Genomic DNA, 419679 nt, shown 5'->3' on the forward strand with positions numbered 1-419679 from the left:
TTTTTTTTGCTTTTTTGTTTATTTGTGGAGTTGTAGGTGGTTGTGGTTTTTTTTGTTGTTGTTGGTGGTTTTTTGTTTTTTTTTCAAGTGTGGGTGGTCAGACAGTTTCTAACTTACTTAAACTTAGACCAGGTTTGAGTTTTTCAATGTGATTGTTTCAGGTACTGCATTCTCTTTTCTATCTCTCTAAAGTGTACCAACAATTGTGAACTAGCTATCAATATTTGCTTTCTTAAATCAGTGTATTTTTTACTGAATCACCATATTTGCAATAAAGGATTACAATAACAATCTGATCACTATTACATAAATGGATGGCAGAGGAAACAAACATGAATGAAAAGGTCTGGTGAAAGTCCTTTGACTTGGTCAACATGAATCACAGAGAATGGCTGGGGCTGGAAGGAAGTTCTGGATATTATCTAGTCTAAAACCCTGGATAAAGCAGGTTCACCTAGAGCAGGTTGCACAGGATCATGTCCAGGTGGGTTTTTAATATCTCTAGGAAAGGAGACTCCACAAAGTCTTCAGGTAGCATGAAGTCATAGTTCCATACAATGGCCATGTGGTTCTATTTGCTATTCTTGATTCAATCTTCTTTTATCCCATTTGCATTGCAGAGAAATAGTCCAAGACAATAAGTGAATGAGCATTTGCTATGTTCTTATAAATGCAGCTAGCAGATGATAAAATAGAAATTAAACCCCTATAGACTCTCAAGTTGCTTTTCAGCATGCCAGGTGTCATGTATTGCATCAGATGGTTCAGAAAATGTCATTCTTAAATTGCTATTAGGTAACACACATGCACATAATCAAGGTAAGGAAACAAGCCTTCAGAATTAGCATTTTTACAGCTCATTCACTTTGCTCCTCTTTCTGGCTAAGCCTGTGGAAAGGCAACAAATATTTCAAATGAGGGGGAGAAAGGACAAAACATGTTTGTTTTTAAAAATGTCTGGGGATTTTCTTTAATTAATGTGCCAATCACTTAATAAGCTGCAGGGCAGACTCAGTAGCTGGGACAATCCAAATAAAGCCCACATGCTCCCGTTGCAAGCACCTCCCTTTCCTCTGGGCAGACTTATTAACTCAGAAATGGGAGACCAAGGTTTAAAATAGTGCTGCTTGCTTAGAGGTAGAAAACTTTACAGCTCTGTGCAAATGAAAATTTGAGAATCAGCCTCTCTCTGTCCTGATGTCTGTATCTGGACCATCTATGCAGCTTCTTAGCTAACCTTATGTCCCTCTTCCCCTCCCTTCTTCACTATTATTTTGCAGGAAGACTGTTGCATGATTTCAGAAAGGAGCAAGAAATCTGGCCTTCAGTTTGCCATGCTGTCTAGGCTCCCTGCAAATGGAGCAAACAGATTTTGAGCCTTGGAAGTGTTGCACTGATTCCCCCAGATGGGTTTGGGTCTGCCCTGGTGCATGCCAGACAGCGAGCTCCTCCTAAAACACAGACGAGAGCTGCTCTCCGCTGCCCAGCTCTGGGAGTCGCGGAATGATGCTTTCGTCTGTGGTTCTCCCATTAATCAGACAGCAAAACAGACTGCTCCTGGCCCAGATCACCAGTAAATTACTTCCTGCTGGGGTGCTGGGGTAGGGGAGCAGAGTGCTGGGGCTCCACAGGCTCCCTGGCAGCCTGCTCTGCCTGTCAGGCACAGACGGTCGATGTGCAGGGCCCACCCAGGGAGATTTTCAATTCCTTATTCCCCGGCGTGGGTGCGTGGGGCAACCTTGCCCTGTATTAGCAGGAAACATTCAGCAAATGTATCAAAAGCACCAAGGCAGAAACTTGCAAACCGCAACTTCTTCATCCTCATGGGAAAGACTGATAGCATTTAATAGAAAACACATACCTTTCTGAACCCTCATATCAGGTTTCACAGGGATTCCTACCGACCAGGCTTCGCAGGCAGGCATGGAGATGAGCGTGGCTACAGGACTCTCCAGAGCAGCACGAAAGCCAGCCATCCTCCTAGCTGGCTTCAGTCAACTAATGAGCTCTCAAGGTGTTGTCTCTATCAAACATTATGAGATGCTACAAACCTGACCTTGTTCCATCAGAACATCGATTAAATTTCTCTAATGTTGACAAACAATAGGTGAGGATGTTCAGGATTTGCAGGTATGCTCAAGTCTGCATATGTTACCACCTAGTGACTACCTGGGGTACATTGCAGCCCTTTCTGCACAATGTGGAGATGTACTGGGAGACTTGAAATGCAAGCAAATATAGGATGATTTATCAGAGTGACTGATCAATGCCATTGAATTAATATAGTGTACTATGAGTATTAAGTTGAGCAATGCAAAAAAGAAAAAAGCCCTGGTTTCTTTAGAGGGATACCAAAAATATCATCTCCAAATATTTGGGTTTTTTGCATTAAGCTCATGAAGCTTATCTTGTTTCCTGGAATTTGGCTGGTAGGTTCACAGTCCCATCTTTTTTACTTTTATTGAGGTAGTAACTAATTGTTTCTGCTCTGTACCTTTGTCATACCTAATTGCCATTTTATTGTTCCCTAAGGTAAATTTTACCAAGACTTTTAAAAAGCTGAATTTAAAATTACTATTGCTGATTAAAAGTAGGAATTCTAGGTTGCAAAGCCTATGACAGCCTTATGCTATTTCCTGTAGCTGTATTTTAGGATAATTGAGAGCAGATCTCCCTGCACTGCATTTTTGTAAAGTAACTGCAAGTATATTAAGGAGCAGGCCTACCTGGTAAATACTCATACTTGTTTGAGAAGCGGGAAAGCTTTTCCCAAATGTTTTTCTAAATTCTTGTTCCATCAGGTAAAGGCCAGTGAGTGACAAGGGGCATCCAGAGGGACCCTGACAGTCAGGAGAGGTGGGCCTTTGTGAACCTCATGAAATTCAACAAGGCCAAGTGCAAGGTTCTGCACCTAGGCTGGGGCAATCCCAAGCACAAATACAGGCTGGGCAGGGAATGGATCAAGAACAGCCCTGTGGAGAAGGACTTGGGGCAGCTGATTGACAAGAAGGTCAACATGATCCAGCAATGTGCACTTGCAGTCCAGAGAGCCAGCTGTATCCTGGGCTGCATCAAGAGCAGGTCAACGCATCAAGGGAGGTGATTCTCCCTCTCTGCTCTCATGAGACCCCAGCACTGGAGTGCTGTGTCCAGCTCTGGGCCCCCAGTATAAACAAGATTTGGACCTGCTGCAGTGAGTCCAGAGGAGGGCACAAAGATGATCAGATAGCAGGGTCATCCCTCCTGTGAAGATAGACTGAAAGACCTGGGGTTTTCAGCCAGGAGAAAACAGCTCAGGTCAGGTTGGATGAAGCTTTGAGCAACCCTGTCTAGTGGAAGGTGTCCCAGGGGGATTACAACTAGATATCTATAAGGTACCTTCCAACCCAAACCATTCCCTGATTCTATGACTCTGCATGTATACCAATAAAAGTTTTTCCAGTTGGCTACCACCAGAATTACTTTAAATTCCTTCCCACCAAGAAGTCAAATCCAGGGGCGGTATCACGTCATATAGCAGGGTTTAATCCTACTGTCTCTTCTTACTTACCTGAGCAAGGCTGATGCAGCTTCTAGTGGGGCTGATGAAGGCTCAGAGTGGATTCTCCAATCCAGAACTTCCTGTCCAGCTGGGGAACATTACCTTCAAACTAAAATCTCAGCTATTTCTCTGGGCCTATCAGTGTCGGTATCTTTGAAAATCAGGGCTACTAACTTAAAAGATAGTGAGAGATTTTGCATGTTTGAGATTCTTAAACCATGAAAAAGTAGAATGTCAGTAAGTTGGATGGAGTTACTGAGTCTGGTCACTGGGCATGGAAATTTTAGCAAAGGCAAAGAGTCTTACCTTTCATCAGAGGTTGCCAGATTTAGTCTATTTCTGCTTTTAATCCAAGGGGTTTGCTTTTCAATCTGGAATCAGCAGCTGAGAAAAATAAAGGTACATGCTGAAAGTTTTTGGAAAGACACTACTCAGTCGGTGAAAGAAAACTGGCTAAAGTATCATATAAAGGAAATATTTTTATCATAATGATTATGATATTTTTTTGCTTTTCTATGATACCTCTTTTTAAAGGTACTATAAACATTATTCAAACCAGGTTCCCATTACTAGGAAAGGTCAGAAATTGCAGTAGACTCACAAAGTCAGGCTAGCCATTAGCAAATAAGGGTTTATGGAAAACTCATAAAGCACCTAAAGTACCAGCTTATGTAATGTATCTAATATAATAAACACTCTGATGGGAATCCAGGAGTGGAAAAAATGCAGTTTCTTATTATAAAATATTTGAACACAGTCAAGACTAGAAACCGATCAAACTGTGTGAGCCAGAAGTCTTTGCCATGAAGCCTGAAAATTCAGGAGACCTTCAGCTCTTTGGGAGGAAGCATTTTAGCAAACCCTGCAGGGGGAATTGTTAATGCAAACTTATATTCACAGTGATCTCAGAAGTTATGTGGGAGAGTTATTTGGCACAGCCATTGTTAGATTTTTACACTACTGTACAAACAACTGTCTGGTTTTAGATTACAACAAGTATACTGTACTGCCAGTGAGACCAAGTAATGCAGGAGGAACAGAGCATATCACTCATTTCTGTTGCCTAGATGCCTTTTAAACAGAGTTCCTGAGAAAGCCAGCCATTGATGCCTAGTTGGCACGGACTCAGAGTGTTTTCCTGAGCAAGGATATTCCCACAACAGCTATAGTCGCCTGGTATTGTACAAACTACCTGCACAGAGGCGTTTGATTTGACACTCCATCGTTGTGCTATTTTTGGCACACTCCTTCCTAATTTGCGATTAACAAGGTTAGGTTGTTTTCACTTTGTAAGGACTATTTATAGTTCAATAGGAGATTTCCCCCCATCCCTTCCCACTCCTACAGTTCATCAATAGCACAATTTTAGTCTTAACATGTGACCACAGTTATACAGTCATGTTAAGCAAATTAAAAAAAAGAGAGCTGAATATGAAATACAGAGGACTAACTAGAAGCATATGAACAATGCACTGCATTTATGCAACAAAGGGGAAGTAGACACTGACAGGACTTTGTATGATGCTGGCACAACTAATGCGCCTCCTTCAAGTGGACTATACTGTTTAGCAGTTCCAAAACCGAATAAAGCCATGTGGGATAGAAACTGTAGAATAAACCTGAACTTGAAATAATAGTAGGACTCAGTGACCCAATCATTTTGACCCTGAACACAATGGGATTTTTATGCCTGAATTCAGTGGGAGCAAGAACAAGTCTGGAAAATAGTTATCTGTGATGAATTTGAAAATTCCCAGAAGAGATCAGTGTGACATAATTCAGTGCCCATAAAAAATTAGCTGGAAGGGTATTTTAAGTGGCCTGTGTATAAACTTGATTTAGGATGAAGTTATTAAAAGGACTGAATGCTGGAACCACTGTGCTCCCACTGAATTCAGTAGCAAAAATTAAATTAAAAAAAAAATCTTTTAGGAATTATCTTAAAAGTGTAATGTTTGTAAATCTTCAGATAGGGACAGAACAAAATGGATTTAACCTGTTTTCATCTCTGTTGTGGACCCTCAAAACAACACAGCGATATGAGAGGCAGCAAATAGCTCTGACCAGAAGTTACTGCAATATACAGGGTTCATCTATGCTGGTTAATATTAGCTGTACCTTCCAACAGTCAACAGTTGTATTGGGCTGAGAAAGATACCAAGTGAACCTGCAAATAGCAAAAGGAACAGCTGTGATTTCATGAAGAGTTATTGCATTTCATGGAGCTGTATAAGCACTGTAGTTTTCCCAAGTGAAAGTGCTTTTGAAGTAAATCATCTGGGTGAAAGCAAGGTGAGACATATGTGACAGAGATCTCAGCCAGAGGTTCAGGAGAGTGGCTTGCATCAGGCTGCAGATATCAGTGATCCTGAACTCTTTGACACGTCAGCTATGTGTACTAAGGGTGGGATCCAAATCCTATCCATCTAAAAAAAAAGGAGGTTCCTAGTATAAGCCAGTCACTGATAAAATGTGAGGTTTTCATCCCTTTGTTAAACAAGCGTGAGAAGAGACGTGATGAGATCTACTCTGGAGGAGCTTGTCTTCTTCCAGGGATGACTGCAGGTGTCTTGACAGCTGAAATGCCAAGATTTTGGACTGCTCATGGTGCATGAGATGCATCTAATGTCAATGGCTGAAAAATGCCCGCTTGGAAGCTCCCTTCTTCCTTGCATGCTTGTCTACTCTGATGCAGCAGTATGTTGCTAGTGAGTAACTTGAGCCTGCACAGCTAGAGAGCTGGGTCTGTACTCGTGTCCCTAGATCTGCTGTTCGCTCTGCCAGCTGGGCTGTCTTCACACCCACTTAACATGCTGCACCAATCCCTTATGCTTGTCCTAGTGAGCCAAATCCGTGCTGTCCTGTTGCAATTCTTGTTTCCTCTGGCTGTCTATCAGCAGAAGGGTCCATCATCAAAGCTTTGTTTGTGCTGTGGTCAGATAGACTCTTTCCCCACCATTGCCCCGTAGAGGGATGTAGCCAGCCTTGCTGCAGCTGTCTGTCTTTGCTGAACCCCAAGACTGCACTTAGAATAAGCACTGGGACATCAGAGTGCAAAATCCTGGTCGACAGCCCTACATGCAACTGGCAGTTTCCAGGTCTCCATCTTCCCTGAGCACAATTCTCAGTTCAGAACTCCCTTTCTTCCTCTGGGCTTTCCTCCCACATTCTCCTGCCTTCCCAGCAGCCTTCAGTCCAGCCTGCTGTCTGCCTCAGGATCTTCTACCAGTGACAGTTTATGCTCTAGAGAGCTGTGGCCCAGTAATGTTGGTTGCAGGCTGCAGCCAACAAAAATGTGGCCATCATTTTCAGCTCTTACAACCAATTCCTCCCTATCCAATCCTCGGTCCCTCTCTGTTTTGTCCTCTTACTAGATACGCCCTTTGTTGCAGAGATGCAAATCTCAGCTAGCTTTGATCTCATGAATACAAATGCTGTTTTTATTAACCTTCCAAATGACTCCTGTACTGAGGCACATCCTGCTTTTAGTTAGTCAAATGAAAATAATGTTTCTGCTTGATTTCTTTTCTGTTTTCCAGAAATTTGTGTTGCTTTGATAAAATTTTGCATAACCTTTTTGATTAGTTGGTCACTTGCATATTATTCTCCTCCAACGATAATTCTTCACCTTTGCTGTGTAGCTGCCTGCCTTTGCTAAAGAGTGAAACATGGGTAAGAGACACAAGCATAACCAAATGTAATGCCATGTTCTTTAGGAAGTTATTGCACTTGTTCATTTGAATTCTTTATTGCTTGCTTTTCTTGTGAAGTATCAAGAAACATGCAGATTACCATTTGGTTTTATTACTTAAGAGTTCCAGCTTTTCTTACTTTAGATTAAAGTCATTGTGGTCACAATTGCTCTTCCACTTCATCGCAAAGGATTGAGACTGCAGCAAAATGCATTCAGTATAAATGGGTTCTGCTGCATCTCCAAGACCTCCTGCCTGGATTAGGATGGGTTTTTAAGCTGGGAAATGACATATCTGAGCTGTGATCAGTTGTGCTATCTAGGCAAGTCTATTTAAAAGCACTTTCCATTTTAAATATAGCAATAAAATACCACACTAGCAAACCTTCTTGATAAGGGTAAAAGCAATACATCCAAATCCAATCTAAATTTGACATTGCCTAGAACAAGAATTTGCATTGATAAGTCAGGACTCATTTACAAGGCCATAAATGGGTGGGTAGCTATAATTTGGGTATTAAACTTGTAAAATATATTGATGGCATGCAAGGGCTAAATAAATAATTTACTACAAGAAAATTGGAAATCTTTACACAGTACTTAATTGACTAGCCACTCTCCCATGTTCTTGACAGTTTCCTATTTTGCTTTTTTTTTTCACACACTAAAATATTTCCCATGTGTATTTTTTTCCAACTTCAGTGGGTGTTCATAAGTCACTATATTTCTGCATGCATAGCCTGTTTCCATCTTTGTTTCATCAGTCAGTTACATTCTTTTTGACATTTTCATTTGTTTGTTTTCAAGTATGAATTAATCAAGTGCGTTTTCTGGGCACAGCTCAGCTGGTGTTATTTTTAAGATTAAAATAAAATCACCTCAGTGATCAGGCTAACTTTGAATGTTGGTTAAATCCATTTCCAGTGCAAAGCAGACTGAGTTAATGGGTATTCCAGTGATCACAGTAAGAGTGGGATTGGCAGCTTTATATATGTTTATAAAAATTCTTATGACCACCTCACTGGCCAGTGTAACTCAGGGTAGTTGCAGTGAGGCCAATGAATTTTGGCCTTAAAGGGATTTTTCCATCCACACATGCTGAAAATCTGGTGTGAGATTACATATAAGCCCTTGATTGACCTGCCCTTCAAAGCACACCAGTCAAACATACTAAACGTGTAAGATTTTATTTTTAAAACATCACCCTCACTTTTTCTTAGATTTCTCTTCTGAAACCACACCTCCATGGTATGCTCTCACCACCTTTACCTGCGACCCAAGGAAGAGAAGGTGGGTCTTTCAGCCACCTCCCCAGCTATTGCCGTTTCCTTGGATGGCTGTGGGGCTACTGTACATGCTGATATTTCTTTGCTGCTCATGTGGACTCTCCATGTCTCTGCTGGAGGAGTGATGTGCCTCTATTTACCCCCACCAGGGGTACTATGGTCTCACTGTGCAGTGGCTTTTACTGGTTAAAATTAGTAACTTGAATCCTAGACTAATAGAATCTGGGCAACCTCATCTAGTGCCCCATGCTGGGATTCCATGATAGAATAGTTTGGGTTGTAAGGGACATTCAAAAGTCATTTAGTTCAACCCCTGAGATGAGCAGGGACATCTTCAACTAGATCAGGTTGCTCAGATCCCCCTCCAACCTGACCTTGAATGTTTCCAGGGGTGGGGACATCCACCACCTCTCTGGGAAATCTGTTCCAGTGCTTCACCACTCTCATAGTAAAAAAGTTTCTTCCTTGTATCTAGTCTGAGTATACTTCTTTATTTTCAAACTATTAGCCCTTGTCCTGTTGCTGGGAGGAACTACAAGAAGTTTGTCCCCATTTTTCCTATGAGCACCATTTAAGTACTGAAGGGTCACAATAAGGTGTTCCTGGAGCCTTCTCTTTCCTGGGCTGAGCAACCCCAATGGTCTCAGTCTGTTTTCATAGATAGGGGGAGTTCAATTCCATTTGTCCTTTAGTGATTCAGTCTCATCTTTAGTCATCCACAGCAACCAACTGTGCTGCTACTATCAAGTACAACTTGATAGCACAACATAACTAATTATGCTCTGAGGCAGTGGTGGTGCTTCCTCACACAGACAGGCTTGGAGTGCTTCCCACTGGAAGCTCCTGCAGCAGAGGTATTTTGCTAGTACAGTCTGTACAAGTTTCCCAGGAGACTCAAAGCAGAGTGCCAGAGGACTTGCAAGAATTAGTGCTTCTCTGTGAGGGTTTTTCCAAGATCAAATGCCATGATGATACACATGCCTTACCATGCCAACTCATATACCAGACCCCAGGTGAGGAACACAGAAGTAAAGAAGTAAATCCAGAGAGAGCGCAATAAATTTGGGGTAAGCAGAGGGACAGATTTGCTCCAGCTGCTCTGAGTCACTGCCATCAGCTTCCCTATTGTTACAGGCACACAGAGACTCCCTTCTAATTCTACTTTCCACCTGCCTTCTCCAATAACTTCCTTTTAAAATGGGAGTTATTTTTCCTCAAAATATTTCCAGTGTTTTCTGAGGAGCGCCACCCCCTCCTAGCTGGGACCCTGCCCCATGGGTCAGATTGACAGCACTTTGCTTAGCAGCCACATCACCATTTTGGAACCCAGACTTAGGTTCAGAGTAAAGTATTTTGGAAATGAGGGGAAAGTCCTGTGTTCTTTGAATGGTGGCAGGGTGAGATGGTTATGTTTTTTAAAAAGAGTTGTTGTACCCAAATTCAGACATAAAAAAGCCTCTTGGCTGTAGGAGAAAGGGTACACAGCAATTGAACTTTCATTCTAGGGAGCCAGAAAAAAGAAAAATTCAATGCTTTGTTTTACATGTGCGCAGGACGCTGCTGCCTGAGGGACTAAGAACCCAGTTACAGCCCCACATGGACTACCCAGGCTTTGTCCAGGTGCATGAAGCAAGCAGGGCCACACATCTGCTTACTTCCTCCCTGGGGATTGAAACTGGAGGGTGGGAAATGAATAGAGCCTGCGGTCCATTCTCCCTGGCCAGCTCAGCTGAGATGGTGAGTGCTTGGTGGGGTCCAGGGAAGAAGGGTGGAATATTAGTTTATTTCTGATTTAGGCCAGAGGTAAATGATTGCCTGAGGGAATAGGAGAGGAGAAGGTGTGTTGCTGAGTTACAGTACCTCAGGGGGTTCCTGCTGCAATGGCACAACTATGTAATATGCCCTCTGGGGGGTTGCGTCTGAAATAAAAATGTAGCCTGTTACTTATTGCCATTAATGTTCGCTTACTAATGCCCTTTATTGCTTAACTCTTCTATTTTGGCACCTGAGTAACTACTTGGGTTCTTTTAAATTCACTGGACCGAATTCAGAGATCACATATCAAGAGACCTACATAGAATTCACAACTGGCAGAGTAGTGTCGATTCAAACTACTAAATGTAAGAAAGACTATGGAGAGAGTTGAAATGAATGAAAGGATCATGGTAGATAAGATTCCTGCTCCTTGAAAATTATTTCTGAAACTGAGCAGTCTCTCAGGGAAAAAGGATACTGGCTCAGAGTCAAGAATTGCTTGTAGGCTCCTAGCACACTCAAGAAACCTCTGTGCAATCTTTATAGAACTTGACTGTACAACATCTTGACTCTCCACTAATATAAAGTTCACAGAAAAAACAACATAATGATAACCTTAGATGAGGCTTTCCATGAATAATCCCAGTAGTAAATCTGTCCTCAACATGAATAGAACAACTGATATTCAGTACGTTTCCGTGATCAAACCTCTACCCTCTATTTCCTTATTTAAGTACCGTGAAGCAAGTCACCACCCTGTCTACACTCTATTCCATAACTCAGACACTATTTTTTTTTACTGGGTGTTTATCTGAGTCCTTTCTCTGAGTTTCTGCCTACATGTGGGAAAATAACTATGAAACAGTCTTCCTCACTCAGCTCATCTTGGCGGCAGTGAGCTCAATGAGAGTGGCATTGGCTCAACCCCAAACAATGTCCTTGCACAGCATGGGCATGGATGCTGGGGGAGTGCTGTTTAGTTTTCTGGTCTTGACTAGGAGACTTGTGGCCGGGTGTTTGCTATTGAGAATGTTGCTTCTTTCCTCAGCCCATCACTTGGTGTCCATCATGCTTTTCCATGTCACTTTCCACATGTGGAACGCTTGCATTTGCTTGCTCTCTCTTACATCCCTTTCTAGTATTTCCATTTCCCACTTTTCATCAGTATCCACCCTGAAAAAATATTTTACGCTGTCTCATCTATTTTCCTTCAGATATGGAAGGTACATCCCTAAATCCTTTCTAAACAACCTCATTATCTGCAATGGAATTCTGTCTTGAAGTTCAGTTGTGGCCCCAAAAAGGCCACTGGACCCAGTGGGTGCAATGGGCTCCCCTGCTCCCTCATTAGCATCTACCCATCTGGCGTTTCCTGTCTTTTAAGAGAGAGGGAAAAAAAATGTTTTTACTGTTTGTACAGCTCCTTGCACCCTGGGACTGACGTCATTGCTCTAGGCACACAAAACACATGTAACAGTATCTTCCCCAAAAGCCACGGCCATCTTCCATAAGATTCGAAATTACATGCTAGCCCAAGGGCCCTCCCATGCTACTGAGCCATCACACAGCTGCTGTGAAGGAGCGGGGGGGAAAAGGCTATATGCAGGTCTCCTCAGTAAGGCAGCAGGAGAAGAACTAGCTCTGTGTATTTAGTTACAGTTAATTATAAGTTTACGACCTTATGATGCAACTGTTGTAACCCTTGCTCAATATAGTTTTCAGGCAGAGCATGCTGAACATACAGAGGGGGTGTTTTTTATGGCTGTAGTGTTTGCTTGAGCTGTGCAGATAAGAGATCTGTAGAGAGGTCTCTGCACAGGACGAAGTGGAGACATTTTGGCTGTGTAGTGTTGGCGGGAGCTGAGTGTCTCTGCCAAAAGAGCTTGCGAATTGTAGGTGTAAACCTCACTGATCTGCCACCCTCTGCTTTCTCTGGAACCAGGGGCTGAAATTGTTCTTGCACTTTAAGAGGGGAGGAAAGCTAAGGGAGGGAGTAGGTGTCATGAACTCATAAGGGAAACCAGAATAGGATTTTTTTCCCCCTTAATCGAGGCAGCTTTGGAATTTGACATTTGTTTCACCCAAAGATTTTCAGATGCTGTACATTTTTTTTCCACCCAGTTCATATATTATGCCCATTTTATGGGTAAGCTAACTGATTCTGAAAGAGTAAATAGTTTGTCATTTGCAGGTCCGTGAATAGATTCAAAGGCCCTTGAAATCTTAATCCACTTGATCCCACTTAATGCCTTCAAGATCCATTAAAAGGACAAAAAGAAGTTTAATCGAAGCGCATCAAACTCAGTTTAGGCACTGTAACTCTTCTATTTACAAGGGCAGCTATATTAGTAAAAATAAGGAAGCATTAGCTTGCATTTCCCTGGAAAATAAGTGAGCAGGAATGCATGCCACATCCTGGCTGGCATTTTAATCTCATCAAAGCAGAGCTCTTTCCCTACTGCGCTTTCCAAGATGCACAACGCAAATGTGGTCTGAACACAACAGAACTAATTGAACAATCACAGCAAAGGAGGTCAAAACCCAACAAACAGTGCAGCATCTAAAATGACTCTGGAGGATTTTAACAGATGGACACTTGTAAATCTAACAGGATTTCCTACTGGTGAGAATGCCTTAGGTAAAATTCAGAATGTCTCATTAAATTGTCAGCCAGCTATGAGGCATTGCTTATGCGAATATGAACAGCTCTGCAGCTTTACTGTAAATACACACAACCTTGTATTAACATAGGCCTGAAAAGCAACATTTGGATGTGAGTTCAATTAGAAAACCCTATCAAAACTGAAGAAGGATCAGATGTAATGTTTCTGGCTGGGATCCATTAGGGAGATGCAGCAGGAAAGTTAAGCCAGGGGTCAGGCTTTTTCTCTCTCTGTTCTCCAAGCTGTATGGCTTTGCCTGTGTGCACTTCCATGTAAATTTGCAAATCAGTTTGGACTGGACTTCTCTAAGTCCTTTTGCTATTGCTTTCTTGTAATGTCTTGTGTTCTCAGGTTGTTGATGAAATTCATCAACAGACCCAGCAGAGGTATAATAGCGCTCTGTCTCCCAAGTAGATGCTCCCATGCCAAGAATTTCAATGTAGGCTAACACAGCAACACGGCAGCTATATGTTTCCGTTTTTACATGTTTGTTTTACATAGTGCCAGTGATCTGGATAAGGGCAATTAGTCTGTTTCTCACCAGAGAAATTAGTCTGGTTGTGCCCCTTTACCTCCTCCAGCAACTCTACTGCTTATGAGATCTGCGAGCCTGTTGTTCAAATCCACATTCCTGTACAGCCCCACTTTCTCAGTAAGAAATAGTCTCTGCTGGGTTTATTGGCATTTCTCACAGTATCTGAGTTCAAAGAAAATGATTACAAGTTAAGACAGAGCTCTGTTCTTTAAAGCACCACAGCGTATAGATCTGTTGAGTGATATATAACATAGAACAACTTCCAACTGAGGAAAGCTTAACACAGCTCGGGCTAGCTTGCTGATAGCTGCTCAGCTCCTAGAATTACTGCTTACAAACCATAAAGACCCCAGCTTGAGTTTCATGGAGGGAGGGGGGAGATGTGTGCTGTGCACACCGCAAGTACAGCCACGGGGCGGGTAACCCGCCAACTTCCTAACCTCAGCCAAAAAATCTGGCCACTGCCTGACAGGCAGAGTATGTGTGTTTGCTGTCTATCAGTGGCAGTGAAACAGCCTGAAGTCAGAAAAGAATTGTGTGAGAACACTGAGTTCAGTCGTGCCAAATCAACAGGCTTGGTGTCTGTTAGAACTGCCCTTCATTTCTGTGATATTTTTGGCAAGGAAATGGGCTGTAAATATAAACAGATCACTTCTCTCCTCACTGAAAAGCAGGCACCTCGGAGGCAGGAAGCACACTGCATGTTTATTAGAGCCACAGATTCCATACAAGATCTTAGAACTGGCATGCAGGGGTAAATTCCTGGTCGAGCTAAGAGACTTAAGGAGGGACAAGCTAACTATGAGAGAAAATCTTGTGCAGTGTATCCCCTAAACCACAGAACATGCCCCTGTTGGGGATTGCTTGAACTACTGAAAGTGGGGTAATTGTGCCAGGGCAGGACACATGGGTCTGTGATTATTGACCAAATCCTTTAGAGCAGAACACATGCAGCACTCCTGGCCTGGAATAATTACCATGGAGTTTTATTCCCACACAGCATCTGGCTGGAGAGCCCTCATCTCCCTAACACCCTCCTCCCTCTCCAAAGGCACTTGTATTCCAGGCTGGAAAAAGAGCATCAAATGTGTATGCATAAGAGTTTGTTATGGTAAGATGCCCACACTGGTACAAAAATTGATCTTGGTGTCACTGTAATTCAAAAGTAAATAGTGCTTTTCTTCACTAAATGAAGCAAATGCAATCTTCATCACAGCTTTAACAACAACAACAACAAAAAAGTAGACCACAAATGTCAGGTAAGATCCCTCAGTTCTATGTTATATGAACACATCATTTACTGCAGATGATCAGAAGTGCAAATTACTATTAATGGACAATTGTTGTGGGGCATGAGGAACGTACTAAAAATCCGCTGTTTAAAGACTATCTTCTCTAGAGATTACTAAATTTTCTTCTTTTTTCTCATACAATTTTTTCCATCTTAACTGACCACTTTTGTCTGACTTCTTTCATCACCAATCATGCACTAGTACATTATTACTTCATCAGAAACTTAATGATCCACACCCCCTTTTATCTTTCAGCATCCATCTAATTTCTTCATACTTCTTTATAAATTGAGCCTTAAGGAAGAAGAAGGAAAATTTCTAAAGTATTAAGAAATGCAGCACCTTCCAAGCAAGAAGGCTATGGAAACAGACATGAAGTTGGAAATCCTGTATTTGTTTACCCATGCCAAGTGTATGTTAGAGGCCTTTATCAGAAAAAGTGGCAAGTGCTTGAAACTCTGTCTTTTGCATGGGAGTGATCCTGGTTGTTGTGGTTATGAAGTTGCACTGGTAAATTGGGGGAGAATTAGGTACCAAATCTGTGCAGTGGGAGAAGCTTCACCAAGAGCCATCAGAGCTGCAGTGGGATCCTGCCCTGGCAGGCTGCTTCCTGAGCATGCTTGGCAGGTGACTGAGTAAGAGCCTTTCTCTGACACTTTGTCAAATCAAAGAACTCTAAAGGATTTGTGAGATGTGACTCGTTGTCAAAAACCTTGTTAAGTCTTCCCTCTTACTACACACTTTTCTGTGAATAGCTACTAACATTCTTTGCTATAACCTCTGCCAGGGTGCATGGCAGGGAAGTCAGGTTTACTGATCTGTGACTCCCATACTTCCTCCAAGAGTCCCTTTTGATATAATCTTTGTTACTCTATATTCATCCAATGTGCTAGGGTATATTTGATCAGTAATTTACCTGTACCACAATTAAAGTGTTTTTGTACTTTAGTTTGTTTAGACCTCATGTGTAAACATTATCTGTTTTTGGAAACTTCTTATTGTTCCATTTACTGAGTTACCCTACGGCCTGCATTATTACAACTGAAATATGAAAATGATCCTTAGATTCCTAGAATCATAAAATCATAGTCACAGAGTGGTTTGGGTTGGAAAGGACTTTTAAAGGTCATCTTGTCCAGCCCTGTGCAATGACCAGGGGCATCTTCAATTAGATCAGGTTGCTCAGGGTCCCATCCAACGTGATCTTGAATGTTACCAGGGAGGGGGCAACCACAACCTCTCTGTAGATTGATTCCTCTAAAAACCAACTTTATAGTGAGATGAAGTCCTCCTGGTGAGCATAAATGCAAAAGATTGATTAAGGTTATCAGTAACAGTTTTATCTTATCTTTTAGATTTTGTTAAAATTTCCACCATGCCTGGTCTTTGGAAGGCATCCTGTTTCTGATAAATTTGTTATTATTAGTTTTTATGGCTGTAGCATAAAATCTGAGTTCAGATTTGAACTTTCTGAGATTTTAGAGGTTCAGATTTGGACTATTACAAAAATAGGAACAATATGTGGAGCCTGGGGCAAGGCTTTGAGCCTAGCATTCCTTGCAAACAAGGAAGTGGCCTTGCAAGGTGACTGGGTGAGTTAGCATGGTTCCAGGTATTCATTTTCAGCTCATTTATTCAACATTTGACTACTCAAAATAAAAACTGTATTCTTCATGCTCTGCAAATGAGACACAGGAACCTGGTTATTTTCTCTTCAAGTGTAAACATCACCAGGCCTGCACAAAACTGCCCCCAGAGTACAAGACAGTCTGGAAGTTCTTCACTTGTTGATGATCATGTAGGAGAAGAAAGGGAGCCACCTGTGAGACAAAGCCTTTATGTTTATCTCTTACAGATCTGTTGGCCAACAGTTGTTGGATCACCTACAGGGAGCACTTACACCTTTTCTGCTTTGTTATGAGCCACTGCCAGCTTGCTGCAACTGAGCAACTTCTGCAACTTCTGAGCTGACTGCCAGCCATGTAGCCATAGGGAGGGTAATGCCCCAGATAATTAAACTCTTCTGAGAGACCCAGGTAATTAAACTCTTCTGATATATTACCACTAAGCTGGGAAGACCCAGCTTTCGGCTATTTTGTGGTGTAGGCTTACATCTGTTGGGATTGCACCATTTAGGATCTTCTTCCCAACAGACAGATTTATGGACCTGCCTTGGGGAACATGGCTGACTGGCTGACTTCTGATTCTCTTCTCCAAACCTGCAACCTCACTGCCAAGAGTAAAAGATGACCCCTCTGACAAGTGTCCATGTGTTTTCTTTGCCATCTTCTCCTTCCCTGGTATATCCCATGTGTTTGCAGTACGTCAGCCCTCGCTGTAACTTCTTTTTATGTCACTGAAACAAGACACACAAGGGAATAAATACTTTAAAATAATGGTGGTGCATTTGGCATGTGCTGTGCTGGTTTTCTGTCATGCCATTTCACATAAGGCAGGTGAGTAAGGAGAAATTAGGTTTACTTCAATCAACTTAATTTGATAAAAGAAACATGGTGGGCAAGGTTAATTTTGACTGTTTTTTAATTCCTAACTACATACATCAGCCCTCTAAATATTAAATAAACTCAATGAAAAACTCCCATTTTGTGATTTTTACCTTTCTTGTGCTAAACTAAATTATTAGTTGTCAGAAAGATAAGAGTGAAGAGAGGAAGAGAGAAACCAGTCCAAGAGGCTTATTTAAAAAAAAAAAAAGTTCTAATTTGTGATTTCTGCTCAGTCATTACATTTTCCCTGAAAACTCATGGCCTAATATTAAGTACAGCAGCACCAAGGACTTGATTTACCCTGCACACCAAATGTAGCAAATGTCTTTCCCATGTAAAGAAAAGAAAGCTTTTTTTATAATTATCTCTCCACAAGAAGAAAATGGAGAAGGCAGGGGGAGGCACAACTCCAGATATTATTCACTTCTCACATGCAAATTTAAAAAGTATTCAGACAACTAAAAAAGCCCTTCATTTTTGGGTGGTTTTTTCTTTCCTTTTTTCAGGAAAAGAAGCCATTGTTCTGGTAGTAAAATTCATGTATAAAGAGGTAAACTCTGAAGCACTTGATTGGACTTTCAGTAGGAACATTTCTGATAATTCAATAAATACAGAAAGCTTTGTCTTCCAGGAGAAACAGAATGTGGAAGCAATGCAGACCCTCTGAAGTAAAAGAATGCTTGTATTGGAGGAGAAGGAGAAGTGAACAAAGAATCTTACTTATACTTGAAAAACAACTCTTAAAAAGTCATGAGACCCTGGTACATTTTTTCTGTCCTATTTTTTTTTTTTTAATCCAGTCAAAGAGCTTGCCTCTATTGTCTTTACTCATTCACTGCTTTGTCAACTCTGAAGAGAGGGAGGAATTAAATTGTATTTCCAACATGAAAGCAGTTGCAAGGAATACATACCATGCTCACAAAGCACCTCATAATCTCAAAACCATCTCATTTGGCTCTCCTGGGCTAAGGAGCATTCTACTGAGGGTGCTGATGCTTACAGAGCTAGAAAGCCAAGATCAGTGCCAGACATCTTGAACTTCCACACTACCATGTTTCTTGAATATACTGAGAAAATGTTGGTGCAGAGAGGAGTTTCAACTCCTTGCCACACTTTTCAAGGAGTAAAGTCTTCCATCTGCTCTCAAGCCACTGCTAGAGTGCATGTTAAGCAGGTCTTGCATGCTGACAGCAGACCTGTTTTCTGTGAGTGTTCCAAGAATAATCAAATCTCATTGACCTGAGCAGGTGAACAAAGTGCTTCTCTGTGGCAATAGTAAGGTATGTGGTAGAGATTTGCAAAAAAAATATTTTGGCCATCAATTTATGCTCATAATGATCCTTCCAAATGGCACTAGTGGGAGAAGACCTGACTTTATTGTGATATGTAGACCCATTTGGCTCTCTGATTGAATCCAGGACCAGCAGAAAACAAAAATGTATTGAGACCATGTTGGCTCCATCAGTTTTTGAAGCTTGAATTAGCTCAGCTAGGACCCAGGCCTGGGAACCAGTACAAAATCCTTGAGGCTACTGAGTGTCCCAAATAAATGATTACTTGAAAGTTCTTGGAGAACTTTTAATTTTCCATGTGAATTCAGTGAACTGTCTCCAGATAGGTGGGTATTTTAATGCCTAATGTTTAGGCACATACCTGCAGCACCTGAACACATCTTGTGTAGCTGGCAAAGGTTGCCAATGTTGTGCTTTTGCTTGGGAATCCAGCAATCAGGTCTTTCCTCTGAGATATGAAAGAACTGAGACCAAACCACTCTTCTACCTGCTGAGACATGCATGAACATCCTCTTTGAAAAGCCCCATTGCCCCAGGCAACATGGGAAGTTGGATCCAACCACTTCTGCTGCTGAAGCTGCTCTGCTACGCGTAGGGTAGTTAAACATTCATGCTGAGGAAGAAAGGAGAAAGAACAGCCTATGGGTGGTTGGGGCCAAGCAGAAGTACTGCTGCCTACTCCTTACAAGGTCACAATCTCTTCCTCTTCTTGGAGGTCCTTGTCTGTGCCATGACACTGACTGATAACTAGGGATCTCTAGGGAATCCCTGGATAGAGGTGCAGGATGTGCTGCAGACAGCTGGATGGAAGCTGGGAGGAAGAAGGATCTCCAGCTGCTTCAAGCCCTTTATTTCTCCATTCCAAGATTTCTACAGGGGATAAAACCATTTATTCTAAAGAATATTTAATTCCAACACACAGTGATTAAGGAGAAAGAAAGAAAGAAAAGCTTTCCCACCTCAGATCTCTGTGAGAGCAGGCATGCCCTTGTACAGTAACTGCTCAGGTACTCCCCTTGGGCTTAAGGCAGCAAAGGCAGGAAATGTGACAGTGGCACCTAAGTCCTCCAGCAGAACCAGCTGTAATTGCTTACTGGCTGAAAACCACACCCATTTACAGTATTTATACATGTATTTCCATCTTCCATCACAAATAAAGCAATTAATGTAACTTACAGAAACAATGTAACAAAAAAAGTCAAAAAATATTTTGCGAAGTGATAAATTTTTTTAACTGCACAAAAATCTTGGAAGTAAAGAAGTAATTAATAATATTTTGTTTCAAAGAAATGATTAATGATTTTTTATTTTAGAAAAAGATACAAAATTACCCAATGACATTAGGATAACAAAAATTCTTCCAATAAAAATACATGGTTTCTACTGTAAGATTTTGCCTGAAGTGATTTTAAAGTCCCTGAAATGAATACACACTATTAATATCTCCAAGTTCCACGGGCTGTGACACGTGCATCTACAACAGCTATTGCACACAATACATGTGTAGAATCCTATGCAGCAATTTTGCATCAAGGGAAGCATTCTCTTTGACTTCAGTGGGAATTGGAGAGGGCCTTAAGGAGTAGAAGAGTATATCATCACAGAAACAAAGCTTAGTTTAGATGTGAATCACAACGCTGCCATTGAGTTTATGCTCAGTTTAACCTATTAAACAATGTGAGATGAGCAAAAATTACTCATTTCCATACTGCTGATTTTGCAGACTTCAGAAACCCTGAGTATGAAATAAATAACTTGCTCTTAATAACTTTCTGTGTGGATAATATATTTAAATGCAGAAAGATGTAAATGATGTGTTTTTATTGCATTGCTGGTTACCTCTGTATCAATCCAGCTAAATGCAGAAGTTTACAAGGAACTGCCTAAAAAGATTTGTCTGTTCTTCATAAACAAAACAGTGGTTGACTATGCTGTCATGGAAGATTCCAAAGATTAAGTCAACTCTACAGATATGATTGGTACTGTATTTCCTGTATGCCTGGCCTGATTGTGTAGCTCTGTCTGTATTATAAAAATGCAGTGATAAAATTGTACAGAGGAAAAGATGGGGTGTCACTGTATGCAAATCTACATAATATTCCTCTACTCCATTCTTCCTTAGATGGGTTTCCTGTGTCAATATACTGTGGTTAATCCTAAAGACAGCACTCTGAAAAGACAAGATCACTCTGAAGGGCTCTTAGCACTTGAGAAAGGTGACAAAGCACTTAAGAGCCAAGAGCTGCTGGGTGGATTTAAAAAATAATGTAAATTAATAAAATGAACATTTTTTAGAACTAACACTTTGGGAGTTTAAAAGAGAAATTATGCATATTGCAAGGGAATGGCAAGAAAATTGGCGATTTGGAAATTTCTTTGCTTTTCTGATGGCTAATTTGTTGATAGGATAAATTTTGATGAAATTGTCCCCAGTCTTGATAGGTAAAGCTATGGTCACTTAATGCATAGCTTCTTACCTCTGTGAAGTCCTTTAACCTGACTTTTTCTACTAGACCTGGTTTATGACCATTTTGAACTTGAAATCTTAATCCCACACATAAAACCAAACTAATAGTAGAATATGCAAAACCCTCCTATCTTTTCAAATTCCTACCATGAGCCTTAGTTAGTCCATTTTTTCCCTTTTACTACCTTTTCCTTCCAGGTTTCTTTCCTGGTATCTCTTTTTTTCTTGCCATGACCACAAAGAACAAACAAAGCCGTGCTCACTTCCTGCAGACATATAATCTCTACAGAGAGCTGAGTCCCTTGTACCCATAACCATCTGCCCCAGGCTCTTTCCTTTGCAACATTCCCTGTGAATGTAGCTTCCTCAAAGAGCAAAACTGGGTAATTAGATTCTAAGGAGGCTTCCTCAAAGAGCAAAACTGGGTAATTAGATTCTAAGGAGGCACAAACTGTCCGGGGCATCAGGCGACTGGGAGTATTATTGGGGAGCATTAAAATGGATGAGATTATAAATCAGTGCTCTTGTAAACATCTCTCAAGCTTAGAAACGAAGCCACAACATTTGCACAAGTTTCCATGTAGCTCTTTGTGAACTTTCACTTTCCACTGGCTGTATATTCCTTTTTCCTGAGCTCCTGCATCATGAGATCTCTCTCTGTTTTGGGGCTGGTTTTATTTGGCTTTGCCTTACTGGGAAAATGAGTCATGTCCAAGAGCAGGAGCTGGGCAAAGGAGATACCTACAACAGTGCTGTTGGCTCTGCGAGTGAAGACAGGTTCAAGCTTGGGTGCATCATATCCATCCATCCATCCATCCATCCATCCATCCATCCATCCATCCATCCATCCATCCATCCCTCCATCCATCCCTCCGTCCATCCATCCATCCATCCATCCATCCATCCATCCATCCATCCATCCATCCATCCATCCATCTGTGAGATGCTGGACACTAACAGTTTCATGTGGGTCAAAAACCTTTTGAGCACACTGTGACTTCCAGGGCTTTGAAAGTATTTAACTTCTTCCTGAGGCTGGAGCACAGCACCCCCCTGAGCTGGACCTGTCCTTGGGCATGACCTTCTGCAGTGCCCTGCAGTTGTGCAGGAGCTGAACAAATGCACAGCAACACATCCTGCATGGCCTATTATTTCTGAAAAAGTCAGTGTGCAGAGAGTTGAGCTAAAAATCATAGTGGAAAACCAGGAAAGGAAAAAAATACTTAATGATTTTCTAGGAATTGAGATTTTAGTCTCACTGCAAATGAGGGAGAAAAAGGGAGAGAGGGAGGGAGGAGGACATCTCTCTATGTCTACAGGAATAAATATCCTCCTTTCAGAACCTCCTCTCTCAATATGAAATCTTTACCTTATTTTCAACAAAAATATTGTATTATGACACAGACTAATCTATAAACATATTATATCATACATGGGCCACTTTACACCCCAATCCAGTTATCTGGATCAGTGCTGTAATTCATTTGGGTAAGGGCCAAATTACTTGGGAAACAGATGTCGATTTCATTTTAGATAGTTTTTGGATTATTGTTCCCTGTCTGTTTAAAAATATTAAATTAAATTAGATTTTAAGATATAGCATGCTTCATTGTGATATTAATTAAAATTGTGTTGAATGCATGTTAATTTCCTGTCTTCTTCTTAAAAGAAAGCAGGAAAATAAAAATTTTCAATATAGAAAATATTTTTCTGTGTGTGATTTTAAAGCAGTGTGTGTGAATGAAACAACCTTTCAAAATAAGCTTGCAAACTTATAATTACAGATGACAACAAATTTGCAGGGGTCTCTCTGAAGATCTGATTAGTAAGACTGTAAACTTTGTATGGTTCTTTTCAGTTGTGACTTATTTTTTTGAATGGATGAGGATCAGATTTGCAGCAATGGAACTCATAACAGCTATACCTCATTGAACAAGTGTGTGTTCAGAGAACACTGTGCTTTAGTTGTTGCTTTCCTAAAGTTAAATTTGTTTTTCATTTGCTCCTTATCTGATCAGCAAGAATATAAAGAGACTGGCTGTATCAAAGCTTTCTGAAGGCAGGGTGCCAAGAGGAAGGAGTCAGGCTTATTTTGGTTGTGCCGAGCAATAGGATGAGAGGCAACGGGCAGAAACTGGAGGAAGTTCCACCTGAACATATGTGAAAACTTTACTGTGAGGGTTAACCTGCACTGGAACAAGCTGCCCAGAGAATGTGGAGTGTTCCTCACTGGAGATACTCAAAAGCCATCTGGACACACTCAGAGTAACATGCTCTAGGGGGCCCTGAAGGAGTGAGAAGTTAGGAGTAGGTGACTTCCAGAGGTTCCTCCCAACCTTACCCATTGTGTGAATCTGTGTGAAAGGCATGCAGCAAGTTTCTCTACCCCACAGAAAAGATATTGTAAATGTTAAGGGCTCACTGTAAATATTTTTATCATTCTACATTGTTACTTTCAAAATCACCACTTCTAAATTCTTCTCTTAACCATTCTTCTTTACTGAACTGGGTTTTTTTGAGTGTCACAGCTCTAAGTTTTACATTCTGATCTCATTAAGAAATTGACTTTGTCTCTAAGTTATTGCAATCTCCAACAGATCCACCAAATAATTTAGATTCTACTTTCTTAAAAATATGCTAACAAAGGTTTCCGTAGATTTTTGTCTGCTCCTTTTAAATAGAGTTGATTCTGTTAAACAAGACCAAATGGACTTTTGTTCACAATATGTGTCAAGAAACTCAAAACGTAGTCTCATATATTTCCCACTGGAGTGGGCCCATTAATATTTCACCTTAATGGTCATGTGCATATTGATGCTCTTCTGGCCAGGATTAACAGGCCTTTCTTGCCACATGCCATTTGAAGCATGTTCCTGCCATGACCTGCTTGATGCTGGGATGGGAGGGCTAGCTGCAAACTTAAGCACAGGACCACTCACCACAGCCACTGTGGTTGTGGAGTGAGCCTGTGGTCTATCTGCCAGCTAATTTCAGTCCTTGCTGACATCATAAATAGGACTCCTGTGGCCTGTTGGGTTCCAGAGGCTTCCTGGAGATGTCTCACCCTGTCATGCTTGTCAGGCAAAGAATTTCTTCTTTTGTTTCTCTCAGGCTAAGCCCCAATGCTACATAGTGATGCAATGTCCAATGTAAAAGCTTGAACACTTTCACTGAGCCACAGAGAGGATGTTGGTCAAAAGCACAGAGTGAACTCTCAAATTATCATTAGCACAGGAGCTGCTAACCCCATGTGAGGCTCACAACAACTCACAGATGCTGACTTTAGGCATCATTAAAACATTTGTCTTAAGCCACCTGAGGAATGAAATAAAAAGTCTGAAAATACCTACTAGAGCAAAAGTACCCCTCAGAGACAAAACCAGCATGTTCTGTAGTCTGAAGTAATGGCGCTTTCAACTTGTTGTTGATCTCTAATATAGAAGTGCTACACCTTTTATATTAGAGATCAACAACAGATGGGAGGGACTAGACATCAGAGGGTTGCCAGAGGGTTACTAATTCTTTACCTCATTTTAATGTAACCCAATACGTACAGTTATTGGGTTACATTAAAATGAGGTAAAGAATTAGTACACATTATATAAAAATCTGCTTTATTCACTACGTATTTGATAATCTCTCCATGCTAATGATCATTACTTTTTTCCCTCTAGGAAAAACAGATGAGATTTTGAAGAGGAAAGTTGCATCCAGCAGCAGTAGATAGAGTTCTGTGAAGTAACAAACCCCAGTGCTTCCTGATGCTGCAATTGCCATAGAAACAGAAAAGCCACTTATACTCCTCTCCCTGCTTTGTAATGAAATATTGCCACATGAGGCGGTTTAGAGGGTTGCAAAGGCCTTGTTCCTGCAGGGTGCTGAACATCCCCGGTGAGGTGCTGGAACCCTGGTTCCCAGGATATTTACATATATCACATCTATTGATTTTCAAAGCCAAAGGAAGCTTGAAGTAAAAAGGCTTCTGAGGATGTGAGCTTTGTGTGCTTTTTAATTCTTGCTGAAAGGGCTGAGGGCTTAGTACTTAATTCATTTCCCCTTGCTACTGTCTGGGACTTCTGCTGTTGAAACAGTGATAGGTCTGGTCTCCTCATAGGTCTGCTGGTGTTTATCTGGGGTTAGAACAGGTCACAAGGCAGCTACTGATGTGGCACAGACAAATGTCAGTGTAGCCCTGGACACTTTGGTTTAACTTACTATTTTCATCTGCTTCTTTTAATTCTATCCAATCAAGTAGCTGAAGCATTATATTTTCCTTTATTACTGCTGAAAGTACCAGAAATTATCCAGAGCAAGTGGCCAGATAACTGTCTACAACTTAAATAAAATTTGGATATTTTTTAGATCTACAAAGGGATCTAATTTTTTACAGAGAAAGGAAACTAGGACAATAATAATTAAAGTAATATTTAGTCCTTAATAAATGCCTATTTTTATACTGGTGTTAGAGGTTAACAGCACTGTTATTTACTCCTGTGCCAAAAAGTACTGAGGGATATGAAATGTAGCAGCCAATAAAGCTGAGCCGTCAGATAAATAACATTCATATTATTCTCTGACAAATTCTTTTGCTACACGGGGATATAAATAACACTAAGAAAGCTGTTCCTACATTACAAGTTTACTGATGTGTAAAATGTAATTTTAAAAAGAGCCCAAAGCACCAGGAGTGTGACTGGCTGTAGCATGATCTATAGGAAGGGTTATGTGGCACATCTAACACCTGTGAGGAGATGAAAGTGGGGAAGTGAGACATCTTTGTGGAGGTGGGATGCAGCCCTGAGATGGAAAAAACTGAAAGAGCAACTCTCATTCAGAGAAGCAATGATAGCTTTATGCACTGAGCAAGGCTTCAGAATAATAATGGTAACGTTTCTGTTTCTGTGGCCACAGTTCTCAGAAGAATGGATTGGCCAGGAACTGCCAGACTCTCAGAGCAAAATTGCATTGCATTTATGTTCAGAAAACAGAGGGTGTGATGAGCTCCTTGTGCAACACAGGAGATTTACCTCTGAGGGGTTTCTTTTCCATGAGCACCCAGGCTGCATCTTCTCAGCAGCAAATAGCCACAAAGAGGGACACAAGAGTGCCAAATTGCCTCACCTCAGGAAAATACTTGGTTGGTTCATCCCCTTGAAAGTGAGAAAGAGTGCTTCTTTTCACACTGGATTTTGGAATGACTCAAGAAGAGAGATACGGGATAGATAGACAGATAGATAGATAGATAGATAGATAGGCAAACTAGAATGTGTTTTCTAAACTAAACATACTGGCATTAGAATAAATTACTGGCCCTAGAAAAAATTGATGTGGAAAATGGCAGCATGCATGAAATGAGTGTTGAGGATAAGAAGGAAATGGAGAAATGTTCTTCAGTGTTGTCAGTGCTCCACGCAAACATGTTCCTTTACACCATGTGTGATGGAAAAAAAAGGAATTGCTTCTTCCCAGAGAACTGTACCATTTCTTTTAATTCCTCTGTCTCTAATTTCTCTGCTGTCCACTTTTGGAAGCCTTTCTTTGTGATGCTTTGGATATGAAACTCTGCTCCGCTTGAACTACTTACTATGGAGAACACTGAAAATCAGTGAAATCTTCCACTTCTTCTAATGCAGAGCGTTAAAACTAAATTCATACCACTATGACAGAGAGGTCCTGCGGCCTATCCTGAGCATTCCTTTTCCTTCTCTGCCTGTCTGGGGAGAGCCAGAACTGGGCAGGAGGCAGGAGTCCCCCTCAGACCTACCTCTTCCCTGCTGTGGAGAGTGGAGCTGTTTGACAGTCCTGCAGCTCCAGAGCAGCTCTGGGGGGTGGCTGTGCACCCTGCTTGAAGGGCTATACAGGATAATCCTGTGGATGACTGTTTCTAACAGGTTTTATTTTGGATTTTTACTCAATTTTACTCAATTACTGCATATTGAGTGATTATATCCCACACGCAGTCTGAGGTATGCAGTGCAATTTTCTGAAAAGTTTTGCTGCTTTGTGCCATCAGAGAAAGTTTTTATATTGCGTTGCCTATCACTAAGTACAAAATACAAAATTTTCAGTTTCCTGAAAATCTGGTTTGGGAAATGTCAGTTTTGTCTAATGTTTGCTGCAATAAGTGGTCCTCTCTGTTATCACCCATCAAAGACCCCAGCAACACCTGCTCAGGGCCTGCCTTTCATACGAAAGAGAGAGAGGTGAAAGAAGGACAGAAAGAAAAAAGAAAGGTGGACTGTCAGCTCAGCTATTGATCTTACAGCTGAGCCTGGCTACTGCTGAGGTGGATGACTGTTTGTGAATAGTCCTGGATTTTGCATTTTTTAATGAGAGATAATAAAAAAGATAATTTAGGGTTACTGTTCATTATATTAATACTTCAAAACTTCTTGGAAATATTATGTTAATATTTTAAGTTCTATGTTTCCAGAATGATTGCATATGTATCCTCTTGCTGAACTCCAAATGAACATTCTCAGAGCATTAACAAGCACACAAAGAAATAAAAATAGGAAAGGCATTTCTAAACTGCCAGAAATGTCTTTGTCCAGCTAGGAGAAATTGCAGCCCAAACCAAAACAGGCAGAGTTTTTAATCTGTAGCAGCATAATGAGAGGAATAACCAAGTGCACTGATATTTTGGACTAAATGTGTAAGTAATACATTTCAATCAGATCTCAACACAATGGGATCATTTAGATGTGAGTGCAAAAATGTCCCTTCAGACTGTTCCTTACTAATGGCAAAAGCATTTTTGTAATCCAAACAATGTTATGCTGTCTTCTTCCAATAAAATAAAGAAATTAATCAAATTAATACTAATTAAAGATATATGGGGAAGTATGTCTGCAGCAGAGTATTGAGACCTTACTAATTTCTTTCAAAATGTGTTTCAAACTTGGTATCTGCCATAATCAAAAGGATAAATTTTGCCGACATTATGAACATATCCATTTGGGAAGTCAAAACAAGTATGATTTAGATCTGGCTTTTGTCAAAGATAAATAGTTCTTTTTGTAGTGAGCCTGGAGCACTTAAAGCAACCCAGCAAAGTCCAATGAAGTGCCAACTCAAGCCAGGAACATTATTATTTATTGTCAGTTAGGACCTTCATCACTTACAGACATCACTGGAAATATTACTGGTGATTGATACTGATGGCAATGATGATTACTCTTGCAATAAGCTTAATTAAAATAATGAAGTACTGTTGCACAGAATTTGGTTGTTGCCCAGGCAGGATAATGTATAAGCAGCACAAGGAAGTCATCAGCTCAGAGTGCTTCATATTTCAAGTGTGACATTGCTAGGGAAGCAAAAAGGCATTGTGTGCCATTTCTTCACTATTTCTGCTCCATCTCCTATGTGTATGCATATACAAATAATTGCTGGAATACACACTGCAGAGACTGCCTTTCAGATATTAATCCTGACTCTCTCCCTTAATGAAGTGTAGATTGGTCATAGTGGTGGTATTGCTGTTTTTATAACATGCTGCAAGCCTCTGAGAAATTTTGATTTCCTTTATTCTTCAGGGAGCTCTTCTCTGACCATTTAGTTGTGGCAATTTAATTGATCTTCACCTGCCACAGAGTAGCCCAGGCAATCAAAGGTTATAAGGGACCTGGAGAGAGGAGAGCAATTTCTGGCCTCTCTTGTTCTAGGTAGTAAATGCCAGCAAAACCCCCCAAGCACTAAGGTGTAACATCATCTCATTATTCTGTTCTATTCTATTAGCTGTGTATTTAAGAGCCCAGAATATAGATGTAAACTCTGAACCATCCAGGCTAGCTGAGCTGATCTCAGACCCAAGTCTCCCACAGCACAGGAAACAGCAATAAAGATCATGGGCATCTCCAATTTCAGAGCAGGAAGATCTGCATTTATACATCCCCCCCTATTAAAGGCTTTTTGAATAAGGTTAATTAAGCTGGAATACTGTATAAACATTTAGGGGCGAGTTGATTGTAAGGGGTTTTATAACATCATTTCTATTTTTCTTTGGTGTGGCCCAAAAATTCAAAGTTAAGGAGGGGGTTGTATAAAAACAATTTAAAGAGTAGCACATCTGTAATATTAGTTAAGACATGGATGCTCATTTAGGAGGAAATTACACAAGAGCTTAGGAAAAAGCCTGTTCTGAGCAGGTAAATGCAACTGTGCAAATTAGGATCCAAGTCTAGTGTTACCACCACATTGTGCCATTGAGATAGTCTAATTTTGGATATTCTGTCTCTTGTCCTTTTCCATTTCCTGGTCAAAGATTGATGATACTTAATGTTATTTTGCCTGGAAGTTTGTACCTTGTCCCTTTGCCTGTCCACAGCTTATGAGACATGCCAAGTATTTGTTTTCTTTCCCTGCTACTTTCCACTTACTTTAATTCGCTGAGCACTCCCCTTTGTACTCACACCACTATTTTGAATATAACCTTTCTCTTGAATGAGAAAATATTGTAAAGCTAAGCAGTATCTTGTATAAATTACACGCTCTGCAAGTGAAAATGAAGAGACAGGTGATGTCCAGATGAAGCAGAAAGGGCACAACTTAGGCACTTGTGTTACTCACACAGACCTGCAGATCCCTCCAGCACAGCTGAGGATACATCCTCACCCTTCCAGTTGTTCCAGCCACCACTGCTCCAGAACCACCAGTGTTCTCTTGATTTATGCCAATGAATTATTTTGTCTGAATAGATAATATTTTCTCATTAGTTAAGCCTGCATCCCATCTCTGTTAAGAGGAAGGGAACCACAAAAGAGATATACAATCAGCTCGGTAGTGGTGGTTGTAAAACTGGTTTCACATAAGATGATATCAGGGTTTGAATTTTCTTGTGCATACCAAGAAGGTGTATTTGCCTTTTCAATGAGGTGTTTTGCCTGCTAAACATCCCATAAAATGCCAGTTGCAGAGTGGGAAACCACCTGAATCCTCTCTTACAGTTGTTACAGGCAATTATAGAGATTGAGGTCTAATATTTCTTAAAGAAGGAAGAAGTAGTTCAGCTAACACAGATGTATTTGGCTAAGCATCCTATTTTTGATAGAAGCTGACTTTTTCAGAGGGTGCATTTGACCCAATTTTTCAGCATAATAAAATGCCTGTGGCTTTATGTTTTCATATACCACCAAGAAACTGTGAAAAAGTTTGCCCCATTTAGGCCATTAGACAAACTTACAGGAAAATATACTCAGCAATAGTTTCTAAGGAATTAAATCACAAGTGGAGCAGCAGAGAGACACCAAAAGAGAAAGAGGATGGTGTGGGTGTGGGTGTGAGTGTGCCCTGAGAGAAGAGAATTACACAGAGGAGATAGAAAGTTTGAGATGAGCAGGAATAAGAAGTCTATTTGGTGAAAGTAAAGAAAACCAACCAAAACTTGAAAGGTTTGAGCTGGTATGAGTAAAGTATGGGGAAAAAAAAATCCTAACTAACATAAAGCAACTCAGTGCTTAAGACTAGAAATCTGTGGGGCATACAAAGCAAAACAGCACTGGGTGCTCAATTTTAAGTAAATGTGCTTAAGTGCTCTATTGAAAAAGAAGAAAATAGGCAAATTTTAAATGTATTTCTTCATAGGAAAGTGGTGCATGTTATAAAAATTAAGACTTCAAAGAGTTTCGACAAAGAAAGTAGTCCTTCCTTCAAAACATTCAAACACAGAAAAACTGTAAATTTCCCTTTCAAACCCAAAATGTGTCTATGCAGACTTGCAATTCATAACCTGAATTCCTTCCTTTCAATGTTGATCCACCAGTTTTGCCTTCAATATCGTAAAACAAGGAGTCTCAAAACGTGCCATCATACCTAAGAGGGAAATCTCTGTGTAAAGTTAAATACATGGATCAGTTAGGGAGTTAAGAAGGAAAATGAAGCATTTCAACTCAGAAAGCACCTTTGCAATGTTCTTGTTTAATTGTTTCTTGAAGTGCAAGTTTTCAGCTCTGCTGAATGCTTTTTTTAGCGTGAAAAAGAAAACTCTTCAGTAAAAAACTCTGGTGACAAAAATCCCCTTTACCTAGGTTTCTCAAATTCTTGAAAGTGTTAATTAAAATACCATATTTTCAGTCTTAATGTATTTTTTTACACACAGATGTTAGACCACTGACATTTCATGTACACACGTCAACAAGAACAATATCTTAGTGTTAAAAATTATCTATCTGTTATGCCTCAAAACATAATTATAAGTGAATGAAAGTGTGAGAACTATCTAATAATATCTGGTTCTGATCTCACTATAGCTATTCTGCAATCACCTGTTAGCACCATCTGAAATAGCAAAAAGTAAAAGAAAAAAAAAGAAGAAAACAAGGACTAATCCAGGGACTATTATAACAGCACGGTATAAATCTTGCCAGAATTCTTTTGTTTTTCTAGCACAAAGATGACATAACAGATATCAGAGAGCTTGGAAATGGCTAAGAATGATAAGGAGTATGTAAATGCTTCTTATTTTGAGAGGATTTGCATTAGGAATTTACCAGCTCATAACAAGATACAGCATCATGTCTAGTGTAAAGATGGAGCATGCACTTTTGGTTACCCTCTATCCTAATTGAAAAATTACAGGCAGTCAGTATAATTAAAGGGCAACTAAACTTTTAATTTCAATTTGTTTTTTTAACAGAGCCTAGCCAGTGTGACACAGGCCCTTGTTTTAGCCAGGTATTTAATTGACTGAAAAAGGAAAGACTGTTTAGCTAGAATGGCTGGCATTATCCTAAACTGAATTTAAAAAAAGGTTTTTTTCCTAGCTTGCAAATAAAACCCCCATGCCCCAGGACAAAACCCAGCCAGCAGACGACAGAGGGCTAACGAGCAGCTTCCCTAACAGAGCAGTTATTCCAGAAGGCCCCAGCTCAGCAGTTCTTCAGTCCCTAGGAAAGCATGTTGAGTGGAAATGTTCAAAGGGGTAGAAAACAATTAGGTGTGTAACTCCCATCCAAAGCTGGGGGAGGAGCAGAGGTGAATGCCAGACTTCCACCAGGCTGTTGAAAATCTTCCCATGCCTGAAGTTAAGCACGTGCTTAAATGCCTTGGACTTTCACGGCTGAGACAGGACCCTGGATTAGAGCACTCATGGAGTGGATCAAGCATGGGGAGCCCTATGCTGCTGTACAATAAAGCTGAAGTCTCCTTTCCTGTTGTTAATCTCTTTCCTGTCTGTTAGCCTCAAGGCACAGTGAAGAGTTAATTGATTTTCATCCAGGAAAAGAGGACTTCACTGAAAAGTGCAGTCATGGAATTTTTTATTTTATTTCAAGCACCAGGCACACCTGCCAGGCCCCCAATTATTCCTCAGGAGGAGAAAGTCTACTGTTTTTCCTGTGAGGAAACCCTCTGATCCAAGCACTTGTTGGAGGTCTTTCCCTCATCTATGCACTGTGTTAATCTGTCTTTCCTTTTAAAAACTAGCTGCTGGTGGAGGTTTTGGGGTTGCCTGTCCTTTTCTGTAGGTATTTAGTGGTTAAGGTATTTAACCAGGGAAAGATAAAGCCAGGCCAGTTTCCTCTTCAGCTGGGAGTGCTAAAAGTCCAAGGAAATGTTCCCTGCAGCCCTGCCGGCTGCCCAGCAATGAGGAAAAGTCAGATTTTGGGCCCCTTGGGCTGAGCATGCTTCCTGGAGACTAGCCCAGAAAAGGGGACATTCCTCCACATAGCTCCTCTTTAGAAAAGCATTTTGTGGGGGACCTGACCCTGCTGCTGAGTGCTGGGGCTCTGGAATTGCTCAACAGCCTTAGGGAGTGGAGTTGGTGCAAACATCACATTGGGCCAAAATAACCCTCAGAGATGCACTGCATTTCTGAGGAGATTTGGAATTTGGTGATTAGGAAGCACCACAAGGAGCCAGGAGCTGAAAGGGTGTGCCTTCACCATTTTGTGCAGCAGCATTAGATGTAAGGTTGAGCTCCTGCACAGGCTGTTGGAGCTGCACTGGGATGTTGCCTTATCGCAAAATCTGGACCATTTTGGGTAAAACTGAACTGCAAGATCTTCTCTGGGAGAGCACAGAGTGCTCCAGTAACTCAGGGAAACCTGCCTGTGCTGGTCTGAAAACTCTTCAAGTTGCCCTCAGCCCTGACACAGACGATGTCGACATTGGGTCTTTGGTAGAAAAAATGTCCCTCTACAGATCCTCTTCTTTGGTATCTCTTTACATGTAGGTGAAGCCTTAAATATTCCAAATCAGTGTAATTCTTATTGAGGTGGCTTGGTCTTTTAAAATGTTTTTTCTCAGTCATGTTGAGCTCCCACTGCAGTACTCTGACAGAATGGTTTTTAAAGTATTACGTGAGGAAATTACGCTTGTGTTGCTGAGGCTTGAAATAGCAATGAAAAAAAGCAAGAAAGCAAAAAGTGAAAAATAATTGTGCTAAATTCAAAGTTGCACAGGAGGCTATAATGGCTTTACATTTTTTAAAATACCAGAACAGTTCTGTTGTGTGTCTTGTAGCCACTAATGGATTTTAACTTTATTACTATTCAGTTTTATTGGAACTAATCAGAAGACTGTAGGAATGAAAGGACTCCCACATTACTGAAACAGTTAATTCTTTTTAAAGCCAGGCTACTGAAGAGCAAGTTAAAAGGGAGGAGCAGATCAAATCCATGTGTGGGTCATTTAAGAGCTCAGTCTATTTTTGAAATATAGATTATCAAGGATAACATGAATTCAGCATTTCTATGTAATATTTCATTCATTGATTCCTTAGGCCAGCAGCACTTGGCAGTAGAGAGATATGTAAAAATGAGTTTTCAAACTTTACCCTCTTTTAATATTTTATAACCTGTCAAAAGAATCAGTTAGAGGCTCTGTCTTTTCTCGCATTCTGATATCATGGCAGCAGGACCTTGAGCAGAAATGTGGTTTTTTCATACAACTAAATGGTGGTTGCCATGAAAGCACATGGCGAGTCATGACTCTGAAGAAATTCCTGGGTGAACAGTAGCAAAGGTGAAACGAATGGCTAACACCTGCCAAAGCCTGCATGGAGAGTGCTGATGTCATCAGCAGTGCCATCACTTCACAGGCAAAGCCTCCGCTCGGGTCTTGACAGGTAAGGGCAGGAGGCTACGACCTTCAAATAGTCTATTTTAAGATGCATTTTCTGTGTGGCCTTTATAAGTCTCACTGAAGCCTGGGCAGGACCCAGCCTTTTACTCATCAGGTCCTTATTTATGTTTATTTATAAGCTTTTCCATGGACGTCATCTTGTTACTGTGTGAGTGCATTATGTATATTAATGGCCTTGTCCTCAAGCTTTGCTAGGATTGATGAAAGAGCAATACCTCGCTCTGACAACAGGGAACAGGGATGCAGGGAGGGGTGAGGTGATGGGCCAAGGTCACACACAGTGTCTTTTGTCCCCCAGCCTCAGCTTTAACTACTGCTCTCCATTCTGGTTAAGTTTATTTAGCTGTTTACTTTGGTGGGAGCTGAAGCTGAAGTTTCCACGACTCCTTTCAGGGTTAAGTCTAAAATGTTTCTGACATATCAGCAGTGTGATAGACAGGTACACATGTCCACCAGTTTCAGGACTGAAGCTTCATGAGCTGTTTCACAGACACCCCCCAAAGCACTGCTTGGAACTTTCTGTGAGTTTTATGGAGAAAATATCATCCAATAGACAAAAAGCCAGAAGATTAATTTCTGGCTTTGCACCATAGGCTGAGCACTATAGGCTTAGCATGGGAGTATTGGCGATGCATTTAATGGTTTTTTAAGGGTACTGTGAAACAGGCATCCTCATGCTACAGGCTGCCTCATGAAGCCATTTTGGCCAAATCACTTAGACCAGAAGAGATTGTTCAGATTTTTTATCCTTCATGGAACAATTGACTTTGCAAACCTTGGTTACCCTAAGAATTTAATACCATGCCCTAAAACATCATCCTCTGAAACATTGGGAATACCCAGTCAGCAACATGATGATGCTTCATACAGTTAAGTGTAATATTTTCCTGTTTGCCAGGGCCACTGTTTTGGACAAAACTGCACATAGAAGCAGTTAAGCCACAGGACAGTAAAATACTAGTCCTCTATATTATGGTGACATTTAATTATCAGTCAAGAAAGATCAGAAAACACAAAGCAAATCACAGGTAAGTTGAAAGGAAAAGCAAATTGCTCTCATCTCTTGAAAGACTACCATGCTGTAGAACAAGAACTGAGAGTCCATACTAACTGGCAACTGATTTAAAGTTTCAGGACACACAGCAGCTGAAATTGAAAGTAATGTGAAGGAAGGTGATGTATTTAGCCTCAGGAAGCATGGAATTAAACTGTCTGCTGGTAGGAGGTGAGAAGGGAAAAAACTGGAAATGGAGCATTCCCTTGCTTTGTAACGGCAGCCCACAGGAAGGTGGCAGGGGGAAGGAAAGAGGGGGATGAAACCACAGCAAGATTTCCCTTCAGTGTACCTAGCAGGAGATTAGCAGAGAATATGCTTAATTATTGCTTCCTGCCCACCTGCCTTGTTCTTTCAAGAGCCAGAGCTCACTCAAACAACATTCACTCCCTTGGCAAATGCACTCCTAATGGAATTGGTTACAAATTAACCAAGTCAGTTGCTTCTTTTACCTAGAAGCATTTGCAACTAATTTTGTCTACCTTTTTTTTCAGACCCGCTGGTGAACTTTCAGGTTCCAAGGATCAAAATCTGGATGTCATGCTGGGATAAATCAGCGTAACTTCTGTCCAAGGCAGTGGTATTGCCTGTATTTACACCAGTCAGTCATCCATCAGTTCTGGATGATCAAATTCACTGTCCTATTTACAGCCTTCGGTAATTCTGTGTTATCCTAGCCAGTGCTAGATTTATTTTGTTAATAATTCATGGGTTGCCTTCAACTTATGACTCTCTGTGCTACACAAATGATATGGAGTAATTAAAATACCTTTAAAGCACCTTGAGTGCTGTTGGCAGGAACAACAGCAAGTATTTAAAAGAATATTTAATATCGTGCACTGCCGGCATGCATGCTGGGAAACAAGCTTGCATCCCAGACCCTACCCTGGGCCAATCACAGGAGAATGGCTTAATTGGTTAATCATATAAATTACAGTCACTTAATCATTTTAATCACCATCAGCCAATTAGCTTGGAGTTATGGGCTCTGAGGTAACAGTTATGCAAATGTTTGCTCCACGGCAAGCTATTAACAGCCATATTTTCTATATCAAGCTGACAGTGACTGATGTGAAAAGGGTAAGTGAAGAAAGGATGAAGAAAGTGAGCATTTGTTTAGTACAAACTTCTCCTTCTGATTAGAATGAAGCACATTATTGGAATGGACTGAAAATGCAGCAGTTGTCTTTTCTCATCATAGAAAACACCTTCCAGTGGTCATGCTGAAGTCTTTCTGAGGTGTTTTTGCAGAACATTCACGATTGCCCCAGTGTCCCAGCAACACTGTCACTTTCAATGAACCACTTCAGTAGCAGAATCAGCATAAATCTGACTGGAAATCTGCAATAGTGAGTGAGGGCTAGTTATTGTTTATCAACAGTGGATTACAGAGGTGTTACTGCATAACTGGGTATGCCCTGCTCTGTCTCTGCCAAAATGATCCCAGTCTTAGATCCATGAAAGTAGTGACACCATGCTGGCTTAAGCGGAGATAGTTGCTACTCGCAGTGAGGATCTGAATTTTTGCCAGCTCTTTCTCAAAGGTGAAAAAGTGCAGATAAGATTTTTCAATATTTTATGGCTCATTTGCACTGTTTGGGTAAAATGGGGCTGCATGAGGAAAACCCAGAAATGGAAAACGCAGAGCAGCAGAAGCGTCTCTGATACTGTGCATTGGGACTGGAATATACAAGACTTTTGTGTGATCAGATGTCCAATGGTGTAGGTTCTGTTCAGGAAATGTCTTGTTCTGACCCACTGCCAACTTGGTCTCCCTTGACAGTCATGCAGAAGTTCCAGACATTCACTCCTGTAGTAAAGCTGATGTGGGGGAAAAGTTGGAGAGGAATGAGATGTTTGTTAACATTACTATTTTATTTTTTATGTTTATCAGCCAAAAGGAGTCTAGCAGATAGAGGGTGCAGCTGACATGATTTTCTGCAGTATTCAGAAACTTGTCACTAAAAGAGTGACATGTACCTCAGAGAAACACTTAGGAGTTGCAAAGACTCTAACACACATAGAAAATGCACTTGTAATATTTCGGGTGAGAAGCCACAAGTCGTCTATTTTCAAAATCTCTCACTACCATCAAGAAGCTGACCTACATGATATGGTGGAAGATTGACATGAAACTCTACAACATTTTGATTTTTTGTGGTTTATTTTTGTATATGTGTGTTGTTGTTTTAAGACATTTGGGGTTGCAAAATTCCATATTTGAAGCACATAGCGGTGTAGCTACATAGACAGACATATCACTGCCACCAGGGTCATGTATTATGGCTTAAATTAAACATGTCTGCCAAGGACATTAGTAGAAAGAATAACAACAGTTTTATGCTATGTTTTTTTTTTTTTTGAAGCCAGATAGCCTGTTGTAGTCTATAATATTCAATTAACAAATTATTACAACAACTATTAAAAATTTATTAGTCCTTTATCAGTTGCTCACAAATAGGATCATCATGTAAAGCATGATCATTTTGGCTATTTAAATTAACAGTCAGTTTGGGGAAATGGTGCATGAGTTATGAGTATGTACTTCAAGACAGAGGGTCTGATCTTGTCAGCTGGGACAGAAAAAACAAAACCCTCACTATATCCAAAATCACAGAATATTCTAGCTTGGAAAGGACCCACAAAGATCTTGAAGTCCAGCTCTTAACTGAATAGTCCACACAGGGATCCAATCTGTGTGAACCCATGACCTTGGTGTTATTAGCTCCACGTTCTAGTCAACTGAGCTAATTTAATGGTCAAATATTAATCATCAGAGAAACAACTAGGGGCTTGAAAGACTGTTTTCAAAGTGTTTTCACTTTGGAGCAGAGGAGAAAGAAATATGTTCCTGAGTTTCTGCTCAGGTTCAGTGAGGCTATGAGTAAATGAGCTAGGTACTCTAAGAACCCCATGAAGCAAGTGCTACAAATAGATTGCTACCACTGAAATGCAAAAACACCTGGCAAAATTGGGTCCAAAAGTGCTGCTACAGCTGCAGATGGGCTTGTACATGAAAAATTACTCTGATGCCAACCAGTAAAGTCTATAGTAAAGGCAGCCAAGCTGAATGGCAACCACCCAGAGGGCAATCCCCATCATGACAGGTGACCTAGGAAAAGGTTTGCATTCAATTTTATGGGGGTAATTTAAATTGAGATTAAAGCCTTAATCTTATAAAAAGATGAGACCAACCAGGGTTCTACAGTGCTTACAGAGACAGGATCTCTCTGTGCCACACCACGTAACCACAGCACTGCACTGTCATGGACAGCACGGCCTCAAAGAGCTTGGTGGGAAACCCCTATCTAAGGATCAAGCCTCGGGAAAAAGACCAGGCTAGGAATGACACATGCTCTCCCTGTAAAGGAATGAAATGCCTCATTTTACAGTTCCAATGTCCCAGTACTATTTCATCTTTCAACAACCTTGCTTCAGAGTTATCCTGAAAAATACTGAATACTTTAAAATTTCTGCCTTTAAGCAATATCTTAGCTTTCTGTAGCACCAAGGAAGTTCCTGTTGAGTAGCAGTATCTTTCAGCTTTGTTGACAGGATCCCCTGGCCTTTGCCATGCCCTTAGCAGAGATACTTATGCCTGGTAAGCACTGCTTACTCTGTCAAGGTCATTCCGCAGCTTCAGAGACATGCTCTGCCTGAAATAAATTAGTAACAGAGCACACCTATCAATATTTATTACAATTACTCAGGCAGAATGTAAAACACAGGCTTTATCCCTCAGCAGAGTGCAGTCAGACCATTGCTATGACCCCAAGACCAGGCCCCCAAAACCTCCAACCCTTGTAAATGGTATAATGTCCTGTCAGAAGCAAGTGTTGGAGCTGCTCATCTGCTTCTGCCAGGAAGATGGAGCCAGGTAAAGAGTACAAACAGGAGAAGACCTTCCTGCAGAGAAGAGAGTTGCTAGGGCTCTAATTAGCCTTCCACTAAAACATTTCCAAAACCAAAGAGGAAGTTTGTCTAGGATATTCATTTACCCTATTAGGCTGGAATCTTCTAAAATATTTCTACAACCTACATGCCAGAAGATATCTTTATGATAGTGGCTGTAGAAAACCATTGACTTCTCTAGCCTAATGCCATTCAGCTTTAAAAAATAAATACAGCTGTGATTTTGTATGTGTCCATGCACTCTTTAAAAGCCTTTAGGAGAAGAAAAACATTATTTTCTTGCTAGTTTGTTGAATGATCACCAACAGTCACATTTTGCATTTGCCACTGGGAAAAAAAAAAAGTTTTATGTATGTTTAAAAAATACTTTAATGACAGGTTTTCTTCATTCCCTTACTAGTGCTATGGTTTTTCTTTTCCAACATTCACATCAACCAAGCAGTGCACAAGGAATGCCAGATCAGACTTTGTGAAAATTAGCCTCAGTTAAGCCAGGTGGCCTTTGATTGTTAACAATTGATTAGAAAGCAAAAGACAGATTTACAGCAAATTAGTTGATACCTGATTTTTTTTCTTCTTTATTGGTAAAAGAGATCTCCTTTCTGACTGTTGTTATTTTTGTTCTTCCATTGAGGTGCCTGTATTTATGACGCCATGTCTCAATAGAAAGGCTTTTTTATTCTATTGACAAATCTGTCACTTAAGGAAGAAGATAATGCTGCTGGTTTTACTGATTAATGATAAGTTTGACTATATTAAATCCGATAATGATCTTAATGTATTGTCATTTAGGTACATGATGGTGCTTGGTTTTGCTTGCAGGGAGGTCACACTGTACCACACTATTTTTTTTTTTCAATATTGTGTTGAGGGTGAAGAGGTACGTTGGTGCATAACCCCAGCGCAAAACGATCTCCATTCAGGAGCAGGGCTGTGCAAATGTCTTTCTCTCTGAGGTTTCTAACTTTACAAAGAGCGTGATGGCTCTTTGACCCCTCTTAAGCAACAGAGTGCCTAAGAAGTGGCATGCATCCCAAACTCGATCAGTATTTCAGGCATTTTAGTCCAGACAGGCAAGTTGTGAATATCAGCAAACACAGGCAGACAACTGCAGTTAAATTCAAGAAAGAGCCATGGGCAGCCCCAGTGCAAGTTTAGACACTTTAGGGAACAGTGTCTGAACAGGGGCTTTCTGAATATCAGTTTTGGCCTGAATTCCTGTTTGAATTGAAGTTTGAGTGTTGGTACATCCACTAGCTGTACTACTGGTTACAGTTCAGCAACAAGCTAGCTCTGGAAAATATCCCAGCCACTTCTGGTTTTAGAGGCCTTAAAACATTTTTTGAAATATGGGCCCATAATCAGCTGCATAAAGAGGGATCTCAGAGGCCATCACCAAAGCACAGCTGACATGAACAAGATTTTCTGTTGTTCTTCCTCCCCATCTCCTTCTCTGACATCTTCACCAGGCTGCTGAATAGTATCCAAACCCGTACAGGAAAGAAGGCTGGTCCTTGCATGGCCTGCAGTTTGAAATCAGATACCAAAATCAGGAAGAAAAACAGTCAGACCCTGTTCTTTGGTGAGAGTTAAGTATGAAAAGCTATGGCCCTCCTTCAAGCACCAGTATAACTGGGTGAGCCTTGTTTTGGGCTTGTAAAAGCATTAAGTGCACCCAATAGCTATTTCCCTTTTCTACAGGACATACTTTCCCAAACTGACGATGCAAAGTCAATGGATGACTGCAGATTTCTCAAAGGCACAAGGAACTGCAGACTCCCCTTTGGCTTTCTACCTTGGCAGTGACTGCAGGTATGGAAGAGAAAGATGTTTAAGGACCTTAGGGAAATTAAGACAAAATCACAGCTGTACTGCTTAAGAAATGTAGGAATAGAAAGGACATGGTTAAATTAATAGGGGTGTTCTGTTGTTCAGATCTGGGAACATGGAATACAAGCCAGGTCTGGGCAGTGAATGTTAAAGCAGCAGTAAAATGGGCAACATTAAAAGTATAAAAGGACTATTATAAACTCCTGATTTAGCCTTCTTAATAAAATCTGAAAGCTTGCATTGCTGCCAGTAAGGGCTACTGAAAGTGTGACTGTGTTAGCACAGGTGGGGCCAGGGAGAGGGAAAGAATGAGAAAACAGAGCATCAGGAGAAAGTGTGCTTTTATTGTCTGATTTTGGTTTTTATTAGCAGAGTTTTAAATGCACAAAAGGTAGCTAGATGGCCCTACTTTATGTAGTGAAGAAAAGCCTGAGGAGTCCTCAGAGAAAAGGAAGAGAAGGAACTTATCTTTTTGGTGTGCTCAATTTTTCATCTTTGAATTCAGAGATCTCAGGCCTCGGGCAACATCTAAGGCAGAAGAGTTTAATTTCTTCTTTTTGGTCTGGCCATAAGGTAGAGGTCATTTGATGTCTCTTAATGCTTTTTTACTGTGCACTGATGTAAGCCAAATGACCTTGGACTGGTTATAGCCCCATACCCAGTCTTCTTCTTGCAAAGTAAGCAAGATGTTCTTAGTCCGCAAGAAAAATGACTGATCCTCTGAAAGGTTCCCCATCTGTCTCTGGTGACTGCACAAGGGCTTCATCAGCTATTCTGTGTCATGGAAGTACCTTAGCTACATGCTGAACTAAGGTGCTGTGAGCCTGGGGGCACTGAGTGACAAAATGGGAGCTCTTGGGATACTGTGAGTGGCTCCTGACAGTGCCACTTCCACCAGGGACAGCAACCTGTTCTTCATGGGTGCTGGATTTCTTGCAACATGCCACCAGTCAGAAATTCAAAGTGCTGAAGGCCTGACCCTACCCTGGACAGTGGCTAGAGATTTTATTATTAGCCTATGACTAAGAGAGCTCTGTTCTATTTGCCTTTTTTCTCATACGCCATATGCTGAATCAACTGATGAATTGTCCCCTGAAGAGCTCTGTCTTCTTCCCATTGCTCTTTCTCCTTTGACTCTTAAGGATAGCTTCTAAAATAATCATGAACTAGAATTAAAATAGCTAAAAATTAAACAGATGTTGACCCTGATCTTTCAACTGTTCCTTTCAATTTTAGTTACTCTTGTTAAGACATTTAATGAGGGACACAGAGTATTTTTATTATCTTAACTAATTCCAGTAATCTTCTCATTTGTGTCATGCAACTGCTCCTATTGATTAAGTTAACACAGCTTTTTATTCTTAGAAAAAAGTAGGATAGATCTATTTGTGACTGGCCAAGGCATTTGGTTTATTCTGGTGATCAGTGACAGAAATCAGAGTAAAACAGACAAATCATTGAAAGACCATTTCCCACAGTTTTGAGTCAGCAATGGATTTAGACTGACCTAAGTCTTCCATAATGCAGGAGTGAAAGGATCATTGAGTATAATTAATTTTACCTTCCTCAGTAAACAGTACAACATATTTATCTATATGAAAGTCTGTATTTACAGGATAGGGCTTCATGAATAATTTGGCAGATCAGATTCAGAGAAATGGTGTGGCCTGGCAACGTGAAGAACAAGGTAGGTGGTACACTGAGCACCTGCCCTCTGTTTTCACAGAGTGCTCATCATCTTGCAGGATTAATCCCTTTTTGAGGAGTGTTATGATTCACATTTACAATGACCAGCTCACCCTAACAAGAAACAAGCTATGTTTCAAACTTTGATCCAAACGTGAATTGGCTGCTGGTCAATTGAACAGAAATTAGATCATCACTCACTAAGCCAAAGGCATCAACAATATGTTGATGTATTTCTCAATAGCAATTTCTCAAAATCATTCTGCAGCTGTAATCAGAGAAGGCAACAGAGGTTTGTTTCTCTGCTGTCTTTTAGCTCTGTCCCTTTTGGGTCCAAGAAGAGCCAGCTGTGGTCAGCTCTAGTGCGTGGAGAGAGCTCTGGAGAGCCTATTAAAAAAAAAATCAGGTGAAAATTTGTAAACTCTGGTTCCTGATGCTGTAGTACTTAACTTGAGCAGGGTGTCAGGCATCCTGTTCTTGGAGTAAAAGTCTTAGAGAGCTAGACAAAAAACACACTACCAGCTCTAAGATAGGTGTGGGCAAGAGCAGGAATTTCTGGACAGTTAGGTCCCCAGAGATTATAAGAGAATCCAAGATGTTAAAGGACAAAGTGCTCTGTTCAGTCCTTGAATTTCAACCAAAGAAATAACAGACAGAGGTGGGGAATTAACATCAAGTGAAATGCTAGTGCAATAAATACAGTTAATTTTATGTCAGGAACACATCGTAAAAGGCAGGAAAACCAGCTGTTTGATCCTGTGTGCGTAAATAATACACGTCTTACAGGTCTGCGATTGTCTCCTATGCATCATGTTCTCAGTATTTCCATTTTTATTTTATTCCAGACAATTATAAATGGCTAATATTCCCACAAGTACAAAGCTACAATGATGTACTTTCATCTCCTTCTGAGGACTTTGTGTCATTTGAAGAATAAGAAAACATCCTCTAACTAGATTGTTTACTCCAAATCAGAAATATACCCACAACTGTAACAGAGTACAAGAGTGTCTCCCATTCCAAAGGGTGTCTGAAGATTCCTGTCAAAGATCAAAGGACTGTGCCAAGGGTTGTGTGCATGGGGGAATCTGTGTGCAGTTTATGCACTCTGCTGGATAAGAAATGCTGCAAGCATAGCTGCAAAAAAACAAGCCCCTTTTGACTGTACTAACCTGTTTTGTACCACCATTATCATAATTTAACCTTTATTTTGAACTGAAATATCAAGGATTATAGAAAGAAAAATAATACTGGAGGGCTGCTAAAATGGACAATTTTCCACAAAGGCTTGCACTTGAGAATGGGAAGATATTTTCAGAGCCTAAATGAAGACTGGAAACCCCAACCTGAGTTTCACTGTTCCTCTGTCAGCAAATAATTATGAAAACTGGTAAATATTTCTGGTACAAATCTTTGAGAAAGACAATGGCTTAGTATTATTATTGATTAGTTGATTAATTCACCCACTAGGAATCCGAAGGTGCAACTCTGATGACTCAGAAAAGTGTCAGTGTGATGGCATATGATGCAGTTTGTTTTTCCATATGCTTTCCTGAAATCCCTAGGAAATTACTCTCACAAAAGCATATTAAAAGGTCTTTATTAATACAGCAGAGTTAATCAGAGTATAATCTAGGAAGTGCCTGAAGTGCCACAACCAGACGACTGTTACTCCTCTGAGGTGTTGCAGCCTTCTCTAATAAAATATCACAACCAAAATTATAATAAAAAAGCAAACAGATTTTTTTTGAGGGGTCAGTCATGCTGTGCTCACTTTGAAAATGACTGCATGGTAAGGTGAGATTTTAAAAGTTCCAAACAGAAGCAATTAAGTTGGTGAAAGAAAATATAGCTATTTGCAAATCTGCCTTCTCCTCCTTCACTCTCCAGCACAAGAGTACTCCTAAGGGACCAGTTAACTTCTGCATGTGTATGTACTGTTCTTTAGGTCACAGTACAGCAGACTGAGACACAGAAGTTCAAGCCAAAATTGTTTTGCAATTAAGAAAGTGTTGCAAGGTGAAGTTGTGAGGGAAATAATAAAAAGGAGGTCTTTAGTATCATAAATTTTTCAGTGGGTCTGAAACATATGTTTTAATCTAAGATACATACTTGAGATATATAATTTTGAATTAGGTTAGACTTAGAAGTTTAAGAGAATTCATGAAAGAGGGGCAAAGCTATATACATTGTACACTGTGTTATATTTTGGTTTAAGGGTCTCTAGTTATCAGTGAATAAGTCCAATGTAAATTGTTATTAGTGACATACATTAATAATAAAACCTGCAAAAACACCAATGCTTTTAAAGTAGCCCAGATTCTGAGCACTTTACAGCTAATGGAATCCCTGCCTTACAGCAAGGAATAATTTTCCAGCAGGCCAGTGAGATATCAGCAGAAATTAAGACTTTTCCACTGTCACAAAGAACACTTTGGATTAAATCAGGGTCTCCTGAGTCTTAGCCCAGCCTTCACAGCCCTAAGCAATTGTAGGTAAACCCCTTCACGCTAACTAAAAATAGGCTAAATACATTATAAATGGCAAGCTTTTGAGAATTGTATTTTCTCAACAACCAGCCATGGAATACAGAACAAAGCAGAGCCCAAGTGTTAATTGCTCCAACCCCATAATTAAATGCAGACATACTGTACTCTGACTGTGATTCTTGAAAGCATGCCCACTCGCTTTTTTTCTGTGCAATAAAAAAGAACTCCATCAATATTTTGTTTGAGTAAATGCAGTTAGCAATAGCTGACGTGACAATAGGTTATTGGCATAGTTATGATCAGAAATGCCTTCATACATTAACCATAAGCTAAAAAAAAAAAAGGCAGTAGTCAAGCCACTACAAATTACTCTGTTCATTAGCATCCAGTATACTCTAGAAAGCAGTGAGTGCGCATGTGTTGATTTTGTGGTTCTGTCAGGGAGTGGCCCTGGGATCAGATTTAGTGCATGCCCGTCTGCATGAGCCCATGCACTGAGTTGGACAGATGCAAGCCTGTCTGGCCCAGAAGTCAAACACTCACATCAGCACAGTGCCATGAGAAACCTCGTGTGTGTGTTGCTTCTTTGCTGTTATGTCCCCACAGGTCTGGACCAAAGGCCAACCTCCCCACACTGGACCAAAGAGTCTGCAGCTGGAGCCAGCGTCACTCCTCCTGCACTCGTGTCCCGTGAGCTGAGCTAGCACCAGCAGCTTCCACCGACTGACAGCCTGCAAGTCCTCTTATCCCTCTCCAAGTCTGACCTTCACTGTTGGCTTTATTTAGGAGCTAAATTAAAGTCGAATATTTATGATTTAAATGTGCCAAGATCAAGACTTTACTTTCCAATTAATTTCAAGTGGTTGGTTTAATAAACAAGAAATCCCTTCCAAAAATTGAATCAACGCATTATACGCCTTCAGGGCTTGGACCCCCTAGGCTACCTTCTGCTTATGTTTTATTTGTACCCTGCACATTTACTTTGTGAGTGAGTGTCTAGGTCTGCAAGAACAACCAGAGCTGAGATTTTGTAAGATTACTCATGGATGCTAAAGTCAAACACCAAAGCTAATAGACTGCTGTTAAATATGGGTAATAATTTCCATTTCCTTTAGAGGGTGGACAGCATTAGGGCATTGCTCTCATCACCACCTGTATGTTGGTGAGGTCCCCCCCCAGAGGGTAGGAAGGCAGGGATGTTGTTGCTTTCACTGGGGGGTGGCCCTCTGGGGAAGCCCTGGTGACATGCTTGCTCTTTGGAAGTGCACTGAACCAAGATGCAGATTACCTGAACCAAAATGCTCATGGTCCACCTCCTTCCCTCCCCCTCAGCACCACCTATCCTTTGGGCATTTACCATCTGTTTCCAGATTCCCACGCAGAGAGGGGTTAAAAGCATTGCTACACTTACATCCTATGCTCATGTGGACTTTGTACCACAATGGTTTCTTCTGTGCCCCAGCAGTACTGGCTGGTAATTTGAAAGTTGCTTTATGATCCCTGCAGAGTGAAATAAACTTGTAAGTGAGAGGTAAAGCCTTGTGCCTGAATAGTGCTATAAAGCTGTTTAACTCCAGCAAGTTATACAATCCCAAATAACATCCCCTTGGGGGCTGAGTAAATTCTTGTGGGAGAGGAGAAGGAGGATCAAGACACTGTGAGGGAAATGCTCCATAGCTGCTCTGCTGCTTGTGGTGTCAGGGCTTTTCCCTGTGATGCAGACTGTGCATCCATTCTTCCTCCTTCTGCAGGCCACTTGCTTACATATCCCACTGCAAAGCCGTTCCCTGAGATTGCAAAGAGGTCTTCTGTCTTTCATTTGAACCTCCCATGTATCTCTGACTCTGATCTGATTATTTCCTGAGCAGGTATACCTGGGGGTTTTCCCTCATTGGTACCCAAATATAATCCAGCTAGTGAATTAATCAATGAACTTTTTCCTCCTGTATCAGCTCTATACCCTGCTGCCACTTGAATTCTGTCTTAAATATTTCCTTAGAAATAAGACAACCTGAGGAACCTGTGTTTACTTTGGGGAGACTCTGACACAATCCAAACATCTTCCTGGAAAAAAACATTAATTGTTCCTTTCTGATTTTGTCCTGTGGTTTCAAACAAGAAATATAATTCTTCTGAAGCTGTGAAATATGATGAAATTATTAAAAGGCAGATGTGTGCTCAACCAAGAGGCAATAGGATCACTTTGAACAGGTAAACCATCCTTGTAAACTGCCTTAGAAATTCTTATTAATACCAGTAAATAATACTATTAGCTCTATATCCAAACTGTTTTAGGCCCATGGGAATGCAGGGAGAGGGCTGACTTCACCAGTGAGAACTGCAGCCATTATTTTGGCAGCATTGAACCTAGATTTATGGTATTCCATTAAGCAGGAATGCATTAACTCTACAACTGTCACCGCTGCATTGATGTCAAAGGAAGTGCTCTGCCTGGCTTTGCTGACTTGATTGATGGAAAATAGTATATCAGTCTGGTTGCTCTCTCTCTGATGAGAAAGGCAAGTATCCTGGACCCCTGAAGCTATAGCAGAACTCAATTTTTTTTTTCTACTCTTGGCGAATTTTCCTGCATTCTTTGGCCCAGGCCATGGAAAAGGAAAAATAATACAGTTGACTTTTTTTACATTGCCCAGAGAGGAAGCAACCCAACAGGCAGAGCGATGAAGTTGAACCCGTCTTGCCTTCCAGTCCGGTTCAATTTCAAGCTTCAGTTTTGCACAAATGCTATCAAGAGTGGGCCAGTCTTGAACAGCAAACTCAAACAACAGCATACTTGGAGATCTCCGCAGATTGAAACTCAGACAGAATCTGGATTGCAGGAAAAAGATTTCTTACCATGGATCCACTCTCCCAGCAGACTGAAAAAATATTGGCCTAATCTCTGGTGAATACTTAAAATAGCACCTATTCCTGCAGCACATTAAAAAGGCACATATTTTTTGTATAGGGGGGAAGTTATTCTCTTGCTCTTGAATAGACTGAGAATTGAGACACACAGGAAATGTCTAGTGAGTAAAATAAGCAGGGACCATGCTCTGGCCCTGAGGCCAGGCAGCACAGCACGGCTCAGCTCTACATACCACAGCCTCTTCGTTCCCTTCCCCACCCCCCAGACTCTGGGTGTTTGAGCTGGAATTGCCCGATGGGGATGGACCCTGGCACACACTCTCCCCGAAGTGTGTCTGCGTGTTGTTTGGAAGAAGGGCAATCAGCACAGCAGTCCCTGTGCTTGGGAGCGTGCAGGAATTACAGAGCATGGACAACTGCTGGCCTTTCTCTGCTGCCCTGCTCTGCTGGCCAGGGTAGGCACAACAAAAGGAGCTGTGCATCCTTTTACAGCCCCTAAAAGGACTTGGCAGAACACCAGCATTCAAGTCTGTGAATATGATCCTTGAAACCTATTGGCATCTCAACTTCCAGCAGCAAGCTGAACCAGGTGGGTAACATTCTGCATCTGGGAATGTTCCTTTGGTTGTGGCAACCCAAGATGCTCACCTTTCTGCTCTGAAAAACTTCATTCAACAAGGTCATGGAGAGCACCACTGTCAGTCAGGTCAAAAAAGTGATGTAAGGAAAAGGCAGGATCTATTTTATTACATCTGATCCATTGATTACATTTGCAAATGAGTGCACAGGCATACACGTGCACCCACAGACACACACTCACACAGGAGGTGTGCACATGTGCATGTACACTCCAAGAGGCAGTGCCCAGTAAAATGTCTCAGCACCATCTACAGCAAACAGGTTCTGCAAAAACCAGTGCCAAGTGATGTTCCCACAGTCACGCAGTGCTGGGGACTTCCCATGTCTCCCCATGTGCTCCCTTCTAGAAGAGAGCTAGAAGTTATGGTGCAGATCAAAGACTTGAAAAATCTGAATTCCTAAAACACCAAAAGAACAGGACCAGAGCTAGCAGATTATATTCCATACATAAGAGAGAGAGGAAACAGTAAAACATATTTTTCCAGAGTTATGTTTTCATTTTGGATCAAGAAGTAAATTCCTATTATGGAAGATAACATTTAATCAGCTTCTTGCCCATACTCATTGATGGTTTTGATCCTATGGATGAAAAAGAAAATGTTAGGATGCTTTCTGTTAGATTTCTTTCTGTGTTATTATTAGCAATCTTCCCTGTGGACTTTAAACTAATGTTCTCTTTACAGAAATAATCTCTATTATTAATATTTTTGGCTTGAAATTAGTCCTTCCACAAAGCCTTCCCATCTCAGCTGGGAAAGATTAGTCTCTTTACTGTCTTCCCTCACTGCCCTCTTCTGTTACTCATCTGCTCATACTTTATTTCATCCAAAAGCAAGAGGATTACACTGAATTAATGAATCAGCGTTTCTGGAGTTAAGATGTGGGGAAACCTCACCCCTGCACATCCTCTCACCATTGCTGTGCTTATCATCATCTTAAATTGGTTTGTCAGCCAGCCACTCACCTCAGCTGATGTTTCTTGCTATGCCAGTGTTATAGTCCCTAAAAGAAATCATAAATTATGGCATGTAGCGAGGTTGATATACCATTGAGCTAAAAAAAAATCATTCAGAATGTTGTTGTTGACATTTCCCTCCCAGCATCTTGTAAAAATGGATGTTTCTAATTTAAGGTTTTGCATTTTTTTTCCCAATAATTTTCATTCAAGTCTCATACTTTTATTAAAAGTGATCTATGGAGCTAAGTCAGTTATTTATTTCAGTAATTACTGACACAGATTATCCCAGAAACCATAGTATCTTGATTCTTTATCTTCTAAAATGTATTTACAAATTAGGTTTCTCTAAACAGCTCCCATGTAAGAAGTGGTACTGCAGCAACTTGGTGGTGTTGTTGGGGGCTACTTGTACTCACTGCATGGGAAGTTCAATGTGAGACACATAGAAAAGGTTATAAACACAACTGTGTACACAAAGGTTTGAAAACAGGTCTTTTCTACAACAGGTAGCAGATTTTTCTCTATATTTGCTTGGTCATCATCTTGCCCCTTCTAATACACTTAGTCATCACTGTTTTAGAGTACCAGGCAATGTGATTCAGCAATCTTCAGGCAAAACATAGCACAGATGTGTTTGGCCAGTCTGCTGGCTAATTGATAATGTATCAGCTGACAGTCTGCAGGGGCACTGCCTGCAGATGTCTCTCCTTGAGAGTTCTGATGACCATTATGAAAGTATTAAGCTTTAAATTTTGTATTTTTTGAAAGAACTCTGGTGAGCTGATGGACATTTAAATACTCTGAAATAAATGTGCTAAACATATTCCTGACTATCAGATTTTACAACCAAAATCTGCAGTTACCAAGGCCTTCTTTTTTGCATATTAAGAGAAAGTATTGATGGAAAGGAAGCAGCATAAGCTTTATTTGATAATATATGTTTTTAATAGTTTGCATAAACCCTGGTAGGAAACCAGAAAACCCTGTGCAGCAACCTAAGGCACACATGCTCATCTCACTGCTTGATTTCAGACTTTCAAATAACCATTGGCAGGACCAGCAGAACACAACGTGCATCTGTGTCTCTGCTTTGCTTCCCATTGCCATGACAATTATCTGTGTGAAACTGGTTCATTACAGTAATATGTGCTCCACCATAACAGACATAGTCAGTTTGGTACAATGGCTCTTCAGAGGATTTAGCTTTTTATTACGCTGAATCAAAGTGAAAGAAGCAATCTGACTGTATAGCTGATTCTTCAGCTGAAACATGTTTTATCCATTCATTTTTCAACAAGCTTTCAAAACTGTATTGCATAAAGTTTGTTTTAGCTATCAAAAAAAAAAAAACCTCTCAAGATGTGTTACTCATTTTAAACAAATGTTCCTATTGTAGTGTCAGATTTACATGTTTTTCTGGCTCTGACTCAGATGGATTCTTCATGGGGATCAAAGCGATAAAGTTCATTACATCAGAAAACTCACTTAGATCAACTTACAGTACTTCAATGAAAGTGAGTTTCCTTTGCTGGAACAACTTAAAGTGTATGCATGTATTTTGATGTTCTTGGTTGCAGTCTTGTGATTTTCTCAGCCCAAAAATTCTGCTCTCCAGAGACACAGAAAAAGTCATGCAAATATTCCACATTTACGCCCATTATATACAGGAGGCAATGTCGAAAGTTGTAGATTTAACAGAAATTGAAGATATTTAGCACTCTACCAAGAGCTTGAATGCATCTTTGGGGAAGTTTTTTTACTGTCTTCACAGGGTTCATGATTTTGGCAGCAGGCAGATACAGATTAGGTTGCATATTTAATGAGCTATGTAATTTTGCGTCTGACATCTTTTCCTTCAGAATATTGTCCTACTGTTTAAACAGCACCATTCCTTTGTATCTCCTCACCTACTCATAAAAATGACAGTAAGGCTGGGTAAAGAATGTTTTAAACCATTTTTAATGGAAAAATGTAGATCCATCCATTGGAATGTTTTATGAGAAGATGCAGTTTCCATAAATTTTACAAAGGTTTGAGCGATCCAGAACGGAGTGGCTGGTCAGAAGGAATAGGGTAAATTGTGAACACACAGGATGAAATTCCCAACCAACCACATTTCCTGGGTTTGTCTCAGCTGTTAAAATGCTGGATCTTCTGAGCTGGAGTTTTTTCCTTCTATTAAAACTGTTTGAACTTGAGGCCTCATTGCATTGCAAGACAAAAGCAAGTGACAAACACCGGAATTTTTTTTTCCAGAACAGAATTCTTGTTTCTCAGACACTCCCCCCTCTATGTAAGTGAGGAAAACTGATGACCCCATCATCTTTTATTTGTATAAGATTTCTGATATCATGCCACATCATTTTGTTGGACAGCATTTCTTCCTGAGCTGATCTCCATAGCTCATGATTACTAGTCAACTGTGTTTTCAAATAGTTAAGTATTTCTGCCAGCTGTTGCTTATCACAAATCTACATATCACAAACTGTGATACAGCTGTCTGAGTCTTCCCCAAATTAGCTTTTTCCACCACTTTAATCTCTGGAGGGGAATTTCCTTTGACATGCCCACCTGGCCAGAGCCCCTTTTACAATTGCCAGCTAGAAAGTACTTCCATTCTGCCCCCAGAGACATCCTACAGTAAATGGAAGAGGTGAGGCAAAGACAAGATTTGAGGAATGCAGAGTGGTTCGTGCCATGATTACAGAGAGTATTGATCAACTACTATATTGCCCAGACTACCAGCCTGTGTGACAGAAAAGTGCTGACCTTGCAAGGATAAGTAAAGTACTCAGCAAAATGGATTATCCCAGAGCTAGAAAGTGATGGGTTAAAGGCATGTGTTTCCCTGTATTCTTAAAGTGCTAACTGTGAGCAATTGTAAATGATGCATGGACAGTTTAGGTCTAAGTCTAAGAGCTGCATAAGTACTTACACAGTTTTGCTTACCAAGTGAGTCTTAAAAATGACCAGTGAAGACTTGCAGAGTTATGCTAAACATGGGACCAGTAAAGCTACAGGGTATTGTGTATGAGTGTCCTCTCTCTGTCCTTCCAAACCCATTTCTATGTCTGGCATTAATACCAAGACCCAGAGAGACTACCAGGCATGAATCCCTGCTGTCCAGGGCTTAGCACTAAATCATATTGGAAAATTGAAATCAAATCCCTCTGCTCCCTTGTCTTTCACATGCTGGGGAGAAGAAACCTACTTCAAAATGAAGAAAAATATGAGAACCTCAGGAAAACAGGTGATTTCAAGAAATTTTCACAGTGTTGAGATGACATCTCACTGGAGATTTTTATGGAATTTCATTGCTGTTAAGCCAGACTCTGAATCTTAGACAAGGTTCAGCCTTTAACTTGAAGTCCAAAGCCTGACTTAAAGGTGACCCATATCAGGTCAACAACTTCTGAATTTATGTCTTAAAGAAGCCTTGAGCTACCTTTTCTTTCATTTTATTGTTGATGTGCTCCTGATTGTAAAGTTAAGAAGAGAGTGTTTTAATTTTATTATTATTATAGTAACTTACATTTATATGGTATTTTTATCCCCCAAATTCTTAAGTGCTTAGGAAACCACACAAAAGGATCTCTTAATCCAATTCTGAAAAACAACTCTTAATGCACTGCCATACAACAGCTTAGTAAAGGATCACCAGAAGTCTTTAATGACAACAAGCAAACAAAACCTTGGTTTTAAGTTTCACCAAAACCTAGCAGCTCCACCAGTGTCCTAAACTCCAGACTGAGCTGGCAGTTCAATTCTAACTCCACAGAGAGACTGCCATGCACTAAATCACAGCTGCCACTCTCAGCAGCACCAACACATTCCTCAGAGCCCTTCTACTCAAGCCCTTGTCAGCCACAAATCCACTCCAACCTGTGAGATGCCATATGCCTGCGCTGGAAAGTGCACAAAAGGGTGATAAAGGGGAGAAGAATATCAGAGAAAAGATACTTCCTACCAAACAATCCACCTGTCACCCCTACTTTAAGTCATCATCCTGTTTATAAGACAGACATAAAGGAACTTGCTTAAAACATAATACCACTGAGGCATAGAAGTCAAGCTATTAACACATAAAGCTGAATCAATAAATTACATTAATTCATGTATTGATCACATAATCTATTTTAAAAATAAGTGTAACAGCCCCTCTGGTAATATAAAACATGAGCAAACATACTTTTCAAATGATACCTGAGTTATCCCTCTCCCCAGAAGTACCTAGGCTCATTCAATAACATTGGAAATTCGCAGAGGCTGTCTATTTTTAATGGAGCGCATCAGCAAAAATAAACTCCTGAACTGACCTGAATATTTTGATAACAAATTATCTAAAAAAGCTTTTTGCACTGTGCAAAGTCTCAGACTTAGGACTTTAACTTTTTCAGTTACCAATCTTTTAAAAATATGCAGTGATGAAAAGCATTCCTTGAAATATTTGGATGGCATATATGTATGCAAGTCAAATAATGTAGGAGCAGAAAGTGAAAAAAAATTGTTATGAGGGCAGATGATGAGACCAGTAAATAAAACCAAAATATGTTTCAAAGGACAAGACTTGCAATTCCTAAAGCTGGAGGCTTTAGCAAGGCTGACTATCAAGTTGGGAAGCTTCATTTTTATATGTCCAACTAGATACACCTCTAGTTTTCACAGGAAGTCTTGAATTTGGTACTTCCCATTGCAACAGTTATTTGAGTATTTAGTCTGAAAAGTGAAATTCTGGGAAACAAAGCATGAATTCTTTTTGTGGATTGTATCTATGATGGAAAAGCAGCAGACAAAACCAAGTATTTGTTACAAGTTTGAGACTCAGCCATTTTCCTTTTTCAAGTGGAAGGCCATAAGAACTATAGAGGAATTGGGTCCACTTGCATGAATCTGGAAAGCCATGAACATTGTATCAGGCTAAGGCAACTGCAGAGCAGGAATCCTGAGTGATAAGCAGCGGTAATGCTGGAATGCAAGAGCTAATGAATTGAGTCAATTGAGTCTCATTTGATTCCCTTCAACTTGTCATACACTTCTCCTGTAAAGTAATTTCTTAAGAGCTTAGCTTGATTGAGAAAAATTAAAAATACAGCACTAAAACAGGATAAGGAGTATCAAGTCAGCTTTTTCCTTAGTAAACTATGCAAAACCTTACTGTACTATTAAGGTACACAACCCAATTACTAAAATATGTAAAATTGAAATAATAAACATGAAGTTTGATTAGAGAGGGATATAAAAGCTGTGGTAGTAAAATCAACATTTGAATCAATCAACTTTATGAAAATTAAACTAGCAGAGCCTGCATATATTACTTAAGCATGCAAGCGTTACTAAAGCATTCAATGTTTATTAGGGAAAATAGTGGAAGTTTTGTTTTCATCTAGAATGGTATCATACACAGGCATGACCTTTGTCACCTCTTCAGTGCTAAATAAGTGAGCTTATCATGAGGAGATGTAAAAGACTTTTCGATAATTTTCATTGTTTACTATTTCTCATTCAAAACCCCCTGGCACTGCAATGCATTTCTGGCACTGCAATGTATTAAAATAATCATAATTTTACCCATGGAATGACAAGCATTTATTTTCCCTCACTTGGAAAGTGCAGAAGAAGGCCCACCCCGGTCAGACTGCCTAATTCTGGTTGAACACAGAAATGTTGTTTCTGAGCCATGAATGCCTTTTTCTATGACAGAATCTTTCTGTCAGGGAAGTTATTCAGGTTGCTGCCCAGAAGCTTTCTCAGTTTTCAGACTTCAGCCTCTATTGGTTGCAATAGAAAAAGGAAACCCAAAATTAAAATTTTGGGTCAGTCTTCATATTTAATTTGCAAAAAATGCATTCAGAAAAAATGAATGCACCAAAACAGATGGAATGTGGATAATTTTCCCCCATGTGTTGACATTTCTATCACAAGATTGTTTCATATACACAAAAGCAAAGGGTCATATATTATGCAAATGGCAGTAAGAAAAAATGCAGTATCAAGTCTGACAACCCATCATGTGTAACAACACCTTGAGGGCCACTGTCAATTGCTAAAAGAAAAAAAGGTGGATGCTGCCTAGGGATGCATATCTGCTCTGTTTATAGCCCTTCTGCTTCCTTTATTATCCCAAATTGACACATTTTCCTTGATCTCTTTCCCCTGCTCCAGAGATCCATTCAAAGGTTATTTTCCCAATGAGGAAGCAAAGCTTTAGGTTTTTTTTTAGGCTTTTAGACTTGTTATCCTGAGTTTAGCAACAGTAAGGCTAATTCATCCCTCTACTTTGAGGGGAGATATCAGCTCATCTGCTGACCACCGTAGTCTTTTTTTCAACCCTTCCCTGTGGCCCTTGGCAACAGATTTGAGTCGCTTGTCTTCATATCAGACAAGGTAGGCTATCTCCTCTCAACCCTGACAAGTGAAGCCCGATTGCTTGAGGGTTTAAAACAGTTAAAAGGGAGTTGGGATTTTTTTTTTTTTTTTTTTTTTCTTCTTAGTAGCTGCTATTAGCCTTACCCTCATGTTTCAGTGAGTTTTCTCCCAGCAGGGAAACTGCCTGCTGCAGGGTGCTTTGTTGCTTTCATAAATCTCTAATTAGGTCCCTATCTGATTTAACAAGAAGTCAATCCTGTCTCCAGTCATCTCGAAAGCTTTACAAATCTTTGCTTTTTGAAGATCCCAGTGAGAGAACAGCCTTCTACCTATCCCACAACTAATCTTTTCTACTTGCTTTGAAGGTGTTCCCTAATACCTCCTCTCTAAATAAAATTGGAGCAATTAAATTGGAAAACAATGTCACACACATTTCCACACTCAAAGGATGTCTGTCGGGTGGTTAGGAACAGTTCCTGACTGAGCACAAGGCTTTTTACTGGCAACAACAGTACTCATTACAATTCCACAATGCTTTGGCATAGCAGTGTATTACTTGAACTTCAGAACCTCTGGGTTTTTTCTTGGGATTTTTTCGTTTGTCCATCTTTAAAGGGTTAATTTACTTTAATGTTATCCGGCAATCACAATTTTAGAACTGGCAAAAGAGGGCCACCAGCGGAATTTGTTAACATTTTCTCCCCTCAGATATTGGTTACTCCTTGCTTAGCAGGTATAGGAGAAAAATGAATGAAGCAGCCTTTTAAATGTTGGAAACAGCCTGGAAATCGAGGCCAGTAGAGTACAAGCATTGATTGTGTGCCTGAGTTACACCCCTGGGCTTTCAAAAGGAAATGTAACATTTCCAGAGTCTGAAGACATTATTGCTGTACATGTGGAACACAAGTGGAATTAAGAGCAAGCAGTTTCCCTGATAGCAAACACTGAAATAGTCATACTCATGTTACACTCCTCCACAATTTACATGAGCACTTCTTTTGGGCTTTTGACCCTAGGAGAAGCCCATCTTAACCCAGTGCTGCCTGTGAGGCACACCTTCCTCGGCAACTTTCAGGTCCAATGCCAGGGACTTGACTAGATTAATATGTCTATCATGAAGCCAGGCAAAGCAGGTGGTGAGAGACGCTGAACACCCTCTACTCACTGGATCAGGCCAGCAGAAAACTGGAAAAATGTGCACAAAACAGTGAGAGAGTAGGAGAGGAGACTGGAGTAATTTCCTGGCTTGCTTTTCTTGTCATATGCCTCTGTCCACATCCACCACTTATTGCTGTGTATAACAGGAGGCAGAGCTCCCTGGTGCACCTGACCTGGTACTTTTCAGTTCTTACACTCGTGAAAGAGAACTATTTCATAGGAATTGTTTCACTTCAATTATATGAGCAGACATTAACATAGGAAATAAATTACAACATTTATTTCCACAAGGTGCAAGCTTACAACTTCTATGGATTTCTTCTCCAAGCAATTCTACAAGCACTCCTGAGTCTGACCAGGGAGGGAGCAAGAACTGGAGACACAGCTGAGAACATAATTAATGTCACTAAGAACTTCAGTTCTTGATATCATTAAGAAGATAGACCCAGAAATAATTTCTATTGCTATGACATAGCAGTAAGTGCCAAAATCCATCAGAAATGAACTTGTATCCCACGTTTAACTATCACTAGGTGTTAGTACCACAAATCATTAGTACAAAAACTGAAAAAGCCACCCCAAATCCTAAAGGACAAGAGTATTGAACAGTAATTACTGCATCTTAACAAGGCCAGAGCCTCTGTTTAATATTGAATGCAAAGAAGAAGACAAAGATCCAAAGGCAGCCTGCAGTGATCCTGACTGTGAAACCCAGAGGCTGGGTGACTGAGCTAGCATTCCCAAGGATGAATTTGTCACTTTTTCTTGTGAACTGTTTGATGATAAATTACTGTTGCTCTCAGCAAACAACACTTTTATTTCCCTCACTTGAAATTTTCAGGCTTCATTGTCAAAAGCTGGGGGGGAACTGGAGGTTGTATCTCTGTGCCACTACAGGACTGCCCGTCTTAAATGTGTTGTAACAGGTCTGTTCTTCACCTCATCTTTTGAAAGCCAGCAGGCTCACACTTCCTCAGCACTGCTCTTCAGGACCTTTTCCAAACACCAAGACCATGTTTGTGCAGCAGGATGCCACTGGCATGGTTTCCCTGTGCAGGGTCAGGGAGTGAGGTGCCCTTGGCCAATGTAGCAACACTGGCAGAAGCTCCAGAATAGGTGATGTTCCAGCAGTAAAATTACACATCTGCTGGTGGAATCTGTCTCCAGCTGCTCAAAGCACATCTTTGCCTATCACAGTGCATTCATGTGATGAGTATTTTCCAGGTTGTTGTTCTTACTGTATCACTAACACATGCCCTAGTGCATTTGGCCAAAACACTCCTGGAACTTTATCCAGGATCACATCCAACTTTCTCATGTGCGCATATCCCTAAATATCAAAGCTAGCCACCTTCTCCTTAAAGTAACATGGGGACATCACCAGCGCTAAGGAGGAGCACTGGGATATTGATGTGCAAATGAGCAGACTCTCTGAAATCTCAGGTTAACTCTAATTTAAAAGCTACTTGGTAGAGAAATTATCAAACACAGCAGGTCACTTCTTTGGAGCTTGCTTTTGCATGTCAATACACAGCATGCTCCCTCCTTAAAGGTAGATGGTAACTGAAGAGGGAACATAAGGTGGCCAGGGGCTCTTTGAGGAGGGTCTTTATGAGAATAGAGACTTTTAATTTTTCAGGGGAATAGGGTCTGGGAAATGCCTACACATTGAACATGCAAACTTACTGTGGAATAAAAATGAGATTTCTCACCTGGCACTGTTTTGGAAGTGGATCAAGTCTACTGCAAGGGGCTTGGCCATGTGCAAGTTTTTTTGATCTAAATCAGAAGAAACAAAGTATAAAAGCAGCTCATCAGCACACTAAAGGCCCAGGAACCCTTTGGAAAAAACTGTAGATACATTCACACATTACAGCAATTCTGATGTCATGTGTGACAGTGATGAGCTATAAAGCAGGGAGTGAAAGAATACACCCATTTGTGATCCCACATAAAACCCTCCTATGAACGAAAGAAAGCAAGCAATCTATTAAAGTATATTGGATCTGTCAAAAAACTTGCATTCCACATTAAGATAATAAAAGAAAACAGTGACATTCCTGCTGCTTGGCTCTTACCTCCTGTAAGGTACATAGGATTATTTCCAAGCAATGACAAACAAAATTGAACACTTCTCCAAAGGTCACATCTATCACAGTTTTTATTTTCTCATTTGATTCAGTGTATTAGGGTCTTGTTATTTTTTCTGTTTTACCTGTTTGGTGAAGTATTCATTCTTCCTCTGGAGAGAAACAAAACGTTATTTATAGAGCTGAGTGAATCTTTCACAGTAAATAGCTATCCAGTCAATTCAAATTTTCCTTCTGTTTGTTATTTGTTTATGATCAGTTTGCTATTTGTTATTTCAATTTAGGGATAGTATTTCAGCCTAGACCAATGGAAGATTTAGGCTGTCACATGCAAAATCATCTTACTTCATCAAATTACGGAAAATGAAATTATTGACAGTTAAATTCTAAGTATATTCTTCTGCCATTAGCAGAACACCTTCAGATAACATATCACCACAACATTCAGGGTGGCCTGGCAAAGTTTGCCTTTCACCCAGATTAAGACTTACACAAGTCATAGAGCCAACAAAAGGAAAAGATGAAATTACAGCACCCAGCAGAGTATCAGGCAAAAGACTTTCCCTCAGTAATAAGCATTTACTTCACAGTTAAGGCCACTGCACAGTAGGAAAAAAAATTCTTAGACCTCTGTCTCATTTTGCACAGCTAGGCTGGGAATGAGTGCTGTTCTTTCACCTGTTTTTTGCTGGTTTTGGTTATTATAGCACAAATAGAACAAGTCAGTTTTATTTTAGAAAGGATAGTCTGCTCTTTCATTGAGGCCCTGGAGATCTGTACAGTTGTGAAGTGGTCCCTTTGTGGGCAGAATGCTACAGTGAAGCCACAGGTTTCTAACCTCACTGTGGCACAGAGGAGCACAAAGCCATCTCATTGCAGACCAGCATGCTTGGATGCCTGTGGGAAACACCTTGGTAGAGGATGTGCAGAGAACCTAGAGCTTGGTCCCTCCTCCTCCCAAGAGAAGCTCTGCCCTTGGGAATTCTGATAAGGTATAGTTTTGCATATGACAAAAAATGTTCTGAAAATGATCCAGCAAAGAGCCAGGAAGATGATGAAGAGACTGAAGCATCACTTCAGTGAGGAAAGACTGAGCAAGCTGGTTCAGCCTGGAGTGGGGCTAAGTGAAGATCTTATAAATGTACACATGAACCTGAAATGAGGGTGCAAAGAGGATGGACCTTCTTGGCTTTTTTCAGTGGTGCCCAGTGACAGGACCAGAGGCAAGGTCACAAACTGAAATACAGGAGGCTCTGTTTGAAATCAGGAAACATTTTACTGATACCTGGCACAGGTTTCCCAGGAGGTGGAGTCTCTATCCATGCAGGTATTCAAAAACCATCTGACATGGTCCTGGGCAACTTGCTGTAGATGGCTTTAGCTGAGGAGGGAGGGTGGACCAGATAACCTAACCTAACCAGATAACCTAACCAGAGGTCCTTTTCAACCAGAGGTTGAACCAGATCACCTAACCAGAGGTCCCTTTCAGCCTCAGCCATCCTGGGATTCTGTGATTTTTCACACGCCTGAAGCCACAGGGATGACAGACAGTTATTGAGCTGTGGCTGCAGCTTTCTACACTGGGTAGACCTTGTTTACCACGTGATCTATGAAAATGTTAAATAGCCCATGTTCCTAATTCTGAAACCCCACTTCCAGATATCTAATATTTGGCTACTTTTCATCAACAAATTTGTTAATATTAACTTTCAAGTCCAGACAATTTTCCCCATTTTGAGAGAACCCTATATAAGTCAGGAGTCAGCTTCACTCTTCATATACACCATTTCCTGAAAAATTATTTGATTAAATGATACAATTTGATCTTTGTAAAACCTGACACTTTTTTAAGCTTGAAGAGCCACAGTTAAATTTAAATTGTGCCCCTCGAAAATTAATATGGAAGGAAAAGTCACTGAAATATATTGTAAAATTTCCATTGACTTCAGAAGCACTCAGAGTTTTTTACTTGCTTAAGGTAGAATCACATCCACATGGCACAATTCAAGAAGGAAATAAAAATGTCTGCACGCATCAAAATTATCTGTTACAGTGATGAACATGCCTAATGCTTTCATAAGTTTTCCCACAGAGGTAAGGAAGTCCAAAAGATTCAGAATTACTTTCAATATTGTATATTTTTTAGTAAATACTTTTGTAATAGTCTTTTAGTATGGTACAATTTGTTAGGCTTTATGATATGCAGTAAATTAATAAGGGCCACAAACTGATTTTTACCACTTTATGTAGAAATATCCCAGCCATCTTAATGTAATTGAGCAACTGTAAATTACTGTTAACAACTTCATGAAAGAGAAGGAAGTGGAAAAGTCACCTCCATATTGATGACTGTTTCCTATTCTTCCTTTGTGGCTTCTGGAAAGAAAAGCTTTCAAATAAAATAAATAAATGAAATAAGGTGGAGAATAATGTGTTGGAATCCCTGTGTTACTACCAGGGCTACCAAGGACTTTGTAGCTCATGATCAAAGGAATTCCTTCCAACTAGCAGGATTGCCGGCCTTTATGTTGTTAAAATACATTTTTCATGAATGCAAATGTATTTTGAAAACTTTTAAAATCCAAGGTCATAAAAACAATCCCCTACAGAGAACAGTTTTAAAATCAAGTTACTATATCTTGTTTCCACAATAATAACCTGGCTAGCTCCATAATAATACAAAGCTGAGAAAAACACTCAGAAAAACAATTGCTGAGGCCAGTATCAGAATGCTTCTCAGGCTGAGCATTTAAAAAATGCAGAATATAGTCACAGACATGACATTTCACCCAACAGAAGATACATTTCCATGTGGATCTCACTTTAGATGACATAAAGGGAATCCCTGCAGAAGCCCATAAATGTGCTTGGGTATAAAATCAATGTCAGTAAAAAAGGATCACTTGCACACTGCTAAGAGACTCAGACTTGCAATCTTACATTGATCTGGTGAGGCAAAGATACTTCTCAAATGCTAAAATAATAAACTCAGGTTTACAGCATCAGTGAAAAATCACATCTGCTGAAAGGATGTACAGGATCTGCCTACCCCAGCAGCACAGTAGGAGAAAATCTGGAAAACTACACAGTTGTTTTTGAGGAACCAATGCTTACACTGTAAGTGTTCTACATCTGGAGCTTTTCCCCAGCCCAGCTGCAGTCTGGTCTGGTACTCAGAAGGCCCATGTGTCAGTCATGAGCAGGCCTGAGACAGACCTGGAGCACCATCCTGCTCTTTTGCCTCATTAGAGAGAAAACCCGCTCATGTAATCTGGGATCCCTCTGCGATGTGCATGCAAGGATGGGAAATGGGTATGGGCAGAAAATATGCTGCAAAGCAGGTTCCTGCTCTGGACTACACCCCTGCTTTAGACACAGCCTTAGAGACTGGTGTTGATGCAGCTGCTTTTGAAGGAGAGGTGAGAGGACACTTGATGCTAATTTAGTCGAAAAGCCAATTGAGGGAGCAGGAGTAAGATACAAGATGTGAAAACAAGAGTGAATGTGGTGACATAAAATCCAACCTCCTTAATGACTTGAAGAGTGATTTGGAAATCACTCTTCAGACTGACTGTACAGCCTGCATAACACCTCTGTGAGCATTAAAGGTTGCAAAGCTACAAGAGAAATAAGGTGCAGTTCAAATGGAGCACGAGAGCCATGGGAGACAACCCACACTACTTAACAAGGAAAAAGAAAGGAAAACTAGCTAGGGTGGATTCATAAGCTGCCTTTAGGGATGAGAATGATGGATCTTTGTGGACAGTGTTTTGGGACAAAGAAACGCACATTCAGATGCAATGGTATAAATGAGAAGACCACATGACAGAGTGGATATGGGAGGAGCCAGGTGAGAGACACATTTTACAGACTATGATCTGGAGGCAACAATTAAAGAGAATTGTCAGAGGGGAGAATGGAGAACCAGCAGCAAGAGCATCAACAGAAAGGCTGGGTTTATACCCACTAAAACTGCAGGCGTTTCTTTGTCTGCCTCAAAGAAGACATGAAGCAGTAGGAGCAGATTGAGGCATCCAAGAAGTGGCTGAAGACAGGTGACAGTTTCAGAAAGTTCAGAAAAACACAAGTACTGTTGGATTTGTGGGACACCTGATGCGTGAAGCCACGTGGGTCTCTGAGCCCATTGCTGCCCCTGCTTGGACACAGGTGGTTGACAGGGGGTGAAGGGAAGGTGGCAGCAGCTGTAGACCTGTGGGGGGAGGATGTCTCACAACTTTGTCCCTTCGGGTTCCACTCTTTGCCCTTAGCCATACTCAGCACTCAGGACATCAGAAAAGCCAGGCCTGCAGTGATTTGCAATGGATATTGAATAGATACGGTCTAAAATGGCTAGAGACAAAATAATTTTCTGCCAGCTATTTATAGCCTTTAGCATAAGGTTTTACTATGCCTTTTGGATAGCTAACTATTTAACCTTTAAAATAATTCCAAGAATTTGGCACGCTGGTTCCCAAGAAGAGAGCAAAGAATTCCAAAAGGTGTTTTACATGCTGTGAAGTTGCAGGTTCTTTCCTTTGTTCTAAATTTACTAGTAATTAATTTCCTCTAGCAATCCCATATTTGAATCTTGGCACTATAAAACAGAGGGGCTGAACACAAGCCTTCAAAGGCAGACGGTTGATGGGCTAATGCAGAGTGGCCTGTAATAATTCTGATTTTATTTTTTGAGGAAGTCATTGGGTAATGTTCTTATCATATTCTACATGAAAAACTAGCATCTGGCTGATGAAATGAACAATGAAAACCAAACTACAGGGAAGAATTTGTAACTATATTTAGCTTGTGAAAATAGTTTAGCTTGTGAAAGTAGTTTCCTCAGTCCAGCCCTTTACCCTGTGTTTTCAGGCACAAAGGCACTAATCTGAGTTTACTTTCCAAGCAAAAGGGGACACAAAACAGAAATAACGTAATCAGTGAAAAAGCAGATCCATAAGATTTTTCATTTTTACTAGGGCAAGGCAGAACTACACAATTTACTTTCCTGCATCCAATGCCAGTATTCTGTTTTAAAACACACACACCTACATTATGTCCTTATTTGTAGACCTGTCACCCCAAAGTTTGTGAGATCATTAATAAAGAATCTAGTCTATAATTTTTAAGACCTTTCCAGCTGTAGCAGATTTGTACTCAAACTGCTTACAGTTGATTTCAGGAATACTGTGCATTTTCCTTCCCACTTTTGATATATTTGTCTCCCCATTAGAAAAAAAGTTGCAGTCTGGCTTCTTTCTTGATTCAAAGAAAAGCAAACTGCTGGCCAGGCAGAAATCAATTGAGAAGCAACGCATTTTAAAATGCAAAAGGCTCTGAAGTTACTCGTAGCTTTTCTATACTCTAGGGTGAATCTCACCATCTGCTGCATTTCTGGCTGAGACTGACCTCCCTTTGTATCAGACAAAAGTAATTGTGGGGATCAAATGAACTTTAAACAGGGAAAAACGTGAGTGACAAATCTGCAGGCTGCACACAATCTCTGCACACAGACCAACAAGCATCCACAAGGCATTTATTTTTATTCAAAGGTGATGAGAATTTTACAGCCCAGCGAAATCCTCTGGAGTGAACACTTCAGCTCTGGGATCCTTCTCCACAGAGACAAACTTCTACTTCCCAATCCTCTCACATGCACACTTTTTATCCAGCCACCAATGGGAGAGAGAAATAACTCTTCTCCAAATTTTCAACTACCAGCTATTTTTCTAATTCCCACAGCTGTTCACTAGAGAGGCTCAGCAAGCACACCAAACTGCCAGTCACCACTTGCCTATTAACATCCATGCAGAGGAACAGTGCTACTTCCAAATCAGGATCCTGCTCCTTCTCACAAGCAATTTTCTACTGAGATTTCCAACTAAAAGGAAACCAGTAGCCTTCCTGCAAGTAAATAGCTTATTAAGGCTGGAAGTAGGGTTTGAGTGCAAAGACTGTCCTATGCAAATCAGAGCTGATGAGCACTTAACTAATCTGTTTACAGACCAGAGCTGCTGGGCAGGCCTCAGCGATTTTCTATCAAAGCAAAGAACCATTCTTTATGGGCATCTGGTTGTCCCTGAATTGGTAGTTTAAGCATATACCCTTGCTTCAAAGAAAGATCAAAGGATTTATTACTTCTAAATGAGTGCATTATTTCCACTTACTACTTTCTTGTTTGCAATGTGTTATTAACAGCACCATGGCAGGGTTACCTTAAGACTTGAGTTTCTCACAGGTTCCCGAATGTGATTTTAGATGTTATATGCAGCCTACAATACACAGGCTGTTACACAGATGGAGAAGGAAGTAAAACACTAGCAAACAGATTAGCGCATCCATGTGCAGGAAACTGAATTAAAAAAAATCCTGCAAAGCAAACTAGCTATATTTTAATACAAAAAAAAAAAAAAAAAAAGAAAAAAAAAAAAAAGGCTTTTTCGTTTTTACTGTAAATTTAAACAATGAAATTGTTTCAAAGTGGCAGTTACAGGTCAGTGGACAGAGCCAGTTTTGGCTCCTCTTCATCTGAAAAGAAACCCACATCACTCCTGCTCTCAGAAAAAAAGCTGAGATACCACAGTCACAAAGTAGAACAACGATCAGTTCAATGAGCAAATTCCTACTATCCCATAAATGCCTGCCACGGCCATCCTTTTGGCTTACTGTTTATGGCTTCATTTACTTATTAAGTCTGGAAGAAACAAGGGAGACACATTCATTATCTGCTTTCTGGCACTATTGGGAGCGCATGGAGTGCAAGTTAAGACCTAGCATCTTATTTGTAGGCATACTGAAGGCCTACAGTCAGCTCGGACACAGAACAGGAAAAGGAATTTTTGGGAAGAAGTGCAGAAGTAGGTTTCAGGCAGCCAGGGCCAAGGCAGACAAAGCTGCCAAAACTAGAGCCACAAGTGGCCCCAGGGAGAGTTTGGAGTGGCTGGTGTGATGTTTATTGCTCAGAGAGCAGAGCTGGGTGGTGTGATGTGGGACAGGAACTACATACTGCAGGCTGTGACTTTAGTGGTAGTATCTACAGATGCCTGCAGACTCACTGTCTCCATCTTTATCATGGGGCCAGAGGAAGCAGACTGTGGTCCCCTTATCTGTTTTACAAGGAACCACCTTCCCCTGACAGACCCAGTGGGTCACACAGCACAAGATGCTGCTTACTTCTCCTCTTCTATAAAACACAGACTCTGCTTGCATCCACATAAATGAACACAGTTTATCTACCCAGGGACAAGAAGAGGAAAAAAGCAGCATGAGGTGTGGACAGGATCCAGTGGCTTTCCAGTGAGAATAACGTGTTGGCATCAGGTCCTGTAACCTACCAATCTCCATTTGCTTAGTGGTGTTTTTCTCCCTGTCTCCTGACAAGGACCAGAAATTGTTTTTTCTTGAGCATGAATAGCAAATGTGGCTTTAACATAGTCAAATACAGGAAAAGTTCCAACCAATTCACATACTGAGGGCTCTTAGTGCCTTGCAATGTATAGGTTCAAATAAAGTAGAGCTTGTATGAAAACCTTGAAAGTAGAAATGGAGAGGAACCCAAGCACATCTTATATCCCAGTGCTGAAGCTTCAGCTTTAGTCACCAGAGTGTGACTGATGTCAGTCTTTTTGAGGACTGCAGTACGACTGCTGCCTGACACAATTACACAACACCAAGGGGATCTCTACTTCTAGGCGTCCTACAGGCAGAGGAACGAGTAACAGGGCACAGACTGCCAGAAGGATGCTGTAAAACAGGCAACACCTACAACACCCAATGCATTAACCTACGAAATATTGGTCATTGAAAGCTTCCAGGCTTTCATGAAAATAACATGACTGAACAGCAAAAATGGCCCACTGTTGCTAGCCACAAACTAGACAGTTTAGGTACTAGAAACAGCACTGCTGGCCCAGTATTTACTGAGCAAAGCCTCTGGTATTAGGGAGATGCAGATCTACAAATCAGCCACCTTACAGCCAGCTCAGGTATGCCTACGTCCAGTGGTTACAGCCCAGTTAATGCTGTTAAATCAGTTGGAAGGAGACTCAGAGCAAAGCAAGCAGCTCAGAGAATTTAAGAAGTATTCTTTTAGTTACTTCCCTACCGCTGCTGGTGCCCTAAGTTGCCTGCATATTTTCTCATCATGCTCTCAAACCGGAGATGGACAGCAGCAATACTTGATTTTGGCCAAATAAAACTTATACCTGGCCACATTTAAAGCCTACAAATTTTGTTTTACTTGTCTTGTTTCTCTTTTGAATTTCAACAAGACAAAAATACAACTAATTTATTTTCTAAAAATGCTGTAAGGCCTGAAATGCATTCTAACAACATTTTCATTTCTTTCCAGAGTAGCTGCATTTTAGATACAGGCAAACATCTTTTTATGAGTTAGATTTCAGTCAGTTTTGGCCAGTATTCCAAGTCTTTTTGAAGTCAATGAACTTCATAAAACATATGTTAGCACATTTATTATCTCCATATATAGCATTTACTCTAACAAACCAAACTCTGTCATCACTAATGGAGGCTCAGTAGAACTAGATGAAGAAACAGACTGAGTTATTTCTTACTTCAAATGAAAATCCAGACCTCATCTTAGGGTCAAGGTCAAAAGGAAGAGCTAGGTGAAAATGCAGAAAGAGCCAGACGGCTTTTAATTATACAGTAGTTGTTACGAGACATTTAGTACTTTAGAAAGGTTTATCCACCTGTTCCAATTTACCCCAAGTGCTCACAATCCATGATGAATGCCAAAGCCAAAAAAAATCACTGCCATATGGATGCCTAGTTGTATGTCACACATCTATTGAACACACCAGCCATAAAATTATTAATTTTCTGTCCACCCCAGAAAACTTTGTAACCATTGCTATTATTCTCATTGGAAAAAACTTAATGTGTAACTGTGCCAGCAGGCTAGACAGGTTGTGACACAGCATACATGGAAAGCAACAGATCTTAAAAATACCAGCAGCCTTTAAAGACCACACCTCCATTATGGTGTTTCACAGAATGTAAAGCCATTCTTGCTACTGAAAGCTTGAGCTTTTCATAAGCACCATTATTCTAACTTGTAGATGTTGAACTGAAGTTCAACAAAAAACTGAAGTAGTGCAGACTACTCTAGCTCCACATTGTGTCACTGCACCAAGGAAACACAATAGAAGTTTCCAAACTGCTTCAAAGTTTCCAAAGCCTACTAGCCAGTCTTAAAAAGGCAGACAATATTCTCAAGTTGTCTTGAGGAAAGCTGAGTTTCATCACTCTTTATATGAAGGAGAAGATCATGATGATGTAAAAACAAATCAAAAGCAACAGGTATTAAGTTAGTACCCTCTAGCTGATTAAGTTAGTACCCTCAGACTTGTGCCTAGATAGATCTGATCTTACAAGTCAAGCTGGCAGACTAAAAGAAAGACATCTACAGCATAAATACAGTAACCCTTGTATGATGGCAGCCTTTCTCTGCCTGCTTCAGGGGTGGCCCCAGTCTAGCAGTTCTGTAAGCCATTTGATAAAAACTCCTTGTGGCAGAGCTCTAAGACGTCAACAGCTGAGAAGACAGGTGCTCATGCAGGCAGGGACAGCAGCTATTTTGCGCTCCTCAGTATCTCTCTCTCTCACCCAGTGTGGCACAAGGCTCAGATGGAAACTGGCAGTACAAACTTCAGTGGCTTGTGCTGGATCATTCCTCTCACAGCCACCACCCCATCTCCTCATAATCCTAATGCCAGTAATGTGGAACAACCCCAGCCCGAGAGATGTGCTTGAGCTCTACAGATGCATCTTGGACACATCTGCAGTGTAATCACGTGGGCATTCAACACACACTGTGAAATTTCGGCAGTATTGAACTAAATGGCCAAATTGCCACTGATTAAAGCAGAGCCAGACTATCATATATAATACTTTTATTTGGTCAGAACACCTCCTCCTGAGGCTTGTAAGAACCATAAATAAGGTTAAAGCAATGTAGTACTCAGAGGTTTTAATAAAAGGCCTCCTCTGTTTAACAATCACCAAAAATAGTTGCTTAAGATGGGTTATACTGAATCATAAATGAGAGAAAGCTGCTGAGGACTTTTCAAAAAAAACATCACTACTTTTATTGGTTGTCAATGTTTTCTTATTAGTCAGTAAATGCATTTGATATAGGTGAGTTTCCAAAGTAAGCATAATGGGAGGGCTAGCTTGAGATTCAAACTAAAAAGAACTCACCCCAAGTTTCCCTTTGAGACATTTACAAAATACGCCATTAATTTGTTGTACCCAATTTGTGTTTATGTACTGGATGGCAATTAGTGTAGAAATTCAACTAGTTTTACCATCTTTCTGTTCAACTCAACAAATTACAGTTTTCAAAACCAGTCTCTGACAGTGACAGAAATCATTTTAGTATTTGCCTATTTCCACAGAGAAGAAGCATACCTCAAGCAAAAGTTACATTACAAACATATACACAAGCAAAGTAGCCACAGGTAGCATGTTTTATCATCACTACACATATACAGTCATAAAATATTCTCCTGCAGAATTAGCAAAAAAAAAGTGTTCTAATACAAATCATGTTACTGGCTTCAGGTATTGGACCTCATTGAAGCTTTCAAGGCACTTTCTATAACAACATTTATTTAAGAAGTTGTTTCTGACTTTGCCAAACTAACTGCTTGTTCTAAAACTTTACGTGCTGGCTGTCTGCCCTGAAGCTAGGGTTTTGGCTTTTTTTGCTTTTGTTTGTTTGTTTTTAATTTCAGCCACAATCCTCCTCCAAGAAGGAGACCACGGAACACTTCCTTGGTTTGCCAAAATGGCATTCTGGCAGCCTTTCCTCCAACTTGCGCTTTGGAGTGAGAGTTAAAAATTTGATGAGAGGTTATGAGGGAGGAGAAAAGAACACCAGCAAGTTTAAGCTACAAGCCTTAGAGAGGAACATAAAAATAACAATGAAGGTTCCACATATTTAATAAGACATTTATACCTGTATGATTTCAGAGGCTAAAAACTTCAAAACCTCTCTTGCTGAGCATATTCTCCTCCCTCATGACTCCCAACAATTCTATGTGCATGTAATGTCTTCAGAAAAGAAATGATCATGCTTCCTGCAAGCCCAGGCTTATAAGTAAACACAGGGTTACCAGCAAACACTTTCATGTGTTTGCTGGTACAGGCTGGGGTGGACAGCAGAAGGAAGTCTCTCATAAATGCTGTGATGCCAGACAGATCTCCAAGCCAAATACAGAGGATAAAAACTGAACACTCATATAATTCCTTACCTCATCCATTGCAAAATATCCAAATAAAAAGGATCCCACTGTCAAAACCAGCCTTCACTATTGGACCCCAAATTCATAACAAGACTAGTTCTACCCTTTGTATTATGTGAAGCAGGAGTCCTGTAGGAAATAAATGTAGTATGGGATCTTGTTAGCAAAGGTCAGACCACACATCTGCTGCTATGGTGCCATATTGCACCTGAGTGGCTGCTTGTGCCACAGGTAGTTTTGTGTCAAATTTCTGAATGAAGGCAATCCTGTAGAAACAGGACTGTTAACAAAAGAGAGACAAGCCATTTTTTAAAAGTACAATTGCTCTCAGTAGTCCTATACTCATATATAACAATAATGAATCCCAAATCCCTGAATCACCTGGAATGTCAAACAGAAAAAAGAAAGCCGAAAGGAGAAGAGATCAACTACTACTGTTTAATAACTTTTGCATGATGTTACTAATTTGTTGGAAGAGAGTGTCCAAGTTGTCTGATTATTGGCAGAATTGAGCTAATTCCAGCACACAATTTTGATAACCTAATGTGCATTTATAAAAGGATCCACCACACAACCAAAATGGGAATGTAGATGAATAACTGATCACTAAACATAGAGTTTGAATGTGAGTAGTTCTAGTACAATCAGTGTGAGTATTTGTAAAGCCATATATGTACCTGTACTTTGGCAAGACCAAAGGGATATGAATGGTTAGGGTAATATGTATGCAAATATATTTGCATATATTATATATTTGTCTGCATTTCACAACAAGAGCTTTAGAAAGGCTTGGGTTTGCAAGATGATCTGATAATCTGTAGAAAACCCAGCAAATTAGAAAATAAGACCACTTAGTATAAGTTTTGGTTAATACCACGTGTACAAGACTCAAACAAAAAGCAAATAATCGTGCAGCAAGTATTTACCAGTATATATTTTATTTCTTTTCAAAATAATGGGGTTTGTTAAGATTTAAAATACTTTAGTAATTACCTAAAACAAATGTACACTTTGTTAGAACTTCTGGTAAGTGCTGATCTTGAGTTCTGAAAATGTGTGACAGAATACAAGAAAATATAAAATTAGGTTAGCAAAATACAGTAACGGAGCTTTACAAGAGAGACACACATTCTATATTATCTGACCTAAGTCTATCAGGTAAACATGGTGCAACAGCTTTTCACTTAGAACACTTAGTGCCTATAAACTTCATCTGCAACCTGAATTCTGGGAAAAATTAACTTCTGATCAACTCAAGGCTACTAGGTCCAAAACCAAAAAAAATCCATCTCAAGATGTGTTTCCTCATTGAACATATATTCCCTTTTTCCATAAGGTATTAATTTTAAATTTTAATAGATCACTATATATGATAAAATTGCAATAAAACATTCTCTTATTATTCATGATTCAACTAAGTCTGTAGCCATAACGTAAGTTATTTTATATGTGAACAGTTAAGTGTTTCATAAAAAAAATATTTATTTATTGCATCTAGTGAAAAAAACTTTGATGGTTCTTAAAAAAAAAAAAAGAAAAAAAGGACTTGCTCTTGGCTAATTGCCAAACAATCCCCCTTCCCTGTGGCTTGCCTTTTCAAGAATTATAAAGAAACTCTGGAGTTCATTGTGGTCTGGACAGCCAAAGATGATTAATCTGTATGGAAGCAGGATGCTTGATTAAATCCACAAACTTCCAAATGAGCTATAAGGATAAAAAAATGTGGTTTGTTATTGTGTCCATTTCCAAAGGACAGCTCACAAGCTTTCCTCCTCACGTAAAAACTGGAATACAGCTGAGAAGTCTTTCAGGGCATAGCCTTTGGCACACATCATCCTGTAGATCTGATGTGCCTGGGAGCCCAAAGGAACGGGTGTCTTCGTGTTGGTGGCAGAAATCTGGGCCAAGCCAAGATCCTGTGGGGGGCAAGAAGAGGGAGGAAGAGTGGAAGGAAAGAAAAAGAGAAAAAGTCAGGGGAGAAACAACAAGGACATAAACAGCCAAGTACATATCATAGATTATTTGGCTTCCACTGTAACAAGAACTCTACTGCCAACAAGTACAATACTCCAGCCTTACAATTTCAGACCTGGAAGAAGCAGGTCTTCTGTAGTTTTTATTTTTTAAAACAGTAATTCAATGTTATTCAACATAAAAACATCAAACTTTACCAGGCAGGCACCACCTTAAGAACAGGAAGAATTTTAAGATTCTAGATCACTATATAACCTGGTAGCGAGACTCAGACTCTTTTTCCCCATTGAGTATGTCATCTCTAGTAAGAAAATCTCCCTGGCTATTCACTGAAGCATTTCACATAGATTCTAAGAGTATAATTTATTTCTTTTGGCAAGAGGAATTTTTTATTACTATAAACAGGTTAAGAATCAGGCAGAAGAAATTTTAAGAACATGGAAGCCACTTAGCAAACATACATTTACTACAATTTAAACAGTTAATAGCAAAATTAGACTCATAGGTCACTTAGTGAATATAACTGGTTTGCTGCCTAATTGGAAGGATGTATTTGAGAATTGCTTAGGGGGCAGTCCTGGGTCTGCTATAACTCAAAATTCTTCTTGAATGACTTTTTCTTTAAAGACTTTCTTTAATAGAGGCACATAGAGAAGAGTTCCACTGTGTTTTTAAATACTGTATTTGAGTCAACAAAAGGGAGGGAAGGTTCAAAGAGGACAAATTTGAAATGTGTCCTCCTTGGCCAACTACAGTTATAATCTGAAATAAATAGGGCAGAACCCAAAGGTGAGTACCAGGTACTATGACTAACCATAGTTAGCCAGAAATAGTCAGCTGTCAGCTAGGCTGTAGGATGTCTTGAACTCTAAGCTGAATCAGGCATGAAACAACCAAAAGACAGAAGCACTAACAAGGGCCTGGATATATATAAAAAGATCTCTTGACTAAGTAGGAAAGTAATGCCTGCACTGAAGGCTGCCTTTAAGGTCTTGTTAATGAAATCAGTGTTTGGGGTCTATATTTCAAGAAAGTCGCAAAAGAATCTCTCAAGTATTACTAGTAAATGCCTAGATTTCCTACCCACTCAGAACTATGGTGGTTTATAGAATCTGCTGTGTGGTTGATTTTCCCCCATTTTTCAGTGGTTTGGGTTGGAAGGGACCTTAAAGATCATCTAATTCAAGCTCCCAACCTTGGGAACGGACATCTTCCACTCAACCAGGCTTCTCCAGGCTCCACTGAACCTGGCCTTGAACACTTCCAAGGATGCGGCATCCACAACTTCTCTGGGCAACCTGTGCCAGTGGCTCACCACCCTCACAGTAAAGAATTTCTTCCTAATATCTAATCTAAATCTACCCTTTTTCAGTTTGAAGCTATTAGCCCTTATCCTGTCACTACATTTCCAAAAGTCATACTCCATATCTCTTGCAGGCTTCCTATAATTCTTGGAAGGTGCTATGTGGTCTTCCCAGAGCCTTCTCTTCTCCAGGAAGAACAACCTCAACTCTCTCAGCCTTCCTTCATAGGAGAGATGACTCAGCCCTCTGACAATCTTCACCACTCTCCTCTACACTCATTCCAGCAGATCCATGGCCTTCTTATGTTGGGGGCCCCAGAGCAGGACACAGCACTCCACTCCTTCAGTGGGGTCTCACTAGAGCAGAGCAGAGGGGGAGAATCATCTTCCTCGACCCAATGGTCATACTGCTTCTGATCCATCCCAGGATGTGACTGGATTTCTGGGCTACAAGCACACATTGCCAGGTAACACTGAGCTTCTGGTCCACCCATACTCCCCCAAGTCTTCCCCCCCAGGGCTGCTCTCAATCCATTCTTTGCCCAGCCTGTATTTGTGCTTGGGATTGCCCCAACCCAAGTGCAACACCTTGTACTTGGCATTGTTGAAATTAATGGGATTTAATTTCACACCTCTCACATCTGTCAAAGTCTTTGAGTATCTCAGCCTTCTCCAAATTTTGGGCAACCAAGCCTTAACCTTATATAAGGTTCTCTATCTATAGAAGCTTTTCTTGCTGCTCTTGAAGTATCTGGTCAGGTTTAAGTTTATCAGGGCTTCAGCTTTCCTAACCTGATTCCTGGCTGCTTGGAAAATTTGTCTGTATTCTTCCCAGCCTACCTATCCTTGTTTCCAACCTCTGCAGGCTTTCTTTTTGTGACTGAATTTGTCCAGTAACTCCTTGTTCATCAGCACAGGCCTCCTGATGGTTTTGCCTGACTTCCTCCTCGTTGGGATGCATTCCTCCTGAGCCTGGAGGAGGTGATCCTGGAATATTAACCTGCTCTCTTGTGCCCCTCTTCCCTCCAGGGCCTTATCATGGTACTGTGCCAAGCAGATTCTTGCAGAGGCCGAAGGAAAGCGAGCTAGTTGTGTGCCCTCCTTGCTGTCCTAAGGACCTCAAACTACACTGCTTTATGAACACTGAAGCCAAGGCTGCTCTTGAGATTCACATTTCCCACCAGTCCCTCCTTGCTGATGTGAACAAGGTCCAACATAACAACCTCTCCTTATTGGCTCCTCTGTCTTTGGAGAAGGAGGTTCTTACCAACACATTCCAAGAACTTCCTAGATTGCTTATGCTTTGCTGTGCTGCCCCTCCAGCAGCTATCAGTGTGGTTGAAGTCCCCCCTGAGGGGGGGGACTTGTGGATGTGAGATAGATCCTATTTGTCTGTATTTATGTCATTTGCTCAGTCTTCAGATCTGATGGGCTGTAGAAGGTCCCCACTATAATGTCACCTGTCCCTACTCTCCTGTTAACCCTGACCCATAAACTCTCAGTCAGCCTCTCCAAGCAAAGCTCCATGCACTCCAGCTACTCACTGACATAGAGCCTGAATCCTTCCACTCCAACACGCCAGTCAGAGGAGTCATCCCTCCATGTCTCTGTGATGCCAGTAAGATCACAGCCCTGGAGGCATGCACACACAGCATTTGCATAGGGTCACTTAAACTGAGCCTTGATGAAGCCAACTTACTGGCTTGGAATGGCTGTAATTCTTTTGTGCTGTTCTTCATGCGCTCTCCTGCTGGACCTGCAATCCACCTCCAGGTTCTGGACATGTATTGCTGCTACTGGCATCAAAATGGTGGGAGTGGGATGAATGCAGGTTACCCCTCCCCAAATAACATTAGCTTAAAGCCTTCTTCCCCACAGCTCTGCAAGCCTGTAAGCAAAGATGCTCTTCCCCATCTCTGACAGATGGTTCCCATCCTTGATACAGAAGAACTGAAAGACGGTAGCACTGCTGAGAGCACCTTTGACTTCTCAGGGATGACTTACAAGACAGGTCTTTACTTTCTGTGTGTCTGGATTTGAATTAGCACAAGGAAATTCAAGATCTTACTCTACTCTCTAAATGTCACTTCGATCTGTAAATCGGCTCTATAAAGGTCATTCTGATACAAATCAGAATTATAGTTACTTTTCCTATTACCTTCGAATGACTTCAAGCTCTAGGAAAATGGGAAAAACATACATATCAGATGTCACAGAATCCAAAATAGTTCTCATCTACATCAGGGCAGATCATTTCTTCTCTGCTGAAAGACGGATGACCTGACAAATCTAGGAACACTTATTTTAACCTGCATACAGTAAGATATTTCACGACATAATATAAGCCCTTTTTGTGAAATCTGTACCCATTTTATTCATTTTATTCAAGAAAGCTTAACTCATGTAATGGAATATTAGAATGGCAAAGTCATCTAATTCCAAATTAGTGAAAGTACTTGGTATTGGTAGTGGTGACTGTGATCTATTTCTCTTTGAAGAGATATTCACAGAAACAATTCCTGAAAATTTTGAATGGACTGTTAGCACAAATACAATTTCATAAATGTCCTGGCAAGGGATGAGGTTAATTTTCTGCAGTAGCTGTGAGGGAGTGGAGCCTTGCACCATGTGGGCATGGCCAAGACCTCAATGTTATTTGGTACCATACTTCGTCATTGCTGGGGTGGGGAAAGGAACTTTCTCTGGCTTCACTGAAAAAAGGATGCTCCTTTCTGGTTGAGGCAAAGTGTGGTGGGTGGGTCTGTCCACCACTGCTTTTCACTGTCCTGGGCTTGGTGAGCATTTTGCATTTAAATAATCCTCTCTTTTGTTATCAGAATGTTGCCGTTACTGTTGGTGTTCTTATATCATGGCTGCTTCCCACAAAATGTTCTTACCTCAACCCATGATCTCTGCCTCTTGTGTCTCTGGCTAGAGGTGGAGGGGAGCAGCTCACAGGGTTTTTTTGTGGGAGTACTAAATTGGGGGATAGCATTCCTAAACCAAGGCAATAAAGTAGCTCTGTTCACTTCAGTACAGAAAATGTGACTCCAAGATGGCTGAAACATTCAATAACATTTCAATAATCAAAGGGACAAGGACTCCTGACTGAAATGCAGGAAGGTTGTTTTGCTTTTTTAAAACTCCATTCTATAAATTAGAGCTTTGAAGGGAAAAAAACCCAAGAAAATGTAAGTAAAGCTTATCTTTAGCTTCAGATTGTGAAGTACTTTGCACCTTTCCACTTGAGGATGGAGATTCTTCAAGTGAAATAGTACAAAACAGCTTGGAAAGAAATTTCCTTTTGCTAACTTGCTACTTATTTGGAAAAGTAAAAATAAGAGCATAGTTTATGGCTTCTCTCATACTCTTTGGAACTGACAACATCTTCCAGATGTCTCAGTGCACTGAATATTCTAACACTTTTCCTCAGCTTAGAATAGGGAAACAGATTCTCTTTCACAATTTGCTTCCACTTTAGAATTACCTGGTTCCTTACATTTATTTAGCAGTTGATGTAAATGAAACTGCCATTTGGAATAAAGCTCAAAGGCTGCCTTGACATGACTCAAGAGGAGTATGATATAAATCTAGCTCTTCTAAGGATCCAAAGTTGACATTTAATCAGCAACTGTGCTGTTAATGAAAGATGGAACTTCTGGTCTGCCAATGCTTTGGAAACAAACATGGTGTGGTAAACTAAACTAGATTTTTTTAAAATGTAAAATCTTTAGAGCAGATTTCACAGTGAGTTGACAAAATTGTATGTTTCAGTATAAAATTTCAAGGCCAAAGAGCTTCTCAAACTTTTCTGACCCAAACACCTAAAATAAAGATCCTCTGGCTCTGTTTCAGAGATTTTGATGACAAAATACTTTTAAAAAAGCCTTTGACTTCTACCATCTCTGATATGTGAGCAGGAGCTTGAAGTTTAGTAACGGTGTTTAGTGACTGTTACTGAAGCACTCCTAGATATTTTCACTGTGGAATATTTTCTCCTCAGCCCCAGGGTTTTACCTACCTCTTTCTCCTTTGAATACATTCTTTCTTATTTCTGAAGTGGCAAAATCATTCTCTGCATTTCCCTAAAAAAAAGTCCCCACCTCAAACAATTCACAAACTTCTCAGTATGTCACACATCAGGATGAAATGGATACTAGTAAAAGTCTTTCCACAAACTAAAAGGCAGTGTTTTAGAAGGGGTCACCACTGCACAAAAGAATAGCCTGAACATGATCAGCTGCCTTAGCTACTTAGTCAAGAAATCTTCCATCTGTATAGAAAAGCAGAGCATAGTTCAAGAGGCATGAGAGGAATTTAATGTCTTTCCTTCTTACTGAGGATTCTAGCCTAAAGAAGGCTTCAGGACTGTCAGGAGAGGCAAGTCAGAAGAGGTGAACAGCAATTACAAATCTCTCTGAGGAGCTCTCTCTTGGTTATCATTGATGCTTTATAACCAAAAGCTGGCAGTTTCAACAGGCATAAACTAGGCTGCTATTCCTTCAATTAAAGAAAGATCTTTCAGGGTGTTCTTGCAGGGGAGATGAAGACCAAAGGAAAAAACCAACCCTTTAGAAAGAAACTCAAAAGGGAGGGAAGAAAATGTGCGTCCCTATCGCATTTATACTATGAGGCTATTCTGGACAAGATTGAGATCTATCAATCACGAGAATAGAGATTGCAGTGTGAAACATGGCACAACAGGCAGAACAGATTCTGAAAACAACACACAACATGGCAACAAGCTTTGAGGCAGGGCCAAGATCACGTTGCTTATCTCTAATTGCCTGGCAAACTCCAAGCAACAACCTAATGCTTTTTGTAAGTTTGTAATTTAAACAACACTTTATTGTCCCCTATGCTCAATGACATGAACACAATGTAAAAACTGCTACTTTTCAATATTTTAACACATTCTTCAAAGAAATGAAAGTTCCTGGTCATTGGTCCATAAACATAAAATGTAGCAGCCATTGAGGGGTTGTGAGCCATGCAGCATTAGCAAAGCTTTTTGGTGCTACCACAGGCAAAACACTCTGGACCCACTCTGAAGAGAAGTTGGATAATTTAATTGAGTGTGCAAATGCACCAGTTGTCCTAAATCAACTGCAAAATGACATGAACAGTATCAGTAAGCAGCTATTATATACAGGAGCTTCAGCACTTTGGAGATTTGCATGGTAATATCTGAGTTCACCAGCTTTGAGAATGCTGTTTTAGTTTTAAGCACTACATTTCCACTTACATGGACGACCCAAAAATGTACAGAATGCCTAACTGGTTGGGAGCACTCAATAAAGTGGTATGCATAAAACCTATCCTGTATGAACCCAAATGCCTCCCTCAGGACAGTATCTCCATGAAATGGATATTCAGTGTGAAATTATTTCATGCACTTAGATGAGACATCTCTTCCAGAGCTGATTTTATAATTCACCTTAGGCAATCATTGTGCTTAGTGCAGAAGTAGTTCAAGAGTCAGAGTTCTGTATCTCCTTCCTCCAACTGTGTGTCCTATCAGTGGGATGCAGATCTCTGACCTCCTTGCCTACTTTCCTTGGCCTCTAAAAGCTTTGCTTTCCTGACCACAGAGTGACTCAGGACAGTGCTTTTCTTGGAAAAGCCAAGAGCATGGCAATAAGGGCATTCTCCTGGGATGGGATAACTGTAGATTTTCAACTTCCTACTGCTGAGAAGGACCTAAACCCCAGATCTCCCACTTTGTGGACAAGCAATTTAGATTACTATGTAATTACTCATGAGAAGCCCTTCCTCTGTCACCAGCTAAGACAATTCAGGAGAGCTCACAGAATGGTGCAGAAACCTACAGGAGATCAGCCTGTGGTGGTGTGGGTTGCTTTCTGCATTCCAGATGGCCTTAGGCAGAAGGACATGCACACAAGCAATTGGCTCTGCAAGGAAGGGCTTGCTAGAGAGGATGCCCAGGAGCACAGTTAAAGGTATCTGGAAGAGGGTGGGCCCAAAATCTGAGATGCTTATGCCACTATCAGCACCTAATGAAGTCACTTGGATTTCCCTGAATTCTCTCTTGAACTTAGGCTCCTAAATTCTAGAGCACTCATGCAAGAGGCACCTAAATGCCTTGCTGACTGTTCACTATACTCACAGGTCCACTGGGACTCCTTTATTAAGGCAGAACTCAAAAAGATCATACATATAATCTCACTGAGTGGCTCAGCAGTAATAGTGGCTAGAAAAAAGCTGGAGACTAAGGAAAAGCCCCGTAAATAACTCATTAATTCAGAGTTACAGGAAGAGCTCACCTCCCCTCTATTCACACCTATATATTATCCTGTAATCACAAATTTTCACTGAGAAGACTGTTTGCTAGAAGCCTAGAGAGAAGCAATTGCACATACTTGACATGCAAGGATTATGTACCTTAGCCATGAGTGTTGTTCCAAAGCCACCTTGATAATTGTTGGCTGAGGGTACTCCTTCCATCACTCCAGGAACAGGGTTGTACGTATCGCTTGACCAACAGCGACCTGAGCTCATATTTAGGATTTTGGCCAGCAGCTTTGGGTCAAGGCCTAATCTGTCAAAGGTCAAAGAAGAGAAGTGTTAATGTCAAAACGCACAAGACATGGGTGACTTGTTTTATATCTTAGGACCTTACCATCATTCCTCTCCCTTTATTATAAGTCATGAAAAATGACAGAATATTGATATTGGGGGCAGGGATGCTGTATCTTAAATTAAAGAGCATCAATCCGCCATTTAAGCAGTAGGTTTTCAAAGCTTTTTTCCTTTCTCACTAAGCAAATCCTCTTCACCTACCAATTTTGAAAGTGCAAGCAAATTAAAGGTCCTTTGAGAACAATAGTTACCTTGTATTTCAATTACTGAAAGGCGTTCCCTGTTCTGCTACCTACTAGGTCACATACTTGTTCTTCATATAAAAATATTCTCTGAACAAAGCCAAAAATTCACAAGCAAGTGTGGCAACATGCAAATGGTTGTGCAATGCATTTATATGTGAACACTAGTGCATTTCTGAAGTAAATTAGATAACACAATTGATTCTGCTCTTATAATGTGAATAAAAACGCTGCACTTATCAGAAAAACTTTACCATCATTTACAGCTGTGCATTCTTGTCTTTGCTATTATTAAATCTTCATTATATGCTCCTGCTTATGAGGCAAGTCTGCATTTCACTGTGACATATGTTATCTATTCGCAAACATATATTATAGTTCTGGGTCAGCTGCTGATAAGGTTACTGATCCTGATAAAACAAAGCTTGTCCAAGTAGAAACGTCATTTGTTCTACCATGGAGATGATGGCATAAACTGCTGCTCAGTGCAGACCCTGAAAATTCTTCAATATTTTACAAAATTAACCCTCTTATGAATTCACATTTATGCTGATAATAAGTTGCAAGTGTAATTTTACATCAATTGCATTAATACCAAGGACAAACAGCAGCAGTTTATCTGGCACTGTACAAATGTTCAGCTACACAGAGGACAAAAGAAAAAGCAAGGGAACTATCTCCAGTAACAATACAAGATGAGAAAAGGACATTTTAAAAGGGATATATCACAACCTTCCACAATGTTTATTCAAATAGATTTCAATGTTTATTATGTTAGTCTCACATCACAGACTTTTGCAGATCCCCACAGCCTAACAGTGCTTCCAGGCACCGTAGCGCTCAAAGTTTTAATTTGTAGATGAGAAAAGCTCATTACCAGTGGAACAGTTGCTAAAATGCATGTCTATCTATTCCAGTAGGCACTCTGGATTTGAAAAACTACGTTTAACATAGTCAACCCTACAGCATAGCTCCTACTCTTATAGTGGCACTGCGTCCTGCAAGTCTGTCTTCCTAATGGTAAGCAAGATAATTTTCTGTATTTTGGACAGCTTTTTATCAGTACTGCTGTGCACTCTTTTTTACTATTTGCTACAGCAGCCCCTGGAATTCAATGGAAAGTCTCCACTGGCCAAAATAGGATCTAACTTTATGTTCTTCCCCATTTTTTTTCCAACCCTCTGATTCAACTGAATGCTTATAATGATAATTTATTTAAAAATACAAACTGTGTTTTCCAGCACCAGTCTGTTTTCACAGTATTTTATTGTGCATAGTGCACCAAAGTCCTCACCATAAAAGCCTTCATCAAGAGCCACTCCAAATAATGGCTTTAATTGTTTTAATAAAAAAAACCCACACTGGGAGCATGCAAAGCCTGAGCTTTCAAATACACAGAGGGTGCTTTTTTTCCCCTCAAACAAATCTCTTGACTTGTCTGTTTCTTTATCATTGTTACATCCAGACCAGTATTTTTACCAATGTAGTGCCTGCTTGTGCTATATCCAACTGCATGGAGAGGCCTGCAATTACAGCTGTGAGTATACTGCAAGACAGAGAGCTTATTATTTCAAAACACATATATCCCTCCCAAAGAAAGCTCTTTTTACAGTGTTCCAACTCCCTCTCTGTGAAAGTATACTTTAAAAGATATGCATGTATTATACAGATATGTAAAATACTCTTGCACTAGATCTGACATATTTTTGCTCTGAGAAAAGAAAAAGGAAGATAGTGTCAGTTTGTATCCCTGCTTCTTCAAAATTCATAGCTCTTAAACACCATGCAGCTTCTCTTCAGGAGACCTGAACCTATTTTTTTTTTCTCCTTTGCAGCAAGTGTATCATTAATAAGAGCAAGTTAGAAGTGCTTTGCATTTCATCTTTCTGAAGATTCATCCACTGGTGCATATATAACTGACAGTTAAAATTAGACATATATTAAAATCAGTTACTGAAGAAGTCCTCTGTCTTCCACTGTGCCCAAAGCTTGTAATGGTCTGAAACCAGCCAGAATATACAGTAATTGTCATTCAGCAAGAGTCTATCCTAGAAAGTCATGCTTCAGTGGAGAAGACTGAGTTTCCATTTGAAATCAACAAATTAATCCAAGACAGGTATCTGAAAGGGCAAGTTTAATAGGAAGCAGCTACTGGGCTCTCAACCATGATAAAATGTTATTGCTGTTTCCCTGTAAATTGGCTGGGAACATACGATACTCTCTGCATAAGAGCTCCATTGCTGTTCAGGAGATATACTGCTCAAGCTATCAAAATGATGACAGTCTGCCAGTCCCCATAACAACTTGCCATTGGACATGGCAAGAGCTTGTGCATGTGTGTGTGAATTTACAATTACCAAAATGTTCTTCTCCCTTATAAGCAGAAAAGAAGCTCATGCATTAACTGTACTTATAATAGAACAAAAACAATTTCTACCTCAAATCAATGTTTCTTCAATAACATTCCTAATGAAGTGAACAGCAGAAACTAAGCAATAGATGCACATACTAAAAAAAAAAAAAAAAAAAAAAAAAAGATCAAAATAGGATCCCTTCACGCCACAGCTCAAAACTCAAGTTTTGCGGAGCTCTAATAAAGCTTCAGCCTGAATTTTTCATACACTCCTCCAAAAGCTCAGTCTGGAACAGATACAGAAATTAAAATAGTATCTCACAAGAAAGATACATCCTGGTCTCATTTTAAGCTGTAATAACTGAAGAAGCTGAACCCTTGAGAGTTTCCCATCTCAAGGTGCTTTGGGTAAACACTGTATAAAGGTGTGAATATTCAAGCAGAACCTTACAACCTGTCTACCACATTTAATAATTACTATGCCATTGGTGTTTTAAACAAGGTAAGTCCTATCCAGCATCATTACTAACTTTCATGAGACTTAGCTGTAGTCCCCTGCCAAAGACAGCAGAACCACACCTTGGAGTTCCTTTTCAAGGTACTCTTTCTAAACTTTGCAGTGGGGATGTGTCCAGGGCTAATTATTCCTCAGCCTGTTGGACATGCTCCTCTCTACTCTGTCAACTCTCATTTCTGCTCATGTCTTACATCCATAGCTCAGGGGTGCTCACAGAAACCAGACTGAGACTACATTTAAACTTAGCATGAGAAGAGAAATTCTTTTACCGTCTTTTCACTTTATTTATCTAAAAAAACCACATGGGCACAAATCAATGGAGTAAAATTGCTTAGGAAGGAGCTGTATTTGCAGCTTTTGGTATAAATTTGGGTGGCACTGCAGTCCCTCCTCACAGAGATGATTTTCTCTGCTATTGGAAGTACGAATTCATTCTGCAGCGAGGTTATTGCCATAGAGCCCTTACTGCTCTCCTGGTCCCTTTCATCCCAACCACATTAAGCAACCTTGTCCTCTCTTGTGTCACCACATAAGCCCTTCCTTGAGCCTTTGCAGGTAATTTCAGATGGGAGCTCAAACTGTTTGACAGGCAGTAACTTCCACCTGACCTAAACACAAACCAGGTATCAGCAATATTTAATTTCTGAGCTTTATTTTGTTAGTATTAGAAATTGTTTTACTGGAGTTCAGGGCTCAGCAGAACAAAGTTACTGGCACTGAGATGATCAGCAAAATGAAAAAGAAAAATATTTTCTGACTGTGGACAGTATCACTTCACGTTTGCACTTCTGATTTCTGCAGTTTACATGTACTCTGTGTGTCAGTTTGACACAGTAAGTCAGTATCCTGCAATATGCACACTACTTGTAAAACTGTATGGCAAAATGTGCTCCAGATTTTTCTACTGGCAAGTTGCACTAACATGCTAGAAAGAAAAGAAAATATAAATGACAATGTGGATTCATTTCCGCAATGTCTGCCACACCTCTTAACTTTTACGAGTAACATTCATAAATCATCAGGAAAGTAATGGAAAAACTGAACATAACACGCATTTCATTGGTCAGAACTATGGATGGGAATATTTTTAAAAAAGTATTTATGCAATTTAATTCAAATAACTTCCAGAAAAGATGGACATCTTCATTAGTAAATAAAGATGATGTTTGAGTAAAGCAAGTGAAATATAAATGCAAAATTCCATAGCAAAATGGTCTATTTTTCTGGGAGTTTATTGTGGAGTTTTTGTTCATTGATGTCAGTTTTCTTTCTTCCTCACCATATTCTATTTGGTATTATGTTGAAGTTTGGAAAAATTCTATAATTTCAAATATAAAATAAATAAAACAGTAATTTAAAAATATGAAATTACTAAAACAGTCACTCTAACTACTTCAGAAAATGAAAATTTAGACTGCATGGTTTATGAAAACATTAGAGAAGAAGTGGCTTATTAATAGAATTAATATCACACTGCCTTGAAGACTTAAGCTTAGAGTATATATTGGTTTATGGAAGGTGTTGTAATATCATCTTGTAGCTAAATCTAGTTCTGACAGCACTATTTTGAATAATTAATTGATATTCAAAATCCCTAGAACTCAATTTAAATGATGCAGCAGATATACACAATGCATGACATAAAGACATTTTATATTTTATATGAAAGTTAAGAAAACGTCTAAGTTCCAAAATTCCTATTCCAAATTTTTAGATTTTCAGTATCCTTTATCATTTTTAAGTCAAAGTCCAACTTTCTTCACTAGATATTAGATTGATATTAGATATCAATCTAATAAATCAGGTTCAGCTTCCTACTGTCTTCAGAGCAGGCAGCCACACTATCCTCTGAGCTATAGAGTAGAAAAAAACTTCCTAAAATTATTAATATAGCAAAACTTCTAATAATCAGAATGACAACAGTAAACTTCTGCATTAGAAATTTTTACACACTCCAAGTGGATAGCACTTATTCTAGTTATAAGCAGAAGTCATCTTCTCAAGATCTAAATCACACTAAATTAAAATCAATGCAAGGATTCTAAATTACTTCTTAAGGCTTTAAATAACAACCTCTGTCTTAAACTTCATGCAGTTTTTGACTAAATGAGATTCTGCAATTTCTATACTTTGGTTTAAAATCAGCAGGTTTCTTCTACAATAAATACAGTTCCCTCTTGATAACTTTAATTGTAGGGCAGGGAGACTTATATATTGTTAGTTTCACATTGGATTTTTGCTCGCAAATGATGAATACAGATTCAGCCAAAATTTAAACTGGAAAAGGAAAAAATTCTAAACACCTTCAAGCTACAACGTTTGCAGACATCAACTTGCTGTTCATAGGGCTTACACGCCCCAGAATACCCCTCTTCCAAACCTCTTGATTTTATTTTAGTCATTCCTACAAATGTAGATAAAACTGTAACAAAAAATTAGTTGCATGTGCCTTATTAAGTGAATCATGACTTAAAGCAGAACCCAATGCAAGCTTTCTGGATAACACTGGATTAAAAAAGTTGTAAACAATGCTACTGGTTTTATTATGGCTTGATGCAGACATGCTTCAGTATATTACAGACTCTCAATTTTAAAATGTAAATGGTACAGGATATTGATAAACCAATTAGCACTGATGCAAAGCAAATTCCTCTTTTATCTCAATTACAACATGACAACTTAATAGGTCAAGACAGTCTAACATCTGAGACAAGGGCAATTCAATAAAACAACTGCATCTTGATATGGTAATTAAGAGGAAATGTGAATCCATTACATTGTCTTGTGTATGTGCGCATATGTAGGTGTTTTTTAAAATTTATTTAAGCATTTGATGCCCTCTTGCTGTTTTTATAGTGTATCAAATCCACATGAACACAGTCGAGCCCAGTTGATAAGTACCTACAGTATCTCCAGTTTTAGCAGGCAAATTTTAAGGATGCAACTGTGCAGATAAATAATTCATGAAAAGCCCATGAAAGATACACAATTGCAAGATAATCTCTTTAAACACAGGACTTCTCTGTCTATAAATTTGCAAATTATTTTGATCTGGCGACAAGAATTAATTAAAGGTTCAAATACCTTGATCCTGAACGTGTACTTGCATTGGAAAATAAAACAAAATAACAAAGACCACAGCAAAATAAATATATCACAATTGAAAAATAAAAATAATTTTGCTCAAATATGACATCACTTGAAAGTTAGGTGTAGCACGTCCTAGAAAAGAAATGGTAGCTAGCACTGGCATGAGTGTAGTGGAGTATACTGCAGCTTTTTCACAAACTAGGAGTTTTGGCATTTAGGACAAAGTGCTCTCATAAAGTCAAAGAAAGGTAGATGTTCTGTTTTATGCTTTCATCTTAATTTGATATACACACTGTAGTAGAAGTTTCACTTTACAATAGATCCTGGAACAATTTAAGAAATAAACAAAGCCAATGAGAGCCATATGTGAGTATGATATTCTGAATAGAGTGTAGATTAGTTTAGAATACAAACAAAAACTTACCTCTATATTAGCTCTGGATGTTTATAATGAAAGACAAATATTCTTGTAGGCTGCACTACAGCAGAACAAATAAACTCTTAACTTCAGATGTAGAACGTAAAAACCTATGCAGCCAATTCAAGAGGGTATTCCCATGCTGAAAACACCTCCTTTAGTTAAATAATCCCTTTAGCCTGGCTAATGGCTTTGTAGAGGCAACTTCTGGCAAAAAGTTTACCTATTTCTTTTAATCATCATCTCAGCAAAAGTCAACATACATACATAAAAACTGTAATAGAAAAAATGTTTTTGTGGTGTTCAATCCACCACAAAAATCAAACCAACCTGATTCCAAGATTCATAGCCTCAGCAGTTCCAATCATACTGATGGCCAAGAGCATGTTGTTGCAGATCTTTGCAGCCTGAAAATATGTGAAACCATCAGTTAGTTTATGCATTTTCATAGAACTAACATACAGGAACCCACTAGGCCCAGGACAATATGATCAAGTATGTTCTGGCAGCTTTCCTCTAGAGTAAACATAGATCTGTGACAGCACAAAGTTAATGAAAGTTGCTCTATGCTTCCTTCACAGATTCAAAAATACCTTTTTTTCTTAGTACTGCTCAGTTAGCATACATGACATGTAGGAGCTCTTTGTTCTTCAGAAAAGCCAGGAAATCTAAATTCAGATGAAACAAAATCAAAATGTCTCTCCCCTAAGAAGCATAATCTCAACAAGTCAGTGTGGAGAAAACCAGTCAGATTTTTATACTAAGTTCCACAACATACTGGACAAAAGTGCCATGATGCTATTTACAAACACAAGGTTAGAGACAAACAAACAAGAATGAAGATATATTATCAAGCATTTAGTTCTTGAGTAAAAGAGTAGGCATCAAAAAATAAAAAGCCAGAAAAAGAAAAGACTGAGATAGCTATTAGCTCTTCAGAAAGCCTTACCTGTCCGGTTCCAACCTCTCCACAGTAAATCACATTAGAACCCATGCATGTCAGCAACTCTTTGGCAGCATTAAATTCTTGTTCCACTCCACCAACCATGAAAGTAAGGTTTCCAGCTAGAGCAGCTCCAACACCTGAATGAAGATAACACTGGATTTAATAATACTATTAAAAAGCCTCAAAAATTAGGCAGTTTCTCTTACCAGTAAGGGTCTGATGATGCAAAATTAATACTTCGCTTACAATGAACCTCTCAAATTCTATGTAGAAGTAACACTACATTCCCAGTACTCAAAGGATCAGCAATCTAAACTCTGAAACATCTGACGGAGATAAAACCACCTTATATTTCAGGCACAGCAGCAGAAAAGTCATAAGACTTGCATAAAACTGGCAATCACTTTTTATAGTTTATACAAAGAAACAATCAACTTCTCCTGCAACTTTGCGCTCCACAAAATTCATGGTGTCTGAATTACTAAATAAAACTTCTCTTTTGTCAAACTACTCTTCACATACAACCATTAACAAACTACTGCTCAAAGATAGCTCTGCTTTTATCAGCCTTTCTAAACCTAGGCTAATTTTTACCAGTGCTTCCTGATTTTCACATGATTGAACAGCGAAAAGACACAAGCATATAAAACCAAGTCTTCTGAATTTCTGCAGTTTATGATGTTCTTAATCTGAAGCAAAAGTCTCCTTAATCTGAGAAGCTTTAAGTTAAGTTTCCACATAAACTTCATGTATTTACAATGATGCAATTATTATGTAAAGACAGTGTACAAATTATTCATACACATATGCAAACACGCTACTCCCAGTTTTACTCCTGAAGTCTGTCCTGTCTTTAGCACAGTTCAGTAAACACATACCACAGTTCCTTGAACACACACTTCTTAAGCCCAACACTGGCAAATTTTTCATGTGATATTTATTACCTCCATGAAATATTCTATTCCTTAAAAGAAGCCTAATTCTAATATGAATTACTCTTACATCCCTAACTTCCTCATCCCCGGTATTTAATGGGTATAACTCCTAGGAAAATTCGGCCTAAACTGGTGAACAGATCATCTTCCTCACTAATTTTCACTCTGGCAAGAAGCATAGCCACAATAAATTTTCTGTGCTATGCATCAAACATTGGCTGGTTAGGGTGTACAGCTGCAGATAACAACTGACTTTCAAATTGAACATGCTCAATGAGGTACAGTGGTCTGAAGTGCTGTGCCACAGCTAAGGAAGTGGTCGGTTTTGGACTTTGTTTACAATATCAAGGATAGTTACACTGCAGCTTTTCACACTGAAGAATTCGTTGAATTTTTTTTTTTCTTTTCAATAAAAATTTCTATTGTTGCTCCAACTGTGTTGCTCCAACTGCTCTGTGTGGCTATGTCTACAAATGCCCCTTACTGTATCCTGCAAGTGTTTATTTTTCCCATCCTGCCTTTCAACATCTGCTGTCTTTTTAAGTCGCTGAAGAATTTCAGACAAATTCGACAGATCAAAGTCTCAAAAAGAGTAAATACCCACCAGTTATGCAAAACTAGGCAACACTAAAGATGCTCCCAGTGATGACCTGCTCAGTCTATATTAGAACCTAGAATCACAGGATTTCTGGGGTTGGAAGTGACTTCTCAAGATCATTCAACCTCCTGCTCAAGGAGGGCCAGCTGAGGCATGATGCCTCAGAACTGTGTCCAGTCAGCCTTTGAGTGTCTCCAAGGATGGAGACACCACAGCCTCTCTGGGTAACTTCCACTCTTTGCCTACTCTCACAGTAAAAAAAAGTGTTTTCTTGTGCTTCAGACGGAATTTCTTGAGTATTGATTTGTGCCTCCTGTCCTGTCGCAGGGCACTACTGAGCAGAGTGTAGCTCCCTAACTTAATTCTCTCCTGACAGGTCTTTATACACATTGATAAGATCCTCCTGTGCCTTCCCTTCATGCTAAACACTCCCAGCTCTCTCAGTCTCTCTTCATGTGAAAGATGCTCCAGACCCTTTGCCATCTTAAAGGCCCTTAGCTGGGCTCACTCCAGTAAAACTGTGTCTTTCTTGTGCTATTAAGTCCAGAACTGGAGCATCCAGAAGAACTCAGACCCACAGCCTTAATGAAACAATAGGTCTGTATTCAGAACACTGCTGAGGTACTGAAATATATACAGCAGTGAAGATCTTCCTGCCCAGGTTGAGAGACACCCAATTTTCAGCCAATCCTTGATCTCACTTGAACAACTCCTCTCCAGGCAACTCACAGGAACTGGGCAAAGAGCAAAGCCCAAACTAGCTAGCACAAACAGGTCATTGTTGTCTTTTTGGCTACAGTTCACTATGTACATGACCGCAAAGATTGCTACATTAATAAACACAATGATTTTCATTCCATTCCTCTAGCTATTTTTATTCAAACCACATAATGGCCTTTACCACTAATCCTGTGATCTGACCTGCAGCAAATTAAGTAGACAATTTAAGTCAAAGCTTACAAACAAAATCCAGTACTATCCATCATAGGTCAATAGCCTTGTATCTAGATTACAGACTGCTAAATAGCTTCAGAGATTCATTTATTAGAGCAAAATTAATGCTGACAATAGTTTTCAGCTGGTTAATCTTCTGACAGCTGCACTCTCTCACTTGTTCAAACACATTTCAAGAAGCAAAAATAAATTAGTTAAGTAGAAAAAAAGAGACCAATTTGTTGTGTAATGCAGAAGGCTTGGAAAATACTTGTTTTAAAAACAAATACCTATTTACTTCATGGTAGATTTTATCATCTAGGGTCCTTGCCAACTATCTGCTATTTTATCAGAATCAAACGAGCAACACAGCAAATTTTTAAGACTTGCAATTAAAAAAAAATTGGCACGGAGTCTTGGAGTACAAGAACTGTAACTTCAGCTAAAAATAGAAATTTTAAAAAATCATTATACAAGAATGCACAGCCTTCTTTCACAATCACAGCTTCCATACCAACAACACAAGCCAGTTAAGTATTATCAGTTTTTAAAACTAAAGAGAGCAATGGAGATGCACAGCAGCTAATGCAATTTACATATGCTAACTATTATTTCTCATATTTTGATTTTTTTAAAGAAGTCTTACCACCTAAGATAATGTCATGTATCACTGCTGCGAGGGTCAAAAGTTGTTTAAAAAATATCTGTTCTTTCTAAAATAGAAAAAGTCTCTTTACATCCTTGGGGAATAGTTTTCAGAGAAGCAGTATCTATGAATAGCATGTGTTAAGATTTCCTCCTCTGCTGCAAAGCAAGACTGCTGGAGCCCATGGCTGCAGTCTTATACCTGGTTTCCCTAGGATGATAACCCACACCTATATGCAGAATCCTGCAAGGTCATCACACCAGCAGATCAACTCCAAGTCTGTTCCTCACAACAGCACCAGAGTTTGTCCCAGAGATACAAACTGACAGGAACAAGATTGCAGAAAAATATAAGAGAACTAGCTAGCTGAGGGGATATGCAAGAAAATGACTCTGGGAAAAAATATGGTGAGAAGTTACAGAGTAGCACTGCAGCACGGCATATCCACTTGGAGAGTGGTTTCCCACTTGTGTACTAGCAGGTTTTGGAAGAAGATCTGCAAAACAAGTTTATTATCAAAAGAGGTACATAAAGAACTGCACTTCAAAGCATCCTGTCACATCTGGCTGTGCTACTTGTGGAGTAAGTTCAATCCAGGTGCTTCTCATTCGATTGCCAATGGATTGCTCAGTGAACCTGCTACAGAGCAGTTCTTATGTTCAACATTTTAGACAAAAATAGGAATGGAAACTTTGGAGCCCTCATATGACAACAGGAGCTGGTTGCACACACCCTGGAACAGTCTGAAGATGACCTCAAGTTTTAGCACCTAGGCCAAACAGCCTCATTTGAACAGACATGCTGACCTTCCATATTCACTTTCTTGGGCTTATTTAAACAGCATTTCGTGTTGCTGCAAAAAGCCTAGAAATTTCCCACTGATGCTTCCAGTGCCAAAAAAAGCCCAGAAAGGTCTTAGCTCTACAACTACGTCATTAAAACCGCACAGTTTCTATCAGTTTCCTTATTACTAAGAACACAACTTGCTAGAAAAGAGATGTTAATGTAAAGGTGCTATATGAAATTATCTGCTTTTGGTGTCAGCTTTATTACATTCCTGTAAGAAGAGAGGGCAGATGAGTTAAAAAGAAGTGATATTGTAAGGCTATGCATTACAGCACCATCACAATGGCAATGCTGAAAACAGGAACACTGCTGGCAAGACAATGCACCCAAGCATATCCCTGTGCCAACATATTTAAACCACTGTTGCGTGGCACCTGCAGATAAAAAAATTCATTGCTGACAAAGTTGAAGCTGAAATGATATGAACTGAGCTGTTTCAATCTCTGAAGGACAAGTAAGAGATGAAGGCTGTAATATCAAGAAGCTTCAGCAAAAAATGATCTTTTTTGTTATTTTTCTTCTCGACAATTAGTCACAATTTTAGCAACTAATTTTGTGATCTAAACTAGTTTTAAAAAAAAGCAAACAAGAAGAGCATAGCTAGAGTTTTAATCCTCTATCTTGTTTTACAGTGTTGCACCTTCAAGCACAGGAGTTGAGGCTTTGCCTGTTCCCCTTTGGGAAGCTCAAGGGAACACTGGTCTTTTATTCTGATTATTTTTTTTTAAATGCAATTTAAGTGACTGTAGTTGCCTCAAACAAGCAGCTTCTTGTCATGTTTGCTCTCTTTCACACAGGCTGAGCTTGAGAGGCTGCATCTGTGTACCTTGTGTGAGTGTGTATTTTTAAAGACTAAGCAGATTTTTTAAAGCACTTGCCAGCTCACACGAAATACTTTGTCTTTGCAACTCACGAGAAGTTAAACCAAGATACACAGGGAAAGATTAACTGAAAAGGTTACTATTGTTTGGCTACATATATAAATCTAAAACCAATTAAAAGGCATGTAAAGGCAAAATCAGCTATAAATCCCTACTGGAAATAAAAGAATATTTAAAATCATACTATAAATTTAAAATAACCATGAAGAGACTAGTTATTTTATAAAATATAAGCAGGTTATCAATGTTTTCTACTTGCTTCTTAGACAATGTCTGCCATCATCAATCTATTTCCAGGAAACAAGTAAATGGAACAGACTCAGAAAAAAACCCCCACAGCACACTGCCACTCCAAGGGCTTGTGTTTCTCCCTATTACAAAAATCAGCATCAAAGCTAGACCTATGAAGCTATTCTGCCGCCTTATAACTAAAACACAGTAAATCACTTAATTTGCTCAAAAGAACTTAAATGTTGTAACCAGTCTGCCATCAGCAGAGATAAAGAAGAGGACCAATGGGACCGGGCTGCAATGTGAGCCGTCTTTAAAATGCAATTGTTCTAATCATTTTCTACAGATGCAGCCTCACAAGGGGCTGCTGTCACAGGGACCATTTACGACTTGTTATGGTGTCTCTATTGTTTACCAGCGACATTCGCTAAAAAGGCGACAGCTGGGACAGAAAGCTGCTCCTCAACGAACAATATAATCCCGTGAAAGTAATCAACAAATTTAAGGGTGTTAATTAACTTTACACTTTATCATGTTCAATTAGTTGTCCTTTCTCGAAAAGATTGCCGTGCACAATCGGTTTAGAGCGTGCCATGTTTGATTTGTAAGTGATCACTGTTTCTGTTTCGAAGTCCATGTCAGATGTTCTCTTGGGTTTTGGTGACACAGATGAATGGCTCTGCACATGTTAGGGGGTGATCTGGTTTAACATAAACCAGCATAACATAACCCCTTGTTAACGTATCGCTGGCCTTTCCAAGCAGGCACAGAAACGCCCATGCCCGCGGACGCACACAAACGCGCACAAAACCCCTGCGGCAGCATGACAGTCAACGAGTCCAACTTTCGTTTTTGCTGAAACACAAAGACACAAATAAATGGGCAATTTTTCATCATTATATCTCAAAGCAAGACTTGTCTTTTAGGGGCACGCTTGGGATCATTTCTTCCCAGCAAGATCTCTCGTTCTGCTGCATTATGCACTAATGCACAAGTGCCTCCGTACATTTTACATAATGCATGCTGCCTTTTCTAATGGCAGCTGAGCAAATGCTGGGTAGATGCAAGTTCTTCTGTATACAAAATTCTGTGGTTTGTACTGCATTTATAATGCCAGAAGAAAGTTGAATTAATCTATTATTAAAATTTGCCATTTTTCCTTTAAGGTACCATTCCTACTTGCTAACGGGACAAGGCAAAGCTCATGATGAAGCGAGTACGTGCTTGGAAGTGCCCCTTAATGAAAGTCATTGCTGTTTCTCTCTTCTGACAAATAGAGCTTTGCATCACCATACCTCATAAGCTAGTGATTTTTGAGCAAAAATGGAAATGGAGGTTCAGGTCAGTGATTTCAAGATTTATACAACAAGCACTCAAATATTAATCCAGACAAAAGCATGCTTAAGGAAGTAGAAACATCTCTTTTACGGCATAATCGAATTATACAATTTGTGAGATTATGGCTGTACAGAGAAAAAAACCTAGTGGATTTTTATTCTGCAGCAACAGGCAAATTAAGTACACATGATCATCATTATTTAAGCAGTTACATTGTACATAAAAAAAAAACCTGCAAAAAACCCACCCACAAAATAAAGCAAAATAAAAATGCAAAGAAAGCCCAATGGAAAAGTTGTTAACACTGAAAGCTAATAATGGACTAGGTTAAATATTTAAGAGGGAATTATAGACTATATTAGAAATAGCTGGAACCACAATACAAAGCAGTATAAAACATTAGTTTTCTGCTAGGAAGAAGATCTGCAGGGAGAAGGGAAGCGGTCGATAGATCCTTAAATTGGACGCAATAGCTGTTCTTCTATCCCAAGTTGGCAGCTGCTACATTTGCAGACCTAGTTCATTATTTACCCATAATGACCATCAAGCTCCAGTCAAAGTCAGATCACAACAACTGTCAGCAGCTCTTTTAATTAGCCTTGTTTGAATTCAGATAAATATCACAATGACCCAGCTTCTGCTGAAAAAGCAACAAGAAGATTGCAAGGAATAAGCTGCCCTGACTTCCCAACAAACAGTATTGTGAAAAAGTCCAGAGAACCAAAGTTGTTTCTTGTTGTGTTTTTTTGGTTTTTTTTTTTAAATTAAGGAAGGGATGGTGATGTGCACATTATTATTTTTCCCTCATGTGATATTCATATTACTACTTACAATTCCTGTTTATAAGCAAATTTGTGCATCTCAAATGCCAACTCAAAACACTACTCCACAATCTGAAAGGTAAACTTGAAGAGACGGTTTACAGGTATTAATTAAATTTCTAACTGCTGTGAAATCATATGATTTGAAAAACTGGATCAGAATTAAGGAATGCACATATTAACAGGATTATCCTCTCTCCTAATTTATCTCCTTCTGTTTGTTTATCCTCAGGGAACATAATCTTCTGTTGCATCAAGCCACTCTCATTCTCCCTGTGTCAGCAGCAGAATAATAATTCCCTCCTCCTCCTCCTCCACCCCCTCTCCCACAAGCACTGGCAAGAATGAAGACGAGTGGATCAGACTGTGTGCATCAGCATTAATGCTCCATGCAGCTATTTTCCTAGCAGTAGCAGACACTGAAAGAAAGATGCAAGAGAGGTGAGCAATATGCTGCCTGTTCTGGGCAGCCCAGCATGAGAGAGCGTAATTAAACAGATTTTGCCTCCCAGAATAATATGAAGGTAGAAGATGCAGGCAGAGACTGCTCTAAGAGCCTTTCTTCAGCATTCCACTTGCTGTCATAGTTGAGTCCCAATTTTGCTAGGTGCTGTCCAAAGACAAAGCCAGTTCCAAACTTTCCAGTCCTACATGCCAATCTGAGAAGTGCTGCTGCATATGCAAGGATACTTGGAGGCCTCAAGGAAAACATATTTAGGGATTTACATGAATCGTAAGGATACATGCATATAAACAATAGGTACATACATCTGTTACAGTACAAGAGGATATCCCTTTTGGGAACAGAAAAAATTACGTAAACACAATCAGAAATGGAAGGTAGAAAGTAGTGGAAGAGGAAGAATAAACAACTGATTAAACAAAATAGGCAAAATGATCATGAAAAGCTTTATGTTTTTAAAAGAAGGCCTGAGTAGATTTGTATAGGGATTTGTACTTGAACTTGGTCATGGATGGTGGAATAAAGATCTTCAATTTGGTTTAAATGTATTATAGAATGATGCCAAAACACAGAAAAGAATATGCCCTCTCAATAAATCATGCAAAAACTAGAAGCTGTTGTCGAGGCAGTTTAATATGAGGGGGATGCATGAGGAAAATTTTACGAGATGGTATTAAGTAGCAACTGATGCCTCCAAGGGATCAGCCAAAGAAAATAAGTTGCAAAAGGCAAATGCACACATAAGATACTTCAACTTTTTCCACAGAAATACAAGCTGAAAGGCCTGATGAAATTGTTATGTCTCCAGCATTTTTTAAAAAGCACTACATTTAGTTATAGTCATTGTAATGTCAGAGAGAAATATCAAAGCACCTGAAAAGTTAGCAAGTAAAAACGTTAACAGCAGTGCAATAAGAAAGGAAATACAGTATGATTGATCAACTTATCTGCTTATTTTTAGCCAAAATATTGTATTAAAAACATTAAGAAACAGCAGTTCATGACAGTCATCCTTCCCATTCTCCACCTTTGATCCATACTCCACCATAAAATCATAGACAACAGAAACATCCTTTTGGTGTTGCTGGAGTACCACATTTAGCTACTCCTTTACACATCACTAATATTTAGATATAAGGTCTAAATCTCACCTCCAGACCTATACAGAAATATGAAAACTTAACAACAACAGGTGCATGTATCTACAGTTGTGGACAGCAAAACTACATGCACAGAGCTCAGCACAATTCAAAACAAGTTCCTAATTTTTAATCTGAACATTAGCAAGAAGGCTGTACAGCCAGGGATGAACAGAAGCAATACATTCCACATATACAAGATCCCAAAATTTCAAAGCAGATTTCAGACAGTCCAAATGTGAAGCACCTGACACTGAGCTGTCTGATTAACTGTTTCTGGGTTCTGAGCGAGCACAGCATCAAATACATGTGAAATATTGAATACAAAAGAAAGAAAGAAAACAGTCCTTCTTCAAAGAAAACAAATCTAACTCAGCATTACTGCTTGAAATTCTGGTCTTTTAGGAGAAGTTCAAAAATTAAACATGAACATGCATGCAGTTCCTCCACTATGTGGGCCACTGTTAGCCCTCCACACAACTAAAATTCAGTAGAGACAATCTTGACCAAAGAGACTTCAAGTCCTAGAAATAAAACTTTATCCTAATCACATCCTGCAAAATCAATAATTTTTGTCGGGTGTTAGAAAGGAAGAGCGGCATTTCCAGTATCATCATAATCTCACCTTCTTGAAAAGCTTCTACTCTATGCAGAAGATCAGCAACCAGAAAACAGACTGTTTTCTGTTGAAGAAAAAACTCAAAGGGACGGACATTTATGATGCTGTCTTTGAAAAAAAGAAGGCGAAATCCCAGAAAAGCGATTCTTATGTTCTTACAGTTAGTTGTTCTAACTCAAGTTCCCAGACAATACCAAAATGAACATCAAGCCTCCAGAAGCTTAATGTTTGCATGGAATAACCAAAAGCCACAAACAGATCCAGCAATCCACCTTGTCATCACAGCTTTTAATCTCATCCGTTTTGACTGAACAACATACATGCAAATGCAGGACCAACAAAACCATATGTGAGGTCAGTCTTGCTGAGCTCTTTAAATCATAAAAAGCAGTCAGCTGTATGTCACCAGGTTTGCAGATTTTGCTACTTGGACTTGAATGTCTCTAGAAAGGATAAAATACTTGCACATCCTACCTTAACTCCACAGCAAAATGCAACTATGTTTACATAGTTCTGTGGAATAGATACATAAAAGCTGAAGAAATCCTTTCATTATAACAGCCAAACAAAAACCTTCAAGAAAAAATAAACCAGGGACATTTAATATTATTGTCTGTTTCTCCAGTATTAGTACAATTCTAACAAGATATCAATCCTCTTTTACAAATAAGAAATACTTGAAACACTTCAGTACTTTATGATTTTATCATATTACGTTCCTATAAGGTAAACCCAACAAAACATGGCGTTTTTTTTTTCTGAATAATGAAGACATTACGCACATCACTAAAAAGAGAAAAATATTATCACACTGAACATTTAAATGCATTTTATATATGCATTTAAACTGCATTATTCAACAGGTATGGGTTCAAGTGTTCCTAATAAAAGGTGTGCTTCTTAAAAAGCCAGCTGGAGAAGAGAGTAAATTTCTATTGATGCATTCATTAGTCCTTTCATGTCATATAAGAAAATTAAGACAATAAACACAAAAAAATGAAACAAAAAGCATTTAAATGGGTGGATAACATAGCATGTATGTTCTTAAGCATTTCTGGTTTATCTTAAAAAGCTGAAGATGTAGGAATGCCATATGCCAATCCCAATCAACAAGGGCATATTTACATTCACAACATTTTAAAAAGTACTTAGTATTTAATAGCAGGAATCTAACAAAATTTTAAATAAAATAGAAATACATAGCCAGAAAGAAGTGTCAGACAATTTTAAAATAAATCAGTCTCCAGTATTTTCTCCTAGAGGGTTGCTCAAGTGAAAGTTTTAATTTTACCTGTTTTGGATACAGCCTATGAGAGGACAACTGACAGAACGAAAACTGGAAAGAAATGCATAAATAACAGGAGTGAAGATTGCATTGAACATTTTTGAATGAACTTTTGAACTCTGTCCCTTCAAGTGTCACTGGTGGTATGAGACCAAGAATTTTTCTGACAATCTGAACCATCATCAGAGTGCATTGCTTCAGATATGTCTATGCTTTCTTTAAGCACTTTGGCATTGAATCTTGCCTCTGGATACAGTCAACAGCCCACACAGTCTTATCTTTCAGCTTCTCCTTTAAAATACAGGCTTATTTTAAAGCATGCCTAACTATTACCTACAAAGTAACAAATCACTTTCTGCTGCCTAATTTCAGCATATTCAAAGTTAATTCTCAAAGCTTTAAGGCACTGAAAGGCAAAGCAGTTACAAGAGCACAAGATTACGACAACTCCTAGAAAAACAGCCTAAATTGGAAAGATTCCATTAAAAGAATCCCTTTGTTTCAAGGCCTTTCCCAGTTCTATTTCCTGTTCAGAGATCCTCTACACATAATTCTATTATTACCTCTCTTGCAAAACAGTTAGTACATCTCTTTCAAAGAACTAGATTTAGCATTGCCCTCCAGCCTAAAATGCAATGTACTTTTCAGTGTTCTTAAATGTATTTGATGCCACTTATACAATGGGTTCAAACCCTTGTAATTTAATTAAAAGTCATATTTCTTTATGTATGAAATAATTCTAAGTTTAACATGGAAATTTTTTTAAGAAGAGATACTATTTTTATTATTACTTTTATTGTTTCAGGATGAGCCAATATGCAATCATATGGTTTAAATTTACAAATGTTTACATGCTCCAAATGCTGTACTTTCACAAAACAAAACACATTTTTGTATTTAGCTGTGCTGAATGACAACTTGAGGAGAACCACTATAATACTTGTGTATCTCTTTTTTCTGTACTACCTGTAAGTATTCCAACACTGCAACTCTAGGCAATTTTGCACAAAACCAATTTAACCTTTTTTTTGCAATGTAAAGGTATTGAAAGTCAGTACTTGGCCTGGCCCTCCATTTAAAAAACAAGAAAAGAAAAAGATTGCATTTTGCCAACGAACAGAATCAAGAGGGTAACAAAGTTAATTATTTCTCATAATCAGTAATTATGATTAGATAAGAGACTCTTTGGTAATGAACTGCTCTAATGATGGAGGACCTCCATCCTAAGAAATATAATAGTACATTAACATAACTGTGTATGCAAAGTACATAGAACCGCTGCCACAGTTAACTTGTCATTGAATGATTAAATAGGAATTCATAATTAGAAAAATCCACAGCGTAATTTATTGGCCTTCTCGACAGTTCTGGTTCATTAGAAGTTGATTACCAAATAGTGACCTCTAGCGGCCTACAGCTTTTTCATGTTATCCCGGTTCTCTTGGCAGCTTTAGCAGCTATTTAAGCTTAAAAAAAAAAAAAAAAAAGGCAATAAAAAAAAAAAAAAAAAGGCAGTTTGAGGAATTTAAAATGTTTCCCTTCAAGATATCTTTTTTAAACTTCCCTTAAAATATCTAGCATGCTAATTTCTTCATAAAATGGTTTCCCATTCTGTAACCATTTATATAAATGTATAAAAATGTACATCTATATGAAAACTCAACAACTTCTCAGTTTTAAAGTTAATACTAGGGGTAACATGGTTCTCATGGTAATTAATATTTATACACTGATTAAACATAATGCCTTCTACTAAAAATAAATCATATATTAAAACAAAACACTTTTCTAGTGTCAATTACCAAGACCTTGAGAAGCTCACACTTCAGCCACTCCACCTTAAGGTGAAGTGCCTCTAAGCATTGCCTTTGAACAACAGTCAGTTTTGCACTAAAATAAATTACACCGGTTCAGTTGGAGGAGGCAGAGGACAGGGAGAGAGAAAACTCCACAGTTCTCTGCTCCACGTAGGAGAAAGCAAAAAATCCCAACATTTCTTATTATTTGCTGGACACATGCCTTGCAATACTCTTGACTCAAATTCAAATTAAGAAAAATGCAGCTTAAAATTAAGTAAGATTTGCGTTTATCTGCAAAACCTTTCAAGCATTAGGGTGGAATTTTCCCTCCTTCAAGTTAGTTAATCCACTGTTAGGCTATTTAGACAGTGTTCTATTTTAAAATTTTCCATTATGATAGATACACTTTTTTTTTGAACTAGGATAGTATCGAATTTTTTTTGTTTTAAGTATGAATGTTTCTGACAGGAAGTAGCACATCTGAAACTAATATAGAAGCCCCTGAAACACAGTATTAAATAAAAATTCATACTCAATGAATACAAGCAATTTGAATTTCCATTGTTTTAATTTTCCATCTTGCTTTTTTTCCAACACTAACACTGTAGAAATGATGCACACATATTTTTCTTTGCTTTTGTCTAACACAGAACTAGCTAAAAAAATTATCCCCCATTTTTGGACAAAAGCTAGAAAATAAATGGCACAATCCTGTTTCATACATAAACAGATTTTTCAGAGAAAACTACTCCAGTCTCCCAAATGGGGAGATGTCCATCATCCTTGCATGCTGGAAACAGCTTTACCAATTGCTATAAACAGAGAAATGGATAGCTACAGGACAGAGATCCCCACCCTGATTTGTGTGTGTGTGTGTGCAGATGTGTGCAGGCACACACACAGGACCCTAGCTGTTTGTGGCGATGATTTAATATAGTGACTGGATAATGAGCTGTGCTCCCTGCAGCAAGTGAATCACCATTTAATGCTATTATCAACAGTTCATGACCCACCGGCATGAAATGTCAACCTGATTAATCTGAACACTACTGACCTCAGAGAGGAAAAGCTACCTTATTGTCAGAATTTAATATATAATAAAACCATACACAGCATATAAATACCTTATCAAGGAAGGCCATTAACAGCAAATCTACTTTATTTTGCTCTACTGTTTCTTTTAAACTTGCTTGGGCATACATTAAAAAAAAAAAAAAAAAGAAAGAAATACTTTTGCCTAGTCAAGCAGGAAGCAATCCATTAGGACTTATTATTTTGATATACAGCGAAACATTTCAAAATGGCTGTCCAAATACAAAGCCCATGTTGATACAAATAAGAAAAAAAATTAGCATATGCTATTGTAGGACTTGCTACTGTCAATTCATACCAGGAAATGATCAGAAATTGTTCTTGCTTTTCTAAGGTCACTGAGGCAATAAAAATTGGATTTGTAAATAGGAAACAGCTTGTATGAGTGATGCTGCATAGGTCACAGAAGAAAGCTACCTAAGATTTGTAAAATGAATACACTTCAAGAAAATTAGAAACTTGTGCCAGTTATGTTCATGAATATAAGGGCAACCTCCCAATTTTTTAAGTTTATAGCAAAAATGTTTTCTTTTGTTATTCAGTACCATGATAGAGCCCTACACAACACAATTTTAATAATTTTTTTCTGTTCTATTTGGAGAATAAACCAGGAAAACAAGGAAAAAAAACCATGTTTTACCAGTCACAAAGAGGTTAGTACAATCTTGCTATATATTCTCCATATGTCTTTTAAATTTAACTTGGCTAGGAGTCTTATTAAAAGATGCAAAACTTTTCAGACAGCTTTTCAGGATTCTCTACATAACAGTATATAAATAACCCAGACTGAAGCTGGGAGGACTACATGGCATTTATCTGTCAAGTTATATTAACTGACACAAGCACAGTAACTACTATGATTTATTGTTAAAACATAGTACAGTTACTTTTAAAATGAAACCCACAGTGGTTTCACCCCTCATTTTTTATCATTGTCACCTGGTACTGAAAGGGCTAAGGGATTTTCAGGACAAGGGACTGGAAGAAAACTGAGTGAAATCCCCAAAACTGCCCACATATGAATGGAATGACTGTGGGTGGGACGAGAATGAACACTCCAAGTACTGACTTATAACCACTAGCAGCCAAGGAAAGAGGAACATGTCAAACTGACTTGACTAAAACTTGGACAAAGCCCTGATGTCTGAATTCCCACTTGAGAGCTCTGCTGGAAATGTAAAGAAGGAATAAAGGAATTCTGGACACTTAAGCAGGAAAGTAATTCATTGTGCCAGCACAGACACATGTTTAAACTTTGCTTTTCCATTCAGAAACCAAACAGCTCTTGTGTGCCAGTTGACTAGTAAGTGTTGGCCTGTTTTGCAAAGGCTGTCCTGTGTAGCTGCAAGTACTGCTGGCTGCAGTGTGCCTGAAGGGGTAACATCTGACAGCCATTAAAACCTCCTCTGCACCCCTCCTCCAAACATCCAGGCAAAGAGTGGTTTGCCATACAGTAGCACAGCCATAGTGCTCACTCTTAGCAACTCCAGACACAGAAATAAGAAGAGTTAACACAGAGGGGCTCTTCTTTAGATCTCCATCAAGCACAAACTGTAAACCTGCTAGGATGTCAAAAATATTTTCTGTTACATGCAACCGAGGACCACCTTTACAAGGTGCTCTCTTGGTCCATTGCAGATTAGCTCACCTAGAAGTCTTGCAGCTAGATTGCATCTACTGCTCTCACAAAGCCATGCAGCCCTCTCCTGCTATGCAAAGCTGCTTTGCCTCTGTGATTCCTCACTGTACACTCATTCTAGGAGCCCTCTTAGAGACTCTGTTTGCCTTACACATTTTTGTTCTGTTTGAACAAACCCCATTTCATCCCTTTTACCTTCTGCAGAAGAAGTGGAACAAGAGATTGGGAACTTGTTCTTCTCCTTTCTAAACAGCTCCTTGGCACAACCAAAGCCCAGAAACTGAGCAGTGCCTTCAGACTAAGGTGACAACCCTCCACAGTCCTGATTGTGCTAAGTAGGTGCTACAAGTCACATCAAGTTGGCAGTTCTGCACCAAACAGGGTATCAAATACACAACCCGTATTAAATAACAGTTTACCCAGAATTCCCATGGTGGACAGACAGATTGCCAAACCATCTCACAAATATTTTGAGGGTGGTGGTGCATTCTTGTAACAATGACAACATAAAGTTCACTGATGAACTTCGAGAAAAAGAGATCTGCCCCTTTTGCCTAAAGGCAGGTAGATGACAAACAAATAAACACAACTTTCCAAACTATGTAGTTCAGCCCACTCTATTTACCTGCTATGCTAGTTTGGCTTTCACTCTTCCTCACCAGAAGGAGCATATAAGAGAATAAAACAACCAAAATAAAACAGAAGGCTTTTACTTGCAATTCAACCATTGTAAAATTGCAGATATCAACTCTAGAGTGAAGGTGCATGTAGTAATTAAGGAAAGATACAACTACGTTTACAGGGTGGCATGACAAGGATGAAGGACAGAAACTGCATCCTGTCTGGGAATATTGTAGAAAGGAAAAACCAAAAATGATGTAGAGAAGCTACATCATTCATACAGTGGAAGGACAGAAGCAGGCACCCTTAAGAGCAAACAATTTTCTCATCTTGAATCACATTGATTTAATATTTTAATTTTTTATTTTTATTTTTGAATTCTTTTGATTTAGAAAAATCAGATTGCATTAGTAATGCATTGAGTCATATGCTCTGAAGAGATGCAATTATGGCTAATAATGAAGAAAGAAGACAAAGAATACTCCAAACCCTCCCATTTCCAAGCATTCTCTAGAATATTTTGGCATGCATATAATTGGTTCAATAGATTCAGACTGGTTTTTCCTCCTCACTCGCAAAAATATAATGAGAAAGCAAGGACATGGAATAAAAAAAGTAATTTGGCTTGCTTCTACTGGGTTTATAGCTATCTATAAAATGCCCAAGATCATTCTGAAATGTTAGCAAAAGATAAAACAGTGGCTAGAATAATTTTTAAAAGTATGCTTTTAAGAGCTCTTAAATGAAAAGAAAAAAATAAATGTACCTTAACAGGGAGATAACATTACAGCTTCAAATTAGCTTTTTAAGTACACAGAAATGTAGATGAAGAAAGAAGAGCACTTCCTTGACATAAACACAGAAAATAAGGTTTTTAAGAGGTTATTCTGCAATCTTTCTGGGCTAACTTCAGTCTTAAAATAGGTAATTAGGAAGCATTATTTTTCTTTGTTCCCAAATGTAACTCAGGCAGTGAGATGGGCTTTTAGTCATAAAGAATGATAGGAAAACTGGGAAGGATAAATGAACTACAGCAATTTACTTCAGAATACAGACTTAATTCTAATGAACACTCTCCAACACCAAAGTTCCCCTAATTTTTGTATTTCGCCTCTTCTCTTAGATTAAAGGGGGGATCATGTACCCAAGTATGTCTCTGGCTCCTTCTGTGTCCATTATTCATCAACATACTACAGTTCTAGGAGGACTTCAGTAAGGAAAATAGAGAAAAACAATCAGGTCAGTATTTAGTATAAATTTCTTTGGCTACATATTCAGAGTATCAGCAGGAAGTCAATCTGTGCTTTCTGTACTGAGAAACCTCAAAAAAGCAGCTTTGATGACACCTGCATCTCCCTTTTCCTGGAGAGCAGGGGAAAGAATGAAGAGAGGAGATAGTTGTTTATTTAATTCTATGTAATTTCAGATAAATAACTGCTCCAAATTAGAATTTAATATTCAGAATTACATAAGAAATTAAACTTCTGAACCAGCTACTAAGCAACTGGCATAAAAGTAAAGAAATCTACAGCAGAAATCACTAAAATTGGCACAGACTACACACCAACAGTAATCAGATCTGCTAAACACAGCCTAACATTACATTCTTATCAGGGAAGGTAATCATACCTGCTACAACATCTGAAATACCAGCTCCTTAATCACTTTTGGCTAAACACATAAGGTGCATCTTTGGCATTGCAACAATTCATTTTGCTGTGTGAAGAGTACAGTTTTTCAGACTACATTCCTTGTCTCTGTGTAGTCCCTACGTATGTGCATCTAGTACAACTGCTTGCTTTCTTTGTGTAAAATACACACCCCGAAAAAAAAAAGAAAAAAAGAAAGGAAGAAGATCAGAATCGTCTACAGAAAAAAAAGACACATAATTTCCTCTTAAAAAGGCTATTTTCCATCTTGTGTCAAGGGTTAGCTAGTAAAATGATCATGTAAGCATCTCCAAAGGTTGCCAAATCTCTCGTCCTGAGGTAGCTGCTCAGTGTTTTGATTAGAGATTTGCACTATTGTGTCAAGAGAGAATGGTCTATTAATGGTATTTCTCAGTAATATTATCTTTAAATTCATGAAAAAACCCAATTAAATCACAAGTTGATGTCCTAAAAAGGACATTTCTGGCATCAGATATAAGTGCATTTAAAAGGTTTCTGTTTATTTATATCATGGACTTACAGGAATTATATCCACATCAGACTTCAAGTACAATACTCAAAAACAAAACATGTAACAAAAACTCAGGGGTGGCAAGGGAAGACAGTTTTGTTGAATATGTTCTCCACATGTCTTTTTTTTTTTAATCTGATGGAGACAAACCAATGATTTTCTCATTCATCACTGCTGTTTGAACATAAATGCTTTGAGGTTCCCATTCTACAAGCCAAATCTTGTGAGGTTTATGTTGCAGCATCACAGGATTCAACAAAATTTATAACCTGTTATTTCAGCCCTCTTTGATGAACTGATATAAAAATTAATTAAAAGGTTTAATGGCATTATTCCACTTCTTTCAAAGTAGAACTTTCTGTAAAATACTTACTGCATGCTAAGCATTTTTTACAGTCAACAAGAAAAAAAAAAAAAAACAAGTAAAAATGTCGAAAGCCTATAAAACAATCAGAGTGGTCTTTAATTTGACAATTTCTCTTATTCATTTTCCATTCATATAGAGCTCTTTTCAAAAAAGAACCCTTTCTGGACAGTGTCTGAGCTGGTATCAAAATGGTCTCGATTAAAAAACTAAACATACCTGTCTCTTCAAACTGTCAAGCTTTTGTTCATATTTTAACAATCTCATCTACCTCTCCTTGAGACAAAAGGGAACTTATGCATCCTGTAGAAGAATAAGTTGGATGAAACAGATATATTACAATAGGACACTATACAGGTGATTCCAGACAGTGCCATAGGGGCACCAGCCTACTAAAACCAGCGTGCAGTATGTCAGGTGGGAATATGAGTCTGTTTACAGAGAAATGGATCAAGCACTGAACAGTGTGCTAGAGTAGACTCACAGAGTGGATGAATGGGATGTCTCGTGAGGCTATTTCACACTGCACTCACCAACAGTCCTCTGTGCACAAGGAAGTCCCTTCTACTACCAAGTAATCTGAAGTGAGCTGGGTCCAACATCCCCCTTCATCAAAAGAAGACTTCAGCCTGACTAAAACCAGGGTGCAGAAGTCCAGGCAGAAAATCCCAGCCCTCCTGCAGAGGCATGAACCATTAAATTGGATAAGTCTTCCAGGGGTATGAGAACTTTCAAATTATGAAGTAGGGAGGTAAGAAACTAAAGCCACGTTGCCATGACTTCAGAGTGGTAAGGGCTTTCAAGTCTTTAGACGTCAAAAATGAGAACTAGATAAAGTTTGTGATAAGGGTGATAAGTGACAGGACCAATAGAGTGAGGAAGACAGAAATCTGGTAGCAGAATTTAAACTGGAAGAGAACAGGTTTAGATTGGATATCAGGCAGATACTGTTAATGGTGAGGGTGGTGAGGCAGTGGCACAGCTTACCCTGGAAAGGTACTCCCTTTTCAGGGTAAAGGGTGGAGTCCCCATGCCTGGAAATGTTTAAGGCCAGGTTGGATGGGGCTTTGAGTATCCTGGTTTAGTGAAAGGTCTCCCTGCCCATGCCAGGCTGCTGGAACTAGGTGATCTTTAAGGTCCCCTCCAGCCTGAAACATCCTGTAATTATTCTGTAATGGACTGGTTGGGTTTACAATGCTGAATGCTACTTGTCAGGAAGAAAGAAAGCACAGTTAGAAGGATAGGTCTAATGTTCAGCTTTGACACTGAATTTTTCAGAAAAAATGTAAAAGTTAGGGCTACTGACTTAAGAGGACCAGTTGGAACTAGATGATCTTTAAGGTCCTTCCAGTCTAAATCGTTCTATGATTCTGTGACTGGACAGAAGTCAATAGATGCCTTGAGAGGCTGAACCTGGAACAGAGACTAGACAGAGCTAGGAGAATAAAGTAGATATTGAAAGACTTTAAAGGATACACCTTGGGCAGTACAAGAGCTTGGGCAGGGCTATACCCAAGATGGATCCAAAATGGTCACAAAATAGACAACCAGTCACGAGGTTTCACACTTTTTAAAGTTTTTGGTCCATTTGCATCTTGGGGTTAATTGTGCAATTACAGCTTCAGATATTTAAGTCCCATCCTGCTTGTTTTCTCTCTTCAGTCCATCATTGTTTATGCTTTTTGGGCCTGAAACTTGTAACGGTTGTCCTTGGTCTCAAGTTGGAAAAGGATTATCTTGTCTACCAACTCTGCAAAGAGAGCTTACTTAAACTTAATAGGAAGCTCAGAGCTACACACCTAGGCAGCACAGAATCTAAAAATATGAAAGCTAAAACTTAAGGCATCAACTAACCTTATGAAAAACCCAGAAACTGACACTTGAAGAACAGTACTAAACACGTCTCTCCACCAGCCTTCCCAAAATTAACAACTTGGTGAAACAGTAATATCCTTTATAAATTAGGATGGCTAGGGGTACCATATCCAATAAAAAACCCCCTCCTTCTAGTTCCTTCAGATTGGTGGGGTTCTGCATACATAAAAAAAAAAGAGAATGTTCAAATCTGTAGCCTCTATGTTAGACAGCAGGCACCTACCTGTTTAGTTACGTTGTAAACAGGGCAAAGCAACACCATGGAGGACAGAAACAATAAGCGGATGAGAATATGTAACTCTCATTAGTGGTTTTTTTACTGTCTTGGGAGTGGAATAACCTGAATTCTAAACTCCTGGCGAACAGGATCTTTCCCAAGTTTGCAAGGGCATACAGAGTTTAAGTCCAGCAACTTAGTGCTTGGAGGCTGGGGCTCAGGGATGTTGGGACCAAGCAACTTGGACTTAGGCAGCAATAGATCTAATTTTTTGCATCATTTCTTGCATGTTGACAAAGGACAAGATTTCTAGTATTATGAATACTATTTTCCTACCCCACAGAATATTTATGCACACTAACCAATTAAAACAGTTGTGGCCTTCATTGTTTCTAATGCCTTCCTTTACAGTGTATTTCCATAAACTGCTCTGTTTCACTGAACTGCTAAATCTAGAATACAGCAATATCAGTATCCTTGGAAGGGACACAGGAACAAAAGCTTTAGTATTTTCTCATGTAAAAGTAATAAGCATATAAAATGTATTTCTGTTACTGACTGGGCATGCTTGGTTAGATGCAGAAATATTAGTATTGCAACTAAACATGTAGAAACTAACACCAAGTAATAGATTTCCAAACAAAATACTGGAGAACAGGTTAGTCCTGTCCTTGTTAAAGGATGGAAAAAGCTTTCATAAGGTAAAGCAGCAGTAAAGCAGCAGCTATTTAACAGAAGCAGGTTTCTGAAGCATCTTAACAACTCTCACTGGTGACTTGTTACATCTTACCACTGGTCCCTGCAGGTCCTGTACCCTGACAGGCAGAATGAAAAGATTCTCTAACGGGGCCACTGGCTGTCAGAAGCCACCAGCTGGCCTGCCAGGGCTTTGCAATTGCAGAGGCCAGCTGACAGTCTGAGTGTTGCTGACCATGCTGAGAAACGTGCCACCCAGCTGCTGTGTGGTCACGTCCATCTGGAGATCTCCAGCCAGACAAATCTCTGGGCCTGTCAGATCTCTTCAGCAAGCCTTGTTATGCAAATTCAATTACTCAAGTGTGCCCTATTACTGCTGGCTAACTGCTCCTAGAACCAATCTCACACTGACAGTCAGCTCACATTTCTACCCACCAAAAGTACCTCATTTATTCTTGCTCAACTATTCCCTTGTATCATTAAGGCAGAACAGACAGAGTCCATAGTACTGTAACCTCTCTGCAGAGGGTTACTATTCCTTGCAAAAAGCTTAGAGAGAAATTAATTTAAAAACATACAGCATCTAATCAAACATGAGTTAAAGCCACACTACCTACATAATTTACCACTAGAAGTAGGAATTACAAAATTTTGACAGAATGCTAGATCATCTCACTAGTATTTCAAAATGCAAACAAATAAACATGACAGGGAATATTCAAGAAAGCAGTGAATTGCAATTGAGGTATTTGCTTTAACACAGGAGTACAGGTAACAAAAAGCAAGATTTCTCATTTTAACTAGCATGTTGCTGTTCCGATTTGTTCAACTAGCCCGCCTGCTGTAGCAATAACTACCTGCTTCTCTCAGGTATTTATTTACTGAAGTTAATTCAGATGTAATTCTGAGCTACTGGTAGTTTCCCCTAATGCACAGATATGAAAGATTTTACTTACAGAAGCCATCATGTAAACAGAAAAATATAAACTAGGAAAGTTTGGTGAAGATTTAGAAACAAAGAGTTAAGTATCATATTGCTGATTTCTTCAGCATATAAATCAAAATTTCTGCTCAAATTATCATTATGAAATTGCATGCCTTCATTCTGAAAAGTTATTCAAAAGCTGACATAAGAAACATTAGCAAATAAAACATGGTTGGTTAGAACAAACTGGTCTAAGTCTGATATCTAGCATTTCAGAAAATATATTTCTATTTCTCAAACAGAAATACTTTTAGCGAAGAAGAATACTGGAGAGATTTTCTAAACCAAAGAATGCAACTACAGTGAGTACAAAGCTACAGCATGGTCCCCCAGCTAGATCAATATTTAGTGTGTTTTATAACAATTCAGGTCTTAGGTCAGATGAAAACAAATCAAACCACATCTTACTAACCTATTTCTCTTCCCCCTCATAGGAATGAAGTTGCCTTTCTAAGTGTTGATTCATCTTTTCAACCTCTTTCAAGAGTGAGTTTTGGTAAAGAGAGAAGGAGTGGGGAGAGATTTACTTCAAAAATGTATCATTTACCCTAAAAGGTTTTCTCTTCCAAAATGACTGCTAAACAAATTTATAAAATATCAGTGTTGGAAGGTTGTGGGGAAAAATACTAGATGCAGTTGTAAGACAATGACTTGATAAATGTCCAGGAATCCAAGCTTTTGTGAAGGAAGGTGTGAGTCAAACTTTGGGACAAAGTGGAAAAATCGCACAGCACACTGTGCTGGCAGAACACTTGGCATGAGTGAGAGAGATGGGAAGAGATATATTTGAGAGAGGCATTGTTGTGTTAAATTCTAGAACAGGAGAAGAGGCGATACAGACTGAGATCAGAAACCAGGAAAAGGATTCCAGGAACACATTTACAGCAGACTGCAAGAAATGAAGACTTAGGTGAAAGAAAATACCAGAGAGATAAAGATCATGAGATGCCAAGGAGAAATTAAAATAGGCAATTTGCCAAAGTCTGAGGTAACTGGGTCATGGACCATGATCATGCCAATACTATGGGAAGATTCTCAAACAAATCTAAGTGAAACATCTGTAGTATTTAGAACAGACCTAATTTGTTGGAAAAGAGGAACAAAAGTCAAATATGATAGCAGGACTGGAGGATGGGAAAAAGAAAATTAATAGTGATGGGGAAAGACATGGTTGACTAAACTGTACAGCAGCAAAACTGTTGTAAATTGGTAGGAGGGAGATGGAAAGATGTTTATGTAAAACAGAGCATGTGATTAAGAAAATAAGCTACATGCAAGTACATTAGAAAAACAATATTGAAATTCATAACAAAAATGTTACACACAGAAAAAGTAATTTTAAAACAGCCTCATGTTTATTTTCCAATTTTTATAAAGGTACACAAATCCAATTAAGCAAGATAATTTCAGCAAAAACTTAACAGTCTTACTGAAGGACCCTAACAAATGGTATGAATAACCTCAAAGAAGTCAGAAAAATAACCATTCCAAAAGATTTTTTGTTGTTGTTGAGTTGGGCAGGGGTAGATAGGAAAAAGAGCAGAAGAAAACTACACTGAAAATGCACACTCTTGGCACATCTGGTTTTGATTCAGAAGCATGGATTTTGAAGGAGCTTTAAGAGTCTCACTCCTAACGAAGCCAGAGATATTCTTGTGAAAATCACTGAGGATGTGCAGTTCACATTTCTCTCCCCAACCTCTCCTTCTTAAGAAAGTGGCACAAAAAAGTATTTTCTAAAAAATGGAAAGATTAATGAAGTCTTAACAGAATACCAAATCTCAAATGAGTTTCATTCTACTTTCTATCTACAAAAAAAACACCGTATCTCTATTCAAGGCTAAATTAGCACTCTTGGAAAGCTCTGTTTCCTTGAAGCAATCCTGAGCTACACTTTCCAAACAAAATAATATGGACAGTTCTGATGACACCACCCTCAAACTATTGGTGTCTGAGAAAACACATCAAGTTTGCTACAAACTGTCTCAAACAACAGTATAATTGTCAGACTCAACAACAGCAGACTCAGGCTATTCTTCTCTATTTATGTGATATTAACATTTATTTATTTATTACAAACCAAGATACAACTATATAAATGGAAGTTAAAGAAGCAATACTGTGCCATGTTCCATTGGCAAAAAAGACATGAACAGATAATCTAAAGACAGGTATTTCAACAAAATGGAGACAATCTGATGTCAGCTAACTCGGTCACTTGAGATATACTTTCAAGGTGGTAAGATTTCACCACTTGGTATTATCCAGTACTGATCCACCCTAACCATATCAACCAGTAATTTCACTTTCTGTACTGCTTAGCTGCAGAATTGCCAAGCTCCTAATAGTACTCTTTCTTGCTAAGAAAAAGAATATAGTTACTTCCCAAGAAAATTAATACAAGTAGACATTGGAGAAATAGTTTTTTTAATTGATTCTTTTATCCAAGTATCTTGATCCCTTCCAGAAGACAAGGTGCACTGCACAGGCATTTGTGCACTAAGCTATAAAAGCGTGAACATGCAATTCTCACAGAAAGTTTTATTCCTGTTTGTGCACTGATGTTTTGTATCACCTTTAAAGCTGACATGGTTCTCATTAAAACCGATTGACCAACTTAGTCTCCCCTACATATATGTTCAAAAGTTCAGAGTTAAGAAGAGTTAAGCAGTTCTGATTTTCAACCTGAAATGCTGAAATACTACATGAGAATAACATGAAAATTATTTATTCTTAACCTCTGTCATTTCCTAGGTGCCTGGTGCAGTGATGTATGAAAATGCACATGCCTCCTAAATTTTTATTTAATTGCATCTAATGAAGCTGTGGGTATTCTTGGTACATGTATATACCGACTTAATTCTTTAATCCTAAAAAGCTTCTGAGTTAAATGATAAATCAGTGCATTTATTTAACAGATTAATACTCTACTACATTAGAAAAAACCTGGGTGTTAGTTTTTAGGTTGTTGCCTTAGAATTTGGTTGAATATTCCTTTACCATCATACTAAGAGAAAAGCCAAATATGATGCCAGTGTATTTTCCACTACTACCTAGTTTCAGAGATTAATTTTAAAAAGGAAACTCTTATTATTTTCATCCTTTTACTGTTTTTCAAATTCAATTTCAACAGTCTGAAAGCCTCCCCATTTTAGCTGCATCCTTGTGAAAGCAGTAAAACTAGAGTACATTAACCATAAAGCTGTGTGCCAAGTCACTTATTTCTATACTGGATTTACAATTTAGTATTATTTTTTCAGAGCTGCTTCTCATAAACTTTAACATTTATTTATTTTGTAAGCTGATCCATAAGCTCTCACTAATTAGCATACAAGGATATACAGGGAGTGGGTGGAAAAAAAAGGAAATGTCTGAAATGCATTCAGCTAATTTAAAATCAGGCAGCAATGAGGAATTAATCAAGTGTTTTTTCCTTAGTGAGTATCACTTTATATTTATCAACACTGAACTGTATTTGACTCCATGTTGCTTAATCCCGCATCTTGATTTGTTGCCTTACAATTAAATTGAATGTACTTTTGCCATAATATCCCAAAAAAAAGCCAATGTATTATGGTATTTTCTACTCTCAAGTGACCAAAATAATTATTAAGAACCAGTAAGAGACACAAACTCTTTTTTTTTTTTGCCCCAGATAATGTGTTCCCAATGTGGAGCTGAAATTGTTGGTGTGGGAAAGAGCTCTTACCACCCATTATATTTCTAGATTCACACAGGGGATAGTGAAAGGTGCAAAACAGAAAGGAAGAATAAGATGGCTGTAGTTTTCCTGTTCTGAAAGCAGAAGCAAATCTCAGAGAGATCAAGAGAAGTAAATCGCTCATTAGATCAGAAATGGTTCACTTAGGGCAACTGCCACTGATTAAAGGGCATTTTAAAGGGTTAAAAAGAGCAACCTTTATGTCTAGCAAAGTTGCCAGAAAACATTTGGTCCTTTCCTTTTTGTAATAATTCATTCATCAGGTCACTTAGTGATGCAAGCCAGGGTTTTTCTGGGCTCACTGGAATATTGTTGAGAGAGAAGAGATCCTTTGCACTGAAGTTGGCTTCTGGATGGGGTTGAGATGCTTTTAAACATCAGCAGTTTGGTATCTGCTGTATGCCACCCACATTCCCAGCAGCCATCATAATTCTTCTCAAAGGCTGTTCTTATAAAGGAATTAAGAGCAGACCAAATGTATACACAAATAAAAAGAGCAGAGAACAAACAGACCCAGAAGAAGAGCATATATGTAGATCTGAAAGCAATTAGTTCAGTGTTTAATTTGGTGCAAAAATGCAGCTTATCTACTTTTATAAAATTGTATTCATTTCTATCAAAACACAGCCAGAAGAAGAAATAAGAAAGAAGGAACGTGCACTTTCCTTGTCTCAGCTCATTATGAGCAGAGTGCTGAATGTTTTCAGTGAAAACCATTTATTTATGTATGTGAGATTAATAATGGAGACTGTAAGGTCATTCTTCAGCAACTTTCAAGTTCTCTGAAAACTGAAGTGGTCAAGTCAGAAATATAATCAAGGCAGAAACAGAAGGATGTCTGTGACAAGTGTTCACCTTGTAAAGACACTATGACAAGCAATTTATTCCAAAACAGATGGGAGCCGTTATTTCCATACAGCGAGCTTCCATCCAAGCCACACTAAAACCCACAAATATAGTTAATCCACAAGACTTTATCACATGTAATCCAAGCAAAAGAATAAAAAATAAGCACTTCCCAACATTTCACAGAATTTGCCAAAAGATGAACTGTAGACTTAAGACTTCAGAAAGCAAAAAAATAATTGCAGACGTAGGTGAGGATATGGCCTAATAGAAGTACCTGTAAAATGGTGGCAATGGACAAAAATTACTTGGACACTGCAATTAAGAAAACAAAACCAGATTTTACACTGGCTCCCTCCAAAAGACAGACAAATCTCTAATATGCAAAAGAATCAAAAGTTGCTCCATCCTTTATCATAAGGTGATGAGATTTTGTTTTCCCCATTTTTCTTCACGGAATTTGATATTCAGGTTTATCTTCTATTTCACCAACTTAAAAAGAACACTTAAAAAGACTAAAATGTACAAGACATTTACCACAGGTGTGTTTCTGCAAATTTTCCATGGATACAGAATTCAGTACAATGATGAATATACAATAAAAATGCACTCTCTACTGATGTGGATCTGCCTGGTAAAATTCTGAACTTATTTTTGTGCCAAACTTTGTTTTGTTTAAATCTGACACAGCAATAGTGCCCTATTACCTCTGCTTTATTACTTTGTAAAAGGATGTCTAGGCAAGAAACATAAAAGTACACATATTTTTCCTTGCTTTCAGCTCTGCCCTTTGATTTTACACTTATATATTATCAAGACTGGGTAATAAAAACTTCATCATCATACTGAACTATTTTCCAGTTTTTAACCACATGCCAGTGTCACTGGATTTCTGCTGTGAGCATGTCTACAACACAATCTGCACTTTGTGTCAGACCAACAAGCCAACTGCAAAATAAATTAACTCACAAACTCTAGCTGTACAACCAGAATAAGATAAAGTTCCTGCTCCTTTTTACAGCTAACTCATCTGTTTATGTAGCACAACATACTCTGATGTGCAAGTGCAACTTCAGACACAACTGAAAGTACAATTAACCAAAAATGCATTTAGTTTTTTTATGATAATTATCTTGAGAAAAATTGTTATCTGATCAAGATAGAAGCACAGACATACATGCACATAGAAGCACTATTGGGAGCCACAAATATGAGTACTCCCTTCAAGAAATATTACAAATGATAGGTCACCCAGTTGTGACACTGATAACAATTACAAAAATACCTTTTCAATTTCAATCATATTCTCTGGAACAAAAATTTTTGCAAACGTATTCCCCAAGATTTCACATAAAAATATTTATGTTAACTAAACCTAAGAAATTTGGATTTAGCATTTGTTTTTGTTTGAGCAAAAACTACAAGTCACACTTTCCTCTACAAGACTGCTTTGGCCAAACAAGCTGTTATCTGAGATCTGTATTTCAACCACTTAAATAGGAAGATACAGGGGAAGTCACTATCAGTACACTTCTCAGTCCTGACAAGTTCTATCTTCCCTATGGCAGAGAAAACTTAGTTTCTTCATTGAACCCAGCATCTGCTAATGATTTTTGATGAACTGTAGAAAAGCAGCTATGAGTCACAAAGCTGATGAGTAAGGAGACAAATATGGGGAAAAAAATCTGCATTCTGAGGAACAAAAGATGATGGTAAAGGCTAGAAACAAACTTGTACATAGGAGATTGAGAGGAGGAAAATGCAGTTACATGAGACTCAGGAGACCCAAGCCACAAATTCGAGATCCAAGGAGACCAAGGAGAGAGATTTATACAATAGGAAGTGTTCCCTGCATGAGAAAAACATTTCCCTTGAAACACTTCAGTTGAAGAAGGTAAGATGATGCCATTTGGCCACTTGGTCAAGACAAGAAAGAGTGGCCCAACAGAAGGCTATAATTAAAGAGGTCAAAAGACATGTACAATTAAACCATCAAAGTGACAGCCATACCACAGATAAGATAACACAGAAAGGAAAAAAAATAAAAAGGATGGTGGAATGGTGGATCAGAGAACTTAGTCTTATAGAATAAGAGACAGTAACATTTTAATCATAATTTTCAGTCATTCTAGACAAAGAATGCTTCCTTCTGGCCCCTTCCTTCGGGCTTCTTTTCAATTTGCTTTGCCACGCATTACAAGCAGTTCTCCTCCCTTGCTGCTTACACTCTGCAAGAGCAGTACAGCCTGCTGCATCAGCTTCCAAGCAAAAGGAAATCCTACCGCAGGCTTCAAAGCAGGAAGCACTGTATTGAACTTCTTGCTGCCTAATGCGCTCCCTTAAAACATTCTGCTGAACACACAGTGGGTCACAGACCTGGGATAGTACCACACAATGAACCATGTGCCATGCTCCTGCAATTCTCCCCAAGCCCCTGCTGCAGCAGGCCCATCATAATGCTGGTCTGATACGGCCCCTTTCACTAGAGCAGCCCTTTTGTTCTATCACTCTGTCATCTTGTTTATCTTGATCAAACCTCTGCTCTAGCTGTATTAGCTGAGGGATCTATTCAGCCTAACAGCTGCTCTGGCCAGCCCCCCCAAAGCTGCACTGAATACCTAGCAACTGCAGCAAGTACAAGAGGACAATAATCATTAGAATAAACACTCTCCAGCACTTCTAGCAAGGACAGAGCTGGAATTGGAAATGAACGTTTTATTAATTATCTCCCTTCATTCTTGAGAGCAACATTCCAAATCTGCTTCATATGGAATCCACGACTCATTTTTAAAGACTCAAAGTTGATAGTCCTGCTCTTGGTGATAAGGTAGAGGCACTGCCCAAAAATGGAACCCTCAGATGGTTATGTTCCATAAACATCTCCCCAGCCACCAGAGAAGGGACTAGATGAACTTTGGTAAAGTCACCTTAGCTCTTACAATTAAACTGCATGGAGTTATGTATGGAAGGATGCTTGAGTTCTAGGTGTTCTGGAAATACTGGTAAACCTCAGGCACTGGAGGCTATGTCAGGTGGAATTAAGTGAAATATTCCTCAAGATTCATCACCCTGGTGAGCAACAACATTTACCCAAGCAGTACTTCTCCAGTAACATTTTCAAACCCTTTAAAGAAAAGTTTACTGTCAACTCCAACAGTAATCTCCACACCTATGCACAGCACTTTTATTAACCTGAAGATGCACAGAGGTTCCTTCCTGCAGATCTGCTGGGGAGATTACTTCCCATGAGAACAAACTGTACTGATGTCATCAAACCAGACAGACACCAACTCTTTTCATCATGAGGTATGAAAAACCATCTCTATTATTTGTACTTTGGCTCTGGAGTTGGAGAAGACCCATGAGTTTAATCCTTACCTCCTGATACTCTTAGGTATTTTTAGTGAAGAATGCAGCACTAATCATTGAAATGAGATGTTAAATATCATTCTTTAAAACTCTCACTTGAACAGTATTTACGGTCTGTAGGAAAGCCAGTGAAATAGCACAGGCTGAAGCATCAGAATTATGCAAAGGGAAGCTCAGAATCACATTTTCTTTATATTTATTCTTGACAATCACTCACCTTTCTCAAAGTTAAAAGGAGGTAAACCAGAACCAGTGCTCAATTCAAATACAGCTGATTGAAAATAAATGCCACTAGCAACAAGTACTTATCTGGAGAATATCCATGGCATTATCCATGGCATGAGTGCTGAGGAGGACACTGTCAGAGCTACCAAATCCTTCCAAATTTCTGGAATTAGAAGATAGACACCCAGAGTGTGAGAAGTCTGCCTGTTTGCTGGGTGTTGGACACACTGTAGTAAAACAGTGCAGAGACAAATCAGGCCAGAATTCCCATGTCACAGAGCGCAGATGGTGGGAAAGAAGGTTCATCAAAGCCACAGAAAAAAAATCCCCACTACACAGCACCACGCAGAAACTCCGATCAACACCCAAATGCACTTCAAAATTATGTAGTAGTGTAAAACACTATGAGCAAACATGCCTATTCTGCTCCCACTAGTACCCCACTACATTAATCCCTCTTGACCTAAGGTGTTTGCATCTTTACAATTTTTTTCTGGAGATATTCCTAGTTGAGGATTTAGCTATCCAAGAGGCATTCTCTTCCACTGATAAATACAGCCTGTTAACAAATATCATCTACCATTGAACAAATGTAGATGTAAGCATGCAAATTATTGAAACTGTAGGGCAGTTACTGGATTTCAATCTGGTGAAAAAAAATAAAGAAAATAATAGGAAGCCACCCAACTACAATGCATTCCAAGCTACAATAGATTGTGTGGTTTTCCTCACATACAAATAAAAATAATTCCTAATAAACTAAGTAAAGTTCAAATAAAGACATTTATTGAACTTGCTGCTTGCTTTAAAAGCAAAGCAGAAACAGCTCAGTTACATATAGAGGAGTTTTATAAATGAAATTTACAATTTAGGCCCAAGGATTTACAGTTCTTATGCCTCATGTATCGCTCATAGTCAGAAAGGGCTTGACTATCTGACCTGCATCAGAATACATTGGTACTGACTGGAACGATAACACATCCACATGTACTGCAGAGAGTGCTACTGCTACACTCTTTCCAAAACAAGTTCTTAAAATCATCTTGCTTTAGTTTAGGCAGAAATTACCAGAAACTAATTTCTGGGACCCTAATGTGAGAAGGGCTCACACATAGCATTTTTCTAAATTAGTATTTTTATCCAGCTTTCATTGATCAATCATGGGCCAGTTAATGAAAAAATTTATTTCTTTGTTCATCCATTCCTAGAATACCTTAAGGTCAAATGCTCAATATCAATAACTTGCATTCCAACAGACCTCCAAGCCAAAGATTTCATTTTATCTGCCCACTTAGTACCTTCTAACACTGAAAAGCAATTTCAACAGAAGTTATTTTGCATTTCCACATGATATCGGCAGGATGTCAAGCACACTTCTTCTAAAATTCATTTATAATGAAAAGTACTGCAGAATAACACAATTTGATGTAATTACACTTGCTGCCAGAGAGCAAAAAACAAAAATGCAGTAAACTGAATTTCTAGGGAAAGATAACAGAGCATATTTCTTAATATCTTCATGTTAAGAGGGTTACTGAAGTATCCCTCAACATATGTAAAAATGTGGTCACAGTGCCATAAATTCAGAATGTGGGAAGTGTTGGTACTAATTGCTGGTATGGAACCTTGACATTAGACATTGCAAAAACCAAGCATCAATTAGACTAGCTCTTTGACAGCGAAGAGATAATTACTATACTTCCACTACTAAGGAATTCCCAGGACTTATTAATGCTAGCACACACAAAAAAAACTGATTGAAGAACAGAAGCTTTTTTCTTTGGGATGAAATGACTCATCTCTAAGAAAAGGTTTCATTATGGTCAGGCCATGAACGATCCATGTAACAAATGCTTTGTCATGGGTATGCTATGGTCGTTCTGATCATATAATTTTTCCACTTTCAGAGAAAGGTGAGGAGATGATTGACTCAATATGTCAACAGTTCACTGTAGGCTGCCAGAGCCAGAAAAATAATTATATTGCCTATTTATTTTTCTCTGTCTTTGGCACTATCTAGCCAAACAGACAAGCCACTAATCTGTGGCTGAATACATGCAGTAAGAAGCAGATGATCAAAGAAATTACATGATCAGGTATCAATTTGTCCAAATTCTGGATCCCAAACTCAACTTGACATGGAAAGCCTACTTTCAAAACTGCTTAGAAAAAAAGAATCATAGGTCTAGCTATATATATATCTTTGGAACACTGGCAATGTTACATATTTTAAGACTAATTCTGAGACTCAGAGCTGTTATGTGTAAAATTCCAATAATACATCTATACTATAGTGTTTATGAAACAAGACACAGAATTTTCATATCTGTCACACCTCAAAAATATCAGGACTGACTAAAAAAGTGTATCAACAGTGTTTTCATTCTTGTTTTCCCTAGAATTCTGAAATATAACTCTGGCATCTGTATCTGACTTCTGCATGCTGGCTACAAAACCTCTTTGCTGGGAACAGAGTTTGTCACTGAAGCTGGTTAACCAGACAAGGGTGGTGGAATCTCCACCCTTGATGAACTTCAAGACATGGCATAAGAAAACCACAGCCTAAATCACTCAATCTTGGCAACAGTCCTTCTTCAAGGGGGAGGCTGGACTAGAGGACCTCCAGATGTCCCTATAAACCAGGGAATCTCAGAAAATGAGACACCAGGACAGTATGCCGTTATTTCCTTCCCAATGAGTAACAGAAACTTCCCCCTTGAACAGACTGGATTTCAGAACAGCCTTGGCATGCAAGAAGCAGTCTGGGAAGTGCTAATGAATAGTGCTTTCTAGATCTTCTAGTTTTCTGCAATGTTTTCTCAGGTTGTTTGTGCCCATGGCTAAGCCCTGAGGTGATCATACTCTTATCCAACATGTCTGTAGTCATTAACAAAGCTATTCCTTTATGGCATCATATCTCATTCAGACAAACTCCTCCCAGAAAACCAAGACGCAAAAACTTCCCATTCTTCATTTGGTGAGAGGCATGAACCCCTGGCACTTTGAGTTCATCAGCAGAGAGCTCTCCAAGCCAGCAGCCATATGCATAGAGTTCCCTCTCTCCCCTGTGACTGCCTTCCTTGTTCCAGTTAGTAACCCTGGATCACCTTACCTACATGGAAGACACTTCAGGACTTGGGTTTTTTTGGCAGTTCACAGTTCAGCAGTGTCACACTCTTACCCCAACACTCATTATAGTATTTTCTACTTAGATATACTTCTTCAGAGCATACCTCTCTACAAGAGCTGCATATTTCAGAGACTACAGAAAGAAAACCATGGGATGCAAAGAGGCATCTTCAGCACTCTGCTCTCTCTTCTTGGAAAAATTCCCCCCATAAAAGTTGAGTACTGCTTCTCCTCAAGAAATTTGATGAGAAAGTTTTAGGCTAAGCTAAGCTTTCTAGGGCAGGTCTTATTTCTCCCCGCTTTTTGGCTTCCTGCCTTCAGAAAACATTCTTCCTCCAAAACAATCTCCAACATCTTACTTGCCTATTCTTACTGCCTGTTCAGTTTCACTGGGAAGCACATACCTTTCCATCCTCATTTTTTTATCACCATACACACCTAGACATTCAAGTTGAGCTGTCAGAAGAAAACCACACTGTTCAGTAGCTCAGTGTCATTCAGTATTTACAGCTCTATCCAAGGTGTGGGTGGGAAGGAACTAGAAGACATCAACTGAGAGAAAGTACTGGGTTACTCCTACTCTTTGGTACTCCTCCTGTAGATTACTCTTACTCTATTGGTCTTCAAAGGATACACGTTATTTTCATAATACAGAATACATGCGTGTCACTCAAAAGGAAAATAAAAGTTAACAGACAGACACATTCTACAGTGAAGTGACACAGCCTAGAAAAACATAAGGAAGATTGTTAAGTATTAAATAATAAAATCTAATTCTGTGGCAGTGTGATTTCATCTGATATGTGAGAAGCAAATGCTGGCTAATTTTTTTTTCAAAACCATCAAAATAACAAGTTTCCTACAGTCTAGCAATACAGATTTTTTTTTTTTTAAGCTAAAAAAAATGATATTTTATCTAAAATATTGTAAAAGCTGACACTACTAAAAACCACAAAGTGTTTATATGGTGACAAGTATTTTTTCCATTGTCCTATCCTATTAATCTGAGTTTCGTATAATACTATACATTATAAATATAAGCATTATTAATATATAAATAATTTCAAACTTGTCTCAGTCTTTTGAGACCTTGTACTGCTTTTAACCATTAAATTATTTTACATAGATCCAAAATTTGAGATCCCAAAGTTGTTACTCACAAACTGAAAATCTATTAATTCTCCTTTTTATAAAATTTTTATAGTAGCAACATATAGTAGCAACAAACATTATTTCAGTACAGAATCATTAATGCAATAGAAATAATTCAGCAGGAACATAAGGTGTATGCTACTACAATTACTGTCATTTTATGGCTTCAATACATATTTGTGTTGAAGGTTGAATGCAGTAAACACATGAGAGAATATCTTATTACCCAATAACACACACAGTCAGCTACCTCACTGGCATTATAAAATGGTTATTTTAAGTTCTTGTTGTTGTAAGGAAATTTTACGCATTTTGTTGTTCATTTTATGGGGCCATTTCTGATATATAAGGCAGGGTATTGTAAGATAAGAAAAAAGAACACAGATATAAATATGCACAAGCATGCTATTTAGCATGTCCTATCTACTAGCTCCTGAAAAGAATATAGTCCATAGGCAAGAACTTTCAACAGTTTATGTACATTATAACTTGCTTTAAACATTATTTCTGAAGTCATTAAAAAAGTCAAAATAGGAACAAGCAATGATGTATTTACAAATTCAAGACTGAGTGTTTTCAGCTTACTAGCTGTCACCTTATTTAACAGGTACTTTATTTTTAAGAAAACAAACAAACAACAAAAAAAAAAACCAAATTTGTATCAGCCACATTGTTTACAAACTGGTAGAGAACAGAAATACATGCTCTTCCAGGATGTGTATTATTCCTCCATTAGAGGAAATCCCTAACCTGTTGCTCTAACAAGTTGGGGGTTTTTTCAGTTTTTTTAAATAGAGTAATAATCTGAAACAGACAACAAAACACACACATTAAAGATCTTGTCTGACACCTTCCCTTTTTTCCTTCTTGCTCATTGAGGTGGGCCACAAGAAGACCATGAAAGAATTAGGATTTTATATTCCTGTTGCTCTTGAATACTCCAATAGCAGTGTTTCCCTCACTGTTCAACACTGCAACCACTTGTTTCACAGACACTTCAGCCTACACCCCACTTCCCCACAGAAGAGCTTTTCTTATCAGTTACTCAGTGTCCAGGCAGGAAGAAGTTCTGCAATCTTGTCACACTTCATCTGGTCAGGCACAGCCCTGAGCAAAGGTACAGGTGTAACAACAGGACAAAGACTTCTGAAATGAGTAACAGGACTGACCTTTGAGAAGTTCCCACACTTCTTGTTCTTCCCACACTGCTCTTACCTGTTCTCAGTCCTGCTTCATTATACCTCGTAATCTTCTTATTTAATTTACACCCAAGTTTTAAAATGGTAATTCTCTAATCCCGGAAAATGCTAAATATAGTGCTCCAAGGTGTGTACTTTAAAGCCAGAGGATGTTTCCTAAAAAAGCAGCTTAAATTTCTTCCTCTATATTTACTTCCAAGCAGGTATGAGCTGGAGTATAAACCAGAAGCTTCATGTGTTTATCATTAGTGTGGTATCTTTATTTTGCCACTAACTAGTGGGTTTTTTTCAATGAAATAAAATTGAATTTTGTTTTTATTTTAGTAGTACATCCAATACATCTGCTACAAATCTGAGACTTTTTTGGAACACACAGACATTTTTCCTCCTTATGAAAAAGTCTTTCCGTAACTTTTGAAACTTCAGTTAAAACAAAATATACTAGGAACATATGTACATCCTTTCTACACATGTAGACATACCTTAAAACTCCCAAATTTTTGACAATAAAGCAGCCAAACATTTTTCAAATTTTCTAAAGACCATGTGCTACATATTTAAGCATTTCTATTTTTACTGACTGAAGCTAAAGCTATTCACAAATAGGAGGATGAAAATAATGGAAGTGTCTATGTAGGAAATAACTCTTATGAAGTTTAAAGCAGTAAGAACACAAATACTATAACTAGACACTCTAAAATGATGGTAGCTGTAATTGATTATAGTAATTGAACACTGCCATTATATAATTGTATTGAATTTGCTAGTTTGAAAAATAAGTTTCTCAAACTGTTTTAAAAACAGGTAAAGCAATACACAACAGTGCCATGGTTTTCATAGACTAGGTATACACATACACACATTACTCAGGTCAAATGAAAAGTCTAGGGGAATTTCTGTTTTCTGAAGATATTAAAAGACATTTTATTACTGTGTTCTTATTCTTTCTTTTCCCATTCCCCAATTTTTATCTAGCTACCTCAAGAGATCCATCCAATCTTAAATGGGTACTAATTATTCTACATGTTTTTTCCTTTGTCCAGACATTCTTGTTTTTAATTTCTGTGCTGTGAATCCTATAGCAGCTCTCAGCAGAAGTGGTGTCACACTGAATGGAACCACAGACAGGGAATCAAAGTTCTGTTACGGTGAAACAGGTCTAAAAGCAAACTGCTTCAACTTACAGAGATTCTTTCCTCAGCAACCATTATTTTTAATGAGGCCAGTTTACTTCAGGAATCTTGGCAAAAACCAGTCATTTACTCTAGTCCTAGAGCAATGACTGAGAACTGGGCAAATACAAAGATTACATGCGATGTAAAATCTGCATGTGCATATCATTACAGAAAAACCCACGATGTGCTGGCAAAGGGGCCTGTCAAGCTATCGTGTTTGTTAATGAAAATAACAGTTTTATTCCAAACTAGTGTACTGTATCAGATTTGATAGAACAAGTGTTAACTAAACATCATGCTTAAAAGCTTTGATGAGAAAATCTAACACGTTAAACTAAGAAACAGTTCAAGGACAGCAGGAGGCAATTCCAGAACACAGGCGCAATCTATAAAGGCAAACTACCACAGCTTTTTGATGTTAAGTAAGTAGCAATATCAGCATACAACAAAGCTTAGAGGCAGACTGTTGTATCAAGTTTAAAAGTTTAATATACAGGGTCAAAAGCCTCAATTACCTATTCTACTACATTTCTTAGTGAAGAAATCAGAGTTAAAGTATGATTTACCAAAAGCACTACCTAAATTACCACATGGGGTTTTGCTTATTCCCTTAGCATCTGAATTTTTAGTATCACAGTTATGCTGCGTCTCAGATACTCAGACTACAGCAAAACACGTATGTTCAGATTTCAACGAGGTGGGAGGTCAGAGACACTTACTTTGAAGACATATACATTCCTTAAAATGGGTAATGCCCATTTAATGGCCTAAGAAAAAGGGCACCAGCTCAAGAGGACTGGCACTTAGTAAAACTGTGGATAAATTACTGCATGAGCACTTTACATTCATACCTTTCAGGAGAAAGCATAGAAGTATATATCCAAAAAATACTGGGGGAAAAAATCCTCCTTAGTCAAACTAGAGATTTATTATGGACTTGACAATGTTGTTTTATTAAATTTGTCAAACAGGATACATGATACATGTTAATAGCTATTTAATTTAACTGGTGAAATATGGATTTCAACTTATTTTTCATGTGTGTGTGCTTTATTTTGTCCATTTATAAGAGAATGGAGGGCATGATTAAATGGGTAATTCAAAATTGATAATGGGAAATGGAGGAAAGATATCTTTCTAAGGCAAAAGAAGGAAAAAAACCCATCTTCATAATTGTACTTTTTCATCTCTGTCTAGAATACAATAAGATATCTTTGCACTGGATACAGAAAACCACATGGATTATTCTATGTTCTTGTATGCGTGTTCCACAGGCATCTTCCATTCCACAGCTTTTCAGAAATTGTGATCTTCACTGTGGATGAACTTAAGATAATTCATTAAATAGGAACATAATTCTATTGCTATCATGTCATCAAAGCAAAACATGCTTCGTTGATACCCTGACATGACATCTTTAATACTTTAACTGTTGCGAAAAAAAAAAAATCTAGAATTAAATCAATCTGGCTTTTTGGAATATTAAACATCATGATAAGATATTATAAATTCAGCCCTAATAGTTATGGCATATTAATGGGGTGAAGGGAGGAAATGCTTGCCATACAAATCTTTATAAATTATAAACTGTCAATTTGGAGCAGGCTGGGCTGCAATGCCACCTGGTGGTTTCAAAAAAATAACAGGATGCTTTGAACAGTGCTTAACGGCTTGGAAAATATGCAATATTCTATAAAAATGCCAAACATAGCAATAATGTTTAAGTTAATAATTTGCATCTCTTGGCTAACGAGTCTTTTTTTTTTCATTCTGTTGCTCCCAGTGCACAGTATTTTAAGTTTTAAAGTTCGCATGTCGAGATCCAACTTCAACTGGAATTTTACAAGTGATTTCAGTTGTGAGTTGAACTTGCTGATGAGTATATTACACCGTAAAGGGTTGCACACATACACACAGGGTCTAATTCACACAATAAATGCCTAAAGTTGAAGTTTTCCCTACTTGGGGAAAAATCAAATACAGCAGAAGTCTAAAAGAAGGGTTACTGAAATGCTTTGTAAAATTACACTGTATAATTAATTCCATAGTAAGAACGTTTTTATGGTGTGTGTTGGTGACCTTTTATTACCATCAAGTTCACAATGCTGGTGGGCTGCCTTTTAATCCCTCCGCAGACAAAGGCCCTAAATAAACACAGATCCCTTCCTGGGAAAAAGTCCTCTCTGGTTAAATGGTAAGGAAATGAGTAAATCATTAGTAATCTTTAAAGCCAAAGCTATAAACTCAAGTTACCTTAAGTTAAAATGAAAGTGTCCTGCAAGAGTTTCAAAGTTCTGTCACAGATAGAAATCTCCAGCTCTTGACTCCAGACTAGGCGCCAGCTGATAAACAAACAATTTAAGTCAAGAGCTGGAGAATTCCCAGCTTTTTCATTTAATGGCTTTGGCCAAGAGTATTTATTGCCTCCAGTTTTATTCTCACTTAGCTCTAAGAGGAAATTTAAACTCATCATTATCTTAAAGCCCCATATGGGCCACAGTCAGCTCACCTGATAGAGCTCCTTTTACTCTGCCTAAGTTCTACTCCCCACTAGAAGTGATGTAATAGTGTAAACTAATTAAATGTAGTTTTAGGCTGACTTTTTAATAGGCTAAATAAATTTTGTTCAATATGGTTTATATTCCCACTTGGGGCAGTAATGATTCCAAAAAGTTTAACTTTACAGTTTCCAGTCTAAACTACTAGTAGTTTACTCCATAAAGGACAATTGAAACAAACAAACAAACAGTCTTCAGAACAAGGGCAACCAACTGTTAAAAGCAACTGCGATGAAAATTCTTTGCTATAAATTGATCCACTGGCACCAGAACATACACAGGATTGTGAAAAAGCAGACTGTGTGACAGTTCCGATTTTTCAAATAAAACATTTCAGGAATGCAAAGACATACAGGTAATTAAAATTTGATGTTTAGTACTTGTTCTGGTTTTGGAATGAAAATAAACAAAGCTATGGAGCTGGAAATTAAATATTAACCAAGCATCCAAGGATAAGTCAAGATGTTGAATGTGGTAAGCAAGTCCAGCATGGAAATATTTTATTCTAACTCAACCGGAAGGTATCATCATCCTGTGCCTCAGATGCCAGCTTCCTCATTCTTTTCTAAACATATATACTAGAGGAGGTTAGACTTCTTTAATACATATTCTCATGCTTATTTCACCTCAAAGATTTTTAATTCCATGAAGATTTAGACTTAGCACTTTCCACCTTGTGCCAGACAACTCCTTCTAATAAAGGATATTTGTCCTGTGTATTAGAAACTTTTCTCTTAAATAAATTCCACATTTGCCAGAAATGGAGAGTGGTTTGCTTAGCAAGAAGTCTGACTACCATTCCTAAAGAGTTAACAGAAGTCAAACTTGAAACCAGGATGTTGTATTCCCCTCCTCCTGGCCCCCTCCCCACAAAATACTTTCCTAACCTGACTTGGCTGAAAAAGCCAATTAATTGTTCCAGTGTCTGCCAAGACTTCTTATTCCTTTAAAAATGCGGATAGTGTTTGAGACAGCTGGCTATTCCAAACCCAGGTAACACCCCTAAATGTGGAAAGAATGAGGGAACACGAATTATGATTAATATTTTAAATGGATTTCTAATGAAACAGACAGTGATATCTTAAACCTACTGCATTTCCAGCGTGTATTATTTAAAAAGAGCAACACCATGTCTGAAATGCCTCTGCCACTCCACTGAGTATATGGAAGCAGATTAGTGCAAAGTCCAGTAAAACACAAGGAACTAGTTCTGTCTTTGTTAGGAACCGAGAGTACAGACACCGTGATGTCATGCAAAACACACACACATCAAGCAGCCACCAAATGACAGACAAGGACTCTCCTGAGCCTAAGCCATTGCAATCCCTGTTGAAATTTTAGGTCAGGTTAAGGTCATGGCAAAGCAGAGAAAAGAAAACTTCATGACAAACCTTATGCCAAGTATTGGGCTTAGTATTAAGCGAAGAACTGTAACTAGATCCTTATTTACATTTCTACATGAATAAGAGATCTGAAATATAATACAGTACTAGGGAAAGCAGGAAAAAAGTCCACAAAACTAATTTTGAAACATTTCTGCCCATTAAGAAGCTCAAACTAAGAAATTGCTGCTAATTGAGCTGTACATGGAGTCAATATAAAGAAGGAGGAGCAGCAGTTATTTAAATTTGTTGACAGCATTTTCATTATAATCAATTAAATACACCAGATTAATTGTATGTCTTAGTCCTGTAACTTCAAATTTACTTTTTGAAATAATCTCCCACTGAACTTAAGCAGAACACTTTTGAAAGTGAAACACTTGTACACTTTTGAAAATCCTTGTATAGTGCACAAGCGCAATTAAACACAGGAAAATTATGAGCCAATATTAACAATTCCTAAATACTGTGAAAAATTTCAGAGATTTTCACAAATATATGAAAATTAAAACACAAAAAAGAAAATCAAAAGCTGTTTTTTTGGGAGCATGTTTACAACTTTCTGGCCATTTTTTAGTTTACTTTTGTCTGTGTTTTAAAGAAAAGAAAAATGTGAAAGCCCATGTGCAACACTTACAAACAGGGCCATCATGGCTGAACTGTGACTTTTGCAGCTTATTTTTTCCCTTCCAAAGCTTAATTTTCATGCAGTTTACTTAAATCTATAAAACTTATGGAGTTCTACCATCACAGTAAGTACATATTTATCACGACAATTAAATTTCTTGGCTTCCCTAAGAAGTATCTGACTGTGGAGGCAACGAAATCATGGTCTGCACAAACTAGCTCCAGAGTTCTAAGGTATTCAAGTAGTACTGCCCTCCAAAAATACATCAGCTTTGGAAGTTCAAATCCAATTGAAGCTGCAGACAAGAGGTGACCAAACGCAGGTAGTTACCTTCTTAGAAAGAGCTGTCAGTACACGGGCATGTTCCAGCTAACTCTTGACAAAATTGCAAAGTTTTAGTGGTTTCAACAACCTACACCAGCATGAGGAACAGTTAAAACTCTTTGCTAAAGCCATACATCGATTAAAAAAAACGCTCTTTTGAAACTGCAATCCATGCCGTGTACTGACAGAAAAGTACGTTTCAGATAATAAACCTTCTCCAATTCTCCTTTCCCACAAAAATACTGTATTTTGGTGGGAAAGGAGAATCGACTTATTTTGTCATTGGAAATCCAGAGCAACACCTTGAATTTAGAAAATGTGTCTTATTTTATCGCCAGTGTGGATGTAACAGAGAATAAAGTGATAAGAGATTCAAGAATGCTCACTCCTAGCTGTGGCCTCATGAGAAACAGCAGTATTCCTACTGCTGAAGGGAGAAGAAAAATGGACATTATTTCTGCTTCAATTAGAAGGTTAGGAAGTGAGGGACACAATTTAAAGTGAGTCAGTCATTACTGTGCTGAAGATAGAGAAACACAGCAGTAATGAAATGTAACAACTTGCAAAGCCTAAATACTTAGTTCCGTTTCAAGGTCATGTTTGCAGATGCGCTTTGAAAATAACCATAAAATATTTTAGCTCAATATGATCCCATTTCCAAGACAGGAGTATAAGTCATTGTACTAAGTTATATTTCAACAGGGTTTAAAATAATATAGCAACGAGGTTAGCTGCTGGAAATAGCAAACAATAAAACCTTGAACTTAGGTGACACCAAATAAAAAAATCCTGTATGTTTAGTTGGGGATGAAGGATATTGCCAAATAAATGAAAGAATTAGCTTATAGTTGCATGAAAAGTCCAGTCAAGTCATGCCCAGGATGTCAGTTCTACAAAGTGCTTTGCAACCCTGGAGTTTGAAAGACAACAGCCTAGTAGTGTAAGACAGAGAGATTATACCACAGATACTTAACAGACACCAAGGACACACCTCTTCAACTTGCACTAAATTCACATTCACCTGGACAGACTTAAAGTTATGTGTTATGTGCTGAATTGGACTTTATAGATGTGTTCTCTTAAGGTATTTCTAATGATTTTCTTTGCCTTGACTGCATATAGCTTATAGTTCCTGATCCTTAGCAATAAAGGGATACCAGGGAAAACATTATTGAAATATGTTTGGATAGTGATCAACTAATCACGTCTTGTGATGTTTGCTGTTTATTTAAGCTTCTGTTTCCAGGTTCCAAAGCTGAAAATTGCAGGTTTTAATAAATACTAAACTTTTAGTCTTCTGTGCTTTTAAATGTTAATACCAACAAAATAAAAATAGACCAATAAAATTTAAAATGAGTTGTCCCTAAAGCATTTAAGATTCAGAATGCCTGACCTATGAATTCATTAACCTCTGGAAGCAAGATGGAGAAGACTCTCAAATATTTCAATGGGATCTAATGTTTTATGATGCAAAAAGCTGTTTGTATCTGCTGCCATAATTATACTTATGCTTCCCTTTTACCTTTGCTAATAAAACAGAAGACAAAATATAACAAAGCATTTTCATTACTTGTCTGTCCAATCAGTAATCTGCATGAATTACCTGAAATAAAAAGATCCCAAAAGGATGAGTACACAAGAAACTGCCAAACCACATATTCTCTCCCTACTTTGTCTTCCATTGACTAGCTTTTTCTTGTAATTCAATAGCAAAGGAAAAAACCAACAAACACTATTGTACTTTACTGCTTCTTGTGTAATGTGGTGAAAGAACTGACTCAGGAACTTGTTTTCTATTTTCAGCTGTATTATTTGGTCTAATAAAAGCTTCTACCTCTCTGTACACCATTTCCCTTCTTTGTACTCTTAAGTCACTGTGCAAAAGAACAGTGGTACTTCATTACTATGATTAGTACTGAAACATTATAGATACCTATTATTCATGTGGCAAGAATTTAATTAGCATAATAATAGAGTACTGTGGCAAGAACTTCTGACTAAAAAAGTGTTGAAATCCTCTGTGGTTCAGCATTCAGGGGCAAGGGAAAACTGCAACTCACGCCACTTTTAGACTCTGAGAATTACTGCACCCAAGTAGTAATTTACAGAGATCCCACAAGAAATGGCAGAGCCATAGGAAATGCCACTCTTAACCACATAGGGTTACATTTGACTGACAACTGCACTCAGCCCGTCTTTTTCCAATTAAGCTCCATCTGCTTCCCCGGTTGGACTGGTTGGCCTAAGGCCTCTCAACAGGACACCCATTGTATGTTACTTCATCCACTTCCCCAAAAGAGCTTTCTCTGCCAGAAGCCTGGGGATGCTTCCTCAAAGCATGTCATTGGGCAGGGGCAGGCGAGATGGGTGGGTGGACAAGTGGGAGTGGACGTGTTGCATGTGAGCATTGGCAGAAACCTGAAAAAGCATGGGCTCAGTAACTCCAACACATCCAAGGAAGGTTTGAGTCCCTACAAATTAAAATAAAAAGCACCATTTTTCTTTCATTATATAGTCTGACCAAAAAGCTTCTGAAACCAAAATTAAATAGTGTGTTCCCGTCCACTCCTTAACATACACACTCTAAAATAAATAATGGCCAAACTGATTTAAATGAGATTCTGTAGAAGAATTTGTGCTTGGATGAAAATGGCACATTTGAGCCTGAAGCAAAAGTAAAACCACCAAGTTATAAACCTCTCAAAGGAAGGTTTATAATGGAAATGCCAACAGACCCTTAACTATAGTGGAGCTGTTAGGTGCCAACATATAAATAATTCTAGTTTTTGCGGTCACTTACGATAAATTAGATACAGTGCAAGTAGAAACAGTAGGGTTCTGATTCAGTAAACAGTAACAGCCAAGAGTGCATGTTTGGATTTTTAGACAAGTATAGCATAGATTTGATGCTGGCTCTGAAATGGAGTCTATAAGGACATTTGGACTTTTTAAAGTAGTAAGCAAGCCATATTCTGAATTCTTGAAGGCTTGTAAAATAAAAACCTCCTTAACAAGCTTTGCTGCCTACTGTTTCAATCTCCTAAGACTCCTTTACCCCAGTAACCAAAAAAATGCTTCATTCAAGATTGGTGTAATTGTCTACTTAAGAAAACAACACACTAAGTAAGTGCACATAGTCACATTTCATGTTAAGAATTGCTAAGCATATTAATACAGAGGGGAAAAAAAGTACCAGTGACCAAACAGTAACAGATTAACCAACTTCTTCTTTAATAGGCGTGCCAGTTGTTGCACTTCGAATAGAAATGTTTTTCTATGGTTCAGCTTATTCTGCAACTGGAATGATGCATTTAGGTGATCAAGTATGTTCATTTTGGTCCTGGGAGAAATTTGTTGCATTATTTCACAGCAGTAAAGTCCCGTGCCTTAAAATGATTTGTTGAGGCAGGGAGAGATGCTATTAGAGCTCTCTGCAGGAACTTCCATCTTGGACAGGGTGGGAGCCCTCTGAGGCAGCCAATACTCAGGCTGAGGCTGTTAAGAGGATGCTCTATCTCAGGAACTCTCCTGCTTGCCAAATTCACATCAGTTTCTCATTTAAAACTTCCGCTACAAAAGTCTACCACTGCCCCAGCCTCACCCCTAACTCCCCACTAATATAAATCCTAAGATGAGCATCTGCAGAAAGAGGAAAGTTAGACACACTCCTAGTTTACTCTAACTATATAGGGCTACACCACAACAGCATTTCACTTGCTGATAACCTACTGGAGGTCCCTTTCTCCAGCTGTCCTTCAATTTTTAAAAGAGGAAGGAAATTGCTGTTCTTCCTGCACATGCAGCATAAAATGCCTTATTCAAGACAAAAAGCATCTAGCTGCTACCAAATACTGCTTTTAGACAACCAGCAATTGTAGAAATTCTGGAAGTAGTTAGATTAGAAAAATGTTGGACCTCAGAAATCAACCAAGTTGGAACAGCTAACTATGTAGAGTAATTTGTCTCTACAGATCACCTCTGTGTTAGTTTCATAACAAAATCCATAATTTTAAACAAACCCAAGAAATATAACACAAATGAAACACAAGTAGTATGCTCCTCAGCCAAAGCTAAAAGTGAATGTGACTTTCCCTGTACTCCCTAGGGCAAACACACTAAGAGCCACAAGCCACACGTTCCCACTGTACATTATCAGAAAGCAATGGAAACATGGATTGAAAACAAAATGACAGCCAAAATGCACATTTCTGACTCCTTATGGTTGAACTATATGGTTACTGAGTAACTAGGATCTTACACACTTTGCAACAACTCGTTAAATAAAGCAAATGGATAATAATTACATGTCAGGTTAGTATTCCTGTCAATTTGCTAAGCTTCACATTAAAAAAAAAACCCTAATCCTGTTAGTTTACCAGCAGACAAACAACATATCGGGATACTATCAATCATATACCACTATGTGGATTTAAAATACATAAAGAGTTTAAAGTGTTCCACAGTGTTTCACACTGTTCCCCCCATTTTACTACAAATAATTTAACATTCTTCCACAACACAGAATAATTAAAACACAACTGCTTACAGAACTAGGAATAGAAACAGAAGGTATGGCATCAGGGTAACATTTCAATGCATTACTCTGTTCACATGAAGCCATCTCTTAATTTTCTCTTACAAAGAGATACCGCTTAAAGTTGTGTAAGGTTTACGAAATCCCACACAATGGGATTTTTTCACAGCAAAACTACAGAAAAAATAAGAACCAAATTTTAAGGGTTAAAATTATAGGTCAAATACAGTGCAGTAAATAATTTTTTTCCCACTTCAGGTCCTATGTTGTGCTTGGCATGAAGAGAACTGTAGTTAAAAACTGTTTCTTCAGCTCTGGAACTGCAAGACTCTCCTCTGTCCTCCACTTTTCAGTAGTCTGAAGTGGTGAGCCAACAGGACTAAATACTTTTGGACAAACCAAAAGGTGAACATTTGTGAATAGCTTGTATGCTGAGAACTGGATTCTAAATGCTTATTAATGGTAAAAGGCAACAGTCTTTCCCTTACTATTTTATTTTATGATACAAACCATGTTTTTTTAAAATGTGGTTGAAGGAAGAAGAATTAGGAAATCTTGGTATTACTATGCTCTCCCTGTGGATTAACCAGGAGCTGTTCTGCTAAAGACAAAAGCTCTACTGAATGTCTCACAATGGGCAGTACTACACTAAACACTGCAAATATGGAATAATTTTTAGGTATTTGTTTGAAGTGCAGAGGGATTACTTCTGCTAGAATATTCTCCCCCTTTTTATCTGCACAACTTAAGACTCTTTTCAAAACATAAAATGTCCTCCACTACAAGGCAACATTCTGCAATGATCCAGTGACTTAGAATGGCTCCGGATCATAGGATAATATTGTCATAAATAAACCCAATACTTGGCCAAGTCATCACTATGACTTTAAAAATTAAACACAAGGAACCCAGAATATTAGCATCATCCAGATGAGGGTCAATAGAAGATCAGCTTTCATTCCTACTCATCCTCGATTTCGCTATTTAGGGGATCAACAAGTGATTTACTTTCAAAGGCCTGTACTTTAAGACAAGGTCAGCTGTCCCTGCCTGCAAAATTTACTTCATGTGGGTTTGTTACTTTTCTTTTTTGCTCCTTTAGTTTAAGTGTTTAAGGGGCCTTCAAAGGAGTGTTCTACAACACAGAGCAGTTTGCGCAAATGTGTCCTAAGACTCAAGATGTGTCCTAAGGTTCAGACACTTAGGATGTTAATGTTTCTTTCCACATGTCTAGTTTATGATCTGCAGAACTCCCTTGATGAATAAGAGACAAAATAAAACATGTAATTCTATATTGTGCCACGTCTTCAGTGGCCCAGTCCATTTAAATGTGTTGTGATTTACCCCAGCTGGCAAAGAAGTACCATGCAGCCACTCGCTTATTCACCCCTCACCCTTCCCCAGTGGGATGGAGAGGAGAAACATAAAAAATGGTAAAATCCACGTGTTGACATAAGAACAGTTTAATAACTGAAATAAAATATAATAATTCTAACAATAATATCAATAATAATTTTTTAAATGGTGATGAAAAGGGAGGCAACAAAAGGAGTGAAATAAAACCCAAGAACGACAAGTGATACACAACACAGTTGCTCTACTGACTAATGTCCAGCCCATTCCTGAGCAGCAATCATCCCCGCCAGGCAATTCCCCCAGTTTATACATTGAACTATATGAGTTCTATGCAATGAAATATAACCTTTTGGCCAGTTCAGGTCAGCTGTCCTGGCAGTGCTCCTTTCTGGCTTGGTGTGCAACTCCTTATTGACAGAACACGGGAAACTGAAAGTCCTCGACTTGAAGTAAGTACTACTTAGCAATAACTAAACATCAATGTGTTACCAACTTTATTCTCATTCTAAAATAAAAAAAAATTACATTGTATCAGCTCCTAGGAACAAAATTAACCCTATCCCAGCTGAAACCATTTAGTCAGGTTTCTGTGGACTTTTAGGTTTTTTTCCAAAAAACAAGAATTCCACATACAGACTGAAAAAATCTGTTTAAGGCAACACTGAATTACCATTACAACTGCTTTTTATTAAGATTTAGAGAAAACTGCATTTTCTTCAGTGGCACCTTCAAGGCTCATAGCTGGTGGGGCTGTCCCCGTGGTGATGGGCACTGCACAGGCACAGGGCACTCCCAGTCTGCTCTGCGCAGCACCTTCCAGTTCGGACTTTCTGCTCTGGTGTGCCTGGTGCTGGGCTCACTGCTGACATCTGCACCATCCACATTCAGCATAGCGCAGAATCAGGACTCATATGGAGTCAGGGGATTATTAAGGTCTGGTGCTCATCATCCCCACTGTCCCAAAAGCACAGGAATCACACTAGGTTTTTTTGGCTATGTGAAAAATACACGCTTTGAACAAGGCACTCCATTGAAAGAACAAAAAGAGAGAAAAAGAAGCCCATGAATGCTTAAAACCAAAACAAACTTAGTATAAAGCTTCAAAGTCATCACTTCATTCCAGAAACATTCCCAAACACCACCTGCAACCCCTTAACTTTAAACATTCCCTAGGAGAAGTAATCAAAAATTAAAAAATGATATTAAATTATCTTTTATTCCCTAGGACTTATGACAGGCTGGCATTTATAGATCTTTCTTACTCTGGGTATCTCAGAACATTTGACAGGAAGAGGCAGATACTAGCATTAAAGTATCCACAAACAAACAAAGCAGTTATTAGGAATGTGGTAACAGCTCACATGCAGCCGTGAATATTAGAACCATTTTTACTGAGAGAAGGAATGTTGGCTCTAACTCTGCAGTTATTCCTTATTCTTTTTCAAAGAGTGCCACAGGGATTTCTAACTTCCATCTGGACAGTTTTCCTTTAACTGTTTTTGAACACCATGTGTGAGAACACAACAGGATTGTAGACATTAGAGATGGAAAAGACCGATTAGATCATGTAGCCATCTTCCTGCCAGTCGTAGATTTTTCCCTACAGAATAATTCCTAGCACTTTGCCCAGTACAGTTTAAAGCATGTTGAGATATTTGGCTTCAACCATCTCCTTTGGAAATTATTCCACAGTGTATGAAGAATGTTGTTAGGACACTTTTCCTGGTAGACACGGTGCACATTTTTCTTTCCTTAATGATTTCCAGCCTATTTTTCCTGGTTATGTCCCATTGAGCCAGCCTGAATAACTCATCTTTACACCTTCGAATAAATGGAGACAGATATGTTTCTCTGCACATTGGTCACTATTTGGCCAGACTACACACAATTTTATTGCCAAAATATACAATATGCTTTAATAAAATAATTTATTCCACCCTTTTAGTCATTGTAGGATTGTTGTCTCCACCCCAGTGAACATTTTTAGATGAGACTCTCAACAAATCTGTTTATTCCTCCTTACCTTCTGCTACCTTTTATTTTATTTTATAGGGAATGCAAAAGGCATAATAGGCTTACAGAAAGAAAAATAGCCTTGCAAAGTCAGCACATAAGTAAATATACTACCTAACTCTTCTGAAACAGCAGCTGCCGCCAACATAGTGATATTTGCACAAGGTTTATACTTCCTCCCCTCCCTGTGTCAAAATATACATCTTACCAATGTGTAAGATTTTCAAGATCTTCAGTTCTTTACTCTCTCCAACAAAAAAGATCTATTAAACTAGCTTTATTTTGACAGACAAGTATTGTTATACAATTTAAACCACAAGTTATCAGAAATCAGAAGCTTTTTAAGCATCTCAGATTTCAAAATATTTCTTCATTCTCACTTCAGCTTCCTTAAATAATTTCAGCCAGTTCTTCCCTTCTTTGTCATCAGTTACTTTCTGCATTATTTTCTCTCATCTAAATTTCAGAATAACTCGTAATACTTTTCACTCTTTGGTATTAAGGTTATACATTGTAATTTCTACTACAATCCCTAAATCACAGACTTTGCAAAAAATTAATATGATCAAATGCACTCAGCAAAAAATGTAAACAGAGAAATTAAGAAAGACGTTGGGAAAGAAAAAAATTACACAAGGCATATAGTGACTAAGGAAGAGCAAAGCAAGTGAGGTAGAAGTGTTATGCTCAGTACCAGGAACACAGAGAACATTGTGGCCATTCTGAGCACACACATTTAGGCTTTAAAAATAAAGCATAAAAACATAAATCCAGAAACGATAATGGAGCAAATACTACAATGCCTTTAGAAGTTTTTCCGTGCCAACAAGAACACCTGCTATTGAGGGAGATAGGCCAGAATTATTAGGTCTAAAGTCATGAAACTGCTCTATCTTTATAGTGTTTCAAGGATCCTAACAGATCCAATCACTGCATTACCAGACCAGAAAGCCAAAACTACACTAAATCTCTGTACCACTGAATTCAGGACATTCCTTATTTTATTCTTTGTGTTTATTAAAAAATACATGATGTCTCAAATTAGAGACTTTGAATTAACCCACCAACTTTTCCTTTCCCATGAAGTCATAAGATTGCACTTCTCTAAAGGTGCACAAAGCTAAAGAAACAAGGCAGACACAACTTAATGAAGACAGTTCAAGTAGCTCTACCAAGGCTCCCCAGCAAAGACACGTCTTTGTAAATCAGTTTAATTCTGGCAAGGATATTGATTATGCATCTTTATTACAACAGAAATTACAAGCTAAGAGATGCAATGTTTGAACTACTCGTTCCTATATCCTATTATTTAGTCTAGTCTGAAAGATTCTTTCAAATAATCTTTGCAAATATTGATGTGCATAAAGTTTTAACTCCTCTGATTTCCTTGAAAAAGGCACAGCACTTTTCCTAAGTGCCTTCAATGTTCAAGTAAGAGAAACACATAACTCACTTCTCCTATTTTAGGAAAGTGCCCTTTCTAAGAAAAACAAAAAAAAATCTGGTATCCTGAAATAGATTGCTCTTTGAAATATAATAAATAAAATAAAATAAAATATCTCCAGAGTGTTTCAGAGTGCTTCTAATATTTTCTTTCCTTTGCTCCACATTAAGTAGAGATCTGGCCATGCAGGGAATAAGTCTGTAATGCACCCCTCAAGGAGTCACATTGTATTTTATGTTATCAGTGACCTGTTATCTTAACTTGTCAGTGTTACTACTATTAGTGTTTCCATCACTTTATAATCAGCTAAAGTTCATGGAAGCAGTACTATAAGGTGAAACAGTTTGAAATGACACCTGGAATAGAAACTACAACCCCTTCTAGCCACCTCCAATGCACAGTTTCTAAAAAGAAAAATATCTTTTATTCTACTCTTTATTACCATTTTAGCATGACTACAGTTCTCTATGCAACAGCTGTTATTAACAATTAGCAGTCTGACTTTTTAACTGACTACTCTCTTGTCAAAAGGATCCAGTGAGGAGGAAGATAGATATAAAGTTTCATTACCAGATCTTAAAGAACCAGACTTACAAAAGAGTTGAAAACATTTTTCATACCTCCAAAACCAGAAAAACAAATCAAGTTGTCACATCTTTTTGTGAAGTTCCAGTAGAATGCACTACAATGTACTTTGAGCAGATACAGAGCTGAAACAATTTTAATAGTCAGTGTAAGGGGAAAGAAGTTGAAAAGGTTGTATCTGAACACTATCAATGCTTACAACATAGAAAGAATTACATTAGAAATAAAGAAAAAAAAATCAGCCAATGTACTTTAGGAAATTAATATCTTGTATTCTGAGTTAAAGAGAAAGAACTATTACAGCAGTCAGTGAAGCCACTAGTGAAGTTAGCGCTGGATTATGAGGTGAGAATCTGTATCATACTTCTACTGAAACCAGTGGGAGGACAAATTTGACACAATTCTTGAAGGCTAAATTTAGATCCTGTACTTAGCCAGTAGAATCTTGTGCCAACAGGAGTCAGTTTTAAATATGCTTCTGAGATAATGTGCGCCTTAAAATACTTTTATACATGCCAAGATGAAGAACCCAAACTTTGCAAAGAGTTAATTTTCCTGTCTACATAAAAGCAAACAAACATGGATTTTGAAGAAGTTTCCCCATTTGTCCCACGCTCACAAAGAGGTCGCAAACCAGGGCAGCACTGGGAACCATGACACAACTTTCTCATGTGGACCTGCAAGAGATCTTAATGCCAGGCTAAAGCGATTGCTATCTCTAGACAGCATTAGCAGCATAATCTGCATGCAACCATAGGGATGAGAAGTATTTTCTGAAGTCACTTAATACAAAATAATACTATAGTGACTTGGTTCATCAACTTATACTTAATGGGTCCTGACTGTAAGCTGCAAGTAAATGCTGTAGGCCAATCATATGAAGAAGACAGCACTAAGCTGTAGGCCAATCATATGAAGAAGACAGAGCTAAGTTGGCATGAAGGCCCATCTGAAAAAGATCAAGAGAAAGAATCTTTTGGGGGCAAGACTGCAAACAAACCACTAAAATCTGGCCCTAATGCCCAACGATTATTCATTTGCAATGTCAGAACAGGATTAAAATCACTGCTCTCTCTCCCTAGAGTTTACAGACCAGGCAATTTTCAAAATATTATTCAGCTTGTGAATTTGTTCACAGTGAATTAATGTTAACATCAGGCAACACCCAAATACCTAAAAACACAAGTGGAGTTGACTGCCAATAACAGCTAGTAAACAGATAGCTCTAAAGTGGGACAGTTCAGGCATGCTGCTTTCTCTTCCTCCTCCCTATGTCACACAAACACTCTCCTTGAAATTCCTGCCAACACTATTGCATTGCACAGCAACAGCATAGTGAGTGCCTGCCAATTTCTAGAGAGCCAAGCATACTTCTCCATTTAGTGTTTTGTCTGAAGGCCAACAATGCAGTCAGGACATATAAAAATACCCCAAAGACTTGATGTGTTAGGTACTGAAGGATGGAAATAACAAAGCATAGCATTAAAGGTTTTTTTCCAATAGACCTAACTTCTCCACATTTCTAGCAAGTGCCCACTTTAAACATGATTTGTACAGAGCACTCCTTGGGCCTCACAAATATATTAAGGACTAGAAAGTCAAGTCTATTCTTTCCCCCTTCTACAGGATATCCCTCAATCTGTAACTGATGCTAGTCACCATTCAGATAAACCACTAACACCAAAAAAACCATCTGTATTCCTACTAGTCAGCTATATGTTATCATATTAACTCTGTCTTGGCCTTACCACTTTCTCAAGGAACAAACCCCCCTAAACAGCTAAAGTTCCTTTGTAATCAAACTTTTCCTTTTCTTCTTTGTAGTTATAGTCAGCCTTACACCAAAAACTTAAAGATAAAAATAAATTATAGACATTTCTAAAAGGTAAATAATTCCTTCAGGAAAATAACACGCTTGGCAGAAAGGGATTGAAGAAAACAACATAGAAGTAGGTCAGAACTGCCCAACTGATAAGCAAAAAGCCAGGCTGTGTTTAAAAAGAAGGATCAGAGAGATACATAATCTGCCCACAATACAATTTTTCTGTGGTTTTTCTTCCCAGGCTGATTAGCTATCTAGCTTTATAAAAAAGAACTAACATTCTGGCTGGGAAGCAAGAATCTTGTCTTCTCCATTATATTCTTCAATATCACCTACCTGGATCTGCCTACCTTCTGTTCACAATAGAATTTGGATGAAAATTTTGGCTTCTGGTATGTAGTCAAATCCTGCCTTAGTTCCCAGTTGAAAATTAAACAGATTGTTAGTTTTTGCTCATCACTGACATTCATCAGGAAAATAAAGAATTCTCAAAATGCCAGTTACATTAACTTTTAAACCAGACTGTAAAAACCTTAAGATTTTCCCACATAAAATGAGGTTTCCTCACCTTCTAATTCCAGGTGTTTTGGAGAAGAATTCAACAATAGAAAGGAGCAGTTATGGTTTTGTTTTCAAAACATTAATTTTATGTTTCTGCTCTCCTCTGTCCACAATTTGAGAAGATTTTCCTGCTCTGTATTATTTCTTACAAGAGACTAAATACTCAGAGATCAACAGTTAGCAACTTTTAAGAATAGAGAATTATCATTTATATTCCTCAGTTGTTATAAAACCAGACAAATCTCTGTTTTCTTTTGATAAAGAAATCTTATATTCCTCACTTCATTATCTTGTTTTTAATTAAAGAAAAAGCAACAGAACTGCTTAATGACAGTTTTTCCCTAACAGGAAGAAACAGATGGAGGCTAAAGGAATGTGAGCAACTGCATAAAAATGCAACTTTATGAAAGAAGTTAAATTAAAAGGACCACTGTACCATACCCAAGAAAGCTGTTTCTCCAAGTTTCACAAAAGCATACTCCTAAATCCTAAAAATACTCCTGTACTATCTGTAATGCGATTAAACAGCAACAACAAAACAGAATACTGTACATACAGCAAAGAAAAGCAACTTATAGCAACAAGGGTACAAACTGCTGACTGAAACTGCAAACAAAGAGACAACTTGTCCAATATAAGGTAAACTGCTAATTGAAGACTTACCTCCAGAAACTGGGGCATCCATGAAAACTGCTCCCGTGTTTTCAGCAGCTTTGGCTAATTCTTTTGAAACTACTGGATCTATAGTGCTGGAATCTATTAGCAATGAGCCTTTCTTCACTTTCCTAAAATAAAGATTCATTATTATAATTAAATTATCATTATTATTTTCAGAAGATATTTGCAACTATTACCGTGGCACTGGCTTCCATTAGCATGACAATGTGCAGACATTTTTTGGTACACCAGTAAACATAAAGTTTTAAACTTTATTGAGCAAGATCTGCTCAGTATGTATACTGCAGTTTTGAACCACTCAAAGCCCAATAAAAGCTGAACACAAAAAAGGATATTCTTCTAAACACTATTAAAAAAATTACACAAAAAGGTTGCACTAGGGAAATCTTCCACTACACAAGTTGAGCAGTATTTAGTATAGAGATCACCTAAGATGCATTCTAAGCAACTGCTGATACAGCCTAAAGTTTAATATATAACAATAAAATGTTCTTTTTATATATACAGTATCTTAAGTTCTTATGTCAGAATGGTCTGATTGCATTATTTTAATCATTCTATAATTTGTTCTACATAAAGACCATAACTAAAACCACAAAAACCCACTGAAGATTTGAAGTGAAGCGTGGAGAAAAATGTTTTCCCACTGATAGCAAATACATTTAGGCAGATCTGTATTTCAAACTGTAGATCACAGAAAGCTCTTTATTTGATTAAAAAACATGATAAAATTTTTGAAATTTAAAAAATGTTAACTTTTTTAATGCCCTCCACAACAAAAAAGTTGATTTTTAGCCCTCTTTCCATTGAATTGCACCATGATTTCAAGTCCACCTGACCAGCAATCACCATGAAAATCAAACATCAGAATTTTTCAGTCATAAAAACGTGTCCCATTTAAAGTTACTCGTGACAGATAAAGAGATCCACTGCACCTTGCATGCTGTTGGCAGTCCAGCAGATTTCATTTAATTGAATTACCCAGATTGCTGGAAATAGTCTCTCAACGTGTACATACATTGTGATCCTATTGGAACTCCAGACTGAAACAGTGCCACATACACAAAACTCATCCCTTGTGCTGCTGCAGTTAGTTTGAACATATGCAAACAAAAACCAGCGCAGCAGATAAGGTACTACATCATCTCCCCTCTATGTTCAGAAGAAGGCACATTGGCACAGGCTCCTTGGTGACACAGTGGGATGACTAACTCAACCTTTAAACACTTCACATTATTGATGTTTTCCTCTGTAAAGCTTTAAGAGCTTCAGAAAATTATGAAAATCAAACTAGTCAGCAAGGACCAGGTCACTCAGGGCCACAATTACTCAATACTGACAAATTACACTTTCTTCTCTTAACACAAAGGCGGAGAAACTGCAGCAGCATAGATCTGCTTTCCACATCCTCAGTTTCCTGCTGGATTTTCCACATCTATGTACTCAAGAGATTAACTGACTGTACTGTATCAGTACAACTGCCAATTGTTCTTGAAACCACTGCCATCATGGGTGCAGTTCTCCCACAGCTGTTTCCTGAGCTTTGTAGGGCTGATCCAATTACCCATCTTCCCTGCAGGGTGTAAGCTATAGATACTTAGATCTCCTCACTCCTACCTTATGAGAAATTAAACTACAGACAACAAGGGAAAGAATCAACTATTATTCTTATACAGCAAGAACAGCAGAAATTTCTCTTTTCTACCTCCATTTTCTTATCACTGCATCTTAATATTGTACAATCAATACCTAAAAAGGCATCATCATTTTTTGATAATCTACTGTACTTTGGTCTCCTGTATGTTTTTTTTTTCCTTTACCTTATTAACCTTGGATAGCTGTTAAGAGCCTACATGATCCTCAGAGGTATCCAGTAACCTTAGTCAGCCTGCCAGGAGCAATGCACATGTAGCCAGGAGAGATTTTTAAATTATATTTATTTTTCGATTTGGCAAGTTCAAAAACTCTGAGCATTAGAATTCTGCAGACTATGGATTTAAGGCTCAGTGGAAATCTCTCCACAAAAGTTAAAAAACACTGTTTCACATTAAAAAAAAAATCTTAAGGTAATTTTTTGTGTAATAAACAGATTGTAAGAGTAGAAATCAAGAAAGTCTTGTCAGCTATTCCATGTTAATACACTTTAACAACATAAGACACAATGGTGTCTCTTCAAAACATTTAATTTATAGGATTTCAAGTTAAAGAATATTATTTTTTATATATATATATATATATATATATATATATATATATATATATATATAAAATTATATAGTATTTGAGCAAATAATTATAATGCTCAAATAAAATTATATAGTATTTGAGCAAATAATTGTTGCCAGCAAATATTCTAGTGGTACTTGAGTGTAGTACATAACGTTATGGCAAAAGAACCATGCAACTGAAAAGGCAGATAATAGTTATGTTGCCTGAAATGCCCAAAAAATATTATTCTACTGAAAATAAAATAAAGACTTTAGCCAAAAGCCATTCAAAAGCAGCACTGTATGAGAGAACTTATATAATCAGAAATACCAATAGTGACAGAACAGAGAACATTGAATTAAGTGCCCTGAAGACACAGGAAGAGTTACAACAACAGCCATCATCAGACAAACCTTGAGTACAAGTGGAAAACTACAAAAAAGTCTTACTTTAGAATTCCATTTGCTCCTGTGTAAACTTCTTTTGCATGGGGACTAGAAGGCAGCATGGTAATAATTCTGTCTGCTCTTTCAGCTACATCTGCAGGGGATTCTGTTACCTTTTAAAGAAAAAAAAAACCCAAACAATATAAGCTTACATACTTCCTGAAAAAGAGATGACAGACATGTTTGATGAGTTTGGTTTTAGTATTCATCGGTCACAACTAAGCTATTTAAAAAAAAAAAAATTAAAACACAAGAAAAACTGCACTCCTAATGAAAATATAGATAATTTGGATCCGGCAACAGAAAAATAAAAAAAATGAAAAGGAGCTCCTATCATGGAAGTTCCTCCACAGCAGCTGCTAAAGGGAACACGCTTTCAACCCATCAGCCCATTCATAAATCTTTAATTCACTACAAACCCTCCATCTATAGAAAATATTGCTCTACAATGTTTCTAAGGAGGGACAACATGAAAGGATTACAAAAATCTCACTTTTTCCTCGTCATAAAAACAGCATTAAAAGAGACAAAGACTGAGGAAAAAAGAAAAAAATTACTCTATGCACCTCTGTGGCTCACCTTAAAAGAAATCAGATAAACTAACTGATGTTTCTTAAAATATTACAATTGGCATTTTTAAAACGGAAAATTATCAGCTCAAGCATCCTTCACAAAAAAAATCTGAACAATTTTCAAAATATATTATTAGGTATTAGTTGTTAAATAATCATACCTAACTTGAAAGGTATATTACCATTCTGAAGTCACTTCCAGAGGCAGGCAGTATAGTATTTAAGACACATATACAACAAATGAAATATTGACAGCTAAGTTGTGAGTTTCACTTGGAAGGCATTTACCAGTAAGATTTCTGTCCAGTACTGGTCTGAATTAATAAATTTCTTTCAAATTGCATTGTTAACACATTAATAGCCCAGGGAAAATAGCAACAAACATACAGCTTATTCTTTTCTTTAGCCCACAAGGATCAAATCTAATTTCAGTCATTTGTAATTAATGCTGAATTACACCTTGAAGGACTTCTGGGATTCAGCATAAGAAACTTCTTGAGTTTTATTTGATTTCTGAACAAAAGAAGGGAAGACTGTACGAAGTCAGTGAACAAGGCTCTTGGGGAAAAAACCACAAAGAAATTGCCATGGATGGGACCGAGAAACATGCAGATTTTGTTTTGAAAGAATAAGTTAATACTGCACAAAACGCCTGGCATACCACACAGTTACAAAAGGAAACATGCTCTAGTCCAAAGAACAAAGGTTAGCAGGAATAAACAGGGCAATTATGAGCAGCAAACCTTCTATATTTGATTAGCTGATTTTATGACTTGCCTCCCTAGAGATGAGAGAGCCTATCTCTTTAAAAAAAGTATGACACTGTTGTCTTTAGTTCTGTGTATCTCTGGCTTGGTTCAGTTTTAATGTGTATTATTAGAGGTGGAGAGAGGAAGTGTGAAATTGGAACCTGAATCTATATATGTCTTCTTATTTGAAACTATGATCTCCAGTATTCTTAGACATTTGAAGGGTATCAGCTGAAGATTCAGTGGCCCATTTGCATTTTTCAACCAGAAGTTGAAAAATATACTACATTGGGCACACAAATGAAACAGTACAACAGCCTCAAATTTCTACCTGGCTACATATATAGAAGATAGCTGGGTTTTGGTTACAGTTTTACATAATTCTTAAGCAAAACAGGTACAAAGAAGACATAGTACAGTAGTCATCTAAACAGGAATTAATTTATTCCATCCACATCTTTCAAAATAGTAAGATGCCTTTTACTGGAAGAAAGTTAGCTTAAAAAGGTACACAGACTGAGACAGTACTTCTACAACCATACAAAGGAAAAACTTTCTGCTACCTTGAAATACGTAGCAAAATAAAGTGGAAATTAAAAGTGGGAATAGACAACTCTTGGCCTTTTGGTACTGTTAACAAATATGAATAATATTGCCTGAAAAAATATACCTACCTGGTTCAGTAAGGAGCACATAAAACCTTTATTTTATTTGGGACTTTCTGTTCAGAAACAAAGCTGAATGATTTGAAAGCTATTATAAAACATTAGGCATTTGAAATCATTAAAAATATGTGCATAACTTTAAAAAACAGACCAAACACTAATTGTTGATTATCAACATACACTATACTAGTTCAGAGTAGCAGCCCACCAAGGCCTGTATATGTTCTGATACTTGTTTAGTTTAAGCAAACTTTTGCAGTATGTAACTGGATAGGAGAGACTTTTCTGCATACTGCTGGTTGCTGCTACTGCCATTACATGCATCTCCTTGTATTTGTTCCAAACTGCTTCCCTATTTTGTTTTACTTATATTTACAGTAAGTCAATTAATTACAGTTTGCCTGAAATGGCATTCTTACTCTACACTAAAGAAAGCTCTACTTTTATGATGCTTTATGCATCGGGTGACTCCAGTAGCATTCTCAATGTTTTAAATCTGTGATAGGATTCAGATACAAAGACCTGTAAGCTGAAGTGTGACACACAGTTACTCCACTGTGAAAGCCTTCCAACTTTCTCCAAGTTTCACCCCAAGCGGTTCCATATGCTCATGCTCAGCCAGTTTTCCTCTTACTATTCACCTCTGGCAGGTGGTTGGCCACTTTCTGACACATACCATGTCCTAGTTGTTTACTTCAGTGGCTAAAGAAAGCAGAGTTGCAAATTGTGCAGATTTATGGTCAAGGATCCTGCATCTGCCATATACCTTGGTAGCAGCACTGACCTTAAAAGAATGGACATTTGACTAAGTCTACTGTCTTTTGGGGTCATTTCACTTCTGTAACACTCCTGATGGTTTTACCCTTTCAGCCAGACCAAAGAGAAAGCAGCCCTTGGAGCCCAATGTTCCTTCTACAGCAGTTTCTACAAGGCCCCATGGACCCACAAGTTTTCAACTCCTGAAAAAAGTGCTGGAGTAGGATTTACACCTAAAGATCAAGAAGAGGAAGTTATGTTCACATATTTTCTTTAAGTGTGTTTTATTTTTATTTAAGCCCAGCCACGTATTCTCTCAGTGATTTATGATCTTAAAACATACCTTGGACTTTATTTTTAAAGGCGTTACAGTTCACCTTTATTATCACATGTCATGTCTTGCAGTGAATGCCAAGGATTCTATTACAAAGGCAAAAAGCTATCAACATGGGCAGCCACAGAAAAGAGATCCCACTGCAGAACACAAATTAAAAATACAACCAATAGTTCAAAACAGTCTCTTCCATTTGCCCGGTCTTACTCAAGACACGTCTGGTTCGTGCCGGAGGGTCTTGGCTGCTTTAACAAAATAGGAACAAGAGCTAGAAGAGAGGTGAAAAGCTTACTTTCCCACTTAAGGCCAAGATTCTGTAATTATTTAAAGGGAGCTGCAATTAATTACTAACAGGTGTGTGGTATCATTTTATCTTTTAGGAATCTTGATGTTACCTCATTATTTAAAACAGCGGCAATTAGTTTCAACAGTTTAGACTTTCAAGGCACACAGTTCCTCTGTCTAGACTTACCTACAATTTCCTTGCCACTGATGCAAAATTCCCTTCTATCCTCTACATTGTTCCATGAGAGGTTTATTTTTGCACTGCATCGCTTTCTTCTGTGTTTTAAGCACGTATCCATCTGCCCACAACTGTCTAAACTGTGACAGCTTTGAAGTATGTCAAAACCATTCAAATGTGTAACAGACACATAGAAATGTCACAATCATCTGAGAGACTGGGGTTCTGAGGGTATTAACAGATTAAGAAAAGTAATAGGACTGGCTGGAACAGGGCCAAGATTTTGCAGGGTATATTGCAGGAAGGTAAAGCTCCCTAATAGAATCAATTTCCTTCCCTCCTTTTTCCTTTTCATTCCTTCCTCTTCTCTCAGCATATCCTTCCTCACCTCCAAGAGAATAAGCACTTAAATAATTAGATTTTTCCCCTGCCCCTGAGGACTACACCTTGAAGCAGCAGGAAAGCTCATATGTCCCTGTAACCCTTACAGCTATGCCAGCAGGAATTTTTAACTAGGGTCATTTAACCTGAAAAGGTCAAAGCAGGAACCAAATGAAAAGCAGCCCACTGGCCATCTAGACCTGGGGGAGAAGGAAGCAGGAGAAAGCAGGAGGTGATAGAGCAGGCCATCAACTTACTCTCATAAAAAGTAGGGGGAAAAAAGACAGCTAGAGAAGTCTGACAAGGTAGCAATTCCAGCCAACAGCAGAAAAATAACTTGGCACAGAATCATGTCTTTGCTCTAACTGAAACCTCACAGATTCAGATTGTATTAATCATGTTGTTTCAGTTCTGATTGTGATCTTAACCAAGACAAAAAACCAGATTATTTAGTTGTATTGCATGCAGGAACCATTCAACACACACAATTATTGCTGAAATAAAGAACATTACTACTATACCTGAGCACCCAAGTCTTGAAAATCTTTGCAAGCTTCTGGGAAGACATCATACACAATAACTGGATATCCATGTTTTACCAGGTTTTTTGCCATTGGATTTCCCATGTTACCCAGCCCAACGAATCCAACTGGGGTTTTGGAAGCCATAGTCCTAGAACACACTGATTTCAAAACAATAAACATCAATACATTTGTATTTTAGACTAATGTACAACAATGACATAATAAAAGCTAACACGTAATCTGTTTTCAATTATTTTAACAGCTTTATGCTTAAAAACAGTGCAAATGTGAATCCTATTTTACATAATTTAAACTTTAAATTATAGTGCACATTGGGCCACAAATATAGTGTCCAACAATGATTTTTCTACATATCAAAGAAAATTATTGTAATTGGGAAAATGTGAGCGTTTAAAAAAAAAAATACAGTACTTAAAGCTAAGATCCAAGAAGAGCTCGAAAGTAGAATTAAAATATGCAGGATTGTCTGTATTTTATTCTTAACTGGATATGCAAAGACCAATTTTATATATATTTTACAGACTCTTTATTTGCAGCCATGGGATGCAGCACGTTTTGCCTAGAAATGGACAGAGGCTGCCACTTTACTTCATGCAGCCTCTCACAGATTCTTCTGATCCTGCAATCAGATACAAGCCACTAACCTAAAGATGAAGATCTCCATAGCAAATCATGGCAAACCCTTTAAGCCATGCAACCACAGTTTAAATACTGAAAATTAGAATAAAACATAGTATATAAAAAATTATGAAGTCTTTACGGGAATAACTTCTATATTCTATTTACCATACTACCAAGACAGAACTATAAAGCCTAACCTACAACCTGTGGAAAACTGCAGTTCCAGTCAGGTACTTTTTCCCTGAAGTTAGTGAGCACCAAATTTTGGATTGGAACAGCCTTGCAGGCATTCATCTACTGCAATCACTATCTCATCACTCTAGACACTCCAAATCCAAAGGCAACACAATTTGACAGTGACTAGATTTCTTTGCCAATTACATAAAATACTTTCTCCTTTATGAAAAAGGAAAAAGTTATGCAGAATAAACACTAAAGCATGTGTCAACTAAGCAGACAGAAACAAAGCTAACTACAGAAATACTGTAGCTCTAAAGGGCACGTACAGAAAATGTGCCTAAGCTGGATCAAGACTCTAAGAGGTCTCAATGCTTAGCAAAGAATCCTCTCTAGGCCAATAACACTTGATTAATCATTTTAAAGTCTTTCTGACTTTAAGCTCCTTCTTAGCCAGCAACAGTCATGCTCTTTCATCTGCAGCACTGTTTTGGAAGTGCCACATTTAATAAATCAGGTTTGTTGAGAGAACTTTGGTCTGAGACAGTTTCCACAGATGCCTGCAGCAATTACATAGCTAGAGAAGTAGCACATTTTAAAATAAATCTGCGCTGGGAAAATGCTTAGTGAAAACTGAGATAAGTCAGGAAAAGGGCCCACTGCTTTTTTAAGAAGTGCTACATGTCAAAACCAGGGAATAAATGAACAAAGAGCCTAAACCAGCATCATCAGCCATAACAATCATCTTAGAGTCTTCTTCTCATTGTTTCTATGAGTCAATCTTCCCCAGTCCTTCGTTTGCACTAATCTAAAATTGCTCCTTTAGTTAGCTCAAAGCTTCCCACTTCCTGAGGAGCTTCAAGCCCTGGTTTTAAGCATCTTTCTTTCTCTAGCCCTTAATACCAGTAGATCTTATTTACCTTGACTTCAGTAAAGCTTTCAGAACAGCCTCCTCTCGTATCCCAGTAGCCAAATGAAAAAAGTATGGACTGGATGGGACTGCAAAACTGCCTGAAGGAAGAAATACTGTCTGGAATGTTGGGCTTAAATAACAGTGATCCGTAGCTCAAAGACTAGCAACAATCTAGTTACACATGATGTTCCTCACGGGTCAATACTGAAGGTGTTTAAAAGTTTCATCAAAGACTGATGATTAAAAATAAGCACCCTCATGTGTGACACCAAACTGGGGGGACTGTCTGAAAAATTGCAGGGCAAGGCTACTATTCAGAAGGACTGGAGAAATAGGCCTCAAGCAGTTCAACAAAGACAAATTTATGTCCTGTACTTGGGGCAGGGGATGCCATTACAGGCTGCTGACTGGCTAGACAGCTGGCAGCTCTGCAGAACCTGTGGATTCCCATCAGCTGGAAGTTGAGCATGAGTCAGTAGTGCATCCTTGCAGGAAAAAGGTTAATGACATTCTGCACTGCATCAGCAAGAGTAGACGCAGGAGGTCAAAAAAACCAGTCATTCTTCTATATAGCAAATACACAAGAGATGTGATCAAACTGCAGGCAGCCCAGCAAACATCAAGTAATAAATACGACCAAGGAGCAGGAGAACATGGCCTATGAGCAAAGGCTGAGAGAACTCTCTTTGCTGAGCTTGGGAGAAGCAAAGGCTGCGGTCTTCTACTACCTGTGGTGTGGGAGGGAAGAAGAGTTACAGAGCAAATGAAGCTGAACTCTTCACAGATGTGCACTCCAATGGGACATGGGACAATGGCTAAAAGCTGCAGGAAGGAAGGATCTGTCTGGAAATAAGAAAAACATCCCTGATGTGGAAAAAAGATTCTGCACTGTAACAGGCAATGCAGAGAAGCTATGGAACCTCCATCCTCCTAGGAACCTTAGAACACCATGAGCAACCTAAGCTAGCTTTAAAGACTTAAGGCTTTTGGAAGCCTTTCTTCCAAACCTCTGTTTTCTTTGTTTCTGTGAATTCCAAGTAACCTTATCAAAAGAATAATTCAGACTACCATACCTAGGCTCATTCTTGCAGACTCCTCACTTTTATCCTGATCTTTTCTCACACTGTCTCATGCACATCTAACCATCACCTCAACCTCAGCATCTTCAAAAACTTTTTTGATATCTTTTTCTGCTCTCAGTGCTGACACCAGCAGTGACGCCTATCACCCACAATAGCCTAAGAGACTCATCCATGATCTGCTTAAATCTCACTGATTCATCCATCACATCTGAGATCTCAGCTGCTTCAGAACCTGGTCACCTGCCTCAACAGACATAATTTTGCCTTGATCTTCATGCTGGGAATTGAGAAGGACATTTTGCCCATGCTACTTTCACTCCTTCTCTGCAACCCGCCTGCTTTTCTCTACAATGTTATATACGACTGCTTTACTTTGATGACTTTTCAGGACTGTCATCACATCTTAATATTAAAACTTCAGCTGGTAATTAGACTGCAGTGACGTGCCTATTGCCAACATTCACTTACACTGTGCCTCTAAGGCAGCTCTTCACTAGGTAAATATCCATAAAATGAACACATTCTTCTACTATAAGGCCGCCCTTAAAAATTGTCATTTTGCAGTATCCCCAAAAAGGCATGGCAAAAGTTAGGCTGTGATACAAGACAACTTGCTGACCAGTACTACTAAGTTTTGTGTCATTGTATTCTTTTATTTCTCCTTTTGTCTGTCTCTGTTGTCTGACCATGAATCAGAGACCACTTTCTGGTATGTGCTAAAACATATTCAAATCCATGGGAATTGGGACTGTTGGAGAAGTAGTTCAAATCCTGAGTCAGTTTCTGACTTTATTTTGGTTTAACTTTTCACAGCCCAGTATTACATAAGGCACTTGAAAATCAAATAATTTGATTACCCATTTTGAAACATCTTCAGACCTCCAGGTACTCAAACAGAGGAAAACTGGTTTAGAAGACTGATTAAATTAGTTCACCGATCTAACAGAGATGATTTCAATTAAATTTGAACCAACTACATTTAGATGTATGGCGTATTTTAAATGACTACTTAAGACAGTGGGGATTTGCCAAAAAGAGGATGTTTTAAAAGAAAAGAAAATTAATGTTTTCCCATTAGATGAACCTCCACAGGTGATGTCACAGAATGTGATGTCCAGCTCACATATGCTGGCACTTTTTAGCATCTGATATGTAGCACAAACTCAGGTTTGAAATAACTGTAATTCAAACATCTAAGGACTGATATTCTGAAAACCACATCATCTATGCTAACTAATCCTATCAATTGTATAAACATTTGCTGAAACTGCCCCTGTGGTATTGATCCCATTTTACTTTGACCATAAAATCCACAGTAACCTGCTGCAATCACATGGCTGGAAAAATGCCCAGTCCACACTTATCTTCTAAGAGAGGTCAGAACATCAGGAGAGGAGCAACAGAATCTACTTTTAAAATAATCACTGATACCATGTGCAACTAATTCTCCTTCCCTGGGAACAGAACCAGCAATACAGATTAATCCGTAAATCGTGCTAATTGTGAGCAAAACCAGCTACAGCTATACCGACTCCAAAGAAATTTGGCTTTGCCCAGACAATTCTTCATTATTCTTTTCAGGGAATATGTGCTTGCAGATCTCATGCCTATGAAAACTCAATTGATGAGGAGATCCAATTATGACACTCTCACCAAATTTGGGCCTTATGGTCAATACAGATAAAATACAGATTTTTTGCTTTGAAAAGTCAGCCTACTGAAAAACTTTACCTAATGTGCAGTTGCACAAGAATTTTACCTTAAAACCAATTTAATAAAAAAAATTAGCACGAGTTATGAATCTCTTGAATGTCACTTCTTGAACAAAATGCAACTATTAGAAAAGTAACTTCAGAAACGCACAGACCGCAATCCTGTCTTTAGAATACTCAGCCTGTCAATGATGTAAAACTTGTCTTTTCAAGCTTTATATAAAAATACTGAAAGCAGTTTTCGTTTTGACCTGAATGATGACAAGTTTAGATCATTTCAGATGTTTACATTTCATTTTACACTATCTCCCAACGAGTCTTACAGTTTCAAGAATGAATTCCAGCTCCAGTGCTGCCCTGATTTCGCTGCAAATACTTGACTGCACAAACACTATAATATGCAGAACTGAGGACATCTCTTTGTAATCAAACAAAAAGGGACTAATAGCTGGGTAGAAGCACAGACAGCAGACTTGGAAAAAATCCAGTGTGCTTGTACTCTAACTAGCCAAGAACAAGACTGAGAAACAAGTAATTCCCAAAATATAATTTCAACTATATTACTTAACTCTTGGCTTTATAAAACTTATTTTAAACCATATCCACTAAAAGGCACAAGGATGAGAGTCCACACAGACCTGTCCTGTAAGAGCTTCCTAATCAGAGAGGTTGCAGTTCATATTAATATCTTGATCTCTCTGGATCAGTGAATATTAATGATCTTAATCTCTCTGGATCCTCTTTTCCAATATGTGAGATTTACCAGGATCATGGGAAGATGCTCAGAGTAAGCTCAGCTACTGAAGTTGCTAGTTTTGCTTGGTGCTTTATAAGAAAATACACATACACATGAAGTCACTGGACAAGGAGAAGGAAACACGACGACAATTCAATATGAGCCAGTAAATGAAAGATTTTCCCACTGATTTAGCATCTGAAGTCCTGGTACAAGCACAACAGAAGACATCATCCCTTTTCTCTTTCCTACTTTGAAAGAAAGGATCAGAGTGAGCTTCTGTGTTTTGTGGACTTCAGTATGTAATTTATAAAACCCCTACTGAAACTAGATCCTGGGAGGGAACCAGATGAAGAAATATAGAAGTTAGAGAGGCCAAAGATACAAAGGTAGAATCCTTCTGCTCCTAGAAGTTTTGCCAATGGAATTTAAACTGCTCCATGATCATTGACTTTTAAAGGTTATGCAATGATTTGGAGAAATGCACTCTGCTGAAATAATAATTTAAGAAGATTACAATACTCTAAATTTGGCCAGCTTTACATTGAAAACATCCCACTTGCTTTTTCTTGCCTCTGTAAAGGTCTACTGATCAAAACCAGAGATGCTATCTTGTAACACTCAAAGTCTTCTTAGACATCATTTTTCTTATCTGTACCTATACCTCATTAAATGTTTACTAATACCTTACAGAGAAAATCATATAGTAAGTACTTTTCATCTAAAAAGAATATAAAGTATACACTTGATTTCTTAACTAAGTAATGTGCTGGACTTCTGAGCAGCAGATTTTCTGTCATAATCCTTGCTTAGCAATCAAAGCTTCTCTGCATCAGAGCATAGAGTCATTCATAGAGTTCAAGCAGAGCTCCTGCATCAGAAAAAGTACTGTTAAACCAGCCAAAATACTATTCAATTATTAAGTGAACAGGTCCCCTCCACTCCAACAAAACTACTTGTAAGGACATTTTTGTTCTCTAGCATGGTACTGTCTTCTTTGATGAACAGCTCCCTCAGCTGATGAATCTCCATTCACCACAAAATCTTCTTTTCTCAGTCACTATAATTCATTAACCTCCTCTTCCTTCTCCCCCAGAAGTCCCCAGGAGGGATTTCTCCATATCCATCAAAAAAATATTTTTAAGGAAGGTCATATAAACCCTCTCTATGAAGCACCTTTGTCAGTGCCTGCCAGCTGCAGAACACGAGACTACATAGTCCCTGTCCAGCTGACTAATACACAAACATACACATCCAAGAAGCCCCTCCAAAATCTGCCCTCAGGTCTTTATTTTCCTCCTAGAAAATTTAACAATCTCTACTATAAACATAAAGAAAAAACAAACCATCATGGTCTGCACCAGCTGCAAAGAGCAACTGACCAAGTAACCAAGGAGCCCTCAGTAAGAGAAGGAAGACAGCCTGCTTGCTAGCCAAGCTGTGGTGTTGGACAGCTCTCAGAGCTGGCACGATTCCTTCACCAGGATGGCACTTCACTCAGGACAGATGATGAAATCACTACTCAAACCCCAACTGTCAGACTAAAGAAAAGAATGGCAAACTTAGTAAATGCATTAGAGATGGGGAAGCCAGGACATATAATTAAGCAACAGAGCTTAGCACTTAAGAAGGCTTAATGCTTAGACCTTCATCCCATAAACATTTCTCAGAGTTAAGAGTACTTTCAGCACAGTCACTACTAAGTCAGAGCTTAAATACTGTGGGTGAAATTCTGTTCTATGGAAGTTTCTCAGGAGAGTCACAATTTCTCTTTAGACTTAGTTACAGTTTTTTGCTCAAGTCTTCAGGTAAAGACAAACTCTATTTTTCAACTTTAAGGGCCAGTGTTGGTTTGCTTTTCATACCTATGCTCACCACCAAGAAACAAGATCCCCACCATCTGCCCTACATTAAACAAGATCATTTGGAAATTGACCATGACAGTGGATTTCAAAGCTCTTACAGAAATACCTGACAGTTACCATGCACAGAAAGTTCATAAATCCTTGAAAGCTATTGCTTTCAATTGTGGTATCACAAAAGGTACTAAACACATAAACAGGTCCCCTGTATTTAACTTTACTAGCATAAGACCAACATGCCTGCTGCATCTGAGCTATTATCACAACATCAGAACCACAGCTATCAAAAAAAAGCACTAGTGGAAAAGAGACAGTGGAGCAAAAAGAGCACTGCAAGATAACATCAAAATTGTCAGACGTTTTTCATTCATTAGTTTAAGTTAGGCTTAAAGGGGAGTTACAAAGTTTTTAAAGTTACCTACTTAAAAGAAATTTAGTAATTCCTGAAACACTTCCTTAAGTGTCAAGATTTAGAACCATATATCATTTAAAAGAATCTATTTCTTCTACTTTGCTAGTTACAAACCTTCACCTATGTGTTGGGAGCCTAACCACAGAGTGACATACACGACCAATAGACTGCAATCAAAATTACACTGAAAAGACTACTGAAGGTTTATTTTTAATCATTTACTTCAGCAATTCAATTACTTAGGAACAGCTGTGTGATTTTTCAGGACGCTGGAAAGGGAAAATGTCTAGGTCCAGTTCTACAACTACATTCTTCCTTTGCTTGCACCAACAGGACATCTGCAGTGCTTACTCCTTCCACTGCCCAAGAACCAACCACAGGTGAGATCTAGTGGCTGCAGAGCCGACACAGGAGGAAGTGCCGCTGAATCTGCCTTCGGTTTAAAGAAAATAATCGGATGCAGTGACCGAGAGAGCTGAACAGCCCAAACCTAGGTAACAGGTACCGCAGACATGTCACTGCTGCCACAGGAGGCTTTTGCGGGCTCTGATGATTTCCAGGCACACTATTTTAAGCAAATGAGTGAAAACATTTCTTAAGCCAAGCCGCTGCGAAGCTTCGATGGAGCCCCGAATAAGGCGGCAGCGGTAACGCGCCGTGCCAGCCGTGACCGCCCGGGGGTCCGTCACCGGGGATGCCGCACAGGGAGGCGGCTCCGGAGCCGTACCGGGCTCGGAGGGCCCGCGGCCGCCAAGGGCAGCGCGGCAGCTGCGCGCCCCGGGAGAGGCCCGGCCTTTTCCCGCCCGGTCGGCAGAGCGGGGCCACTGGAGCCGAGGGAAGGGGTAGGTCCTTACCCATCACCCGCCGGTGCCAGCGCCACCAGCCCGCAGGTCCCCTGCGCACCACCGCCGCGGCCATGCTGCTCCCCCGTGCCGAGTGACCTCCGGCCCGCCGCCGCCCGCCGCCACCCCCTGCGCGCCGCGAGCGGCAGCCGCCGCAGCCAACCACGGGCGGCACTTGGCGGGGCGCAGCCAATGAGAGTGCGCAGCGTCCTCCCTGCGGGCGGCCGGCCCCGCCCACCGCCCAGTGACTGATGGAGCCGGATTGCGGGGCGGGGCGGGGGCCGGGCCGGCGCTGGAGCACCTCATTGGGGCGGTGGGACATTGTGTCCCGCTGCCCGCGGCTCCCGGGAAAGCGTTTCTTTCCAGCTCTGCTTGTCTGTGCCTGCCCGCTGCCGCTTCGTCTTCTTGCTTGGCTGCCGGGGAAGGAGGCTTGGCTGAAGCGGCAGAGGAACGGAGCGCCGGCGTTTTGGCGGAGACAGCTTGTGTTGCGAGACGGGGTCCTCGGGGCGATGGAAAAAGCCGCCTTGCACTGTTTTGCCGAGTCAGGTGGCAAAGAGTTGACGCTTATTGAGGGTTGGAATTAGATGATCTTCAAGGTCCCCTTCCAACTCAAACCATTCTGTGATTCTGTGACTGGCTTCGTCGTTGTGTGGGCTTTACCCCGGCTGGGCGCTAAGCGCCCCTCAAAGCCGCTCCATCGCTGCCCCTCCTCAGCTGGACAGCGGGGAGAAAATACAGCGAGAGGCTCCTGGGTCGAGATAAGGATGAGAAGAGAGCACTCACCAGTAACTGTCTTGGGCAAAACAGGCTCACCTTGGGGAGATTATTTTAACTTGTTATCAATGGCGCTAAAGTAGGATAATGAGAAATAAAAACCAAGTTTTAAAATACTTCGTCCCCACCCCTTCCTTCTTCCTGGGCTCATCTTCACTCCCGATTTTTCTACCTCCTCCTCCCTCAGTGTTTTGGGGAACGGAGTGTGCAATCACTTCATCCCACGTTGTCTCTGCTGCTTCTCCCTCCTCCAGGGAAGAACTCCTCACACTCTTCCCTTGCTGCAGCGTGGGCTTCCTCCCATAGAAGACATTCCTCCCTGGTCTCCAGTACGAGTCCTTCCCCTGGGCTGCAGATCTTCACAAACCACTTCGGTGCAGGATCCCATCCATGGGGTGCAGCCCCTGGGGAACAGACTGTTCCAGCGTGGGTCTCCCCTTGGGGTCACAGATCCTGCCAGCAAGCCCACTTCAGCACAGGCTTCCCACGGGGTCACAGACTCCTCTGGGCACATCCACCTGCTCCACTGTGAGGTTTCTCTATGAGCTGCAGGTGGATCTTTTCTTCACTGTGGACCTCGATGGGCTACAGGGGGACAGCTTGTCCCACTAGGGTCACCGTGGGCTTCAGGGACATTATTCACAGAAGCCAGCCCTGTAGCACTCACCCACTGCCAAAATTTTGCCAAGCAAAATGGTGTACAATGGTGCCCAGAGCGCATTTCCCAAAGGCCTAACACAGGGCTTATCGACATCAATAAAATTTGCAAGAGCCCAGCATCTGAAGACCCTGCTGGCAGCTCTGAGAGAGTTTCAGGCAGGTGTGTGAGGAAGCACATCACGCTCTGAGGGAGGGCAGGCTGGAGGCAGGCGAGTGTTGCCATCTCAGAGCACAGCTTCAGCTCCAGTCCTGTAACTGCCACGTTCATCTCTTTGGAACAAAATAGTTAATTTCTTTTCCAGAAAAACTTGCCTTGCTTTGTTGTGCCAGGATGCTGGGTGCTCCCTCAGTCATTAGATTACTGTCATTAGGTCAGAGCTTTTTTTGTAGCTGTTATGTAGTATCATTTACAGACTTCTGGAAGTGTAGTCATGAGGCACAGATCTCTTCACTCAATTACATGTTAGCACAGAAAGAATAGGCTAAATATATATGAGCTCGGCTCTCCTATCAGTACCATAATATATATTTTTATATTTACCCATATAAAGCAATACAGTTAAATATAGTTAAATCCACCTAGCTCAACATAAAGGAATTTTGTGGGCAGTGAAGGCAGCTGTGGTCATATAGCAGCTTTACTGTGACATGTGAGAGTGCTACCACTCAGTAGGCTGATCTCATACCTTCCCCCAGTTGCTTCTTTCTCTCCTTGCCTCTCATTGCCCCTCAGCTGAGCACTGAGACAGAATATGACGTGAGAAAAAAATAAAAATGTCTGTAATTAAAGCAATGGAAAGAGAAACAACCACAGAAACTCTTCCACTTGATAACACATTGCAAAACACTGGAAGCTCCACAGACTCAATTATACCAATATTTTTGTAAGCTCTCTCATCTCTTTCACTGGGCCATTGAAGGCTGCCAAGTGAATAAAGCTACTGAGCAATGTATACCCTTCTCCTCAGTCGGGAAGAGGTTGATTACCATCTTGTACTTGATTTTTTTGTTTTTTTGTGATGAGAAGTGACATTTGAGCAGCTATACTGGCAGAAATTTGTACTGAGGTATGGTCCAAATAAGGTCTTTGGAAGTCTTTGAAACCTGATTTTTACATGTAGTCACACACTACTTAGAAAACATGGGGCTTTTTTGCATTCCAGCCTGCTTCTTCACTACCTTACATTTTCAGAGTCATTGCCCCTTTACCAATTTGGTCTAGACTTCTATCAAATCTGAACTGAGTTAGAAAAGTGATTTCAGTTTTGGGGATTTTTTGGGGGGTGTGGGAGGGAGGGGAGTTAATTGTAGAGGGATGTGCAAAGAGTCTAATGCTGTACTCACTGTGGTCCTTGAATTCTGATTTTTAACTCTCATTACAAGATGCAGCTTCACCTCTGTAGTTGCATCTTTCACTACACCTTTCTCATGTCTAAGGTGGTTTTGTCTGTGTAGGTATAAATAAGGCATTCTTCATTTCAAAGGTAAATAAGGAGAATAAACTTAGTACCAACATAATAAAAATACACTGTAATTGCTCCTCAAAAAAGTATGAGAAAGTGGAAAAAGGATAGTCCTATTCATAAAAACGTAGTAGACTTAGCCTTGCATTGCTTTGCCAACATACTTGTGTATAAAGGCTTGTTACAGACATGACCACTATAATACTATAGCTTTTACATTTCTTTTGTACAGAATGTACTTTGGAAGGCAGATAAAATTCCTTGAGATTAGATTAAATGAAATCTCTGCTTACATTATGAACACTGGTAGCCAGTATGAGAAGGAAGCACTTGTGGGGCTAGACGGTGCAGGACTACTATACTGCAGAACATTTTCAGAAGGGAAAAAATGAAATTAATAGAGTTTTTGTGCCTTTCATTTTCTCCAAAATGCTCTTTAGAGATGTTTGAACTTTTAGTGGGCATATTGTACAGTAAGTTCCTTCTGTTAAAAGTGACTTTGCCTTTGTAGAACTTTATCTCACTAAGTCTTGCTGGGTAATTTTGGTTTGTGTGTTTATTTCTTTGCCTACCTGATTACATTTTTCCCACAGAAAATGAAGGAAAAAAGCTTTGTTAACTCAAGAACATATTTGGTTTAAGAAAATGGCCATGAAAGCTTTTACTTACATTAAAACCCAGGACATAAATGCTGATTATTTTTCAAACACAACAGCATGGTCTCCTTACTCACACCTAGTAGTGGGTTTCATAAAGATTTGTATGTGATGACTTCTGAAATTAACTAGTTAAAATCCAAATAAACTGTTATTTGTATAGCTTGGTTCTAGAAATTGTTATTTTTTCCTTGTGTTAAGAATGGAGATAAAACCTCTACTTTTTAAACCAAAATGTTTTCAAGTAATTTAAGTCAAGTATAAAATTGTCTAACAAAAAGAAATTCACTGGATATTTATAACTTCCAGAAAAGCTTTCCAGAAATCAGTGATTACACTGCAAACATCCCACAAAGGCAAACTCTTAGCAAGTGTGCCTTTGCCAGTGGTAGAAAAACTGCCAATTGGCTTTAAAGTTTTATTTCATCAATGGTGTATTTTATCTTTAAAGCAGTAATGCCAACCTTATGGCTGAGGCATGAAAGGGGATCTCAAAATATCACACTGATTATGGTTGGAACTATTTTCTGAAGGAAAGCTTCCTAGCCTACTTGTTGCTTTAGCACAGGTAGAGTTTGGTTTGTACAAAACATAAAAAAGAACAGGACAAAAATTGTATATGACAAAGACAAATAGTAAATATGTAACAGGTGTATATCTATTTTCTTTGGCAGATCTTATGGTGCTTTATAAAAACAGTATAGATATTATTTTAAGAACTGATTTTTTAGCTGCCAAATCCCTGTAAGTCATTGTTGCTACTCAAACCTAGGTATACCTGGAGATCCTCCCACTCAGTCCAGTCAGTTCAGGCTTTTGACAGCTTCTAATACTGTGAAATGAGTAGGATTTAAAAAAAAAAAAAAAACCTTCACTGTTTATTCCCACCCTTGCATTACAGTTTATGGCCTCCTCAGGCATGCAGATAGAAGTGGTGTTCACCTACAGCCTTTCAGTCATGTGTTTTACTGTCTGCTCAACAAATGCTTGCAGTGGCACACTCAGTCCTCCCTTGGGATGGACTGAATGGGCGAGGCTTAAGTCGGTTCCTAAACTACTGGGTGTTGGTAATGTAAAACCAAATTATTACTCGTGGGAAGACTAATGAGGTTCCCAGTTCAAAATTGGGTACTATATTTACTTATACAGTACCCAAATAATGCTTAGTGACATAGTAAATCTAGATCTTTGTGTTTAAGTGACTGAGATTCATTTTCTTACCCTGTAAGAAGTATGTGTATACCTTAGGTGTACATTATGATTTGTGGTAGTGGAACATGGAAATTAAAATATGAGAACTTGCCAGAGCATTTTTAATACAGAAAGCAGCCGCTATTCTACATTGATAGGTAGGTAGCTTTCTAAGTGTTTGTACATGGTGCTCATGAAGTTACAGGACATGTAAAGAAATGTAATCAAACATGTAAATAAAGAGAAAAAATGTAAACAAGGCTACTCCTTTCACTCTTAGTGTTGAAAATATGGTCATCTTATTTTTCTTTAAAGGTCTCAATATAAAAAGACAAAACAAAGCATTAAAAAAATGCCCACAACTCTCAGAACACAGAACATTTATAGTATTTTAATTTTCTTACATTTAAGATTCTTTTTTTTTCCCTTATTATTAAGGTACAATAATAAGGAACCTCTGAAAGCAAAGGGAAATTATACACTGTGCCAAAATATGCTATGGATATCTGGATTCACTTCAGTGCCTGCCCCTGACTTTAACTTAATTGGCATGAAATAATCACATTTGCTCAGAGGTATGAGTTTTGTGTTTTGTTTTTTTTGTTTGTTTGTTTGGTGGGTTGGATGGTTTTTTGCTTTGTTTTGTTTTGTTTTGGTTTTTTTTTTTGGGGGGGTGGGATTGTTTTGGTTTGGTTTGGTTTGGCTTGGCTTTTTTTTGTTTTCCATTATTTTTGGAGATACCCTTTTCAGGACATCAGGTTTTATAGTCTGGGCTGATAACTAAATTTCCACTGAATTTAGCAAGAGTTACAAGCATAGGATGCTTGTAAAATGGGAACCTCATTGCAAGTGATATTTAAATTCAGGGTTAACTGTACTTGGTGTAGCCAAAAGAAACTATAGTGGATGCAACAGTACATTTGAAACTTGAATAAAAATTATTTGGCAGCCAAACCTACAGTGTTCCATTCCTTCTTCTAACCTTTCATTTTGTATTTGTTGCATTTATTTGGCTGCATCAGAGAGCTGTTATCATATTTTAAAATGCAATCAAAGCACAGTGTAGCTCCTCAGGAAGGTCTGAGCTTCAAATAGTTGGAGCTGGGAAAGCATTCCAGAGAAATATCCCAAAGTATTTCCTCTCTGACTGGTCATTTCTGGAGACAGACTACTAAGCTAGGGGGACTTTGGGTCCAACATAATATAACATTCTTCACATTTGTAAATATTTGAGTTGGGATTCTCAGGACAGCATTCATTTCTTAGCTGTGCACATTTTGCTAGATAATGAACTGGAATGCATAAGCAGCAATGCAAGTGGTTATTTTTGCCTACAGGAAAAAAGCTCTTGCGTAACTGGACCTCCTTTATTTCTTGCTGAATCATATGATATATCCTGCAGTACTATGCATTTTAGTAATTAACCTTGAGCTAAGTATGTGCGAAGTTTGGAATGTTGCATATACCTAAGGGAACACAAATTCCAGGCTTCTGTGGGAATGCAGTGCCCTGGAGGAACATAGAAGCTTTGTTTTGGTATGAAGATGTAATGTCTGTTCTGCCAGAAGCATTTGTACTGTAGTTTGGAAAGCAGCTGCATCTCACTGGGACATCAGGCAAGTGTTAGAATGGGCAGGCTACTACAGGGTAGGAATACATATTTATTTGTACTAATTCATACCAAGGTCAGTTAAACACAACAGTTTTTGTCCTCTTCTTAGCTCTGATAAATCCCATTAGGATGTTTAGGCTAGCCTGTACTGACTGAGTTTCCTGGAGAGCTGGCTGAAAAGATTCAAGTACCTATTTCCTAGAAGAACTCAATTGTCCCATTCAAATTCTCACACAAGGAGGATGTAATAGAGACGCTTTTTCTATCTGAATTTCATGGAACATAGTGTGGATTTTCCAAAGTCCCTGAAAAGATTTCACTCAAAGAACTAGTCTTCTTAAGCATTTTGCTAAATGGAATGTGTTGCAGTTCTGATTATGAGCAGCTTCAACCGCTACTGTCTTTTACAAATAAGTAGGATGTTTTAGATGGGTGACTGCATATATGTTGTACCATGAATAGACACAAGAAACTGACAGAAGAACTGGAGAACTGACACAAAAATATTCAAGTTGTAATTTACCAGTAGAGCATCCCATAGCAATTTTGGATTGATTTAATTTTTGTGTTTTAACTGAAAGATATGTTTAGAATTTCTGATGGATTTAGAATCTAGCAGTGTTTATTAAATACCTTATTTTACAAGCTTCTTTCACACGACAGAAGTGCAAAGATGATGATGACTTTGGTTCAGATTTAGATGGGCAGATTCTGTAAAAGCAGCTGAAGAAGGAAACAAAATCCAAAAGAAGCATTGCTATGTATGATAAATATTTGGTATCAGTCATGGTGATTTTATTTTTACTTCTACCTGCTAGAACATACTGATCTGTGTGGGAATTGCACAACTATCAGTCAATGCCCTTCTGCCAGTTATTGGTTACTGATGTAGCAAAAGAAAGTGAACATAGTAGGGCAACTGGAAAAAGCAATGTGGAAAAGCTACATGGTACACTGATCTCAAACCTAAGGAGTCTGTGTAAGGATTAGGTAATTGTTTCCCAGGAAAAGATGCATGCATATAAAACACAGAAAAAAATGGTTCTTTCCAACCAACATATCTGTATCAGGTTAAAAGCACCAACCTCACATTAGTCTGATAAAATCCTGAACTAACCTCCTTATGATACAGAAAAAGGAAACCTGGCACTAACTCAGTGCTTGGGTTTGCCTGCACCAAACGGTAGGAAACCACATTGCTTGAGAAAGATTGTCTTTATATGGCATGCTCCTGAGCCATGTCTTGACTTCACCCAGTGGGAGGTAATCCTGTTCCTATCAACTCTATTCTCAAGAGTTTGTTCCTGATTTTAGAGGAAGCAACATAAGGTCCCTGAAGGAGCAAGGTGCATTCCACACCACTGGCTTGCTAGTTGTACCCAGAGCATAACCCACTGCAGATCAAGAGAGCAATTAATTAACTTTTGATAAAGTGACACTGTTACTAAAGTAATATAAATCAACATAAAAGAACCAATTTATTTTCTACACTTCAGCCCTACTGAAAATTTAAAATTAATTTACTCTGTGTAACATTTAGGAGTTTTAAATACAAATTGCACCTTTGTTTTAAGTCTAGCCCTATAATTTCATCACAGACAATGCATATGTATGGAACAGTTTGTTTATTATTAATTTTGGTTTACATTTCTGTTATACATTAATGCATTTCCCTACTGAATTTTAAAAATAATGTGATTTTTGTTGTCTTAAGAGGAACCAACACTAGTAAGAAATTAATTTACTCTGGACACCTTGATTATAACTAAGTATAATTGAAATGTAAATTTGGTCTGTTGTGCCTGCCTTTTGATAGCTGATAAATTCTAGGAAAAGATGCATAAGAAAAAAACATCATGACAAGCTTCCAAAATCCAGAGTTGTTGATATAGGAAACACAGTTTTCTGAGTCAGATTTTTTTCATTATTATAATTTCTGTAAAATTGACATAGCATGCCTACTCATGTACACAAACCAATGCTTTGATCTACAAATAAGACGGAATAAGAAATATTTTCCGTTACTGATTTGTTTGAAAGAAAAGTACTTTTTGAATGTTTTTTTCCCCTAGTAACACATAAACTTCACTAAACATGAAATCAAACTTCGATTTGTTACTATTAAAAAATGAAAATAAATGTACCATTACCACTAGACTAATATAATCCTATTATCATCTTATTAGATAAACAGTGACAATGTTGTATTTCTAATAGTCTCTAGAGATACAATAAATCTAGTAGGGGAATGTCAGCTTGGTCCAAGACAGATTAAATGTAGAGAACTGGAGTATAGTTCCCAGTAAACAAACACTTTGAGGTCAGGAGGTCGTACTTGCTCAGCTGTTCTTCATAAGCCCTATTGGAAATAACTTTCATACCATCACTGAATATATTCCATGCTACCTAATAATACTGAAGGCCGAGTACAGTTGTGATATAAATGATTTCTAAGTGAAATATTGAGTGTGAAATGATCAAAAAGCAATATGTAAATGGAAAATCAGGGTGATGTTAGACATGCAATGGGTGCAATTCGTGAGATTTTTTCGCTCTTTTGCGGGAGAAAATCCATCCCATTTGAAAGCTTGTGCAAACTCCCACTGACAAACGAGTTGATTTGGCCCCAGCAGACCTGTGATTAATGTGACAAAAACTAAGACTAACTGCATTTTAATTTAGAAAACAACTAGGAAGAATATTTAATTAATTCACCCTTGCAGTTGACTAATTGCAGCAGAATGGGGAACACAGGTCAACAAAGGTCTGGGAAGGAGAGAGAGAAGTACAGAATGAATTTGCTTTTGGCATCTCTTCTATCAGGCAGAAAAATGCCTGGATTCCGGGAATGCTAAAATAAAGATATCAATGTGTGGATTATGATGGGTGAAGGTCTCAAGTCTGGTAAGATAACTCAGTTTTTTTCAGACTCATACATCTGTCACCCAATTTTATGGAAAAGCTGCACTACGTACAGGCTGTATAAGTAACAGATACTGTTGACAAGTTCAGTCAGGCCTCAGTGGTAGCATCTAAGCAGGCAGCTTCATAAAGCCTTAAAAAGTCTCCTTCAGCACAGACACGGTATATTCAAAATATGCAGATATGCAGACCAAATGTTGCCCACTGACATATCCTAGCAAATATAATGGAAATAAACACTGTAAAAACAGATTTTTTACCATGGTGTTTGTGTACAAAACACTTATTACAGGCCCAACAGATCTTTTGCCATGTAGTGAACTAAAGCCATATGTCATGGCTGTAACCTTACTGTGGTTTCAAAAGAGTTGTTACCCATATTAATAATGTAAATTTTATTTTGATTGAAAGTTTCCAGTTCCAAGACACAACAACATGCAACCACACTTTGGACAACAAAGTATGCTAACTTGGCTGCATCATAATGTAAAATATTTATTAGCAAAAGGGGGAGCCATTTAGTAAATATGTTTGTTTTTGTAGAAAGTTCAAGAGTCTTCTGTCCTTTAAAAATATTTTTATACAAGGAAATCAATTAGTGAAATAAGAAAAGGTATGAGAGTTGTGTGATTAGAATATATTTGCATTTCTGAATGGTGCTGATAAAGTAACACCAGAAAGGTGATGTTACTTTCTGTATGGAAATTTGCATAGCAAATCCAACATATTCTTCTCTGTACAATGATAATAAACACTACAGAATAATAAATCATTGGGGGGTGAATTAAAGACGAATTTTCATTTTAGCACAGTGTTTCTTAGCAATTGATTTGTATGTAATGTATGTAGCAATATGGTCATTTTTTTTCCCACAGAATTTAGGACCACATAATGTAAGAGTTTCAGAACTCAAGCAGTAGGAGAAGGTGAGACTTGAGATCTGTTGACAGAGAAGTTTTCTGTACTAATAGCTACACAAGAGCTTTAGACCCATCTCCAAGCTGAAGGAGGGGCTGTGAGGAAAGCAGCATGAGTCAATCTCTGTGCTGAGACCCGGGCCAGGCTCAGCCTCTCACAAGTGCACTGCATGACCCAACAGCCCTTTTCCTTGGTGCCAGGTCAAGGCTGACAAAGAATTCCTGCATTGCTCAGGTGGTACTAGTCTTGGCAGGGAACTGCAAGCTGTGAAGCTGCACCAAGCCCCCAAGTTCGAGCACATCTGCTCAGGAAACCAAGGAGCAAGAAAAACCAGTGTAATGCTGGAGACAACTGCCTGAGCCAGGCTAGAGGAGCCAGAGACAGCATTAGTATGAAGACACAGACATCTTTAGATCCTTTCAGAAAAACATAAACCATTATGAGGAAATAGGAAAGCTGCCAAGCTTCATGCAGATACAGTATACAGACACTGTGTTCTGTCCGTGGTGGCAGCCAGTGCTGGAGGGGGACCCAGAAGGGGATACAAGAAGCATGCTGTAGGCTGCTGTGGAAAGCGCCTTTCTCCTTTCAGTCCCTCAGGTTTAAGTGCTGTGCTCCGAGGTACAAGAGTTTTTAAATTCTCATTGCTTGTTTGTTTCCTGCCACATGCAGTTTTCCTGCCTCTGAAAACAAAATGTTGGTCATTTGGGAGCTTCCGATTACTTTCAGATAGAAAAGATAAAAGGCTGAGAGAAACACTAAATCTACTAAAGCAAACCAAACAAAGGTATTTACCTGTTCAATATCTGCTAAGATTTCAGTGACACCTACTCAGTGGTCATTTACATGCCGTGCTGTGTATGCCAGTAAGAGGTATGCTGGAGGGAAAAAACCCCCTTGCAAACATCATAAATAAGAAATGAAACACTCCCCCAGACCTGGGTCTCCAGTGCACACATATTAATTACACACCAGAGGGTAAAGCCTCAGTATGTGCAAGCATTTAATTCATTATTTGCATTTATTAAAAACATTCCTTTTCACTTTAACAATAAAGTAACCCAACAGTGAAGTAACAGCAATTCAAATGCAGTCATTTACAGACGTGAGGTTTCTTGTGCCCATTGTACAGTGCAGTGCTGCCAAGTCTCACACCTTAGAAGTAAGCTCCTGCTCTCTCCTCTGTCACACACATACATGCACACACATACAAAATTTACATGTCTGCTCTCACCTATACTCTTTTGGGAAAACCCACAAATTTCATCAACCTCACTCTACAGATTTAAAAATCCTGGCAGCTTTTGAATAGCTTTTCTTCATCAGCTGCAATTAAGTGTTGGAAAAGAAATCCAAAATACACAGAGAGAAACTTTCTCCTTAATAGGAAATGTTAGCAATAGTTTGTGATTTCTAATATGTTCCAAAGTTTAGCCACACCATCTTACTGGAAGGCCAAGACTGCATGCCCTGTGATTAGGTTCCCTTAAATGCTGGGCAATTCAGAGTTGTCAGCCATAATATGAAACATTATTTATAACTATTTAACTGTTTTAAGAGTATAGCTAATAGCTTTCTGTAACATGATCTTAAAGAAGTTGATTAAGTGTGCTTTACAACATGACCAGAAAAAGCTTCCGATTAGTGACATCAATATATATATTTTACGTCTCACATGGCCCATACTTTTAAAACGTGGAAGTGTTGAAATAGGAGTCAAACCAAAATGAAATCAAATCATTAGAATTGAAGTATTTCCTTACCACACTTCATCAATATCATCATGTCATGCCAATAGATTGAATATTCACAACATTACCTGTCTGGTAATAAAACCTAGAAATATAGAATTTTTCTGTCACTCGTGCAAAACAAAGATGGGCCTCAGAGGGGACGAATTCAGGGATGGTTCAAAAACTCATCATGGGTTTGGTTCAGACTATAGTAATACAGAAAGCAAACAAATGAAAGAAAAAGAAAGTTTGGCTCTGGATTGGATAAATGTTCATATATATCTAAGGTTAAGCAGATGTGACAGGGATCCATTTTTAATTTCAAGGCTCTAAATTACCGAAGGAGCTCACAGGTGGAAGAAGATAGGGTAGTTATAAAAACAGTGTTTTGCAAACACCCGAGACTGTTCCCTGGGAGTCTGCAATTGGTCCCTGTTTCCTTTGGCAATTCTGGTTAACTGCATGTTTTTATTTCTCATTCATCTCATGCCTGAGGAGGGACTAGTCTCATCCTGGTAAAGTCTCAGTATAACTACAAAGCAGGGAAATTTTTGCATCTCAAACCAAATTTCAAACTTCTTTGGAATCCAGTGATGTTCAAATCCACTTACTGAATTCACACACACTTTTTATTTACTTAATATTTCTGTCGCAACCACAATTGTAATTTGCCGTTGCATATTTGTCCTCATTTTTATGCACTTCAGAAATAAAGACCCTTTAAAAGGCTTCTGCCAGCTTTTTATTTCCAAGTCAATACCCTGGTGAAATGTATTTAACGTATATTCCTTGGAGATTGTGCACAGAGACACAAAAAGAGAGAGACCAGGGACTTATTTCAGCCTGTAGAAGAGAAGGCCTCGGGTCCTATTGCTGTCCACAACCAGCTAAACAGAGGGCGTAGAAAAGATGGAACAGAATTCTCTTCAGAGGTGCACAGTGAAAGAATAAGACAAGAGACAAAACTGGAACATGGGAAATTGATACGAAGAAACTTTTTTACAATGTTTTCAGTCACTGACAGAGGTTCTTTAGGTGACAGTGGAATATCTCCAACCGTGGAGACATGTGAAATGTGACTGGGCACGGCCCTGAGCAACATGCTCCTTTGAGCTGCTCTGGACATTCTTCCAACAAACATGGTTTTGATTATAAATATGTATGTATATATATTTATAGTATAATTAAAAAATACTTGACATTCCTAGTTTCTTTTTCTTTTAAATATGCATAAATACCGGCTAAACATTGATACTATGTGTTTAAAGGACATTCTGTGACACATGAAAACCATATACCATTTGTGGTAAAGTACTGGCTCGAACAAAACCAGTTTCCTGTTACTGAAATCAGTGGAGTTAGAAATCTGAAAATCAAGCCAGAAGGTGATGGGATTATTGCCACCATACCTGTAATAAGCTTTTCTAATTAGTGTGTTAGTGTTAAGAAAATCTCAAAAGAGTAAGGTTTTGTTAGAAATGCTGTTATCAAACATTATTTTTTGTTTTAAATATTTTTGCAGAGAATGTAAGCAAGGATAGAAAAGCAGTTTTCAAGGGTTTTTTTGTTTTGTTTGGGGTTTCTGTTTGTTTGTTTGTTTTTATTTTCTTTCTGCTCAAAAGCAAGTTTCCTGAAAGATTTATATCACATGGATGCATTTCAGGACATAGTATCTGTCTAGCAAATTCAGACTTATCAAGGCACTCAACCATTAGTTCTCAGCCAAGTGCAAGTATCACCAGTTCTAGTCACATTTTTCTTGATTCAGATCTTTGTACAAGGATATTGATTGTTGATTCTGGGATCACTGTGGACCACTTGTCCATTTTGGTCAAGTATTTAATTTCTTGACGTGGCAATAAAAAATTAGAAAAGGCTCTGCAGCAGCTTTCTGTAAAATATCTATAAATTCTAGAGGGATAGGATTGGCATCTAAATCTAGCATGCAGAAGCATACACGAGAACACATTAAACCACACACTTATTTTAATCAGAAATGGTTTTATATTATATATATAACCCCCATTATGTGGTTAAGATAGCAAGTTTAGAAGTTTAAAAATACATTTTCCTGAAAATTGTGGATATAAGTACAAGAAAAGACAAGATAATTCTTGATTTATTTGTCCTAATATTTACACTGCTCAAGGGAATGCCAGCATTTCAGTACTCTTTTTTACCTATTCCATATGCATTAAGCAATAGAAATAATAACTGAATACTGAATTATGAGTAAACCATAACTACCTTTATTGACTGAATGAACATTTATTAAGTAAACATGGAAATATCCCAAGTTTCTTAAAAAACTCAGAACTGAGAAGAATTTTCTTTTTTAAATTAGGAAACAGAGGTGGGTTGTTTGTTTTTCCAGGCATTCACTTGTGAAAATTTTGTTAGCTGCAAAAGAAAATCTTTATTTCAAATTTCCCATCATATTCCCATAAACCTGCATTATAATGGCTTTAAATGAAAGCAGAACTACTTAGTCTCACCAATGCTGATATTCCCCAGCTGGTGACTGTAAACCTCAAGTTCTTCCTAAGTTCCAGCCCACATGAGAACAGTGTCTTATGACTCTTAGACAGCCCTTTATCATATCATACAGAGCAGAGAGCAGCAAGGAGAAGAAATGGAGGGCTGAGATAAGAAGGACTAGCTCCTCCTACCTCCTTACAAATATTTACTGCTGAACAAGATACTGGTTTCATTTTCCACTACAAAAGTTTGTCTGGTCTTACAAGAGAGATTGCTCTACATACACTTCTTGTCTCTTCTAAAATGATCAGTTAGTACTATGCAGGGAATGCATTGCTTTCCAGGAAAACATGGAATGTATGGAGGATACAAGAGATTATTCATTGTGGATAAAAATCATAAAATAATTTAGTAATCTGTGACACACCTTAAGACACATGACTGTTTTCAGAAACAAAAATGCAAGTGCAATGAATAACCATACTTACGTAAAGACACTTCCGGTGCTCCAGCTTAGTTTCATTTCTGTTAGGACTGACCATGAAAAAACAGGTGAACTTTCAGAAACCTAACTCAATAATTCTAATGATTAATCATACTATTTATAATAACACTATGTCTCTCCACATAACCTGTTTGTTTAAAATACACATGAAAACACATAAGAAATGGTAGCAGCAAAGAATTCAAGATGATCTTGAAGACAGTTTGTAGTGGGAACCAACACTGGGCGCACTGGGACAAATCCTGCTTACCAGTGATGGGTACTCATCACTGGTTGCTTTTACTGAGCACCGTGACTCTAGTCAGTGCTCTAAGAGCTGCTTTTGGATAGAAATTGAGTGGAGCTTGTGAAATAGTTGCAAGCATAGTCAGAAAAGCCTTAATGCCCAAACCATTTAAATCCAGATTGTTTTAAAACTATCAGATGTGATAAAAGGTATTAATCCTGTAGAAACTTGTGGCAACTAAAGCGATTAAGGTGGTGGAGTCACCATCCCTAAAGGTCTTCAAGAAACCACGTGGCATTTAGTGCCACGGTCTAGTTGACAAAGTCGTGATTGGTCAAAGGTTGGACGCAATGACCTCAAAGGTCTTTTCCAACCTAAATGATTCTGTGCTTCCCTGGTTCTCCGAGTCGGTGTTGTGATGTAACACGCTTTCATGGAAATGCGCCAAGGTACCCAGGCAGGACCCTGTGTAAGCGTTCACAGTCGCTCTTATCTCAGCCCTCCGTTGCCCTAGGAAGACGTACAAAGCCTGGCAGATTAACGGTGACCTAAAAGGTGACGGCAGCCTGTGTCTTGACGTGGGACGGAAGAGGAGATGATTAATTCGGGGTAAGCGGGTGCGACAGAGCTGATGTTGTAATCACGGACAAGACAGGAGGCACCGTGGGAGCGCTGTACGGAGGAAAGAGCAGCCCGGTTGGGCACATGCCCTGTACAGCGCCGTGCCCGCCCCCGAGCCCCACTGAGAGCGTGTGCCCGTGAGAAGGTGAGACCATCGGGCCGCCCCCCGGTCCCCAACCGGATCCGTGTCGGGCCCGCCCCGTGCGGGCAGGGCCGGGCTGGAAGTGACGCGGGCGGACGGGCGGAGCTGCTCGGCGCTGGTGGCGGAGGCCCCATGTTGATGTCCCCGGCGCCCTCCGCGTCTGCCTAGGTAAGAGCTGTCCGGAGCCGGTTGGGGAGCCCGGGCAGGGCTGACACGCTCCTTCCCGCCGGCTTCCGACCGCTTCTGGGCCGGGCCGGGGCGGCCGGGCCGTGCGGCCGCGGTTCTGCGCCACCGGCCCCCGCCAGCTGTTCGGGCCGGCCGTGGACGGCAGGGGAGCGGCGGGGCCGGGCTGCGGGAGCCGGCGGGGCTCCCCTGTCCGCGGGTGAAGAAGAAGGCCCGGAGCCAAGGTGACCGCGTCGGGCAGGTGGCGGAGCAGCGGCGGGGAAGGGGCGGGAGGCGGCGCAGGTGGGGGCCGGGGGTGTCGGGGGCCCGGGACCACGGCTGGAGCACTCCGGGAGGAGCTGTCTGGGCTGGTGCGGCTTGTCCTGCTTTTGTTTTCCCTGCCCGACGAGCTTTTCCTCCTTTTCGCCGTCCTTTCCGCTGCGCTAAGGCAAACGCGTCGCTTAGCCTTCCCGTGGGAAGCGCTTGTCATGTCAGTAATGAAGCCTGTGCGTAGCTCTTCCTCCTCCTCTCCCGTTGCCTAGCCGGTAGCTGCGAGTTAAGCAAGCAAGTACCCAGCATCCCCATATCCTTGAACTGTAAGTAGATCTGTGCATCACCTAAGCTCCGGGGATTTTCCTGCTAGGCAACAGTAATCCCACATGATTGCGCTGGTCTGCACAAGTTAGATTTGTGAGCAGTTCTGCTTTGGGGTTGGAAACCAGTCTACCTTTACTGGTTCCACTAGGGCTAGAACTCAGCTGTGGCAGCTGACAGCCAATGTGCAGAAGTGGATAGAAGTGGATTTTTTTTTTTCTTTTGGTTGAGGTTAGTGGTGCTTTTTCGTGATTTTTATTTTTTTTTTTTTTTAATATGCGCTTAGGCTGAGCTATACAATTTTAAAGACAGACTTACTTAAAAAATTCATTTGATTTTATTATTAATGCTGTGTTTACTCTTTTTGTGCTTATTCTACCTAATGAAAATTAAATACACTATTTCATGCCTATGTTATTTGGCTAAGTTACTGAATTACTAAAAATGAATTATTTGGTTGTAATTGAAAATAACTAAGGTTATTATTTTTCTATTAGAACCATAGAAATTGCCAATGCATACCTTTTACAGTTCAGAGTGAAATTGAGAGATGCCTATGTTTTGAAATATGTGGGAGTTTTCAGGGTTTTACCGTGCTGTAACATTTACTATTCTGGACTGAAGCTACATAACTGATAAGATTTATTGTGTACCTTGTTGTCTCTAGAAAACTGTGTTTTGATCTTTACTCAGTTTCTTATGGAAGTTCATTTTTTTCTTTTATGTCTGTTAATATTCACAAGCTTTGTGTTTTATCTTGTAACCCCTGTTGGTCAGTATAGAAGACTGTTTTTTATTTAACATCTGATACATTGAAATAATGTCGTGGCTGCCCGCCCCTATGTACTTCATGTAGTACTCTAAGTTGAGCAGTAATAAGCTTAAAATATTGATGGTTTAAAACTAAAATATAACCCCTTGCATTTACCTTTTCCTTGTTTTGGATGATGGATATGTGTTTACTTCAGAGTGCAGTTTGTTTCAGAAAGCACAAGGGCTTCGCTGCTTATTTTTTAACTGGTGAAATTTTAAAAGGCTGTAGGAGGTACACAAACACCTTTTCATTTTTGAACTACTTGAGGCTTGCAGTGACCTGTCTCCTTTTGGTTTTGGTTTCCACATGTATCTTCAATGAAAGTAACATATTATGTCACACACTTGGCAGTTACCTCTTTCAAGGTGTGAATGTGCTCGGTCGGTATAAAATTACTTTCAACAGCAATTGCAAGAACAGGATAGCTCATCTTTCCAGAAATATCAGCTACATGAGGCCCTAATCCTCCTAATATCAAATGTTTTGACAAAATTTTGATTATACAATGGAGTCAGACACTTGAAACTTCTCACTTGCATTTATTCTATTTTTGGCAGATATTGCCAAATCTGAGGAAGGGATGTTCTTGTTCTGATCATGAAGCATCTTGTGTTACTGTGCTTTGTAGCACTATGTATCCTGAATGAGGTGGTGAATGGAGAGCACGATTAAAAGCTTTTGCAGTCCAGCTGATTAGTGTTAATCCCTCCATCTGTATGCTTACCTCAATGTTCCTGCTATCAATGCAGGCCATTGTTTATGGTAATGAAGCTAAACACGAAAGTATGTGTTACAGTGAGAATAGTAAAAGATGCCCACAGACTGCTAAACGGGGGCAGGAAAACTCTTGAAGTCGGGAAAAAAGCCAGCCCAAACAAAACCCTCCTGTTTACATAAACGTTCTTATTTTTAAAAAATGTCTCAAAATGGAACTTTGATACTTTTACTGAGAGGGGTGGAAAAACTTAATGTATAAAAATGCTGTGAAAAGCTCTGAGCAGTACAGATTTCAGAAAAGTTTAAAGCAGGGGAACTACGGAACTTTTGTTCTCCTTCTTCAGCATGTCTAGAACCATTGAGAATCTTTCATTAAGTTAGAACCCTGCTTTGTTTTCACACCACTGCTTTTATTTTCTGCTTTCTGACTCTGAGAATAAGACTGGGGGCATTCAGCTAAGCAATGCTTTCTCTCCATCTTGATGTCATTGCTGAAATGCCTGCTCTTTTTATTCTGAGAGGTGGTTGTTTTGGAGACGTGCTGAGGCAGTGCACTTTGTTGAATTTAGTTTATGGCTCTCTGTTTCAGAACAGGGGAACTAATTGTTAGGTTTTGCTGTCATATGTATTTCAACTAGATTAATTTTTGTAACTTCACAATTTCTTCCACTATGTTCAAGTAATAACTTCTACAATTTTGTTACAGGTAACCATGTCATCCTTTCAAGAAGTTCCATCCTCAGCTAGCACTTTGCAGACCTCCAATTTTGCACATGTGATTTTTCAAAATGTTGCAAAAAGTTACCTTCCAAACACACATCTTGAATGTCACTACACTCTGACCCAGTTTATCCATCCTCATCAGAAGGACTGGGTTGGTATTTTCAAGGTAAGTTATGCTTGTTCTATTGATATTTTTCAAACATTTGCTTGCTCTCTTGCAAGCAAAAAAAATAAATCTCAATAACAGTAAACTTTAAGCTGAACATCACTTAAGTGGTGTATTGGTTCCTGCTGTTAGTGTCAGTTTTGTAACAAAGGCTAAACTGGAGACCAAAACTAGAAGTGTGAGTCCAGCTGGAAGTCTGCTGGAATAAAGAGAAGGTTTAATGTGTGCAGAATTAAATGGAAATTATTTGAGAAGAGATGTGTGGTTACAGAGTGACGTTGTGAACAGGACTGAGTGAAGAATGTGATACTGTGTGTGAAATATGTGCGCGGAGAATAGAAACTAAGCTGGAGATAACTTGTCCCACACCCCTGACTAATTTTTATTGCTAGAACAGGATGAACAGTATAGATCACTAAAATTATTCAAAACAGATCCTTGGAAAAAAGATATTCAGAGATATTTTCAAAGGTTAATAAAGCTTCATTTACAGGATTAGAAATTGATTCATTCTTATATCTACATCTGTTTAAGACATTGATTTGTCTATTTTTGTCACTATAGTTCCTAATAGATGATGCTTAAATTCCTTATTTGCATTTTATTTAATAGAAGTTTTGATTCAGGCTTTAATGAAGTGATGCTTTGGCAGTGGGGAGGGGAGAAGGGTGACAGGCTAATTTCTTACTGGAGCACTTTTCCCTTAGAACTCAGTTCACTGTAAAAGAATGTAAGTGATCGACTTTGTTGTAATCTGCAGATTGTGAGCTAAATTACTCCTCTGCAATATAGAAATACTGTGCTGTGTGACAACGCAGAAGTGTTTCTAATGCAATGTGCAGTGACTGTATAGTTACTAAATTGTGCCAGAGAGGCATTGGCTTACCAACAGGCACATTTCTCTGCTTAGACATGTGTCTTATTTGCAAAGTTTTGACAAATGATGTAACTGAAAAAACACTTGAATATTTAGTTTGGGGCATTCATGAAATGTAAAAAAAAATCTTTATTAAAACTTTAGAGTTGGTTCTGTTTATATTGCGTGTAAGCATCTTGAAATTTTTGAAATGCAAATATAATGGACTGATTGCCTCCCTCACCTAAGTGAGGGAGGCAATCAGGCAAGACTCTAGAATTACTAATTAAGTAAAAGAAAAAAAGAAGTTGGGAAACAGTTTTTCAGTGATTACACAAAATGCTGTGTGCAATGTACAGGTGTCTGATTTTGTCTTGACTGTGATGATAGTTTTCTTATACTATTGATGTTCTACTTTATTCTACTTTAACAGAGGCAGGTAACACTTTGGCAGTCATTTGAGGAACATGTTGAGCTGGCATAAGGTAGTGCTACTGTTCAAAGAAACATCTTTAATGCAGGGTGGCTTCTTTCTTGTGCTTCCTCTTCATGTGAAACGAGATCTTGTGTGGCAAATCAGATTGAGGTTAAGACCACTGTTTTGTGACTCGATGTTTAAAATGGAATTCCCCAACTAAATTTCCAGTTTGCCTGATTCACATCAGTATAAGGGAAGGAAGCATTGCAAGATGGCAAGAATAAAAATGTCTTTCTTTTAGTGGTTATATCAGCTTACACTAAGTGTTATGAATATACTTAGTATAGTTACAGTAAACTGAGTTAAATAGAGCCAGCTAACCATATGTGTATACAAATATGTATGGGAAATGTTGGCAGTAAAATAAACTATGAAAACCTAGTCATTTTGGGATAGATAATAGAAGTTGTACTGTGATCTGAATGTAAAAATGAGTGACTTCTAGAGAACGGATTGTTCATAAGCAAATAAAAATGCACCTGGAGGTGGCTTGAAACCTAATGAAAGCAGAAAGGGGTTTTATCATTTACTTCTCTTAAACACATATGAAGGTTGCAATGCATGGTTAGTAAATTGAGCCTATGATTGAAAAAAAAAAAGGACAAAAGAAAATCTTGATAATTATGAGAACAGTAATTAATGATCTTCAGTATTGGCTGGTATGCAGTGAAAGTGGAATTTCTGTGAGAGAACTGAAAGTGTTGATTCACAGACTGTTCATGTAGAGGGAATAAAGTTCACTTTGTCCTTTTGAAGTGCATAAGTTGGTTAGAAAACAAATCTGTTCAAGCTGGTGTCATTTAACCTTTGACTGAAATTGCACAGAAGGTAGCTAGTGTTGTAATAGTGAATAGTGGGCAGAGGAAAAAGGCACCTAGTTAAAAAAAAAAAAAAAACCTCAGCCAAAAACCCCAACAAACAGTGGTAATTTCAGATGGGTGTGGAAAATAAATATGAAGTAAGATTCTTCTGCACTCTGTGAGCGTTGTTGGTTTTGGTTATAATGTTGATTTTTGTTGAATTCTAGGGGGTCAGTGGCTTCAGCAGTACTCTTTGTTTGCTCTACTGGCTGGATAAGATTTTTTTTATTGAACTGAAAAAAAGCTTAGGTAAAAAATTAGGTACCTTTTTAAGTGAATGGTTTTTATTTAGGAAATGAGTGCTTTTCTTCAGCAGCAATGATGTCTTGAGTAAATATTTTTTATATATATATATATATATATATATATATATATATATATATATGTATATCCTTATATTATTGCATTTGTTTTCTTGTCCAGCTGTTAGTGCAGCTGCACAGTGAAATGGATCAGTAGAATGATCTTCCAGGAATACACAGCCTTTCCTCCCTCAGCTTTTGCCATCTTATTTCATAACTGACTTGGTTCTTGGTTTGATCATGGTGTGGTGCAATGGGCAGCTGTGCTGGTGTCCCTGTGATGGAAACAAGGGGACTGGGAGGGTGTCTATGGGAAGGGCTATGCCTGCTTTGTTGGTATGGCTGCTTAATATGGAATGACAATTGAAGCTTCTTTTACAAACTTTTTTAGAGTTCACTTAATAGCAGCTTACTTGAGGTTGTGAAAGTTAAGACTATCAGCTTCTCTGCATATGCTGTTGGTGAAATGTGATTTTTTTTTTTTGTTCCCAGTGTAAGTTGCTAAATGTTGAACTTCAGTAATAATGAGGAGAAGGCTCTTTGAGGTGGCAGTAACAGGTTTAAAACTCTTCCCAGGCAAGTAATTTTGTATTGCTTAGAAATATGAAGACCTAGAGTTCATAAACTGAAAGAGTTATGTTGCATACAGGAGAATTGTTTCAGGTGTACCAGTTCTTTTACAAACTAGATGCATCTAAATGCATACACTAATTCTGGGATTGGACGTCTGGCAAAAACTGGGAGATGTAGGAATTGAAGTAATGAAGATAATATCCTTTAGAGCAGAAGTTCTGCATATGCATTTTTTATTTGTTTTGTGTTTATTTTTATTACTTGTCCCCTACAGGAGAGGAGTCAAATACAGGTTTTGACTCAGTCTTCAAGTCTGTTGTCTGTCATTGCTGCTATGTGTTTTTTTGCTTTTATGATATTCTGGAGAGTCATCTGTAATCAAGTGCTAAAAGGTCTTGATCAGTTATATCCTTGTGTGTTACCAAGAAAATAAAAGGCATTTTTTTTAGATGAGTACTGGTGTAGTATTTGGCATGGACATCCAGAGCCTGAGTTCCTCTTCATGCAGTTTTATGAGAACCAGAATTTGAGATCAGCTTTCCCTCTACTGAGGGTTTCTGTGTGGGATAACCTGATGGTTCCTAGTGTGGACTCAAAAGGTGAGAAGACTTACCATCCTTGATTGATTTCATAGGAGGTCTGTATTCCTAGAGTGATCCAAGACCTCTTTATTTGTTTCTGCTCATCTCTGGTTAATCAGAATCTGGAGAGGCCTTTAATGTAACCCAAATCTAAACCTTTGAAATGAGGAAAAATAACGAATATGTGCTCTGCATCTGGTTGCAAAACTGGCCTGTCTGTAGGTAGTCCTAATTTCCGGTGAGGGAAGTCTACATCTCATGACTGTAAAATAAAATAATCATATGGCTGAGTGATATTTTTTGCATTATTAATACATAATGTCCAGATTTGCAGAAGTGTTTGAAAAGCCTGCTTGGTTTCTAGGAAGCAGTGCCTACCTTTTTGTCTGGAGCACATGTCTGCAAATAGGGCTGTCAGATGTTCAGTATACAAGAGAGGCTGGTTTACTCCACATCTCAAAGGTACAAGGAAGGGCTCTTGTGGGCAGTGTAAAGATATTGCATCAAGAGAGTAATGTTAAAGGTGTAGGTGTTTAATGGGTATATCATAATACTTTGTGAATTTCTAAAGATATAATTTAGCTGAGACAAGCATGCTGGAATGACCTGCAATATCAGCACATAATCAATCTTACATATGTTACGTTAAGGACTTTGGTCTTGCTGTGTCATTAATTAACTATTTCATCAAAACTTTTCTGTTCCTCAGTTCTAGTTGATACATTTTTCTAAGTAATCTACATTACCAGTCTTCTAGGATATTTACAAGTTATAGGTTTGCTTTGATATTGACTGTCTCAGAGTACCCCTAGAGAAGAAAAGAAAATAATTTTTTTCTTAATTTTTATATCTTTAAAATCCGCAATTAAAAATTAAAAATGGAGAGCCAATGTTCTGGCAACCTAACGTATGGAACAACTGAGTAACCAAAATTGGGAAGATCATAGTAACTCAATGAACACAAAAAGTACCTCTTGCTCAGAGAGAGTACTCAGTATTTACCAGGCCACATCTGAGTTACTGCTTGTGCATCAGTGCAGTGCCTGTGTTTGTATGCAACTTAATTTCTGTCTTTTCAATGTCCTTATTTATAGAAGGTCTCAGAATTATCTGTGGTGAAAAACTTTTATAACGCAGTTTAACACTGTATTTGATAGAGTCTTCAGAAACAAATTTTTGTTTGCATTTTATCAAGGCAATATAGCTGTATCTTTGAATAGTATTCTGGGTTATTTAGTCTCTTTTGGACTTCAAATAATAGTACAGCTTGTGTGAGTCATTTCAATATCCTGATTTTGCTGTAGATTGATAACTTAAGCAACAATTATTTCCATACAGATTACATCCTGAAGTACAAAACATCTGGATGTGTTATTTGCCACATGCATATAGAAATACCATTTTTCTGGCATGGAATCATCATTACACAGCTGGCCATGATAGATGCATGAATGTGCAGTGCACAGTATGTCCTGTTGTTAAAATACTTGGGAAAAGAACTGTTGGAATTCAGAATGTTTTTGAGAACTGCTTTATCTGTGAATTTGAGTGATTCTGTTGGTTTCTGGTTTACTTTCTTTGGAAAGCAAAGTAAATTGTACTTGGCATAAAAAAGAAAGTCCCTGGCAACATCACTTGCTGTTTCTGTATGAGGTGAAGAGAATGATAATCTGGGTTTATGTGATGTTGTCTTTGATAAGAAATGTTGACTTTTTTTTTCCAAGTGCCAATAATTTTCTAAAACTATTTGGTGTGGTAGGTTGTAGAATTGGCATAAGAAAGTAGTCAGTAGCTGGTAACAATTTTGAAATAAAAGAATGTGCTAATTGATTGTTCTCATGAGATGTGGTAGCAGGGGAATAGTTCACTTAAACCCCACCTGATGCTCTTTTTAAATACATTTCCATGCTTATCTCCTAAAGTAAACAGTAGCTTTGTTACTCTTTGATCTGTCATACATTTTTTGGACAGTAGTTTACATATGTAGCAAGTTTACTTTTAGGGAATTCATATTGTTTCTATATTTATTTTGATTTATACCTAATAGAGGAAGTTGATCTTATGGTCTAGGCACTCTGTCAATGTCATTTTGACACATTCCTCCTAGCTATGAGGTAGAAATATAATCAACAAGAGGTGATCATAACTTAGGATCCTGATAGTACCTTGATACTGCAACAAATACCATATGGTTGCAGTGGTCCAAATTAATGTACGTGTTTGTAACATTCAGCAGAGATGGACCTCTTCAGATCTGGGACTGGGAGAACATTTTGAGATTACAGCCTTTCATAAAGAATCTAGAGTACTTTGCAGCCATCTTCTACCCAAGAATGTCACAACCTTGGGACTCCTGTTGTATAACTGATTTTAATCCCAGTGTGAGTAGCAAGGTCATGTCTGAAGTGAAGGCTTAATCATCTTGGCTGATTCAAAGTTGCATGTGGTATATAAGGTGATTACAGGCATACTGAAACCCCCAAGTTTTGACTTAGCTTACTTATTTTGAAATGTCTATGCCTGAATGTTACTACAATGTACTTAATACTTAAAGAATTACTTTTCCTTACGTCCATGTTCTGAAATTTTTTGTACAGCTTGATTCTTTCAGAACTGCTATCCATTATTTGCTGATGATGCCTGTGTTCAAAAGTACATTGCATCAATGGCATATCAGTGTTAAGAGTCAGCATTAACTCTCAGTAATTTTGGCTGGTATGAACTTCACTGCACCCAGATGTTTTCATGTTCCTATCTGCTAGTTGTTTAGAAGGACTTCGTGTTTGTAGCTGCGGGTTGTAGATTATGTGCTACAGTAGCACAGGCATTGCTGTCACTTTCAAATAACATTACTTTACTCAGGGTTATGGCCAAACCAAGCCTGCTTGGAGAAATCTGTTCCTATGATACTGGTCCCAATGTGTTTTGCTTAGACACCTGTGCTGGCTGTGATTTGGGACAAAGTAAGTGTCTCTTATCATGTGAAACATGACAAGGCTGCTGACTTACGGTTGTCAGTAATAATTAAACTGTATAACAACCATCCAGAACCTTATATACTGTCTGTAATTTTGCTTCTTTAAGAGGTAGCATGTTGTCTTCTTGCTTTGCCAAATTTCTTTCTCAGCTATTTAATTTACCTTTTAAATTAGAAAAAGGGCTTAATTTTTACTCTGATAAATTTTGTGGTTGGGCTTTTTGTGTGATTTTTTTTTTAAAAACTGGATCGTAATTAGGTATCTACAGTGAAGGCCTGCTGATTATGCCCTAGTTGGTTCAGCTAAACAATGTTTTCCAAAGAAATGTTTGCTTCTTTGGCTTTTTGATGTTGTGTAGATGGGTCAGGCACTGTTAATATAGCAGAATGAACACTGCTGTTCTTTCAGCTGTGTAACAGCTTTCTGAGGCCAGGGAACAAAATGCCAAGTGAGCCTCCCATGCTGATGGTCTTTCTTTAAGGCACTCTGTCTCCAGATGGAATCGATTACTTTACCAAGCAGTTATGAAAGGAAAGAAATTTAACAAAATGGAAAATCAGAAAAATTTTATTTTCCATGTTCATCTCAAACTCAAGAAATGAAAACAAAGTTGGAAATAATTTTTACACTGGAAACACTGTGGAGTTGTAAGGTAGAGCTTTTGTCTTAGAAAAGCTTACATTCTGTGTAAGATGAACCAGATGAGAGTTGAAGGAGATACAGTGAAATAAAATGGTTATTGTTTTCCCTTAGGTAGATATTGGATAACTCATTATTGCTATACAGACAGGCACTCCCTATTTATGCTCCCTCCCTCTTCCTCCCATTTATTTTTCTACTTGGCAAATTTTCTTCAAGCTATTCTGTTGAAACATACCATGGGTGAAATGTAAATATGGGAAAACTAATCTCGCTGTGGGATGTGACATGGCAGTAAGAGAGGGGCTTGTGTCTGTGGGGCAGCATAGAAAAAGAAAAACCTTTGTGATGACTACATGTCAATTTGTTAGTAGAAGGAAAACCTGTCTAGTGTGAGTATTATGGGACAGCTGAGTTGTCCCTACTTGCCCAACCAAATTGCAACGTACTTGATGCTGAACTCTTAAACTTTACCAGACTTCAGCATTTCCACCATGGCTAGTGAGTTATATGACTGAAAAGTCTTTATGATGTCCTAAATTGAAGTAAATATTTTTGCTCAAAAGTAGGAGATAGAAATATCATAAATGTATTACTCTGTAATGGCCTATTAAAGATTTTTTTTTTTAATGGAAGGAAAAATTAAATTAACTGAGGTTTCAGTTATACATTGTACATAATAACCTAATCTGGATATGACATTTTTTTTGGTAAAAGTGTTGTGTAGTCATGTTTTGGTTTAAAAACACGGCTGAGAAGGTGAAAATTGGATTTGGTTTCTGGATTGTTAATCTCGTGGTTAACTTATGGAAGGAAAGCAAGAATGTTTGCATTTTTTAACAGCTATCTAATTAAAAAATGTATTTCAGAGTGGAGTTTGAAAGAATTAAATGTAGAGAATATTGAAGAATGTGCTGAGTAGCAGATGCTTTATGTCTAATTTAGTTGTAAAATGGATGTTTTTCTTTCTGTTGCTTTAGGGAAGTTGCATCATCGAAGTCTTAACATGCTCTTTTGACTGAGAAATAAGAATGTTTCTATTTTTTGAGTTTTGAACTCTGAGCAAAGTATTTTCAGAGTTTTCAATGAATTCTTTAAAAAGTAATGGTACCAGCACAGACAGTCAATGCAGATGGCTGCTGTGCTCATCAGATAATAAACCTGAGTTGAGGCTTCACAACAAGTGAAGTGCAGTGAGTGTAGTTAGACAGGTAATTCTTCATTTTTCTCCTCTGAACTTCAGAAGGTTTTATGTTGGAGCTCTATAATTTGCAGTGTTTGTGTGCTTGAATGTGGATGTTGTAATGGTTGCCATGGCTCATGCCAGGTTTTTAAGTTGGACTAATAAACTGTGTCTGTTTTGCTCTTCTTGGCTCAGAGAAAATTTCTCAGTGTGCCCTATATAAATTTTTCATTTACTTAAGATTTCTGATAGTAAGACAGTTCTACTGTGCATCAGTACATATTTTATATTTTGACTGGAACTTAGTTTCATGTTTGTAGTTAGCTTTTGGTTGGTTATGCTTTTGTTTTGTTTTTGTTGTTGGTGGTGGGTTTTTTTTGGGGTTTTTTTGGTTGGTTTTTTTTTTTTCAACTGATATGTTAAAAGTTAGCTTTAACTTTGGTTTCACATTTTGGTATATAAGAATGTGTTCTTCGTACCAAAGTAGATCTGTTGATTTCACATGAGTCTTCAACAAGAATTAAGTGTGGGTTTCCACATCTTTCCACTTGTTAACGTCTTTTAACAGCTTTTAAGTTCTAATTATTAATATAAATAAATATGTTTGGTGCTTCATAAACATTCATAATTTTCATAAATTTGTAGAACTTGCTTAATAAGTGAAAGAAATGAAAAATGATACAGTATTATTGAAGACTTATTTAAAATATATTTTTATAATGGACATAATTTCTCTCAATGGCTTTTTTCATTGTTTTGAATTTCAAATGCAGGAATGAAATTTTCAAATCATTCTAACAAGCATTTGTTTGTTTTCTATATAATGTTTTCATGAGAAGAGGTGCTCAGTGTTGGTTATATCAGATGTTTTGGCAGTTGAAATAGTCAAACTCTTGTTCTTATCGACTGACAATTTTCCATTTTCCTCCTGTCAGTGTAGTACAGGTAAGGTGTTCACATTGAGTGGGTTCTTGTGAAGGATCTGAGCTCCTCTCCCGTTTCAGAGACTAACCTGGACGATAGTCTGTATTATTGGTAGTAGGTTTTGTTGGTATCATCAGCAGTAAGACAAATAACCTAGCTTTTCTGATTCTGAAATGAAACTGTTTTTCTAAGCTAATATGCTCGATATTGCTGAGGGTGCCGTTTGTTTTGCTTCCAAAGCTACAGGGTTTTATTTATCATATAAACTCACTGTGGAGCTGCTGACGAATATTCCCATCTTCTCTTCATATTTTTCACTTTTTGTTGATTTCCTTCATAGCTTTTGCCACTAGTTTAGTTTCTCAGTTTTTATTTACTTTCTCTTAAGTGGTGTTAAATTTTATTCATATAGTTTTAACCCTAGTTAAAGTTTAGACATCTATTGGTTTTCTTTCTGAGCTGAAAGAAATATCTATGTCAAAGATCACATTTAAATCACTGCTGAGCCATCCAGTGTGTGCTGTAGTCTTGTAGCTGTGATAGTATAATCTGGTGCCATAGAGAAGCTTATGACTATGTACATGTATGTATAGTATAGTATTTTGTAGTTTGGAAGCACTGTGTACTCCATACTAGGCTTATTAAAGAACATATTGACAAAAGATACAAAGTACTAAAGTGAAAGTTTATTAAAACCTGTTGATAAAATAACAGATTTTTTTTTTAATACCTACATCCTACACCTAAAACATGGATTACTTAAATTTGTTTTTATTTTATTCTCATCATTATGAGGCTTTGCTGCTTGTTCGTGCCATCTAAGAAATAACCCTGTGAAATGTAATGATATTTATTGTTATGTAGGAAGGATGTTGAAAAATGTTACTAAGTTAACTTTCTTTGCTGCAGAATACTTTCCTTCCCCTTTTAAAATGTATTAAGCTGTGAGGAAGATGACATTTATTCATACTTCCTTCTCTGCATTGTCACATTTGGACACGTGCAACATGTAGCAGGGAAGATCCTAATTTTCTCAAATTCTGTGCAGTCATAAGAACTGTTGGGCAATGCACACCTGCTGATATCTTGCTGGTGCCCACTGAGAAAGGATGGAATTGTCATGAGCATAAGAGTGTAAGACAGGGAGCCTCACCAGGGTAAAGAGATGATGGATGACAGGAAGTGTGGGGAATTGTTACAGAAAATACTTGTGGGGTAAACTTCCTTGGGTATTCCCTGCTAGCTCTTGATGTGTCACAATTTTCTCTTTACCAGTAGTCCACAGATTACAGTTATATATCAAAATACAGCTCCTGCTGGGAAACAGACCAGAAGAATTATTTGTTTTCTATATAATTATTCTTTTTGTTTGTATCAGTATGGCTAAAGTTTTAAATGACCTCAAAAAAAAAAAAAAACCCTTTTGTTGATTACTACTACAGGTGGAGTATTGATAAAAATAACTTTTGGTTTCAGGATCAACCACAAAATTTATGAATCAACATGTGATATCTAAGAAAAATATAAAAATATAGAATTCCAGGAATAAACCTTTTATTTTTGCTTTATGTTCACTGGATTTTGTTTATTCTCTTTGTTTTCTGGTGTTAATTATCATAAGGAACAAAGTTATTTTAGTCACAAAAATAGCATTAGAAGCAGGGTGTGCATATTCTGGTTTTTAACAGATAAAAAGATTATTTCAGTTCTATACAGTGAAAATTTAGTTTCTTTTCTGAAATGAAAAAGATGATGTTGACTTTTCACTCACCGAGAGCTAAATTTAGAAAGCAGTGTACTTTAGTTTAGGACAGCAAATAATGGTATATGCTTCTCTTTTCTGAAGTAAAAGCAAGTTCAGGGAAAAAAAAAAGGTAGTAACATCTGTGTGGGGTTTGAAGACATGACTAATGTGAAAATTTGCAAAATGTTTCCTGTGAACTTTTGTCGAGAAAAAATTGCTTTTACTACCTTCAAGTTACTGGAAGAGTTTTCCTTGTTGTTTCTGAGCTATTCAAAAGTATGGGAACAACAACCCCAGGAAGTCTCATTTCACTGACATTTTAAAAAGCTGCTGGATAGGAGATATTGTAGAACTCTTCTTTGCTAGGAATAGGCTTAAGATCTGGTAGATTATTCTATTCTAGTGGATGTGTTGAGCATCTGCTCTGCTTCTCTTCAATAAGTGTTGCCTTACAGAAGTAACGAGAATTCCATGTTTTTCATTGTTGTAAATCTGTGTTTCTTGAGAATATAAAAAAATCTCCATCATCTTCAGCATTAATTTCTTCCATACTTCTTAATAAAAGGTGAAGAAATGAATGTATATCTATGGAATAATTATTCAGAATTTTAAAAATTAATGCTGTGTTAATTTGCATACATGAAATGTATGCCTATATACATATATAATTGCTGCTTTGCTATTGAATTACTTCCACCTCTAATGTTCTCTTTGCCTATCTAAACATACCATCCTTTTTTTTTCTTTTTTAATTGAAAATTCCTTTAAAACCCCAGCTGTTAATGCTTTTAAAATACATTGCTGAAATGTATTCTTTATAAAGAAAGAGTTCTACACTTGGAGTTTGGAAGTGTTGCCTATTGAAGCAATGAAAATCATAATTGTTAATTTTATCTTTTCTTGGTTGTTGTGTGGTTTTTGTGTGTGGTTATTTGGTTTTTTCTTCTTCCTCTTGAAACAGTCTTACTTGATAAAAATTGGAAAACAGTTTATTCCCTTTCCAGATCTTAATTCTTCCATGACAGTATTCCCAGTTACTGATAAACTGTTTGACACCTAGCATTTCATAAGGTTTTGGTATTTTTTTTTTCATCAGTGGAGTAAATCAGATATATTTCTTCTTTTCCTTTACCATTATGCTATTATTAATATCCATTACTTTACAGTAATTGCTTTGGCTTTCTGGTTTAGTTGAATGTATTTCCGAACCTTTTGGGATGTATGTCTTCAGAGGGTAGAATCATAGGCTTATAAAATGGCCTGGGTTGGAAGGGATGTTAAAGAAGATGTAGTTTCAACCCTCCTGCCAAGGGCAGGGACCCCTCTCACTAGACCTGGTTGCTCAGAGCTCCATCCAGCCTGACCTTGGACACTTCCAGAGATGGGGCATCCATAGCTTCCCTGAGCGACCCTTGCCAGTGGCTCACCACTGTACAGAACTGCACTCTTAGGAAAACTCTGAAAGCAGAGGGGTTTTGAAGTTAGCAGAAGACTGTGCTGACTTAGCTGAGTTATGTTTTCATGCAGATCTGTGTTTTTTCTTTCCTGACATAATGTGTATGTATGAGAGCTAGCATTCAGTAAAGTGCTGGTCTTTAGCATTGCAGAAGTTGTCAAAAAAAATCAAGTGTCAGTTGTGATCTTTCAGTAGCATAGAAAGCTTTTTTTTTTTTTCCTCCCTCCTTTTCATTTTCTGATGAACCAGTTGGACTGTGGACACAAAAGAGTCAACACTGGCAGAACCTACACTAAGGAAATTTCTCATAAAATCAGGAATGAATGTTTTTTGTATTTTTAATACAGAAATGAGTATCTTTATAGAAAAAAATTAATGTACCAAATAGTTTAACATATAGTGAAAACTGTCTACTGTTTTTCTTTATATAGACCCTTTTATTGCCTTAGACCCATTTACTGCCTTAGGTAACAAGCTTAATAAAATTAATGCTAAATCTTTGACATGCTTGTTAAAATATTCCTGATTTGTAAATATTGTTAAGTATCTTTTCATTGCATTTTGAAGCAGAAATATGCATATTACAGTATGTTGTAAAGGCCAGACCATGATATCTTAACTGTGTATATCAAATTCTTCTGTTTAATGTTTTCTCTTTCTTTTTTTAATTTTTTAAATTCTTTTTTGTTGTGGTTTATTTAATTTTAGGTTGGTTGGAGTACGGCAAGAGATTATTACACGTTTCTTTGGTCACCTATGCCAGAAAATTATGTGGAAGGATCAACTGTTAACTGTGTGCTGACTTTTCAAGGTGAATATATAAGGCAGTGTCTCTCTATTTTCCAGCCTACTCAGCTTTTTAAGTACTTATCGGTTCATTTAGGTTCTGAGCATTGTATAACAGTTCTGGAGTTTAAAAAAGATAAATTGGAGGATAATTTTCAACATTTCACTGTGGGAAGTTTAGTCTTATTTTAGATGTCAAGGAAAATTGTAAGGAAAAGTGTGTGACTTAGTATGTTTTTTACAAAGAAATGGCAGATATTCATGACTGATAGAGAAGCTCTGCTGGAAACTATTAAAATACAATAAGTGTGTTTAATCTTGGCCTTTCTTAGTGCATTGTGTCTTTATATAGTCTTTAGTCTCTGGAGTTTAAACATTATTGATGTGAAGTGATTCTTGTCAAAGAATAAATAGTGTAGATGGTGGTTTCACCAGAGTTCAGAGTAGTCACAGAGTTGCAAGGGACTTTTTGCTGCAAGGAGTTGATGAAAATATCTGAGGCTTTTAAGAAAAGAATAGGGAACAAACCAGAAAATGTTACACCACTGTACAAGTCTATAGTATAACTGCATTTTCAACACTGCGTGCAAGTCATACCCTCTCCCTCCCTTTTTCAATCTGTAAACAGGTCTAGTAAAGTGCAACAAAGGAGATCAAAATTAAGAAATAGCTTCTCTGTAAAGGTGTGGAGTTACAAACATGAGGGCCACATTTGTTAAATAGAAAAAAAGACAATGACAGTAGAAAAAGAGACAGTGGGTTATAACATGGGAAGAATATGTCTGACATTAGGAGGAGGATTTTTACCACGAGGGAATAGTGCAGCTCTTGAGCACGTATCCTGGTTTGGAAGGATAAGAATTCCATACAGTTGTTTAGGCACAGCCACAGTAATCTCAGGTGCTGACAACAGCCTCTTGAGTGGGAAACCTGACAAAGTGACCTTCCAGACTTCCTCCTGCCAGGTTTTTCAGGCTGGGCAAGGAAATTATTGCGACGTGACTGATGTCTCTAAAATCAGCTACCCATGGCATAAGTGGATTAACCATTCTATATATCCAAAAAATAGGAACCATTGATGTAAGCTACCAAGTAACAAGTTCAAAATGGAGGTAAATATGGTACTTTTATAACACAGTCAACATGCAGAACTTGTTGCTACAGGAGATGACAAATGTCAAAAATATACACAAATTGAAAATTTCATGTGGAAAGAGCTCCTCTGCTAGATTAATGCTTTTCTGTGTACAAACAGAGTTTTGTGTACAATCTTACCTTCTGTTTTACTTGGCAAAAGTAAAAAAGTATTGGCCTTAGTCTTTGTGTGTGTGTTATTGCTTAAAACATATTAAAAAAAAAATAATTGAAGTCCTGAAATGATGACTGTATTAGCTTGTTGTCTAATTAAAGCTGCAAATAGTGATAGCTTTGAGTTCAGTTCTTTCTCTTGCCAGGTCTTTTTTTTATTCTAGTGCTTTCAGCGATGATCATATCCACATGGTCTGATAACCATTTTATAACCTTGAAGTTGATTGAATAGTGTGTGTGCTCTTGTAGAAAGTGGAAGGAAATCATTAGTTTCTTTTACAGTTACCAAAGTTCACTGAATGAATGAAATTGGGTTGGACTGAAATGAAAAGTGATCCAGAAGAGTAGAACCCTTCTGTTCAGTAGAACTGCCATTACCAGTCCTTTGTACACAGAAATTTTACCACACATGAAGAGACCAAGTGTCTCTGTCTCATCTGTTATGTTTCATCCTGACAGATCTCCACTTTTATAGAGCTGCTAGATTAAATCTCTATTCAAACAGTCTCCTGGTTGTGTTTGGCAAGATATTTTAATGTTGCTGAGATGAGATCAGTAGAGCTTACAGGAGCTTAATTATCTGAGCTAAATAGTAAATGTGGTGCAGCATGTTAAACGTGGTTGGTTTTTTTGTGATCAAGTAATTGTGCTGGAAGGAAATAATCAGAAATCTGTTTCTCCAGTACATATTAGAACAAGAAAAAAGACTTTCAGTAGTTTTAAAATCAGGTTGTCTGAACCAATAATGAAATGTGCTGAAGCAGCAATGTAGATTGTTCTGCATTTATTTCTGCATAGTTTCACCTTACTTAACCACTGAATCAGGTAAATTGAACTACAGTGCTATATAGCAAAGTGTAGCCAGGCCCAAAAGCACGAATCCTGATGTTTTGAGATTCAGATACTATTCCATGAGCGACTTTTATTAAAGTATAAGATTAATGGAAACATGAAGTTCTTGATACAAATGCTGTCTATACAGCAAATGTAATGTTTTACTATTTCTAGGAAAGGTAGCTGAGAGTACTGGTAAAGGACTTCCAGGAATCTGGAATTAAAGTTGGTGAAAATTTAATGATAAAGTTAGAAAGGGGGAAGATTGAAATGTGGTGAAGTAAGAGCTGAAATGGGTGACATCACCTGCTGGACTGAACACTAGGTGAGGGTTTATTGTGTTAGTATCATCATCAGGCTGGCTACAGTATCCAAAAATAAGTATTCTGAATAAAACTGGCTGGTTTTCTTACCGTTAAATTGGGTAAAGCATGGGTCTTGAATATACTAATAAAGGTAAAAATGTCAGTAGCTCTTGAAATGATTGTTTTACATTGATAAATCTTACTCTGTGAATCTGGGTCGTGCAAGAGGCTTGAAACTTTAGTGGGCAACAGTTCAGTTGGATAGTCACACAGAAATTCTTCTCAAATAATTTGCTTGCACCGTGTACCATTACATAGCTTCAAGAAAGGATTTATTCTTACCATGTAAAATCTAGAGGAATTTTTTTCAATTTTAAAAATAAGCTCTTTGTTAAACTCCAGGCTCTTGCCTTTCAGCTGGTGTCATCCATTCAGAACACTTCTGTGCTTTGGCATTGAAAAAGAAAAGAAAAGAAAAAAAAAGGCCAAAAAAAAAAAAAAAAAGTTTGTCCCACAAACCCCTGCCCCCCAAAACAACAACAAAACCCAATGTACAAATGGTACCCGGTGAAGTTGCAGATAGATATATTGTCATTGCATATTACTTTGTCTTTTTCTGTTGTATTTGCTTGTGTATGTATTTCAAGGCCGAAAAATCAGTTACCGAGTGTTCTGTGACTGTACAGCTGTCACACGATAATGTGGGCATGATGCAACTTCATGGCATCTGATTGCCAATGATTCTGTTTCATAAATGTATATGCAGCAACTATTACCTGATGTATGTGAGGTGATGTGTACATATAGCAGCTATTGCCTAATGCTATTTAATCTTTGTCTTAACTGCTAGTAGAAATTGCTGGGGGATGAAGGTTACTAAATAGGATGACTTTTTCTTCTTGCTGTTTTGATGGTATATTTATGCCATACTGAGGCAATGAGCATGAAATCTCTAAGTCAAACATGATGTGGTAATCTGTCTACAGAAGGAGACTTGTAAGCTTGTGGAGAATATTTCTTCAAATATGAATTTATTTTGATAGGATATTATCTACCAAATGATGATGGAGAATTTTATCAGTTCTGTTACGTGACTTACAAAGGAGAAATCCGTGGCGCAAGCACACCTTTCCAGTTTCGTACCTCTTCTCCTGTTGAAGAATTGCTCACTATGGAAGATGAAGGAAACTCTGATATGTTAGTGGTGACCACAAAAGCTGGACTTCTTGAGGTTTGATACAAAAATTCTTAAAATGCTATTTCTTTTTGTACTATATACACACAACCGCAGATACTGAAGAAGAAACTAGTCGGAAAAGACCTGCATATGTCTGTGTAATGTAAATGTTTCTGGCTTGTTCTATAGTATTTGGTTGAAGTTCAGAACATTTGCAGGTTAAACAAATCAAGATGAAAAATGTATAGCACTAAGCATGGACAGAGAAACATAAGAGTAGATATGGCCCTTCTCTCACATCCGTAGTCACCAACTAACTGGAGGGGAGCAAGATAACCTTTGTGTGAAATGGTGCTTCTTGTAAGGAAAAAGAGTTATGGAATCAGTGTACTTTTATTTTTGCCCAAGTTAAGAGCCTTGGAGACTGAGCTGAATAATTGGAGGTGCCTAAGTATATTAGAGTAGTTCTATTTTATTTAAAGCAGTTTTCTATGCATTGTATTCTTTGCTAGAGAGATGTGATTGGCCTTGTGTTTGTATATTGAGAGTCAAAGTGTTTTACATTTTTTTGTTGCTGTTTGTAGGCTGAACCCTATTTAAACCCAAACAAACAAAAAAGAAACCCAAACAAACTTTTGTTTGAGTTGCTTCTTGGAAAATTGTTCAGTGCAGTTCCCTTACTTTGACATCAGACATTTTATCCTGTTAGGTGCATCTAGGCACATACGTGCATGTATTTGATTTATGGCTTTCAGAATTTAGGGATGAGAGATTTAGTACAGAGATACCTCTGGAATATTTTTGCTTTTCAGATATGTACTCATAGTACTAACATTAAATAAGTTCTCAAGTATTTTTTATGATCTTTGTTTATAGAACTGTAGAATGGTTTGGGTTGGAAAGAACTGTATAATGTCATATACTCCAACCTCCTGAAGTGAGTAGGGACATCTCCAACTAGATCAGGTTGCTCACAGCCCCATCCAGCCTGACCTTCAACTTTTCCAAGGGTGTTGCATCTACCACCTCTCTGGGCAACCTTTTTTAGTGTTTCACCACCTTCATCATAAAAGTTTCTTCCTTATGTTTAATCTGAATTTATCCTCTTTTAGTTTAAAACCTTCACCCCTTGTTCTGTTACTGCAGGCCTTACTAAATAGTCTGCCTGTCTTTTTTATAAGCTCCCTTTAGGTGAAAGGGCACAGGGCTTACTTTTCATCTTCCAGGGCTTACTTTTCATGTGTTGGTGGGGTGTAGGGTGTATGTTCATTTTTCATATTCATTTTTCTCAAGAAATTCCTCAAATACTGCTGTAGAGAGAATGTGTGTCTCTAGAGTCAGCTGTCATTTTTTCACCAAGCTGCCATCATCAGAATTACCTCTTCCACAGTTGCTGTCACTTGGGAACAGTAAAGGCACTTCATTTAAGGAAGGAAAAATTGAGGATAAATCAGGACACTGCAAAGTATGCTATCTAATGGCAGTCTGGTACTATGCAGTAAAAGAAATTAAACTTCAGAAATTTGAGAATAAGGGGAAAACTGTAATAACCTAAACGGGGAACATGTATTTTGTGTTTCTGCTCAAACAATGGAGTAATTAGTTATCCACTTGTTTGATTAGAATGAAGGGGAGAAAAATTACCAAACCCCATTATTTTCTTTTTTTTTTTTTTTTACAGTTTAAAATTGAAAAAATAATAAAAGAAAAAGAAGAGCTGTTAAAGGTGACTTCTGTTCTAGAAAAGGAAACTACACAACTCAGAGATCAAGTTGAACAACTGGAAAAAGAACTTAACCATGAAAAGCAGAGATGTGAACAACTGCAAGCAGAGAAAAAGGTTAGTTGTTTAACTGATTAAAGCTGACTCATCATGTCTATATTACTGCTTTTTCAAGAACCAGTCAAACTGTGAAAATCAGCTATCAAAACCCCTCAGCAGTTAGATAGACATTTACACTAGAATAGGTCAGTTCCTATTAACCTCCTGCCACTATTCCTTTTATGTTGTAAAATGGCTAAAATATTTAAGGCTTTTGGTACCAGGCTTGGTAGGATAATCGATGACAACTGTTACCAGATGTTTGATATTTAACTGTGGAATTCATAGTGGAAAGTAGTTGATAATTTAAAGTTTGCTTACATTAATTTAAAATGGAGGAAAGCTTTTAAAAAAGCCTCTCCTTAGGGAATAACTGCATACAACACAGAACAAAATGGTAAAAATTTTTGGTATGAAAAGCAAAGATCAACAGAGAATGCTTCTGCCAAGGTGTGTAAAGAGTGAAAAGTAACTAGTAACTGACTTTTCTTAAAAGGTTTCACAATTCAAAAGAAAAAGAAGCATAAACCTAAAAATTTTCTAAAAGTGTTAATCAATGGTGTAAATGTAAACGTACCCTAAATCAAAGCCAGCTTAATTTGAAATTCTCATGTGGTAAGGAGGAAATCTAATACTATAAAAAGGGCACCTAAAAGTTGGACCTAATCTATTTTTAAGCTGCTGCTTTTTAAAAAACCCAACTTATAGGAGAAGATTAAAAACATGTGGGAGGGAGGTGGTGACATGGACAAATTTGAAGTAATGAAACCTACATAATTTAGCTGTGGACAGCAGTTAATAGACTATTTCTAGGAACTAGTAGGTACATGTCAACAGTCCTGTGTCATACACCTTTAACAGCAATTTTTTGAGAGAACTTGAAAATGTTAGTGCTTTGTAGTATACTTTTGAACAGTGAATGAAATTGACTGGTGTGTTGGCTAAAGAGAAAAGAAAGGGTAAGATGTTGTTTAGAAAAAGGTTTTTTGTATTAAAAAATGATACTAATTTCACATGCATGGGAGAACTAGCTCAAATCAATGAGAGAAGGATATAAAATCACATTTCATTGATTTACAGATCAGAGGTTTGGTGGATAAATCTGAGTAAGCTACATAGATAATGTTCATTGTCCCTTGAGGCTTTTATTTAAAAAAATGTTTGAAAACAACTGTCAGTTCCAATCCATGTTAGCTTTACAATTCCGTTTTAGAACAATTTCTGAAATGGGATTCTGATTGCTGTCACGCAAGGATACAGTTAGACTGCATAGGAACAAAAATGTCTCAATTCTTTCTCACATTTTGTAATGAACTTCTCTAATCCAGAATAGTTTTGCCGCTAAGATACCAGAATTTAGCCAATAGAACTTAATTTCAGGAATGTTTGGGTTTGTGTTTTTTACTGTCTCTTTTTTTATCTACTGTTGTTCTGCGTTGGCCTTGTATTCTCATTAAGAGAGAATGCAGTGTGACAAACTTCTCACTTGTACTTAGCTACAAATAGACATCTGACCTGAGGCTGATGTAGCTCTTTGCCTGGCTAAAATACTATGGAAGTTTTCTAACTTTGGCAATTTTTTTTCTCTCTAAGAATTTGATGCTGTCTTATTTTGCATTTTTTTTCCTATTGTCTGTTTTCCATGTTTTAAAAAAAGAAACATATCTGCTGAGTTGAAAAAGTGTTAATTTGTTTATGTATATAAGCAGAATATAAATTGAGTGTTATTCCTGAAAATTAAGTGAGCATCAGGTGCACTAAGTTAATGTTTTAAGCACTGGAAATTTTAATAAGCAATGCTTTATATGTGGCTCTCCAGTCTTAAAGATGACTTACTCTCCTTGCCTCCCGGCCCAGTACACGAAACACAGTAGTAGATCACAGGATTATGTAATTTATGTTTGCTGGGAACATACAGTGTGTTAATGGATTGATTTAAAGGTTCCTGAGAAGCACTGACACAGCACTCAGCTGGATTTCAGTACCTAGGTTTTATTTTTCTTGTGACTTGTTTAAAAAAATAAAGCATCAACCAAACCCAAAAATCCTAACAAAACAGTCCCACAACACACCCCCCATTCCAACTAACCACTAAGACAGGTCTTACAAAACAGCTCCTGAACACAGCCCCCAGATAATCTAGTGCTCTTTGTGTGATGTGAGTAGTTGTTGCTGGCAATAAACCTAAGCAATGTGTTAATTTGGATATTTTTGTATTAGAGTATAGGGGGTAATCTTAGAAGTGATAAGTAATCAGAATGCATTTGTATTTTCTGTAATAGCAGAATCTTCACAGGTGCCTAGTGTGGGCCACGTTGTTTGGCTTGGCTTATACGTTTTTTGCCTTTGAGTGGTTGTTTTAATTAAGTACTATGGGGGCTTTTTATTTTCTTCTTTTGTTTCTAGTTCTCTTTTTTCATATGCATGTGAATTTTTAGTTATGCTTTACAAACTTTTAATACACAAAATAGGTAGTAAGTGGAACAGATGAATTTAAAATCTGTATTTTAAAAAATCTTTAACTTAGGCAAAGGTTTAACTTTTTGGAATTCTACTTAAAAAAATTGTCCAATATACTTTAGAGTGTATTAGACTAATGAACAACAATTAATAAAACAGAATAGGCCATATAAGAAAATATAATTATTGTATATACTGGATGTCATTACCATTGTAGTTTAAGGCAGCTGAACTGGATAGCAATGTATTTCTGTTAAAAGTAAAGGTAAGTTACATTGAACCCATGTGCAATCTCTTAACAGCTTTTTGTTTGTTTGTTTGTTTGTTTGTTTTTGCAAGTGCTTCCATCAGGAAATACACAGTATATTTCTGCTTGTGCAAAAAGCTCAAAAAAAAATCTACAGTAGTACAAAGCACTGTGTTTAAAAAGCAGTAATTTCGTGTGTCAAGGAAATGGATGTGTCTGTACAGGCACGTGTATTTGATCCTAATTGAGTGCAGAGCTCTTTATGCACCCAATGTATTGGCAACTAAAATTTGCTTAATACATTTATATTGTGATAAAGGAGCCCTGGAGTTATGAACCCCTAAATGTATAATATTTGCCAATCTGCCCAATTTCTGAAAATCTTTCTTAGTTTCTTCAGAGGAAATTTTATGGGTATCTTACCTCATGTGTTTTGTCTTTTGATCAAATCCATTGTTCAGCTATGTTACATTTTTGTAATTGAATTGAGCAGAATGTGGAAATTGTGGTTAGGGGTTGTAGTACCTAAGTTACCTCAGGGGTTAGGGGCTGTAGTACCTAAGTTACTTTACTTTGGTGCAGGATGGGAAAGCTCCAAGTTCCTAATTTGAAAATGTTTCCTTAAAAAACAGTTCTATTAAAATCCAAAGTTGTATTCATTTTTATTCATATGCCTTTAGACGATTTTCTTCTTTTTGGTGTTGATTTTTATCAGTATTTGTTTTCAGAAATAGCTCAGAAGTAGTTTGGATTATTGAGAAATGCTTCTGTAGCAGCATTGCTTTCTTAAAATAGGATAGTTGTAGATATGACAATGCCACAGCTAATCCCAATTAGTGCTTCCCTCCTACTCCTGATTAAGTGTCCTCTCTTCACACCTAGTTACTCTTACAGAATTTTGGGCAGTGGAACTGGTGTCTTCTCTGTCTGCTTTTTGCTGAGTTGGGGTATTTTATAAGTGGTTGGGGAAATGTTAGGAAGAGATAAGCTTAAAGTAGGTCAGTCTTTTAAGAACATGGCTTTTAAGAGTCTATTCAAGTGTAATACAATCAGTGCTCCATGAAGCTTGACTATTGGGATCTATGTATGTTTTCAGGTATTGAAAAGATTCTCATTTTTTGAGTTTTAAAAATAGGAGAGTTCCTGTGTTTGTGGCACTTGAAATTAATTGTTACAGCAGACTACAGGACTTTTGTTTGCTAAGGTGCCCTTGCTGTTCAGGAGATACACAGTTTTGTGTTGCCTTCTTAAAAGGTATTCATGTCATTTCCTACCAAAGGTAGGAGGAATAAACATCTTCAGATATAAAGTCATAATGTGCTATTAGAGTTCCTGAAACTGATCTTCTTGTAACACATTATTGCACTCTTGTCCCTAAAGGCTTTTGCTTTTTTTAGATTTGGTTAATTTTTTTAGTGCTTTATCACATTAATAAAAAAAATTCTTACTCAACAGATGAATGATTCTGCAGAAAGGATTTTTTCTTCTTGTTGCCACTGTCACAGAAAAAAAGATATTTGCAAGGCACACAACTCTGCATTAGTCAGTGTTTGCACTCACAGGGAACATGCTGTCCAGCCCCACTTTTTTAGTGTGTACTTATGGTTTATTACCACTAAGTTGTGTTAATAACCTCACCCTGCCAAAAAGATATTGTAAGATGAAGGACAAATTCAGTCTCTATTTCTTTTAGGTTGATCTTTTCCCTCTTATCCAAGGCCTGCTTAATGCAGTATGTAGTTCTTCTGACAGAATCAGTTTTGAGAGGTTATAAGTGGCCTTTCCTTTTTCCTGCCCCCAAGCATGAAAATTTCCTGCCCCCCTTGTTTAGCCTTTTGAAAAGGGCTTGCCATAGGCTTGCTGTATTTTCAGTCAGAGGAAAGCATACTATTCCTTTGCAGCAGTTTTCATGTCAGTTAAACCATTCCTACTTTTTTTTTTCCCCAGATGACATTAAAATAGTTCTTACTGAGTGTGAAGATTAAGCTTAATCTGTTACTACTCTGTGTGGGAATTCAGAGTAAATGCGAAATTATTGGAAATGTTTCAGAAATGTCACATCTTTTTCTCACAACCTTCTGTTAGTGTTTCAGAGTTACTTTGTTTTTACTAGGGTGATGTTCTCTGGTAGCATACTTTTATTTTGGATCATGCTATATATACAGCTTGCAACTCTAGCAATATAACACTGTTAAAATAATGATGTAGTTACACACTGATTTTTTTTCTTAAAAAGATGACACATTAAACATGATTACAGAACTGCTTCAGGTTGCATTTAATATTTCAACTTTTCCTTTGGTTTACTTTCGTAAGCTGGTACATAATCAGTGTGTTGAATAACATTATGCTGCTTTTATATGTATATACTTTGCTTTTTAAAAATTGAAGGTAACAAACTTTAAAAAAAATGGAACAAAAGCTTAGTATGTTTTTATTTAGAAAATGATAATGTAAATATTTCTAATCTTCATCTTAGAAATTATGAATATAAAATGTTTATAGCTTTGTACATAATGAGAATGCTTTTTGGTCTTTGTGTTCCCATTTTTGTGTATACTTAAGCCGTGTGTAAGGTCTGTGGCAGCAGTGCACTTGCCTACTGTTTTAAGATTCAGTCTTACTGTGCTGAAGAGAAGCATGTAGTAGTCATTGTGTGCCTTTCATTGGTCATTCCTTTGATACTCTGCAACCATTCAATTTTATGAACGCTGGTTTTGTGCTTTTGTAGAGAGCAGAGCTTGCAAAAGATGCTTTTGCAGTCATTGGTCTCCCTCTAGTGGGGAGAGGGCACTTCTAAACTGATTTCTTTGATGTGGCTGGTGACAAGTCTTATTCCTCTGGCAGTAGTTTCTGTGTTTAGCTTGAGTCAGAAGCAATGGATTTGAAAACTGCCTGTTCATCCTTTGATCTTGTGAACATTTAAATAGTGTTTCTGTTATGATGCTGGCATAAATTGACGCAGAAGTGAATTTACTGACTTGATAAACTTGTTCTTTCATGCTTTTTGTAAATTTAGTTTACCATTTAACTTTTAAAAAGTGGGCTTATTCATCTGTATGATGGGGAAGTTTAATAAGGCATCCATGTAAATTCACATTCTGCTGACAAGTTCTGCCTGCACAGTAGCTTTATTTATTAGAGAATTTTATTCAAATATCAGGGATTCATTTAAGCTGGCTTTTGATGCCATTTTACAAGGGGAGTTTCTCTGCTTAGTGAAAAAGGACTGTTGTGCAGTGTGATAATGAGTAAGCCCTGCAAGTGCCCAGTTCAGCCTGAGTGCATAGAAGTAAGTGAATCATTTGTTTTTTCAGTGTCTCTTTAGAATAGGCCCTGTTCATACTGTTCAAGTGTGCTGCATGTGTGAACATCTGATGGTCAGGAAGATGCATTGTTTTAGGGGAAAAAACCTCCAAAAATTAGGTGACAACATACAGTCCAAAAGGCCCCCCAGCCCAAAAAGCAAACCTCCCCCCAGTTTCATTTAATTTTAGAAATAAAAAGCAAACCTCCCCCCAGTGTAATTTAATTTTAGACACAAAAAGCAAAACCTCCCCCCAGTTTCATTTAATTTTAGACACAAATTAAACACTCTGAATTTGCTCAGGTTGGTACCAGCAGTTACAGCACCCTTGGGTACTATAAACATCATATGAAGAGAAAACCCTGTTTCATGTTTTTTTTGACTGTTCTGTGTATGAATATTTCTTAAACTGGGCAATTGAAAATTATTTCACTGGAAAATTAAATAATAACTTGAGATATTCTGCAATTCAAATTATGTATTCATGGAAATGACTTTGCAAAATCAATAGATTATAGTGAAATTATATCACGTTTTAAGAAATTTACATTCTGACATATAAATACATGCTGCAAAATCATACCGTGTGTAAATGCTTCGGCTGCCTCCTGCAAAAACTTGCATGTTTGTAGTCTTCATGACAGTAATTGAGTGACTGATGTAATTTATATGAACTCTTACAGACTTAGAACTTAGTTTTGTAGTTTTGATCACTTTTACGATGTTAGTTAAAGTATAAAGAACTAACACTGTGACATCTTAGATTTTCGAAATTGACTGCAGTGCTTTTTGGAGCAGTATTTCTATTACAAGTCATAGTCACAAGGATAAAAACTTAATGCCATTGACTTTGTTTGGAGTTGGTTTGCTCTTTTACTTTACTGAATACTTAAATTTTTTTTAGAAAGAAAAAATACAACTTGAGGTTTCCTTTCAGAGCTTTCATGTTATGTGTTACGGGCAGACTTGGATTTTGCACTGGCTGCAGTGGTGCTATATTGTGTTCATCATTTATACTCAGAGCTCCTTAAACAGAGTATGATGTCAGACAAGTGTTTCATATGATTCTGTTGGAGCTGCTGTGATGTCAGTGGAATAAAGAAAAGGCTCCTGCAGATAATTGATCTAAGCCCCCTAAATTTTCTGTAGGATATCAAGTATAATGGTTCCTCTGACGTTGAATTGCATCCAGATTAATCAATCCAGCTGAAAGGTGGTGCTGCTTTCTTTTTTGGTGGTTTTTTTTTTTTTTAATTTTGGTTTTTAAATATATTGCCTTGTATTTAGTGATTTGACCTCTTCAGTGTGAGCTGGATAGCTCATTTTTGACTTCTCACCCCTCTTCATTAGTGTATGCATTCTCTAAAAGGTGAAAAAAGGGGCTGCAGATACTAGCCATTAATCAAAGGTGAATGTTTTAGGTGTTGGGATGATTTTGAAAAGGTTGGTATGGAGTTCTGCATGTTATGGCTGACCATTGCTATGCTGCAAGGTGTCATGTCTGGAAATCGTCTTGGATTGTATTTTTCAAGTATTTTATTCTCTCTGCTGGATCTCTCTCTGCCTTCAGTATGTTTGAAAAATGTCTTGTATGTGCTAATCATAGGAAGGGGATGTCTGTACCAGTCCATTAACCAGACTGTGCTCAGCAACGTTTTGCTGCTGTTGTAAAAATCCACTAGAAGTAAGAAATAAGTAGAGAATATGTGTTGTTCTACATTGTTGAATGTGGGGATTTTTGCCATGGTTTTCTCTTATAAAAATGAGAATCTAGAAACATTATGGCTATTCCATTCTCAAATGAAAGATTATTAGTCCTTTTGCAGTGGAAATTTATTTATTACATGGATTTTAAACCTTTTTCAAGGATGACCCCAGACATGATCTTTGCATATCCTTTGGGTAGAGCTTATAATAGCTTTATGAAGACAGTGTAACGTGGAATTACTATAAAATTATTTTTAAAATAATCAGTCTTAAATCTTCTGCCATTTTAGAACAGCAGTAAAGATTTTGGAACCGCCATATTTCTTCTTGTTCCCTATCTGAAGGTACATCAGTATTTTCAAAATGGAATTTTGATGCTAGGGGAATTTACCTTACAGCTCATTGAATTTTTGTTGTTTCATTTTACTAATGAGACTCCTAGTAGTTACAGGAATTTTTGTTTTGATAAATTCGTTTGCAGCAGTAAAGCTGATTTAAGTAATTTTTGGTTGCTTACTCTTGACCCTTGTGGTGCAGTTTGCTTCCCACTTCCACCCTTATGGCTGTTGCAACTCTAGGGAAGGAGATGGGGGAGCTGCATTTGTAACTGGATTAAAAATAACATTAAAATTGTTGAGTGTTTTTAAACCAGTTCATTAAAATGATTCATGCTCTTGCTGTGCTTTTTTTATTCCTCTGTTAAGAAGGTGGAAGAAAATACATAATATTGGTAGATGTACCGGATAAGATAAATGAATTAAAGCAATGATTACAGAAAGTAATTATCTTCTTTGTAAGAGGGTTTGTACATTTATTTGATGTGTTTATTATATTCTTCCCCTTTAGACTCCTTCTAAACACAGTTGACTTTACCTGTAAAATAGTCTAAGAGCACTCATTTTAAATTTTACAGGCTCTGAAACCACTGTAACCAGTGTATGGAACTAGGGATTGCTGCATCTAAATTGAATTACTAAGAATTCTGTAAAATAACAAGTTGTCTCTAAAAATTAATCCTTTTTTTTTTTTTTCTTTAAAAACTGTAGGGCTTTAGTTGTATCTAAACAAGTTTATTAGGTGAGAATCTGTTAAGTATGGAACTTGTGCATTTTAGTACCATGTCCCTTTAGAATAACTAGCAAAGCAGCATCAATTGTAATGCTGTTTGTGGAGAGAATTTTTTTCAGGCTATTAATTCCTTTTAATATATGTTACCTTTGGCAGCCTGTTTGAACTGTTTGTACAGTTTGTATATATAATGTATCAGATTAAATTCTTTTGAAGGCACTTGGGTTACAACAGTTACAGTTATACCAAAGTGGTGTTTAGAGAAAACACAGATATGCATTGAAATAGACTTTTTACTATACTAGGCTTTCAAAACAGGGGCAAGTAATTAGTCTCCACTGCACTAGGGGAGGACAAGCAATTATAAAGTGTGTTGTTGCTGCTGGTTATATGGCAAGTTTTACTCGGAATACTAACTTTAATTAAAATATCCTGCCCTTGTTATACCACGTATTTGTATTTTTGGTTGCAAGAAACTGATAGCTCTTAAAAAATAAAGACTTATGAAAGTTATGGGTTATCTTCTCCAATGCTGTTTTTTAAAAAAAGATGGCACATTCATGATCCCTTGAAATTCTTTTTTATATTAAGACATTCATTTATATTAAGCCATTCTGAGTTCAAATAGTAGTAATATATTAGTCCTTTTCTTTTATGTAGCATATATAACAAAAATAAAAATCTACATGCTGATTTAGTGTGTAGAGTGAGTCATCAGCTACATTTGCCACTCCTCAATTCAATACTGCCTACCCCCCCCCCCAAAAATCATAATGCTCAAACTTCTGTTTAGTTGCTTGTAAAAGTGAGGCTTAATTATACTTGTGAACTGTGTATCTTGACAATTAATGACTAAACCCAGTCCTCATTATATTTTATTGTACTTAAAACATTGTTTGTTAGGTTGGAATTTGGTCAGTAGGGGTTCTTTGTAAAGTCTGGCTGATGTGTTTCTCTTGATGTTACAGTACAGTCTTGTTATTTCAGGACATTGAGCTTTGTTTAAAAGTGAGTAGATGAAGCAGTGCTTTAATCTTCCAAATCTAGAGCAGAAAGACAACTTGTACCTTAGTAGCTACACAAACACTCCTAAGTCATGCTGTAGTTAGGTATGTTGGTCAGTCTGTCTTGACCTTGTTTTATACTTTGATTCATATCACTGTCATGGTTGGTAATAAGCTGAGCTTTATCATACTTTAATATCAGAAAAAGGTGGCATATTATCTCAGTGTGTGTGATTTACTTAAGTGCTGCTTTTTTATTTTTTTCAACAAAATAGTTATATTGAAAAAAACCCCATTTTCAGGCTTATTTAAGAGAAATTGACTTTAAATGACTGTTTTGCTGCAGTGGAGATGGCACTCAGCTGTCCATTGCCTTAGAACAATATGGACATTATTGTAATTAGATAACAAATGGAGTACTTAACAGTGTTTTCCCATCTTGTATTTGTCAGTTTTCTGACAAAGGAATCTGTTTTGGGTATTGTCATTATCCTCTGTCTCAGCTTCCATAAATCCTACAATGGTTACATGAGCTTCCTTGAGCTATGTGAGAAGTTCTGTATGTTCTAGATAGGAGAATGTCATGTAGTAACCAGCTCTAAATCAGAATTTTGTTTTGTTTTGTTTCTCCTTTTGCTTGCAGTTGTCTTTACTGAGGTTTGCTACTGTGGTGTAACTGTCTGGAAAAATGCAAGGTCTCTTTTTAAGTAAAAGCAAGTACAGAGAGAAATAAAAGTTCTTTGTTTTCTAAGCTAGACAGTCAGTGGTTTGTTTGCCTAAAGGAAATAGGCAAAAGATAGGAAATAATATGTTTATTCTGTACTCTGAAGTATTTGGTAGGCTCTGAATAACTGAATGCTTGTGCTCAAACAAACTCCTTATTGACCCCTTATTAGTATATGAACTGTGCATAACAATATTCAATATATATTTATTTATGTATACTTGAAATGGGCTAGTTATACATTTTAAGGAAGAGAAGAAATCTAATGGCCATATTTTGGCATTAATTCAGATAGAATGTTTTACTTCTGAAGAATCACATTCTTAAATGGCATCTCTTTGCATTTTTTAAAAAGGAAAATATTCAAGCATCAGAAGATTTTAAAAGGGAAAATAATGACTTGAAGAAGAAGCATGATGAGGCTGCTTCAAAAGTTCTCCAGCTTGAAGAAGATATCATGACTGTTACTCAAAAAGCCATTGCAAAAGAAACTGAGTTAGACAGGTACTTAGTCTTTTGTTCCTTACCTTCCTTATTTTACTTCTTTCTCCCCAAAGGTGTTTTTTTTAAACTAAGAATATTTATTATATGCATGGATCTTCTGTATTAATAGTTCTGTACCATTAATTCTTCAATGTTTTAGTCTGAAGGACAAACTGAAGAAAGTGATGCTTGAGAAGGAGCAACTTGAATGTGTGTTAAAGACAGAAAAGGATGAAAAAGAAGTTTATAAGGTAACTTTATTACATGTACCTGTATACACTGGAATGAAGTGGTTTGAAATAAAGGTAATAATGTTTTATGGAGAAGTCTAATAAATTGAATTTGTTAAGGAAAAAAGGAAATGGGTAACTTCTGTGAACACATCTTTAAGGTACTTATAGATGTTCTCGTATAAAAACGAATGAGGAAAACAGCATCTGAATTCTCAACCATGTTATAAAAAGGTCTCTAAGAAGGAGAATGAATCACCAATTTATTAAAGCTCAGACTGAGTTACAAAAAATAATAGATTCTAGTGAGAAAATTCTTCAGTTATACAGTGCATCACCCAGTAACTGATCATCTTTAACACACTTTTTCATAACTAAAATACTTCTTAGTCATTTAAATTCTCTCTCCAGACTTTGTTTTCCAAATCCCTCTTCTTGAGCCTTGTATATAACACTGAGAAGCTTTAGTAGATTCTCTATCGCGTTGGTTTTTACTGGCATGGCCTATTTCTTTTTCTGGTATTGAGAGACATTCATATATAGAATAAAATACACTGCCACCCTCCCTCCCCCCAAAGCAGAAAAAACATCATATGCTAAAATAATGAAATCCATAGGTTGTGTGAAACAGATCAAGTGTATTTAAAACATTATTTCTGTTCCTAGATTATAAAATCTCAAAGCATCTTTTACAAGCATGGAATCCCTTTGTAAATAACACAGATCCTCTGGTCTGAGTGGAACACTACACTTGAGTGTAGCAGCTATTTTGCATTATTGTAGGCAGAGTTGTTAGAAGTAGTTTGCTGTCGTTGAAAATTAATATTCCTGATGAAGACCTGTTTGCTTAGATGACTGTGGGCGGTTACTACTAGAAGTTTAATTTCTCTTTAGTTTTCTTCAAGTCATTTCTCTTTTGCTTGTCCTTAGTTGTCCAGCATTTGGGAAGAGAGGAGTGAGTTCTGTATAACTTAATGTGATGTGGAGAGAAATTAGGGCTTTAACTTCTAACTGTAGAGTGGAGCTGTTGTTAGGTGACCATGCTGAAATAATTTTAGCCAGAAAGTCTGGGCTAGAGAGCAGTGATAATATCAAATATTTAATTTTTCTCTTTACCAGTTCTAATCTGCCTCAAATTAGAATAGATTAGAATTTAGTGAGCACATAAATAGATAGGTGAACAGTAGTTCTAACGTGGAAAAAGTTTGACATGTTTTAGCATCATTGCAGATACACTTGAAGAATGCAGAAATAGAAAACACCAAACTAGTAAAAGAAATCCAGACGTTTAAGAATTTGGATGCAAACAAAGAAAACATGATATCGTACTATAAAGAGGAGGTTGGCAGATTACAGCTTTTAATAGCTGAAAAAGAAAATATGAAGAAAGCTATTTTGCACTCCTCATCAGACAAGGTAAGAAGTACTCAATATAATTGGCCTGATTTGAGTAAACATATCTAATGTTGTATCTGCTTGACAAAAGAAAGGAACAAAGAAGTTGAAGAAATCACCAGGGTATAGGCTAAGAGGCATGAGGATTATGATGTTTTCTGTAGATGCAAAAATGGTGAAAAGACTGAGATCTGTTCTAGTTTTGCACCTTTTGAGCTTGTTGAGGCCTCACATGATGAACTGAGATTAACTATGTGTGGAAAGGTAATTTTTGAGTTCAGTAAAAGTGGTGTGCTCCTGCATTGCCTTTAGCTTAATTAAAAATAAAAGGAGGCTGAGGAAAAAGTTTGTAATGTAGCTGCATTGAGACTGTAGAGGGTGATGGAGAAGAAAAGAGGAGACATGGAATGATTGCTGAAGGACTTGTTAGGTTGAATATGCTGTTGAGCTGCAATACTGAAAACTCTGCAGTGACAGTAGGGTTTTGAAGGAAGAGGTGCCTTAGTGTGCCCTGTGGCAGCACTGTGGTGTAACAGGAAAGTGAAATTGCTGAAGAACTCATATTTATGCCGTCCGTGGTCCATGTGGGTTTGCTTCAGACTTACTTCTAGTTGGATGCTATGTATGCCTATACTGGGTTTGTGTAGGTTTTGGTTGGGTTGTGGCTTCTGTGAGGAGTGGCTTCTGTGAGAAGCTGCCAGAAACTTCCCCTGAGAGCCAATACCAGCCAATGCCTGACAGAGCCAATGGACCCATCACTGGCCAAGGCTGAGCCTGCAGGTGGTGGTGGTAGCACCTCTGGGATAACAGATTAAAGAAGGCTATGGGAGAAGGGGAAACTGTGTGAAAGAAATTGCAGCTGAAGAGAAGATTGAAGACATGAGAGACAGAACTCTGCAGACATCAGGGTCAGTGAAGGAGGGCAAAAGGTTCCAGGTGTTGGAGCAGCCCATGGTGAAGACCCTGCTGAGACAGGCTGCCTCCTGCATCCTGTGGAGGACCCCATGCTGGAGAAGGTGGATGTGCCTGCAGAAAGCTGTCACTCTGCGCTGAAGCAGGTTTGCTGGCAGGACCTGTGACCCCACAGGGGATCTGTGCTGGAGCTCTCTGTTCCTGGAGGACTGCACCCCATGGATGGGATCCTACACTGGAACAGTTCATGTGCAGCCTGTGGGAGGGATATGTGTTGAAGTTTGTAGAGGAGTGTCTCCCATGGGAGGGGACCCTACACTGGAGCAGAGGAAGAGAGTGAGGAGTCCTCCCTCTGAGGAGGAAGGAGCAGTAAAGACAACATGTGATGAATTGACTGCAGCCTCCCTTCCCCACCCTGGCTGTGCTGCTGGAAGAGAGGAGATAGAGAATTTGGGAGTGAAGTTGAACTTGAAAAGAGGAATTGGGGTCTGGGTGTTTTAAGATTTGGTTTTATTTCTCATTATCTTATTCCAATTTGACTGGTAATAAATTAGATTAATTTTCCCCCCAAGTTGAGTCTGTTTTTGCCCGTGACAATAATTGCTAAGTGATCTCTCCATGTCCTCATCACAACCCACAAGCCTTTTGTTATATTCTCCCCCTTATCCAGCTGAGGAGGGGAATTGTGGAGTGGCTTTGGTGGGCACCTGGCATCCAGCCAGGCTAAACCCACAATAGAATAACCATTAGGTGTTTTTTCCTGATGTACATCATCCTCCATTTCATCCAAAAGGAATGCAGTTTCTGCGCCCTGAGATTGTTCTCTGATCTACAGCGTGATAGGCAATAATGAAATTTACTGGGAGTTTTGCTTTACAAATGTGCTCTTGACCAAATTAGAGAGTTAGTTTAGACATAGCCTTTGAGGCCAGCATGGAAAAGTCAGATTATGCAGGCATCTTTCTGGTGTATCTTGCCAATCTTTTCACAGCAAAACAACTTGGATCTCAAAAGACTAGAAATTGTTTTAAAGTAATATGAGTTACGAATATAATATTGAAGTGGAAAAGTAGTGCTGTTGAGAATGGACATAGAGTTTAAAAAGGGCATACTGTCTAGCTTTAGGTTACATCTTATTTTAGTCTCTTTCTTGCTTTTTTTTTTCTGAATGTGTTAAATTACTACTGTGTTTTTATTTTGAAAGGAGTGGCTTTGTATCAGTCTGAAGCAACCAAACATTTATGTCATTTATTAATCTTAAATTGCTTTTGGTGTTTCTGGTAGGATCATTAATATTTTTATCTCAAATGGTGAAACTGCAGATATTTACTGAAATATGTTACCATTGTATCGTCTGCTGTAAAAATAGCTACGAGACAGGACTCCCGGGCATTTCCTTGTCTATCTATCTTCATAAATGGTTACAAAATGTATTAGTATTCCTCTGGACTTATATAATATTAAAAAAAAATTAACAAATAATGGACTAGAGATAGCTGAATTTATGTCTGAACTCAAGAATAAGATGATTATGTCATCAGGGAGCCTAGAGGCGGTGACTACTATATAGTAGCTTCTTTAAAAAAAAAAAAAAAAAAAATTGTAATCCTGGCCTTCTTGGAGGAGTGAGAGGCTGGTAGTTCAGCTTGGTCAGTTGGCTCTTGGGTTGCCCTGTGTGCTTAGTGCTACATGCAGCAGCTTGCTCTTCATTACTGTTTGTTCTCTCTTCCTTCTGGACAGCTTGTTGTGCAAGATCTTGGGAAATAGAGCTGTGAGAAAAACATCCCAAAGCTGTTTTACAGTGTTTTACATCAACCAATTGTAGGCACTGTAAAACCTCTTGCTCTTTTGATACTTTCAGTGTGTTTCTGTGGGATGAACTTTGCTTTTGATGCTGGAGTCCTACAATGATAAGAACAGAGATATGGAAAACAGATTTTTTTGGTCATACATTTAAAACTGAAGCTGAAATTCCAACAAAAATCCAGAATTGAAACTTCTATCTCTAGTGAAACTATTTCACTACGAAGTAAAGTTTGCCTTTATTTCACAGTGAAATAAATTTGCATGTCATTGCTGGCAGAGAAGATAAGTGGGGAAAGTAGTGCTTGTGTACTGAGTCCTTGATTTAGTAATTTTGCACAAGCCACCAGGAAAATGTCGCTTTTTCTTTCAGATGTTGCTAATCCCTATACCAACCTTTATTTAAGCTTTGAAATAAGAAATTATGAATTCTGTTCCATCTCTTCTCTTTCCTAGGACGAGGCAAGTATTTTGAAAGAGCAGCTTCGGAAAGCTGAAGATCAGATTCAGGCTAGCAAACAAGAAGCTGTTCTCATGTCAAAAGAGCTGAGTGATGCAGTAAATGTGCGGGACAAGACAATGGCAGATCTTCACAGTGCACGGCTGGAAAATGAAAAATTCAAAAAGCAACTTGCTGAAGCTTTAGCTGAACTCATAAAAATCACAACTTTGAAAAATGAGCAGGTAAATTTTTAGTATTGAAGTTTATCTGTATTTATAAAATCTTTACTGGGAATAAAATAGCTTTCTGGATGATTAGTGCAAATAATTACCAAATTTTCTTTCAGCATTCAATATACTACCTTAAATCAAGTGCATGTTAGCTGATTTGGAAGTTTGGTCAGAAAGGAGGTTTCTGCTCTTACTCTCCACATTATTTTCACAGAATAATGCAGTATCTATGTTATTTTGAATCCTCTCCCTGTCTTAATTCTGTTAAGTGAACCACAGTAGCATTATATTCATTCAAATAAGAAAACATATTGGTAGAAACTTGGGTTGTTTTATAATGTTCTTTTGTCATTCATAGATTCTGTCTGAATTCTTATAAGTCCTTCCAAAATTTGTAATCAAAGTTAATTTGCTTTAAGTACTTATAAGTATAAAAAATATTAATGTAATGGAAACTGTCTTGACCTTAGTCTTGGATAAAAGTATAGTGAGCTAATATATGTTTCATCGTTTTGATTAAAGTTAGCTTTATCAAGGGTCTTTAGTGACTGCAACTCTATTGCATTTATTTGCTGCTAGGATTACTGTAATGGTGTAACTGTTAGAAGAAAATATATTGACCTGAACACAATTAAAATAGTACTGTAATATTACTACACTCAAAAGAGCTGTTATATTTAAAATGTCAAAGAATTACATTTTTTTTTAAGAGTTTCAGTTGTGTTTTGAAATGTGCTTTGAAATGTGTCATGAAAGAAGTAGCAAGTCATCTGAATGCTTCAAATTAGCAGAAAGTATCTGAGCATGGCCTGTGTCGGGTTGCTGGATGTGGTTTGTGTAGCTTGTGTATCGGTGTAGTGGCTCAACGGAACCACTCCCAGGTGAAACCTAGTGAGTGCAAGGGAATAGCTGTGGACTGTGCCCTTTTGCTTTGTGGCTATACTTGTCTGTAGGATAGCTGGAACACCCCCTGGAAGGTGTTCAGACTTTTCCTATGCATTCAGACTTTAGATACACATTAATGAACCCATAAAATAGGAATCTTCTTTACCTGCCTCTCGTGTTTTACCAGTGCCTGTTTGCGTCCCTCAGTGTGTCCTGCTTGAAATGAAGTTCAGTTCATGTTCTGCTTCTCTCTCTGCTCTACTGCTTGTGCTATTCCTTTCTTTCCCACAAAGAAAACAGGAGCTTCAGTACTTACATGGAGCATTATGCTTTTTTAATTGAAAAAAGACTTTTTAGGAAATAGTGGTTTTTGAACAAAAGGGACAACAGTTTCTGTTTGTTTTTTTTTTAAGGAAGCTTCAAATGCAGTGGAACAGGAACTGCGCAGAGAAGTTGAAGATCTGAAGCTTCGTCTACAAATGGCTGCTGACCATTACAAAGAGAAATTCAAAGAATGTCAAAAACTTCAAAAACAAGTAAACAAGTTTACAGAACAGGCAGTAAGTAGAATGGGATAAATTGCACTTGCTTTTTTGGTAACATTTCAAAACCAATTTAATTTCCTTCTGTGAAAAAGAATGCTTTAAAAAAGGATTAAAATGTGTGGTAAGCAATGACTCTTCACCATTTCCTTTCACAAACCTGCTTGTGAAAATACTTCTGTGATTCTCTTTAGGTAGTTGTCCAAACCAAGCATAGAATTTATAGTAGCTGGTGTAGAAGCCTAGTAGAGTTTGGATGAACCTATAAGCATTACATTGTTCAAGGAAGAACTGAAGCTGGGAAAATCCGTAATTACTACCTCTGTCTGGTACCACCACAGAAAAGCCCAACAAAAAACCCCAAGCCCAGAAGTGAGGAAATAAAAAATTTGAAGTAGGGTTTAAAAGACGAGTGGGGAAGAAGTCTCCACAGCACAATATGGAGTTGTATTCCATATGTATTTTGTAATCTTAGCACCCTTCCAAGATCTGTTTCATGAAAAAATGAATCTTTTGAATGATGATATAAGTCTTAGGCCACCTAGTAACTGAACCTGTCATCCAATTTCAGATTTGAGTGGCAGAGTTTTCAGAATTTTATAAAAATTAGAGTTGGAGAGGAGCTCAAACAGGGAAAAGGCCTGTGTACAATGGCAAGATACATAAATATGGATTCTTAAGAAAACCAGACTTAAGTATTTCTCTTATCCACAGAACATTGCATAAAAAACTCATCTTCTCATCCAGAAGGTCAGTGGTGAATGAGGCGTCACATCAGAACATTCATGGCTTTTCCTTAAAAGTCTTCCTTATCTTTGGCAATGTTGTACATTTTGCAGCAAGCACCAGATCTTACTGCTTTTGCTCCAGAAGTCCAGCAGACATTTCTGATACAGACTCGGTTTTTCTAATGGAGTACTAAATTTAAGTTAATGAATTTAAGAGTAACTGATTCTTTAGAAAATGGGATTTTTTAAATAATTTGCTTAGAAATTACTCTTTCAAGGGAAAAAGATCTTCATCAAGTAAGATGATAAAAATCATAGTCTGAAGCCATTTCAGTCTCAGTAGAATTAAATGTTTTTTGTGTATTTATTGTTACTCACTGTTTAAATGAATGGTTCTGTCTAATTCTGGAGCAAATGATACATTTTGCAAGATACTTTACTTTGTGCTTTGGCTTTCATTTAATCAAGTACCAAAACAAAATTTCTTTTCACAAAGAAAACTGCAGGGCATCAACAGAAACTGACAGATGCATCTAACATTGAGACAGCTACTGCCGTCCTTACAGACAAAAAGTTGTCTGCATCTCCAGGTATCAACAGCTTAAATTTTGTCTGCCTTTATAAGCCTGAAAGTGTTGTCTTTGTGAAGTAGTCACTAATAGTATTTGTAGTATAAAGTAGGTGGACTTGTTCTGTTTAATTAAGACATTAATTAGAGATGTGAAGATTGAGTTGAATATTTTGTCTCTTACCAAGTGGTAACAATCATAAATAAGTTCATGTATCAGTTTTGTTGCTATTTTTTAATGTCAGTAGAACTGAACTCTTGAATTTCTGCTTCATGGTTAACAGAGATGGTTTTGCCAAGCTAAGAAACAGTTTATTAAAAAAAAAAAAACTTACTCAAATTTTCAATACGAGTATAATACCACAGTAATTTTGCAGTCATGTTATTATGACTATCCATTACAACATTCTGCTGTAAAATCCATCTGCTGAAAAGTTCTGATTATGGGCAAGGTCTGACTGTTTTCATTAATTTTTATAGGTGTAGTGGTTTATTAGAAAATCTTTATAATTATTATGAACTATTAAGATATTGCAACAATAATATTCTAAAACTTCAATATGTAATAGGTTAAAACTAAAGAAGAAATCTTTCAGTATGAGGCTGGTGAGGCATTGGAACAGGCTTCCCAAAGGAGTTATGAATGCCCCATTCCCTGGGGTGTTTAAGGCCAGGTTGGATGGGGTTCTGAGCAGCCTGGTGTAGTGGAGGGTGTCCCTGCCCAGGGGAGGGGGATTGGAGCTAGAGGATCTTTAAGGTCTCTTCCAGCCCAAACCATTCTGTGGTTTTATCATTCAGTTTAAATTGATAAATGCCAAAAAATGCTGATTAGCTTTTTCTGTGTTATTTTATAACTGACAGATTCTTGCTGTCTGTAAAGACCAAAGGTTGTAATTTCTATTAGTTTCCTCCTGTCTAAAGTAAATTGAAGTGTTTCTTAAAACATAAAATCTCAACAAGCTCAGTGATAGTGTGTGATGAAGTAGTTTGCTTGCTACTTCCATGTTTTTATGTAAGAATAGAGTATTTAGAATGATAGCATACGTATTTTGGTGCTTATTTTGTTTTCTTTCTTGGGAAAGTACTACATATGTGTGTATTTATGTTGATCTTCTCTTGGTGGGAGAGAACTGAACACAGATGTGCCAGTATGGTTGCTGATAGTACATAGCACATACTGCTGATTTTGTCCCTGCTTTGGATAACATAGAGCACTCTGATTTTGATGCACACTCAGATCTGGGCTGTCATCTCTCTTATACAAACTTTATGGAAGAAAAAAAAAATCCATGTTCTTGTTTTTTTTCTTCAATGTTCACAGTTAGCCCCATTTCACCTGACATAATTTCGGAATCCGTGGTAAAGGAGCAAGTGCGTGAGATGAATAAACAGATTGCTGAGAAAACAGAGAAGTATAAGAAATGCAAGCAAATGTTGGCAGTAAGTAAACAGCTGCTTTGGAAAGCTGAACAAAAAGTAGCTGTAGGTGCTAGGCCTTAAAACCACAAGGCCTACCCAGCTGAGTTGTCTTCCTTGTTTGTGTGATATACCATGATTATGGTAGAAATCTTAACATTAGAAAATACTTTTTTGTTCAGTCAGCTCTTGACTGTGTATGGTTTTAGAGGGTCCAGACAAGGAAAACCAAGATACAGTAAAACAAATGTCCACATGCTTAAGGTTTTAAATACTTTCTGTTCTTACATTAAGTGTAATTGCTCTTATAAATCAAATACAGCAGGTTGCTGTAAACCAGCTGATGTTTGGAACAAGCGTGGCAGTGTTGATCTGATACACTGTCCAAAGCAAAGTAACTTTTCCCTATCTGCCTGTCATGGCTTTTACAGTGTTTTCATACCCGAATGGGTTTTGCCAACTACCTTGGACTCAGTCATACAGAGAGGCATTTATTTGGTTGTCTCCACCAAAGTTGGCACTTGATTTTCATTTAACCAGTTTGGATGTGTGTATGATGATGGAGTATTGCATCAGTGGCACTGGTGAAAAGTTCAGAACAGTTTAAGAAATTCTGAGTGTTGTCTTGTTTGTCTTCATTTTGTGTCTTTGTTTTATCAGAATGATACTGTTCTATTTTAGTAAGTTTTCCAGGATGTAATAACTGTCCTGTAATTTTGTTCATGACCCTGTCCATGGAGAGCCTGCATTGGCTTCTGCTGGATGTTTATTCCATAGTGATTTTTGAAGAAAGCTTTGCCTGTGACCTTCTGGATGAAAGATATTTAGATTGTAAAAGTCACTTGGGAAAGGTTTTATATTGAAGTGAGGTACTTAAAAGAATAACCATGGTTAATAATATTAGGGTACAAAGAACATTGAAACTGTGAAACTAAAGAGGAGTATCAGCCTGTTGAAAACTCAAGGAAAGAAATGCCTATTGAGCATAATTTATGCAGTGTTCTGTGGTTCTGACCATTTCAGAGTCTTGAGTCAGGCTTGTGGAAGCCATTTGTAAATAGTCTCATTTTAAAAGCATGGAGTGACATTTTTGGGGGTGGGAGGGAGAATCTCTTAAGACTGTAAATATTTCATACCATGGTATAAACGGTATAAATCCTACTTTAGGATGAGAAGATGAAATGCAGTGTTTATGCTGATGAATTAGCTAAACTGGAGCTGAAGTGGAAAGAGCAAGTGAAAATCAACGAGGGTATAAAATTACAGCTGGCAGCAATGGAGGATCAGTATAAAGTAAGTTACAGGTTTTGTTTATGACAACGAATGAATGGTTACCTCTTCTTAACGTGGCTGCTTATTTCTAATAGTTCAAGTGATGAAGAACTTTAATAAGGAAAGCACTCTAAATACGTTTTTGCTTTAAATACAAATTCTGCTCTTGAAGAAACAATACAGTCTTGTAATGATTCTTTTAAAGTAAAAGAGGTCTGCTAAGACCTACTATCTGCTGGCCATCAGTCTTTTAATACTGTGGATTTAGACAAACCCCTAAATGATGTAGTCTTGTATTACAGGGAAAAAAGTGCAAAGGATTTCTAATTTCCTGCTGCTTACTGGAATACTAACAGGAAGATTGATTGGTGTGTTTGTCCAAAATTTTGATATTTTATATTGGATTGCCAGTGTAGTAATGTCTAATGCATTTTATCTGAAGACAGTAGAGAGAGGGAGGAGTGATCCATTGTTTTTAAAATCATGCAAGAACTTAATTTGAAGAACCTCAGCTATAGTCTTGGTAGAGTGATGTAACACATTCACTAGAAAGTCAAGCATAATGGGCAGCTTTAGCTTACACTGGTGGGCCTTAATCTTTGAGGTTATGTGATAGTAATGCATATGCAGAATTTGTTTTTTAGGTCAATAGGGATGAGATAAGAGCAACAAATGTTCATGAGACCAGCTTTTCCTAGTGGTTCTCAGTCTGATGGTGATAATACAGTTGACTCTCTTGCCTGGTTTTGCCCATTGTGATGAAAAATTATTAAACTGAACTGTGACTGTATTAGTTCTACTAGGAGCCCCATTTTATTAGGAATTACAGCACTTTTTATTTATGAAATGCTGAATTACTCTGCAGTTTATTTCAGTATTCCATAGGCCATCTTTTTCTGACACTTTCCAAAGCTCTAATTTCAATTTTATAAAATGTATGACTCTTTCCAGTTTATTTTACTAATTAGCAGTGACCAGTTGCCATGCATAATATAATGTGAAGTAAGTTTAACTTCTCAACAGCAGGTGTAATAAATAATTGGTTCCACAATTGAAAGCATTTTGTCTGCAATTAAAAAATCGCTATAATTCAGGAGGGTGCAGGTGGTAGAGAAAAAGTGAGCTTTCCTTCCCTGTCAGGAGATTTTGCTCCATTGACCTAAACTATGAGAAAGAATTTCAGAACTGAAAAAAATTGATAAGCAGTTATGCCAAGCATTGAGCTTTGATATTAGAAAAACAGGTGAAGAGGCAATCTGTAAAGGAACCAGAATACAAATAAAATAGTCCTTTGTAGTGAGAGATTATTTAAATCATCATTTTGAAGCCAGGAGGAGTTGTGTAATGTGTCAGTTGCACCTCCTCCCAGAGCACCCAATAGAGACACAGCATAGATGTTTGTGAAACAAATTTAGTGTCTCTGAGGCAGGAGTAGCTTTTGGGTCCCTCAAGTTCTGTGGTGGGACATATGAAATGCTGAGACATTTCTTCAGAAATAGTAAGATGAGTCTTGCAAACCTTCAGCTTTGTCTGGGCAGCAGTGCTCCTCCTGCCATTGGTGGCACTGATACAACTCCTTGTTTTTAACCCAGAATTTTCTCATTCCATAACTGCTTAGTGAAAACTGGCAAGAAAAGGCTGCTGATTAACTGCTGTTATCCAGCAGATAAAACTTTGTGAGAATGGTTGGGTGGAATTTATAGTAACACTATGTGTTGCATGTAACTCTAGTAGACAAAACTATTTTCATCTGAAAGATTAACTTAATCAGGGAACTTTGTTTTCACGATGTAAGATGCAGGGAAATAGTTTCCATTCACTAATACAAGAATCTTAATCTTCTTTTCTTAGATTCAGCTGGCAGAAAAAGAGAGACAAATAAAGGAACTGGCATCACAGTTGGAACTCTTTACCAGTGAGAAGGTATTGTCACACATTCTGAAATACTAATGTAATGTAGAAGTACCTCTGAGCTATTTATGGCAATTAGTCGAAGCCAAATTTTACTGAAAAGTGAAATAATAATATGTCTTTATAACATTCAGATAGTATTGTATGGTATTGTGCAAAGTTGGGATTTTTCTTTGAAACTTTATTTGATTACTTTACAATTCCAGTATGAGGAAATACTTAGCAAAAACAGTCATTTTAATACTGATAAACTGAAACAAAACCGAACTTTCAGATTAAGCTAGTTAATTTTTTTGTAAAACTCTAGATTGTCAAGTAGTTGGTATTTATCTTCTTTTTAAGCCAAGGATATAATTTTTAATAGATCTCTCATATTTTTCTAGTTCAAAAGAAATCAAATTTAAGTTTGAGTTTTGGTGAGGCTAGTTTAGGTGGAGGGAGTAATTTTAAACACCACACATAAGAACAACAACTGTAATAATAATAATAATAATAATGTATGAAGCTTATAAAAGCTTGGAACTTTGTCTGCCAAATTTATAGATATTTACATTGCAGAGAAGAATCAAAGTGGCTTTTCAGACTGGACCCATGATTTAAAAGGTTAAGCATGGGGTAGTAGTAAACAGCATTTCAATTTATACTCATTATCAGTGTTTGTTTATAAACCAAGCATAGCTTTCTAAAAATGTTCATATGCTGTCTCTTCAAACCTATGAAATGACTTTGTTTCTGTTTTCTTTACATGCTTAAATAGCCTTTGGTTTTTTTTTTGTTTTTTTTTTAAATCAGCCTCTATCCTAACTATCCAACTTCTGGCTAAGCTTGCTTTGCACCATCTTTTTACAGTCATGTTGATCTACATTCTGTTTCAGTTGTATGTAATGTTAAAATTTAACTAAGAATGCTACTACCTCTCATTTTAAACTGCTTCTGTATTGCAGAAGAAGTTGGTTTTAAAAAGGAAAATCTTGATTTCATTGCTAATTTATTGTTCCTGCTTTGAATTGAGTAAAGATTAATTACTGAGATTTTACACACTCATCAAAATGTGCAATCCTAGATTTTTAATCTTACCTGTTTTAATCATAGGTTCCTTTTAGTTTATAAATCTAAAGTAACTCTGGCATAGTTTTATATTGTATCTAGAGGATGGATGCCATCCATTACATGAGGTCTTTTTGCATTTGAGTAGTGTTTTGTTTTTCAGAGTAGTTATTGGTACTTGATTTTTGCATTTTTCTGTTCAAGGGGTTGATCTGAAGTTCACCTGTTGGCAAGAAAAAAATATTAAATTGTTCTTTTTTAAACAGGCTTTTAATTCTTATGGAGTTGAACTGGCAGTTGAAGCTTTGGTTTTAAGTTTAAATTTAAAGTCTTTCAGGGAAAAGACGCACTTCAGTCTTTGAGGGTTTTATTAGCAACATGTCAGCAAATATTAAACACGAACCCAGAGAACCCAGAAGAAAATACTAATCAGAAAGAACATTACTGGAAAGCATGTCTCACTTAACAGTTCCTATTTTTTAATTATTGTTTTCATATTTATATGTCAGACTTTTTTGCTTGAATTTTTTGCTTGGTTCTGAATTTAAGTGGCATATTCCTTTTGTTATTCATGGCATTTTGCTCTCTCTCCCTTAACCCTCTTTGTTGAATGGAATGATGAGAAAGGTTTTTATTGGGATAAATTACAGCTGATGCATTGACCACACTGAAGTCACTTTAATTAGTGTCTTTTAAGATCTATACTGGCTTAGAGTTTTAATGGTTTCTGAGTTATAAAACCTCTTTATAGTTTGTAATTACTATCATATGTATGGTTTACGTGCAGGAACCTAGAATTTTAAGTATATTAAGTTTTTCAAGAGTTCTGTTTGATCATTTCTGAAAGATCTGATCTGATTCATATATTTCTGTTAAATATCAGAAGGGATCCAGTGCAATGTACTTAATAGTTCACTAAATATCTGCCACTCATGAATTCGTATGGAATTATGGCAAGTATGTACATAGATGTGCGCCACATACTAAAATGTTACATTTTTGAATGCTATAGTATGATAGGAAAAAAAGAATTGTTTTTTTTTTTAATTTTAACTTTTAAAAACTTTTCTCGCTGCACGTTATGTTTAGTTGTTATTGTTAGTCTACTGATTTTTACTGATTTAGCTAATTTTTCTTCATTGTAAAAAGGATGCAGACATTTGAAAAACATGGCAGTTCTGTTTGTGTAATTAGAACAAACTGACAACAAACCAAAAAAAAAATCTCTTTAAAATATCTTCTCTGTCTTTTCTGTTCTTCATTGACTATTTTTGGTATTTATGGTATACTTGGCATAAGGTCAAAATGAAAAGACAGTAGGAAGGTTAGCAGATTTTTTTCTTGTAAAAAAATATTTCATAAACATTTCAAATTTTGCTAGGACTCCATAAGTTAACCACATTTTGAACTTTGCATTATTTAGGAGCTTGGCAGGACACCAGGAGATCAAGCTGGAAGGATGATGGAAGGACAGACTTCACAGCAGACATTACATTTTCGCAACCCATACTCAGAGGAAAATGGACCAGTTCCTGCAGTGCCAAGTAGACTACCAGTATTGCAATATGGAAACCCATATGCAATTCAGGAAAGAAGAGGTAAATAAATTTCACATCCCCCAGTATAATTTCTCCCTCTGTTTCAAAAGCAATGCCTCATTGAATGCAGGTTAAGTACCAACAGTCTTCCGACTGGTTTACAGAGCCTTTTCTGACTGATGAACATCAGTATAGGGCCTTTATTTTATGATGGGAATCAATAAGGTAAAGAGAGTTTTAAACACCTTTGCAAGAAGCTGATTCTCTCCTATTGTTTTATATTATCTAAACAAAAAATGTGTTTAACTCTTGATTTTTAAAGGTAAAGTAGCATGTCTGTAATCTCAAAATACAGTCTACTGAACAAAGATGTCCTAATTAATTTTTTTTCAGATGGAGCAGATGGTGCTTTTAATCCTGATGAGATCCAGAGACCACCTGTTAGAAGTTCCTTTTGGGAGCTAGATGATGTAGTGTGTAGCCAGCCTTCACGCAATCTCAGTCGGCCTGATGGTTTGGAAGATCCTGAGGACAGCAATGCAAGTTACCTTTTTTTTCTTATTTCTTTTTCTTGATATGGTTACTGATGAGTTACCAAGAGTTTCACATGGGTTTTCCATATCTGATAAGCCCGATTTATTCTTATGTATATTTGGAATTGGTTTTTCTTTTCCCTGAAAAATAGTTTTGCTTGCTCTGAAGGGGAAAACTCTATTGATGACAATATACTTGTTCCTCTAATCTCTTGAGTTACTGACAGCTTGTTTTGGTATTAGGACAGTAGCTTCGTAATTTTATTTAAGTACTAAAGTAAAAAAAAGTCAAGTAGTCTCAATTTAGGATTTTTCTCTCTTGTGTGGTAGAATGAGAGCTCAAAGTGTAGCCACATCTTGCTCATTTTATAATAGGAATATAGGAACTAAAGTGGAACAGAACAAATAAAAATGTAGAGGATTCAGATACCAGTATTTTCAGTTAAATGCTAACTGTAAATTGGTATCCTAATAGATACATTATTCTCATCTGTTAATATTTTGTTTTGTCTTCTGCAAATCTGCGTTTATGAATTTCCATTTTGAATGCTTTTTGCTATTGGACATGTATTTGAAAGAGCTTAATTGACTGTTGCCTAAAGCTGATTAAAAAGAAAGAGATACATTTGCACACTTTTTTTAAAAATTTTTTTTATTTTTTTTTTATTAGGGCTTTGGATGTTTTAAGTTTCTGGTTAGCTTTTCTTTATAGGGCAGTTAACTTGCACATTCTGGTATAAAAAATAGGCTTCTGTAATAAATTGGACTGTATGTCTTCATTTGAACAGGAACAGACCTATTACTCTTTCTTATTCCAAGTACTTTTGCACCTTCAAAAATATTAAACAAGAAATACCTTTCTGCAAAGTATTGTGCTCTTTGCAAGTACAGTGGTATCATGACCTGTTTCTCATTTAGTCTAGTTTGCCACATTTAATTGCTATTAACCTTTGCAGAAACTGATCAGTGTTCAGACAGGCATGATTTTAGCCCTGGTGCTCAGCACCTATAATGGAGAAAAATGTATTTCTCCCTCCTGCCTTTTGCTCCCAATGTCCATTACTGTGAATAATTAGAGAAACTGTCAGAGCTTTTGCAGCCTGTTCAAGATCTCAAATGTGAGCTTAATGCTGTCCCCACCTTTACTTCACATTTTGCATATTTAATCTGATCATTCTTGACGTAGCTATTACATCTGACAAGCTCTTCTCTTCTTTAGTCATCTGCTGCAGTTTAATTAGCAGGGTGTTTTCTCTGATCTATGTGCTTTGCCCTCTTGCAAACCCAAGAGAAACAGTGCTAGAGTCTTGTGCTCGTTTGCAGACACAGCTTGGATTTTTGTAATGAGGTGGAATATAACAGGCTTAAATAAAGTTCAGCTAGAGAAAAGGTACCTTTAAATCAAATAACGTGTATCTTTATTTTTATTTGCAGTTGAGAATCAGTTGCTTGTTCCTCACCCAAATAGACTGTATGTATAGTGTAGAAATTTATATGGAAATGAGAAGCTGCAGGAGTCTTTCTAGGGAGACTTAGTAATATGCCAAAGATAAAACAGTCCTGAGGCAGGATGTAAATAAATAGCCAGGAAAAACTTCCACATATGTAAGTGATTCATTATAAAGAAGAGTCTGTCATTTGTGCAGAAGAAACAGCAAATATAAAATGATAAATATGAGGAGATTACCATTTCTTGGGCTGTTTTTAAAATAAGATATTTAAGGTGTAGTTGTTTGCATTTTTTTCAACCAGCGGGATGTAGAGCCTTATGCTGGAGGAGGATTCCCTCCCAGAAGAAAAGGACTGGTAGGCTTGCTGCTTTGTTTAAAATGCTATCATTGTATGGACTTCTGCTGTCCTCCTGTCCACATTCCTATTGCTACACATTAGATTATTTTAAGAAATTAAGTGTAATCACTTCCACCTCTTCATGGCTAAAAGATCTGTTATCTTAGATAAATGAAGTAGACATGTTCATCATCATAGGTGAACCACTACCAAAACAGCCATGAAGAGGTGGAAGTGACTACAATACCCTTAATTCCTTAAACTAATATAACACAAGACATTCAAATGCCTCAGAATTTTTGTGCTGTTGTGTTCCAATTTGGTTTCTCCCAAAACCTGGTTCCTTAGAAATGGGCCCTTTCATGTTTTTGGTTGTCATAAAAATCTTTCAGTTTTGTATAACTGGGAAGAGTTTCCAGAATTCTTGTAGCTTTGACTTCTGGAACTCATTGGCCAATTAAACTGATTTCTGAGAGGGATAAACTGGTCTGTGTTAATGGTGCCAGCTGGGCATGTGCACAGTGGTGATTTTGTTTGGAGTGGCTGACTTGCCACAAGTTCCTGCTGTCATCTACTCGACACTAACTTTCCATTTACTCATGATCCTGTAACTGACCAAAATGTAATTGTTGGGAGCAAAGAATTCCTAGCAGTAAGGGAGAGATCCATAAACAAAACATACATACATATGCACATATATATATATATATATATATATATATATATATATATATATATATTTATATATATTTATATATATTTATATATACACACCCCCTAAAATATGAGTTTTAGAAAATGTAGTCCTAATTACAGTTGGCAGCAAGCCCAGAATAACTATCCTGAGACTACTAAACAATGTTTTAGTCATGGTAAATTTGTAGGGGATGGAGAATGGAACTCTTGGCAACTGAGCACCAGGTCAGGATATTTTTTCAGGTAACTCCAAAATGGCCTTTCTTCTAGTAAAAACCCCCACAATGTGTTATTAGCCAGATCTGACCCTGGCAGCCAATTACTATATTTTGCATAGGGAGAACATGAAAAGACCAGTTGGTATTCAGGTGTCTCTTGGGAGAGCAGACTGCTTGCAGAAAGGTTGAGGGGCCTAGAGGAGTGAGTTTGATCTCACTCCCACAGCAGACCTGAATCACAGAATAAAATGTACGTGCCCTTCTTCCCAGTGTACCTGCCCTGCATGTCAGCTCTGTGTCTGTTCGTGTGTTTTTTAAGGCCTAGGATGGGCATTGATTCCTTACTACTGCATGTCAGAATGATCTGTAGCACCTGGGGATGGGGTTTTGTAGTGTGTCACACAGCTTTCTAATTTCTGTTTGACTATCCTGGAACTGTTTGCAGTTGTAATTATGAAAGCACTACTTGAGACAGAACTGGTTGGTTTCAGTAAAACTAATCGAGTTGCACTTACTTCTGACAGTTTCATGTCTGGCTTTCCCTTCTTCCCCTAGTGGCAAATCCCTTTTTTTACCACACTTTAGTGTGTAACACTGTATTTATCTTCATGATTCACTTAATCTGTGGAACTCATTGTGGCCGTTATTTAAAGAGCCAGAGGTACAGTCCAGTGATAATTGTTAAGTTATGATGTTAAAGACATCCTTTATAATTCATTTACTTAATTATTCAGACTTATGAGTGTAGGCGAGACTGGGGGTAGCACGGTCGGGACGGATGGAGACGAGAGATCTCTGAAGCCAAGTCGTGGAACTTGCGGTTTATTGCAAAGGGCGTGGGTACAGGGCCCTGCTGGGAGCTGCCAGCTGCAGCTCGGAGCAGGCCCGAGAGAAGAGAAAGGATGAGAGGGTAATAACGTAAAAAGGCAAGAGCTAAGAGCATAGAAAAGTAAGAGCGCAAGAGTAAAAGCAAGAGAACAAGAGCAAAAGCAAGAGCATAAGAGAGCGAAGTTCCCGTTACAATACAATAAATCATCTTCTGTGTTGAATATTCTGATTCTCACTAACCAATCTAGTACAGCATACAAATCCTATAGCATTTACATACAGCCTATAAGAATCACTACGTTACCATATTGTGCTACATTTTAAACTCTAAAAACTACTCTTCGGACCCCTTCTGCTGAGCTGGCAGGATCTGCTCGGACCCTTGGACCTGCCTGCTTGCAGAGGGTCTTGTATCATCAAAAGGGGATTACCTTCAGCCGGCCACACCATTGTTTTCCTCTTGTTCAGTAACTAAGGGATGTCAAAGCTTGCTTTCATTTCAATCTCGCTTATAGTTTCTATATTCTCAAAATCTTTTGCCAGGCAATCATATTTGTAAGGCTTTCTTGTTTCATCTTCCCCAACACTGAGTTCAGGGGGCGCTTGTTCTGCTACAGGATCAGAATGTCAGCCTGTGGGTCTGTGGTACCAGTTTTTTCCTAAGGACCTGAGACTGTGTACCCACAGTGTTACATCACTGCAGGGCACTGTAGAGCTCTTGGACTAAGAGTGTGCAGCCAGGTCCCTGTCCCTGGTCATCAGTCTGGACTGCAAGAAAGGGGGCTTTGGATCTACATAAAGGGCAGACTAAACTGTTTCTTTCTCAAAGTATGGCGTGTGGGCTTTCATCAAAACCACTTGGATGACTCAACCTCGTGGTATTGAGGTAAGCTGATGCCTTTGCTTAACATACAGCATAGGCAAGAGCCAGTGAGGCCTGGTGTCCCAGGAATTGTTTTCATACTCTCTGTAAAGCAGCTTCAAAAACCACATCGTTTTGTCTTCTGAGCTGTCAGGAATGGCTCTTTTTCTTGGGGGAGAGTGATGGGTGTTTAAATGCCAGGTTGAAAAGCACGTGTAACCTTATTTATAAGAATAAAGAATGGGCTGCTGGATGATACTGGGCACTAAGTGGCTGTGAACCAAGATGAGACCCATGTGAACCATGGTGATCTGTCCTCCCCCTATAAAGTGCTCTGTTTTGCATGGAACACTTAGGAGTTTTGTCCATAAGAAATGACAGACAGCTGTTGGGAGCCCAGTGCGACGGCACCTTCTCTGTTTTCCAGAAATTCTGAGTTGCCCCAGGGCGCTGCATGAGAATTTTTAGTTTTTGGTGACTAGTATAGTGTTTACTGTAACTGGTAATTAGAATAGCTGGGAAGTCCTCTCAGACTAAGATAAAGTTCTCATGGTTCCTATTTGGCCATGCCGTGGTTACACAGTAATCTCTGTAACATCTCTGTGAGGTCAGCTCAACACAGGGACATTTGCATTCCTCTTGTGTGGGTTAGGCATCCCAAAAGGTTAAGAACTGATCCCTGTGACTTTGCCAAGAGCAAAAGTACACTGAAGAGACAGACATTCTGTATCGTAACGGGGTAATATCAGTACATAGTCAGTATTGACATTCTTGTACAGGGCCTGGGTCAGAAGCTGCTGTAAGGAACACACAGTACGAATTTCTCGATTAAGGGAACTGGGTCACGAGAAAGCTGTAGCCCTAGGACATTCCAAAAGCTTTTACATGTGCTTGCCTTGTGTTGAGGAGAGTTTGTGCAGGTGGCCTATACAGAGGAAAGCATCATCCTTTTTTTCAGATGTTACTCAAAAAGGAACAAGGAGGAGTGTTACATTTGTATGTGGTAGGGTACCACACTTGCCAGAAGCTGAAAGAGAGGGCAAAAGCTGTAAATAATTTTATCTTACCAAGTGACCAGCTGTAAGCCAAATGCCTTTAAAAAAAAAAAAGGGGGAGGAGGGGGAAAGGGATTATAATGAAGAAATTAACTAAGACTTAAGTGTTAATTTGGCCTGTGTGTGTAGTGGAACTGTTTTACTGATGGAAGATGCACATTAATTTTCTTGGCTTAGTCCTGGTGTGCTTCAGTCTGGTATTCAACAAATTTGTTGTGTTTTTGTACAAGCTGTAGCATTGTAGCATGAGAGTACTTAAAACAAAATAGTTTTTCTTTCTTAGTACATCTATCCTATCTCCTTCATGGCAAAAGGAACGACTGATGTTTTAAAACTCATATGCCCTTTTCACTGCAGGTGCAAAGCAAACAGACTGCAAGATTATGTTTGTTGCCAGCATCTTGTCATTGCAGGCCCCACTGCCTGCTTAATGGAAATGTTAAATGGTTGAAACCAAACAGGTGTTGTCAGAAGAATATTGAGGAAATTTTCCCATCCTTCCCTCCTTCCATTAACCCTTCATAAGGGAAAAAAGTATGCTAACCTAAAACTGAAATATGTTTGCATATGAGTTATCTGTAAAAAACACAGCATGTGTGCTGTTATGTGTGCTTCTTCACACATCATGTTTTGTAGATCAGCTAAATAATTCCTAGCCCTTGCTTTTAATGCATCTTTGAGATAAAAAAGGAGACTGAGGTAGGAGTTGGGAGCTGCAAAGATCTTGGAATGTACCTGTATTTCCACCTTGAAATTACTCCATTTTGTGCTCTATTATTGAATTGCAGAATAGAGAAAAGTAAAACTTAGGCTGCAGAAATTACAGAGTGAAGGTAAATTTTATCTGGGTTTGTGTTTGATCACAAAAATGCATATTAAAGAAAAAAAAAACTTGTTTATAGGGGTTAGTCTTTAAAACACTTTCTCTTTTCAATAGGATGATGACAACACTGTACCTTCTGCTCCTGATCCTCCAAGTCTACTCTTGCGTGAGCGGGGCACAGGCTTCTGCTTTGATTCCAGGTAGATGTTATCTTGTATTGGTCTTTAAGGGCATGGAGAGGTTTCTATAGAACTACCCAAGGGTGGGGGTGGAGGTGAAAAGCTACAGAGCATTTGCAGTGAATGTTTGGTTTACAATTAACTGGCAGAGAATATGCCGTGAGACTGGGCTGGCTGTTCATGCTTTACCTTTGATGGAATTTTGACAATTTTTTTAGTAAATGAATGGACAACTTTTGTTTTTTTCCCTCTCTTGCCAACGTAATTGTGAACCTAAGTTTAGAGCTTTTATAAAGTGTTATGTTTGCTAAGAGCAAGCATTTATGAGCAGAGAAAGTGGTTTCCCATGAAACTGTTTCGCCATTAAGGCATTCAATAGATTTGTATTCAGTGGTAGCTGGAGTAAGGTCAAAATTATGTTGCTTTTAAAATGCCAGATTATTTTGGAATTTGCATGTGAAACAACTCTGACTGTATTGAGTGCTTTTGGAAAAACATTTAAATGAACTGGATGATACTTGGATACAAAGTCCACTCAAATTGAAGTTGTTAGTAAAGTTCTGAATGTCGCTGGCAGCAGGATCCTACTTTTAGTTTGCATTAACAGAATAAATAGAAAGAAACTGTTCCCTTTTTTCTTCCTCTCTGCCTCCTTGTGAAGTTTTGATGTGCAGAAGAAATGCCCTCTCTGTGATGTGATGTTTCCCCCAAACTACGACCAGAGCAAGTTTGAGGAGCACGTTGAGAGCCACTGGAAGGTTTGCCCCATGTGCAGCGAGCAGTTCCCGCCCGACTACGACCAGCAAGGCTTTGAGAGGCACGTCCAGACGCACTTTGATCAGAACGTATTAAATTTTGATTAAATACTTTGTTTTGCAGTGTAGCTTAAAACCCCACCACTTTGAGTAGTCCATCTCTGAAACAAAAGCAGTGCAGCTTTCTGTAGCAGTGCAAACTTCTGATTAAAAGCTCATGTACTCTAATGGGAGCCATGGCTGTAAGCTGCTATGGGGTTATCTTCTCTCTGCCTAACACTGTACTAAGGAAACCCACAACCCCCCAGTTTGTTGTTTATGTAGCTATTTATTCCCCTACTTAGTGGAATTTCTTCCCCTACTTAGTGGAATGCCTAAGGACACAGGAATGACTGAGCCTCAGAAAAAATGAGACTGGCTTCATGGTGTTCTTCAGCTACATTTAAAAAGATCACCAAAACCACCTGTGGTTTCTCTTAACCTTGATAACTGAGGCACAATTAAAAATGTAATAAGCAGGTGTCTCTCCTAGCAAATCCATGTAGTTTTTCTCTAAGTAACACTTAAATTGGAAAGTTACATTACTTACCCTATGAAAATATAGTTTTCTAGTACATTTCTGAGATGTAGATGCATGTACTATGAGATTCCAGGCTTGCAACAAGAGGAATGGTAAATACTTCAGTTTCACATGCAGAATGTTTGCCTTAAGGGATAACATTAAATGAGGTACGTTATACTTTAAGGCAGTGGTTTTGAGTTGAAAGAGACTGCTGTGCTTAAATGCCTACAAGTAATTGTTTAAAAAAGTCATTGCCATTATGTTGCAGTTTTATTCAGTAGAAAATATCGTTCTATTTTCACAACAGTGGATTGTGTTCCTTCTGGCTTTTAAAACGTTTTGCGTTTTAACTTTATGTATTTCTTTCCAATAAGTAAAAACATGTGTGTATATCTAAACATTTTATATTTACTTTAACTGTATTAAGTAAATTTGCTTCCCACTTGCTGTACAGTAGTCTTGTTACATTAAAAGCAGAATTATTCATGGAGTCGGTGGTCTGTTTTCCCTGCTGATGACTCAGCATTGTATGACAAAGGGTTGCTCCTCACATCTGTGTTCTTTCTTTGAGAGGGAGACTCTGGGATTAAGACTTAGAGTAGCCTCTGTTGACTGCAGTTCCCTCCTGAACACATGCAATATCCAGTTAATGCAGGAGTTAACTAAAAGCTGCATGACATGGATGAATTGCAGTGGCCTGGGCAGCAGCAACTCATCAATGCTCATGTGCCATTTGCAGTCTGAAGATTTTTGTAACCAGGAGCTTCGTACCAAGAGCTGGTCTGAGGTAAAGCATGGATTTTTTTCTTAGTGTAACTCAACAGCAGATGAAAACAGTTAGAACAGGCTCCAAGAGTTTGATGATACCAAAGTAAAATAAACAAATAAAAGACTATACACAGCCCAAGAACTTAACTCTAGGTTAGAAATGAAAAAAGAGCAGTCTTTTTAGGTCAGAGGCAGTTTATTTTAAATGTGATTTGATTTACATTTATAAGCAGCTTTCCTGACAGGAATTCTTTAAGTTGCCTTCAGTTCTAAAACAAACCTCTGTCACTTTCAAACTTAAAGTACTTTGTCCCCAACAAAACATATGAAAATATAATTTAAAGCACACTTTTCACAGACACAGTACAATACATTCACTATACACAGTATAACAAAATAGTCCCATCTTTACCTGTTTAATAATACTGTCACAATGAATAGGTAAATAGAAACTGGAATTTCAGTTTTATAGTTGAAAGGAATTTACATGCAACAATGACGTTTTACAACTGTTTAGCTGTTGAACGAACTCGCCCAGCCTGTAGTTCTTGCACTAGGAGCAGAGCCAAAACGTGTTTGCTGGCCAGATCTGTTGCCAAAGCTGCAGAAGGTGGGAAGTGGCCACTTGGGGCCTTGTGTGTACCAGTAACTCTCATGTCTGGATCATCCTTTAAACCCGGCTGTCACGGTCACCTCCTCTGGCATCTGAGAGAGGGATGTTTTGCTTCACTTTGGCTGTTCTAAACACTTACTCATTAGGATGATTATGTGTTTTAATGAGACTTTTACTCTGCTGGAGAAAAGGTAATTGTCATCCTTACAAAGTTTTAAAGCTTTGGAAAAAAAGAAAAAAAATACGCAAAGCTCATTCCTCCTTTATGTGAGCTTTCTTTTGCACTTAAAAGAACAGGAACCAAGCCAAGGCGATGACTGTGTTAAAACTGGGAGTTCCTCCTGCACCCTTGCCAGGCAAAGGAGTGTTCAGGCTAGGGCTGGTGGAGGGTGCCCACCTCTGCTCCTGGCCAGCTGAACTCCAGGAATAGCACTTGTGAGAAGAATGCTCAAGGCAGGATGGCAAGCAACAAATGTTCAGGTATGGTCCAGACACGAAGCGCTCTCATGTTGGCTTTTAAGTCAGTCTCTGACCACCTGCTGCAAGAAGCACTTAATCTTCAATAAGGCTCAAATGTCATATTTCAGCAAAATTAATTGTAAAGCTAAACAGAGACTTCCAAATGGAATGCGGTGACCTACAATGAGAAGCAAAAAATGCACAAAGAAAATCTCAAAACACAATGAACGTGAGGGAGAGGCATTAGAACTCCCTTAGCACAACTAACGGACCTCCTTAAACTATGCGCTGAATTTCTCATTTTTATTTGCAACCGCAGCACATGCTCGTACAGTAGTTGCAAGAATTGGCAACACATAAAACATTAAATCTGTTGGCAATAGAGAACTACAAAGTGCTTCAAAACTTCATCTGAGATGAAGATAATTGTTTCTCACACACACATAAATTTGCACTTAAGTATTTCCAAGTGTCTTTCTAACAGATAGTTCAGGGGTAAATATTTAGTTGGACTGGGATATTGGTCCTCAAAAGTTTGATGGGCATGAACATAACATGGCATCTTGTACAGAGAAAAAAATGTAATTGCTAACACTAAAGTGATTGTTTACTAGTTCGAATGGCAAGGTTTTCAGCATTTCAAGAGGGAGGAAAAAAAAAGATTTGCAAGATAATATAAAATACAGCAAGCACACCTTTTTATGTATGTTATTTAAGTATGAAAATATTTTTAGCATATTATGTTAAACATTCTTTCTTATTTATATTTCCATTACCTAAAAGACTTGCTACTCCACTGATAACTCCGTTATGTAAGGCATGTTAACTATAGTTTGACGAGGGCGGTACTGTTTTGGTTTTGCACACACATTGACAGATGCATCGAAAGTCTTCATCACGTTACAATCTTGAAAGGATGTCAGTGCCAAGCTCTCCTCCTCACGCTCCTGTCCCACACGTCAGTACAACTAAATACGCAACATCCCCCTAGTTCTTATTTTTTTCTTTTTTTTGGAGAAAAATGTTCTGAAGAACCTATAGCTTTTATAGCACCTTATCTCAAAGTAATGAAAATGGGTAAGATGATAACATGTGCAAATGTACAAAATCATTAACTCTACAAAGATACATCATTCCAAAATTACAGAAAATTTTAAAGCATGCATTTAATTTTTTTAAAGGGTTGCTGAGTGCTTCCCCTGAAAAAGGTGGCTGTTCTCAAAATCAGCAACTGCTGGTGAGGATTTCTTGGCACATTTGTGACCAGCATGTTATTGCTGCATCTTCCTGATGATCTCAGCAGACACGGGGGGATGGAAATTGATTGTGTGGTGCCGCAGGCCCTGAGCTGTCTTGTAACTCTTTCCACAGCGACATTTGAATGGTTTGCGTACGCGGATTTGTGTTCGGTGGCCGTTCTTGGCGTGGTACTTGATACCGTTCACATTCTGTGAGGGAGAAGGGAAAATGTCAGTGCTCAGGTGGGCTGACATGGGCTCTGCTTCCTGTTAAAACCTGAAAATGGATCAATGTTATCAGCAAAACCCTGTAACTGCCAGGAGCTCCCACTGGGTATTACACATGGGCTGCGCTCCCACGGTACCAGGTGGGACAAGGAAAAGAATTTCAAAACTTACCTACCTGGCTAATCCTGATTTTTATCTCCCAATAGATGTCACTTCCCAAAGAAAATACCATTTAATGGACTCACACATGGTTGCTCTTTGCGTTCTGACATCTTTTTCATATAGCACTGACAAATCTTATTCAGAGGTTCATTTACAAGCAAACAAAGAATTGGCATGAAAACTCGGGTCACACCTCTTTAAAGAGCTGAGACTCCCCCATGGTGGGTCTGTTCTGTTTTGTGTCATTGTTTCTAGATATGTCTTTGAGCTCCAGCAAATTCTGATCGTTTACACATTGCCTCCAAAGAAATAACTGCAGGGAATGCTTAACTCAAAAAAGTTACACAGGACACTTAAAAAATAATCCAGAGAAGCTGTCTTCAAAATGGCTATTGTTTGGGAATACTCCACAGCTAAAACTGGAGAGCTTATCCCCACTAGTGGGAAATAACAGCAACACAACACACACCCTGTTACACTGGCAAGGGCAGGAAACAGGCCACACTTCTGCCATGTCAATGAAAAACCTTACTAAACAGAAATCAAAGTAATTCCCCTGTCTTCCTTTTCACATATTTCTGGCCAAAATGGAAGAAGCTGTTGTGATCTCAGCAGCTGTTCTGATATTGTTCTGTGGAGTATACTGGAGTCTCTCATCTGCTCCCACTAAAAGAGCTCAGATTTTTGGATGGATAAGCAAAGGCATACTCTCTTTCATTTGAGCTTCTCCTAGAATGAAACTGAAGAAGATAGTGTTTGTGACAAAAAGAGACAGTTCCAAGGCTCTCCTGTGTTCTCTCTAAAGATTCCAGATATGTATCTCAGTATTTTTTTAAAGATTAAAAAAAAATAGAAAAGAAAAAGCTAAAAAGCTAAAATCAACTAACAGCCTGCATATTAAACAACTCACTAAATTAGGTCTTAGGGATTTTGTCTTTGCTGAATGACTGCCTGGTGTTACACGTAACAGGAAGTCCCCTTGGCTCTTTAAACAACGAGTTCTATCAATGTGCAGCTTTCAGTAAGTGGAAGCTCCAGCTTGGAACTCACAGAAAAACTGTCTCAAATATCCACCCTGGAAAAGAGGTGCAAGACTGCAAGCAACTGCTCCTCCCGCAGATTCATGCTCCTCTTCTCCACAGCATCCTGGCAGTGAATCCTCACCTGAAGTTGCAAATCCAGCCTCTGAATTGTCCTTTACATCCTTAAAAATTCTGGACAACCCCTGCACAGCTGTCTCCTGCGATGTGGGAGCTGAGAATCCCCCACCTCCAACACCAAACAGACGCAGGAACACGAGCCATCAGGGCAGGATTCATCTGGGTGCAGAGCACTCAGAGGAGGTAGAAAGCTGTAGCAAGACTCCAAGAGCACATCAAAGCTACATATCAGCCTCAAGAGCAGTCAAGTGAATTCCCTGCAAGCAATCTGAGATCCTGGGGCAGCTTTTGGATTGTCTTGCGCATAGTTTCAACCTCTAGCACCCACAGGGCCATTGGGGTGAGGGGGCCAGGGTTGTCACTGGGTGGCAGGAGGGCTTCATAAAGTATCTGTCATCATCTGTGTACCTTTAAGGACCTGTGCCTTCAAAAGAGGAGAAAATCTGGGGGTGACCTGCTAAACTTTTGCTTGTGCAGTGAAATTTTTAAAACAAGCCCTATTACCTATAATACCAATATTTTCCTAACAAAAACCTGTTCCTGTTTTAACTTCTAATTTTTCTAAGAAATCTTTTCTAGATACTTTTGAGCTACTATCAATTGCTATGGACGCTGTAAATCTGCAATCACAAGTTCCCTCACTATTACCTGCCAATGGTATTCTTCATCTTCTCCTGATCCAGGTTTTTTAACAATCCATCAGCCCCAGTACACCCATTCCTTGGTAAAAGGGGAGAAAGTATTTTCAGGCAGAAAAATTTAAGGAGATGCTAAAGCAGAAACCTAAAGGAATGAATTGGGCCATGGAAGGTTTGAAAAACAGTAACCACACAGAGCATAAGGAGCTTGTGTAATGTGAAATTTGACCTGTACTTCTGTCTAAAAGGAAACTGTTGTTAGAATTACAGTGACTCTTTGGCACTTTTTCCACTGCTGCAATGTAAACACTTTGTTGTATGTCTGGGCTGAGTTTGCTGAGGTGCAGCAAAAGCCATGGCCAAACTCGTACATCACTTTTATTGCTCTGGTTACTTAGGTTGATCACTATTTACTCTCACAGATGATTGAGGAAGAAGATGGCCATAGAGAAGGGCACTCTAAAAATCTTGAACAGGAGGAAACAATTATTAACCTGGGACCAGATCAGGAGGCGATAGAGAAGTTTAGACTGGCACTACCTGGTTTGCAAGGACACAAAGTCTCTTGCTGGGCAGGGCTCCTTTTGCACGGCAGGATTCACAAAGGCACTGCACTGCAGAGAACTTGCCAGCCCCACTTCAAGTAGGAAAAGACATCTCAAAAGGATGATTTTGAGAGATTTCTTGTTTCAGCCTTGGACATTCATACATTGTATTCATTTTTGTATTCTTGGCTCTTCATCCCAAAGTTTTCTTTGTGGGCCCAGTTCCTCTGTTTGACTCGCAAGCTCTAGGTTTGCTCCTTTCTTTCAAGTCAATTCCCTTGTTTCCCTCTCACTTCAATATTCCCCTTCCCTAAGCTCTACCAAGTTTCACCACTCATAGGTCAGCCTTCCTGGGGGTTGGTGCCGCCTGACAGGACCCTTATCCTTTCACCTGCCAGACAGACAAGCCCAGTGCCTCAGCAGCCTTGGAAGGTACCCCTTCTTCTCTTGCCCAAGGCCAAGAAAAGTCATGGATATAAGCTACATTCTGTATGCACTGAAATTTACTATTCTTTTTATTACTAATTTGGCACAAACTAGAGAATTTAGGACAAATACTCCAGGGTTTTCTCTATACTAGCATATATGCATTATTTGTGGGGTTTGTTGTATCAACTATGTTTCAAACTTCATTTGCTCTTTGCTTGAGTAAGTTTATCTACACCTTAAACACATTTTCAAAGTCCTTCTCCAGAGCTAGAGACCACTCAGGGGTACTGAATAAAAGGAAAACTAATCAACCCTTTCATAAATCCCCATTTTAGCTCCTACAAGGTGGTATTTTACAAAGCACATTAACTGCTCAATATCCATACACTTCTGGACAAGGCATCTAAATTTGGATGTGAATCCAAAGTCTGGTGTGGGTGAACTCCACAGAAACAAGGATTATACCTTTGGCTTCCTTGGAATCACATAGATGATTTTCTAAAAAGCAATTTTCAGGCATCAAAGATGAATCACAGGAAGAAAAATTATCCATTAATGGAAAACTAGAAAGTAACTATAACTTCGCTACTTCAAGAAACACAATTAGAGATGAAAGCAAGCTTCAGAAATTAGTTCAAAGACTTGTGTGTAAAGCATCTAGAAGTCAGTGTACTTCAGGTTTATTTAGATGTTTCTGACTATCCCATATGCAATTTAAAGAAAAATATTTCTCCCAGGACCTGTGGCTTCTCAAGAAAATCTCTGCCACACTATATAGACCACTATACAGACTACCAATACATGTTAGAAGCAAAATATTTTTTAAAATAAAGTTCCTGAAGAACGACAAAATCTTTATGACTATTTGCACTGCCTATGGGAAAGCGCCAGGAGACAGCAGCTGGGCAGGAGGCCAGCAGGAGCTTCTGATACACATCTGGGCTTGTGTATAAACATGTTCTCCTTACAGTTTCCATTGTCCACCCCAGCCCGTTCCTTTGGAGTGTTTGTTGTACTCATTCTTGTCTTATTTACCTTTCCATAATGACTTTTCAGTGCAGAGGCCATCTCTTATCCTTGAACATTGTTTGTGAAAAGGTGCCCCATCCCTACTGGGTCCTTTAAGTAGTACTGAAATACAAATAAAATCTCTAAAAATACCATTCTGCTTCTCAAACTTACGTCACCTAAGGCCAGACAAAAGAAAACTGTGTATATCCTCCTTTCCTCCTCGCTCCCTAAAGGAATGCATCCTTTCTCAGCCATAAAGTGAGCCTGGCAATTACTGTATGTGCATGTCTGTGTTCCTGTTTGGAGCACTATAATTGTTTTACAGTCCTGACTGTGATTATCCAGTACCCACCAGAAAATCCCAGTGCTTTGATCAAAGGACTCCCTACCCAGACTCCGTCAGACAAGTGGGTTAAGCAGAAGGAAGATAAAGAGGAAACAAGAAACACAACTAAAACTAAAAGGACACAACTAAACACAAAGCTAAAAGGAAGGAAACAAAGATAAAAATGCAAAAAGAAAAAACATAGGCTGAAAATAAAAAAGGGAGGAAACAGAGCCCACAGAAAAGAGAAATGAGGTGAGGCAGAGTTTAAGGAAATGTGCTTTTCTATCAGTACTAAACAGAGGTAAGTCTCTTACAAGAATACGGTACTTTTTATTTACTGCTGTTCCCTGTCAGCCCCTCTAAGGGTCATTAATTTGTTCCCCTGCCCAGCTGGTCTACCATTAATGGTGTACAAGATATCCCTTATAGACAGTCTTCATGCATTTGAGATGAAGGTAGTGAGATAGCAGAAGCAGGCACAAACAGCTTGCTCATTTGGGCAATAAAAAGACAGAGGGCTGGCAGTCAAATAGAGAACAGACAGGATATAGCAAATTACAGGGTTCTCCTTCCAGACTTTGCCATTAAGCGAATGGTTTCTGCAATGCATAGATGCCCTCTGGGCACACGACTTCTAACAATCACCACGGCTTGTTTGCTTCCTGAGCTAGGGGATTTAGCTTTTTATACCATACCCTCTGTCTGGCACAGCTCCTACCACATGCAAGGAAAGTATTGATCTTCAATAATGTGAGTTTATCTGCAAAGTAATACTTGCAAGTAGTCCAAACCCATCTTTCCCTCTGCCCTGGCCCTGGAGATGGTGTTCAGTTTTTCCTGTAACTGGAGAATAAACACGAAATAGTTCAGGATAATCTCAGCAAAAAGACTTCTATGTCCCTAAGCACACTGGTTTCTTTTCCATGTTTTATGAAACAGGGCTGTCAGGGTTAAGTGGTCTGTACAGGAACCTTGTGATTTGCTGCTATGGGAGCTGCTGCAGCATCACTGAAACAGGCTTTCTTTCATCCACTACATGGTTTCATGCACAGGTTTTCCATTCTTGCCATAAGTGTTTTATTTCAAATGCTATTGGCCTTCCTCTATTTCTGTTTCATACTTCTGCTCTCTTTTAAGTCCCTACTTACCAGTTATTTAAAGGACAAGCCATAAAATACAACCAACCCAGCCACCATGCTTTTTCTAGGGTGTACAGTTGGATTTTCCAGTAGTTCATGCAAAAACTTTGGAAAACAACTTCGAGGAAGTGTGCTAACCCACTACTTCCATTATGTCAGTGGTAAGAGAATGCCATACTGAAGTGCAAGATGTTCCACACAATTTCATCTGTCTCTGCACTGATGCATGTGAAGCAACACTCCTGTAACAACATCCTGGCATGTTCTACAGTGTCCAGCTCAAGGTTCCAGTTTAGAAATGCTTCACTCATATAAAAAAGACAAAAGATTTCTCATGATGGAGAGCAATTAAAGAACGGGGCAGGGTGGGGGTGTCAGGGAATTGTTTCCCAGGGTGTCACACAAAGGGATGCATTGTGGGGTCCCTGATGGCTGTGTAAATGTGTCATGGGAACCTGGACCCAGGACAGAATGATGCCAGAATTTCTGCAAGACTCTGCCTTCCAAGGTGAATTCTAACTTGCACGATGTTAACCACCACATTCCACGCATCATCTTTAACAGAAAATACACCCTGGGCACCGTCTCACTTAAGAGAAGGCAGTATCTCTAGGAGTTAAGCAGAAGGAATTGTTTCTGGCACAGATGGACAGAAGCTTTTTATTTCATATTTCTGAAGGGGACTCAAGAGATTGTTTTGCTTGTAGTACCTCCATCATTCTGCAATTAATTTGTCTAAGTAATAGAAAGCTCATTAAAAGCTTTTGCTCATGTAAAGCAAGAGTTGCTATATGTAATCTCTCTTGACAGACAGACATCCCTTGTAAAACTGATAAACTTGGCTGTGCTTGAGAAGAAACTACTGAATAAAATATTCTGCTAAAATATCACAAAAATAATTATGAAAATCTATTAAATGAGAAGAGTGCAAACTGATTTTAGAGGCTTTCCCCACCACCTACACCAGCAGGAAACAAGATAGGTCTGCACTATTACTTACCTTATATCTTTTTTTACATCCAGGAACAGGACAGGCAAAAGGTTTCTCATCCCCTCCATTCATGCACATTGAACTAAGGATAGCTTCAGAGCTGATAGCACTTTCTGTAGTCCAGGACTCATCACTGTCTGATTCTTCATAGTCTACTTCCTCTTCATCATATTCACTACCTAGAAAAGCAGGATAGTCAGATAAAACAAGACTAAATAAGAGCACAGCAAGATAACCCATTCTGCATTTATTACATCACCTACAATGACTTGTAATTTCCCCACTTTTGTCTTTTCTGGAAGACAGTTATTTTAAATTTTACAACCGTATCTTTCTTGTAGTTATTTATTCCTTCATAAAGACAACAGTGGTTCTTTTTCTAATAACCAGGACAGGCATTATTAATATATCTTCATAAACTGTTAACTGCACAGCACAGAAAATTCAAAGGACTGACTTTAAAACGCAGTTTCATTGCTTCTCAAACACCAGGATCTTTGCATCTTTCCCAGTGCCCTAACAGAAAATGTGCTCCCTCCCCTCCTCCAATTAAAGCTAATTTTAAGGCATTTCTTTATGCAATACAATTCTGAAGAGTGTAATTCTACAGATCATAAACAGTGTAAAATAATATGTTGACAAGTCCTAATGCATTTACTAGCCCTTTGGAATTAATAGGAATTATAGCACAACATTAATAAGAATTATATTGTAGCAATTATAGTTGTGAAATTCATTCCCTCAGGTGTGGGTATAAATTGCATTGTGTGGCTGCCCTGAACAGACCGCATTATGTTCCAGATATGCATAGACAGCCATCTGAGCAGCTGGTGCTGAGTTTATTTATTATTTTTAATTGCAATAACTATTAATGAAATCCTCTGAAAAAGTCAAATGTGAAACAAGAGAAATTAGAAAAGCAGAATTCCAACTGTAAAAATACACTTGAAAAAAGAAAAGCAAGGGAGGGAAGAGCCGCAGCTGATTAAAAAGAAAATATATGCACAGAGGGAGAGAGAGGGAAAGCTGAGGGAAACTTCTGTGGTGTCAGCAGGAGGTGGTGCTGTGTTTCCCCTCCCCTTTCTTCTTTCCCTTTCCCAGCTCTGCTAAATTTTATCCTTTCTGCTGAAAGACAATTTGGCTCCGAGTGCTGGAACAGCTCCCGCTATTAAAGACAGTTATGTGACACTTGCATGGCTCTTCCCTCATGTGCCCTTTCAGGGCACAGCTCTGAGCAGCTCTACCCGCCTAGGAGAAAATGCAGACAGATGCCTCACGGCACTTTAAAACATTCTGAATTCACAGGGAGAAGCCATACTGCCAAGTACAATGGGTTTTTTGGGGTGTTTCTGCTTCTGCTGAAACTCCATACTTACTGCCTCTTTGGACTCCCCCTTCCCCAGCATTCCCAGTCAGACTCAGCACTGAGTAACAACACGTGGCAACTGGTAGCTGCCAGCAGCCAGGGCTCCTGAGCTCTGGTCAGGACAGATGTCAGGCTGTCCACGTTTCTATCCCGTGGCTCCCATCTGTCCGGGATGGAGCGCAGATGAGGAAAGAGGGACGGTTTCCCACCAGCGACAAGCGCCGACACGAGCGCACGCACAGGCCCTGCAGCACATCTGGAAAACTCTGCCCTGCCGACTGCGGCTCCTCATCCCACTCGGAATGAGCGAGAGCCAAAGAAAGCATTATTGACCTCTTAAAATATTTCTGAACTCTAGGAACAGTTAACCTAAAATGAAGTTAAGAGTTGTTATAGTTTAATTAACTAATAAAAAAATGGAGGCAAAACCACAACTCTGCTTCTACGATTTCCTGCCCTTGATTGTATCTTGATGGAAAAAATTCCTCAAGCTGTTCCTTTCAAACCTTTTAGCTCAGTGGGGTTTTTTTAAAGCAAATTAAACAGAAAACCCTATTGTAAACACACATATGCACTCCTAGGATGACAAAACATACAATTCTAAACACTGATACCAACAATTTCTGTCTTGATAATCCCCCCCCGTTGTGTGCCCCCTTAAGAGAGGGTGATTTCTGCCCAAATAGGATTTTGTTCTCCTGAAGAAAACATCATTTGAAACTGTACAACATCTCTTAGGGACACCACTCCTTTTAGTGATGATAAGGAGTATGCATTCATAAAGCAACAGTCAGTGCTCTTTAAAACTTAATATGCAAGATGATGTATAAATAAAGAGACATAAAACAGTGGGGAAAAGCTGCAGTCAGTGCTATTTTGCATTTCCTTAGGTTTTCCTAAAGGGATTAGGGGGTGCCCTTTTAATTTTTCTTGTAGTTTTGTACAGTAAGATCCAATTCTGTAAAAATGTTTGCCTGTACTTCAAAGGTAGACTCAGTGAAAGAGAGAGACAGAGGAGACCAAACTGTGTGTGTAAGTATGTGGGAGATCACACCACCCTTATGGTTTTCTTTTCATTGGCTTACCAGAACAAAAATGCAAGATTTGGTCTAGTATACTCTAAGCAGTTCTTTAACCAGTATAAGCAAATGCTCCATTATCTTAAATTTTCAAATTCAGATGTCACTACAGATTTTACAAACACAATGAGCATTTTCATATGAATGACCACATAAATATGTACTTCTTCTTGAACAAAACGGTAATACTAATGGTGCCGTGTGACTTCACATGAAGCTAGAAGTGCAGTCCATCACTGCTTTTATCTACCAGTATCCTACTGAACTCAACTGCTTCTACTTTCTTAAAAAAAAAAAAACAGAAATCCCAAATATATTTAAAAGGATCTTGGTATAAGGAAAATGCAAAAAAATTTACTGCCTTGAAAATTTCATTAGCAATAAAAATTCAACCTTAAAATAATTATGTTGTTTCAGTTGTTATAGAAAAACTACACTGATTTAGTCATGCTTTTAACCGATTCTGCCTCGGAATTTAATTTCCTCAGTTGTCAGTGTCTAAGAGCAGCAACCCATGTGGTGCCTCACCGACTGCGTGCAACACATCAGAGAGGGGGGAAATAAAACAAGAGGAAAAACAAAAAGCACAACGCGCAGGTTGGCGCTGCCATCATAAACAGCCCCTGGATGAGGTATTTTAATTAAGTGGTGCCGGGCTGAGCACGGTGGCTTTGCCAGGCCGTTCCCAGGCGGAGCAGGAGGTGCTGGGCTCCATGTCAGGTGTACAAACTGCAACCCGAGCCGGCGCTGCCCCGGCTCCTGGGCAGCGTTCCCGGGGACCAGCAGTGCACCGAGGGGAAGCGCGCAGCAGCGCACTTTGATCAAGATAGAGTGAGTTAATTGCTTGCCTTTTTTTTTTTTTTTTCAAACTTGGTTGGTATTTCACAATTATATCTGTAAATATTTATTTTTTTAAAGGAAAAAGAAAAAAAAAAACCAATTAAGCGCTTTTGCATCTAACTTATGGCCTGCTCCAGGATGTAACAACTGCCTGACTTGGGCAGTGTTTGCAGTAACTCTTCAGAGAGGTCCCAGAGAGCTGCCTCGCTGAGCTCTGCTTGGATGCTGCCATGCTCATGGAAAACAGCTGGGGCACGCTGCCCTTAGGGCACTGAGCTGAGCCATTCCTGTAGCATGTGGGCCAATGGCTTTACCCTTCCTCCTCACGCTTGGAAAGCAGACTGAATGTTCCTCCCACTGAAAAATATGAGAACTAGGCTTCAGAAGTCTGAATAGCAAAAAAAATCCTCCCCCAAAACTCAATAACACACAGTTCTCTAAGACAAAGCATCTAAACATCTGGCTGATAGAGAAGCACATGCTTTCAGCAAGGCACTGTAAAATCTGCAATATTATTACCATAACTAAACACTGGTTCTACCATAGCAAAAAAAACCAACCCCAAACCCTCTCTTCTGGCAATGCTTTTTCTGAAGCTTCTTGCTAGATCATTGCTCTTTAACATAATATCCAGTTTCATCATCTGGCTTTCATTCAGAGACCCTACAGAGTTCTACCTTGGCCTAACCTAAACCACTGCTTTATTATCCAAATAACTCAGCAACATCTTCTTAATACTGCACCCGCCCTCGCATGCAATATTCCCTCAGTCCTGGCCCACAAAGCCATTTCCCCACTCCTCATTCTAGTGACTCTGCCAAAAGACTCACTTCATCTGTGCTGCCCCCAGCAGATCAAAAAATGAAACAAAACAAAGGCAAGGAAAGAATGCTAGCTCAGCCTTTTTTTTTCCCCTGCAATTTTCCATGCTGAGACAATGCCACTGCTCCTCAAAGGGGAGGTGAATTCCACTAGGCACAGCTCACATAATATGCCATATTGGAGCCAGATAGCACATAAAATTGCCTGTTATGAGAGCCACAAAACATACTGGGTCACAAAGAGTTCCAGCAAGTTACTTCTCTTGTAATTTTCACACTGCATTTAAACAACCCATCACAAATAAGGAAGCTGTCTATGTCACAGACAAAAGTAAAGGCGTGCACAAAAAGGGATTATGATTACTGCCTGCAGGGTAAGAAGCCTTTGTAGTTTGACAAAAAGCAAAACTGACCATAAAGACTTGGTCTACACCTCTGCTGCCAGTCAGTTTTCCTATCAAAATCAGTGAGAATGTCACTTAATCCTGCAGCAAACCTCTCACCTGTTCAATGCCCACTACTGCTTTTTCATTTTTCAGTAGATGAAATCAGTCATTTAAAGAGCTCAGAAATGGTTTGCAGAGAGCTAATTCATTTGACATTCTGGAACAGATAACATCCCAGCTACACTGCTGAAAATCTGGGCCCTCACCTTTTATATTTCTGGGGTTTATTCTGTATTCACACCACTTTAGCTAAGACAGATTTTGCCTTTTGCATGAGTGAATTCATTCTGTGGTGAGATTTACAGAGGATTTTCCCCTGAACTTGAAATGAATCTCGGTTCTAGCAGGTGCACAGCATTTGTTGCTACATCGCTTTTCAAATCTAAAGCCTTCTCTGCTGTGCCTTTAAATATAAAAAAGACAAAGCTGATTTAAACCAGCACAAACTGCGTGTGCCATTTTAATGAGCAGGATCTATCTTGACCTCTGATCAAGAACATTATGAGTTCTTCCTTTCTCCTCCCATGAAGAAAAGCAAACCCAAAACATCCTTGCCAATTATTTCTGTGACCAGAAAGCATACATTTAAGTATACAATGAATAACTATGAGCAAATAGCCTACTGCAGTGGGAACCAACATTGCTAGTGTCACCGAAAGTTCATGGTAATTCCATGGATTTCTCATAAAAATTCAGCTTCACACTTTGTCCCGTGTGAGACTTGCAGTTTGTATTTCATGGAAACAGTTTTATGAGAGCACTTCTTATGTTAAGAACTTTGCATTCCCATATACTGTGACAGTTTCCTTGATAAAAAAAAGTGAATTATTAATATTGTGTGAATTTTGGGTTAACACTAAAGCACATTTATGGATTTGTCAGACTTCTTCCTTCTGTGCCCATGGATGCACACAGCAGGGACAATGTTCCTACAGCTGATACTCATTGCTGATCTAAAAACATATCAAGTCATTCAAAATGAAATGTTCTTCCTTCATATAAAGAACAGGAAATAAATGCTCGGGGCAATGAAACACAAAACAGTCAAATAACAGCAGCCATGCAAGTCTTTAGTCCAGAAGCTGCAGCAGGACTCTCAGCTGAGAGCTGGTATAGGTGGCACAGTGCACTGGCTCTGCAAACTCCAGCCACCAATGTCAGACACTGAACCATCCAGACACACCAAGTCAGGGTCTTTGCTCGCTTGCTTGCGTTGGTGGGTGGAGAGAGGGGACTCAGAGGACAGAAAGCGGTTTTCAGCCTTTGCAAAAAGTCCACTGAGATGAATTTCTTACATTTTCAAAAATACTTTTACCATTCATGTCCACAAAGATGATGTAGATGCAACTGAAGAAAACCCGGGTTTAATAGAGCATTGTGCAGTGCTACAGACACTGGCACTTTAGACAGCAAGTGCCATTCCAGTGTTTGGATTAAGCATTTAAGTACCACAAGCACTAGGTTCACCTCAGTGAAGGCCAGAGCACGTGGGTATAAGCACAGGCAGTCGAGCTTTTGCTCTTCTCCCAGTAAATATTCCTGATCCTCATTTCTGGGTGAGGAGGGGCAATTCTGTGCTCAAAGCCAACTGCATGCTCGGAACTTTGCTGTCACTGGTGGGAGCTGATTGAGATGGTTATGCTTTGTCAAACAGGCACTTGCCAGGGCTGACAGAGGCCTCCATCCCTCTTCATGATCACAGCAGAGCCATGCAAATAGCAATTAGGACTTACCACGGCCCTGGCCCTGTGCCAGGCAGGGCGGGGGCTCAGGGCTGTCCCGCTGGCCGCTGCCAGCCCTGCACAGCGCGTCCCGCGGGCTCTGGCTGCTGCTGTCAGCATCCTCCTCTTCCCATGACACCAGTCAGAGCAGGATTTGGCCAGAACAATGTCTTCTGGAGAAACCACCCTTCCTTTTCTCTTTTCCAGTCCTCTCCTCGCTCAGATCAAGTATCAAGCGCTAAATAATGAGCTGTTAGGATGTGTTGCTGCCCAGAAGAACTAATTTTCTATTGTCTCTGGCTGAAGCAAGGCTCAGCTAATGAATAAGCACCAAGAGAATTTCAGAAATGCACCTCATGTAATGATGTGAACACAGATTCAAACACAAAAAACAGCATGCTTTTTTATCATTAATTTTAGGCGCAAGGCACTTGAAAGCGCTAGAGAAAATAAGTTAGGCAAAAAAAACCCCACAAAACACTTATCCGTGTTTGTTTGCATCACTTGAAGAGTAGCTTTCAGACCACACTTTCAGACCTCCACTGCTATACCAAAGGAGGGAACATTTAAGCATCCAAGGCTATGGGAAGGTGTTTCTGGACATCCTCTCCCCTCTCTCCCAGTCAAATGGCAACTGTAACTTGCACAGTCACAGAGACAGCCTGAAAAGATCCTTCCCCCTGCTATTTTGGAGGGTGGTGCTTCAAACAGGATGAACCCACACATAGTTACACATCCAGCACCCTAGTGTTTTAAATGACATGGTAGATAGGTCAATTCCAACATTTCACACCAACTGCAGTTCTCATTTCAGTGCTCTCAGTGTAAGCTCATACTGAATTTTAAGTGACTGAAAATGTATCCCATTACAAGGTTTGGATTCGCTTTGAAAAGCATGCAAGCACTCCTACTGGTAAAACATAAATCTGAATACATTGTATTTTGGTATATAATGATTTTGGCTGAGCTAACCTATATGGGAAATCACCCTAAAATGTTGGAGGTTAAGCTAGAATGATAAAGGTACAAAATAAACCTAAAGTTTAATATTTAAAGTGCTATTAGTATGACATTAGCCCTACATCTTCTTTTTCACTGTCAGCAAAATGGAGAACTATTTACACATGAGATCTGCTCTCCATTTTGGGCTACTACAGAAACAGAACTAACATACTCAGGTTTAAAAAATAAAGTCCTCCAGAGCCAATACTGGGTTTGGTGGAGCAGCTGGATTCTATCTGGCCTTAGGAACAACTGTGTGCCATTTTCTTTCCTGATATATCTGTGTCTTGATACTGGTATAGCAAAGAACAGTCTTTAAAACTAAAGCACTGTAAATCCTAATCCAAAGTTTATAAATCCGCTAGCACACCTATATAAGCAGATATGTTACAACTTATTTAATGTATAAATGCAAACAAAACATACATGTAATAAGATAAATAAATTAAAAAAAAATCCATCACTTCCAATTACTTGTGGAACAGCAACTAATCACAAAAACATGCATGTAAAGAACTGATTCTGGAAAAAAACAGTCAACTGATACCACGGCATGTGTTTTGTAGAGCAGGGCTTTCTGAGAACGCTGCAGAGGTGCTAAAGCAAATTGTTATAATGTCACTGCACAATGTGCTGTTGAGGTTTTATGGTCACACTGCGCCAATAGTCTCGGGAAGTTATTTTGCATTCTTATATAAACTTTTTCCCCCAATCCTGTTTTCCACAAAAAAGGGCTTTCAATAATGTACAATCTTGTGTTTATACACAGTACAGGAAAAACATGATAAACCCAAGAACACGATCTCTACTTTAAACATATTTAAAAACTAGATTTCTACAACTTCATGTAAACAAGAATAAGCTGTTAAACACTCACCAAAAAAGAACATAACCTTCCTGTAATTAAATGGCAGTGTTTTACATGGCACTTTTTAAAAATCATGAAAATAAAAAAAGTAAATAAATAAATCAATCCAGCAGACCCCTCCCGATTTGAGGCTTAACCTGCAAAGTAATGTAACAGTAATAAAACCTATGCCAGCTGGAATCCTTTCTTTTTCTGGCTTTGGCATGAGAAGCAAGAGCAGGTATATGTTTGAAGAAAAACAAAGTAGGACATTTTCCACCTTTAGTCACAGGATGTTAATTGAACTCTGGCAAATGTTTAAAGATATTCACAAAATGTTCAAAAACGAATTAAAACCAGTTGGGGCTGAGAAAAAGAAATCCATCCTTCCTCCCCTCCCTTCTCTCCCCTCAAACATCTGTTCCAAACTTATACTCCAAAAACCACAGCGAGGAACAGTCATAATTAATGTTATTTTGGCTTTTTAGTTGCTAGGCCTGCATTCCTAGGTTAGAAATACAAAAATACAAGTTCAGGGCACTGTTACTGTACTTAAGGACTCTCCTGATGCATGTAACAAAATTGCAGTTTTTCTTTTCTCTTCTTTACCCCATTTGATAAGGAAAGAGAAGGAGAAAATAGAAACGGTACCAGGAAACAGTTCCATGTTGAAGATAAAGGATTACAATAAAAAGTACCTACATAAATGAACTACACTTTATGAAGCTATGAAAATACATTTGAGACATGTTTTATACATGCTTTACAGCTGTACAAAAGCTATCCAGCCACTTAGAGTGCAGGCCATAAAACTGCTAACGCTCACGGTCCCTCCGCACCCCAACTGCCGCGCCGTGCCTCCAGCAGCGTGCGAATCCTGGTGGGATGCACTTAGCTCCCACCAGGCCCCCCCTCCCCAGGCATTGCTATCACTGTGCAGGTACTGCCTGCACTACACCTGATTTCAGCAGGATCTGGCTGGGCAGATGTGCTCCTGTGAATGGGCTGCAGCATGCAGCATGCACGTCAGCCCCGGCGCAGCGCGCGGAGGACCAGGGTGCGGAGGAGCTGCAGAGGTGCAAGACAGCTCAGAGCTTTTTCAGCAGCTTTGGGCTGAGGAAATGTCATGTTTATGAGGCCCAAGAGGGCTGCAAACCCCTGACCAGCAACACGGGAGGCAATGACAAATTCTCTGCTTCAATGCACTGAAGGGCCGGGAGGATTCAATCTGCATGAACATACACTGACCACTTCTCCCTGCCTGCTTCTGGAGCTCTGACCATCTAGATTTAAGAAACACCATCAGCATGATTTCAGAGCTAGCCCCAAGACTCAGAATTACCAGTAAGGGCTAAAATGGCTGTCAACTACTGAGCAAGAATTAAGGCTTTTGTCAGTTTAACTACACAAAAAATCTACAGGAAAGATCTGTTGTGTTTTTCATTAATCCTACTTTGTGTTTCTCAGAAAGAAATTAACCCAAGCATAAGAACACATTTGGTGGGGAGTCATGTCTCCTCTCTCATATTTAAAGACAAGGATTCTGATAAAATAAAGTGTGCAGTGTGCCTGTTACATTGTCACAAGCCTTTCTTTGAGGCTGTCATTGTTTCAATCAGGTCTACAAAATGTATGCTAGCAGGTGTGAGTTGTTTCAGGTGACATATCACTGGGCTGAAATCAAAGTAGTTTTCAAGTACTTTCCATTGCTCCTTGGCTTCTTGAATCCTCTGACATTAGAGGCAGAAATGCTCAGAAATTGTTGTGAATGGCACTGCCATCAAAGTAGTTTTCAAATTGCTACTTTCCATTGCTCCCTGGCTTCTTGAATCCTTTGGCATTGGAGGCAGAAATGCTCAGAAATTGTTGTGAATGGCACTGCCTGACTATATATGGAAAAACCTTTCAAGAGGGAGACTATGCTAGCAAGGACAAAGCACCAGCCTTTATCTTCACCAAGAATTAGGGTGATATCTTCCACCTGCCAGCCACAAGCACTAAAAAGACAAGAGGATCTTGTGGTTTTAGGGGTCAGCAAATGTTTCATGGTTTTTAGCTCACTTGGAAATACACAAAAGCTACAAAGAACTCTGTTTTTTCTAAAATGTCACATACTTTTGAGAATCTTGTACTGGCTAGCATCAACTCATGATACACCATTTCCCCTGTGAAGTAAACCTCTCTGGGTTATAAGTCATGGAGTGTGAAGTGGTATGTTAGTCCTTGCTTTTTATTACATCTGATTTGCTTTGGCCACAATGCAAGGAAAACTCAAACATTTGCTTAAGTTTCATCATCTTCAGCACACTGAAGTGCCGCCTAAATGAGTCTGGCTTTTTTTCTGCTAAACCCTAACACTGCTGTCAGTGTGCAGACATGCAGCACCAGTGGACATGGAGTAATTTTTTCAGTCCTCCAGGTACTGCAGTGATACAGATAAATCCCCTTTAATGTTGCAGTCTACCATAAATATATGTATACACGTTACATATACACACATCTAAATTTAAATAAACACCTAAAAGCTCCATGTGGCCACTACTGTTTCTAACTTGGAGAAAAACCATTTGTGTTTTCAGCTAGGAATTTTCAAGATAATTAGCAGATTACTTACAAAGTTAAATAGTAAATAAATAAATAAAAATCCTTCCACCAATTGGCCCTTGCAGTATAAACACACAAACATGAATGCCATCATTGTTACCCAGAGCTGCTGAAGTAACTTTTTGAGTGTCACACTATTCCTATGTTAAACCAGTTATGCCACAAGCTGTGAAAGGCAGACACAATGTGCTTTCTACAAAATGCGTATTTTTTTTCACATTTGGAGAAGATAGGTCTGTGTGTGTTGGGTGTGCTTGTACACAAAAATCCCAATCCTATCACCAATTAACACAGAGATAATCTTTACTTTTAAGCTTATTGTACATTTTTTGTTCTTGACACTGTTAAAAATGGTTTGCCAGGGTAGGCTGCTACGATGGGGATTATAAAATAGTTCCTGTGCTTGGAAGTACTTTAAATCTACAAGCCATGTTTCTATTGCTGCTTTGTAGCTCAAACCCCAAAACTAGTGATGATTTTATGAGTTGCTGTAGTCTAGACAACTCGGTTACTTTTCAATTAAATTGTTCCTTGGGGAGACTACTGTGAAAATTCCCATACAATTAATTACAGGTATGTGCAATTAAAACACAATTCTACAGCACAGTAGCTTTACAATTGCTGCTGCAATTTATGTCTGTATCAAGCAAGAATGGTCTGAAGGGGCTGGGAAGACAAAGTACAACATGCAGGAGATTACATGTAAAGCTACCTGTAGTGAATGAAATGAAATAAAAGGTAGTGGTAAATTTTTGTGTGCCTTTTCCTATGGTCAGATTCAGAATTCTACTAGAGAGCACAAAATCTGACAACTGAGCTAATCTTCCCAGAAGATATTTTTATAGCAAACTGGGCTCAACACATTTTTACTGCCAAGTTAAAGAGCAAATCAGAAATTTAACAGAGTTATAATGAAAATGCACCCATAAAGCAGGAAAATGAAGAAAAACAGAAAATGCAGCAATAAGCTGAGAGGAATCATGATTAAAAAAAGTCAACATGCATTTCCCCTCACAGCAAAGCCTCATTTTCCCCCATTGCTTATTTTCTCATTAGTCTTACTTTCCTCTATATACACTTAAGAAAAAGTCCTTTTAACTCTAAAAGGAATTTAAATGGTTAGAAACAACACTTTAAAATAATATAATTCTGTGAATATAGCATAGGCCTTTTTGTACTTATAAGTTAGTTTAAGATGGAGTTAAACAAAGGACTGAGCAGGGGAGGTTATCATAGCACATGTCTTTATGCAAACCATGGAAAAGATTAGATACAGTAGACTCTCCATAATTTTGCTCCATCTTCAAATTTTACAGGCTTTGATCAGTGGAAATACCAAACCTCTGAAAAATTAAGACACTTATGGGTCATGTCAGCTTGTCTTGCACAGCCCTGCAGAAATCCTCCAGGATCTGTACCCCAGAGCTACAGGACTATGAAAGAACTGTAGTCAGGGACTTGCAGCCCTGTGGTCCTTGCAGCCTTAACCAACACTCCTCATTCACCTGGTCCACGTGCACTGACACAGGTGGACTTTGAGGGGTCCCAAGCACCCTGTAAAACAAACCAGATCACTTCTGTAAGGCCAACAGGGCTGGGGTTTGCGAGTCCTTACGACTCTGGTTTTGCCTGGGAGATAAAAAAAAGACACCAGGGCCTCCCTTGAAAGAGACACAGCCATCAAAGTGGGCCAGCTGCCATCCTGCCTCCCTTTAGGGTTCAGCCAAACTGCAGAGCAGGTACCCAGGTAATTGCACAGCTACAGGTCAAAAAATGTGCAGGTTTGCCCAAGTCTTGGTCTTCAGGATTATTTCAAGCTGTTTGGTTTGGAGCTACAAGTTAGTCCAAGATGTGACAACACTATTGCTGCTCCTACAGTATGGAATTATCTCTGCTCTGCAGATCCTCCAAGCCTAAGTCTCAGTATGTTCTGGGAATGTAAATCTTCTGGTTTGGTTTAGTCACTGAGTAACCAGGTTAATACACAGTCTTGTCTCTCTAAGGAAGCTAGGCAGTCACCTGACAGCTGATGATTGCTAGGAAAGAAAAAAAAAAAAAATCAGCTTCTGAGGCATTTAGCTGAGCACAATGATGAACACTTGAACATTTTTTCACTTTGGATTACTGAAGAAAGAGCTAAATATGTACAAGTTTACAACCTGGCTCCCTGGAATTGGAATGTGACATCTAGCTCTGAAAAAACATCTTTTAGCTGTGGGAACAAATCCCACCTGTTCTATGAAAACCCCTACAGGAAATAATTGTCCTTTTACTTACATTTTTTCATTGTTATTAGAAACCTTCTATTATAGCTCTATTCCTTAAGGTAGAAACTGGAAACTACTACAGATTTCTCTTATTATTCATCATCACCTCAGCCAAAAGCTCATGTTAAAATCTCATACCATCTCTAAGCACACACATATACTATAGTTAAGTTACACATTGATCAACTGTTTTGCACAATGTAATTCATTATTTTTTTCATTATTTTGTACAAGAACACCCATAAGGCTCTGTTGGAATAGGTGCCTCACACTGCTAAATGCTGGGCAATTATTTGTACAATATTAGTTAGCGTGCAGGATTAATATATGGCCCCAAACCTGCAATTAGATGGAACCATTTTGTCCCCAGTAAATAAAGTTCTCTTGTGTCATCTCCACAGAAATGTGAAAACCCCGCAACAGCGAAGCACTTCAGAAGGAAATGTTGTCAGGGACCACAATTCAGTTCCCACAAGATATTTTAACATAGATTTTTTTCCTGCCTTGCAGGTCTGAAATATCAAATGTATTCAAACATTCATTATGGAGAACTGGAGAACTGAATTAGGTCTTCATTTTGTGAAGTACACCTTACTTATTTGCCCATAGTGTTTATCCAAGAGTGAGTCCATGTATCTAATTTTTAATAAAAACATGGCATAAAAGTTCTTCAGTCTCTGAGCAGGCAATTAAACAAGTAGAAAGTTCTGAACAAGTAATGAGATGGTTCCTCAGACATCTGAAAGTCTGTTTTTTCAAGCTGCAACAGAGCTTGCTTGATTTGTGCTTTACTGTGCTAGACACCCTGTAAGTCAAGCACACAAAAACTTAACACTTCTCAACAATTTAATACAACAGCCCTGGGATTTGAGTTAATATTTCTACTTTTCATTATTTTTTTCAATTACATCTGCATGATACTAGGCCACTTTAAGATGAAGTGTAATAATTAAATTCAAGCATTTACAGTATGCTAACACAGGTGAAGAATTTTTGAAGTGAATGGCTAAAGCTGGGTTTTGGTGACTACATAAATTCTTGAGCTTGCAACTCTGCAAGTGGTGAATACTCCACTCCAGTCTGACAAAGCACTTGCTTTGTGCTCCAAGTCAGGCAGCATTTACCTCCCCAGTATTAGGTGCTAAGCATTCATCATGTGCTTGAAGCCCATGTGACCTGAATTTGTAGTGTGATTTTCAAAATGCCATCAATGTGTACTTGTTCCCACTTGTTTGTCCTCCCAAGTCTAATTTCAAGCTCCCTTAAGATCTAGTAAAGGAATATTTTGCAATCCACTTTGCTTATAAAAATTAGCCGACCACAAAAGAGCAGTGTCTCTCTAGCTGTAGCAATATTGAGTAAATCTTCATTGCCCAAAGAGAAAGCTGTTGCAGATTATCAGCTGAGTAGCAGATTGAATGGTTCAGAGTCTACTCTGATTCAACCTAACATGGAGTTCAGAAATGCCACCTGCTGACAGCAGCCAAACAGATTCTGCTATAAATAGCAGTTCTGCTACAAATTCAGCTTAATTCAGCTACGTATTAATAGCACATCCATCAACACAAAAAAGCTTTGAGCACCTAACTCCTCCTCCTGTAAGTCTTCAATTAATTTGGGGGGGGGAACACCCCTGTTATTTTACATTTCTGCTGTTCACTCTAAACTCACAAAGTAGTTCAGCTGAGCAGATCTCTTTTTCTTGCTGGATTCTGTTTAGTGTGCAGTTCCAGCACTCTGTGCAACAGCTGTCTGTGCCATATGATTACTTCATTGTTGAAAGCCTGACATATGGAAACTCTACTGAAATGTTAGCTGCTTTGATACCTATGAAGAGGAATGAGCTTTTACATTACAACAACGCATTTTTTCAACAACTTAAAGTAAAAAAAATTAAACACATGTTTAGAATCTAAACCATATTAGTTTCCAGCATATGCCTGTAACTCTATTTCAGTGCCCAATTCCAAAGGCTGGTTACTATTGTGGTTTTGGTTGCTATTACCAGCAAACAATGGGTGGTTTTCTTTCAGCTTTTGCATTCTTGGAAAAGAAAAGGGAACAGATTCAAGAGGAGGCCGGTGGGATTCCTTCATGAGTTATCCATGAAGGCAAACTCTATACAGCAGAATTACAGGAATGGTATTTCATATCATGGAGATAACAGTACATGAGATAACCAGGCTTATTGGGAAAAGTCCCTAATTGCCACACAGTGTTTCACTTCCCAAAATCAAAGCTTCTACAACCAACAGCTCCTTAGTGGACCAGAAGAAAGGTGGATCCTTACAGATCAATTTCTGAGTCCCAGCTGCCTTTGGCAGGTAGAGAAAGGAGCTCCTTTGCTGTAATATACAGACTTTCCTCCCCTGTAAATTAGTCACCCATAGAGGGAACAATGATGCCCTAAATTATTTCATCAGCAGCATGAACACTTGTTAACACAGAAGGAAGCTGTAACTTTTTGGTCACTGTTTTGCCAGTAGTAGCATTTGAATCCTGAACAAAATCCATCTGAATCGGAGAAGATACTAAGAGTCTGAGTTTTTAGGATTTATTAATTTTATTGAGTAAAAATTTATATGTACCTTTTAGAAAATATTCAGTCTTAGAAGATATTCTCTAATGATGTAAATGGGATATGATTCTCCTTAATTTAGTTACCTAGACCTGAATCAAACAAAAATATATTTAAAATTATTGCAGACATTTAAGAATGCAATCATTCTAGGTATAAAAAGTACTCTTAACTACACCAGGCTCTGAAAATAAGATACTAGGGGAAGACTGATTTTTTTTTTCTTTTGATTGAAAATTAATCGAATTTCACTTTCTGTTACAGAATGACATATATTAGGTCGTGTTTCACCACTAGTATGATTTATTAGACAAAAATTGGCCCATTTCACATAGTGTGTTCTGACTGAAATAGTGCAGCTTTAGGACTACTGACAAAGCTACAAAGCAATCATGATTTCAGTTTTAGTATATGCTCTATATATCTACAAAACCACTCCTTTATTATAAATCTGCCAAAGCATCTTTCAGATAGTATCCTCAGATGGCAAATGCAGTAATTTCTACATCAACAGTAATAATTTGATAGCCTCAGTAGTATTTTTTTCAAGTCTCACAACATTACTTTGCTGAATTTTTAGGCATATTTCATTAAAATATCACTCTTTAGATGTTAGACTTCTTAAAGGTTAAGGCAAATCCTACAAAGCATTTTTTTTTTACTCCAGATTAAAATGATTTATTACTTTCAAGTTTTGCCAGAAAGGAAAAAAAACCCCAGAATTGTAAAGTTAGGTATTTTCTGTGGGTAGAAAATGGGGTCACATTAATAGATACTGAGACTGGTCTGGTGGAAATTTCAAGGAAGTCTGGCATATTTATGAAAGGTAAAAACTTTCAAATGCAATCAATCAAAAATGACTGAACAAATATGACTCCCCAGAAAGGCATTTATCCCAATTAATAAGACAAACCAATAGTTAGTCACCTACTCAAATGACAGCTGTAAATCAAAATGGGACTTGCCAATTCTCTCATGGGGTCAGCCTATGACCACCCATGAAAACTGCACTCTTTCATCTCCTTCCCAAGTGGAAGGGCTGAGAAATGGCCACAGCTGTTCCAGGCAACCACAGCATCCTCAAGACTTCATGCCAGGACTGGCTGCCATCCACTGCTCCAAATGATCAGGCAGTAAATAGGTCTATAAACCTATTAAAACTGCATAAATGTTATAACTTGTAATCTGTATAAAATAAAAAATAAACAGGAAAGGATGTCTGAGAGCCAGCTTCTTCACAGCAAAATGAAATGCTAAGTGTGAGGTTTTCAAGTACTCCAGCTTTTCTTTTTCTTTCCTTTTTTTTTTTTTTTTTTTTTCTGCAGAGGAAGGTGGGAGGGCACAAAACTTGGGGTTGAACTATTAAAAAGCCAGTTGGCAGTATTAAACTCTTACTTCAGGATTTATAGGAAGGCAAAAAATTCACTCCAGGCTGAAATTTACTATTCCAGGCCTGGAATAGCTAAAAAAAAAAAAAAAAGTCATAAATACAAAGAAAAATAATAAACACAAAACAGTGGTTTCAGATGATTTTTGGCATTTCTTCAATGCAGAAGTGGCTTTATTTTCTTTTTTTTTGAATGAGATTCACCACTATGAATTACTTTTCTAACTAAAATTTGGAACAGGTTATTTTACTAATTAATTCCCAATAAGTTACTATCACTGGATCTCTTAAAGCTTTTCAGTATGAAGAGATATCATAGCTTTCAAAGGAATGTCACTCCTCTGACTTACACTCAAAAGCCAGGAAGTCAGGAGTGGAAATTTCATCTGTGAGCCACACAGATGTACAAAAACATTCAAAAAATTAACAACGTATGTTAAGGATGCAATGCCAGCCCCATTTTTATCCATAACTAGACTTCATTAGTTTTGTGGGTTTAAAATTGACATTTAAAAATAAAAGCAACATAAGTTTTTGTGACTTAATTGACTGCTCCTTAAATAAAGAGATATTTCAGTATTTGCAGACTGCTAACATCTTTCCAAAATAAGCTCTGTGCTGGTGCTACTTTGCTCTGTTTCCCTCTCACCCTAAGGAGCCTTTACTCCTGATGGAAGCCATTTCTTTTGCTAAATCCTGCCTGTGAACTCTAACAAGACCATTTAAGCCCTACTAAACAAAGTCTCCTGGGAGACACGATTGTTAAAATAAAAACCGGAGCAAATTTTTAAAGTGAACTTTCTGCAACCATTAGAGGATGCAGGTCTTAAGAAGAAGAGAAAACTTGTTATAGGAGAGGGAACAAAAAGCCAAATGTAAGCAGAGAGCATATGCCAGCCACCCTGAGGGAACAGAGGGGAGGTATAGAAAATGAACTGCTGCATTTCTACTTCCCACCAAAAGCACAGACGGGCCATTTCAAGGGACTAACACATACAGAAGCTGAAGACAAATACATGTCTGCCTCATTACCTGAGAAGAGCCTTAAAGAGCACGCTTCTTTGCTGAATATTTCTGCTTCTCTATGAATAATCTCCTTCACCAAGGAGCAGGAGGTGCTTTCATGTGCACGTGCAGCATTCGCAGCATGGACGTGGGTCAGTCTGGATGCTGCTCAGCTCTGCCTGAGAACGAGGCCCCATGGTCCTTTGGCACAGGTTTTTACTGCAAAACTTAACAAACACTCTCTGCAGCCAAAACACCTTGAACTGCTTCTTACCACGTTTCACAAGCTGAGTGGGTTTGAGTCTGGTCACTACACAGATGAGAGATCATTAGATGAAATTGCACTCTGCTGAAAACTTACAGCAGTAGCTTAAAACCATCGGGAAGTGGCGAGACATCGCCAACTGGTGGGGACATGCACCAATGTGACTGGGATCCAGGCAGCTCCTGGCTTCACCCAAGCCAGGACTAACAGCCCTGGGAAAGCCAAGATGAGCAGCTTACCAAAAGGGAGGACAGTACATGGAAAAGGGGACTCAAAAGGTTAGTGTGGTTTTCGCTTTCTACGTTGAATGAGAATGACGAGAAGCCATATGTGACAGACACTCTCTGCTGAAGAACATGTGTTCCATGACACCTCCCCAGCCTGTAGGGCATGATTCCTCTCTGGCATCTGAAGTGGCACCACCTTGGACAGTGACAGTAATGCCAGGCACACTGCTGAGCCCTCATGAACTATGCAACAACTGAGACAGGAGATAATAAAAGGGAAACAGCCATCCTGAGAATTTTATGAATCAACTAGGTCAAAGCAATCCCGCTTTATTTTTGACAAAGCATAGGTCTAAAGGAGGATGAGGACAAGAATTATATTTGGATTATAACAAATTCAGGGCATAAGGCAACCTAAGGGAAAAAAGGCTCTTGGTTTTCTCCATTACCACAACATACACGTTTACCTGTATTCAAAGATGAATTAACAAGAGCTTTCTCGGAGTACAAATCAAACAGGACTGCATGGAAGGAACACAGCAATACTCTTCATTCTCACTGGATGCAGTGGAGGGTATGCCTGTAGGGCTTGAAAGCTCTGTAGGCACTGAGAAGCTGAAATGTAGGACAATTTACATACTGTAAATTGCTTCCCTGAAACAAATCTTGCCTAACTACCCTTGGTTACACCACCTTGCTAGTCAATTGCCATGTATACTTGTACTTGAGGGAAAAAGATTGGCACTGGCCAATAAAAGACATGTGAGCTGCATATCTAAAATTAGTCTGCAACCCCTACTGGGCTGCCTCTCCAGGCACTGCACCCACAGAAACTCAGCCATGGCATGACTCTGACCCCCTCTTTCTCCTAAGTAAGAAAAAATCCTACACCAAGTAAACTCTGGGAAAAAAACCTGTGGTTATCAGAAAAAGCTCAATACTTACTTTAGGTCCAGAAAAAATTTTAAGATGAGAAAAATGGGATTTCTGGGCTGAGGCTGCTGAAATGCAATGCAGTTAATAGTAAATTTTTAAAGAAGTCCTAAAGAAAAATATGTGGTTTTTGCTACTAGGGTGTCACAAACTCTAGCTTTGGAATAGGGGTCCAAAGGGAACTTGGAACAGAGGGTGCAGAAAGTGGAAGCTGGTATTATTTACAACCTGGCAGGCAGGACGTGCAGAAGTGCAGCCATAACAAGCTGTTTCTCTTAACTGCAGGTAAAACAACATTCTGACTAACTTTAAAAGTTTGGAAAATATACAAATAATGGAAGTATTTTGGTAGACAGATGCTGAGTTTTTTTCTGTAGTATTTGATGGAACATGTTTCAAAGAGTACATCACTAGCCAATATTGCTGACGGATGTGCAAAGTTATACTACCTGACCACATCACGAATTAGCCTTCTCAGGAGAAGCTGTAAAAAAAGTAAACAAAAGAAAGAAGAAACTCCTTGCCATCTGCTGCAGCATGTCAAGGAAATGAATCTGTTTGTTTCAAACAGGAGATAATTAAGAAAATCTAAAATTTTCTGAATTGTATTAGGGCTTTATCATTTAGCTTTTCTTGATGTGCTTCCCTTTTTCATAACCAGGGACATACTGAACAACCACTTCATTTCACAAATTGCACACAGAACATCCCAAGGACTGCTACAATTTTTCCGTTTAATCATTAATACTAAGACATGAAACAGCCTATATAAAAACATGTGGTGTAGCAGTTTTTCAGGGCAGTGATGCTCAAGTGATTTTCTGCTAAGGAGAGTATATTGAACCTGTTTATTACAGAATAGACTAGTCCTATCTTATGCATTTAGCTTTTTAGAAGAAAACCCTTGTATTTAGTCTGAAGTGTACCAGAATTATCTGACAACATCTCTACCTAAATTAAATCAGACTGACTTAGGCCAAGAGATCTGGTTCAGGATAGCAAGCAATTTTCAGCTACTCTAATCAGTGCAAAAAAATTCCCAGCACTTATATACAGTGGAAAACTATTGGAATATTAGCTTTTGAAGGAAATATAGATCCATTTTTTCCTTTATTTCTTTTCATGAACATAGTTTCCTAATGAAAGTCATTTCTACATGATGACAGCAGCAGAACATTCCTCCCTGACCACTTATTATGAATTCCACTTTCCCCTCACCAAAAAAAAAAAGGGGGGAGGGCAATGGGGTAGGGGGAAGATACTGACCACTTCTTTTAAATCTTTAACTGTACCATAGCCAGAGCTCTCCTACTGATATATAAGGGGTCTTTTGCACGTTTGGCATTTCTGGTAAGGTTAGTTTCCTCACTTTAGCAAAGAATTTGGAAACAAATGCCCAAACACATTTTAGGGACTGCAGACCAAATGCAAAATAGCACAAAGCTTTTCTGTTTTATTTTTCGGGGCTCTTCTTACCAATGCCTCAGTATGTGTCCTGTTCTCCAAATGCCACAGAGCAAAACTGCTCCCTCTATTTGGGATGAATTAAAGAGCAGGTGCTTACCTGTAGGAGTACTACTGCGAAATGAAGAGGAGGGAGTGATTGGAGGAGTGACAGGAGGAGTAAGGCTTCCACTGCTGTGGCGAGGTGGAGTGGATACATTCCCACGGGACACTGTGCTTGACAAAGTCAAAGAGAGTTTTGGCTGGATCTTTTTCTTCAAGGACTCCTGCTCGCGTCGAGCTGCATCAGTCATAAATCTAGAACAAGGACAATCATGAGGATGAGAGCTTTGAACCACTGTCCATCAGCAAGCTTTAAGGTAAAGTATTTTTTGCCCTCAGTGACCCAATGGAGTTTCAAACTCAGCCATGGCAAGTTCCTCTGCAACACATGAATTTACAGAATACAAACTTCTCCATCAACAGCTTTATGTGTTCAACATCTGGGCCATTTCCTCCTGATTTCAATAAAACTTACATTAGATACTTGTATCATGTGCAAACACACAAGATTTTTAAACTCCAACCAGAGCTCATCATTACAAACAATAATGTAATGATTGTACTCAGTTCTTTACAGTAACTACATTCATTCATTCTGTGAAAAAGTAGCTGAGAAAAATGTTAGCAGCAAATGACCTTCAATCTGAAGGTCAAAGGGACAGAATTAATTACTTTGTGTAGATACATAATTTTCAATAGGATAATCATATTTTTTTACTAAGGGTTTTAGACAACTTTGCCAGGCATAAAATATGTCTAATTAAATAGCAATTCCTCAAACTGGAGTTCCCAGCTCTTGAAGACCAGAGGAGGTCTCTCTGTAGAGCTCTGACCAGGCTGCTGAAGGCCTGATGCAACTCAAGGTTCATCTCTGTGGGGTGCTGAGAGGGCAACCCACCAGCATGATGCAAGGTGTGCACCACACACAGTGCTGTTATTCCAGCAGTGCAACTTTCTGCATGGGATATCCCATCTGGAATAAAAAGTGCTTTTTTCCCCTTTCATTCTGATTACTTTTATAAAGTAACAATTGAACTGAAAAAGACCACTTTTCTTCCAAGTATACACAAAGAGTTACACCAGAAGACCTGATGCTGCTTTACGCTGACATTCAAAGCATTGCTTTGTATTAACTCTCACTTGAAAAGACTGGGCTTCCCCCACAACAGGATCTCTGCAAGTCAGACTTCATGACTTACCATTCAAGAGACATTTTAATCCTCTGTCTTTCCACTCCACTACATATGGATATGCATTAATAATTATGGATATCTTGAAGGATTCCTAAGGCAGCCTAAAGTAAATCACCTTGTCAGTACAGCCCTCTGTCCTTGAGGCTGAAGTACAAACTAGCCCTGCCAGTGAATAAAAAAAAATATGCACTAACTTATGATACAGAATAAAAAGTTAAGTTACACCCAGACATTTGTTTGACCATAGTCTCAAACCACTATGGCATAAAATTTTAAGTACCATTAGAGCAATAAAGATGCATCCTGTCTGTCCATGCCATGAAGCCATTAATAAGTGGATCTTTGCCATGATAAGTAGCATCAGCATACAAGTATTAATAAACAGGTATGTGATATGACAGCTTATCTTCTTTGAACTGAGACAACAATACATCATGTCAAGCCCAGATGTGGCATTTTTATGAAGCTAATATTTAAAATGCAGATATTCATAGTAACAATTGAGTGTTAAATTTCTCTTCTTCAACCAAGGGTGCAGACAATATTGACAAAACAGTCCTCAAATGGAAGTCTAAATTTCATTCAAGAAAATATAAGTAAAAGGATCTTAATAAAGTGGTCATTCAGTACACATTTGCTTTCCTGTAACTAGGAAATGTCTAATTCACTATTTTTGCAATTTGTACTATGATGTATGCTTGCTTCTGGATGGGAAGCCTTATTTCTTAAGAAAATGTTATGGTAACATTATAAATCCTTGAAAACTTGGAAGATAACTTCAACTGTGAGATATTAAAAGCAGCAGCATGAAAGTTGCTCTTTAGTAAACTCAGCCACAAATAACAATGTTAAAATAATATTGAGTTATAACCACTCTGGTTGAAGTCCATAAAAATCAGGAAAATGTGAAGTTATAACTGAAACTTCTCCCTGTCCTCTTAACTCATTCCCATTTGGGCTAAGCAAGTAAAATATATTCCAAAATGTCATTTGTTGTCTACACTGTGAACCTGAGAGAAATAGAAGGCAGAGTCTGCTGAGAAGTTCAGTTTCCAACATCTCATGTATGGAATTAACCCTTCCAGATCCAAATAGTCCCATACATGTTTGCTGAAGCAGTGGCAGTGCTGTGGGTTTGAAAATGAAACTTGCCTAAATGGATTAAAAGGAAACATTTTTCAGTATTTTAACTGAAATGCAGTATTATACATGTGTCTGACCATGGCAGTGTTCTTCAGAGCTTAAAATATAAGCATTGTAATGATGGATATGGAATGACATTTCCAACTAAGTCTTTAATTTTCATGTTGGAAGTCCATTATGGTTGCAACATCAAGTGTTCACAAATCAAACATGTTGGAATTAGGGCTGAACACTGGTCTTTGAACCAGTGCCTGCATACAATTCTCCCTGCCTCATTTAAATGCACAAGATGTCTGGGAAACAGGAAATGAACTGTAACTAAAAAAGGCTGCTGTAAGGCCACTTAGGTTAAATCCCATCTTTTTGATAGTCTGTCTCACCATCTTCAGACCCATCTCTTTGCTGAGCAAAGCTACCTCTGCTATTTTTAAATTATTATCTATATAAACCTCCCCCTCTAGTTCCACCACTGTGCACATTTCAGTCACCTTTTCTGTTGCGCGTGATTTTGTTTACACCTCATAATCCTCTCTCCCTCAAACCAATACATCACATAGGTGCAGTGAAACAAGGAGGATCATTCAGCTCCCAGCCATTCACTGACCCTGTTTTGAAAGGCGTGGGGTTTGTGTGCTTTCTTGCCAGCAGTTCATAACATCAGGCAGGAGCAAACTCTTTCTAAAGAAATCTCTTCTACACCCATTTTTTCCTTCCTCATCCTTTCAACCTTCCTAATTATTCAAGTCCCTGCTCCAAAAAATGTAGGTGCAGTGATTTCTGAATCAAGTGCTTGCAGCAACTTTAATAAACATGAGCAAAATATAGTTTCCCCCCCTCTTCTCATTCCCTGGAATGGTTCAAGTATTTTTATTGAAACTTTCCCAAGAAATTCAGCCTGAAGGAGACACCCAGCATGGAAAATTTCAGCCCCAACAGATGAATGTTGGCAACATAAGCAACTGAAACAGTCTTATAATGGAAAGTGTTGCACAACCTTTCATATAGGTGGCAATATAATACAAACAGCATTACCTCTTGTTACCAACACAAAAAGCTGAGGCTATGCTCAAATTAAAAAAAAAAAAAAAAAAGCATTTTCCAAACAAACCTTTTCCAGTGTTTCTAAGACTTGTCAACCCCAGAAGCTCTGGAGTCAAGAATGACCAGAACATAGTCCTGGAGATTTCCTTATGCTGTTAGCGTGCGCTGCCTCACGATCGCGTGTGACTCGTGTGATGGTGTCAGAGTTAGTTTATCATAAAACCATGCTACACACAGTGCTAAAGCAGTTACAGAGCTCTGGACTCATACACCCAGACTGAGGGTAAGGGTTATAAAAATGAGCAGCAGGTAAACTGAAAAGGAAAAACAAGAACCCAGGTTGCTCTTCAGAACGCATATTCCTAATAGTTCTCATCAGAGTATGAAGTACCCTTTCCTCCTCTTCCTCACTGCTAAATCTTGCTGATGCAGGAAGTCAGCTGCTTGGGCCAGCCCTGTTTCCATGTCCACAGACATTCACACTGACAGTGAAGAAGGTGCATCACAGCTGCCTGGTTGGATTTGAATAAGAATTTGCTACATTCCTGGTCTCTCAAACATACACCGACAGAAGGTGGGTCACAATCACGAGTCTCCTGTTCTCCAGTTACTGTGTGCACAGGGAAGAGAAGGGAGGGGGATTATTCTGGGTTTGCATAACAAGCAGATTACACCACACAGAGACTGAAGCTCAAGATTGCTCCTCAACACTGTCCAGCTGCACACAAGCTTAAAAAAAAAAACCGTACAGCACTACCTGACAGCAACAAATACACCCTGTCCTGTGCCATACCACTGCCAACTAGTACTAGCCCACAACGGGGAAAGACAGCAGAACAGATTTAGTTACCAGATATTTATGGAAAAACATTTCTAGTAGCATTCAGGTCATATTCATGTTTGCCTGATTTGGCTAACCTGCCCTGGGAAAGCCTGCCACCTTTATCAGAAAGTGAGAACATGCTGAGCTTCCATCACTTGTATTTCAGCAGACTGCTCCTTAGCCTGACACTTGCACAACTTCAAGATTGACTGGGAAGAGGAAGAAAAAAAAATCCCTGGTGCTCTATTACATATTTATGCTGCCTTGTGGTAGTATCATATTTAGATAAAAAGTGGTCAGATTTACTTGACAGATGGGGCACACACTAGCTTGCTATCTACTAAATTACATACATGCATGAAGTCACACATTAATTCTCTCGCTATTCTTTACACCCACCAGACCAAGGTCCTTGCTGTATCTGTTTTCTCTCCTCAATCTTTTCCCACTTTTGCCTCAAGATGTTTTTGCTATTCTTTGTCTGTGCTGTACCAAGAGAATTAAGGAGGCAGGGGTGGTAATTTTAGCTTTCAGTCTTCCTCATCACATTAGGAGTGTTTAGGGAAAGAAAAAAAAAAAAGGCTAGGATGGAAAGTACTTCTTTTTGTATGGTATTTTAAAACCTCAGAAGATCTCTACTTTGAAGAGGGATTAAGAGAATCCACTTCTCAAGGGATGACCCCATTTCAGTAGGACATGACTCTGTGGACTCCTCAAGTCAGGAGCTGTCCTCCATACATATTACTTTATCTTTTCTTGTAAAGGCAGCAATGTGGTTTGACTTTACCAATGCTTGAAAGAAGAGACAATTGTCAAGTTGAACTTCTATTGGGTTAAGGAAAGATCTGGTGAAATCTAAATAGTGGGAGTTCAGCAGCACCTGTTCACAGACAAGTTCATAGACTTGGGCTGTCTTGTGTGCTGGAAAAGATGAAAGGCTTTTCTCAGTTGAACCTGAACAACACTGAGCCAAAACAAAGAATCAATATCCCCAGTAATGTCTTGCCACACTATTTATGTGATCATGAGGAACAAAATATATGAGCAAGTTTTAGACCATCCATTAACTCAAATAATTTTGAAGAACATCCTTGAGCACTTTTACATATCATTCTTTGTAGTGTGGGGAAACAGAAGTATTCTGCAGCTCTTTATAGACCTTCTGCTTCACAGAAGTAGCAACAAAAATTTTCCTTTAGAGATCTTTCATTATAGTTTTAGAAAAACCCTAAAAGAAACATCAGTGTGAAAAACCCCCATTAAAACCATACCTAATCCCCCACATGTCTTCATGCTATTTAGATTACAGACTATTTGCATAGTGCTAAAGTACATGATTCATACAAAATCCCCTTTGGATGGTCTTGCTTTTTTCTAATTTCACAAAAACCGTTACAAGTGGGGAAGAAACAGCCCAAAATAACAATCCCTTCCCCTTCCCAACTATTCTCTCAAACCTGTATTGGATTTCACAACAGGCACTAACCAGATCAAACAGATCATTAAAGGGCATTTCTAAGTTTCTGGAAAGAACTCTTCCAGCCCAGTATTTATGGCAGAAACACCTCACATCTGTGTAGGACTTCAGTGGGCTCATTCCCTGAGATCAGCTCCTAGAAGGGAATTCAGTGCTCATTCTCAGCGCCAGTTGTATTCAGACTCATCTACTGAAAACTTTCCCTATGTCCTAAATATGGAATATTTATGACAAACTGATGAGTATCTTAGACAGACAGAACAGAATCAGATTTCTTTTTATTATTAGCCTTAGGGATAATTCACTGCTAGTACAATTCTTTCATTTCCATTATTCAACCAGTTCTCTCAAGATGTAAAACTGTTACTGCCATGAAATCAGTAATACATATTTTTCTGAATATTTGCATCTTAAGCCAATATAGTAGAGATTATTAGGCTGCACATGTACCTTAAAAAATTTAAATTGCATTTCTGCCTCTTCACTGACTCAAACACAACATTCAATCACACTCATTGCTGTCAGTAGATTCAAGGCTGCAACCTTAGAAAAATCTGCTAAATATGAGCAAGAGTTCAGCAGGCTTACTTTAGTTGTCTGCTCTTCACACATTCCTAAAAGATATAATAAGACACAATAAAATATTCAACAAGGAGGTATTTTGTGCTCCTAGCGTGGAAAATGGATTTAGAAGATTGAGTAATTTCATATCTAAATGTGTAAATGGAGATGATGGACAGTGATATGCCAAATAATCTATTACCACTCAAACAGAATAAAAATAAACCATCCCAAATCATATAATTGCCTAAAGCATGTGCTTTCTCACTGTTAATTAAGACAAGGCAGTGTTAAAAGCAATGGAGAGAAATTTAGTATCTCTCATGATTTTGGGAATACACAAAAACATCAGTGGAAATTACACTTCATACTTCATTTAACTGAAATACCAAACACTGAACATAAGCCCTAGCTTTCCATTTTATAATTATTAAGCAGACATAAATAATGTGACATGAAAATCAACTTCTTCATTTAAAAAAATTTTAAACATATTATATTGTATTATATTATATCATATCATATTGTCATATATTGACTGCTTGAATGATATTAAATATATGGATTTTAATATTTTCTCTTTGGAAAGAAACTCTTTTTCATCTTTTTTTTTCTTTATTCTGTTTTCTTTTTCTTCTCTTCTATTCTACTTACACTTTTTCTTATTTTCCTTCTTTTCAAGAAGCACCAAAATAATATTTAGTTTAAAATTAAAACTAACCAAACATGAATCAGTGTTGTATGTTCAGCCCATCACAAAGATAGCTGTTTACTTAAAATTCAGATGTTGGAATTATTTTTATGGGTTTTATTTTTAAGATTACATGATACTTTTGCCTTTTCTTTCTTGAATTTAGGTAATACAGCAAATGAAAAATTGGGGGCCGCATTTTATTTTATATTCTTTTAAAATGTCAGAAAAAATGCACACTGTATAAATAACATTCAAACACTAACATAATCAGGGCAGATGCAGTCTTATTTTAGACATTTCATTCATAATAAAAATTCATTACTTATTCCCTCGACTGATGATGGGGACTCAAGGAGAAGCCCACACTGTCTTTTTGATGTTCTTAAAGTACAAAAAATGACATTTCAGTGTTTAAAAGGAAAAAATTCAAAGCTCACCAAAATCCAAGACAACAACAGTAATTTCCAAAACATTAGAAACACACTGCTAGTTCTCTTCCTTTCCCCTCTACACACCCTCCCTGGTTTTTTCCACCCTATCATGAAGTAAATGAGTGAGTTTCAGAAAGGAGCTACAACTTAGCTGCACCTTCAAAATTCTGTAATTTCACTGGAGTGAGAGACAATAGTTGAGCAAAAGATACTTGAAGGAGGTAATTACCAGGAAGGCAGCAACCCCTTGATATAGATTGGTGTGGTATTTTCACCTCTTCTACAAATGCAGAGAGTTAAAAAGGCATGATAGCCCTCACATCTGGTGGAAATGCTCATTATACTTTGTTCTGCCTCGACATCAACTTACTTCTTATCAAACTCATCCCAGAGTTTTGCCATTGGTAAAAAAGGGGCAATTTGGATGGTGTAAAACACTTGCAGAGTTTCTTGAGGTTGGGGCAGATTTTGAAGGTGCTGCAGCAAACCCCTGCCTTTGGTGTAATGTAGCAGTTCTGGTTTCAGAAATCTCCTCCCTGCACTCACTAAGAGGCTTATTGGGACATACATCAGCCTTGGCTTTGCTTGCAGCCACTAACGAGCCAACCAGCCCTCGCCTGCTGCTAACAACAGATATTTTATGCATTATTGCCTAATTAATCGTTGAATATAACGTCATGAATCCCTACATTTCAGTTCATACCCTTGTTAATATACAGGAATAATGTAATGTCACACAGCCATAAAATGGTAGAGAGACCAAAATGAGAATCCTAGCAGACATAAATAATGTGACATGAAAAGCAACTTCTTCATTTAAAGTATTTTTTTTAAACCACATAATTTAAAAAATGCACCCTGACAGTTTTAAAATTTGCATCACAGAAACAAAACCTCCGAATTATTTTTCCTAGTATGACTAAAGACAATCTCAGAGGAAAGAATACTGATAGCATCTTTTCACCAATACTCTAACTTAACCTATCAGTTATTAAACTTAAATATTTTAAATACTGTTACTTCACATTTTATGACTTACTCTCAAGCTTTCACATGAATGAAATGCAAAATTCTAGAAAGAAGAGTAAAAATGTAACTTTTAATTTAGAGAAAGTGCAGGGGTAATACATTGTGTGTGCCTTCTTATCTACAGAAATTATCAACTTTAATAAATTACTAATGTCTTTGGAGGAAATGGAATTAAGCTGCCCATAGAATAAAAAATAAAGGGTCTGTTTCTTATGTGGGACTAAGTAGTATATAAGCCCTGCTCTGGCTCTCTGCACTGGCTCCAGTACTGTCAGATTGCCTAGTTCCAGTAGCATGCTTTATGTTCAGATGTGCTTTACCCAAAATACTGTATTTTTTTCCATTACTAGTCCACCCTCTTTCCTTCTTGAAGCCCTTATTGTAACTATTTATGTAAGAACAATTTCTTTCAGTGAGCCCTACAGAGAAGTAGATCTGTGTACACATGACACACGCTTTTACTGTCGGACTTGGTTTCGTTTTATTGATGCCTCAAGGACTTTTAGCTTTAAGAAGCAGGGAGCTGAAATGTCAGATATTTTATTCTTATAATGTTCCATTTATGTCCAGCTATTCTTGTGTCATTCCATGCTAAGTTCTCCTGAGAATTCAAGTCAACACCCAAAGACGGATTCATCATGCAAGTATTTAAAAATAGATATTATCACAAAGCCTTGCTTCTTAACTCTAAGGATGTCTAATATCAATCTGCATAAATAAAACAATCTTCAGCATTTTACACAGTATTAATCAAACACATTAACCAACATATTTTTCAGTCTTTCAGAAATGTATCATGTATAAAATGTCTGCACTGGCTCCTCCAGGCAGTAAGTGATCCAGAATGCCCATTCAACATAAATACAGCAAAAAGAAACTGATAATAAGATGCATATAGCAAATTAATCTCTAAAACCTATGGATGCAGTTTTTTTCTTTCAAAAACAGACACCAAAGTCACAATGCATTCAGTTTGATTTTTAAAGAAACTAAATCAATTTGTGAAAACACTGATAGAGAACATGATTCTCCAGTTGAGAAAGAGCATTCAGCTCAAAGATGTTCTCCCAAGCTTAAAATGTAAGTGCAGATTTAGATGGAGAAACGTTTTTTGAAACTGATTTATAAATCTGTATTCAGAGGACTGGGTGGGGTAAAGCTTATAATGGAAAATTGCAGCAATCTTAACATCAGGAATGTGAAATGTCTGGTCTTAATAAACCAAGTTTTCAGGCATCGTGAGTTGTTTGAAAGGACGATAGCAACTTACAAACAATTCAGCCCCACTAAAATGGTGAATTGAACATTCCCAATTCTTCAGACTGCTGCAATGAGTCACACATCTATAAAATAGCCAACACAAAAGATTCCTCCTTGAAGGTAACAAAGTTCAGGTGAAGATAGACAAGGAAAAGTGGAGAAGGAAGAAGATAACCATCATATGTGTGTTTGCTTTTTCACACAGACGGAATAACGAACTCCCATTTTGGTAATTATGTGCTATTTTTAAAAAAATGTACTTTTCTACAATTCAGGCTGATTTGACTGACAAAGTTAACAGTTCATTATGTAATCATCACTGTTTTAGCAGTTTGGGGAGGGGAAAGTACCTAACAACTAAGATAGCTCCTGAGGTCCCCTTATTTAGCTCTGAGGTATAAAAGCAGAACACTGATTTGCATTTTAAAATGTTGTCCCTGTTAGTCTTGCAGCATGCTATTGCACCAGACCCAGGCACTTATGGGAGTGCAGCAAATCCCCCAGTTTTGCTCAGTCTGACAGGAAACCATTCCCTTGCATCCCTCACTGGCAGCCACCCTCCTATCTCCAGCTCGAGTGATCTGATGAAACCAGCAAAACCCTGCTAGGATGCAGAAGAAAAGGACTGACATCTGAATAACTAACAATGCACTGCTTCTCAGGCAGACAGCAGGGAAGTTCCTTCAGCCCTGTTTGATCTGCTTCGCTGGCATTATTGCAGAAAGCCGGTTTTTCATTAGGTAAGGAAAAAAAACAACCCCAAAGTTGTGATGCAGCCTAAGTGAGGTTACAAATGCACCCTAACACAATGAATGAAAATAGATGGTGTAATACAGAAAGGCCCAAGACTTGCAAGTGGAAAAAGTATAAATTACTATTTTAATTAATTTCCTAATGTAAAACACAGCTGTAGTAATGTTGGCAAATATCACCTGCCTGTTTTAAGTTTGTTAAATTAAATCATGCTCTGTAATTGGGTCTTAACATACAAAAGTATGTTTTATTTACTTTTTATTACAATATCAGTATTTTAACTTTCAGTTTGCTTGTGCAAAAGCTTTATAAATTACTTGAATCACTTAAATCTGAATACTATAATCTGCAGTTACAATGTACCAGTTTGAGTTTCAACAATTAAATGCCTTTTTTGTGGACTCCTGCTGCTATGTGAACTAGCTGCAGGCTATTAAAATAATGAGTCCGGACTGAGTCATCTGATCTCAGCCTTGGTGCAAAGCCTGAGGAAAAGGACTTAGCCCACAATTCCTAGTCTGTTTACCAGACTAAGACCAGACTGTTGGAAGCGTTACCCCAGCACTCCCTTCCCCCCCCCCCGCCCCGGCACTTGGCCCGGGGAAACGCGGTGTCACAGAGCCCTCTGCAGGCAGCGCCCGCCGCCCGCACCACCCCGCATCCCGCATCCCATCCCGCTGCACCGCATCCCTGTCCATCCCCATCACCCCGCATCCCGCATCCCATCCTACTGCCCCCTGCATCACTGTCCATCCCCATCACCCCGTATCCTTCATCCCATCCCACTGCTCCACATCCCTGTCCATCCCCACCACCCCGCATCCCTCATCCCATCCCGCTGCCTCGCATCACTTCCATCCCCATCACCCCGCATCCCTCATCCCATCCCACTGCCCCCTGCATCCCTGTCCATCCCCATCACCTCACATCCCTCATCCCATCCTACTGCCCCCTGCATCACTGTCCATCCCCACCACCCTGCATCCCGCTGCACCGCATTCCTGTCCATCCCCATCACCCTGCATCCCATCCCACTGCCCTGCATCCCTGTCCATCCCCACCACCCCGCATCCCTCATCCCATCCCGCTGCCTCGCATCACTTCCATCCCCATCACCCCGCATCCTTCATCCCATCCCACTGCCCCCTGCATCCCTGTCCATCCCCATCACCTCACATCCCTCATCCCATCCTACTGCCCCCTGCATCACTGTCCATCCCCACCACCCTGCATCCCGCTGCACCGCATCCCTGTCCATCCCCATCACCCCGCATCCCATCCCACTGCCCTGCATCCCTGTCCATCCCCATCACCCCCCATCCCTCATCCCATCCCACTGCCCCACATCACTGTCCATCCCCATCACCCCACATCCCTCATCCCATCCTGCTGCCCCCTGCATCACTGTCCCATCCCATCACAGCTACCTGTCCCACCTCACCACCCCAAAACAAGTCACCTGCAATACTCGCCCCTTTATGAAGAGAATAAAGAAGCCTTCAGGCTTCCTCCTGAAAGGCTCAGAAAGGTCGGAGAGGTAAGGTGGGAAAGTAATCACCACAGGATGGCAGGAAACCTGTGCCAACAGCATCTGTGAGTTTGGGGTGCCCTGAAGAACTCATTTTTTCAAAGTGTGGGTTTATGAGATCAGATGACACAAGGGAAGGCAACTCAGTGGACTAGATAGGTCTCCTCAGCTTGCATGCCACAAAAATACCACAGATTTGGCTACATAAAGGATGCTTCAGATTACAATTTGGCTTCATGAAACCCCATAAATGTGGAATTCTCTGCCAGTGATAGTAATGAGGAAAAAAACCTAAAGTCTTCCCCTACTTCACAGAACCAGAATCACAGAATGGATGAGGTTGGAAGAGATCATCTGGTCCAATCTCCCTGCTTAAGCAGGGCCATCCTACAGCACACAGCACAGGATGGTGTCCAAGACAATTCTTGGATATGTCCAGTGAGGGAGACTCTACAACCTGGCAACCTCCCTGGCCAATCTGTTCCAGTGCTCAATCATTCACACAGTAAACAAGTTTTTCCTCATATTCAGGTGGCATTTTCTGTACATCAGTTTCTGCCCATTGCCCCTTGTCCTAAACCCTCCACACCTTCAGAGAAACACTATCAGCATGTAATTTATCTACCTCCTTGATATTTCTGCAGTTTTGATCCTGTATGAACAGGTAAGGGAAAATAATTAAATTGAGAACTTTTCCTAACGAATCTCCACAGCTTTTTTAGTAATTTACCATCATCATTTCCACTTACCCCTCTGGAAAAGATCTGACCTCTACCTTTTTACACTTTTGTTCTTTACACTCCCATCACCTTTACACACATTACCAATCCACAGCAGCATTTCTGCCTTGTTCTCCAACGAGTTTGCTACACCCAAGAGACAGGCATATTCTCTGCATTACCAATGTCACTCCACAACTCCTTTTGACTATGGCTCCTTCTGATCTCAGCCCTCTCTGTTTCATATCTCTCCAGCTTAGGTCTTCTGCCCTGATTATCACTCCACAACTCCTTTTGACTATGGCTCCTTCTGATCTCAGCCCTCTCTGTTTCATATCTCTCCAGCTTAGGTCTTCTGCCCTGATTAGGAGTCCACGTCCTGAATTTAAGAAGCACTGTATTACTGCTTGTACATGTGTTCATCTATATCTATACACACACACACACACACACACAGAGATTAATGGATACACATCCATCCATCACATGCATACATGTGAATTAAATGCATGTTTGTATATTAAATATATATGTGTATTCTTTTTCATTTTATCTGCCAAGTGAAAGCAGTTCTTTTGGGGGCCAAAATAATTAAATAGTGAAGTTTAAAAAAAATGTGTGGCCAAGACAGTCTGACTTCTGGGGAGCTGTTACTCAGGCAGCACATACCTAACAGGATTCAGCACACACAATAGAATTAGCAATTTGTGCATTCCTGATGATTCTCTAAGGTAAGCCCTGATGAAAGAGTCTGTTTTGAGAAGAGGATCACAGCACTTACACAGACAGAAAATGATCCAACCCATCCTATAATTTTCAATTTTTGAGACCCTGTTTAAACTCTCGACCAGTTTACAAATACACCTTGAGAACACCTTAAAAACTCCACACCCAGAAAGTAAGAAAAGAGAAATGTAACTATTAATTAAGATTTAAAATAACCATAATCAAGTGTGGTAGTGTCTGACAAGAATTTTGAATTTCTGAGGTTGTCAATAGTGAGGCACAATGCCATGCATGCAAAACATTGAACTGCATCCCTTTCTGCTTCCGAAAATATTGCCAAACAGACTGAACGTGGCAGATAAATTTTAGCAACAGCCTCAAAACACCACTACCACTATCTCCATTCTTCAGTCAGTGCCTAAGCTGCTATGCCACAGTATCTTGCAACACATATCCAAATTTCAGTTTTATTTCAACAACCGGCAAAAAAAAAAACTTAGTCTAAGAAAATGCTTTAAATGCAAATTTCTGCTCATCCTATGTAGATCCTAAACCACACCAACAACCTCAGTGCAAATATTAGCCACATTTAATAGCTGGTCTGATCAACTACAGGGACTGAAAACCTCCATCCCTCTAAACACAGTGGTTCCCACGAGTGCATGCTTAGCGGTTCTGTGATGGTCTACAAAATTACATTAAACTGCAGCTCATTAGAAGCCAGAGGGTAAAATCTGCTGCATTATGGACTAGGAAAATATAGAGTGTTGACTCTGGTCTGCAAAACTGCCATGCTGGAGAACCACTGTCTGGGCTGAAAGGCACATGGCCAAGGTTTTTTCCCATTTCTGCCCCAAGAATCAGACATGAACCTGTATGAGGGCATTTCTCAGCTGTTTGTCTCACCTAAAACCCTGACTTGGGCCAAGCAGTCCCTTGGCAAGGGGCAGTTCTCTCACATCAGCAACACCATGTAGAAAGAGAGAACTAAAAGGCAGACAGTTAAATAACTTTCTGTTGCTTGCTGGTCACAAAAACTTCACAAACTTTCCTTTACATATTAACATAGTACTCTCTTTTGCGATGAGGACTTAAAAAATTCTTTGGCATATTGATTTCCAGATTTAATTTTGCTCACAGAGGCTAAAAAGCTATTAAAACCTTCCCACTCTCCTTCCTGCTCTGTCCACCTTCCAAGTCTGCTTTGGCATATTCCTACCACATAAACTACCCACCAAATACCGAGACTGAAGAGATACATGTCCTTTCCTATTTTCCCCAAAGCCTATGTCAAGCACCAGAGGAGTAATTTTAAAATCTACAGACCTGGAAAACAACCTATGGACTGACAGTAATAGAAGTCAAGAATAGCTACCCTTAACACTTTTCATCCATCAGTCAACATCTGTGGTAAAAAGCTTAAAGACTTTCAGTAAAATGCACTTACACAAAACACTTTGCTTCTTGCAAATCTTTAACAAGAGTTTTTAATCTTCAAATAATTTAATCCTCAAAAATGTTTCAAAAGCTGTTTCTAAGGCCATCTCCTTAAAACAATTTTCCCCTTCATTTCTCTATTTATCGATCAAACAAATTTTAAAGGCTGTTTTATTAATAGGATCAAGATAAACCTCAGATCATGGTTCAGAATTGATTTCCATAACCTATTTTATATAGAAATTATGAAATACAATGAAAACAAATATTACACAATTTTTCCTGAAGCTGACTTCCTAGAAACCCTGAAAGACAGTTCTAATCAGTTTTTCATAATGGAGGGGGACAAAGAAACTCTTCGAAGGAAGAATAGTTCTTTTTTTAACACCTGCAAATGCAAAAGTTTTTTGATTATCTGCCTCCCCTTAATCATTACCTTCTTCCTTCAATGCTAGTGTCCTGTTCCTATCCAAACTAATTTTTTAAAATATTTTTTCATTTATGGAAACCAATTTTTACTTGAACTGTCAATTCTTTTAATAAACTCAGCAGGACTAAACAATATAGGAACAGTACTTTTCTACAAATTTGACTCAATAACTTTTAAGGCTACTAGGATTTTTTTGGATGCTCAGATAAGCTTGTCCCTTGCTGCAGACTGCATTCTCTTGAAAGGAAGAATTCTTAAATAGCCATTCAATAGCATTTTCCTATGTGAATTGCATGTGATCTCTCACATATAATCAAGTGAAATACTTAAAACTCCTCTCCACCCTCTGAGTAACTCATCTCTATTGTGATGCATTAATTGAGAGGAAAAAGCAAGAAAATCCTATATGGAGGGTCCATACATTATTTTAAATGGAAGGCTCATAAAGGCCTGAATTTTAAAAGGCAAAATTTGAATTTAATAAAAAATATTAATTTTAATTACAAATATGAAAATGAGAGTAATAAAAGTTATTAACTTAAATTAAAAAAAAATTTACAGTAATTTTGGTATTTGTATGAAAGATCTATTTGTCCCCTAAAAACAAACAGATCCAGCCACTTTTCAAAAGCTATTGAGTACTTATTGCAAAGCTGTCAAACAATTGATTCTGGCAACCCTAACTAAGATTTTCAGATTTATCAGAAATTAGGATAAATATTGCTGAACATACTCCTGAACTGAAGCAGTCTTTATCCCAGTGGTGTCAAAAGATTAAATAGATGCAATATTTATATTTGCTTTTGCTGCAAATTATTGTAAAGCTCAAAAAAAAATAAAAAAACAAAAATGAAAAAACAAACCACCACTGAGGAATGTGTGTTTGCAGTAAAAAAACTGTGACATTTAGCCCCAAAAGTTAACTCTCCCTCAATCCCCAAGTTAACTTCTTCCTTCCCCCTTAGGTAATAAACTTCACAGTGATACAGCATGATCTGTTTGCAGGGCTGACATGGCAGCCACTTGCTGGAGCTGCTCAGCACCATTTTTATCCTCATCTCCCACTGCCACTGGAGCAATTGAAAACACTGGCACGAGGTGCTCAGCAACTTGCAAAATCAAATACCAACATCAGTGAGCTTCAGCGCTGCTCGAAGCCTGCAATGCAGTGAAATGAATCCATCAGGGTCACCCCGGCTCTTGAGTGGGAGCCAAGGGGAGTGGAATGAGATGGGAGTGCTGCCACAAAAGGGCTCCACACTCAGGGTGCTCTCATTCTTGTCAGCAGCAGCTCCAGACAGCCCATGGCAACCTGATGGGACAAGAAGCTGCAAAGATGGATCAGAATGTGCAGACTGGGCAGGATAGAGAAGTTAGGAGGAGTTACGGTCCTTAAGGACAAAGCCCCATGGAGCAGACAAGGAGATTTAGTTAAAACTCAGCTATTAAAAGGAAAGCTCAGTGTTAAGAAATAGATAAAATGACATTCTGATTGCAAGGAGCTAGCCCCTTATACCTGTCCCTCAATTATCAGGATTAGTAAGGCATTGCTTTAATCTCTTGCTAAAAACTACAGCATGTATGTGTGCACCCATGAGCTCAGTGAGAAAACTCTCTAGATCACAATCCCTCGAGTCTCCCAGTACCTCCCCTGCTGGAGGGGAGCATCTCTGACCTGAAAGTGCACAGCTGAAGAGCACTTTGGTACACTGTGTGCCTCAGTGTACTGGAGTGCCAAGGGAGCTGGCACAGCACGTGCGGCTGCACTGCCAGCACTTCTCCAGACTGCTCCCCCAGACTCACAGGCTATTGCTGCAAATTCTTATGGCTGCAAATTCTTATGCACCAGAGTGTATTTTCAACAACACCTATGCCTTCCTTATTTGAACATGGGAGAGGACAGGTGATAAGGATTAAGAGAAAAAAAAGTTTGAGTATTTTCAGCACAGCAAGGAAAGCCACACCACAGTCTCACAGTTTAATGGCAGAAAGATGAACATGGAGAGCATAAAATTTAAAGCTAACTCTGTGAGAAAAGAACCAAACCCCCTGAACACTAACCCTCCTGTCCCCCAACCCACACAACTCATTTAAGAGCGGAGGAGGGAAGCTACTCACAGTAATATTGGCAGTGATGAGCAGGAAAGAGCTAATGGAAGAAACAGAACACTTCAATCAGCCGTGACATCAGGCTATCAAAAACAATCTGGCTGTTATCACATTAAAAATCCATTCAAGTAAGCAAATAAAAAATAAAGATCAGAACAGAAAGCTCAAGACTCAGTTTACCAATGGATTAATGACTATCATGCTAATGATAGTTCCCAGCTAATGCTGGGAACACTCTAGAAAAACAATCTATGCAAGCTAAAACATTATTATCCATAATAATTGGTTCACTACTGAGAATGCTGCCTCTCTGCCAAAATCTAGTGCTAAACCAGATAGACATGCTCTGTTCATTTTCTTTCCAAGAGTTAATGCAGTGGTTGACTTGTCTTCTTAAGCCTTTGGCTATCACAGCAAATTAGAAATTAGAAAATAACTCTTCATAATTTTTACCCATTAAAAAAAGGAGTCTTCTCCAGAGCACACAAACACCACAACAGCCACAAAAGCTCTTAACTTTTCAAAGAGGAAATTAATGATCATTCACTGTGGATTATAAATATGCATAAAGGCCCTTAAATTGAAATAAACAGAGGGATAACATTATCTAATGGGATGGGAATTGGAAACATTCTGGCTTCAAATTAAAAAACCCAACACCTAGTTGACAATAAGGAAGATTTACCAAGTGAAATTAAGCATTTCATTTGGCTTCAAACCAATACTGGATGTTTTTCTAGAATAAACTCATTGCATCAAATCACAAATTGCAGAGTTTTCACTCGTGAGAGTTCTAACTCTATATTCACTTTTGCTGCAAAAGAGTACAATTCCTCGGCAGATGTGGGTGAGGACACTTCCTTGCCTGTGTTATGTCTAGGTAACCATAATGATCCATTCTGTACTAGCAAGAACTTTGTAATAGATGTAATTTATCAGGGGCCTGTTCACAGATTTTAATTGTGATTATCTCTCATCAGCCATTTGAGAGGGCTGATACTCCATGAGATGAGCAGGAAAAAACATCTGCATGTTTGGGAAGAACTGCCTTCCCAAATCAGCTACTGAAATCAAGTTAATCAAGTTAATCTCCACCAAGTCATCTCCATGCAATACACAAAAACCTCCTCGTTCACCTCTCCAGCCCACTGTACTTCACTCACCCGTTCTTGCTGGTTTCCTCCACTGATCTTGCCCTTGATGTAGTGAGAAGGGATTAACTTGGCCAGTCTTGAAGTATCTCTTTGAGAAGCACCTCTCTCCTCCACTGATTAAAGAGGGAGGAAGTTCAGCCTTCCCCTGTCAGCCTAATCCCTTTTTTCTGTGACCACCTTCTCAGTAGCAAGTACCAGATACTTATCCACAAGATACCACTGAGCAGACTAGCAAGCTTTCACATCATGGCTCTCTACATTAGCAGCCCCCTCCACATCCCGTCCAATTTTTAATACAAAATTTTGAGTCAATCTGCCAGGGAACTTGTACAGCAGAGGTAAGGTAGTATGGGGAAACCTGAAATTCACAAACAACTTTACAGGAAAAGTGTACAGATGACAAGCAGCATGTGTCACCACTCCTGAGAATCTACAGAGTTGGCCTCTGAAGGTAGGTGTTGCTGGAACAATCCCATGAGACCACAAGTAAAAACTACTTTCCTGTTATAAGATACTTAGGGTAAAGCACTTCCATAGCTATACAATATGAAGCCACATGTCTGTGCTTCAGACAAATTCCAGAGAGCCTCCCTTGGCACAGAAGACATACAGTAAGAATTTTTGTTCCAATTTGCTAAATTGAAGACCATAAAAGGTGTAAAATATCAATACACAGTTGTCTTCATATGGTGATTCTTCATTGCCATCAAAAGACTCTGCTGTCCCTGTAAAACCTAAAATTAATAATTAAAGTAATGGAGAAGTTTCTAGGTGCAAAACCTAGCCTTTTAAGAAACATGATGAATAGTTACTTCTGTGGTGGTTTTGTTCCACTTTTCTTTTTCTTTCAATTGAAAACCTGGGGATAATCAAGACAAACGGCTCAAAGTACCATAAAGTTTTAGCTCTCCATATGTCCTATTTATTTCCACTCTGAAATAAAGTGCTTTCAAATATTCTGCCTATTTCACCATGTTGTTCTCAGTTTTGCAATTAGTCAAGGAAATGAACATCACTTAGAAACGAGTAACTACATGTGGGTATAAACAGCTGAATCAGAACGTACTTTTCCCACTCCTGTGTCATCATTGTCCAGGAACTGATGAAACAGCCCACAACTGGTTTCTCTGTTGGGATAATCATCACTTCTGGGTCTATAAGATATGATCTCACTGTATTCTTTAAAAAAATAATTTAAAAAAATTTAAAACCAGGACATGCAGAACCCTGATGAGTGCAGGGGGGAGGACTAATTTGAAATTTGTTATAAAGGTCAAGCTGAATCTGGGAAATTCTGAGTTTCTTCTTACATTTACCAGTGAAACAGGGGCACACCTCTTAGTGTGGGAAATGTGAGTGCAGAGAAAGAGGCAACTAATTTCATGTTCACTGGAGGAAACCTCCGCTGCTATCTCAAACAAAACTAGTTTCTATTTTATTTACTTGCAGGTGAGACCACAACACAAGAATGCATCCAAATCTCTCTTCTCTACTTGTTGAACTCAAGTAGGGAATGCTCTCAAACAGTGCTGCAGAAACATGGCAGGGGAAGACAACACCAAGTTAAAATAAGGAATCCCAACCAAACTCAGGGATAACTTGCCCACTGTTTTGTTAAATTTTTTCAGAAATAACTAATTCAGCTGAGTTTTTGGATGCCAGCCTGGCATATATGCCAGCGCCTTTTTGTATTGTGCTCATAAAACCTGATGCATTTTCCTCTTTTATTTAAATAAATAAATAAATATTTCTAGGTTTCCTCTGGCTCCTCAGTAGAGCAGTTCTTATCTAGAAACCCACTGCCTGTAAAAGCAAAGGAGACAAAGTCTACACCAAAAAACCCACTGCCTTCAATGACTACAAACTTACTGCCCAAATAACAAGCTGTTCTGGGAAATTCCCTGGCCTTCAAGTCACGACTTGCATTGTACTAACAATGTATCTGCAGTGCTTAGCATCATCATTTTACTGCAAAGTCATAACAGAATCTAAAAATAATAACTTGATTTATCTTTCCAGTATTAATGAGATTATTTATATATTTAACAGGTAAACAGGTAGATTTTCTTCAGGTCCTTCCTAAGTTAAGGGCTCTCTGTTTTCACTTACGGAACAGTCTTCTGCCAATATATTTTGGTATATTTGCAACTGCTGAACAATGATGTGAAAATATAATTGCCAGCATGCCCTAAGACTGGAATAAAAACATGATGAATAATATTTTATTTAGGAATACTCAGATTTTTCTTGACCTTTACAGAAATCCTGAATCATGGCATATTAATGAATTTTATTCGATTTCACAAGTTGCAGAAGATGTCTTCTATCAAACTAAAGTCCAAATTTATTGCTGAAAATCCTTTGCAATTCGTGCTCTGATGAAAAATAAACCAATTCTAATGTAGGCTGCTCTAAGTACATTTTAGCCTGATCCACTACAATGGATTTTATTTGGCTCTCAAATTTTAAGCTTTTGCACTTTCAGGACTTGATTATTCTCATATGTTGTAAATTGCATCTGGAGCCAGGCAATGGGGTATCTGTTTTCAGATTCCAAGGTCCTTCTCCACTTGTTCACGTGGTCCTCCACTTAGCCAAAAACATTGCAGGGTCCCAATCATTGCCTAAGTAATTGGGCTGGCAAAAGCAAAATCCATTTAAGAAACCCCAAAACCATTCATCCTTAAGGATTCCCCAAATGCTTTTAAGAAAAATAAGAACCAGCTTTACATGGGGAACACATAACTTGTCTTGTAAACTCTCTCACCCAGTGCACATGAGAAAACAACACAGCAAAGGTAAGAACACAGTCTCAGGTTGTCTCTGTCCTCCCCATGCTCATCTCTCAAGAGCATCCTAAAACCATGTAACAAAACCTCAACCCTCAAATAATTCTAAACAGCCTCTGTGCAATTCAGGTATAAATCTGAAAAAAATCATAATAAGCTACTTTTATGCACTAGATTAGTTTTACTGGTTTTTTATCCTTTGGCATCTTTATTATGGGCCACAGCCTTGTGATAACTGAAATTCTGCTTTGCAAATGAGACAAGGTATAGAGTTCTGTAGCTGTTCTTACCTTTTTTCAATTTGCCAGTCCCAAAACTGCAAAATCACCTGCTCCTATAATCTATTCCAGCACTGTAATGCTGTCTTTCCATAATGTTAAATTGTAGCAAATGAAAATTTTACTAATGCTTCCCATTGCATGGACCTGCTGTTTTTTCATAATGGAATAGCCAAAATGAATGGAGCTTTTAATGTCAGGTCCCAAACTCAGTCCCTGCAGATGCAGGGGCTACCACAGGGCCATTATTTTGAAAAGCATCAGGCTACAAGAAGACTTCCCCAGGTGCAGGCAGGATCCAGGATCCAGTGGTTGTCCCACCAGTATCTTGTGTGTTATCAGGAGTGGAAGACAGATGTCCATACCATGACCAGGCACCTCATATGGATGTGGAAATACAGAATAATTAATACTAACCAAATTATGTGTATCTGCTAGCATAGCTTTGCTGCAATTCAGTAGTCAGATTTAGGTTAGTGACATTAAAAAACACAGAAAGCTTCTCCAGGATGTGTTTGGGATTCCAAATATGATGAAGTTAAGACTCTTTGCGTGCATTCCAAAGCTAATGCTGGATTTTAACATGTTTATGGTTTCCAAAAAATCAGCCTCATTGTCAAGTATACTTTGGATCCAGCTAAGAGGTAGTAGCTGAAGATAATACTTTTCCTGGACATCACCTTTTTCAAACATCACCTTTCAGTAAAAACTAACAGAAGCCTCTGCTGTGCTGTGCTATAAAGATAATCCAAGCATCTCTTACCCAGCTCTTACACCCCCCTCAGCCCTGTGGTGGGCACTCAACTGCCCAGGCAGGGCAATGTCTTTTAGTAAAGCCTTGTACCCCCAAGTGCAGTGGTCCTATATCTTAAAAAGTGTAGTAAAGGGATCTGGTAAAAGAAAAAAGAAAAAAAAAAGAAAAAAGAGAGAAGGGAAAAAAAAGCATTACATTATCAATCATAAGTGTGAGAAATCCATGTCACTATTACTGAATAATTATTGAAAAGTAATTAGTGACATGTAAATACTTTCAGTGTCACAACATATTATTTTGATGGTTCTGAGAAGTCCTTAAAAACATTAATGCTGATTATCCCTCTTTAGCAGCTCTCCCTGGATGCAGGCTCTGACTCTCCTGCCATCCCTGCAGAAATGAAGGTTTTGCAATCCCCTCGCCTGGCCCAACTCCTCGCAAGGCAAATTGTTCCACCTTTCATTCCACACCAACCTGCCTGTTCTCACCACTGTCTCTTCCCAGCAGAAGTGTTTGTGTGCTTGTGGGCAAGCTGGAACATGGACCTGGTCCAAGTGAAAGCTAACCCAACCAAAACCACGTCAGAACCACAAAGTCAGCACACAAACGGAACAGGCAGCCTGAACAGGGAGAGGCAATCATCCCTTTCTCCAGCAGCACCGAGTGATGCCAAATGAAAGCGATGACAACTTTAGACTGACTTGCCTCATCACAAACACTTGCCACATATTCCTCAAATTTTTTTTTTTGCCTAAGTCTTTCCATTGCCTGTTCCCATTTACTAGTTTAGACATTGGGCTGGACGTACACCATGGGAGCAATTTCTGAGATACATTTGAGAAAAGGAAAGGACTTCAACTGTGCAAAAACCGAAAAGCTATTTGTCACCACGTCATTTCGCAATTGTGAGTCCACTACCCATCTAGCCTAAATTAAAAAGCTCTGTAAAGAACAGAACTAATGAAGCTGGATTTCCTAAGGACATACAAACCACTTCCTTCAAATTCCTACTTGCAATAAACACCAGCTCCTCCTGTGTCTTCTGTAATTCCATCCTCTCGTCTTCATTTTCCTGTGACCCACTCCCCTCCACATTTAGACCCAGATCTTCTTTCATAGTGTTTATAGTTGTTTCAACCACAACTGTAACCTCAGACAAATGTCTAAATATTCACTGTAACCCGCTGACTTTCAATAGCTACAAAGTTCTCTGAAAATGAGGCCCATGCAAAGGCATATACAGTGGGGTCCTTCAAACCTCTAGTCACTTTGGAATCCTTATATGAACTCACTCACGGGTGGTATTGAACCCAGAATCCCACCAACCTCAGCCAGTACCCCTGGGAAATCCTTCTGGGCATAGGCTGGGGTTTGCACTCAAGCCAGACCTTGGCTGCATGTAGGGAAAAAGTTTAAACCAGTGTAACTTTCAGCTGTGCAACTGGAGTGTGACCATACCTAGGAGAAATTGTCAAGGCGTACCATGCCTGAATCCCCCACCCACGAACTGCCTCTGTGAGGGAAAAAAATCAAGTTTGCACAGGACAAAAAAGTCCAAGTGGAGTTTTGGTTTTAAGAAGCTGACCCTGTGTGGCCTTGAAGCCAAGCAGACATGTAGGATGACTGAGTGTGCACTGCACTTCTGGCAGGTCACACGTGTCACTCCTCAAAACCATGCAGTTTACAGGTGGTGGAATCTGGAGGCACCAGGGGACGCAGAGAAGGCTGTGGCTTAGTCACACCACGCTGCACACATCTACACACCATCATGGTGTGTAGAGAGAGCACCGCCCTTTTCTCTGCCTTTCAGGTGCTTCTAAAGTGATACGAAATAACCAAATCCAATAAACAAGCCTAATGGTATATCATTATTCACGTGTAGGTGTAGAATTCTTACACTGTGAGATAACAAAGTAATAGCACCCTCCCCCAAATTTTCTACCAAATTGCTATTTAAAAAGACATTTCTATGGTTAAAAAAAAATAACACATTACTATTACACTAATACTTATTATCTAACATGCAATTTCAAGGGCAAATTTTTCACAGAGCATTTAAGATGCTTTCTTAGGAAGTCTGGCTCTTTGATGTTAAATTTATGATCAGCCATTGCTTGACAATTATAATTAATATGCTAGGTGATTTTCTGACTTGCCGTTCTAAGAGACATTATTATTTGTAGTCTGTCAGTATAACACATAAATTATGAGCTATGTTCACCTGTAATAGACTGAAATGAAACTTCAAAAATGACATTTATGAAGAAAAATGAAAAAGTCCTTTCTGCCATGAGAATGGATATATCACACAGTCTGAAGTAGACTCAGAACAGAAAAAAGTTTAAGTTATGTATTTTGAAATACCTGCCTGCCAAAAATAATTACATGCTTAAAAATAGATTACTCTTTAGTTGCAAGGTCTCATAAACCAGGCAATGTCATGCACGATCAAGGAGGAGTTTTACACACACTGTAATTTTTTTTGCCTGCTGAACAGTAGCATGTAGTCATTTTTCAAGATAGTGATGTATATTAGTACATCAAGAAAGATCTCCTAAAGGAACAAAAAAAATTACCTCCCTGAAAGAGAACATGAACTATTTGTAAAAAAATCTCCATGCACATAAGGTTTCACCTTCTTCGAAAAAAAGTTTTAAAAAATAAACCTAGTCTTGTCTTTTCATTAGAATGCTATACTGAAGTTTTAGATCCTGCATAATATGAAATTTTAAACCAGAATGAATCAAGACAAAACCAGAAGCTATTTAAACCAGACACTTGCCAACTTTGTACCTTGATCATCTAGATAGGAAAAGCATTGTGTGGAAGAACATGCCCAAACTTTTACTAGGTATTAATCTGCAAGTCTAAAACAGCCAAACATTCTTCAAAGCTGTTGACCATTATGTCTACAAAAAAAAATAAAGGGGTGCACATGCTAGGAAAATTCATTTAAAAATCCTAAACCTTCAAGGGCTCTTACTCAATAATGCAAGTAAATGGAGAATAGGTAATGTGTACTTTGACAGGTAATAGAGAGCATCCATTAATTTTTTTTTTTTTAAACCATCAAAAGGAAAATAACAAATTAAATGCCTGAAGTAAGTGTCATGAGTCCATTTTACTAGAAATGTCTAGGTATACCAAGTATCCCCATATTCAACTACCTTCAAGTGAGAATCCAGAAGATGCAATTGCAGCTCTGAGGCTCCTCTGCAGAGCACTCCCACTAGTGGAGGGAGATGCTCTGGAGTCTGGGTGTCCCCAGCCCTAACATGCACACTGCAAAGGCAGAGGAGAGAAACAGCACCAGCTATGATAACCATATACCAGCAGGTCATGGGGAAAGGCATCCCTTAAACAAAGAGTGAATCCTGGTTTTCCCCCACAAGTGTGGGGCCATCCACAGGTGAGCTGTGTGGATCAGCAGGAGTTTTGCTCCAGCTGAAGTGTGGATGTACTCAATCACTACGTGTACCCTTAAGTGCAATGTAATAGTGTGGTGTTTTAAATTTCTGAGAAAAAAAAATCATGGATTGGAAAAAAACCCATGGTTTTAGGCAGACCTAGGCAATTCAGAACACCTTCCACTTAAATAAGAACTCAAACTGTGACAGCTTAAAAGAGCCTAAACCAAAAACATAAACTGAAAAGACCAAAGTGAAAACTAAACCAAATTTTGTTCTTCCCATATTTCAGCCTGAAATAAGTGAAAATACCAAAGTGCAGTTAAAGTTTTGTGCCAATATTTTGGTTTGCTCCCATAAGAAAACCTAACTTTAGTCCTTCCAAGTTTTAAATTAATCAGATCATTTAGACAATTTTAGTTTGGAAAATATGAAACATACACAGTTCCAGGGAATAACCTTGTAGGGGGCTTTTTTTTTTGCTTTGTTTACATTATGCAACCGACTTTGCCTCATGCATTTTTTTCTGAGTTTGGAGCAAGGGAGTCTGTATCTGTCACTGCTATCCCTCTCTGTCTACACATTACTCCTTCCCTTGCTCCTCACATGCAACCCAACGGGGCATAGGTACAAAACAAAAATGTCCATCTCAAAGGAAGTTCTGGGCAAACTGCAGACTGAACCCACAGCATCTCTCCTCTTAATTCTCGTACTGTTTTTTGCTAGCCCACAATCTTGGGGTTACATTATTTGCCCAGGTTGTGGAGACTAAAATAGGAGCGATAAAACCCCTGAAGTCACAGATGCCAAAAGAATTACTGTAAATACCAGGGCAGTAAAAGTTTAACCAAGCAGTCTCAGATTAACAAATACGTCTGCAGCTTTACTACTACTGATAGCGTTATTGGTACTGTAACTATATAATTATTTTTTCCTGGTTTTAAAAGGTTTAGACTTTGAATTAGCACAGCCAATGCATTCAGCCTACAAAAACATGTCTGTCCAGATTGAGGATATTTTTTTTGCACACTTGTGGACAAGATGTTGGCTTCATTTTACAACCAACATCTTGTCCACATCAGGGGAGCGTTCTCACACAGACATGCATACCATGTGGGCTACCTGCTGAGTTTTGGCAAGCTTGGCAGGCTGCAGAGCATAAAGGGTAGGCAGTTGTAGTGGAAAAAACCTTCATGGGAATTTTTTTTTTATGTTGTGAAAAAAGAAATAGGAAAAAAAAGCAAACCGTTTCCCAATGAACCACACTGTGAGCTGGCATAAGGAAGATAAGGGCAGGAAATTAGATGTAAAACTAGTGCATAGGTCCTTTAACAGAGAAGGCACTCTGCAAGTTGCCAATGTGACATACACATTTCTTTTCTAAAATTCAGCCACTTTTTTTTCTTTTTAATTAGCCATATGGAAAGTTGAAAGACTTGTGAACTTACAGCATCAATCCCACATGTTGAACTTAATTTTGGAGAGGTTTTACTCGATCTTGTGTCTTTAATTTATTTTTATACTCACATTTATACACCGTTGGACAAAATAACACACGTAGAGCAAGATATGCCTTATGCTATGAGCATAGCTCAGTATTACTTATATAAAGGTGCTAAAGTGTTTCAAATTAGGAAATGAACTGCACCTGACAAGCGGTTGTGTTTTAGTGTTCCACCTTGGTAAATTTTACAAATATTGGTGTAGCCAACTATTCTTAGTTTCCTGGTATGATCTTGAAAGCAAAGCAGAATGAAAACGATTAAAGCACTAAAAACAGCCACTGCCAAAAGAAAAAATGCAACAGCACCACCTAAGGCCCGTCTAAGACAGTGCAAAAAGTCACAGAGGTTTTACAGAACCCTAATTCATATTTATTCAGCTGTAACATGCGTTATAAAATTATAGCATGGCATTTCTTCATGCCTTGAGTGTTGGCTAACCAATTCCTTATACCTATTTATTCACATTTGGATTTCCATGCAGTTCACAGTACTGTGTGAATCAAAGGTTCAACTGTTAAATACATTTAAACTCCTCATTTTTCCACTCTGAAATTACGTGGTATTGTATTTCAAACACATCATGGGGAAGAAAATTCCTAAACCATTTTAAACTATTGTGACAAATCATCTAGCCTAGTTACCACTGGCAGAGTTTTGGCGCACACAAGTGCCCCCTGGTGCATAATTTTTATTTTCTACAGTAACTGAAGCATCGAGGTGACTGCAGCTTCAAGTGAAGAATTTTCTTCCAGTTTTCAGTCTCAGAAGATCCGTGAACAAATTTATAAACATTTGTTTTGCTAGCTATGTGATTCTTTACTTTGGATAGTTCCCTTCTCTGCTTGTTTACTCTTCATACAACATTTATAAAAGCTAAGCTGTTCTCTCCTAGCCTTGGCTAGCCTTTAAAGGAGAGCTAACCTTCTCTGACACAACTTTATTCCCTTCACTATACACCCTTTGCTGCCCTACACCCCATCCCAACCAAGTCACAGTGCTCACTGCAACAGCCCTGGTCTCACCTCACTGGAAGTAGCTCTTCCAACAGAATCCTATTTAGCCTTTTTTGACTTACCCCTTTACATCAGTTGCTATGTTATGGGATGACTGAACAGTGCTCAGTAATATTATTAAAGTCTGTTCCTAGTGAGGAATACAAGCATGCTTGGATTGCTTTTTATTTTGCTCTCCTATTATTTTATAAGGAATTAATTCATCACAACCTATGGTACTATATAAGTTTAAGATTTCACCAATTCACCAGTGTGCCTGCTACAGAAGACAGACAAATGTTATCTCTTCATCTGACCTGCTTTTTCCCTTGTGTCTAAATTAACACAACATTACCAAACTCATTGACCTTTCTTACAAACATGCATGCAAATGATGCAACCATTTTCAGAGAGTTCTGCTAATGTACGAGCTGCATTATTATTATTATTAAGAGACAATCACAAAAAGGGAGGCTGGCGCTGCATTTGCTGCCAGTATTTGTACAGAAAAGATTATGTGTGTAGAAAAGATTATGTGTGTCTCTCAGCCTGTCAGCTGTGGAACCTGATGTGTTCAGAAACAGCACTTTCAGAGGAGAGGGCTGTATGCAGAAAGCACTGAGGGCACCCCTCCACACCTCTGCTGAGGTAGGTGCAGGTAACGCACCGCCACCGGAGTTACAGGCCACTCATCCCACACCACAGGTCTAGGAGCTGTTACAGGGGGAGAAAGGGTGCCTTAACAAGATGCCCAGGACACAGGTGTTGAGATTATGCAGGTTTGATCTCTTATGCTTTCTTCATGGCCCAGGCACTCAGCAACCCTCTCTGCCCACCCTCTTTGTTCCTTACCTGACAGATCCGAACCTAGGAAACAGCAGCCCAGAGGTTCTGGAGGGTTCAGAGCTGCCAGGCTTGCAGGGAGTAGCCTCCCTTCTTTTTTCTATTTTATTCCAGGCACAACTCCAGCTACTGTCCCTTGTAGTTAGACTGTGAAAGGAGCTATTTGAAAGCAAATTCCTAAATAATGCCCTCTGAGCAGATGCGATTCCCAACCTGCCTGCAAACACAGCTCTTTCACTGTGCAGAATTTAGGCTCACACCTCCCCAGGGTTTGTTTACGTTATCAACACAGAATTAATAATACATTAACAATGTTAATTGGACAAATCTGCCCCAGACTTGGGCAGGGTAGTCTGCTGGGCCCCTAAAAGCTGTATCTTATGTTAGTAGTCCTCAGCACTCATTGCAGTTGGACAAGAGCAACCAACTATTTCCATGCTGCAGTCAACCCAGTGCTCTGCTCTCCCAGCTGGCCTTCAATTTGAGCTTTAATATCCTGTGGCCCCAAAATTACAGTCTCACACAGTGTGTTGCTCCCCCCAGCAAGGCTGAATGCTATAGTTATACATACTTCTGCCCCCTGCTACTTAAGTGAGGTAGCAGGACAATTCATTACCTAGAAAATTAATTATGACAATGATTATAATAATAGCAATAATGACATTCATAGAAGTAACACAAAAAGGTTCCATTTTTCATCGGTTACAATCAGGTATTTCAAAAGATTAAAGACTAAAGCTTTCATTAGGTATACCACGAAAAATAGTGTAATAGAAATTTCAAGTGCCTGATATGAGAGACCTGCTTAATAAAAGAGAGATTTGAGTGCTTTGTTCCCCACAAAAAAGATGCTTCATTACTGATGAACCTAGCAAGATTAATAATTTTCATGACTTCAATAAGAAACATTTTCTAAGTCTGCCTTAGATTCAATATTGAGGAATTTTGCAATTTCTAAGCTTATGACACAGGCAGAAAATCTCTTCAAAAAACAGTCATGCATATCTGTTTAGAAAACAATTTAGACTCAAAGGTTACTAACGACTTTTAGTTATTGAAAATTATCTACTCATTTTCTGGAAATGAAGTAATACTTCAAAAATTTTTTTTACAGTTACTATTTTTATATACATATATATATACATATTTCTAAGATTTTGTAACATTTTACTTTTTAAAGTATCTTTCATACACACTTCATTCTCTCAACTGAAATTGAACAAATTTCACAGCAATTGCTCTCCTTAGACAGGTTCATTAGAGTCCTATCATTATAAAAAAGGATCACAAACTCTATTCCAGAATCAAAATAATGAGTTAACCACAAATGCTGCCAAGAGAAAAGTGGAAACATCACCAGCTCTACATGAAATATCCAATGGCAGAAAGCAAATTGAAAAACAACTCCAAAATGCAAGGCTGCTAATATCTCAAAGCTCTCATTTTTTCAGCTGAGACTTCACAGTATTCAGCTGTAGATATTTCAGTAATACCTAAATACTTATTTAAAGTTCTTACAGGGATAAACAGTAAGCTATAGTTTTGTAGCAGAGAAGGACAGCAATATAACAAACACACCACCTAAAAATGGCTGCTGAAGGTGCTAAAGAGATATGGAACACCTTACTAAGAAATTGTATTGTAAAGGGAGCTATGGCATTTCAGCATCTCTTGAAATTTCTTTTTTAAGACAACACACATCTATTAATTATTTATCTTTGCAGTAGTTTTTTTTCCCAAGGAGACATACTATGTGCATAAATGCTATGTTCTCATTTGGTTTTGTATCCTTCAAAACTATAGGTGAATATGGAAGTGCTGGATCCTTAACATACTAGTTTGTATATGGATTTCAAAACCCGTTTTCCAAGTTGCATATTTTAATAAATAGGCTCCTTTAATTAAAGTGTCATAAACTGTCCATGTGTGAATCAAAAACAAGAGCTGTGTTAAATTAAAAATGCAGCATTTTACTAATCCTAACAAATTAGGACTGCCTTCAGAATAGAGTATTTCTTCCTTTAATATGTCAAATTATAACGGTGGTAATATGAATGGAACAGTCATGCTAAATCAGCTTTTCAAAATTAATATTTCTTTGCAATCAGTTTGCAATTTAAAATTTAAACAGATCCTAAGTACAGACACTCCTGCACAGCATTATCTCCTTTCAAAAAAAAGCTCATTTTAGAGATATCATCTTTTTGCCAATATTACATGAAATTAGCATGGGAAGTATTGGAAGAAAACATTTCTTAAATACAGCTTGGCCTATAATTTTTTTTTTTGTAAGGCTGCACTTAATCTTTATTCTTCCATAATCAGTATTTATTGTGTGACCCTGACAGCTTGCTACTGCTGTGATAAATTATCTGACTCAAGTCAGATTAAAAATGCAACCCTGAATTCTAATTATCTTGCCAGATCCGCTTAGTAATGGCGTTTCTTGTCAATTCTGGAATCACAGCATGGGTGTCAATTGCAACAAATGCCCCGGCCCCTCTCTGAAGCAGGCTCCCCAGAACGCTTTCATATCTGCCATATGTAAATCTCAGATGCTCTGTACCCTTGGTGACCTTTTATTAGCAAACTGACAAAATGATAAAGCTAGTCATGGCAAAACTCCCACTACTGCACAATTATCTGCTACAGTTCCAGTCCGTGGGAGATCAACAAGACATTGTTAATTGTGATGCATTTCATTGACTTCCCCTGCTAACAGACCCTACAGGTCACCCAAACCGATAGGGTTAGGCTTTTATTTCACATCAGAAGGGGATGGCAATGTAATTTTGACCCACAGGAGAGCTTCCATCCTTTGTTTTTCCTTTCAGTTTCCTTTCCTTATCATTTGTTTTTAAAAAGACTCATTAAATTATTTATAGGTATTTCTAACACACAGACACACTCAGGCACACATGTGTATATATGTGCATGCATTTTTAAAAAAAGGTTTAGAAAAGAATGATCTGCTTCAAGAACTTAGAAAACTGAGATACACCCCACAGAGCAGCATCAGTCTGATTGAATTCACAGAGAACTACCATTGCCTCACCATGCTGCAAACCTTCATCAGAACTTAAACCCTTCAGGTAAGGACTGGATTCACACTCCAGGACATCCAACTTGGCAACTTACTGTGGCACACAAAAAGAACGTAGGTAGATTCCAAAAAGCATGAAAAACAAATAACCTTTTCATCCACAAAAAATTATCCAATGGAGTTAGGATTCCACAAAACACTTCTGCCTGTACATGCAGGTGTTTTGTACATAAATACAGCTCAATCTCAAGAATCTTCCTGCCAACTTATGACATCTTGCAGTGTCTCCATTGAAATTTTAACAATCTATTAGGCTAAGAAGTAAAGTATGGAGAAAGAAGCTGAAAATTATTGAGCACAGTTCAGTCTTCCTGCTCCCTCAGAGCTTTCCAGGGACCCCTATATCTGAATAACACTGAAAAGTTTACAACACACCTTCATATATTTCGCTAGAGATTTAAAACTGGAAAAGTCTGCTCTGATTTTTGCAGTAGTCACTCCATTACAGCCACCTTGTGGGTGGCTCGAGTTGATAAAAGCATCAGGCTCTGCAGGACACAGTCAAAACCCTGTCATTTATGGAACTGATGCTTTGCAATGCAGTTTATTTCTGAAAGCACAGCTTGGCCACTAAAATGACTTAGGATTTTCTCAACTGCACACGAGCTATTTGGAGAGTGCACACAGAGCTACGGTCTTGTTACCAAGGATATGGCTGTTTGACCAGTATGAGAAAGAACTACACTGTGATGGTGTGGGACATTCAGGGAAGATACTCTTGTGTTACTGACAACTGGTCCTGTGTCATCAGCTCCTGCAGAAGAGATGTGTTCACCATGGAGAAAAGAAAAATGAGAGGGAAAAAATATTCAGTTCAATCAATTCCCATTATGCATTTCCTACTCAAAATTGAATAAAATTCATGTCTTCTTGAAGAAAGGGAAAGACTGATGAATTCTTTGAACTGATTTCAAAGTGAATGATAAAAAGGTAGACTATGATATCCCTTCTTACCCTAAACAGAAGCAAGCGAGAAAAAAGGCTTACAGGGCAGACAGGAAACCTATTAAACACAAGGGAAAAAAAACAAAAGACAAGAAAGGAGAAAAGACCCAAAATGCAGACAATGAATACTTCAATCAAGATGTGGAATTCAGAAAAGATCCTAACACAAGAAAAGTCCTTTGCTACAGTTTTGTCTGCAGCCATATTTAGAACAGTCACTGTGTCCAAGGTAATTCTCATCTCTGCAACCATGTTCTCTGCCTGGGTTCTTCTTTCCTTGATTAATTTGGAGTTCACAAACTACTTATGCCACCAGAAACTCCAGTATTGAACACCATAATGGACTGACAACCAATATTGACACTCATGAAGCAGACCTAAAATACCGCCCAGTCCTGCACATTATTTTAAAGTTAATTTCCTTGCTCAGTTAAATGATTCCAAATGCTGTGAAACAAGTCCATCTTACTATATATGAAAAACTTGTGAAGATTGTATCAGTTTATAAATCAAGAAGATGGAACAAATTCAAATGTCTATATCAAGTTGCATAACATTCTTCCAATTACATATCCTCTGAAACAGTCCCACAGCAGAGAGGAATATTTGGTTCAGACGCGACAGCTCTCTGAACTAAAGCAAGAAGTTTGCAATTCCAGCTGCAACTGGGATGAAATAACTCAAAAAATATTGGAAAAGAAGTATGAGAAGCTTTAAAAGAATATATTTCAGCATGGTATTATTTCTTCTTTCTTAAGTGGGTTCAGTATAATGACCTGATCTTTGTGCCAACAGTTTGTCAAATTAGTACAGTAAATACTGTAATCAAATTTTTCACAAGTTGCACATGTCCCGATTTTCTTTCAGGCTGCACTTTAGCCCTTAGCCATCATCCTTTAAGAGTACTCGTTTCCTCACAAAGAAAATGTTCTTGATTGCTCTTTAATGGTTGTCTAATTGCTTCCTTTGCTGAACTACAAGCTCATTTCTGCAGCTTTAGAGGCTGAATACCACCTGGGAGATTCACACCATTTTGTCTTCTGACTTTAACCTGGAATAACTCTTTGTTCTTTGGAAGCTGATCTAGTTACTGTGGTGATATTACAAAACTACCATTCGTTCCAGTATAGCTGACCCAAGAATATTAGATACTAAAAACCATTCAGTATGAAAGAAATATCAAAATCATATAACTAGTCATTGAAACTATATGGATCTAGAAGTTTGGCATCACAGATCTGACTAAACATACCATCCTGTTCCCATTTCTCTTGTACTGACACACATTTCAAAGAAATAATGAAAATGCTTTTGATTTACATCCATACATAGTGAAGAGAAAAATTTGTGCAGCAAACTAGTTGCATCAAATAAAATATTTCTACCGTCAGGCCACACTCAAATAAGGTTTCAATTTGTATTCCCTTAAATATGAGATTACTGAAACCATGTTTGGCATCAAGAAGTGCAGATCTGTCCAGAAAATACCATGCTGTTCCCCTGGCTGCTTGATTTATTTTTCATAAACAATATGCTGTATACATCCAACATGGTTTGTATTCCACAAAATGCATCTCAGGCAACAAAATCTACGGTGTCGGCTCTGCAGGACCAGTTCTTCAGTTAGACTTCAGCTCCATTAGCACAGCTCCACTGGCTCTCCAACACAGCATCTGTGCTCTTACACAAGAAGCAGAGAAGGGAGGGGGATTCCTCAGCTGCAGAAGTGAAAGCCAAAAGAGCCAGAACTGAAAGAAGGCAGTCCTTTCTGGTTTACTGCTTCCTTTCCCCTCAGTAGCACAGCGCATATATAAAAGTTTGCCTTTGACCCAACTCCTCCCATGCTGCTGTAAGACCACACACCCTCGCCTGAAGCTTGTGGATAGAATCCTACTTCTGCCAAGGGATGGGGTGCCTACATACCAAAGTGAAAAAAAAAAAAGTTTTATAGCAAAATGCTGCATTTGTTAAGCTCACATGCCTGGGAGAACATATGGCTCTTAATCCTTCATGTTTTTTTAAACTATTAGTGATAGAGTTATTAAAATACTTAGTGGTCGCATCTGTAATTGAGATGAATTCCACTGAAGGCATAAACTGACCCGGTTATGTGAGCTGCTCTTAGAGCAAACTCTCAGAGGCACTACCCAAAGAACAGTCCTCATGCACACTTGGGTTGATCAGCAACTGAATATTTAGTGACTGATACTCCAGCTTCTGGTGTTTAACAGTCAGACACACATGACAGAACAACCAGGCATCTACGCCTGTCTGCAGCTCCTTTTTTTCATTTTGTTTGGATTTTTTTTTTGTCATTAAGTCCAGCACTGCTACTACAGATCATTGCAGCGACTGAGGGCTTAGGAAATGCTACGTCCTGGAAAAGAACTGGTAATGGGAAGAAAGCATCTTAGCCCTGAGCAAGCAACACATCACAGCAGCAACAGGTTAATCACACAGCCTGTGCTGCATTTAGCACCAAGGCAGACAGCAGGTTGAGTGAATCCATTAAAGCCATCTACACAGCACTCGTGAGGACTGATCTGGAAGAGTATGTCCCCTTCTGCAACCCCAGCAAAGAGGCAAAGCCATAGATGGGCAGCAGGGAAGCACGGCTGAGGCTGCACCATGCAGGATGTGAAGAAGCTGAGCAAGCTGGCTGATTTTGTCTCACTAGCAGGTTAGACCAGGCTCTCCTCAGAGATGTGTACACATCAAAAGGGCAAAAGTCAATGGATAAAAGTTTTTTAGCACAGAAAAATCACAGTTTTATATAGACGAAAAAGGTTTCACAAGGGCACCTTGGCACTGGAAAAGGCTGCCTAGAGAGACAAGTTCCCTAATCGGCCTCATCTAACTTTGAGGTTAACCTTACTTAGGGCCAGGGGCTGAATGACAAAACCTCTTGGGATCCTTTCCAGTCTAAATTATGCAGTGTCTACAAGAAGGCAGATATCCATCCTACCCTAGAGGAAAAATACCTTGTCTTTGCATCTACCACCCAATAACATTTATTTATTCAATACCAGATCTCATCTTAAAACCAACATATTAGAACTCAAGTGTCTAAGATACAGATCAATGATTAAAGAATAGTCCTAGGAAAAAACACTTTAAAACTTCCACTGTATTCTTCAATGTGTCAAGAGCCCCAAGCTTCCTGCTAATGTTTGTGCAATAGGATTATCCAGGCTCTAGCAATTACTCTATCAAAACAGAGCTCCTCTTTGATGTTAAGTACTTTAAGATACCCATATGGAAGGCAAAAAAAGCTCAGCCCACTTTGCTAATGTAAAATGCTACCCAGTGAGAGACTAGTGCACATTATTTTCTTAGCACTGTATTCTTCCTCTGCAGTTTCATTATGTGACATTTTCATTTATTCCAATATAAAGCTAGTTTCAGAGTATTCTGAGTTGTAACACACAGACACATTAATCACCAGCCTAATACATGTCCTGTGTAGTAGCTTTATTATCTTTTCAAAGCAGAGCTGTAAAAACAAAAAAACTGTGATCTTTTATGCTATCCTTTAATAAAGTTATTTTAAAATGCTATAAAAATGGTTTCAGCTTTTTTTTTTTCCAAGCTACAGCTTAATGCAACTAACTCTTGTACATCCAAAACAGTAAAGTCCGAATAAGTAGTTTTAAAAGTCCCTGTGGACTTGTAATCTAGCAAGAGCGAAGAACTCTAACCACTGGAGACAGAAATGGGAAGGAATCCTGAGTTTCAAGTTACAGAATATGCCTGTTCTTTTGTCATTCTGACCGGGCACCGCCTTGCAGAGTACTCTCACTTCTGTGATAAATTTTAAATATCTATTCCTGTATGCCAATAGTTACATACTTAGAGCAAGGGTGGGCTGCAATTTTTCCCCCCTTCTTCTTTAGGCTCAGTGTCAGCCTACTTCCTTAAACTAGTGAGTATTTCACACTCACTGAGATTGTATCAATGTAACACAGCCTTAGCAGACCTCTGTCCTCTTTCACGCAAGGCATGAAATGGACCAAGCAGCTTGTCCTCTGCCAAGACAAACAGCAGGATCTTGAATGCCACAGCACCCTGCCCTCCATGGAGGAAATGTGCTTCCAACAGTACAGCCTGACACCATTCCCTTCACTCCCTGCTCATCTGTCTGCAGATGAATGAGGACACATCCACACATTTCTGGCTTTCAAAAATACCACTTTCTGAAGATAGACCTGAAACTTCAACTCAGATTGGAATAAAGCCAAAGTGTTATAAAAATCTGTGTCTGCAATAAGAAGAAATTGATGGCAGGCTTCAACACTGTCTGGTCATTATATGCCACTGTCTCCTCTGTGGTCTCCTCGAGTGGTGGCAATGCACACTAACTGAAGAGAAAATAGTATCTTTCAGCTATGTGCAACTTTCACACCTACACCGCAGGCAAGCCAACACCTCTGGGCAGAAATTGCAAGAACCATGCAATTCCCCCAGTGGGAAACACTGCTGCGATAATTGCATGAGCTGAAGTCAGGCTTGAAACAAAAAGCGTTCCTAAATAAATAAAGATGATTCATTGGCATAAACCCAGCACTGTTGCAACAGATTTTTACCAATCCAGCAGAAAAACCACTCCTCAGCTCCTCAGTATGAAACAACCACCCACCCACTCCACGTGTTGCAGGGCAGGGCTCTGGCCAGCACACTGGTGGGCTTTGTGTGGCTTCTAACCCAAAGCAGGAGATGCTTCTGCCATTTTCTGGATGTTCTCAATATTTCTCAGCTTTTTTACCCCAGTGAGAACTATAATTAGTATGGTGAATCACAGAATAAAACTTGCACCTCATCAAGTATAATTTTAAATCAATGGATCTCTCTCTCAGCATCCCTAGGCTCAAGAAGTTTCCTTAAGAAGATTCAATAGGATACTACAGGCTTTTGTAGAACGTTTGGGTTTGGGCACAACCAGGGTCTTCATAAAAAACTGACAGAGGTGAAAAACATTTACACTCTTTCTTAGGGAAGACAAGGACACACATTACTCTGAAGCAGTACAAGGCTCTTGGCCTGAATTAACCACTGGGAAGTATTTTGAGGCAGATGTGATCAGCGCCCCAACCACAGCCCGTGACCAAAGCTGTCTAAATGGAGGCCAAGTGGAGATGATGGCTGTTTTCTTATAGTACTGCATTGCAAAAAGCAAGTGTTCCTCCAGAATCACCCAGGAGCTGAGGCTGTTAGGCATTCTCTAGAAAACAGAAGTTTCATGTTATTATCATTCATGAGGCAGATCCCCCGATCCCACTTCCCCCTACTTCCCTCTTTGGTTTTTCTTAACTTTTTTTTTCTTTTTTCTTTTTTTTTTTTAAAGATCAGAGCTATTCTGAACTTTTGTAAATGAAAACCATTTATCAAAACAAGGACAAAATTTAACTCATACTTTATTGAACCCTTTAATTGGTGGGAAAATGATGAATTTGTTCACTTTTATTTTTACATCTGGTAAAAAGTATGGAATTCAGGTATTCTGTGCCAAGTTTTGACGAGAAATGATTTTTTCACATCCAAGTAATAGATGACTAGGGAAATGGAGTGGCTTAAAATGCAAATGTGGGGATATTAATTATTGTTGTTATTGGGACATTTACAAGAATAGTGTGGCACTATTTTAGAACGAGTAATGTCTAATCTTTTAAAACTACTGTAACAAAAATAGAACTAGAATAAAAATCAAGCATTAAAACATGAATTCCTATAATGTTTTAGTTTGTTTTGTCTGAAAATTTATTTGAAGTCTGGAAATGCCTGGTGCACATATTCAATATTTTATAACTTAATTTGTTCAACAAGAACGGCAGTATTTTAACAAGGTGAAACAATTTCACGATTAAAGCACTGCCTGCTTCATCAGTAGTAAAGAGCTCATGGAAAAAATCTAATCTTTAAAAGGCAGAGACTCATAATTTAACTGCTGAGAACAAATGAAGAGTCTAATTCTTATTTTGCTGCTTTAGTGGTAGCATGTGGTGATAGCAAAGTATTAGCATAAGCCAGAACTTGCTCCCACTTTTCTTTCCAGGCATGTAACAAATATCTGATGGCTATGCAAATTTCACCCAAAGCAAAGTTGTCCCAGCTGGCAAGCCATACATTAAAAGGTAAATTACACAAAGCTGAGGCCATCTGGACTAAAAAATTCTCCTGTCAATAGTATTTTAAGCTTGCCAATTCCACACAATGAAGGACAATATATTACATATGTATTTGAGGTGTAGGCTTTTTACCAAGCACTATTTTAAAAAACTCAGAAGTTAAAAGATAAGAATGTACTACAGACTGATTTTGGTATTTTCTTGGAATTTAATTTTTAAAGCTTATATAGTTCAATGTTAGCTGTATTATATACATACCATACATCTAAGTCAATAAATGCCTATTTTCTGACAAATGGCAAGTCCAGGAGGCCAGCAGATCCAACCTATTACATAAATGCCAAGCAAAAAGAATTTGATATTTGAAAGAAGTCTATCAGCATCTGTGCTTTCACAAAGCTGCCAGCACTGCATGTAGACTTTTACTCGAAAGCAGCCCTTGACACAGCACCTTGATAGTCTGGTTTCTTGTTTGGTTAAACCAGAATTTTAAAGCAAAAAACATGTAAGGAAATGAACAGTTGAGGGCAGAAAAACTAACCATACCTTTCTAAACTACAGCAGTCACCACTTATGTTAGTGAAAATTTCTGCATTTAATTCACATTAAATTGCCCATCTTGTCCAGTCTTGAAAAACTAATCTCTACGTTATATATTATGGAATTTAAAGTAACATCTGCGTCTTTGAAATTAAATTAACATAGTTCTATTTGATTAGCTTATTAACTGCAATTCTCAATATGCTGTAGGAACAGACACCAACTAGAGAGATGCAGCTGACACCACCACCTGTCTGATATAAAGTACTTTTTATCATAGACATGGAGGGATCTGTCAGCAGCCAGCCAAAGCATCAGACAGATTAGGAAATGACACAGGGGCAGAAAAATGACTTGCCTCAGATCTCAAAGCAGATAATTGATGGGATGGGGAACAGAGCCTGTGTCTTTTGGCTCACAGCTTCATACCTTTGCTAATGGCTTTCCCAAAAATCAAATGATGTAAGGAAAGAGTGGTTTGTAACTTGCACTACATTTAACGGAGACAGTATTTGAGGAAAAATGCATTTAAGTATTTTACATGCTACTGGGAATATTTATTATTCATTCTCTAATTTCCACAGAAAACATTTCCCATTTCATCCCCATACAGGATAAAAAGATCTGAAGGTGTATGTTCACACTTAGTCTCAAGGTTATAATGCATGAACAGAGGTAAAGAATGAATATGGCCTCCTTGTAGACTCCACTCTCACTTTTTTTTCCTACCTGGTGAGATCCTATGCTCCTCTTCATAGCAATGAATCCTTGATATCCTGTCACCACCTTTTAACCTACATGACACCTCTTAAATCACAAAGCTTTGCAACACATTAAATGTAAGTCATTAGGTCTGTCACTATTGTTTCACCGCACTGAGAAATAGAAATGCTCTTAATTTACTCAGAGAAAAATAAAACCACCACAGAAGCATAGTTTGAGCTGCATTGATTTAATCTTCACAGGAAATTGGGGGGTGGGGGGAAAGGAAAAAAGAGCACAAATATGCAGTCAGGCAGCAGGAGCTGCAAGACACTGGTGGCCAGTTCTTACAGCTCTGAGCTGCTTTGGCTGAATTGCTCCTCAGGGATTACCTGGCTTTGTTCTCAAAGCTGCATCACAGACATAACAATGAAATGCTGCTTTCTGTGAACTGTTGCTCTTATGGAAAAGCCCTGCCAGCATGCTGTCTTTTCTCTATGTGCAGTTTTTAGGAAAGTAAATGCTAATGTAATTATCTAGCCAAGTCTTCAGCATCTGTCGCTTGAAAACTGGGGTTATAGTTCAGATACTGTGGACTAATTGTTGAAAGTTAGCAGAAAACTTTTGGCTACAAAGGAAATTGGCACACAAACCCAACTTGAAGACCCACTGTTCAGCAACATTCGTCCCCTCAGATATTGTTCTCTCTCATGGCTCCCAAGGATCCCCGGGCACACAGACAGCCCCCATGGATCCCACAGCTCCACAGACTTTGCTTGCCTTGCCTGCAACACACAGGATCATCAGGAAGGCAGGTGCCAAAGAGACATAACAGGAAGATTTAATTTGGGAGGTTTCTTAGATATCTGGCTGGTAGTTCTTATTCTAAGTTCTTTCTAAAACATTTTCTACCTTACTCTACTCTTCACAGCTCCCACAGATCCAAAGCCAGTATTATAGCGAGGCATTTAATTTCTCATAGATATTAACGGAATTCCCCAAGGACAAACCCCAGTTCTGCCAAGTACTGTGAGAAATATCAGAGTGCCAAACACAAGGCCATAGGGAGTTTTCCACTAGATGATATGGACAGAAGACAAATTGCCTATGACTGGCAGAAGTAATGGAAACCTGCTTCCTCCAACCTTTTATGTGCTAAGGCTACTCCAGAGCTGCACTGCCAGACAGCATTTGGCACCTGAGTCCTTTCCCTCAGTACCCAGAGCATTAATTTGGGTCTTTCCTGCCCAGCCAAGAACTTATTAAATGAATATTAGATTAATTTATCTAACTTTTAAGACCTCTACCCTACTGCTAAGCTTAGTAAAAAAATGGCCAGCAGGTTCCACAATTCTGACTGGCAGGAAGGATGGTGGAATTTCAGAAACCAGGCTTTGGCTTTCTCCATATGTCTTGGGAGATTGCTTTTTATTTATCACCAGATTTTTTTTTTTTTTTTGGCCAAATATATTTCCACATTGCTACTTAATCCAAAGTTCAGCAACTTCAAGTGCTAGCTGATTTATTTCAGCATTGTTGACAGAGAAATAAAAAGGGATCAGTTTGTTAGTGGCATTACCTCCAAAGAATGATACCAAGTCCTATTCAAACGTGCATCCATCAAACTTCTCCTGTGACACTGCTCACAAGGGAGAGCTGCAAGCACCATATCAGCAAGCATCTTCTGAAACAAAGCTTTTAAGTGACCCTCCAGCAGCCAGATGCCTTTATTTACCAGAGACAATTAAAAGCAGAAAGCTTTCCTTTTACATCTACTCATCAGGACGCAGAAATAACCCTTCAATAACCCTTCTCTAACTTGTAATGAGATACTGGCCCCCACCCATCACACTGAAGAACCCTTGAATTCTCCTTTCTTGATATGTTTCAGCCATCCCATAAGCTGACCCAGGTTTTTACTCCCCTCAGATACTTCTATCCCACAATTAAACTTTTTCCCTTGTGTTTCCCTGACTGAAAGACATCCTCCATGAAACTCCCATGTTTGTACCCACAAGATGAAGCATCCTTGCTTCTGCTAATTGACTGTTCCTTATCCTCTCTTCCCTGTCAACAAAAGACCCACCCTGCATGCACAGTCTGGTTCTTGTCACTTGTACTGTAGCTCAGTAATGACCAAGGGGGAGATTCTCAAGTGTGATGGGAGATCCTGCCTACATCTGCCTTTCTCCTTTGTGCTTTTGGCAGCACAAAGTCTCTTGCCTTCTGTCTCATTCCTACTTGATGGCACTGTCCAACCACTTACTACACTTGACTTTTTACATCACTTGACAAGGGCCTCAGCTCCCTTTCACTGAAGTTAGAGCAAGCAACAACCAGCTTTTACTGAAGGCACCAGTAGTGTGAAGTTACTGAAGGCTGAAACCATATGAAACCAATACATTTCTTGTGGTTCTTTCAATGCACAGTAAGTGAGCACAGATTGGCTGCAAATTCAACCCAGACTTAGAAACCTCAGCAAATGTTCCTGTGAACTTGATCCAGCCTTCAGGTTTGTTTCATCCAGTTTCAGGTTTCATCGTGAAAGTTTTGCTCTGCCCTACATGCTGCCCCAATAAACCAAGCCTCAAATGAAATAAGGACATCAGCAAAAATGAAGAACTCATCAGATAGCAATGTTTTAGTTTTATACCATATGTAAGAACATGCATTGACAAGCAGTATGCATACAATTACTGCTCTTGCAAATCAAAAATTGTTCATGGTAATGGACTTCTACTTGAGTACAATTTTTGCCAAGAAGCTATTTTCAAGAAATGTGGATGGAATACCTCTGTGCCATAGTTCTTCTCTTCCCCCATCACAATAATATACTAAGAAACTAAGCCTTTTTATCACAACCTGTGCACAAAACCTCCAGCATGCTTTTTAGACATTCAGGATGTGAAATAATGAAGTCCAAACTTTACTGAAGCAGTATTTTTCTGTCTGCATTTACCATCACTGAGGCAGCAATGGGAAAGAAAAAATAATTATGAGGAAACTGAACATCTTTTATGGATCACATGAATACAAAGCCAAAATACATGTAATTGCCTAGTTCATTGAACATACCACATATTTTCCTATAAAACTTATACTACTGGCAATGCTTCCTGACTTCTCAATCATATTAAACCAATAATTAAAATTTAAAAAAAAAAGCCTAGACTTACAATACCTTTAGGAGGGCATGTAGATTGTAATTTTATACTGCATTTCATGTAAGCAGAATTTTTAAAATTTCTTAGTCTGAAATTAAAGCGAAATCCACATTAAGTTTTGGGATTGATTTAATTCCCGCACAAAAATACTGTTGAAGAAAAAAAATATTCATAATTTTAAATCAGGTAGGAAGATAGTCAACTCTGATCTGTCACAAGCAACTAAGTCACTCCTCATTTATGCACATGGGATTTGTAGAAATATTCAATTAGAAACTGTGACAGGTAGTTTCCTATAACAGATTTCAAGTCAATGTAGTAGTCAAGGGCTCTTACTGGACTGAACCTAAGTCTAAAGCAAAATCCCTACTAAGAGAAAGGGATGCAGGTTGGTTTCCAGCAGAGAAGTGGTGCTGTCCACAATCCCCAGCCTAGCTGGGCTGAGTTACACTCTTCCACCTGAGCCAGATGGGTGAAACCAAAACTACCAGCAGCATTAAAACATATGATGGAAATGAACAAATACGTGCACGGGACCTTAGGTGCCAATAAGAACAAATGAGATTGCACTTTATGGAGTGTGAAAGAAATTTTAGAAGTTCTTTACCTACTGACTGTATGCTTCTTTTGCTAGCACAAAGGAGAGTACATTCATTTTATATAACCGCACTACAGGTTTCTACAAATCTTTTTCCAGCTTTCCGCATTAAATGACAAAAAACAACAGCAACAACAAAGGACAACCTCTAAGAGCATTATGACTAAGTACTGTGTAAGAAAAATCAGTAGAAAAAAATTTTTAAAAAATTAAGGCAATATACTTTACATAGGAAAATTATTGGGAACAGGAAATCTAAGTACTCCCCTGCATGTTCTTGAAAGCCCCCGCAAAATGTCATTTTTCACTATATTTAGCAGATTATGAGAATTACATTTAGCAAGAGGTATTTTCCTAATTATTTTAAATGGCAACACGCTTGGTTTTCTTTTTATTAAAGAGCTACTACATAGTGCTGGGTGCAAATTCAGGGCATTTCTGTATCTGTAGAAATAACAGATATAATAGATATCTGTTACTATCTATTGGTAACAGAGAGCATTTCTGTAGTTGTTCAGATCCCAAAGATCACATTAAAAGCATAAGCTCAAAGTTTTTGTGCTGGAAATATTCAAACCAGGCTATTATACCCTTTTATACTTTTCTGTGGTTAAAAAGTCAGCATCAGCCCTGGTAATCCTCTATGTGGAGGACAGGAACTGTTCAACTCTTGCAAACAGCATTGCCTGACTAACTTGGTTTAAATTGCTTCACAACTTTTCTTAAGTACTAACCTTTTAGAAATGGCAGGTGAGCAAATGAAATAGGAAACAGTAGAGAGGGAAATCACACATAAATGCTTCGACCCACCTTGAACAGGGATGTTTTGGGCTAGGTTTTTTAACACTTAATTAAGCATATTTTACATTGGAAGCTACTGCAGGGAAGGAAACTGCTTTCAACAAATACTTGAGGAGTTTTGTTGAATTTACTTTACATTGTGTGTAGCAGCAGTGGAACTTACTACCACAAATTGTTGCCACCACCAGAGAAACTATAGGTGAACTGGATGTTAAGAGGAATGGTCCTGCTATCCACATTATATAAGCAAGTAATAAATCCAGACTATTCCCCGCTCAAAAGTTCTTGGGAAAGGTTCGTTCAAGGCACGTGGTCAACGCCCAGCACTGATGGTGGCAGATATTAAATATTACTTATCTGCAACTTTGGAACAAGTCACCTTTTTTGCACCTCCACCCAGAACCCACAACCCACAACTACACCCCCTCTGTTACGGTGTCTTGCTCTTACATTACAAAAGCTATTCTAATTAGAAATTACTAGATATTAAACGCTCATAGCAAGGCAAACTCACAGCAATTCCTCAATAAAATCGAGGACAAATCAGCCCTGTCTACCCCTGCAGCCCATCTACACCTGTAGATGGAATTACTGCTGTAATCATTTCCATGTCTGCCTGTATCCTCATATACCATTTGGGGAAATACCTGTGCGTGATTTAAAAAAACCAACAAAACTCCACAAACAAACCCCCTAATACTGACAATGAAAGAAAACCTTTCTTGGTTCTTTGAAAAATTGGAACGAGAAATCTAGAGTCTGCAAAATTGTACTGCTTCGGGGAAACAAAGACTCAGAAAGTACTAAATCAGCCTGACTAATTGTACTATAACTGAGCCAAATTAATTAAATAAAGTCTCCCCTTAATAGCTTTTGTTTGCTGAGCCAAGCTGAGCAAAGCCTTTTTGAGTGTTTCAGGTCACCATAATCCAACATAAGTTACTTAAACAATGTGTAATATGTAACATACACAACTATTGTTTAAGTGCATTGAATTAGACTTTAGACTTTCAGAGGTCAAAGATAGGCAACAGTCCACCTCTATTCACAAACATATTCAACAGTACATCAGAAAAAAACCATGTATTTGCACCAGTTTCAGGGTTTTACTTCTACTTCATCATACAAGTCCTCACTTTTACAGCCTTGTACATTGTGTTCACTGTTTGAGTTCTGGACAAGATGTTTCAGAAAAATCCAAGGGAAAGATCAGAGCAATCCCTTCTCTGTTTTTACATTCAAAACAAAAATTCAGGAATCTCTATGGTTTTGCCTATTGTCTCTACACTGTTAAAAATTATTTTCTGGTTATGTGATACCATACTATCTTGGCAAAATTAGGTAGATTAAACAAAAATCACAGATGATGTGCCAGGGCTCCTTCCTCTCAGCACTTTACAAGTTTAGGAGAGCAGCCCCAGAGGAAAACCAAAAGCCAAAGGAACCTTTTATTCTTTCCTCCATTTTCACCACATTAAAAGTTCCTTTACTGTATAATACCTGCTCACAATCAGGGCAGTCCAGCTTCACTAATTCCTTATCATAACATATATATCCTCACTGCTCTCTTTCATGCTTATGTTTTGTATCCACCAGCTGCTTTCAGATGGCTTCAGTTTTGACCTTCATTTTGTTCTAGCACGAAGCCTGGTCACGATTCCAGTGCACAACACAGGTTCCTTTCAGCTCTCTACTGAAGACTGTGCTTAAAGACTGCTAAAACCTGTGCTATTCCAGTCAGAGACTCAGGAGAACCATCTTTCAAAAGCATTTTACTGATGGACTTCAAAATTCCCTTGCTGGCCTGCTAAATGCACCCTTGGCCTCAATAAGAGAAGAAACCAACTCTGTCGAGCTCTCCACCTGGTCTCCATTTCTCGGGACACTGGAGCATTGCGGAGGAAGTGGTGGGATAAGGAATGTATCTTTGCAGGATATAAAATTTTCTCTCTGGCTCAGAATCAAATTGAGAGGTCAACCCAACCGCAAACGTATTTAATGAAAATTAAGGCTGAGAGTAACACTTTGGAGTAGGTTTCACGTAGCGGAAGATGACATCAATGTTCTTTCCTCTCGAGCCAAGTTCTCTAAGCACTAAGAATATTCTCTCATCTGCACTTAATCTCTGGTCTAGGCTACAGGCTGTCCTAGAGCATGACTTGGACAGCCTTGGCATGCATCCTCCAAATTGTGGATTGTGGCCCTACTTTCATTGTCTATGACAATGCATAAACTTTGTGCTGCGACTCTGTTTGCTACGTGGCCCTTATGTTTCTAGGACCCATCCCTCACTGAACATAGCAAGACTTTGCAAATGACATACAAGAGCCCTTACCTGGATGTGTTACATGCGAAAATGAGAATGAAGGAGAAGAGAGGAAAACATCGAGCATCTTTAGACACCCTAGGAATTATGGATATGGTTTGTTGCATTTTAATAAATTAGTGGGATATTATTCACGACTGGAATGAATCTAAGAATACACAATGTGCTCACATAACTAAAAGCTGACCTAGGAAAAAAAACTAATTCAATAATTTGCATTTTGAACAATCAAATTTATTTGAAAATCTAATTTTAAGTTTTTCTGTAGATTAATCCTGTGCGTGCTTTTTTTGCAACAAATCAAAGTAGGCAGTTTTATAATGAAATATTTTTACTTTTAAAAAATCAGTGAAATTAGACAAAGAAGCGCAACTACTTTTGTACACAAGGTCAGTGATAAGTAAATTTTAGATTCATAAAAAATCAGGCCACAGTCAATGAAAATTACCAGCAGCTGGTCTGGGCTGCCTTGGGATTCCAGGGACAGCAAGCTTACCAATCTGCAAGTCATCACATGTAGCTAAGATTGTCATGAGAAGCTTTTAGCAAAACACTGGACAGCATGAACCTTTCCTAAGGAGTTATCTATTCAGTCCGTAATTTTCTCCTGTGCATGTAATGTTTTGTGGATGGTGATTTAAAGAAAATAAACGTGCCAGGATAGGAGGTAACTAGCTGTATATGTCAGCCATTACCCTAAATGGTAGAGACAGGAAAACAGCCACTACTCCTTTGCAGCCATTTTAACTCAGATTGTACTTGAAAAGAAAACTAACCACAATTGTAAAATTTTTGCTCATCCTTCACTGGTAAATCAAAGCATAATAGTTTCTCCAAGTTCTTATTTCTGCAGAGAATCTGAAACTGGGCACATTAATGTGTTTTCCAAATAGCTCTGCAAATATGTTAGGTAACTGCAATAAAGAATGAACATATGTTATTACCTGACTCTAGTAAGAATTAGGACCTTATTGTGGTATGACACAGAGAAAAAAATACTGAGAGCCTTAGTAGCCCACATAGCTGACAGCAAAATATCTCAATAAGGTTTTTTTGTGCAGACAACACACAGTCGTTCTGAGAACATTACTACTGCTTAGGATCAAACTTAAACATCCCAGAAATGCAATGCCCTCCTTTTTAAAGCAAGAGACAGAGTATTTCTCCTTCCCCTTTGCTAAATGCAGTGACTTGTGCAAGAGACCTATGCAGAAAGCTGGGAATTGAAACAGAACTGGCCAAGACAAAAAACAGTGCCAGGAAGACAAGATGGTTTTTTCATCAATTTTGGCATGCCACGTTGACAAAGGATGAAGAAATAAGAAATACCAAGAGAGACAAGAAACCTGAAAATCTTGAGGACTTATACTGACAGCTCTAGTGCTTGGTAACTGAATTACACAGAGGTGTGCACACATTGACTTGCAAGAAATGATGCTGACTTGGCAGTGCTTCTTTCACTTGAGATTCATGGGGTGGAAAAGAAAAGGAAAGGAAAAATCATGAGTCTTGCACAGAAAAATTACCATAAGAAAGCTAATTCCCTCTCAATTAAAAAAAAAAAAAATCAACCCCACAACTAAGACATTCTTTTAGTGTCCTATGTTTAAATTCACCACGTAATTTTTATTTCAAGGCATGGCATTAAGGCTTTTCCTTAAAGTGCCAATCTGCTTTTTGATCTTTACTGCTGACATGAAATAGAAGAGCTGTACATCATATAAATCTTCAGCTTTGCTTAGCTTGAAACTGGTGAAGAGAGAAAGAGAAAAGAAAGCCATCTGCATAAATCCTTCCAAACCAAAAGGCATTCCCCTTACCCTAACTATCATTCATTTCTACACATCTTGTTTGAATTATCATCTGAAGTTCGTCTTGTTCCATCTCCAGAACAAGTCAAATAGCAGAGCATAAAGATATGGCTACATGAATAAAACCATATGATCTACTTGGTCACTGTTAACTTAAAAATAGGCTTACACAGAAAAATATTATCTGGCAATTGACATGTTACTTTGATCCTTTTCTTTCTGTATCTGAGACATGCATTCAACCCAGCAGCTACTGGAAACACTGGCATGCACCTTCAATGTGATGAGAAGCAACAATCCAGGGGAATCACTGCACTTCTACAAAGTTGGGATACTCAGTTCAAATGAGACAGTATCATGTTACGGGAAGGAAAAGTTAAATTTTAAGACAAAGAGGAAGATCTGTGGTACTCGGCACGATAAAATGTAGCAAGTCTCAACAGGTGATACAGCAATACTGCAACTGATTCACAGGCTCATATGTTCCCATGCAGAAAAACTCATCTACAATAGAATTCCTGAAATGGAAAAGTCTCCCTTGTCTCTACCCTTCTGTTTCTATATCATGGCATGAGATTTAACACAGTGTATGCTATACCAAAAAAAAGTTAGAATGGCTCTTATTTATACCTTCTTTTTAAAAAAATTGCTTTTTACTCGTTCAAAAAATCAAATTAACTATTTTGAGGGCTTTTATATATTCGTTGGTAGCATGTCTCAATCTGTTATGTACCATCAATGATACAACTTCAAAGTGGAAATATTGTGCCTGAATTAATTAGAAAGACTTAAAACTTGATCTACTGCTTATCAGGTGAGTGCTGCAGGGAATAGTTATTTTAGAGAAAGATGCTCACCGTTCCAGAATTGTTTCACTTTCCATATGCCTTCTGCAAAAATATTTAGTATGATGGCAAGAAAGGAAAAACAAACATATTTCTCTCCAGGCTCTTGACTTTCATTCCAAACTGTGCCCCAGCAGCAATTACAGTGATGGTACACAGGCATCAGAAGGCAAGGAGGAGAAATGCCAGGAAGCTACATCCTAGCCCAAACTAATCAACAGTCTTAGGATTAAAACACTCTTAGGGAATCAAAGGGGAGAAAATTGAATTGTCTCCCAGAAATAACTCAAGCAACGTAACGCTTGTGCTCTTAGAAACAAAAAGGAAGCAACAAGATTTTCACTGAGGCTGAGTGAAAATGTTTGAAAAATGTTTGATAGAGCACTTTGATGGCACATCCAACCATGGGCTATGACCTCCAAAAGGCTACAGTCTTTCATCAGCTTCTTGTGCAACTACTGCCCATAGTTTACCCCAGGAAAATCTCTCAGGGCTGAACCACAGGAAAAGTGCAATGTGTTGCAGTATCACGTGGTTTGGATGCTCTGCTAAGAAACTGATGCCTAGAGATTTTTAGCTTTTTCACATATTTTTAGCTTTATAGATTTTTAATATATGGTCGTATCGTTTTTACCACTTTCTCGGTCTTTCTCACACTTTAGAACAATAGCTAACCCTTTCTAACACATTCTTGAAATTCTGTTTAGTCTTACTCTCAAGAAGAGAATTTCTAACGTGGACATTTTGTTTTACACCAGCACCTGAGAGACATAACAAGATATAGGGCAAGGAAGCCCCTGGAGCAACTCCAAGGGGCAGACCCAAGGGTGGGCTGCTGGGGCAACTGGTCCCTTATTGGTTGTACCTGCTAGATATACTAATTAACTAACCTTATAAAAATCATAGAAATCCTCTGCCAAGTGTGCACATTCGTGTATTTTGTGTGCCTGAAAGCTTTCATTAAAGAACAGCTATTTATATTACCACTTCAATATTATTTGCTAAAGTTTTTCTTCTGAGTCCAGGCAACAAAACCCCACAGATGCAAAGTACATTGCCTCAAATCCAAAACCATCCTTCTTGTTACTGAATTAGCAATATAGTGCATACTAAACATAATATTACTTAAAATTTTGCCACTTTTCAAAATAACTTTCAAATAATCATTAAATTCTATGGTGTTGGCTGTTTGTTTTACTCCTGGAAAAAACAGGTAATAGAACTAGAACTAGTGATCTGGACAAGACATAGGGAGAGCCTGCAGTGGCCAGAACTTTACATGCAATTAATTTCTTTCACAAACATATATGCTCACAGAAATGATTGATTTTACTTCTCATGGCATTAAAAAGAGGAGGCAAAGTAAGAAAACTTTGTCTTGAGAAGTCAATGACAGGTGAAATAAAAAGGAAGTGGGGGGAGATGGGGGGAGATGAGATGCCTGAAGCCTATAGGACTTTATAATGGTAACAGTGAGGCAAAACCTTGCTAGTTAAAAATAAAATCTGGAAGGAGAGCGAAAATGTTAGATTGGTGCAGAGATGTGCAAGGATAATCTTGGGCTCTTTGTCTAAGAATGCCATCCAATTTTGATCACAGGTTTAATTTGTGCTCCCAGCAGTGCATGAGAATGAAATTTATAGACATTCAACAGTCTCATTCAACAGACTGCCCAGAGGCAACACTGAAAACGTTCTCACCAGTGTGCTCTAACTGCTTGTAGCATTGATGCTTGAAACATATTTTATTATATAACCCTTCTTCTATGACCTTAATTATGAACAGAAAAACACTATTAAAAAGAACCTGGGGTTAACATAATTAAAGTATTTTGCTAGATTTTAAAAGTCTTTAAGATTACAACAGTCTTTATTTTCAACAATTCCCTAATATAGCCATTATGCAATTTGAAGTAGAAACAGTATATAATTATGACTGCTTAGTTTCAGTTGTAGGTGCATACTAGTTTTCTTTTTCCCCATCTGGATGAAACTTTTTAAAACAAAGCAATTACTGTATTTAAGAAAAATGTATTTCATGGAAATTGTAATAAATAGAGAATTAATTGTTCTTTTTATGGTATATGTTTCCAATAATACACGTTACTATGGTACTTCCCACCCTTCGTACTCAAGGTGAAAGGAATTTACCCCAATAATTTATGCTTTTTTCCTATTTCTGATACTTACAATCAAAAAGTTGAAATGCTTCCATTAAAACTTGAATGTAAAGAATTTTTCATTCACTAAAGTTGGGAATAAGAGCTTTTTTATTATAAACATTTTTTTAATATTACCTTTTCAGACAAAGGAATTATTTGCATGCCTCTGTTGTCTTCTCACTTGTGCCAGTAATAGTGGTATGCTTGTTTTGCTGTTTTCTAAGAAGCCCAAACATTCCCACAACAGCTGCTTTTCTCATTAACAGGTAACCAGCAGTATCCACATGAAAGAAACTTTCAAATATGAGAATACTGAAAAGTCTCTCTCCATTAGACTGCACCAGTCTAAAAGCTTTGTCTGCATGCTGTAATGCCAGGTAACAGAGCAACCTCGAGAGCCATCCCCTCTAAAGACCCAGACCAGCACACTCAGAGGCTCAAACAATGCTATGCAAATTCCAATAAACTCCAAGCAAAATTCATTGTCATGTTTATTAACTTAAAGCTATAAAACCTGTATTTAAGTAGCAGTATAAGCAATATTAATCACCGTGGCTAACTACTGCATTTCAGTGCAGTACAAAATATAAAGGTGTGCTGACCCATCTACAAAGGAAACTCCTCCAGAAAGCACTGGAGGATGTGGACCCAAGTGCTCACTTGCAACTACTCCTCACAGATCACAGCCAGTATCCCATTCTTGTAGTAGCACCACTGAACTCCTTGCAGACAAACCTCTCCTGTATTTATAGGATGGAAACAGATTAACTGCATCTGCTTCGGCTGTAGTGTGTCTTTTATTGATTCCAATTCTGACTTCTAAGAAACTACAGCAGAAGAAAGCAGGGAATAGCCATCAATACTGGGGACTGCACTAAGGCTACACTAAACTTTGTCTGAGAAAGGGATTTGTGGCAATTCAGTCAGTGTCTGATGGAAGTGTTTGATGTAGCAGTAACAAACCATTATGACCCATAATTTATATTTTGTCCACCCGTTTCAAAAGGAACGTTATCTGTCTACATGAGGATCACACACTATGGAAGCAGCATCTGTGTGCAGTTACTGAAAGCTGTAATGGCAGTAAATCTCCAGAGGGGAAAGAGTTGGAGCCTTACAGATTTAGACATCCACAATCTGAGGGTTGTTTCAGAACTTCAGAGCTCAAACAGTATTGCCAAAATAATATGCCTGAGAAAATAACCAGGGATAGAAGGGAAATGGAAACAAGAGTATGTTTCAAGTTGTAAACAGAGACTCCAGTACCCTTCCCACTCTACTATCTGTTTTACTGATACTTTATCCTCCCAGCTATCAAGCCAGACAACCCAGATTTATGTTTTGTTTTAGCTCATAATAGCCACCATACAACGGGGCAATGGGCAGAGCATAAAGCACACCCATTTAATCTTTCTACCACAACATATATTTAGTGTACATCTTATCATACAATTTTGGCAGTCCCTGAGAATCAGCTGTCCCTATTTTCCCAGGCTCCACGAGACCGTATGGCCCACACAGAACATATTGAATATACAAACTTGCAGAGGAAGATTGTTTTAAGGTCTGTAACTCACAGCAGGAACTGAGCTAAGTTCAGTTCCACTTGGAAGCCATAAAAGCATGGGTTTAAAAAAAGTGCAGCAGTATCTGGTGTTTGATATCTAACAGTATGCAACATGTTTATGACATGTATTAGGCTACAAAATCTGAGTTCATAGCCTGGGACAACAAAGCAGAACTCAGCTTTGGCATATGTAGTGGGAAATAGAAAGGCATGTCTCATACTGTAATGGATATTGCTGCTCCCTCAAGAGCTTGAGTTGCCTAGAGCAGGTGGTTCAATGAAAGATACTAGCACTTTGGAAAAAATTAAAATACAACTAAAAGAGCAACTAAATAGCAGCTGGTTCAAGCACAAGTCAATTCAGATTCAGTTTTACTATACAAACAACACGGTTCGGGGTTCCAGAATTACGTTTCAGAAATGACAGGGTAAGAAAGTTTGGAAAAAATATGTGGCAACTAAAACTGTCTCAGTCACACAGAACTCTATTTAAAGGGTACCAAAATAATGAAATCTAGATGAGTTATCACTTTCAAACTACTTTAAAATTAGTCTGATTCCAAACTGGATTATCAAGTCCCATTGTCTTAAAACAAGTCCCATGGTCAAGTATGTGGTCGTACAACAGCTTTTCCCTAATTAAAAAAAAAAAAAAAAACCTCACAACTTTTCCCCTCTCTCACATAAAATAACCACAGAAGCAAAAAGAGAAAACACCCAAGTGTATGATGGAAAGAGGGAAACATACCAACATGCACAACAGCATACCAAGCCTACACATTGGAAAAAAAAGTTTTATACATTAAATGAGATCAGCAGAACTAAGTGTTAAAAAGGGTCATGGCTAATTTCAAAATATGCTTTAGGAGTCGGACTGTCTCCAGGAAGAACAAGAGTTACTTGCCAAGTAGGAAATCATGTCAATACTGGCTATTCTTAATCATAGTCTCATGTAGTGGAGAAAATGTAGTCATTTGACCAAGTGAACACCACTTCTTACTTCCATACCTTGAAGTATTCTTCCCCCACACACCCACTGACACTTTTTTGCTGCAGCAAACATTATAGAAAGTCAAACAGCGGATTCTGTGTTTTAAAAAGTTTGTTGGTTTTTGCTTTTGTTTCACTTTTTCCCATTTTTGAAACGAAGTAGAATTATAAAGAAAAATTTTGCATGACCATGAGAGTTTGAATCAACTCAGTCTATGCCAAACTGAATCTTGGGTTAATCTTCCAGGCTTATAGGGTTATGAGCTTGTATCTCATCCTCTAGACAGCGAAAATAAAAAAGCAAACTGGTCTTCTATGCATAGAAAGTAATAATCCATGCTGGAGTACCCTGGAGGTTTCAGTACCACCATCAGTCAATAACTGAAAAGCTGGGGATCTGTTACTCAGAAAAGTACTTCTTTCTTAATAGCTTTCAAGTTTTAGGTTAAACATGGCCAGTAAGCAAGATTTTTAAAGATATATATTGTGGTTGAAAAAGTTCTGAAGTTCTGTAAAAAAATCCATTTATATACTGAACTATTATCAGATAGAGCTTTTTTCAATCATAAGTGAAAGCTTTCTCTACTCACTTGTGTGAAGTACAATAAAATAGAAAACTAAGCCAAGAAAAATTATCTTGTTTGGCATGAGATCTAGCTAAAACATCAAAAGCTAAAAACCTCATTCCTAAGTACTTGAGCAGTACAGCTGAAGGGCTGCATGTGCCCTATGCAAAAGTCATTAAAAATTTAGTTAAATTTTAATTCAACTGTTTTTCCAAAACAGGTGTTTCGATAGTGTCATATCCCATGATGCAGAAGAGTGCATCCATATGCATGCCATTTTGGTAGAATATATATTATGCAAACCAAGATCAGTTACACCTGTAAAATATCCACACTTACCTGTTAATGTAACTTAGAGCAACATAGGTTGGCTGCTGAAGTTCTTGTTTTTCTAATACACGTGGGTCTGTATCTGGAATAAAGAATACATATACAGAATTCAGCTTTGTGCATTTACACTGAAATTAGGGGACTGAATGGTGCAAAGTAACCTAAGTGGACACAAGAGGTACAAAATAGCTCAACCCAGTTTATCCATAGAGTACACTTAGCACAGCTCCATCACTCCCCCATTCATTCATAAACACAGTATTGCATTACTTTACCCAAGAATTTGAAACATCAACAGTGATGTAATTTCCAACTGTCACACAAGCTTTCACAATCCCCCTCATAAATACTAGTTTTCACTGCTTTCCATGATTTATACTGTTAAATGGCTCAAGCTTGCTTCTTTTTTAATGCAGCTATTTTAACATTTTAAGATGTTCCAAGAGTGATTAGATCTCTTCTGTTGGGTCTTGAGACTTTTCTTCTGCATCTCTGAGTTTTGTTCTCTCCCTTCTCTACAGCTTATTTCCTGAAGCTCTGAATCAGAAAAGTCATACAAAAATGCCCTTGAAGCAAAATGCTTGCCAAGCAGAGCACTGCCCACCAAAATCCCTGAAGCAAACACATCCAAATTCTCCCAAGTGCTAACTTTCTCACTCAAATGAAAAAATATGTTTTCAATCACTGTTTCCATTGTCCTTTGCAGTTAAGTTGTGCTTTTATCTAACAAAGGAGTTTTGGTTTGAATTTTTGAAACCAAAGCCAAGGGAGTATGTTCATAGTTTAGACAGCATTCTTGTACCAAAACCCAGGGTTATTTAGAAGTTTCAATATAATTTGAAGTTTCAAATACAACTTTGCCCTGCAAAGTTGATAGGCACCTTTAGGAGCTGAGCATAAATAGTCTCCAAAAGTTCCCAATGGAAAGTGTGCAACCTGTCTGTGCAGATCACTATAGTCATTAACAATATGTTTTATGCATTACTTGAAAAGCAATTCTGTGTGTAACTTCTGTGTTTTAACTATCAAGAATAAAAACTGCCTTTACCAAATGGCTCCCCACAGCACTGCTGCTCTCCATCTTTTATTTCTCAGAACCATCTACTTTGTGTTTGGTGCTGGGGGGAAGGGCACGAGGCACTCCAAGCAAATCCCATATTTCGGACTGTTCTTGCTTCCTCCTAGAGATTTTAAGCATTGTTAATGTTTAAAAACTCATTATCTCGATAAGCACATTAGTTTCACTTGATCAGTCGCTTTTGGTGGTTTTTGTGGGGTTTAAAACATGATACAATTATTTTGAAATCTGTCTCTGCTGCTGTGCCTTAAGGAAGATTTTTAACTGAACTGAAGGGGGACGGTGCTTGAGGGCGAGTGCATCTGTCACACCACTGCTGAAGCAGATAATGTCTTTATTCAAGGAGAAGGGAATCCCCTGTCTGCCTCTCAAAGCTCAGACTGATCCCAATCTTTCTCCTTACACTTGCTCCTGCACAGCTTAGGCTGCAGGATTTGCTTACATGCCTTTATCAATAAATGATAAATATAATATATTTATCAATATATGATAAATAACTCTACGAAAGTTCAGTGAAGAGAGATAAAAGTACAAGTCCCAGTCCAATGAGCAAACCCAAGCCTGTTCTCAAGAGGAAAAGATCTTGCTGCTGCCTGGGGAAATTCTGCAATGATTGCACATCACATTCCATATGAAGCTCACCAAAGACAGCCAAGTATCAGTGATCTCCCATGGTGTCTAATTCATTTTTCTGAGAAAGTGAGGTTCACACAGCATACTGTGTGAACCTTTGAATACCTTTTACTTGCCTTTGTTTCAATAAAACCCATCATCATTTAGCAGGCCAAGCATACAACTACTGCCACGGCGAGCTCTCTCAGCTTTACACCTCCGTGGTGCATGGCCTGCCATGGAGCTGTCTCCATGCAGAATGTCTGCAGGGCATATATCCCAGCCAGGACTGTCTGAGAACTGCTGTGATGCCTAGAGAGGCTACCTGGAACAGAGGCTGGACAGAATTAAAGGAATAAAGTAGGTATTTATTAAAAGGCCTTTAAAGGATACACCTTGGGCAGGCCAAGAGCCCGGCCGTGGCTCTACCCACGATGATTGACCAGTCAGGAGTTTTTACACTTTTATAAGTTTTGGTCCATTTACATATTGCTGTTAATTGTCCAATTACAGCTTCAGGATATGAAGTCCTGTCTTCCCAGATTGCTCTCCTCAATCTGCTGGTTTTACTTTTTGGGCCAGAAGCTGCAGTGGTGTCCTTGGTTCTTAGGCTGGAAAAGGTTTGCTTTGTCTAACAATTGTTTTATCTGTGAAGACAACTTGCTAACACTTTATATGAAGTTCAGAGTCACACACTAAGGCAGTACAGAATCTGAAAAATGTGAAAGCTAAAACGTAAGGCATCAGCTGCAGCCCAGGTTCAGGCATCTGTGGTTAAATAACTATGTCTTTGCTAATCCAGTTCTTAAATGGGATTAATCTCCACCTATAAACAACAGTTTCTGTGACTGAAGGAGACAAAATTGGGGCTGGTTTACATCAGAGTGCTGCACATTATCTGTGGGAGAGGACAGGGAAAGGCTCTAATGGAGAGTCCACCACCCTTCCCGCAGCTTGCCAGCAGCTCCCCTCAACAGCAGCTGAAGATGAAAATACAAAGACAAAAACCAAAAGCCCCATAACTTTTGTGGGAGTGTGTTATCAAAGCAGAGAGCAATTTGCCTGCTGGCACCTGGAGAAAGCAGACTCCTGTCTCTCAGTAGGTGCTGCCTGTCACACGAGGAGCACAATGCAGATTCTATTCGTTCTATCTGTCCCTCCCCCAAGTATCAGACTTCACACACTTTTAAAGTCAAATATGCTGCATATGCCAATTCCACAAAATAATCCAAGCCATGGTAAAAAATCTTGTATGAATTTAGCACTTAGAATGCTTGACACATTTTTATTCCTCTTGCAACCAGATGCTGGGTTGCCAGTCATGAGAATGCTGCATTCACTTCTGCACTGCAGCAGGAGCTACACATAACACTGCTGGGTACTATTTCTCTTCCTCAGCTATAATATTAAAAAAAAACTTACATAAACGTGTTCTGGGGCCACAGTAAGGCCCTCAGAGAAGAGCAGAAGAGAGGACAAACAGCTGTGCCACAAGTGGCAGCAGCCCTGGGGCCCTGGCACAGTCCTTCCTCAGTGGAGGGACATAAAGGGGAACACTGGCAGCCCCTCTGCATCCACCTAAAACCTGCATGGCTGTGCTATCCAGGCACATGCACATTTGGCCCACCACTGCCAGCTTTTTTCTCACTGTTTAAAAATGCCACCAGTCCATTCCTTTCTGCCTCCATTCCCTCTTCCTCAGGCAGTGCCTTTCCTCTCTCCTGCCCCTTTCTAACTCCAATTCTTCCCATATATCCTGCCCTCCATTGCTCTCAACTGCTTTCTCTGTTCTGTTCCCCTCTCAAAATGTTCCAACACAAGAACAAGTTAAAACTTTCCTGGAGATGTTGATAAGCACTTGCTCACTCTTGTACCACAGGACTGCACATAGATGCAATTCATTCCCTGGGCTGCCCTCTTTCCTTCTACTCCTGCCTGAATCCTCCACTCCTTTATTGTATTTTACTTCCAATTCAGGCAGTCTCTGCTTACATTCCTGATGTTAGTCAGCACCTTTTTGAGCAGAGTGAGTATATATTGTTAACAACTACAAAAACATCACAACCATCTCAAACTTGATAAAAAATCCCCAGTAGTTAGTGCTTTTTTTTTCTTTCTTTTTTAAGGAATAGCAAGTACAGCTACAGTGGGATTAAGCAGCAGTATTCCCTGATGTTGAACCTTCAAGCCTGGACTTCCAGCACTCTGCTTTTCTCATGCCTAAGCACATTCATACAGACACTAGCAATGTTTTCTAACACCACACATGCTGCCCAAAGCTTTCTTTGAACACGTGCTGCCCCACTGACCAGGATGTTATGCATCAGCCAATGCTCTCACTTAATCTGACTTGGGAATGGGGAGCAGGGGAGACAAAAATCTGTTGTCAATCTCACAAAAATGGCCCTGTATAATGTTACATGTTTAGTCGCTGTTTCTTCAAACTCGCATAGACCGGTCAAAGTCAGCCAAATGTAGCCTAAATACTTTCCAAAGAGACACCTATAATGGTTTAAACACTCACAAATGACAAATTTCTTCTTGAAAATATTTAAGCAATATAACTTAGGGCTGATCTGAGTTCCCTTTCTTGTAAGAAAAATATCCAGCACACACACAAAAACTACTTCAGAACTTGAGGGGACTGGTTGATTAACATCACTTTAACTAGTTACCCTCACTTCTTGAGTTAACAAGGGTTACCCAAGGCTCACTACTTCACTGGTTTTGCAGTAACACTTTAAATCTGGTAGAACAAGCTGCCAGCTGCTGTACATTAGCTACCTTCATTACTTGTCCCTTCTTATAAACATTATGTGCCACTGATTTCATTCCACAGTGGGAAGAATTACTTTGTGTAATGCTGTGAGAGTTTTTGAAGCTATGTCCTCCTCATTGGCTATGGTGCTAGATTTTTTCTTTCTTTTTTCTTTTTAAGAAATATTATTAAAATAAAATTTTTATTTTATACTAACTACTCCAGAATTTTGCTCTGCATCCCTTCACCTTTAAAATACTGAAGTGTGGATGCTAACATCCATAAGAGAGGCAGGATTACTCAGTCATCTGCAGGATTAGACCCCCTCCAATTTCTCACATCTACAACCTGCTTCATACAGGACAACTAGACAAGTAGTATGAGTGTATAATTAAGGCTGAGAGACCATAAATTGCACTGAGCCATCTTTGAACTGTTCACACAAAGCCAGGCATTTTCTGTGGAGTATGTTGTAACAAAATAAATCACTGCCTACTGAAGCATGCTACGATCCCTAATCATCTCACTACACAGAAATAACTTGCAGCCAGCAAAATCATAACCTGGCAAAGTATTTTAAAGAGAGCAAATCATAAACAAAGGCATGCACATCCTGTATAAGCACAGTCTTCAATTATACAACTTGGTTCTACATTAATATTTCTGCACAAAAATACATGCCACCTCTTCATTGTACGTAATGCAGCAGAAAGCTTTTACCCCTCAAGATACAAGAATGTTATCAGAAGCAACTTCACTTTCATAGAGCCCTGGTTTTAAATCACTGTGAAAGATCACTTTTCACCTTACAAAATGCTAACAAATTCCAGTGGCATTATTTTACAACCACAAGCTTTCTTCTTACGGGGACCAAGAAAGGTCACTACCACCACCAAAGTGGTAAAGATAGTCTCAGAAAAAAAATAATGACCTAAAGGTGGTAAAAATTATACTGCTCTTCAACATTTTGAATATGAACTGGCCAATTCTGTTTTAACCCCATCCTGCCACCATTTAACAAAAGCAGAGGTTGAGGTCAAGATTGACAGAAAATCCAGGTGCCTAAAGAAGGAGACATGAATCCCTACTGACTTACAAATGCAGAGGCTGGATTGTCAAAATTTTTTGGTACCTATAATCCTCCAACAGATTTCACAGACCAACGACCTGAGTAGGTCCTTTAGGGCTGATAATTATCCTTCTATCCACCTTTGTCATAGGGAGTGCTATGCTAATTGAGTGTGGGGGTGATTATTAGGGAACAAACTTCAGCCTAACAAACAAGGTCTCTCAGTGAGCTGCAGTGAGCCTCTGGTGAGAAGTACAAGACAGTTCACTGATGTTGCAGATATTATGTTTTGGAGGGAAGGGTTTAGAGATGTCCATAACTTAAAAAGGCTTAGCTTTGAAAAATATGTCTTCTGTTAGTCTTATCAATTTTATACCAAATAGTTACAACAAAAGCCAAAAGGCAAAAACTCCCTTTGCCAGCCCAAGGGCCTTATTTCCATTTCAGTTTAATTTCTAAAAGAGTAACAAAATGCCTTTAATGTAATGAAGCTAACAGCCCTGCAAAGGATTTTAAAAGGATTTTTATAGCACATATTTGCAAGGACCAAGGACTTACAAGTCTCTCCCAAGTCACTTGGAGATGTTAATGATAATCTCACCTTTTTGTGCAAGATCACACTGGGGTAAACTGCCAACACAGAGGTTCCCCAGACTCAAACCTGACTGCCAGAACATCCATACACACGTTCTGCTTGCCCACCAGCAGGTTTGCAGAGTGCCTGTCTTGTATTTCACTTGGCCTTGAAACTGGCTGATATAAGTCAGCTCAGCTAGTTAATTAAAACCTACACTTCCCTTGAAACTGGCTTGCTTCACTAATGATGCCAAGGTAAATATTTCTGTTGGCTTCCTCAAAAGTCTGCAATTGTTCCTATGTGGATGTAGCTTAAAAAGCCAGAAATAGATAAATTCAATGTTACTGGAAATTGCTCCCCATCTTAAACCTCCATTACAAGGAAACCATTATGAGTTTCACAGTATCAATTCCAAATGCAGCATTATTCATGTCTTCTTATAAATAAAAAGAAAAAAAAAATCACAGAAAATTTAACACAGTCCCTTAATTACATCTTTAACAGAAAAAAAATGTCCTCATCTTCAAAAAGGAGATTATGCTCTTCATTTCAAAGACAGAACACTAGAAGAGAAGTAAGATTCTTCAAGAGTTTTGAATCTGGAATTCAATAACACCTTTACTATTTAAACACAAGTTTAGGTTCTTTCCAAGATCATGGTGTTAAATGCCGCAGAGATGGACTTCTCAAAATGTGTGACAGAGATCAGATACCAAACTTTCACATTTCCTCAATAAGCTCTTTAGATGACTTAGCTCTCTAAACAGATGACTAAGAAAGCAACATTCAGGCAAGTACAAACAAGAAAACACTGTACTTATGTCAAGTTTCACAGTTTTGGTGAAGGCTAGAGGCTCCAGAATATGTTTTAGGACAAAATTCTGCCTGCTTGGTCTATCCCAGAGCTGGAAAAATTTTTCATTTAGCTGCGAACAGTTTATTTCCCCCATCAAACTGTACTTAAGTGCATGAAGCCATAAAAAAAGAGACCCTTACAGACACAGGTTACATAAGTAATACCAGAAGGTCATGAAATTGCAGGATTTTTGGCCAGCTGGGGGACAGCTCTGTTGGGCTGCTGCTCAACCCAGGCCTGTGGACTTCCCACACAGCAACTGAGTGATTGCAATTGCTGCATTACAGCAGGAGAATAATGCAGTCCAAAGACAAGGTAAAGCCTCAGAAGTCACAGCCCAAAAGCTGAACTGCTGTGGACTTCTCCTAAAGCCTTCAAGCACAAAAAGGTTCTCATTAATCTTAATAACTGCAAATTACATATTACACATGTAGACAAGTGGTTAGCAAAAGGAAATGTCAAACAGAAGGTTTATTTAAATGGAGGCTGCCTCAGTAAAAAAAACCCCAACAAGTATAAATTGGGAATGCACACCCAGGCAGCTGGAAGGCAAAGCAGCAGCTGCTGACTTAACACCCTGGATTAGCACACACTGGCCCCTTCATGTTGGTGCACCTCCCAGGGAAGCGAGGCACTCCTTGTGGAGTTCCCAAGGAAAATGGTAATTTGTAAAAACTGCCTCTTCATTGGAAAGACACCATGATCCCAGGGACAGCACTCCCACCCAGCCTTTTAGATTCACTGAGTCTTAATGAATGCAGAACCTCTGAGATGCAATCAGAGGACACCACTGGAAGAGGGAGTATAAAAAAAGGTCAGAGAAGTTCAAAAGCAGAAAGTCATTGAAAACTAAAGCACAAAAACTTCTGAGAACACCACAACCAACATCATCCATTCACTAACTCAGACTAACACAACTGAAATTCCATTTTGTAACACAACCCCTGTGAGACGCAAGAACTCAGGGTTTTGTCATGTGAGAAAATGGTATCTTGGTGGGTGATAAAATAACACATGGTATTTCAGACAACCTACACAGAAACAAGCCTGTGCTTTGATATTACAGCAGAATAGAACTTTTTATATAACACTACTTTGGAGCAATCCTGTTCCATCCTTGCAAGCTGCCACTATTTAATTCAGACTGTGAACTTTTAAAAATAATGGCCATCCCCTATCTTGTCCAGACAGACAGGGCTCTGATTACAGCTTCACATGTATTAATTTAGTGCACAGTTACTAAAAGTATTGTAGCATCACAACTGAGATGATCACTTCACATTTTCAATATTTAATTTAAAAACCAAATAGCCAAGTAAACAAACAGAAGGACCTGCAAACCTGAAAAACATCTTTCATTGAAAAAAAAATAAAATTGTGATATAATCATATGCAAGAAAAGGTTATTTCAGATATGGACAATAGAGAAGGGAAAGAATGGATGGAGTCCAGTCAAGGATCCTGAATATTTTAAAAATGTTTTAATTTCTGCAATTAAGTTAATTATTGCACAAGAGTAAGTGACCAGAGTGCTCCTCAGTTGCTGAAAGCAACCTTTGGATCTGTCATGCTGCCTTCAAACAGGCAATTAAAGTGAAAAATGAGAGTGTGCATAACTTTCCAGTACCATATATTACATGCAAATAACACACACATAAGAATTGAAGTTCTCAAACCAAACACTTGATCAATTCAGTCATGCTTTTATCTGGTTATTTGAACATGTACTGCTTTGCTGCTCTTGAAATCCTTATTGCAGATAATCTACTGCCTTAAGGAGAGTTTTCCTTTACCAGAAATTGAGAGAACTCACCAATTCTCTGTCCCCAAAATAATTCGCATTAACTGAGGCTGAGCAGTATAAAACATTCCAGCTGTGGGCTTTCCTGGTCCCTTTTAGAGTGGTGCTGACTGGAGATAAAGCCCAGTCCTCAAGGGTCCTCTCAGACCTCTGAACAAGCTGGCAGCCACAGGCTGCAGCTGCCTCTGGCACAAAGAATGGCAACCCAATCTGCCCAAATTTAAGTCATCTCCTGCTACCACCTTCTCTGAAAACCCAAACAAATTTTCAGCAGCAACTACAAGACAGAGCTGTGTAGGAGGGTATAACCCTAACCCTTTCAGAAAATATTACAGTGCGTTGTGATTGAAGACACCCTCAATCTCAGTAGCTCATGCCTCAGCATAAAAAGAGTAATGCTGTAAATCAGCTGCTTAATTTCTTTTCAAACAGAACATAATTGCTGGTAACTGGCTGAAAAGCAACAAATGCCAAAAAAAGGTCTTTGTGATCTTTCAGATGTAGTGAACTGCAAGTACACTTGATGTGCCATGATGCTTTTCCACTTACTTAGCTAATTAGTTTTTATTTGAAACACACAATTATTGTTGCAACCAAATGCAATCATTAATGTATTTATTTGATAGGCAAAATATTCATGAATCAAATCAACAAGAAATAAGCAGTGCTGGAAATGTCCCTTAGAGAAGGAAAAAACCTCCACGACTGCTGCTATTTAATTTTACTTTTTAAATAGTCAGTTTTTAAGCATTTGAAATGTTAACATCTTGCTTGCAATTTCTAAGTGCAAATACACTTAATGAAGCTTGACATAGAGAAAAATTAGAATGCCATTTTCACAGAACTTAACAACATTTGATTCAAGTCATATACCCTCATGATATGCCACTGGAGAGTAAATAAAAGGTCCATTTGCACTTAACAGTCAAGCACAGAGGACATAACATATATCATTAGTAATCTTTAAATGATCCCATTTCTGCAATTAAATGAGCATTTTAATTCCTCACCACATTATGATGTCTCTTTTGGCTGAGAGTTTTAAAAACTCCTGTACTGCGGAAAGGCATTCACTCAGGTCGGGGAAGGTCCCCCAAAATCAATTAAAATAAAACTTAATTAATGATCTAAGGAGACTATTCTGTACTGAAACAATGATCAAACCACTCTCATGACCTGCAGCACTGCCCACACCAGCACAATGGTGTCTCTAATCACTTTTGTTGGATTGAAGGACTCCTGATGCCAGCAAAGCCCCTCTGTCTGCATGGCTGTGATTCCCTGGAGGTGACCTGGTACTGGGCTGCCTGTGGGGGGAAAGAGTTTGTCATTCCCTACACTGCCAGACTGGAGAGAATGGAGGAAAAGGAGCAGACCCAGCCCTGCCTGCAGAATTTCTAGGTATCCAGTGAAACTGCTCCATTTCCAGTGTTTCACACATTTCTCCCCTCTCTAAGGTCAAACACATCATTACCCAGTACATCTGGAAGTGACACAAAAAAGAAGAAGAATGAGGAGCATTCATCCTGCTCTTAGCATTTCGCCAAAATTATAAGGAAATAGATTTTTAGAGTTGATGATTGATTGATTGAGGGTTGAGTTCTGTGGGTTTCTATGAGAACCCAGGCCTTGTTTGGGCAAATCCATTGGGAAGTTTGGCCTTTTTTGGGCAAAACTTGGTAACTAGTAGTTTGAAGAACAATCTTTACATAAACCACAAGGCTCTGTTTTTTCATTATGAGGTGAGTACATGCTTAAGACCGTATTTTAGGATAAACAGTTTAGCATAAAGGAAGCAGTTATTTCAAAACAGCTAGTTTTCCTACCAAAAAAAATTTAAAATTTATAGGTTTGTGTTTGGCTTTCATATTAATATTACTCAAATACTCAAACCCTTGTTTTCATCTAGATTTAATAATGAAAACCTGGCTAAACATTCAAAAATAAATAAAACCTAGTATTACTTTATATAAACTTAAAAAAATATGTATCTTGACAGTTCTGAGGCTTGAGGGGTTTATTTCCCAAAGCAGTAATGATCTCCAGGAGTTAAAATAATATGATTATATCCTAACTCCATGACCAGCTAAACCACAACTGAACTGCAGTGGCACATATTTCATTTGCAATGCCAGAGGATCTCCATTTCAGACTATCAACAGAGCACTAAATTTCCAAGTGTCACTGGAAACAGGCCACCTCTAATTTTGGTTGGAAACACTAAAATGAACTGCTATAAGCACCACAGCCAGTGTTTTACCAGTTCAACCTCTTCATCTTTACCAGCAATGAGAGAGGAAAGCTTTTTACTCTCACTTTAATACTGTGTCTTCTCTCCTCTGAAAAGAGAGGTTGAGGGAGTTTTTGGTTTATTTTAGGGGAGGATTGTATGAGAAGGAAACAAAACATATTTCTCCTGTGAGTCACTAAAATGGCTATAAAGCAGCTTATCTTCTGTGCTACCACTCTGCAGTCTTGCAAGAGATAGGATTCCTAATCTTTGCTTCCTGCTGATAGGGAGTGCACAGAACAAAGCCATTTCTTGTAAGGAAGAAGGAAAGAGGATAATTCCCTAGTGTTACTCAAAAGAAGCTCCAGAAGACAGCAGCCATGCCAGGTGGAGCATGGACAGGAACCAGATGCGTTAGAACACCAGGTGCTCAGCTAACCTTTCTTTCCTGAAATGTATTCTTCCAAAATTCATTGGTAAATACCATGTCTTACATAATTTATTGTTTTATTTCACTGGGAATAATTTCACCACCAATATGCCTCATCCAAGGCCATGAACAACTCCAGATTTGTCACCAGAGCTACACGTGAAACATCCAGCAACAAGCCTACTTTGCAGGGAACAAGAAAAGCACAAAACCATGTATCATATATCCCTTTCCCAAAGGAAGCGAGGGTGTGGTGTGGGGGTGTCCCTCTCTTTAAGGGGAAGAAATCATCACTAAAAATAGTCCACAAATGTGAACCTAATACTTTGAAATGAAAAATCCATTTTTCTGCAAACTAACTGTCAATAAACTTAAATAAAATAGTTATCCCCAAACAGCATGTTTTGGAAGTCTAAGACTTATTTATTGGGATAACAGGAACTGGCATATGAGAAAATCATTAAGTGCTGTTAATTATCAGCCTTGAGCAATAAGACTCTTTTATTTGCCCTTAAGTATTAACAGTGGAGCAGAACCTTTGCACTTTTGTACCTTTGACATCTGTTTTTGAAAGAGAATCTCAAATTATCTTGAGAGTTGAGAAGGTGAAATAGATTATTTCATACACTGGAGTTAGTGAATGGGTTCCAGTATCCCCAGCCACTGGGAAGCCAAGTGTAGCAAGGGGTTTGGTGCTCTCCATTGAACTAAACTGGCCATCTCAGTCCAGCTCTTAGAAAGGACAGGATTTTGCAGAGCAGAGAATGGGTGAAGCTTCAAAGCTCCACTAGAACTGGATGCTGCCATGGGATCTCTCACCTCAATGCTCTGAACCTATACAGCACAAAGATAAAGACGAGGTTTTACCCTCATGCAACCACTCATAAACTGAGGCTTGCAGAGGGAGAATAAAACCAAAAGCTGAATGGTCAGTTTAAAACAGAAAAAAAAAATTATATAAGCTTAAAAATATCCACAATAAGCAGACATTAAAGGATATAGATGAGCTTAATAATCAAAGATGTTCTAAGACCATGGCATATTCTTATACATTCTAGTTTTACTTTATTATCCTAGTCAAAACCATGCAGCATTCAGCAAAGCAAACAAAAAACACCCCCACAATCCCCTCCAAACAAGCAAACAACCCCCCCCCCAAACCCCAACAATAAAACCCAACCAACCAAAACAAACAAACAATCCAAACCCCCCCCCATCCACCCCATGCCAACCTCCCCAAAAAACAAAACAAAAAAAAATTGCCTGGTGTGAACACATAGGAAACACAAGAAGTTACCAATTCCTTCAAAATTCTCACCTTATCTTTGCCCTCACATAGAATTTGAATATAGAATAATTAATCAAATAGTGACACCAATGAATACAAGGCTAGCTGGCCATAATAATAATAATAAAAAAAAAAGTCTTTACAATGATGACAACAGGAAGAATACTCACTATAAAAGCTCATCAAAAATTACATGCCATTCTTTGGCTTCCATAGTTTTGCCTGGCATTCATGTAAGCCTGAAGTATCTGTACTTCCTTGATGATTGATGTAATAGAAAGCAACAGAAGGGCACTGCACTTTTTGCAGGTGAAAGTGGTGCTCCAGGTTCACACAAGTCAGCCTCAGGCAGGCTTCTCAGCAGAGAAAGCTCATTTTCCTCTCAGGAATGTCTAAGGGATCAAGCATTCTAATAAATGCACTGGTATGTCAGAAATCAGTTTTAATTAAGTAAAGGTAAGAAAAAAGATATGAAAGAAAAACTTTCCTACAAGAAGTAAAATTTCTCCTTGCACTGAATTATGTAAAAAAAAAAGACTTTTGCATGTGAGTTTGAAATGTTTATTTCTGATGTAGTACTGTTGACAAGCAATGCCTCACTCCTAGCTCAGGGTAACTTTGAAAAGTAGTACAGCCCTGTTTCAAAACAGTGTTAAGTTTACTGTATATAGTAATTTGAAAAATGGAGCATTCAGAACTCCCAGAACACTAGTTATTTTGCTATTCTTATGCATTATAAGTAATTAGAATCAGGAAGAACTTACAAACAGGTAGGGAGGAAAGGAGGACATTCAAGCAAGGCCTTCTCAGATCATGATACTAAAATATCTACTGCATATATGCACACCTTTCAGGGTAACTAAAAAAAAGATGCACATTCTTCTAAACAATCCAGCTGCTAATTTTACAGTCAGTAGCTAAGAAAGAAAATTTCTTTCTGAAGTAATGGTATAGTACCTTCTAAATTGAACTACTGTTACTACTAAACAGCAATTAATTAACAATGAGGAGTTGACAGCATTACCAATTATTACAGCAATAAATCTTGATACAATTTTTATTCTGTACTATTCCTCCTCTGATCAATACCCAAGTAGGAAACAAAAAGCACAATATACATTTACCAAAATTACTTAAGGGATATGATAAGAGGGAGACAGCAGATAAAGGTTCTGAGGCTGAATTTAAGGACAATTTAAACTCTGATTAATTTGTCTCAATTTTTATTCAGCTATGCTGTTACTTACTCTGCTGGAGTTATTTGTAAAAATAGTTCTGTAAAACCCTCTAAAGAACATAATTTGTCTTCAAAAGACTATCAGTCTGTAGAAAAAGACATTTTCAACTTTAAAAAACCCCACATTTCAATAATGACCTTACAAGTGAAATGGCACATACCATCAGAAAAACATCACCTTTCCAAGTATGTCACTACCTGCAACAGCAGGTGTTTCCTATTTTTAGTCTATTTCTCTCTTCTCAATAAGTAGTTTTAAAAGTTTAACAAAACCCTTTAAAACATTTCTATCAAAGGCTTATTTTAAAAGGTATGGCCCATTAAAGGGTATTTGTTCAGAGGAAGAGCTTCTTTGGTTTGTTGTTTCTAAACAAACTAATAAAAGAACCCAACTGGCAACAAAATACTTCTCCAGGTTCAACAGACACTTGTATACTAGCATCAGGACAATATAACTGCATTCCTGCCAGGATTAATTCACATTATTTAACTAAAATAGTTTGGAACTCTTTTTATATTCAGCACTAACATGGTGTGCAAGTATGCTGGTTGAATTACAAGAGAAATTAAGACCACCAGCAATAATGCTCCCCCTCCTCCAAAGCAATTTCCCTGCCCCTCAATAAGCCTTTTCTATTCCCTCCTCCTGTCTCTAAATCCATCAACTAGGGCTGTGTGAATTATCTTCCTCTTCATTCAGTTTGGATTTTAGCAAGTTCTAATATTCATTCCTTAATGCAGGGTCAGTGTGCTCACCCCTTGCTCTAGAGAGTGGTGTTGATTTGCAGAGAGAAGCAGAGAACTGCCTTGTAACTCCTCCATAATTTATTCTAGCTCTAAAGTTTTCCACTGCAGTCAGTAGACTACCTAATAGCCTAGTCAAAATGAAGACAAACATCTTCTATGACAGAAAACCATGGGGAAGGTGGCATGAATTAAAGAGCTGGAAAATAAACACCTTAAACAAACCACCTCAGCAGGAGACCGAGATTGCCTGGCAATGAGCTGCAGACAAGATGCTTCGAAAAGCCCCATAACAAAGAAAAAGCTGCATATTGTTCAAGGGTTCCCATGTCAGCACCACCCCTGAAGCCAGAAACATTAGTAAATTTTCTTTTGTTTTTATTCTTTCTGCGGAGGAGAAGGGAGTTGAAACCAAAACAAACAAATAAAAGTATACAAACATGATTTCTTTTCTTGCTAGTTTATATTGGCCCATGCCAAGTACTAATGTACGATCCTGGGCTTGAAGGTTTTTTGGTTTTGTTTTGAAAGGGGCAATGGAATCCTACCATTTGGCTGAATGATAAAAAGCTTAAGACACTCCTTACCAGAGGCTGTCCACTACATCAGCTCAGCAGACAAGCGTATCAGTTTGATGAGGTAATTGCTTATATCTTTTCCTAACTAGATCTCTCTTTTTCTTCCTTACACACTCGGAAAAAAACTTTAATGAATTGATTATCAATTAAATGTACCAGACAGCTATCACAAATGCTCTCTGCATTGCCTTGATAAGCAGAAATTTACTATAAGCAGTCAAAATGTAAGTTTTTCTGCTGTTGTGGAGCAGACACTCCACTGGGGTAAAGACTGACTTTCCAGTGTCAAAGTACAGGCATATCATTCCAGTCAGGATGAGACCCAAGGAGTCTGACAACCCCTTGCAACCTGACTTCAATGGGAAGCAATCCAGTGGACTGTGGAAGGAAAGCAGGGGAAGGTACAGCATGCTCTACCATCCATCAGCATAAATCATCAGCAGACTGGGACAGGGAGGGATGGCTGGAGGCAGACTGCACTACAGTCATGTTGCAGCCTGAGGTAGTGTCTGCTGGGAGTACAATAGCTCATTCTCCATGCCCATGCAATAAATGGCCTTCTCTCTGCAGCTACCAGTTAAGATTATAAATCAGTATGTTTTGCAATATTAAAAGCCACTCCAGCTGCAAAGGAACCAAGATCATAAATTTTTTTCAATGCACTTTTGAACAGCTTCAGACAGTAGCGAGGCTTTCCTGGGAACACTGGACAGCTGTAAAATAGCTGCTTCAAATTTAGGTTCTATTATAGGAGATGGAAAAGACCTGTATGAACTATTTAATTAACAGATCAAGCCACCAAGACCCACGAGGAAAGAATTCAGCTCTTAACAAAAGGTTTTAACTGTTTCTTGATCCCCTACGTGATGTTTTTGAATTAAGTAAAAAATCTGAGTTGAAGGACATCTCCAGACCTCGTCTCCCCATTGCTATCAATGCACATCAAGTTAACAGCAGGGATTAGTAGAATTTGAGGTATTTCTCAGAAGGATGAGCCTGTTAACTAGAGGTCTGAAGAACCCACACACCACCTCTGCCTCAAACAGGTATGAAAAAGATCTTTGCTAATCTATTTCTTTTCTCTTATGAAATCAAATGCTCTTAATCTCCAGTTGATCACTTAATTTACCAAAAAGGAAACTAGACTATTTTTTCTGTAACAGCAGATATAGTTGCCCGAGCAAATTACCTCTGCTGTTCATCAGACCTGGTTATTTAAGAGCGGGCATGGAGTGGAATGGGAAAGGAACATTGTAGTATCTGCCATGACTGGTAAAGGAACTTCTCAATTCTCTGCTAAAATGATCAACAGCTGCAATTTTATTGCTCAGTGGTTTCACTGAGACTTGCTTGGGCTCTGCATGTGAGAGGAATGCCATCAGCAAAAACCCACTCTTTTTAAAATCCAGTTATGTTCAACGTGAACAAAGAAGGGAGACTGCTAGCTAGCACATTGTGTGGAATGGTGGACATGGAGGGAGTAACAAGCTATGCTGTGCTTCTGCAAGACAGAACCCTTAAGAAGGCAAACAGGGCCAGGAGTTGGACTGGATGATCCTGATGGGTCCCTTCCAACTCAGCATATTCTATCATTCTATCCTTTTCTGCTTCCCACAGTAAGTCTAGACACGGTCCTGGTCTCCAGCACAAGCAACGTGGCTTAGGTCTTGTTTCCTGTGCAGGTATAAAAGGACCAGCTTCTTTACTTCAGGTTTAAAGCCCAGTGTGAAAAAGAGCTGTCAGGAAGCACCTTGAAAAAGCATTGCATAGAAAGTGCTTTCCCACCATCAATAATGGCAAAGCTTACGTTAAAGAAAATTGTTAAGTACCAAAGTCACTTTTGGTCCCAGTTTTAAATAAGAGAGTGAATATTCTGCACTGGCTAGGATCAAAGGCCTGAAGGTCAATTTCCAGCTCAGTCACAGACTGCCTATCAGTCCTGACACTCTTTGCTCAATTCTCATTTTGCACTTCCAACCTTCTGCTTGCTGTGCATAAAATTAAAGAAGATTCCTGAGGCTACTTTGTATTTGATGGTGCAATTACGTATCTACAGTGAGATGCGAGCACAACTATACTTCAAAATCTTCCCATAAACACACTTTATTTTCCACAGTTCCAACAGAAACAAAGTGCCATTTGCCTTGCTTATTACCAGTAGTGGAAGGCTGCAGGGAGGTCTCCCTGGAGCTTTCTCTTCTCCAGGCCGAGAGAACAGCTGTGCCATTCAGCTTCACATCATCTGCAAACTCACTGAGGGTGTGCTTGATCACACCCTCTGCCATTGATATATTAAAGAGCACCAGTTCCAGGACAGAGCCCTGAGGGACACCATCCATCAGCAGCCTCAGCCTGGACGTAGAGCCAAGCTCACAGCTCTCTGGCTGCATCAGGGTACCAAATAAACAAAGAACTCAGGCTGTAAGGTATACAACACTGAGCAGAAAACACAAGAGAATATGTGTAACTCTAGTCACTGCACGCATCCAAATATTCAATCACCCACAATTGCTTGGAGCATCTAAAGCAGAGTGATCAGGGTGGGTGGGGAGGATGACACCCAAAACCACCACTACCACCCTGAAAATAAAAAAGAAGCACTCAGTTTGAGTTCACTGTCATATTCCTGGCAAAATATCTGCTGAAGCACTGCAGAGGATTTTACAGGCCTGGAGGAGACACTGAAGAAATACAAACATATCAATGAATACCAGCAGTGAGAGATAAACAGTTTCAAATGCTTCGTACAACTAGAATCACTTTGCAGCCAGATTCATTGCCAAGATGAAGACTTGGAAGGCTTCTGTCAGACTCTTTCCAATTACAGTGTTTTATGAAAACACAGGGCATACAGAATGCTTTGATGAGAAAAACCAGTGTATATATAGGTTCATCATCCCGAAGCAGAAAGCACTGAGGTAAGTACTAGTTGTTATGGATACGTCTGCATAAGTAATGGGTGTTATTGCAGCTAACCTTTGGGTTTCATTTATTTTATATTGGAGGGTGTGGGTGTGTGTAGAGAGATTTATGGTTTATGTTATAAACTTTCACTCTGCCACAAAATCCTGAAGAGTTCTTACACTGACTGAGAAAACACCTTCAAGCAGTGAGTTTAATGTAAATTCAGAGGAATCAAATATCTTTAGACAACTTTGAAAAATGCATTGTTGGTTATTCTTTTAATCAGTTTGTGTATTGCTCAGAAATTCTTTGATAAGCAATGTTTCTCACTGAGTATGCACAATTAAATGTGAACAGATTTCACAATATGAGATCCACAAGTCATTTGTGTGTTCCTTGTGTCCACTGGCCTCTCAGTCTAAGAGCCGTTTTTCTGATGACTGATGCTATACTGGGGGAAAAAACCCCGCCCAAACATCTTTGATGACCTCACAGTTACTACACGAGGCACACACAGGCTAGAAATACCATCATATTCTATACATTTTTCTTTGTATGCATACAAGATAGGAGGAAAGATTCTAAGGACCATAAAAACCAACTACCAGCAAAATTCTAAATCAGTTTTGGTACTGATACCTAGTAACACAAAATGAACATCTGAAACCAGGTGTGTGGGTTTACAGTTTTTTGTGTTGAGTCTTTAAAAACTAATTTTAATTCCCGTTAGAAAACAGTGTTACTAATTGAAGATAGTCTGTGTTCTAAGCCCTTCTGTTGGGTAAACCTGACAGCTCCAGTGAAAGTTCATGTGTCTTCTATTTTCAAATGAAAAATACAACTTGCTTTGTCCTATTTAGGTAATATTTACAAAAAACCAAATAATTATACACACACACACACACACACACACACACATATACATATGTACACATGGCCCAGCTTGATAGATCTGGAAATCAGTTAAATGAAAAATTAGTCCTAAATTTTTAAACCAACTTTACAAGTTGGACCTATTGAGACTCTATAATAGAGTTTGGAAGCTCTACAGATCTCATAGACCATGACTTGAAAAGCAGTAAACTAAATTCAGACCTTGGACTGCTTCCTTGGACCTCTGTTCTCCTTTAAACCCAGTCTTGAAAAGCTTTGCCTCCTCTTCTTCTCTCCTCAGCTGTAGCAGTCCCTAAAGGCAGTTTGTGCTCACTCTCCTTTTTGGTCAGAGAAACGAGAGAAAACTTTCAGGTTTCCCTTCCCAGAGAGTTCAGCAGCCTATCAAAAGAGTTGCCAGGAAGTAATCTTTAAATTCTTCAACAAAAACCCTCTGGTAAATGTAAAGAATTCTTAGAAACTTTTGCTTCTTTACAGTCACATTACAAACATCTACTATGCTAAAATAATGAACTATTTCCAGATACTGTAACCTTGCCAAATTTGAACAGTTTTCACTAAAAAGAATTCACTTTCCCCTCTCAAGTTCTAAAATTTGCTCCAAGACAGAGACATGGATCATCTGAATGAAATGGGTATAATATCTTTAACACTAGCGAAACGGTTTTTCTAATTTTGTTTGAAAACGACATGAAGGTTTTTGTTAAAACTCACAAACAAAGAATGCGTCCAGAAGCTGACACTGAGCATGAAAAACCCCAGTCCAAATGGTTTAGATGTGGAAAGGATATAATTAAAAACATTTCTGAAATAGAAAATGGAAGTTCATTGAGAGGTCTTACCACAATTTCTTTACAGATCTCGGTAGCTTGCTGTTTTAAGTTATCTGCTGAACAGGTATAGAAAGAAGGAACTACCATAAACAAAAAAGCCTTATTGACAAAACAAGAGAATCTTGACAATATAAACAGAAGGAGATACTATCTAGCATAGCCTTTCTTTCTTCTGCTCTTCTAAGCATTTCTTTAACCTCTTTACTTTGAAACAAGAGTAGAGAGTTACAACGTGCCAGATAAGTTTGCATATCATCTATTTAATCAATGCCAACCTCTGAAAGGGAAAACTAAACCCTTCCCAATTCCCTTCAGAATTTCCCAGCTTAGTGGGTGGTGCCATCTGGCTCCACCAGAATTTTATTTCCTGTTCCAAATTTACTTCAATTTTTTGATTGCTCCTTGAGTTTGTTTTTTGTAAGACCCACAATGTCAGCTACCTCCATACACATCCTTGGACACATTCTTTGAAGCACAGAGTTGACAAATAGCATCAGTACAGATCAAAAGGACAGCCAGTTCTTAGAGGCACATATTTTCTGATCTCATCTCATGATTACTTTGTCATCAAAATCAGCTGCTGCACTATTACTTCTGCAACATCAGGATCAGCTGAACTCCTTTTAATGTCAGTCCTGCTGTTTTTAAAGGTTTAATGATGTTCCCACATAAATTGCCACAGAACAGAATTCACCACAATACACCTATATATGGAAAGGATGACTGAAATGATATAATGAAAGAAAACACAGGGAAGAAATTAAAATGAAACTAATATGGAAGTTATTTGAATGGGATTTTTAGCTGCATGAAGAGATTTAGCTAGGAACTATACTATATCGGTAATTGCAAAATTATGGTACATCCTTCAGAAAAGAAATCAACTTCAACATATCACTTAAGTCAGTGACTCAAATCTGTAACAAGGAAAGATTTTTGTTTTCCAAAAATCATTGTTTCAGTTAATAAAGGCAGCTTTTAACAGCTAGTTTAGTTGTATCTTAAAACAACTTATTTATTTTTATATTTTGAACTCACAGACACAAAACCTATAAAATCATGTTTAAAATGCATAAAGCTCATAAAACTAGCTCAAGAATATGAAGAAATTTTAAGTTAGAGATGCCAGCCTACTGAAACAAACAGAACTCCTGGAAACACCAGTCTCAAAAGACTTGCATTTTCCAGGTGCAGTAAATTCTTCAACTCTTCTCATGGTGAATAACATGGGAGGTGTCCCACGTCCTCAGCAGTACCAGGCCATGCCATAAGGAACTTTTTACTTAACCAGATAAGCAGCAGGATTTCTTCCATTTCTTCCCCCTTCCTCCAGCCACATTTCACAACTGCTTCTGGGAGAAATCCCAGTTTAGGAATTGGTACATTCAGCATGACTGCTTCACTCTCACTATGCCTGAACTTCATGGACCCCATGAGCTACTGGCATTTGGCTCCAGGTTCAACCAGAAAATACTGCTGTTTGTGAGAACTGCTATAACTCTTATTTATTTTACCCATTCTGGCGTGGTCTCTGCCTCATTCTCCCCGCTCCAACCTGCTTGTAACAGCTATGCAGCAATTGAACTTCAGAGGAAACCTGAAGATCACAAAAAATTATCTCCAATAATGAAATTCAGGTCGATATTTGACCTGCCAAATAAACAGGTTCTTTTACCAAAAGACAAGCCAGACATTTGAGCTCTCAAGCACTGCCAGGACAGAGAGCAGCTTGCCTGTTCAGATGAGCAACCAGTCTTTTGAGACCTCGGAGATAAACCAGACAAATGCTGGCCAGGAACAAAACGTACAGTAACAGTATACAAAAGCTGGAGTCTAGGATAAGAACACAAAAGGGAGGGAAATAATTTTGCAAACCCAAGTTTAACTCATAAAATGAAACTTGAAGTGTAAGATTTTATCCTTCATTCTTTGTGACTTCTGGGAATCTCAGAGTACACCAACATACCAACTCAAGACTACAGAACAAATTATGGAGAAAACTGTTTGTACTTTGATACTTTACCCATCACCAGTTTGGAATGGATTTGTTATGCAAACTTCATTTTTAGCATGTTCCAGGTAGGAGTAAATTCCTGCTTGTTAAACTGTCTCCATCTTTGTTGCTGTTTCCTGCCTAGTATGTGAGAAAGTAAGCTATACTGCCAAAACCAAAATGAACTCAGAAAATAAGAGATACAAGAAAGGCACAGGTATTTACAAAACCATTTCCCAGGTAATTTAGATAGTTATTAAGATTGATTTGTTTTATATGTTGTAGCCTCTGGCATAAGCTTAGAAGAACAAATGGCTTGATCTTGCAACCTTTCTTCACACAGCTTAATCTTACTGCCTTTGAGGAGTAACCTACATGATAAGAGGGCAAGCAATGGGGAAACTGAGATCAAACAACTTAGATTAACATATACCAAAGTGAAACTAGTGTTAGGAGAACCAAGTCTATCTGGTTAAGAACCAGGTGCAAATAGGACTCACAATATTTATTTTTAAAATTCTTGTAATGCATTGCACTCATCTTTCGGGCTGTTAGGCCGTGATGACGGCACTGGCAGCAGAACACAGAAGAAGAAGTTACAGAACACTCTTATCAGATGCCTCTCTGAAATAATCACAGACACAGGCTACCCTGGGAAATCAGGCACTGCCTTCCACTACCTGCAGGCTGGCGGCACCACAGCGCATGGCCAGTGGTGCAGAGAAAGCTCAGCTCTTGGAACAGCTGGCACAGTGGAAAACAGGCACACTGCACTGGGCCACAGTTACAGAAACAGAGCAGAGACTTTACTTTTCAAAATACTACTGCTGTCATGCAGAATGACTCTGGGGTCAGAACTCTCCAGCAAAGGAGTCAAAAATGAAAGCAATTAATTTGTCGTTACTCAGTTTATCAGCCAGAATAAAATGAAGTGTGCAAGATCTGTACCTTATGAAGCCTCAGATAAATGGTAATTTGCTCTGTGAAAAGTTCATGAGGCAAAAACAAGACCTTTGATACACAATAAAGAGTGGCTAAGAGAGGACAAGGGTGGCTCTGAGAACAAGCTTCCTTCTGTGTCAGAATTCAAATTTTCAACTAAGATGAAAGTTTAATCTTTTTATGTCTGCTTATGTTTATGCTATGTGAAAGGTGATGCAGATGAAAACTTGCAAGAAAATGGCAGCATGACATTATTAAAGAACAGGAAACCAGGAGCCCAAAAAATAACATCAAGAAAACCATCATGAGACACAGCAGTGGGCTAATGCAAGCCCTGGGATATATGAGTATGCCCATATGTCTTGTGAGCTCATCAGCTATCATGACCTTGATTTTTGCACAAGATGTTTTGTCTCACTTTCATACTTTCCACTAATTTTCCACTTCCTATGTATTCAACAGAACTACTTCTTTGGAGGAGAGTCCATATACTCAAACCCCTTCGCGTGGTTCAGGATAGCATGTCACGGCTGCCTAAACTCCTGGCATGGCCTTACACCTTTCAGTACAGCATGATGACATCTTTCAGCAAAGCATTTTTGAGTGTAAACGGTTTGTCTCAAGGCTCTCAGTAGGGAGCTGCAGGGTTTCATGAATCATTGCAAAGATGGAAATACCTGCTGTCAACAAACAATCAGATCACAACTGTTTCACATAAAACCAGAGGGCAGATGTATCCAGAATGGTCCCACTTTGCATTGCTTTACCAGTGGCTCAGAGAGCAAACAGCTGTGGAAGTCACAAGACCACACAGCCTGGATGAATAAAGGGTTTTCACTATGACTGCTTATATGTTCTTTTCATAAAAGTTCACTTCAGTTTTCACTGTTGGGGCCATCGATTTGATTTCCTTTAGACATCTTGCTATCTATGTCCTGCTCCACATCACACAGGCTTAACTTCCACATCGCCAAAAAATGCCATATAAACAATAGCTCACTCCAGCTTGTTTCTTTTAATTATGATGATGATGAGCTGCAATTATGATGAGCTGCAAATGGGTATGTTCCACCAATCTCTGTTGGCACTGGACATTGTCTGAGAGACTGGAGGGCACCAAATTGGAGGAACACCTCAGAGACCACGATGTCTCCATGGTGACAGCATGTTTTAGATGTGTTAAACATGATTACTGCATATTATTTTAGAAAAAGGATGAAAACAAAGACATTATCAAGCTAGTGAGACAGCAATGAGGTATTTCAATAATTTTAAATATTTTTAAAAACACATACTAATTGGACTGCACTAAGAGCCAACAGAAATGCAACTGAAGGAGCACCAGAAAAAGGGCACTTCCAGTTTTCATGGGAAATTGGTGATGATGTTTTGACAAGAGAAGCACTTAGGTGCATTGTTAATCAGCTTTTGAAAAATGAATTTTAACACTTTGGAGCAAAAAAATTATTTTAACAAACACAGCAACAAGAGATGACGACTGATTACCCTTTTTTTTTTGTTACAGTTCAAAAAGCATACATATGATACAGACCTAGCAATGGCTAGAGTATATTCCAGAAGTAACTTCTTCATAAAAACATCTTTCAGGGAATAAGTGACAACATTTTGTGTTGTATTAGCACAGAATGGCAAATACTACTCTATACAGCTGGCAAGTTTTTTCCAGGATTTTGTTTCACGTTCTTCTTCCTCCTTTCCCTCTTATATCCCTAGATTTATTTTCTTTCATGGTTCACATGCTTAGGTCCTATATAAGTCTCAAAACTGTAGTCAAAACTCTGAATTCCAGAGTAATGAAAAAAACTATTGAGAAAAAAAAGTTCTCTGCAGTTCTTCTGTAACTATATATATATATATTTTTTTTTTTTTCTTTAGTAAGTTTTACATATGAAAGAACTTCATTAACCCTTCTCCAAAGTCATGCAGAGGTAATGTTACATGAAATAGTTTTCCTCCTTTATATGGTGTTTCTTTTAAGATTAATACCTCAAATACCTGAAGTGGAGACTAAAGCAATGAACAAACACAACCAGTTCTACAAACACCATCTGTTGTCCTTCTTGGGAATAAGAAAACCTTTTAGGGTGCTCAAAAGACTTAATTTTTAAGAATCATGATGAAGAGATAACCCACTGTCTGTACAGAGTATTCTACAGATGAAATCTCTGTTCTACACAGATTACAGAGAAATGCACATTATAAACCACATAGTTGTAATTTAATGGAATTAGGAGCCACATCACAGACAAAACATGATGCTTCTCACTATGAGTATAAAAGAACTGGTTTAAGCTCTAGGAAAAAAATATAGTTACATAAATACATTGTATGGTACACAAAGTTAAAACACTCTCCATTTCTAAAGTAGGACATTATCAAACAAAGAGTTACAACTTTCTTGCCAGCATTTCTTTCAAGAACATTGCTCTACATGAGCACTCAGGACTCCATAATTGAATCAGAGCAGACAGTACTAAAGGGACAAAAGATAAGACAGATATTTGCTGTACAAGCCACAGAAGAAAGCAACAACAAAAACTACTGTCTTTCCCTCACAGATCCCTTTGTTCACTTCCCTATCCTCCTCCACCAGCATTACAGCTTCACATTTTCAGGCTGAGTTGTAATGCACCCAAGACAACTATTATAGTATTAAAGTGAATTTATAGCTTTTATTCTGTTGTACTACACGACACAGGACAAAATCATACAAATATTTATTTCCTGGAGATGATGTTACAGAAGCAAAGCTACGGTAACAGATGAGTAAGGTCTTTTTTCCAGTTTAAGTAATCCCATACCTGCTACTTTGACACACAAAAATTCTAGCAAAACTATCACCTAAAAAATGAACTCTCCACCAGCAGTCTGGTTTGAAACACAAAAGTCAGCAAATGCTTTTTTATCCACCTGGGATCATGCCTCAGGAGACTTATATAGCTATTAAGTTTCTCTTCAGGTGTCCAAGGAAGTTAGAAATTCAAATGGCTTTTCAAGAAGAACAAACACATACTCCAAACCTATTAAAACAATTTAGTGAGCACTAAATACAGTAATTCCCTGCTGCAATTATATTAATGATGGTGCAAGGGAACTTCACATCAAGAAGTCTCAGAAAAGTCTAATAGTAGTTAAATACAGTGGAAGGCTACTAAAGGCAATCTGCATTTATTTTATTTAAACCAGCTGCATGAAAGTTCTGAGGGAATAAAATACAGTTATTACCATTAGTAATACTAGAAGTTGCTCAGATTCAATTTGTAGCCATTTTAAACTGAACCATTTGCACTCAAGAGCCCAATAGAAGATGTAATTATCTTTAGTTTTATAAAAATTAGTTTTATTTATTTATTTAAAGTCATCCTGCTCTCCAGTGAAGGTTAACATTTTAAGGAGACTATTTTCAAGTAAAACATGAATGTATTTTTCCCTCAAGAATAAAACAATCAGCACAGCAGGTTTTAATCAAGTAGTTTACATTCCCCTACCCAGAACTCTCCAACTACAAGCGTCACAAATAATATCTCTTTTCAGATATCAACAGGCTAAGAAATGCCAGTTGTAATTACAAACTCTATGAAGTTGACAAACACATTCATAGTAACAGCCACTCCTTACCCCCATGAACTCTCATAAACCCAGGCTAAACCTAATGGATTCAGCTCCTCTGTAACCATACTCTAGCAGTTGTCAAGAGGCTGTTCTGCAAATTCTTTTTTACAAAACTAATTAAACAGCATCAATCTAGCAAGTAATTTTAATCTACAGATTCTGCAATAACTTGGATGAGGGAAATGTAAATTGAAAAGTGATAGCCCTATTATCAAATTAAGAAATACTATAACCAGTAATCTCTCTATGCAGACCTCCAGCAATTATACAGGAAGAGCCATGATTTGTTTCCAAGTTCTGTGAGAAATGTGGGCAGCATAGCTGTATCCCTCAATAACAGAATTTCATAGCCCTTGAAATCCACTAAACACCAAATTGCACATTCATTCATCATCACCTCTCAAAACAACCTCCTCAGCTACTTATAGAGCGGTCCTTCTAGAATAAAACTTCTCTGGCCTGAACCCACAAATTGATCTTCTAAGCTTCTAAGTGGAGTTTTGGGTTAGGCTGTTTTATGTGTACAGAGAAAAGCCAAACTGATTTCCTTTGGATTTGCTGTATGTCACTTACACCCTCTGTCTCCAGTGTTTCACAGTACTACCTCTGCTGCCCTCAGACTTTTCCCTGCTAGTGTCAATGAATGCATTGTAAATCCCACATATGCTATCCTTGGTTTCACACACATCCCAGAACATCTCATTGCTTTAAATATGCAATCCTATGCCTGTTACTGGCCAGGCAGAAACAGCCTTGTTTGAACTCCATCCACACCAACCAACTGCCAAACAGAGGGAAACTCCACAATCCTCCCTCTCACTTACTCTACAGAGGCAATAATTCCCCCAACCCCAAAAGCTGTATAAAGTTTCTGGAAACCTATTATCATTGAGATATTTTAACTCCTCTCTGGAATTGTAGCATGCATCTGCCAACACATCCAAAAGCTATTAGAAGGAGATACAGTGGTATTTAAATTTTTGTTCTGAGCAAACCTAAGAAAATAATCAACTTCTGTCATCTTCCAGGAAGGGCTGGGTAAGAGTTACTGTAATCAATTGTGTGTCTATATTAAAAAAAAAACAAACAAAAACCAATTGTTAAGCATGTTACTAACTCCATGGCGTATTAATTCCTCCAGCCATAAGCTTTGTAGAGAATGAAGAAGCATCGGTGACTAGACCTGATGTGGCTTACCCTCTTCTACTCCCCCATGACCTATTGCAGCATAATTGTAAAGACAAAAGAAGCAGCATTCAAAACCTCAAAACCAGCAACAGCCTGCTCTGGCAGCCTCTACTTTCCTAAGCATGTTTGCAGCAGCATGACTGCCATCCTGGGAAGGGTTTTCCATATGTCTGCTGTATTGTGGAAGCCTCCCTACCTAGCAGTGCACACACAGCAGCATTCTGTTTTTCAGCATGGTACACAGATGCAGACCACTCTTCTTGTTTTAAGCAAACAGGACAGAATGTTCAGACACACTAAAATTGAGAAATTGTTCCAGCTATTATCTGTTTTCACTCACTTTCTCTCACTGTTGTCATATACATACTTCACTTCCCATAACTACAGAACAAATATCTAATGACAAAAAATGCTACTTGGTTGCAAATCACTTGTAATAATTCACCTTCTTGGTGCCAGGATGTGAAACTGGGGATGGGGGACAAACACTCGACATTCATGCAGAAGTTACAAAGCTGCCCAAGAGTCTAACAGCCCTGGCACTCTTCCAGTTGTGTTGGGTTACAGAATGACATGGGAAGCCACCAAATTGTTACTGAGACGCCAAAGACTGAACAATTTCAAAATACAACTGGGGAAAGGGTGAAAGCTGAACACCTACACTATGTCAAGGATTATAGTGTGTTTATGCTACAAGCCATAGCTGGTTTTTTCCATTTTGCCTCTCTTGCTTCAGTTACAGAAGCAATACAATAAAAAAAAATACCCATCTCTTTCTCATGATCTTAAATAAGTGTGAGACAAGTGGGATCATGACTCAAGTTTTAAAATTCAGGTCTTGCCTATTCTATCAGACCACAGCGAGGAAGAACTAATGAAACAACAAAATTGCAATACAGAGAAGCAGCAGAGTGAACTGCAATTAAACTGTTTCACTGCTTTCTTTTTCTTTCTGAATCTAATCCCTAATCAACATTTTATGAAAGTCATCTGTGTTTAGAGTAGAAAAATTTAGATCCTAAGGTGAAGAACAAGATCTTGCAGTCACAATTTGAGTCCCATAACAGGCTCTCCATTAGGACTCTACCTAATATAATCCCACCAACAATATATGAGGTAGCAAAAGCAATTACATCTAAAATAAGATACCTGGAAGACTAATTATTCCACCTAACTCTCAAGGCAAACTCCTTTATGTTCTCAATTAAGAACTTGAAGCAGAGAACATTTAAAACTATGTTTAATCATTTCTTTAACATTCTATGCTTCAAGATCTATGACATGTACTACAGTTTTAAAACTGAAATTGAAGTGAATAGTTCATAAAATGAAACATCCAGAACAAACCAGGGTTTCTTTCATCATCTGGTGATTTGCTACATAGTGATTCTGGCAATGCTGTTCAATAGCAAAGTGCTTATAAAAAGACTGTTGCAGGGAATCACTCTACCCTGCAATACACATGAATGAACTCTCCATTGTTTTAATTTGAAATCTGATTAAAATACTTAATTTTGATGATTTATTACATTCCTTTGCAGGATTTTTATGGCCAGCACTGCTGATGAGCTGTTGTTTGCCAGCACTGAACCTTTAAGCCAGTTCAAAAGAGATGCTTCAGATCCTCCATTTACACTTTTATAGTGTAAATGTTTATTGTTTCAGCTCCTGTCAAACAAAATTCAGCCTTGTGATCCAGGTAAGTTTGTGCAGAACACAGACCAATGGCTATTTCCATGTCTGGTCAATAAATTGTTCTCCTGAGTCTGCAAACAACACCTAGAGAGTAAAGTCTCTTAGCTGAGACTTTTATAATCCATATGATGCCATCCTCATCATTACCTTCTCTCAGCAGACTGCAAAACAAAGATGTCAACATGAAAGAGAGTACAAGAGTACAAGGAAGATAAGAAAAAGATTATCCAGCAAGACATGACTCCTGAAAATTAGAAAACCATGGTTCAATCCTAATCTGCCCATTCTAAACATCCAGGACAAACTTCTTGGATTTGCTCTGCTTCAAATACATCCTAAATGATAACTATGCCATTCAAAACACTCTGAATTTATGAGAGGATGGATGGAGAGCGTGTTATACAAGAAGCTGCTGTTAGGAGACAGATAGGTCAGTTCCACTTTGCACAACTCTTGGCCCTACTGGCTGTATCTTCAGTGCATAGTTTCTTCACATATAACATGCTCACACCTTCCCTCAGAGAAAGGGAGAACAGCAGGACACAGCAGAGATACTGACTAGAGAAAATGGGGGGAGTTGAGAGACCAAATGGAGTTTCATCATACTGCCCTCTAACCTGCTCTGTGGCAGACAGCTGACTCGCTTTTTTCCTTTTGAACACAGATAAATCTGAAGATATCCAACAGGAAATGCAATGCTGGTTTCAGCATCAGCAGCACCCAAATCCCAAATTTCCCCTTTTAATCTAAAGAATATCTTCTGATTAAGGTTTAAAGCCAACAGACAGAGAAAGACAAAGCTCTGTTTATTAATGCAATAAAAATATACTAACTCTGTGTGTCATACTGCAGTAATGGGCACTGAAAGAATGTTTTGCTACCTAAGAAAAGTGTTCTCTTTTAGCGCTACTGACAGCAATCATACCCCAAGAGAAAACACTGCAGCCTTGTCACCACTTAGCTCACACACTACTAAAGACATCTTTATCAATTGGACACATTCTTCCAAATTACTGTCAGAAGTTACTCTGTTTACTGCATGAGAAGTAGTGGGATATACACACTTATAATATACAGCCTACATAGTCTATTTCTACTTTTTTTTGGTACCAGACTTCTGTTACCAATGGCACTTATATTGGGAGCCCAGCATGAAAATCACAATGTTTACAATCTGATTTATTCTCAGGCAGTGCACAGAATCTCCTCAAAAGAGGCTGGCAAGGATTTCGTTTGGGGCTGCAACCCAAAAACCATTGTTCATTCTACAGCTCTAATAGCAACCATGAAGAATATACTAACATAAAGCTCAAGTTTGGTTTTGTTTGGGTTTTTTTTTTTTTTTTTGGTGAGCATTTTAAGTTAAAAGAATCCCCCTTATTTCTATTAATTTAAAATTTAAAATGCAACATAAGAGAACAATATAACTCTGATATTTCTGCTTTGAATTTGGGTTAGTTGAAACCAGCTAGTGTAGTTAAATATTGGAAGTGGAAGGAGAAAAAGAAAAGAAGTGAGAAAACATGTGATGTCCCTGCCTTCCTAAAAAACAGAAAACAAGAAAAATGAGAGAATGTTAAGAGACAGTTAATGTCATCCTGGCCAAAACAGGGAGAAAAGGCTGGAACAGGCTTTTCAGAAGTACAGAAAAGAATAACTAAGATGAGAAAATTCTGTTCTTGTACAGCCATAAATTAGCTAAACCCAAATTAGTTCATGTTTTTCTAACTTCAAACTCTTGAGCTGCATCTTTCCAAGAGGGGAAGAGGATCATCTTGTTCCCAGAGATGAGATGCTGATGTTATCAACCCTCAGCAAGGAAGGCAAATTTGCACTGGTTACAACACCCAAGTCCAAGTGCTGGAGCTTTCATGGGATCTGCCTTATCCGCCCAAAAGTCTGGAATACAAAAACTGCAGGAAGCAGACAGGGCCAAAAATCCTGACAGGTTGTCAGGCTTCTCCATCTCATACCTTTTCAAAAAGGGCACAGCAACTTTACAACAGTGTCCTTCTGACCTGATAGTGGAAATAATGAGAACAAACTATTGGTTCTGGACTTCCAAATCTATTTTACTCTTAGAGTCAGCAGCATCAAGGTGGTCATGAAGTGCCCAGTGGATAAATCTAATTTATTTTGTTCTACATTTCTGCCCCTTTTGCCCTGCCATGCTGATTTGGGCAGGCTGCTCTGTGCATTTGAGCTGAGCACAACTAAAGCTACCTAACTTCATTACACACTACTACCACTGCACTGTAGCAAACTCCTCTCTCCATCACCACCTCCCAGCCCTGATGACTTGTTAGTTTCAGCAACAGCTTCATGGCAGGGGCAGGATGTCTTTGGGCGAAACTCATTTATCCTCACAGAATGACACACTAAAGGGGGACATGAGGTTTCTTTACACCTCAGTTTGAACAGGGTACAACTCCTCCAACTTAAAACAGCAATATGAAGGTGCAAATGGTAGAAATACTGCAGCTGATATTAGTCTGGGACAAAATTCACAGTTGGTTGCTTTTGTCTAGGAGAAAACCACAAAATTTCATTCACTAGGGACTTTACATTTGGCAATCTGTGCTTGCACAGTTTCAGTGTAGGTTTGCAAAACATTTTGAAAGTTTCTATCTAATGTATACCCAGATTTCTATAACATTGCTTTAATCAGAAGACCATACCTCTGCGTACTAATTTTTATTGCCAGTTTCACTTACATACATAAAACAAAAATGCCACCAAAGCCCAATGAAAACATGTATGAAATTTCCCTATGAAGGTCATTGTGCAATGAAAAAGGGTTATAAATGACACAGTCCATCAACATTTAAAGCCTGCAAATAAGAACAATTAAGATCAACTACAAAAGGGAAGTTAAAGAAAAATCACAGGGAAAGGAATCACACCTTCAGTTGATTTAAGAGGGCAGTAGAAACCCTGGCATGTGATTTACTGGCAGAAACTAAACACTCTAGTGTGGGCTAGTTGTAAAGAAAAAATACTGTCATTTTTTTTCCAGTTTGAAGTCTAGTGCACTGAATCTTAAGAAAGTACAGGTTCACCCAAAGTGCAGGCTTCTTTTGATGTTGAAGGGAAAAAAATTAGCCTACTGCATATCTTCTATATTAAAAGTTCATTAAAGAAAGGCTAAACATTTCATTCACTGGGATGGTTCTGGTTTTTGTCATTTTTGCATAGTTAACAAGATCATAATTCACATGGGTCACACATTGTAAATATCCTCACTATATTGTTTTCCTTTCCTCTATAATTAGACCACCTTTTGTTACCAAGAATCCTATAAACTGTTTAACTGTGAATGGTTGTAAACTGCTCGTATTAAAAATTAGGCATCTCCTCCTAAAAACTTTGTGCAATGAGAATTGCATACAACCCCCCCCCCCCAACCTATGGCATATAAAATCAACATTACATCTCTGACACTTCTTTCTGCAGGGGTTTGACCCACATTGCATCATCTGCACACTTTATACAGCTTGTTCTTTTCTCCATCCACACAAACTACTTTAGCCTGGGTATCTACCAGCAAAGGGAGACATGCAAGCTCACTGACAGCAGAACAGATTCAAGCAGTTCAGCTGCTGTGGAAAATAAAATCACTCAATCTTCACCAGAGCTGCAGGATGGACACCACAACAGTTATTCCAGTGGCTTCTTGGAGGCAAATGCGAAAGGTGCACAAGTCCTGCCTGCTCAACAGTGCACAGCAGCAGCCAGGGAGTCCAAGAGAAAAGACAAGGTTTCCCAAGAGCCAAAACATCTCCATGTTGCTATGCCCTTTTGCTACATTTTTTGATTTTTTTTTTTTAATTAAGGTGCTTTCCCTGATTAGAAACAAAGGTAGTCCTTCAGGGAATTATGGCCCCAATTCTGAATGACCTGAGCCACTGCTGCCCCCCACAGGTATTTCCAAGGTTTTACTCAATGTGTTTGCTTCCCACTTCTGGTCATCCCCTACTCCTTGAAATCAAGCGGCAGCAGCAGCCACAAGACTCTATATTCTTTTGTATTACAAGTTACAGTGCATATTTTTTGGAGTAAGTAGAGTCATGAGACGTAGGCAGAATTATTTCAGCTTGTGGGTATTAAAACCCCATGAACTGACAAGGTTCATTGAAGTAATTAGGAGGATTAATAGAGCCTACCAGTGAATTTTCAAGGAGGCTCCTTATGAAGGGTACAGTTCTCTTAAGAACACAGATTTTATGCAAAGGAACTGCTTAAAGCTGTCATATTCTGAATTGTTTTCTACAGTGTCAGTAGTGATCAACAGGCCACAGCAACAGGCTCACATAAACTCTCAGAAAGCTGCTGTGCTTATTTATTCTCAGGCCAAATGGACAAGAACAAGGAATGAATGTGTGCTGCTTTAGGAAACACAGCACCTCCAGGTTATTTTTTTTCTACTTGAAAAGAAAAGAAAAAGGGAAAAAAAGAAAAAAATTGTGGAAGAAATCTGTGTGGATGATCCCATCGTTCACCCACCTATTGGAGATTAAATTATTTTCTTGCAGTTAAACATGGGTTTGGTGTTTTAATTGAGATTTTGCCAACAGCTGCTGCTTGACATACTCTGCATAAATTCTGATGCTGTGAGTAAATGCTTTCCAACAGTGAACTCTCATCCACTATTTAACCGTGGTCTTAAAAACCTCATGTTTGTGCCCAAAAGGATAGATTTTGAATTAACAAAGCACAGTCACTATATTCCAAAGAAAAATACATTTGAAGAAACAACTTTAGCTCTCTTAGATTCAGGTCACTTGGTCAGAGAGAGATTATGAATTTCCACAGCTCACCGGGAAGAGCTGTAAGGTTGCAGTCTGCTTTACTTTTTCCTGGTGGCACTGTTAATACCACAGCTAAGACAGCTATAAAGGAATGTGAAGACAGGCAGGATTGCATAATGGAAGATGGATCTGAATGCCCATAATTAAGCAGGGGAGGGAACCCAACAAAAACCACCCAAGCCTGAAGAATCTATTTCAGATGAAACAGTAATATTACTTAGAAGTAGAATGTAATAGAAGAGAAATGGTATTAATAGATCAAAAAAGATGTTAAATCCTTGAGGGCATTATAGTCTCAATTAAGTAGTATAGAAACAGCATAAATTTTCAGTAAGTACATCTATGCTCTGTTAATTTGCTCAGGACTTTGCCATAACAGAACACACAGAGGGAAAAGCCACAGAGATTTGCATTGCATTTAACTGGCTGCTTCCCAGCACATTTCAATGCAGGAGTCAAACAGCTCCCCTGACCACGGTGGGGGCACATACCAGACAACACATCCCCAGTGCTAACAAAGGCACCTTTAGAGAAGGTGCCAAGTTGCTGCTTTTCCTGGTGTCACAAAACAACTGTGAAGCTCAGTCCAACATTCATTCGCAAACTTCAAAGAATATTTTTAAAGCGCTTCATTATCCAACTAACAAAAATTCTGAGAAGTTTCCCCACTCCCTGTTTTCTGCCACATTTCAGAGTTAAAGAAAAAAAAAAAAGGAAAAAAATTGTCCTATAAAAATAAAATAGCATTTGATGCACTACCATCATTATAATAACTAAAAGAAAACAATCTCTACTGCGAACTACTTTCTACTTGTAATAAAAACCTTGGTTTTCTCCTTTTAACCCCCATTAAAAGATCAGAGGGAATGCTGACATACAAGATTTGGCAGGCACTCAAGAAAGAGTGGGTACCCCATCAGACATCTCTTGTTCTTAAACACTAGACATCAAGTAAAAAATGAATCTTGGCCTGATATCAGACCTTAATAGTAATCTATGGCAATTTAGCTCTTCATACATGAAAATGTTCAACTTTTTTACATTTTACTTTCAGCAAAAGTGAAGAGAAAGGGAAGAGTAATTTAACATTGAAAAACAGCTTGCTAAACAGGTAATCTCATTATTAGACTCCTTTAATCTTGTTCTGAGCACCAATATGGTTTATGGATAAGAAACCTGTATTTGGATATAGTGATTTACATCAATGTCTAAATTAACATTATTTCCCTTGAGTCTTGGTTCATATCCCATTTTCAGTTATACTCCTTTGCCAGGTTCTTTTTTCCCTGGCACTACTGGTCTCGTCTTTCTTAGAGAAGTATTTTCTAATGATAAATATGATTCACCCTAGTCTGTCATAGATTATGAAATATTTTTTCTATAATCAGAAGAAACATCCCAACTAGAAGCTGGTAAATCACCTTTACCTTTGGTATAGTGCAAAGCTTAATACCAGTACTGTAAATCATGTCAGCACTGAGAGAAGGCCAGCTTGCTAACGTGATTAACAACACTCACATATTACAAGCCTTGGAAATTTAAATTGTTCCAAATTCCCACTCAAGTCAGTTCAGTCAAGCCTTATGCTGTGCTCTTCATTTCTTCTGATATTAAAAAAAACCCAAACCCCTCAAGCAAACCAGGAACCATGAAGTTAAATAAAAGCACCCACAATTACTCCAGCCCTAGACAACAGCCCTGCAGATGATTCTGTTGGTAGAATACCAACAGTGCATTTCCTAAATGGTTTGGAAATCCAAGGTCTTGATTGATTCCAGAAGAGAATCTGTGACCATTCCTATGGAAGTAGAAAAGACAGTCCTGAGCTCTTCCAAGCCATGACTACCATATCAGTTGTGAATTTAAAGAATCGAGGTACCTTACACCATCACCCACTCCTCGCACACGGAGGTAGCTGTGAAGGAAATTAGATCTGATTTTTAAAAAAAAAAATCTTTTTTTTTTACAAAAGAAGTAACTCCAGATTACTCCAGAAGTACCTCCAAAGACAAAACCAAGATGTTATAGTCAGGTTAGACAATGCTGGAAGTCACTGCTGAACAAACATAGCAACAGCATTCCTCCCACAGAGAAGTCCCTAACTTACTAAAAACATATGCAAATACAGACACCTTGAATTTATTACAACCCTGCAATAACCTTAAACACTTTATTTAGCAGGTAATCCTTGAAAGACTTGTTTGTTATCTCCAGAAAGATAATACTTAAATATAAAGTGGACTTTCCTCTTTCAGTACTGTAAAAATGTGGACCATTTGACAGTCATTCCAGTATTAACAATGGCAAAATAATAATCCTGAATAAGGCAGTTGAATTTAAAAAGAAATTATTAAATTGGTATTAAACATGGCCAATACATGGGCTGTACATGTCTGTACACCATGCACATGTATAAGTGCTACAATACATTCCTTTTCAAAGCATGTACAGAATGGGAGTGTTTATTATGGACATTTTCAAGAGCACAACAGTAATTACCTTTCAAAGAATTAATAAAATCAACAGAAATTGACATTTAGCTACCATGTGTATTTCAAAAAATAGTCATTCATCACAATGTAAACTTGGGAAGATGGTAACTTCCAAGTATTCCCATCAATTTAATATGGCATTAATTAGCTACCAAAGTTGTTCGGCATAACTGAAATTTTCATTTTATGACAAAAGAAAATTTTTTATGTTTTGCACAGTCTTCATAAGAGATTGCTAGTACTGCAAATCATAAGTACAAGAGATACTTCAGAAGTGGTGGAAATTTAATTTTGAAAGACTGCAAGAACAACTCTTAATTGGGAGTCTCTTAGCAATACAGTCAATATGCAGTCATGATGGGGTTACTGAATTAAATTACAATTAAAAACCCTGGCAATTATTAAATTTTGCACACTCTGCCCAAATTTAGAACACACAGAGAGAATCAGTGTTATTAAATTTTACTATGAAAAGCAAGAAACTATGTTTTGTTTGTTAAATACCTAAAAGCACAACAGTGAAACATACATTATAAAATATTAAGAGATATTTTCTCAGATTCCAGGTCTAATTTTCCTTCAAAGCATTAATAAGAAAGATTCCAACCAGCCAGCCCGCAGGGTTCAGCTGAAAATAGCATCATACAACTAAAAGAGGTGTTCAACAAAGAGAGAATATGCTGCTTCTTGTGAGTAGTAGAATTATCCCAAGACATGCATGCCTTGTTTATTTTGGGCAAAACTTGCCCTAAATCACAAGTGCAGACATGTTTAATGCTTCTTCTTCTTCCTGCTGTATTTCTGCACGCTAGAAAGCTACAAAGGGCACCTAAGAAACTTTTACTGGGTACTCCAGTAACATGGGGTTCCACAGCCTGCCCTACTGCAGATGTATTACCATCCACAGTCCTAGAACAGCTGTAAATTACCTGCAGTTGTAAGGTGGGTGTTCTCAGGATTCATGTAAGCCCCACTCAGAGAGCCCCCTACTTTTGCCTCTTATCACACAGATCAGCTCCTAAAGAAAGGTGTGAGATCTCCTGAAGGAGCATCACAGCTCCCATCACTCCAGCCCGTAACAGGGGATGGATCTGCTTGGTATTTCAAATATTACAGTTATCCATGTACTGCCAGCATCCAGGAGGGGGCAGGAAGGGAGGGAATTTCCTTCTAGGAATAACTGCAGAAAGCTAGGAGCAGTTGCAAGATATTCACAGACACAGTCAGAGATGAGGAATTTGAACTATTTGGCAGTCACTGCTCAAGAGAGAGCCAAACCAAAAGAATAAAAGTAGTATTTTGCAAGGCTCAGGTGCAGTTGCACCACAAAAGAAACCTGCAAGAACTCATTTTGTGCTTGCATCATTAAATGAAAAAGTAATATTTCAAGTAAATATGTTATAGAGAAATATTAGGGGTACTTAAAATTACAACAAACTACAGGCTTGAACATTACATATATAATATAGAAAGAAATGATAATTGGTTCAGACCTATAACATAAGAAGTTGCTGCAGTATTTCACAAACGTGTGAAATTGCAACAAAAAAAAAATCAGCCTACAAATTACACAGAACTTAATAAACATTGCAGTTGCAAATAGTAGTAAAATAATGTTTACTAATGTTTACTACTAAAGTATTTACTAAGGTCCCCAAATATGATTCCCTGACCATCACCTCTGGTAATGGGAACAAGAAAAAGATGGAGGTTAATTTAGCAACATTCATGTATAAAAGGCTGCAAATGCTGTTAAATTTTTAGCTTTGAAGCAAACAGAATAAGAAAATACCTCCTCTCAAGATACCACAAGTGGAATTACACTACAAGTGGAAAGAGAATCATACTTTAAATAATAATAGGATTAAGTTTGGGTGGTGTACAAGATAACACAAAAGGGACAGGCAGAGAATTAAAAATACCAAAAATATGTTCACCAAATACTGCCAAGAAAAACTCAAATAATTAATTTTGTGTGGTGTGGATACTTAATATACATTTATTTCTGGCTGGATGACTGACTATATAGAAAAGAAGCGTACCTTTTGCTCATCTATCAGCTAGCAGGAATACAAAGAACCTCCCCCCCAATGCAATTTATAAATATAATTTTATACTATCTATCAAAAAATAATAACAATTTTTAAATAAAGGAAAATACATCTAGAATTTCAGCTATGCAAGCAGTTTAGAAATATTCAGAGAAAAATCAGAGAAACAGATTACTGCTATTATTTGTGTGTGAACAACAAAAAACAGATTTTACAGCTGCCTAAGTTAGCTCAGCTCCCTACAAATTCTGATCACAATTTTCTCTCAGTGACATTTGATTTATTTTCAGTAAAAGATCACCTTCTTCTACATGGCTGTTACATTACCCCAACATTCACACTAGCAAGCATAGCTGAGATACTAAACACCAAACATTAGGTAAGAAATGTAACACAAGCATGGCCTTGAAATTCCATTTGCATGTTTTTGAAAACATTACTGTTCTCCATGACAGTTTGTAAATAAGTCCACCACTGCTATCAACTAATGCACTCAGTGACCAAAATTCACTCTTTAATATGGTGACTTTGTCAGGAAAAGGGAAAAAAAAATCATTAACAGACTTATTTCTCAGCAGCAATTCAAAGTATTTTAAAGTAAAATGGAATACAGAGAAATACCAACATCTCCCATTCATCTTTTACCTTCTGTAGGTTTTAATGATCTTTTTGAGGCTCTTATGCAGAAAAAAAACCCTTCTACCCCTTCTCTTTAGGCTTAAACTAGACTATCAAACATAACTACCTTGACCTATTCTTCCTTAATGAAATTGGCTTTGGTGGGGTTTTTTTCTTGGTTGTTGTTTTTTGGGGTTTTATTTTATTTGGTTTTGTTGGGTTTTTTGGTTTTTTTTAAAGAGCAGTTCTTCTGCACAAAATAACTGCCACATTATGCTTTTCAGATTAATTTTGGATCCATATTTTGGTTAAAGAGGGCATCAATGATCATGGTGCTCATTTTGTCAGACCTGAGTTAAGCCACACATTACTGACTTTCTCCATGCAAAACCTGACCCAAAAGAAGAAGGAAAAAAAAAAAAAAAAAAGAGGCAGCACTGCATATTTATTTCTGCCACCAGTTATCTTTCTCCAATGAGTTCAAATGAACCCCTATTCACTTCTCCCCTTTGTAGTCAGTATACAGTTTAAAGTATTAACATTTTTTGCTAACTGCTTAACACACTTCATGTGTGTACATGAAGTTTACACTCACCTGCATGTTAATATGATTGAACAACACCAGACTCAGATCTTCAGCAAAGCCTTCATTTTATTTTTTTTGGAGAGAAGTGTGCAAGTCAAGTCATATTTTGATTAGAGTGATTCTTCTAGGGAATACTAGGAAATTTCTAGGGAAATTCAATGGGAACTATAGGTGCTTATCAGTGCATGGGAATAAATAAATTGAAATAAAAAAACCCCACTTCAAGTGTATTTTCAAGATTCCCCCATAAGATCAAGCTAATCTTACCTTTCCAATCCTAAATCCACCACACTAAGAGAGATGTTTCTAATTGTTTGGGGGGTGTTGTGCACATGTATTTTGTAGTACTTTGCATGTTACTGAGATAAATCCAGCAATTTAAAGCTGCAGAATAGGCTTTCCCTTCAAAGGATGGATTTCTGTTAGGTCCTTTATCTGCATATAGATGTTTATTTATGATCCTATTACCTGCAAAATTGTGACCAGTGCTTTTCAAATATTCCTTAGGGCTTCAATTGTGAGAGTTAACAGGCAAGAACAAAAGCAGCATTTTAAGTAGCCTGCGTTGAAATTTTATGCCTACTATGAATTGCTCTCTAAGAAGTGCCCCAAAAGTAATCAGGAAAAGAATCCTCATTTGGGGTGGAAAACAGTGTCTAGAGAAAATGCAGCCCCCCACCCCGAGTCCTGCATCCCCCAGTCCCTGTCAAACAGCATGGCAGCTTACCCTGTGATAATATATGAACAGGAAACTTCAAAGCAATGTCACAGCTTTGGAACTGTAGTTTAAGGATAAAAGATGGTTGCTTAAAAGGACAAGAAGTTTTCAGCAGTACTACCCAGCAGAACAATAGGGTTAGGCTGCCAATCAATGGTTTGAGTGCTAACCAGACACAAAATCCTAAAACCAATTAACACCACACACATCGAAACACAGAATTTAACACCAAATTCTAAGCAGTCTTACAATTTCACCTGAATAAATACTCCTCCTTTAAAGAATCAGAAACCTCCTGTCCACATCCACTGTTCTCTCCTCCTAGTCTGAAGAGGTCAAAGGGAATGGATGAAAGCACAGAAGACTCCAGTTATTCCAAAGCAATATACAGATGGTATACACATTATTACTACTTAAATATCAAAACAACAACAACAAAAGGCTACCACAGCTTATTTTTGTTTAAAAGAGATGTGATGCAGAGAAGTAACAACTAAGCACTTCAGCAGGAGGCTTCTGTTTCAGCAGGATGCTGTATTCACTGGATGGAAGAAAACCCAAGCACCTAATGACATATTTATTCTCCCAGAAGTATTTTTCAAATTAATATGTAAATAAATGTCTTAAAATACAGACATGTTGTGTATCCATCTTTTTAGAGAAGAGTTCACTGTTGAAAAATCACCAGAGAACTTTCTCCTCAGGTAACAGCTACCACTAAACACTGCACAAGCTATGAGAGTGCTTTTCCTCTTTTAATTTCTTTTTCTGCTACTATGTTTACCAGAAGTTCTCACAAAGGGCAAATCATATTTCACACCAATATGGAGCATTCACTTCCAGATCCCATAGCAATGCTCTCCCCCACCAAAGCACACGTTCACACGGGTTTGTGAAAGACCTTATACATATTAATCTATCTCCATCTATTTTTGGAGTTATACCAATGTGCATGCTTTTTACTGCCTTGCAGGTTATCTTTCCTTCAAAATTTCTTTTAAGTGTCTTTATCACTTCAATGCATCTTGGCAAGCCTGCTGTTTCCTGGTATTTTGAAATACCTTTGGAGTTTGAAGACTCAAAAGTTGAGAGATTTTTATAACATCTAACAAGGGAGCATACCTTTAATTAATGTCTATCTTCTGGTGACTGGAGTAAACTTTGTTATAAATAATGTACTAATCTGCATTCTTAGTTTTTAAATTGATTTCACAACAGTTTTCACAAAATGGATGTGCTAAACTTTTTGAGGGACATCTTTCAACACCACAGATCTCCTTTACATGAACACTGCCCATTTCTCAATATCACTTTTTTGAACGTGCCTACTGTATATAATCCTTCTAGTATTTTCTGCTTATTCTAGCTTGAAGTTTACCTTGAAACATTCTGGTCTTTTAAACAGGGTACTGCTAGGCACTGACTGATAATGCTTTGGTACCTTCCTGCAGAAACACTGTTATTTGACATCATTCCCCAATTTCCTCTTCAACACTAAAGAGACACCAAGAAAAATAAGGATTTTCCAGGAAGTCTTTGACCCATCTCAGCTATCAAACATTTTAGAGGCATCCTCTAAACTATCACTTACTACAATTCCATCGGCTTCTGCTCCGTTTACTGAGAGTAGTGTTAATTCTCCTCTAGAATGGAATGTGACAAAGAAAGCAAATTTTACAAATCTCCTGTTCTTGTTAACAGCTTCCTTACCAATTGAAGGTGCTGAGCAAAAAAGAAAACCTTATACACCTAGGCTTATCCAACTTCAGCCTTTATTACTTTAATTGGTTCATTAACTGATCCTGCTCAGTGTTACCTTGGTTTTGACCCCTGGCATTTATACATAAAATAACTATCATGCCTTAAACTTGAATATGGGACTTTGCTTGCAAGTATCAGGATCTCTTCCCCATTCAGATCTCTACAACTATCACCTTCCTTGCTTCTTCTCTGTAACTCTCAAGCTCTATTGCCTGCCCCATAATCAGGTTGCTTCTCTTCCAGTCCAAAGAAGCATTTTCAACCAAAAAAGGTCAGCTCTCATCCACTAAAGCCGAGTTCCAAGTGCTCATGCAAGACACACAGTGAAGGTACATTACACAAGCCTTCCTTTGCTCTTTTCAGGGAGGGAAGAAAAGAAAATTGAAACTCTCTAAATAGAAGTGCTTGAGGAACCCGAATGAGCCACACTGAACCACCTCTATATTATGCTATAGAAACTTTTCCTACCATAAGATCAGTATTTGCAGACAGCCTCATGCACAAAACCACAGACACTGCCCAGTGTTTTGAAGTCCACATTGGTCTTCCAGGGTCAGAGTGACTGACAGACTGCATCTTCATAAGCACACGTACATACACCACCCCTGAGACTGGTGATCACAGAAATACTGTGTGCAAGGATGCACCATCAATCCAGAATTTGAAAGACTTCTTTAATATCTTTCCTGAAGTTAAAACGAAAACCACTCACCATAGAGTAGGCCCCATAAAAGAAAAAAAAACCAACAAACCCTCAACGTGTAGTTATGAAGCCTAGTGACCATTTATCTTTATTTTCATAAGATTAACACTAAAGCAGTATTTTCTCATGGGACTGCATTTTCTCCTTTTAAATGTTTCCCTCATGACTTTCAGGTCCAAGCCTGCTAAAAGTTACTGCTGCTGGATTTAGGGCTTTATTTCTTAGACTTTTACTGATCTTATTTTTATTACCTATTTATTGTTATTAACCTAATTTAATTCTCTTACTGGTTTACCATTGGTACGACTACATGCTGGATCTTCTGTTTTTTACAATTTTGTTTTGGTAGCTGATAAATGATTCATACAATTTTATTTTGCTGACTGATAAATTACTCTTGTGGTATCCAGAGTTCAGAAAGGCTTGTAAGTGTGATCTCACATGATCATAATCTTATATCTTACCCTGCCTGTATTCTTGTCTCAGTGCCCCATATGTACAGGCACATATAAAACACAGAATTGCATACTATTTCTTGACTTGGTAAAATATTCACTTTGTGTGCATATATACACATATATATACACATATACATATATACACATATATATACACTACATTTGTATGTGTATATATATATATATATATATACACACACACATACACACATATATATACATGTACAGACAAGATATGTAGATGCACACATCTATCTGCATGTGCAGGAGCCTTCTTTCATAGGCAAATGGCCTTTATAAGCCCCATGTTTTCAGGACAACCTAAGAGAATAACAGGATTGCAGAGAGAATTTTAGGCATGAGGAATTTTAGGCATTTCTGTGGCACAGGGAGCTCAACAAAGTACATAATGAAAATCTGGAAACCTTGAAAATACAGATGGAGGATTTTGTTTTTAGTGTTTCAATAACTTCCAGCTTTTGTAGAGGTATCCTAAAACTAAACTTACAGTTCAAACACTGTGCAGGCATGCATGTGGAGAAGGGTACTGTACATTAGATAATACAGTTTCAGAGATACAGCTCACAGAAGCACTAAGGGGAAGGGCTTTGCCCTGCAAATGCTAAATCATTCATGCTTGTAACTTCTGCAGATGCTCAAGTCAAGCTCCACAACAGCAGGAGCAGAGAATTAGTGAGCACTGTTGTGCACAGAGCGTGAGGCACAGTCAGATTTCCTGCTACTGTGGAAAAGGCAATGTTAAATGTGACGTAAAGCTATTCCCCATAGCCTCCATAAAATATAGCTCCTGCTTAGCCTGTATTAACTGCTGTCAAGTTCAGCACAGGGATTAGAGAGGACAGTCAACCATTTCACATGGGGGCATGCATGTCAGACAGGAGCCATCCCTCGCATGAGAGCAAAGCCCTGTACCAGCATTCATCATCTCCTGCCTGATAGCAGGAAAACAACCACCCTAAGCCATATATCACATTCACCAAGGAAGAGACTTTGCTTTCCCATCTTAACTGGCTGAAAGGCACAGAGGGCTGTCTCTTCTGACACCCTTCCACTTTCTGCCACCCAGGAAAGATCCCATCTCTGCGTCAGACAAGCAGCAGTTTGGCAGCCACCTCTCTACTGCACAATTCCTGCTGAGAAAAGGTTATGGCAGAAAAATCTAAATATATTTCTCTGTAGAGCTCCAACAGTGCATTTGCTTTGCAGTGTGGAAGAACTGATAACTTGACATGTCAAAGCCATTTTACTATTCTTCCAAATATTTTTCCCTGCAATTCTTTTCCATTTTTTGGTGCCCTCCTGCACTGCAAATATTCTAATCCACAGTGACAGGACTTAGGGCTGATCAAAGTGTTTGCAAGTGATGGCAAAAATATGCTCAAATGGCACACAGGTTGTAAGGACAGATCTGCAACAGAGAAAGAAAATAATTTATGAGCATAACCAGCTTTAAATTTGCAGTGGAATCATTACCTTCACCATCCTCAATCCATCAGGAAAGCAAATAATTGTCATTTCAGATGGGACATAGCTCTTGCATATTTAAAATATTCAGTAATTAATCAAGTGAAGGAAATCAAATCAAGTGCAGTAATTTTTTTTTCCTTCCACAAAAATAAAACAGATTTAATATAATCCTTGTCTAAAACTCATCCAAATATTTAATATTTGTTTAAATTATATTAGTCTTTAAAGAAAAGTCTCACTCCTACACTTTAAAAAATAGCTGCTTTAGACAGATTTAATGAACTTTTAAGACATACTTATTTTTTGCCTTTCTTTTTAATGTGAGATTGATAGCACTTTTTCAGTCTAGGCACTGTGCCTGTGTCCAGTGTGCTGGCTTCAACAATTCACCAGCTACTACAGCCCAAAGACAAAGCCTTATCCAGAAGAATTATAAAATGAGCTACTGACTGCACTTCTACTCTTGCCCGAGCTAGGCCACAGTATTGGCTTCAAGACAATCCTATGGTATGGCCTAACACATAGCTCTTGCAAAGGACAGGCTCTCTGCAATGAAAAGCAAACAAGACGTGCTTCACGAGCTCTGGTGAGGCTCACAAGCTGCCCACAAACTCATCTGTGCTGGCAGAAGAAATTTTGACTGGGATGAAAATATGAATGAACACTAGAGGATCAGTATGGAGAGGAACATTGCTTCAGAAGATGATTATTTGATATTTAATACAGCATTAATTCCTCTGCAATACCTCCCTGTACTTAAGAGCACTCCCTACCTCTCCATCACAGCAGATGACAAAACAAAGCCACTGCAAGTCACTTCCATCATCTGAGTCTCTCCAGAAAATTTAATGGGAACACCACCTCTCTGAAAGCTTCATCCCAATGGCAAATTTGGTTACAACCAGCCAAAAGATGAGATGGGACCTCAGGTGAATAAGGAGTCCATGCACTGCCAAAAGGATCAGCTTAATCACTCCTTGCAGCTGCTTGAATAACCTCCAGGAACAGAGACACTCTAATTTTCATCCCACCCAAACACTTCTTACTGCAAGTTCAGCTGGTCACTCTTTGTCCAAACATACATTTGGAAGGAACAAAAGGACACAAATTCCTCCCTGATTTTTACAAAGAATTACATGTGACCCACTGGCTGCTCTTCTGGGATCTGGGACTAAGCTCAGCTGGCCCACTGCTTTTGTTCATTCAAAACTGGACTTAACCATTTGAGCTCATGCCTTCCCAGCACCACGATCAGCAGTGAAACACAGATTCTCCATTCTGTTTCCCACTGAAGGGGAAAGAGGCTCGACACCACTGGAAAGGGTCAGGGATTAGTCACCAGCAAAAGAAAAGATGGCAGAAGGAACTAATGGTCTAGAGGAGTTTATTGATTTGCTCCCTTTGCTAACTCACACCTCCTGCTCCATTGAAAACAAAAGCACAAAATGAGCATTTCATCCAGAATCAAGCTCTCCAAAACCTAGGCTGCCCATCACCATCTGCTTGGAGCCAAATACCTCCTGGCTTGGCATTCCTCTTACAGTACATTTGTCTACACCAGGGCACTCTCTTAAGAAGCTGTGTGAAAAGGCTTAGCACAGGGAAGACAAGGGAGAAAGAAGAGATGCTCCTTGTGAAGAACCAGCAGACATGAGGCAAGAACAAACAGCCAAGTTCATTGTTACTGTCTCTGTTATTTGAGGATTTGTCCAGGATCTCTTGAGAATCTATCTTTTATCTTACATGTAAGATATAGCCAGTATGTAGTTTCTCCTTTCAGCTTTTTAAGAGGTAGGCAGTAAGTTTGGCTTTTTTAAAATTTACATACACACACATACATATACATTTGTAAAAATTCTTGAGATAAGTGACAGTTGTGTAGAAATCACAAAAAACTTCCCTTTCCAAATCATAATGGCAATAAATTAAGCCTCAGAATTGTCTTTATTTAGTAATTTTTTAACACAATTTAAAAGTTTTCATGCTAACGATCATAAAACACAATAAGACAATCCTATCTTTTTAAGCCACTAATGCTATTGATTTCACCAAAGAAAGAGCAAAACACAATTTGGTCGCTACCAAATCCCACACAGACTACTCTGCAGCTGGCTTTCTGCTGTGCTTCCCATCCTCATCTGAAAACTGGGGAGGTATCAGAGAAGATAGCTTACTTTTTTGTTCTTTTAGGTAGACCTTAAAACTCAAGACTATGCAAAAGACCATCTTGTTTGCCCTGTCCCAAAAGCCAATTGATGGGGGAAAAAACCAACCTAACAGAGTTTCAAAACAAAAGTTTCACTATCTGTGTTTATACCTTTGTTTTATGCTTTGCAACCTACTGAGGCTTAAAACAACTGAGCCACTTTACCAACAAAGGAAAAAAGGTAGGGAAATAAATGAAACATGCAGCTGAGCACTATCCCTCAGGGAAGAACTTATTCCAGTGAAGTCAACTCTAACAGTGAGCAATGGAAGAAGCAACAAGCCAACTTGAAAATTCTAATTAAACAAAGGAGAAGAAAAAACCAAAATGATGAGCCTGCAAGTTTTCCATCCCTCTGCTTTTGGTATCAATGAATCACACCCAGTACGGAAATTAACTCAAGCTGAGACTTCAGTAAGAACAGCACCTCATTGCAGCACTGCCTGTTTTCTAAGAATTCTTTCTACAGACTTGGATCTGTACTGACATTACCCTTTCTTTAACCAGTCAAATCTGGAAAACCTAGTGAACCACTAGGTTTGAATCACTTATGAATTTTCCTAATCTTAGGCTTATGCAGAGACATAGGCACTTTTGACATTTAAAAATGTGTTTTAAGCCTTAATTTGACAATAAATGCTTTGAAACATGAGTATTAACCATGCCATAAAGACGAAGCTAACAGATAAAATAACAGTGAGCTAGTAAGAAATGGGAGTATTTCTCCTAGTATAAAAAAACCCCAAACAGTCCAACAAAAAGAATCCACCCTCACATAATGTGTGGGAATGACAGATCCACTCTGACTAAAAAGACAAAGCTGATGTGCCTAAAGTACATGTTTAGGATCCTAGACTTGGCTTAACTCAAACAACTTTGACTGGATGGGGTCCCTCAACAGTATTAAAACTGCTCTAATTGCATTCTTCAAGCCAGCTGAAAGCTGACAGCTTCCGCTCTCCCGCTCGCTATCAGGGCACATCAAGGACTTCTGTTATGAGAGGAGCACCTGGTCCAAATTTATTTCAACAGCCCAGAGCAAAAAGGGAAGGTGCTTAATGTTCAGCCACAATGGTGACATTTTTACGATACGTCCAAAGTTCAGAAACAAACAAATGAAGGATTTGAAAGGCGCACGAACAGAAAGGGTGACAATAAAAATTCAACATTAATACATCAATTTTAAAACATATACCACCCATATACTTGGGGGCAAGGCCAAAAGTTCGAAGCAGAGAAAAGAAGAAATCTGCATCACTTGCTTGGAAGAAAAAAAATATTAATTCTCTGTAACTGTTTGAAAGAAATGTTGACCTTTTACTGAAAATGACACGTTTCATTCCATCCTATCTTAGACGACTACAATGAGCACCAGTCATTCCATCCAAAAGTGGTGGCACATGTCAGCTTTAGCAGAATAACAAGGGATACGACTGGAAAATCTCTCTACATTTTATGTTAAATTGCCTGGTTTGTGCCCCTCCCCCTGCCCCCTGGTTAAAAATCAAATTAACCGAAGGAGCAGAAAGAGATGCACACTAATACTATAAAACTAATACTATAAAACCTTCAGATCAGCAAAGATGAGTGAATAATCATTGATAAATTTATCATAGTGTTAAAGAGGAATGAATAACTGTTTCTCAATTTATTTGAAAAATACCATTGCTATTTTTAATCAAACCTTTATGAACATGACACTCTTGTTCAACTCAAAATTAGGCCAGCTTTATTTCTGCAGCTACAACTAGGCTAAAATTACAGTCATTATGTAAATTTATAGAAGATTTCTCATGTACAGAATGACTGAAGATTAGTCAATTTTAGAAATAGAAATGCTGAAATTGCTCCACAGTAATCAATGCATGTCCACACAGTAAAGCCAAAATGACAGAAAATCTCACATCTGTGCAGTGACATAGGAAGCATCAATTAACTCTTTATAAATAACAACATTTAGAGACAATTTTAAATGTGTGTTACAAAAACAGGAAACAGATTCTTCCACACTAAGTATTTCTGTAGTATATATAATAAAGACCCTAGCTCTATGCCTTGAAAATTTCTATTTAGGTATAAGAATATACTGAAAGAGAGAAAGTAAGTTCTTAAATCAGTATATTGGCTTTTGTTTTGCAGCAGAAAGCATATATTCCCTCCTTACTTTCTAGTCAGTATGCACGGCCAGATTTGCTGCCACATATGAAGTTATTAGCATGTCCACATGCGGTATTTTGCTATACTAAATAGACAAAAGTGCAATTTAGTAACTGAGAGATTCTGCAGGAAAATCTAAAGTACTAAAAAAAAGATGTCTTTCAAGAAATATTTAAATACATAACTACACTACAGGCAAAGCCACACCATCTTTAAAAATGATTTCCAAGTAACTTATGGAACAGTTAATACTGCAATTTCTTGTAATTTTATGGTGAAGCTCTGCCTTCTCATGCAATTTTTCCCCGTATTCTGCAGGGCAAATTAGAGAACAATACCCAATCCTTCTTGGTGGTGTCTGCTGATACCAATCCTTAGTATTGACTAATTGTGACTATTGTGCTTGATCAGAAGCATACTCCTCAGAAATATTCCCCTTCTGCTTGCTTCCTCTTAACTGGGACAAGCTTCCTAAAGGTCTTTCTCAGGAACTGCTTGATTTTAAGAAATACCACGTTTCCTTATTTTACTTACTGAACACTTACATTGACTTTTTCAGTTAGCAATTGTTAGTGCACTAACAGACACTTTCCTTTCACTAAGCAAGTAATGTTTGTTATTAAAAAGCTGTCTGTGACAGGATTTAGTGATCTTTAAAAACCCAAATCCTACCCCGACTTTTGCCAAAATCTGCTAATGAAATAAAAGTTTTTTAAAAAGAAAATGGAAGGGAAAAAAAAAAAAGAGGGAAGACATGAAGAAGAAATACATGCACAGTGGAAGAAAGAGTTAACAAAATCTGCAGTGTGCCTCAAAATGAGCTATAAAAGTTCCATAATGAACCTTCCAGTCCTGAACTATCTCTCAGGCGCATTCACTTATATTTCTTTACACTGCCATCTCTCACTGCAAGTATAACAAGAGAGTTAAAATGTAATTTTACATGTAGGTATATCACCTCAAATTAGCAACATAAAATTACTGACATTTATTCTAAAGAAAGCCCTACTGGCTAGAGGTAAAATGCTGAACTAGCATCTGTCAGTACTGCTAATTGAGGCAAGGTTGGGAACTATAAAGTACTATTAAAGGAGTAAAATAATACCAAATGGAAACGCTGAAAAGGTACACTACCCTTCTGACACTCTAAATTATTATCCCGATTAAAGTAACTAGTATGTTTGACTCCTAAAAGTGTCATGGACAGTAATGTGCTGCAGGATTGCAAGGAACATTTTTATGGGCCACAGTACCTGAAAAAAACCCCACATTAACAAATTCTTGCAATATAATATCTATATGTTTGATGTATTTTTAATGAAGTATTCCGTCTCCTGTATTTTTAAAAAGCATCTGTCTTTTTTAGAAAGTGCCACATTTTCATACCTCCAGCTTCAGCAGCTCTATCCTGGTCCTCTTCAGGCTAAGCTTTGAGCAGATCTTTGGACCACAAATTACTTGCAAGGCTCTTGCCATCATCTTATGAATGTAACAGGATAACATCCAACAACAGACCGAAAGATAAAACAGTTAAATCTAGAGAAGTATTCTTAAAACTTATCCAACTTTATAGTTTTTTTCTTGTTTGGCATATCTACTCCTTTGACACCATGGTATAGAGTTCTCTGTACTCATTTAGGAACACATAGCAAATTTTACTACAGCATCTAGAAGTCTTTAAATAAATTCTGTTCATCAAACAAGCATTACTGCTTTCTCTTTCAGGAGGAATAGCTGGGAAAGAGAATCCAATTTGTTGCTAGACACAGCCAACAGTGTGCCCCTGTGGCAAAGAAGGCCAGTGGTGTCCTGGGCTGCATTAGACTTGCCAGAAGTGCTGAGTAGAGATTGTTTTCCTCCACTCAGCACTGGTGAGGACACAGCTGGAGTGCTGTGTCCAGTTCTGGGATCCCCAGTGCAAGTGAGACATGGACATACAGGGGAGGGTCCTAAAAGACCAAGATGACAAAGAAACTGGAACATCTTGCCTATGAGGAAGGGCTGAGAGCTGGGACTGTTCAGCCTGGAGAAATGTTTTAAGGTTGGATGCAAAGAGGACAGAGCCAGGCTCTTTTCAGTAGTGCCCACTGACAGCAGCAGAGGTAAAAAAATGAAGGAGATTCTGTCTGAAAGCTGGAAACAGTTTTTCATTGTGGAAGTTGACTGTGCCCTGGCATAGGTTGCCAAGAGAAATTGTGGAGTCTCCATCTTTGCAGATATTCAGAAGCTATCTGGACAAGGTCCTGGGCAGCCTGCTCTAAGTGACCATCTTTGGGGTCAGAGGGGCTGTACCAGATGACCTGCAGAGGTCCCTTCCAACCTCAACCTCTCTGTGGTTCTCTAAAGAAGCTCCACAATTTCTGTGTGCATTTTACAGTCACCAAGGAAGTATTTTTTGTATTCTAAATTATCTGAAAGTCAGTTTTTGTGTGGGAGACTGCATGCATGCACACATGCATGCATACATCCATAATGTACATGCATACACACAGATATTGTTACTCCTTTGAAAGAATTGAGAATTGGTACTTAATGTTTTTACTGCTTTGAGAATTCCCCATCCCAAGACTTTGCAAAAAAAATACCTAGCTTGAAAAGTCATGGTGAATCTATTATATATGGACAGTTTTTAAGAGAGGAAAAGGACACAGCTCTTCTTGAGTTAAGAATGTCAGGATAGTCTATCAAACTAATTAAGGTGTTACCTGCCTTAAAAAAAGTCCCTGGCTTCAAAAAAAGAATAAAGAAAATCCTCAAAAGCCACCAAAGTTCTCTCTGGTATTTTGTCAGCATTCAAGTGACATCCACAGATTTAACAGAAATGCACCAGTTAACTGGGGCATTAAAGCAACCTCTGCAGAGCTGGACAGTTTGTAAAGTTCATTAGCACCCAGATTACCTTCCAGCAGACTCTTTGAGCCCCTCACAATCATCTGAAAGATCATTAGATTCTGACACGCTGTTCTTATATATCTAAATGACCTTTTGGATACGCTTTTCAGGTTCTCACTGTTAACACTGCATGCCAAATGTCACCAAAATTCTTCTGAAGGTAAGTGTCACCACAAGACATTTTGACAGGCCATTTTGTTGCTAGATACAGCAACAGAATTATGCTACACCGAGGGTGAGGGACTGAAAGGGAGAAAAAGCATTTGATCTCTAGCCAAGTACAGCATTATTTCAGAGGTACCCAGAGAAAAGCTTATGGAGGAGGGAGAGGCCACTACTTCAAGCAGCTCAAGGCTCCTGGAATCCTCAGCCACAGGGGGTGTTTTAAAGAAGATTAAGGCAGCTGGAGAAGATAGGCAGCATGGGCTGCACCACAGGGTAGTTCCCCAGTCCTAAGCCCCACCTAGGTTTCCAACAGGTCCCACTTTTCTCAGCAACCACTTTCAACAAAATGCAGACTGACAGCCTGTTTCCCCAAACCTCACACAGGCTTTGGCACAAGATGGTTGAATAATCTCATCTCTTCTGAGAAGAGAGCAAAAATGGGGGCATCCACCGCCACATGCACCAAGATAGCTCACATTGCCAGAATGAATATATGACTCCTTCCTGCAAGCCCACTGGACCTCTAGGTGCAAAGCAAGCATGCAAACTAATGCTTTAAGAGGATTAGGGAAGAGAGGAGGGAGGGTCAGGGGACACATTTTTATAGGAGAAGCGGAAAAATGCAGTTTCGTCTGTACCAGATGTGAGTGTCCTTCTTTTGACTTGCCAGTCTCTCCCTTCCAAAGAACTCCGTGGCAGTAAGATGATCCAGTTCAAACAAACATCAGAACAAGTCTGCCACATTATCTGAGTCAATCAGTACAAGTGAAAAACCATTAGAAACCTCATGTGAATGAGCAAACAAAGCATCAAAAGACAGGAGTTCATGCACCTTCAACTTTACAGGGACAGCCAAGAAAAATTTCCAATAAAAGGAATTCCTAGTAACTTCCAGAAAACTGAAAAATTTTTATGAATTACTCAGCAACTGAAAGAGAACAAGGCTTTGGGTCAGATAACTTTCTAATGCACATCTCCTATCCCTCTGAATCTGTCTTTTTGCCAGCATTATCTACCAGCATTATCTCAGCTTTATCTTTTTGCCAGCATTATCTGGTGCACCATGAGCACTCAGGACCATGCATTCACATGGCAGGAGCAGAAAAGTTTCCCCATCCTTAGGAGCAGGGCTGCACCTTCCAGCCTTCTCCAGAGACATCTGAGGACAGCTCATCTGACTGCCACCAATGGTACAGGAAGCTCATTCCACTGAAACTGTGTTGGGAAACCACGGAATTCCAGGGAAGTGGGACTTCTCAGAGCCACACAGTTCACAATCTTAACTTGTTATTAGACAAAGAGTTACCAATGGAATTGTAACAAACAGGTAAAGAACAACCGTGACCAATGTGCTGATGAACAAGCCACCTAAAACCACCCCTTTTTTTTTTTTCTTTTACAAACAAGCAAAACATAACATCCCAGGACTTGCAAGGAATTTCACATCACACACACTGAACACAGGAACTAGACAGTGGGGTGTAGGGTGGTGTGTGTCTGCTCTACGTGCTACTCAAAAAAAAGCAGACCACCTGCAGCTTAGTCAGGAGGAGACTTTAAAAATACAGATGATAAAAGGAACTGAGAGGGTGGTACAAAGTAACTAGCTTCTCCAAATAAATACCCTTCACAGCTGTAAACGAGACTTCGAGTTCCTGGGTAAGTAAGAACAAATCCTCAGATAAAAAAATGCCACACTGACTTAATTAATAGATATGTGGGAGCAAAGAAAGGCTGACATTTCTATAGCAACAGAATTAATGGTGCATGGAAGCATTTAATTCCAAATTTTCAATTAAATTCTCTGCCTTTCACTGGGGTTTTCTTGGTGGGTTTTTTTTTTTTTTTTTTTTTTTTTTGGTTGGTTGGTTTAGGGGGTTTTTTGTTACAATGCAAACTAGGATATTTGTCAGGGTTTGGGAGTACCTAGATTTGAGAACTCAAGCAACAATGTAAGTGTAAATCAGCAAAACCAGCTTGACTTTATTCCATCTATAAGCTTTCCCCACCCAGAAAAGTTTCCAGAAACATGAGCTGAACCTTGAAATTTGTTAGATGCTCTTTCCCAGGCCTTTTTAAACAAAAAGCAATAAAACTTTGCAGGCAAAGCATTCTGATCTTAAGACACCACGTACAGTACTTACAGCAACCACCCTATGGAAGTCTTGTTATTGCTGCCTATTAAAAAAAGAAATCTGAAAAGCAGAAAGTTAAAGCCTTGCTGCTGTGGAGTAAAAGAATGGTCTTTTTATGGCGTGCTACTGCTGCCTTAAGGGGTAAATCCTGTTTAGGGCAAACCCTAGAAACAAAAAAGCCCAGCATCACTGTTGTATTAAACAGATCCCTCTTTTTGCTGATTTTATGGCACACATAGAGCAAAAACCTCCTTATCAGAACAAATGCTCAACTACTTACTTGGAGCCAATTAAAAATGATTGTAAGATGACTTTTAAATTAAGGCTTTCAAGATACTCAACCAGCCAAGTAAACTGTGAGAGCCGGATGCACACCCTCAAAAGTTTAGTGCTAGCGTCCCACCACCCACTCCCTCTTGTTTCATAAATAAAGTTATTTAAGATTCCAGGTCCCTTCTTTGATACATTCAAGCTGCTTTTTGGGAGGATTGGTCTTTTTATTTGCAGATAGAGTGGGGGTTAGGAAAGGAGGAAGGGAGAGAGAGGAGAGAATCAAAGCTACAGAGCTTCAATTTGTGTTACAAATGGAAAAATTCTAGGCTCCTAAAAATCCCAGCCATTAGAAATTTTATGCCAAAAACCTAAAAGTGAATAAAGTGGAGAGGCAATATCAGTAAATCAAGTGAAGGTATCCATCTGAGGTTAACTTGTACTTTAAATAAAAAGAAGCTTAGCTCAATTCTTTATTAAAAGCTGTAGAGTGTCAAAGCAGTGGGACTCTTAGTAATAGAAACAACCCTCATCTTAGGCTCATCTATATTTTTAAAGGTACTTAGAGAAAGAAATTAATTCCTACTCAGCTATTTCTGTCTATAACTCATAAAAATGATAGCTAGACAGACATCTTAATTTTATTTTAATCAGCAATGGGAAAGAACTGGTGAAAGAAGAAATGAAGTTTTCCTTCCCTTTTTCATCAGTCTTTGAAAAGCAGTAACATGCACATCAAGAAAAGATTAATGAAACTTAAGACACTACCTAATTAAATGATAGTGAGGCAGTTTTACACTACTTGCAAATACAGCCCCATTGGAAGATATGTCACATATTAAGTTCCAATCATTATCTGCCATATCACCAGGCTGGAATGTGGAAACAGATGCTACCAGTGTTTTCAGTTCTCTTTGGTATCCAAACACTAACTTTACAATGTGCGAAAGAAAGCAAGAAAAAATCTCAAACCTAACCACAACGTGTATTTTTTAAAAAAACCCTCAAAATAGAGAAAAAATTTAATACTGAATTAAGGACTAAGAAACACCATTTAAGGGCTTTCAAACTCTACTGTAATTTAAGAAAACCCACATCTTATAGTGCTGTTTACCACCAACAGTGCAGAAACCTTTGTAGGACTGTTCTTCTACATTAGACAAAAGAAACACAAAACACTACCTGCTAGAGGTTTACTTCAGTAATCTCAAAGTATTAAAAAAAAAGTGTGTTTTAAGATAACACATCAGAGGCTGTTTAAAACAAGCTTTAAACAATTCATCCTTTAAAAAAAGACCACACATGGATCACGTGACATTTTGCTCATAGAAGTGTATATATTTACTGAAGTTAACTTAGCCCAGGTGAGGTTCACACCCAAATCCCTGTATTTAACTGAATATATTTTTAATGCTTTTCCCCTTGACCTTCATGCTCCATTGCAGCACCTGTATTTTATCTATAAATTGGTGTTTAGTGTTGGTTTATGTTACGGATAAAAGCTTCAATGAATTAATACTACAAGCTTTTTTTAAAAGAAGTTATTGCACACTTGTTATGTTTTAAAAATATTTATGACAGAAGTCTATTCACCTGTGTATGTGCACACATTCAGACACCCACACAGAGCCTGACTTCCACTAGGGAGAAAAAGGCAGCAACCTTTCTTCTCCAAACTGAAGTAATTTCTCAGCTACAGAAATAACATGCACACATGAAAAATTTGCAAGTTTGGGGTTTTGCCTTTGTTAGACTGTTTTTGGTTTTTTTTTTAATATATCTGCATTTTCAATGACTAGCTTACAGTCTAGAAGCCTATGGTATAAATTTCATCCCAGAGTGAATTTTTATGATGGAGTTATAAACCCCTAAAGAAACAGGGTTTACAATGGAAGTGCTGACATAACTAACTATAGCAGCGCTAGCAGTGCTTCTGTAATCAAGGCACATTATATTTATGAGGTAGGTAAAAGTCTGTAACCATCAATCACTGGAATCATATTGACAGATTCTAAGTTTGAGGTCCAACAGAATTAATGTATTCAGTTTCTCACACCACTGATATGAAGAGAAAAATTTGCAGGCACTTTTATGGGCTTAGGCTTTGACATCTTTACAGAAATCAGTGAGGGGCTGTCTTGCTGAAACATTTCATTAAACTGCGGCCTCAGCATTTCTAGGTTTTGCACCAACATTTCACAAAAGGTTGGAGAAGTAGATCGTCCAGAAACCAAACATGACCTTATTCACAAAAGCATGCTTCATGAGTTGGTCATTGCAAACATTAATTCTACCTATATCCACCAGACATTTAAAGTTATACCTAGGAATGATTAATCACCCAAAGAATATCCAACTCCTAAATTATAACTCAACATCCCTATATAAAACAATCTAAAATGTCAGCACCTCTGTCTTTATGATATCACACCGTTCCAATAATTCTGTTTTACAAGTAAATTCCTATTATACATTAATAAGTGCTGTTGGTGGCTAAACTTCATGCCTTTGAGTAATGACCAGGTTGAAGGCAATTAGGCTGGCCAGGTGCAGCTGGGTTAGGTACTAATAAAAAGTTTTTAAATTTTACTATTTCCGTTTGGATTTTGGGGATGCATTCCAATCTGCCCAAATTAGGGAGGAAATTGTTTCCATGTTTTCAGCTGTTCCATGGTCTGACTATTACTGACCGATAACCTGCATAGACTTTTTCTTTTACTTGCACACACACACACACTCACAGGACCAATGTCTATTTTCTAACTTGTCAGAGCAGCCCAATAGGAAAACTAAGAAACTATTATACAAGTTTGCAGAAAGAGTTTCCAATTCAGTCAAAAGGGTAGCTGGGCTTGAGTGAAATTTGTTGGAAATCAGAAAATCTGGGTTGGTTTTCAAAGTCTTTATACATAAATGCAGGATAAGTATTAAAATGCAGCCATGTTATTCACCATTTTTCCTAAAATCTAGACTGTTGTGAGTGTGTTTTCCATAAAAAAGTTAATTTTTTAAAATTATCTGACAACTTCTGTTTGTTTTTTTTAAATCAAGCTGGCTTAACACCATTTGTACTTGTAAAAGCCATGGGTTTATTGAGATGTATGTAGGAAAATGGTGCTAATGCCTATGGTTTTAGTCAGAGCAGGAAGGCTTTCTGATGTGACACCACTGCAGGCAGCGTGCAAGAGTCTCCTGTGTGTGTACACACACACACTGACATGCACTGTCCTGCCCTCTCCCATGTTTTCATGTGTTACTCTTCCTCCAAAGCTCAGCCTGAAGTTGATCACAGAGAGCAGCACCCAGTCTGCTTCCAGAGGCATTAGGAAACTTCCATGCTTTCTCACCAGGATTTTCTCAGAAGATAGTGGAATTGCCATGGACCTGAAGAACTGGGGGACAGAAGAATTATTCTGTTTCCCCCAAAAAAAGTCTTGAGATTTTGTATGGCCTGAGATTTTCACCCACATTATAAACTCGTTCTCTCTCACGAGGCTTTACTTTTGGGAAATGGGAGCCCAGGACACAGGTGCATTTTACATTCTCACAGCATCATTTTTCAATTTTCATTTTCTACTTGTAGACCATACAGAGATAGCACTTGGTTCAGGAAGGTCCTGAGCCACAAACCGCAGGTGAGGATCAGCAGGTGAGGATCAGCAGGTGAGGATCAGCAGAAGCTTTCCCCATTCCTGCTGTCCAGAAAAGCATCCTCAATGAAGCCTATGCTAAATGCTGCTTTTAACAGGAACCCCTTTAGCAGGGTCTGACTGACTTCAGCCACTTCTGATGAAAGCTCACAGCAAAGCAACACCACAGAGAACACCCTGCTCCAGTGGCTGCAGAGACACACTTCTCTCTTCCCAGTGCCCCCAGCTCAGCATTTCAGGCTCCTCAAACAACTGATTTGTATTCTGAACTCTTTTTAAGCCCCAGCCAGAAATTTAACCTCAACAAGCTGTAAAAGTCCAACAACATTAACAAGAAGGCATCACTGGATGGGATTTTGACAACTAAGCTGCAACCTCTGCTCATTCTGAAGCTTTTGCACAGATTTGAGCTTGGGGGAAAATATAATGAATTTTTGAAACCAGAACAAAAGCACAATTCTATGTGCCATAATTAATTCCTATGACTCTAAAATCTGAAATTAAACATGGCATACTTTCATTTTTTCGAAGGCATTGCTTTGCAGGCAAAATGGAATAGCAGTGCAGCATGCAGGCAGGGACATAAAGGGAGCTCAAAGAAAATTACTGTCTTTGCTTCCACAAGGAAGCAGTGACCTGAGGAGAGCAACCTGTAGGTACATATTTAAATATGCAGAAAACTGCTCTGAATCACATGCTTTGCTACAACTGCCTGGCCTTTCAAGGGATTAGTGAAGTACCTCACACACAGTCAAACTTCATCATAAAATGTAGGTAGAAAGACACAGGATATTAAAACGAAGTTCACTAAAAAATACCAAAGCCCTTGCTTTCATGAGAATGAACAGGAACAGATTCTTAGAATCTGCAATATCTCACAAATTCTTGACTCTAAAGCACTGTCATTTGGTTTAAAATGTTCTTGTATCAAAATGCTCAAGAAACAGATAATCCAATACTGATAACACCAGTAAAATGGGAAAAATCATAAAAATCTGGAAAAAAACCCCATATCTGTTTTTAAACAGCATCCTATTTTGAAATTATTATATTTGATTTTCCAGTAAGTCAGTTTGACAACTCAACTGATTGTGTGATACAAGTGAAACATGTGATCCTCAAAACCCTCTCCTGTAACCCTGCACATTTTAAAACTCAATTGCTTAGTCAGATTCGGTCAGTAAACTTAATGAAAATAAATCATGTTAATAACAATAGTAATAATTACAATAACAATAACAATAGTATCAGCTTGCAGAATTTTCTCAATTACCTACATAAATCTCAAAATCAGTCATACTGTCTCTTAAACAGCATGGGAAAGAAGACGGTTTCCAATTTAAAGGCTTTGAAAGATAATTACAGTTCTTAGAGAAAGTAAGAGTAAAAAGAAAACCCACCATGAACAAACTGGAGGCATGTTAAGGCTTTTCATATCCCTAACTGCCCAGTCTGACTTCTCCTACCAGTCCTACTTTTGTAAATGACCTCAAGATTTTTTTTTTTTTGTCGTGAAGGATAAACCTGGACTGTAAATAGACCGTTGGGCTATTTAATGAATAACTACAATTTATCTTTAGAAGCCTCACAGAAAATTGCAATCTGGGTAGCATCAGCATGTAAACAGAATTGTAATTTCCGAAAGAGAGTTAACATAATTAGGGACCCGAGTAGCTAGCAGCACCTAAAAAGCTAATATATGGCATGATACAATAATAGATAATTATTATAAACACTGTTGTATGACATTAAAACCCTGCGATGGGTAACAGCAGCGGCAGCGGCGGCTGCGCTGGGCCATCCCCTGCCCTGCAGCGCCCTCTGCTGCCGCGCCCGCGGAAACGCAGCCGCTCCGCGCTCCCGGCGGGAGCCCCCGACACGGGGGCCGGGATCTCTGCATCCCGCATCCCTCCATCCCGGATCCCTCCATCCCGCACCTCTGCATCCCGCACCCCTCCATCCCGGATCTCTGCATCCCGCACCCCTCCATCCTGGATCCCTCCCTCCAGGACCCTGCACCTCCGTGCAAACGCTTAGTTCAAGGAGCGTTAACTGTGGGAAAAGAGCTAAACTGCACAAGGCGCCGCTCGAACGAAATCCCACCAGGAAATAAAAAAAACCTGCAAAACAACTGGTTCCCTGAGAGGGATAATCCGGCAAATTATCCCAGAATATAAAAATATACAACGAGGGAAGGTCAGAATTATATTTCCACCTGTTCACAAGACTCCATGACCCGTATTTCTTTCAGTTTTTTGAAGCTATAAAGAATGCTAACACCCATAGCCTTAACCACAGAAATTTAGGAATGCATTATTTTATTGCCAGTCATTTTGTGATCCCTCCCTCCCCCAACTAAAAAAAAACAGTCATACAGATGGATGGATGCTTTCAACAGAATACTCTTACAAGGACAAGAGATGCTTTCAAAACAACACAAAAGGACAATAAAAACTGCACTTGACTTCAAATTGAAAACATCATCAAAGCTCCTTCTCCTGAAAACACTTCTGAGCAGTTTGGAAGACTTGATTAAGCACACATGAACACACATGCAGAGCGCTCCCCTCACCCACACACTGGGGCTCTGCTGGTTTGCTTTGCTTTGCCTTTTTACTCCACAGGCACATGCCACGTCTTGCAGAAAAGATCCAGAGGTGGCTCTGCAGTCCCAGGTGCCCGTGTCACCACTCGAGCACTGCTGCAGACAAGACTGCTTACACCCAGCTAAGCAATTCCATGCTGAAACTTAGGAGCAGCCAGCACTGCTGCACCAGCCCCTAAATTACAGAGCAACACCATAATTTATGGTGCAGAGCTGTACAATTCCCAGACTGTACAGGCAATCTGCAGGCAAGATGAAGTTAGCCACAGTGCTCATGAAAACACATCCCGCCAGATAAAGCCTTGTCTCAGGACTGCTACTGGGAACCCCCTCCACTCCCCTCAAAGAACAGGGAATGTCAGGAATATTTTGGGCCGCTAACTACAAGACAGACATTGAGATGCTGGTGGGTCGTCCAGTGAAGGGCAACAAACGTGGTAAAGGGTCTGGAGCACAAGTCTTATGAGGAGTGTCTGAGGGAACTGGAATAGTTTAGCCTGGAGAAAAGAAGGCTCGGGGGGACAATCTCACTCTCTACAACTGCCTAAAAGGAGGCTGTAGCCAGGTTGGGGTCAGCCTCTCCTCCCAAGCAACAAGTGACAGGAGGAGAGAGAAAGACCTCGAGTTACCAAGAGAAGTTCAGAATGGCTATAAGGAAAAAAGTTTCTTCACTGAAAGCATGGTCAAGCACAGGAACAGACTGCCTGGGTGGAGCCACCATCTAAAGGTATCTAAAAGACATGCAGATGTGGCACTTAGGGACATGGTTTAGAGCTGGACTTGGGAGTGCTGGGTTAGGGGCTGAACTTGATCTTAAGGGTCTTTCCAACCTAAATGATTCTATCAACATTCGAACATTTTAGAAACTAAAAGATCCAAGAGGACTTTCTTCCTGTGTCTCTCAAGTTTTCTGTAACTACATGAGAAGGTCATATACTTTTACAATATTAAGACAAGCTTTGCTACCAGTGCTGGAGCAGAGATGTTAGACAATCCTCAGATGGTAACAAATGACTTTAGAAGGCTAAGTCTATTACAATGCAAGCACTTAAAGAATAATATCTCCAACAACAGACAATTGTTACAACAGACAATTCTCAAATGACAAATCATAAGTGCTTGAAGCTGCAAGCAGGTGCAGGCATTTAAGGTATCAGGAATAATGAAACTGCTCAAACTGAATCAAAATCATTTAAGTATTTTTAACATTAGTTCTCTGCTACACTAAACAAAAACGTACTTCCTTTCCTAAGCCATGTGCATCTACTGGAACATGAAACATGTCTTTCAATTACTGCCAAAAGTACTTTCATTAAGTGTCTCTTCCACTTCAGTAAAATATATTCAAGCATTTTCAAGTTACGCTTTTTGCTTTTAGAATTATTATTTTCAATTGTATTATTTTAGTGTTTCTTCAAAATGCCAGACAGCAAAAACATGACAGAATCTTTGTAAAGCAGACAAACTGCTGGTGAATACGAATTTCAGTCACTGTATTTGTATTTTATAACTGAACATCCAGGCAGTTCAGTAACAGAAGAAAAAAATTAATAGAAGGGAAGAAGAAAGAAAGGAAGAAAAAGGATCCCTTTCTAAAATGATCATTGAAGAATTATAAATGATACTGTTAGCTTAAGCAGGTTGCTGAAAAGCAAAAATAAGTAAAATGTAAGAATCCATCATTATTGCAAGGCACACACATTTTGATCTATCAGGCATGAAAAAAACATTTTCATGATAACACACTGTAGAATTGTACAAAAAGTTCCCCTTCTGAGCAACAAGGTGCAATATCCAGCACATTGGTAGGGGCCACCAACCCAGGCTAAGCAGAGCAACAGCCTGGAGAGGAAGGCAATGATTGGAGACACATGGTCATACTTCACTGAAACACCTTATCCTAAAAAGTGCAGGAAGAGATTTTTCTTTGTTTTCCTCAGAGGATAGTAAGTGTGGGAAAGAAGCCCTTTCCTCCTCTCCTGCAAAGCTGAGGCTCTCAGCTACCCATGAAGACGATCCAACAGTGCACGTGAAAAACAGTATTTCAAAAGTAGGAGTTGCGAGCTTTGTTCTTAAGTTTTAATTTATTGAAACTAATGCTGGGATAGCCACAGCCATTAGAGAAGGAATTAAGTTAGAACACATTTCAATGACTAACTGCAACTTGAGATACAAGAGCTGAGAACTGACAGATTATTCTCAGGATGACCATCACAGACCAGCAAATACTTGGTCTTCCAGCACGCTCTATTCTTTGGCTGGAGTGTCCTCACACCCCACTTTTAACTCTAGTCAAAGACACTACTGTTAAGGTGTTTGGGGAAGAGTTTCACTTTATCCAAAAAAACCCTCAAACCAAACCCACAGCAGGCAAGATGTTTCACTCTTAGTTTAAGTACATCACCTTACAGTTCATGGAAGAATTCAAAGACAGCCAGATGGTTGTGCTGTAAATGCTTTACCACCATGGGTCTTTCCCTCTCTGTCCTCAAAGCTGCAGTAACTTTGCTATGAAGAGAATTAAGTGCAAGAGAATGAGAGCAAAAATAAGACCAGTATTGTGCTTCCTTTAAAATAATTTATTAAAAAAAAAAAAAAGAATGGAAAGAAAAAGCAGTGCATGTGTCACTGGCCCCAAGCATCTTCTGTCCACCACGTGAATGTCAGAGGCAGCCAGTGCCATCACAATTACGTGGGCCATCAGAGATGGGATTACAACACATGTGGACATGGCCCAGCAAAATATGACCTTGCTAGCTGAGGTAGCAAGCCATGAAAAGCCAGAGGCACCAGCCTCTGTGTGCCTGAGAAGGCCTAAGAGCACCCAGAGGAATTGCTGCACAGAAATCTTTTTCTCCACAGCTTTTATACCAAAGGAGGATGTATTAAAACTGTGTTATTCACACGATACTATTTACTTTCTGATTCCATTAGATTTTGAAAGTGCAGTAATTCACACTAAATGGTCCAAAAAGTCAGACTCATAGTATTTCAACCCAAAATCCCTAAAGCTGCAGGTAATTCTCCCCATCCCTGCAGAAGTGCAAAGTTTTGGATTTTTTGAAAGGAAGCCATTCAAAAACGAAGTGGAAGTTTACAGAAAGCACTTTCACAGTATGAACATGGTACAATTTTATCTAAGATGATTCTTCCTTAAGTCTTTAGGAAGATGTTTGAAATCTTTATTTCCACACACTGCCATAAAAAACAAACACACAAGTTGAGGAGACAGAGCACTGATTATTCACCTTAGCCACCTACAAAGCTCCTCTCCGCTGGACAGGGCACTCCTTCTAAAATGACCAACCTGAACTTCATGTCTGAAGCTGTAAGATCAGGACTTCCTGTGCTCTACAGCTTAAAAATTTCACACTTCATTGAGATGACCTTGCAATCCACTATGATCAGACTGCAGTTTAAGCTGATGAAAAAGGAAATGCTTTTCATTTACATTCAACGCTTCAACTGAAAACCAGGATTTTTTTTTTCTAGTTCCAAGTGTAAATTCATGAGCTGAATCTACTTGTTATTATAAGAGGCTCATTATCAGTTTGTGTGTATCTGCCAGACCTGCTGCAGTTGAGCATCTACTTTGACAGCACTTTGGAGCACAAGATATAAAAATATCCCAATGAAGTCATAGAAAATGGGGAAAGGGAGATGGGGGGAAGGAGTGATGGGGGGAAGGAGGTAGTGTGGCAATTCAAATGAGCTTAAATAGCTTAAAATGTCATGAGCCTTTTTCCATCATTATTGAAACAGTATCAACTAACAATGTTTTGAAACAAGGAAAAACAGAATTAAAAGAGAAAAAAAAAAAAAGAGAAGCCCCACCATCTTTAAACTCTCAAAAATTTTCTTTAATTTTGTTGCCCAAATAAGATAAAGAGCTAAAAAAACATGCCCAATATCTGTTCACAGGATATTTTTTTAATGAGAATTACAAATCACTCAAACAAAAGTTTTAAAAGGAATAAGTAAAGTTTAAAAAAAAAATCTTCAAATGGCAATAAGGCAAAACCTGAAACAGAAAAAAATCATACAAATCCCTTCACAAAATATCTGTTGATCTTCTGGGGCAAAGTTATTTGATATTTGTTTTGGTTCTCTTTTAACAAATGCATGTGAGTTTCTAAGGATTAATAATATTTACCAGTGGCATGGAAATTAGTCTTATTAATTCCATTGAGTGCAGTATTTTGATATTTCTTTTTTAAACAATGTCAGGACAAGCCAAGCCATTTCCCATGACATCCATGAATAGAAATAAATTAAAAATACATTAATCCTAATTTAGTCAAAAAATAATCTTCAAGTATTTTCAGAAAGTAACGTGTACTTGTCTGTCTGGAGGTTCAGAAGAGAACTGTACCTATGTAAAAAATATTTATTCCCCTGGCAGGTCAAGGAGAAAGTTTTTTATCACCTCCTTAATTTTCACAGCTACAATACGATTTTGGCAATGTGACACGTGGCTGCTCTTAACTCTAGAATTATTAACATGAACAAATTTTAAAACCACACCATCTTAAAGCTGACAAATACAGTAAGAGTTCTCTTTGGCCTCTTAACACTGCACATAAAACAGTCCAAAGCATTCATGTTCTTTGACACTGGTATGAAGTGAGGAAGAGGGATTTCATCTGCAGTAGAGAGAAAGCAGGCAGCACAGACAGAGCACACGAGCCACAGAGTGACTGTCAGTTCCTGATCAGTCCAGCATGCCACACTGCATCAGGGATGAAACACGAAGACAGGAGCAGTGTGACAAACCACCCCATGTGGCCAGACTCAGCTGAGAGCTTCTCCTGCATCAAGGTACTGCCAAGAGGTGGTGTGGTGGAAACTCTGCTGAAAGCTATTTCATTTTAGAAATACTCTTCTCCAAAGCAGTTCTCAGGAAATTTCTTTTGGAAGCTTTCCTGATTGCTATAGATACAGCAGCTCAATTCATTGGAGACGTGGAAGGAGTTGGCCTGCAGCAGCATCTCAGCAGCATCTCCTTTTTTAATGTTGGCTCATGAAACTTCTTTTCAACAAGTTGAATAATGTAGAAGTTTTACAAAATCTCATAGAAAGCATGTGAAGAAAGGTAACAGATAATAATGAATGTATTAACCTGATGCTGGCATCGATGAAATCATCATTCTCTATGTAAAAATAGCAAGAAAGATAATATAACTAGTGCCAGTCAATATGGACTTAAGGACTACTGAATAGCTTTCGAATTGCTTTGAGAATAAGTTTCCTTAGATAAAGTCAGTAACATTTAAATCACAAATGAAACTCCACAGTAGCTTCTTCTGCTGATATCCAGGGATGTACAACAGGGAGTACCAAAAGAAAACCAGCAACCCCCAAAAAGTATCCTCCAACAGCAAGCAGCCTTGTCCTAAGGGCTGTATGTTGAAGGGTGCTCGTCTCTCTTGCCTGAGCAAACAGAGGTGAAGATCTGATGGCACAGATATTGTCCTAAGCCAGACATACTGAACACTGCAGCAGTCAAAGTAAAACCTTCCACAAGCAGTGCCGAAACAGCCCATGCAAGTCTGGCACCACCAAAATGCAGCTGCCTGTTGCATAAGTGCCTAAACACCAAAGGCAATCTTTTCCACAGCTTGCATGTCCCCTTATCTTCCCCAAGGGGTGGGGATGGACTGCAATTCTACTTGAACAAGGAGCCCATGAGAGCAGACTCACCAACTCTCTTCTAGAACATGAAGCACAGAGGCTGCTCTCCTTGGCAGCAGCCAAGGCAGGGATGGACAGCCTGAGCCAAGGGGGTGACTGCTCTGCCTGCTTCTGCTCACAGCCAAGGCAGGCACTGACATCCCACACCCCCAGCACAGAACACAGCCACTGAGCACTCTGCTCCATGCACCAGCACCCAGGGAAGGGGAACAGAGCTCTTCCTGGGTAAGAAACTAAACCCACATGATTTCTTTATCAAAGGAGACAAGTAAGGGGCCTAAACCCACTTGCTTCACCCGTGCTGCTGTCAGCCTGCAATTCTTCATTCTCTCTCACACAAACATCCCCTTTCACCTGCCAAAATACTAATTGCCCATCATGAAGTCTTAAATCTTCTACCCTAACATTTGGCAAGGCTGGTTACTCACCTAACATCTTACCACAGCATATATAAATTTTAAATAGAGTTTTAAACTCAAATATTCACTAACTGAACAGACAGAAGGGAAGTTGCAAGTGTGAAATGGTTCTTGTAAGTGAGGAGTCATCCCAAGCAGATGGGCTCAAGCAGTATTACTGCCACACCAGACCCCAGACATGTAGTATGTGACTTTTAAAGGTTTATGTTATTAAGCAAGTTACTACTGACATATTTGCTGAGGATACAAATCCTGAGATACAGAGAGAAATGGCAGAACATTGCTGATGGGAGTCAGCATGAAAGAAATTAAAACTGGCCAGAAATCACCTTTGGAATGCCTGCAACAGTAACAACATGGAGAAGTGGAGAGGGAAATTCCTTTTTTTCTGAAAGACTAAGTAATCAAGGTGGATAAGCTATAAGGTGGTGGGGTGGGAAGGGTGTAATAGAAAAAAAATCAAATTTTAATTCACAAGAGTCCACATGATTTTTATAGCAAGAATAAACACTGGAAGACCTTAGCAAGTATTAAGATGACTGGATACTAGAAATATAAAGCTCAAAACCAGAAGATACATGCTTTCAGAAAAGCATTAGGGCAAAAAAGTCCTGTAACCAGCGTTGGGCAAGAGGCTCAGAGCAGATCAACATTGTGAACGTCTCTGGTCTGGAAATCAAATTTTGGTATCAGTATTCTGTTATGTTTTGGTTTTTTTAAATAAAAATTTCAAACTTGAAACAGCTGCTACATTCAAGGGAAGAACAGACAGCTAGCTAATACTAGTCTGAAGCCTAAACATCAATCACAGCTGTACACAGTCACTTTTATCTGTGCCTCTGTGCTGGGATAATCTACAGAAGCATGTCAAACAGAGCTGAAACTCCTGCTGCCCAAACACACTATCAAGCCCAGGAAATTCTTACCCCACAACTCCTTTCTCTGGAGCATGGGGTCAGCCCTGGAAGAGCTGAGACTTGCTGTATGCAACAGGAATCCAAAACCAGTAAATAAATGAATCAATAAAAAAGGCTTTGCAAATTCTAAAGCAAACCTGACAGATTAGGGAATCCCACTGAACAGAGCAATATTACTCGCCATCCAGTTGCAACAGGCAATGGTTTCTCTTGATGTGAGATATCACCACAACAAGAAGAGTCAGAAGAACCCACATCACACAGGCATGAACCTCTTCCTGCCTCACTCTAAGCAGGCAAAACCCACCCAGCCTCACCACACTTCTGAGCCATTCCCACGTCACTGATGACACATGATGGCTGCACACAAGACAGCAGCACCCAAATGCAAATGTTTATCTTTCCCCTTGTGCATTCCCACACACACTCTCTGCACAGTGTTTACACCTCTCTATCCACAGAAGTCATCTCACTCCTACGAATCTGGGAGTGAGTGAAGTTAAAGCTCTAAACAGATGGTGCAGATTTTGCTTCTTGACATTCACATAAAGACATTTCAGTCTATCATTTGCTTCAGATCAGGCAGGGTTTGGTTTTGTTTTTTGCAATATGCTGTAAAGATCTGCCGATCTTCATTATGGACATGGTTTAATGGTGGACTTGGCAGTCTTGCAGTGCCAACTTAACAGTTAGACTTGAAGATCTTGCAGGTTTTTTCCAATGTAAATTATTCTGTGTGGGTGAGAAAGATTGTCTAGATTGCTATCAGCTCAGCTTTGCTTCAGTGAAAAACCATAACCATAAAAAGGAGAAATCCTCCAGAGATGCACCTTTGTTTATTCACTTTGACAGCTGTCACTGATAACAGTATTCAACAGTGAAGGTGCTGAGGCTGGGAACCCTTCTGATTTCCATGCCAGGTTACACACAGGAAGCAAGTCCCAAAGCAGCACCTAAGCCCTTGCAATATTTGAGGAGTAGCTAATGTTTGTGCAGAAGACCACTACAAGCCAGAACATGGCAACCCTGGAGTCTTTACACACACAACAACCACAGCAAGGGTCTTCTGGGCACTGAGTCTTGCTGTAGATCTGTGTGGAGCAGATCAAGAGTTATCAACTCAACTTCTCCTGCCAACCCAGTAACAAACTTACCAAATATGCTCTGTAGTCTTGCCTGTAAAAGAACTTAAGGAGGAGCAAGCTGTTTGCAAATCTATAGCCAAAGACAGAGTAACAGAAAAGGCATTAACTTGGCCTCTGAAACAAGGCTCCAAGCTAAGAACATCATCATCATCATCATCATTATTACTAGTATTCCCTGGACCTGCTGGTTAAACTAAGAATACCACCAAGGTCTGTTTTAAGACACGCGTTGTGGGATTTAAGTCAGGACATGCAAAGTGCAAGACCAAGAACAGTGATCAGTCTTCTTGCTAAATGAAGGAGAAAAAGTGCTTTTCTGTGCACCTATACTGAAAACATTCCTGGTGTCATGACACTTCTCACCCCAGGCTTCCAAGGAAACGGTGGCTGGCAGCATTCCATCTGATGTACAAGACTTGGATGCCAAGCAAACATCCTCAGAGTAATCAAACTGAAACCTTTGACAGCTACACTTCAACAGGAGCCTGGTGCATGTCTGAATGTGCACGAAAATGCAGTCTGTGCCTGTACCTGGGCATTCTCAGCTGGCCCAAATGCAAAGCAAAAATACACAGAAGAACGGAGAGACACCTCTAAAAGAGAACAGAAGTACCTAAAGGACTGTGTGGCTTACAGAGTGCCAGCCTGAGAAAGGTCTGCTGCTTCAACACCCACGGTCATCAACAGTCACTTGAATACACCAACTTTTCTCTTGGGTAATGGTGTTGATAAGGAACAGAGCTAAGCACGGCAAAAGCTAGAATACAGGCACGCCCACTCCAGCTCTTGAACTATGAAGGAATCTTCCCCTTAATCCTTCCTTAAGAAGGTAAGACTACTGAAAAACAGAGAGATTGTCTTCTACATAAGAAAAAAAAAAACCATCAGAAGACACAGTTGAAAGATGTGAAACACTGTAAAGGGCATAAAAGGAAGCAGAAATAAAGGCAAGTGAAGCCAGGTGTTATTCATGCTTGCCTGCACAGTAGATCTCTTCCCTGCAACAGAGGGAGCTTTGCAAATGGTACCAAAATCCCAGGTAGCTGCTTCCTCTGTAACTGGGCAAGAACAAGAAACAACAGCTGGCAAGAGGGAGGAGAGAAGGAAAAAAAATAAAGAGAAACTTTTAACCCACACCTGGGGGAATCAAGCCTAAGAATCTTAATTGACTCAATTAAATCCGCAGAGAACAGAGATACTGTAAATATTAGAACTAGCTTGAAAAAAGGAAGGAAAAAACCCTCCAAGGCAAAACATTCTTTTATTCTATGATCTCCATTGTGCCATGCAATTCAGAAGACAGAGGTTTGCCCCAGGGCTATATTAAGGGTTATGCTTTGTGGTTTACAATTTTGATATGCCATTTCTGAGGTTTCTCAAGATATCTCATGGGAGAGCAGGATTACAGAGTATGACAGAAACACTTGTTCTATTACAGAAGTTCAAATCTGAAGAACACACAATATATTGAACTGTCAATCCATCTGCCCATTTTTTTTCCTGTAAAGGGACAAAGGAAAGCAGAGCCCTTACTTCTTTTTTTAAGCTACAAGTTGTGATTCTGTTTAATAAACTCCATGAGGCTTTTCTCTTTAGCATGTTATCAGTGTAACTAAAGAACTGCTGTGCCAGTTTTTATGGTGGTACCACAGCTACATAAAACCTACCACAATGATGGTACTTGGCCTTCTGACCAAGGAGAGAAACATCTCATGAAATGGCATCAGAGCCACAGGGGACAAAAAGCAGTAAGGGACCCAGCAATCCCATTCTAAAGTGCATCCTCACGCCACGCATTAGCTGGGGAATTTTAACATTTCAGCTCCAAAAAACATACACTAAAGCCATGACAGAGCGTATGAACACTCAACAAAATATTACAAGTGTCGGCCCACTCAACGACAGAGGGAAAGACCTGAGTTTAAAGAAAGGTATTTAAAACCCATGTGTAGTTTATGAACTGTACAGTGAAAGTTTAGCCTCAAAAAACCCGTTATCTAAAACAGATGTCGCCTTTGCAATGCTCAATTTATGATAAATTGTTTTAATATTTATACCTAGCACAGGCACCGCAATAAATCAGGCAAGGGCAAAATATAACGAGCATTCCAAAGCACAGAAATTACACGCTCCCGCTCTGTGAGACCCGTTTGTTCGGAAAGCTGAGGGAATAAATCTCTAACGGCGTTTTTCTTCACTGGCCGCCTCAGGAGCTACGAAGCCGAAAGGCGAAACCCAAATTATTACGGGCCGCAGCCGAAGGCGGGCTCAGCGCCGGGAAGCGAGGGGAGCCGCGCCGCGCCCTGCGCTGCCCAGGGCCGCCACGCGGGGGCGCCCCCGCCCGCGCCGCGCCGGCAAAGGGACACGGAGGGGAGCGCGGGCAGGGACAGGGACACGGGTGAGCAGAGTGCTGGGTTTTACAGCTTTTTACAGCTTTTACAGGTGGGCAGTGACGCTCCATGTTAAATTTAATAAGCTTGTTTTGTGTCAAGCGGCTTCACCTCCATTCCCACCTCTCCACAGAAGTTCAGATGCTGCCAAGGACTGCGGAGTGGGCAGCTTTGGCACCACGTGCTGCATTCTCTCTGCATCCTCTCTGTGCGAGAGGATACAGCTCTGGATCAGCGCATGAAATCATGTGAGCTGCAAAGAAGCTGGTATAATACATGGGGCTGGTAACGCCGAGCTGGTGGGCTCAATCCCAGTATGGGATTAAGAGCTGGACTTGATGATCCTTCAGGGTCCCTTCCAACTCAGAATACTCTGTGAGTGTGCATATGTAAAAGATGTGAAACACTAGTTTCTGCCTGAAACATCTTTCTGGTAAAGACAGCAGGTACCCAAGCAGGAAAGCAGAGACTTCACCTCCCCAGATCAAAGGGGACCTGAACTACTTCACATCAAGGGTGCCACAACTGCACTGAAATGTTGTTTCCAACAAGCTGGACTCTGGATAAGAAAGTGGGTAGCTTCCCATGCTACCCACTGGGCACAGAGGGTCAGGAAAAATCCAGTGGAGAGTAATCAGAATGGAGAAAATTGCTTGACACAGCTTCAGAACCCACTAGTAATTTGAAGCAGTTTCTCACTTGTCAGTTGTGTCATCACGACCCTGGAGAAGGCCAAGCCAGCTCTGTTTTTGGGTCACATGCTATTTTTAATGGGCATTTGCAACAGGACCTACAGTCCAGACAGCCAGGGAGCCACAGCAAGTAGGGGGAGCTCCCAGCTTTTAAATTAAGGGATTTTTTTGTTTGTTTTACTTTAACAGTTCCCTTAAGCAGATTTCTACTGGCAATATTCCAAAAACAGCTTAAAAAATAATTTAAAAACCCAGACACAAACAGAACATCATCATTCCCCAGCAACAACAAAAAAAGCTTAGATGCTGTTGGAAGCCACACTGACAGGGACTTTGATAAGCAGAGACTTTATGTTCTTGGTGCAATTTGCAATGGCCTTTTTCAATGACAACCCAGAGGAGTGCAAAAAGGTCAGAATAAAAGCAGCCATAAAGTCAGAACACTAAAGAATCCAAGTTCAGTTTTCTCCAGCCCACTTGCACAGTTTTGCAACTCCTCTCATAATTCTGCTCTACACAAGTGGCAGCAACAATGACCCAGCAGCTGAATGAACCAGAGCACTAATTTTGGCTCTATTCATCTAGGAATGCAGTTTTGGGGGATTTTCATTTGTTATCTGTGCCATTTAACCACCAAGGATTCTCTACCACAGGAAAACCGCAGTGTTTTACTGACAAGTCCGTGCTATAGGTAACATTTACTGCAGAGCAACTCAGTTTAAAATGTGAGCAGCCTGCCTGAGGAAGCAGAGATGCCACAGCTGACATGTCACCTTGATAACCCACTGTCTGCTGGTGCCATGGGGACTGGAGAGGGCACTGTGGTTCTGGCTGCTTTTGGCACCACCACAGGTACAACCAACACGAACAAAACTGACAGCCACTCGCAAAAATTGAAACAGACACCAGGCACGAAGTCAGAAAAGAAATGAATGAAGAATGAAGTCAGAATTGAAGTCAGAAAAAGAAAATCTCAGTCTAAATGTAAAACCTGTTCAAGTAAGAAATCTTTATGGAACTGCAGGTGTTGCTGTATTACATTATGTGCTAGAGCAAGCAGGCAGTACATTTTGTGCCAGGCTGCCACCAGTTTGAACAGCTCTGTTTAGAACAAGAGGTAGTGTCAAAGCAATTCCTTGAGACTGGTATTTTGCTTTTGCATTCGGAATTAGCAGCAAAAGGCAGCCCCAAGTGCAGACACCAAGAGGTCTGAGGGATATGTTTTAAGGCAAGAGGTACAATACCCTAAAAGATCATCTTCACCAATTTAGACAGCTACTTCAGTTTGGATACTATGAGAATAACCTCATCTGAACTCAGCGCTCCCTTTGAGGAAGCTGGACCTATGGAGGAATTCATTCCAATTCATCTATTCCCTGCATGAATTCCCAAGCTCCCTTCCAATATAAAGGACTGAGTGATCTTTATAGTCTGTGATGATCCAGTGGGGACAGCTTGAGGAGAGGCAGCTGACACACTTCCCCAACACCAGACAGCCTGTGAGCCAATCCTCACGGGTTCCCAATCTCCTAGGTGCCTTAGAGTTCACTGGCTCTTTCCAGGCATGGCACAGCTCAGGAAGCCCTACCAGCCTAATAGATATTGTTTTTGCCTTCACAAGATCCCAAACTTGGTTCCCAGAGGCAGCCAGCAGCTGGGAGGGAGATGTCATCTCTGCAACTCAGCTCTACAACTTTGGATGCAATCAGTCTTAAAAGGTCTAGATGTGGTATCTGTGACAGACACTCGGAGGCTACAGAGGTCTGGCCCAGAGGTGTAGAAACCAGTCAGGACAGAGGACACAAAATAACAAGCTCCACCACCAACTTCCTGGGAGTACTCTTTCAGCAAACAAGCTTTACCTGGTGCTTCTGGGCTGAAGCAGAATTTTTGGAGAGTCAATCCACATGTAAACACCACCAAGAGGAGACACTCTGACAGGATTGTTACTGTTTAAGGCTTGAGGCCCCAGCTAGCTCTGCTTCACAAGCAGCTCATACACGTGGCACAGCTGGCAGTTTAGCAGATACTCTCCTTAAACACCTGAAAACCAGCCCAAAGAGGGAAAAGTTTATGTGGCTAGTTAAAGGAAAGAAAGTGATGGTGCCAACTCAGAAGACTCCCACATTCTGAGATCAGGGTCTCCTATATATTCTCATACATAAGAACCAGATTCCAGAGTAAGGATTGTTTGCATTTTCTGCTAGAGATGGAAGTACAACCGAGTAGTTGAAATTTCATTGACACGAGAATTGTGCCAGTTCCAAAGCCAACTATTTCAATAATCCTCTTTTTTTCCAGTTCATTCAGGAGGAACACAAATAGTTGGTTGTAGAGGGAACAAAAAACCTTGACTCATCATCACCCTAACCAAGCATTAGAAAAGTGTACGAAGCAGTACAGTCATGAGATGATGTCAGGCACAGTGCTGGGGTCCAGTTCATTTCCACAGCCAAGACCAGAAGAAAAATATTAAACACTCCTTGTCCCATAGCATAGAGGTATGCATCAAAACACAGGGAGCAGCCAGTCCAGAATCCAAAAGGATATACAGCTGTTGGACTAAGCCTGCTCCTCAAAGTGATCATCATCACTGACACTGGTCAGACACTGATGATTGACATCACCACAGACTCCTGCTTTTGCTCCTCAAAGTGATCATCATCATCACTAGACACTGTATTGGGGTCTCCAGCCACAGAGTCCCCAAGCACATGTCCCTCCCCTCAAAGCCTGGACACTTGCAGCAACTGCTGCATTTGGAGGGATGCACATTGTGTGAAGGAGTTGTGGTTTGTCATTCCCTCTCACACTTCATATTTCTGCCATCTTTTCACACACCAGGACCAACTGTGCAACTCAAGTGCATCAGCAAGGTAGGAGGGACAGAGAGAACCGTCCCTGTCCACCAGTGCATTGGCAGGGCAGGCAGCAGCCCTCCTCATGCAAGAGAGCTCCCAAAACAGCAGGTAATTGAAAAGGCTGTCTCTTCTGCTACATGGGTATGAAAATACAATTCTGTCTCCCTTACACACATGCTAGGAAGTATTTCACTTTCTGCAGTATGTTTTCAGACAGCCTAATATAGGAAGCGGATATATAAATACTGTTAAATAATCTTTTTCATGCAGGGTGCCCAAAATCACTCTCTTGGAAATACAGCAAGAGAATGACAAATAATGATTTAGCAATATCAAGTTCAGCAACCAGCTCAACCTTTTTATTCCTCTTAGAAAAGAAGTTCAGATTATAAACTGAGCTCCTACAAAGGAACAAATATTATGATGTTGACTTAACATAGCATTATGTCATAACACACAAACAGCTACCATTAAAACATAAGTTAGCAGAATATACTTTTGAATGAAACTGAAAAAATCAAGTTTTGAGTAATGTCTTAGGGAGCCAAAATCAAATACACATCAGTGTTTGAATACAGCAAACACCTGGTGAACAGTGTTTGCCAACTTCATGAAAAGAAAGACAGAACAAAAAGTCCTCTTTCTGTCCACTCCCTTTATTTTTTGAGCCTAGTCTCAGTACTCACATACAAGTTATCAGCCATTTTCAAAACTTGAGCTGCCTTCTGAGGAAAAAGCTGCAGTGTCAAGAAGCCCAAGAAGATTATTAAAACCTATCAACTGAACATTACTAGAAGTGATATAATTTTCCTTATCATCTCATCCACACATGGAATTCCATCATTATAATGAAGAGAACATACCTGCCTTCAATAACCAGCCTTCTTCCTCTCCCATAAACTGAAGACCTTGGGGAAGCACAACCTGCCTGTAGTATTAATAGTGTGTATGAGAGCTTTGGAGAGGTCAGCTTTAAGCTTTACTGAGATTTAAAGTTTTCTCTTTTCTTTCTGCATACCCTAAAGCAGCCACGAAGATGAATTCTATATAATTCTGTTTCTGGCAGAAATATTGATGTTGTCCCATCAGAGTTTGGGAGGGTAAACTGTGTCTTTGATACACACGAAGCCACAACACTTTATGGGGATGGAAGTTGGAAATCCCTTTGCCTTCGTGTTAGACTGTGTTGCAACCATTCAAACAAAATATGCTGGATATCCCAAGATGTACCCAGTTCCAAGATATATTTGAATTGCTGTTAGCAATTAATTATCAAGTAATATGAATATCTGCTTTTAGGGCTACACAATGATGTTTGCCTCCAGTGAAGAGGCTTAACATAATAGAATACACTGATGAAATACAAAGATTGCACAGTCATAAAAAATATTTTTAAAAATTGCTTCCCCCACATTTAAAGTTATAGTAAATCCAATAGGTCATTATTCTTAAAAACCTGATGACTGCAGTAAACATCCAAGACTAATTTCTTCCACTGCATTAAGAGTTCCCTTTGGCTGTCCACTGCTGCTGTGCTTTTATTCATTCTGTGATAGTATACTTGCAAAAGAAATTAGCCTTACTAAAATAATGTAAATTTCTGACTGCCAGCAGGTAGCAACTGAGCCATCACTGGAAATTCTTGTGAAGGAGATGCCTACAAACACTGGGAAATTTAACACAATGAACACAACTCCACATTAGTCCCTGGGAGAAAGTAAATCCTTTAACATTACTTGACAGTAAGCAACCTCAATAACACAAGGAGAGTTCTTTGAAACTAAATCAAAGCAGCAAGTAATAAAATAAACGGCTCTACAAGCATGCAGTAATATACAGTCAGTAAAACACATGTACCAAGTCCTGGGCTTCCTTCCTGAAGATAACCCACAGTGAACACATCAGTGAAAGCACTGCCCTACACTCAGGAAAAGAGCTATAAAGAGGTTCAGAGATTGTGCTTAGATCAACCTTATAAAAAATTGAAGAGGGAGACTTTACTATGAATACAGAAATAAAGAGGGGAACTAGAAGGGGAACTAAGCTCACTTTCTTAATGAGACTCTGCTGGGTCAAGTAACCTGTCTAAAGAAGAAGATTACAACACAATTTGCATTTGTGCATCCATTATTAGGTTATTCTCTCCCTTCCCAGAAAAGCCGTGGGCCACAGAAAAACAGAAGTATGACAAAAAAATGCAATCCAGGACCCAGAATAAAAGCTTGGCATGTAGAATTATCAGACAAGAACATTTTTTGTGCATTTCCATGACTGCAAAATCAGACGGTGCTTCAATCTCTAGTATAACACTGCTCAGGCATAAAACAAAACAAAATCCCACACCTGTTGACAGAAGTATAAATGAGTTAGATGAAACCACTTAGCACAAGCTAGTAGTACATTATGACCTTTCAATACATAACTACATCCTACAGATCATAGATTCAATGGACAGCATCCCAAAAGGTAACTGCATATGCTTTTTGAGTACTCTACATAAAACATGGGAGTGGAAGGGAGTAAAGTTTCCTGGAAAAAAACAGTCACTTAAAGTAATACTTGAACAGAACTACTAGACACTTTTGTCAAGTGAAAGTTTCTGCTTTTTGTTAGGCATCCCACCTGAGACCCTGGCCACACTTAAAGGCTCTAAGGTTTCCTACACAGAGATAGCCATTTACAGGAAGTTTCATGCTGACAGCTCTAAGTGCATTCTGTCTCCACCAAGACTTCATACTAAGAAAGATACACGAAGTTATGCCTTGAAGAGAGAGGAGGCAGGACTGAGACACACAAGGTCCCACCTGTGCATGCATACCATGCTATACCCCAAGCTCCTCAGCAAAGTCCTCTTTACTCTGTTCAGATTTGCTCAGTTTCCTTCCTAGAGTCAGAGGCTACAAAAGCTGCTGAAGAAATGCATGTTCAAAGCTACCAACACATGAAAATTAGGAGTATGCAAATGAGAATTAGCTGCCTGAGCTCTCTTTCTAACAACATTGCACCCCAGAGGCAAATATTTTATTAACTTTTTTAAAAGACATATAAAACGAGTTGTGAGAAAAAGCTATTTTAATCAGTATTTTCCTGTAAGGAATGCAACAGGTGCCAAGAACTGAAGGAAACCCACATCTGCTCCACTGTGACCGTAGGCCCTGCCTGATCAGATTTTATAATATGTATTTTGCACATGCATGGATTACTCAGAATTTGAGGAATGCAGTCCATACCACTGGGAGACCATAAAAATATAAGGAATCTGCAGTCTTTCCTGCAGCATGGATCTGGAATGCCTGTGCTGTTTAAGCACTGCTACAGTAACAGTAAGCCCCAAAACTACTGTCGGTATGATTAATTTCAGTACTTTTCTTACCCTGGCCAGAGAGCTGCAAGGTTTACACGCCACGCTGAGATTTTTAGCTCTGCATACAGGGTAGAAGCCCACCTGCCTACTTCACTTGGCTCTGAAAGCGGAAAGATAAGAAGGACCACTGCTTTTGGGAGGGATCAAAAGGGGATAAGATCAGGTCAGCCCTCTTCCTGGGTTTGCAGAAGTTTGGGTGCCCAGGGATGCTCGTGAGCTACTGACATGAGTAACAGCTGCTATCTTTGTCTAGAGAGCTCACCAGCCTCTGACTGACTGCCCTGTGAAAAGCTTTGGGGTACATGAAGTGAGAAGGACCATACTGCTACAGCAAAATTGTATTCTGTCTGGTTCAGCAGGGTGGGGAGGCAGGAGAGCATCTGTCTGGCCTTGTAAGGAGCTACATTCCTTCAACTGCCTTGTAGCAAGTTTCAGGGGATCGCCACATTTATATGCGCCACATAGATAATGCACTTGAAATGCTTTGGGACTGATATGAATAGGAACTATTCTTCCCTTTAATTAGCATTTTTGCCAGATGAACACTGCTGTGGAGTCCTCCTACAAGTTCCAAGAGATACACAACTGACAGCCAGAGCGTATCCAACATCGGAAGATTTCCTTTTGCAGCTACAATTCGTTTTGCCCACTTGAATGAAAATAACACAGTTATCAAAATGATCAGCCAAGATAAGGACAAAACCAGTGTACTACACAAACCCTGAGAGGTTACACATAAAACTCTGCTAAATTCTTGGGCAGTGGCATGATGTTCTTTGAATGGTGACTAACATTATAAACATTGACCACAGAATAAGAAATGCATTGTCACTTCCAAAGAGACATCTTATAATAAGAAGATAGAGAATTTATGGGTTTTTTTAAAAGTCAAACAGCTGGTCCTACCTCTGATCACACACACAAAAAGTAGTCTTGGGTGGTCATTAGACAATTTACAAGAGAATTTCTCCAAAACTCCACCTTAGGTTACAACCAGTAGGAAAACTTTAAATCTAGAAATCTAGAAATTATCTAAGTTATATTGTTGGGGTGTTGGTGTTCTTGTATTACCAGATGAATTGCCAATAGAAGGACAGTATAGATTAAGGGGAAAAATACAAAAACATTGGCTTGTTTCCTAGCAACAGCTCAGCTAAAATTACTTAACATTTCTACTCAATCAAATGTAAATTTGACTATGTTATCCCTTAAATGTTGATTATAACAGGCCTTTTCAAATGCAAATTCAGTGTGTAAAGTGAATGTAAACGTTGACAAAGCTGACACCAAAATCTCCTGATTAACATCATTTGCATGTACACAGCAACATTATTACAAACCTCCTAAAGACAGAGGGAAATGAAAACTGGAGGAGAATCACCTTCTGCATCATCTCATTCTTTCCTACTTTAAGAGCAAAACAGACAAAAATGTAAAGTCTTTTGGATTGCATGCGAAATTCCAACAGTTTAAAAGTGCAACACAATAAGCTGTACCTGAATGCTACTCCTTGTGTTGCTAGGAAGTACAAAGGGTGAAAAGCTCTGGTTTATTTCTTAGTCGCAGAACTTGAGAATTACACATATAGCACAAGCAGACTGTAAAGATCATAATACCATGTAGCCACTGGTATACCTAGCAGGTTTTCTTGCCTCTTTTATCTGCAACTCTTGCATGAGAAAAACAGGAGGAAGGGGGGGAAATGATTATATGTTACTCCCAAAGTTTACAAGTTTGTTCTTTGCAACTTAATCAACTCTGGGATTAAACACCTTAGTTATGCATGCATTCATGCAGGGCTAGATTATTTTTGCCCAAAACATGTAGAAGCTTCAGAGAGGATGTTAACACATTTCTTCTTGCTGTAGCATTTCACAATATGCATATTGAGGTGTATTATTTTACAATAATGTGCATTACATAAGGTTGGTTTACCACTCGTTAACCCAAAGTCAACAGGAAGCTGAGAACAGATGCAGTGTTCCTTCAGCACAAAGCAAGGAGCCAGACTTAACCTCTTAAACTGAGAGCATTTTCTAGTAGAAACCACCCACCACCCACCACCCTTCCTTCTAAATCATCTCAAGAAGGATACTGGGGCTGAAACACAAGATCTTACATCTACAGACACCACACAGACTTATCATTGGCAATAGAGATTTTATTTTCCACACTGATTTTATTTTCCGCACTGATTTCCATACCTTGATAGCTTGCTAAAATACACACATCCTCGTCCAGCACATTGACATGATGAGAATTTGTGCAGCATCAGCTACAGCAGTGCAAATGAACAATTTAGCATTCACCAGCCACATCCTAATCTTTCATGGTGCTAAGTTTTTAAAGAAAAGCAGAAACACTTTCTTCCTCCACTGCACAGCTTCTTAATAGAGTTATTACAGGCCTGTTGAGGATTATCTTTTCTACCCTGGATTAGAGGTGCTACTTAAAGTATTTTAGACAGGCCATAATCCCACTCCCCCCTACACCCCCAAGCTGCACACTTTAGCCATGTCAGACCCTAGAAGTTTCTAAGAAATTCCTAAGAAATCAACAAGCACAACAGCTGCGTACTGGGAAGGCATAATCATTAAAACGTTTATATCCATATCAAGCACAAATCATACCTGTCTCAAACAGCCAGTCCCATCTCAAAATGATGGTTCTGGGACAGAGCTGAAAGTGAATTTTGGACTTGGCCTAAGGTAGGAAGGGAGAGAAACCCAGGAAAATACAGGCAGGAATATTTCATCTTCCCATGCCAACTCCTGCCTGCTACCCCACTGCTTAAAATTTTACGTGCCAGACAAGGTTCAAGCTTGTGTTTGAAACAGAGTCCAGTTTTAAAGGCAAAGCTCATGTCTGGAGATGCATTCTGATGTCCTATCAGCTGGTTTTCTTCAGAGAAACCTAAAGCAGCAGGAGCTCTACATCTTACCTCACTGATCCTTCACCCTCATGCTGCACATTTGCTGCTCCATTCAAATACAGCTTCTGATAGGAGAAACAAGGAGATGCAGACTTTTGGGAAAATCTTGAGAAACTATTTTATTTTTGTTTGGAAACTTTCCAGAGGCACTTTTAGTGCCTTTTAGTATATACACATGAAAATTAATACTGTTCTCTCCTTATTATTACATTCTTTCAAGTGACTTTTACAATCTGGAAGCAAAGGTCAGTTACACTGAGTTCCAAGAATCCACTACACTAAAAAAGTAACTTGATTTGACCATATGTTACTATAATTAAACATACAGGAAAATAGTCTTTGATCTTATGACTGTCTTGGACAAGATGGATATAATCCCATTTTTACGAAAGATGATTCTAGTTAGAACCCTAAGAAAATAAATCTGAAATACCTACATCATTGATTGAATGCTTTACCATTAAAAATACCACCCAGGCATGTGATATGGCAGCTGTCTGTTGAAAGATCATTTCCTAACTGGGCTCTCACCTCACAACCCTGACATAAGAGGTTGGGAGCTCATAACCATGACAGTGACTGAAAGAGATGAAGCAGTAGCTGTTGAACCAGCAAGACATTTGTAGTTGGGAACTAATATAAATTACTCTCATGCAGCATACAAGTTCCTGTAGAAAAGGCTCATTAACATGAGAAACATTTGCTACAGAACAAAACTATGTAAACAAAACAAAGGCAAGATGTGCACAAAAAGTTATCTGTTACTCTACACCATATGGGCTATCACTGCCAATAAAGTTCCAGAGACAAAGATTCTAAACAACTGAAACTTAAAAACCAGCTAAAATTAGTTGAATGCAGACAAGGAACTAACTAGCAGAACTTTAGTTCTGTACAGAGAATGTAACAGAAAGGAATAGTCTTGTAGGAATTCTCTAAGGAATTGTTCAGCCTTAGGTGAGGTCCAATGGACGCTCCTAAAAATTAAGAGTACACTTAATCACACTTCACGATACACTAGGATCCCCATACTCAGGAAAAAAATAAAACACCCTAAATTAACCAATGGCACTACTTTTACAGGAAAAAAACCCTTCAAAAATTTATTCTGAATAAAATGCTTGAAGTCCGTAGCTGTACATGTAACTGCCTATCACATATGCAAAGTGGGAGAATTAAATTCAGTATACTTCCAACAATGACAGATGTCAAAGTTAAATAAAGAAAGGTTTTATTACCACTCATCACACCATTAAAGACCAGAGCAGGTGAAGTTAAAGGTTCCTCCTTGAGTTTCATATGTAGCACAGAAGTGCAAAAACCGTAGTAAACTCAATGCTGAAACAGGAAAGAGGAAAACTATAAAAAGAAAGATGAGAAGAAGAACTAGCTCAGATTTAGACAGGTATTTGAATAAGATTTGGAAACATCACAGAAAATTACTTTTTAAACACTTTGTATTCTTAATAGGAGATCATATCAGCTTTTTCATCTTGTAGGCAAGCCTCTCTAGATTTAAGACAAGCAAAAAAAAAAACCAAATTAATCCCATACACATCTGACTGTATGTGCTGCTCAGGAACAGAATGGTGACACAGAGGCATTGTCCTGCCTCATGACTGAGACAACCTCAGAGACTCACTATTCAGGCTCTCAACAAAAGGTTGGGAATATATGGGGTTGGGAGGAGCCAAACTTAAAGTAAATACTCATGAGCAATCCTCATGACATTTCTTAATTCTACCTGGTGGCCTTCAGACAGACCACAATAAGGTTTGATTTACAGAAAGAGAAACTACAGTAGATCCATGCCTGTGGCTTCGGCCATAGCTTCTTTTATGAGCATAAGATAAACTATCTTTAAGACTAAGCAGCTTCAGCAAGCCTCCTTCAATTAACCAAATACTACAAATACACTCTTTTCCAACTACCCCATCTAAGAAAGGCAAAGGCTTATCCTGCATTTATCTTAGTGTGCATAAGCACACAGCAAGAGTACAAAGATGGGGAAAATGACAATAATAAAGGGACAATCTGTTCACCAGTGCCCACTTTGATCTTTAGCAACTTGACATATGAAGTTGATACTTCTTTCTGGGTGAAAAAGCAATTCATTCAGGAATCAGAGAATGGTTTGGGTTGGAAGGGACCTTAAAGACCATCTAGGTGTCCCACTGTGAGCAGGGATGCCTTCCACTAGATCAGGTTGCTCATACAGCCTGGCCCAGAACACTTCCAGGATGAGGCATCCTCAGCTCTGGGAAACTTGTTCCAGCGCCTCATCACCCTCCACGTAAAGAATTTCTACCTAATATCTAATTTAAATCTACCCACTTTCAGTTTAAAGCCATTACCCCTTATCTTATCACTACACATCCTTGCCAGAAGTCCCTCCCTATCCTTCTTAGGAGCCCTCTTTAGTAATGGCAGGTGCTGTAAGGCCTTCTGGAGATCTCTCTTTTCCAGGCTGAACAACCCCAACTTCTGTGGAAGTATTTCATACAAGGGGTGCTCCAGCCCTCTTGTCATCTTTGTGGTTTCCCCTGGACCCAATCCAGCAGGTCCATATCCTTCTTGAGCTGGGGACCTGAAAGCTGGATGCATTTCTCCAGGTGGGGTGCCACCAGACCAGAGCAGAGGCTGGCTGGTCACGCTGCTTTTGCTGCAGCCCAGAACACGTTTGGCTTTCTCTGGGCTGAAGTGCACATTGCTGGGTCATGTTGTGCTTCTCCTACACCACACCCCCAAGTACTTCTCTGTAGGGTTAGTGTCAGCCCATTCTCTGCCCAGGCTGTATTTGTGCTTGGGACTGCCCTGACTCATCTGCAGGACCTCGCACCTGACCTTCTTGAACTTCACGAGGTTTGTACAGGCCTGCCTGTCAAGGTCACTCTGAATGTCATCCCCTCCTTCCAGTGTGTTGATGTAATGGAGCTGACTTGCTGCCTGGGGTGGCTGCAATTCCTTTGTGCTACCTTTCAGGAGCTCTCCTGCTGACCTGCAATCCATCTCCAGGCTCTGGGCATCTCTTGCTGGCACTGGCATCAAACTGGTAGGAGTAGGATGGATGGAAGTTCCCCTCCCCCACCAACTTTAGTTTAAAGCCCTCTTCACATCTTTTAAGACAGCTCTGTTTTAAAAGAACTAGATAATCTGTTCTTACTAGCAAATGCAATCCTCTACCCCAGCATCAAAGACTCCATTTAGCTCAGTTCTTGAAGTTTATAAAGAACTGAAAGGATACATGAGGCATGGAAATTAAAAACAAAATTGAAGAGAGGAAGCAGGCTTGCTAACTGCAGGAAATAGGACTTTTTCTACAATCTCAGCCCCATCACTACTTATGTTTTATTCATCAATTCTACTTGCAGTTTTTCTCTTTAGGCAAAGACAACCTGGCAGCACCACCTTTTTGTTACTCCAAGTCAAATATAATCCCAGATCATTAAAAAAGGGATAAAATACTCCTCAGACCCTTATTAGAGACTCAGGAACATTGCCTTGTTACCCGTCTGGGGTGCCCATCTCTGGCTCACATTCCTAGGGTTATTTTTGGCACAGTGGACTGGTCCAAGCACACACAATGGAAGCCAAATCCTATCACTTCACAAGAGAGACAGAGAGGTAGTTTACTTTTGCTGACCTCTAACTCACAGCCATTTTTGCACTTCCCTGAGAAGCCATCCTCTCTCTTGAAACTGTGCATACCTGCCTTCAGCATGCTCCTGCTACTCTGACAGCCTCAGGAGTTTTACTCACTTCAGACAACATTCTTCTGGTCTTCAAAGTACTGGTGTGCTGTCACTTCTCTCTCCTACTCTCCACCTTCTTCAGGACACAACTTTTTGAATTACTTTTTTTCAAGCCGGGTTCAAGTATTACTAATGCTATATTACAGCAGCTTCTCATTATCAGTGTCAAAAAGTCAATGATTTACCATGGAGCAATGAGTAAGAACATGTAACAGAGTCATCAAGTTCTACTGCAGCTGTAGATGATGCATAGTAAAGTTGTTCAATGTTTGCCACATCAAAAGCTCTAAACAGATAAACTTTGGAATAGGAAAATTTAAAAAGAAAGGAGAAAATAGAAACTAAAGAAATACAAGAACGTGAAATGGAAAAGACACCAAGAAATAAACAGAGCAACTAGTAAAGATAATAAAGTCAGAAATGGTCTCACAGACACTGCTCTGAAATTAAAGCTCACAGACACAACACAAAGCTTAGAAGTTAAAACACATGGCTGCTGGGATAAATATCTACAGTTCTCCTCACCTGCCCACATATTTAGACCATTTATTATTTTCTCCTTCAGAACCAAGGTGATAGTTATCAACCTGAAATAGTTAGCAAAGCCTAAGCAGCACGATTTGAATTACAGAAAATAATGTCAAGAGTATAGTTATTTTATCTGTTAACAAAAAAGAAAAAAAAAAAAGAAAAAGGCCATCAGAAATATAAGGTATTTAGCTACTCTCTCTAGAGTAAACTCAGTTTTGAATTCTGTGATCATGCCTCTTTGAACAGGAAATTTCACTTCAGTCTCTTACCCAAACCAAAACCAAAATATTTATTTACATGTCACATATTTACATGCAGACAAAGGAACTATAAACATCCTTCATGCATGTATATGTTTGGGTTTACATATTTATATATAGACTTATTTATGAGCCTAGATCTCCTGATATCCTCAATGGAATCTTTGCAGCAGAGAAATCATTCGTGTTCCGTGTTCCATCCAAAAGTGTCATGGATCATCCAAAGGTTTTGCTTCTGAGAGCTGCAAATTGCATGCACAAATCCTTCCTGCCCACACACCTCCCTGGCATCTCGCAACAATTCCTGTATGGAGGAGAAGATCCAGCCCTGCCACTAGCCCAGGACTGGTTTCACCTCTGCTCCATTGTTTGCTGAGCCATCTAATCCTTGCATTTCTAAATGGAAATAACACATTGCCAAACACTAATGCTTATTATTACAGTCAACCAATTAAACTGTAATTCTACCATTGTTATCCACCAACACTCTTCCTGCTTAAGTGCAAGCTATGTTTACTTTATTACTGAGGAGCTCAAACATTTTCTTTCACAATAATGTATTCTCTTCCTCCTCCTAACTAAGCCAAGGTGAATGCTCATGAATCAGACCAATAACTAGAACAATGTTTTCACTTCTACACTGACATGAACAGATGCAGAAAAACTGAGAATTAGTATTTTCACCAGTTTTAGGATCTGTAGAAAGATTATGTAAAAAAGGCAAAGATGGCCGAGATTTCAGAAAAACAACTGAAAAAACCCTTTCTTCTACAGCCCAAACACAACACCATCACACAGAGTTGACATTTTCTTATCTTCTCTTTTACAGTATCACTGCTGTAGCTAGAAGTCCCAGATCTGTTAAACCAAATGAAATAGCCATAAAGGAAGAAATTAGATGTCAGAACAAGTAACAGACCTTACAAAACTTCAGACCCATTTTCACTGTATAGATACAAATATTTTGGATTTCAGTCCAATCTGCTTTGCATAAAGCCTCTCCCTTACCCCACTAAACAGAATCTGCACCAATAATGCTGGTTCACAGTTACACAGAGACAAGAACATGTAAATTCCACTTCTACACTGTCTTTAATAAACAGATTAATTTCTTCTGCGGTCCATATATAGAAAGAAAAGTGCTGGCTACCTTTTACAGACAATGCTTTATCTGTTCACTTACAGTCAGTGAAAGCAGTCAGAAATAGCAAATAAAAATACAAGACTCCTAATCCTCGATCCAGCTCAACTATTTTGAGAAGTTAGAGAAGTTGGAAACAACACAGAAATCTCTATCTAGTGGTCAGGCACTGGTGATTTTTAGAGCTCATATTTGGCACCTTTACTTCTTCAGGAACACTGTATATATGATAAAAAGGAAAACTTATTCCCAAAACCTTGTATTCACAGCTAAATATGGAGTGCAGTGCTGGTAACCCACACTCAGGAAGCATGAAACACTGTTTTCATTATCCTATAACCAGTTCAAAATAGCATGGTTAAACTGACACCACAAGTTTACATCACCAGGAAAAGACTGTATTTATTTGAAAGTCTTACTCTGCATCAGAGGACCTCTGTATATACTGCTCCCTCAAAACCTGAACTGGTAAGAATCAGCCCCAACCACATATACACACTCAGCATGAGACCTGCAGATCACAAGACATGTAGAAACTTGCTGCTTCTCAGGAAATGTCTACAACTGATTCTCAAATTCAAGACTGAATGTTAAATACCACAAAATACCACTGTGCTGCTTATCTAACTCCTTAAACTGGGACCTTCAGTGTGATTATCTGAGCACTTGAACACAATTGACAAACGTGCACTTCACAGCATATCTCATTTTTACCACATTTTTGTGGCAGGCAAACATAGTGACACTTCTCTGTTCTCCTCCAAAAAAGATATCTGCTGAACTCTGCACCTGCACAAGACAGCAAGTGTTATTCAATCCATTCTCATAAGGTCACATCCTCACAACATATCCTAAGCATCAGAAACAAAATCACATCTTTTGTGACCAAAGTTCCTACTACATTAACAAGTCCAACAAATCACAAGGTATGCATGCTCTTAATCAAATTCTCTAGGGTAGAAACAGCTCTGTGCTCTCCTCTGTGCCATCTCTAGAAACAGCATCCAAGAAGGGAAGATGGAGCTGCCTCCACTCAGATCTACCTCTTGCTACCACGTCTTCGCTTTCCTCAGGCCATCAGGTGGGAAGAGCTGCCAGGCTCAGTTTAGTCTGCAAAAGTACTACACGTTAGTACCATGGATCAGTTTTGTTTTACTAAACAATAAATGTCAATTATAAAAAGCACATAGGAAGAAAACGAGACACCACAACAGACCACCAGTTTTCAGAAGGCGAAGAGGTCAGCACTTCCTAAATATCAATCCCCCTACAAAAGTATTTATGATGATTATGCAAAACTAGGATACATGCTGTCATCCCCCAAATCACTGGTTTTCCCCTCCCAAAGTAAAGAAAACTGTGTATCTACAGACACACGGGAGTGTAACAAACAGAGCAATGCAACAGTTGCGCTTTGCTAAGGGATGGACAGCCCTGCCAGCATAGACACAACCAGAGGCACCAAACCCTGCTGGTGTCTCAGCATCAGCTGCTCTCTCTTGCCCATAGGATGTCTCACCATGAGGTATCACACGGGCAAGCTGTGTTTCATGGAACTTGCAGGGATATATGCTCAGCTCGAACTATGTTCTGCCCACGTAAATTTGTATTGCTTAGGACATGATTAGTCAGGAGCTCTTTTGTTTGTAGGAATCCTTTTCCTCATCCTACCACACAACCATGACACAACACCAACTAGTAGAGAACAATGAGACAGGAGGACTGTGACACTTCAGCTTTATCTTCCTAGTAATCAACAACATATGTTGCTCCACTGCACTGCAAGGACATAGAGAGAAAGCAGCTCCTCTGCCATGGTCTAAGACATTGTGGGGCTCAAAATACATAACACAGAACAGTCCAATGTGCTTTCAAATGGGGGCTGCCTCAGATATTCGGGAAATAGAAGTCTGTCTTGGAAAGGAATCCAAATCAGGTTTGTATCTACCCAAATTCAAGCGCGAAACCTTCTGGCAATGGTCTTAATGCTTATATTCTGCTCTTCATAAAATGTAAGGGGAAAAATAAACACAGACCAAACTCAAAACAATAGATTCGCTTTCTTGAGTGTTTCTCATCAGCCCTGCCCAATGGACTCTAAAAACCACCACCATGCAAAGATGTTCGATTGCTTAACACCAGAGGTTCAAAGGTGGGAAGCTTCAGTGGAGTCACAGGGAGGAAATCAGAGTAAGTCCACATAAACAGACTGCCTCCCAAACAAGCTGTCATTTACAAGTCTGTTCTACTAAGCTACCTACCCACAACAAGGTAGAAAGTGACCAAAGGGCACCCAAAAAGGAAGACCTTTATGATCTTGACTAGAAAGGTGTTCTACTGTGCAATCACTGATAAGAGAAATGGCAGGAAAAAATAAATAAAAAGAAAAGAAAAAAAGAAAAAAAAAGGCAAAAAGCCAGTTCTGCTACAATAGCAACAAAACAATGTTTGTTTAGGAAGGATGGGCTACCAGCCCAACATTTAACAAATCCTACAACTCCAAGAAGGATGGCTTTAGAACTGTGCTTAAAAAAAAAGGCTACAGTATTCCTGGAAGAACAGGAAAAGGATATGACATATCTGAGAAGGAGATTGCTTACTTACTAGAAGTGCTTCTGCACATACATTCAGTAACAGAACCACACTTTTGGACTAAGCATTCAGTACTCAGTATCTCAGATATGTAAAGCTCTGCTTCAAAATGAAAATAAAGAGGGAAGTTATCCACATTTAGATCATTAATGTAGCTCTTAAGGAACATGATCTACACAAAATGAGTTAAAAATCAGCAGTGTGACAGGTCAGCTGCAAGGAGGGAAATTCAAAAGAGGAACTGAGGTAGCTTGAAAAGGCAGCTACAATAACCCATAGAATTGATCTGGTATCAGGATATATTTATAGTAATATAAACAAGAAAGGTTTTCAGGATAAATTAGATAATGACTTTGTAGGCAATGAACTAAAGATACTTAAAACATCCATTAAGAGCTTTGAACCTCATCCAGTACATGCTTCAAGCAGACTGCCTGAACAGCCCCAAGCATACAACCTCAGAGTGAGTAAGGAGAAAGAGTAGCCTGTATACCTGCTCCAGAATTACACATGCGTCTGCCCAGCAAGAAGAAACTTGGTTTCTTTTCAGGCAGGTAACTCTGCGGCTTATGAGATTTAAAAGCCCCAACCAAGACTTCATTTTAGAAAGCAGACTCCTTTGTTTTTCACAAACTCCTTTTCTCCCTTGCTTCAGTTCCAGACTTTTTCATCTTTACTCCTTGCTATACTCTGCTTCTTTATTTTCTCAGGCAGCTTCTGTATTTATCTGGTTAACAGAGTGGCCTGAACAACACAAGTACATTATATCCCATTATGCCTGTGTTCAATGTCCTGTTCCTAAGCTACACCTGTTCTACAGAGCAACAAAAATAAATAAATTAGAACAATCAGTATTCACAAGACAAGAAGGCTTTGAGACTTCACAGGACGAAGTGGTTCAGTGGTTCCAGGAGAGAAAAGGAGCAGTTGTGAGAAAGGCTCCAATCAACCACTCACCTGTGGAGCAACAGGAGAAGAGACCAGAACGAACAGTCAGAAGGTGAGCAGCAGGTGAGCACAGACACCGGATGGAGACTTTTAAACTTTGGTTATTTAAGCAGTAACATAACGGTAGGCAATTTCTGACTTCCCTACAAAGCCTAAATCAGGTAGCCACCAACTCTACCACATTTAACACCTTTCTAGATGGGTACATTCTCTGCAAACACTAAATGACTTTGGGGCACCAAGCACCACAGTCTGGGGTCTGGGTGTACATACAGAAGAATGCTCTGCTGAGCATAACTCCTTATCAAAAGCCAAACACTGCTGGAGCAGTTTCCTCCATGCAGGATTTATAATCCCTTTCCTTAAACCACCAGTCAGAGCTTGGCAGGTAAGCAGAAGTGTCAGGTGATGAGAGGGGGTGAATAGCAGTATAGAACAGATGAAAGTGTAAAGGTCCAACTTTGCTCCACAGTCAACACTGACAAGAAAAAAAAATTAATTCCAGTCCTGGATTTGTATGATGTTTTGTCAATCATGAAAGGATGAACAAACCCTCACAAGTGTTTTCCCAAAGTACAGATACCGGAAGGTTTGGGTTTTTAATTCCTACCTCTGCAATTTACTATCTTGTATCAATTTCCCAAAACAGAACTAGCATCTGGGCTCTTCCAAAACTCCTCTCTTCAGTTCTCTCTTCTTCTCCCAACTACCTGCAGCTCTGCAGGCTTCTGAAACAAACAATAACCTGGTATTCAATTACAATTAATATTTTTAAATTGCATGCAGAAAGATCAGCATGAATTGTTCCTAATTATCAATATAGCAAGTCTAATGGCATACAATGAGTGCATAATAAATTTTAAATTATTACACAAAGCAAGCTGACAATACTTTCTAGAGAGCTGTATACTCAATTCTGTGCTATGGTTCTAGTAAACACAACACCATAGAGATTATGAGCAAATACTAACAGGCTTTCAATATGTATGCACACCTGCTACTACAGAACAAACAATTGCAAAACTGTGTGTTTGGGCTCAATCTTGAATTCATGAGGTATCAAGTGTTTTTAGTAGCCACTTACACCATTGTGGGCAAAACTCCAATCCTTTCCATTATTAAGAGGTTGTGCTTTGTGGAGCAGAGCAAAGGGATTTGGTTTCCAAAGGCAGATGTTATGGCTCCCATATATGCAGGGTCAGAGAAAAGGCATTCCCTCATTTCCAGAATGTTTGGTGGTAGTAAGCAATGCTGTGGCTGGAACACTGTGCCATTAGCAGGAAGAGAAGGGTTCACTGACTGTACACCGCTCTATTTCTGAGGTCAGAGGGATCAAGTAGAAGTAGGGTGACAATGCTACAGGAACTACACTTCCCACTCAAAAAAGAAGCAAAGGAAGAAGTCAGGTCACCTCTGAGAAAAAAAATGCAGCTATCAATTAATCCAATGCATCTCCAGAACATTCATTAAGTTTATAAATGCATGTCATTTTTATTATATTTGTTTCAATATATGAAATGCATTTGAGACCATATAAAAAATGCAGATATAGCAAGAGCAGATATAGAACCTCTTGCCCATCTCTTCCACAATAATTTCTAACTCAGAGTTATGAAAATAGCTGCAGAAGTAAAATTCTTCAGGTAAAGGCTGCTCAAAGTCATTTAATTTTTTTTTTTTAGATTTCATTAAAATCCAACCACTTAATAAAACACAAGAGTGCAACCAAAAATACCCACAGAAAGTAGCAGCAACAAATTCCTTTTCCCCATCCTGGGCATTCAATTATTGTTACATACCTGAACAAGCTCTTGGTATTTACCCAGCTCTGGAAGCAGGTTGAGCAAGCCACTAAAACTCCCTGGCATATAACTATGTCCCAGCTCACAGTATCCAGCACAGATTTTATCTCCCCACTCAATCTGGTCTAAAGAGAGCCCTGGGTAACTGCCCCATGGTAACTGTCAGCAAAGATGAAGTATTTGCTTTGTTCTGATGGCAGGCTCTTCACAATCACCCCCCAAAAAAACTAAAAAAAAAAATCTGTCAGGAAGAAAGGGCTTATTCTGGATACATGAAATGAGAACACTAGGCACAGATAGCTCTCCTAAGACAGAGACCAAAGAGTGGAAACCCTGTTAAGCATGGCTGCTGAAGATAAAGCATGAGGACTGATACAGCTACAGTGTCAGCATTTCTCATCTATAAGAAAGTATTTAGTCAATTTAAGAGATTTTCCAAGATAAAAAGAAAATACAGTTATTACCAATGCTACGACTGTGTGCAAAGTCCTACAGCACAACTAGAAAGCCTCTCTCAAGTACAGCAAGTACTCACAATGAGCCCAAGAAAATGAAGACTCCCTAGAGAAGTTCTGCAAAATGAAAGTACATACAAAAAAAAACTCTAAGTAACTCTAAGTAACTCTAAGTAAGTTATCTTCCCACCCTCCTCACTCACCATACCACTACCTTGCCTCATGGAGCATAGAGCACTTAAAACTATAGTAAGGATCACAGTCTTCCTAGATCCTCCCTGGAAGGATCTGCAACCATGGATTTTATTTTAAACACATTTAAGCTGTCCGTTTTCCTCCAAACATCACAGTAGTTACAAGCAATTTTTAGTGAATTTGTTACTGTCAGCTGCCTGGTCCATGCTGCCACATCCATGGCACTCTGCATTTGATGAAGAACCCTCAGCCTGGACACACAGAGCAGCATACTTCTGAGCCTCTCCCCCTTTCTGTGCTGCCACTGCTGTGGAAATTTTTCATTCCCCTTCCACACATCCATCTTCTTCACATTAACATACTTATCAAGTGAGCAGGAAGCTCTTGCAATATGGCCCAAAACAATTTATTGGAAAGAGCAGTTATTTGGGGTTTTCCTGAGTGGCTTTTCACACATCTTTCTCCATAATCTACTCCGTGCAAAAGAAAAAATAAAAAAGTTCAGACAAGGAAAACTTGATTTCTCAGGAGAAAGGCTCTGCAGATACCCCCAGAGCTTAACAGGACAAACAGAAAAGCTCCCTGGTCCCAAACTGAAACAGAGATGAGTATGTGCATGATTCATTGTTATTTTCTGCATCAAAATTGAGATCTTAACAACTCTCACATCACCCAGTTAACCCAAATATAACCATCAGGTAGCAGACTCTCCTCAGCTTAACAGCAAGTTATAGAAGCTGTTAACACCTCCCCAAAATATTGCTACAAAACCAGGTAAACTTCAAGGGCTTCTCTAAAAGTTTGTGATCAGATTTATTTGTATCAATGTCAGTTCTTTGATCTGAAAACAAAGGAACCAAGGGTAGGCTTCAGTAATCTGGTATGCAGCTTTCACCTGCCAGCAGGCAAACATCTGAAGTCTACACAAAGCCTTTAAACAAATTTAGAGGTCACTTCCACAGCACTGATACACACACTCTGATGAACATACACAGCAGGATTACATCACAATAAATGACTGAAATAATTAAATAGCATTGTTTTCAACACTGAATGCCCCTAAGGGGCTGAGTTAACATTCATGTATCTCATAGCAGTGAAACCGGATCTCTTGCATCCTAAATGTACCACCTCCCTGTTTCTGGGTTATGGCTTCTATTGGGATAATTCTCAGAAAGTAAGATAGTGACTACACTACACACTGCTGGAGAAACAGGTGACGCTCCTTTCCACTTCATACTCGGTTACTTAGAGGTTCAAATTTTATTTACAGAGTATTTATTATCTGCCAAAATACGATGGGGAAAAAAAATTAATTTCCACAAAGAACTGAGACACTTGTAGCTTACTCAAGCTTTACAAAGTACTTGGGGCAGGTATCTCAGAAGTGCCCAAATATACTCTAAAACTATAAAAAGATTTTGTTGGACCAGTTTCAGCAATGCCAGTATTTAAAAATGAAATTGCTCAGCTTTTCCCAAAAAAACCCCGCACTTAATAAATAAGATGGGCTTTATTAGCACACAGTGAAATCTTTCTCAAAATCAGAAGAAATGTTTCAAAATTCATCCACAATCAAGTTCTAGTGTCTTTATCCATAAAGAACTGACCGACTTGGCTTCAAAATCCCATTAAATTTCTCCCTTAAACTGGTAAATTTCTTCTTCTATGTCCACTGCATCCTTTGTAACATCCTTTACAAAGGATGCAGTAGACATAGAAGAAGAAATTAAAAAGATACAACACCTGTATGCAAGTCAGTTCAGTCTTTAATGAATTATAGTGTCTAAAATGAAACTGCACAGTAGTAATATACTCCATCCTGTGCACTTAGGAGAGACACAACAAGTGCAGTGTCATCAGCATCTCTGGTGAAAAAAATCCATTCCCCTTGTTTATCACAGCACAAAGTTAAGAAGGAGCCTTGTAAGAATTCAGGGAACACAAATATTAATAGCCAAGAAAAAAATCATTAAACCATACACTGGAATATTTCTTCTGTTCTACAGCTCTGAATATTGGTCCATCATCTCGTAACTAAAGCATAATAAACTGTATGTCCTCTCCCAGAGCATTTCTAAAAGTCTCAAGATGGAATTAGGCACTGCGTAACAGGAATTGGTTATTTAATTTTTAATGTGAAGTTATTCACTGAGACAATCCTTTAAAACCAAGGACCCTTTAGTGTTAAACACAGCTTATTTATCAAATCAATTCTCTAATTGTCACCATTTCGAATTAACACTAAAATCTTTGTCTCTGCCTCTCTCAAAGTGTACAGAGCAGCTATTTTCTTAGATGGTTATCATCCAAATTTTGAGTAACTGGTGCTTACTACAGATAAATAAAAATAATTCTCAGTGAAAAGAGCTTATTAATAAAAAATAATTACAAATAAAGAAAAAAATAGCAGATTCAGGAGCGATACAAAATGCATACTGCAAGCAGCAGGCCTGTACTGCTTCCTTCTTCTGCATTAAAGTATTCTGCAGCTTGACACAAAATATTTCTGATTACTTGTTTACATTTGCAGTATGTTCTAGAAGAGGAAGGAATGGTAGGTAAGACTGTCTCAGATTGAACAGATGTTTCTTCATCTTCTGGCATCACCCCTTCCTCAAATTATTTTTTACTATACTACTATTATTTTTTATACGATTGCATATTCCTCAAGAAATGAAGTGAAAAAAAGAAAATTTGACTGCCAGACACCTGACTATTTTGCAGTTCTCATAAGAACTGGAGATTAGCTATGAAAACATCCTTTCAAAGCCTCAAGTGCAGACATGATAATTGCTATAAATTTCACCACAAAGGTAAATATGTCCTATACAAGTGAAGTGTACTGCCACTGCAACAAGTTACCTGGTGTTCCTTCAGGTTTTCATTTTTCAGCTCTTTTGTAGACCTGCTGGCATACAAGAAGAACAATCCCTGCCAGTCACATGGATACAGCACTGCAATGGGCCTCACCCAAAGCCACTCCAGCAAGGAGAGGAAGAAGGAAAGATCCCTGTCGGTTTCATGTGAGACCTTCAATCTTAAAAATTAAAAATTAGTTTGCAGCACGTTCACAGATGTTTGCTTTCAGTCCTTCCTTCCCAGAAAATATATGACTCAAGCTTTACACCATCAAACACTTGATATCTTATCCCCCATGTACTTGGTAACCTCAGAGCAAGAAAAAAATTCATGTCACAGAAGTACAAAAAAATTATGGTTTAATCTAATTTTAATGACAATTCCAGTTTCCTCCATACAATTAATACATTCTATAATTTGTTATAAGAGTCACATTTACATTTTATCACAATCTATAATTAAACCCAAAGAGCAAAAAAAATGCAAAGTTATCAAAAAACCTGCTCTGCTCAAGATTACATGTGAGGGAAAACAGTGCTGATTAGATATTTTAGTCAAAAAAAGACTTTATTTGATAGAAATGCCTTCCTGAGATAGAAGGGCTTTCCTCACCATACCAACTTGCAAATAACCAACATCCTTGGAAAACAGATCCTTCCACTTTGCTGTGAAATGCATTTTAAACAAAAAACAAAAACTACAGTTGCAGAAGTACTGGGCAGCGAACGAACTTTAGCTAAATGTAGCCATAAATCGCTCTTCATGAACAACAATTAGCACTCCTGCTGAGGCAAATGCACATATTTGTTTGTTTATTTTGCAGGGACACACATTCATGCACATTAATGGCATCTAAGTATGTCTCTGTCCTCGGATTTCTAGATGCTGATAAGAGCACTCCATGTACCTAGCTGCCACACCACCCCTGGTGTAAAAAGCCTGAGGTTAAGATCTACCACCTTTTCAAAACAGCTGGCCTCAACCCCAAATGTTAAATTACACATTGAGCAAATGCTAAGAGAAAGTTACATGCTGGCAGCCACTTATACTATGTTCACACTCTTGTGAAGAGAACACAACCTGCCATACAAACTTAGGCTTTCCAGGCCTTGCATAGATGCTGGTGTGTAGCCCCTCATCCTCATCTTTAGCAACATACAACAGTTGCATCTTCTTATGCTTGTTTCACACAACATGCCATCAGCTCCAATACAGAAGCTGCCACCTCTGTCAGACTGCACTTCATCCTAGTCTGGGCAACACAGCAGTGGGGAGCAAAGCCCACATTTCAGCAACATCAAATAACATTTTAGGATGTGCTCACAGCCAGTGCATCATTCAACACCTGTAACTATCAAGGTCCTCACCACACTGTTATTAGCATACCTGAGAAAATATTGAAAGCAACAACGTAAAGAAAGCAACACGCACTCAGCCAATGGCTTGTCCAACTACCTGAGCTCTTTGCTGAGGCATCTGGCCCCTTGACTGCATAATATTAAGAACTGAAGTCACTGAAGGCAGCAGATGTCAAAGCTACCACCAAACATGGAAATTCATAAGACTCCTTCTCCCTCCATATGACCTGAACTTTCCAGATGGGTAGTATTTTATATCAAGGTTTTGGTCTGTCTTCTGCAATTATTCTTTTATGGAGGAAGTTTTATTTTTCCTGCTAATCCTACCACTTACAAAAGCAGCTACCTCTGCTCCCACAGCAAGAACTGTTCTGTTGCAGGACCCATCCTAGTATTTGGGCATCAGTCAGTCTTGACGAAAAGCTTCCAGTTCCAACAGCAATACTATAAAAATACTCCACTGAAAGCTGTCCAGCACTGGGACTTCTTGCAAAGGCATATGAAATTTTCAGACAGAGCTGATCACCTTTTTTTGTGCAATTACTGTATAAGCAGATGGTCTTCTTTTTATCCCTTCAAATTCTAGTAGTTTCAGTGAAATACAATTATCAAACTCTTACTTATAGGTAAGAGTGTCTTCAGATTTATGTTTTGTATCTCTTTCTATCCACTCTTTCACCTCTTCTAGCCCACCACCACATGTTTGGACACTCATTTCATTTGCATCTATTTCCTCAATGCTTGATGAGCCTCAGGAGAAGCAGGATTGCTCATAACAGCCAAAGAGCTACACAGGTACATACACCATGTCAGCACTTACCATGAACCAAGTGACCACATAGTGCCGCATACAAACACCAACCTCACCTGATTTTAAAGTATTTTACTACAAATACCCCACAAAAATTAAAATTAAAAAATGTTGTCAAGATCTGATGAAGAGATTCAGTTTAAGTATCGGTCCTTCAGCATCAGAGTAAACTTCACCTTAGCAACTAAGGAGCTACCTGACTCCACTCTAAAGAGTGCAGTTCAACTGCAGATAGATTGAGGGAGAAACAAATCGGGGGAAATTCTATGAACAGCTCCAAACTCCCCAAAAGACTAAAGTATATTTTCAGAAACACTCTGGGGAAGCAGTTGTGCTGGTCTGAACATCATAGCTGAAGACACTACGGGACTGCAGAAATACAACAAAGTCTGCCATGTTGTCACAGCTGAGTATGTGGCAGTTCAAAATTGGGGGGTTTGGGGGTCTTTTTGCTCCTCTGTTGACATTACTCAGGGGACTTGAGTCCATTCCATTTGACAGTCTGAATCTGGCTAATTGTAGTAAATTTGGCCTTTTTCTCATGGACTAGAGATGTCAGAAAAGTCAACCATGCTACCTGCAATAGGTCAGAGCAGAGAAAACTGAGAGGCAGGGAGACAGCCTAGCAAGGCAGGCCAAAAGCCCCCCTTCTGAGCACACTTGCAGAGAAGGTAACGACACTTCAGGTTGCTTGGACAACATGCTCGTAGAAGAAGCTGGCATAAAAGCATTTACAGATCAGCAGTTTTAAATCAACATCCATTTCCAGAAAATGTGAACACACTGTTTAGTAGTATTGCTACGGACTGCAGAGCAGTCTCACTGCAGAGCACACCAGTAGGGCCTGGCCTGCCTTATGAATGACCCCAGAGCAGTGCTTTCAAGTGAGCCCAATTCTTCCCAAGTCTTTGATCTATAAATGCAAAACCCAAAAAGAAGCTGATGTGTCGATGCATGCCCAACACCACCTTGGAGTTGAATACTTCATTCAATGGCCACAACTCTCCCAAATACTTTTGATACTTTTTCAAATAACCAGTATCTTCTTACTTGGTCACTAAGATGCAGGTGGAAAAAAAAAACCCCAAACGACATCACTGTACACTGAATTATTTCATTAAAATATGATTATTCATTAGTTTTATAAGCAAAGAAAGCTGCAGAGTTGCTCAGAAATGCCTCCAGAATGCCACATCAATGTTTCACAGAATGACAGAACCGGTAAGGCTGGAAGGGACCACAGTGGGTCATCTTAAGCAGGGTCATCCTAGAGCACATGGCACAGGATTGCATCCAGATGGCTCTTGAGTATCTCCAGTGAGGGAGACTCCACTATCACTCTGGGCAACTTATTCCAGTGAGTAGGCTCCCTCATGATAGAGAAGTACTTCCTCATGTTCAGGTGAGAATTCCTGTGCACCACTTTCTTCCATTGTCTCTTTTCCTACTTTCTTATGTTAAGCTGAGTTTTTTTTTCAAAGGCTGACCAAAAAAAAAAAAAAAATCCCTTGATTAAGTGTTTGCTCCCACTTTTCAGATACACAGTACAGCTCTGAGAAACAATCACACTCCTACCAGCGCTCCACTGATGATGTGAATGACTAACCCATCCCATGAGAGGCGGCAGAGCAGCAGCACTGCAGCAGCCAGACCACCTAGAGCTTGTGCCATACACACCTCCCCACACACAGCTGTTTGCAGCATCAAGTTTGTTATCTGTGCTGAAACACCGTCTGCCCAGCAATCACCCACTTCAGTTTAAACTAATAACACAATATAACTCAATCAAGTTTTCTTTATTCCTGCAGCACATGCTGAATGCCCAAAGCAATCTATTTTTACGTGGCATGTTACTCTTCACTCCATATGCCAAAAAATACAGCCCGTTTTTATAGCAACATATTTCAGTGCACATTTCTAGGCGTGTATGATGGCAAAAGCTAGACACTGTTTGCATTATCTTCCCGAAAAAGTAATTCCAACAGAAGCTCCTATTCATACATTCAGTCGTTTATTTGCCAGTTGCCTTCAGAAAGGTTAATCACCTTGTGGCTGAGCACTTATCTGGTGAGTTTTCATAGATTATCATCCTTTAGGCTGTGGCAGGAGTTCCTCGCACACACAGAACAACAGATTGAGCCTTCACATAAGAACTTTGGTGTCACTGGTTCAACTCTGTCCTGATTTTCCCAGTGTCTCATACAGGTAACATAACATTGCAACATCTTGTATTCACAGGCAGGTGAAGTTCAACCTGCTGTCACGCAGAGGTGCAACATTCAAAATGAAGCACGAGCAACCTTATGTCATACCCCAGCAGTTTGTACTCAAATCAGCTGCCTCTGTGACACCATGTGCAGAGCCTTAGACGTGCGTCCTGGAAGCCTTGGCAGATGAAACACTCCATTAATGTGGGAGTGCTCAATCGATAATGCTCTAACTTTGAGAAAAGGTAAAATTAATGAATACTGGCTATAACATTAAATATATAATTATTTAAAATTACAGTATTTCAACATAAAGTTCCTTTCTGTGCAAAGAAGTCTCAGAACTGCTGGTCAGGACTCAGACAGAAATGCACAGACCACGTGGGCAGGGGTGTATCTTCTCTGACACCCTGTGGACTGTGGCACCTAAAGGCTGATAATATACACAAGGGACGCATAAGATGACTTACTTTCATTTTAGGGAACTATTTCCTGTAAGCTTTTCTGGTGTTATGTGATGCACGGTATAGGAAAAGCTAGGAATCTGAGATTAAAAAAACCCAACAATATCACAATGGTATACCGGCACCATGTGAAGTCATAAATTACACAGTTTTGCGGTATGTGGTTTTGTTACCTCATACTAGGCATCGTGATAATTATGAGAACCACACCTTTCATCTTGCTGACCTACAACGCTACATTAACGTAACGTTACACTTGCAATTTAAGCTTCAGTGATTTTTTTCAGGTATTCAGGCAGGCTTATTAAAACTTCAATTAACTGAAATGCACGCTAGCTTCATCGTTTTGTAGAAGCACTATTTCTTCATACTTCTAGCGAAACAGTTCCTAGGTACTTAAAACTTCTGTATTTTTTCTCCTAGTTTTAAAACTTAGTCTGCATCAAAGAAGTACCTTGTGTTTTGATAGTTTAAGCGCTGTATTTTACTAACAAAAAGTCGGGACGATGCGGATGGGAAGCAAGCAGCGCAGCAGCCAAGGCAGCACACCTGCCGCGGCGGGAAGGTGCGGGGAGGCGGCAGTGCCGCGCCCGGCTGCGGACGAGACGCTTTTGCCGGCGGACCCTGCGCTCCAGCACGCCTGAGGCCCGGCCGGGCGCGGGCAGGCCGGTTCCGCCGGAGCAGGGAGAGGGAAAGTTGGCGCCCGCGGCCGGCCCGGAGCCGCGCCGCCCCCTCCTCCCCTGGGCGCCGCCCGCGCCGCCGAGGGGCGGCCCCGGCGCCCTGCGCACGCTCCCGCCCGCCGCCCATGAGGCGCCCGCGCCGGGAAGGCACTGACGAGTCATCGCCCCGCCGCGTCCCCGCCCCCGCGGCCCTGGCGGGACGGGCGGCGGAGGGGAGCGCGGGGCGGCGGCTGCGGGGGGAGCTCGCAGGTGATGCTCCGGTGCGGCCGGGCCTGGGCTCGGCGGCTCGGGCCGGCGGGTCCCACCCGGCGCGGCCGCCTTCTTCTCCTGCCCGCCCGGCCCTGGGGGCTGTGCCGGCCCCGCCGCCGGGCGCTCCCTCCACGCCCACCGCGCCGCCGGCCCTGGGCTCCTGCACGCCGGTGCCTCCGCCGAGAGGCTCCTCCCGCGCTGCGGCGGCCGGAGCGCGACCCGTGCTCGCCGCCACACCTAGCAACAGCGCTGACAGGACGCAGTGGCGGCGGCGGGAGGAGGAGGAGGAGGAGGAGGAGGAAGCGGAATGGCTGCCGCGGCGGCGGCTCCCTCCCTCCCCGGAGCCCTGACAGCCAGCGCCGGGGCGGAAGCAGCAGGCGGCGTGCTGTGCCCGTCCTCCTCCCTCCTCCTTCACCGCCGCCTCCTCCTTCGGGCTCCTGCGCTCCCTCCTGCCAATGCAAACTAACTCCCCCTCGCCAGGGCCGGCGGGCTGCACGCCTCCCCCGCACCCACCCATGCCGCCGCGCCGCACGCCGCCGCCTCCCCGAAGAGCGCTCCACGTCGCCCGCAGGACCCGCTCCTGCCACTCCACGCCCGCCGACCCTCCTCCCCCGGCGGCCGCCGCGCCCCGGCTCCCGCTGCACCTTGTGCCCCCCACCCCGCCCCGCGCCGCCGCCGCACACGCGGCCCCCGCGCACCCCGCCCGCCCTGCCCTGCCCCAGCCGCGGCCCCGCGGGCACTCACCGATGTGGTTGTCCTCGATGTGCTCGATGAGCTCTGCCAGGGTTGGGAAGTGGAGCCCGCAGCCCCCGAACCTGCAGGCGTTGGAGAAGAAGGAGGCGGCGGCGATGCCTGTCATGGTGTTACATCGAGATCCCCCTGCGGTGCCTGCTCTGCCAGGGCCGGCGGCGGCAGGGCGGGGAGAGGCGGGGGCAGGGGGGGAACGGGACGGAGAGAGAGAGATGGGGAGCGAGAGAGAGGGTGGGGGTGGGGAGGAGGAGGAGGTGGCGGTGGCGGCGGCGGCAGCGGCAGCGGCAGCAGCAGCGTCGGGAGCGGCGGAGGGGAGGGACGGGCTGGGTGGGGGGAGATGAGGCAGCCGCAGCTGGGAGGAGGGACCAGCGCGGCTCTGTAACAGCTGTGCTGCCCCGGCGGCGGCCGCCGGCGGCGGGAGGAGCAGGGCACCCGCGCCGCCCTCCGCCGCCGGGGGACACCGCGCCGCCTCGTCCGGCCCCGCGCGGGGCTGGGGGGAGCGGGGAGAACTTT

At 38.9% G+C, this 419679-nt stretch overlaps 3 protein-coding genes across 7 annotated transcripts; 1 reads left to right on the plus strand and 2 right to left on the minus strand.

The window, feature by feature from the left end:
- Positions 1-71342: 71342 nt before the first annotated feature.
- Positions 71343-158393, minus strand: HIBADH (3-hydroxyisobutyrate dehydrogenase). Its single transcript, XM_059845525.1, has 8 exons — positions 158260-158393; positions 149867-150027; positions 145429-145538; positions 142757-142878; positions 87870-88003; positions 87251-87327; positions 80103-80259; positions 71343-72339 (listed from the first exon to the last, which is right to left on the minus strand). Exons 1-8 carry the CDS (start codon positions 158321-158323, stop codon positions 72181-72183), a joined length of 984 nt encoding a protein of 327 aa, XP_059701508.1. The 5' UTR covers positions 158324-158393; the 3' UTR covers positions 71343-72180.
- A 15619-nt stretch (positions 158394-174012) lies between these two features.
- Positions 174013-230838, plus strand: TAX1BP1 (Tax1 binding protein 1). Of its 5 annotated transcripts, none has more exons than XM_059845555.1 (18): positions 174013-174151; positions 177142-177324; positions 190607-190709; positions 194175-194362; positions 195990-196148; positions 207003-207151; positions 207291-207381; positions 208591-208776; positions 211927-212154; positions 213441-213587; positions 214794-214887; positions 216187-216305; positions 217449-217574; positions 219405-219476; positions 221935-222109; positions 222443-222588; positions 228967-229052; positions 229693-230838. In XM_059845555.1, exons 2-18 carry the CDS (start codon positions 177148-177150, stop codon positions 229892-229894), a joined length of 2448 nt encoding a protein of 815 aa, XP_059701538.1. In that variant the 5' UTR covers positions 174013-174151; positions 177142-177147; the 3' UTR covers positions 229895-230838. The 5 variants fall into 5 exon arrangements, with proteins under 5 accessions (XP_059701538.1, XP_059701521.1, XP_059701548.1 ...); XM_059845538.1 differs by lacking the exon at positions 174013-174151 and adding an exon at positions 174180-174316; XM_059845546.1 differs by lacking the exon at positions 174013-174151 and adding an exon at positions 174420-174555.
- A 455-nt stretch (positions 230839-231293) lies between these two features.
- On the minus strand, positions 231294-419415 carry JAZF1 (JAZF zinc finger 1). The gene is made up of 5 exons (XM_059845586.1): positions 419161-419415; positions 316608-316680; positions 261010-261206; positions 240067-240236; positions 231294-233636 (listed from the first exon to the last, which is right to left on the minus strand). The coding sequence occupies exons 1-5, from the start codon at positions 419273-419275 to the stop codon at positions 233460-233462; spliced, it is 732 nt and encodes a 243-aa protein (XP_059701569.1). The 5' UTR covers positions 419276-419415; the 3' UTR covers positions 231294-233459.
- Positions 419416-419679: the final 264 nt, after the last annotated feature.

This window comes from Haemorhous mexicanus, chromosome 1, assembly GCF_027477595.1.
Source record: "Haemorhous mexicanus isolate bHaeMex1 chromosome 1, bHaeMex1.pri, whole genome shotgun sequence".
Lineage (NCBI taxonomy): Eukaryota > Metazoa > Chordata > Aves > Passeriformes > Fringillidae > Haemorhous > Haemorhous mexicanus.

What these genes read in the sequence shown, in the direction of transcription:
- JAZF1 (XM_059845586.1), bottom strand. Translation starts at nt 419,275, where the DNA reads ATGACAGGCATCGCCGCCGCCTCCTTCTTCTCCAACGCCTGCAGGTTC. An exon ending in CATCGAGGACAACCACATCG is followed by an intron (nt 316,681 to 419,160) that starts GTGAGTGCCCGC and finishes TCTTTATTCCAG; the next exon opens with ATACAGACCCACGTGTATTA. An exon ending in TCGCAGTAGTACTCCTACAG is followed by an intron (nt 240,237 to 261,009) that starts GTAAGCACCTGC and finishes CTGCTTTTCTAG; the next exon opens with GTAGTGAATATGATGAAGAG.
- HIBADH (XM_059845525.1), bottom strand. Translation starts at nt 158,323, where the DNA reads ATGGCCGCGGCGGTGGTGCGCAGGGGACCTGCGGGCTGGTGGCGCTGG. An exon ending in CTGGCACCGGCGGGTGATGG is followed by an intron (nt 150,028 to 158,259) that starts GTAAGGACCTAC and finishes TTTTGAAATCAG; the next exon opens with TGTGTTCTAGGACTATGGCT. An exon ending in GAGAGGTTGGAACCGGACAG is followed by an intron (nt 87,328 to 87,869) that starts GTAAGGCTTTCT and finishes ACATATTTTCAG; the next exon opens with GCTGCAAAGATCTGCAACAA.
- TAX1BP1 (XM_059845555.1), top strand. Translation starts at nt 177,148, where the DNA reads ATGTCATCCTTTCAAGAAGTTCCATCCTCAGCTAGCACTTTGCAGACC. An exon ending in CAACTTTGAAAAATGAGCAG is followed by an intron (nt 212,155 to 213,440) that starts GTAAATTTTTAG and finishes TTTTTTTTTAAG; the next exon opens with GAAGCTTCAAATGCAGTGGA. An exon ending in TGCAATTCAGGAAAGAAGAG is followed by an intron (nt 222,110 to 222,442) that starts GTAAATAAATTT and finishes ATTTTTTTTCAG; the next exon opens with ATGGAGCAGATGGTGCTTTT.